This window comes from Choloepus didactylus, chromosome 16, assembly GCF_015220235.1.
Source record: "Choloepus didactylus isolate mChoDid1 chromosome 16, mChoDid1.pri, whole genome shotgun sequence".
In the NCBI taxonomy this organism is placed as follows: Eukaryota; Metazoa; Chordata; class Mammalia; order Pilosa; family Megalonychidae; genus Choloepus; species Choloepus didactylus.
In genome coordinates, this window is record NC_051322.1 from 44467703 (window position 1) to 44898835 (window position 431133).

The 431133-nt window shown below is 39.9% G+C and overlaps 2 protein-coding genes and 1 long non-coding RNA gene across 7 annotated transcripts; 1 reads left to right on the forward strand and 2 right to left on the reverse strand.

Moving 5' to 3' along the window:
* Positions 1-18212: 18212 nt before the first annotated feature.
* Positions 18213-25404, reverse strand: C16H18orf21 (chromosome 16 C18orf21 homolog). 4 transcript variants are annotated; one of them, XM_037806238.1, is made up of 5 exons: positions 25188-25404; positions 25061-25083; positions 22981-23180; positions 21109-21308; positions 18232-19142 (listed from the first exon to the last, which is right to left on the reverse strand). In XM_037806238.1, the coding sequence occupies exons 1-5, from the start codon at positions 25262-25264 to the stop codon at positions 18989-18991; spliced, it is 654 nt and encodes a 217-aa protein (XP_037662166.1). In that variant the 5' UTR covers positions 25265-25404; the 3' UTR covers positions 18232-18988. The 4 variants fall into 4 exon arrangements, with proteins under 4 accessions (XP_037662169.1, XP_037662166.1, XP_037662167.1 ...); XM_037806241.1 differs by lacking the exon at positions 21109-21308 and having other exon boundaries at positions 18213-19142; XM_037806239.1 differs by lacking the exon at positions 25061-25083 and having other exon boundaries at positions 18235-19142; positions 25143-25325.
* Positions 25405-172972: 147568 nt separating this feature from the next.
* LOC119511172 lies at positions 172973-274115 on the forward strand. The gene is made up of 5 exons (XR_005212173.1): positions 172973-173184; positions 173685-174460; positions 264176-264321; positions 267213-267260; positions 273958-274115. It is a non-coding gene; the product is annotated as an uncharacterized LOC119511172 (long non-coding RNA).
* On the reverse strand, positions 261323-430926 carry GALNT1 (polypeptide N-acetylgalactosaminyltransferase 1). Of its 2 annotated transcripts, none has more exons than XM_037805653.1 (12): positions 430308-430926; positions 351854-352105; positions 347129-347303; positions 327118-327284; positions 308435-308642; positions 295482-295652; positions 293217-293334; positions 291397-291577; positions 290547-290686; positions 267313-267411; positions 266658-266792; positions 261323-263280 (listed from the first exon to the last, which is right to left on the reverse strand). In XM_037805653.1, the coding sequence occupies exons 2-12, from the start codon at positions 351990-351992 to the stop codon at positions 263134-263136; spliced, it is 1680 nt and encodes a 559-aa protein (XP_037661581.1). In that variant the 5' UTR covers positions 351993-352105; positions 430308-430926; the 3' UTR covers positions 261323-263133. The 2 variants fall into 2 exon arrangements, with proteins under 2 accessions (XP_037661581.1, XP_037661580.1); XM_037805652.1 differs by lacking the exon at positions 430308-430926 and adding an exon at positions 378898-378952.
* Between the last annotated feature and the right edge of the window lie 207 nt (positions 430927-431133).

Consider the following 431133-nt stretch of genomic DNA (forward strand, 5'->3'; position numbering starts at 1 on the left):
GTCATATATACCTTTCTTCTGTTTCTCTGTCTTATTGCTTATGACATATATTCTAAATCTAATTCTTTGAAGCCTGAGTGTGGCCTCAAAATCTGAGCTCCAGGCAGCCACACCTGATGACTGGAGTTGGAACAAGAATTGAAATACCTTTCCTTGCTATCTATCTAGGTGAAAACTTTGATGGTTGCCCACACTTGTAAAATGATGTCAATTGGACTATAGTGACCAATAAAGATGAACATGTTGTCAGAGTTTGTGGTTTCCAAGAAAACCCATCCCAAAACTCTTCTTCAGCTTTTCAGGATTTTTGAAGACCTAAGTTGTCAGAAGCCTAATTAATAGTGATCCGTAGTCTCTAAATAAGCACCTATTTTCCATTTAATATGGCAAGCATAGTTTCTGAGGTTGTTGGATGAACATGTTGAGCCTTTAATAATTGGCAGGCACTATATCAGAGGTTGAGAGAATTCAAAGATATATAAGATACAGCTATGTTCTTACAAAATTCAGGATTTTGGTCAACAGATGCTAACTATATTATAATGCCATAGATTCTAACCTGTATGACATAGATTCACAACAGTGGTGTGAAAAATTGTTATAGAACACTGAGAAAAGAATGGTTGATGCCTGTGGGGCATCATTGGATATAGCTTTTTAGAAAAGATTAATGACATTTTAAATCATCTCTGAAGATTGATTGGCCATGGGTTGAATAAATAATGAGAAATATTTTTTAAAATGCGTTCTTGTGTCTCAATAATTCTGATGATTAAAAATTAAACTAAATGAGATGGTATATATAAACATACCTTTGCAGACTATTAAGTACTATAAAAAATACTTTAACTGCTTTTTGCTCTGTGGAAATCTAAAAGCATTAAATTTTACTCATGTTGAATAACAGGCTAGCTAAGCCTAAGATAGGCCCATGGAAAGAAGGGTGAGTTTTTAAAGAGCAAAATAGTTGTCTGATATTAATGCACATGATGCTTGGGCCAAAGAATCACAAGCTTTCTTTGGAATTGTTACCATCCTGCCCCCCAAAAGTCAAAGTTGTGTATTTTGTTTTCTCTTCTCTGTAGCTAAAAAGGTGACATAATTTTTTATTCTGTTCACATAGGAAATGCTGTGATAGCTAGAACATAAAACCTGACTCCGTATCTGAAATCTCTTGTATCAATTGCCAGACTATTAATCAGTAAAATAAAGACCCTAGAGATGAAAATGAAACGTGATGTACAGTCTGATTTCTCTATTTTGGTGTCATAGCTAGGATTGACTATATTTGGTAGAGGGAGATTGGGACAGACTACCTGTGTCTATCTGTCTTAATTCTACACCAGGACCATGGCACTTGTTCTTCTTGCTGCCAGAATACTGGATTTACTCTTGGGTAAATGCAGTGTCAGTATGTCTACCCACATAATTTGAGGAATGCCATTTCTGGCTGTGTAGACTCTAAAGCAATAGCCAAAACTGTGTATTAACTAAAGCAAAATATTTGAATTCTCCTTGAAGGAGCAACCCTCTCACCCAGCTTTAGCTCTGTGTCTCAGAGCCTGGACCTTAGAGATAAAAACTTGAGTGAGGGTTCTGTGCACAGTAAAAGGCTTGCCCTAACGACAGCCTAGTTGGAATGTGTTATTTGCTTGCTTTTACTGAATTAATAATTCCTACATAAACCTGAAGGCTTATATACTAGTTGAAGTTATCAGATTCTCCCACGTAAAACTAAAGCTGACTAGCCTGAGTGTTTTTTTTCCTTTCTGTGAATTTAGCATTTTTATGTGCATATATTATGACTAGCTAAAATGTTTTTGAATTCTTAAGAATTTAATTTGTATGCCACGAATATATACTAAGTAAACCATTCTCTCTAGTGGAGACTTTTATCCTAGACGAGACAGTGCATCTTAAAAGAGCACATGAAGCTCAAGGAAATAATGAAATTCTTGTTGATGTGAAAAAACAATACAGCACTTAATGGAATCTTAGTGGAGGAATGTGATCCCTCTAAAATCCGAAAGTCGAAGGCAGAATTTTTAAACAAAATTATGAAGACAGTCATTGTGCCACCCAACTGCTCCTTTATATTCCCAGTTACCAAGTGTTGGATCAAGAGACAGCAGAAGACTGAGTAGATTTAAAATTTCAAAATCAGATGTGGGAGTAAAGGGGTTTGAGGATTAAAATTTTTAGTATTTACCTAGGCAGGTGTCACCATTTATCTGTGAGTACCTTTTAACCTGTATACTTTCATCTTTGATTTTTTTCTCCAAACAAGAATCTATTATTTGAAACAGCTTTGACCATAGATCTTTTAATTTCTATAAATGTATTATGACATAATTGGTTTTTTTTTATTTTATTGAGATTGTTCACATACCATAAAATCATACAAAGATTCAAAGTGAACAATCAGTTGCCCACGGTACCATCATACAGCTGTGCATCCATCACCACAATTATTTTTTTTCAATTTTTAGAACATTTTCATTACTCCAGAAAAGAGTAAAGACAAAAAAGAAAACTTGAATTCTCCCATACCCCTAACCACCCCCCCTCCATTATTTACTCATAGTATTGGTATAGTACATTTGTTACTGTTGATAAAAGAATGTTAAAATACTACTAACTGTAGTACATAGTTTGCAATAGGTATATTTCTTCCCTGTATACCCCTCTATTGTTAACTTCTAGTTATAGTGTCATATATAACTATATGTATGATTTCTAATATTTGTATAATTAATCACAGACATTGTCTACCACAAGATTCACTGTTTTATACATTCCCATCTTTTAACCTCCAGCTTTCCTTCTGGTGACATACATGACTCTAAGCTTCCCCTTTCCACCACATTCAGACCCCATTCAGCACTGTTTTTTTCACAATAACGTGCTGCTGTCACCTCTGTTCATTTACAAACACTTAAGTTCAACCTAGTTAAAACATTCTGCTTATAATAAGTAACCGCTCCCCATTCTTTAACCTTGTTCTATGTCCTGGTAACTTATATTTCATGTCTGTGAGTTTACATGTTTTAATTAGTTCATGTCAGTGAGACCATACAATATTTGTCCTTATGTGTCTGACTTATTTCACTCAATATAGTGCCCTCAAGGTTTCTTCATCAACCTGTTTTTTTGTTTGTTTGTTTGTTTGTTTTTTTAAGGCAGTTTTGTTCACCGACTGTACATTCTGTCCTAAGTAAACAATCAGTTGTTCTCTGTATAATCACATATTTATGAATTCACCATCATCACTACTATCTATTTAAGGATATCTCTATTTCTTCCACAAAGAAGGAGGAAGAGTCAAAGAAGGTAGAGAGACAAAAGAAAAAGAAAAGGAAAGAAAAAAATGGCAGCTAAAAAGCAACAAAAAGAAAGATAGAATTAAACTAAAGTAGAATAAAAGAGTCAGACAACATCACCAATGCCAAGAGTCCCATACCCCTTCCTTATGTTCCCCTTTTATAGGTATTTAGCTTTGGTATATTGCCTTTGTTATATTAAAGGAAACATAATATAATGTTTCTGTTAACTATAGTGTCTAGTTTGCATTGATTGTATCTTTTTCCCCAATACCACCCCATTTTTAACACCTTGCAAGGTTGGCGTTCATTTGTTCTCCCTCATGTAAAAACGTATTTGTACATTTTATCACAATTGTTGAGCACCCTAGGTTTCACTGACTTATACAGTCCCAGTCTTTATCTTTCCTCTTTCCTCCGGTTCCCACATGCTTCTAACCTTCCTCTTTCAACCATACTCACAGTCGTCTTTGTTCAGTGTACTTATATTGTTGTGCTGTCACCCAAAATTATGTTCCAAACCTCTCACTCCTGTCTTTTCCTCTCTGTCTGTAGTGCTCGCTTTAGTATTCCTGCAGAGCAGGTATCTTGTTCACAAACTCTCTCATTGTCTGTCAGAGAATATTTTAAACCCTCCCTCATATTTGAAGGACAGTTTTGCCAGATACAGGATTCTTGGTTGGCAGTTTTTCTCTTTCTGTATCTTAAATATATCACACCACTTCCTTCTTGCCTCCATGGTTTCTACTGAGAAATCTGCACATAGTCTTATCAAGCTTCCTTTGTATGTGATGGATCGCTTTTCTCTTGCTGCTTTCAGGATTCTTTTTGATGTTTGATAATCTGATATTAAGTGTCTTGGTGTAGGTCTATTCAGATCTGTTTGGTGTACTCTGCACTTCTTAGATCTGTAATTTTATGTCTTAAATAAGAGATGGGAAAATTTCATTGATTATTTCCTCTATTATTGCTTCTGCCCCTTTTCCCTTCTCTACTCCTGGGGCACCCATGACACATACATTCTGCACTTCATGTTGTCACTGAATTCCCTGAGACGTTGCTCATGTTTTTCCATTCTTTTCCCTATCTGTTCTTTCATGTGTAGGATTTCAGGTGTCTTGTTCTCCAGTTCCTGAGTGTTTTCTTCTGCCTCTTGGGATCTGCTGTTGTATTTCTCCATTGTGTCTTTCGTCTCTTGTGGTGTGCCTTTCATTTCCATAGATTCTGCAGGTTGTTTTTTCAAACTTTCAGTTTCTACCTTATGTTCACCCAGTGTTTTCTTTATATCCTTCATCTCTTTTGCCATATCTTCCCTGAACTCATTGATTTGGTTTTTTATTTGATTTAGCATATTTCTTTGAAAAATTTTTAATTGATTGTTTCATTAAAGTGAAACAGTATCTCAGCTGTACCTTAATTGAGGTGTAAGTTTGTTCCTTTGACTGGGCCATATCTTTGTTTTTCCTAGGGTAATTTGTAGTTTTCTGTTGTTTAGGCATCTGTTTTCCTTGGTTACCCCAGTCAGATTTTCCCAGACCAGAATGGGTTCAGGTCTCAGAATGGGGTTATATTCAGTTTTGAGTTTCCATGAGGGTGTATCTTAGAAGAATGACAGACTTGCTAGTCTCCAGCCACTGTGCTTTTCCTAACCTGCCCAGCAGGTAGTGTCTGTCAGCCTGCTGCTCTCAACTGGTGTAAAGAGGTGAGGCCCCTTTAGTTTCTGTTTTGGTTGTTTCCCCCCAGGATCTGGGGTGTGAGTTCTGAAGGGAAGGCCTGCACTAGAGCTGGGCCTCACCTCCTTCCTCTTAGGGAAGATACACCCCTTAGGTAGTTATTGTCTGCATTTGAATTGCTCCTTTGTCTCTCTGACTCTGTTACCTCCACCCCTGCCTGGGTCAGAATACTATGAACTGAAAATGGATGAGGCTTTCTCCACTGAGCCACTCAGGATGAGAGAGAGAAAAAGGGAAAGAAAGCCCCATTTCAGAGCCAGTCCATGGCCCCCTAGTTTGACCTGTCTGTCTGAGAGAGCACCTGGTCTTTCTGGCTCTTTAAGGTCAGTCATCTCTAAAAGCCTCTGTCTGCTTGTTAGGGGTTTGTCTTTGTTTGTAGCTTGTATTCAGCAGTCCACATTTGTTAATTAAAACCCCAGTTGGAACTGGGCTGAGCTATCTTCGCTTGCTCCGGGACTGCTGCTCTCTCCTACAAGGAGGTCTTGTAGCTCAGCCTGCTATGAGCGGAGAGGGCTCCCAGTGCGGTTCTGCAGTTTTTACTTACAGATTTTATGCTGTGATCTCAGCCATTCCACCCAATCCAGGTTGGTGTACGATGTGTGGACAGTCACATTTGTCCCCCAGATTATTTACTAGTTGTTCCTGGTTGTTTATTAGTTGCTCCAGGGGACTAACTAAATTCCACTCCTCTCTATGCCACCATCTTGCCCCTCCTCCATATTGGTTTTTTTTTGTTTTGTTTTTGTTTTTGTTTTTGTTTTTTTGAATTTCTTCCCCTCTATTATTAACTTCTAATTGTATTGTCATACATTTGTTCTGGTTCATGAAGTGATTTCTAGTATTTGTACAGTTGATCATGGACATTGCCCACCATAGGATTCAGTTTTATACATTTCCATCTTTTGACCTCCAACTTTCCTTCTGGTGACATATATGACTCTGAGCTTCCCCTTTCCACCTCATTCACACACCATTCGGCGCTGTTAGTTATTCTCACATCTTGCTACCAACACCCCTGTTCATTTCCAAACATTTAAGTTCATCCTAATTGAACATTCTGCTCATTCTAAGCAAGAGCATCTACATTTCTTCCGCAAAGCAGGAGGGAGAGTCAAAGAAGGTAGAGAGGCAAAAGAAAGAGGAAACAAAAAAAATGACAGCTAGGAAGCAGCAAAAGGAAAAATAACCTTAAATCAAAGTAGAATAAAGAATCAGACAATACCACCAATGTCAAGCATCTAACATGCCTCCCCTATCCCCCCCTCTTATCTGCATTCACCTGGGTATATCACCTTTGTTACATTAAAGGAAGCATAATACAATGATTCTATTAGTTACAGTCTCTAGTTTATGCTGATTGCATCCCTCCCCCAATGCCTCCCCATTTTTAACACCTTGCAAGGTTGACATTTGCTTGTTCTCCCTCATAAAAGAACATATTTGTACATTTTATCACAATTGTTGAATACTCTAGATTTCACCAAGTTACACAGTCCCAGTCGTTATCTTTCCTCCTTTCTTGTGGTGTTTCACATGCTCCCCATCTTTCTCTCTCAACCATATTCATAGTTACCTTTGTTCAGTGTACTTACATTGTTGTGCTTCCATCTTCCAAAATTGTGTTCCAAACCACGCACTCCTGTCTTCTATCACCCTATAGTGCTTCCTTTAGTATTTCCTGTAGGGCAGGTGTCTTGTTCACAAAGTCTCTCATTGTCTGTTTGTCAGAAAATATTTTGAGCTCTCCCTCATATTTGAAGGACAGCTTTGCTGGATACAGGATTCTTGGTTGGTGGTTTTTCTCTTTCAGTATCTTAAATATATCACACCACTTCCTTCTTGCCTCCATGGTTTCTGCTGAGAGATCCGCACATAGTCTTATTAAGCTTCCTTTGTATGTAATGGATTGCTTTTCTCTTGCTGCTTTCAGGATTCTCTCTTTGTCTTTGACGTTTGATAATCTGATTATTAAGTATCTTGGCGTAGGCCTCTTCATATCTCTTCTGTTTGGAGTAGGCTGCGCTTCTTGGATCTGTAATTTTATGTCTTTCATAAGAGATGGGAAATTTTCATTAATTATTTCCTCTATTATTGCTTCTGCCCCCTTTCCCTTCTCTTCTCCTTCTCGGACACCAATGATACGTACATTATTGTACTTTGTTTCATCCTTGAGTTCCTGGAGACGTTGCTCATATTTTTTCATTCTTTTCTCCATCTGCTCCTTTGCATGTAGGCTTTCAGGTGTTTTGTTCTCCAGTTCCTGAGTGTTTTCTTCTGCCTCTTGAGATCTGCTGTTGTATGTTTCCATTGTGTGTGTCTTTCATCTCTTGTGTTGTGCCTTTCATTTCTATAGATTCTACTAGTAGGTTTTTTGAACTTTTGATTTCTGCCGTATACATGTCCAGTTCTTCCTTTACAGCCTCTATCTCTTTTGCAATATCTTCTCTAAACTTTTTGAATTGATTTAGCATTAGTTGTTTAAATTCCTGTATCTCAGTTGAAGTGTACGTTTGTTCCTTTGACTGGGCCATAACTTTGTTTTTCTTAGTGTAGGTTGTAATTTTCTGTTGTCTAGGCATGGTTTCCTTGGTTATCCAAATCGGGTTTTCTCAGACCAGAACAGGCTCAGGTCCCAGAGGGAAGAGATATTCAGTATCTGGTTTCCCTGCAGGTGTGTCTTAGAAAATTGCTCCACCCTTTGATGCCTCGGGTCACTGTCCATAATTGGGTTTTAAAATGATGTTTTAGAGACTCCAAGATTTCAGAAATGGTTATCTTTTTGTGAAAGATACCTTTCAAATAGCTTGAAAAAGTCTTAATTGAAACAAAATGAGTTATCTTAAAATTTGCTTAGAAGATAAATGTTGGTTTGTGCTAGAAACTATAAATATGTTTGTGTAAAAATCTAGAAGTATAATAACCTTTATCAGTTTGAAAATTAATTCCTGATCTTAAAAAACTAACTTGTAATAATGAATTAAACTGTTTTAACAAATTTTGTTTTCCTATCTAATCTCACACTTTTTTTTTTAACATTTATGATAACCAAGAACTGAAGTACACCAAAGAATATACAGTACTGAGATAAAAAGAAAACATTTTACAATTGCTTCAAGGAAAAGCAAAAATCTCATTTTGTATCTTTCCTAAGAAATTGGTTTCTTGGCCAAACTAAAGAGGGAAAACCAACTACCTTCTTTGGTAGAGAGAAACTAAACGACTGGCAATGGCAATGGGAAGAAGCACTTCTCATTTTATTCCCTTTTGTATTTGTTGAATTGTGTACTATATGCACATGTTACCTATTTAAAATGAATAAAATTATTTAAAGATATTTAAGGTTTTTATTTCAAAAGGTAATTCAAAAAATTGTTTAATGAAACTGAGAAATTTAATGTGTTTTAGGTAGGGAATTCCCTTAATTGTTGCTACAAGATTGAAACTATTGTCAAGCTAAAGGCATTAAATAAAAATATATTTTAATTTTTAAAAAATGATTTTAAGAATGACATCAGCAAAATGGTGAAGTAGGAAGCTCTGAGCACTCAACCTTCCATAGAAACATCAGAAAACAAACAGAAACTGTCAGATCTCAAGAGTGGTAAAAGATTTATAGCAATCAGATGAATGCTGAATCATGAAAAAGGCAACTTTAGTAGGAAAGCTTTGTGACATTTTTACTTGCCCTTGCACTCCCCCACCCCTGCCCAGTGGCAATTTTGAAGATGGAAGACTGCATTCCCAGTGTGGGACCCTGGACTCTGGTTCTGGAGGGAGCAGAGTAGACTTCATTTGTAAATTATTGTGTTTGCCTGTTCCAACCTATCTCGTCTCTGTTTTGCCTAACTTGGAACCTACTCAGGGCAGAAAAGCAGCAGGCATTGCTCAAAAACATTGTAAGGTGAAAGAAAAACATGCAGCTCCTGGGACAAAAGATTAAGTGTGAGACATATTAATAGCCCATCTAAAGCCTGGGAGAAGAAGTTGTGGAGAAAGTTTCTTTTGGAAATGTGGACATTCAGAAGTTCCCCATGTATACTGGGGAATTTAGAAAGCTACATGCATGCTCAGGACAGGATGAATATTCAGAAAAAAAACCTGGGAAGATCTAAGCTTTCACTACTGGCTGATTGATCTCTAGCCTCAGTGCAAGCAGGAAGCAAAGGCTAAGGCACAGTTGTAAACAGCGTGGCTAAGTGCTTAAGGAGGGTCACAGTACAGACCCAATTCGCAAAGACTCAGAGAGGTGCTTTTTCTTTCTTTTTAAAGCTCCTGGAGTTTAGGCAATCTCTGTCAAAACACTGGCTGAACACAAGCTAAAGGAATAAGACTTCAGTGACCACACATGACAAGATATACAGTCTTTGCACAAATAGTTTGGACAATCACAAAACAAATGGAAGACTACAGCCTTCAACAAACAAAAACAGCAAACCCTGGGGAAGAGGGATAATCTGATTTCCAGAGTTACCACATTGTAATTTTGAATGTCCATTGTTCAACAACAACAACAACAACAAAATCACAAAGCATACAAAGAAATAGAAAAGTATGGTCCATTCGAAGGAAAAAAATAACTTGACAGAAACCAACCCCGAGGAAGCCTAAACATTGAATTTACTATAAAAATACTTTAAAGTAACTGTCTTAAATATGCTCAAAGAGCTAAAGGAAACAATGGAAAAAGAACTAAAGGAAACCAAGAAAATAAATATCAATAAATAGATCGAAATGACAAAAAGAACTAGAAATTCTGGAGCTGAAAGTACAGTAACTAAAGTGAAAAGTACACTACTGGAATTCAACAGCAAATTTGATAAGACATAAAAAAGAATCAGCAAATTTGAAGATAGAACAATTGAAATTGTCTTATATGAGGAGCAGAAGACAAAAGGATGAAGAAAAATGAACAGAGCCTAAGTGACCTGTGAGACACCATCAAGTAGACCAATATATGTGTTTTTGGGGGTCCCAGAAGGAGAAGTGAGAAAGAGGCAGAAAGAATGTCTGAAGAAATAATGGATGAAAACTTCTCAAATTTGATGAAAGGCATTAATCTATACTTCCAAGAAATTCAGTGAACTCCAAATGGGATAAATTCAAAGAAACTCACACTGAGATAATGTTATAGTCAAATTGTCAAAAGCCAAAGATGGAGAGGATCTTGAAAGCTGCAAGAAAGAAATGATTCATCATGTAGAAATGATCCTCAATATAATTAACAGCTGATTTCTCATCAGAAACTATGGAGGACAGAATGTATTCGGATGATATTGAAGGTGCTGAAGGAAAAATAACTTGTCAATCAAGAATTTTATCCTTAACTATGTGATTATACTGTGAACCATCCATTTTATACTTTGGATGCATTATATAGTATGTGAATATATCTCAATAAAACTGCTAAAAAAAAAAGAATTCTATCCTTCAAGACTGAAGGGGAAATTAAGACATTCCCAGATAAATGAAAGTCAAGGGAGTTTGTTGCTAATAAAACTACCTTACAAGAAATGCTAAAGGGTGTCCTTCAACAGAAATGAAAGGAAGCTAGGTAGTATCTCAAAGCCATATTAAAAAATAAAGAACATTAGTAAAGGTAACTACATAGGTAAATAAAAAGCCAGTATTGTACCTTGGATTTGTACCTCTCTTTTTTCCTATATGATTTTAAAGACAAATATATAAAACAATAATTATAAATCTATGTTAATGGGCACACAATGTATGAAGCTGTAATCTGTCAAAATAATATAAAGGGGATGGGACAGATCTGTATAGGAACAGAGTATACTATTGAAACTAAAATGGTATTATTCAAACTAGGTTGTTACAAGTTTAAGATGCTAATTATAATCCCCAAAGTAACCACTAAGAAAATAAGCAACTTAAAAACATACAGAAAGAGAAAGAAAGGAATCAGAATAGTAAACTACAAAAAATGAACTAAATATTAAAAAGGCAACAATGGAGGACTTGAAGAACACAAAATATATAAGACACACAGAAAACAACTAAATTGCAGAAATGTCATTATCAGTAATTACTTTCAATGTAAATGGATTGAACTCCAATTAAAAGGCTGAGATTGACAGAATGGATTTAAAAATATTATCCATCTATATACTGTCTACAAGAGACTCCATTTAGATGCTAGGAACGAAGAGGTTGAAAGTGAACGGATGGAAAAAGATATTAGATATTTGTATGTGAATGTTCATAGATGCATTTATTCACAATAGCCAAGTGGAAACAACCCGAATGTCCATCAGCAGATGAGTGAATTAAAAAATGTGATATATACACACAACAGCATATTCAGCCATGAAAAAGAATGAAGTTTGAATACATTCTACATGGATGAACCTTGAAAACATTATGGTGAGTGAAGTAAGTCAAACACAAAAGGATAAATATTGTATTATTCCATTTACATATCTAGAATATGAAAATTCTTAAGAGACAGAAAGTAGATTGGGGTAATCGGGATAAAAGGAGTGGGAAATGGGGAGTTAATTGCTTAATGGGTATAAAGTTTCTGTTTGGGGTGATGAAAAATTTTGGTAATGGATGATGGAGGTGGTGGCACAGCATTGTAATTGTAATTAATACCACTGAATTATCACTTAGAAATGGTTAAGATGGAAAATTTTCTGTAATAACATTAAAAATATATATATATTTTTAAATGACCTTGAAGTCTGTGGTGATTATGCAATAATTACACAATACAAAATTGAGGATGTAGACATAGCATGTACTAATCTATGCAACATTTTGGATATTTGCTCTAAAACTCCATTAACTAAAATTTTCCATTTGGGGGAACATACATGTTATGTGAATAAGAGTGTGTGGTTTGAAGCTATATGTTCCCCCAAAAAACATGTTATTAAATTTAATCCATTCCTGTGGGTGTGAACCCATTGTAAGTAGGATCTTACTTAAGTAACTGAGGCTACTTCAGTTAAGATGTGACCCACCTCAATCAGGATGGGTCTTAATTCTCTTACTGGAGTCCTTTATGAGGGAAAGCTACAGAAACAAGAAGGGACAAAACCCTAAAAAGAAGGGAGAGACCAGCATGCCTCCATGTGCCTTGCCATGTGACAGAAGAGCCAAGGATTGCCAGCAGCTGGTCTTCAGGAAGAAAGCATTACCTTGATGATGCCTTGATTTGGACATTTTCCTGGCCTCAAAACCATGAGCAAATAAATTCCCATTGTTTAACCTGACCCATTTCATGGTATTTGAGTAGCCTAGGAAACTAAAACAATAAGATTGTAATTTAAATGTGTTATAATCCAAATAATATGCAATATTTAATCAATTGTTTCTTGCTAAATCCAGACAATATTGTAAAATCATGTGGACCGATAGAAATTGTTCCATATAATCTGAAGTAATTTGTAATCATAGTATTGCATTTCAGGATCAATATAATTTTTTTTTTTAATAATCTGCATTAGCTTTTGGGACTTTGGATTAATTTTATAATAAATCAATGAATGCTTGTATTAATGACTTGGGATTTCAATATAAAACTGCTTTAAAAAAGATAAAAACTGTCACTATTAGTAAGATAGGTCTGCATTTGGCCACAAAATTTTCAAGTTAAAAGAAAATTATAGACCTAACCTAAAAAACTTCTCTTTCTTTCTTTTTATTAATATCAGTTATCCTCCCTGGTGTTCCCCTGAGGGTAGATGAAGAAAATACATGATACTCTTCTTAGATAATTATTTTAGTTTGCTAAAGCTGACGAAATGCAGTATACCAGAAATGGGTTAACTTTTACAATGGGGTTTTATTAACTTTCAAGCTAACGATTCTAAGGCTGTGAAAATGTCCAAAACAAGATATCCACAGGCGATGCTTTCTCCCTGAAGACCGGCTACAGCGATCCTCAAGGCACATGGTGACATCTGCTATGTCTCCCTTCTCTCCTAGGTTTTGTTGCTTCCAACTTCAGTGGCTTCAGTGGTTTCTTTGTTTCTGTGGTTTCTCTTTTTTCTGTGTGTCCTTCTCTCTTAGCTTCTTTGACTTTTTTTCTCTCAGCTTCTCCATATTTCATCCTTATAAAGGACTCCAGTAAGAGAATTAAGACCCACCTGGGGCATGCCTCAACTGAAATAACCTAATCAAAACGTCCCACCTACAATAGGTTTACACCCACAGTAATGGATTAGTGTTAAGAAAATGATATTTTCTGGGGAACATACAGCTCTAAACTATCACAATTATGCTGAAGGAATTATTTAGACCTTTACCTATAAATGTAACTCTAAGATATTGAAACCAAAAGCAAAACAAGGATACTTGATACTACTACCCAGTCTTCATACAAGTTTTGTCTGATCTTTTCCTAAACCCAGGATGAAATGGTAAAATAACCAGTATAAAATGAATATTATCTAAGGATGACCTAGAGATCTTATTGTATTTTTTAAATTAAAGATTTTTTAAATGCTTTAAAAAATAAAAAAAAAAAAAATAAAGTTAACCATATGATTTGGCATATTGATATGTGTGTAATTGCTTATTAAAGTTATTAAGAATGTGTTCTCTAAAACTAGTAAGTCTGAAAAGGTAAATTTCAAAGCTTACATATTAAGACAAGGTTAAAAATTACTTAATAATGTTGAATTGAATATATCAAAAACTATATACTTTAAAACACTTGTAACATTGCTTTTTCTTTTGTCTAACTTTAATGACAATGGATAATTAATATCCAGGATTGATAGCCAATATTTTGGGATGCCCAAAGAACACCGATTCTAAAATTGTTGTTAAAATTTCTCTCCTTGAGTAAAGTAAAAGATGATTTGGAATTATTTTGGAGAAACTTGTATATATAAATCTTGTAGACATAACTTTGTATTGAGTCATTACAGGACCAAACTGAGAATGGAAGGACCTTTATTACATAACTTTGGAGACTGACCATTTGAATTTTCTCCATTTCATGAAGTAAATTCATAGATCAGACTTCCCTTAATTCCCAGTACCTACATGCTACCTCAAGGAAGGATCATGGGTGAAATCAGCCACAAAGTAAGTCTGTCTCTTGTCAGAACACCAAATTGCCTTGAATTGAACATGAACTTAAATAACTGGCCTAAAGTCATATTGGACAAATGTTGATATAATCACAACCAAGAAAATTTACAAATACCTCAAAGCAATTCTTCTACATTATTAGTGGAAAGTATTCAAAGGACAGCCACCATAGGGTAGTGCTAAATCTTGTTATTCTTCCAGTGTTTTCATTGTTGGTGTTGATATTTATATTTTAGATTTGTTGATGATAATAATAGCATAAATTGGTTGAGCACTTTCAGTGTGCTGTCCACTCTTCTAGGCTTTTTTTTCATGTACCATCTCATTGTAGGTTCTATTATTACCCTCATTTTATATATAAGGAAATAAACTCTGATAAATTTAAGTATTTGCAAAGGTTACATAGTTAATAAATGGCATAGCCAGATTCTGAAACAGGACAGGATCACAAAGACTACAAGCTTAACCAGTAGGTTGCTTTGCCTCCCAAACAAGTAATTGTTTGTAATAATCAAGAATTTTAGTTAAAGGAATGATTGTGTGGCTTATCAAATTATGAAAGTAAATACTGTTATTTGGTTGGAGGGATAAAACATTCAAATAGGTATTTGGTAATGTCAGAGCTAAATTTTTAAAATGAGGACTCATGATTTTTCATGGAATTTCTCATTTTTGGCTTTGTATCTGGAGTGGTCTAGCATAGTAACCCCTAACCCTAACCCCTAACCCCTAACCCTAACCCTAACCCTAACCCATTATGCCATTACTGGGGTTGAAAGAACAAAGAAGCCAGCTGTCAAGGGGCTCTCACTGACTAAGATGTGACAATTTGAGCATTGAAATAGAAAGTAAAAATCGTGGTTAAAGCAAATAGTCTGTGAAAAACTGTATCCATGAAAATATTTTTAAAAAGAAATAACTAGTATTGTAGGCAAATTGATTTTTATTCAGAAAAGAAACTTTATATTTAACTGTAAGTTTAGTCTCAGGACAGTTGGAAGTATGCCGAACACTTTCCAGTTGAGTTAGGCCTTGGACACAGAGCTCACAGGCTGGGGAGCCACACAGGCAGAGGCTCACACCACGTCCCTGTACTAAGAAGAGCTGTGCTGGGCAATTACAGGGTACCTTAGAAGCCCAGCAAAGAGACACTCAACTCAGACTTTGTGATTAGAGATTTGAGCATTTCTTTGTGTTATATATCTATAAATGGTTTACTGTAAAAGAAAAAAGTGCTGAAAAAGGATCCAGTAGAGGGACAATGTAGATGAAGGAGAAGGCAGGACTATTCCATAGACCAAAGGTCCTGAGTCATCTGAGAGAAGGTAGAATCCAGGGCCAGGTGGCCAGACTTCTAACAAGAGAAGGATGAGAGGCACTGGTGAGAAACTTAGAGAACTCAGTTTTAGAGTAGAGGACTGTCTCAAATATTCTATTGTAGTTTAAGTCTCTGTGAATTCACTGGTACTGTCCCTCTCAGGGAAACTTGGAACATTTCTCAGAGTTCTAAAATCTAAATAGAGATCAGTATTTCCTACTTAAAGGCCAGAGGCACTGTGCTGAGGGAGAGAATAGTGGACAGCAGGGAACTGAGGTATGTGGAAGGTGACTTGAGCCTACAGATTTTCATCAACTCTCAGATGCCAAAATTATTTGAGTCATCATGAAGCAATTATTTAATCTTTATCTTTTCTTGCCCCTTTCCCACCCATTCCTGTTGGTTTGTCTTTCTCTTTCAGTTAGGGCTCTGCCCCACCCTAGCCCTCTCTGGCTGGTGAAAGCCTCCTTTCACCCTAATGATGACTGACTTTTATGTAGGCTGGTTGCCTATATAAAATGGTTTTCTGGTCACATTTTCCAGGCTGCACATCCAGACCTTCCCAATGACTAGACAAGCAGCCCAGAGCTAAGCAGAACTGTCTTCAGGAAGCACTGCAGTAGCTGGTAGGATGTATTAGCATACAGATAGAACCTGTGGTGACAGGATGGAGGTCCAGGAAAAGCGTGAAAGTTGAGCTGCTCAGTTGCTGCCCTTTTATGCAATTTGTTGCTGCTCTTTATAAGGCTTCCATTTTTATTTAAACCTAAGTATTCACACTGTAATTTTTTCTGTGGTAGTGTTTTTTAAGAACAGCTTTATAAGAGATGTAGTACACATACCATAAAATACGTCCTTTTAAAGTATATTCATTGGTTTTTAGTATATTCAGAATTGTGCAACCATCAACACTATTGTGCTATATGCTATTTCCTGAGCATTTTCATCATTCCAAAAAGAAACCCCGTATTCATAAGCAGTCATTCCCCATTCCCCCACAGCCAATAATCTGTTCATGTATTTGCCTATTCTATTTCATTTAAATGGAATCATGTGATGTGGTCTTTTGTGACTAGCATCTTTCAATTAGCATAATATTTTCACAGTTCATCCATGTGGCACGTGTCATTAATTCTTTCCTTTTTATGGACAAATAATATTGTATCATATGGAGGGTTATCCATTTATCAGTTGAAGGATATTTGCATTGTTTCCACTTCTGGTTATTAATAATAATGCTATGAACATTCATTTACAAATTTTTGTCTGGCCATGTTTTCAGTTCTTTTGAGTATATGCCTAGGAATGACTGGCTCATATGGTAACTGTTTAAATTTTTGAAGAACTGCCAAAATCTTTTCCAAAGTGGCTGCACCACTTTACAAACCCATGAGCAGTGTGTGAGGGTTCCAATTTTTCAACATCATTAAAAGTGCTTGTTATTGTCTTTTTTATTTTAGCCATCCTCATGTGATCTGGTATCTCATTATGGTTTTGATTTGCATTTCCCTAATGTCTAATATTGTTGAGCACCTTTTCATGTACTTATTGGCCATTTATATATCTTCTCTGAGGAACTTTCTTTTCAGATCCTTTGTCCATTTTTTAATTGTCTTTTTATTATTGAGTTGTGCGAGTTCTTTATAATTCTGGATACAAGTCCCCTATCAGGCATATAAATGACTTACAAATATTTTCTCCCATTCAGTAGGTTGTCTTTTCACTTTCTTGATGGTGAAAAGACAACTTGAAACATAAGTTTTTAATTTTGATAAAGTTCAGTTTATCTTTTTTTTTTAATTGCTTATGCTTTTGGTGTCATATCTAAGAAACCCTATTGCCTTATCCAAGGGTACAAAGATTTCCTCCTGTTTTCCTCTAAGTCTTGTGGTTTAACTCCACAATCTAATTTTAATATTCTCTTTAGAGATGCCCAAAGACCCATCTATCAACAGAATAGAAACAGTCAAGAATCTGTGGTGTCCTTCACTTGCACTTGAGGTAATGTAACTCCCCACCTACGAGTTCCTGTTTTTATTACACTTTTTATCTACTTTCCAGTCATATGGCCAGAAAGACCTTAGTTATAAACCTAATGTGGAGCAAGTGGGCTAAGTAATTCAAATTTAAATGCAGTAGCTTAGAAATATTTGCAGAGTGTGGGCTATGTGCTGGACAACAAACTAGTGCTGGGGACACACGAGATCAACCCAGGCCTGCAAAGAGCTTACACGAAGTTGGGAAGACAACCAGAAACAGAAAATTACAGGATCACCAGTACTGTGACGGAAAAGTGGCTCTTCCCAAGGCAATGGTTTTGAGGTTGGTGCAGTCTCCAAGATGAGTACTAAAAGGAAAAGCATGTGCAAAGGGCCAAAGCTGGAGAGAAAGTGATTTTTCTGAGAAATGCAAGGAGTTCACTATGACTGGATGATCAGGGAGAGGTAAGCAAGCAGAAGAGCAAGAGAGTTTGAGAGAAACATGTTTTAGTGAGAAGTTAGCCAGAAAAGTGAAGCATCTATCATGACCTAGGTATTGTGCTATATACTGCAGTTGCAAAGGTAAGGCCTGGTCCTGCAGCCTGTGGCTCACAGTCTAAAGAAGTTCAGAATGGTAATCCTCACCATCCCACCCTGGTGCTGGCATCAGCATAATTTCACTTCACACTACTATAAGACCAATTAGTTAACCTTGGTCTTTCACAATTTGCCAACCCTAATGAAAGAAAATTTAAGTTTTAAACTTTTAAGAAGTAAAGAGGCTTGGAAACACTATAGTTCAAGTATCTACATTATTTATTTAAAGAGTTTTTTAAAAGACAGCTTGAATACAATCCTAGCTTATCATTAAAATATATATGTGTATTTATGTCCCAGAAAAGATTTAAGATAGATAACTGTTGCTTACTATGTTATATTCTGATATAATTTTTAGACCTACAAATAAGTCTTTACTAGAGCAAATGAAAATATCACTAGGGTGAAATATTATTATAGAAGCAATAGAAAGTTGTAAAAATGAAAATTTCAGTATTCTATCGAATCATCTATAATCAAGACTGTCCCAGATATTTACTTTTGCACTCAAAATAGGAAAAATGTTCAAGTTTTAATACAGTTATGTAGATGATTGAAGGAAAAAACAGACACAGATAATTGATCCTTTTTCTGAGTTAGCAATAAAGCTATAGATACCTGGAAGTAATCTTCAGTGAGTAGACCCTCTCATAAAGTCTCAATTTTCTTATGAAAGAAAACATGAATAATGAAAACTGCTAATTAAGGGAGGGGAAATAGTAACGCACTCTCTCTGTATATATATATTAATTAAAAGGACCTTCCACATACTTCTTTGATCTTTACAACCACCCTTTGTGGCACAGATTTCAGTTATTCATTTCAGTGAGGTATCTTCCCCATAAACACTGAGAGATGCCAAGAAAAGTTTGCTCTTGGACCTAATTTTCATGTATTCAAAGAATAAATACAAGGGAAAAATGTCCTTTTTCTAACTTCCAGAAATTGAATTAGATATTTCTTATTTTCAAAATCCATCCTTCATAGAGAAGACAAGAAATTTCTGAAGTCCACCTTTGGATTGTTTGGGGATTCTTTCTCACTAAGTAACATTTTTAGTTTAGAGAAGTGTTTCTTTGCTTTGCTTCCATTCTTTGAAGAGCATATGGGTGTTGACTGTCCAGATGTGGGTGTTCTGAAAAGAAACCACATTTAGTTATACTGACAAAAGATAATTTAAAAAGTGTTTTTCCCGCTCAGCCCATATAATTGCAATGGCTGTACTGGATTCCTCTCAGTACAATCATTCCCATTTTGTTAAAAACTCCTCACTTAATCAGCTACAGCCAACATTTGGGAGGTATGCTGGGTGGTTATGGAAGCTCCTAGCACATCTGAAAGAGAAGGCTGGAAGTAGATAGTGTCACCAGGCTAAGTTCCCTTTAAATCTGAAATCAAGAGTCATGGCAATCCTAAGCAAGGCTTTAAAAATGTATTGTACTTCTTCACGGTTCAAAACCACTTCATTTCTCAAAAGTGGAGGATCTCAAGGTTCACATATAAGTCCTATTCCATTGTATCTTCCCTACTAGAATGTAAGCTCCCTAAAGGCAGATACTTTGTACTAATTATATATTCCAGAGCCTAGAACAGTGCCAAGCACATAGGAGACACTCAGTAAAAATCCACTGAGTAAATGACTGCCCATCTGGGATGTGTTTATTTGTGCTTCTTTCTTTCTATTTCATTCCCTCCAGTTGTGTTTCATTCTTCCTGAATCCTTACTTGGAGTTCGCCACTCTCATCTTTACTCCTCATTTATATATGATAAATGTGAAAAGTCTTTCTCATTTCTGCATGTATCTAAGAAGCAGTCTGGTTTAAATGCACCTAAATTATTTGAAATTAACTGTCTCTGAAAGAAAAACAAGAACTACTTCTGATCTTTTTCATTTTAATTATAAGCCAAATTATCTTTTATCTGCATTTATCCAATAAAAGTAGAAACTTCTATGATGAATTCTTATATCATTTATCAAAATAGTTAATCAAGAATACAGAATACTGGATTTGAAAATTTAATTCTTAGCCAAATTTACAACCTTAAAGCCCAATATAAAAAACTCAATTCAGTAAGCAGAGATAATGCAGTCCTTGCTGAGTTTTGTTATTTACATTACGACACCACCAGACTCAATTTCTACTTTGTAACAAAATGTTCAAAAATTCATTTCAGTTTCTATGTAATTAAATTTAACATTTATTGACTTCCATGGTGAGAAGAGTATTGAGGGATTGTTAAAAATAAAAATATAAAAATAAAAATGTTTAGTTAACTTAGTATCATCTGACATATCTCTACAGAAATTAGTTAAGTTTCTGTAGGAATTTCTGGTAAAGGAAAGAGCAAAAGAAGAGAGTTAAGAGTGGCTCAGTTTTGCTGACACATGGGATGAATTAAGGCAAAGTAAGAGAGGGAGACAGGCTGGTGCCAGATAGTGAGGGCTAGAAAGCCATACTGGAGCATTTGATACATTTGCTATAGAGCGAGGTGACAAAAGCTTCTGTTCAGAGCTGTGCTTTATGAAGTTGATCAGAATGGAAGGGTTTGAAACTAGAAGTAGGAAGACCCATTGGGAAAATTATTTTAGTAGTCCAGGCAAGAGATGAATAAGGATCTGAACCAGGATATAGTAGTAGTAGGGAGAAAAAGAGAACAGATGCAAACATTATCAAAGTAGAATAGAGAGAAACTGGCAACCACTTGGATAAAAAGACCAAGGTAGGAGTCATCAACTGTGTCTGTCCTTTTAGGACACACATCATCTACAAGGGTATGATCATTCACAGAATAAGGAACTTAGGAGGATGGGCAGGTTTGAGTGGTTAGTTTTGGGCACACTGGAGGTTGAGGTGGATTTAATTAGTAATCAGTTGAGAACAGGCCCAGTGAGAAGATGGATATACTTGGAAGTCATACGCATTGAAGTGAGAACTGAAGATATGGGAGCATAGACACTAGAGAAGAAAAAGGGTATGGAGAGAATAAAGAGACCAAAGCCTGAACTGCATGGGATATTTAGGGACTAGTGTATATTAAACAGAAGAAATACTCAAGAGTTAACACTGGCAATTCAAATAAAGTTAACGAATTAAAATACCTGCAAATCAATGTTGGACTCTTGCCTTTGGAACCAACCATATCACGATTTACGTTTGCAGAATATAGAGTCTTTCTCCCAGGTGTCTTTGGACTGGGTTTCTTTGTAGGAGTGGTAGGATTGCTCTTCAGTGCTGATAGAAAGCTTCTACTTTTACCAGGACATTTAACTGTTCTGTTGCATGTTTTACAAGTAATCAACTACCATAAAAAGAAGAAACACCAGGCCTATGATTTCTAGTTTAATCCAATAAATCACACACTCAATCTTAAATATAAGGGACCACACCAGGTACTAAAGGGGTAATACAGAGGTTGCCCTCAGGGAGCTTGTAATCTAGCAGCAGTAATTAGACAAGACACAAATATTAGAAAATCTTCAATTAAAAAGTAATGGCTAAACATTTATACTTAAACAGCTTTGTAAAGATAAGAAGTCTCTACTTTCTCAATGCAGAAATGTGTTTGGGGGATTGGGGGAAGAGACTGGGGGTAATACCCTTCAATATCTGAATGGATTTTCTGTATAATAGCAGTATAGAAAATAAAGCAGTAGACAGTTAACATTTTTTTTACAGATGAATCTCAAGTTGTTTCCCTATAAAATATGGCAGAATATTGGAAAATTTAAGTGGCCCCTTCAAACCCTTGGCCATTCTGTAAATATAGGTGTAAAGTAATTTATAAAACTAATAAAATGAATTATAACACATTTTCATAGTGTTCATTTCCACTATTAACTCTTAAAGATTGACTTTCTTTTTATGATCATTGTTCACGAAATGGTTGATTTTCTAGCTAAGTGCCTTTCTTCTACATACCAGACTCGGAATGCATAGGATTCAGCCCATCCTCAAGAAAATTATCGCAAACTGTTTTAGCTGAGAACTACTCAGATGCTCATGAGCAGATGAAAATGCAAATGGAAAATCTGCATATATCAAATGTGTAAGTTGCTTTGCATTTCTTGGAAAAAGGCCAGATACAGATTAAAATAATCAGTAAAACAAACACTCCCAGCATCTTCCTACTTGACATCTGATTAAAATACATTAGAATGTAAGTTTAATGAGGGAGGAACATGGAAAACACCAAGGCTTCAGCATCTTGCCAGGCAGACCTAGCCAATGGACCGTGCCGCTAGAACTTGAACCCATGTTTTCTCTATGACCTTCTAGCTTTCTCCTGGTCCAAAGCATGGACAGGAGGTGTCATTCCCCTCTACCTCCCATTTGTGTTCCTCCTTTGAGAGTGCCTTAGAGGTTAAACTTTCAAGAAGTTTCCCTCATTTAAAGAAAGTAACATCTCTAACCACCTTACTGGATAAAATAAGTCATTAGGATATCATGTTTTATATCACCTCTGATTAGCCTTATTTGACATATGACCATCAAATGTTGAATGAATGAATACAAGATACATTCAACTTTGTTGGGCATACACTTCAATACATACTTTGTCATAGGAGGTAGGGAGATGACTGAAGAAGTGATATTGTATCTATATACACAAGATACTGCTATCTAAAGAAAAGGACCATTAACTGAAAATTTAATTTAGTGATCATTGCAATCCAGGTGAAGACATACTGGTAAGCTCAAGAAATCCCCAAATTAGCAAAACTGTGCTCAACAATGTAGACTAGAGAACAATTTTGAGAGCTCAAGATGTTTGGTTTTAGGTAATCATGAAAAACAAGAATAAATGTAGTCTTGATGAAACAGTAATCACTGGAAAGCTTTTCAGTGTAAGTATTTTGATAATCCAAATATGCTACTGCAAATCGGATATATTCAGGCTGATTTTTAACCTAAATTTAAATGAAAGAAAATAAAATTCTAGTTTATGTCATATACCAGAACTGAAATCTTACCAATATACTTTTAGAGTCTTTGTACTTTTTCACCATTTTTGCTTCTTTAACACTGAGTGTATAATTTTTTGCTTCTCGATGAAGAAGTTTCTGTATTTGGGGTGTCATTCTGGGCTTGGGTTTGAGACGTACTCTAGAGTTATCCAGCACTAGCAACTGGAAACAGTATGGACAAGTTTCTTCAAAAGTGCTTCTGTCATCTAAAATTACACAAATGAAACTCACAATTTAGCAAATAAGAATATTTTGTCAGTTAAACTTCGTCAGATATACATTTTCCTAAAGCACACTCAAAAAAATGAAAATTTATAAAAAGATAAACTGGCAATAATTTATTTTGAAAAATGAGGCTTTAGTTCTACGTACTCTTTTCAGCAACATATAGGCAAGTTCCCTACTCTTTATTACCTTGCTCATTACTTGCTACCGAGTAAAAAAATGCTGTTATGTCTCACTAATTTTACAAACAATTTACAACAAAATAAATTGCACTGTGATTTTGTTTTTATTTTTATGAACAATTAGCACAGTTTTGTGAATTGTGGGGTGGGCTCTGCCTTCATGTAATTCTCAGAATACCATAAAATGACAACAGATGTTCCCAGGTCCTTTATGCAATAAAGAAAACACTCATTGACCATCTACCATGCTAGTCTGTGGAGATACAAATATAGAAGTGAATGAGTTCCTGTCTTTAAAGAACTTATGTTCTAAGAGGACTGGTAAGGGCTATAACAGAATAACATTAAAATGCCATGGAAAATATTAAACTCTGTATGGACCAACCAGAAAACACTTCAAAGAGGAGGCTTGACAAAGGTCATCATAGAACCATAAATTCTGTCTGTATTTGGAGTTGGAACCCAGTATTGGTAAAGGACTTTCAGGAAGAGGTACATTGAAAAAGTGAAAGAGCATGGCTATTTAAGGAAAGCTGAGGGTGTGAAGGCCACAGGGCTGGAGAAGGTGGCACTCCATTTATTTATTCAATGGACACCTAATTTAAAATAGGGTGGCCAAGGAAGGCTTGAGTGACATTTGCACAGCCCAGAAAGAAGTGAGCAGGGAATCCAAACAGACATTTGAGGCAAGAGTTTCAGGCACAGGGAAGGGCAGCTGCAAAGGCCTGAAATAGAACAGCAAGGAGGCCTAGTGTTGCTGGAGTTGAATGAACAAAGGGGAGAGCAGGTCAGAAAGGTAATGGGGGTCTTTGATGTAATACTTTGTAGTCCCTTTAAAGGGCTTTCACGTTTACTCTGAGATGAGAAGCCCATTTGCGAGTTTGTAGCAGAGAAGTGACAGGATCTAGCTTACGTTTTTTTTAAATCAGGATCACTGGCTGCTGAGTTGAAAACAAGACTATAGAAATACATGGGAACTTTTGCAAAAATCCAGGAGACAGTAGTGGCTTAGACAAGGGTGGTAGCAATGGATGTGATGAGTGGCTAGATTTTGATTTGATTTAAAGCCAAAAGGATCTGCTGAAGGGAGGGCAGAGGGTGGGGCGGGGAGGAGGTTGTTAGGGAATTAAGAAAATGGCTTCAGGATTTTTGAACACGTTAGTTAAGTTTGAAAGGCCTGTTAGCCATTTAAAATAAGTTGTCAGGAGGCATTTGTATATGTGAATCTAGAGTTCGAGGGTGAAATTGGCTGGGGGTATAAATCTGGGAGTCCTCAGTATCAGATGCTAATTTAAAGCCCAGGGAACTGGATGAAAAAATGTCACCAAGAAAGCGTAACTAGAAAAGAGATCCAAGGACTGAGTCCTGGGGCACTCCAACATTAAGAGGTTAGGGAGATTGGGAGGAACCAATAAAGCAAATCGTGAAGTAGTGGCCAACGAGGTAGGAGGTGAATTAAATGTCGTGACCTGAAAGCCAACTAAGAAAACCATTTCGATAAGAGTGATCAAATGTATAAATGCAGCTGAAAGGTCCAGCAGGTTGAGGCACATTAAAGAATCTGGATTTTTAAAGGAACTGAGAAGCTCTGGGGGTTTTTACTAGGTGAGTCCATTGAAATTTCTCTTAGATCATTTCGAGCGCTCTGCGGGATGGAGGGGTGCGGGTGTTCTCCCTACCGTGTGACGAACCGTAGGCCCAGCTGTAAGAGAGAAAGAGACTCGTGAAAAGGGCGGGGAAAAAAAAAAAAAAAAAACAGGCCTCCTCGCCGCTCATCTCCCGGTTCCCCTCCAGTCTATCTCTTACAGGAGATAGCGGGCCTCGCCCGGGCAGCTAGCTTGTAGTTTCCGCGCTGCAGCCTCGAGGTAGTGCTTCTGCCTCATCGCAGCAACCGCCGCCGCTCCCGCGCCGCACAGACGCAGTGAGAAAAGAAAACGACGGAAACCGGCTTCCCAGCGTGACCGCCTTGGTCTCCCGGACACAGGCAGCCTCGGGAAACAGTCGCGGTTGACTGAAGAGTTCCGGCATCCTTCGCGGCCTGCCTGGCGTGCGCGCGCGCGCGCCCACGCAGGAGGTGGTCCTATTCCCGCCCTTGGCCCCGCCCCTCGGTCCTGCTGGGTACCCTAGACCCCCCCCCGCGGGGTTTCGTGTCGGAGTTCGGACCTGGGTGGAGAATCCTGACGGGGGTGACAAAGTCTGCAGCTGAGTGTCCCGCCCTTTTCTGTATCTTACTCCGTTGCAGACCTCTGTGACACCCTGTTGTCGTTGCCTCATGGCCCACGTCTCCCTCTAGATTCGCGAGTCCTAGACTGGGCGCCTTCATCGTGGCCAGCCGAGGAGCGCGAACCCGCTCAGTCTCCAGTCCAGTCCTGCTCGCCAGAGGTCCCGGCAAGTGTGCAAGCGAAATTATCCTTCATTTGTTAAAAAAAAAAAAAATTGAAGTGTAATTCACATAACATAAAATTAACTATTTTAAAGTTGAACAATTCAGCGACGTTTAGTTGATTCACTGTGCTGTGCAACCACCACTTCTATCTAGTTTGAAAACGTTTACATCCTCCCCAAAGGAAACCTCATACTGTTATGCAGGCACTTCCCATTCCTCCTTTCCTCCAGCCCCCGGCAACTACCAATGGATTTATCTATTCTGAATATTTCATTATAAATGGAATCATACACTATGAGACCTGTTGTGTCTGGCTTCTTCCACTTAGCAGAATGTTTTGAGATTTATCCATGCTGTAGCATGTATTAGTACTTCATTCCTGTTTATGGCTGAATAATATTCTATTGTACATATCACATTTAGTTTATCCGTTCATCTTGTTGGTGGACAGTGTTGTTTCCGCCTATTGGCTATTGTGTATAATGCTGCCATTAACATGGTGTACAAGTATCTGAGTCCCAGTTTTCAGTTATTTTGGGTATATACCTAGAAGTGAAACTACAGGGTCATTTGGTAATTCTGTGTTTCACTTATTGAGTACTGCTAATCTGTTTGCTGCAGCAGCTGCACCATTTTACATTTACACCAAGTTGGAAGATTCTAATTTCACATCCTTGCAAACACTTATTTTCCTTTTTTTTTTTTTTAATTCTAACCATCCTAGTGGGTATGAAGCAGTATCTCATTGTGGTTTTGATTTGCATATCCCTAATGACTAGTGATGTTGAACATTGTGCTTATTGGACATTTGTGTATCTTTTTTTTGAGAAATGTCTATTCAAGCCCTTTGGCCACTTTTAAGTTGGGTTGTTTGTCTTTTTTGTTGTTGAGTTGTAAGAGTCCTTTATGTATTCTGGATACCAGACTCTCATTTATGCTTCATTTTTAATTTCAAAAAGGAGTCAAATGATACAAAGGTTTGTAAAGAGAAAGTTTATATCTACATGTATATAGATATATTTTAGTTTTCTCAATAGAAAAGTCATTACTTCTGCTTTTCCTACCTTTCCATTGCAATTCTCTGAGGTAATCAACATTTATAGTTGGATATCTTCTCCTTCTAAATCCTTTTACTCAGGTGAGTATATGTATAAAGGTATAAACACCACCAACCACCACCCCCAAAAAATCACACAATAAAATAAAAACAAATAGAATGTAGTCCTTACTACAGGAATTGCCATTTTAAATCATATTTTTTATTGTAGAATATAACATATACACATAAAAGTGATAACTTTCTCAGCGCAACTTAAATAGCAAATTTCAAAGAATATCATAGGTCACAATTCCACAGTTTCAGCTTTTACTTTATTATGAAATATAACATATATACAAAAAGGTAATATCTTTCAAAGTATGATTTAACAAGTAAATATATAGGAAATTTCCAAAGTTATTATGAGTATGGTACCATAGTTTCAGCTTTTTACTTATTGTGAAATATGACATATATAAAAAAAGGTATGGCTTTCAAATTACAATTCAACAAGTAGCTATAAAACAAACTTCAAAGGATGCTATGAGTTACAGTTCCACCATTTCAATTCTTTCCTTCTAACTATTCCAACATCCTAGCAACTAAGGAAAAGAAAATTACGTAAAGATTCAGGATTCATTATCCTTTGTTAAATTCCATCTTGTCTGTTGCTACCCCTTGCTCTAATTCAATCACTTCCCCAACCATAAGGGATGTCCAGGCAGCAGCCACCCCAACCTGTCCATGCTGAAAAGGGGTGTCAATCTTATGAGCAAAGGGGACACATCTGGTTGATGTTCTTGAAAAGGCTATTGATTCTGGTTTGGTGACTTAGCACCCTGAAGGATTTAAGTTTCTGACAAATAAACTTAGTGAGTGAAACTTTTACAGAGTCTCAGATAGGGATCTGGGTATTCTTTAAGGTTTTCGGGACTACTGTTGACTTGGGCTTATATTGTGGTCCTTTGGCATATCTAGGTGAAGCTTGCATAGGAGTAACCTCCAGGACACCCTCTTGATTCTATTTGAATTTTCTTAGACACTAAAACCTTATTTTGTTGCCTTTCTTTCTCCCCCTTTTGGTCAAAAAGGCATTCTCAATCCCTTGATGCCAGTGTCAGGCTCATTCCTGGAATCCATGTCGCACATCACCAGGAAGGCTCATTCATCTTGGGGGTCCTGTGCCATGTCGTGTGGAGGGTGATGAATTTATTTGTAGAGTTAGGCTTAGAGAAAGTCCACATTGAGCAACAAAAGTGGTTCTCTGGAGGTGATGCTTAGGTATAATTACAGGTGGGCTCAGCCTCCTCTTTACAACCATATGTTTCACCCTAGCAAACCTCAATATCGAGGACTTGACTTATAAAGTAGAGGGTACCTAAGTTCACATAGCATGTTATGTCCATGATAATCCATCCATATCTCACATTATCATCACTTACTTGTACAGTCCTTATCACTCTCCATTTTAAAGAATTCTCGTGACCTAAAACATCTTGTAGCTCTTGTCAGGCCTTAATTATTTGTTCCTAGTATTTGTGTAATACTAGTATGGAGTTCCTATTAAGTATAGTCCCTAGTATGCAATATGTAGCTTTTTCCCATATACCCTTCTGTTATCAACTCTCTGTGCTTGTGTCATACCTTGAAAGTATGTCATTCAAGCACCTATCTATATTTGTGGTGCTGATCTGTGGGAAACATGCCTTTAAACAACCCCTTTCAATCCTATTTGCCTTCAATACAGCTCTGATTCTTATAATCCCATTAACAATCATCACCCCTATCCATAACCATACCTTTGGATTACCATCATTAGATTATCATTTCCCATTACTAGCTACTATCTATCACTAGGTCCCCGATATTCTTACATTGATTGTACATTGTTCAGATAGTTCATAGAGGTGTCTGAGTTATTTCACTCAGAATTATATCTTCAAGATTTATCCAGGTTACCACGTTTCAGAACCTTGTTGCTTCTCACTGTGGCATTGTATTCCATTGTATGTATATACCACATTTTGTTTATCTACTCATCTGTTTGAAGGACTCTTGGATTGTTTCCATCTCTTGGCAATTGTGAACAATGCTGCTATGAACATCAGTATACAAATGTCTGTTCGTGTCACTGCTTTCAGATCTTCCGGGTATTTCCCAAGTGGAATTGCTGAATCATAGGGTAATTCAATATACAGTTTTCTGAGAAACCACCAAACTGTCTGTCAGAGCGGCTGTACCATTATACAGTCCCACCAGCAATGAATTAGAGTTCCAATCTCTCCACATCCTCTCCGTCATTTATACTTTCCTGTTTGTTTGATGGCAGCCATTCTTATAGGTGTGAGATGATATCTCGTGGTCTTGATTTGCATCTTCCTAATAACTAGTGAAGATGAACATGTTTTCATGTGATTTTTAACCATTTGTATTTCCTCTTCAGAGAAATGTCTTTTCATATCTTTTGCCCATTTTATAATTGGGCTGTTTGTATTATTGTTGTTGAGTTGTAGGATTTCTTTATATATGCAAGATATCAGTCTCTTATCAGATACATGGCTTCCAGATATTTTCTCCCATTGCATTGGCTGCCTTTTCACCTTTTTGGCAAATTCCTTTCAGGTATTGAAGCATTTGATTTTGAGAAGTCTCCATTTATCTATTTTTTCTTTCATTCCTTGTGCTTTGGGTGAAATGTCTAGGAAGTGACTTCCTAATACTAGGTCTTGAAGATGTTTCCCTGCATTATCTTCTAGGAATTTTATGGTACTGTCTCTTTTATTGAGGTCTTTGATACACTTTGAGTTAGTTTTTGTATAGGGTGTGAGGTAGGGATTCTGTTTCATTCTTTTGGATTTGGCAATCCAGTTCTCCCAGCCCTGTTTGTTGAAGAGACTGTTCTGTCCCAGTTCAGTGGATTTGGGGGCCTTATCAAAAATCAGTCAACCGTATATCTGGGAGTCTATTTCCAAACTCTCAATTTGATTCCATTGATCAATATGTCTGTCTTTATGCCAATACATGCTGTTTTGAAGCTTTATAGTAGGCTTCAAAGTCAGAGTGTAAGTCCTCCCACTTTGTTCTTTTTAAGGATGTTTTTGGCAGCTCGAGGCCCCTTTCCTTTCCAAATAAATTTGTTAACTAGCTTTTCCAAGTCTGCAAAGTAGGTTGTTGGACTTTGGATTGGGATTGCATTGAATTGTAGATCAGTTTAGGTAGAATTTACATCTTAACAATATTTAGTCTTCGTATCCATGAGCATGGGATATTTTTCCAGCTATTTAGGTCCTTTTTTATTGCTTTTAGTAAAATTTCATAATTTTCTGTGTAGAGGTCTTTTACTTCCTTGGTTAAATTTATTCCTAGGTACTTGATTTTTTTAGGACTTTTTTTTTTTTTTTTTTTTTTTTGATTGCCTCTTCAGTTAGGTCATTATTAGTCTATAGAACATTACTGACTTATGTGCATTAATCTTCTATCCCACCACTCTGGTGAATTTGTTTATTAGCTCAAGTAGCTTTGTGGTCAAATTCTCAGGATTTTTCAAATATAAGATCATATCATCTGCAAATAATGACACTTTTATTTCTTCCTTTCCAATTTGGATACCTTTTATATATTTATCTTGGCAAATTGCTCTGGCTAGAACATCTAGCACAATGTTGAACAATAGAGGTGACAGTGGGCATCCTTATCTTGTTCTCAACCTTAGGGGGAAGGCTTTCAGCCTCTCACCATTGAATATGCTGGCTTTAGGTTTTTCATATATGCCCATTATCATATGGAGGAAGTTTCCTTCAATTCATACCTTTGGAGTATGTTTATCAAAAAGGAATATTGAATGTTGTCAAATGCTTTTTCAGTATCTATCGAGATGATCATTTGATTTTTCCCTTTTGATTTGTCAATGTGTTGAATTACATTAATTGATTTTCTTATATTGAAACACCCTTGCATGTCAGGAATGAACCCCCCTTGGTCTTGGTGTATGATTCTTTTGATGTGCCTATGGATTTGATTTGCAAGTATTTTGTTTAGGATGTTTGCATCTATATTCATTAGAGATATTGGCCTATAATTTTCCTTTTTGGAGTGTCTTGATCTGGCACAGTGTGATATTAGCTTCATAATACATGGTAGGTAGTATTCCTTTTTCTTCAATTTTTTGGAATGAATTTGAGCAGGAATGGTGTCGATTCTTTTTGGAAAATTTGGTAAAATTCCCCTTGAAGCCGTCTGGCCCTGTGCATTTATTTGTAGGTAGACTTTTGATGACTGATTAGATCTCTTTGCTTGTGATTGGTTTGTTTGTTGAGTCTGTTATTTCTTCTTGACTCAATCTAGGTTGTTCATGTGTTTCTAGGAAATTATCAATTTCCTCTAAATTGCCTAGCTTATTGGCATACAGTTGTTCTTAGTATCCTCTTTTGATTTTTTTTTTTTTAATTTCTTCAGGATTGGTAGCAATTATCCCCTTCTCATTTCTGATTCTGTTTATTTGGGTTTTCCCTCTTTTTGACTTTGTCAGTATAGCTAAAGGTAGGTCTGTCAATCTTGTTGATATTCTTGAAGAACCAACTTTTGGTTTTATTTATTCTATCATTTTTTTGTTGTCATTCTCCAGCTCATTTATTGTTGCCTATAGACATTTAGTTTTGGTATATTGCCTTTGTGACAATTATTGGAAGCATCTTACAATGTTACTGTTAACTATAGACTCTACTTTGCCTTAATTGTATTTTTCCCCTATACCATCTGTTCTAGTTTGCTAATGCTGCCAGAATGCAAAACACCAGAAATGGATTGGCTTTTATAAATGGGGGTTTACACAGTTACAGTCTTAAGGCCATGAAGTGTCCAAGGTAACACATCAACAATCAGGTACCTTCACTGGAGAATGGCCAATGGTGTCCAGAAAACCTCTGTTAGCTGGGAAGGCACATGGCTGGCATCTGCTCCAGAGTTCTGGTTTCAAAATGGCTTTCTCCCAGGACATTCCTCTCTAGGCTTCAGCTTCTTTCCACAATGTCACTCTCAGTTGCTCTTGGGGCGTCTATCCTCTCTTCGCTTCTCTGGAGCAAAAGTCTGCTTTCAACGGCCATCTTCAAACTGTTTCTCATCTGCAGCTGCTCTCTCAGCTCCTCTGTGTTCTTCAAAGTGTTCCTCTTGGCTGTAGCAAGCTCGCTCCTTCTGTCTGAGCTTATATAATGCTCCAGTGAACTAATCAAGGCCCACACTGAATGGGTGGGGCCACACCTCCATGGAAATTATCCAGTCAGAATTATCACCCACAGTTGGGTGGGTCACATCTCCACGGAAACACTCAATCAAAGAATTGCAATCTAATCAACACTAATACGTCTGCCCACACAAGATTACATCAAAGATAATGGTGTTTTGGGGGACATAATACATCCAAACCAGCACACCATCCAATTTTAAATACCTTGCAATGTTGACATTCATTTGTTCTACCTCATTAAAAAACATTCTTACATTTGTACATTTAATCACCATCAATGACCACTCTAGGTTTCACTAAGTTATACAATCCCAGTCTTTATCTTCTGTCTTTCTGGCTGGTGTCATACCTGCCCTTAACCTTCCTCATTCACCCATACTCTGAGTCATCTTTGTTCAGAGTATTTACAATATTGTGTTACCATCACACACTATTATGCTATCTATTCCATTTCTGGATCTATGCAATCAGTCCTGTTGAACCTTCTGTACTCCTTCAGCATCAAATGCCTGATCTCTAACCTCTTTCTATCTCTTGATAACCTTTGTTCTCAATGCTCAAATTTTGCTCATCAATATTAGTTCATATTTGTGAAAGAATACAGTATCTGTCCTTTTGTTTCTGGCTAATTTCACTCGATATCTAATATCTACAATTTTGTCTTTTGGATTTTATATGTTATATCTTATTTTATTTTTTATTTCCCCCTCTTTCTCTCTTTTAATCCTTACTGATAGTCTTCATTTCTACACTCTTCTCTGAACATCTCTCTTCTGTCTCTTCCTATCTGCCAGTAGTGCTCTCTTTAGAATTTCTTGTAGAGCATGTATCTTGTTCACACACTCTCTCAGTGTCTGTTTGTCTGAAAATATTTTAAACTCTCTCTCATTTTTGAAGGCAGTTTTGCCAGATATAGAAGTCTTTATTGGCAGTTTTTCTCTTCCAGTATCTTAAATATATCATACCACTGCCTTCTTGCCTCCATGGTTTCTACTGAGAAATCTGCACATATTCTTATCAAGCTTCCTTTGTATGTGATGGATTGCTTTTCTCTTGCTGCTTTCAGAATTCTCTCTTTTTCTTTGACATTTGATAATCTGATTATTAAGTGTCTTGGAGTCAGTCTACTTGGTTCTATTCTGTTTTGTGTACTCTGTGCTTCTTGGATCTGTAATTTTATGTCTTTCATAACAGATGGGAAATTTTCAGTGATTATTTCCTCCATTAATCTTTCTGTCCCTTTCCCTTCTCTTCTCCTTCTGGGACACCCATGATATGTATATTCACACACTTCAGTTGTCATTCAGTTTCCTGAGACCCTGTTCATATTTTTCCATTCTTTTCCCTATCTGTTCTTTAGTGCGTAGGATTTCAGATGTCCTGTCTTCTAGATCACTGATCCTTTCTTCTGCCTCTTCAAATCTGCTGTTTATGTCTCCATTGTGTTTTTCATCTCTTCTTTTCTGCCTTTCATTCCCATAAGTTCTGCCAATTGTTTTTTCACATTTTTAGTTCTTCCTTATGTTTGCCTAATGTCTTCTTTATATCCTTCATCTGTTTTGCCATATCTTCCCTCAACTTAGTGATTTGATTTTTCAATTGATTTAGAAGATTTGTTTGATTAATAAGTAGTTTTTTCAATTCCTGTATCTCTGTTGAAGTGTAAGTTTGTCCCTTTGAGTGGGCCACATTGTTCCTAATGTGGCTAGTAAGTTTTGTTGTCTGGGCATTTGGTACCCCAATCAGGTTTTCCCAGACCACATGGGCCCAGGTCTCAGGAGGAGATTGTACTCAGTATCAGGTTTCCTGAGGATGAGACCCAGCAGGTTGTCAGACTTTCCTGTGAGGCCTCTAGACTCTGTGCTTTTCCTATCCTGCCCAGAAGGTGGTGCTTGTCAGCCTGCAGCTCCCCACTGGTGTAAAGAGGTGTGGTCCCTTTAATTGTCAATGGACCCTGTCCTGGCCAGGGGCTGAGGGTGTCAGAAGCCAAGCTTAAATTGCTTCTGGTTCCACCCCTCACCCCAGGCCCTGAGGACTGGATTCTCTGAGGAAGAGCAGCCACTTGAGCTGGGCCCCGCCACCCCCACCCCCACCCCCCCATTTTCTTAAGGAAGATACACCCTTTAGGGAGTTATCTCTTACACTTAAATTCCTCCTTTTTCTGACTGTCTTAACTCCACTCTTGCCTGGGTCAAGGCTGACAATTGAAAATGCCTGTGGCTTTCACTAATGAGCTACTTGGAATGGGAGAGGAAAAAAAAAGGAAAAAGAGAGAAAGCTCCTTTTCAGAGCCAGTCCCCAGTCTCCCAGTTTCTGTGGTCAACTGGTGTTGGTACCCAGTTTTCTGTGCCCCTTTTCTTGAGACCTAGCCATTTTACAGTATTCTGAGCTCAGCCATCTCCAAAAGCCTCTGTTTTTATTTAATTAGTATTTTTTTGTCGGCCCCACCTCCTCTCTGCTGGGAGTGACCTTAGGATACTTTCCTGCTTGCTCTGGGTTTATCTGTGCTTGTAGCTTGTATTCAGTAGTCCAAATTTGTTAATTAAAACTGAAGTTGAAGCTTGGTTGTTACTTTTTCTCATTCCAGGTAGCCTGCTTCTTTTTCCCAAAGTGGAGTTTTCCAACTCAGCCTGCCGTGCCAGGGGTTGGGGGGGGGTGGCAGCTCCACAGTTAGGGGAACTTAACTTACAGTTTGAAGCTGTGATCTCAGCCCTTCTACCCATTCCAGGAAGGTGTATGTTGTGTGTCCAGTCACAGATGTCCCTCTACAGTTGTTCCTGATATTTACTAATTATTCCTGGGTATTTACTAGTTGCTCTAGAGGACTAATTGAATTCCACATCACTCTATGCTGCCATCTTGCCCCTGCCTTTTTCTTTAACAACAAGCCACACACATCTTTCCAGGTCAGTATAGATAGTTCACATGCAAACTTTTAAATAGCAGACCATATTACAAAGTGATATGAAACATAATTTATTTAACCATTTTCTTTTTAATGGACATTCAAAAAATTTTCAGTGCTTTGCTAATTCAGACAGTGCAGCAGCAAAAGTCTTATATATAGTTGTGCTTTTTATTTCTTTTATCCAAATTCTTACAATAGAGATTACTGGGTGGAATAATATGCACACTTGTTATTTGGCAGACCTTCCAAAAAGGTTGTAGCAACTCACACTCCCGGCATCAATGACTGAGAAAGTCAGGTCCAATTGGATGGGTGAAAAGGCATTCTTATTTACTTCTTATTTATCTTTGGCATGGTTTATAGCATCTTTTGCCATACAGAATTTTGTAAGTGGTCAAAAAAGTCAAATTTTCCCATTATTGGTTCTGGGTTTTTGATGTAGCTTTAAAAGTTCTCATTTATGTCAAGGTTAGACAACTATTTATACAAATTTCCTCCTTATGCTTTTCTAGTTTTGTTTTTCCACATACATCTTTCATAGGAAATGTATTTTCACTTAGAGTATAAGGTAGAGATCTACGTTCATTTTTTTCCAGCTAGATAGCAAGTTATGCAAAGATCCTATACTTGGTAAACTGTTCTTTTTCTGTTTGAACTGAAATAAAGATAATATGCAATGAGCATTGAATTTGTATGAGGCCCTTTGTAAATACATTTTTACATTGTGAACCTAAAAATATATATATAACAGTGATAACTTTCAAAGTATGATTTAACAAGTAGAGAGCATATTTCAGAGAATGTTATGGGTCACAGTTCCACAACTTCAGCTATTTCCATTATTGTAAAATATAACATACATACAGAAAGGTGTTAACTTTCAATGAACAGCTCAACAAGCAGTTATAGAGGCAATTTCAAAAATTGTTATGGGTTACAGTTCCACAGTTTCAGTTCTTTCCTTATTATGAAATATAGGATATATACAGAAAGGTGAAGACTTTCAAAGCACAATTCAATAAGTAGTTATAGAGCAAATTTCAAAGAATGTTATAGGTTACAGTTCCACCAGGTCATTTACCTCCATCTAGCTATTCCAACACCCTAAAAAATATATATATTTATATAAATTTTCATTATTCATAGACCTTCGTTAAATCATATTTTGTTTGTTGGTACCCCTTCCTCTCACTTAATCTCTTTCTCCATCTTCAGGGGTGTCTAGGCAGTGAACACCCTAACTTGTTCATATTGAAAGGGGGTGTTGACAGTAGGGGGAGGAGGCTGCATCTGATTGTTGTTCTTAAAGAGGCTGTTGCCTTTGGATTTTAGGACTTGTCTGCCATAGTAACACTCTGGTGGATTTATGTTTCTGAGAGATAAAACTTAGTGAGTGAATCTTTTATAGAATCTCAGGTAGGAACATCGGTATTTGGGGACTACTTTTGGTAAAGGCAGCATATACTATGGCCATTTGGGATGTCTAGCTGGAGCTTGCATAAGAGAAACTTCCAGGATAGCCTCTTGACTCTATTTGGGATCTCTCAGCCACTGTAACCTCAGCTTGTTACCGTTCTTTTTCCCCTTTTGGTCAAGTAGGCATTCTCAATCCCTCGTTGCCAGGGCCCAGCTCATTCCTGGGTGTCATGTCCCATGTCACCAGGGAGATTCATTCCCCTGAGAGTTATGTCCCTCGTGGAGGGGAGGTTAATGAATTTATTTGCTGAGTTGGGTTTAGAGAGAGAAAGGTCACATCTGAGCAGCAAAAAAGGTTCCCTGGAGGTGCTACTTAGGCATAATTATAGGAGGGCGCAGTCTCCCATTTACAACCCTAAGTTTCACGAGAGCAAGCCTCAAGACAAGGGCCTGATTTATTAAGTAGTGGGTTCCTAATTTCACTTAATACATATTCTATTCTAAGATAAATGGTCAGTTTCTTACATTATCTCTTCTTAGTTGAATAATCATCATTACTCTCAACTTTAAACAATTAACAATTATAAAAAATTGTTTTTAACAATTATAAAACATCCCAGATCTCTTATCAGCTGCAGGTTTGTGGTGCTACTCTGTGGGTTACATGCCTCTAAACAACCATTTATGAGCATGTTCATCTTCAATGTGTCACTGATACTTATCAGTGACATATATCACTGATATGTCCTCATTATCATATTTGTACATATTAGATTATCATTTCCCCTTCATTAACTTCTGTCAATCTCTAAGTCCCCTATATTCTACATTATAAGACACTTATTTTACATTTTTCGTGGCATTCACATTAGTGGTAACATACAATATCTCTCCTTTTGTGTCTGGCTTCTTTCACCCAGCATTATGTCTTCAAGGTTCATGCATGTTGCCATGTGTTTCAAGACCTTGTTCCTTCTTACTGCTACATAGTATTCCATCGTATGTATATACCACATTTTCTTTATCCACTCATCTGTTGAAGGACTTTTGGATTGTTTCCATCTCTTGGCAATTGTCAACAAAGCTGCTATGAACATCAGTGTGCAAATATCTATTTGTATCACTGCTTTCAGATCTTCTGGCTATATACTGAGAAGTTACATTGCTGGTTGATAGGGTTACTTGATGTCTGGTTTTCTGAGGAACCTCCAAACTGTCTTCCAGAGTGGCTGTACCATCATACAGTCCCACCAGCAATGAATTAGAGTACCAATTTCTGTACATCCTCTCCAGCATTTATTATTTCTTGTTTGTTTAATAGCAACCATTCTATTGGTATGAGCTGATATCCCATTGTGGTCTTGATTTTTATTTCCCTAATAGATAGTGAAGATGAACATTTTTTTCATGTGTTTTTTAGCCATTTGTATTTCCTCTTCAGGGAAATATCTTTTCATATCTTTTGCCCATTTTACAATTGGGCTGTTTGTACGATTGTTGTTTAGTTGTAGGATTTCTTTATATATGCAAGGTATCCGTATCTTATCAGACACATAGTTTCCAAATATTTTCTCCCATTGCTATGGCTGCTTCTTTAACTTTTTGACAAATTCCTTTGAGGTACAGAAGTGTTTGATTTTGAGGAGTTCCTATTTTATCTGTTTTTTCTTTCATGGCTTGTGCTTTGGGTGAAAGGTCTAAGAAGCTACCTCCTAACACTACTTCTTGAAGATGTTTCCCTACATTATCTTCTAGGAGTTTTATGGTACTGTCTCTTATATTGGAGACTTTGATCCACTTTGAGTTAATTTTTTGTATAGGGTGTGAAGTAAGGGCCCTCTTTCATTCTATTGGATATGGCTATCCAGTTCTTCCAGCCCCATTTGTTGAAGAGACTGTTCTTTCCCAGTTCATTGGATTTGGGGGCCTTAATAAAAATCAGTGAATCATAGATCTGGGGGTCTATTTCCAAATTCTCAATTCGATTCCATTGATCAATATGTTTATCTTTGTGCCAATATGTTGCTGTTTTGACTACTGTAGCTTTATAGTAAGCTTCAAAGTCAGGAAGTGTAAGTCCTCCCACTTCGTTTTTCTTTTTAAGAATGTTTTTAGCAATTCAAGCCTCCTTTCCATCCAAATAAATTTGATAACTAGCTTTCCAAGTCTTCAAAGTAGGTTGTTGGAATTTTGATTGGAATTGAATAGAATCTTTAGATCAGTTTGCATAGCATTGACATCTTAACAATGTTTAGCCTTCCTAACCATGAACATGGAATTTGTTTCCATCTCTTTAGTTCACCTCTTATTTCTTTTAATAAAGTTAGGTAACTTTCTGTGTAGAGGTCTTTTACATCCTTGATTAAGTTTATTCTTAAGTACTTGATTTTTTTAGTTGCTATTGTGAATGGAATCTTTTTCTTGAGTGTCTCTTCAGTTAGGTCATTTCTAGTATATAGGAACATTACTGACTTATGTGCATTAATCTTGTATCCTGCCACTTTGCTGAATTTGTTTATTAGCTCAATTAGCTATGTTGTCAATTTCTCAGGATTTTCCAAATATAAGATCATATCATCTGCAAATAATGACATTTTTACTTCTTCCTTTCCAATTTGGATGCCTTTTATTTCTTTTTCTTGATGCATTACTCTGGCTAGAACGTCTAGCTCAATGTTGAGTAATTGTGGTGACAGCAGGCATCCTTGTCTCGGTGCTGATCTTAGAGGGAAGGCTTTCAGTCTCTTGCCATTGAGTGCTATGCTGGCTGTGGATTTTTCATATATGCCCTTTACTATATTGAGGAAGTTTCCTTCAATTCCTACCTTTTGAAGTGTTTTTATCAAAAAAGGATTCTGAATTTGGTTGATGTTTTTTCATCATATTGAGGTGATCATTTGATTTTTCCCTTTTGGTTTGTTAATGTGTTATATTACACTGATTGATTTTTATGTTGAACCACCCTTGCATGCCTGGGGTGAATGCCACTTGGTCATGATTTATGATTTTTTTAAATGTGTCTTTAGATTCGATTTGGAAGTATTTTGTTGAGAATTAGGGAGATTGGCCTGTAGTTTTCCTTTCTTGTAGTGTCTTTATCTGATTTGGTTATTAGAGTGATGTTGGCTTCATAAAATAACTTAGGTAGTGTTCCATTTTCTTAAATTTTTTGAAAGAGTTTGAATAGCAATGGTGTCAGTTCTTTTTGGAAAGTTTGGTAAAAATTCCCCTGTGAAGCTTTGTGGCCCTGGGCTGTTATTTGTCAGAAGCTTTTTTGTGACTGGATCTCTTTACTTGTGATTGGTTTGTTGAGGTCTTCTATTTCTTCTCTGATCAGTCTAGGTTGTTCAGATGTTTCCAGAAATTATCCATTTCCTCTAATTATATAGTTTGTTGGTGTAAAGTTGTTCATAGTATGCTCTTATGATTTTATTTTAGTTTCTTCAGGATCCACAGTAATGTTCCCCCTCTCATTTATTATTTTGTTTATTTGGGTCTTCTCTCTTTCTGACTATGTCAGTCTAGCTAACGGTTCATCAGTTTTGTTGGTCATCTCAAAGAATCAACTTTCAGTTTCATTTATTCTCTCTATAGTTTTTTTGTTCTCCATATCATTTATTTCTGCCTTAATCCTTGTTATTTCTTTTCTTCTGTTTGCTTTAGGATTAATTTGCTGATCATTCTCTAGCTTCTTCAGTTGTTCTGTTAGTTCTTAGATTTTAGCTCTTTCTTCCTGTTTAATTTATACATTTAGAGCTATAAATTCCCCCCTCAACACTGCCTTTGCTGCATCCCTAAGTTTGGATGTGTTGTGTTCTCATTTTCATCCATCTCTAGATATTTAGGAATTTCTCTTGCAATTTCTTCACGTTGTTCTTCATTCCCTTGCAATCCATTTAATTTTTTTTTACTTTTTTCACTATTCATTCTTTTGTGCTTTCACATTCTATCATCTATCTTTGAGTTCTCTAATTCTTTCCTCTGCCTCTTCAACTCTGCTGTTATGTGTCTCAAGAATATTTTTAATTTTATCGGCAGTATTTTTTTTGTCCTTTCACATAGTCCTTTTATTTGTAGGGTTTCTCTCCAGTGTGTACTTTCACATGGTTTTGAAAGATGAGGGCCACCTAAAGGCTTTCCCACATTGCTTATATCTTCATATGCTTTATAATTTTCTGTTATTTTTGGCCTCTTGGCATTTGTTTATCTTGATAGGGTTGTTTTAGGATATGTAGGATTATTTGAACACTTATCTGTAATTTGGCAAAGCTACAGCTTGGTGGAGTGCACTTTCCCTGTCCTACCAGCAGATGGTGCTCTTGAACCACCTCTTACCCTCCGGCCAGTTCTCCCTGAACTTCGTCTATGCACTGAGAGGGGGTCCAAACCATGTGGAAATCCAATCAGTGCACCAATATTCTGTGTGCACTGGGGACTGCCAACCATCTGGGTGGGGGCATGCCCTGTGCAGTTTGGCAGGGAGTCTGTTCCAGGACACAGTGGTCCTGGCCATTCCTGGGGCTGCTGAGGGAGTACTCTGGGGCTGCAGAGCTATGCTTCTCACCTTCCATCTCAAATACCCCACAGTCCCTGTCGCCATATGCCCCAGTGAGTCCCTGGGATTAGGGGAGGGTTCCTGGCAGTTCCGTGCAGCACCCTTGCCTCTAGACTCTGCACACCATGGGGCTTCCGTGGAGGAAGAGTGGATGCTGTCACATGTCCACTGAATCCCGAATTCCCTCAAGGGATTGCTTGGCTGCAGGGCTGTGAAGGGTTATCTCCCCAGCCAACTGCAGAGATGGGGCTTAGAAAGCTGCTTGCTTTGTGCCAAGATGGCTGTGTGGGGTATGGAAAGCTGCCCACCTCCTTGCTTGTCCTCCTGCTCCAACTGTCAGTTTCATGGGGGCTCTTGGCCATGGGTCTGCGAAGGGCTCCCACACAAGCCAAGTGCTGAGGAGGGTGCACAGAGCGTGGAAGGCCGCTCCTCTCTGCACTTGTCAGCCTGCTCCAACTGCCCATTCCCTGGCGGTGTTCCAGGCCAAACACTCACCTGTCTTAAACACAGTCTCAGCTTCTCCAGCCACGCAATCACTATGTAGTATAGAAGTCCCTGCCCAGCCAGTGGAGCCCTTGGACTGCTGTTCTGGAGCACTTTCTGTCCTTTGTCTAGAGTTTTTCATGGAGGAGAATTTTGCTCTGTCTCTCCTAATTCCAGGCACTTTTTAAAGCATCCTCCACACATTAATCTAATTCTCATGACAACCCCATGGCATAAGGGAAATGTATCATGTATGTTTTTAAAATATTTGCTATCTGTTTCTAGACCCTTTACTGTTTCACTAACTAAATAAAATAGAAAAGAGGGAACATACAACACATGCATACCATGTGTACTCCTCCCTCCTCACCCTCCAGCTAAATACATGTTCACTTTACGCCTCCCTTCAGCTGTTCCTTTCTCTCCCATCTGAGTGCCACAGCTCTATATCCAAATACCTCCTCAGCTTCGCTACTTGCATCTCAACATGTCTTCTCAGACACAATGTGGCCAAAATTGCTTTCTTGATTTCTGTTACAAATCTGCCCCGCCACCCAGGCTGCTACCATCCCAGCCCCACCGAGCTTCATTGCTGTTCCCTCTTTCATTATAGCCAGTCCACCTGCATGTCTTGCTGGCTCTCCTTCAGAAGCAAATAGTGGCTCTGCCTACTTCTCTGCACCACCATGGTCACCCTCTTTTCTTGCCTATACCTCTACTAGGCCACTGAAATTCCTTTCCTGTTTCCTCCCTGACCTCTCTCAGTCCATTCTTCATGTGGTAGACAGAGCAACATCTCCCTGCACAAAGCCCTTCCAAGTCTCCTACTTGCCTTTCGAACATAAGCACCTGGCTCTGCTCTTGGGAGCCCTGCGTGGGCTGGTCAGACCTCAGCTTGTCTTACTTCTCCACCCTCACACTGCTCCTGCCACACTGGTCTTCCTTCTGTCCTGCAAACATGTCCTGCTCAGACCGGCCCTGGGGCCTTTGCTATTCTGTTTGCTTTGCATGAGGGTCCTTACTTTGCATGATGTTTTTTCTCATCATGCCAATATTGGCTCAACATCACCCCCTCAGAGAGGCCTTCCTTGACTACCAAAATAAAGAAATTCCCCTTTCATCCCCACCTCCCATCCCCCAAGACACTTCCTGCCGTTAACCAGTTTTTATTGTTGTCACATAACCTCAGCATCTCACACTGTCTTATTCATCTACTGTTTACTTGTTCCCCTGCAGAATGTAAACCCCGTGGCAGCAGAACTTGGTCTGTCCTATTTGCTGCCCTATGCATGGTCCCCAGCCCAGGGTCTGGCGCAGAGGAGGGGCTCAGTGAGGATTTGCTGAATGCATGAGTTCTCATGAAAGCCCCTAGAGGCAGACTTTGGGCATCCCCATTTCACAGATGAGGAGACTGAGGGTCAGAGGGATGAAATCACTTGCTCAAAGCCACACAGAGTTAGGTGGGCCTTGCTATGGAGCAGAGTTGGGACTTGACCATCCTCCTCTGACTCCAAAGTCCATGCTCGTCCTATTGGCCCTCTCCTCACCTGGTTCACCTGGTACAGACCTCCCAGCAGGTGGCTGGCTTTCGAGTGAGTGACGGACATGTTTCTAAGCCCTGATTTTTGCAGCAGTAATTTTCTTTGCAACATTTCCCTCCTCCAAAAGCTACAATAGAAGTCCAGCCAAACCTCTCTGACCAAAATATCATGCTTTCCCATTTTATCACATCAGCTCCAGCACTACTTCTCCTTTCTCCAGAAATCCTGCACTTTAACTATTCCCCGCCCAGGAATAATTCTTTCAGCTCAACAAAAAGGCAGGGTGATGAGTACAAGACCACTTGGGTTCTCATCTGTTCCCAATTGGCTCTGTGACCCCTGAAAAAAGTTTACTCAGCTAGATGTGCCTCAATTTAGTCATCTGAAAAATAAGGGGATAGGACTATAACTAAAAGTGGTCCTAGATAATTTTGAGTATCAGTTGTACATTCACATATACGTGGAACATGGGAGTGGGAACCCAAAAGGGATAGGAGCTTGCCTATCTGTGTTACACTCCCCCACAACCCATGGAGAAGAAGCCAGTCATTCCAGCGTTCAGAGCTGCCCCTGCAATGCCCACCCAGACCCTGAATGACAGGGCTCATCCCAATGGCTGGGACCACTCCCCTACTCTCAAGAGGTACAATAATGTTCTTAGAATCATCAAGATAGATTGGTTTTTATTTAAAAAAGAATGCCAGTGGTTCTCAGTAGAAGAATGGAGTCTTAATTACAGGCACAAACACATAACAAGATCATGTCAATTGTTGTACAAAGCCTGGGAATTACTATAGTGAATATTTGATGACAGTGGGGAGGAAGGAAAGGCATGGGGAGGCATAGGAAAAAAGGCGATTTTATGATGTGGGAAGAACACCAGTACTTTCTTGAGTCTCCTTTCTAGCTCCCCAAAGTCATAAGACCCCAATCCATATGGTTGAATTATTTTCTCATCATATTGATTTAAATCCATTTTTGTCTGGGTGTATGTGTTAGTTGAGACTCTTTTACTTGCAAGTAACATTCATCAGCTTGAGTTGGCTAAAGCTGCTCAAAGTAGAGAACCTCAGCTCTGTTGGGCCCAAGTCAAGGCCCCAGAGTAAGCCCAGTCCAGGCAGAGCTCAAGGTCCTGGGCAGAGTTTGAGAGGCAGAGAGTCATGTCCCTGCCAATGTGGATTCAGGGTTGGGGGTCACTGCCCAGCAAGGGACTGTGCAGATAACCCAGCTGCACAGGCTGGTCCTAATGTAGGCTGCCAGTTTGGGCTGCCAAAACATTTTACTTTGTGAGATACTCACCAATGACTCATATTGCCTGTAGTAGTAGTAGGTTTTTTTTGTTTGTTTGTTGTCAATTTCATTCATTTTTGCCCCTTAGAAATAACTTTTATTTGTGGAAAATTTCAAACTTATGCAAAAGGATTGAGAACAGTTTAATGAACCCTTCATGCAGCTTCAACAAGAATCAATAAATGGCCTCTCTTATTTTACCTATACTTCTAGCCACTCCCTAGAACCACACCTCCTTGCCAGACTGTTTTGAAGTAAATGTCTGGGCTTTTGGGGCAGGGGGGCAGTCAGAATGATTTGTAGAGACAAACCAGAGTACTGCTGAAAAACGCAGCACAGCTATACAGAGGGTTACCGCTTTCAAATGCTCTGCAGTTCCCTGTCATCTCAACCACTCCCCAAAAGCAATTCTAGTCTTCCTACATGCCCTGAACATCTTCTGTTTCACCTGATGCTTCACAGAAAAACTGGAGTCCATCATCTGTATGTCATTTAGGAAGCATCAGCAAAACCCACCAGAGGGGCTCCAATGAGGGAGTGGGTTAATTGTCTCACAGATGAGAAGTCTTTGGGGAGACATCCAAGACCTAGGCTGAGTGAGGTCACCAAAGACACAGAATGCATGGAAACACTTATAGGAGGACTCTGAAAGGTAAATAGTAGCAGGCTCATTGGAGAAGAAGACCAAAACTTGAAGTATCAATGAACTGGAGATGAATTTACCATTTTTATTCTTCTGGTATTCGCTGCCTGAATGTAATGCAGTCTGAAGCCAAGAAACGGGTACTGGGATTCCCATTAAGAGAGCTCCAGAAGCTCTTTAGTTCTGACTTGAGTAACAGGAAACTCCTGCTACTCAAGTGTGGATCTTCCTGTTGCTTCTCCCCCCTCCTCCTCCTCTTCCTTCTCGTCGTCTTCTCCTTCTTTCTCCTTCTTCCTTCTTATTCTTCCCATTTTCTTGATACCCAGCTCCCAAGCTGTCCCGTGGTGGCAGTGACAAAGGCCACAGTGAGAGTCAGCAGGAGCTAAAACTATGAGCAAGAGGAACATTCCTCTCCAAATGACTACCCCAATTGCTTCCTCTCACCCCCTCTCTGTTTTCTGCTGCTTAGCCACAAATATGAGAGCAATCTCAGAAGTGCACAATAGTGGAGTATCTTCCTGGCTTCAGCTTTCTGGCCATAGAACTGAAAAGGGGAGCTACAGGGAACTGAAAGTGCTGGGAAGATTATGGAGAGAAGGAACTCTTCCTCAAGTTTATGGGAAAATCCCATAAAGTTATGTATGAACTTATGGGCTCAACTTTGAGCTGTACATGCTTGGAGCTGATCCTATTCAGTATATCAAAAACTGAGGATTGAACGAACAGATTACTTTCCAGGTCCCAGACTGGACACTGGGTGGTAAATCTTTAGGACCTATCCATATGGCTCTGCAAGGGCATTGAAAACTGAATTGATAATTGAACCACAACCCTCAAAAGGTGGGTTGAACTTGTGACCTGAACCTATGCAGATCTATTGCCTAAAACAAAAATATCTACATATTCCATAGGATTTAAATAAGACTTAGGGCCTCATCATATGACAACTTAAGTGTCCAGTATGCAATCCAAAGTTACTTGGCATATGAAGAACCAGGAAAATCTCAACCCACATAGGAAAAGATAATCAACATATATCAGCATTAAGACTGACACAGATGTTCAAATTATCTGACAAATATTTTTAAGCAACTATTATACAAATGCTCCAAAACACAAACATGAACATGCTTGAAATGAGTGGAAAGATAGAAAGTGTCAACAAAGAAATAGAAGATAGTATGCTGGTTTGAAGCTGTTTTGAACCCCAGAAAATGCCATGTTCTTTTAATCCATTCTTGTGGGTGTAGCCCTCTTGTGGGTGGGACCTTTTGATTAGGTTGTTTCAATTGAGATGGGTCTTAATTCTTTACTGGAGTCCTTTATGAGATAATAAAAGGTAGAAAAGGGCAAGAGAGCTCAGAAAGAGAAACACCCAGAGAAGTGTAGAGAGAACTGAGAGAGAAAAGCCCCAGAAGATGCTAAGAGAGAACCTTCAGAAGCTCAGAGAGGAGGCCACTGGGACTAGGAGCTGAAAGCTGTGAAACCCAGGAGCCAAGGACCAATAGACGCTGGCCATATGCCTTGCCACCTGACATAGGAGCCCTGAATGGCAGCAGCCTTACTATAGAGAAGATATCATCCTGTTGATGCCTTAATTGAGGCATTTTCATGGCCTTAGTACTGGAAATTTGTAAACTAATGTATCCCCATTGTATAAGCCAACACATTTCTGACATATTGCATTCTGACAGCTTTAGCGAACAGTAACAATAGAAAGGAGAAGCAACTGGACATTTTAGAATAGAAAAATGAAATAAATAAAAAACCCATTGGATGGGCTTAATAGTGGAATGGAGATAACATGAAAAAGTCAGTGAACTTGAAGATAGGATCAATAGAAATCATCTGATCTGAAAAACAGAGTTAAAAATGAGAAACAATGAACACATCTTCAGGGATGTGTAGTACAATACCAAAAGGCCTAGTAGTCATGTCATCAGGGTACCAGAAGGAAAGGAGAAAGACTGTGGTGCTGAAAAAATATTTAAAGAAATAAAGACTGAAAACTTCCAACATTTGGTGAAAGACAAAACCTTCAGATTCAAGAACGTCAGTGAACACCAAAAGGATGGCTCAAAGAAATCTGTGCCTAGAGCCGTCATGATCAAATTGCTGGAACTAAAGACAAAGAATAAATCTTGAAAATAGCCAGGGAAACCAATGCATTACCTATAGGGGAATGATGATTCAAATGACTGTGGATTTCTTTTCAGAAACCACGAAGGCCAGAATGAAGAGGGAAAACATATTTTTAAAGTGCTAAAAGAAAAGAACGAGCAGTGCAGAATTCTGTATTCAGTGAAAACCTGTTTCAGGAATAAAGATATAATAAAGACATTTTTAGATGGAAGAAAATTAAGAGAATTAGTTGTCAGCAAACTTGCTGTAAAAGAATTACTGAAGCAGAGTCGTGGTCTCTAGAAGCTGGGAATGGCATTTGGCTTACAGCCAGCAAGAAAGCAGGGAACTCAGTCCTACAACTGTAAGGAATTGAATTCTGCCAACAATCCAAATGAGCAGAAAAAATGTGTTGTCCCTTAGAGCCTCCAGAAAGGAATGCAGCTTGTTAGCACCTAGATTTTGGCCCAGTAATGCCCATAGAGGACTTCTGAGACACACAACTATACAGTAATAAATTTGTGTTAAGTCACTAAGTTTGTGGTGATTTGTTTTGGAAGCAATAGAAAACTAACACAAATGTATTTGGGGATTGTGCTGGTTTGAATGTATTATGGCCCCCAAAATGCCATTATCTTTGATGCAATCTTGTGGGGGCAGACGTATTAGTGTTGATTATACTGGAATTCTTTGAGTGTTTCCATGCAGATGTGACTCAGTCAACTGTGAGTGAAATGTTTGATTGGATAATTTCCATGGAGGTGTTACATTGCCCATTCAGGGTAGGTGTTAATTGGATCATTGGAGATGTATAAAGGAATTCACAGACAGAAGGACTTCCGAGCAACTGAGAGTGGCATTTTGGAAGAGCTGCAGCTTACAGAGACATTTTGGAGAACGCAATCCAGGAGCAAGTAGACGCCTAGAGAGGAACATCATGGGAGAAAGCCATTTTGAAACCAGAACTCCAGAGCAGACACTGGCTACGTGCCTTCCCAGCTAACAGAGGTTTTCTGGACGCCATTGGCCATCATCCTCCAGTGAAGGTACCCGGTTAATTGTAGATGCCTTACCTTGGACACTTTATGGCCTTAAGACTGTAACTGTGTAACCAAATAAACCCCCTTTATAAAAGCCAATTCATTTCTGGTATTTTGCATTCCAGCAGCATTAGCAAACTGGAACAGGGGTTCACCCCTTCCATAGATTCCTGCCTTCCAGGATTACCCCACTAACTCTCCAATTCTTCTACTAGCCTCCCACTCTGTTTCCTGCCCTTGTGGAGGCAGTAAGGCTGTGGCTCTCTGCACCTGGAGCTGCTCATAGATTGGGGATTGCCCCCAGGTTTGAAGATTGCCAAGCTCACAGATCTCAACAATTGCCATTCATCTTTCAGTTGCCAGTTTCTGCCTTCATTGATTAATCTCCAGTGCCTTCAAATAGTTTTTAAAAATGTTTTGCCCAGATTTTATAATTGTTATCCTTAGGAATATTAATCCATCATTGCCAAAAGCTGGACAGTCATACTTTTCTGTTTGCAAATTTTTTAAATTAAAGAAGTTGTAGGTTTGCAGAAAAATCATGCTGAAAATAGAGTTCCCATATACCTCCTCTCATACACAGTTTTCCTTATTATTAACACTTTGCATTAGTATGATAACTTTGTTATAATTGACGAAACAATATTATTGTAATTCTACCATTAACTATAATTCATAGTTCATGCTATGGTTTACTGTGTTTTACAGTACTATGTGTTTGGTTTTTTTTTTTTCAAAATTTTAATTCTAATAACATATATACAGCCCAAAATTTCCCCTTTTAACCACATTCAAATATATAATTCAGTGGTGTTAATTGCATTCACAGTGTTGTGCTCCCATCACCACCATCCATTACCAAAACTTTTCCGTCACCACAAACAAAAAAATGATTTAATGAGTTGTCTGATTTTTCTCATTCTCATTAATCTGAAGCCAAAAATAAGTTGTTTTCTCTTAATATGGCAATTGAAATAAAATAGAATGAATAAAACGTAAGTTTTCAAAACCTTTGGTATGAGAAGAGAACAAACGGAGACCCCCCTCTTCTTAGCTGCCTTAGGAAGGAAGAAAACCCTGCTCGTAGGTGTGTTCCACAGCATGCAGTTCCTCATAATCACCAGCAGGGGGAAAAGGTAGTTTTCTGTTTCCAATGGATGCCAGAGCCGCCAATTCCCTAACCAAAGGGAAAAGGGGGAAGAGCGCCGAGATCCCGCTCAGTGTACTGGGGGAAACAGGCTTAGAGGGGTCACTCAGAACGCCAAGGCTCAGCGAAATTGAGTAGACACATTCCCAACAGCCATGCCCCTCGAGACACGTAAGATAAGTTGGCCGGACTCCCTGCTGACCACTCAGCCCGGGACGCAGGGCTGCAGCAGCGCAAAACCTCCCCAGAGCGGCCGCAGCGGCGCGGGCCGGAGGGGACCCACGTGAGCCGCGCCCGGATTCGCGGTGTCTAGGTGAGCCTGCGGCGACCAGGTGAGCCCGCGCCCGAGTCCGGGACGAATCCAGGTGAGCCCGCGTCCAGCGACTCTGGAGTCCAGGGTCCTTGTTAGGGTCAAGTCATAGGACTCAAACATGGGGTTGAAGCGCAGAAGCCCGGTCACGAACCAGGATGTGGGCCTGGGTACACTAGTGTCTTAAAGGGCTGGGTCCGGCGATCATTGAAAGGACTTTCTGCTAAGTGGGTTCCTAGTATTAGCCTGTAAAAGTAACTCATGCTAATGAGATGGTGAATGTTGGACGGGGCAGGGGAGTGGGCGTTTTATCAGCGCTGAGCATTAATTCCCCTGATGACTTTTGCTAAACGATTTATTTTGTACCCATTAGTAGAGCCTGGGTCTGTGACCCTGCGTTTTGAGTAACTGCTTGGGTAAATTTTGAGCTATGGACATGAAGAAACAGCCACCACTTGGGCGTTTTCAGAGAAAGTCAGCGGTTTCTGAAGCAATGAGTTAGAGATTGGAAATGGAAAGCAAGGAGCAGAAAGATAAGAAGCAAGGATTTGGGAACCCCGTGGATTGCCACAGCTTGGTGCGGAGCACGAGTTAGCAGCGGGAGCCTTGGTCTCTAGGCTGCTATCTGCCTGGGGCAGAGAAGGTCACTGGTTAGGATTAGTATTTTAAGGTTATCGTGGTAGGAATGGAAATGTGCAATGTGTAAGCAACAACTTTTCTTTGGATAAATGGTCAAATGATAAGATGCAAACATTTAATTGGATTAGGTGATAAATTGCAAGCTGCTGTGCTTTTCTATGCCCTGCCTAAAATTCAGAGAGGAATCTCCAGAAAAGCATTAGGTATAAACAATTAGACATTAGGATCAAAGTGTTGCAAAGCAGTATAATACATATTTATTTACTCTAAATCTCAATAGTATTTCGTATAGCTTTTTGCAGTAAGTGTTCTAATGATGTAGAAATATGTTTCAAGATTATGCCCATTTGTTTTAGCTGTCTACTACTTTAAGATAGAAAGGACTATAAAATATTCCAATAATTTGAAATACATGCAAAAGTCAAATGAAATATTTGCCAAACTGTATATGAAAATAAATGGAATAATAATATAGCCAAGCCAGCTACTTTACAAAAGAAATATATTGTGCTACAAAGCTGGCTTTCACCTTTTCTTGAACATAGGGGTGGAGGGGTTGTTAATCATTGCAGACTCACATCTGGGTGCCCCAGTCAGGCAGGCAATACCTGACTGTTTCTTCCCACTTCCAAACTTACTAGTTCTAGGGGCCTGCTCTGCACATAGCTTTTAAAAAAATAACAACACCCTATTCTTGCATTTTAAAACTTGCCTGTTCTGCTGGGGGAAGGAAAAGGCAGCTTAACCTTGAGAAGAGAAACCGTCATAAAAATCCACAAATGAGATATGGCAATAAAGTCTTAATTATTGGAGAAGGATTGTTGACTGAAGAGAAATGAGGGATATAATAACTCCCATTTGAACTTTGCCTGTTGTTTCTCCCTAAATGGTAGAGTATTTTTTTAAAATCAAGCAGTGTTTATAGGGGAATATTAAGGAAACTTTTAACACCTTCTCATAAGCACCCAGGAATTGACTCCTAGTAGCCTAGATTTACTTATCACTAAATCTTTAGGCTGAATCTTGCTTTAATATATTTTATATAGCTCTGATGGAACTTAGTGTTACTAGGAATATGTGTGATTAGTTATATATATATAGTTTAAATTTAGAAAATGTGGCATTGTTGGGCATGTGATTCCTTCTGTTAGTTGTCCACATGTGAGCCTATACCCACTGTGTTTTATGTAATGGAAAAGCCTACTATCCAACTCAGGTAAGATAGAGGTCTGTATTTTTTCAGATGTGAAAAACCTCCAGAAGTAGGCAGTCCATGACTGGTGTGACAACTCTTTTATCTCATCAGGAACCTAGACTCCTCTCTTTCTGCTCTACTATCCTCAGAGTTTAGCTTCCATCTTCCAAGTGGCCTCATAGGTGTAAGATGACTGCTGAAGTTCCAGGCATCACACCCACAATCTAGGCAAGAACAAGAAAGAAAGGGAAATGGACAGAAAGGCACCTGGGAGCTAAGATTTAACTACTTCCACTTAAATGTTGTGATACATTGTCTGCAAAATGGCTACCAACAATTCCTATATGCTCCTGTCACTTTCCCCACCAAGTGGTAGAGTCTGTTTCTCTTCTCCTTGAATCATGGCTGGCTCTGTGACTTGCTTTGACCAATGGAATGCCTTTCAAGGTCTTACCACTTCTGTTGGTGTTAGATATGTGCATGAAATCATCTTGGATGCACCAGCCCCAGTCCAGCTCCAGCTGACATTATGTGAAATACAAGAACCATCCACCTGAGCCCCACCAACTTACAGAATTGTGAGAAATAATAAACCATCGCTGTTTGTAAGGCACTAAGTTTTGAGGTGGGTTGTTAGGCAGTGATTGATCCCTGAAACACACTTAACTGGATCCCTGCCCCCCAATACCAGAATGGCCAATAAGTGAGACTCTTTCTTTGGACCCTTTGCCACCTGGACATGTTAGAGGCCGTAGAGGAAGGCAAAGAGCTGTCTACAGTGGGGAGGGATGGAGAGCGGAGGTAGCAGTCGGCCATGGTCACCAGTCACCTGGTGGCAGCTTGGACCAGCCGGGAAAGGCATCTCTGGGACCTCAGGAGCAGTGTTCTATGGCTTGTTACTCAGGCTTTGGGCAGTTATGTGTTCAGCCTCTACTTTTCTTCCTCTGCCCAAAGCTTCTGCTGCCTCACGGTTTCTGTGCCTGCACGACCTCAGGCTGCCAACAGCTGCCCATTACTGTCAGGCAGCCTTGCTCTTTCCTAGGAAAGGAGGTCCAATTCGTTCAGCTCATCTTCCCAACCACAGCAAAGATCATTGCCATGCTCTGAGGCTGCACATCCCTTCCCAGACAGATGGCAGGAGAGGGAAAGTGCTTTGAGAGGGTTTTGCCCATAATAGGAATCATAGAAGGGGCGTCTCCCCTGGAGAGCACTGGATGTGGCAGCTATTGTTCTCTTCCAGTTTTGTGAGTAGGAATGAGGCAGGGAAGGCAGATAGTGTGATGTGGTGACCAATCCCTTGAGCTCTGGAAGAACTTGGTCAGGTCCTGGCTATACCCTTACTGACTGTGTGACCTCGAGCAGGTTACTTAACTGCACTTTGCCTCAGTTTTCTCATCTGAAATATGGGGTTGAGGGTTATTATAAAGATTAAATGAAATAGTGCATGTGAAACACTTCATGTGTGCTCAATAAATGTTAGCCATGGCTGCTGTTGTTCTATTTTAACTTGCATAAGCAACTGTGTGCTTTCTTTGTGGAATCAATGTTTCTTGAAAAGTTAGCTATCAATTAAGTGATATTTTCCCATGGATGTCCATCATAAAATTGAGGATTTGTTCTCAATGAAAAGTTTATTTCCCTTATGTTACTACATTTAAAAGCTTCTTTTAAAATGCTGCAAAACTTTTTTCAAAATCATGTGTTAAGAGGAAAATTAGCTGATAATGTACTAAAGGTAATCAAAAGTCTCCCCACATTGTGTGCATCTACTTTGCTGTGTCTGGGGTGAGGGAGGAAGTGGGAAGAGCACTGCATTGGGAGTCTGGGAGTGTGAGAAACTCCTCCCAATACTATGTCACATGATCAGCCAGTGCTGTTTTGGGGTGGAACTTAGATGGCTCTCTTGGGACAAGAGCAGCTTGAGAGAAAAACTGGGTGCTTTTGTAGATATTCTTTCAGTTCATTTTAGGCTGTGCCTTAAGCCCAGGTACTTGTGATTTTCAAAGTGGAGAGGGCTTTTATAAAAATTAAGTGGATTCGCTCATTATTGAATATTTAATAACGACGAGCAGGGATGTTACAGGTTGTTGATGTATTTACTTGATTTCTTTATTATTTGTTTATAGTAAGGACTTGGCTATTCTGTTTATGATGTCACCTTTAAAATTACTGCTTGTATAATATATTATTCCCATGGAGATAAATTCCTTGCAGAGGACTTTTTGCCCTTTCTAGACTATAAAGCACTATATAAATATAGACATCACTATAATTCTTTACACTGGACACACACTTTCTTTGTTGTGGCCTTTATTTTTATAATTCCTGAGGGTTGGGTGGTACATTTGTAGAAAATAATGACTGATTTTGTGTGCTTAGCTGTGACATGGGCTTTATATCTGCTACTTAGAAAATATACTTGGATCTTGTGTAGCCCATTGATAACAACGTTGTTTTCTTAAAACAACTAGTTTTTACTTATCTGTAACCTAGTATACTCTTAGAAAGTTCAGATAGTAAAGGAGGGTGTGAGGCCTCTGCTGCACTTCCCCAGGGTAGCAACCACTAAGAGTCTCTCTTCCTCCTTCTAGCAGTTTTCTGTGTATGACCAAACATATGTAGGTGCATCTTGTTTCTATTTCAGCACGAATGGTGTCACACTGTGCATAGTTATGGCATCTTGTCCCCAGTCGGAATGTATTTACAATGCAGTGTATTTAGCTCCATTTTATTCTTTCTGATGGCTCCATAGTATCTCCTTGACCAAACCTATATGGTGATCATTTCCAAATAACTAAAGCTGAAAACTTTGTTAGATTTTTTGTTTTGTTTTGATTTTTTATTATTTTAGTGCAATTTTATTGAAATATATTCATATACCATACAATCATCCACAGTGTACAACAGTTGTTCACAGTTTCATCATATAGTTGTGCATTCATCACCATAATCAATTTTTGAACATTTTCATTACTCCAAAAAATAAAAATAAGAATAAAAAATACAAGTAAAAAAGAACACACAAAACATCTCATTAGATTTTTTTTTAATTACAGAAAAAAGTATGCCCACTGTAGCAAGCGTAACAAAACAGAGATGTATTAAGAAACATGCAATAATCTTTTTTTTTTTTTTGCTTTTAACCACCCTTTCAGGTAACTAAATCTGAACAGTTTGATTTGTAACCATCTGCATCTCTCACTGAAGAAATGTATAAATGTACATGAAGTTTTTCAAAAATAAATTTCTGTTCAAAAATAAATTTCTCTTCTACACATTTTCCCATTATTTCTTTTCTCACCTCCCTCTAAATACATCATTGGTATATTTCTAGGCAGAGATAGATAGATAGATAGATAGATAGATAGATAGATAGATAGATACATAGATAGATACATAGATACATAGATGGATGTATCTATTTTTCATGGCTATGTAATATTCCTAGTCACAGCTATCATAATTTAGTCAACTGTTCCTCTATTGTGGATATTTAGAATGTTTCCAGTTTCATTTTCCTTTTCCATTATAGACAAATCTGATGGTTTTATTCCCATAGAAGAAATTCCCAGAGTGAGACTTCTGGGTCAAGGTAATATGAATTTCTAATTTGTATTCAATCTGGATATAGCCAGATTATTTTCCAAAAGATTGTAATGGTTCCTACCCCACCAGCAATCTATAAGATATGCATTTTTCCCACAACTTCATCAGTGCTAGGGGTTAGCAGTCTTTAACTTTTTAACTGTCCGTTGATATTGATTTAATTTGCATTGTACTGACAACTAATGGCACCGGGCATTATTTTTGTAGGTATGTGGGTTGGCTGCTCATATCCTTTAGCCATATTTATAATGGGCTTAATTAAATTTGGCAGCTTTTCAAAAGCCACCTTCCAAGGCTACAGAAGCACTCAGCAGAATGGAGCAGACAGTGCTGGCATGAGATGGGTGGTGGACAGGAAGTAGGGTCCCTTCTGGGCAGCTAACATCCTTACAATATGATGGCGATGCCCATCAGGAGTACTGCCTCCACATCTGTGGGTTCCTAGGTTATGTCAAGAGCCTCTGGGTTGTACAACTCCAGGGGAACGTTCATGTGGTGTCCTAGTTTGCCAGGGCTGCTATGATAAATACCAGACAATTGATTGGCTTAACAATAGGTGTTTATTGGCTCACAGTTTGGAAGGCTAGAAGTCCAAAATCAAGGAGTCAGCAAGGTCATATTTCCTCCCCGAAATCTCTTGCATTTTGGAGCTGGCTTACCACAGTCCTTGAGGTTCCTTGGCTTGAATCTCTGCCTCCTGACTCATGCTAATCGCACTCTCCTGGCACTTGCTCTTCTGGTTTCTGCTGACATCCAGCTTCTGCTTCCTCCCTGTGGCTTTCTCTGATCGACGGAGTCTGAATTTCTTTTGTTTATAAAGGACCCAAATAATATGGATTAAGGCCCACCTTGACTCAGTTGAACTATACCTTGACTAAAAATAACGTCTTCAGAAGGTTCTATTATAAATGGGTTCAGATTATGATTAAGGACATGTCATTTGAAGGGATGCATAATTCAGTCAACCACACAGAGGGAATGGATGATGGTGGGGGAGGAGCAGAGATTCCTGCATTCTCTCACAGATTACGACCCCCTCACACAGTGCACTGCCAAGACCCTGGTGCTTTGATGACAGCACTTGCAGGGTTGCATTCTAACTCCCATGTATGTATTTGTCATCTTTTATAAAGCTTTGATCTCAAAGCTTAGTATAGTACCTGGCACATAATCAGGCCTCCAAAGTGTCCACAGATTGACTGAATAAAGCTTCTGCAAGATGCAGCCCGCCTCAGAGGGTGGTGGGAAAGGACCTGGTGTGTGGTAGGGATAAAGGTTAGGCATTAGGGCTGAATTTCCAGGAAGGGCTGCCACCAGGACTCTCACCCTGTGCATGGAGGCGAGGAGCCCAGCAGGCTGGAGCCCTTTCTTCCTCTACCAACTTCAATAGTGGCCTCTAGGGCTCTCGCTTGTTTCCTCTCCTGAGAAGGTAAGAGTCACTGTCCTTTTTCCTACGTACTCCTTCCTTCCCACAGCTCGAGGGGCTTTTCCCCACAAAGCCAAGCGGATGATGGGAGATGATGTCAATCATTCCCCAAAATACGACTCCCAGAGAATATGGGGTCAGCAGACCAATCTTTGCCTTGTTTGTGGTTAGAAAGAAACAGGCCCATCCTAAAAGACCAAGCTCAGAAAAACATGACCAGCTATGAATGATTAAAGGAACTGTGTGTGTGTATGTGTGTGTGTGTGTGTGTGTGTGTGCGCGCGCATGTGTATGGGGGGTGGTGGAGCTTAGTGATGGGGGTGGGGGTGGGGGTGGGGGTAGGGATCAGAATTTGAATGGACAACAAAAGCCAGACATCATACGATTTCATTCATTTCTACTTTTTCTTCCATTCATTCATCCAATCAACAGATTTTATACAGATTCAGATTTTAGATAGGTTCTTGACTTGTTTGAGGTCAAGAAATTCTTCCCTCAAAAAAGCTCCCTTCACTTACACACAAAGGCTTACATACAATTTGGGGGCTTCACCGATCACCTGAGGCCTCTGGGTTCCTTGGTTCTTTGCCTGAAGCCTCAGTGGAGAAAAGAGCTTCGGAGGTATCTGACTTCTTAAAGGGTGTGCCAGTTTGAAGGTATTATGTCCCCCAAAACTCCATTAACTTTGATGCAGTCTTGTGTGGGCAGACATATTAGTGTTGATTAGATGGTAATTCTTTGATTGAGTGTTTCCATGGAGATGCGACCCACCCAACTTAGGTGATAACTCTGATTAGACAATTTGCATGGAGGTGTGGCCCTGCCCATTCAGCGTGGGCCTTGATTAGTTTACTGAAGCACTATATAAGCTCAGACAGAAGGAGCGAGCTTTCTATAGCCAAGAGGAACACTTTGAAGAATGCACAGGAGCTGAGAGAGGAGCTATAGCTTACAAAGACATTTTGAAGGTGGCCTTTGAAAGCAGAATTTTTCTCCAGAGAAGCTAAGAGAGGACAAGTGCCCCAAGAGCAACTAAAAGTGACATTTTGGAGGAGCTGCAGCCTAGAAAGGAACATCCTTGGAGAAAGCCATTTTGAAACCAGAACTCTGGAGCAGATGCCAGCCACATGCCTTCCCAGCTAACAGAGGTTTTCCGGACACCACTGGCCATCCTCCAGTGAAGGTACCCGATTGTTGATGCGTTACCTTGGACACTTTATGGCCTTAAGACTGTAACTTTGTAACCAAATAATACCCCTTTATAAAAGCCGATCCATTTCTGGTGTTTTGTGAAAAGGCGGCATTAGCAAACCGGAACAAAGGGCTATTACCACATTATAATTGCTTTTTTTTTCCCCAAAAGCTAATTAAAGCTGACTCATAGCATTGAGATTTACTTGGTCAGGTGGAGTTGCGATAGAACAGTAAAGGAGACAGGTAATGGAAGCCTCTGTAGCCAGAAGCACATGAGTGCCAGGTGAAGATTAGAAAATAAACTTACAAGAAAGATAAAAGGCATGATTTTCACTTTGAACTTGAAAAACATCCACACTGCACAGAAGCATGTGGCCAAAGTTAAATGTGACAAAACAAATAGCAGAAAGAATTCAGAACTATAATCACAGGCATTTAAAGCGGTGGAGACTTTTTAGAAGGTGCATAATGCATTTGCCCCCAGGGCATACTTGTGCATTTACTCCATAATTTTGTCGTATTTTTCTATCCTAAATCTAAAAGTCCTCTTTATGACCGTTTGATAGGGAAAGGCTTTGCACAGTAACCCCGCCAGATGCCACGCTCCTCTGGGTGCCAGTGGGCAAGGAAGGGGCTGACGTGGCTATGGAGGCCTCTGGGAAGGTGGCCAGGGGAAGCAGAGGACAGGGGCCCCCCCTCTTCTGAGGGCTGTGCGCTCAGTCCTGAGGTTTTCTCAAAGCCTTTACTTTCTGAAGCAGCTGGCTGTGAATGTGAATCTTCTCACAGAGACCATTTCCCTAGCACTTGCTGGTTTTCTTCTCTCAACTGTCAGTAACACATTGATAATTCAGAGCCTTCTACATTAATAAATACACATTCCCTGCACCTTGTGGCAGAAATCTTCCCACAAACTTTATTCATGTTTTAACCTTACTGAATTAAATGGAGACTTTTTTGTTTTGGGGGGATGTGGTAGTGACCCCAGGACCACAATTTGTTAACACCCTGGGAGGGAGTACATGGGCTCAGAGGAGTTCCAAGCATTGATTGGTTTTCTTGTTTGCCTTCTTTTCCAAGATGGACAAAGAAGGCTGTCGGGCTTCAGACTATGGCTAGTTTAATGGGGCTGTTTTCTTCAAAATTAATCGGTCAGTTACAAACAAAAGCAACCTTCTCCCACAGTGCACAATATTTTCTCAAAAACCAAAAAAAAAAAAAAAAAAAAAAAAAACCAAAACCTGCCAATTTCTTTTTTTCTGCTGTTGTCTGTGTCCTTTGATGTTTCAGTGGCATCCTGAACATTGTCTAATATTCTTGCATCTCTAACACAATGTAACTCTTCAGCCTACTCTTCTACCTTACTGATACTGAAATTGCTAAAATATGCAGGAGATGCACCCTTCACTGTTTTCAGGTTTTGTCCAAGGCCCACCTTGTTAGCTGAACGTTCTTTTACCAGCATAATACTAGACTACAGTTCCTCCCCAGCTTCCTTGATATTTTACTTTTCCCTGAACTCCAAGCACATCTTCAATATTCTGAGACTGAAAGTCTTGCAGAGTGCTGGACCTGATATTAAGCTGTTTTCTCTCAGCTGCAAACCTCCCTCTGTGTTCTGTTCTGTGATGCTTGGAATATGATTCTGCAGACCTCATTCCTGCTTTTCCAGCTGACACCCCATTAGGCTGTGCCCAAAGGGGGTACTAGAGGGAGACTGCAGGGCTGCAGGAGGGAGAAGGAACGTGCTTCTTCCTTTCTGCTTATCGTTTCTGTGAGCATCACCCAAAAATGCTTCTTCATTCTGGCTAGGGCAGGTCCTCCCATGGTGGCAGCTGAATTGTCTGTAATATTTCCAGCACTTGCAAAGCCAGCCTCATCATGGCCAGCACCCCCTCCTCAGAAGTTTGGGTCCCATGCCCAAGGATCCATCTTCCTCAGGGCAGCTCAGAACCACCAGCTCCAGTGGAAGAAGCTTGTCTTTTTGTGTCTGAGGAAAGTAGATCCTTTCCTGGAGAACTTCCTTAAGAAATGTCTTCTCCAATAGCATTTTATTATCTGAATCATGTCTTGGCCCATAAGTTGAATCAATGAAGTAAGAACAATTGGTAGAAAATAATAAAATATCCTTAGATTCTCTTGGTGCTCAGCCGAGCTCCACATCTGTCTAGCAGACTCATTTGCTGTCCTCTGGCAAACCCCTGCTTCTTCCATAACCATTGGATATAGTTGCACAAATAAAATGCAATATGCAATCATGAAAGGTCTTTCTCGGCCACCTTGGCACATTCTTTGTAGAGATGTGACATCTTGAGAGTTTGGAAAAGATTAGGTTGTTTTCCAGGCACCAAAGATTTTATTTGTTAAAATGGGTGCCTGTAGCATTGGAATATGCAAGAATAGTCAGTGTGTCCCTTTTTTCTGCTTCAGTTATGGGGCATGTGCTCCACTTATGAGAAAATTGGCAAGTAACACCAAACAGACCCATTGTATCAGCCTTCTACAACTGCTCGAGAGGAAGAGTGCTTTGAAATGCATTTATCTGAAAATCCAAACATTGTCTGATAACTCCATGACTCCCTTTGAAATACGCAATCCATAGCTCACTCAGATGTACTTGTTCATTAAACTCTTTTGCCTTCTGGCTGAACACAGTGCCAAGACTGCCTCCTGCAATCTTTCCCCGCAAACTTCTTCCTTCTCTACCACCCCTCTCTCTAGAGCAGGGTGTCCATGGCTTTAACAATGAAAGTATGAATCTGCTGAGAATCTGACATGCTGTCCTTTCTGATCTCTGATGTCACATAATGTTTATGCTTTCTCTTGATTTAAGTTTCCTAGAAAGAAGAGCCAGAATCAAAGACTTTGCTGCATGTGGCTTATTAGGGAGGTGATTCCAGGAGAAGGGAAAATGAGATGGGAAAGAAGGACAAGCCAGGGGAAGTGCATATGGAGGTTACTCCTGAGTGAAGTGGGTGCTCAATTTTGTCAGGACCCCTGGGGACACACTGAAGGCCTCTCAGAACTGTCCACCTGAAGACCCGGAGTCTGGGGCATTTCTCAAAGCCTTCCACTGCTCAGTGGTTGAAGGCAGCCCTGGGGCTGCTAAATGTCTTACACTTCTGGGGCTGCAGGTCAGTGGTGTTCCTGTGGGAATGCAGAAAGTCACAGCACAGCTGAAGGTGGACGCTGTCACAACTCGCATGGGTGCTGTCCCCCACAGCTGTGGCTCCAATCAGAGGGAGTCCTCCATGGGCACTAGAGGGGAGCAGCTGGCTTTGGAGCCAGACCACCTCGGATCAAACCCCTACCTCCATCACTGATTAGCAGCAAGAGCTTGGGCAAATAACCAAACTATTTTGCCATCTGTACAATGGGCATAATAATAGAACTTGCCTTGTGGAATGCTGTGCTTAGAGAAGATGACCCAACAACTTTCTCCTACCTTGTTCTGTCTAAATTGGGTGCAGACCTCCCTTTGCTCTTTAAAGGTAGGCACAACCTCTCTGTGCCTCTCCCTTCTACACTTCCCTGGGTGGTGGGGAATCCTGCGTCAGCACACACTGGTGACAGCGTGCCCTCTCTCTCCTGCAGCACTTACCAGGGTCTTGCAGCTTAACTGCTCCTCTGAGAACTCCCTCACAAGATCCCCCCTCTCCTTCATCACCACCTCTGCTTCTCTGCCTTCCTGCCCTGTCCATCCTGTTTCACATTGCACTTCCTTCAAAAATTCACTGTGACCCGCTGTACTTTCTTCCAAGTGCTGATATAAACATTTCTCTGCCAGAATCTGGTAACACTCTAACATTCCCAGCACTTAGATTAACGTTGACACTTTTGGTGATGCTCTAAATACAGATAAGCGGAAGTGGTTCAGCTGATGTCAGCAGCCTTCAGGGGCCTAAACTTTCCAAATTGACTACAGCCACTTTAAAGCTTACTTACTGCTAGGAAAAGCTTCCTCTCTCTTGCCAAAAAGGTATGTTTTTCTTAGCTTGGTTGCCAGGATGCCCCGAGCTAAATTGTGTGCACCAGGATGACAATTATATTTCACTGATATTTTCTGATATACGTGTCTTTTCCCATGGATATTCAATTCTTATTTTAATTGTCCTAATATATAGGTCTTTTATTGTAAGCTGACTCAAATCCTCTAGGAAGTAAGCAGTGTGTAAGTAGAAAATGGGGCATGGATTATCAGAAGTGTGGCATTGCCCCCCAAAATGTGCAGTCAGTGTTGTTTCACCTGTCTTGGTTGTTCCTGAATACTGCACCTTTCAAAGCCAGGATTCTAACACCTGTTACACAAGAAGTTGGTAGTTTCAGATACACTAATCGTTTAATAATTAAGAAGATACATGGTATTTCAGTTATGATGTTTTTGCACACAGGTTTGAACATTAGGAGAGAGTCATTGGGTTTTGTGTCTCAAGTACTTGGTGAGCTTCAGATGTGGTTTGATCAGGGTTCTGGCTCTGGCTCTCTTTTTCTTGGAGCGGTGCCGCAGACTGCCTCTGTGCAGTGGCAAACCTGGTTCTCTTGACTTGGCTGTCTTCTACATCAGGTTTTTCTTCAGGCTGGCTTCTCTTAGCAGGGGCACTAACTGCCTTTGACAAAGACCCTGTGCTTTACTCTACTTAGGCCATACTCTGCAGGAGCCCATCCCCAAACCAGACACCTTAGCAAGGGGCATGGGGTTGCTGTGACTGGGCTGGACATGTCAAGCACTGCTTGAAGCTGGGGGGGAGGGAGGGGATTGGGGTAGTCAACTCCCCACAAACCCTCTAGCCGCTGCATAGTAGGGGTGTGGTAGGAGGATGGAAGACGGGGAGGGAGGCTTGTTGTTCATTCCATCTGTCAGGGCTACTGAAAAGAGGATATGGCCGGACTTTGACCTACTATGGGGAGAGTTACTATAAAACTGTCTGTGTACACATTTGTTTGGGTTGGACAATAGCTGATTGTGCCTTGATGAACCTTGTAAGTTTTGTCAGAACCCTCTTCACTGTTGTGGGCCTCCAGAATCTGCCTTGTGACTCCTCTAGGGTGGAACAGATGGGAAGATTCCTGCAATTATATTCCTTATATGTTGTGTGTCTGGTTTGCAGTTTTGTAGAGTTTATCAACCACTTAGCAGCTGATTTGAGATTAGTGTTTAGCACATGAAGAGAAGGGGAAGTGGGTTCCATATTCCCAGGAAGCAGACTGCTGCTTGGCTTAGTGTACACCTGAATCACTTTGCACCCAAAAGATCTTAAAGGAATTAACACATCTCTGCTCCAAAAGGGTTTTGGACATCATATCATTTTGATTAACCAAAAAATATTCCTATTCTTTTTACAAAATAACCTTTTTCTTTCTCTGTTCCTATATGGTTATAATTTATGTCTGGTTCTTTTTAATTTTAGTTTTTATTTTATTTTTTGGAGTAATTAAAGTGTTCAAAGATCGATTGTGGTGATGAATGCACAACTATATGATGATACTATGAACAACTGATTGTATACTTTGGAGGATTGTATGTTATATGAATATATCTCAATAAAATTACATTTTAAAAAAGATTCAGGTGCCATACCCACTGCCATAGAAAAGATCATCATACTCAGTAAAGTATGACAATTCAATATTGATATGCTGTTACTCTAATAAACAGCATATATTCAAAGTTCCCCCAACTGTCCCAAAACATGTCCTCCATAGCTGTTTACTTCTTTCCCTCCAATCCAGCACCCAATCCAGGATCGCACTGCAGTTGTCATGTCTGAGGCCAAATTTCTGATTGCACAATTCTTTCCATGGACTTCAGGAGTATATATTATCTGTACAAGTAGATCAAATGCTCCTTAAGGGCAGGAATTTTGCTTTACTCCTGTGGGTAAAAGGTTTAACAACACCCTTTCACTATGAGAATCTAACCTTGGGTTAAACTCCAGCTCTATTTCCCCAGGTTATAGGATAAAAGTCCAAGTGTTACTTAGACAACATAGCTCATGGTTAAAATGACCCCTCTCCAGAACTTGAGACAATTAATTTCTGTTGTTTTAAGCTAAAAGAAAAAACAAAAAAATTACCCCTGACTAGTCAACTACAGATGGACTGGGATAACTATCCATCAACTATAAATACCTGATCAGGATGCCATGCTTTGGATTTCCCTTAGTGCACTGTCTCTTGAAACTGCATGTCTTTTGTAGGCACCTGAAAGCTATGCCTATCCAATTGTTAAAAAAAAAAAAAAAATGATGTCTGAAATAAGTAGGCTTTGAGAATGTAAAGAAATAAAGAAGCCTTGTGAACATGTGCACTCACACAGGCTTACACACACTTCCAGGCACTTGGGTGACATTTTCTTTACCACCAGCCTTGTTGTCAGTGCTGACCTGGAAGGTGAACACTGGCCTCTGTAAAATGCCTTTTCGGAGGAAGTGCTGTGAGCATAGTTTCAAGTTCACCTTGCAGAACTGTAGCTTGGCAATATGCTGCAACTGTGTGCAGCGCTAGATTTTAAAGTGAAATGACCCAGGGTGAAAGAACTGTCATATTGTCTGGGCGAGGATGAAACATGCCCTGGGAAACAAACTTTGTATTTCTTGACCCTGACTCAGATGTCCTAACTGTCTGCTGCCCTGTGAGGCCAAGGTGCATCTCACCAGGGCGCAGGTGGGGAAAGTAGGAGCCTAGAGGCTTTATCATCCCCAACAAGGAAAACCAGGCCAAGGTGGCTGGGGCTCTCTTTGTAACAGGAAGGGTGCTGAGGACTTTAGATGTCATCATCTTTTCTGTAATAACTGTTGTCTGCTTAACACCTCTCTCCACCTGCCTTCATTTCTACCCAAAAAGAGCAAGAATGAGGAAATCAAAAAGGCTGTTTGTTGAATCCAGCGTGTTTGGGGGATGGCATAAGACAACAGAGTGTACCAGTAAGTACTGTTTCTTGCCCTCACGAACTTGCAAATAAATGAGCATTCCCACCTGAATGGAGCCAGTAGGTGGTGTTGTGCGTGGGTGCTGGTGTGAACTTGGCCACGGGCTGCTCTAGGGAGGACAAGGGGAGAGCAGGTGGCGAGTGGGGAACCACACTTGCTCAAGGGCTCACCCTCAAGGGGGTGGTCAGCCATCCAAACTGTAAGGTTCAGAGGGTCATGGGGAACTCTGGATTGATCTGGCTGGAAGAGCATCTGACTCCAGGTTGAGGCTCTGGTTCTCAAACAGAGTGAGGCCAAAGCCCCATCCTATGAATGCTGCAAACACTGAGATTTCTAGACCCACTCTTTTTTTAAAAAAAAAAAAAAATCTTTTTTTTCTTTATTAGAGAAGCTGTGAGTTTACAGAACAATCATGTATAAAATACAGGACTACCAGATACTTCCCTATTAATGACATCTTGCTTTGGTGTGGAACATTTGTTACAATTGCTGATAGCACATTTTTTTATTAACTTTATTTATGAAAAAAAAAAATTCCAAATAAAACAAAGCAAGGGTATAGGACCCACTTTGGACGCATGTGCTGCTGGTTTCAGACCTCACTTGCCAATGAAGGGAGATAGGGCTACAAATACGGGTCCTGTCTCGGTGTGGGTTGGCTTGGAAGAAGCTGGGGTTTGGTCCATAGTTGCAGAGCCTCAAGGAGCCCTGCTTAGAAGCTCTTGGTAAGACAAAAATGATCACGGCTGAGGGACAAGTGAGGGCTAAGGTCCAGTGAGGATGCGTCTTTATAATCTGTACAAAAGCATTGTCTGGGCTAGTGGAGGCCCTGGGGACAGACACTCACCTGTGAGCTTCTCCACTCCAGGGACTGTGTCCTGACCTTGTTCTACCCCTAGAACCTAATGGCTCCAGCACACTCAGCCAAGATGATGAGTCATGTGTGCCTTGGGTGCCACATTCATGCTCTCTCTTGACAATCATTGTCACTCTCTTTAATTCTAGTCATTCTCTTAGCTATGTAGTGGTATCTTGTTGTGGTTTTAATTTTCATTTCTCTGGTGACTAAAGGGGTTGAATACTTTTTCATATGCTTATTGGCCACTGTTTTGTTTTATGATGTGAAGTATCTGTTCAAATCGTTTGTCCTTTTTTCATTGGACTGCTTGTCTTTTTATTATTGAGTTGTGAAAGTTCTTTACATATGTCAGATATGAGGGTTGTATATGTGTGTGTGTGTGTACGTGTGTGTTTTGTGGATAGTTCCTATGTCAAGGCTTGCCTTTTTAGTTTCTTAAATATGTCTTTTTATAAGTCTTATAAAAAGACTTAAATAAGTCTTTTTATAAGCTGAATTTTTTTTTTTATCTTCTAAGATGTTTAATTTAGCATTTTTCTTTTTTCTTGTTGTTTTTGTTCGTTTGTTTGATTGATTGGTTATTGTTTTCTGTGACCTAAGAAATCATTACCTACCTCCAGGTTGCAAAAATTTTCTCCTAAATTTGTCTCCTGAAATCTTTATACTTTCAGCTTTTGTGTTCAGGTCTATGATCCATCTTGAAATACTTTTTGTGTTTGGTTTGAGATAGAAGTTGAGATTCATTTTTTTTTCCATATGGATATCCTCTTGTTCATTCTCCCATTAGATTGCTTTGGCACATTTGTCAAACAGTAAATAACTTATAATTGTGGATCTATTAATCTATTACTAGATCCTCTATTCTGTTTCGTTGATGTATTTTTTAACCTTATGCCAGGACCACACTACATTAGTTACTGGGACCTTAATGTCAGGTTGTGTAAGTCCTACTTTGTTCTTTGTCAGTATTGTTCTGGAGATTCCAAGTCCTTTCCATTTCTAAATAAATTTCAGAATTAGTTTGCCAATTTCTCCAAAAACCTGCTGGGATTATGATTGGGATTGTAGTGACTCTATAGATCCATTTGAGGAGAATGTACATTTTAAGAGTATTGAGTCTTCCAATTATGTATGTGGAATATCTCTCCATTTATTTAGGCCTTCTTTAATTTATAATTTTCTGTGTAGAGTTCTTAAGTATTTTTTTCAAAAAAAGATCTCATTTATTTATTACTGAGCCAACTTATTTATGCAGAAACATAAAAACAAAGAAAAAACAGTTATTTTCCCGATAAAATAAGTCCAACTGTTCAGAAAGGGTGAGCTTTTCAACTTGATATGGCAAGACACTAGTGACCTTGATACAGCATAAATATGTGTGTCATCGTGTGTGATTCCTTATAGACCCAGCTTAGTTCTTCTCCAGTGTTTCCTCTTGGGAGTTGTACCCAAGTTTATTGCCAATTTTTGTTAGAAAACATTGGGAATGGGACAATTCTGTTTTATTTCTTGGCCAGGAATTGCTTGATTCTAAAAGTCTTATGAGAAGACATGGTGAGGTTGGGAGTCAAACACACCACGATGGCGGATGAAGTGAGCAAGAAAGAGAGGCCTGAAATATCTTTTAACTTTATTCCTAAGTATTTGTCATGGATTGAATTGTTGTTCCCAAAAGATGTGTTGAAGTTCGCTATTTCCAAATAAGTTCAGACTCTCAACTCATTTGGAAATACAGTCATTACAGATGGAATTAGGCAAGTTAAAATGAGATCATACTGGAGTATGATGGGCCCTTAATCCAGTATGACTGGGATCCTTGTAAGAAGAGGAAATTCAGACACAGATTGACAGATGTGGGGAGAATACCATGTGATGATGGAGGCAGAAAACCATGGCTTGCTGGCATGCCACCACCAGAAGCCAGGAGAAAGATGTGGGCAGATTCTCCCCTATGGGTTAAGAAGGAGTTTGGCTGTACTACCAGCATCTTGATTTCGGATTGGGATGATAAATTTCTAATGTTTTAAGCCACCCAGTTTGTGGTGTTTGGTTATAGTAGCCCCAGGAAACTAAGACAGTATTTACAGGTAGAGATGTTTTAACTCAATTTTTTAAAAATTTTACTTTCCAAATTTCTTTTCTGGTGATGTACAGAAATGCAATTAATTTTTGCATGTTGACCTTGTGTCCTGTGATCTTGCTAGTTCATTTATTAATTCTAGCAGTTTTATATAAGTTCCTGAGGCTTTTCTATGTAAACAGTGATACCATCTGCACACAAAGACAGTTTTACTTTTTCATTTTTTATTTTATGCTTTTTATTTCTTTTTCTTACTTTATTGTACTGGTGAGGGCCTCCTGTACAATGTTGAACAGAGGGGTAAGAGTGAGCATCTTTGGCTTGTACCTGATAAGAAGGGGAATGTGTTCAAAATTTCACCATTAAGTGTGATGTTAGTTGTTCTAATTTGCTAATGCTGCCGGAATGCAAAACACCAGAAATGGATTGGCTTTTATAAAAGGGGGTTTATTTGGTTACACAGTTACAGTCTTGAGGCCATAAAGTGTCCAAGGTAACGCATGAACAATCGGGTACCTTCACTGAAGGATGGCCAATGGTGTCCGGAAAACCTGTTAGCTGGGAAGGCACATGGCTGGTATCTGCTCTAAAGTTCTGGGTTCAAAATGGATTTCTCCCAGGACCTTCCTCTCTAGGCTACAGTTCCTCAAAAATGTCACTCTCAGTTGCTCTTGGGGTGTTTGTCCTCTCTCAGCTTCTCTGGAGCAAGAGTCTGCTTTCAATGGCCGTCTTCAAACTGTCTCTCATCTGCAGCTACTCTCTCAGCTTCTGTGTAGTCTCCAAAGTGTTCCTCTTGGCTGTAGCTCCTCTTCAAAATGTCACTCTCAGCTGCATTGTGTTCTTTCTGTTTGTCAGCTCATTTACATGGCTCCAGTGATTTAATTTAGACCCACCCTGAATGGGTGGGGTAACATCACCATGGAAATTATCCAATCAGACTCATCACCCACAGTTGGGTGGGGTGCATCTCCATGGAAACACTCAAAGAATTACAACCTAATCAACACTGATATGTCTCCCCACACAAGATTACATCAAAGATAATGGCGTTTTGGGGGACATAATACATTCAAACTGGCACATTAGTTGTAGGTTTTTCATTCTTTCTATTCCTTATTTATTGAGAATTGTCATCCTAAATGCCAGTTGGATTTTGTCAATGATGTTTCTGTATTTGAAATTATCATGTGATTGTTTTATCCTTCATTTTTTTAATATGGTGAATTGCTTTGATGATTTTAATATGTTAAACCAACCTTGTGTTTTTGAGATAAATCCCACTTGTTCAAGGTATATTATCTTTCATATATATTTTTGTATTTGATTTTAATAGTTTTCTGAGGATTTTTGCATCTATATTAATGAGAGATTCTTCTGCAGTTTTCTTTTATTGCAATGACTTTGTTAGTTTTTTTATTCTTTATTTTCGGTATCAAAGTTATACAGTCCTCATAAAATTTTTTAGGCAATGTTCCTATCTCTATTTTCAGAAAGAGCCCCTCTAAGTTTGGCATTATTTCTTCCTTAAGAAATTTACCAAAGAAACCATCTGGGTCTGGAATTTTCTTTGTGGGAAGGTTTTTGATAATATATTCTATCCCATTTCTTTAATATATATACAGGACTAACTGCATTTTCTTTTTCATCTTGTTTTAGTTTTTACTACATGTATGTCTTTTGATATTGTTCCACAGATGACTGAGACTTTTTTTTTCCCTAAATCCTTTCCTCCCTCTCTTCAGATTTTATTATTTCTATTACTCTTTATCCAAATTCACAAATTCTTTCTATCATCTCCAATATGCTGTTAAGCCCATCTAGTGATTTTTTTTTTTTTTTTAATTTAGATGTTATATTTTTGAGCTTGGTTCTTTTTTTTTTTTTTTATAGTTTTTGTTTCTCTGAAAACAGAAATTTCCTATCTGTTTATTCATTATGAGCCTATTTTCTTCTGTATCCTCAAATATAGTTTTACTTGCTCCTTTAAAAATCCTCATCTGCTAATTCTAACACCTTTGTTACATCGGGATCAGTCTCCCTTGATTACTTTTTCTCTTGCATGTGGATCCCATTCTCCGTTTTTTTGTTTTTGTTTTTGTATGTCTTTTTTTTTTTTTAACCATATTCTAGACTTTGTAAACAACATATTGCAAAGGCTATGGATTCTGTTATTGTCCCTCTGAAGAGTTTTAAATTTCCTTTTTAGCAGATAATTAACTCAGCTGAACTCAAATTCCAAAATCTGTCTTAGCCTACAATTAGTGATATGAATGAAGCAGGTCTGGTTGGGACTGGGGCAGGCCAGGCCAAAGGGTAAAGGTTGAAACTGACTGTGTTTTAAAACTTCAACTTCCGTATGAGACCAAGGGAAGAGATATCTATTTGGTACAGGATCTAAATTTTCTAAATGGTACAACTCTACAGTCGATTTGTTCAAACACCACAATTGCATGGAACTTTGAATGGGCAGTGAGATACGGTGGGTTAGTATAGGCTGGAGTGAAATAGTGACACATCCCAGAATAATTTGGGCAGATAATAAAAAATATATTTACAGCCTCCCCCTCCCCAGCCCCGAGGATCTGGGGGAAGGTGCGGATGTGTTGGACTTCCTCACCTGGACTGGTGTTGATGTTGTCACAAACATTGGGACTGGCGGTTTGATGTGCTGAGCCCTCGATTATGGGACATGCCCTTATGAAGCTCGTTACTGCAAAGGAGAGGCTAAACTTGCATATGATTGTGCCTAAGAGTCTCCCCCTGAGTACCTCTTTGTTGCTCAGATGTGGCCCTCTCTCTCTCTAACTGAGCCATCTCGACAGGTGAACTCACTGCCCTCCCCTCTACGTGGGACCCAACTCCCAGGGTTGTAAATCTCCCTGGCAATGCAGAATATGACTCCCGGGGATGAATGTGGACCCGGCATCGTGGGACTGAGAATATCTTCTTGACCAAAAGGGGGATGCAAAATGAGACAAAATAGTTTCAGTGGCTGAGAGATTTCAAATGGAGTCGAGAGGTCACTCTGGTGGACATTGTTATGCACTATATGGATAACACATCTTAGGTTTTAATGTATTGGAATAGCTAGAAGTAAATACCTGAAACTACCAAACTCCAACCCAGCAGTCTGGACTTCTGAAGACAATTATATAATAATGTAGATTACAAGGGGTGACAGTGTGATTGTGAAGACCTTGTGGATCACACCCCCCTTTATCTAGTGTATGGATGAGTAGAAAAATGGGGATAAAAACTAAAGGACAAATGGGGTGGGTTGGCAGGGATGATTTGGGTGTTCTTTTTTCACTTTTATTTTTTATTCTTGCTCTGGTTCTTTCTGATGTAAGGAAAATGTTCAGAGATAGATTGTGGTGATGAATGCATAACTATGTTATCATACTGTAGGGACAGTGGATTGTATACCATGGATGATTGTATGGTGTGTGAATGTATTTCAGTAAAACTGAATTTAATTTTTAAAAAAATCTGTCTTAGCTGTATTGTGCAATAGCTGAAATTTCTAATTCTTTTCTCCTTAACTAGGTTGCTTGGAGCCTGCCTCACACATGCATAGTTCATTGAGAGATTTACAGAGTTTTTTTTTTTTTTATTCTGAATTTGGGGCTCATCTGAGGCTTTCTCCTTTTCATAATTTCTCTCCTTACTTTTCAACTGTGGCAAAAACCCTGAGCTCCATCTTTTGATTCCCCAAACCTTTAAAACTGAAGGCTTCTCTGAGTTCTAGCTGCCTTGGAAGGTGCTAACTGGAGTTTGCCCTCAGGTAGAAGTAGTGAAAATGGGAAACTCAGGAGTGCAGGCCACTTCTTCCAAGGGTGGACTCCTGTTCAGTTTCTGCCTGCTTTTCTCCTTCCTCCCCTCATTATGCCTTTAGATACTTTTTTTAGGTATTTTTTTAAAAAAAATATTTTGTCCAGAGTTTATAGTTGTTACCTGCAGAAGATTTAGTCTGATATGAACTACTATGCCATTACGCCATCAATTCTCTTTGACTTTGTGTATGATTTTTTTGATGTGCAAATATTTCTTATTTTATAAAGTTAAATTTATCAATCTTTTATTACTTCTGGATTTTGTTTCACAGTTAGAAAATCTTTCTTCACGTCCGGATTAAATAGGAATTTACCTATGTTTTCTTCTAGTACTTATATGGTTCATTTTAAAAATTTACATTATTTCTTTAATGCATCTGTAGTTTATTTGTGTGTAAATTTTGAGGTGTGGATCTAATTTTATGTTTTTACAAGTGAATAATAAGCTGTTCCACATTATTTATTAAAAAGTCCATCTTGGCCCCCATCTTGGGGTGTCACCTCCATCATATTCTAAAGTTCTGTATTAATGGGATTTTATGTTCTATTCCACTGGCCTATCATGCACCATTACTTCCTTGTTTCAACTATAGAGCTTTAAAGAATCTTTTAATACATGATAGGGTTAGTTCCTCCTTGTACCCTTTCTTTTTAAATTCTTTCTTATTTTTGCATGTTTATTTTTCCAGATAATTTTTTTAAAAGCTTTATTGAGATATAATTTACATACCATGGAATTCATCCATGTAAAGCATACAAGTCAATGTTTTTTAGTGAATTCACAGGCGAAATCATCATGACAACCTAATTTTAGAACATTTTTGTCCCTCCTCAAAAAAAAAAGCCCTGTACCCATTAGCAGTCAATCTACGTTTTTCCCCCTACCCTCCTCACAGCCCAAAGCAACCACTAATCTACTTTCTATCTGTATAAATTTGCCTATTCTTGACATTTCATATGAATAGAATTATACAAAATGTGATCTTTTGTGACTGGTCATATAAATTTTAGTATCAGCTTATCTAGCTCCATAAAAATGCTTATTGGTGATTTTTATTGGAATTTTATTAAATTTATACATTCATTTAAGGAAAATTGACATCTTTATGGTGTTGGGTTTTCCTATCCAATAACAAGGATTGTATTTCCATTTGGTGCTATATTCAAGAGCTTCAGGTTTTTCTTATTTAAGTTTTACACTTTTCTTGTTAAGTTTATCCCTTTATATTTTATTTTATTTTTTTGTTGATATTGTAAATGGGGTTTGTTCTGCTATTATATCTTTAACTGGTTATTGTTGTGTTTAAAGAGACTATTGTTTCTGAAGGCAATTTTACATCCTTTCACCTTACTGAATTATTTTATTGTTTGAGTTAGGTTTATCATTGATTCTCTAGGAAAGGCATACTCTCATATCATTTGCAAATAGAGATAGGTCTTCTTTTGTAATTCTTTTGGCTCTAAGTGATTTTTCTTCTCTGTATGCATTGGCTACTACCTGCAATACAAAAGTGAATAATAGGGGAAGAAGTCATTCTTACCTTATTCCTTATCTTAATAGAGATGCCTCTAATGGGAAACAAATCCCTTCATTAGTACACACACCCTGAGTGGCTTAATCTTGTTGAATGAATGAATGAATGAACAAATTTTTGTTCCTTTGCCTCTAGGGGTTATTATTAGCCTCATATCTTTTCTTTGAATTCACAAATCTACTTATTTCATGGCCCCCAAACATTTTTAGTGATGCTAGATTGCATAGAGTTGTGTTAACAGCTATTTATTAATGTACCAAATGTGTCACAATTTCTCCAACTTTAGGTACTACAGTCTACAAAATTTTTGCTAATTTAATGTGAATAAAATGTTACCTTTTGGCATAACCATTATGGAAAACTTTTATGGCAATATTTACTAAAGCAATACCTTTGATCCAGCAAATCCACAATGATGTACGTACCCAAGAGAATGATTGCTATGTCACCAAAAGGCATGTACAAGAATATTCATAAATGCTTTATTCATTGTAGCCCCAAACTAGAAACAACCCAATTCCCATCAAAAGTAAAATGGGTATGTTTTAATGGATGGATGGATGGAAATGGAAATACCATATAGCAATAAGAATGGTCTGTACCTACTCGCAAGCATGTCGATGAATCTCACAAACATAATGGTGAGTGAACAAACCAAACACAAACTATCATTTACTCTGAGTCCATTAGCATAAATTTCAAAAACTGGGAAAAGTAATCCATTGTGTTAGTGGTTACTATGGAAGGGAAGTAGTGCCTGGAAGGGGGGTACAAGGAGGCTAGTGGGGGCAGGTAGTGTTCTGCTTCTTGATGTAGGTGTTGGTATCCTAGTTGTCTTTGTGAAAATTCTTTAATCTGTATACTTATGATTTGTGAACATTTCTGCACATAAGTTATACTTCAATTAAAATTTTAATTTTTTTTTTAAAAAAGCTTTTTACCAAGTGCCAAATGCCAGGGATGATAAGGTGACCTTTTTTCTTTTATGCATCTTTGGGAAGGAGGCTGATAAAGTTGTGGAAATTCTCAGTGCAGTGTTGAATTGTCACTCCTTTCCCCTCTCTTGGACTTAGAAACTATAATGCCAGCATAGATCAGAATTGAACTATTTTGTATTTGCATTTCCTTATGCACCTTCATTATTGTATCAGGAATTTCCCACCTCCAAGTAGAGAAGCCAAGGCCTCCTATGACATCCTGACAGGCACCTCTGTTTTCCAAAGGGAGTGCCATTCTTACCTGCAGACTGATTGTCAGGTAGGACACATGATTTAATGGCCAGTACTGTGTATCAGGAAGGAGATCTGCCTGGGAGAGCAATTTCAAACTTGCCACAGTTTGGTCTTTGCAAAAGCCTGGAAGATTACTCAAAGGCTATGGACTACATCCACAGCTCAGCCTGCCAGAGATTAAGCTGTGGTGTGGGAATGTTGCTCCCTGAATGCTGACTGGGTCCTGGATCCTTTAGAATTACTTTCACCCAATTACAGTTTCAAGGTCAGTGTTGATGAGGACATTCATGTGACACAGTCTTTGCTTTACAGGGACCATCAGGAAAAATGTGACCTACTTGAGGATAAGGAAACTGCCACTTCTCAGCATGTGCCTTCCTTTTATCTTAAGGACACTGTGAAGCAGTTAAGTTCTCCTTTCAGTGTTGGAAGTTTATTAAAGCCAAATGTAAGTATCATTTAAACTGGTGTATAGGGCTTTAGAGTTTCCATTTTTACATTTACTGATTTCTGGCTCCATTTTATACCTCTATCCTTATTTTACTCTTTCTCCACCTACTTTTTATTTATGTTACCTTGATGCACTTTTTGTATCCTTTTCAGTTACCTTCCAATGGTGTGTTAGAACCTTTGGGGTTCTTAAATACACAGTTGATAGCTTAAAATCAGCTATAGTGGGAATATTTACACCATGGATATGGATGAACACTACAAAATAGGTCTTTTTTCTTTCTTCCAGAGAGCTAGTGTATCAGTATGCCACTATTACATCGTTTCTGGAAAAGATGGTGTCTAAATAAACAGGTTCTTAAAAAAGAATTATGAATTCATCTATCTTATTTAAATATTGTATATAATTTAAAACCTTTCCCTTATTCTTAAGAGCATTGGCACTATTTTGGGTCCAGAAATGTTTGAAGGAGAGTAAATTTATAAGATTAATTTTTATTGATGGCAAGGGGAAAACGGGATTCATCTAAAATGTGCTTTCTAGTCAACTTGCCTGTAGTGCAACTATTCTGTAAAGGAGGATATTTATTTATGTGGAGGTGGAGAAAGTTGTTAAATTTCTTTTTATTTTAAGTTGTATTCTGTTAGAGCTAAGATTTTGGTAAATCTAGCAGTATTGGAAGCAAGTTAGCATCAAATTCAGTATGTGATGGTTGCTAAGGGACTATTCAATGCAGATTAGAAGTAATAATAGCTCTGGCCTAAAAGGGCAAAGAATTAGGGCTGGGAAGGGAAAATGACTCCCTGCAGAGGGCAAGTGTTTTGGGCTGACAAATGTGGATGCTTGCTACACAGCTCTTTTTTCTTTCTGCTCCTGTCAGGGGACAGAGAGCCAAGGAAGGGTGGGGACTGGGCAGGGATAAGGAAAGCTGCAGTTACTCCTGGCAGGAGCTCAGCCTGCTCTGGTCTTGGAAAAATCGGCTAGCCTTGGAATACATGCAAACAGCCATAAAATAAAATGTGTTTGTTATTCAGAGTTGGCACCCGGCAATGTCAGACTTCTGCCACAGCACAAAAGAAAGGAGAGAAAGGTGTCTGACAGTAAAATAGCAATCCTTGGGCCACACACAACAATACTGAAGGCAGCTGGAAAGTGCCGCAACCTCAGGAGGCCCTGAAGGCATTGCAACGGTCGGTTCACGGACCAGGAAAGGGCTAACAGTGACTGCGCTTACTGCCAGGCACATGACCTACCAAACATTTTATTGTATGAACCCATTTAATCCTCACGACACTTGCGGAAATTCAAGTATAGAGAGCTGAAGTAGATTGCCCAAGATGCCCAGTGAATAAGTGAAGGAGCCAGGATTTGAGCCTCTGCTCTGAGCTGCTCAGATCACAAAGAAAGAAGGATTTGTGTTGATGGCGATGGTCTGAAATGCCAGTGATCAGGGGACAGGCAGCAGGTAAGAGAAGTGTGAGGATTTAAGTAGCACGAGAACAGTAAAAGAGAGGCCAATGGCAGATTGCAAGGTGGGGGCAGTTCAGGAGACCCACAACAGAGAAGAGCCACGAATTAGAGGGAGACAAAACCCACTTAGAAAACTGGAAAACCTGCTCTCTACTGGCCAAATAGCTTGATATATATTAATATATATATATATATATATTTTGGAGGTCATTACCGTACCTCCAAACTGTTAAAGGCAGCCAGAGTTGTGGAATTTGAGAGGTTGGGGCAATTGATGAAAGTGTAGCCAGCACTTACCCACTTATTGCCTTCAGAAGTTCTGAGACATCACTGCAATCAGAGAGCACCTGCTCTGGTTCAGTCAGTTTTCTGGAGGAGACAAAGAATGTGAGGGATGTAACATCATCAGGTAGGGGACCCCAGCTGTGAAGGGGATTCAAAGCCCCTGAGACAGTCAGGAGCAAATCTATACAAACACTGAACTAGCCTTAAGGAAGAAAATGTAAATCTCTGTGTAATTGGAAGTGGATGAACACTGAAAATTTTTTTGGAGGAGCCCACTGTGAGTTCTTCCTTGTGAACTATTCATCTCTGAGGACTGTGTTTCAAAGAGCAGTAGTGCTTCTTATTGACTGATAAGAGTCTTTGTAGATTCCTGGTCAAGTAATTATAGATTAAATCACCACACAAACATACCAGGGACTAGATCCTGTTTTATTTGAGGAACTCTTGTCTGCTCCCTGACTCCTGCTAGGTGGCTTTAGTGTTTCCGTATCTAACAGCACTGAAGGCAAGTTCTGGCTTCTAAGAAGTGAACAAGACATCCTAGATCTGGAGGATAGCATCCTCTTCTGGCCTCTTCCCACAGGACCCATGTCTTCTATGAACATTTTTTTTAACAACTTTATTGAGATATAATCTATGTCCCATAAAATTCACCTGTTTTAAGTGTACAAGTGGATGCTTTTTAGTATATTTACAGGGTTGTGCAACTATCACCCCAATCTAATTTTAGAACATTTGTATCAACCCCAAAAGAAATCTCTTTTCCCAAGGAAAGTCTTCAGAGTAGGGCAGGTAACAAAATTATGAATACAAAATTAGTTTTTAAAGTATTTATTTAGGATGAGAAAAAAAATTGCAAAAAATTGTAAAGTTTAAAAAACTGAAAAATGCCTTAAATAGCAAAAAAAAAAAAAAAAAAAAAAAATCCAGGAAAGTAACCTGATATTTTTATTAATCAACAACTTGACACACTTCTATATTTTTTCCTCTATGTGTTTTATTTTTGGCTGCATACTCTTTGACTACCTATCATATTCTATAGAGAGAACAGAAAGACAATTCTGTGTTTTGTCTAACATGGTTGATCAAAATTAATTTTACTTGGAATCACCAGACTTTATCAGGACAAGATGCATCACATTTATTAAATTGTAATCTGGTATGCTGGGCTGGCTGCATAAAACATGCAACTTCACACATAGACATACTCAGGGTTGGTACTACATACATTTATGTGACAGTGATGGCAAGTTTGAAACATTATGAAAAGCTGATATAAGAACTAAATATTTTAGCAACTTAGAGGAGAGGAGCAGCATTTCTGAGAAAATCACAGCGTGACTGCACAACACGATAAGTAATGTTCATAATAATGCTCTGAGCAAAAATAAAAAAGATAAATTATGTTGAGAGTCTCATATTCAAGGAGGAAGGGACCTTACAGTTTTTGAGTTCTGGTCCTTGAATGAGCACACTTCAGTTATCTCAAGACCTGTGTATGTGTGGACACTCCTCAGCAGAGAGAAAGAGGGCTCTGCAGTGGTGTGTGTGTGTGCGTATGTGTGTGTGTGTAGGGTGGGTGGAGGAGAGGCTAAATTCTATGACATTCAGACAGTTAATGCTGCCCCCCAGCACTCAAGGCTGCTGCTAATTGTCCCCCATTTCAGCACACCTGACCTTCCAAGCTTTCATCTTCACACCTCTTCATGCCTCTTGTGACAGATAATTATGGTTGAGTGTGAGCATCAACAGGAAAGCAGACCTCTTAAATTCATGTGGGGTACTTAAAAGAGCATTTTAAGGCAAATTATTAATTACTGTGTTAGGGAAATTGATACCAGCAAAAGCTTCTGAGATATTGAACTGTCATATTATGACTATGGAAGAAAAATGCTATTTCAATGATAAATAGGGGAATTGTATGACATAATTAAATATTAATTTATCCAGCAATATTTGTTACATACCCTCAATATTCAAGATATCTTATTAGGGACCACAGGGTACACAAAGTCATAAATGATTCAGTTCCTGACCTAATGGAGTTTACAATCCAGGGGTTTACAAAAGATGTAGTTTTAAAAGACCTACAATATAAAGAAGTGTCATAAACAGTATGACTTTAGCGCTTGAGGAATTAAGAAGGAGGGTGGAGTTCTGATGAGAAGGGACTGGTGAGATGCCCCTGGTAGGCTGGGCAAACAGTGACAGGCAGGAACAGGAAAGTGTGCTGTCCCGGGGAGGGGATGGCATGAGCTAGGTTGTGGCAGGAGGTAAGCAAGACAGCAGTTAGTTTCTCTGGACTATGAAATACCCATAAGGGAGTAGCTGGAGATGGGATGAGACCAGACTGCAAAGCATCTTAAATGCCAGTAAAGCTCAGCTCTACTCCTTGGGAAAAGGGGTGACAACAGAGAGAGTGTGATGGGTGACAATTAGAAGGGAAGGACCTTAGGAGGCCATTGCACGGGCCTAGGTAGAAGACCTGGAGAAGAGAAATGGCAATTGTTAAATAGTATTGGGGAGTCTTGCCAGGCTGTGAGTGCCAAGTAAGGTCTGGAAGAGGGCAAGCCTCATGGTCAGAAAAGAGCAGATCAGAGCCATTGAGTCAAACGGTCACCAGGTCCTGGCCTCGTGCAAAGCATTTGATAAGGCTGTACAGATCATGGCAGGGAGAAGAGACCCAGCCTCTGAAACATCTGCTGTCTGCCCAGAAGGGATTCCCCAACTCTAATATTTTGAAATTAATTTACTAAATGTATCTGATCTGTAGGTTGACATTTTGAAATTTCGAACGGACTCCATAGCCTATGAATTTGTGGGATGTGCCTTGAATCTCCGGAGGAGGTAACCCACACCTGGCTGTGAGTCCCAAACCTTTCCCTAGAGGTGATCAAGATCCTTCCCACTTGCTAGAATGTGCCTGACACACAGAGGGTGCAAATGCAAAAGTTTATGATTATGGTTTCTACCAAAGGCCTAGCTCAAGTGATACCTTCATTTATTTGTTTGTTCTTCCAGCCAAGTATGCTGAGCCCCTATTGTGTAAGGGAGTCAGCCACAGTGACCTTCCCCCTCTCTGAAATCCTGCTCTCAGGAGGGTGTGTGATGCATCTTTGGTTTGCTTCCCTGGCAAGTTCATCCTTCAGGAGGTAGAGGAATGGGAGTCAAGGAGTGCTTGGAGCATTGCCTTTGTGGGAGTTAAGCCATCGTAGCATCCCAAAATTTGTCATCTTGAAGGAAACAGAAGTGTGGGTATGTATGGCAGCAAAAGCAGCTACAACCCACTGGTGCCCCATGTCAGGCACTGCAGCCAAGTACTGTACAGACATGAACCTCAACCCCCTTCATGGGGCACTGTTACCATCCTCATTCTACAGATATAGAAGCTTGTTTTCAGAGGGAGAATGTTCCCCAGGTGACAAAACTAGTAACTGATAATGCTGGCTTTGAACCCAGAATAATCCAGCTCCAAAGCTCAGGCCCTGGCTCTGCCCACACTTTTAACCTTTGCACTGTCCCCTTGTATATGAAGTAGAATTGCATTTGGCTGCAGGTAAGAGAATCCTGACCATTGGCCTAAACAGGTGAGGGTTCACCTCCATATTTCCAGCATTTACCACAGGGCCTGACACAAACTAGGGGCTCAACAAATGCCTGGTAAATGAATATGTGTGAATAATTTCCTCAATAATTCAGCTATTATCTTGCTTTTTGTTGTTAGTGTTCGCTTTCAGTAGTTTCTGGTAGGAAAAGCATTCTTTCTTTGGGGAGTAACAGAAAAGACTCTGTGCTGCTTTACCTGTGAAGACAAGTCTTGGAGTGGCTAGGACCAGCTTTCATATCCCTACCTGCCTTACAGAGGGGGAAACTGACGCTTAGAAAGATTAAGTGATGTGTCCAAATCACAGAGTAAGGGCTTCAGTGCACAATCCAAAAGTCACGTTTCTGACTTTGAGTGCAATACCCCTTCTCCTTCACTGTGTCTCCTTCCGTAGATTATGTGATAGAAGCTAAGTTGCATACTCATTAGTCTTCTTTAAAAAATGGGTGGAGAGATTTTTACCAATGTGCCCATTTTATTAAATAATAAACTGGGTGTCAGCTTTGTGAGGACTGTGGGTAGCCCATAGTAGCTCCCATCTGTCCTGTCCCACTTTGGAAAGCATCTGTGAGTCCCCTGTTCTGAAGGCAAGAGGAAAAAATGTATTAGGTTCTCCAACATGATAATATAAAAGAAATGTATGTCGCCCCAGAGGGAGAGCATTACACATGGATGAAAGGTGACTGTTTAACATAGAGGTTTTTTTTTTTAGTGTAAAAATACATAGAGGAAAATAGAGTACAAATAAAACCTGCGGCAAATGGAAGGCATATGAGCCCGTTTTATTGGTGCGCCTGCTACAACCCACCGCCTCGGATAATGATGACCATTTTTAACATTTCCTACTTTGTAATTTTTCATGTAGCTCTTCAGTTTCTCTCTTGCCAGTCTTCAGAAGGTTTCTAGGACTCCCAGAGAACGGGGAGTGTCTTTGTCCCTGCCCTTCCTTTCCCTTGCTTCTCCGTCTAGGCCTAATCACCCCCGCCCCCGCCGCGTCCCATCCCCCGGGATATTTCGCCAACTCTTCCCTAAAGCAGCCCCTGGGCGGTGCTGCTGCCTCCCGGCCCCCTCTCACACTGCGCGCACTGAGCCGTCCCGCGGTGGGCAGACCCGAGAGGGGCGGTGAGGTCCCGGCGCCAGTCCCCCGGAGGAGCGAGGCCCTTGCTGACTCCCCACGTTATGGTCTTTCGGGCGCTCTGGTCTTGGGCACAGTCTTTCCGCCTCCCCAGTTAACCGACGGGTCATCTCGAGCTCCTCCCCTAGAGGGCGCCGTGGGAGCCGGCACCCCGGGTGCAAGCCCGGGTCGGGACCTTGCCCGCTGCCCCCTGGCAGGCCTCGTGCCCCGTGGGGAAGCCGCCGGCGCGCTCGCGCGGACCCACTGCCACCCTGCAGCCCAGCTGCTCCTTTCCGAAGCCACCGGGTAAGTAAATTCTTTCCCCAGTCGTACCCAGACTTCACCATTCTTGAGGAGGCCCCTGACCCTCAGCCTGTCTCCCCTGCCCAGAAGCCCTTTGACTTAATAACCCAAGCATTTTTCTCCTGCCTTCTCACCCTGCTGCCCCTCAACCCCCACCCCGAACCCGGTATCCTCGTTCCCCTGCCACAGGATGAGCTCAGTGGGCTTTGACTTTTGCTCTAAGCTTCTCTTTCCAGTTCCCCTTCTCTCTTCAGTCTGGCCTCTCAACACAAACAAGCCAGGCAGATCCTCTCAGCACGGCAGTTGGAGACACGTGGGCCACAAGGACCTCTGGGAGCATGTGAGGTGGGGTTGGGGTGGAAGGGCTGGGCAGTGAGGCGCCGGGAGGCTTGGCGTGGCTTCCTCTTCCTGCAGTGCCACCCAGGCGCCATGTTTGCTCCTGCCTGATTCCCTCCAACCTCAGACTCCCTTCGAGCCCTCCTCGGCACGGGTCCGCGCCTCTTGGCTCATGCTCCCCTCGGCTCAGCTTTGGGCGGGCCACCTTGCGTTCTCGCCGAGTCCCCCGGGGAGGAAAGTACTTGGGGTGCAAAAGATCTTGGGCGTAGCACCGCCAGGAGGATGTGCCGTGAGACAGGTGCGGGCCTGAGGTTCTGCCACCGCCTGGCCTTCTCGGCAGTCGCTGGTTCCTGGGGACTTTGGGCATCAGCCAGCTCTCCAAGCACCCGTTCTGGGCTTTGGTCATCTCAGCGTCACGCTCTGCTGCTGCTGTGGCCAGAGCTGGAGCTGAGTCTCCCAGCTTTGGCACCCCGGCCGGGCTTTCTTCTCGGTGTCCCGATTGCTTCTCAAAACAGCCACCAGGGCTCCCCACACCTTCGTGGTCAGAACATGCTGGAAGGGAAACTGGATGGGCAGCCAGCAGTGGCAGAATCGCTGTGTGTCCTCTGTGGCTTCATCAGGACCTGCGGTGGTTCTTGGTAATGATTGACTTGTGAAGGAAGTTCAGGAGGAAAATAACTTTGTGGAACTTGTGCCTTCAAGGCACTGCACACACTCAGATACAGTGGAGAATTTCTAGATCATCAGGATGACTCCTTATAAATATTTTAGAAATTTAGGTAGGAGAAGGGATTTTCCTCCTCTAAATTTCTCAATTTTAGGTTCCTTTGGGAGCAGAAGTAATGGGTTTATTCATTGTTATGTTCCTGCAAAGATTTATACTTGATCAATAAATGCTTACTGGATCCAACAAACTGGCTTTGACTGTCAAGTTCAGCCAAGGCCTTGGAAATAATTGAAGTCTCCAGCAAACACTGGCTGGGTGCTGCTTTGCACAGCTCCAGGATGCTAGTCACACAGTGTGAGGGCCCCTTCCCCTGGAAGGAGCTACACTACTATTATTTCTCATTCCAAAATGGATGCGTCTGTTGTAAATACTCATGGTGATTTATTGAGCATGATTAGCCCAGATGCTTTGCTACAAATAAATAGATGAGGTCTCTGTAATTTTAAATTGGCAAGATGAATATGAGGTGCATTCTCTGGATGACTAGACTGCTGAGAAAGTGTCTGTGTCACCCCTTAGCTAGGGTGGATTTGTGGGAAGAGCTTGGGCTCGAGGTGTCAGCCGGGAGAAGGGAGGATGACAGCACCTGTGAGTCCTGGGGACTCTGGTTTAAGACCAAACCTCCAGGGCAGACACCTGTCAATGTGGATCATCTTTGGAAGCCCCAGTGTGACATCTCAGTGTCTCCTCTTGAGTGGAGCAGCTCCTGCTGATGGGCCTCATTTGGGAAACTCTTCTTGCTACTTTCCTCTACCGTAAAAAGCCCTGAGTTCTAAAAATTTTGCAATTTGAGTATTTCCTAAATTATTTCTGGGCTTTTCATCTCTTTAAAGTCTTTGGGATTCAATTAAACCCTGATCTTAAATGTCTGGTCTACAGTGAGCTAACATTATGCTCTTAATTTTAAATCAAAGTGATGAAAATTAACTTGCTCTCTTTCCACTCATCGCCAAAACCACCTCTCCAGCTTGCCTGTCATCTTAAGACTACATGAGCCGTTGAAGACTTCAAGCCGGTAGCCTGCCTGGCCCTGATAGGGATGACAGATTTCTTGGCTCTTTTATTTCCTGCCTTATAAAAGGCTTTGGATTTAAAAAATTTGTGATGGATTAATATTTGAAGTGGATCTCTCTTCCCACTCTCTTGACATTATGCTTGCCAGGATGCAACGACAGCCTGGAATAAGGGAAGAATAAGTTGCCTGGAGGTGGGGAGCCTTGGATTCCCTGCCACTTGCGTCTCCTCTCTGGGGCCCAGTGTCATCAGCTGTACAGTGTGGCACTGGGGCCTGGGTGGTCTGCACATGTTAAAGCAGAGTACAAATATGGGCATGAAGTTGTTGTTCCTCCTTCTCCTGCTTTGTGTGTCTGTGAAGATCTTGTTTATTTTCACTAGTAGAAAACCCTGTGGTTATTAAGTTCTGTACTTTCGTTGAATCTGTGCTCAAAATCTACTGCCTTCTTGAAAGACAGGTTGATCGAAATGGATTGGGTCCCCTTTATTGGAGATCGAGTAAGGACACCAATGCCACAATTTATTCCTCAGTCCAGAAACCCGTGACTTCTGTAAAGAGTTTAGCTAGTTGCCAGTCTAGAGGAAGAAATTTCAACAGGTTATCTTTGGAGGAATTGTTTTTTGGGCATTTCTTTGATTCTGGACCTATCTCATTTTATTTTGTAGGAAAAAATGGAAATGACTCACAAAAATCCACATAAAAATGATATGCAGGGATTTTTGAATAAAAATAAGCCATAAATAAGCAATAAATCCTTTATAGGCCCATTGGAAATGGATAGCAATAATGTACTTACTGCCTTACTCCCAAAGTGTACTTATTTATTATACTTCAGGGTAATTCATTGTACTAGTCTGGCATTTATAAAATTCTCATCATAGTGTTAGAGTAAGAACCCATTTCCTAGGAAGTAAACTGTAATTTGTCGTTTGTAAACAGCCATAATTCATTTTATAAAGGAAAAAGAATGTGGGCCACTCAGTATTTGTGTGCAGTATTGCCTCTCCTCTCTGGAAACTTCCATCAGGCTCCTCTGGTCAGCTGGAGCTCCATCAGCCATGTCTGAGGGCAGGGCTTGGAGCCCAGCACAGCCAGACCCTCAGCCCCAGTGCCCTCTCACTGAGGCCATTGGCTTTTCCTCTGCTGACCACAGGACAGCCCCAGCACCGATGCTGGCCTCTGTTCTTTCACAGCTCCCTTGACCGGATGTACACAGTCCGGTTCCCCAAGCAGAAGCCAGGTGGCCACCTGGAAGAGGAAGCAGGGCAGGTGCCCTCAGGCTGGGCTCACCATGACATGGTGTGAGACCTCGGGCTACAACACAGGACCCGGGCGCTGCTCCGACCCCTCGTGTCTTGTGTTGCAGCCGGAGGGACGCAGGTCCACTGCACAGCCTGCTCTACTGCCCCTGAGGGACTGGACCCAGCAACCATGCAGCAGAGTTCGTGGATACCTGGTGAGTGACTTACTCTGGCTACCCTGGGCAGCCCCTGCCCAACCCCTTGCTTGTCCTCACTTCATCTCCAGGGCACAGCTGTGCTTCGCCCCTAGCCCACTTCAGGTAGCGTATGCCAGCTGCTGGGGTAGAGCAGTCCATTTTGGATGAGTTTAGAGGATGCCCTCTGCTCCCCACCCTCTGAGCCCCGTGGCCAGGTGACAGGTTTCCATAGTAAGTAAGGTCAGCAAGGGAGGCAGTTAGTTACTCCCCAAACATCTTTCTCATTGGTGGGAAATTCCATCATTAGACCTTCATTACTTTTGCAGAAGTGTTGCATTTTTAGGAGCTGTCTGTTAAAATGTGAATATTTTCTGCAAGGTGGTAAATTAAACCACTGGGAGGCAGCAGCTGGGTGTCACCTATTCATTAGTTTCAAATATGACAGGGTTCCCAGGGGAAATGAAATCACATCATAAATTCCAATAGGAAGAAGCTCTGAAAGAGGACTCTAAAACTGGAGGTAGGAGTGTCAAAGGCAAGGTTCCTTCACCCGTTCAGTCTTCACAACACGGGGCCAGGGGCTGGGGACACAGGATTGGGGAATGAGCTCTGCCTCCCTGCTGGGTCTGTGGGTCACATTTCTGGCCTCAGTGACCATCTGGATATGGCCCATCCACACCTGCTCTGTGTTCTAAGTGGAAAACACCAGTTTATTACCCACTTTTCACTAGCCTCATGGTGTTCACGGTGCTTCCTCTTCTGGAAGAAAGTTACTGGTTTTTAAATGTAATTGGTTGCACATTTTTCCTTCTTTTGAATTATCTGGAGGGGAGTAGAATAAAATGAGAGACTGCATCTAAAGGGAAACTGGTTGGAGAAGCCAGAAAGTTGAGAGGGTTGAGATGAAGTGAAGGTCTCTTATCACAAGTCACCTCCACGGCTGTCAACCCAGAAGTTTCCACCACAGAACTGATAATGGTCAGGTTAAGGCAGCATGGTTGCCTCTTATGGTAAACCCAAAAACTGTCTTTGTGATGTCCTACTTGGTAAAGATTGCCAGGAAGCCAAGAACTGAAAGGCACACATGGTGAGACTGCAACTCAGACAAAACTAGAGGGCATAAATGAGCATGAACTAGGTACAAACCACCATGGAGGGAAACTGTGTTGTGTGATGATGATGATTTTTTTCATAAAAAAAGTTTCTACTTGCTCTTCCTTTTCCTTCCCAGTTTGAACAATTCCATCCCAAAGCTGCTAGGTGGGACTGGGTAGGAGAGGCCTCGATGCAGGGAGCCTCATTGGTCCAGAGTGGAAAGTCAGAACCCTGGAGGGTGAGGATGGCATCCACTGGGGGAGCCACTCAACATAGAAGCTGTAAAGGGAGGGAGTTTTATAATATTGAAACGGAGAACACCAGGATAAGCTCTGTGGTGTTGGATTAGAGTTGGAAGTATTCATGTGAACTTATGGTTTTATATATATATATATATATATATATATATATATATATATATATATATATAGAGAGAGAGAGAGAGAGAGAGAGAGAGAGAGAGAGAGGGAAACATAAACGTGTCTTGGCACATTATACACGTATACATATTAGCTTTGCCCACTGAGAAGGCCTGGGAACTGTGATATCCCAATAAAATGAGCACACCTAATGCCCAGATCTTGGTTTCTAAATACCATTCTTCACTAAAAGTGACCTGGGCTAATTTCAGGGCCATGACAGGAAAAATACAAAACAAGCCTGGAACATCTTGTACCAGAAAGTAAGGAATCTCTAAAAAAAATTATGGGGTCTTGTCAAAAGGACATAGGAGCCAGCTTGAAGGGGTTCCACTGGCCAAATCTGGGACAGTTTGATCATCAGTAAACATATTAATGGACAGGTTATAACCCACTGAATAAAGTAGGAATCTATGAGTCCAGGCTGACATTGGAAAAAAAAGTGAATAAATTGACAATTTGGTGTGGAATGGGGCATTTACATCATCTCAAAGTAACTCCCCACTGGATACAAAGGCAAAAAGAGTAACTTTACCATGGAGAAGCCTGGTCGTTACACCCCTTAAGTCAAGTGACCAAAGTGAACATCATCCCTAATGGACAAACCAACATCATGGCCGCCTGGACCTAATTGGAAGAAAACATCAGATAAACTCAAATTCAGAAACATTCTACAGAATAACCAACCTGAAAGTCTTCAAAAATATCAATGTCTTGAAAAGCAAGGAAAGACAGAGAAACTCTTCCAGATGGAAGGAGACCAAGAGACATCATAACTAAATGCAATGTGTGATTCTGGACTAGATTGTTCTGTTAATAAAGACACTTTAGGGACAATTGCAAAACTTGAATGGGGTCTAGGATTGGATGCTAGTAATGAATCAATGCTGGTTTCCTGATTTTGATGGTTATCTTGTTTGTAGAAACATACACTAAAGATTTTGAGTGTGGTGGGGTGTCTTATTCACACCTTATTATTAAGTGGGTCAGGAAAATGTTCTTTGTATCATACATGCAACTTTTCTGTTAGTTGAGATTGTTTCAAAAATTTAGAAAAGCATGTGATGTGACACCAAGGGAAGAGATGTTCATTTGGTGCATGATCTATATTTTCTAAACAGTGTAACTTCTACAGTCAGTTTGTTCAAACACCACAATTACATGGAACTTTGAATAGGAAGTGAGATATGGTAGGTTTGTGTAGGTTAGAGTGAAATAGCAACACATCCCAAAGTAATTTGGGCAGAGAATAAAAATATATATGCGGGCCCCCCCTGAGGAGCTGGGGAAAAATGCGGTAGTGTTGGATTTCCTCGTCTGGATTGTTGCTGATGTTCTCACAAACATTGAGGAGTGGCAGTTTGATGTGCTGAGCCGTCTCTAATGGGACTTGCCCTTATGAAGCTCGTTACTGCAAAGGAGAGGCTAGACCTGCATGTAATTGTGCCTGAGAGTCTCCCCGAGTGCCTCTTTGTTGCTGAGATGTGGCCCTCTCTCTCTCTCTAGCTAAGCCACCTTGGCAGGTGAACTCACTGCCCTCTCCCCTATGTGGGACCTGACTCCCAGGGGTATAAATCTCCCTGGCAACGCAGGATATGACTCCTGGGGATGAATCTGGACTGGCATCGTGGGATTGAGAACATCTTCTTGACCAAAAGGGGGATGTGAAATGAAACGAAATAAAGTTTCAGTGGCTGAGAGATTTCAAATGGAGTCGAGAGGTCACTCTGGTGGACATTCTTATGCACTATATAATAGCACTTTTTAGGTTTTAATGTATTGGAATAGCTAGAAGTAAATACCTGAAACTATCAAACTCCAACCCAGCAGCCTGGACTCTTGAGGACGATTGTATAACAATGTAGATTACAAGGGGGTGACCGTGTGATTGTGAAAGCCTTGTGTGTTGCACTCCCTTTATCCAGTATATGGATGGATGAGTAGAAAAATAGGGACAACAAACTAAATGAAAAATAGGGTGGGATGGAGGGGATGATTTGGGTGTTCTTTTTTACTTTTATTTTTTATTCTTATTCTTTCTGGTGTAAGGAAATGACTCAAAAATAGATTGGGGTGATGAATGCACAACTCTATGATGGTACTGTGAACAGTTGATTGTACAACATGGATGATTGTATGGTATGTGAATGTATTTCAATAAAACTGAATTTAATTTTAAAAAAAGCATGTGAAAAAATAAAATTCTTGCTTATTAAAGAAGATCCAGAAAATGAAGAGAAAGGGAAAATGAAATCATCCGTAGTTCTACCAAAAATAACCGCTGTTAATATTTTACTCTCTTTTCTTCCAGTCTTTTTCCTATTTGAAATAAGGATGAAAATGTTATTATTTCAAAGCTCATACTGGAATTCTTAGGGAATTGTCTTTATTTAGGAAAGTGCTTTGGAATGGACAATGAAATTCTGGAGGTGTGGTTTGGCAAAAGTCAGAGAAACATAAGAAACATCTAAATTGCTTTTTATTAGAAATAAACAATAATTTGGGGAGAACAGAAAAGTAAGTGGGAGAGAAGAGAATGGATCAAAGTGGCAGAGATTCAGCTGTGTAATTTGAAGTTTGCGTTACTGTTTCCCCAGACATTCAGTAAAATCTGTTACACCCACAGAGACCTTTTGTGAATGGGGTTCTGTTGGTTTGTTGATTTTGGTGGAACTTGGTGGGAGGGGCTGAATTTCACATTAACATCACATGTAAGGTGGTCAGTGATTCATAAATTGAACTAATTTAGCAAAAATATTAGTTTGGAGACCATATAAATGTTAACGCTTTTAAAAATTTAAGAAATCATAGTAGGGAGGGGATGTTGGATTTCTATAGGGTAGAGAATGAGGGTTTGAGCCAATTTCACTAGATTGTTTGGGGCAGGGAGGACTTGTTGACATCTGAGTCAAGACATGTTTTGTTTTGTTTTTTTAAAATTGATTTCTGGTTTAATTCCATTGTGGTCAGAGAACATACTCTGTTTAAATGCAATTTTTGAAATGTATTGAGACTTGTTTAGTGGCCCAGTATATATGTGCACTTGAAAAGAATGTATTCTGCTGTTGTTGGGTAGGTGTTCCATAAAGGAAGTAAACTTGGTGGATAGTGTTGTTCAAATCTGTATGTTTGCTGATTTTTTGTCTGCTCATCAATTATTGAGAGGAATTTTAAAAATCTCCAGCTAAGATTGAGGATTTGTTTGGTCCTTTCAGTTTTTTTTTTTTTTCCTTCAGGTATATGTATGTGAAGGCATGTTATTAGACATGTATATTTTAGGATTGTTATGTCCTGTTGAATTGATCCTTTTATTTCATTATATTTCATTATAATATATTCCTTTCTCATTGGTATTAATTTTTGTCTTGAAGTCTCCTTTGTCTGAAACTAATACGGCCACAGTAGCTTTCTTATGATTAGTTTTTGTGTAGCATATATTTTCGAAGCTTTACTGTCAACCTCTTTTAAACAGTACATAGTCAGGTCTTTAAAAAAATTATGATGGCAATCTATATATCTTTTATTGAAGTGTTTAGTGCATACACAATTGATATAATAACTGAAACAACTGGGTATAAGTCTACTAGTTTGCTGTTTGTCCTATCTGTTCTTTTCTTGTTTCATGCTTTCCTTTGGATTAATCGAGTATTCCATTTTATCTCTTCTGTTGGCTTTTTAGCTATACCTCTTTGTATTGTCTTTTGCAGCTGTTCAAGGAGTTACCATATACCTTCTTAACCTGTCATAGTCTACCTTGAATTAAAATTATACAACTACACAAACAATGTAAGAATCTTACAACAGTATTTAATTCCATTCCTTGCTTTTTGCTGTTTTCCTTTTATATTTTTCTTTGTATATGTTATAAGCCCCTTCATACATTGTTATTGCTTTTGCCTTAAATAGTCAGTAGTTTTTAAAAAAGCTTTTGATTTTTGAACTATTTATAGACTTACAGGAAGTTGCAAAATTAGTAGAGAGAATCCTGTGTGTTCTTCACACATGTTCCCCCAGTGTAACACCTTACATAACTATAGTACAATATCAAAACTAGGAAATTGACAATTGGTAAAGTACTGTAAACTGTGCCTTATTCAGATTTCACCAGTGTTCACAGATTGAGTGCATATGTGTATGTATCTATCAACATGCAATTTCATCCTATGTATAGATTTATGTAGCCTCCACCACAATCAAAAGACAGAACTGTTCCATCACCACAAAGAAACTCCCTTGTGCTACCTATTTAAATTTGCAGCCCCTCCTCCATCCCTAACCATTAATTTCTTCTCCATCTCTATAATTCTAACATTTTGAGAATGTTATGAAAATGGAATCATATAGTATGTAATCTTTTTTTCTGCTCAAAATATTGTCCCTGAAATTCATCCAATATGTATCATGCATCAGTAATTTGTTCCTTTTTATTGCAAGTAGCATTCATTGTACAGATGTACCAACATTTGTTTATCCATTTTTCTGTTGAAGGACATTTGGGCTATTCCCTGTTTTTGTCTATTATAAATTAACCTGCAATGAACATTCATGTACAGGTTTTTGCATGAATACGAGTTTTCATTCCTCTGGGATAAATAACCAAGAGTGTGAGTGCTTGGTTGAATGGTAAGTGTATGTTTACTTTTTCAAGAAATTGCCAAATTATTTTCCAGAATGGCTGTCCCATTTTGCATTCCTACCAGCAATGTATGAGAGATTCAATTTCTTCATATTCTCACTAGCACTTGTTATTGTTTTTTATTTTAGCCATTTTAATATTTTGTAATGATATCTCATTGTGGTTTTAGTTTGCATTTCCCCATTGGTTAATGATTTTGAACAACTTTTCTGGTGTTTATTTGTCATCCATTTATATTCTTTCGTTGAAATGTCTGTTCATATCTTTTTCTCATTTTCTAGTTGGATTGTTTATTTTACTATTGTGTTTGTGGGTTCTTCATATTTTCTAGATACAAGTTCTTTGTCAGATATGTGGCTTCCAAATATTTTCTCCTAGTCTGTGGTGTGTCTTTTCATCCTCTTAAAGTCTTTCACAGAGCAAGAAACTTTTAAATTTTGATGAAGTTCAAGTTATCAATTTGTTCTTTTATGGATTGTGCTTTTAAAGGTGCCATGTCTGATGGCTAGTGATTTTGAACTTAACACTAGGCTCAAAAACTTTTCTCCTGTATTTTCTTCTAAAAGTTCTATATTTTACATACATCTTACATTTAAATCTATGATTTATTTTGAATAAATTTTATGTAAGGTGTGAGGTTTAGATTGAGGGTCTTTTTTTTTTTTTTTTTTTTTTTTTTGCCAGCTACTGCTGCACCATTTGTTTAATAGACTATCCTTCCTCCATTGAATTGCTTTTGTGCTGTTTGTTGTAAAAGCTTTCTTGGGTTGTATTTGTGTGGATTCTTGGGTTGTATTTCTGGGTTCTCTGTCGTTTCATTTATCTATGTGATCATTCCTCCGCCAATTCCATACTATCGTGATTGCTGCAGCTATAGCGTAAGTCTGAAAATTGGGTAGAGCGATTCATCCTGCTTTGTTCTTCTTTTCAAAGTTGTTTTGGCTGTTTGAGATCCTTTGCCTTTCCATACACATGTTAGAATGTGCTTGTCTTCAATTACTTTTTGAAAGTGAGACATTTTGAATAGTCTTTTATGGTTACCCGCATCTTTACTACTTCCTGGGCTCTTTATTTCTTCCTAGGTTATGGTCCTTTATTTAGGATTATTTCCCTATAGCATTTTTCTTATAGTGTGGGTCTGTTGGTAATGAATTCTTTCTATTTTTATTTGTTTAAAATGCTTTTATTTTACCTTCATTTTTGAATGATATTTTCACTGAATATAGAATTCTAAGTTCACTAATTTCTTTGAAAATGTCATTCTGTTGTCTTCTGGTTTTCATTGTTTCTGATGAGAGGCCAGTCATTACTGATATTGTTGCCGCCTGAATGTGATGTGTCTCCTTCTTCCCACAAGCTGTTCCTAAGATTTTCTTTTTACCTTTGGATTTCTGAAGTTTGACTGGTGTGGTGGTTTGAGTGTATAAAAATAGTCTCTAAGTATGTATGTGTATATGTGTGTGTATATATATATATATATATATAAATATTTAAGAAAACTTATCTCTAGGAAGTGGGATAATGGATAAATTTCATTTTTTATGCTTTTCTCTATTTTTTAGTGTTTTGCAGTAACCGTTGTTTTAGTTTCCCAGCTGCGAAAACAAATACCATACAATGGATTGGCTTAAACAACAGGAATTTATTGGCTCATGTTTTTAAGGTGAGGAGTAGTCCAAAATCAAGGCATCATCCAGGCTGTGCTTTCTCCCCCAAAGACTCGGGCATTCTGGGCTGGCTGTCAGCAATCCTTGGTCCTTGGCTTTTCTGTCACATGGCAATGCACATGGCAGCATCTTCTTTCATTTCTGGGTTCCATTGACTTCTAGCTTCTGGCTGATCTCCGTGGCTTCTTCTTTCAAGTTCAATTTCCTTTGTTTATAAGAACTTCAGCCGTGTTGGATTAAGGCTTACCCTTTACTAACACCACGTTCATTTTGGGCACACCTTAACTAATAACATCTTCAAAGGTCCCATGTACAAATGTGTTCACACCCACAGGACCAGGGGTTGGGACCTGAAAATGCCTTTCGTTGGGGACATTATTCAATCCCCAGCAACTATATATTGCTTTTATCATCACAAACAGCAATTAAATGTTTTCCATACTGCAAAAAATGGAATGCATCAGAAATGTTTCTATGCTGTCATTTTAATATTGTTAGGTGAAACAAAATTAAATTTCTACATGAGAACTCTCTGAGTTGCCAGAGTGATATCGCAATAACTATAGGGAAATATATCATTACAAAGTAACTTTCTTTGCAGAAATTGCCTGCGCCTTACAAATAATCTCATTAATTCATTCTCATGATTCTGGAGACAGCCAGGAGCCAAATCTCTTACCTCATTCCATAAAAGGTAATCTCAGTCCATGGTGCTAAATGATCTGAAAGCCCGAAATCGCTAGATAAGAAGGTGACTGAATGAAGTATGTGTCTTCCTAGCCACTTGAAATTCAAGCCATTTAAGACCACTTAGTCTGGGTGACTCCATTGTGAATTAACCAAAGATTTCAGGAGTCTGACCTGCTGTGAGACTGTCATGCTCTGTTGTTCATTTGCAGGCATTTCCCATTGTGGGCTCAGATCAGCCGTAAGCAAAAATACTTTTCTCTCTCCTCTTCTCCCGTCTTGGCCACATTGCCTCTCTCCAGCTGGCAAAGAAGAAGAGTAAGAACTTTTACCATATGCAAAGTCCTGGGCCAAATGTTTAGATGATCCTCAAATTTCACAGCAACCTGTGCGCTATATATTATCATCCCCATTTTATGGATAAGGAAACAGGATCAGTACAAACCTCAGTACACTTTTGTTCTAGTTTGCTAATGCTGCAGAATGCAAAACACCAGGGATGGATAGGCTTTTATAAAACGGGGGTTTATTTCGCTACACAGTTACAGTCTTAAGGCCACAAAGCGTCCAAGGTAACACACCAGCAATCAGGTACCTTCACCGGAGGACGGCCAGTGGCGTCCGGAAAACCTCTGCTAGCTAGGAAGTCAGCCAGCGTCCGCTCCAAAGCTCTGGCCTCAAAATGGCTTTCTCCCAGGACGTTCCTCTCTAGCAAGCTTGCTCCTCTTCAAAACATCACTCACAGCTGCACTCAGTGAGTTCCCTCTCTCTGAGTCAGCTCATTTATATGGCTCCACTGATCAAGGCCCACCCCGAATGGGCGGGGCCATGCCTCCATGGGAACATCTCATCAAAATCATCACCCACAGCTGGGTGGGGCACATTCCAAGCAAATCTAACCAGCACCAAAACGTCTGCCCCACAAGACCACAAAGATAATGGCATTTGGGGGACACAATACATTCAAACCGGCACAACTTTGTACTGTAAAATGAGAACATGAAAGGAGGTCTTTTCATTAAGATTCTTGATTGAAGTAATGCTGGTAAAGCTACACGTTTCTAAATTCCCACAATCCAGGAGTGGCCAGCATTTAAGAGCTCTCTGTAATGCACAACAGTCGTACATTCAATCTCAAGGAAAAGGCATGAATGTGTTAACATTTTAGGATAAAACTTTCCCTCTAACTTAGAGAAAATGGCAGATATAGCTTAAAGAAAGTTCTTAAGACAAAGAAAGAAAATTCCTAAGAAGTATTCAGCTCAAAGTTGAGAATGCTTCCATACATTTTGAATTTAGATCTGATTGAGAGTTCAGTTACAAGGAGTGACACAATCTGAACAAGTAGATTGAAGCTAAATAAACAGTTGCTCTGTCCTGCTCCTCAGCAGTTAATTATAGCAAGTATCTTGCTTCCTGGGAAGTATTGTTATAATAAATTATAATTAGTGGTTCGAAGCAGAGATACTTTTTTCTTAAAAAAAGAAAAAGTCACGTACCAGAGTAAAGAGCTTTGTTGGAGCTGTAAGCATTTAAATTAGAAAAGAGCTACGGTGGAAAACTGGTTATTCTTTTGGCAGCTGAGAAAATACTGTCTGTCAGTCAAGACTGAGTCAGGAGCCCCTGATATTGTTTAATCAGGAGAGAATGAGCCTTGTAACATGTTCAGGTGTGAAGAGGCCTTTGGAGCCTTGGTGAATTTTCTGCCTTGCTTAATGCCAAATGCTAATTGATGGCTCTCTGCTGATTGCTGCTGGTTTTAAAGCTGCACTCAGATTAGACTTTCTCTGCCTTGGAAAATATGGCAATTAGAAAGTGCTTTAATACAACTGAGAATGGGCCCAGAATAGCATGTATGGCTCCATGAGCACATCCAAAATAACAACAGATGTGGAGCTGTTCAAAGTGTTGAAGGTGGGTGAACAGCTCAATGCTCGATTTTCAAACAGTGGCTCCCACTTAGCCCTGTGATAGTTTGACAGCAGAGAGCATCCTTCTCTCATTACTCTTCCAGTTCCCAATCCTGCCTTGAACCTCTCTTTTCTCCCTCTCTGCTGCTGCTTTTTCCCTTTTCTCTTGGCACTTCCTTCCATTTCTGATGGAGTCCTGGGCGCTGATTATGGCTACTGGGACTTTCTGTGGCTGCCATTTCAGCAAAAGTCTTCACAAAATCCAGCGATTCATAGAACTGCTTGGAAATGGGAGCAAACCAGAGGTGGGTAGTGGCTGGACATTTTCTGGTTGCTTCCCCAAACTCCCGTTGCACCCTTCTCTCCCTTTCTGTGTCCTAAAAAGGCTGACTTCTCTGGACTGCATCACCTGGGTTTTCTTGGCCTCTGGCTTCTGGTTAGGTTAGTCAGGGGGAAGCACCAGCAGGAGCATGAAAAAGAGGTTGAGTATTTATTCTCCCCCCACCCCCAGCCTGGCTGCACAGCTCCTGTCAGGCGGACCCTCCCTTGTGGCCATAGCTCTCACTGAGAAGCTGGAGTTCTACAGACTCACTGGCCTGAGGGAATGAAAACTAAAGGTCAGACCCTGCCAAGGAGGAGAGGTCCTGCTAAACCCCAAAGCTTTGGTGTGGATCCTGAAGGACTACATCCCAGGAGTTGCAATGAACCAGGAATAGGTCAGTCATTAAATGAACTGAAGCCATTTCCAATCCTCTTCATCCCTTATTTGACTAAGTGGTCTGGATTTGAAAGTGCCTCTAATTGCTTATCAGAAGCAAAAGTAAATCCTTTCTGGAGGAAAGTAACAACATCCAAGCCTCAAATTATTTCTGTAAGTTTTCACAACCATGTCTAGTGCTTAAAAAAAAATTACCTGGATACAAGGAACCAAGGCCACATGACAAAACAGAGAGAGAGAGAGAAGCAATAGACAGTAGAAACAGAAGCAATAGACAGTAGAAGCAGACCCATAGGAAATCTGGATAACTGAGATATCAAATATGGACTTTAAAACAACTCTGCCTCATACATTTAAGGAGTTAGAAGATGAAATTGAGAATTACAGGGAGCTTAAGAAAAGGGCAGCAGCATTCATATGATTCTGCCCACATATCCCCCTCCATCTATACAGATCAACAAGAAAAGAAGAATAAAACCATACAAAACACATGCCTTTAGGATGATTAGAAGATGGAAAAGCACTACAAACTTCAAATAAACTGTAAGAAGAAAAATAAACACTAAATTACAGCATAGCTCTCTCTGAAGCTCCCATAGCAAGCCTCTGTGGAGAGCAAAGGGGGCTTGGAAAAAGTCTGTGGAAGACAGAAAAGAAGAACATGAAAGCCTAAGCTCAAGCAGAAATCACCCTCAGATATAGAAATTCCAACCTGCTAAATCAGAGCAGTCACTTTAGGGAGGAGGCTTAGAAGTGTATGGGCTTTTAAGTGGCAATTTTGAAAAGGCTTCTGGGGAAGAAGAGGGTAAAAAGGAAAGGAGTAGTGTCCCTTTGTTAATTTAATGATGAGGGGTAAAAAGAAGCAAGAGGGGGGAATCCTACAAGACCAAAGAGAATAAAAATCTCAGAGGAAAACAGTCATTGCCCATCACAAAAAGGCATTCATTGAAGAAATTACACTTTGCTACACTGACAGAAGAGGATGCTCTTGATATAGAAATCATGAGTGTTACCCTTTCTATGAAATGAATACATGAAAACAGTCATTCTTCTGGTTTGCTGATGCTGCTGTTACGCAAAATACCAGAAATGGATTGGCTTTTATAAAGGGTGTTTATTTGGTTACAAAGCTATAGTCTTAAGGACATGAAGTCCAAGGTAAGGCATCGACAGTAGAGTACCTTCACTGGAGAAAGGCCATTGGCATTTGGAAAATCTCTGTTAGGTGGGAAGGCACGTGGCTGGTGTCTGCTTGCCCCCAGGTTGCATTTCAAAATGGCATTCTCCAAAATGTCAGTATCAGCTTCCAATGGCTGTCTTCAAAGTGCCTCTCTCAGTTGCCCTCCAAAATGTCACTCACAGCTGCCCTTGAGTTCCTTCTATTTGTCAGCTCTTTTATATGGCTCCAGTGATTTAATTCAGACCTACTGTGAATGGGTGGGGTAACACCTCCATGGAAATTATCCAATCAAGGTCTTGCCCACAGTTGATTGACTCACATTTCCATGGAAACACTCAATCAATAGGTTCCAACCTAATCAACATTAATACGTCTGATCCCACAAGATTGCATCAAAGATCATGGTGTTTTGGGGGACACAATATATCCAAACCAGCAGTCATCATCTATATAAAACAATTACTAGAACACAGAAAATGAGAGTCAAAGTGTTTCAACTTAAAAACTTGTCCCCACCCCAACAACAGAGCAAAAGAAAGCTGTAACACAAAACTTCAAACTGAATTAATATCCTCAAACAAGCATTTAAGGATATGAAAAGCTAACTTTACTAAAAAATAAAAAATAAATTAAAATGGACAAAACCCCAAAGAAATGAAATATAATTGGTTTAGCTCAGGAAAGAAATGGGGAAAAAAGAGATAAAAATAATCTCAGAAATGAGGACTAATTTACAAGGTATTTAAGGGAAAATAGATTCTAATAAAAATTCGAAAATGAATCATTGAAGAAAGACAGAAAAACAACCACAAAAATGAAAATGAGATAAAGAAAAATGTTAAAGGGATTGTAGACAAAGAGATTGAATTAGAAGACAGGAAAAGCAGATCCAACGTACTTGGAGTCCCAGAAGCAGATTAACAAATAGAATAGAACTAACGTTTAAATCTATAATCTAAGAAAATATTTTGGAAATAAAAGAAAGCCTGACTATACATATGGATTCATCTCACTAGGTACCTGGAAAAACTCCCCCAGAATGATCAATTCCAATATATATTTTAATAAAGTTACTAGACTTTAAAGATGAAGAAAAAAATCCTCAGGGCCCCCCAGAAATAAAAGACCAAATAACTTTACAAGGGCAAGAAAATTAGGCTAGCATCAGATTTCTCAAGAGTGACATACAAAGCAAGGCATAAATGGAGGATATTAACAAGAAACTCAAGGACAGAAAGTATGAACCAAAGATTTTATATTCAGCCAAGCTGTTCTCTAAGTATCAAGGTTATAGAAAAACAGTTTAAAACATGTGAGAACTCAGGAAATGGTGTATTCAGTAAGCCCTTCTTGAAGAATCTATTAGACTAGAGGATGAGTTTCATCAAAGAGATGATAGGAGAATCTCCAGCATAAAGTCTGATAGTGAATATGGGATATCTTTAATTGTGGATCTAAGATGAAAAGAAAGGTGGAAGAAAAAGGTATAGGCTAACATTTGAGTGTTACATATCCTGACAATGTAGAAACAATACAACTAGGAAAAAAAAAAAAAGGAAAGAAACAAAAGAGGAAAAAAGGAAAATAGAAAAAGCTCATTATTTGTTATATATGCTGTAAGTAGGAATCAAAGGATAACATTAAAAATAGATGAACCAGCTAGTAAAAATTCAAATTAGAAAGTAGAAAATCACAAACATTTAAAAAAGAAATAAATACAAATATAACCAATAGAACAAAAATACAAAACTTCCTTGAGAACAAAAGAAAATTAAAATATAAAAGAACAAAGACAACAGACCATACACGGAAACACAGCAAAATATAACCTGAGACATGTAACAATTATAACAGAATAATATGACAGAGTTGAAATGAAACATAGCACTCATAATACTATATATGAACAGGCTTAACTCCATTATTAAAGGCAACAATTTTGCATTTGGCTCACAAAGCAAGACCAAACTCTATGTTATTGATAAAAGCTACATTTAAGATGATTTAAAAAGTTATATGAGGTGTGGTAGATTGAATCATGCCCTCCCCACAAACACATGTTCAAGTCCTAACCCCCTTCCCCTCCTTTGGGTGTCAACTCATTTGTAAATAGGATCTCGAGTCCTGTTGAGATGAGGCCAAATTGAATCAGGTGGGCCTCCATCTGATATGACTGGAGTCTGTATAAGCGAAGGGAATTTGGACACCTATTAAAATTCAGAGTGGTTACAAAAAATAATAATGTCAGCTCTGTGCTGTTTATGAGGCTCTCTAAAATAAAATGCCTTAGAAAAAGATATGTCAGGAAAGTGTTATCATGTATACACATATATAGCAATATTAATATCAGACAAAATAGAATCCAAGGCAAAAGCATGTTCTGGTATAAAGGGGGTTATTTCATATTGATAAAAGTTATATTCCAATAAGGTATAATAATTATACATCTTTATATACCTAAAAATATAGTTTCAGAATATAAAAATAAAAAAACTGATAGATCAGGGAAATAATGCAAATCAAAACCACAGTGAAATGCCATTTCACACTCACTAGTATGGCTATAATCAGAAACATAGTAACAAGTGTGGGTGAGGGTGTAGAAAAATTGGAACCCTCATACACTGTTGAGGGGAATATAAAATGGCATAGCTGCTTTGGAAAACAGTCTGGCACTTCCTCAAAAAAATAAATATAAAGTTAACTTATGACCCAGTCACTCTGCTTCTGGGAATACCCCCAAGAAAAATGAAAACATATGTCCATACAAAATTTCTACATGAGTGTTCATAATAGTTATTCATAATAGTAAAAAAGTAGAAACTTTGCAAATGTCCATTGACAAAATGTGGCATAGCCATACAATAGAATATTACTTGGCAATGAAGAGGAATGAAGTACTGATATATGCTACAACGTGGATGAACCTTGATAACATCATGCTAAGTGAAAGAAGTCAGTCACAAAAAACCGTATATTGTATGATTCACTTCATACGAAATATACGGAATAGGCAAATCCATAGAGACATAAAGTAGATTAGTGGTTACCTAGGTCTGGGGAGAGGGTGTTGGAGAAGGAAGAGTTACTGCTAATGAGTATGGGATTTGGGACAGAGAAAATGTTCTAAGATTGATTGTGTTCATGGTTGCACAACTCTGAATATACTAAAAACCATTTGTTCTGGTTTGCTAATGCTGCTGGAATGCAAAACACCAGAGATGGATTAGGTTTTATAAAAGGGGGTTTATCTGGTTACACAGTTACAGTCTTAAGGCCATAAAGTGTCCAAGGTAACACATCAGCAATTGGGTACCTTCACTGGAGGATGGCCAATGGTGTCCAGAAAACCTCTGTTAGCTGGGAAGGCACGTGGCTGGTGTCTGCTCCAAAGTTCTGGTTTCAAAATGGCTTTCTCCCAGGATGTTCCTCTCTAGGCTGCAGTTCCTCAAAAATATCACTCCTGGTTGCACTTGGGATATTTTTCCTTTCTTAGCTTCTCCGGAGCAAGTGTCTGCTTCCAAAGGCCGTCTTCAAACTGTCTCTCATCGGCAGCTCCTGTGCATTTTTCAAAGTGTCCCTCTTGGCTGTAGCTCCTCTGTAGCTGCACTGAGTTCCTTAAGTTTGTCAGCTCGTTTATATGGCTCCAGTGATTTAATTTAGACCCACCCTGAATGGGTGGGTAACACCTCCATGGAAATTATCCAGTCAGAGTCATCACCCACAGTTGGGTGGGGCACATTTACATGGAAACACTCTAATCCAAACATTTGAACTTAATCCCCACTAATATGTCTGCCCCCACAAGATTGCATCAAAGAAAGAGCATGGCTTTTTCTGGGGCATAATATATACAAACCAGTACACCATTGAAATGTATTCTTTAAATGGGTGGATTGTAGGGTATGAATTATATCTTAATAAAGTTGTTATTTAAAAAAACAAAGAAACCCTGACAGAAATACAAAGAGAAATTGACAGATAAAAATATAGATTAAAAAAGCAATTGTTTAACCATGGACACAGAGCAGATTATTCTGTGGAGCATTAAAAATGCCACCATATGTTCAGTAATGCTAGGGTGGGTCCTGGCCTCTGCAGCTTGAAAGTAGTTCCCACTGGTGTGGTGTGGAGGCCATGGCTGGTCCTAGATTCTGATGCCTGCTTTCTGTGAGCCCTAGGAAGTCACTCTCCCTCTCTGGGCCTCAGTTTCTTCACCTGTAGAAAGGAGACTGTGTGATTACCAAGAACCTCTCTGCTCTCACCACCTAGAAGTTTCCCTTGACAGGCTGTTCTTGGTGGGCTCTCAGGTCCTAGCGTCAACTCCTGGTCAGGAATTACAGCCCCAGGCAGTCAGTAGCAGGCATACCTGATAGTAACCAGGCAAAGAGAGAAGACAATATATATTCATTTTCCTCTGTGAAGGCCATTGCCAAGCTGGACCTATGTTCATTTGCATTTTGAAGAAATATATTTTGTCTTCTATTTAAGGTATTTTCTTTGTATTTGTATTCAAGAAATTTGACTCTTAGGAGTATTTTTCTTTCAAAAAAAAGTGTAAGCAACTTTGATCAGAGGTAGATAAAGCAATGAGGGGACGTGCTATTCTGGATTTTGTTGGGGACAATTAAGGTAGCATATATAATATTCACCTTCAGCGATACCGGTAACATGCGACATGGCCGCCAGGGCTGATGCAAGAACAGCCTAAGCTATAATTAGCCTTCTTCAAGGAAGTAACAGTAGTTCCCGCCTAAGTAGTAGCTAGTTCGCGCCTAAACAGTAGCCGCCCATTGGCCATCCACCCCAGCAGCAGCTACCACCAATCCCAGACCCCCAGCAACAGCAACCGCCAATCCCCCTACATTTGCCTTCCACCCTAGCAACAGCAGCAGCCAATCCTAGATCGCCACCCGTCCTTACTAGCCACTCCCTCCACCCTTAGAGTATATATACCCTGCCTCTTCAATAAAATTTTGCAGCTTGATCAGAAACCTGTCTTGCTGTCATTTCTCATGTCTCTTGTCCCATACCATTCTTCCTTTGCAGGACTTGGAGCTTCCGTTGATCGTCCCGCGGGCCGGGACAGATTTAATTCTGACAAACCAGGTGGAAATGATAGGAACCACAGGAAAACATGAACTGACAGGCCCCATCCTGGCCTAATGAAAGGAATGTGCAGTTTAGCGTCACGTCTGGATTTGCATCTTGGCTCATCTAACTAATAGATGTATGGCCTTGAGCCTGTGAAATAACCTCCCTGAGCCCAAGTTTCCTAGCTGCAAAATGAGAACAATATTCCTCACCTGATAGAGTTGTGCGTAAGAATTAGAGATGATAAGGATAGCTGTTAATCATTTCCAACCACTAATTCCAAGGACCATTTAGGACAGCTAGCCTCTGCTCGCACACACATTGCTGAGGGAGACCCTCTGCTGTGTGAAAACCTGCGTCTTTGTGGTATCCGTGATTGCTAGAAATTTCATCTTTATATTGAGGTGAATATGCATCTCTTGAACTTCCATTTATTATCTTGGTATTGCTGGACAAATCCTTCTCTGTTATCCTTGTGAAAGACCTTTAGATACTGCATCATATCCCACCCTAGGCACCCAACTATTCCCTTTGTCAAATTCTCCCTGCTGCCTTGATTTTTCTTTAGTGGAGGTTTCCACGTCCCCCCTTCCCCTCCCTCCTGGATGTCAGCTTGGTGACAGCTGCTGTGATTTGCATTTAGAAACAATGGTCTCAATGTGGTCTGATTAACCCAGAAGACTTTGAGGCTGTTTCCTCTCCATACTTCTAATGGAGCCTGGCTTGGAATAGCTTGTTTAGCGGCTTAGTCACATCCTTGGTTCCTATTGGATTTGCATTCAACTGAAATCTCCAGAATTTTCCAAATGGACTTTTTCAAAGGTCTTTAGTTCTCTTCATCCTACAGTTATATATACATCTCTAAACCTTATGTACCTTTGCTAAATGTGTATGTGTTCATTTACATGAAAAATTTCAAAAAAATACTAAACACAGTGTGTGACTAACAGCTAACATTTATTGAAAACTAGCTATAATTCAGGCACTGATGAGGTACAGACAGGTTAAATAGCTTGTACAAAAATTCACAGCTTATGAGTGTCAGCTGGGGCCACAGCCCGTACTCGTAACCACTCCTCTAATAACTCCCACCATGACACCAAACATGCACAGTCAGACTGCTTCCACCAGAGTTGGGGAAAGCACTGAACTTAATTAGGTCAGCTTTCTCATCTGTACCTTCAGTAGTTGGGTTGGCTCATTTCTTAGGTTTCTCTGAGCCCTGAGATTCCACAACTGCATCAATTCACTAATACTAATCAAAGTGTAGAAGTCAAACTTTTGGTTTTCTTTTCCAGGGACTTCTACATATTAACTTCTGCATACCAAAGTTTTCAGCTGGATTCTGCTTGCATTTGAGCTCAGTATAGAACCTCACATTCATCCCTATTGAATTTCATCTTACTAGAATTGTTTGAGATGTGAGCACTGGCCTAACAAGAGCTTCTGAGATGGGCATTTCTGCAGGCAGCCACACTGCTGTCCCTCCTACCATGCAGCATCTGAAGGCTGATGCCTAGGTCCTCTGGCCTTCATCCAAGTCTTTGCTTACATGCAGCACTCACACTGGCCTTCAGGGTTCTTGCACTTCCTCTAGAAATGCTTCTTGGACATGGGGACAACTTGGCACACTGCTTTCTCCAGAACTCTTTTAAAGATGTATCTCAAAGTGTCATTTCCTGGAATAACCATCTATGGTAAAACAGAGCTGAACTATGATCACAGACTCTGGGTCAAAATATGTGGCCACCGGGGTCAGCTGTGAGCTCTCAGGCAGGGGTCGGTGATGTTGAGGGAATGCTGAGCAGCTTCACTCACACCCCACTTCTCTGTCCTGTCCCCTGCCTGCTCAATTCCACTGCACCCTGTTGGGCCACTTTCCCTTCTTTGGTAAGCTCTCTTCTACAACTGAAGAAAAAATGTTGGGTCTTCTATTCCTGGCCCTTTTTCCTCTAACCCCCAAACATAAGCAAGAACATAAGTCTTTTCATGGTCATCTTACATCCCCTGTTTGCAAGAAGAATTCTTCTCATCAAATGGTATATTTTTACTGGTCATGCCCCAGTCTCTGAAATGCAAACCCAGACTAACATGATGCAATATTTGACTGATAGAAACCTTGGCACTGTTATGGGAGACCTTGGAGAAAATCCCCTTTATGGTGCTGTGGATTTTTCTCTCATTAGCAGCAGATAGGATGAATAGAGCAATTGTCTGTTTTTTTTAAGTTATGTATACAAGGATTGGTATGCTCCTTTCCAGGAGATCTACTGTATATCTTCAACTGTGAAAAGAACATGCAGTTTTGCAAATTTCCAGTTAATTTTCCCTTTGTTTAGAAATTATGCTTGCTTATTTTTAAATATTTCTGGTTAAGACTGGGGGGAAGATTGCCTCATAATGTTCCACATAAGGTAAGAGCATTGTGATTAAATGTCACCTTTAACCCAGAATTTCTGCCCTGAAGATATTAAAAACAGGTCAGGGTCCCTCACTATGCAGGAAAGGGTTAACTCAGCAGGTCCAGGTTCCTCAAGCCCTGCTAGTTCCAAAGAAAAGTCTGTCTTCACCTGGACTGGCCCTTAAATGACTCCTCGGAGATAACCTCTGAGCCCTTGGAATATCTTGCCTGAGAAGAGTGTTTTTGTATGCCTGAGGCCCTGGGCCACACTGTATCATTTGACCTCAGGGAGAGGAGGGTGGTGGTGACTGGAGATTGAGTAGCTAAGGTTAATCATGTGGGCATTGCAAGCCTATGTGACTGGTCCCCAGTAAAAACCCTGGACACTGAGACTTGGGTGAGCTTCTCTGGTTGGCAACACTTTGTACTTGTTGTCACACAGTTATTGGGAGAATTAAGTGCTGTCCATGCCACTCCAATGGAAGAGGACAACTGGAAGCTTGCACCTGCTTTTCCCTGGACTTCACCCATATGTCCTTCCTCCTTTCTTATTTTAATCTGTTTCCTTTTGCTATGATACACTATAACCCTGAGCATAACAGCTGCTGTGAGTTCTGAGTCCTTCTAGTGAATCATTAAAGCTGTGGGTGGTCTTGGGAACCTCTGACTTACTTTACCCCAAGATAGAAGGCAGAGATACAGTTTAAGTTGCTCTCCAAGAGAAGTAAATGGAGCCAGCTCTGGGGCACTTGGTGAAGTGAAGAATCCCCCTTTCAGGCAGAGGAAGTAGTAGCCCGATAATGGGTTGGTTTTATAGCGCTTGCATTTCAAAGGGATTAAGAGAATGAAACTTATTTGTCTGCTGTTTCTTGGAGTCCTGCGCTATCACACTGCAATAAAAGAATTAGAGTATGACTTGGCATTCTCATGTGACAGCATCCCTAATTTTGGCAGGCCCTAAAATAAAGACCAAGAGTTTCAGTGCCTTAGCCAGGGTCACCCAGGTCTCCTGACTCTAAACCCTGAGTTCTTTCTGCTTAGCCTCAAGGACCAGATTTCATTCAGCAGACGGAGTAGATCCCACCCAGGCTGGATTCTAGGAGGGGCCTCCACTGACTTTTCATTTCCTTTCTAGCTTGGGGGCCCAGCTTCAGGGGCTCAGAGAAAGGAAGAATAGAGAGGTAAAAAAGAAAAGATTTTTCTGCCAAGCAAGCCAACTCTGAACACAATTTGATAGGGGTTCTCTACTTGGAGAAAAGAATAAGAAAGGACCCGAGTGTCCTTTTAGGCAGTGTGTCTGTCTGGACAACAGTCGGTGACCATCTGCTGCCTGGAGCACTTTTGTCATTGGCCGTAATGTTGCTCTGAGCTGCCTGAGCTGAAGTACAAAATGGATTTTGTTCCAACTTAGTGAACTGTGGCGACCGCAAGCTATTCTGATTTTCTTGCTCTCCTTGGTTCATTTCTTCTGTTGATTGATCTGTCTTTCATTGTTGGACTTTCCTCCAGCTCTGTCTCCCTGGTGTCCCCAGGTCCCTTGGCCTGGGCAGCCAGCTATCTGGAGAGAGTCAGCTTTCAGGCCCCTTGGCTGCCCTCCCATTGTCCCTGACCCATTGGGTAGGCCCCTGGCAACTTCCCCACATCTGGCTCTGGCTGCAGCATGGGGACCCACACTGAATGTGCTGTGTGATTAAAAGGCTGCAAATGAAGCATCCAGAGGCCTGTTGATCTAGCAGCCCTAGAGAAGCTCCAAGGCAACTCTGCATCCTCAGACTCTCAGATCGTAGCACAGCAACCCCAGTCTTTTAACTTCCCTGGCAGCGGGCCTGAACTCCCCACCCCCCCATTTGCTAGTGACAATGAGATCAGGAGACAAGGGGTCCCTCGAATGCTGTTTCAAGCTTAATTGTAGGTGTTCCTAAACTGGTTGCCAGTTTTGCTCCTGATTGGCTGGAACTCTCACTGTGGTCCAAGAATAAGTGATGTCCTCTTCTTGAGCTTAGTTTTTGTGATAAATCAGACCTTAGTGAGAGACTGAGTATACAAACTAACAATAGCCAGACAATGTAAGACAATAGAACTCCCACCTACAACCTCTGCAGTAACAGACCAGGAAGCCAAATCAAAACCTCTACTGCAGTCAAACTAGGCTGTTCATCAGGACTTGGTCCAATGACTGCCAGCTTCCCTGTGTCTCCTACTACCTCCCTCATCAGTCCCTGATTCTTACTCAGAAGCAACCAGAAAAAAACAAAGATGTGCCCCAAACAATCACATAGGAGGCCCGCTTCTAGTTAGCCCACCTCCAGCTTCTCCATCTCAGCATCCTTCAATCAGACCACCCTGAAGCCTTTCTTTCACTATGGAGCTTTCCCACTCCCCTGCCTGCCTTTGAGTCTCTACCAGATCCAAGTGAGAGTGGCTGATTCCCTTGCTATAGTACACTGCACAAATGGCCTTCCTTACCACACTGGGCAAGTCAGTTCAGCTCTTCAGCTTCCAGCCCACCTTCCATTTCCAAATGCTCAAAGGGAAAATATCCTGAGTAATGAAAACGGAGTGATTTTATGGTGATGGGCTCTATTTCCTTTAAAAGAATGCAGTAAAATGATGGCAGAGACAGCAGAGAAACAGGAAAAGCCTCTTTATTCTTCATGTGTGGAGTTGTCCCTGCATTACCCACATGGATGGAAAAGGAAAGTGGCCAACCCTGGGGCCGAGGCGCCACTCTGAGTGGAAAAAACAAAAGTTCTGTAGAGACTCAAGCTTTAAGGAATCCGAAATCCTCTGAAATAAGGATGTTTTTCCTGCTTAGGGCTGAAGCCCTACCCCATCCTACAGATAGCTCTTGCTCCCTCTAGACCCTCCAATTAGCAGCAATTAAAAAAAGGTCTTCCAGCAATTTGACAATTTTTGAAATGCTAATTGTGCTAAGCAGAACCATCAGGCTGTCATTTCACACCTACTCAGTCCCTGCCCCAGGCTTTTTTGCATATTTGAATCAATAACTTTTTCTAAACCCGGGAAGTGTAAGGTATGCAAATAGACTGCTCCTGACACCCTAGCTGAGATCTGTACCTGTGGGTCCCCAGAAAATCCCTGCAGCACCCCCAGATTGACAGTGTTTTATCTCTTCTGCAGGTGGTATGCTCAGATTGTGCCAAGGGTATACCATTGTTAAAGCTTTGAGTATTTGTATAAACTGGTTGAAAAACAGTCAAGTCTGTTGCCTACACAGGGAAACAGCTTGAAATGAAGCCAGTGTATATATAGCCAGTAAAAGAAAGGATGCAGAGAGGAGATTGCTAAATTAGGTACAAAACTGGTAAATGTCCATAGGGCAAGAAAACCATAAACCTTGAAGTCATCTTCTCCACTGGATAGAAATCATTTGTAAGGGTAAATGACCCTTAGGCTTGTTAGACAGTGCTCCAGTATGAGTTTAAAAGGGCTTTCGCCTTAATTTTGGATACTTTACACTTTTGGAGATTGTTCCCCAGCTGCAGGGAAGCTCCATGACCTCCAATGGAGTGTCCACATCCTGGGAGAGTGTCGTGTAAGTATCATAAAATTGTCGAAAAATGACCTGAGAAATCATCTCAAGTTAAAAGACAAATAAAAATAAAAAGCAATTTATTTGCTTGCTTAATCCTAAAATGCCAATACAACCAATATGCAATAACCAGGTCAAGGGCACACCACACATTTAGAGGAGGAGGATACCAGAGCCTCAAAAGTCCACCGCCCTGAAGGCTGACACAAGGCAGACAGGCACCTGTAATGAGAGGTCTCGGGAGCTGGTCCCATGGGGCAGCAGTGGAGAGTCCAAAGCCATCGGGGAGGCGCTGGCCATGGTGAGGGCGGCAGCAAGCCTTGCAGCACAGCACGGGCCCTGGAGCGGGTATCAGAGCCATTGGGTGTCCATCTGCCTCGACCTGATGACACCTCAGAGGTCTGGTTGTCAAATTTTTTCTTTTACTGCATATGTAGTCAATGCATATTTTATCCTCCACTAATACCTGGTTATCACTTGTTACCGAAACGTGTTTCTCTCAATTTGTTTACATTCTAATTGTGGTCAACAACTTTACAATATTTTTGGGATTCAAAATCGTTGTACTTTTGAAACAGATGGCACTCTCAGGAGCATTGTCTAAGCTGGGGGTGATCCTTGCAGTTGATTTTGCACCCTGTCAAAGAAAACTTTGCACTGGGCAAAGTTAAACAGGCAAGGATGACTTTATTCAGTTATATGCAAGGGAGAAGAGAGAGAGAGCAGAAGGCTATTGTGGTAGAGACACCAAAGGCCATCACAATGGGGGGGGGGGGACTGAAGCAGAGGGCCAAGAGGTTTTGTTTTTTTTTTAACTGCAAATTTTATGAGATACAGTCACATACCATATAATCCATTCAAAACATATAATCGATGTCTTACAATATCATCACCTAGTTGTGCAATCATCATCACACTCAATTTTAGGTCATTTTCATTACTCTAAAAAGAAAAATAGCAAATAAACATGAAAAAAAGAAAACCCCAAACACCTCAGGCCAAGAGGTTTTGAGGGCTGGGATGAGCTATTAGAAGGGGACCGAGGTGGAGTTCAAACAGTGAGGTGTGCCCATTACAGGATGTCACCTCCTGAGTTTATGTGTTCTGTCTGGACTCTGTAAGGACCAAGGTGAGAGAGGTCAGGGGCCAAGAGTCAAGGAGAAGGCTGTCTACAGATTAATCAAGCAAAGGAGAAGTTAAGTCCATCTTAGTAACACAAAGAGTTATGATTTCTTAATGCATGCTCTTTCCCAGGATCACAGGGTTCAAGTAAAACTCAACATTGTCACCCTGAGCAGTGGAAGATGAAGCCCCTCTTCACTGGGCCTTCTTTCCCCCAAGCCCCATTTTGGGCAGCTCTTCCATAGTCCTTCTGCAAGGACTTGGTGGCGCTGGAGCGTTGGGGTTATAGGATGTACCATGGTGGAGAATGATGGAGCTATTGCCTTTAGCCATCATGACTTCCTCTTCATGCTCTTTTTTTGGTACCAGCCCCCTCTCCAGGGCCACTGAATGGGCATGGGATTCAGAGCTGGACACAGGCTGGGCCTCATACACACATGGTGGAAATAAGGTCTCTTCTGTTGCCAGTCTGGGAGATGTTAAGTTGGGGCTGTCCTCTACTGCCCCAGTGGGGGAAGCCCTCCTGCAGTTGGTGAGAATTAAGCTAAAATGCAGAGAGCAGCAGGGAATGAGAAGGAAGGTCCCAAGGATGCTCTGAAGCCCCAGCCAGCCCCTGGCTGCCCTAAGCCAGGAGATTCCAGTCTGAGTTGGGATTTCTGTCACTACCACTGAGGGTCTGACACTGGACACCCAACCCCTAACCCCTCAGAGGCACCTCCAGTGCCAGTTCCTGGTCCCTCTCTTGAGCTGGCAGTTACATTGAGCATGTCTGAGCTGGGGGTCTGGCTTTCCATACCTATTTACAGCTATCATGACAATACATTAAGGCAGTGTTTTTCAAATTTGAGCAGGATACAGACTCCCATCAAAGGAAAAAAAATTAGCAGATCTCCTGTGTGAAATTATTTTTATACTAAGTACAAGCATATAACATATGCCCATGGCTATATAAAACCAAAATAAAATTTCAAGTATAAAACCAACAAAATTAAAATTAAAAACAATAATTTAATGACATTATATTTTGCTGAAACCACATTGAAGATATTAAGTTTATTAGAAAATGTTTCCATTTAATTAGTTCTGAATTTTGATAGGGAATGAATGGTGGGAGAAATCCTTGGGTTGATTTTGAATTCCATTTTCTATTTTGATTCTATTCTGTCTATAGATAAATAGAATATGTAGAATATATAGATATAATATCTACATAATATATTCTATATAATTATATTGTATATTATATATTTCTCTATATTCATTAGAGAAATTGGTCTGTAATTTTCTTTTCTTGTAGTATCTTTATCTGGCTTTGGTGTTAGAGTGATGTTGGCATCATAGAATGAGTTAGGCAGTGCTCCCTCCTCTTCAATTTTTGGAAGAGTTTGAGCAGAATTGGTGTTTATTCTTCTTGGAATGATTGGTAGAATTCACTTGTGAAGCTACCTGGTTCTGGGCTTTTCTTTGTTAGGAGGTTTTTGATGACTGATTCAATCTCTACTTGAAATTGGTCTGGTGAGGTCTTCTATTTCTTCTTGAATCAGTGTAGGTTGTTTGCATGTTTCTAGGAATTTGTCCATTTCATCTAAGTTGTCTAATTTGTTGGCATACAGTTGTTCATAGTATCCTCTTATGATTCTTTTTATTTCTGTGAAATCAGTCCCCCCTCTCATTTCTGATTTTATTTATTTGCACCATCTCTCTTTTTTACTTTGTCAGTCAAGCTAAGGGTTTATCAATTTTACTAATCTTCTCAAAGAACCAACTTTTGGTTTTGTTAATTTTATGGTTTTTTTTTTATTCTTAATTTCATTTATTTCTGCTCCAATCTTTGTTCTTTCTTTCCTTCTGCTTGGTTTGAGATTAGTTTGCTGTTCTTTCTCTAGTTCTTCTGTGTATGCAGTTAGATTTTCAATTCTAGCTCTTTCTTTTTTTTAATGCAGGTATTTAGGGCTAGAAATGTCCCTCTCCTCACTGCCTTCACTGCATCCCATAAGTTTTGATATGTTGTCTTCTCATTTTCATTCATCTTGAGATATTTTCTGATTTCCCTTGCAATTTCTTCTTTGACTCATGGATTGTTTAAGAGTGTGTCGTTTAACTTCCATATATTTGTGAATTTTCCAGTTCTCTACCTGTTTTTTATTTCCAGCTTCATTCCATTATGGTCAGAAAGTGCTGTGCACAATTTCAGTCTTTTAAAATTTATTAATACCTGTTTTGTGACCCAACATGTGGTCCATCCTGGAGAATGATCCATGAGCACTTGAGAAGAATGTATATCCTGCTGTTCTGGGGTATAATGTTCTGTAATTGTCTGTTACGTCTAGTTCATTTATCATATTATTCAACTTATCTATTTCTTTATTGATTTTCTGTCTAGATGTTCTATCTATTGATGAGTATGGTATATTGAAACCTCCAATTATTATTATGGAGATGTCTGCTTCTCCCTTCAGTTTTGCCAATGTTGCCTTGTATATTTTGGGACACCATGGTTAGGTGAATAAATATTTATGATTGTTAATTTCTTCTTGGTAGATTACCCCTTTTATTAATAGGTAGTGTCCTTCTTTGTCTGTTATAACAGTTTTGCATTTAAAGTCTATTTTGTCCAATGTTAGTATAGCTACCCCAGCTCTGTTTTGCTTATGGTTTGTGTGGAGTATCTTTTTCCAATCTTTTAATTTCAACCTATTTGTGTCTTTGGGTCTAAGGCAAATCTCTTGTAGACGGCATATGGGTTGGGTCATACTTTTTAATCCATTCTCCCAATCTGTGTCATTTGATTAGGGAGTTTAATCCATTAACATTTAATGTGATTACTATAAAAGTAGCTCTTCAACCATTTTATCCTTTGGTTTTTTTAATATGTCATATCTTATTTTTCTCTCTCTTTTTACCCTTTTAGTTACCCTTACTGATAATCTTTATTTCTACACTCTATTCTAAACTTCTTTCTTCTGTCTTTTCCTTTCAGCCTGCAGAATTCCCTTTAGTATTTCTTGTAGGGCATGTCTCTTGTTGATGAACTCTCTTAGTTTCTGTTTATCTGTGAATATTTTAAACTCTCCCTCATTTTTGAAGATCAGTTTTGCCAGATATAGAATTCTTGGCTGGCAGTTTTTCCCCTTTCGGTACTTTAAATATAGCATACCACCGTCTTCTCACCTCCATGGTTTTGATGAGAAATAGGCACTTAGTCTTATTGCATTTCCCTTGTATGAGACGGACTGCTTTTCTCTTGCTGCTTTCAGGATTCTCTCTTTATCTTTGGCATTTGGCATTCTGGTTAGTATGTGTCTAGGAGTAGGTTTATTAGGTTTTGTTCTGTTTAGAGCACATTGAGGTTCTTGGACCTATATATTTATGTCTTTCATAAGAGTTGGGAAATTTTCAGCCATTATTTCCTCAAATATTCTTTCTGGCCCTTTTCTCTTCTTTTCCCCTTGTGCAATACGCGTGATATATATGTTTGTGTGCTTCATGCTGTCATTCAAATGTCTGAGATCCTGCTCACTTTTTTTCCATTCTTTTATCTGTTCTTTTGTCTGTAAGATTCAGATTGTCCTGTCTTCTAGTTTGCTGTTTCTTTCTTCTGCTGTTCAAATCTGATGTATGCTGTGATGATTTGAAGCTGTATGTACCCCAGAGAGGATCACATTCTTGAAGCTAATCCATTCCTGTGGTTGTAAACCTATTGTAGCTGGGACCTTTTGAATAGGTTATTGCAGTTGAGGCGTGCCCCAGGTGAGTCTTAATCCTCCTACTGGAGTCCTTTATAAGAGATGAAAAAAAAAAAAAAAAAAAAGCCCCAGAAAAGCTGAGAGAGAAGCACCCAGAAGCTGGAAGCAATGAAACCTGGGAGAGAAGGTATTCGCATTTGCTAATGCTGCCATTATGCAAAATACCAGAAATGGATTGGTTTTTATAAAGGGGGTTTATTTGATTACAACTTTACAGTTGGAAGGCCATGAAAATGTCCAAATTAAGGTATCAACATGACTATACCTTGACCAAAAGAAGGCCAATGGCATCCAGAAAACCTCTGTTAGCTGGGAAGTCACGTGGCTGGCATCTGCTGATCCCAAGTTGTATTCCAGCTCCTCTCTCAGCTCTTGTGTGATCTTCAAAATGTTGCTCTTGGGGCATTTTGTTCTCTCAGTTTCTCCAGAGCAAACACTGGGTAGCATCACCAAAGGGTCAGCAAAAGTCCACTTTCAGCAGCTGTCTCCAAAATATTTCTCTCAGCTGCTCCCCAAAATGTCACTCTCAGCTGCTCTGAGCTTATTCTGTCTGTGAACTCTTTTATAGGATTTGAGTGATTTAATTAGGACACACCCTAAATCGGTGGGGTAATACCTCCATGGAAAGTATCTAATCAAAGGTCTCCCCCACAGTTGATTGAGTCACATCTCCATGGAAACACTCAATCAACAGATTCCAACCTAATCAATACCAATACTTCTGCTCCCACAAGATTGCATTGAAGAACATGGCATTTTGGGGGACATAATACATACAAACCAGCACAGAAGGGAGAGACCAGCAGATGTTGCTTTGTGCCTGAGCATGTGACAGAGGAGCTGAGGATCACTGGTAGCATCTTTGGGGAGAAAGCATTACCTGTTGATGCCTTGATTTGAACATTTTCATGGCCTCAGAACTGTAAACTTGTAAGTTAATAAATCTCCATTGTTAAAGCCAACCCATTTCTGGTATATTGCATTTTATCAGCTTAAGAAACTAAAATATTTGCCTCTTGTGTAGTTTAATCTCTTCTATTGTGCCTTACATTCCCATAATTTGTGTTATGTTTCTTTTTATATTTTTTCAAAATTTTCTTTATGGATTCCAATTGTCTTCTTAATATCCTTTATCTCGTCAGCCATATTTTCCTTCATCTCCTTGAATTGATTTAGGATACTTGTTTGAATATCATTGATTAGTTGTTTCAAATTATGTGTACCCTCTGAAGTTTTAATTTGTTCCATTAACTGGGCCATATCTTCCTGTTTCTTCATATGGCTTGTAATTTTTTGCTGATGTCTATGCTTCTGATTATCTTGATGAGTTTACTCTGAAGGTCAGTTTCTCTATCTTGCCTAGGGTTTTATTGTTGATTGGCTTTGTGTTAAGGCTCTTTTTTGACACTTGATTCAACTTATTCTAGATCTTTAGAATTGCCCGAGTTTAACTGATCAGATTTTTCCAGCTCTTCATCTGATTCTTGTCCTGGATATGTAGTACAATTTTTAAGATTGCACTATTTGTGCAGTTGCCCCCCCCCCAAAAAAAAAAAAAAAAAAAAAACCGGGAAAAAGCTTCCTTTCCTTTGTTCCTTCTCTGAGAATCTTCATCTGTTCTGTTTGTTTTTGTTTTGCCTCTGTAGTTCTTTTTACAGTTCTTTCATTGCCTCTAGCTGCTTTTGCTTGGAGGACAAATTCTGGGAGGGAGGTCACCCTGGAGAGGACTTTCCAAAGCCAATATTCCCCAGCCACAACAGGGCCATGGACCCATGAAGGGGGCACAGACCAGCTCCAAAGAGCCCTGGGGAAAGGGTCAGGAAAGATGCCAAAAGCCTTTTTGATGACTCCCCAAAGATGCCTTTTCCTGGCTTGCCCAGCAGATGTCATTCTTCAGCAAACTGTTCCCTGCAGCTCTAAGGAGGTACTGTGTCCTTAAACTTCAGCCATGTCCACCTCTATCAGGGGGTGGGGTTGGAACAATGGCCACCTCTATTTGGGGCAGGGTGAAAGAGCAGCTCAGAGCCAGGACCCAGCAATCCTAATTCGCCAGTCAAAAGCCATGATCAGTCCTTGGCCATGCCCCACCTTTCCTTGGGGAAGAGGACTTCTGTGTCCCTCTCCCTCCACAGCAGCCAGCCAGGGATCAGATCCTGAGGCAGCCTGCTTGAGAGTGGGGGATAGGTGCCAGCCACTGCCGTGGAGCAAGTGACTTACAGTTCCTTATCGTCATTTCTCAGCCTCTTCCTCCCACTCTTCTCTGGATGCTGTACAGTGCTCCCCTGGCTTCTGGAGCCCCAAAAGAGTTGTTTCAGACAGTTCCTGCCTGTCCACTAGCTGTTTTGTAGGAGGAGTGAGCCCTGGAGCTTCCTACTCCACCATCTTCCTGGAAGTTCTCCCCTCAGTCCAATTTTGTTTCCCAGTTTCCTAGCATTTCCATTTCACTGTGATCCAAAAGGAGGCTAGTACTTCTGGTTCTGGGATGGGAAATGAACATAAGCCTCTGCCTTGAGAGTCTGAGAGCTCAGTTTGGAGACCCTGGGCTGTAGGATATTGGAGTGTTCTTGGTGTCCTTGTTTAGGTCCCTTGTCTTGAGGGAGCCTGGAAAAGACCTGCTTGGGAGTCATGTGGCCCTGGGCTCTTAAAACACCTAGTACTCTGCATTTTGGTCCTAGGTAGGCAGGTGTAAATGTCCCTCAGCATTTGGAAGAGGCAGTGGAAAAATACAGGCATGTTGAAAAAATAATTTGGAATAATGGCAAAAGAGAACAATGTCTGTTTTCTGGGCACATTTGAAAAAAAGCGTATTGAGAAGCCTATAGTCATGGCCAGGGAAGCTGGGAGTAGAAAACAGTTACCCCAGGACCCCAGGTCCCAGCTTTGGCTTCTCCATCCTAACCCCCAATCCCCAGAACCCCCACCTCCCTGGTCTCCCAGGGTCACCTCTGGGTTTCCAGCTCTATGCCCCAAGCTCTGCTCCTCAATTCCACTGAATATTCCTGATAATTTTATTGTATCATAAAATGTATATGCTTTGTTGATCACCCAATAGATACTTTGTAGTAAAAATATGTATAATTGAAATAAAAACTTAAAAAATTTCCTGTGACCGTAATGCCTACTTTTTTGTTTTGAAAGCATATAATTAGAAGTACCATATTATTGGAAATGCATTTCTTAATTTTTCTGTATTTAATAATTGCTTATCAAAATGTATGATACATAAAATGACATATCACTGTATTAAATTATATACTATTAATAATTATAATCGTAATTCAGTCCAGAAGTATTTGATACTTGGAGCATTATGGTCACAAGAAAATTTTTTAAGTTTTTGATTTCAGTTATTTGATGATCTATTCCTTTGGGATCTTTGGCATAAAATTGGAAGGAGTTAAAAGAATTGAATCAATTGCGGTAACAAATCTCCTTGCATTCTCATCTAGCCATTTATGTGAACAAGGATACTTAGTACTTATATAAATAAAATGCAAAGTAGGAATAGAATCAATGCTGAACTCTGTCTTATTCTAGCAATAGGTATTATCCATGCATGAATACCTGAACTAATTTTTTTAAAAGCCAGCTGGGATGGAAAGCTGGTTGGGGTTGACTCAGGTGGGCATTCCTGGCTGGATTAAGTCTGACACTCCCAGAGCCTGACACCTTGGGAGGATGCATTTCCCAGACACAACCACAAGGGGATACAGGGGCCCGTAGTGGTCCCTGGGAGACGGTGGAGAACTGGCCAGATCAGGGCAGACAGACCCACGTCTCTGGGGACCATGGGAGCCAAATCCCAACTGGTATTCCCACCTCTGACAAAAAGGAGCCAGGCTCATCCATGCATTGAGCAAAGCTGTACTAACTCTCTACATGCACCAGGCACCATGTCAGCAGGCAGGGAGTTGTCTTAGTCAAGAGAACTCAGGAAGTCAACAACTATTATAGCATGATGTGATGAAGGCTTCCTCTTTATTCCATGTGGCTTTCTATGAAGTCTTAATGTTCTGTTTTCTTCAGGAGTATTTTGGCTATTTTCAGTCCTTCTATAGGAATTTTCGAATCAGCTTAAGTTCCACTAAAAATCCTGTGGGGATTTGATCATCATCATATTGAAATTATTGAGTTATTTGGAAGTCAGTATCGAATTTTCCTTCCATAAGCATGGTGTATCTTTTTGTTTGTTTAAGTTTTCTATTGTATCTTTTAGTAAAGTTTAAAAATTTTTTTCTGTAGCAATTTTGGACATTTTAAAAATTAGATTTGTTCCTAGATACTTTATAATTTTTGTTGTTATTTTAATGTTATACATTTAAAAAGTTATGTCTCTAAATTGAAATATAGGAGTTTTGAATACTGGTCTTGTATCTGGCAAAGTTGCTGAAGTCCTTTATTATTATTTCTAATAATTTGTTGATTTTCTTCGGGATTCGCTATGAAGAAAATCGTATCATGTTTGAATTAATAATACTCTTCTTTTCCCCCTTCCAAGCATTTTACTTCTTTTACTAATTTTTTTTGCATTGGCTAGAATGGCTAGGATATTTGTTGGTTGGAAGTATCACTGGTTTGCATCCTTGCCTTTTTCTGGTTCAAAAGATTAGCTTTAAACACTGTACCACAAAGAATGATATATGGGTTTGGTTTTCAGTTGATACTATACAACAGATTAAGGAATCTCTTCTAATTCTAATTAATAAGTGTGTTTATCAGGAATGGGTGTTGACTATTATCAAATACTTTTTCTGAATTTATTGAAATGAGCTTATGTTTATTTTTTCATTTATTTGTTAATGTAGTGAATTATATTAATAGATTTTCTATTATTAAACTATCATTAAACATCCTCATTAGCATTACTGAGATAAACTTTATTTGATCAGGATGTAAATATGATGCAGAACGATGCCCTTTCCCTCAAGAGATTCGTACCCCAGTCCCTGGAGTCTGTGAATATGTTGCCTTACATGACAAAAGGAACTTCATAAATGGAATTAAGTTTACAGACCTTAAGGTGGAGATTATCATAGATTATCTGGGTGGGTCCAATACAATTGCATGACTCTGTAAAAGTAAAAGTGAAAGAGGAAGAGTGAAAAGTGGGTCAGAGAGATGTGACTTGGGAAAGCCTCCACCTATGGTTGCTGGCTTTGGAGATGGTGAAGGGGGCCAGGGGCCAGAGGGCAGCCTCCAGAAGCTGAGGATGGCCCTCACTTGAGCACAGCAAGAAAATGGGGCCCTGATCCTCCACCTTAAGGAACTGAATTCTGCCGACAACCTGAGTGAACGTGAAATGGATTTTCCCCTAAAACCTCGAGAAAGGAACACAGTTTGGTGGGCATCTTAATTTTAGCCCAGTGAGACCATACTGGACTTCTGACCTACAGAAATGAGACATAATATATTTATGTTGTTTTAAGCTACTAAATTTGTGGTAATTTGTTATGGCAACAATAGAAAACTAATACACACACTTTTCCACATTGCTGGATTCAGTTGGCTAAAATTTTAGCTTTTTTGAATATTTATTCATAAGTGTTTCTAAGTGAGTTTGACCTGTGTGCCAGTTTGGATGCATTATGTCCCCCAAAATGCCATTATCTTTGATGCAGTCTTGTGTGTGCAGACGTATTAATGTTGATTAGATTGTAATTCTTTGAGTATATCCATGGAGATGTGACCCACCCAGCTGTAGGTGATAACTCTGATTGGATAGTGTCCATGGAGCTGTGGCCCTGCCCATTCAGCAGGGGCCTTCGTTGGTTTACTGGAGCACTATATAAGCTCAGACAGAAGTAGCAAGCTTGCTACAACTAAGAGGGACACTATGATGAACGCACAAGAGCTAGAGAGTAGCTGCAGCTTACAGAGACATTTTGAAGACGGCCGTTGGAAGTTGACACTGAGATTTTGGAGAATGCCATTTTGAAACGCAACCTGGGAGCAAGGAGACTCCAGCCACATGCCTTCCAAGCTAACAGAGGTTTTCCGGATGCCATTGGCCATTCCCCAGTGAAGGTACCCGATTGTTGATGCATTACCTTGGACACTTTATGGCCTTAAGACTGCAACTGTGTAACCAAATAAACCCCCTTTATAAAAGCTGATTCATTTCTGGTTAGCACACCGGAACAACCTATAATTTGTCTAGTTTGTTATCACCGTTATCCTGGCTTCATAGAGTGAATTGAGGGAATTATGAATAGAGGGAATTCCCTCTTTTTCTACTTCTGAAGCTGTTTGAGAATATTCCTTGAATTTTGCTATAACTCACTTGTAAAATTACCTGGATCTGATATATTTTTTGAAATTGCATTCTCGTTTTTATCATAGTAATGTAATATAAGTGCATGTTTTAAAAATCAAATGGTATCACCAATCTTATGATTAAAATTATTCATATCCTATCCCATTCCACCCTGGAATCATTTTCCTTCAGTTTTTTTAGCTGACATTTGTAATATTCACCTTCAGATTTCTAAATAATATGCTGTATTAGTTTATTGTTGCTGCTGTAACAAATTTCACAAACATAGTGGCTCAAAACAACACAAATTTATTCTCTTAAAGTCCAGAGGTCAGAAGCCCAAAATGAGTCTTATGGGACTGCAGTCGTGGCGTCAGCAGGGCTGGTTATTAGTGCGGGCTCCAGGGGAGAACCTACTGCTTGCCTCTTTTACTTCTGGATGCTGCTGGTGCTGCTTGGCTCCGGGCTGTGTTCCTCTTCCAATCTCTGCTTCCTTCGTCACGTTGCTTTCTCCTCGACTCTAGTCAAAACTCCCTCCACCTCCTTCTTAGGATGACACTTGTGATTTATATTTAGGGCTCACCTGGATAATCCAGGATACTCTTCCCATCTCACGATTCTACCTAAATCATACCTGCAAAGTTCCTTTTGCCTTATGAGGTGGCATTCACAATTCCAGGGATTAGGACTGGATATTTTTGGGGCTATTATTCAGTTTACCCTATATGGCTTTTCTAATATTTCTTGATTTTTCAGTTTTAGATATTACTGATTGATTTCCTACTATGGTAGATGAGTATCTGGCTCTCTAACCCCACCCCTCCTAACACACACACACACACACACACACACACACACACACACACACACACCCCTGCATGATCCCCTTCTCCCCTCTTCTCAACAGAGTTATAGTGCCCCTTTTAATGAAATCAATATTCAGTATTTAGATTATTATGACTAGGTAAATATTGTTCATGGCTAAACCATCAGTGGACTATGCTTGTACTTCCTTTCTTATATAATGACATTTTTTCCTGTTTAAGAAACAGGAAAACTAAGAGCTCTCTATGTGATTATCAAAAACTCAGTCCCAAACTCTGTTATAGAATTGAAAATCCACTCTCTGTATGATCAAACCCATCAGATATAACATCAATTTCTTTTTTTCTTTTGGAGATATTCCTGCTTACACCCCTGTCCCACAGTTCTCCTGGTCCAACCTGGTTTTAGCTCCCTGAGCCTGCTGTACAGCTATCATCTGGGGACCCACCTCATCCTGGGGAGCATCCCTGTCTCTCTCCTGAACTGGACGCAGGTCTTGGGTCTCTTCCATTGTGTGGGTGGGACACAACCTCCTTAGCTTCCCGTGAAAGGGTTCCCATGAAGTCTTTGTTCTCCTCTAGACCGAAATACCAATTTATTAGAGATAGGGAGGATAGAAGAGAGCCCTGACACCTTGGAATGCAGTCAGCAAAATTATCCAGAACTTGCGGAACGTTACAGGTCACACAATCCACTTTCTTCAATGGATAAATTGTTGGAGAAAAAAGCATTTGCAAGAAATAATTTGCAAGGAAAATAGATGAAGGGGTAAAACTATAGATTACAATATTTAAAAAACAAACCATTTACAAAGTGTGGGCCCTATGTGGATTCTGATTCAAGCAAAGTATTTTTTTCAAAATGTATGGCATCTGTGAGACCATTTGAAATTTGAAACCTAGATCTATGGTGACATTGTCCTTTTCTTTTAGAGAGAAACACTGATAGGATATGTGAATTGCTCCAAAATAATGCAGCAGAGAGGTGTGGAGAGGGTGTAGATGAAACAAGATTGGCTACTGTGGTGGTTTGGAACTGTATGTACCCCAGAAAATCATATTCTTAAAGCTAATCCATTCCTGTGGGTGTGCACCCAGTGTAAGTGGGATCTTTTGACGAAGCAACTTCAGTTAAGGCGTGACCCACCTCATTCAAAGGTGGGTCTTAATCCTCTTACTAGAGTCCTTTATAAGAGAATGAAGTCCAGACAAAAAGGGAGAAAGCCACAGAAGCAAGAAGCTGAAAGCAACGAAACCTGGAAGAGAAGGGAGAGACCAGCAGAAGCCACCATGTGCCTTGCCATGTGACAGAGAAGTCCAGGATCACTGGCGGCGGATCTTCATTTTGATGAAGAAAGCATCATTTTGATGATGCCCTGATTTGGACATTTTCACAACATCACAATTGTAAGCTTGTAAGCTAATACATTCCCATTGTTAAAAGCCAGCCCATTTCTGGTATATTGATTTCAGCAGCCAGCAAACTAAAACAGCCATGAGAGGTGTGAGGACCCAGGACCCAGAGCTCTGCCCCGCCTCCATTATGAGATACATGAAGCCACCTAAATGACCAGGCAACAGGCCCCTCCACCCACCCCCAGGGGGAAAGCAGTAGAACTGCCCTCCCCTCATCACTGTTAGTAACCAAATCTCGATACACCTTGTTGTAACTAAATCTGATGAGAAACTCAAAACTTTTTGTTGTCACAAACCTTTATAAGCCGCCACCCCCCCCGCACTCCTCCCTCTTCATGCTATTCACTTTCCACAGCTGCCGCAACCGTGAGACCATCATCTCCTGTCAGTAAGTTCCAATTAAACCCATGCCCACTTCTGTGCCTGGTGTGTTCTTCAGTCTTAGGGCTAAGCTGGGTTGGAATAAAGGATAATTGTTGAACTTGGGTGATAAGTATATGGGATTGTATTATATTATTGTCTCTACTTGTAAAAGTGTTGAAAATGTCCACAATAATTTTTTTTTGTAAGAAAAACAACAAAAAGTTATTGTTCCATCCCTATACTTGAGTGTGAACTCAGCTGGATATGAATTCTAGGATGGAAATTCTTTTTCCCTGGAATTTTGAAGAGTCTTCTCCACTGTCTTATATACCTATGAGGTTGTTTCTGAGAGCTCCAATGGCTTTCTAAGTCTTGATCCTTTGTTGTATGTAACCTGTTTCCCCTTCTTTAAGCTTTTAAGCTCTTTTTTATTACTTCTGTAATTTTTTTAATCATATGCTTTGCTGTGGGTCTTTTTTCTTCTTCCTTTATTGTACTGAGAATTCAAAAGACCTTTTTCAATCTAGAAACTTTCACTTAAGGAAGTGTATTTTTTTCTTTGATAATTTTTCCTACCATTTAAATATTCTTTCTTTCTGGAAGTCCTATTTTTGGATTGAAATGATATCATTTTTATCAAAATCACATTCAATTTATAGATACAATTGGGGAGAATTGGTCTTTTATAAGGTAGATTTTCCTATTTTGAGCATTTATTTCCATTTATTCAATCCTTTTAGTTCTATCAATAAAGTTTTAAATTTCTCTCATACTAGTAGCACATTTGTAATAATTTTGTTCTCAAAATTTTAACTTTATTTTTGTATCATTTTGAAATGGGATATTTTATTCTTTTATTCTGTTTATATTTGTTGACTGGTAAGAAAGTTATTGATTTTGTTCATTAATTTTCTAACGAGTTTTTCAAATTCTCTTATCATTTGTAATAGTTTTTTAGTTGTTTTTTTCCAGGTATATATTTATATCATCCCCAGATAAAAATAATTTTGCCTCTTCTTTCTGATTTTTTAACCACCTCTCCTTTAAAAAAAAAAATGCCTTTACTAGTTCCTTCTAGAAGCATTAACACATAGGGTGATGGTTAGCACTGCCAACTGGTTTATGACATTTACATGAATTTTCCAATGTTCCTCAATTGTGGTGTGGGCTTTTGAAAGAAACAGACTTTTTTCAAAGTCATGATAAAAATGTCTCTACCTATTCCTATTTTATTCAGACTTATCACTATTGGAGAATTAATTTCATCAAATGTTTTTAGCATACATAGATATGGTTTTTCTTCTTTTAACATTAATATTAATAAATTACCTATTACTGAGTTAACTTTACATTCATAAGAAATGGTGGGTGTTATTTTTTTTAGTGTGTTGCTACACTCTCTTTGCTAGTTTTTATTCTGGAGTTTTCTTTCACTAATGATAAGTGATAGTGTTTATTCAGGTTATTCATCTTTGGCAGGAGTATCATAGAAATTATGCTAGCCTGTTTAGTGCATCCTATAAGGTGGCACACGATCCAGTCTATCCCAATCCCTTGATTACATCATGTCTTCCTGACTTCTCTGCAGTAAAGTACTCTTTACCTCTTTATAATTAATTAGTATTTTGTGGGGAGTTTAGTATAATGAAAAACTTGGCTGGTCTTTTCCCCCAGTTCCTGAGTGGTATCCTCTATATCTTTGTAATATCCAGTGGTAGGAGGCCTTTTGTTATTCATAGTGGGCGCAGAACCACCTGATAGTTCTTATGCTAAGGAGATGCTGGGGTGGGGCCAGCTGCTCCTACAGTCTTAGGGTTTGGGCTGGACACTCTAGAAGACCATCCGTGTTAGGGTTGGGGCTTTGAGTCATGCTATGTCCAGCCACATGTCCCCAGTCTCTGGGAGGGGAGATTGAGTTCACATTGATTTTGTCAATCTTGCCTACATAATGAGATCCCGTATAAACTCAGGACACTTAAAGCTCAGACGAGCTTCCGTGTTTGATAATGACATCCCCGTGCCAGGAGGGTGATGTGTTCTGACTCTACCTGGAGAGGACATGAAAACTTGTGTTTGACACCCTTCTTTTGGCTTCCTCTTATATGTATCCTTTCACTATAGTAAAACTATAATCATAAGTATAGTGTTCTCAGTGAGCTCTGTGAGTTGTTCTAGTGCATTATTGAAACTGAGGGAGAAGTGGGAACCCCCAATTTGTGCTAGTTGGTCAGAAATGCTGGAGGCCTGAGCCGCTGATTGCTACAGTGCCTGAAGAGCAATCTTGTAGAGGATCGCCCCTAACCTGTGGAGTCTGGCCTAACTCTGTTAGTTAGAGACAGAATTGAATTAAATTGGGTTAGGGCAGTATTTGTAATTGGTGCAGAAGCTAGTGGAAGTTGATAGAAGTTTTTGATACTAAATCAGGGGGGTTCTTTGAGATTAAATAACATTCCCCCAATTAATTAATACCTTATAATACTCATGGATTCCAATTGTAGTCAATGGGTTATAATCCATTATTACTGAGAAAGAATAAAAGCAGCTCCTGATATCTGAGAACTTGTCTGGTGCTCACAGCTAGGCTTCAGTGTTCTTAGAAGCTGGCCTGGCACTCCCAGCTAGGCCTTGTGTATTCATCTGTTAAATATAAACAATCTTACAGAACACCAATATTCAGACAAGGTCAATCTGAGACCATGGTAAATTGAAACAAAAAGCTGCTTCATAGTTTTATCTATGCAAAGATAAGAACAAGGTGCAACCCTTAAAATCCCAAACATCTCTCTCTCTCCTGGCTAATATGAGTGACTGCCTTTTCTTTTAACAATTATGCCTTTTTTTCCTAATCTAGTCAGTCCTCCCTATAAATAACATTCATTTCATTGAGATATACCAATAAGGAATTGTCCCCCTTTCTGACAGTGTGCAATTTGGAGTAAACCTCTGATTTCTTGGACTCCCTCCCTTCAAGTCATCCAGCTGAAGGCAAAATCCTTTAGTAGTTTTATTCTAACACCCTCTTCCTGAGCTACCCCATGGTTCCCACAGTGTGCATTCTCCCTCACTGCAATGAGTGACAAACCAACTGCCTCAACTATAGGCATCAACTCTATCGTTATTTATTTTGATTCAACTTTTAGGAGCCCTTTAAAAGTCCTTTTTGACATATCTCCATTGTTCTTTGAGCACTTTCCTACTATCTGGCACCAGATGTGCTAGGGTGCCACACATCAGACCCCCAAATCTGTGGGCAACACAGGCAGGAGGTGCAGGGAAACAATGTGTTTGTGGGTGGTACTGGCAGGTGGGGCACAGGAGAGGAGACTAGTAGCCCTCATAGAATCAGGCTGGCCCCACAAGTCCCATCACCTCCTGAGCCTGTCAGTAGGGACTGTCCTCAGGAGCCCCATGGCTGGCTGTAACATGATGCCCTTCCATGGTCCCTCCTCACACAGGATGCCTGGGAATCTCCATTTAACTGTTGGTTCAGTCAGATGAGGCTCAAATTCTTCCACCCACCTCCCAAAGAATCAATAAAATGAATACTGATTGAGCTTAAATTACCTGTGTTACATGTTAGCATTAAGCCAATACATACCAGCTAGTGGAAGCTGCTTCCCTAGACATACCCCACTCCAGGCGTGTCAGAATGACTTACTGTTCCCAGAACATGCTTTGTTGTCCTGCCTCTATTCCTTTCCTGAAGCTCTGACCCCTCCTTGAAACACCCTTACCCAGCCCCCATCTCTGCCTGTCACGCCCACCTCAAGACTCTACCCAAATCCTTCTTTGGCCAAGATGCTCAACCAGACTCTCAGCATTGTTACCCACTCCCCCATTGTGCTCAGCAGGCTTTGAATCTCAGAGCATGTATCTCATGTGATTTTTTTTTAAATTTTTTTTTATTTTGAAATAAATTCAAAGTTATAGGAACAGTTGCAAAAACAATACTAACCCCATACAAAGAATTCCATCATACCCTGACCCCCCTCCCCCGATAGCTCAATCCACCAACTTTAACATGCTGTCACATCGCCATTTCTTTCCCTCCCTCCCTCCCTCCCTATCTATCATCCATCATCTATTGCTCTGTCTTCTGAACATATGAGAGCTAGCTGCACACATCCTTGAACATACACTATAATTCACTTATACACTTCCTGTGAACAAGAACATTCTTTTATGCAACCCATTAAGCGCAGCTAAGAAGTACAACAGGTTCAACAATGATACAAAGCTTACATTCTGTATTTCCTTTACCTTATGTCTCAACTGTGTCCCTTTGAGCCACCTGTCCTCTATCCTCTAATTCCGTCCAAGTTCATCCTTGGCATTCAATCATCTATTTAGACTGTCTTTTTTTTTTTTTTTTTTTTAGTTGTGGGAACATATATACAGCCTAAATCTTCCCATTCCACCCCCTCCCTAGCCTTCCATTAGTGGGATTAATCACCTTTAGAATGTTGTAATGCTCTTTCCCACCATCCATTATTAGAAATTTCCCTTCACCTCAGACAGCAACTCCACCCTCATTTCTTAACTCCCCATTGCACCGTCCCCCATTTCTCTTATCCTGAACTCTACAATTCATCTCTATGGTTACATTCTCTGATAGTTTCTTTGTGTTTGCTGTGGGGGTTAAAATTAACCTCTTATATCCATAACAATCTTGTTTTTCTTTGATAGCACCTTCACTTCAATAGGACACATAAACTATGTTCCTATACTCCTTCATTCCCCCACCTTTATATAGTTGTATAAAATTACATATTTTACATTGAGTTCAAAACCACTGGTTTGTCATTAGGGTTTGTGTAATTTATATCATGTAGGAAGTAAATAGTGGAGTTACAGTTCAAAAATTATTGACTTCTATTTGTATTCCATTGTGGTTGGAGAATGTGCTTTGAGAATATTCAAATTTTTTTTTTTTTTTTTAATTTCTTGAGGCTTGTTTTATGTCCCAGCTTATGGTCCCTTCTGGAGAAAGATCCATGATCACTAGAGAAAAATGAGTGTCCTGGTGCTTTGGGATGTAAGGTACTATATATTTCTGTTAAAATTCTCTATATATCTCGTTCTTCTTTCTGTTGTTTCTCTGTTGGTAGGGTTCCCTTTAGAATCTGAAGTAGGGCAGGTCTTTTATTGGCAAAGTCTCTCAGGATTTGTTTGTCTGTGAAAATTTAAGCTCTCCCTCAAATCTGAAGGAGAGTTTTGCTGGATAAAGTATTCTTGGTTGGAAATTTTTCTCTCTCAGTATTTTAAATATGTCATGCCACTGCCTCCTCGCCTCCATAGTGGCCACTGAGTAGTCACAACTTAGTCTTATGTTGTTTCCTTTGTATGTGGTGAATTGCTTTTCTCTTGCTGCTTTCAGAACTTGCTCCTTCTCTTCAGTATTTGAGAATCTGATCAGAATATGTCTCGGAGTGGGTTTATTTGGATTTATTCTATTTGGAGTTCGCTGGGCATTTATGCTTTGGGTATTTATATTGTGTAGAAGGTTGGGGAAGTTTTCCCCAACAATTTCTTTGAATACTCTTTCTAGACCTTGACCCTTCTCTTCCCCTTCTGGAACACCAATGAGTCTTAAGTTTGGATGTTTTATTTTATCTATCATTTCCCTGAGATCCATTTCGATTTTTTTAATTTTTTTCTCCATTCTTTCTTTTGTTCTTTCATTTTCTGTTCTGTGGACTTCTAGGACACTGAGATGTTGTTCAGCTTCCTCTATTCTTGTATTGTGAATATCCAGAGTCTTTTTAATTTGGCCAACAGTTTCTTTTATTTCCATAAGATCTTCTATTTTTTTTTATTTAGCCTTGCAATGTCTTCTTTATGCTCTTCTAGGGTCTTCTTTTTGTAGCTTATATCCTGGGCCATGGTCTTCTTAATGTCCTTTAAATCCTTTGCCATTCTTTCGTTCCTCGATTGTGTTTCTTTGATTAATTCTGCGAGGAATTTTGTTTCTTCTGATAACTTGATTTGTGTGTTTGGAGTTGGATTCTCCATATCGTCTGGTTTTATCATATGCATTGAGATTTTCTGTTGTTTTTGGCCTCTTGGCATTTGCTCTGCTCGACAGGGTTCTTTTAATTTGCAAAAAAAAAAAAAAAAAACCTATCTGATTTTTCAGAAACACTGTTTGGTGACATACACTTTCTCTAACTAACCAGCAGATGGTGTCTGTGAGTCACCTATACCTCTCAAGTCAGTTCTCCACCTTGTCCCCGTGTTACATGGGGAAACGATCCTTGTGGGGTCCAGCTGGAGAACTCAGCCTGGGTGTGTTGCTGGAGCTGTCCGCCCTGACTGAATGCGGGGCGCTTGTACAGGTGGTCAGGGAGGAAGGACAGCCTCAATATTCAAATCCCCCCGGTTCCCAGAGATTCAAGGCTGCCGCAAGAGTCCAAGCCTTCATTTCATTTCAGCCCCAGCCACTCTCTCTCGATGACCCACAAGCCACCGGACTTGGCGTAGTGTCTCCGGGATCTCCTAGCAGGTCCCCCCGCCCAGCCTCAATCCTCCAGGACCTCTGGTGAGGTAATGCTGTGGTACGTCATCAGCGCGCCGTCCCTCAAGGGAAGCCCCAGGCCGCCGGGCCGAGTCGGCTCGCTTTCAGCCTTGTGCAAAAATGGCCAAATGGGGCGTCTCCACACCCCCCTCCTCTCACAGTTCCTCCTTCCCAGCTCTGGGACAACTGGCGGGGCTCTGGGCTGTGGGCACGGCCCCAGGCAGGAGTTTATCCAGCCCTCCCAGGAGCGAGCTGCTAGCCGCGGGGATTCTTTCAGCTTCTGCCTCTCTGCTCCGTTCCCCCGGCCCAGGGATATCTGCAGGGGGCTATCTTCCAGGCCAGATGCCGAGAGGCTGGCCCAGCCCCCTCTTGCTGTGTTTTACTGCGTGTTTCCCACGATCGCACCTGCAGCCGATTGCACCTGCAGCCGATCGCACCTGCAGCCGCTCCTGGCTCCCCCCGCCCCTTTTTTTTTAAATTAAAAGAGCCCATTGGTCTCCAGACGCCATACCCTGGTTTCCCCGGATCGCCGCACAGCTGCGGGACTTTCAGCCAGCTTACTCACTTGTTTCAGAATGCAGACTCTCAGTTTCACCAAGTATACGGCCCCTGGGAACTAGCAGATCTCGTCCAGCTGGCACATCGCTGTAACCAGTATTCTGGGTCACTCTCTGGTCCTTATCTAGTATTTTCCACGGAGGTGTTCGTTAGCCCTGTCTCACCTAGCCGCCATCTTCTAGGTTCTCCTCATGTGATTTTAATCACAGTTCTTTGGGGATGTCTTTTTCCAATTCCAGACAGGGAAGGACAGAAGGATAGGCCTTGGCAGGCTTGCCTGGCACCTTTCACCTGGTGGCACCCAAGGGAAGTTTGTAAATGGATATTGATTATTCTCTGCATCGTGGACTCCAGAGACCATGGTCCTCCTTAGTTTCCAGAACTTTCTCTCCTGTCTCCGTCCCCCAAGAACTGTAGGTTTTTTGTTTTGTTTTGTTTTTATGGCCATTATTTTAGACAATTGGAGAGCTACCATATTTGTGCCCTGATGGTGGGGTGGGGGTGGGTGGGTCAGAATAAACAGCTCTGAGGAAATAATATCCTGTCCTAAGGCCATGACTTAAAAGCTGGGATGAAGCAGTCCAAGTTCTGCGTGAAGTGACATTTCTTTCAGGAAGCCTAGATGTAACTTTGTGTTCTATTAGATGCCCTTGCACCCATTCCATTGAGTTCAGGGCTGACTCATCCACTGGTCTCCCTGCAGACCTCTGGCTCCTCTAGCCTGGCCCCATCCTGCTCCCTGCCTCCTTTCTGTCTGTGTGCTGGTCCCCCCGTCCCCATGCTCTTTGATGTAGAATAGTTATCCCACTGACTCCCGGCTCCTCTGCTCTCCCTGTATTCACCCCTGTCTAGTGACTCTCTTAGAGTTCCTTCACTGCCACAGAGGTCAGAGTAAGGAACCGGTGTCTCTCAGAGATGACTGTCCATCTTCTCAGGCCCATTGGCCGCTCCTTCACCCTTGGCCAGCAGCTGCCATCCTCCAGGGTGTGTGGGCCCCTGGTCCACAGCCGGCCTCCTCGGTAATGAGAACAGAGCACCACGGTTTTCCCTGTCTCCATAAGGGTCTGTTACTTTCTGTTTTTCAACCTAACAATACAAGTTGTGTTGCGGAACTTTCACGGACATCTGAAGGCTGTAAACTTGGCCAGCAAAAGTACATTCTTCTGATCTCCTTTTGCTTCTGGGCTGTCTTGACAGGCTGTGATTTGTTTCGTGTGGGTGAGGAGCCACAGGCTTGGAAAGTAATTTGCTACCTTGCATCCTGCTCTTCTGTCTCCTTTATCATCCAGCTGTAAGGGAAGATGGCAAGGAGTCTATTCTTCACCGTGGTTCCTATGTGCCCAGCCTGGATCAGAGCATCTGGGAGTCTTACAGATGGGTGGTCCTGCTGGAGCTGTGAAAGGATTCTCTCCCCTGCAGGCCAGAACGACATTATTTGAGCACATTGTGGGACCCAGGCTCTGTGTTTAGTGCTTTTTGTTCACTGTCTTGTGTAATCCTGACAAAAGTTCTGTGAAGCAGGTGTTACCAATCCCATCTTCCAGAAGTCCAGGAAACTGAAGCTCTGGAAGGATAGATAATGTCTGAATGACTGCAAGTAAGCTGCAGAGTTCGACTTCTAGCCTAGGCAATCATTATACTACCTCAACTTACGATACCACATCCACCACTAGCCTTATGAAGTGGGAGGACTATTTTATTATAGTGCAAAGCATCAGTGGCTCAAATAACATTTAGTTGTCAAGCACAAGTACGTGTACACGATAGGGTTATAAAACCACCTTTATACAGCTGGAAGCTCCAGTCTGATTCCCTCTCTCTGCTTTATCATGGACTTCTTCTAGCCCAGGTTCCCTATTAGAATGTGGGAATTTAGATTTCTTCTGCTTTCAAGACAACCTCTAACTGTAGCTTCCAAAACTCACCCCATCCTTAGGAGCCTCAGCAGACTCCTCATTATGGTCCTCTTGGCCCCTGTGCTTGGTTCGCCCACATTCTTTTCTGGGATCTTCTTGTTTCCCCATGTCTGAGAAGGCCCTTCCCTTTGCCCATTCTTACTTTTAGTTTCCTGGGCTGTTAAAACAAATACCATATAATGGGTTGCCATAAACAACAGGAATTTATTGGCTCATGGTTTTGAGGCTAAGGGAAGTCCAAAATGGAGTTATCAACAAGGTGATGCTTTCTCCCAAAGACTGTGGCATTTTGGGGCTGGCTGCTAGGGATCCTTTGTCCTTGGCTTTCCTGTCACATAGTAATGCATATGGCAGTATCTTCTCTCTCCTCCAGGTTTTGTTGACTTTCAGCTTCTGGCTGCTCCCTGTGGCTTCCTCTCTGTGTGCAGTTTCTTTTTTTTTTTTTAATTGAATAGATTTTATTTTGAAATAAATTCAATCTTACAAGAAGAGTTGCAAAAACAGTACAAACCACACACATAGAACTCCATCATACCCCGACCCCCCTCCCCCGATACCTCGATCCACCACCTTTAACATCCTGTCACACCATCATTTCTTTCTTTCCCTCCCTCTCTCCCTCCCTCCCTCCCTCCCTCCCTCCCTATCATCCATCATCTATTGCTCTGCCCTCTGAACATATGTGAGCAAGCTGCACATATCTTTGAACAAACAATATAATTCACATATACCTTTCCCATGGACAAGAACATTCTTTTATGCAGTGCCATTAAGCGCAGCTAAGAAGTTCAAGAAATTCAACATTGATACAAAGCTTACATTCTATATTTCCTATTTTTGTGTCTGCATGTGTCCCATCTGTGTCCCTTTGAGCCTCCTCTCCTCCTCAGATCCCATCTAGGATCATCCTTGGCATTTAATTGTCATCTGTTTAGACTTTTTTTTAATACATTAAAGTTTATGTATTTTAGATCCTGTAGGAAGTAAATAGCAGAGTTATAAATAAAAAATACAGTAGTATTGGTATTTATATTTACCATGTTATCTTTACTGGAAATCTTTATTTCTTCATGTAGTTTCAGTCAATTGTTTAGTGTCCCTTTCTTTCAGCCTGCTCAGCTCCCTTTAGGATTTCTGATTACTGGTGATGAAGTCCCTCAGCTTTTGATTATCCAGTAATGTTTTTATCTCCCCCTCATTTTTATCCTCCAGGTGTTTGTGAATTCTCCAAGTCTCTGATGGTTATTGACTTCTATTTGTATTCCATTGTGGTCAGAGAATGTGCTTTGAACAAATTCTTTTTTGTTTTTTTTTAAATTTATTGAGGCTTGTTTTTATGCCCCAAGCATATGATCCATTCTGGAGAAAGATCCGTGATCACTAGAGAAGAATGTGTGTCCCAGTGACCTGGGATGTAATATTCTATATATGTCTGTTAAAATTTTCTATCTATCTCTCTCCTTTCTTTGTTTCTCTGTTGGTAGGGCTCCCTGTAGTATCTGAAGTAGGGCAGGTCTTTTATTAGCAAAATCTCTCAGCATTTGTTTGTCTGTGAAAAATTTAAGCTCTCCCTCAGATTTGAAGGAGAGTTTCACTGGATAAAGTATTCTTGGTTGGAAAATTTTCTCTCTCAGAATTTTAAATATGTCATGTCCCTGCATTTTTGCCTCCATGGTGGCCGCTGAGTAGTCACAACTTAGTCTTATGTTGTTTCCTTTGTATGTGGTGAATTGCTTTTCTCTTGCTGCTTTCAGAACTTGCTCCTTTTCTTCAGTATTTGAGAGTCTGATCAGAATATGTCTTGGAGTGGGTTTATTTGGATTTATTCTATTTGGAGTTTCCGGGTATTTATGCTTTGTGTATTTATATTGTGTAGAAGGTTTGGGAAGTTTTCCCCAACAATTTCTTTGAATACTCTTTCTAGACCTTGACCCTTCTCTTCCCCTTCTGGGACACCAATGAGTCTTAAATTTGGACGTTTTATTTTATCTATTATATCCCTGAGATCCATTTAGATTTTTTCAATTTTTTTCCCCATTCTTTCTTTTCTTTCATTTTCTGTTCTGTGGTCTTTGAGGAGGCTGAGTTGTTCAACTTCCTCTGATCTTGTATTATGAGTATCCAGAGTCTTTTTAATTTGGCCAACAGTTTCTTTAATTTCCATAAGATCTTCTATTTTTTATTTACTCTTGCAATTTGTTCTTTATGCTCTTCTAAGGTCTTCTTTATGTCTTTTATATCCTGTGCCATGCTCTTCTTCATGTCCTTTATATGCTGAGCCATGCTCTTGTTGCCTGTCTGTAATTCTTTGATTAATTGTGTGAAGTACTGTGTGTCTTCTGATCTTTTCATTTGGGTGTTTTGGTTTGGGTTCTCCATATTGTCTGGTTTTATCATATGCTTTAAGATTTTCTGTTGTTTTTGGCCCCTTGGCATTTGCTTTACTTGATCCTAATTTGACAGAACTGCAGCTTGGTGGCATATACTTTCTCTAACTAACCAGCAGATGGTGTCCATAAGTCACCTATTCCCCTCAAGTCAGTTCTTCCCCACTTTGTCTTTGTGGTACGTGGGGGTCTGATTCTTGTGGGGTCCAATTGGTGCACCAAGTTTGGGTGTGTTGCTGGTGCTGTCCACCCTGAATGTCTGGGTGGTTAGGCAGGCAGGGCAGCTTTAATAATCAAACCTTCCAGGTGTTCCTGGAGATTTAAGGCTGTTGCACAGCCTAAGCCTTCATTTCAGTCTTTCCACCAATTGTCTCTACTGCTGACCCACAAGTCCTTGGTATTTGCGTAGGGTCCCTGGGATTTCCGAGTGGATCCCCCTTCCCAGCTGTGCTCTTCCAGGACCTCTGCTGAGGGAGGGCCGCGTCACGTCACTAGTGTGCACCAGCCCACCAGGGAAGCCTGGATCGCTGGGCCCTGCAGGGGCGCTCCCAGCCTGCTTCAAAGATGGTTGAATGGGATGCGTTAACTTCCCCCTTTTCACAGCTCCGCCCTCCCATCTCCAGGACAATCAGCCGTGGGTGTATTAAAGGCCACTGTCCACAGCCGACATTGTGGCTTATATGTAGTGCTGCAGGAAAGAGTCCCTGTCACACTGGGTTTCATGGCACGGCTCTGGGCTGTGGGTCTGGCCCTGGGCAGGAGCATCCCCTGCCCACTGGGGAGATGGCTGCAAGGAATGCAGTTTTTTTTCTCCTTTTGGCTTCCCTCTACTCCTCTGGTCTCGAGACAATCAGCAGTGGGTGTGGGAAGGGGTATCCTCCACGCTAGACCCCGAGGCATTAGCCCAGCCCGCTCCTGCCGTGCTTCACTGCGTGGCTCTCCCTGTCGTATCTGCAGCCACTCCCGGGCTTTTTCTTTTTTAAAGAACTAGTCCATCTCCAAACTCCAGCCCACCGTTTCCCCACACCACAGCATGGCTGCGGGACTTTCAGCTGACTCACTCACTTGTTTCAGATTGCAGGCTCCTGGTTTCACCAAATGCACATTTCCTGTGGATTTAGCAGACCTTGTCCGGCTGGTGCATTGCTGGCAGTGGTGTTCTGGGTCACTTTCTGATTTTTATTTAGTATTTTTCATGGAGGTGTTTTTTTGCCCTGTCTTACCTAGCCGCCATCTTAGGTTCTCTCGCAGTTTCTTTTACTTAGAAGGACTTCAGACTTCAGCCATCTTGCATCAAGGCCCACCCCATTCAGTCTGGGTACACTTTAATAACATCTTTAGAGGCCCTATTTACAAATGGGTTCACACCCACAAGACAAGGAGTTGGGACTGGACATGCCTTTTGTGGGAGACGTGATTCAATCTCCAACAGATGTGCCGGAAGGGCTAAGTTGGAATTCATTGTGGGATGGTCACCTAACCTCTTGGTTTCAGTCTTGCTGGTCACCAGAGCATAAAGGAAGATTGGGTTCCCCGTGTGCCTTGGATCCACTCCTAGCCCTCCCTCTGCTCCTCTGTTGATCACAAGGACCTATTTCCCAGGACCCCCTCTGCCTCTGCTTCCTGCATCTCTGCAGGGGCTGTGTTTCTTCCATGACTCCAGCTTGTGCCAGCCAGACCTTCTCTGTGGTTCCAGCTCCCACTGGGCTGTCCTACTACAGTTTTAGCATCTGCTGGAAGACCTGGTTCTGGGCTCAGGTAACACCCCCGGCTCTCATTGTCTCCTGGATCCTATCTGTTAGTGGCTTCCTGCTGTGGCTAATTCTGCCTTTTCCCACTGTCACCTGTTTAAATCCTCTGTTTCCCCCTCACCTGATCAACAATTCCCTGTATTAAATACCTCCATTTAGAGACCTGGGGGGATTTCTGTTTTCCTGGACAGCCCCCAACTGTTACCAAGTGCTTTGCAAACCATCAAAACTATCAGAAAAGGGAAGAGGTTCTTATTCCTCTGTCCCTCCCTGCCCAACTCAGAGGTGATGAAGCCAGAGGTCATTTCTTTCCTTTTTGAAATCTATATTTGTTGTGATTATAGAGAATATCTTTTAAAAGGAAAGCTCTGAGCAGAAGCACTGGTCTCTGCTCAGTCTGATGGGGACATGTCCCTCCTCCCCACAGATTGCTAACCCCAGTGCAGGGGGGTCAGATGAGCCTCTGTAGCCAGTGCAGTCCTCCCTCCCAGAGGACTGCCACCTCTCATAGAGGTCAGGCTGCCAGGCTTTCCTGGTGAGGCTCATGGCCTGATGCTTCATTCACCAGGGATGAGCCGAGCCCTGGAAACAGGTGTAGAACCATCCCTGGCTGCAAGGGTGTGTGTGGGGTGCAGGTGGAGTTTTTCTGGGAACCCACAAACACCATTTGCTATGATCAGGACTTTATCTAACAGGGTCTCCAGGGAACACAGGAAGGGATGGATGGAAGGGATGCAATCTGCAGGAGTCTGGCAGTTACCTTGGAGATCCAAGTGGTTGACACATTCAGCAAACACTGTGGCCTTCTTTCATCTATGTTAAGTTTATTTCTTCTCATGTATTACTATTTGACACCATACTTACTATACTTTGTCAAAAAAAAAAATAAATAAAAAGGAATATTACATTTGAAGGGGAAGATTTAGCCAGTTCTTAGTTGGTAGGGGAATGGAGAATAATGTTGACAGGAGACAATCTCTACTTTAAATTTGACAGGTGCTGTTGAGGTTGGCTGCTCTGATATTACTGCAATGCTTCTTTCCTGATGCTCTTATGGAGGGAATTGAGATATTCCAATTCTTTTATTCTTTGAATCAGAGGAGTAGAAACTAATTATAAAATATCACTCAATATATTCTGTTTGAATATAGCTACGTTTTTCTCTTTTCAAAATGCAGAAACAATTGATACATTTCTTCACCTGTCTTTCTTAAAGTTGCATATTATGGTTGCTAACTTTTGTGTTTCTTGTGGCAAATTCTCTTTGATAAAACATTTCCAAATAGGACATGATGCATCCTTTGCTTTTAGGAAACAGTGACCTGGGGCAGAAAGAGAGAGAACTGGAGCTGGAAGAGTCCCCTTCCTGCCTTCCAACCCTGAGAATAAATTCTCAGGGGTGACCCTTCTGCCTACAGAGTCCTTGAAAATGGCTGGGGAGAGAGAGGCCACCTTTCCAAGACCTCCATCTGGCCTGAGGTGAAGAACTCAGAATTTCAAAGCCCTGCCCTGGTGTTTGGTACCTAAAGGTCTCAGCTGTTTGATAGCGGGTGAGAAAGAGCAGTGTCCCTCGTGCCCTGGACAGTATCTGGAAAGAGGAGAATGGGCAAAAGGGCTCAGGTAGTAGGCAACTTAGTATGGAAAAGGGCCAGCAGGGTAGGAGTTCTTAGGAAAATTCTTTCTTCTTTACTATTGTTAAACTGTTTTACTTCTGAATTTATTATTTATCAGTGTGTGTGTGTGCATGCATGTGTGTGTGTGTGTTGGGTAGGGGTGGGGAATCCATTAACCCCAAATACTTTTGTGGGGGGGCTGAGGAGAAGAGGATCCCCCTCTTCTGTCTCTGCCAAAGCCAGTGCACAAGTATACCTGGTGTCTGAGGAGGGCGGCAGCCCCCAAATCCCAAGTGGTGTTCGGCAGTGGAGGAGCCAGAGGCCATGGGACGTGGAGAGTCACATAAAGAGGCGCCATTTGTGTGGCTGAATCAGGGCCCATGGGAGACTAACCCTCCTCTCCCAAAACATAACAGGAAGTGAGGGCAGTATAGCAATTGTCATGAGTTCTTCCAGAGTATGGTCATAAAAAGTTCAGTAACTTCTAAACCAACTGCAAATACTGCAGTAACTCAATTCTGGCTCTGATTCCCTCGAGTCAGGCCAGACCCCACTAGTGAAATAGAGGAAGCCCTCAGGCACCACTTGCAAGCTTGGGAGCTCAGGCCACAAGCAATTTCTGACCAACTGCCTCCAAATTCAGTGTTTCCCACCACTCCCTTGGATTCAATAATTTGCTAGAACAACTCACAGAATCTCACTGAAAGTGCTATACTTTTATAGCTTTATTATAGTAAAAAGATACACATGAGAGGAAGCTAAAAGAAAAGCCATGTAGGGTGAGGTCTGGGGCAGGGTGTGGTGGAGGTCAGGGCTCAAATACCAGCTTCTGTGTCCTCTCCATGCAGACTCAAAAGGTGTTTCCCTTTGGGCACAGGGATGTGTCTTTTCAATTGTGGAATCTCACTGGAGCTTTGAGTGTCCCGAGTTCAAATGGGGCTTTAGTACATAGGCATGGAACATGGTTGAACTCAATCTTCTGCCCCCCTCCCCTCGCAGAGGTCAGGCAGATGTGATGTGGCTCTAAACCTCAACTCCCTAATCACATGGTTGATCTTTTCTGGTGTGGCCCAGTCCCCCACCCTAAGACTACAGGTAGGCTGACCCCAATCAGATACCGATCAAAAGTGGTGGATTCTCTGCCTGATGCTCAAATGATCAATTCCTGACACACCGGGGTTTGAAAGAGAAAAAGAGTTTATTGCTAGGTGCAAAGCCTATTGTTAAAAATCTGTGTTCCCAAACTGTAGTAACTGATAGTTTTATAGTATCAAAAGATGGGAAGGTTTTAGGATACTGAGCACAGTGGCTTGAGATGATGAGGTTAGAGATGATCTAATTATTGAGCATGCATAGATTGATTACGTGCTTAGTCACAGAACATATGTAAGAAAATGGTGACCTTAATATGATGATGGGTGTGATTTTTAGTATTATAATGAGGGTATAGGTCACTTACAGGTTAAAGTTTAAGCTACTGCACAAGTCAGATGGGCCAGTTTTGGTTAGATCCAGCTCCATCTAGCAAGATAGTTTTGGAATTGGGGTGGGTTAGTTCTGGGCTGACTCAAGGTCCTTCATTATAAACATTAGGGGCTGCCTTTAGGGATCATAAGACTCTAAAGTTGAAAAACAGGATAAGGGGGTACAAGTCGGGGTCAGTCACAAGATTTTTATAATCACAAGATAAAGGCTGTAGAGTTATACAGTCATTATCAGAGATCAAGGCAGCTGGATTACAGTTCAGAAATTTCAGGTATTTCCCTCTGGCTATTCTAATATACTAGAAAGTAAAAAGAAATATCTATGTAATAATTCAGTAATCATAATCATTTGTTAAATCCTAACTTCTCAGTTACAAGTCTGTCATCTTCTTAGCATGTGAACTACCCAGTGTGGTCCTGGACCCACAATGAATAACAAAAATCACTCTAATCTAAGGAAATTCCAAGGATGTAGAGGTTACCTCCCCAGGAACTGGGGACAAAGACCAGCCCAGTTTTTAATATGCTACAGTAGTGAGGGACTGCTCTAGATGATAAGTATTGGTCATGCATTTTCTCTATAGAAATCCCCAGCACCCACACTATTACGAAAGCAAGTTAATATAGTTAGCCACTACTTGAGGAAAAAGGCACATCCCACATGTGGCACATTATTATTTGGAAACTTTGAAGTATGGTGAGGAAAAGAAACTGAATAAAAATTAAAGCCTGAAGGAACCTCAGGTGACAACGTAATACCTAGGAAATCCTGACAGCAAATTTAAATCTCATTCACAGAATTTCTTAAGAACTTTGTCCTAGGGCCAATAGCCCAGTAGTGAATGGTCGTCCTTCCAAGCGGGAGTGATATGCAAAACATTTCACCATCAGTGGGGCACAGGCACTAACCGCTTAGAATGTGTCAGCTTGGAACACTGTGCCAGCCAATAATCCTTTAGTTGCCAGATTGTGGAAAGGCCTGAGGGTCCTAGGGGAGGAGCCAGGGCAGCCAGGACAGCGTGGGGAGGGGGGCCACTTGAGGAGCTCAGGGCAAGGGCTCTTTATCAACCAATGTGGAAGTATTAATATTTTAATAATTCAAATGCCCACACTGATGCATACCATCTTGGCCCTGCATCCATTCATCTGTCCATCCATCCATTGGTCCATCTGTTCATCCATCCATTTAGACATCCATCTATCTATTCAGCCAACATTTCCTGGGGATATTTCCTTGAGAGATATGTGTCACAGTAGTTCAAATAAAATATTAGACAAGCTATCATGTATAGGAGTTTATTTGAGCAGCTTATGATTCATGAATTGGGCAGCATCGAAACCATGCATAGAAAGGAGCTCTATGAAGGGAGGGGAAAGGGGAAGCTTATATAGGGCAAATGAGGAAATGTTCTGATTGGTTGATGTTGAGTTTGTTTTACATGGGGGGGTCTTACAGAGTGGGGAGCAGATGATAAGGCATGCTTGTCCATTCTGATATAACTATCACTGCTGAACTGAATCTGATTTATCACCAGGTGTTGCTTATCTACAGTTCTGTAAGGTACATTCCATTGTCTCAGAAAGCCTCTGCAGGTCAATTGCTTTTGTTTTCTGAAAAATCCTTTCCCGGAGAGGGGTCCCTCCTAGCAACACCCAATGTATGTGGCTATTTTATTTTACTTAACACAATGAATATACAGATGAGTTGGAGATAACTCTTATCCTCCAGGAGCTCACAATTTATTCTTGCTATTTGTAGGAAGAATGTTTTAAGCTACTGCCATTTATCCCACTGTAGTAAAATCATGGTGAGATTTCACAAAATAACAAATTTATGAAACTTCACAGAGAATATGTTTGCGTATCATTTTTTACTTTTCAAAACAATTTTGTATTTTCTTACTTGTTCCTCATAGCAATCCTGTGATATAAGGTGGAGGTACATTGCCCAAACAAGGAAACTGAGATAAAAACCTCTTAAATGACATCGAGGGGGTCAGAGCCAGGAATCTGGACAGTGAATTTTTATCCATGATGGAATCATTTTGCTGAGTTTTTGTAGCTTCGAAGTATGGATTTCATTTCCATCTTAACCTTGACATTGTCTGACAAGATGTACAGCCAGGAATGGAGTCGATATATGTGACTCTACAGTTAGCCAGTGTTTGGTTCAGTGCTAGTTTGATAGAGGAACAAGGAAGGATCTCTTAAAATTAAAAAGTCCCCTGTGATTGGTAATAATAATAATAATTTTTCATATAAAATGCAATTCAACACCCTCAAAGGAAGTGAGTGCATCTCATGTGCTTTCAAGAACCTATTCAATCAAGACAAATGTCACAAGTGTTCCACTAGGATTTCCTTTTTTCCTTTTCTTGAAGCCAGTATGAGTGGTTGCTTTCCAGTCAGCTGGATCTCTCTGTACCTGACTTTGACAAATCCTGATGAAGTGACTGCCTTTGGCTTTGAGGGTTATGGGAAAACACATTCTTGTGGTTGAGTGAAATAATACCTCCTAGAAGTTGGTTAAGTGTGAGTCAGTTTTTAAACTGTCAGTAGGAAACAGCCTATAGAGTATTCACAGGAAGAAGATAAGATTTACTGTCCCTCTTTCTTCTCTTTACTTCACCGAAGACCTTGGCTAGAGAAGAAGTGACTGCAGGAAGCATCATCTGTCCTCAGGATATTTATGACCAGGGTCTGACCGGCAGTGATTTCAGCTAAAAACGCCTGGTCAAAAAGCAGAAGAGTTCAATCTTGGGTTATTGGCCATTCAAGAGGAGAAATAATAACCAGGAATTATTACTCTCCAGTCATACCTCCTGCAAATGGATCAGCACTGCCTGTATGCAGAACAAGGGCAGGTATATCCTTCTACCAAAAATCAAATAGGGTCTGCTATCATTTATGATAGCTGAACCCACAGATGTCTCCGTGAACAGAATAGATTGTGCACAGACAAACACAGGCTTTCATATGCCCATCAGAGATGTTAACCAAGAAGAGGTCCTGAGAACCTGCCCTTGGCTCTGCTGCCCCCTCAAGCCAGGAGTGAGCCCTGGATGGGATGGGCTTGGAAGGGAAGACAGACCATCATGTTCAGGTCCTAGGAAGTAGCATCTGAAAGAGGCAGAGCCAGACTCAAAGGAGGAGGAAAACAAACCTGTTCTGCTGCCAGGTGTGTGGGCCCTCTCTGGGGCCCTTTCTTGTGCCTTGTCCTTGGCAGGTTCTTCTCAACTTCCCACATCTTCCTACCTTCTCCTCTCAGAATCCTACTGATTTGGACCTTCTAAATATAGCTACAGAGGAATTAGAAAGCCAGCACAGCACTTTAGTTATTATAAAGTGCTCATATCAGTTATCTTTTGCTGAATTACCACCAACCTGAAACATAGAGACTTAAGACAAACGTTTTATTTGCTCATGATTCTGTGTGAGAAGGTAAAAAATGACCCCAAGAGCCAGCAGCTGGCAGCTGGAGTGTTCCTGAATGTGCATAAACAACTTTCATAGAATACAAACAACACTCAGGCAAAGCTGTTCTTTGACTCTGATGGAGTAAGACAGAGATAAGACTACTTTGTGATCATGCCTGAAACTCTACAGAGACAAGGATACTTTGGAAGCCCCCACATAACTAGACAATCCCCTTCTTTCTGCTAATATGAGTTACCAATGACAACTCTAGTTCCACTTTAATCCTCCTGCCTCATAGTTAATTACCAAGAGTTCTAGTCACCAAGTTGCCCCCGCTTCCTTCCAGCACCCAAGTAAAAACTGGTCTCTGCAACCTTTTTTAGGTTCTAAAGAATTGGGGTAGCTGGTGGTGGATACCTGAAACTATCAAACTACAACCCAGAACCCATGAATCTCGAAGACAGTTGTGTAAAAATGTAGCTTATGAGGGGTGACAATGGGATTGGGAAAGCCATAAGGACCACACTCCACTTTGTCTAGTTTATGGATGGATGAGTAGAAAAATAGGGGAAGGAAACAAACAGACAAAGGTACCCAGTGTTCTTTTTTACTTCAATTGCTCTTTTTCACTCTAATTATTATTATTGTTATTTTTGTGTGTGTGCTAATGAAGGTGTCAGGGATTGATTTGGGTGATGAATGTACCACTATGTAATGGTACTGTGAACAATCGAAAGTACGATTTGTTTTGTATGACTGCGTGGTATGTGAATATATCTCAATAAAATGAAGATTAAAAAAAAAAAAAAAAAAAGAAGGGAAAGTTAAAAAAAAAGAAGAAGAAAAACAAGGAAAAAAAAGATGTAGTGCCCCCTTGAGGAGCCTGTGGAGAATGCAGGGGTATTGGCCTACCCCACCTCGATGGTTGCTAACATGACCACAGACATAGGGGACTAGTGGTTTGATGGGTTGAACCCTCTACCATACGTTTTACCCTTGGGAAGACGGTTGCTGCAAAGGAGAGGCTAGGCCTCCCTATGTTTGTGCCTAAGAGCCTCCTCCCGAATGCCTCTTTGTTGCTCAGATGTGGCCCTCTCTCTCTGGCTAAGCCAACTTGAAAGGTGAAATCACTGCCCTCCCCCCTATGTGGGATCAGACACCCAAGGGAGTGAATCTCCCTGGCAACGTGGAATATGACTCCCGGGGAGGAATGCAGACCTGGCATCGTGGGACGGAGAACATCTTCTTGACCAAAAGGGGGATGTGAAAGGAAATGAAATAAGCTTCAGCAGCAGAGAGATTCCAAAAGGAGCCGAGAGGTCACTCTGGTGGGCACTCTTACGCACACTTTAGACAACCCTTTTTAGGTTCTAAAGAATTGGGGTAGCTGGTGGTGGATACCTGTAACTATCAAACTACAACCCAGAACCCATGAATCTCGAAGACAGTTGTATAAAATGTAGCTTATGAGGGGTGACAATGGGATTGGGAAAGCCATAAGGACCACACTCCAGATTGTCTAGTTTATGGATGGATGAGTAGAAAAATAGGGGAAGGAAACAAACAAACAGACAAAGGTACCCAGTGTTCTTTTTTACTTCAATTGCTCTTTTTCACTCTTAATTATTATTCTTGTTATTTTTGTGTGTGTGCTAATGAAGGTCTCAGGGATTGATTTTGGTGATGAATGTACAACTATGTAATGGTACTGTGAACAATCGAAAGTACGATTTGTTTTGTATGACTGCGTGGTATATGAATATATCTCAATAAAATGAAGATAAAAAACAAAACAAAACAAAAAAAACTGGTCTCTGAACCCTTTATAGGATCACTCAGTAGACCTCCAAAGTCTGTAATAAGTCCCTCCTATCTCCCCCTTCCTGGTCTCTTGGGGGTACATGCTCTTGCTGCAGCAAGTTTGTTTTTACTACAAGTATGTTCCTGGTGGTCTTTGGCTTCTAGGCTTTGACACGTCGGTCAGCCATTCAGGCTGGGTAAGCTGGATGGTTTTCCAATGAGGCCAGGTCACTTATTTGGCTGCAGTTATCTGGCTGCTCAACTGGAATAGACTATGACAAGAGAGGCCCAAGGGACAAGCAGGGAGACAAGTTCAGAGGTTATTGTAATAATCCAGACAAAAGATGAGAGTGGCTTGGACCAGAGTGAGAGCAGGGGAGGTGGTGGGAAGGTAGAGCTACTTGGAGTTGCTGTCGGGTCGAGTGTGGGTTGAGAAATACAGAGGAGTCAGAATGACCCCACTGAGCAGTTGGAAGGATAGGGAGCCCTGTGGAAGCAGTGAGGACAGCCCTGTACGATTACGGATGAGCCTTGGGGGGGATGGTGGTCCTTGGCTCAGGGCCAGCAACGTCATTCTATTTTCCTGACATCGCTCCTTCCTCTTCATCTCCTTGACCTCCTGCAGACCCCAGGAGTCTTCAGTCTCTACACTCAACTCCCATCCAGCTGTACATACCACTCACATCCCCACGACTCATTGCCCATTTATGCATTTTACTGGGGCAATTAGATAGGGAGGCATAAACATTTCAATCTAAAAGCCCCCCTTTCTCCACCATGTTAAGGAGGGCAGATCCACCCCAGGGGACAAAGACAGGAGTAGAGGGAGGAATGCAGGGGTCCCGTGGCACTGGGCTTCTCCGAGGGTCTTCAGAAGCAGTCCTTCTTGCATGCAGGGGCTTCCCCACAGGACCCCATCTGGGCACAGCTTTGTAGCTGGAATGTCAGACCCCCCACATGTTGCCAATCATGGATTTCTTCTGCCACCAGATCACCAGTTACGGCCCTAACACAAGCTAGGCAAAGATGCCCTAAAAATACAAATTCAACCATTTTCCTGATTACTTTATTTAACAGAAAAAAACTGGTGTGGGGGTGAATGGGGGAGGAGAGGAGGCAATGTCTTTCCCCAAAGTGACTCCACTGCGGACAGGAAGGTCAGGAGGCTGTAACTGGCAAGGTTGCAAAAGCTACAATTGATTGGAAATGGCAGAAACTGAGTTGACTCTAAAAAGGAACAGACAATAAACCAAAGGCACATTTAGAAAACATGTTTTGCTAGAATTAATTGTAAATGGTGGCTATGAAAATGGCTGTCTGGATGTGCTTCGAGGCCTCATGGATGGTCTGGCTCCAGCAGCACGTGGTCCCTGGAGCCCAGCTGCCCCCCCAGGACTGCTCATGGGTGGCTGAGGGGCCAGAAACCCATGCCCTGAATGAGGGCCCTGAGTGGCTGTGGCAGGTGGTCTGAGCCCCCACGTCCAGAAACACTGTTCCAGAAGCCACCTTAGCTCTCCTTTCTTCTCATCACAACATTTATTTCTGAAGGTGGAAGTCACAGAAGGAGAAGGGAGAGCTTTGGAGTCTTTGGGAGTGAAATGGATTATTCCTCACCTCTATGGAAAATTTAATTAACCAGTATATTCCACTTAACATCCATGTGAAAGAAATATTTTAAAATCAGTTCGATTTGCTTAATAATTGGGTTGAGAAATGCTGGGGTTAGGGGAAGGAGGTAGAAATACACCATTTCTACTGGACATTGATGGATTTTTCAGAGCTTGGATATGATATTTCTCATTTTCAGATCAAAAGGTATCTAAATGTATTATGTGACTTTTAACTTAATTAAACCTAGCAAAGGTTCCTAAGTCAAAAGGTTTCTAAAAAGATACCCCAGTGCTGTGCTTTCTCTCAGGCTGGCTGGCTGGGCCCCTCTTCTATCTCTTCAGCTCCACCCTGCACTGTAATGGTATGGCTCATCACAGGTATGTCTCTACCATTAGACTGAGTTTCTGAAGTTAGATACCTGGACTTTGCTGTTTACCCAGTTCAAGGTAAACTCAGCCCAGGACGGGGCCTGACACATAGCAAGTTGTGCCAGTTTGAATGTATTATGTCCCCCAAATGCCATTATCTTTTATGTAATCTTGTGTGGGCAGACCTATCAGTGTTAATTAGATTGTAATTCTTTTAGTGTTTCCATGGAGATGCGCCCCACCCAACTGTGGGTGATGACTCTGATTGGATAATTTCCATGGAGGTGTTGGCCTGCCCATTGGGTGGGTCTGAATTAAATTACTGGTGCACTGTATAAGATCAGACAGAAGGAGCGAGCTTGCTACAGCCAAGAGGGACACTTTGAAGAATGCACAGGAGCTGAGAAGAAGAGCTGCAGATGAGAGACAGTTTGAAGACGGCTGTTGAACGCAGACTTTTGCTCTGGAGAAGCTAAGAGAGGAAGAACACCCAAAGAGCATCTAAGAGTGACATTTTTGAGGAACTGTAGCCTAGAGAGGAACATCCTGGGAGAAAGCCATTTTGAAACCAGAACTTTGGAGCAGACGCCAGCCACATGCCTTCCCAGCTAACAGAGGTTTTCTGGACACCATTGGCCATCCTCCAGTGAAGGTACCCAATTGCTGATGTGTTACCTTGGACACTTTATGGCCTTAAGACTGTAACTGTGTAACCAAATAAACCCCCTTTTACAAAAGCCAATCCATCTCTGTTGTTTTGCATTCCGGCAGCATTAGCAAACTAGAACACAGGTGCTCAATAAACCTTTAAAAAAAGGGGGTGGTATTGGTGGTGCTGCTGATATTTTGGTGCAGGATAATAATATGTTGGCTCAACCCTCCACCCCACCCCGAATCTCTGCCAGCACAGGTTTAGGTGTTTGTATAAGCTTGTTTTGACAAATTAATATGAAGTATTAGAAATTATCAACATTTTTATGAGAGAGAGGATTTGAACGAAATGAGACGATAAAATAAAACTGTGGCAAATGACTAATAAAAAGAGGCTCAAGTTGATAAACAGTCTTTCTGCAGTTTGTTTTATTCCAGCAAACTGTGGCAGCAACTGCTGATTTACAGCAGGCTGATTCTAATCAAATCTAGCTCAGCTTGTGATAAAGAAATATAACAGGACTTTAGATACAAAATATAGCTTGGGTCTTTTTTTTTTTTGCACCACATGTCATTAAGGCATTCTGAAACATGTTAAAATACCTTCCATGGATGACTTTTCTCTGGTAAATTTTAATTACAGCAAAATGTGCGACAAACAAAACGCAGTTGTTTTCTCCATAATTAAATTGACTAAATTCGCAAGTTCATTCCACTAATTAAAATAACACTCACCCAATTGTAAAATTACAAATACTTGGCATTCTTTTAGGCTTCAGATGGTGGTCTTCATTAGTTCATGTATTTAAACATATCCAGGCTACCATGTGCCCCAAACTGTTTTGGATTTGTTAATTTTGCAACAACTGTTTTGCTTGAAAAGAAATAAAAATTTAAGTAAAATCTGACCTTTAACTGAAGCCCACATTCATACTTGGTATAGCATTTTTTCAGTAAAATGCCAGCTGTAGCCCTATAAATAAAGCTAGTTACCAACTTCAAAATAATAGATAACCTTGAACATTGAGAGAAAAAAAATGTTTAATCCATTCCATTCCGGATATAAATGATTTCAGGACATAGTGGTAAAACACCCAAATATTCCCACAAACTGACTATATTTGATTCTAAAGACCCAGTGCTAATACAACATAATTAAGAATGTGGTGTGTGCAGTGTCTTTGAAATGCATTATCTGCAGAGTGGATAAAAAGAAAAGAAATAGGATTTCTTTTTTTCTTTAATGGGATTTTAAAAACGCAAATCTGGTTTCAAATTGTTTGGCTATATCGTCCCCTATTTCTCTCTGAAATCCCATATAAAATTAGTTTTCATAGACCCAGATTTGGAAGCTCCCAGCTAAGCATCAGAATCTCCTTTGTGTTGCTCTAAGGTCATGCAGCTTCTTGAAGCAGCCCTTTCCTCTGGGGAGTTGATTGTTGGAAATGTCTTCCTTATGCTGTTAGAGTCTTCAACCATGACCCCATAATGCCGCTTAATCATTAGTCCTTGTTCTGCCCCATTTCCGTAATATAGAATTAGCTCCTCTCACTCCTAAAAATGCCCTGAATCCTGCAACTGTTGCTTATGTTGTGCATTTTCCAGTTTTCTCCTAATTCTGGATACCCAATTCTGGACTTGTCAATTCCGGTCTTTTTTTTTTTTTTTTTTAATTCATTTTTATTGAGATATATTCACATACCATGCAGTCATACAAAGCAATGCCAGTCTTAAAATGTAAAATCACAATGAACAATATTTGTTGAGTACCATGTGCCAGGTACATGCTAGGAATTGGGAATTATAAATAGATAATTTACAAATGTATAAAACAATATCCCTGCCCTCCAGAAGCTTCCGGTTGGTAACAGAACATTTCTGCGCCTTCTCTCATCCTTCTGTTTCCACCTCAGCCCAGTCTCCCCTTTAGGGGGGAGTTGCTCCTGTGGTTGGGCAGAATCCAGGATAGTTATTGGACCATGTTTTACCATGTTTTTTGTTTTTTGTTTCCCATGGGGGAAGGTCTTGGCCCGTGGACCTGGGGTCTGGGGCGCCAGGCTTGGGAGCGAGGGGACTCGAGCTCCAGTGAGCTGCCTAGGCCCGGCTCCAGCAGCGGTTGCAACAGGCCCGCCATCGGGTGCCACTTCTGGCCTTGCCACACCAGCTGCTTCTGGAGCCCTGGATGGCCCTTGTGTTGGCTTGACTTAGAAGCTACAGGCAGGCAAGCTGTCCACCATTTCTACTTCAACTGTCTACTCAGGTAAGTGGACTCAGAGCCCTTGTGGGCTCTCTCCTCGCTCGTTCTCGCATTCCCCACCCCCCTGCCCTGGAGATGGGGGTGGGAAGAATAAGAGTCTTACTTTGACTTTGAGTCAAATTGCCTATTCTAACTTAATTTTCCTAGTGGATTCTACTTTGTGGCTCAAGGACACAGGTTTGCATTTAATTAAATTGTACTTTACTCTCACTCTGCTCTGGCTCTTTGTAAATAGATTCCTCAGTCTGAGTCCAAATGAGGAGGATGGAGGAAGAGAAACATGACAGGTTTCTGGAACCTTATGCCCAGTTCCATCATAGAGCACCAGAGTCCCACCCAGAAACCCTGACACTCACAAGTCAGAAATGATGAAACATATATTTCCATCAGAGAAGGGCAAAAGTAGTTACGCAGCTTGAGGAGCAGGATTCTGGGGGCTGAGGTGGAGGTTGTAAGGGCCAGGGTGAAGAAGGACCAATACCTTCAGCAGGTGCACGTAGAAGACTATGGAGGGAGACGGCCTTTTATTGGAGGTAGAGAAAACTGGTATATTTGGGGAATGCTGAGATCTCAAATTTGGTTGAAATAAGTAGAAGACATTTGGGAGAAGAATGCTGGAAAGAGGAGCTGGCCAAATACAGAAGCTTTGACTGCCAGGCCAAGGTTGTGAAGGTTTGTATTGATCTGGTACCCAATGGAGAGTTGCTGAAGGTTTTCAATGATCTGGAAGGCAATAGGGAGTCACAGAGGGCTGGGCACAGGATATAGGATTGACCCCAGCACATAAGATGCTGGAGCTGTCTGCAAGAGCCTAGCAGCAGGATAACGGGGGCTGATGCTGTGAGGTCAGTGAGGAGGCTGTGGAGTAAACCTCCAGGCAGGCCAATTTCCTGCTCCCTGGAGAGCAGAATGCAGACCTAGAGGGGCTCATCCTTTTAGCTGCCATGTCACACTCTTGGTTGACATTGGCCCTGATGTTGACTGGGATCACCAGATCTCTTTTTCACAAAATTCCTTCAGATCTTCTCCACTCAACAATTTACAAGTGATTTGGGGGATGCCTTTGTAAAGTCTGACCTTCATCCTTGTGGAAATGAATCTTTTTTAGTGTTAACTTGACATTCCTGACTCCCAAGATAATCCTAAATTTTGACTCTGTCATCTATCACTTTATCTCTTCCTCCCAGCTGTTGTGTCAGAAAATAGCAGAACCATCAAAGTTATTGTTAAAAATATTTCTAAGAGAAGGCCAAAGACAGGCTCCAGGAGCCCTAATTTGGAGCCCCACTAATAGCATTCAAGCCACTGACCCACAGACTGTGGGAACATTGTTTTCCTGGAGGCAAATCCGCCAGTCAGCCTGCTCACGCACCTCAGCATTAGTCATTTCATCCCATAAAGACTCAGCCAAATCAAGGGGTTCTATACATTCCCTCGGCCTCCCAACTCTGACACCAGCATGGTGGAAAGCAGGTTCATGTGACATTATTGTTCTGCTACATCTGCAAAAGCTGCTCACTCTTATTTTTTATTTTAAAGATGTTTTCAGTTTTTTTCTTGTACAAATAATTAGCTACCATAATTCTATATTAACAAGAATTAACAATGTAACTGGTAACATAGCATAGATATTATTGAAGTAATTACTCATACAACTTCTTTGTGACAGCTGTTGAAATTCCTATTCATTAAAATATTCAACAACCTACAGTTTCAACATGACTAAAACTGGGGTCTAAGGAAAAGCAGGAAGAAGTTTCATCCCAAGATAATATATTCTGTCAATTCCTTTCCATGGTGACTTCAGGAGCTGTTCTTAGGGGGGAGATGCATGGTGGCAGAGACTCTGGGTCATCTGCTTTTTAGAATAGTCAACCTATTTTGGGTCATAAAGTCCTTTGAAAATATGATCAAGCACGATCTTGCATGATTCAACCTCTGTGAGCCTGATGCTCCTCGGCAAATTTGGGCCAATCCCCAAACCCTGGCCCCCTCCTCCTGGGCCAGTTTGGTGTCTGCTCCTCATTGAGGGTGGGGGGGAGGGCACGGATGAGCCACATGGGGCAAGCAAGAAGTAGTCATTGTAGAGGGGCAAAGAAGTGAGTAATAAGGCATATTTAAAATTTTTGAGGAATAGGACCGTTTTTAGTACCAACATTGGAAACAAGATGAAAGGCCTCTGGCTGTAATGGAGTCAAGGGCATAGCAAGTTGGATATTACAGTCTATTGTTAGAAACAGAAGTCCCTGGAAACACGACATGTGTCTGTGACCCTTGAATTTGAATGTGACGTTTTGGAGAGTCACTGGCCCAGGTGCTGTGCTCAGCCCCGAGATACATTAAAAGTCTGGGTACTCATGAAAGTATAGAAATGAGTTACTACTTTTAAATATGCAGGATTAAAGCTGGCAAAGATAGCAGTAGCAATAAATCCAAAGGTAGACTATCAAACATTCTTTATCCTTGCAGCATTGAACACATTTAAGTCTTCATTAATATAATAATAATGATCCCAAAATATAAAATTTCAGGTTATTTTTATAAGCCCTGCTTGCAACCTGGTAGCCTCTGGGGTGATGGGATGAGTTTGTTGGTGTCCATGGTATGGGCCTGCTGGGTGCTGAACCCCTCGTGATGTTAGGGCTACACGGTGGATATGCTGGGTTGTTTCCAGCACAGCTGAGGCTGCCCCAGTCAAGGACAGCAATGGGGTCCAGCATTTCTTGGCCAAGGCTAGCCCTCTGGAGAAGAGAGGGAAGGGTGAAAGTTCCCACCCCCATCCTGGCAATGCTGGGCTCCCCATCAGCTGGGACCTGAAGTTAATCTCTTCATCTTCCATTGGGCCACATGCTCTAATATGGGCATTTACAGCAAGTGAGACTTATCCCCAGGTATGCAAAACTTTGGAGAGCAAACTCTGAAACCCAGCTACAGCATTTCTGCCAAAAGGTCTACATACAATTGCTTGGAGATAAAAATGGAAAGAAAAAGGCCATACAGACAGAAGGGCAGCCAGTCTTTCACACACCTGGAGAGAGAGTATAGCAAGGCTAACAGGAGTAGGGTCTCTGGAAGAGGATGCTGCTTCCACTAAGCACCAGCTGTGACTCGGGTTCACCTGTATCACAGCCTGCTCTGAAGGGTGCTGGTCTTCAGAAAGGCTAGCATTAAGATTTTTGAGAAATTTAGCTACTGGTCTTGGATTAGGTATACCATCTTTGCTTCTTCTAAACGCTTTATAGTCATGTTATCTCTTCCAGTTCCAACTTCCAGGGTCGCAGCTGTCTTATCAATAGTGCCATCAACATAAATAAAATTTCTATAAATATTCTGCCTAGTTTTGGTGTCAACATGAGAACCTCACTCATACCATCACTGGGGCTGATCTGGACTTGAGCTACTGAGGACCCAGGACCCAGCAGGACCAGAGCAGAATTTGGCCATGGCTGTGGAAGAGGGGATAGGGGTAGGGTCCTCCCTTCTCATTTTGCATTAAGAAATTTTATATGTTCAGGAATGTGCTGGGACCTAGAAACTAGTGTTGGAGTATATACCATGACCAAGTGGAATGTATCACAGGAATTCAAGGTTGATAAAAGCATTTGACAAAATTCAACTTCCTTTCATGATAAAAATACTCAGTGAACTAAGGATGGAAGTAATTTCTTCAACCTAACAAAGGGCATCTACAAAAAACCACATCTAACATCATACTTCATGAAAGACTGAATGCTTTCCCTTTAAGATCTGAACAAGACAAGGATGGCCACTCTCACATCTAGAGGTTCTATCCAGAGCAATTAGGCAGGAAAATGAAGTAAAAGACATCCAGACTGGAAAGGAAGAAGTAAAACTGTCTCTAGTTACAAATGATATGATTGTGTATATAGAAAATCGTAAGGAATTTGCCAAAAAAAACAAACTATTAGAAATAAAAAATGAATTCAGGAAGATTGCAGGGGATAGGATCAATATCCCAAAATCAGTTGTATTTCTATGGAACCCAGCCTTTTCTCATGTGAGAATCAGCCCTGAGGCAGTGATTCAGGTCCTTAGCTCCCTCTCTGTTCTCTGTGGCTGCTCCAAGGTCAGTGACAGGGGCCTGGGGGACTCTCCCTCTGCATCGGCACCTTCCTTCTAGGCCCTAAGGAAGGAGATACCCTCCTAGGTCACTGGTTCTTAGAGTGGCCTGCGACCACCAGCATCAGAATCAGCTGGGGTGAGAGTTAATGTAGATTCTTGGGCTCTGCTCCAGACCTACTGTCTCAGACCCTCCTGGAATGGGGCCCAGAGATCTACATTTTGGTTGGTGTCTCAGGTGACTCTTAGGCCTGCTGGCTTTTGAAAACCGCTAGCCCAGGTTCTCTAAGCCAGGGACCTGGAGGGTGGCCATGTAGCTGCCCTGTTGCTTGCCTGCCTGACCCTCCCTTCTGGTTTCTGTCCTGTGAGAGATTCTCCTTAGCAAACGACCCCAAAACGGCATTTCCAGTGAGCCTTATCTCCTTTCTCTGAATGTGGGTTTTTGTCTCCTTTACAGACCTGATAGATGGACACAGAGCAACCCCACAGCAGCCACTGTTCTTTGAACATTTTCCAGATATTATCTTGGCCAATTTTGTCTTGGAAATGTGTTTTATCAATGAGGCTTCTGGGGCCTGGCCATGTCCACACAGCCCATAGAGGTGAGCATTAAACACTGATTTGTTTTATACTGATGACCAGATCCTGCACATAGCAGGAATTATCTACACAATGATCGAGAATTCCAGGCCTCAGTGCACGGCCATGTTTAACATGGCCAGGTTCTTTTTCACCATCTGCTTCCATATTTTGGGCTTTGTTTTACTCCTTATTTGGTAACCAGCCGAGTAGAGTCTCAACTTCTTGAGGACACAACATAAAACAATCATATTTTTCCAATAACTGGTAGCAATGGTGTCCTTTGAAACTCTTCCCATTTCCCCACACTCCCACACAGGGTAGCTTCTCTTTTATTTCCTAAGCATTTGAGATTGTGTGGTCTTTAGCATACCTTGTCCTCAACTAAGGGCTTCAGTTCTGGAAAAGGAGAAAAAGCCTCACTGGGCCTCTCCTGTCGCCCTCCTTTTCATGGTTTGGTCTCCTCTTTTTAGTTTGAATGTTTTGAGAAAATAAAAAAAATAGCTATCCTGGGGGAGGGGACAGGTGACAGATAGGAAAAAGTGGTTTCTTGACAAAGGCAGATAAATTAAGAAAAAGCAAATATAAAGCAACAAAAAAGTAAAATAAATGGTAACTATACTGTAAGAAGGAAGAATACGATCAAGTATGTCAATTGTTTCCATGAAAGTAAATTGACTAAATTCCCTTATTAAAAGACAGATTAGGTTAAGAAAAAAAAAAATAGCTATATTGAGACTTCAGGCTGGGGGTCTGCAGTTTGGTATGGCCTTGTGGGACCCCATTGCACAATTCGGTCCTCAGATTTGAAGGCTCAGAAACTCGGTTCTATGAGCTTTCCACCTTACCTGCTCTGAGGAGATGCAGTGAGCCAGGTTTGGGAAATTTTTCAGTGAACCTGAGGGCCAGGTGGTTAGTTGATGATGGAGCATATCTGGCTCAAGCTCTCCTTCTAGTGGTCTGCATAATTCTGCTCAGAAGACCACGTTAGGAATGAGAAATGCGCTAAGTGGGGTGCAAAATATATATAAGGGGAGTTGTTTGTGCAAGCTAAAGACACTCCATGAAGTGCTTTTCTCTATGTCAAGGATATTTCTATCTAAATAACTGTGGCTGGTCCTCTAAAATAAAGGCATCTTCCCCAAAGGTCACTGCTGGAGTCCAGGAGAGCACAAGGCTTTTCTCTTCCTTTCCTTCCCTTCCCTCAGTGATTTTTTCTAAGGAGGAATTAGGATTTAGGGCAAGAACTCCACATACTGCTCTTGCCTCTTCCCACCCCTGCCCAGGTGGAGATGCAATGACCAAATTCATGGATGCTGAATAGGCTACTTTTTTTTTTTTTTTTTTTTTTTTTGGAGGGTATGCAAGATCTTTCTGAGGGGTCCATGTAGCGGGACAAGGATACAGCCTATGTGGTTTGGTCTTTCTCATTTCTTCCTTCTAAGGATCTATGAGGCAGAGTGGTTAGAAGGGGTAGGGCTGCTCTCTCAGGAAAGGCCTCCCTTGCTGCCCTCTTCCCTTCCTGCAGGTAGAATGCCATGGGCCATAAAAGGATGGGCTACTCTTTTCTTCCCCTTTGGATGCTTGCTCTGCCCTGACAGGGTTTCCCTTGTGCTGAGGAGGCTGGGTGGGAAGGCCTCCCCTGCCCTCCTGGCCTGGCACAGGACCTACATGCTCTCCTGCCTCTCTGGTGCTGGGCAGTGATGACACTGACCCTAGGAACTGGGTCTAACGCAGTTACAGAGGAGGCTGGATCTGTCTTGGCTAGAGACTTTTTAGGCATAACTTCTTTTTTTTTTTTTTTTATCTCCCATCCCTCCCTTTTATTCATTTACTTTCTGTCCTCATTTTTCTATTCATCTCTCCATACACTGTTTAAAGGGAGTGGGAACCACAAAGATATCACAATCACATGGTCACACAGTGTAAGCTCTACAGTTATACAATTATTTCCAAGAATCAAGGCTACTGGGTTACAGTTCAACAGTTTCAGGTATTTCCTTCTAGCTATTCCAATACACTAAAAACTAAAAAGAGATATCTATATAATGCATAAGAATAACCTCCAGAATAACCTCTCAACACTACCCAAGTTCTCTCAGCCACTGAAACTTTTTTTTTTCATTTCTCTTCCCTGATTTGGTCTAAGAAGGCTTTCTCAATCCTACAATGCCAGGGCCAAGCTCCTCACTGCAAGCCATGTCCCACAAAGGCATAACTTCTTTTTATTGTTGTTTATAAGAATATTTTCAAATGCATACTGCGGTAGGAAGAATTCTAAGATGGTCCGCTATGTTCCCTACCCCCAGATATTATAGTCTTGATTAGGTTTCATTATTTGGCAGAGGTGAAGGGATTTTGCAGATGTAGTTAAGACCCTTGACCAGTTGACTTTAAATTAATCAAAAGAGAAAATTACTTGGGTGGATGTGACCTAATCAGATGGGCCCTTTAGAAGAGACTGGAAACAGGAGAGAGAGTCTAAGGAAGCAAACAGGCATATTGTGAACTGCCTACGGAGAGTGGCATCCAACAGGAGCAAAGGATCTCAGTCCTACAACTGCAGGGAAATGAATTTTGATAGCAACCTGAGTGAGATGCACATTTTCCCAATCAAACCTCCAGATGAGATCACAGCCTAGCTGACACCTTTCTTATAGCCTTTCAAGACCCTAAGCAGAGGACCCAGCTATGCATGCCTGGACCACTGTGAGATAATAAATGTGTGCTGCTTTAGGCTGCTAAGTTTGGTAATTTGTTATACTGCAACAGAAAATGAACATATTCACAAAAGTAGAGAGAATAGCATAGTGCAGTGCTATTTAAATTGGAGAAAATGTAAGCATTTATTTTTATAACTTGTTATTTTAAATTATTAATCAAAGTTGTTTGTTTTTAATTTAGCAAATCATTAGCTAAGTTAGGAAAGTAATAGTTCAATTATTTATTTTTAACTTCAATTTACATATGGTGAAACAAACTTCAGGAGACTTTTTAGACAAGGAAAGATATACCTTTTCTGAGTGTAGCAGTAGTTTACTACTGTAAACTGAATGATGACAATGGAAGTGAATCCGAAACGAAGGCCAAGAGTTCACGTTAGTTTTACTTGGAAGTATGAGCCTCATATACTGAGTTCAGTTTTATGGCCATAATAGATGGTAAGTGCTGAACCCACAGTGTGTTATTTACAGAGATGTTCTGGTTAAAGAAGCAATGAAATCACCAAAACATGAAGTAGTAAGTTCAAAACCAAAAGAAGTCTTCAAAAGAAAAGGTACTGAATTTAAAAAGCCAACAGTAGCAGGGGTCAACATTTCACATATAAACATTAGTGCTTTGTGGGCTTCTTGGTAAGTATCACTCAGTTTGCCAGCAATATAAAGGTTGTATACCAATTGCTGAAACAACAGTGAAAGGCTGCAAAGATCTTTGCATGGAAATGTTGGGTGAATCTGTGGCAAAGAAAGAAGCTCCAGCCATGCTTCAATGACATCACTGTTTGATGTACTTGATCTCACAGTCTGGCTGGTAATACAGAAATCCAACCCACAGACCAAATAAAGCCAGTAAAGAATTTTTTATTGTAGCTCAAAGAATACACAGATTTACTAATGTGGCACTCCTTCTAGCACTTGTGCAATTTGAACATGATGATGAAATGAATTTTTTTTAGCTTCATTGCCAATAGACACAGCTAGCTCTGAACGATATAAAACTATGAAAGACTACACTGGCAACAGATGTGTTTTGGAGTTTAAGTTTTGTGTAGGAGAACATGTTCTGATGGTGCAGCTATAATTCCAGGAGAACATTCTGGGGCAGTCACCCAGATCGAGGAGTTTGTGACAAAATGTAGACCAATGCACTGCATCCTTCACTGAGGAAGTCTTGATACCAAACAAACAAACAAATAAATAAATCAGGTGAACTAAACGGTGTGCTTAGAGATGAAGGAAGAATTGTGAATTCCATTAAAGCAATGCATCGTGTGTAATTCTTTTAATATGCCATTGGATTCAGTTTGCCAATATTTTGTTGGGAGCTTGACTTTCAATCGTGATCTTTTATATGGTGACTTCACAATGTCTTGCAATATATACCATCATTCTTTCTCCCAACATTCATACTCTTAAAAATAACTTGTCTAATTCCAGAAATATAAATCTGTTACCCCCCCCCCACACACACACACCCAGAATTAACCTCTGTTACATGGCAGTTTGTGTCCTTCCATTCACAGAAATGCTGCCCAGCACTGAGTCTGGGCTTTCCCACTTTCAGACATGGTCCTCAGTGGCTGGAGAAATTTCTAGCTTATATCTGCTCAACAGTTCTTTGCCAGAGTAGAAGTTTCGTCCTGATCTATGGGATAAACCTGTTGACTCCAATTATCCCTTCAGACCTAGGGGTACTCCAGGAGTGCTCTGTACCACCATCCTTCCCTTTCTCCAGGGTATGTGCCACTGCGTCCTGCCATTTCCACATCACCAAGCAGTTCTTGCTTCTTGGTCAGGGAGACCTGACAAAAGTCTATCCTCCTTCCTGCCAAGAGAGGTCATATTGGGATGGAGATGAGGCAAACAACAGTTCGCAGATAATGATAGAGCCATAATTTAATGTCAATCATTTCTTCTTAAAAGGAAAGGATTTATTTTAGTGTGAAATGGAATTGCGTTTTCTGGGTTTGCTTTTCTTGTCCAAAGCTGGGTGAGTTCATTTGTTAAGTCTCATCACTTGTACATGAGAAATGTTCTTAACAAATTTAGATAAGTATGGAAATAAATGAAGGCCACCCAAATGAGAATTTGCTACAGCAAGGGCTCAGCCGTTGTCACTTGTGTTTGACAGAGACTCAGTGGAAGGCAGGCAGGGGAGTGGGAAAGCTTTATAGTGGGAAGAAGGGAAGACTTCAGGTAAGCCCTGGTTAGAGGCTGTTGGCGTGGGAAAGCTGGAAGTAGGCTGTGATTAGTTTGGGTGGCATATTTGGCTTTCTCTGGTTGAATCTGAATTGGGAGCATGACAGGGAGAAAGAATAGGGAAGCTCCAGTTACTGACTGATTTCTGGGCCAATTGCTGTAGAGGCTGTGGTTTGTCTTCCCAGGATGTTTGCTACAGAGGTTGTGGGTCTGAGTTCTCTTGTCTATAAAGACTTGACTGCAGGGCTGGACAGATACTTCCCTTCAGAACTGAGTTCTATGGGGCAGGGTGGTGCAGGAGAAACAACACAGTCCTTAGAGGCCCAAAGTTTGAATCCCAGTTTAGTGACCTTGGGAAGACCATTTCCTATCAGTAAAATAGAAGAATATTATACCCATGTCCTGGGAACATTGAGAGAATTAGAAATATAAATGTGAAAGGCCATATGCAATGCCCACATAAAGTAGGCATTCAATTAGAGTTGTGCATTAGAGAGAGGTGGCTGACATGCTCTGAGAGTTAGTCTGGGGGGAGCAGATTTAGGGGTCTTGGCAGAGCTGAGACTCTTGACATCAGTGTTGCCTCAGGCTCAGGAAAAGATCCAATAAACACCATTTACCTCCAGCCACTCGGCACTGAGGATGGACGCGCCAGGCTATTTGGGTCCCTCCAGGACTGTGGTCCCTGGGTCCCCTTGCTCTGCATCCTGTGACATCTGCCATCACTCTGAAAGTTTGCAAGGCTGTCCCTGACAGGCCGGTCATTTCCCTGGTTGCTGGTCTGCACTGGCAGATGTGACAGAGTTTAAAGAATAGCAGAAAAACGGATGGAAGCCCCTGTGGTCCATGTCCTCAATATCCACACAGGCAGCATGGCAGAGAGTTCTGAGAAAGTGCAAACTAGGATATCGCAATACAAGCTGCATGCCACCCCCCCCCCCCCAGATGGGGCCCATCAGCTTCCTGCAGCTTTCCTGTTGGTGCATTTTTTACACAAGTCCCCACACCCTCCTCTGAGGATGACAGGATTTAGCAAATGTCTGCTCAGCCTGCACCTCTCCTGCTTCCCGACACTGAGCAGTGCTTGCTCAGGGGAGCCTGGGTGACTAACAAGCTAGGGCTTGGACTGGGGGCCTTCTGCATTTAATCTAGGGTCCAAGCTTCAACAGATGTCACTCTACCTTCCCCTGTCTTTGTTCATCTCACTGATGAGTCTGATCCAAAGAGGATTTGAGCTCCCCCTGCATTATCAGTCCACAGAGAACCTCATTCCCCAAAGGTGTTACTTCAGATAGGCCTTATCTGTGGTTATTAATAGAATGTGTTATGTACCAATTCAGCTTTGACTGGAAATTACAGATAAACCTACATCAGTAATCATATACCATATTAAAGAAAGAAGTCCATACTCTCCAAAGAAAAGGTGCATACTGTTCCAGTTTGCTAGAGCTGCCATTATACAAAATACCCTTCTATAAAGGGGATTTATTAGGTTACAAATTTACAGTCCTAAAGTCATAAAAGTGTCCAAACTAAGGATTAACATGAGGATACCTTCACTGAAGAAAGGCCAGTGGCACCCAGAACACCTCTGTATTGTTTCTCCTGCACCACCCTGCCCCATAGAACTCAGTTCTGAGGGGAAGTATCTGTCCAGCCCTGCAGTCAGCTGAGAAGTCACGTGGCTGGTGTCTGCTGGTCCTTTGCTCCTGGGTTCTGGTTTCAAAATGGCTTTCTCCAAATTGTCTCTGGGCTTCTGTCTTTCTTAGCTTTTGTCTCTCAGCCTCTGTGCATTCTTGCTTGGGCTTCTGTCTCTCTTAGCTTCTCTCTCAGCTCCTGTGCATCTTTGCTTGTCCTCCCAGGGCATTTCTCTCTAAGCTTCTGGGGGTCCTCTCTTAGCTTCTCTGGGGGCAAACTCTGGGCATCATTTCTTAACTTAGCATCTCCAGACATCTTTCTGTCTGCATCTCCAAGCGTCTGGGTCTGTGTTGGCCCCTGAGCTCTCATAAGGACTCCAGTAAACTAATCAAGACCCACCTTGAATGGATGGGGTCATACCTCCATAGAAAAAATCTAATCAGAAGGTCTCACCCATAGTTGGGTGTGTCACATATCCATGGAAACCTAATCAAAATGAACCACCACAGTAGGTCTGCCCCGACAAGACTGCATTAAAGAACATGGCTTTTTGTGGGGTACGTAACAGATTCAAACCAGCACACATACCTAGATACATTAAGGTACCTTGACACTAATAAAAAGAAGCATTTTTGAGAGGCAGCAGAGTGCAGTGGTTAGGAGAGGGATTCTGGCACCAGTTCGCCCAGACCCAATCCCTGGCTTTGCCACTCTTATCGACATGAAACTTAGGCAGTCTCTGCCTTCTTTTCCACATCTGTACAATGGGGATGATGCTAATAAAACACGGACCTCACTGGGGTTATAAGAGGATCAGATGAGGCAGCACATGTGGCACGTGGAGAGCGTACTGCAGGTGCTCAATCCATGCTGGCTGTTGTGATTGACCAGGTACTGTTCTGAGCTCTTTGGGTACAGTAACCTTCTCAGTCTTTAAAACAATCCAGTGAAGTAGGAACTGTTGTCTTCTTCATCTTACAGAGGGTTTAACTGAGGCTCAGATGGCTTCATAACTAGGCCAAGGTCATACACTGATGAAACCCAGAACCCAGACCTGCCATAGTTCCTCCTGCTCTCTCTACCCAGTGTTCCCCATCAGGCCCAAGTAGGGACTTTTTCTTTTGAATGCTTTCTCCTCATAACTTAGACTCACATAGGATATGGTTCTGAGTCTAAAGTAAGGCTTTTTCAGCCTCCCTCAGTCCTCTGGGGTGCTCACCCCTGGTCCTGGGCTGTTCACCTCACCAGCTGCACGGACCTTTGGCCTTCACAACCACTTCCCTGGTCCCTCCTGCCTTTGCTTTCTTGCAGGGAGCTGTCAGCAAAAGTCCAGCTCAAATGCGCCTCTGTGCAGAGGGCTGCCCTCAGAGCCTTTGCTGCTTCTTCCTTGTTTGTTTGCTTTGTTCTGATTTTAGAAAAATCTCGGTCCCATTGCCTGTTACTTCATGCTTTATTCCCCTCTATATGAGATAGGCCCCTTCACAGAGTGCTCTCACTGCAGGTCCCCAAAAGCAAGAGCTGAGGACTGCACAGGGAGAGAGGTGGGCAACACTTGACACAAAGGAGGGAGGGGGCAACTTGGTGTTGGGTTAGTTCTGAAATTTATCCAGAGGCTGTTTTGGGCTTGGATAAATGAGGGAGAAGTTCATGGCATGATCTTGTGGTCTAGCAAGTGGAGCAAGTCCCGGGGGTACGATGTAAGCACCATGATGGAGGGTGTGGGGCAGCCTGCTATGGCAGAGCTGAGGTCAGGGAAGGCTTCCTGGAGGAGGGCACCCTTTGCCAAGTCAGAACCGGGTTTAAGCCCAGGCCTCATCATTCATAACTGTGTGACATGCTATCAGCCTGTCTGGCCTTCTTTCCTCACCCACGAAGTGGTCCTGCTGTGGAAATGGAATGGGTACCGTGCGTGCTGCACAAGAGTTGCCCTCTAAATCCAGTGGGTAGTGCTAGTGTTAGTATTGTACCTAACTATAATAAAAATGGTTGCGTTCTAATAACATGCTTTCCTTTACAGAGATTCTATTCACTTACAGTAACAAATCTCAGCCTACATGAGAATTCAGCTCATAAAAATACAATTAGATGTACAGCCCCAAGATTTTTTAGAAGGTGCAAAAAGGGATTTCACCACAGACCATTTTGTGTGACTCCTACATCTCTACCTCCCACTCTTCCCTTGACTCTCTGCCACGATGCCCATCAAACATTCGTGATTTGCAGAGCCTGAATCCGACTTTCCCTCCCCAGTGCTGACTTCCTTCTTGAGTGGTATTGACAAGGATGTTTCCTCCACCTTTTGTGCATTACCAGGGATGTGTAATTATGACTGGGATGGAACATGCTCAGCTCCCAAGGGTCACATCCTAGTGATGATCCTTTTGTATTGTTGCTGTTATTTCTCCTTGGAGTAAAACTGAGTGAAGCCAAGCTGCCAAGCCTAATGGGATAAGCATGTCATTGCATTAAATGGATGCTTTCCCCTGTGGCCTTTGATAATTTATACCTTAAAGAAGGAGAAAGGTAGTTGTTTAGCTAGCCAACTAAAAATGCAAAGTTTTACAGATTAGAAGTATGGTTTTTATTAAAGCATCCATTTGCTACCTTGACAATTTCTAAGAAACAAATATTTCTGCCCAAGATGTAAAGGAACAAAGTTACTCACCCACAGAAAATCCACTTTGGAACAGAAATGAATCCAGGGAACTCCCTGGTGATAACACATCTGTTAGTGCAGAATCAGATGATAAAGAATACCTGCAGGAAAATACAGTTCTAATTAGAGAGGGGCTCGGACCTTCTTGTTCCCAATATTAGCCTACGGTCTGCACATTGTTTCCCATTCAGTCAAGGAGCGGGTTTGTTAAGCATGGTATCAGGCATGTCCCTTGCAAAGGACAGAATGGGCTCATTGGGAAACAGTTCCCTGACAAGCTGGACTGAGATGAAATCTCAACCAGACAGACATCCAGATAAACATGGCTGTGGGGACGCAGTCACCTCATCTGCTCTCTCCCCAAAGTCCTCTGAAATCACAGTAAAGGGTCAAAAAAAAAAAAAAAAAAAAAAAAAAAAAAAAGGCATAAACATAAAAAGGCAAAGAGACCACAGCAGAGAGAGGGAGTGATATCATGGAAAACTGAGTGGTCACTGACGTAACAAACCAGGGAAACCGAAAGTTGAGAGGAGGCAGGGAGGAAAGGTGAGAAGCCAGCCAGCGTGAGCCCAGAGCCTGGAAGGCATCAGTGGGCTAAAAACACATGTGCAGTTAGGGCCTGGAGGAAAAAAAAAAAAGATGGCCCTGACAGCTGGGAACTGGCCTGACACTCACAACTGGGTCGTGAGGTTCTCCTGTCAGACCTAGACAATGCCGCAAAACATCTAGCATTTTTAATTAGCTAGCTGAACAGCAGACAAGGCCGCTCTGTGACCACAATGGATCAAGACAAAAACAAGACGTTTCATAATCATGTGTGAGGATAGATAAAAACAACAACACTGTCCAAACCTAAAAAAAAATGAGTGGTAGACCCCTTTCCTGGCCAATATGAGGGACTGTGGCTTTTTTACTGATTGTAGGTTTAGCCTTACTTCACTCCTCCCGACTCCTAGGTAAGATTCATTATGGGGTACTCCTCAGTTCCAGACAGTACGTAATCCCGAGAAAATCCCACTTCCCTGAACCCTTCCCTGAATCACCTAACTCAAGTCCAAGTCTTATTCTAAGTCTTCCCTAACACCCTTTTACTGTAACACCCGTAGTCCTCTGGGACGTTGCCGTCCCTCACTGCAACAGGCAATAAACTCAACTTGGCTTGACTACAAGTGTGCTCCTTCCTGGTGGTCTCCGACTGATGGACATTGACGTGCCCCAGACCACCCCTACCCCCCAGTTCAGGTGAGAGGGTACCCTGGAGGCCAGGGGAATAGCAGGCCCTGCTGAGGAAAGAGGAGCATTCTCAAAAACAAGGGGACTAAATGAATGATGACTTAACAGTGAGACCCCTGAGAAAAAGCTGGTATTTCCCCACGGCAGGAACCGACGGGTTCTTCTCTGGGGAGATAACCAACCCAAGAGAAAGCCTCCCCTGCACACTGAGAAGCAGCCACCAGACCTGTTGCAGTAAAGCCATGCCCACCAGTCTCTGAGCCCAGCAGACCCACAGAGCCTCCAAAAAGCTTCTCAGTCTCTCTCTTTCTAAGTAAGTGGGCTGCCAGCCAGCACCAGACACTTGAGAGAAAAAGGCAGAGCAAAGAAAAAGCAAGAATCTCAGAGGAAGCAGAGACAAAGACAAGAACTGAACAAAATTTCTAAAGCTGAAGCATATTCTTCAACAAATAAATTACAAGGAAAAAACACGAGTTGGAAGGGAAACTATACATTAAAAGAGACAAAGTGTTGGAAAGGATGTGGAGAAATAGGAACACTCATTCATTGTCGGTAGAAATGTAACATGGTGTAGCTGTGGTGGAAGACAGTTTGGCAGTTCCTTAGAAAGTTAAGTATAGAATTACCATGTGATCCTGCAATTCCACTACTTAGTATATGCCCCAAAGAATTGAAAGCAGGGATTTGAACAGATATTTGCACACTGGTGTTCATAGTGGTCCTGTTCACAATTGCAAAAAAAGAAAATTAATGTACCCCAAGTGCCATCAACAGATGAATGGATAAACAAACTGTGATATATAGACATGAAGAAATATTATTCAGCCGTATAAATGGATGATTCTGATATGTGCTACAACATGGATCAACCTTGAAGACACATGTTGAGTGAAATAAGCCAGACTCAAAAGGACAAATATTGTATGATCTCACTGATATGAAATAAATAGAATAAGCAAATTCATAGTCAGAAACTAGAATATGGGTTACCAGGGGCCAAAGCAGGGATAGGGAATGGGGAATTAATGTTTAAATTGTACAGAGTTTCTATTTGGGTTGATGAAAAAGATTTGGTAATGGATGGTGGTGATGGTAGCACAACATTGTGAATGTTATTAAAAGAACAGAAGTAAATTTGAATGTGGTTAAAAGGGGAAATTTTAGGTTGTATATGTTACTAGAATTTAAAAAAAAACAACACCAAAAAAATGTAGTAGGACTGTAAAACACAGTGAACCTTATTGTAAATGATGGAATATAGTTAATAGTACAATCAAAAAAATGTTCTTTCATGAATTGCAACAAGTGTACCACACTAATGTAGGATGTCAATAATAGGGGGTTGTTTTGATTTGCTAAAGCTGCTGGAATGCAATATGCCAGAAATGGGTTGGCTTTTAACAATGGGGGTTTATTAAGTTACAAGTTTAAAGTTCTAAGGCCATGGAAATGTCCAAATTAAAACTTCAAGAGGAAGACGCCTTCTTTGAAGAAAGGCTGCTGGCATCCGGGGTTCCTCTGTCACATGGTGATGTCTGCTGGTCCTTCTTTCCTGATTCTAGTTTCAATGGATGTCTCCAAAATATCTCTGGACATTTCTCTCAGCTCTCTGGGCTTTTACTCTCTTTTATCCTCTTCACAAAGGACTCCAGTAAAGGATTAAGACCAACCTCGAATGGGCTAGGTCACATCTCAATTGAAATAGCCTAACCAAAAGGTCTCACTCACAATAGATCTGCCCCCACAAGAATGGATCAAAAGAACATGGCCTTTTCTGGGGTACATAACAGCTCCCAACCAGCCCAGGGGTATATGGGAACTCTGTATTTCATGCATGTTTTTTCTGTAAACCTACAACTTCTCTGATTAAAAAAGAGAGAGAGAGAGAGAAAGAGACTTAACAGTTACATCAGCCAATGGCAAAGTGGGGACCTTATTGGATTTAGATAAACTATAAAAATAAAACCATTCAATAAGCAATCAGGAATCAGGGAAAGGTGATTACTGACTCATATTTGTGATATGAAGGAATTACTGTCAAAACGTTTTAGATGTGATCATTGTATTGTGATTATGTTTACATAAAAGATTCCTTATCTTTCAAAGATACCTATGGGATATTATAGGTGGAATTCACTTCAAAATACTCCTCTGGGGGTGGGGGTAAGGATGAAATGAGATTGGCAGGAATGGAATTATTGAAGCTGTGGGGGAGGTGGATTATAGAAGTTTATCATTCCGTTTTCTCTACTTCTGCATATGTTTGAGATTTTCCATAATAGAAAGTGAACAAAAATAAAAATAAAAACAGATAAGCACACAAAAACCAAACACCCCCTCCCTCCCTTTCGGAAATATAATCATCTTTAAACTTGAGGTCTATGTGAAACTGCCTTAGCTCATCCACCTGCCCTAGACCCCCAAGCCTGCAGACACAGGAGAAAAGCTTTCCATAGGTCTTTGAAATTTCCAGAAACCTTATCAAGGTTCATAAAGTGGGGAGGTAAGAGGGCAGGTGCAAGCACCATTGTAAGTGGGGAGGCTAGCGGCCTCGCCTCCTCTCCTGGCTTCCACCCCTCCCTGTCCTCCCTAGACGTCTGCCCTCAAGGCTCCTTCCCTACCCAGCAGTCATCTTGCTGGGCAGCTTGGCTGGGGGGGTCTGGAGGTAACAGGTGGACGCCAGCTGTGTGTGTGTGTGTGGGGGGGGGGCAGCTACAAGGCGAGAGAGGGAGGGAGCTTGTCCTTCCTGACCCAGCTTGGGCTCCAGGCTGGTCTTCCCTCCCTCCTCTGTTCCCTCAGGGAGCCTGGGGGCGCAGGGCGGAGGGACAGACAGGTCCTCAGGCCGGAAGGGCCCCGTGGGGTGAGTCTTGGGAGGGCATACGGCGCAGTGGGCGCTCAGGCGGGGACGTGGTGGCAAGGCGAGCCCTGGGGCAGGGTCCTGGGCAGATTCCGGGCCAGGTGAGGGGGCGCCGCTGACTGCAAGGGAACACAGGGGTCTGGCCCGAGCTGGCCTGTGGCGCGAGGGATGAGTCAGAAACGCCTCCACTGACTCAGGTGAGTAGTGGGAGCGGCGTCGGGAGGAGACGCGACTCCATTTTGGGCACCTGAGGCGGCGGCGGCGGTGGGTTGTGACCCCTAGAGGCGAGGAGCTGGAGCTCGGGTTTTACTCGAAGGGGTGATGCTAAAGAGGTGGTGGCTTCTAAAGTTTCCTGCAGCTTTAATCCTGGAGGAAGAAATCTTCAGCTTCACTCTGAGACCCCAAAGCAACTTGAAACTGAGATTTTTCTCTTTTATTTAACAGGGAATTTCCAGGGGCTCTGTTTTTCAGCAATTCATCTAGCTTTTCATATTTTAATGAGACGTTTGTGCTTTCAGCCTTTTCAAAGTACAGTGTTAATATATTTTTCCATCTTAATATTAGAAAGTATCTTTTTGCTTTATATATAAGGGTTCTCACCAAGTACATGGAACTGGTGACTCATTCAATGATGGTGAGATGGAAGTTTGTGGCTAATAAAGTGCCGTTTTCTAAAAATAGACTATCAGTGTAACATTCACCAGGAAAAGGCCCCACCAAAACAGTACTGAAAGAAAGGTACAGACCAGAGGCATATGTCCTGACTTTTGAAGGAATGGACCCCTTTGAGAATCTAATGGAAGATAGATTGTGCCTCAGAGTGCACAATCTGCATGCGTGCACATTTTGTATATAATTTTGGAGCGTTCCTGAACCCAAGGAGAAGGCTCCTGAGCAAGAACAACAAAGAGCTGGGAGGAAGCGACAGATAATTTACATTACAAAAGAATTCTTTTCTCTAAAAAAGGATTTGCTATGGGCTCCAAAATGCCTTCTGGTATATTCCAGTTAGTTTATTTGATCTGCAAATATTCCATTTCTAGGAGACTTTACAGATAAGACACTGTTTTAATCAGTTCAAGCTTACTCCCTCACAAACCCATTAATGGAACAACAAATTCATTTGTTTATTCTTTCAACAAATGTTTCTTGCACCCCTTCTCTGTGCCAGGCCTGTGGGCACCAAAATAGACTCAGTTTCTGTCACATGGAGCTGCCCATTGTCTGAACTGGGGACAAGGTCTGTGTTGTTCGTTGTGATGTCTTTGGCACCTAGGACAGTTTTCTATTGGATAAATATATGAATGAATGAGAAGTAAGCAAATAATTACAGAATACAAAATACTATTAAGAAAACAGTGCTGTAATGGAGACTAAAAGGTGGGGAGAGGGACGAAATCTCCATGGAAGGGGGGGATGGGTCAGGAAAGTGTCCCCAGTGGGGAGGCAAAGCTGAGCCCAGAAGGATGAGACAGGGCAGGGGGCTGGCGGGAGGAGATAATAGCATTCCAGTGGGAAGATCAGCAAATGCAGAACTCCAAGGTCAGGAGATGCGTGCCATGTTGAGGACAGAGGAGGACAGTGTCACAGGGAGTGGGGAGGGGGTGAGGAGGGCACATGGTGGCCTGGAGTACAAGATGGGACCAGATGCCGTAGAGCCTCCCAGGCCAGGGTAAAGAGCTGCTTCTTATATTCTGGGTGCCTTGGGAAGCAGTTGGAAGGCTTAAGCCACGGCCTGATAGGATTTGATCTACAATTTTAGAAAAATCACTGTCTGCTGTGTTGGGAGTAGAGGGCAAAGGGGCAGCTGGAGGCTACCGCACTCATCTAGACAAGAGATGATGGGGGTTGTTTGTGTGGGTGGGTGGGGCTGGGGGTGGCAGGAAATGGCTGGATGTATGCCACCATTAGGGAGAATCACTGACCAGTCTGGTGACAGATTGTGTGTGGAGAAAGAAGATTCGAGGATGACTTCCCGAATTCTGGCTGGGCAGGTCGTGGTGTTAGTCACTGAGATGAGGAAAACAAGAGAAGAGCAGGTTTTAAAATTTTATTTTATTTTTTGATCAGTTGTAGGTTTATAGAAAAATCATGCAGAAGGGACAAAGTTCCCATATATCCCCCCCACACACATGATTACCATTTTGCATAACTGTGGTACATTGGTTACAATTGGTGAATCACTATTATTATAACTACATAATAACTGAAGTCCACAGTTTACATTAGGGTTCACTCTTTGTGTTGTATGGTTCTATGGGTTTTGTTTCCTAATTTTTATTCTGGTAACATACATCCATCATAAAGCTTTCCATTTTAACCACTTTCAAGTAGACGATTCAGCAGTGTTAACTACATTTACGATGTTGTGCTGCTGTCAACATCCTCCATTACGAAAACTTTGCCCAGGAACTCTGTGCCAGTTAAGCACCTGAAGGGCAGGTTTTGGGGGAGGAATCATGAGTTCAGAGTTGGATGTGCTGAGTCTGAGCAGTCGATGGGGCATCCCCTTCTCTTTCTAAAGGGATGACGGACTGGAGAGGGTTCTGGCCTCCGTGTGGGCCTTGCAAGGGAGTGAGGAGAGGCAGGGGAACAGCAGGAGCAGGGGCCCCAAGGGCAGTGAGCCCGGGCCCAGGGACCCAGCAAGGAGGAGCAATGGGGCGAAACATGCTGGGGCATAGCATCTGGACCATTTCAATGATTCTCTTTTTTGACAAAAATTATGCTTTGCCTCAGCTACATCAGAATGGCCAAATGCTCCTTTGTTTAACCAACAAACATGTGCAAAGATGTTCTTGACTCTTCCCCTCTCTGAGCCTCATTTTGAAGGGTGATAACTGGGCTGTCGGGTAGGGTGGAGCCCTGACAGGCTGAGGGGAGGAGATGGTGAGGTGGTGGCAGGCAGTAGGGAGCCAGTGTAGGTCCTAGAGGAGGGAAGAGACATCACAAGCTATGTGAGGAGAAGCTCTGGCAATGGCATCAGGGAAGGGAATGGGAGGGGCTAGAGGTTGGGAAATGAGTGAGAGGCTGCTGCAGCTGTCCAGGTATGAGGTAGGAATGCAAGGATGGCCTCAGGATGAGAGGACTGTTGGCCATGTTGCTCTGCACGTCTCTGCAGAGTGGTGGATACAGAGCTGAAGGAGAGGATGGGGCACGGATCCCTTTGGGGAGCTTTCTAAGAGCCTAGAGAAGGGGGAAGTTCCTCAGGGAATAGGGCAGAAACTTTTAGCCGTGCTTTCTCATTCATTTGCAACTCTGGGCTAATCAGTAGAAGTATCTCCTAGTCCTTTGACATTGGCCAAACCATCTTGGAGCACTGTGAACCTCTCTTCTAGGAGGAATCCGCCAGACTCTGTCCCACGTAGGGCCAACAGATACCCTGCCTAAGGGAGCTGGGGAGGGGAGTCCATTGAAGTTTGGGGTGAATAAAGATTTGCTGTAATCATGCAGAAAAGAAGGGCCATAGTTACTCCGTGTTGCACCTGTTGTCATCAGTGGTGTGCTCGTAAATGTTTAACACCTGCCTCTCTGAAAAAAGTGGGGGAGGGTATGCCAGTTTGGATATATTATTTCTCTCCAAAAGACATGTTTTAATCCAATCTTGTGGGATATTTGGATTAGGTTGTTTCCATAGAGATGTGACTCACCCAACTAGGTGATAACTCTTGTTTCCATGGAGGTTTGGCCCTGCCTGTTCAGCATGGGTCTTGATTAGTTTACTGGAGTACTTTAAAAAGAGCCACACAGGCCCAGACGCTTGCTGATGCTGATTCTTAGACATGCTTGGAGATGCAGACGGAAGGGCATTTAGCTAAGAGATGAAGCCGAGTTTGCCCCGGGATAAACTCAGAGAAAACCCCCAGATGCTTAGAAAGAAAAGTCCTGGGAGAAAGCCGTTTTGAAACCAGAACCCTGGAGCAGATGCCAGCCATGTACCTTCCCAGCTGACAGAGGTTTTCCGGATGCCATTGGCCATCCTTCAGTGAAGGTACCCTGTTGTTGATGCCTTAGTTTGGACACTTTTATGGCCTTAGGACTGTAACTGTGTAACCAAATAAACTCCCTTTATAAAAGCCAATCCATTTCTGGTATTTTGCATAATGGCAGCATTAGCAAACTGGAACAGAGGGGCATTTGTAAATGCTCCCACTCTGGCTAATTTCCAGCAAAACCTCCAGAACACCACTATGTAGTACTTCCATCATAGAGGTAATTTCCAATCATTGTAAATTACCTTGAGGGCATAAATAATAGTAAACTAGTTGTGAAGTAGTGAGTTTTGAGTATTTTTTCTTTGTTTTTAATATAATCATTTACTTGTAAGTTTACATAATTTAATTTTTCAATAATGACTATGTTGAAGAACTGGCTCACAGAATTCCTGAACATTTAACAGTCAGCTTTTGAGAGTTGGTACGGGCCAGTTCCAACACATCACAGGCTGTCATGGAGGACAGGTTCATTCTGGATTCAGGGAACCCTCACCCACAGAGCTCTCCTGAAAGTTGATGGACCCAGCTGGTCTTGAGAGGCCTTATTCCATCTAAAATAAGCTGTAGAGGGAGGGCAGGAGATCCGACTGGCTGACTTCTAAGAAGAGCTCGGAGCTGGTGACAGCTGGGCCAGTCTATGAGATCAGCCTCTCACTGTAAGAATTGTCTGATTTTTAACCAAAAAGAACATAAAACTAATGCAAACCTTGCATCTGCGAGTGTCATTTGAACTGGAATGACTATGATGAGGCAATGTATCAGTGTGAAAATTAAAGTGAAAATGGAGCACATGCTGCCCAATTAGTCAGCACTTTTAAGACTTATATTATTGTGAAGTTCAGACAAAAAATGTCAAGAATCTATTTAAATGCAAATGTGCCATAAAACCAAATAAAGGCAATACATATCTAAAATGTTACCAGCCCCTTCAGCAGGCTCTATTCATAATAGTGTTGTTATTTTTCAACTTAGGAATAATATCTCTGAGAAGTCCTGTGTTACTGGAGTTCAGCTGGTGTAATTACCTGGTAGGGATGTGGTACTTTGGGGGCTCTAAGACATCTGTTGGTTGTCTTTTCCCACGCAAGCTGAAATTTTCTGGTTCTTCATTTGCCAAGTTCTTTTGGATGATGTTCTGGACATTTGGAATATAAGGCTATAAAAATCTGGATCATTTGTAATTCCTTTGAAGAAAGTTGATGTTTTTGTGTTAGCAGGCAATTGACCTGGCTGACTTCAGGCCGCACGCCTTCCGTGTGTGGCAGTTTTGGTGTCAGTTCCATCTCAAAAGCATTTTCACTGCTATTAGGAACTGTTTCATGTGGGCACCCTCCTGTGGCCAATCTCAGGCCAGGGCTCGGGTCTACCCCTTAGTTCAGTACTCAGTGTCTTTGGTAGCTGCCTAGGATCAGGCCATGCCTGCATGTGGAGAGGGGCAGGTCTCCTTGGGGGCTCTGCTCTCATATGCCTCCTGCTGTGTGTGCCAAGACTGCAAGGTCCTGACCACTGCTTTACTTTGACCATTTCTCAGGATCGTTGACTTGGTGATGTCTTTATCTCCTCAATGAGTAGGCTTGCTTACTGCTTCTATAAAGCAGTGGATTCCCCCAAGTTAATTGTTCCTCTCCTGTAACTCAACCCAATATGTACACGTATCATTTGGGCCCCTGGGATATGGGGTCAAGGGGTCCCAATACATTATATTGATCCTCATGTTGCTTTCTGTGCCCTGAAATAAAGTCCTTCGTCTCTGCCCCAGGAGTGTTTTGTCTTTTGCCAGCATCCATGAAATAGTAATGGCCTAAATCATCAGTTTGTAAGGAGGGTAAAATCAAATCCCTGACCCAAATGTTCTGGCAAAGAGGACAAGATGCTGACAGGGATGTGCCTTTTTGGAAGAAGAAGAAAAAAGCACTCTACAACCTGGTTCAGGGATATGAGAAACTGCTTAGAAACTAGTGGAGAATGCTCTAGCCCCTGGGGTGGGTGGGGATCACAATCTCTCACTGACCTGTGTGCTAGTTTGTATTATGTCCCCCCAGAAAAAGCCATATTCTTTAATGCAATCTTGTGGGGGCAGACGTATTAGTGTGGATTAGGTTGGAACCTATTGGTTCAGTATTTTCATGGAGATGTGGCCACACGCATTCAGCGTGGGCCTTGATTAGTTAACTAGAGCTTGATATAAGCTCAGACATAAGGAGCTCACTGCTGTAGCTGAGACAGACATTTTGAAGACGGCCGTTGGAAGTTGATGCAGACATTTTGGAGAACACCATTTTGAAACGCAACCTGAGAGCAAGCAGATGCCAGCCACATGCCTTCCCAGCTAACAGAGGTTTTCCGGATGCCATTGGCCATCCTCCAGTGAAGATACCTGATTATTGATGCATTACCTTGGACACTTTATAGCCTTACTACTGTAACAGTGTAACCAAATAAACCTCCTTTTATAAAAGCCAATCCATTTCTCGTGGTTTGCATTCTGGCAGCATTAGCAAACCAGAACATCCTGTTAATGAACAAAAATTGAATTAATATGTAGAAGTTCAAAACAAGAGCACGGTTGAAACAAGCTGCCCAAATAGTGCCTAAGATTTTCTTCACTCTCCTCTAGGTGGATGAAGGAAGGAATGTTCCTATGACAACAGGGCAGCAAGGTCCAAGGCCATAGTTGAAGTTTAATGTGGTTGTGGCTGTTGAGCCAAGAATTCCCCAAAGGTGAAATAAGTGCTTTGGTGTGAAGAAAAAATATTAAAAGTTTGGTTGGTTGGACTGCAAGCAGGTGGCTGCTCAAAAACATAAGTGAATGCAGAGCCCAGAGCGGGTCCCACCTGCGCACCTGGCTTCTGCCACAGCCTGGCTTGGTCAGCGATGAGGACAGACTGAGGTGGAGGGCCACCGCAGCAGGCGTGGGGCAGGAAGCAGCGCCAGCTCAGATATGGACCCTGGAGCAAGGGATCAAGGGCGGAGAAAGGCCAACAATTAGCCCCCCATTCCCCAGGGGCTAGTGTCCCTTGCCTCTGCCCTTTCCAGCTCCCTCCTGGTGGTAAGTAACTTCTCCTCCTGGTTGTCACCGTAGTCCCTGACTTGTGCACATGTCAGACTCTTTGGTCTGCATCCCCATAGAGAAAAATTCTCCCCATAGAGAACTGATGGGGTTTGGGCACAGTTTACAGAGGGGAAGGAAAGCTTAAGTGACCTTGTGGGTGGGGTCGGGTCCTTTGGGCAGATTCACTGAACTGTTGTGAGTGTAGAGGAGCTGATGTGTCCGCATTCCGTAAGGGTCAACAGAGATCCCCCCATTCGGGACTTCTGCATGTACAGGGTGCTGGTGGAACATGCAGATTGCCACCCCACCCCACCCCAACTCTCCGACTTGCCTCCCTGCCCCAGGCAATCCAGCGGAAACAACATAGAATCCCGCAAGAGAAAGTGAAATCAGTTAGAGTCAATGGCCACTGGTGTGCTCGGAGGCCATTTCCTTGTATAACAGCGCCACCTGCCGGGCGAGCTACCAAATAAACGCCACCCTTTTATTTTTAAAAGGAAGCTGCCAACAAGCTCTTGTTGAAACAGAACACCTGACTCATGGAGATGCCTTGTGACTCTCTGGCCTGACATCCCCAGTTTGGGGTGGATCAACTCAGACTTGACTAACAAGGAGGTAAGAGCCCAACAAACCTCAACAGGAAGAAGGAAATGGTGTATTCAAGAGTGCAGTTGGCCCAGCTCTAGCACCATCTTGGCTTTGCACGAAAAAGTGGCTGCAGCTACTTTAGGGGAAACGTTATCTCCACCTCCACTGCCTAAAGCAAAGCCTCTGGCTCAGTGGGGTCCTCGATGCACAGAGATTGCCCTGAATGCCTGGGCCTAGTTTGCTGATGGTTAGCCAAGTTGAAGCCTGAAGGTGTCCAGTTCAGCCTCAGTGCCATCTCCATCAAACAGAAAGTGAATGTGACTGCTCTGCTCAGTGAGCAGAACCCAAGGCAGTCCTAATGGCCATGGTCAATAGTCCCTTGATGGGTCTGCTGCATTTTTACTAACCTGTTACCAATGGCATGGCCATCTGTTCTGCCACTTGGAAGACTCTAGATGGGCAGACTACATACAACCCTCTTTGGGGCAGCAAGTTGTGGACACAAATCAAGGCTGCTTATTGGACAGTTGGTGTCACTGATGAAGATGCACACTGACGAAACCTGCTGAATCAAACTGGGGATCAAGCCTTCCCTGCCTGGATCACGGCCATCACTACCTGCACCTATTTCCAGGTTTTGGGCTGTCTCAAGGCCAGCCAGAGGGATCCTGAAAGAACAAAAGTGGTAAACTCACCACTATTTCTGTGGTATTTTGAGTTTTTGAGTATTTGAGTTTCTGTCTCCTTCTCCAATCCACCTGCCACAATTTACATCCCAGAGTCCCCAGCTGCCCATGCATGCTGTCCAGAGTTCATAATTGCCTTCAGTGGGAGAGACAGGTGGAGTGCGCATGCTCTATCTCACCTAGAATCGGAGCCAAGGGAAGGATTGTAACAGGTGGAGTGAGAGGTGGCAGCATTCTTTGGGGAACCACAGCCCAGGAACAAAGGCATGGAGTTGGGAACACAGGACAGGCTCGGGGAACACAGATAGCCCATTTGGCTGGATCCTGAGCTCTGAGGGAGAGCTGCATCTTCAGCAGAATCTGACGGAAGATCCGGGGCCTGGCACAGAGGCCCTTAGCTGAGGGGTGTGGGCTTGGCTGGGCAGAAGTCACAGGAAGCCACTGAGGAGATCCGAGCTGAGGAAGGGCCATGACAGGAGCTGTGTATACCTCTGTGCCTGTTGGTCCCTCCATCTGGAACATGCTTTCTTCTACTCTTCACCCAGCCAACCCTTTCTCATCCTTTAGGTCTCAACTTAAATCTCACTTCCTCAGGGAAGCCTATCTGACCACTTCCCTACAGCCCCAGCTCAGACCACAGCTCCCACAGAATTCTACATTGTTCCTTCCTGGTCCTTATTTTGCTGGCAATTGTTTATTTTATGACAGTCTCCCCTGCTGGACTGTGAAAATTTGAGGGTAACATTCACGTGTATCTTTGTTCATGCTAAGGTCATCTGGTCAGTCAACAAACAAATAGGGGTTTCTGCTCTGCACCCAATGTGTTGGGCCTCAACCTTCCTAAGGGAAGGTGTGTGGACCTTGTCCACCGTTGTTTGCCCTTTGTCTTCCCAAGGTGGGTCTGGCTGCTCAGGGGTGTGTGTGCAGTGGATGGAGAAGGGAGGTAGCAGGAAAGCTGAGCCAGCATTGGGTACAACAGCTAAAGGAGGTCCCACCCGGCTATAGCCAGGGCCTGAGGGGGAGGGCTGGACCCAAGGGACAGAGTAGAAGCATACACAGTCCAGACCTATTGGAGACACCGAGGAACAGGGAGCTCCAACATGGGAACTTCTGATGTTTGCCAACCTCCTGCAAGCTGCAACCCAGGGACGCCCATCAGGGCTTGGGGGAGAGGGGGACCTGAGCACCTCCTGTGCCAGGCCCAGAGCTGCATCAGTTCCCTTCTGTTTCAGCAGATGAAGCCAGGATTCAGAGAGCTGGGAGATTGCCAGGGGCCACTGACATGGACAGAGACCCCAGGCCTGTCTGCTTGGAAGCTCCATTGAGCTTCAGAAGGGCCTCTGATGCTGCTCAGGGACCACCATTGGGAGGGGGTCTCAATGGGCAGGGTGCCTCAGCCCAGCTCCTCCACCATCCTCTATCTTCCACGCCCTGAACTTCCTCATGCCTTGGAAGAAGGATATGCTTTAGAAAGGCCTCCTTTTTCTGTCACTCTGCCAGCTGCTTTCTTTTTCTTCAAGGCACATTCTTTATTGGTCTCCTATTTATTCACACACACACACACACTCTCTCTCTCTCTCTCTGACATAAACACCACACACACACACACACACACACACACACACACACACACACACACACACACACACACACACACACACACACACACAGAACTCCATGAGGACAGGAGTTTGGTATTTTGAGCCCTGCTGCCTTGAATGGCGTGGAACACAGAGGAGGCCCTCAGTGCACACTTGGTGAATTAATGAACACACAAATGACAGTTGTCTGCAAATAATGAAAACAAATTGTTTTTCTCGATGATATTTTTGCCTCTCCTTTCTGATTCAGTGTTAATGTATTGTCCAGAACTTCCTGAACAATATTCAGTAGTAATGATGATAGCAGGCATCCTTGTTTTGCTTGTGATTTAAATAGCAAAGTCTCTAGGGTTTTATCTAAAATAAAATTTTGGCTATTGTTTGAAATTATGTTTTCCAAGTATAAGTACTTTTTTTAAAAAAAAGCATGTTGAACACATGCTTTTGCAACAAGTTTTTATTAGAAACGTTTTATCAAGAATCTGTTGGTTCAATACATTAATAAATTTTCTGTTGAACCATAATTACATTTTAAGACAATCCAGACTTGATTGTAGTGAATTACTGTTTTAATCGCATGTTGAATTTTATCTAGGAGTTTTGCGTCTGCATTCTTGAGGGAGATTGTGTCATTTCTTTTTCTCTCTTGTGACCTTTCTTGGTCAGCTTTCCATCACTCAAGCCATCTGTAATTTGTGTTCCAGCCTTCTTGGACGTATGTTCAGGGTGCAGGATGGAATCTTGTTGTCTGGACTTATAGGAAGTGCTGAAAAGGGGGGCAGGGAAGAAGAAATAGTGTCCTGTATTACAGATCGCTTCTCTTCACCTTTTGCAGTTTTAAATGTTTCTTTGGTAGAGTTGAGTCAAGTCATGTATTGGCTAAATGGGACCAGATTTATATTCTTCTGGACTGGATCCTTTTCCAGTTGCCCAGCTGGCGAGAGTTCTTGGTATGTTTTGGCTACACAGCTAGGTACAGCCGCCCCACCACAGGCACCATTCCTAGAAGAACTGAGAACAGTGGAAGGGAAAATCATTTGCTAATGCCATCTCCATGATGGCATTTTACTCCCCATGGAGGCAGGCACTTTAGAGATGAAAAGATTAAGGCCCAATGAGGTTAGTGACTGTGATAGTTTGAAGCTGAATCATGTTCCTAGAGCTAATCATGGTCTTAAAGCTAATGTATTCTTGTGGGTGTAGACCTATTGTGGGTGGTGCCTTTTGATTAGGTTATTTCAGTTAAGGCAGGCCCCAGTTGGGACTTAATCCTCTTACTGGAGTCCTTTATAAGAGGATGAAAGAGAGAGAAATAGACAGAAGCTGAGAGAGAAGGACATGAAAAGAAGCTCAGAAAGAAAGCCACAGATGGGACAGCCAGAACCTGAAAGCAGCAAAACCTGGGAGAGAAGGACTAGCAGACACCACCATGTGCCTTGCCATGTGATAGAGGAGCCTGGATAGTCAATAACCTGTCTTCATGAGTCCAGGTGTCATCTGATGATGCCTTGATTTGGATATTTTCATGACTTCAGAACCGTAAGCGTGTAAGCTAATAAATCCCCATTATTAAAAGCCAGTCCATTTCTGGTATATTGCATTTCAGCAGCTTTAACAAACTAAATCAAAGACCTTGCTTGCTAAAGGTCACTCAGTGGTTAAGTGTCCACTTTTGATTTGATGTCTCTCACCATCTGAGTTTAAAGCCTCTGCTTTCTCCACTGTGCCAGATGGTCTCCTTTCACAGCTGACTCCCTAACTCTGGCCCCTCAAATGTCACAATTGTGAGCAGAGACTGTTCCCCAACCCTGCACACATGGATGTGCAGTGTGTTGTTGCCTGCTGTCTGAAATCTGGCAAAGGCCCAAAGCTGAGGACAGAAAGTGAGAAGTTCCTCACTGCTTATAAGCCAAGATCTTGAGCTCTGGGACAGCCCTTTCCTCACTTGCTTGCAGGGAAGTGCCGGTTCATGATCCTCTGCCTTCAGACGTGTATCATCCTCAACCCCAGTGTCTGTACAGGGATGGTGGAAGGGGCAAGAGGAGCCAGCCCTTTAGAGGAACAGCCAGCCTCTCTCCTTCCCTAGGGTGTGTCCCTTGTGAAGCCAGGGCCGGGGGCCTAGGCCCTTCTCGATAGAACCAGCTTCCTGCCCTAGGGGAGGCTGGCATTGGCACTCAAGCCCTGCTCATCTGCTCAGGCAGTGGACTTGCTGGGCCTTCCCTCCCACCTGAACGGAAGGCAGAGGAGATGCCTGGTAGAGGGGTCCTTAGTTCCTAAAAGGCAAGAGGTGGGATGGCAAAGGAACCCACAGGCTGGGAATTGGCTTCATAGTTCTGTGCCCACCCTGTACTTGAGGGGAAGTGCAGGGAAGAAAAAGGGTGAAGATGATGGGGACATCCATCCCTGACCAAAAGTACTGTGGAAGGAGAGGAGCTCCGAAACAAGCTCAAGGCTGAATATCAGAACAAAACAGCTAAAGGTGGCCAAAAAGTTATCCAGTTGTGTAACTGGGCTAACTGGTTGGGGACCAGTTATGGGAATGAGCAAAACTGTTTCAAGTTAAGGCTCCTCGATAAACCAGTTCCACACTGATATTTTAACTGTGCCTATAGTTTTGCTTTTTCCAGAATGCCTTATAGTTGGAACCAAATTTTACCTTTTGGGTACTGGGCATTTTTGTATTCTAATATATCTTCTTGAGCTTTATTCTGGTATGCAGTTATATTAATTGGAAATAGTGTGCTCCTGTAGAGTTTTGCTTTTATTGTTTTTTAGGTGGATCCCAAGTAGTAGTTTCATTCTGATATTCAACCTTGAGCTTGTTTCGGAGCTCCTCTCCTTCCCACACCACTTGGGATCCACCTAAACAACAACAAAAAATTAGTTTAGGGCTAATTTTTCCTTACTACTGAAACAAAATCTTGATGAGAACTCCCCCAAATGCCCCACACATTATAAGTTTATTTGGTTTGACTAGTGGGAAAAGGCATGGTTCCTGGAACTGTGTGATTGCTGAGCCCTGCACTAATTCTGTTGGGCGATTCTTTCCCTTCTTCACAGGCGTGTACTATCAGTTTTGTACTGATTGCCTTATGGGAATCCTCTGCAGATGTATGGAGTTCTCCCTCCAGGCATCTGTCTCCTCTCTGTTACTCTGTCCCAGAGACTCCAGCTTCCTGGGTCTCTCTCCACCTCAATTCAGGAAGTTCACTAGCTCTTCTTCGGTTCCCTCTCCTTGCACCATAGTCTGGAGATTTTCTCAGGGCAATAAACTGGAGCAATTGTAAGGCTCATCTAGCGTGTTAGTGTGCTGCCTATCTCTCAGGGACCACTGTCCTTTGTTGCCTGACATTGAGGGTCTTGAAAACTGTTGTTTCATGTATTTTGATTGTTCTTTCCCTAGTGGTAAGGTAAATACAGCTTTTTTAGCTATATCTTTTTATCTTTCCAGTGGTTTTTCTAGGGATTATAATAAGCATCCCTATTGATCTACCTTTAATTAATAATTATACTTAATATATTTTTATATACTTAATAATATTAATGGTTAACATTTCATGTCTAAGGTAAGAATGTTAAGACAATATAATTCCATTTCCATCCCTTCCTGTTCTTTGTGCTATTGTCATGTATTTTACTTCTACATGTTATAAAACCTGTAATGAATGATCTTCTTGGCTCTAAATAATTTTAAAGAATTTAAGAAAAATGGTTTTTATGTTTACTTATATATTTACCATTTCCAATGCTCTTCACTATTTTTTTGGATCTGAATTTCCATCTGCTGCCATTTCTTTTCAGTCTGAAGAACTTCTTTTCACATTTCTTATAGTTCAGAACTGCTGGCAAAAGAGTCTCCCCATTTTTATTTATGTGGAAATGTGTTTATTTCACCTTCATCTTTTTTTTAAATTTATTTTTAAAGTGTTTTGTTCAATTTTTAGTGTATTCAAAAAGTTGTGAAACCATCTCTAATAATGCCAGAACATTTTCATAATCTCAAAAATAAATGTACTCATTACCAGTCATGCCCCATCCCCATCCCTGGGAACCACCAATCTACTCTCTGTGTCTATGGATGCCTAATCTGGACATTTCATATATGTGGAATCATACAATATGTCGTCTTTTGTGTCTGCTTTCTTTCACATGGCTTAAGTTTCATCCAAGTTGAAGCATGCTTTAGAACAATTCTTTTTACTGCCCAATAATATTCCACTATATGAATATACCAAATTTTATTTATCCTTTCATTGGCTGATGGACATTTGGGTTGTTTCTTTTTAACTATTATGAATAATGTTGCCATGAACATTTCTGTATACGTATTTGTGTGGACGTATGTTTTCAGTTCTTTGGGGTATACCTAGCAGTGGGGTTGCTGGGTCATATGGCAACTCTATGTTTAATTTTTTGAGGCATTTCCAAGCTGTTTTCCAAAGCAGCTGCACCATTTTACATTCTAAACAGCAATGTATGAGGGTTCCAATTTCTCCACATTCTCACCAACATTTGTTATTGTCTATCTTTTGCATTCTAACCATCCTAGTGGGTGTGAAGTGGTATCTCATTGTAGTTGTGATTTGAATTTCCCTGATGACTAATGATGCTGAGCATCTTTCCATGTGCTTATTGGTCATTCATGTATTTTATTTGGAAAAATATTTAAATCTTTTGCCCAGTTTTTAATTGGGTTATGTCTTTTATTGTTGAGTTGTAAGAGATTTCTATGTATTCTGAATATGAGTCAGAATATTTTCTCCCATCATGGGTTGACTTTTCCCTTTCTTGATGTCATTGAAGTCCAAAACTTTTTAGTTTTGATGAAGTCCAATTTATCTAATTCTTCTTTTGTTGCCTTTGTTTTTGGTGTCATATCTAAGAAGCCACTGCCTAATATGAAGTCACGAAATTAAACCCATGTTTTCTTTTAAGAATTTAATATTCTTTAGCACTTATATTTAGGTCTTTGATACATTTTGAGTTAATTTTTTATATGGTGTAAGATTCATTCTTTTGCATGTGGATATCCAGTTGTCCCAGCACAATTTGTAGAAAAGACCAGTCTTTCCTTATTAAACTGTCTTGGCATCCTTTTTGAAAATCAGTTGACCATAAATGTGAGGGTTTATTTCTGGACTCTCAATTCTATCCCACTGATCTGGAAAGAGTTGAATTTGTAGATCAATTTGGAGAGTATTGTCATCTTAACAATACTGTCTTCTGATCCATGAACATATAATGTCTTTCCCTTTATTTAGATCTTCTTTAATTTTTTTCAGTAATGATGTGAATTATTCAGTGCATAAGTCTGGCAACATTTTGTTAAATTTATTCTTAACTATTTTATTATTTTTGATCCTATTGTAAATGGATTTGTTTTCTTAATTTCATTTTTAGATTTCTCATTGCTAGTGTATGGAAATACAATTGATTTTTTGTATTTTTGTATACTGATCTTGTATCCCACCACCTTGATGAACTCATTTATTAATCCTAGTTTTTTAGTGTATTACTTAGTGTTTCCTATATATAGGATCATGTCATCTGAAAATAAAGATCATTTTACTTCTTCTTTTCTAATCTGGATGTCTTTCATTTCTTTTCCTTGCCCGATTGCCTGGGCTAGAATCTCTAGTATAATGTCGAATAGAAGTGGTGATAGTGGACATCCTTGTCTTGTTCATGTTTTTACAGGGAAAGCATTCAGTTTTTCACCATTACATATGATGGTGGCTGTGGATTTTCCATAAATGCCCTTAGGCTGAGAAAGTTCCCTTTTATTCATAGTTTGTTGTTTTGTTTTGTTCTGTTTTAAATCATGAATGAATGCTGGATTTTGTCAAATGCCTCTTTTTGCATCTATTGAGATGATCATGTGTTTTTCATCCTTTATTCTATTAATTATAATGTAATACATTGGTTTTCCTTTGTTGAACCAAGATGCATTCCAAGGATAAATTGTACTTAGTCATGGTGTATTATCCTTTTTATATGTTGGTGGATTTGGTTTGCTACTACTTATTGGGAATTTTTGCATCTATATTCATAAGAGATATTGGTGTTTAGTTTTCTTTTCTTACAATGCCTATGGCTGGTTATGGTATCAATGCACTATTAGCCTCAGAGAACAAACGTTCCTTCCTATTCTATATCTGGAAGGATTGGTGTCAATTCTTTAAACGTTTGGTAGAATTCACCAGTGAAGCCATTTGGACCATGGCTCTGTGTGTTGTGTGTGTGTGTGTGTGTGTGTGTTTGTGTGTGTGTGTGTGTGTGTGTGTGTAGTTTAAAAATTAGTAATTCAATCTCTTTTTACTTATTATGGATCTATCCAGATTTTTGAGATCTACTTGAGTCAGTTTTGGAAATTTGTCTTTCTAGGAATGTGTACATTTTATCTAGCTTATCTAATTTGCATATAATTGCATATAATATTCCCTTATGATCTTTTATATTTCTAAAAGGTCAGGAGGGAGGTTCTCTTCCACTCCTAATTTTAATAATTTGCATCTACTGCCTTTTTCCTTGGTCTGTTTTGCTAAAGGTTTGTCAATTCTGTTGATATTTCCAAAGAACCAACTTTTGGTTTAATTGATTTCTCTTTTTTTTTATTCTCTGTCATTTATATACACTCTAATCTTTATTATTTCCTTTTTTCTGTTTGCTTTTCTTTTTCTAATGTCTTAGGTGGAAGGTTAAGTTATTGGTTTGAGATCTTCCTTTTTCAATATAGGTATTTACTACTATAAATTTTTCTCTAAGTGTTGCTTTAGCTGGATGCTGTAAGTTTTGGTATGTTGTGTTTTTGTTTTCATTTATCTGAAAGTATTTTCTAATTTCCTGTTTGATTTCTTTTTTGATCCATTGTTTATTTGGGAGTGCGTTGTTTAATTTCCATGTATTTGTGAATTTCCCTAATTTCCTTCTGTTATTGATATCTAATTTCATTCCATTGTGGTCAGACAACATACTTTGCATGTCTTCAATCCTTTTAAATTCATTGAAACTTCTTTTTCAGCTGTCATCTTCACTTTTAAAAGATGTTTTCACTAGATATAAAACTTTTTTTCTGTTTTAAAAAGATGTCAGTTCCATCATCATGTAGCTTTGACTGTTGTTATAAGTTTTCCATCAATCTTATGGCTGTTTCCTGAAAATTACATTTTTTTTCCTCCAACACCTTTTAAGATTTTTTTCTTTAATGCTTTCCAACAGTTTGACTAGGACATGCCTAAATGTGTGTGTGTGTGTGTATGTGTGTGTATATGTATCTTTCTTGGTGATTGCTGAGAAATCAGAACTGAGTCAATGTTTTGTTTAAATCTGGGAAAAAAAATTATCCAATATTTCTTTCCTTTTTTTCTTTTATTTTAAATTCAGTTTTATTGAGATATATTCACATACCATAAATTCATCCAAAGTGTACAATCAGTTGTTCACAGTACCATTATATAGTTGTGCATTCATCACCACAATTAATTTGTGAACATTTTCATTACCACAAAAAAATAAGAATAAGAATAAAAATTAAAGTAAAAAAGAAGACCCAAAGCATCCCATCCTCCCATCCCTCCCTTTATCCATTTACTTTTTGTCCACATTTTTCTACTTATCTGTCCATACGCTGGATAAAGGGAGTGGGAGCCACAAGGTTTTCACAATCATGCAGTCACACAGTGTAAGCTACATAGTTATAAATCTTCAAGAATCAAGGCTACTGGGTTGCAGTTCAATAGTTTCAAGTGTTTCCTCCTAGCTATTCTAATATACTAAAAACTAAAGAGGGATATCTATATTAATGCATAAGAATAACCTCCAGAGTGTCCTCTCAACTCCATCTGAAATCTCTCAGCCACTGAAACTTAATTTTGTTTCATTTCTCTTCCCCCTTTTGGTCCAAGAAGACTTTCCCAGTCCCTCCATGCCAGGTTCAGGTTCATCCCTGGGAGTCATGTCCCATGTTGCCAGGGAGATTTACACCTCTAGGAGACATGTCCCACGTAGGGGGTGGGGGTGGGGGCAGTGAGTTTACCTCCCGAATTGGCTTAGAGAGAGAAGCCACATCTGAGCAACGAAAGAGGTTCTTTGGGGGTGAATCTTAGGCACAATTATAAGTAGGCTTAGCCTCTCCTTTGCAATATTAAGCTTCATAAGGGCAAGCCCCAAGATCGAGGGCTAGGCATTCTAAATTGGTAGTTCCCAATGCTTTTGAGAATATCAGTAGTTCACCAGGTGGGGATGTTTAATATTTCAACATTTTTCCCAAGTCCCTCAAGGGGGATTTGCATATACACTTTTATTCCCTGCCCAAATTACTCTGAGATGTATCAGGGCTTCACACTAACCTGTACAAACCAACACGATCTCACTCCATATTCCAAGTTCTATGTAATTTTAGTGTTTGAATAAATTGACCATACAAGTTCAGTCATATAGTGTGCTATAGAAAATATAGATTGCACAAAATAAACATCTCTTCCTTTGGTCTCACACAGAAGTTAAAGTTTTAAAACACTGTTCCCAGTATAATCACATAGTTATACATTCACCACCAAAATCTGTATGAGGACATTTCCATTTCTTCTGCAAAGAAAGAGGAAGAGGAGAAAAAAGAAAAGAGAAAAAAAAAATGATGACTGAAAAAAACATAAAAGAAAAAATAAAATTAAAGGTTCAGACAACAACACAAATGCCAAGAGGCCCATACCTCTCCCTTATATCCCCCTCTTTTAAACATTTAGCTTTGGTATATTGCCTTTGTTACAGTTAATGGAAGCATATTACAATGTTACTGTTAACTCTAGACTCTGGTTTGCATCGACTGTATTTTTTCCCCAATAACATCCCATTTTCAACACCTGGCTAAGTTGACATTCATTTGTTCTTCCTCACGTAAAAACATTCTATTTGTACATTTGATCACAATCATTGACCACTTTAGGTTTCACTAAGTTATACAGTCCCAGTCTTTTTCTTTTATCTTTTCTTTTGGTGTCATACCTACCCCATAACCTTCCTCTTTCAACCATACTCACAGTCATCTTTGTTCAGGGTACTTACAATATTTGTGCAACCATCACACAGTATTGTGCTATCAGTTTTTGGATCTGTACAATCAGTCCTTTTGAACATTCTATACTCCTTTAGCATCAAATGCCCAATGTCTACCCTCTTTCTATCTCCTGATATCTTCATTTCTACACTCTTCTCCAAACCTCTCTCTCTGTCTTTTCCTGTCTGTAGCACTCCCTTTAGTATTTCTTGTAGAGGAGGTCTCCGGTTCACAAACTCTCTCAGTGTCTGTTTATCTGTAAATATTTTAAACTCTCCCTCATTTTTGAAGGACAGTTTTGTCAGATACAGGATTCTTGGTTGGCACTTGTTATCTTTCAGCGTCTTGAATATATCATATCACTGCCTTCTCACCTCTATGATTTCCGCTGAGGGATCTGCACTTAGTCTTATTGAGCTTCCCTTATAGATTACTTTTCTCTTGCTGTTTTCAGAATTCTCTCTTTATATTTGACATTTGAAAATCTGGTTAGTAAGTAACTTGGAGTAGGTCTATTTGGATCAATTCTGATTAGGTACGCTGTGCTTCTTGCACTTATAATTTTATGTCTTTCATAAGAGTTGGGAAATTTTCATTGATTATTTCCTCTATTATTCTTTCTGCCCATTTTCCCTTCTCTTCTCTTTCTGGGACACCTATAACATGTATATTCTCATGCTTCATGTTGTCATTCAGTTCCCTGAGACTGTGCTCATATTTTTTGCCCATTCTTTCCCCTATCTGTTCTTTTGTGTGTAGGATTTCAAATGTCCTGTATTCTTGTTCACTGATCCTTTCTTATTCCTCTCCAAGTCTGCTATTGTATGTCTCCACTGTGTTTTTCATCTCTTCTGTTGTGCTTTTCATTCCCAAAAGTTGTACCATTTATTTTTTCAAGTTTATGAATTCTTCCTTATGGTCACCCAGTGTCTTCTTTATATCCTTCATCTCTTTTGTCATATTTTCTTTCAACTCGTTGATTTGATTTAGATTTGTTTGAACGTCTTTAATTAGTTGTTTCAACTCCTGAATCTCAGTTGAGGTGTTAGTTTCTTCCTTTCACTGGGCCGTATATTTGTGTTTCCTGGTGTGGCTCATGAATTTTTGCTGCTTAGCATCTGATTTTCTTGAGTAATTTATTCTGGAGGTTGCTTTCTCTCTTTTTCTAGGGTTTTACTGTTGGTTGTCTTTGATCTCTATCTTTTATTTTTTTCTCTCACTGGCCAGTTGTCAGATTGGCTCTGTCCCCCAGTCTTCCCCCCAAAATCAGGTGCCCACTGTGGCCTGCCACAGGGATGGGAGGTAGGCACTGGGTACCCCAGCAAGTTTACTGTGTGTGTGGTAATACAAGTATACTGGATTCCAGTGACGCTCTGCTTTCTGCTACCCAGCAAGACCTGGGTTTGTTTTAGAGCCGTGCTTTAACTGTTGGGTCTTCCAAATTTCTTAGCCAAAACAGGGCTGGATTTCCATACAAGGCATATAGACCAGCTCCTGGTCTATATGAATGGGTCTGGAGTATTTTTTTGAAAGTTTTTCAATTCCCTTGCACCTTCTGGACTGTCCAGGAGATAGTGCCATTTGGTAACTTAATTAATCGCAGAAGCTGCTTTGCCTCCGAGCATAGGCTGTATCTCCATAGGTGAGCTGTAATTGTGGGATTCCTATGCCCTCACTTTGCCGGCCAAAATCTGGCTCGATGTGGTGCTCCACCTATGGCAAAGTACTCCCTCAGTTGACCCAGTGCTCCAGCCATCCCCCAGGCAAGGAAACAGCAGCCAGCTGCTGCTTCCCTCAAGAGTGGAGGAAAGGTTTTCAGATCCAGGGATGGAAACACAGTGTCTGTCCACATTTGCTCAGTCTCTTTTTCCCTCACTGACTTGGGCCTTGAAATGTCTTCCCCTGTCCCCCAGATCTCAAACAGTAGGGGTATGTCTCACTGCTGTGAGAAATTTTGTAGTCTGTGTCCATGGTTGAGGGGTCTTGTCTGCTGATAATGTGCCTTTCCCACATGAGACTGAGTGAGGTGTAGGGGAGAGGACCAGCTGGTCCGGGATGGAAGATTCCTACCTGATATTCTTCTGTTTCTTCAATTCGGCATTTGCAGGGTCCTTCTCCAGTTTATATCCTCTTCCAGAGTTTCATACAATTCAGAATTGTCCTTTTTTTTAATTGAGTCTCTCAAGAGAAGTTTTCAATAGCTGTTTATGTTGCCATGTTAATGACATCACCCCTGATATTTCTTTAAATATATTTTCTTTCTCATTCTGTCTCCTCTCCTTTTAGATCTCAAATACACATTTTAGACTGCTCAGTAGTATTCTAGAAATAATTGATGCTTTGTCCCCCCCACCAAATATTTTTCTCTTACTGCACTTTAATTTGGAAATTTTTTATAGACCTGTGTTCAAGTTCATACATTCTTCTCTTGTGTCCAATCTGTTGTTAATCTCATTCAATAGTTTTTTTTAACATTTTTTATTGTGAAATATAGCATACATACAAAAAAGTGATAACTTTCAAATTACGATTTAACAAGTAGTTATACAGCAAATTTCGAAGAATGTTATGGCTTACAGTTACACAGTTTCAGTTATTTCCTTATTGTAAAATATATATACAGAATGGTGATAACTCTCAAAGTACAATTTAACAAGTAGTTATTGAGCAAATTTCAAAGAATGGAAAGAGTTACTATTCCTTCATTTCAGTTATTTCCTTCTAGCTGTTCTAATACACTAGAGACAAAAAAATGTATATAAAGATTCAGTGTTTATAATACTTTGTTAATTCCTGTCTTGTCTGTTGCTACTCCTCTCTCTTGTATGATCACTGTCTCAATTTTCAGGGATACCTGGACAGTGACCACCCTAACTTGTTGATATTGAAAAAGGATGTTGAAATTATGAAGGAGTATGCATCTGGTTGGTGTTCTTGAAGAGGCTGTTGCCTCTGGCTTTTGGGACTTATCTGATATAGGGACACTGTGGATTTAAGTTTCTGAAAAATAAACTTAGTAAGGGAGACTTTTATAGGGACCAGGGTATTCTGTAGGATTTTTGGGACTACTGTTGATTTGGGCTTGGCATACTGTGGCCATTTGGAATATCTAGGTGAAGCTTGCATAAGAGTAACCTCCAGGATAGCCTCTCAACTATTTGAAATCTTTTAGCCACTGAAACCTTATTTTGTTACTTTTCTTTTTCTCCCTTTTGGTTAAGAAGGCATTCTCAATCCCTTGACTCATTTCTGGGAGTCATATCCTATATTGCCAGGGATACTCACTCTCCTGGAAGTCGTGTCTCACATAGAGGGGAGGTTAGTGAATTTATTTGCAGAGTTTGGCATAGAGAAAGGCCATTCTGAGCAACAAAATAAGTTCTCTGGAAGTGAGTCTTAGACATAATTTTAGGGAAGCTCAGCCTCCCCTTTATAACCACAAGTTTCACAAGAGCAAGACTCAAGATCAAGGGCTTGACTTATTAAGTAGGGGGTTTCTAATTTCACATAGCATATATTCTGTCCAAGACAAACACTCAGTGTCTCACATTATCTGCACTTAGTTGTACAATCATCATTACTCTCAATTGTAAACAATTATCATAGCCCAATTTACCCCAAATCTCTTATCACCCCCTAATTATTTATCCATAGTCTTAGTGTGGTACTAGTAAGATATTCCTATTAAAGATAGTCTATAGTTTGCAATAGGTAGTTTTTTTCCATATATCACTCTGTTATTAACTTTTTGTATCAGTATCATACCTTAGAAGTAGATCATGCAAGCACTTATATTAGTGCTGTTCTGTGGTATACATGCCTTTAAACAATCCCTCTCGATCATGTTCACCTTTAATAAGACACTGATACTTACAATCCCATTAACAAACTATCATCACCCCTGATCATTCCCATACCTTTAGGCTCAACCTAATTAAATAGTCTGTACATATTAGGTAATCATTCCCCCTTCTCTAGCTTCTGTCTAGTTCTAGGTCCCCTATATTCTACATTTTAAGACACTGATTTTACATTATTCAGGGAGTTCATATTAGTGGTAACATACAATATTTCTCTTTTTGTGTCTGCCTTATTTCACTCAGCGTTATGTCCTCAAGGTTCATCCATGTTGTCACATGTTTCTGGATCTCATTCCTTCTTACTGCTGCATAGTATTCCATTATATGTATATACTACATTTGTTTATCCACTAGTCTGTTGAAGGACACTTGGATTATATCCATCTTTTGGCAATTGTGAATATGCCACTATCAGTGTGCAAATATTTGTTCATGTCACTGTTTTCAAATCTTCTGGGTATATACCGAGGAGTGGAAGTGCCAGATCATAAGGTAACTCGATATTTAGTTTTCTAAGAAACTGCCAAAGTGTCTTCCACAGTGGCTGTACCATTATACATTCCCACCAGCAGTGGATAAGAGTTCCAGTTTCTCCACATCCTCTCCAGCATCCTGTTTGTTTAATGGCAGCCATTCTTATTGGTGTGAGATGATATTTCATTGTGGTTTTGATTTGCACTTCCCTAATAGCTAGCGAAGTTGAACATTTTTTTTTACGTATTTCTTAGCCATTTGTATTTCCTCTTAGGAAAAATGTCTTTTCAAGTCTTTTGCCTGTTTTATAATTGCGCTGTTTGTACTGTTGCCATTGAGTTTTAGGATTTCTTTATATATGCTTAATTTCAGTCTCTTATCAGATATATGGTTTCCGAATATTTTCGACCATTGAATTGGCTGCCTCTTCACCTTTTTGACAAAGTCCTTTAAGGCACAGAAGCTTTTGATTTTGAGGGGTTCCCATTTATCTATTTTTTCTTTTGTTGTTTGTGCTTTGGCTATAAGGTCTAAGAAGCTACCTCTTATTACTATGACTTGAAGATGTTTCCTTATATTATCTTCTAGGAGTTTTATGGTACTGGCTCTTATATTTAGGTCTCTGATCCACTTTCAGTTAGTTTTTGTATAGGGTGTGAGGTGGGGGTCCTCTTTCATTCTTTTGGATATGGATATCTATTTGTCCCAGCCCCATTTGTTGAAGAGACTATTCTGTCCCAGTTGAGTGTGTTAGGGGGCACTGTAAAATATCTGTTGACTCAAGATCTGAAGTTCCATTTCTGAACTCATGATTCAATTCCATTGATCAATATGTCTGTTTTTGTGCCAGTACCATGCTGTTTTGACTACTGTGGCTTTATAGTAGTCTTTAAAGTCAGGAAGTGTAATTCCTCCTACTTCATTCTTCTTTTTTAGAATGTTTTTGGCAATTCCAGTTCCCTTTCCCTTCCAACTAAATTTGATAACTAGCTTTTCCAACTCTGCAAGTTGGGTTGTTAGAATTTTGATTGGAATTCTGTTGAATCTGTAGATCAGTTTGGGTGGAGTTGACACGTAATGATGTTTAGCCTTCCTATCCATGTACACAGAATATCTTTCCATCTATTTAGGTCCTCTTTGATTTCTTAGAGTAAAGTTTTGTAATTTTCTCTGTAGAGGTCTTTTACATCCTTGGTTAAGTTTATTCTAGGATACTTTTTTTTTTAGTTCCTATTGTGAATGGAATTTTTTTTCTTGATTGTCTCTTCAGCTAGGTCATTTCTAGTGTAGAGAAACATTACTGGTTTTTGTGCATTAATCATGTATCCTGCAACTTTGCTGAATTTGTTTATTAGCTCAAGTAGCTTTGTTGTTGATTTCTCAGGATTTTCCAAATATAAGGTTTGATTAGCATCTGCAAATAATGACAGTTTTACTTCTTCTTTTCCAATTTGGATGTCTTTTATTTCTTTTTCTTGCCTAATTTCTCTGGCTAGAACTACTAACACACTATTAAATAGTAGTTGTGACAGTGGGCATCCTTGTCTCATTCCCAATCTTAGGGGTAAGGCTTTTAGCCTCTCACCATTGAATACCATGCTGGCTGTGGGGGTTTCATATATGCCCTTTATCATATTGAGGAAGTTTCCTTCAATTACTACCTTTGGAAGTGTTTTGTTTTTTTTTTTTTAGTCAAAAAAGGATGTTAAATTTTGTCAAATGATTTTACTCAGCATCTATTGAGATGATCACTTGATTTTTCCCTTTCAATTTGTTAATGTGTTGTACTACACTGATTGATTTTCTTATATTGAACTACCTTGCATGCCTGGAATGAACCCCACTTGGTCGTGGTGTATAATTCTTTTAATGTGCCTTTGGATTTGATTTGCAAGTACTTTGTTGAGAATTTTTGCATCTACATTCGTTAATGAGATTGGCCTGTAGTTTTCCTTTCTTATAGTATCATAATCTGGTTTTGGTATTAGAGTGATTTAGCTTCATAAAATAAATTAGGTAGTGTTTCTTTTAGATTTTTTTGGGAAGAGTTTGAGCAGGAGTGGTGTCAGTTCTTTTTGGAAAGCTTGGTAAAATTCCCCTGTGAAGCATCTGGTCCTGGGCTTTTTTTTTTGTAGGAGGATTTTTGATGACTGATTGGATCTCTTTGCTTGTGATTGGTTTGTTGAGGTGTTCTGTTTCTTCGCAGGACAGTCTATGTTGTTCCTGTGTTTCCAGGAAATTGTCCGTTTCCTCTAAGTTGTCTAGTTTGTTGGTATGCAGTTGTTCTTAGTGTCCTCTTATGATTTTTTTTTTACATCTTGGGGATCCATAGTAATGACCCTGCTCTCATTTCTGATTTTATTTGGGTCTTCTCTATTTTTGACTTTGTCACCTAGCTAAGGGTTTGTCAATCTTGTTGATCTTCTCAAAGAACCAACTTTTGGTTTTATTTATTCTCTTTATTGTTTTTTGTTCTCCAGATAATTTATTTCTGCTGTAATCTTTGTTGTTTCTTTTATTCTACTTGCTTTAGGGTTAGTTTGCTGATTATTATCTAGCTTCTTCAGTTGTTCAGTTAGGTCTTTGATTTTAGTTCTTTCTTCCTTTTTGATGTATGCATATAGAGCTATAAATTGCCCTCTCAACACTGCCTTTGCTGTATCACATAGGTTTTGATATATTGTGTTCTCATTTTCATTCATCTCTAGATTTTACCAATTTCTCTTGCAATTTCTTCTTTGACTCACTGGTTGTTTAGGAGTGTGTTGTTTAACCTCTGTATATTTGTGAAAGATCTTGTTCTTTGGTGCTTATAGATTTCTAGTTGCATTCCATTGTAGTCAGAGAATGTGCTTTGAATAATTTCAATCTTTTAAAATTTATTGAGACTCGTTTTGTGCCCCAGCATATGATCCCTCCTGGAGAATGTTCCATGAGCTCCAGAGAAGAATGTATATCCTGGTAATTTGGGATGTAATGACCTACATATGTTTGTTAAGTCTAATTCATTGTCAAATTGTTTAGGTTCTCAATTTCCTTTTTGGTCTGGTTGTTCTATCTGTAGAAGAGAGTAGTGTATTGAATTCTTCCACTATTATTGTAGAAATGTCTATTGTTCCCTTCAGTTTAGCCAATGTTTGTCTTATGTTCTTTGGAGCTCCTTGATTGGTGCATAAACATTTATGATTGTTATTTCTTCTTGGTGAATTGTCCCTTTTATTAATATATAGTGTCCTTCTTTGTCTCTTATGACATCTTTGCATTTAAAGTCCATTTTGTCTGATATTAGTATAGCTACCCCTGCTTTCTTTTGGTTGTATCTTGCATGGAATATTTTTTTTTCCATCCTTTCACTTTCAGTATCTTTGTGTTGCTGGGTCTAAGATGAATCTCTTGTAAACAGCATATTGATAGGTCATACTTTTTAATCCCTTCTGCCAATCTGTGTCTTTTAATTGGGGAGTTTAATCCATTCACATTCAAAGTGACTACTGTGAAGGCAGTTCTTGAACAGCTAACATATCCTTTGGTTTTGGGTTGGCAAATCTGTTTTTTCCTCTTTCTTTTTTTCCTTTATGTTACCCTTATTAATACTCTTCAGTTCTGTACCCTTCTCCAGACCTCTCTCTCCTTTCTTCCTTGCTCAACTGGTAGAGCTCCCTTTAGTATTTCTTTCAGGGTAGTTCTCTTGGTAACAAATTCTCTCAGCATTTGTTTGTGAAAAATTTAAGCTCTTCCTCAATTTCAGAGGAGAGCTTTGTTGGATGAAGAATTCCTGGCTGGCAATTTTTCTCTTTCAGAATCTTAAAATATGTCATACCACTGCCTTCTCGTCTCCATGGTTCCCACTAAATAGTCAGTACTTAGTTTTATGTGGTTTCCCTTGTATGTGGTGAACTGCTTCTCTCTTTCTGCTTTCAGAACTTTCTCTGTCTCTTCTTCATTTGACGAACTGATTAGTATATGTCTTGGAGTGAGTCTGTTTGGATTTATTCCATTTGGTGTTTGTTGGGCTTTTTTGATTTGCCTGTTTATATCATTTATAAATGTCATCTACTATTCTTCCTAGACTTTTAGTCTTTTTTTCTCCTTCTGGAACATTAATGATTCTTATATTTGTGCGTTTCCAGTTCCCTTCATTTCCTTGTGATACTTTTTAAATTTTTCTATTTTTTTCACTATTTGTTCTTTTGTGTGTTTGCATTCAACTGTTATATCCTCTAATTCACTTATTTCTTCTTCTGCCTCTTCAAATCTGCTGTTATATGTCTCTAGTATATTTTTAATTTTATCTACAGTAACATATTTCCATAAGATCTGCTATTTTTAATTTACTCTTTCAATTTTTTTAATGCTCTTCTGGAGTCTTCTTAATGTCCTTACCCAACCCATTGAACTTGTTCTGGAGATTTGTATATACTTCTTTGACTAATTGCTCCAGATTCTGTGTCTCCTTTTGCTTTTTCATTTGGTCATTTGGTTTGTCCATATCTACTTGTTTCTTCATGTCCTTTGTGATTTTCTGTTGTCTTTGGGGTATTTGCTTATGTTGATAAGGTTATTTTGGGATATGCAGGATTATTTCAACATTTGACTATAATTTGGCAGAGCTACAGCTTACTGGAGTGTACTTTCCCTGATTTCCCAGCAGATGATGCTCTTGAGCCACCCCTTATCCTCATGTGTGCTGGGCTGGGTCCAAACCCGGTGGAAATCCAATCAGTGCACCAATTCTCTGTGTGCATTGGGGGCCGCCAGTTTTGTAGGTGGGAGGTGGGCCCTGTGCAGTTCGGCTGGGAGTCTGCTCAAGGGCACAGTGTGTCCAGCAGTTCTCGAGTGGACTACTCATGGGGCTGTGCATCTCACCCTCCAGCTCAAATGGACCATGTCCCTGTCTGCTGTGTGCCCACAAGCCTCTGGGGTTGGGGAAGGGCTCCTGGCACTTCTGTGTTCCACCCTCACCTCTCCCGCCCTTCGCCTGTGCACACCACAGGCTTCCATGGATGAAGAGTAAATGTGGTCACCACAAGTCCACTGAATCCCAATTTCCCTCATGGGTGCTCCTGGCCACATGGCTTTGAAGGGTTATCTCTCTAGCCAACTCTGTCCTCTACTTACTGGCATGCTCCAGAGGCCAACAGTAGTCCCGTTCGAATAAACTCACCCCATCCTTTCAGATGCAATTTCATCACTTTTCATCCAAGTCCTCACTGTGTGTTGTAGAGGTCCCTATCCAGCCAGTCACACCCTGTTCTAGGCACTTTCTGCCCTTTTCCTAGTTTTTTCATGGAGGAGAAGTTTGCTCTGCCTCTCCTATTCTGCCATCTTCACAGAAGTTCACAAGGACTTTTGGACCAGATAAAGTGATCTAATCATAACCTGATTATATCTAAATTCCCTGGTTGTCCACATCAGGGTTCTACGACATCTCTTAACTGGCAACCTGCAGGAACAAGCCATACTCCCTCCAGGTGAGCCCCCAAACTAATGAGGTGATAAAGCCTTGATGTTTATTTAATTGCTGATAGCCAAACAGCATGTGGTTGAGGCTCAGGAGCACTGAAAAGATGTGAATGAGTAAGGCAGTGAGATGCCTCTTTCCTACAGCTATGAGAACTGTTTGGGGCAGGGGGGCATGTGTGGACTCGGTTTGGGGGCTGTCTGCCTCAAGTGAGGACAAAGATGCCACAGAAGCAGCAGTTTGTCAAAGAAAGCAAAATAGTGTTTTGTTCCTTGAGTTTCCTTTTCTCAAAGCCCCCTAAGACCAAAAGATGAAAGGATCACGGCATTCACTCTAGATGCTGTTGCTCCTAGAACTTCTCTGTCTTTTGGACTCTGGAACCAGGAAAGGTCTGAAGGACATTTGGTGCTTGTTATGATTATGTCAGATCTTAAGCCAGTTTGAGTCACAAACTAAGCCAAAGTGAATCTCTACAATCAAAACAGCAATTTCACGTCTGTTAACCACTTCAAAGTGAGTTGTGGGAAAATACAGAAATTGGGAAGCAAATTAAATTATGCGTCAAAGAAAAACAATCTGATCTCGAACCTCACTCCTTCCCAAATCAACCATTTCTAAGTGTAAAGACCCAGACTGGATGTAACAAATTCACTGTGGGAGAATGGGAGGTCAGTTAAACCACAGGTCTTTCTGAGTGCTTTCTTTACCAAGCAATGTTCTTGGAACTGCAAGAATATGGAAGAATCATAAGATGAAGATATTTTCAGAAATGCACTTATAGTGTGTTGGAGAAGCAAGAATTGCACACAACCAAACTATAGTTCAATTCATAATCAAATGGTAAATCATGTGATAAAATTTGATATGCTTCAGATTTCAAAGAGGAGAATGAGCAGTGGTAGCTGGGGTTGTCCAAAGAATATAGATTTTATGGCAGGTCTTAATGGTATGTAGAGTTTGGTGAGACGCAGAGAAGGAAAAGGGCACTCCAGGTAAAGGAGAGGAGGGAGGGGCATGCGAGGCAGAGGCTGAAGTGTGGTGTGTACACCAGGGTGGTGGGATCAGTCTCCTCAGTTGGGGTGGGGAGGGGGTGAGGTTAGTTGGGTGGGTGGAGGCATTTGGACTTGATGAGATAGGAAACAGGGGTTAGTGGAAGTTTTAAAAGTAGGACTAACCCAATGAAAGAGATAATAAAGGATTGGTGTTTAATATTGATCACTTTCCATGGAATCTTAGGACCACAAATAGCTGAAGAGATCATTAAGCTTAAAGCCATTTATTTACAGAGGAGGTAACTGAGATCCAAGATAAGTGATTTTTCCTATGACTTAGAAATAGTCAAAATGTGTGTATCTTACCAGTCAGTGTGTGCATGTGTGTGTGTGTATTAATACCAGAAATGTACTAGGCATGATGCCGGGTATGATGGGAGGCACCCAAGAGCCCAAACCATAAATCCCTGCCAGCCTCAAGATGTTCACAATTCAGTGAAAAGGTACAAAGGTGGGAAAAATCAACAATGCAATTAGAGGCAATGAGCACACGTGGCAGGGCATGGTTCTTGGCACAGGAAGTGAGGGCAGAGACGAGGAGTTCCCAATCTAGTATGGTCCAAGAAGACAAAGAACCAGGGAATGCCAGAGCTGAAGACTGCAGAGATGCTCTAGCTCAATACACTCACGTTCCAGGTCTTGACACACGGGCAGGGTTTGGACAGACTGAAAGCAGAACAGATTGCTCTGGAAGGGGAGGTGGGAGACCACAGGAGACAGAGCATGACACAGGAGGATGCATGTCTGTTCAGGTGTCAGTGAACATGTGGGGGTTGTCTGAGCAGAGGGCTCTGGAAGGTGAGCAATACCTGGTCACTTGCCATGCTGGTGTGTTCATGAAAAGATTTAAAGGTTTTTAATGTTACTCCTCTTGGTCCACTTGTCACCTGTAATGTTGGCAAAGTACCTTGGTCCAGGCCATCATTACCTCATTTTGTGATGAATGCAGCATCTTCTTAACAGGTCTCCCTCCCTCTTGTCCACTCAACAAACATTTATTGGGTATCTTGGATCTCCAGAATAGTTTTCTATATTGTATGTAGCCAGAGCCACCTTTCAAAACACATACTGGTTGTCTCACTTTTCTACTTAAAACTCCTCGGCAGCTTCTGTGATGTTTATGTTTTATTCCTTTCTCCATAGCACCATCCATCAGTCCTGGCTGTGTTCATACCCCTGGTAATTGCCTCAGTCTTAACTCTTACCACTTCCCTCTACTTCTTCAAACTATTGAAGATACTTTACTACTCTAGTTTTCTAAGACTAAGACTTGAGTTGTCATTTTGGATTTTGGATTTTTCCCTCCAAATATTTCTATATTAAGGAGAGGATTCTAAATATTGCTTATTCTGCATGTATAAAGACCAGATTCGATGGACTTTTATTAACTTCAGATAGCTAATTGGGCTGAAATAATAAGCATGCCAGATTCTTCTGTATTTGTTCACTTCCCATGGCTCACCTTTGGGTGGCTATTCTTCATGGTGTGTAGTTGCTCACACGTATCAGGGATATAGTGGGTAACCTCTGTTTTACAGAGATGTGAAGGAGCTGTCTATGCAAATTGATTTTTAAGAAAACTGAAGATTATCCCATAAATATCAAAAATTTTAAAAGTTTATCTGGTTTTTGGTATAAATCTTTCTAACAGGTATTGAACACTTCCTCTCATATGCCTTTTTGTTTGTTAAACAAGTAACACTGAACCTGCTCATAATCCTTTCTGTGTCGTCATAATAGACTCCAGTTCCCTTGTTGGAGCTGTAGCCCAGTGGAGCTGTCCCTTTTTGCCTAGTGGTCAGTTTTTCAGACTCACTTGTTTCTTTAGTAGTTATAAAATTTATAGCCCTTTTTTTTGGTACTTGTATAAAATTTAAAGCTATTCTGCCACATTTTTTGTTGGTTTACATTTGTCCTAATACCAGTATTCTAAGGGATGATCAGTGGATCAGGTCATAAAGGTCATTTTAGGAATATATAATTTTTAATTTATTGATGAAAGTAAATAAAAGACCTTTTTTACTTTGTTAAATGAATATGTTAAATATATTTGGAAAAAGTTTATATTAGGAGGGAATGTAACTAATCAAAGGAATAGATGCACAAGTGTGTAAACAGGATGACTCCTCCCCCTTCACCTTGCCCCTCCACCTGCTCTGCCCAGGTGGGCCAGGTGCTGGTGCCGTCCTCTGTCACTCCTCCAGGAAAGGGTTCCTTCTTTCTGCAGCTCACTTCTCCCCTGGTTCTCCCCGAGCTGCAGCTGCAGGGGGCTGGGTCAGAAACACATTAACCACTCCTGAAAAGCAGTCATTCAGTACTAGAAAGAATTAGCTGTGAAAACCATTCCAGCCAACCAAATTGCTAAAAACTTCATAAATAGTGAAGAGAAACTAGGTAAATTTAACAAATTGTGTTTAGGTGAATTGAATTCCTGCCCATTGGCCTGCTTCCACTTAGCAGCAGCTTTGTGGCCCCGTGGAAGATGGTTTACCATTCACTACGGACAGGTCTGAGGTCCAGTGGCCAAATGCTTTCGAATATTCCTCGGTGCTGCTGTGGACACCCCCTAGCCTTCCCCTGCCCCCACACCTCACCTCAGGTAGCCAAAGGCCTTTTCCACTCACTCACAGGTATTTTTTAATGCAATTTTATTGAGATATACTCACACATCATATAATCCATCCAAATCAATGGCTCACAATATTATCATAATTGTGCATTCATTGCCACAATTTTCAAACATTTTCATTGCTCCAATATAAAGAAAAAAATTAAAAAAAGAAAGAAAGAAAAAGAACACTCAAGCCATCCCATTCCCATTCCACCCCTATTACTTATATATATTTTTGTTATTATTTTATTATTCATCTGCCCATATACTGGTTAAAGGGAGTGTCAGTCACCAGGTTTTCACTATTACACAGTCACATGATAAAAGCTATATAGTTATAAAATTATCATCAGGAATCAAGTTTACTGGATTACCATTCAACAGACTCAGATATTTCCTTCTAGCTATTCTAACACACTAGAAACTAAAAAGGAATATCTATTTAATGCGTTAAGAATAACCTCCAGATGACCTGTCAACTCTATTTGAGGTCTCTCAGCCACTGAAACTTTGTTTTGTTTCATTTCTTTTCCCTCTTTTGGTCAAGATGGCATTCTCAATCCCACAGTGATAGGGCCGGGCTCATCCCTGGGAGTCCTGCCAGTTAGACTTACACCCCTGGAAGTCATGTCATTGACAGGTTTTTAACTTTATTTGGGAGGTTTGCAGTTTCTGAAAGTCTGCAAAAATGTGGGGTAGTAACTTTAGTTAACTTGTTCGCTGTCCTGACTGAAGGTTATGTGTACAGCATATTGTAACAGGCAAATAGCTCTAGGTCCTTAATTTATATCTTTGTAGCAACCTGGCTTTAGAACAGACCAACCTCAATATTAGTGATAATTACCCAGTTCATGCATGTAAACAGATGTTAGTGATTATCTCAATTAAGGTTCATCAGACCAGAATTGCTTCCATTTACCACTCTGCTTTTGTCTCTGAGTTGAGATTCAAGCAGGTTTCCTCTCCTATCTTGAGCGTTTCCTTCCCTTGGCATTAGGAAAGCATTCAGTCTTCTGTGGAAACCCAAGATATTTCCAAACAAAGTTTCCTTGCCTGCATTGGGTTGTGTGGGGTGGCATGCGCTGAGTCTTTATCCTTTGAAGAGCATAACACCCCTCCCCCATTTTGTTTGTTTGTTTTTCTTTTCAGGCATTCTCCAGCTAGTGCTCAAAATAAACTTGTTTCCCTCAGCCTTTGTCTTCCACTGAAGGAGAAAAGCAACATGACTGAAGGAATGAGGAGAGTGGTGGAAAATCATTTTCATTCTCTGTTTTTGCTGTATGCATCACTTTTCTTAGTAAATTGCCTAGCAATTTCTGCAGACTGCTGTAGTCTACTCTAGAAAAGACTTTTTTTTAATCATATTTTTTATTGTAGAATATAACATATATACATAAAAGTGGTAAATTTCCAAGTGCAATTTAACAATAGAGAGCAAGTCTCAAAGAATATCATAGGTCACAATTCCACAGTTTCAGTTTTTTTTTTATTTTGAAATATGACATATATACAAAAAGGTAATATATTTCAAAGTATTGAACTAGTAGATATATAGGAAATTTCCAAAGTTATTATGAGTTATAGTACTATAGTTTCAGTCATTACCTTATTGTGGAATCTAACATATATACAAAAGGTAATAGCTTTCAAATTACAATTCAACAAGTACCTATAGAACAAATTTCAAAAGATGCTATGAGTTACAGTTCCACCATTTCAATTTTTTCTTTCTAACTATTCTAATACCCTAGCAACTAAGGAAAAGAAAATTACGTAAAGATTCAGTATTCATAATCCTTTGTTAAATTCCATCTTGTCTGTTGCTACCCCTTCCTCTAGTTTAATAACTTTCCCTATCTTCAGGGATGCCTAGGCAGTGACCACCCTAACCTGTTCATGTTGAAAAGGGGTGTCAACTTTAGACACATCTAGTTGATGTTGTTGAAGAGGCTATTGCCTCTGGGTTTGGGGACTTAGTTGGCATAGGGGCACCCTGAATGATTTAAGTTTCTGATTAATAAACTTAATGAGTAAATTTTTTCTAAAGTATGGTATTCCTATTAATTATAGTCCCTAGTAGGCAATGTATAGATTTTTCCCATGTACCCTTCTGTTGTCAACTCTCTGTGCTAGTGTCATAACATAGAAGTTTATCATGCAAGCACCCATCTATATTTGTGGTGCTGATCTGTGGGAAACATGCCTTTAAATAACCCCTTTCATTCCTATTCACCTTCAATACAGCTCTGGTACTTATCCCGTTAACAAACAATCGTCAACCCTACCCATTACCACACCTTTGAATTCACCATCATTAACATATCTGAATATATTAGACTATCATTCCCCCTCACTAGCTACTGTCTATCACTAGGTCCCCAATATTCTTACATTATAAGACATTGATTTTATGTTGTTCAGATAGTTCATAGAAGTGGTAACATACAATTTTTCTCCTTTTGTGTCTGAGTTATTTCACTCAGAATTATATCTTTAAGGTTCATCCATGTTGAGAAAGGCCTCTTGGACTGAGCTCTATGGTGAACCATAATGTGCCCTAGACCTGCAGGATCTGGGAGAAGACAATGAAGAGGAAGGGACTATTAGCGTGTGTTCCTTCTATTGAGATTGCTAAACTTCCTTAAGGTGTTGGAAAGTTGTCTGGGGAAAAGGTGGAAAACTCTGCTTTGGGGGAGCAGAGTTCGCCCTCCTCCCCTCTTCCCTCTCCTCTTTCACCCTCTCCCCACCCAGGCTGGCTTCAACAGGGAGATTTCTTACAGGGTTCTGAAAACGGGGTGCATTTGTGTTCCCCTGGTACCATGGACGGATACCATGCAAACGTTTTCCTCTCTTGACATTTTGAAATAGCATCTCACTTCAAAATAAACGCAAAATGTAACTGATAAAAATTTGATTTTTATAATCACTTTCCGAGACGTGGAAACTAATGTTGGACATACTTTAAACACATTTTTTGTATCAACCACCAAAAACAAAGGTATTTTTTTTCTGTTGGTTGGCATTTTAAAAGGCATCCCTTCCCCTCCTACTCACTAAAGAGAAAGCCCTTACTCTACCAGATTGGAGGCAGTGTTTTGAACCTGTGACTTCTGCTATAATCTAGTTGAAAGCACGTACAAATTAATTCTAATTTCCTTAGTTGCAAACAATGACAATCGATGCCAAGGAAGCTTGTTACTATTTTACGCCAGGACATGTGTTGGAGTTTTAAGGAATTAGTCAGAAGGTGAATGTGTGTGACACTGTATCTGCTTTAAAGATTCTGAAAGTTATTCCCAACTCTCAGAAATTATCAAAAAGAAGGGGGTGGAAATAGACTCTAAACACCCTATTCATAAAGTAACAGGAACAGGGGGGCCTGACGCTTTCACTCACTCAACAACAGTCTATTCCTATCTGTTGTGTGTCAGTCACTGCTTCAGGTCCTGGGGACATAGCAATGCATAAAATCCTGCTCTTGTGGGGCTTGCTTTTCAGTGGGGAAGACAAACAATAAACAAGGGAAATACGTAAAATATATAGTATAGGAAGGATAAATGCTATGAGGAAAAGGCAGGGCAGTGGTTTGGAAATGTGTGTATCCGAGTGCATGTCTGAGGTCTTAAATAGGGTAGCCAGAGATGCTGTCACCCAGAGGGGATGTTTAGTGAGGGTCTGAGGGTGTGAGCTGTATGGGGACAAGGGCCGAAGCAGGGTGAGCAGGTAAGAGGCCACTGCAGTGCCTCAGCAGGGATGATTGCCCAGAACAGGGGGTAACAGGAGAGCTAAGAAAGGGTCAGGTGTGGAATTCCTTGCCACATGAGGCTGAGGGTGTAGGAGGGAGGTGGAAAGCTGGCCCCGGGTTTCTGGCCTGAACATCTGATACAGACCCCTTGGTCCTTCTGCTGTGAATTCCGTATCAGAGTCACCTAAGATTTTCAGTGTGTTCTGTTTTATAGTTGGAATAATTGCTCTGAGGGAAAACCTGTTTCTTTTTTATCTTTCTTTCACACCTCATGGAGTACAAATACATTTTTATTGGATTGAATTGGTTCTATTCCAAGATCAGCACTAAAGCAGCACAGAACATTCTAGAAGACCCACTGGGCTTAGAACATGACTCACCTTGGGAAAAATGAGAGCCAAGGGCCACAATGGAATCTTCTCTGAGCCAAGCAGACCACTCGTGCCCCAGAAGCAGAGGTGTCAGTGCAGCAGGAAGAGGCTGGATCCTCCCTTCCCAGGCAGCCCTGGGCTCCCCATCCTGCCTCAGAGCAGCCCAGGAGGACTGTCTTTGTTTTGTGAGTGGGGACTCAGAGGAATTTGGGATGTTGTTGGGGTGGGATGTCCTTTGGTTGGAAGGCCAGTCACTCAGCAGTTGTATTTTACAGCAGAGTCGGAGAATGAGCCAGGGCTTTCAGTGAGTCCTGAACCCGGCACAAGCCGGCGGGGCAGTGTGGCCGACATGGACAGACAGACAGCCAGGCTCCCAGGCAGAGTGGAGCTCAGCCTGTGATGCTCCGAGCCCATCAACACAGTCAGTTCCTTTGAACAGGGAAGGAAGAGGGAAGTGGTAGTAAGTTCACACCCGCTTTTTGCTCTTTAAAACCCATCATCTTTTTGTGTTTTACTGTAGATCAGTTAATCGGATTGTTGAGTGTTGTGAAGAGCATGGAAGTGTCAGAAGAGTCTGTGCCCCACTGGCTTGCGCTGGGTTTCCTTTATCCCCAGGTGCAATGCGTCCTTCCTAATGCTAGCGGAGGACACTCCCAAGTACCTTAACAGGAGCAAGGCAGGTCCTCCATTGCCCCCGTTTTTTGGATGGAGGACTGGCTCCCAGGTTACCGAGGTGGGTAAAGGGTGAAGGCACCTGTGCCTGAACAATCTTTTCAGACAATGTTACCCCTCAAAAACCACGCTCTTCACCGTTGGGAAAATACTGACTCGTCCAGGATGCTGGTTAATGAGCCCCTGCACAGCAGTGTTAGAAGGGCCTGCAGCAGCCACCACTGTCTGGTGGTCTCAGTCCCACTCCCCTCAGGCATTAACTGAACGCCTGAGGTCAGTGGACCTTTGCGTGGGGGCCTCAGACCATACCAGCCAGGTGGGCGCAATCTGCGCATTTGTTAGAAATGCAGCATCTCGTGCCCTCTCCCAGCTCTGCCCAATCACAATCTGCCATAGGCTTAGTGTAGCAGGAGATCCCCAGGTGGTGCCTGTGACACTCAGGTGTGAGAGGCCCTGCCCAGGGCCTAAGGGCAGAAGTTAAAGGTCACGGGGCCCCAGTCACTTATGCTGGGCTGTTTAGTTTGGAAGCATGCAGGAGTCCCAGCCATGGATAATTCCTAGGGAGAGGGCTCCTCCTCTCCTTCTCTTTGGTTGCTGATTTTTTAAAAAACCTTCTGGTCACTCGCCCGGTTCCTTCAACATATGTCACTGCAAATGTGTCGCCTGGATTTCTGATGCTCTGCTTTGCAGCCAAAGGTAGGATTGCCTATCATCTTGTGTCTTTCACTATCAAGACTCTACAGGGAGGATTGTTCTTTAAATCCTTATTTAATTTATGGATAATGCTAAAGGTGTGTTTTCCTCAACTTAAGGCTGACTTTGTTTAAATAATCTATAAATAGAGGCATTAACTAGTGAAATAAAGCTAAAAATCAAGTAGCCTTAGGTTTCAATGAGAATATTAAAAAAAAGGCCTTCTCATAAGTTTCAGACAAGGAAAAGAAAAAGTAAAACCTGCTTCCTTGCAGTGCAAAGCAGCAGTCGGATGCTTGTGGCACCCTATCTGCAGTCGATGTTTGAGGGAGAATTAGAGTGGTGTAAGGAAGGCCGTTCGCTCCCCTTCGAGGCAGTATGTGCCCACAGCGAACTCCAGCCTCCCAGGTGTGTGGTGAAGGCTGGGGCCCTGCTGCTGGACCACAAAGATAACTGAGGATTTTCTCCATGTCTGTGGCTCTGGCTTGTGTGGAAGAAGTGCAGAGACTGAGAGAGAACCTGCTGGAGGTCCAGGGAACACTCCCTGCCATGTCCCCTTCCTGTCTCTGTAGGTGTAAATGCCACCTGCCCTCATCCCTGCACTCCCACCAATTCACAGTTCACACAATGGATGTGGCAGGGCCACCCTCAGATCCCTCAGTCCCTGGCTCCCATTTCTATCCCTGCTAAGACAACTGCCCTTGGGAGGGAACAGGGGCTGCCTCCTTGGTCCCGGGGGAGTGTGAGCCCCGTCGGGCCTTTGGGGGTGGGGTGGGGCGTGGCAGTGGTAGGTCTTCACAAGCCCAAGAGAACTCAATTTCTTGGTCTCTTGGCAATGTTCTTTAAGCCCCCCTTCCCCACCCACATGCCCGGCCTATTGTCATGTACCAGTCAGAGGTTTACTCACTTTCCTTGCCAGAAATAATTCAATGAAGCTAGGCCTGCCAGACTCAGAACTTGCTGGTTACTTTGTGGTGTTACAACAGTGTGCCCTTGTGTGTCTTCTGTTCTTGGCCTTTCATGCAAAGGCTGACCCTGCTTAGACCCGAGGAGTGAGAACTGACGGGGAAGCCCTTTTAAGAGAGAGAGACTGGGGGGCTTGGGGTCCAAAGCCTGTGTGTGACCCACTCTTAGCTACTCCAAGCCCTTGCACCCCATCATCCCTTGAAAAATCCAGGGTCTCCCCCAGTGTCCTCTTTGAGCTGACTCAGGTGGAGCAGTTGGACCCAGCAGGCACAGCCCCTGGAGGGGAAATGGAGTTGGGCAGTGGATCTCAGAACCGGCCTTACAGGCTGGTGGGAAGGGTGCTGTGGGAGTGCTTTGAGTTGGTAACAGGTTGCATCACCTTGACAAGATGCTGTCTTCTCTTCAGTGAGCCTGAAACTCAGTGTGGAGCATGTCACATGATGGGCAACGTGGTGTTGGGTGAACATCAGAAAAGCCTTGCCCAGCCAGCCCACTGTGTACATGATTGGCGACTGTTGCAGGAAACACTGTGTCCAGTCCCGGGAAATGAAGTGGGTCTGCCCATCCAGCTCCTACTCCTTGGTGCCTGTTGCATTCTGTGCCCTCTGCCTGGGAAGTCTTTCTCACCTTTCTTCACCTAAGTAACTCCCACTCATTTCCACATGTGCGGGTCTGCTCCTGAAAGCCTCCCAGGACCCCCTCCCTGGGGCCCTGAGCCCACCTCTGTTTTATCACTCACTGCATTACATGAACTTATGTATTCGGGGATTGCTCTCTCCTTTGGGACTCGGAGCAACACACAGGTGTGATCATGTTTCCTTCATCCTTGAATACAGAGCATCTGGTAGGGAACAGAGCAGAACTTCCTCTGTTTCCCCATCTTCCCAGTGGTCATTTTCCAGGCTGCAAGTGCAGCAGTGGCTTCACCTGGGTGGTATTGTCTTCACTGCGGACTTGGCCTGGCCTGGCTCGCTTGCCCAGCCCCAGCACGTGGGCTCTGCCCTCGTGGTTCAGCCTCCAGGGTCCCAGCTCATGTTCTCTGTACTTTCTCTGACGTTTTCATGGTCAATAATAAACTGTGTTTTGCTTTATACCTGTAGGAATCTTACGCTGATTTCTTTGTCAGTTTTCATAGCATCTTATATATGACATTCTGTAGAAAGGAAACGAGTTAATTAAGGTAAATCTGTTAAGAGTTGGAACTAAAACAACTACGGATCAACCAGGATCAACCTCTTTCCCTTTCTTAATTGACTTTATTGAGGAATAACTTACATGCTATTAAATGCTCTAAATACACAGTTTTAATTAATTATTTTTGACAACTGTATACACCGTCATAATCATGATATAACATATTCTCAAAAGTTTCTTCACCTTCCCAGACAGTCATCCTGACCTCCAATCCAGGAACCACTTGGTCTGCTTTCCATCACTATAGATTAGATTTGTCCTTGCTAAAACTTCATATAAATGGAATAATGTGCAGTATGCACACTTTTGTGTCTGGCTTCTTTCACTCAGCACAGTGAACTTTGAAATTCACCTGTGTTGTCCCATGTATCAATAGTTTGTTTTTATTGCTGATTAATGTTCCACTGTATGAATGTGCCACAATTCATTTATCTATTCACCAATTGATGGATGTTTGGGTTATTTCCTGTAAGTTTTTTTGTTTGTATGTGTGCGCACACACCATTGTGCATAGAGCCCCTATGAATCTTGGTGATGTATTTATATGGATGTAACTTGTCATTTTCTTTGTGTGAAGCCCTAGAAGTAGACTTGCTGGGTCAAAAGGGTAGATGTGTGTTTAAGTTTATAGGAAAAGACCAACCTGTTTTCCAGAGTGGTTGTACCATTTTACATCCCACCAGCAGGGTATCAGAGTTCTAGATGCTCTATGTTTTTACTAAATATTGGTGAGTTAGTGAGTTGGTGTGACCAGTTTTAAAATCTTCAGCCATTCTAGTTGTGATGTGTCAACATCTTCTTTTGACTGAAAAAAAAAAAAAGAAAAAAGAGGTCCAGAGATGATAGGGTGTTGCCTAAGACCTGCAGGTAGTCAATGGCCAGCCTTGGTGAGATCCCTGAGCCCCAGGCTCTGGAGCTTGGTTCCCCACAGGACTTGCAACTGCAACTCTGCCCTCATCCATGCAGACAGTTTTCCACTTAACTTCCTGGAAACCAAAGTCTCCTTTGGGGGTGAACCAGGAGACTTTGATATCCTTAGATGCTAGGATGCAATGCCTGTGGGGCTCCTTTCCTGTCACATACAAGCAGCTTGGAATCACAGGCCTCCCTTTTCTGTAAGATGTGGCCCTGCAACTCCATTATCCAGTGGGAGAGGTACAAGGAGGCAAATAGCTGATCTCATTAGAAAATACTGATCAAATGTTAGGTTAGGAAATATTGATTTCATGGGGAAATATTGATTTCATGGAGGCTTCTAACCCTATATTTTTTGTTTTTGTTTTCCTCTCTTCTCTGAAATTAAAGCCCCTGAGAAATTGGAAGCCACATCCAAATTGTTTCCTCATTATGTCTAAATATGTTGCCCTCACCTAGTTGTTACCACAGTGGGGATGGAAGAAGTTATGCTCGGGCCACTTTGTGATTTCACTGTGACAACTGGCTGCAGCTGCATGTCATCCTCAGTCCTCCTTGACACAGGACCCAAGGCTTGCAAATAAACAGAGGAAAAGTGGCAGGAGGTCAGGGGGAATTTGTATGCAGCTTGTCTTTTTAATATCTAAAAACCTTCAGTTCAGGTATGTGTTTGTAAAAATGTAACTATGTATTCATTTACTGTGGTTTTTTTCCTTCCATAGATTGGTTAGTGACTAAACTCTAATCAAAGCCTTTGTCTTTAAAATCTGATCTTTTCTCTGGTTTAATTTTGTTTGCATCATACAATACTCAGCATAGACTAATGGCTGTTTGCATCTTGAGGAATACTTAAAGAGAGCCCTGGCCCCATGGGGTGGGTCAGGGGAACTACTCAGTGTTGCCGTCTTACTCGGTGACATGATTGATGCCAGTTGTTCCCTTTTGACCCAGACTAATGATCCTTATCTTCTTCCCAAGGATCAGACATTTGCTTCTTTTAACTCCAAGCGTTTGGAGCAGGGATGGTGAATGTTTTACCTGTCAAGAGCTATTGATCTCCCAGAGGAAAAGACCCTCTCCAAGGGAGTGGTTGTGCCCTGGAGAGGCGTCCTGTACCCGGTGTCCAGCCCCAGGGTCTAGCCAGGGCTGCCTGGGCTCAGGCGGCCTATTCTCACCAGATGCTCAGGGCTGGAGGGGGTGGGAGGGGCCTTGTCAGCCTGAGGGCGGTGTCCATGTATTGATATCTTATGTAGAGGGCCTTTGGTGTTTTTTAGAAAGAGCATTGAAGCCTGTGGGGTTGAAGAGAAGGATAAGTAAACTTTATTGAGCCCCTAAGAGGTACTGTGTGCTCTGCCTATATTATTGGCACCCATCATTGCGTCGCTTTAGAATGTCTTTGTTGTTGTTGTTCCCCTGTCACTATTTGCTGTGTACTGCTAGGTCCCCTACATTCTACAATATAAACCATCTATTTTACATTTTTCATAGTGTTCACATTAGTGGTAACATAGAATATTTCTCCTTTTGTGCCTGGCGTATTTCACTCAGCTTACGTCTTCAGGGTTCATCCATGTTTTCATATGTTTCACGACATTGTTCCCTCTTACTGCCGCGTAGCATTCTATCGTGTGTATATACCACATTTTGTTTATCCACTCATCTGTTGAAGGACATTTGGGTTGTTTCCATCTCTTGCCAATTGTGACTATCGCTGCTATGAATGTTGGTGTGCAGATATCTGTTCGTGTCACTGCTTTCAGATCTTCTGGGTATATACCGAGAAGTGCAATCGCTGGATCAAAGGGTAACTCTATATCTAGTTTTCTAAGGAACTGCCAGACTGTGGCTGTACCATTATACAGTCCCAGCAACAATGAATAAGAGTTCCAATTTCTCCACATTCTCTCCAGCATTTGTAGTTTCCTGTTTGTTTAATGGCAGCCATTCTAATTGGTGTGAGATGGTATCTTACTGTGGTCTTAATTTGCATCTCCCTAATAGCTAGTGAAGCTGAACATATTTTCATGTGTTTTTTGGCCATTTGTATTTCTTCTTCAGAGAACTGTTTTTTTGATATCTTTTGCCCATTTTATAACTGGGCTGTCTGTACTATTGTCGTTGAGTTGTAGGATTTCTTTATATATGCAAGGTATCAGTCTTTTGTCAGATACATAGTTTCCAAATATTTTTTCCCATTGAGTTGGCTGCCTCTTCACCTTTTTGACAAATTCCTTTGACGTACAGGAGCTTTTAATTTTGAGGAGTTCCCATTTATCTATTTTTTCTTTTGCTGCTTGTGCTTTGGGTATAAGGTCTAGGAAGTGAACTCCTAATACAAGATCTTAAAGATGTCTCCCTATATTATCTTCTAGAAGTTTTATGGTGCTGTCTCTTCTATTGAGGTCTTTAATCCATTTTGAGTTAATTTTTGAGTAGGGTATGAAGTTGGGGTCCTCTTTCATTCTTTTGGATATGGATATCCAACTCTCCCAGCCCCATTTGTTGAATAGACTGTTACGTCCCAGTTCAGTGGTTTTGGGGGCCTTATCAAAGATCTGTCAACTGTAGATCTTGGGGTCTATCTCCGAATTCTCAATTTGATTTCATTGATCAATATTGTCTATCTTTGTGCCAGTACCATGCTGTTTTGACCATGGCTTTATAATAAGCTTCAAAGTTAGAGAGTGTAAGTCCTCCCACTTCATTTTTCTTTTTTTAGCATGTTTTTAGCAATTTGAGGCATCTTCCCCTTCCAAATAAATTTGATGGCTAGGTTTTCCAAGTCTGCAAAGTAGGTTGTTGGGATTTTGATAGGAATTGCATTGAATCTGTAGATGAGTTTGGGTAGAATTGACATCTTAATGACATTTAGCCTTCCTATCCATGAACAAGGAATATTTTTCCATCTTTTTAGGTTCCCTTCTGTTTCTTTTAGTAAAGTTACGTCATTTTCTATGTATAGGTCTCTTACATCCTTGGTTAAGTTTACTCCTAGGTACTTGATTTTTTTTAGTTGCTATTGAAAATGGCATCTCTTTCTTGAGTGTCTCGTCAGTTAGGTCATTTCTAGCATATAGTAACAGTAGTGATTTATGTGCATTAATCTTTTATCCCGCTACTTTGCTAAATTTATTAGCTCAAGTGGCTGTGTCATCAATTTCTCAGGGTTTTCCAGATATAAGATCATATCATCTGCAAATAATGACAGTTTTACTTCTTCCTTTCCAATTTGGATGACTTTTCTTTCTTTGTCTTGTTGGATTGCTCTGGCTAGCACTTCTAGCACAATATTGAATAACAGTGGTGACAGCAGGCATCCTTGTCTCATTTTATCTTAAAGGGAAGGATTTCAGTCTCACCATTGAGTACTATGTTGGCTGTGGGATTTTCATATATGCCCTTTATCATATTGAGGAAGTTTCCTTCAATTCCTCCTTCAAAAAAGTGTTGGATTTTGTTGAATGCTTTTTCAGCATCTATTGAGATGATCATTTGATTTTTTTCCTTTTGATTTGTTAATGTGTTGTATTACATTGATTTTTTTCCTATGTTGAACCATCCTTGCATGCCTGGGATGAACCCCCACTTGGTCATGGTGTATGATTTTTTTTAATGTGTCTTTGGATTCGATTTGCAAGTATTTTGTTGGCAATTTTTGCATCTATATTCATGAGGGAGATTGGGCTGTAGTTTTCCTTTCGTGTAATATCTTTACCTGGTTTTGGTATTAGAGTGATGTTAGCTTCATAAAATGCGTTAGGTAGTGTTCCATTTTCTTTAATGTTTTGAAAGAGTTTAAATAAGACTGGTGTCAGTTCTTTTTGGAAAGTTTGGTAGAATTCCCCTGTGAAGCCATCTGGCCCTGGGCATTTATTTGTGGGAAGCTTTTTGGTGACTGGCTGGATCTCTTTGTGGTTGGTTGGTTGGTTGAGGTCTTCTATTTCTTTTCTGGTCAGTCTAGGTTGTTCATGTGTTTCCAAGAAATTGTACATTTCCTCTACGTTACCTAGTTTGTTGGCATACAGTTGTTCATAGTATCCTCTTATAATTTTTTAATTTCTTCAGGATCTGCAGTAATGTTGCCTCTCTCACTTATTATTTTGTTTATTTTGGTCTTCTCTCTTTTTGATTTTGTCAGTCTAGCTAGGGGCTTGTCAATCTTGTTGATCTTCTCAAAGAACCAACTTTTGGTGTTATTTATTCTAATTTTGTTCTCTATGTCATTTATTTCTGCTTTAATCCTTGTTATTTCTTTTCTACTTGGTTTAGGATTAGTTTGCTGTTCATTTTCTAGCTTCTTCAGTTGTTCCATAAGTTCTTTGCTTTTAGCTCTTTCTTCCTTTTTAATGTATGCATTTAGAGCTATAAATTTCTCCCTCAGTACTGTCTTTGCTGCATCCCATAAGTTTTGATATGTTGTGTTTTCATTTTCATTCATCTCTAGATAGTTAGCAGTTTCTCCTGCTATTTCTTCTATAACCCTCTGATTGTATAGGAGTGTGTGGTTTAACCTCCAGATATTTGTGATTTTTCTAAGTCTCTGATGGTTATTGACTTCTAATTGTATTTCATTATGATCAGAGGATGTACTTTGAATAATTTCAATCTTTTAAAATTTATTGAGGCTTTGTTTATGGCCCAGCATATGATCTATTCTGGGGAAAGTTCCATGAGCGTTAGAGAAGAATGTATCCTGGTGATCTGGGGTGTAATATTCTATATATGTCTGTTAAATCCAATTCATTTATCAGATTGTTTAGGTTTTCAATTTCCTTATTGGTCTTCTGTCTGGTTGATCTATCTATATGAGAGAGTGATGTATTGAAGTCTCCCACAATTATTGTGGAACCATCTGTTTCTTCAGTTTTGCCACTGTTTGTCTCATGTATTTTTGGGCACCTTGATTGGGTGCATAGACATTTATGATTGTTATTTCTTCTTGTTGAATTGCCCCTTTCATTCGTATATAGTGACCTTCTTTGTCTCTCGTAACATCCCTTACAGTTAGTCTATTTTATCTGATACTTATATTGCTACTCCTGCTTTCTTTTGGCTGCAGCTTGCATGAAATATTTTCTTCCATCTTTTCACTTTCAATTTCTTTGTCTCCCTGTGTCTAAGATGAATCTCTCTTGTAAGCAACATATTGGTGATTCATCTTTTTTAATCCATTTTGCCAATCTATATCTTTTAATTGGGGAGTTTATTCCATTCACATTCAATATTATTACTTTAAAGTCATTTCTTGAATCAGCCATCCTATCCTTGGGTTTTTGTTTGTCAGATATACTTTTTCCCTCACTCTTTATTTTCTTTAATGTACCCTTGCTAAATCTCTTTAGTTCTGAACCCTTCTCTATACCTCTCGCTCCTTTCTTTGTTTCTCTGCTGATAGGGCTCCTTTAGTATCTCTTGTAGGGCAGGTCTCTTGTTAGCAAATTCTCTCAGCATTTGTCTGTGAAGATTCTAAGCTCTCCCTCAGATTTAAAGGAGAGTGTTGCTGAATAAAGAATTCTTGGTTGGCAGTTTTTCTCTTTCAGAATTTTAAATATGTCATACCACTGCCTTCTCGCTTCCATCATGGCTGCGAGTAGTCACTACTTAATCTTCTGTTGTTTCCCTTGTATGTGGTGAATTGTTTCTCTCTCGTTGCTTTCAGAACTTATTCCTTCTCTTCAGCGTTTGACAATCTGATCAGAATATGTCTTGGAGTGGGTTTATTTGGATTTACTCTGCTTGGAGTTTGTTGGGCATCTATGATTTGTGTATTTATGTTGTTTGGAAGGGCTGGGAAGTTTTCCCCAACAATTTCTTTGAATACTCCTCCTAGACCTGTACTGTTCTCTTCTCCTTCTGGGACACCAGTGATTCTTATATTTGTGCACTTCATGTTGTCCATGATATACCTGAGATCCATTTCAAATTTTTCGATTTTTTTTTCTCCATTCTTTCTTTTTCACTTTCAGTTTAAAGCCTGTACTCTTCCAGTTTGCTTATTTTTTCCTCAACTTCCTCTAATCTAATATTGTGTGAATCCAGAATCTTTTTAATTTGATCAACAGTTTCTTTTATTTCCATAAGATCGTCTATTTTTTTTTTTTACTCTTGCAAATTCTTTTTATGCTCTTCTAGGGTCTTCTTCATATCTTTTTTTAATAATTTTTGTTTTGAAATAATTTCAAACATCTAGGACAGTTGCAAATACAATACAAACCCCATGCAGAGAACTCCAACACCCCCTGACCCCCAGATATCCGTATCTACCAATTTTACATTTTGCTACCTTTGCAGTACCTTTTTTTCTCCTTCCTTCCTCCCTCCCTCCCTCCCTATTTCAACTGTATGTATTATCTGTCTATCAATTATCTATCTACCCATTTATCATCTGAACATCTGAGAGCAGGCTGCATATATCATGCTCCTTGAACTCATAACACTTCCATGTAAATTTCCTATGAACAAGGATATTCACTTATGTCATTAACTTAACTGCAGTTAATTGAATAAAATTAATATGGTTATAAAGCTTAAATTCTATATTCCAATTTTTCCTTATGCCCCCTTTGAGCATTTCTCCTCCATTCTTAGATCTACTCCAGTATCATATATTGCATTGATTGTCATTAATTCTTAATTAACTTTTTAATATTTTTTTGATATAGTTAATTTAAAAAAAAAGACATACAATAAAAAAAAATTCAAACAAACCATAACAAGGGAGTAAGAAAAAGACAACTAACCTTAAATAACTACTTTACTTCCAACATGTTCCTACTCTACCCCAAGAAAATAACCTAATATAGCAACATTTCTGTGAACTTGTTCCTACCATACCCATCAGAAATTAACAAACCATAGTCATTCCTGGGCATTCCCAGAACATTAAATTTACCCACGACAGCTTATCTGTTCTTATTCAGTTATCATTCCCCCTCCGTTAATTGCTCTCTATTGCTAGTTCCCCTACATTCTACATTATAAACCATTTATTTTAGGAGTGTGTTGTTTAACCTCCAGGTGTTTGTGAATTTTCTAAGTCTCTGATGGTTATTGACTTCTAATTGTATTCCATTGTGGTCAGAGAATGTGTTTTGAATAATTTCAATTTTTTTAAATTTATTGAGGCTTGTTTTATGTCCCAGCATACGGTCTATTCTGGAGAAAGTTCCGTGATCACTAGAGAGGAATGTGTATCCTGATGATTTGGGATGTGATGTTCTATATATGTCTGTTAAATCGAATTAATTTATCAGATTGTTTAGGTTTTCAATTTCCTTATTGGTCTTTTGTCTGGTTGATCTATCTATATGAGAGAGTGATGTGTTGAAGGCTCCCACAATTGTTGTGGAAATATCCATTGCATCTTTAGTTTTGCCAGTGTTTGTCTCATGTATTTTGTGGCACCATGATAGGGTGCATAAACATTTATGATTGTTATTTCTTCTTATTGAATTGCCCCTTTTATTAGTATGTAATGGCCTTCTTTGTCTCTCCTAACTTCCTTGCATTTAAAGTCTATTTTATCTGAGATTAATATTGTTACTCCTGCTTTCTTTTGGCTGTAGCTTGCATGAAATATTTTTTCCATCCTTTCACTTTCAATTTCTTTGTGTCCCTGTGTCTAAGATGAGTCTCTTGTATGCAACATATTGATGGTTCATATTTTTTGATCCATTCTGCCAATCTATATCTTTTAATTGGGGAGTTTAATCCATTTATATTCAATGTTATTACTGTGAAGGCATTTCTTGAATCAGCCATCCTATCCTTTGGTTTATGTTTGTCAGATATATTTTTTCCCTTTCTCTCTTAATGTCCTTTAATGAACCAATATTGAATCCTTTCAGTACTGAACCTTTCTCCATCTCTCTCTCTCCTTTCTTTGTTTCTTTGTCAGTAGGGCTCCCTTTAGTATCTGAAGTAGAGCAGGTCTTTTATTAGCAAAATCTCTCAGCATTTGTCTGTCTGTGAAAAATTTAAGCTCTCCCTCAACTTGGAAGGAGAGCTTTGCTGGATAAAGTATTCTTGGTTGGAAATTTTTCTCTCTCAGAATTTTAAATATGTCATTCCACTGCTTTCTCGCCTCCATGGTGGCCACTGAGTAGTCACGACTTAGTCTTATGTTGTTTCCTTTGTGTGTGGTGAATTGCTTTTCTCTTGCTGCTTTCAGAACTTGCTCCTTCTCTTCAGTACTTGGCAGTCTGATCAGAATATGTCTTGGAGTGGGTTTATTTGGATTTATTCTATTTGGAGTTCGCTGGGCATTTATACTTTGTGTATTTATATTGTGTAGAAGGTTTGGGAAGTTTTCCCCAACAATTTCTTTGAATATACTTTCAAGACCTTTACCCTTCTCTTCCTCTTCTGGGACACCAATGAATCTTATATTTGGACATTTTATTTTATCTATCATATCCCTGAGATCCATTTCGATTTTTTCGATTTTTTTTCCCCATTCTTTCTTCTTTCATTTTCCGATTTCTGGTCCTTGAGGTCGTTGTTCAGCTTCCACTAGTCTTGTACTATGAGTATCCAGAGTCTTTTTAATTTGGTCAACAGTTTCTTTTATTTCCATAAGATCATCTATTTTTTTATTCAACTCTTGCAATTTCTTCTTTATGCTCTTCTAGGGTCTACTTCCTGTCCTTTATATTCTGTGCCATGCTCTTCTTCATGTCTTTTATGTTCTGTGCCATGCTCTTCATGTTCTTTATATCCTGTGCCGTGTTCTTGTTGTTTGTCTTTAGTTCTTTGATTAATTGCTCCAAGTACTGTGTCTCCTTTGATATTTTGATTTGGGTGTTTGGGTTTGGGTTGTCCATATTGTCTGTTTTTTTCATATGCTTTAAAATTTTCTGTTTTTGGCCTCTTGGCATTTGCTTTATTTGATAGGGTTCTTTTAGGATATGTAGGACTATTCAAAGACGAATCTCTAATTTGTCAGATCTGCAGCTTGGTGGTGTACACTTTCTCTTAACTAACCTGCAGGTGGCGTCCACGAGTCACCTATTCCCCTCAAGTTAATTCTCCTCAACTTTGTCTTGGTGGTTTGTGGGGGTCTGATTCTTGTGGGGTCCAATTGGTGCATCAAGTTTGGGTGTGTTGTTGGTGCTGTCCGCCCTGAATGTGAGGCGTGTGTCTGAGCAGTTAGGGAGGGAGGGCAGCTTTAATAATCAAACCTCCCAGGTGTTCCTGGAGATTTAAGGCTGTTGCAAGAGTCTAAACCTGCATTTCAGTCTCGCCACAGATTGTCTCTGCTGCTGACCCACAAGTCCTTAGTATTGGCGTATGGTCCCTGGGATTTCTGAGTGGGTCCCTCTTCCAAGCCATGCCCTTCTAGGGCCTCTGCTGAGGGAAGGTTGTACTATGTCACAAGTGCACGCCGTCCCTCAAGGGAAGCCCTGGGCCGCCGGGCTGTGCAGGGGCGTTCCAGCCTGCTGGAATGATGGCTGAATGCGGCATGTTAATTTCCCCCTTTTTGCACAGCTCCGCCTTCCCAGCTCTGGGACAATTAGCTGTGGGTGCGCGAAAGGCTATTGTCCACGCCCGATACTGTGGCATGTGCGTGTGCCACCGGAAACGCCCCCCTCCATCACACTGGGTTTCTTGGCACGGCTCTGGGCTGTGGCCCCAGTGCCAGGCAGGAGCGTTCCCAGCCTGCTGGGAAGATGGCTTCAAGGGGCGTGATTTTTTTCCCCTTTTGGCTAACCTCTGCCTACCTTGCTCCAAGACAATTAGTAGCCAGTGCGCGAAAGGCTGTCTTCCACGCACAGCCTGTTCCTGCCGCACTTCGCTGTGCAATTCTCACTGTCGTATCTATAGCTGCTTTTGGGTTTTTTAAAAAAAGAACTAGTCCACATCTAAACGCCAACCCTCGGTTTCCCCACACCACAGCGTGGCTGCTGGATATTCAGCAGCTTACTCACTTGTTTCAGCATGCAGACTCCCGGTTTCACCAAGTATATGCTCCCTGTGGATTTAGCAGACCTTGTCCAGATGGTGCGTCACTGGAACTGGTGTTCTGGGTCACTTTCTGGCTTTTATCTAATATTTTTCACGGAGGTGCTTTTGCTCTGTCTCTCATAGCTGCCATCTTAGGTTCTCCATCTCTTCATATCTTTTATACCCTGTGTCATGATCTCGTTGATTGTGATTACTTCTTTTATTAATTGCTTCAGTACTGTGTCTCCTCTGATTTTTTGATTTGGGTGTTTGGGTTTGGGTTATCTATAATTTCTGGTTTCTTCATATGTTTTAAAATTTTTCTGTTGTTTTTGGCCTCTTGGCATTTGCTTATCTTGATAGGGTTCTTTTGGAGTATGCAGGCTTATTTGAGCAATTATCTATAATTTGTCAGAGCTACAGACTGGTGGAGTAAACTTTCCCTGACTTACCAGCAGATGGCGGCCCCGAGCCACCTATTACCTTCAAGCCAGTTCTCCCCGACTTCGTCTGTGCGGTGAGTGGGGGTCCAAATCTTGTAGGGATCCAACCAGTGCACCAAATTTCCTGAAGGTAGGGGGTGTGCCCTGTGCAGTTAGGGAGGCAAGGCGGCTTTAAGTTTCAAATCTCCCAGCCTTTCCTGGAGACTTAAAGCTGTTGCAGGAGTCCAACCCTTTGGCTTGAACTTCCCACAGTCTCTCTCTGCTGCAGACCCACGAGTTCCTGAGATTGGTGTAGGGCCCTTGGGACTTCTGTGAAGGACCCGTCTCCAAGCTGTGCACTGTCCAGGCCTCCGTGGAGGGAAGACTGTGCAATATCTCAGGCGAGCGCAATCCTTGACTGTGGCACCACGCAGGGATGTTCCAGCCCGCTGAAAAGATGGCTGTATGGAGTATGTTGACTTCCCACTTCCATGGACCTCTGCCTTCCTAGCTCTGGGACAGATAGGTGCGGGTGTGTGAGAGGCTATTGTCCACGCCAGATACTGAGGCAGGTGTCCCGTGCATGGAAAGCACTCCTCACCATGCTCGACTGCATGGCTCTTGCTGCTGAATCTGCAGCTACTTTTGGGGTTTTTAAACAAATGCCAACCTCAGTTTTTTCCCCACTGTAGTGTGGCTGACATTCCCCCAGCAGCCTCATTCACTCGTTTCTAAACACAGACTCATCATTTCACCAAGTGCACAGTTACTGTGGATTTAGTGGGCCTTGTCCAGCCGGTACAACCCTGGAACTGGTGTTCTGGGGCACTTTCTGTCTTTTATCTAGTGTTTTTCATGGAGAAGTATATGGCTGTGTCTCTCTTAATCCGCCATCTTGGATCCACCACCACCACCACCCCCCCCCCGAATGTCTTTTTAATCTTGCTTTACTAACAATGAAACTGAGACACAGAGAAGAATCTCCTCTGAAATGTAGATGTAGATTTAGGAGTCCAAATGGTGGTGGGGTCTGAGGCTGTGGTGAAGTGGTGCAGGACGGCAAAGAGCAAACCAGGGCTGGGCATGGGGTGAGGACCTGGGCCACTGGAGGTGCGGAACAGGGCCTGTGAAGGAAGAAAAAAACACCAAAAGGCAGGCAGGAGAGAAGGGCAGGGCCGAGGGTGGCAGGGCCTGTGAGCTGAGGCTGGGGAGAGTGGGTTGCTTGGCATGGGCCGGGACGAGGTCGGCCAGTCCTGGCTGCAGTTGGTGCTTGGGAGAGAGTGTGGAGTGGTTTTCCATGTGCATCCAGCGGCAAGAGTGGTGGGCATCAGGTTCTGGGCCTTTGTGGCTGAGCCCCCCTTGTACGGGGATGGCTCTGTTTTCCTAGACTTTCTCCTGTGAGAGTAAAGCAGAGCTGTACCTGACACCCAGCTGAGACAGGTGGTCTTCCGTGGATGCCACCAGGGGCTCCGGATGCTTCTGGAAGAGCTGAGAGAGCGTGAGTGTGTTTGTTTAGGAGACCTCCCTTCCTTTGTCCCTTCCAGTGGGGTGAGTAGCTGCAGGGCAGTGGCTGCCACTGTGGGTCCTCCTCAGGTGGAAAACACCTCACTCCTGAGCAAAACTGACTTCATAGTAAGATTTGTTTCTGGAAGAGAACTAGAAAAATAAATCTAGACTTTTTAAAAGGTTGAGAGTTAAAGCTGAGAACACAGGTTACCAGGATATAGAAAGGTTAGAGATTGGGCATTTTGATGCTGAAGGAGTACAGAAGGTTCAACAGGATTATTATATAAATCCAGAAATGTATAGTGCAATGCTGCCTGATGGTAGCACAATATGTTAGTACTCTGAACAAAGATGAGTGTGAGTTTGATTGTAAAAGGAAGGCTAAGAGCTTGTAGGACACCGGAAGGAAAGCTAGAAGATAAAGACTAAGATTGTATGACTTAGTGAAACCTGGAGTGGTGACTAAATGTGCACATATAAAAATGTTTTTACATGAAGGAGAACGTGTCAGCTTTGCAAGCTGTGGAGAATGAGATGCTATAGGGGAAAAAATACAACCAGTGCAAACTAGAGTCTGTAGCTAACGGTAACATTGTGATATGCCGCCACTAATTGTAACAAAGGCAATATACCAAAGCTAAATGCCTATAAGAAGGGGATAAAAGGGAGAAGTATTGGATTCTTGGTGGTGGTGGTGTCAGAACTTTCTAACGTATTTTATTTTATTTTTTATTTGTCACTTTTTTTTCCTTTTTCTTTTTTCTCTTCTTTCTTTGTGGAAGAAACAGAAATGTCCACATATAGGTTGTGGTGGTGAATGCTTATCTATGTAATCGTACTGGGAACCATTGATTATTTACTTAGGAATGTCTTAAAAATAGAGGGATACAAGGGCTGGAGAAAATGTGGAGAGAGGGATGTACCTATTCCCTGTTGGTAGGGAAGTAGAATGGTGCTGACCATCTGGAGGGCAGTGTGGTGCTTCCACAGGAAGCTAAGTATGAGGATGACATATGGTACTGCAAGCCTGTTATTGGGTATATACTTGAAAGAACTGAGAGCAAGGGCATGGGTGGACATTGCACACTGGTGTTTATGGCAGCAGTATTCACAATTCGCAATGGCTGGAGGTGGCCTAAGGGTACATCAACTGAATAGAATGGTGAACTGTGGTGTATGCATACAATGGAATGTTGAGCTGCTGCAAGAAGAAATGAATGTGTGAGGTATGCAACTAGGTAAATGGACCTTGAGGACAGTATGTTGAGTGAAATAAGGCAGAATTGAAAAGACAAACATTATTAACACATCACTAATATGGACTAACTATAATGTGCAAACTCTGAGACTTCAATCTGAGAGCATAGGTTATCAGGGGAAGGCTTCTTGAAGTGGTTCCCAGACTGTAAGCTCTTACAGCAGTTACGTCTATTTCTGAGTTGTAATGGTTATTTCTAGATTCTGAGATGCTGAGCTCTTTGTATATAACCTGGTTGGTCCCTGGAATTTCAGGTGTCTGTATGACACCTGAGCCAGAGCTTGGCAGCTCTGAATGTCAGCATTATCCCATACAGCAAATGTTAAAGAAGCCGGAAAAAGATCAGACTTCAATTAGAGATATGAATGAAATGGAATTAGTTAGGACTATGGTAAATCAGACTAAAGGTTAAAGGATGATATTGACTGTGTTTTAAAACTTGAATTTTTGTGTGAGACCAAGGACAAAATGTTTATTTGGTGGAAAATCTATATTTTCTGTATCACACTACATAATTTAACTTGTATGGTCAGTTTATTCAAACACCATAATTACATGGAACCTTGAATAGGGACTGAGATCTGGTTGGTTTGTAAAGGTTAGTGTGAAGTCCCGATACATCCCAAAGTAGTTTGAACAGAGGATAAAAAAGTATTTGAAACCCCCCTTGAGAGACTAGGGGAGAATGTGGAAATATTAAATTTACCCACCTGGGGAATTTGATGTTCTCACAAATATTAGGGACTACAAATTTAGAAGCCTGAGCCCTCAATCTTGGGGCTTGCCCTTAAGAAGGCTGTTACTACAAAGGAGAGGCTAAACATACTTACAATTGTGCCTAAGACTCACCCCCAGAGAACCTCTTTTGTTGCTCAGATGTGGCCTCTTTTTCTAAGCTAACTTGGCAGGTAGACTCACTACCCTCCCCCATATGTGTAACATGACTACCAGGGGTGTACATCTCCTTCGTTACGTTGGACATGACTCCTGGGGAGGAGCCTGGATAGGGTGGTGCAGAATTGAGAAAGCCTTCAGGACCAAAAGTGGGAAGAGAAATGAAACAAAATAGAGTTTCAGTGGCTGAGAGATTTCAAATGGAGTCAAGAGGCAGTCTGGAGGTTATTCTTACGCATGATATAGATATCCCTTTTTAGTTTTTAGTGTATCAGAACAGCTAGAAGGAAATACCTGAAACTTGAACTGCAACCCAGTAGCCTTGATTCTTGAAGACAATCATATAACTATATCACTTACACAGTGTGACTCTGTGATTGTGAAAACCTTGTGGCTCCCACTCTTTATACAGTGTATGGACAGAAGAGTAGAAAATGGGGACAAAAACAGTAAATGAATAATGTGGGGGCGGATGTCTTGGGTGTTCTTTTTTACTTTTATTCCTACTCTTACTACATTTTTTGAAGTAATGAAAATGTTCAAAAGTTGATTTTGGTGATGAATGCACAATTATATGATACTGTGAACAATTGTACATTTTGGATGATTGTATGGTATGTGAGTATATCTTAAATTGCAGAAACAAAATAAGGCAAAAAAGGTTACCTATATTTAAACATATCAGCTTAATTGTAAAATTAAGAGAGGAAATTATAAAAGCCCATATATAAAATAAATATTTTAAGGTTCTCTGGATCTCTACTTAGGGGAGAAGAGGACACAGGAATAAGGAAAAGTAGAGTGAGGGCCTGCCTAGAGGGGGAGTGACCTGTAGCCTGGCAGATGGGGGAGAACCAGTGAATGGCATCACCTGCTTTCTCACCCCACTGGCTGCTCAGAGTGTTTTTCCTGCTTTTCAGATGCTAATGATCTGATTACCCCAGGTCCAGCAGCCTTTTTAAGGGGCCTGTCATGGTGCTTACCCCTTCGGCACATGTCCATGGGCAACCTGGGACTGGGCAGGGGGGTTAACTTGTCTGCGGAGGGAGGAGTGGAGGGTCTCTGCGCACCCTTTTCTCTCTCACATTCTTTGATCCTGGGAAAACAGGCATGTATTAAACAGAATTTCAGTTCATCTGTGGCCTGTCCTAGCTGACTGGCCTTTTTGCCTCTGAGAAGGGGCAACTTAGGAAAAGAGATGGGAGCAGGCAGAAGTGTGCTTAACAGGGACCCAGAAGCTAACCAATTCCTTCAGGTTCAGAGGGGAAAATAGGAATCCTAAAGCTAATTCAGAACTGGAGAAAGATCCCTCTGCCCGGGCTTCCTTCTTCAGTGAAGACAAGGAAGGGTGGGTCAGGGGAGTGGGTCCCAAGGTTGGCAGTTGGAAAGCGTGTGGAGCTGGGTGGGTCAGGCAGGTAACCTTGCAGATAACCACCAAATTCAGTCTTTCATCCTCTTGATCAGCAGCTCCTTGGAAGCTGTCTGCCATTTCAAGGGGGTCCTCCTATGTCTGGCACCCCCCAGTGGTCCTCTTGAACCCAGGCTCTGCAGTGCTGAGCTGTCCTCTCTGTTATCTGGTTGTGTTCTCCACTGCCGTGAGTTTTGTAAAACCTAGAAGAGGCCTCTTTTTTCCTCCCCTGCCACGCACAGCCCTGGAAACATAAATGCACAGTGGTTGTTTGAAGGAAGGAAGGATGGAAGGAGTCAGAATTGCATGGTGGAGGCTACAAAAGAATAACCTGGTATGTCCAGGGTCCTTAAAGTTCTTTCTGCCCGGCCGTTTGGGAATGCAGAGAAGGCCGCAAACCCGTGCTGCCAACATATGAGTAGATGTACCCGAAACTCCTCCATGGACCCTCTCCCAGGGATTCCAGGTTGACAGGTCCCTGTACCCAGCACCAACCCGTTGCCAGATACTGCCAGGGGCTAGAGGGAAACCACATGGATGAGGGTCTGCTCTGGTGTAGGGAGTACACGGAGCAATGACTAGTGAAGATGCAGAGTCCCAGGCTTGAGGACTTCCGTGTGCAGAAGGGCTTGTAAAGAGCAGCGTGCCTTCACGCTCTCTGGGCTCCTGGCCTCTCACTCCCCCCGGCTCACCTTTGGATATGGTTCCCGTGTCGTCTTCTTTGGCAGTGTGGGCCAGGGCCCTTGGCAGAGCAGGGCTGTAACTTTGGGGACCTGGGCCCAGTTGGAGAAGGGCAAGACTCCAGAATGTTCTTAGGCTTTGCTAACTTGTACAGCTGTGACCAGGCCAGATGTTGTGGGCATTGGGAAACTGAATGATGTGGGATCTCCTTGGATTCTTTCTAGCCCAAAAGTCAAGTGTGCTGTTTAATGAATCATTTATTCAGGTACTAGGTATTGGGGATATAGAGGTAAGCAGTTCATCCCTGCCATCAAGGAGCTCGCCATTTGGTGAGGGAGTAGAATTGCAAGGATCGTTACACTTTGGGAATATCTGAACAGACACTGACTCTATGGAAACAGTGATAATGGCTGATGAGGAGAGTAAAAAAAGAAACAACTGAAATAGAGAACCACCAAAAGCCATTGTAGCCCTGCATGGTGAGTATGAATGCTAGGAATTCAGAGAAGATGGTTGGAAGGGTGGAGAGGCTCCTCTAGGAGCCTCCAGGGAAGGGGTGAGGTGGAGGAAGCTGGGAAACACTGTTCCAGGGCAGGACAGGAAGGCCCCAAGAGTCAAGGACAGCTTTACGCTGTCTTAGGAGAGGGCCCATTTCCAGGCAGTGGCTGTGCTTGCTGGAAGAGATGTCCCATTTCTCAGGGAGTGGCCTCCCCACAAAGCCAGTCGGCCAAGCTGGAAATCTGGGAGATCTTTGTTCCCCATGTTCTGTCAGTTCTATCTCCTGCATTTCTCTCTAATCAACCCCTTGCCATCCTCAGTGTCCTAGTCTAGACCCATCACCCCTTGCTCAGGTTATTCAAAGGGTCCCATAACTGGTTTCCCGTTTCTAGCTACCCCCTCTTCCAATCCATCTTTCCTGGCTGGCCGTGCTGGTAGCAAACTCGACAAAACCCTGTCTCATCAGATTCCTTCCCTGCTAAAATCCTCCAGAGCCCTCTGCCACTGCCTGTGACATAAAGTTGAAACTCTGCAGCCTGGCATGGGGCAGCCCCTCCTGCTGTGGACCCTCCCTGGGTGTCCAGCCTGGTGGCTCTCGTGCTTCACCTACTGACCAAGCTCAGGTGGCTGCCCTCTGGACATTCTGCTTCCTTTGGCCGCCCTCTAGCTGTACACCTGCTGTTTCTCTTCCTCAGGGCCCTTCCTAGCCCTTCTCGCTGGGGTCAGTTTTTATTAGCCATCGAAGTCTGGTCAGTGCTACCTCCTCGGAATCGGTACCCTTCAGCCCCAGGCTCATGGGTTGTTGCCACTCCTTCCTTGGGCCCCTCATGTGCCATCACCCTTTGCATATGATGTTGCCACTGTTTGGGGAAATGTCTGTCCCCCATTAGGCCAAAAACTCTTTTGATGGCTGAGACTGCCTGCATTTACCTTTGTAACTCAAATGCCCAGCACTGTGCTGGTTTAGTTGATAATCAGCAAAGGTTTATTATAAGGATTGGGTGACTAATAAGGATTTAAAGTGAGATTCCACTCCAAGGGAATTTGGGTTTAAACAGGGCCTTCAAGCAAGGTCTTACATCCTTGTTATCTCAGGACTAGCCTCTGCATCCTCAGGCTGAATGGGCTGCCTCACAGCTAATTGGTGCCCCTGCTTCTCACCACCATCCCCATAGGAAGAAGTGATGAGTCAGACTTTTCATAGATGTTCCCCAGAACAAAAGCCATTGCTTTTGTAGGTGTGTGTTTTCTCTCTGAAGTCACGTGGGGACTTGCGTGTCAATGGTTAGGATGTGAAACATGTCAGTGGCTCAGCTGTTTACTTTATTTTAGTTGTACAAATAGAACATACAGCAAATTCCATTTTTATTGGTCACTTTAAATTACTCTCCCTCACCCCCCACCCCAATCTCCAAGCCTCTAATCTCAGCACTGGGGCCAGCAACTCTGATGTGAGCTGTTCATTTCATGTCTCTGGACTTAGTTTCTTTACCTGTAAAATGAAGATGTTGGGTTCAATCAAGTTTTCTTACCCTGCAGTCCATAGAATCCCTGGAAAGTCTGCAGAAAGCTCTGGGTACAGTACCCTCTGAAATTGTATGTAGCATTTTTTGTTCCTGTGCACTTGTCTAGAACTTTTATGATTAAAAATCATAAGCCTGTGACTACAAAGAGCTTGAAAGTCACCGGACAAAAAGATTTCCAAGGTCTGACCAAGCAGTATGTTCACTGAAAAATAAAATTTTCACCATGCCACCTCTTTCCTTAAAACACCCACATGTGCTAATGGAGCAGCGGTTGCAGGTGACATGGGCTGAACCCCCTGGTCCTCAGGGGATCAGGTGGCACATTGGGTTCACAAGAGGGATTTCCAGGGTGGAATTCTTTTGACTCGCTCAGTGCTGACAGTAACTTGGGCTGTGTGCCTCTTGGCTGGGGAAAATGGCATAATCCAAGCTAAGCTGTGGATTTTCTAGAGGCTGTCCTTTGTCACATTTCACGGTGGTTGTCCTTTACAAGCTCTTTCTAGTGAGTCTGAAGAGCAAATATCACGTAGCTGAACGCCAGACAAATGAGGTGCCCTCTTCTCTTTGCTGCACCTGGAAAATCGTGATGGTTGGATTCTTTGTGGCTAGTGAAAACAGATTTTTAATGTAGACATGGGCGTTTTTCCTAAGAATCGTCTCCTCTCAAAATGTGATACGTTCTAAAGTGGCCTAAGACACAGAGGGAAGTTGCTGTCTGGCCAGCAGAGGCTCTGAGGGTCTTGGTACAAGTTTTCTCACGGAGCATTTGGTTAATGTGTTTGGCACTTGGTAAGAGAAGGGTGTGCTGTAAGAATTAAAGTCAGTGATGTTTAAAGGCCTGAAAGCCTGGCATTCTAGATGTCGTCCCCTCCCACATTCCTTGAGTGATTTTTCAGGGGACTTTGGCCCCTCCCCTCCCCAGTCTCTTCCTGATGTAAATTTGATTTACCTACAGGAGGTAGCTTGGGTTTTCTTCACAAGAAAAGCAACCAGAAACTTCTAGGGGTGGAAGATAATTGCCAGCCCTGCATTTTACAGATGAGGATTCTGCTTTGAGTATTACTGTTGTGTGTTTTTGCTGTTCACCAGGAAAAGACCCCACTCTACTTCTTACTCACCCAGACACTTTTTCCCTCATGCTCTGACTTTGTGCTCCCAAGCTGAGGCTTGGGTGGCAGGAACCATCTCCTCCCTGCCTCTCTTCTCCTAGGCCATTCCACCCTCGTTGTGTGTGTTCATAACCAAGGTGGACAAAGAGGAGAAGGGTGTGCCTCTGTGAACTCATGGGAGAAGTTTGCATAACCTACAGGTGAAGCTTCTGGAACTGCCTTCTTGTTGGCTTAGGGTGGACTCCAGGCCCCTCCTCCTGCTCCCACATGGAGTCTTTATTTTCTTATGCATTGCCTGACTTTTACCCTGTGAGGCCCATCCCTTGGGACCTGGGACCCTTTAGGACAGTCTGTACAATATATTGGGTTTAATTAGAAGATCAGAGGATCTCCAGGTTCTGCTCTACCATCCTCAGGCTGAAGCTATATGTGCACATGCACCTAAATGTGCAGACCCACATACCCAGTGACTGGCAGAACAAGAGATCACCAAGGTTATCAGTCACCCTCTGTCAAGGAAGCCTTGCACCCATGCAACCAGCAATTGAGAATCACTCCTAAACTCTGCACATATGTATAGGCTGCTTCTCAAGGAGTGATTGAAGGTCAATAGAAAACAGACCCAAAAGCAAGGTCAAGCATACCCTGGGGAAGCTGTCAGGCCAGCTTAGATGAGCCCCTCACACTCTAGTCTAAGCTGAAGGAGGGGAGGCCCTGAGAGCTATGGTGGGTCTGGCTTTCTGTATGGTGAGGCCTGAATGCAACACAAATGGAAACCCCAGTTTCTTGAACTCAGTGTCTTCTAACATTTAAATTCCAGACTCCACCTCCCATGGCAGCTCTAGCCCTGCAGCAGGGAAGCCAGGACCTGAGCTGTGGGAAGGAAGGCTCCTTCCTTCTGTAGGGGACTCTGTTGAGCCACATCCAAGAGCTTTCAGCAGCTGTTGGTCTGGGTGTGATGCCTAACGTGGTGAAATGTCTGGCTGCTTTCATAAAATGACAAATTGTATGTCCCTTACAGGCATCCTTGATCCCTGGCTTTCCTAAGCCCCTACATAAACTGTGGAATCTCATAAAATGTGTGCTAAGAATCAACAGAACAAGTCAAGTTGGGTATAGAGACTTTCTGGTACTCTTTTTAAAAATGGATGACAATTTTGAATTTTATTTAGGCACTGATTTTACTTTGCACCATGGTGTTGGTTCTTAGAGAAAGATTATCTTTGAGTTGTCTTTTTCAAAAATCAGTGCTTTGAATTAATATTTGGTCATTTTAGTTTCAAGCGCTGTGGTGATGGCTCCAAGTGTTGTTCTCATGATGTAAGAGCCAACACATGACATTTGTTAAAATGCTTATTGCACAGAAAATCAAAAATTTGCAGTACTTCAGGAGAGGGTGTCCTTGTCCATGAAAATGAAACGTCATTGCCAGTCAAGTTACAATTTTTAAAAAGTTACCATTTAACAGATGCCAGATGGTATGACTTCTGATGTAGGCAAAGTGTTTTAAATGACATTTCAGCCAAAATATGTCATGTTCTTATATAGGATGTTGATGATTTGAGTTTTGATATTAAAAGACAAAACTGCATTTAAAGTTTGTGGATATTGCCCAGAAGTCTGTAGTGATAATTCTTTTGCACAAAAGAAAGAATTATCATCCAGCTTTGTTTGGAATAGACAGTTATTTAAGTAAATAAAATGAATGCCTGTACAAATTTTTTTTCTCTGAAAATTAAAGACAGTAGGAATGGGAAGTGCCTAGTATTGAAATTCTAACTTGTTTTAATTAAGTCACTTGCCAGTAAAAGGAGGGGGTGGGAGATTTTTTGGAACTTCTCAAAGATAACTTTTGCATTTGGATAGGGTTGTTTCTTATCAAAGGGTGAGAGGTGCCATCAAAGCCTCCCTAAGGTCTTCTGCTCTGATGCCACCAGGAAGTCAGTTATGTTGTTCTGGAGGTTGAATATACAGTGAATGTGTACCAGCTGAAGACAGGGCATCAGGTTGGATAAAAAACAAGTTCCAAATATATAATGTCTGTGCTATGAAATTCTAAATAGATAGGTTAAAAAAAAAAATTCTAAATAGAAAGATACCCCATCCACACGCTGAAAGTAGCTATCTTACTATCAGAGAACTAGACTTTAAATCAAGGAAAATTGTCAGATATAGAAACATATTCATAATAAGATTAATTTGCCATGAAGCCATTGCAATCCTAATGCAACTCTAACAAGAGAACTTCAGAGTGTCTAGACAAAACCTCTTAGAACTAAAAGGAGAAATAGTCAAATGCAGTGTTACAGTTAAAAGTTTCAACACTCCTCTGATAGTAAGAGATAGCACAAGTAGAAAATCAGTAAGAATATAGAAGCCCTCCAAAAAACTAATGGATATTTATAGAACAGTCCTCTCAATCACAACTAATACACATTCCTTTCAAGTGTACATGAGACATTCACCAAGAGACCACGTTCTGGGCCATAGAACAAACCTTAATAAATTTAAAAGACTTGATATCATACACAATATGTTCTTCAGCCATGAGACAAATTAAACTAGAAATCAGTAGGAGAAATACATCAGGAAAATCCACAAGTATTTGGAAATTAAAAAATACACTTATGAATAAACTTTTTTAGAACAGACAGAAATTACTAATATCAGGGTTGAAGATGAAAGACTGCAGTTGTCAAAAGCATAAGGGAATATTGTGAATAAATTTATGTCTATACATTTGGAAATTTAGATGGCATGGATAAATCCCTTGAAAGACCCAAACTACCATAGCTCGCCCAAGAGGAAATGGATAATATGAAAGCTCTCTATTTATTAAAGAAATTAAATTCAGAGTTTAAAACCTTCCAACAAAGAAAACTCAATGTTCAATTTTGAGAAACAAGCACTATACCTAAAAAGGAATAAATGCTCACCCAATTGTGGAGAAGAAAATAATTTATTCACGATCTTGCAAGAACAGATACACAACCAAAATGTGGTTGGCATGCAGAACAATAGAACACAGTACTATTTATGCCCTAATCCTAACATGCAAGTCCCTCCCCTGTTTCTCCATTGGCTGGATACTCCAGAGGTTACAGCCTATTCCACAGGCCTAACCCACACAAAATTGAAAGATGCAGCCCATGCAAATTTGAAACATTTGAAATGAAACATTTGAAGCAAGTCTCCGCCCCTGACTATAACTGTTATGCCCATATAAGGCACTGACACCACTTCTATGCTTACCTGGCCTCTTTCCTTTGTTCTTTAACTGCAGAGTCAGTCTGAGCTAGTTTGGTAACAAGTTATGAGGCTATTTTAGGAACCTCCACCCCTGAGTCTCCATCTTGCAAGGACAGTGGGCGGATAAACAGGAGGACCAGCTGTCAGCTACGGCTTGGCTTCTTGACCCTCTGCCATTCTCCCGACCTGCCCCCACCCTGTGTGAAAGCTAAATTTAATCTAATTCTCATGCAGTTGCTTCACTGGAAAATTCTACCAACCATGTAAGGAAGAAACAATACTACATCTACACTAACTTGTTCTGAAAGTAAAAAAAAGAGGACTATTCCCAGCTCATGATATGAGGCAGACATTACCTCGATATCACAACCATTACAAGAAAACTACTGATGAATGTACCTCATAAATAATATGGAGAACCCCCAAACAAAATATTAGCAGTCATTCTCAGCTATGTTTTTTTTCCTATTAATACTTAGTCTGTATTTTTAAAAATGATTGCTTTGATTATACCTCTAAGTAACAAAACCTTAACAATGAGAACCCAGCTAACCATAATCCTCATTTAAGTGAGTCAGAAACCATGAAAGACCTCTGATAACTAAAGGACACTGTAACTGTGATATTGAGAGTCTACTGATGACTTATTCCTGCTGTCATCTGGTTGTACTTAACTTTAATTTTCTTGGGGTATGGTAGGAACATGTTGGAAGCAGTGTAGTTATTTTAGGCTGTTTGTTTTTTTCTTATTCCTTTGTTTTGATTTTGTTTGAAATGTTTTTTTAAAAACTTTTTTAGTTTTTTGATAAAGTTAAAAAATAAAAAGTGGAGATGAAAAATAGGGTGGGATGGGGGATGGAATGTTTTGGGTGTTCTTTTATACTTTTATTTTTATTCTTATTTTTATCTTTTTTTGGAGCAATGAAAATGTTTAGCAATTGATTGTGGTGATGAATGCACAACTATATGATAGTACTGTGAACAATTCATTGCACACTGTGGATGATTGTAAGTTATGTGCATATATCTCAATAAAACTGAATTTAAAAAAATTTTATGATGCAGTTTTACCTTTCAAAGAGGTACCTGGATTTGGTGTCCTCGACAATGTTCTTCCTGGTAAGATCAATCTGCCCTCTCCTTCAGGGTAGACCAGGGTGATGTCTGTATAGCCTCGTGCTTTAATCTGATGGCTTTATTCTTATTTATTAGAAGTGGTCCTGGCAAAAAATAAAGTCTGTTTCTCTGGGATTTGAGGATTCCAAGATGTTAGCTATGGAAGCTGGAAGGAAATGTGATCACCCCAGGGACGTAGTTTCTGCTTCAAGGATGGCGCAGTGGGAAACACTCTTCTAGATTCATGGACTATGAGCCCTTCCAGTGAAGTCCATGCCATGCACACAAGAGGAGAGTGTGGCTCTGCACCTAACCCCCCAAAGGCTGGAACTGAAGCCCAGAGGGGCAGGACACCAGCATGTGATTGCATTGAGCTCTTTTGCTCTATTTGAACGTTTTATATAAATTTTGCATTCCACTCCAACATATCAGTATTTGACTTAAAGTAAAAACCTTTTTTTCTCCCTTGAAATAAATTTAGGGAGATTTATTGCCTTAAATGTCTTTTCCTGCTTTACATTTGGGGAATTCAAGGCTTAGAGAAAGTACTTTGCCCAGGGTCATACAGCTTGTAGGTGGTGACACTAGACTTGGAAAGCAGGCATCCTCATTACTTAGTCTATACTCTCAGCAATTCCACTATTCGCTCCTGTATTCCCAGTGCCTGGGACAGTGCTCAGTAACTGTGCTTTGAGTGACTTACATTGGGGAGGTCTGATACCTGGTGTCAGGAACACATCCCTAGGCATGGGAGCTGCCTGGGTCAGGACCAAGCATGGATTCTAGGCAGCTGAGCAAGATACAGACTCCAGGCATCCTGCGTACACCCAGAGAGCTGGACTCTCCCTTCTTACTGTGTGCTCTATCCCCTTGTAACTCCATCCCACTGGCCAGCTAGTAGTTGAGGCATACTCTTAGGCCTCTCCTGTTGTATTGTGACCTCAGGAGGGCAGGTCCCCTGTGGAGCTCACCTGGCCTAATTAGTGTATGTTGTTCACTGTGGCTGGTAGAACAATGGCATAATGGAAGTTTTCCTGAGTCTCCAGACAGAGAATGCTAATTCCTTGTCCAGGGCCAAGACCAGCTCTTGGGTATGAGTGAGACATGAAGCCACAGGCAGAGCTGAGGCTGTGTTCCTGCCTAGAGTGGCCATCGCCACTGAGTGTCAGGCCTTAGAGCCTCTCTCCTGCCCTCGGCAGTCTCCAGGCACTGGCCCCATGGAAGTGCTGGAGGCAACCCCTCCCGGAGAAAGGGAGGCACCTCAGCTTTCTGAACCCAAATGCAAAAAGCCTTGTGGTTGTTGGGTCACAAAACAAGTCTTAATAAATTTAAAAGGATTGAAATTATACAAAATACTCTCAGATCATAATGGAATGAAGTTAGAAATCACTAACAGATGGAAGGCCAGAAAATTCACAAATATATGGAGGTTAAACAACACACTCAAACAACCAGTGGGTCAAGGAAAAAATTACAAGAGAAATTAGTAAATATCTCAAGGCAAATGAAAATGAAAACATAGCATATCAAGATTTATGAGATGCAACAAATGTGCTGAGAGGAAAATTTATTGCCCTAAATGCCTATATTAAAAAAGAAGAAAGAGCAAAAATTGAGGAATTAACTGTTCATTTGGAGGAACTAGAGAAAGAACAGCAAACTAGCCCAAAAGCAAACAAGGAAAGAAATAACAAAGATTAGAGCAGAAATAAATGAAATTGAGAACATGAAAACAATCGACAATCAACAAAACCAGACATTGGTTCTTTGAGAAAAACAATAAAATCGATGGACCCTTAGCTAGGCTGACAAAAAAAAAAAAAAAAAAAAAGCTGCAAATAAAGTCACAAATGGAGGGGGGTTATAACTACTGACCCCACAGAAATAAAGGAGCTAATGAGAGGATACTATGAGCAACCATATGCTAATGAACTAGACAATGTAGATGAAACAGACAGCTTCCTAGAAAAGCATGAACAGTGAATATTGACTTGAGAAGGAATAGACAACCTCAACAAACCAATCACAACTAAAGAAATTGAATCAGTCATCAAAAAGCTCCCAAAAAAGAAAAGTCCAGGACCAGGTGGCTTCATGTGTGAATTCTACCAAGCATTCAAGAAAGAATTAGTACCAATCCTGTTCAAACTCTTCAAAAAAAACTGAAAAGGATGGAAAGTTACCTAACTTGTTCTATGAAGTCAACATCACCCTAATACGAAAACCAGATAAAGATACTACAAGAAAAGAAAATTATGGACCAATCTCTTTAATGAATATAGATGCAAAAATCCTCAACAAAATACTCGCAGATTGAATTCAGCAGCACATTAAAAGAATTATACATCATGACCAAGTGGGTTTCATTCCAGGTAGGCAAGGCTGGTTCAAAACAAGAAAATCAATTAATGTAATATACCACATGAATAAATCAAAGTGAAAAAACCACATGATCATCTCAATTGATGCAGAAAAGGTATTTGACTAAATTCAACATCCTTTCTTGATAAAAACACTTCAAAAGTTGGGAATGGAAGGGAACTTCCTCAATATGATAAAGGGAATATATAAAAAACCCATGGCTAACATCATACTCAATGGGGAAAGACTGACAGCTTTCCTTTTAAGACCAGGAACAATACAAGATGCCCACTGTCACCATTGTTGTTCAGCATTATGCTCGAAGTTCTATCTAGAGCAATTAGGTAAGAAAAAGAAATAAAAGGCATCAAAATTGGAAAGGAAGAAGTAAAACTTGCACTGTTTTCAGATGACATGATACTATACATAGAAAATACTGAAAAATCTACAGCAAAGCTACTAGAGCTAATGAGTACAGCAAAGTGGCAGGGGACAAGAAGAACATACAAAAGTCAGTAATGTTTCTATACATTGGTAATCAGCAATCTGAGGAGGAAATAAAAAAAAATTCCATTTACAATAGCAACCAATAGAATCAAATATTTAGGAATAAATTTAACTAAGACCACAAAAAACCTATACACAGAAAACTACAAAAAATTGCTAAAAGAAATAAAAAAGACCTAAATAAATGGAAGGGCATACTGTGTTCTTGGATTGGAAGACTAAATATAGTTGTCAATTCTACCCAAACTGATTTATAGATTCAATGCAATACCAATTAAAATCCCAACAACTTACTTTGCAGAATTAGAAAAACCAATAACCAAATTTATTTCGAAGGGCGGAGTGCCCCAGAGATAAAAATATCTTGAGAAAGAGGAATGAAGTGGGAGGTCTCACACTACCTGACTTTAAAGCATATTTTAAAGCTACAGTGGTCAAAACAGCATGGTACAGGCATAAAGATAGATATACTGATGAACAAATTGAGTGTTCAGAAATGACCTTCTCACCTACAGACAATTGATCTTTGATAAGGCAGTCAAGTCAACTCAACTGGGACAGAGCAGCCTCTTCAATAAATGGTGCTTGGAGAACTGGATGTTCATATCCAGAAGAATGAAAGATGACCCCTATCTCACACCTTATATAAAAATTAACTCAAAATGTATCAATGACCTAAACATTAGAGCTAAAAACATAAAACTTTTAGAAGAAAATGTAGGGAAATAACTTAAAGATCTTGTGATAGGAGGTGGTTTCCTAGATCTTACACTCAAAGCACAAGCAATGAAAGAAGGAGTAGATAAATGGAATCTCCTCAAAACTGAACACTTTTGTGCACCAAAGGACTTTGTCAGAAAAGTAAAAAGGCAGCCTATGCAACGGGAGACAGTATTTGGAAACCATATATCAGATAAGGGTTGAATATTCAGAATATATAAAGAGATCCTACAACTCAACAACAAAAAGTCAAACAACCCAATTTTAAAATGGGCAAAAGACATGGGCAGACACTTTTCCAAAGAGGAAATACAAATGGCTCAAAAACATATGAAAAAAAATGCTCAACTTCACTGACTATTAGGGAAATGCAAATCAAAAAACACAAAGAGATATCATCTCACACCTACTAGAATAGCCATTATCCAAAAAAAAAAAAAAAAAAAAAAAACAGAAAACTACATGTGCTGAAGAAGATGTGGAGAAAGAGGCACACTTATTCACTGTTGGTGGGAGTGTAGAATGGTGCAGCCGCTCTGGAAGGTAGTGTGGTGTTTCCTCAGGAAGCTAAATACAGAATCGCCATGTCATCCAGCAATCCTATTACTAGGTATATATTTGGAGGAACTGAAGGCAGGGACACAAAGGGACATTTGAATACTGATGTTTATAGTGGCATTATTCACAGTTGCCAAAAGACAGAAACAGCCCAAAGGTCCATCAATGGATGAGTGGATAAACAAACCGTGGTATATACTATGATGGAATATTATGTAGCTGTAAGACAGAATAAGTCATGAAGCATATAACAATGTGGATGAACCTTGAGGACATTATGTTTAGTGAAATTATCCAGAAATAAAAGGACAAATACTGTTTGGTCTCACTAGTATTAACTAACATTAATGAGCAAACTTTGAGACTTAAAAGTTGAGAACATGGGTGTGTTGGTTTAGATATATTATGTCCCCCCAAAAGCCATATTCTTTAATGCAGTCTTGTGGGGGCAGATTGATTAACCTTTCTGATTAGGGTGTGACTTCTTGATTCAATATTTCCATGGAGATTTGACCCCACCCATTCAGGGTAGGTCTTGATAATTTTACTGGAGTCCTTTAAAGGGAGTTCACACAGAGAGCAAAGGAATGAAAACACCCTGGGATATGCTAAAGCAGGAGACCCAGATGCTTGCTTATGCTTTGAGACACTAGCCCAGTGTTTGCTCCAGAGAAGCTAAGAGAGGGCAAAATGCCCTAAGAACAGCCAAGAGAGACATTTTGGAGAGATGCTTGTTTGCTGATAGATGCTCAGAGATGCCTGGAGTTGTGAACAGGACATTTGGAGATATTAAGCTAAGGACATACAGGAGCTGAGAGAGGAGCTGAAACACAACCTGGGACTAGCAGATGGCTGCCACATGCCTTCCCAGCTGACGGAGGTGTTCTGGATGCCATTGGCTGTTCTTCAGTAAGGGTATCCTATTGTTTGATGTCTTCGTTTGGACACTTTTATGGCCTTAGTACTGTAACTTTGTAACCCAAAAAACCTCCTTTATAAAAGCCAATCCATTTCTGGTATTTTGCATAACAGCAGCATTAGAAAACTGGAAAAACAGGTTATCAGGAGATTGAAAGAGGATAAAGAGTAAAGAAGGTTCAACAGGATTGATTGTAAAGATCCCAAAATGAATAGCACAATACTACCTGATGGTAGCACACTATTCTAAGTACACTGAACGAAGCTGAGTAGTGTGAGTATGGTTGAAACAGAAAGGGTATGGGCATGTATGACACCAGAAGGAAAGGTAGAAGATAAGGACTAGGACTGTATAACATAGTGAAAACTGGAGGGGGCAGTGATGGTGATTAAAGGTACAAATATAAGAATGTTTTTACATGAAGGAGAACAAATGAATGTCAGCATTGCAAGGTGTTGAAAATGGGATGGTAAAGGGAAAAATACAATCAATGTAAGTTAGTGTCTATTGTTAACAGCAACATTGTAATAGACCTCCATGAAATGTAACAAAGACAATATACAAAAGTTAAATGTCAGTAAGGGGGTTCTAGTTTGCTAATGCTACCGGAATGCAAAACATCAGAGATGAATTGGCTTTTATAAAAGGGGGTTTATTGGGTTACACAGTTACAGTTTTAAGGCCATAAAGTGTCCAAGGTAACACATCAGCAATCGGGTACCTTCACTGGAGGATGGCCAGTGGTGTCCAGAAAACCTCTGTTAGCTGGGAAGGCAGTGGCTGGCATCTGCTCCAAAGTTCTGTTTTCAAAATGGCTTTCTCCCAGGACGTTCCTATCTAGGCTGCAGTTCCTCAAAAATGTCACTCTTGTTGCACTTGGGATATTTGTCCTCTCTCAGCTTCTCCAGAGCAAGAGTCTGCTTTCGATGGCCGTCTTCAAAATGTCTCTCATCTGCAGCTCCTGTGCTTTCTTCAAAGTGTCCCTCTTCGCTGTAGCTCCTCTTCAAAACATCACTCACAGCTGCACTGAGTTCCTTCAATTTGTCAGCTCATTTATATGGCTCCACTGATCAAGGCCCACCCTGAATGGGTGGGGCCATGCCTCCATGGAAATATCTCATCAGAGTTACCACCTACAGTTGGGTGGGGCACATTGCCATGCAAACAACCTAATCCAAATGTTCCAACTTAATCCCCACTAATATGTCTGCCCCACAAGATTGCGTCAAAGAATATGGCTTTTTCTAGGGGACATAGTACATTCAAACCAGCACAGGGGATATAAGGGACAGGTATGGGATTCTTGGTGGTGGTGGTGTTTCTCCTTTTTTATTTTCTTTTTCTTATTTTTTAAATTACTTTTTTTCCTTTTTTTCTTTTTAGAAGAAATGTAAATGTCCTCATACAGATTCTGGAATTCAAGTATGAATGCATAACTATGTGATTATACCAGGAACCACTGATTGTTTACTTAGGATGGATTGTATAGTGTTTGAATAAAACTGTTTAAAAAATAAACAGAAAGATTGAAGTGCAGGAGAAAATGTGGAGAGAGGGATGTACCTATTCCCTGTTGGTAGGGAAGTATAATGGTGCAGCCTATCAGGAGGGTAGTGTGGTGGTTCCACAGGAGGCTAAGTATAGGGTTGACATATGATCCTGCAACCCCATTATTAGGAATATAGTTGGAAGAACTGAAAGCAGGGACATGGACGGACATTTGCACACTGGTGTTTATGGTGGCAGTATTCATGATTTGCAGTGGATGGAGGTGGCCTAAGGGTACATTGACTGATGAACGGAAGGGCGAACTGTGGTGTATATATACAGTGGAATACTGAGAAGCTACAAGAAGGAATGAAGTTCTGAGGCATGCAACTAGGTGAATGAACCTTGAGGACAGTATGTGGAGTGAAGTAAGCCAGAAACAAAAAGACAAATATTGTAATGCCTCAATAACGTGGACTAAATATAATGTACAAACATTGAGAATTGAATCTTAGAGCACAGGTTATCAGGGGAAGGCTTACTGTAAAGGTTCCTAAATTGTAAGCTCTTACAGTGGTCACATCTATTCCCAAGTTGTAATGGTTATCTCTAAATTCTGAGATGTTGAGCTTTTTGTGTATAACCTGGTTGGTCCCTGGAATTCGAGTATCTGTGTGACACCTGAGATTCAGAGCTAGCATTTGGCAGCTCTGAATGTAAGTATTATCCAATATAACAACTGTTAAAGAAGCTGAAAAAGAGATCAGACTTCAGTTAGAGATATGAATGAAGCAGATCTGGTTAGGAAGGACCAAGGCAAATCAGACTAAAAGGCAAAGGGTGATATTAACTGTGTTTTAAAACTTCAGCTTCTGTGTGAGACCAAAGGAAGAGATGTTTAGTTGGTGGAAAATCTATATTTTCTGTAGCACACTATATATTTTAACTTGTACTGTCAGTTTACTCAAACACTGTAAATACATGGAAATTTGAATCGGGAGTGAGATCTGGTTGGTGTGAATGGGTTAGTGTGAAATGCCGATACATCCCAAAGTAATTTGGGCATAGAATAAAAATATATTTACAAAACTCCTCTGAAGGACTAGGGAAAAATGTGGAAATATTAAACTTCCCCACCTGGGGAATTCCTGATATTTTTGCAAGCATTGAGGAATACAAATTTAGAAAGCTTAGCCCTCGATCTTGGAGCTTGCCCTTATGCAGCTTGTTACTGCAAAGGAGAGGCTAAGCCTACTTATAATTGTGCCTAAGAGTCACCCCCAGAGAAACTCTTTTGTTGCTCAGATGTGGCCTCTTTCTAAGCCCACTTGGCAGGTAAACTCACTGCCCGCCCCCCCTACATGGGACATGACTCCCAGGGGTGTAAATCTACCTGGCACTGTGGGACATGACTCCCAGGGATGAGCTGGACCGGCATCATGGGATTGAGAAAGTCTTCTTGACCAAAAGTGGGAAGAGAAATGAAACAAAATAAAGTTTCAGTGGCTGAGAGATTGTAAATGGAGTCAAGAGGGCATTCTGGAAGTTATTCTTATGCAGTATATAGATACCTTTTTTTAGTTTTTAGTTTTAGTTTTTAGAATAGCTAGAAGGAAATACCTGAAACTTGAACTGCAACCCAGTAGCCTTGATTCTTGAAGACAATCGTATAACTATATAGCTTACACACTGTGACTCGGTGATAGTGAAAACCTTGTGGCTCCCAATCTCTTTATCCAGTGTATGGACAGATGAATAGAAAAATGGGAAAAATTAAATGAATTGTAGGGGGGATGGAATGTTTTGGGTATTCTTCTTTACTTGTATTTTATTTTATTTTTCTTTTTGGAGTAATAAAAATGTTCAGAAGTTGATTTTGGTGATGAATGCCAACTATATGATGGTACTGTCAACTAATTGTTCACTTCAGATGACTGTAGAGGCAGATGATGGTAAAGTTTATGAATATATCTCAATGAAACTGAATTGGAAGAAAAGATGAAAGAGGGCAGAATTCGATTAGAGAAATGTATGAAACTGATCTGATTAGGACTATGGTAAATCAGATTAAAGGGTAAAGGACAGTACTGTGTGTGTTGTTTTTAATTCAATTTTACTGAGATTGTTCACATACCATACAATCATACAAAGTGCATAATTAATTTCCTACAGTTCCATCACACAGCTGTGCATGCATTATTCCAGAAAAGAAGTAAAAACAAAAAAGAAAACTCAAATCCTCCCCTACCCCTAACCACCCCCTTCCATTATTGACTTGTAGTATTGGTATAGTACATTTGTCACTGTTGATGAAAGAACGTTAAAATACTACTAACTGTAGCTCCTAGTTTGCTATAGGTATATTTTTTTCCCTATATGCCCCTCTATTATTAACTTCTAGTCATAGTATCATACATTTGTTCTAGTTCATGAAGGAAATTACTAATATTTGTACAGTTAATCATGGACATTGTCCACCACAAGGTTCACTGTTTTTATACATTCCCGTCTTATAACGTCTAACTTTCCTTCTGGTGACACACATGACTCTAAGCTTCCCCTTTCCACCACATTCACACACCATTCAGCACTGTTAATTATTCTCACAATAACATGCTACCATCACCTCTGTCCATTTCCAAACACTCAAGTTCAACCAAGTTAAACATTCTGCTCATAATAAGCAACCACTCCCCATTCTTTAGCCTTGTTCTTTATCCTGGTAACCTATATTTCATGTCTATGAGTTTACATATTATGATTTGTTCATATCAGTGAGACCATACAATATTTGTCCTTTTGTGTCTGACTTATTTCACTCAATATAGTGCCCTCAAGGTTTATCAACCCATTTTTTTTCTTTTTTGTTTTTTTTTAAGACAGTTTTGTTCACCCACCATAGATTACATCCTAAGTAAACAATCAATGTTTCCTGTATAATCCCATATTTATGCATTCACTGCCACCACCACTATCTATGTAAGGACATACCTATTTCTTCCACAAAGAAGGAGGAAGAGTAAAAGAAAGTATTGAAACAAAAGAAAAAGAAAAAGCAGCTAAAAGGCAACAAAAGGAAAGATAGAATCAAACTAAAGTATAATAAAAGAGCCAGACAACATCACCAATGCCAAGAATCCCACACCCCTCCCTTACATCCCCCTCTTATAGGCATTTAGCTTTGGTATATTACCTTTGTTACATTAAAGGAAACATAATACAATGTTTCTATTAACTATAGTCTCTAGTTTGCATTGATACTATTTTCCCCCCAATACCAACCCATTTTAAGACCTTGCAAGGTTGACCTTCATTTGTTCTACCTCATGTAAAAACATATTTGTGCATTTTATCACAGTTGTTGAGCACTCTAGGTTTCACTGAGTTATACAGTCCCAGTCTTTCTTTCCTCTTTCCTTCTGGTGTACCACATGCTCCTAACCTTCCTCTTTCAACCATACTCACAGACATCTTTGTTCAGTGTACTGACATTGTTGTGCTACCATCATCCAAAATTGTGTTTCAAACTTCTCATCCTGTCTTTTCCTATCTGTATTTAGTGCTCCCATTAGTATTTCCTGTAGAGCAGGTATCTTGTTGATAAAGTCTCTCATTATCTGTTTGTCAGAGAGTATTTTAAACTCTCCCTCATATTTAAGGACAGTTTTGCTGGATATAGGATTCTTGGTTGGTGGGTTTTCTCTTTCAGTATCTTAAATATATCACACCACTTCCTTCTTGCCTCCATGGTTTCTTTTGAGAAATCTGCACAGTCTTATCAAGCTTCCGTTGTATGTGATGCCTCGCTTTTCTTGTGCTGCTTTCAGGATTCTCTCTTTGTCTTTGACTTTTGATAATCTCATGATTAAGTGTCTTGGTGTAGGTCTATTCAGATCTCCATTTGGGATACACTGCACTTCTTGGATCTGTAATTTTATGTCTTTCATAAGAGACGGGAAATTTTCATTGATTATTTCCTCTATTGCATCTGCCCCTTTTCCCTTCTCATCTCCTACTGGAATACCCATGACACATACATTCATGTGCTTCATATTGTTATTCAGTTCCTTGAGATGTTGCTTATATTTTCCCATTCTTTTTCCTATCTGTTTTTTTTTTTCATTTTTTAAATTTAATTTTATTGAGATTGTTCACATACCATACAATTATCCAAAGATCCAAAGTGTACAATCAGTTGACCATGGTACCATCATACCGTTGTGCATCTATCATCACAATTAATTTTTTTTTCAATTTTTAGAACATTTTCTATACTTCAGAAAAGAAAGACAGCAACAATAAAAAAAGAAAAGCCCTCAAATCCTCCCCTACCCCTAACCACCCCCTTCCATTATTAACTCATATTATTGGTATAGTACATTTGTCACTGTTGATGAAAGAATGTTAAAATACTACTAACTGTAGTTCTTAGTTTACTATAGGTATATTTTTTTCCCTATATGCCCCTCTATTATTACTTTTAGTTATAGTGTCATACATTTGTTCTAGTTCATGAGAGAGATTTCTAATATTTGTATAGTTAATCATGTACATTGTCCACCACCAAATTCAGTGTTTTATATGTTCCCATCTTTTAAACTCCAACTTTCCTTCTGGTGACATACATTACTCTGAGCTTATGCTTTCCACCACCTTCACCCACCTTTTGGCACTGTTACTCTCACAACGTGCTACCATCACCTCTGTTCCTTTCCAAACACCTAGGTTCAACCTAGTTGAAAATTCTGCTCATAATGAGCAACTGCTCCCTATTCTTTAGCCTCATTCTATATCTTGGTACCTTATATTTCATGTCTATGAGTTTATGTATTATAATTAGTTCATATCAGTAAGACCCTGCAATGTTTGTCCTTATGTGTCTGACTTATTTCACTCAATATAGTGCCCTCAAGGTTTCTTCATCAGCCCGTTTATTTTTTAAGATGGTTTTGTACACCTGCCATACATTCTGTGCTAAGTAATAATCGATGATTCCCTCTATAGGTCACGTATTTATGTATTCACCATCATCACCACTATCTAAGGGCATCTCCATTTCTTCCACAAAAAGGAAGAAGAGGCAAAGAAGTTAGAGAAACAAAAGAAAAAGAACAAAACAAAGGAAAAAACATGACAGGTAAAAAGCAGCAAAAGAAAAGATAGAATTAAACTGAAGTAGAATAAAAGAGTTAGACAACATCACCAATGCCAAGAGTCCCATACCCTTCCCTTATGTACCTCTTCTTATAGGCATATAGCTTTGGTATATTGCTTTTGTTACATTAAAGAAAGCATAATGCAATATATCTGTTAACTATAGTCTCTAGTTTGCATTGATTCTATTTTTCCCCCAATACCACCCTATTTTTAACACATTCACAAGGTTGACATACATTTTTTTCTCCCTCATGTAAAAACATAGTTGTACGTTGTATTAGAATTGTTGAGCACTCTACGTTTCACTGAGTTATACAGTCCCAGTCTATATCTTTCCTCTTTCCTTCTGTTGTACCACATGCTCCTAATCTTCCTCTTTCAACCATACTTACAGTTATCTTTGTTCAGTGTACTGACATTGCTGTGCTACCATCACCCAAAATTGTGTTCCAAACCTCTTACTCCTGTCTTTTCCTATCTGTCTGTAATGCTCCTTAGTAGTTCCTGTAGAGCAGGTATCTTGATCACAAACTCTGTCATTGTCTGTCAGAGAATATTTTAAACTGTGTCTCATATTTGAAGGATAGTTTTGCCAGATACAGGATTCTTGGTTGGCGGTTTTTCTCTTTCAGGATTGTATATATGTGTGTGTGTGTGTAAAATTTTTTTAATTGAGATTGTTCACATACCATACAATTATCCAAAGATCCAAAGGGTGCAATCAATTGCCTATGGTACCATCATACAGCTGTGCATCCATCACCACAATTAATTTTTCTTCTATTTTTAGAACACTTTCATTACTCCAGAAAAGAAATAAAGACAAAAAAAGGAAACTCAAATCTTCCCATACCCCTAACCATGCCCCCCTCCATTACTAATTCATATAGTTTTGTTATAGTACATTTGTTACTGTTGATGAATGTTAACTACTACTAACTGTAGTATATAGTTTGCAATAGGTATATATTTTTTTCCTGTATGGTACTCTATTATTAACTTGTAGTTATAGTGTCATACATTTGTTCCAGTTTATGAGAGAGATTTCTAATATTTGTACAGTTAATCACGGACATTGCCCACCACAAGATTCACTGTTTTACACATTCCCATCTTTTAACCTCCAGCTTTCCTTCTGGTGACATATGTGACTCTGACCTTACCCTTTCCATCACCTTCACACACCTTTCAGCACTGTTAGTTATTCTCACAACATGCTACCATCACCTCTGTCCATTTCCAAACATTTAAGTTCACCCTAGTTGCACATTCTGCTCATAATAAGCAACCTCTCCCCATTCTTTAGCCTCATTCTGTATCCTGGTAACTTATATTTCATGTCAATGAGTTTATATATTATAATTAGTTCATATCAGTGAGACTCTGCCATATTTGCCTTTATGTGTCTGTCATATTTCACTCAATATAGTGCCCTCAAGGTTTCTTCATCAACCCATTTCTTTTAAGATGGTTTTGTTCACACACCATACATTCCAACCTGAGTATACAATTGTTGGTTCTCTGTATAGTCAAGTATTTGTGTATTCAGCACCATCGCCACTACCTATGTAAGGACATCTCCATTTTTTCCACAAAGAAGGAGGAAGAGTCAAAGAAGGCAGAGAGACAAAAGAAAAAGAAAAGAGAGAAAACAAAACAAAAAGAAAACAAAACTTGACCGCTAGAAAGCAACAACAGGAAAGACAGCATTAACCTAAAGTTGAATAAAGAGTCAGACAACATCACCAATGCCAGGAGTCCCATACCCTTCCCCTATTCCCCACCCCCCATATGCATTTAGCTTTGGTATATTGCCTTTGTTATATTAAAGGAAGCATAGTACAATGTTTCCATAAGTTATAGTCTCTAGTTTGCATTGATGTTATCCCCCCCCCAATCCCACCCAATTTTTAACACCTTGCAATGTTGACAGTCATTTGTTCTACCTTACGTAAAAACATATTTGTACCTTTTGTTACAATTGTTGCACACCCTAGGTTTCCCTGAGTTACATGTCCCAGTCTTTATCTTTTGTCTTTTGTTCTAGTGTCCCACATGGTTCCAACCTTCCTCTTTCAACCATACTCACAGTCATCTTTGTTTGGTGTACTTATGTTGCTGTGCTACTATCTCCCAAAATTGTTTTCCAAACCTCTCACTCCTGTCTTCCTTTCTGTCTGCAGTGCTTCCTTCATTGTTTCCTGTAGAGCAGGTATCTTGTTCACAAACTCTTTCAGTGTCTGTTTGTCAGAGAATATTTTAAGCTCTGTCTCATATTTGAAGGATAGTTTCGTTGGATATAGGATTCTTGGTTTGTGGTTTTTCTCTTTCAGTATCTTAAATATATCACCCCACTTCCTTCTTGCCTCCATGGTTTCTACTGAGAAATCCACACATAGTCTTATCAAGCTTCCTTTGTATGTGGCTGATCACTTTTCTCTTGCTGCTTTCAGGATTCTGTCTGACTTTGATGTTTGATAATCTGATTTTTAAGTGGCTTGGCATAGGCTTATTCAGATCTATTCTGTTTGGGGTACACTGCACTTTCTGGATTTGTAATTTTATGTCTTTCATAAGAGATGGGAAGTTTTAAGTGATAATTTCCTCTATATTGCTTCTGCCTCTTTTCCCTTCTCTTCTTCTGGGACACCCATGACACATACATTCATGCACTTCATATTGTCATTCAATTCCCTGAGACATTGCTCATATTTTTACATTCTTTTCCCTATCTGTTCTTTTGTGTGTAGGATTTCAGTTGTCTTGTTCTCCAGTTCCTGAGTGTTTTCTTCTGCCTCTTGAGATCTGCTCTTGTATGCCTGCATTGTGTCTTTCATCTCTTGTGTTGTGCCTTTCATCTCCATAGAGTCTGCCAATTGTTTTTCAAACTTTCAATTTCTACTTTATGTTTGCCCAGTGTTTTCTTCATAGCCTTCATCTGTTTTGTTATATATTCCCTGAACTCATTGATTTGGTCTAGAATATTTCTTTGAAAAATTTTAATAGATTGTCTCATTAAAGTAAAACAATATCTCAACTCTATCTTAATTGAGTTTTAAGTTTGTTCCTTTGACCGGGCCATAACTTCGTTTTTCTTAGTATAGATTGTAGTTTTCTGTTGTCTAGGCATCTGGTTTCCTTGGTTACCCCAATCAGATTTCAGATTTTCCCAGACCAGAGTAGGCACAGGTTTCAGAAGGGAGCAATATTCAGTATCAGTTTCCCTGAGGTTGTCTCTTAGAGATTGACACACCCTGTGAGGCCTCTAACGGCTGTGCTTTTCCTAACCTGCCCAGCAGGTGGCGCCTGTTAGCCTGTCGCTCCTGACTGGTATGAGGAGGTGTGGCCCCCTTAGTTTCTGTTTTGGCTGTTTTCCCCCAGGCTCTGGGGTCTGGTTCTGAATGGAAGGCTGGTAGTAGAGCTGGGAACCACCTCCTTCCTTTTTGGGAAGATACAACCTAGGGAGTTGTCATCTGTATTTGAATGGGTTCTTGGTCTCTCTGACTCTGCTATCTCTAACATTGTTTGGGTCAGAGCACTGCGAACTGAAAATGGCTGAGGTTTTCTCAACTGAGCTGCTCAGGTTGAGGGAGAGAATAAGGGGCAAAAAACCCCCTTTCAGGGCAAGTACACAGCCCCCCAGTTTCACTTGTTGGCCAAAGGTCTTCTGGGCTCTGCTTCCTGGGACAAGGGAATCTTCTGGCTCTTTAAGGTCAGTCATCACTAAAAGCCTCTGTCTGCTTGTTGGGGATTTGTAGCTTGTATTGGGCAGTCCCAATTTGCTAATTAAAACCCCAGTTGGAGCTGGACTGAGGTATATTCACTTGCTCAGAGAGTGCTGCTTCTGCCACAGCAAGGTTTTCCTGCTGTGTGGGGAGGGGGCTTCTGGCATGGTTCCGCAGTTTTTACTTACAGATTTTATGCTGTGATCTGAGGCATTCCTCCTAATCCCAGTTGGTGTACGATGTGTGTACAGTCACTGTTGTCCCCCAGCAGTTATTCCAGGTTATTTACTAGTTGTTCCTCATTGTTTATTTGTTGTTCCAGGGGACTAACTTCCACTCCTCTCTCTGCCGCCATCTTCGCCTCTCCTCTATCTGTTCTTTGTGTGTAGTATTTCAGGTGTCTTGTTCTCTAGTTCCTGGGTGTTTTCTTCTGCTTCTTGAACTCTGCAGTTTTATGTCTCCATTGTGTTTTTCATCTTTGTGTTGGCCTTTCATTACCATAGATTCTGTCAGTAGTTTCTTCAAACTTTTGATTTCTACCTTATGTTCGCCCAGTGTTTACTTTATATCCTTCATCTCTTTTGCTATATCTGCTCTGAACTTGTTGACTTGGTTTCTGATTTGATTTAGCATATTTCTTTGAAAATTTTTAATATATTGTTTCATTAAAGTGAAACAATATCTCAATTCTATCTTTGAGGTATAAGTTTCTTCCTTTGACTGCCATATCTTCATTTTTCCTAATGTAATTTGTAGTTTTCTGTTGTCTAGGTATCTGATTTCCTTGGTTACCCCAATTAGATTTTCCCAGACCAACCGAGTTCCGGTCTCAGAGTGGGGCTATATTCAGAGTCAGGTTTCCCTGAGAGTGTGTCTTAGAATATTGACAGACTTCTGTGAGGCCTCTGGCTGCTGTGCTTTTCCTAACCTTCCCAGCAGGTGGCCCTTGTTAGCCTGTTGCTACCAACAGGTGAAAGCAGGTGTGGCCCCTTTAATATGTAGCTTAGTTTGTTTCTGTTTTGACTGTTTCCCCTCCCCCACCCTTGGGTCTGAGTTCTGAAGGGCAGGTAGGCACTAGAGCTGGGCCCCACCTCCTTCCTTTTAGGGAAGATTCACCCTCTAGGGAGTCATCTTCTGCATTTGAATAACTCCTTTGTCTCCCTAACTCTGTAACTCTATCCCTGTCTGGGTCAAAGTGCTGTGAACTGAAAATGGCCACTCAGGTTGAGAAAGAGAAAAAGGGAAAGAAAGCCCCCTTTCAGAGCCAGTCCACACACCCCCCATCCCCCGTCCTTCGCTCTTCAGTCAGATAGAGCATCCAGTCCTCTAGGCTCCTTCTCCCAGGGCACTGGTGTCCTCCAGCTCTGCAGGGTCAGTCTCTAAAGGCCTCTGTATTTTCCCTTTTTTAAAAAATTAATTATTTTTCCATCAGCCCTACCTCTTTTCTTCTGGGAGCAACCTCAGTGTACTTTGCTGCTTTTTTGGGTTTTGTGTTTGTAGCTTGTATTCAGCTGTCCACTTTTGTTAATTAAAACCCCAGTTGGAGCTAGGCTGAGCTTTATTCGCTAGTTCCGAGAATGCTGCTTTCTCCCACAGTGAGGTCCTGCAGCTCAGCCTGCTGTGGGGGAAGGAGGCTCCCAGTGCAGGTCTGCAGTTTTTACTTACAGATTTTGTGTTGTAATCTCAGCCATTCCACCCAATCCAAGTTGGTGTACAGTGTGTGGACAGTCACGGTTGTCCCTCAGCAGTTGTTCCAGATTACTTACTAGTTGTTGTTTGTTTATTAGTTGTTCCACGGGACTAACTAAATTCTACTCCTCTCTATGCCACCATCTTGCCTCTCCCTCCCTGTGTTTTAAAACCTCAACTTCTGTGTGAGACCAAAGAGATGTTTATTTGGTGCAAAATTTTTATTTTCTGTAGCATACTCTCTAATTAAATTGTATGGTCAGTTTATTCTAACACCATAGTTACATGGAAACTTGAATAGAGAGTGAGATCTTGTTGGTTAGTACAGGTTAGCTTGATGCTCCAGCACATCCCAAAGTAAATTGGGCAGAGAATAAAAAAGTATTTGCAAATCCCCCTTGAGGATGGGGAGAAAATGTAGAAATATTAAACTTCCCCAGGTAGGGAATTCCTGATATTCTAGCAAGCATTGGGATCTACCAATTAAATAGGCTGAGCCCTCAATCTTGAGGCTTGCCCTTATGAAAATTATTCCTGGCTTAGCTTCTCCTTTGCTATTTATAATTATGCCTAAGAGTCACTCCCAGAGAGCCTTGATTCTTGAAGATGAGTGTTTCATTATATAGCTTTTATGGTGTGACTGTGTAATTGTGAAAACCTTGTGACTGACACTCCCTTTATCTGGTGTCTGGACAGATGAGTAAGAAAATAAAGACAAAAAAAAATTACATAATGGTGGTGGTGGGGAATAAGGGGTATAGGATGTTTTGGGTATTCTTTTTATTTTTATTTTTTTGGAGTAATGAAATTGTTCAAAAACTTGTGATCCATGTTCAGTTATATGATGATATCATGAACCACTGATTGTACGCTTTGGATGATTACCTGGTATGTGAATATATTTTTAAAAAATTGCATTTAAAAAACATAGTATTTTGAAAATCTTGTCTGCAAATTCCAAGATCTAGGTCATGAGTGGGTCTGTTTTTATTAATTTTTTAAGAAAATAAGGTCACTTTCTTCTTTATCTATGTATTAATTTTTGATTGTACATTGGACATTATGATTGATACATTGAAGAGACTCTGGATTCTGTTATTTTTCTCAGAAGACTTTTGAGTTTTCTCCAACAGGCAGTTAAATTACTGACAAATCAACTTGATGTTGCCGAGGCCTGGTTTTAGGCTGTATTAGGTTCGGTCTATTTCCGTTTTGTCCTTGGTCCTAAGAATAGCCCCAAGTTGTGAGAAACAGTCCTTACTCCTAAGCATGGCCCTTCTTGTGTTTCAGTGTCAAGAATTTGAACTGCAATCTCTAGTGTTCTCAGTTCTGGGAAGCTGTTGAAATCTCTGCTCAAATCTTTCTCCCTTCTAGTGGTTGTTCCCCCTGGGCTTTTTGATTCTCATCCCATGCACACTCAGTTGAGTCAGCCAAGGATTTGAGAAAAGTTTCTATGCAGATTTGGAGTTCCCCCTTTTATGGCTCCCTTCTGTTTGTGATTTCCTCCTTCAATTTTCAGCCAATCTCTTTGCTTCCAAATATGACTTCTAATCCTTTGGCCTAATAAAATTGTCCCTTTCTGCATGAACTGTAACTCCAGTGTGGTGTATGTTGGGGAGTGCTCGCTAGGTAAAAGCCATATAAATGTGATTCTACCCAGTGAAGTTTTCCTTTATAAGGGGTCATGTCTCCTATATTTTCTCTCTTTCGCAAATCACACTTGGAGTTGCTTAAGACATTTTCTCCTTCCTGGTCCAAGTTACTGGCTAAATTATGACAGGAAGATTAGTCTGATACAAACTACTCTCACATTACTGGGAACCAGAATTAAATGTGTTTTTCTCTTAACAGTCACACTTGGTGGCTCATTTCCTCATTTTGATAGTGACTTCATATTTGAATTTAATTGGCAGGGGAGTGCAGGGTCCTGGAGTGAGGCTGTTTTATTCTAATGGTTTCCAGCAAGTGCTACAAATCTAGATTCACGTATTGTCTTGATCTGTGGATTTCTTTACTGTAGTTTTAAACCTCTTTGAGAAAGCAGGCCTGTGATTGCAGGGGTGGCATCATCATGACCATCATTATTTACTACCTGGAAAGGGGATAGTCATCAGATTCTCCTTAGGTTCCTTTACAGGAAGGCAGAATCTTCCTAACGCACCCTTTCACTTGCAGGTATAATTCCTTTGAATATCCCAACTTCGTGAAGGGATCTTTAATTAATTCCCCAAGTTTGTTCAGGTTCAAAGCTTAAGTTCCCATTCCCCAGACTCTGGGTAGTAACTTTTTGTTCCCAGGAGAATAACAGCTTCCATATTTAATAGTTACTACTGTGGTTTATGTATTGTTTTTCATTTCTTTTCTGACCCTGGAGGATTTTCTACATTTTCTTGTGAGCTTGGCCTTTCACTTACAAATATGTTTATTGACGTTTATTCAGACTTTGGATGTTTTGTAGCAGTGGAAGGCTTTTTACAAAACTCTGATGTCAGAAATGTAAATTCCTTCATAATTTTTCCCAGCACTTTACTGAGGTATAATTTACGCACTGTAAAATGCATAAATCTTAAGTATATTTTTAATTTTAAAATAGTATATAGGGGAGAGGCAGCAAAATGGCAGCACAGAGAGGAATGGCAGTTATTTGGCCCCCTGGATCAACTAGTAAACAACCAGGAACAACTAGTAAATAATCTGGAGTAACTGCTGGGGGACAACCATGAGGAATGCCTGAGATTGCAGCATAAAATCTGTAAGTAAAAACTGCAGAAACGGGGGGAGGCCCTCCCCCCACTGCAGGCTGAATGGCAAAACCTCACTATGGTAGAAACTAGCAGCACTCTCCAAGCGAGCGAATGTAGCTCAGCTGAGCTCCATCGGGGGTTTTAATTAACAAATGTGGACTTCTGAATACAAGCTACAAACCCCCAACAAGCAGACAGAGGCTTTTATTGATGACTGATCTTAAAGAACCAGCGGACTCATATGTCCTTGGAGGGGAAGCCCAGAAGACCAGGTGTTACCTCTGGCCGATGAGTGAAACTGGGGGGGGGGGGGACAGCGTACTGACTCTAAAAGGGGGCTTTCTGTCCCTTTTTCTCTCTCTCAGCCTGAGGGGCTCAGAGGAGAGAGCTACAGCCAGCCATTTTCAGTTCGCAGCCCTCTGACCCAGACAGCGGTGGAGATAAGAGTCAGACTATTCAAATGCTGATGATAACTCCCTAGGGGGGGTATATCTTCCTTAAGAGTAAGGAGGTGGGGTCCAGCTTTCCCTTCAGAACCAGACCTCAGAGCCTGGGGAAAACAGCCAAAACAGAAACAAAGGAGGCCGCATCTGCTTACACCAGTTGGGAGGGACAGGCTGACAGGTGCCACCTTCTGGGCAAATTAGGAAAAGCACAGCAACGGGAAACCTCACAGAAAAGTCTGTCATTCTTCTAAGATACGCCTTGAATAATCCCATTCTGAGACCTGAACACGTTCTGGTCTGGGAAAATCTGACTGCAGTACCCAAGGAAACCAGATGCCTAGACAACAGAAAACTACAATCTATACTAGGAAAAATGAAGATAAGGCCTAGTAAAAGGAACAAATTTATGCCTCAATCAAGATACAGTTGAGATATTGTTTCACTTTAATGAAACAATCTGTTAAAGATTTTCAAAGAAATATGCTTAATCAAATCAAAAACCAAATCAACAAGTTCAGCAAAGATATAACGAGAGACAAAAGCCATAAAGAAAACACTGGGCAAACATAAGGTAGAAATCAAAAGTTTGGAAAAACAACTGGCATAATCTATGGAAATGAAAGGCACAACACAAGAGATGAAAGACACAATGGAGACATACAATAGCAGATCTCAAGAGGCAGAAGAAAACACTCAGGAACTGGAGAACAAGACAACTGAAATCCTACACACAAAAGAACAGATAGGGAAAAGAATGGAAAAATATGAGCAATGTCTCAGGGAATTGACAATAGGAAATGCATGAAAGTACGTGTCATGGGTGTCCCAGAAGGAGAAGAGAAGGGAAAATGGGCAGAAGCAGTAATAGAGGAAATAATCAATAACAATTTCCATCTCTTATGAAAGACATAAAATTACAGATCCAAGGAGCGCAGTGTACCCCAACAGAATATATCTGAATAGGCCTACGCCAAGACACTTAATAATCAGATTATTAAACGTCAAAGACAAAGAGAGAATCCTGAAGGCAGCAAGAGAAAAGCAATCCGTCACATATAAAGGAAACTTGATAAGACTATGTGTGGATTTCTCAGTAGAAACCATGGAGGCAAGAAGGTAATGGTATATAAGATACTGAAAGTGTATGTGTATATATATATATATGTATGTGTGTGTGTGTGTGTATATATATGTCAGTATATATAAGATACTGAAAGAAAAACCGTCAACCAAGAATCCTATATCTGGCAAAACTATCCTTCAAATATGAGGGTGAGTTGAAAGTATTCTCTTACAAACAATGACAGAGTTTGTGAACAAGATACCTGCTCTACAGAAAATACTAAAGGGAGCACAACAGACAGATAAGAAAAGACAGGAGTGAGAGGTTTGAAACACAATTTTGGGTGATGGTAGCACAGCAATGGAAGTACACTGAACAAAGATGACTGTGAGTATGGTTGAAAAAAGAAGGTTAGGAGCATGTGGGACACCAGAAGGAAAGAGGAAAGATAAAGACTGGGACTGTATAACTCAGTGAAACCCAAAGTGCTAAACAATTGTGATAAAATGTTCAAGTATGTTTTTACATGAGGTAGAAACGAATGTCAACCCTGCAAGGTGTTAAAAATTGGGTGGAATTGGGGGAAAAATACAATCAATGCAAACTAGAGACTAGAGTTAACAGAAACATTGTATTATGCTTCCTTTAATGTAACAGAAGCAATATACCAAAGCTAAATGCCTATAAGACAGGGACATAAGGGAGGGTACAGGACTCTTGGCATTGGTGATGTTGTCTGACTATTCTATTTAGTTTAATTCTGTCTTTCCTTTTGTTGCTTCCTAGCTGTCATGTTTTTCCTCTTTGTTCTTTTTCTTTTGTCTGTCTACCTTCTTTGACTCTTCCTCCTTCTTTGTGAAAGAAATAGAGATGTCCCTATATAGATAGTGGTGATGGTGGTGAATACATAAATATGTGACTATATAGGAAACCATCAATTGTTTACTTAGGATGGAATGTATGGTGTACCGTGAACAAAACCAGCTTAAAAAAAAAAAACAGGTTGATGAAGAAACCTTGAGGGCACTTGAGTGAAGTAAGTCAGACACATATGGACAAATATTGCAGTGTCTCACTGATATGAACTAATTATAATATGTAAATTTATACATGAAATATATGTTACCAGGATATAGAATGAGGCTAAAGAATGGGGAGCGGTTGCTTATCATGAGCAGAATGTTCAACTAGTTGGACAGAGGTGATGGTAGCACATTATGAGAATAACTAACAGTACTGAATGGTGTGTGAATGTGGTGGAAAGGGGAAGCTCAGAGTTACATATGTCACTAGAAGGAAAGTTGGAGGTTAAAAGATGGGATTTTATAAAACAGTGAATCTTGTGATGGGCAATGTCCATGATTAACTCTACAAATATTAGAAATCTCTTTCATGAAGTAGAACAAATGTATGACACTATAACCAGAAGTCAATAATAGAGGGGCATATAGGAAAAAAATATATATACCTGTTGCAAACTATATACTACAGTTAGTAGTATTTTAACAATCTTTCACCAACAGTTACAAATGTACTATACCAATACTATGAGTCAATAATGAAGGGGGATGGATGGTTAGGGTTATGGGCGGATTTGAGTTTCCTTTTTTTTTGTCTTTATTTCTTTCCTGGAGTAAAGAAGATGTTCTAAAAATTGAAAAAAGACTAGTTGTGGTGATGGATATACAACTGTATGATGGTACTGTGGGCAATTGATTGTGCACTTCGGCCTGATATGCCCTAATCTTAACCAGATTTGCTTCATTCATATCTCTAATTGAAGTCTGGGCTCTTTTTCAGCTTTTTTGTTTGTTTGTTTGACAGTTGCTGTATGTGCTAATACTGACATTCATATCTGCCGACTTTGAGCTCTGAGTTTCAGGTTTAGAAGAATTTTAAAACATAAAATTATACTTTTAGAAGAAAACAAGAGAAATTCTTTTTGCTCTTGGGTTAGGCAAAGATTTCTTAGATATAATGCCAAAACACAATTCATAAAAGAATAAATTGATAAATTGAACTTCATCAAAATTTAGAACTCTTGTAAAGACCCTGTTAAGAGAAAGAAAAGACAAGCATATACTGGAAGAGAATACTTACAAAGCATATTTCTGATCAAGGATTTGAATTCAGAATATATAAAGAAGTCTCAAAATTCAGTAACAAGAAAACAAACAACCCAACTAAAAATGATCTAAAAATTTGAACAGACACTTCACCGAAAGTATATAGATGGCAGAAAAGCACATGAACTATTAATACAGACAACACCATGGTTGATGAAGTAGAATTTATCAATTTATGGTCTGTGATCCATTTTGAGTTAAATTTTATTTATACTGGGGAATGAATCAAAGTTCATTTTTAAAATGTGGATATTCAACTGTTCCAGTGCCATTTGCCTTTGTACTTTTTTCGAAAATCAGTTGTCCATGTATGTGTGGATCTTTTTCATGACTATTCATCAATCTATCTTACCATGCTGTTTTACTTTACTGTAGTTTTATAATGTCTTGAAATCAGGTAGCATTAGACCCCAACTTTGCGTTTTTTCCAAAGTTGTTTTGGTTCTTTGCATTTCCATTCAAATTTTAAAATCACCTTGTCCATTTTTACACAAAAGTTTGCTGGGATTTTTATTGGAATCATGTTGAATTTACAGATCAATTGCCATATTTACAGTATTCAGTCTTCCCATACATGAACAAAGTATATATCTCATGTATTTAGGTTGTCTTTAATCTCTTTTAGCAATATTTTGGAGTTTTCTGTTTATAGGTCTTCCACGTATTTTGTCAGATTTATACCTATTTCATATTTTTTATGCTATTGTACATGGCTTTTTCTGTTTCAATTTCTGATTGTTCATTGATAGTATATAGAAACAGATTTTTTATTGATCATGTATACTGCAACCTAACTAAACTCATGTATGAGTTCTAGCAGCTTGTTGTAGATAACCATTGTATTTTCTATTATAGATGATCATATTATCTGTGAATAAAGATAGTTTTAACTTCGTCCTTTCCAATCTGGATGCCATTCGCTTTTTTTCCATATATCCATTCCTGTTGCTAGAATATCCAATACAGTGTTAAATAGGGGTGGTGAGAGTAGATATCCTAGTCTTGTTCCCGACCGTTAAGTATGATGTTAGCTATAGATTTTCTCACACATGCTCAGTATCAGGTTGAGGAATTTCCCTTCTGCTCATGGTTTGATGAGAGTTTTTAATTGGATTTTGTTGAATACTCTTTCTCTAGCCATTAAAATAATCACATGGTTTTGCTTTTTTAGTTTTTTAATATGGTATATTACTACACTGATTTTCAAATGTTTTAAGCCAATTCTAAGAGCACAGGATATCTCCTACTTGATTATGAGGTATTCTCTTTTTTATATATTATTTATTTGCTAATATTTTGATTAGAATTTTTACTTCTATGATCATGAGGGATATTAATCTATCATTTCCTTCTGTAATAATGCCTTTGTCTGGTTTTGATATCTGGGTAATGCTGGCCTTTTAGAATGAGTTGGTCATTTTTAATTTTCTGGAAGAGCTTATGAGAATTAGGATTATTTTTTTCTTAAAAGTTTGATAGGATTCTCTAGTGAAGCCTGTCAAATGGTCAAGTGGTTCCTAAGCAGCAGCTCAGTGGTACCTACTAGGTTGGCTTGCTGTACTTACATAGGTTCGTCCAGTAAGGAGGCAACAAACCCAGATAAATATTCAATTAATTACTTGCAGAGACAGAAAAAGCAAGATTGGCACAGTATCAGCTCCTTGTGTCCCTAGCCTCACAGGATGTTACTAAACTGGATGGGCCAGATACTAGACATCACAAGCAGAGTGAGTTACTCTATCATGGAACTACAGCCATATGGTTTATAGTCTGTAGCCATACCCTAGCAGGGTGGAGGGGTGTGAGTTGGAAAGTCTCATGCCTCACCAGAACCACAGAAGCACATGAAAAAATTGCTTTGTGGAAGTTTTCCATAAGATAGAGGCAGATGAGAAGCAGAAGCAAACTTATGACAGCTTCTCACAAGACTGCCTATCTTTCTATGTTCCTGGGGTGACAGCAAGGCATTCTGCCAAGATGTGGGCCAGACTATGATTGAGCCTTGCCCACATGGCTGTGTGGAGACTTGCAGGGTAGCCATAGTGCCATCGTAGAGCTGGTCCTCTGCAGGGCCAAGTGGGCTGGAGTTTTCATTTCAGGAAGATTTTAACTACAATTTCAATTGTTTTAGTAGATATCAGACTATTCAGATTATCTGTTTTCATGAAATTTGTCCATTCATCTAAATTGTTAAATTCACACTTATAAAATTATTCATATCATGTTCTTCTTATCTTTTTAGTATCTATAGACTCTGTAATGATGTCACCTGTTTCATTCCTGATACTGGTAATTTGTGTCTTGTCTTTTTTTCCTGATTGGACTGTCTAGAGGTTCATCGATGTTGTTGATCTTCTCAAAGAACCAACTTTTGGTTTCATAGATTTTTCTTTAGTGTTCTGTTTTCTATTTCATTGATTTCTGCTCTGATTTTTATTTTCTTTATTTGACTTACGTTGGCCTTAATTTCTTCTTTTTCTTGTTTTTTTTTAAAGATGGAATCTGAGATCACTGGTTTGAGGGCATTTTTCTTTTCTAATATAGTACTTCAGTGCTAGAAAATTTCCTCTTAAGAGCCAGTTCAGCAGCATCTCACATATTCTGATATGTTGTGCCTTCATTTTTATTTGGTTCAAAGTACCTTCCAATTATCCCTTTTATTTCTTCTTTTAAGGATGGGTTATTTAGAAGTGTGCTGTTTCGTTTCCAAACAATTGGGATTTTTCAGAGATCTTTGTTTTCTGATTTAAATTTATTGTGGTCAGTGTACATACTTTGATTCATATTCTTTTAAATTTCTTGAGGCTTGTTTTATGGGCCAGAATATGATCTATCTTCATAAGTGTTCTTTTGTACTTGAATATGTGTGCTGTTCTAGAAATGTCAATTAGGTTAAGTTGGTCAATGATATTCAAGTCTTCTATATCCTTTCTGATTTTATGTCTACTTGTTCTATTGATTATTGAGAAAGGGGTGTAGGAAATACTATTATAATTGTGGATTATGCAGTTCCAGCAGTTCTTTGCTTCATGTATACTGAAGCTCTGTTATTAGCTGCATAACCATTGAGGGTCATTAAGTTCTTTTGATAAATTGGCCCCTTTATTATTATGAAATGGCCTTTTTTATCCCTGCTAATATTCTTTGCTCTGAAATCTACTTTGAAATGTCCACAATAGGCAAATCTAGAGACAGTAAAGTAGATTACTGGTTGCTAGGGTGAGGGAATTGAGGGGTAAGGGGGGCTTCTTGTAGGAGTAATGACAATGTTTTAAAATTGATTGTGATGTTGCACAAGTCTTTGCATATACTAAAAGCCACTGATTTATGCCCTTTAAATGGATAAAATATATAGTATGTGAATTGTATGTCAATCAAACGTGTTACTAAAAGAGTAAAAATGAAAGTACAGGCTTACTTCACACCGTATAAAAAAACTAAATCAAAATGGATCAAGAACCTAAATATAAGAACTGAAAACATAAAACTCTTAGATGTTCGTAGCAGTATTATTTGCAGTTGCCCAAAGGTGGAAATTATCCATCAATAGATGAATATGTAAACAAAATGTGGTATATACATTGGAATGAAGTTCTAATACACACTATAACATGGATGCATCTTGAAAACATTATGCTAAGTAAAATAAAGCTGACACAAAAGGACAAATATTGTATGATTCCACTTATCTGAAATACCTAGAATAAACAAATTCATAGAGACAGAAAGTAGATTAAAGGTTATCAGTTGCTGGGGATGGGGGCTGCTGTGGAATGGAAGAGTTATTGCTTAATAGGTACACAATTTCTTTTTGGGGTAATGAAAATGTTTTGGTAATCGATGGTGATGGTAGCACAACATTGCGAATATAATATCAATTATGCACTTAAAATGGGAAGCATTATGCTATATATATGATATGTTACCACGATAAAATTAAAAGAGTAAATAAAAGTGCAGACATCTTAAAAACCAGAAAAAAATATATAGATATGTTACCATTATCTAAATCAATATATGGAACGTTTCCATCACTCCAGAAAGTTCTCTCATGTCCCTTTTTCAGTCTGTACTCCCCTGAGGTAACCACCCTAAATTGGTTTCACCTGCTCTTGAATATGATATAAATGGAATGAGAAAGGATATACTCTTTTGTGTCTACTTTTCCTTGGCCAACAATGTTTTTAAAGATTTATCCGTATTGTTTTTGTCAGCAATTTTTTTTTAATTGTAGATAGTATTCCATTGTGCATCATTACTTGATTATCCATTAACTTATTGATGGGTATTTAGGTAGTCAAGTTTTGGGGTTCTATAAAGCTGCTTTGAATATTCTTATATGAATCTTATCATGGGATATGCACTCATTTTATGTCTAAAGTGCATTCGTTGAATCATAGGGTAGGTGTGTGTTTGCCTTCACAAGAAATTGGCAAACTTTCTTAAGGTGATTTACATTCCCACCAGCTGCTCCACATTCCCACCATTCTGGGGATATGTTGTAGTATTTCCTTGTGGCTTCATGTTGCATTCCCTTATGGCTTATGGTGAACACTTTTCCCTATGTAGTTGTGTATTTGGATATCATCTCTGAAGTGCCTACTGAAGACATTTACTCATTTTCATATTGGCTTGCTCTTCCCATGGTATGCCAGTTTCAAACTGTTATGGACCCCAGAAAAGCCAAGATCTTGTAACCCAATCTTGTTGGGTGGAAATTCTGTTTTCATGGAGATGTGATCCACTCCACTGTGGTTGAGAACTCTGATTAAATTATTTCAATGGCGCTGTGGACCCCGCCCATTCAGGGTGGGTCTTGATTAGTTCACTGGAATATTTAAGAGAGAAGCTAAGAGCTGAAACAGACCCAGATGCTTGCTGATGCTTAGAGGTGCAGACAGAAAGATGTTTGGAGATGCTAAGCTAAGAGATGAAGCCCAGAGAAGTTAAGAGAGGACTCCTAGATATTTAGAGAGAAAGCCACTGGAATTAGAAGCTGAAAGTAATGCAACCTGGGAGCAAAGGACCAGCAGATGCCAGCCATGTGCATTCCCAGCTAATAGAGGTGTTCCAGATGCCATCAGTTATTCTTCAGTGAAGGTGTCCTCTTGTTGTTGCCTTGATTTGGACACTTTTATGGCCTTAGGACTGTAAATCTGTAACCAAATAAACCCCCTTTATAAAAGCCAATCCATTTCTGGTATTTTGCATAATGGCAGCATTAGCAGACTGGAACACACGGGTTCTAAGCGTCCTTTATTTTCTCCCATTTGTGGCTTACCTTTTCATTTTAACACTATCTTTTTGATGAGATACATTCAGTTTTGATGAAAATCAGTTTTTTTTCTTTTATGATGAATGCCTTTTGTGTCCTAAAGCAAAGATGTCTTTGCCTACTCCAAGATCATGAAGGTATTCTATATTGTCTTCTAGGAGATTTATTATTTGGCCTTTCACATTTAGGTCTGTGATCTATTTTGAATAAACTGCATGGTGTGAAGATGTCCAGGTCAGATTTTTTCCCATACAGATACCCAGTTATTTCAGACTCAAATGAAAAAACTTTCCTCCATTGAACTTTTTAGATGCTTTTGTTGAAAGCAATGACCATATATATGTGGGTCTGTTTCTGGACTCTATTCTATCTCTTACATCTGGAACCACACTCTTAATTACTGTAACTTTAGACCAAGTTTTGAAATTGGATAGCATAAGTCTCCAACTTCTTCTTCAAGATTATCTTGGCTATTCTAGGTTTGCTGCATTTCTATATATTTGTCATTTCTACAAGAAAGTTTGGTGAGATTTTGATTTTGTTGAAGCCACACATCAATTTGTGGAAAACTGACTTCTTAACATTATGCAGTCTTTAATCTATGAGTCCTCTCTATTTATTGTGGTGTACTTTAATTTCTCTCAACAATGTTTTGTAATTTTCAGGGTAGAAGTTTTGTAATCTTTTAATTTTATTCCTAGGTATTAAAACTTCTTTAATGCTATTGTAGACTTCTTTAATGCTATTGTAAATGATATATTTTAAATTTTAATTTTCAATCATTTGTTGCTAGTGTGTAGACATAAAACTGACTTTTGTATATTGGCCTCATATCCTGAAAAACCATTAGTTTTCATAGATTTACTGACAGCTATATATTGAATTTCTGGTAATCTTCAAGAAATCAGAGAATTGGAAGGAGTGTCATATAACTGGAAACAAGGAATTTTGCAAACAGAGCAAAAAAATCACTTACTTTTTGGATATCATTTTACACAGTCATCAACTCAAACACTACCTCTTGAATTTCCTTCTCTTCTGAAAAATATGTAACTTTGAAGTTAAATCTTGGAAAAGACCTTGGCTTTGAGGAGTGTACTAAATTCTTACAGAGAGGAACTGTTTGTTGTCTTCCAGCTGAATGTAGAATAGGGAAATGAGCGTTTTGATGCCCTTCATTTGCAGAATGGTAAAAAAAAGTACAATTTTTCAAGAATGCCAATTAGAAGAGAAAGACATCTTAAAATGGAATGAGATTGGGGCCAGGTAAAGACACACTGTAAATTCCAACAACTTCAAAGGGCTACCAAAGGAGAGCAAGTATAGTCAGCTTTGTAAGATTCAAATTATCCGTAACTGTCACATTTGAGAATTCATCATTGTTAAACGATAAGTCCATCTTTTCTTCCTTTACTTTCTTTTTCATTCATTCTTTTCTTTCCAACTTGATTTATAAGTGATTAGCACATTGTCTGGTCTACAAATAGCAGTAAGGACTAGCTTATTTAAAGCTAAGTCCTTTTAGCGTTTTTATTTCAAATAAGACCAGTTTTAACTTCAAATAAGACCAATGTAAAGCAGAACTATTCAAGAATGTTTTATATTTTCAAAGTTTTTAAGAATTCTTTAATTAGAAAAATAAAGGCAATGGGATTATCTACCAGGTTGTAAAAGTACCCATGAATCAAAACCACTCATCCCCCATTAAAAAAAAAAAATAAAAAGTTAAATCACATTTCTATTAAGCTTTCTTACATTAAAGAATAAGTCCAAGCTAAACTAGAGTACAAAAACCTGAAACTTCTGAGCATGAAAATAATTTATTGATTAGACATTGGGTTTACTGAAGCATTAGGCCTGGTGAATATAGAACTAACACAGCTCATGGAATAGGAAAGAATTTTCCATCTAGCACCTGCTTCATTTCAAATATCTTGGGGACAGACTTGATGCATTCTGTATTTATATCCTCTCTTTAAATCATCTACATGTCCTTGATGTCAATTATTGAACAGGGTACGAGAAACCTTGTGTACACTTAACTTGGCAGGTTATCATTAGTGAGTCAACTTTCAGAACCATTCTTAGGCACAAGAAATAGCACTGCCTGCAGTGAGAGTCTCTGATAATCAGAGAAAAGAATACCATTAAATACAATCTTACAAATAGGAAGGAAAATATATGCACTTTTGCTGATGGACTGCTTTACACATCAAGAAAAAATGTCAAACTAAGGTTTTCTTTTTATAAGATTAAAAGATTAACTTTTAATTGATACTGATGTTATTTTGTGGCATTAAAGATCAGAAAAAAAAAAGAAAACTGATTTAACCTAAGTGGAATTTAGGGAAGAAATGCAGGACTAGCAATAATGGAGTAATAGCTGCACTTCTTTGGCTAACTCATTAAGAAATGCCAATTAAACATTTTCAAATTCTATTAAAAAAAAAAAAGCAGATCAACGTTACAATTCAAGAATCTAACCTAAATATGCACTTGACAATGAAGTACATCTGAGTATGGAGTGTAAAAGGTTGTCCAAAAAACCATCAAATAAATTGTCTCAAAATAGCCAAATAATAAATCTCTTCTGTAGGCCTTCTGTTGAGTGGAATCATAAACAAAGAATTGAAAATTTATTGCTGTGAAAACAAATCTGTAGTACAGTAGTATGAATCTTGGGTATTAAGCATAATGACTTGAATCAAGTTAAGAAATTAAAAATAAAATTTTTTTGAGTGTGAAAGTCTACAAGCCAGTTGACCCAAGAGCAACTAAGATATCAAACTTGTTCAGTTGAGACCAGACATTGTTAGACCTCCATTTTTTAGAAAGCCATAAAAAATTAGAATTCTAACAGCCCACAAACCAAATAAAATTTTTTAAAAACTGAAGAAATTAAAACTATGCTCAGAGCCTTTTTTTTTTTCCAGCTCAATTTCAGCACCCCAAGGAAAAAAAAAAGCATCCATGACTATCAATGACATGACTGTCATTGGAATCAATTTTTCCCCACTGAGGTATAAAATCTATATAGAAATTTGATACTATACTATAACAAATTGTACTTTTCAGTTCTGATTTAATTTTCTTTAAACCCTGTTTAATATAGTTTTTTAAATTGTAAAAATGTTGTTTTCATGATTTTGAATCTGGTTCCAGTTCTTTTTCATTTATTTTTATATCAATATTAACATACTAACCAGTTCAAATCAGGAAAAAAAAAATCTTGGAAATCTCTTCATCATTATAGCACATTCAGAAATAACTGATGTGTGAGCAAACCATAAAAAGTGCAGCTCTCCAGAAAGCACATTTTGTTGATTGTTTCATTATTTGAATATTCTTTACAATTCTTGAAGAAAGACACTTTCCATCTTGTAAACATCAGTGTGCACAGTCTCACTGGTATGTAGTTTCACATCCTCGGACAGGAAGGCTGGTTCACAGCTACTGAAAAGCTAGAGGAGTCTAAGTTTTAATGGCTGATAAACCTTACATCCTGCAGAGCAGGAAAGCACGTTTCCTTTTTTGCTACTTAAGAATGTGGCAGAAAATGTGTGCTGAGGTAGCCCAGTCAATTCTTATTTTTTCCTTTTTTTTGTAAATCTGGTCTCAGAATATTTCTGGAAGGGTGACGTTTCTAAGAAGCCACTGCTGGGACCGGCTTCCGTTGCAGTCTCTAATGCTGGGCACCTGGCTATCCTCTTCCGTGGCTTTATCCAGGCACTGATTACTGTTCACATGCTGCAGGGTTAATTTCTGAAAGTGACAGAAAAAAATCTTAACATGAAAATGGGAAAAAAAAATAAAAAGCCCCAACCATCATTTGGTGATTATTAAATTCCTCTCGGTAGAAAAGGTGACTTTTTTCTTTGCAACATAAACTACTTAAAATACAAAGGAGATAGCCAAAAGGTAGAAGCAACCAAACTGCCCATCAACAGATGAATGGATAACCAATTCCTAAAAAACTTATATTTCACTTATCTATATTCATTAAAATAAGCTCATAGAAAGATTATTGTCCAAGTGCTGGGTAAGACTTGAAAATTAAGACTGAAAATGTCTGTGATTTTGGGAGACTAACAGCTCTCTCGGAGTCCTGGAATGTGGTTGAGAGCCCGTTCCTGACGCAGCTCTGGCTAAGAAGAGTAGGTGCAGAGTGCTGTGGCTCGTGACGTGCAGGCCCTGGCATCCCAGCACTCATAAGACCAGGCTCCACACAGAGGAACTAGACAAACAAGTGACACATCCAGAATTACAGCCTTTGAAGGGGAGGATAAAAGCTGTAATTCATCATTGCCCCTACAACCTAGAAAAAATAATCTGCTCAACACTTGCCCCTAATCTCTATTATTTTATTCCAGAAAGGACAGCTAAAAGTAGTCAAAGCAAAAGAATCTGGTGTCACATTTAACCTCTATTCAATATATAACAAACAAGACTTAAAGATATATGAATGCATGTTTAATCAAAAATAGTAGAAAGAACCCTGGACCAAGGACCGACTATGTTTCAGATCTAGTTACACCATTCACCTGCTCTGTGACCTTGGGTGATCCATTTCTATCTGGGGTTTTTTTCTAGGGCTCTAAGATTTCATGATTTTAAGTTGATCTTACAGATAATGACATAAATATTGTTACTTTTCCAGATCGCTATGGTTTCAACTGATGGAGCAGGACAACTCTGGCCATTGTGCTCCAGAGCTCCCTATGCAGCTGGTTCATGCTGTCGGGCCCGACTGCAGCTTGAATTCTCCCTCTGCCCATTTCTGCCTTCTCCCTTTCACTTTCACAGGTACCAATCCAAAGGATGCTTCCTAATAAACATCCTGAACACGGAACTCTGTTTCTGAGAGAACCCAGTCTGTGCTATAAGTTTTAGCTCAGGGAAGAAAAAGGTTTGGTCTCTAATCAAAGTAACCTAGTGAAGGAACCCAGAAGTTTTAAAGCTTTATACTCAATTAGTCCTTTCTAAATACCCAAACCATCTCTAACTTCTTGTATTTCTAATCATTTACTTTTGGAATACCTGTTGTGGTAGACTGCAGATTGGCTGCTCAAGAATCATTCCCAACCTCTTTTCCCCTTGCCACCTCACACCATAAAGACTGGAAAACCACATGCTTCTTTCCCGACCTCCCTTGCAGCTGGGGTCACTATGGGACAAAGTTCTGGCTCATGAAACACAAGCAGAGTCTGCTAAGAGGGCTCGAGGAAAAGCTTTTGCTTTCCTGATACAGAGCAATATATGTGGTTACGTAACTAACATTCTTCCTTCTCCTTTCTTCCTGCCTTGAGGTGGGGTGTGATGGTGAGGGCTGCATAAGCCACCTTGTGGACATAGGGAAAAGCCAAGAGAATTGCAGAGATAGTAGCCCTGGCGTCACTGTGCCACTGGATTCACACAGAAGCCACTTGCCTCCAGAATTATTATGTAAGACAGATAAACCCCTCTTTAAGTTATATGTAAGTTTAGAATTGCCTAATCAATATACTGTCATTTTCCAATGAACTTAAAGTGGCAAGCTTTAACATTTATGGTTTCTTTTTATTTTTTTTTGTTATCTTGATGACTGTAGGGTACTATTGGCATTTACTGTCTGAAGACAGAGAGGCTATACATCCTGTAATGAGTGGGGCAGAAACACTCAAAATGGCAATAGCGCCCACTATGGGAACTCCTGCAACATAATATTCAGGTCATTTCAAAGGCCATATTCACTGAGCTAGTAGTATATTATATTTAATATTATTTTTACTAAAGTTTGTGAAGGAAATCCCAGGAACCATAAAATACAATCTCTTAAGATCTAACAATACAATAGTGGAGAAAAGACTGGTAGATATATACAAAGAAGCACAAACACGACATGGGTCAGAGAGGATTATAAATAATTTAGGACAGAGAGAGCTAATTTCTGGCTGGGATTCATCAAAGTAGTGTCAAAGCCGAGCTCTCAAGAATGGGTAAAATTTGTTAGGTAGAGGGAATTTTATGATCTTAGATGTGAAATGGGAAACTACAGGGTATGTTTAGGGAACAACAGGTTGATGACTGAAGTAGATCAGGGTTTGTATATGACACATTATAGGGAGAAAAGCCAGATGATGTCATAACTTTGGACAACACTTCCATTTAAGGGGTAGAATGGGGAAGCAGAGGGAGCCAAGTAGATAAAAGGAACAGAGAGAAAGCTAAGAGAGGATAAATTTTAGTGCATCTAAAGCCAAGGTGATTTTTTTTTTTTTTTAAATCACCAGTTTGGCAATAGTAAATATTGCAGAGAAATTCAGAAATAAAGAGAGACTGGAGAGTGCCTGGCTTTGCATTCAGGAGCTATTTCTGTACAGTGTCAGGCAACGATGAGAGCCACTGCTGGAGAGCCAGAGGCATGTGTGCCAGCCGTTCACACCCCTTTTCACAAAGCAGGAGAAATGTCAGATGGCATGTAGAAAGTCAAGTAGGAACAAACGTTTTTCCTAAGACAAGAAAGAAAACTGGTTGTGCTTGTAAGCAGAAGAAAAAGAGATACTGAAGAGGCTAGTTCTGGTTCCAGAACTGCAGAGTCAAAAGTACAAGCTGAGATATTGGCTACAGATGAAAAGGAAAGAGGTTTATTAGAGATGCTTTGATTGAACTAATATTTAAGTATCTCCATGCACCATACATGTTGGGTGGAAAGAGATAGGCTCCCAAGGAAAACAAAGAACATAAATATAAAATTTTTGTTTTATATACATCATGGAGAAATCATATGTCAGAGAATTTTATCAGTTAAAACTCACCTGTCAGCTAAGTGTTTAATTTTCTTATTTAAAAAGCCCACTTATTGCTCCATTCCTCCCATCTAAGCCTCAGAGGCTGAGGACATACAGAGAGAAGAGTGGCTACTCAATAATAAGGACCCAGGGAATGATGGTACCTATGATTTTGCAAGACTAATTTAAGTGCCAGGAAATGTAGAACATGTTTATTTTATTTAAATTATTTTTCCATCAGTCAATTTTTAGAGTATTAGAACAGTTTGATCCATATTCATATCCACAAGAATTCATTTCTGTAGTTATAAAGTACATACATATATCCAATGATACACATGGTTTTATTTCTGTAGGCAACGGATAACTTACCACTGGGTCATACTCCCACAGTTGGTTGCCTTTAAGGTGGTGGCATTTGAGCATTGTGACTGGGCCATTAAGTTTAGAAACATCCAAGCAAAGGTCATCTGTTCTAATTTCTTTGTTGGCAGTGTAAGAAAAAACCTGATAAACAAAAATGCACATATATAAGCTTTCACAGTAAAAAAGAAATTAGCATTTTATAACCCAATAATCTGGCATGGAATAAACAACTATTTTTAGACAGTTGATTTTTGAACTTTATTAAAGCAGTAGCGAAAGAAATAAAACTTGTTAAATGTTTATTCTCTGAATAAAATGAATCAGAAAAGCTACCACTAAGTTTACACAGAGGAAAGTTAAAATGACCTTCAGTTCTATGTATACTCTGAGTATACTGATGAGAGCTGTCGTCACCTATTTGACTAAAAAGGGCAAAATAAATCTCATGCTCAGCAGTGTAAGTACTCTCATAAGGAGTCTTTTATAAATGTTTCATTTAAAATAATCATTAGGATTTAATGCTCCCTTCACCTAAAGTTCTTTATTATTTTCTTTTTACAGGTAGGAAACTATTTCGTGAATGATGTGATGGGATAAAAAGAGCAAAAGGTAAAAGCAAATCTGAAAATTATCCCCCCTAAAGCTTTACTAAGATACTCACCTGATTACCTCCCATACCATGACAGTTAAATATTCCAACTTTTTCATTCTCTTTTCTAGCCATGTTATCCAGACACTGATTTGTCTCCATATTACGTATCTAAGGGTCAATGAATAATGAAAACATAAGGAGTGAGAGAGGTTAACTAGACAGACATATACACATACACAAATCATTCTAAACTTTCCCTGGTACTGTTATAAAACAATCTCAAATTCCCCAAGTAAAAGCTATACATTGGGGAATAAAAATCACTATTCTGGCTATCTAAATTTGTTGGTTTAAAAGTCTTACTCACTGCTTTTATTAAATGTGTTTCAGAGTGTGTATATGGGGGGGGTGGTGTTTATATTCTTATTGCTTTCATTTTTCCAAGTTGTACTTCTAGGATTTGTATTTAGTTCAAGAAGCATAACTTTGCCTAATAATTTAAAACAATTTCCCAACTCCCTGTGGACACCATTAACAAGATAAGGGACATTATTTTTGGTAACGACTCTAATGACTTCTTAGGAGACTTCAGGAGGGTGTTTTCTAGTCAAAGAGCTTTGAGCTTGGCTTATTCCAATATTTTAATAAGGCACTATAACAAGTCCAGATCCATGAAAAACCACACTATCTCCAGGCCAGGAATAAGAACTGAGCTTGGGCATAAGAAATATCTGGGTTTAAATCCAAGTTACCCAAACCCTCTAAGCTCAGTTCCAAACCTAACTGGGGTATAATGTCAGTCCTATGCTGAGATATATACAAGACAATACAACAACACACCAAATTCAGAGTCCAGCACCTAGCAGGCTCAAAAGCAGTGAAAATCTGCATTGTCACCTGATTGCTTGTCACCTCCATCTGGCTATTGCACCAAAATCTCAAACTCAGTTCATGCGAAACCTTTTAATGCTAATAGTTCCTCATCCCAACATTTTATTATGCCTTTGCCACCCTACCTATCCTGAGAATTGCTATATAAAACCACATTATCATTCCTCCAAAAAATTCCTCTGTAACTCCAGGAATCCCTGTTATTTATAATCCCACAACTTGCCCAATCATTCAAGCTAGAAATACGAGGGTCCATTTTCTCTATGTTCCAACATATCACATTAGTGCCCAAGAATTCTTTTACACAATTTATATCATCTTTTATATCCATTATTTTGATTCAGGAACCTATTACCTCAAAAACAGATTTTCTAAAAGGTTTTAGAATTAGATACAAATTTGCATAAAACACAACTTTTACACCCCAGTAGGTAATCAATATGTGATGATCATGGCTACTTTATCTGATAAAGAATTTAGTTCAGATTGTGACAAGATGAGCTTTTATCTCATTTATTCACATAAAACAATTCTTTCCTTTACTTTTCTTAACCTTTTATTCTGAAATACTTTCAAACTTACAGGACAACTACAAAGATAATACAAACCCCACACAGAGAACTCCAACATACCCCTTCCCTCCCCCACATTTGCCCTATCTTCCATTCTGTCTCTCTGTCTTGCTATCCATCCATCATGCATCCATCCTCTGAACACTTAAGTGTAGGTTGTATACATCATGTTCCTTGAACACTTATGTAACCACCTTAAGTGCAGTTATCCAGTTCAAGAAATTTAACATTGATACAAAGTTTAAAGCCTATATTCCAAGTTTTTCAGATGTCCCAATAATGTCCCTTTGAGCCTTTTCTCCTACCCTGCTAGATCCCGATCAGGATCATGTACTGCATTTATTGTCATTGTCTCTTTAGCTGCCCTTTCTTCTTTTTAAAATTGTGGGCACATAAACATAACATAAAACACCTCAACCCCTCCGTTCAGTGGGGTTAATCACATTCACAATATTGTGGTACCCTCACCACCTTCCATTTCCAAAATTTTCCCACCTCCACAGACAGAAACCCTATAGGCATTATGCATTAACTTGCCATTCTCCTGCTCCCAATTCCTGGTAACCTGTACTCTGTTTTTTGTCTCTGTGAATTTGCATATTCTCTGATGTTTTCTTTCTAGTTACCATGGGTCTTAAAGATACCATTGGTCTTATACATGGCTATACATTAGGTTCCAAACCACCAATTTAGCATTACTTTTAGATCCTGTAGGAATTACAAACAAAAATACAATATTACTGGCATTTATATCTACCCATGTTGTACTCTAACCAAAGCTTTTAATTTCTTTACGCAGCTTCCATCTATTGTCTAGTGTCATTTTTTTTTTCAATCTGCAGAACTCTCTTAAGCATATCATAGGATTAGTCTAGTTGATGAACTCCCTCAACTTTTGCTTATATGGGAATGTTTTAATTTTTCGAAAGACAATTTTGCCAGATACAGAATTCCTGGTTGGCAATTTTTTGCTTTCAGTACTGTAAATATGTAATCCCACTGCCTTCTTACCTCCATGGCTTCCAATGAGAAATCAGTATGTAATCTTATTGAGGCTCCTTGTACATGACATGTTGCTACTTTCTTGTGGCTTCCAGAATTCTCTCTTTATCTTTGGTATTTGATAGTTTGATTACATTATGCAGTGGCAATGGGCTATTTGAGTTTATCCTCTTTGGAGTTTGTTGAGTGTCTTAGATGTGTATATTCATGCCTTTTGTTAAATTTTGAAAGTTTCAGCCATTACTTATTTGATTATTATCTCTGATACCCTCTCTCTCTGTCTCCTTCTGGGACTCCCACAATGCATGTATGGGTACATGTTCCACAGGTCTCTCAGGCTCTGTTCACTTTTCTTCATTCTTTCCTCTTTCTTCTCCTCAGATTGAATGATTTCAATTGTCCCAACTTCAAGTTTTCTGATTCATTCTTCTGTCAGCTCCAATCTATTGCTGGTCCCCTTAGGGAATTTTTAATTTCTATTACTGTGGCCTTCAGCTCTGATTCCTTTTCATAATTTCCATCTCTCTATTGATAATCTCTTTGTGTTCATCTATTGTGTTCCTGATTTCATTTAGTTCTTTGTCAATGTTTTCCTTTAGTTCTTGGAGCAAATTTTGGACTGTTCTAAAAAAGTCTTTGTCTAGTATGTCCCAGGTCTAGTCCTTCTTATTGATGATTTCTAATGCTTTTATCTTCTCCATTGCCAGGGCTATTGCTTCCCATTTCTTAGTATATTTTGTAATCTTTTGTTGAAACCTGGAAATTTTGATATTTTAATGTGTTATTGATGGAATTTAGATTCTGCAAATTTGTGTTCCTTAAGCTTGTATCCAGCTAGCATTATTACACTAGCTGGTACAAGCCAGGAGCTAACCAAGCTAACTGCCAAGAGCTAACCAAAAAGAAAAAAGAAGACGCCTTCCCAGCCTTTGCAGATTGACCTGTGCAACTGTTTTCCTTCAGGGCTTATCTGTACAATTAGTTTAGAGAATAGTACCAGGCCAAAGCATATGGGTCTCAGTGATCCTTTCTGTGCATGTGTCTTGTCTTAGTAGACATGTGCCATGTGTCGCCCTAGGAACTCTCCTGTTTACATGGTTCTCAATGTCCCTTCTTCCCCAGGAAACAGTTTCCTTACAGTCCTGGGCACTGTACTGTATGGCCTATAGCCAGCAATCCTTTGCCCCAGGCAGCACAACTTGACTACTCTTCCCACAGCATTCTGTAGGAGAGTTCCGTGAGCTGCTTTCTATACACAGGGCAAGTTGTGGGGTGGTGAGTCCGTCAGGCTAGCACCAGACAGGTTGGGCCAGACATACAAGCTTCCAGTATGTGCGTGAGAGTTGCTCTGCTTCTTCTGGACTGGGACCAGGGACCAGCTCTGTGCCAAGCCAGTGAGGGTTAAGAGAGGGACCAGCCAGGCCACCATGAGCTCCTATTGCTTTTATGTAGCCTTAGTCTTGATTTGGCACTTGCTCTGTTATGTAGCCTTTTAACTATTTTCTGGTGCTCTGAAAAGGATGTTTCTGCCAGTTCTTAACTGGTTGTTCAAAGCTTCTGTGGAGAAATGGAGCCCTGAACCATTTCACTCTGACATCTTGAAAGGGGATGATGCTATTGTACTTTTGATAAAAATTACAAACTCCCTAGTGCTTTGTTTTCCTTGATTTTTTTTCTTTTTATATACAGATGTAAAGGTTGCTGAAGAAAGGGGATAGATGCCATAGGAATGGATAGGGAAGAACCATTACATTATCCTCACCTTCCTTCTCTCTCATATAGAAAGCCCATTTGTTTAAATAATTATCTTTTATCAAAACCCCAAATGAATTAAAAAAAAAATTCAATTTCCCTGAAATGTATTAGGGCTTCTGATCACTCTGTAACTATCTCATAATAAATCAATTTTGGCAATTTTGTTGCTGCTAATAAATTATAGTAAAAAATTGCATTTATTCTGTGCCAGGCAGTATTCTAAGAGTTTAACACGTAACAGCTTCTATCATTCTCCCAACATTCCTATGAATAAATACATGCTATTTTCTGATATGACAGACCTGGGCCTCTCTTCCTTGGGATGACTACTCAGCACTAGAAGTTAAAAGTAGTTTGTCCAAAGATTGGAAAATGCAGCTTCCCTTCAGCTGTTAGAGTGAGAAATAAGTAAACTTAGGTCAGCAATGTTGAACTAGTCAGTGAGGCCCAGGTAAGATGGGTGTTCAGAGATCCAACTGTGGGCCTCTGGTGGGGCCTGATGGTACTCCTCCGAAGTCCAGGGAAGATGGGGTAGATGTCCCTCAGCCAAAAGGTGAAAAACGAACTTCTGTGTAAGAGGGCAGCTGTGATTTTTCTGGCCTCTGGATAGCTTTAATATTAGAAAGCAGAGAGGATTCTGTTCAGCTCAACCAACATGTGGCTTTTTGTAGCTGAGGGGGACATCTGCTTTCCAGGTGGATTCCTCTACACACTGGTTGGCCAGAGAAGCCAGTTTTCAGGGAATACACTTCTTCGTTTCCTGTAGGAATAATTGTAGACTACTTTACCTACGAGATGTATAAGATGGTTTCTTGAGAACATGAAAAACCAGGATGACTAGGGGGTGACTTTTGGGAACAATTATGTCCTTTAGGATTCCAGGATGGAGAGGATCACCTAATATGTTTGTTTGGTGGAATAAGTTTGAAGAGTCTTTGGAGAAGGGAAAAATAAGGAACAGATGTATTTGCTAGGGATGTTGGATCAGATGTTCAAAGTTTTAACTCCACACAACTTGAAGGCTATGTGACCACTTACCGGCTTTGTTTCTAGTGAGGTGTGGAAAGCAGAAATGGTGTTGAAATGCACTTGTTTAAATGTGTATACTGAGCCTTACGTAAGGATGTCAGAGTCAAAAGTTAAAAACAAAACAAAACCAAAAATGGGTGAAATGCTACCTTCTGGGATGGAAATAGGTACTGGGATTGGCTATCCAAAATGTGACATTTTAAAAAAAACTTTGAAAGAATAGCATTTGAAAAATATAGAAGAACACAAAATATAGGCATATTATCAAGCAAGATGGAAGAGAAAACACATGCAAGAACTTAAAACTAGATGCAGTTGTCTCGTTTGCTAGAGTTCTTAAAAAAAAAAAAAGTGAGAACCTTCTGACAAGTTAGAGGGTATTTTCAAGTCCAACCTTCTGGGTTCTCCCACTGTTCAGAGGATTTTATCTCATTTTTTGGTGTACATTAAGTGTCAACCAACAGCTGACTGTATCAGTGTTCTTATTACACTATCAGTCCTTCTAGTTCACTCACATTCCAAGTCACTTCTTCATGACCAGCTTGGAAAGAGAAAAGTATGAGATGTTGTCTTGTTTGGTAATATATTCAGTAGTCATCATGATGTCTAATGGCAACTGAAATTCTAAATTATCAGCAACCTTAAATGAAAAGGCTAATTTGATATGGTAAAAGGCGAGAACTTTTCCTGGTTGAAGTACATACTCCTGAGTACAAAATGGTCTTGATGTTCTTCTCAGCCTAACAGGAAGATAGCTTCTGACAGGATGGCTTGGGAATGGTGCCTCCCTATAAGAAATGTTTTAGGATGCCCCCTACTCTAAATGCTTGAGAGTAAAGAGGATTAGAGAAGGGTCTACAATAGTTATGAATTTTGAAAATACTGGGTTTGACAAACCAAACATGGACATCTCAACTAAGGGCCAGAGCAGGGAGAGAGAGCTGTGGCATGATGGGGTACCACAGCACAATACAGATAGATGGATAGCCTCAGCTGTTGGCTACTAGTGTTAATGCCTCCAGCTTTGACTAATAAAAATTTCTGTGATGATGGAAATAGTCTATATCTGTGCTGTCCAGTACAGTAACTAGTCATACATGGCTACTGAGCACTTTACATGTGGCTAGTGTGACTGAGGAACTGAATTTATAGTTTTATTTAAATATGGCTTGTGACTACCATATTGGATGCACAGGTGCAGATGCTGACACACTGGAGACAGACTTCCACCATTTGTGATGAGCTACTTGTTTGTAATGGGAAACTATGCCAAGGGTGCTAATGAACCTGAACTATTACATCCTTGGGCACTCTGTGAAAGTCACATGGACAGTGCCTCAAGTTTGTACTTTCTGGGAAGTCCTAAGGGTTCTAATGGTTTTTAAGGGAGGAGGCTAGTAGGCAACAGTCCTTTTTAATATAATCTGTTTATGATTGATTAGGTAACATGTCTTTCTTTACACAGACAGGCAGGACCATCAGCCCAGAGAAAACCATCTCCGGTACCTGGTACAGATTGGAAGAGTGTCATAAAGGTAAGGAACTGTTAGAAACAGGAAGTTGTCTAGCTGAATCATACCAGTATCTGAATTATGGTGGTCTGGGGAAATATACACATGCTCAAGGGTCTGGAGGCAGAATCAACAGCGGTGAGAGCTCAGGCTGTGGAGACATGTGGACCTGGAGCCTAGTTCTTGACTCTACCAAAACTAGTCATAAAACCTTGGGCAGGTTATTTACTCTAAACCAATATTTCCCAAAACTGTGATCTGAAGAGCAGTATCTTGCAAGGTGTTAGCACATGCACTAAAAATAGGAGCTTTGTGATCAAATACATTTGGAAAATACTAGGTTAAACAAGTTTAAAAAAGTTTCTTGAAGAACTTCTCAAAGCTTCTTAATAACTGTGACTCTTGGTAGGGGTGGGGAGTAGTGGCATGGAAGGATATAAGATATAAAAAGCAGCATCTCCCGAACATCTTTGGCACAACATCCACTTCCCCTTCCCCTAGCCTTTTAAAATCAAGCACCTTTAGGGACAGCAAGCATCAGTATTTTTTAGAACTAAGTAATTAGGAAATGTTGCTTTAAGAACCATTAGGGCGGACAGTATAAGTGGCTAAAGGATTTTTAGAATCTGGTATTATGTAATCTGTATTTCCTCATTCACTCTCTGACAAAAGGGAACTAAAGTTGGATCAGAGGAGGAGCAGAAAATGAATCAATATGACAGAGTACACACTCAGGAAATCTTAGGAATGCTGGATCTGCCTAGAGAATTAATTGGTCAGCCCATAAGAAGGTATGAATCTTTTGCTAGTTTTTGCATTGTTAAGAATATTTAGCTCCAGATGAGCAACTATTAGAGTATCACAATGTAACACATTTATCTAGTTCTGGGTCCTACAGGAGCTATGAGCATTAAATTTAGTTGAAACTGACACTCTAAATTGTATCTAATACTAGTCATACCTAATTTTCCTTTCTACTCTAAAATCCTCTGGTTTCAGGTTTCCCTGGGTGCTTGAAGCATGGTAAGAGATCTCACTGATTACATTCGAGGCTCTGGCTAAGGAAGGCTCACACAGTGGAACTGTGATCACAAGAATAAGATCCCTGACTGCACTGTGATGGATGCTTGGAAATGACCTCAGCCCAGGAATCAGAGCTTTAGAGCCTGCATAGTATGGCCTGGTATTAAGGGCACAGAAGGCTTAAGGCCAACTGCTTAGTTAATAAGACAATAACAAGCAGGCCATATGGGGTAAAACCTGTTCCTTACATAGGGAGCCAGCCAGCAAGAAGCAGGCAGGAGGCAAGAGTGCCTTGGCAACGATACCATGGGTTAGACAAGTGTCTCTTTGTAATACGCCTATGCTGTGGCTAAGCTTACAATGCCAAGGTGTTTTTAAAAATTGGGTCAGTTCAAAAGAAAAAAACTACTCATTCTCTATTCAAAAGGCAAGTTATAAGAGTGACTGCTCTAATTCTTCCCACAGCAATTATCCGTCCTGGGCCTTTCTTGACAGGATGGGTTTGCAGCAAATTGAATAGACAGACTCTCTTACATATAATAATGAGGCATTAACGAGTAACTCTTATTTAAGTGTGAGTGAGAAGCACCTAAGGCTCAAGAAGCTCCACATACCTCTTACTTGTTTTAAGGAATTTACCCTCAATCACAACAAAGCTGAGAGTGAGGAAGGCTTGAGTCAACCCTCAAGCAGCCTCAGTAACTAGAGGGGACATGGGAATCTGCCTGCCCCAGCACTGGAGAAAACCCAACCAGGCTGAGTGGTTTCTCTCAAACTCACCACCACTTATCACCCACATCCTATTCTTCTATTTCACATCTTTTCCTCTTTCCCCAACCCCCCTTCACAATATCCCTTCTTCACCCTCAGCTGATGATGTGTGTTCCAATGAAGAAATAGAAGTCATTAAAAGAGAACATCCTCATACTTTTCTACTACAAACTATCAGCTTATACCCCCAAACATCTGATGTGCTTGCATTCATCTCCATTCCCTGTACCCTCATTCCTGTTACAACATCCCCCCACCCCCCCTTTACTTGTGCACTGGATTTCATCTCTTCACATGACCCTGCAATCATTGGCCCTTTTTTTTGTATCATTCCCATCAGCACTTCCATCTTAACAAAATAAACAGACAACAGAACCCATATGCTTCTACCCATTTCTCTGTTCTCCTTTTCTAAGGACAAAACTCCTTACAAGAGTTGTCCACACTATGGTCTCCATTTCTCTTCTCCCATTCTTTCTTGAAGCCATCAGGCTTAAATCCCTTCCAATTTCCATGGGAACTCTCATGACACTGTGAAATGGAAGCTGCCCACAACTTCTCTTCTGCCAAATCCAATGACCAATTCTTAGTACTCCTCTTACTCTCTATTGAAACACATTATTTGGTCTTTGGGACACCACTCTTCGGGATCTCCTCCTATATATCACCGGCCATTCCTTCTCATTGTTTTTTGCTGATTCCTTTCATCTTCTTGACTTCTAAATTTTAGAATTACCTAGAGGTTGGTCCTCAGTCCTCTTCTCTTCCACCTATATTTGCTCCTTCCAAGATGATCTCATGCAGTTTTATGGCTTTAAAAAACATCTACATGCTGATAACCCCCAAATTTTCTCAAATTTCTCCCCCAAACTTCAGCTTTTCAAATCCAACTACCTACTCAACATCTTCATTTGGAGGATCTATCTCAAATTTAATGTGTCCCTAACTGTACGTACACTGAATACCTTCTGAATCTGCTTGTCTTACAAGCCTTTCCATCTTAGTAAAGGCATCTGCACTGTACTATGTTCTCAGGCCAACTCTGATATTATCTTTGGCTCCTCTCTTCCTCTTAACAATACACCAGCTTCTACTCTTGCTCCTGTATAGCTTTTCCCCAAAGAGACAATCTGATCCTTTTCCCAAAAAAGGTTTTGCTCATATCTCTGTATGGCCTTCCATATCACTCAGAATAAATTCCAAATCTTATCGATGGCCTGTAAGTTCTATGTGATCTGATCTTCATGATGTCTTCCCCCTTGTTCACTCTATTGTAGACAACTGGCCTCTTTGCTATTTCTGGAGCATACCAAGTGCATTCTCATCTTAGAGGCTTTGTGTTTATCCTTCTCTGTGCCTGGACTACTCTTTCCCCAGAAATTCATACAGCTTGTTCATCTACTTCCTTCAGATCTGTTAAGGTATCGCCACATATGAGAGGCCTTTCTCAACTAACCTATACAAAATGGTACCACTAACCATATTCACCACAGTCATTCTCAGTCCCCTTTCTCTTAGCACAACTTGATATACTTTATATTTTTAATCTGTCACCCCCCATAGACTGTAAGAGCCACAAGAGCAGGGATTTTATTTCATTCATTGCTATATTCTCAGTACTGAAAATAGTACCTATCCTATAGTAGATACTCAAATACTTGTTGAATGAAAGGACTGAAGAATGACAACCTCTTACAGAGAGGGGGTTACTTAGTTCCTGAGTGTCAGGAAGACTTAATCCTGGGAAGGGACCTGGTTGTGGCCCTGTCCACGTGTATCATCATTTGCTACTGTGACTTACAAAAGGAAATTTTATCCTTCTCTCAGTTTCTATTACAGAAAGGTTGTATTTCCACCCCACCTCCCCCCTTTTGGTTTTGTATGCCTTCTAAAATCCAACTTTGTAAGTAAAAGTTCATAAAGACTTTAATGAATTGCAGACAGTCGAGCCTGTTAAGGCAAAGTATTGCTATAGTAAAAGAACAATGGAAAAAAAGGCAAGCTTCCACAGTACATATATATCTCAAGGTAAGTAAATTCAGTGGAAATTGAAATTTTGGGTAGGGGAGGAGTGGGGGGGGTGAGAGTACTATTTAGCCTTATGGGGGAAAGAAGTAGAAAGGAAGCAAAACAGTTTAATTTTAGCCTTGTCAACTGGAGAAAATGCCTCAATAAGGGTTCAAAGTGATCAAAAACGAGCTGGAACAATGGGTGGAATATGGGTGAGGAGGGCTGCCAGCGACTCTTCCTCACATAGCTCAGGTCAGCAAACTGTTTCTTACAGGGTCAGAGTAACATTTTAGGCTTGTGGGCCAGATGGTCTGCTGTGCAGCTGGCTGGATTTGGCCTGACGGGTATAATGTGCTGACCCCTGGTACAGATATTCTTAGGTGTCTTTGTCACTGAAAGAACTTCTCCCTCTCTAGAGCTTTTCTTTACATCCGGTGATTTCAGGGTCAAAACAAAGATAAACAATTCTTTTTTTAACATAGAGCCTACGTACAAGTAAGGTCTTTTAGCACTGAGGATGTCCCAGAGGAAATGAGCCAACTAAGCAAAGGAGTTTGAGTGAAGGGGTGGGGCAGGAGGGAGGTAGTAGCACTCCTGTGTTCTCTGGGGAGGAAGGCATGAGATACAGGAAAATCTGTGTATCTACTAGAAAGATGGAAAAAGAAAGGGCCAAGAAAGAGATGAAAAACATCTGATAGTAAATGAATTCTAAAAACATGCTTTCAAAGCTATTCAGAAGAGAATTATTTACCCTTTAAACAGTGGCTTTCAGACGTTTTTGATTACAACTCATAGAAAGAAATACATTTTACGTCATGACTAAGTAGAAACAAAGTATCTTTAATATAAGCAATGTACTTTCATATATTATTTTCTAGACTATGGAAAATATGGTGGTCATGAGCAACTAAATTCATTCATAACCCACCACAGGGCTGTCACAAGTACAAGCAAACTGGAAAACAATACCCTGACCTAATAAAAAATAGGAATCTAGGGAGTTATAGAATTGTCATGGTTCACGGGTTTGGGATATTATAATGAGGATGAGAAGTGCTGCTTCTATGTAAGACATAGCAGCTTGTGAAAGGGGGGCAAGATGGCACCATAGGGAGGTGTGGAATTTAGTTAGTACCCTACAGCAACTAGTAAATAGCTAGGAATAACTAGAAAATAGTCTAGAACAACTGTTTGGGAGACATCCGTGACTGGACACACAGGTACACCAGTCTGAAATGAGTGAAACAGCTGAGATTGCAGCACAGAATTATAAGTAAAGCTTTCCAAACTGCAGAGCTGGCGACCCTCCCCAACCAACACAGCAGGCTGAGTTGGAACACTTCCCTGTGGGAAAAAGAAGCGGTCTCTGCTGGGAGCAAGGTAAGGTAACTCAACCAAGCTCCAACAGCAGTTTCAATTAACAAATCTGAACTACTGAATACAATCTATGAGCACAGATAAACCTGGAGCAAGCAGGAAAGGGAACCCTGAGGTCTCTCCCGGAAAAGAGGATGTGGGGCTGATGGAAAAATAATAAATAAAAACAGGTATTTGGAGTGGGGTGAGCTCAGAATACTGGAAAAAGGCTGTGTCTCAAGAAAAAGGGCATATAGAACCAGGTACCAACTCCAATCAACTGGCGAAACTGTGGGGCTGGGGACTGACTCTGAAAAGGGGATTTCTTTCTTTTTTCTCATTCTAAGTAGCTCATTAGAGAAAGCCATAGGCATTTTCAATCATCAGTGCTGACTCAGACAAGGGTGGAGTTAAGAGAGTCACAGAAACAAAGGAAGAAGTCAAGTGAACAAGATAATCCTTAAAGGGTTTATCTTCCCTAAGAAATCTAGAGATTTCTCAGTAGAAACCACAGAGATAATGAAGGCAGTAGTATGAAGGATATAAGGTGATAAAAGAAAAACTACCAAACAAGAATTCTATATCCAGGAAAACTGTCCTTCAAAAATGAGGGAGAAGAGACAGAAGAAGATGGCAGCATAGAGAGGAGTAGAGAAGTTAGTCCCTCCAGAGAAACTAATAAACAACCAGGAACAACTAGTAAATGATCTGGAATAACTGCTGGGGGCAAGTGTGATTGTCCAAACACCATGTACCAACCTGGAGTGGAAAGAATGCCAGAGATTGCAGCATGGAATCTGTGAGTAGAAACTGTGGACACAAGCCAGGAGCCTCTCCCCGATGGCAGCCCAAACTGCACAGCCTCGCTATTGAAGAGAGCAGCACTCTCCAAACAAGCAAATATACCTCAGTCCAGCTCCAACTGGGATTTTAATTAGCAAATGTGGACTTCTCAATGCAAGATGCAAATCCCTAACAAGCAGATAGAGGCTTTTAGTGACGGCTCACCTTTTAAGAACCAGGAGATATCTCTGTCCCAAGAGGGGGAGCCCAGAGGACCAGGTGCTGTCTCTGGCTGACAGGTGAAACTGGGGGCCATGGACTGACCCTGAAAGGGGGCTTTCTGTCCCTTTTTCTCTCTCTCAACCTGAGGAGCTCAGTGGAGAAAGGCTCAGCCATTTTCAGCTTGCAGCTCTCTGACCCAGATAAAGGTGGAGATAGCAGAGTCAGAGAGACAAAGAACCTATTTGTACACAAATGAAAACTCCCTAGGGGACCATATCTTCCCCAAGAGGAAAGAGGTGGTGCCCAGATCTACCCACCTTCCCTTCAGAACCAGATCCCAGAGCCTGGGGGAAAACAGCCACGGCCACACCTCCTTACACCAGATGGGAGTGACAGGCTGAGAGGCGCCACCTGCTGGGCAGAAAAGCACAGTGGCTTGAGGCCTCACAGGGTGTGTCATTCCTCTAAAACTCACCCTTAGGGAAACTGGATACTGAATAGTTCTTCATTCTGGGACCTGAGCCTGTTCTGGTCTGAGAAAACCTGACTGGGGTAACTAAGGAAACCAGATGCCGACACAACAGAAAACTACAACCTACACTCAGAAAAATGAAGTTATGGCCCAGTCAAAGGAACAAACTTACACTTCAACTGAGATACAGGAATTGAAAAACCTAATGCTAAATTAATTCAAAAAGTTTTGGGAAGATATGGCAAGAGAGATGAAGGCTATAAAGAAAACACTGGGTGTACATAAGGTAGAAATTGAAAGTTTGAAAAAACAACCAGCAGAATCTATGGAAATAAAAGGGGCAACACAAGAGATGAAAGACACAATGGAGACATACAACAGCAGATCTCAAGAGGCAGAAGAAAACATTCAGGAACTGAAAAACAAGACACCTGAAAACCTCTACACAAAAGAACAGATAGGGAAAAGAATGGAAAAATATGAGCAACATCTCAGGGAACTGAATGCCAACATGAAATGCAGTAATGTACGTGTCATGGGTGTCCCAGAACGAGAAGAGAAGGGAAAAGGGACAGAAGCAATAGAGGAAATAATCAATGAAAATTTCCTATCTCTTATGCAAGACATAAAATTACAGATCCAAGAAGCACAGTGCACCCCAAACAGAATAGATCTGAATAGTTGGAGGTTAAAATACAGGAATGCATAAAACAGTGAATCTTGTGGTGGACAGTGTCCATGATTAACTGTACAAAGATTAGAAATCTCTTTCATGAACCAGAACAATGACTAGAAGTTAATAATAGAGGGGCATATAGGAAAAAAGTATGCCTATTGCCAACTATATACTACAGTTAGTAGTATTTTAATGTTCTTTCATCATTTGTAGCAAATGTACTATACATTGAGTCAACAATGGAGTGAGATGATTAGGGATATGGGAGGATTTGAGTTTCCCTTTTTTGTCTTTATTTCTTTTCTGGAGTAATGAAAATGTTCTAAAAATTGAAAAAAAAATTAGTTCTGATGGATGCACAGCTGTATGATGGTACTGGGGGCAAATGATTGTACACTTTGTTCACATACCATACAATTATCCAAAGATCCTATCCTGTCTTTTACATTTGACAATTTGATCATTAAGCGTCTTGGTGTAGGTCTATTCAGATCTGTTTGGGGTACACTGCACTTCTTGGATCTGTAATTTTGTTTTATAAGACGTATATTTTGTATGTCAAGCCCTCAATATTATGGCCATAAAGAGAAGGTTGAGCCCACCTGTAATTATGCCTAGAAGTCACCTCCAGAGAACCTCTTCTGTTGTTCAATTTTTCTCTAAGCCCAATTCTGCAAATAAATTCATCACCCTCCCCCTGACATGGGACAGGACCCCCGAGATGAGCAAGCCTTCCTGGCGATGTGGGACATGGATTCCAGGAATGAGCCTGACCCTGGCATTGAAGGATTGAGAATGCCTTTTTGACCAAAAGGGGGGAAAGAAAGGCAACAAAATAAGGCTTTAGTGGCTAGAGAATTCAAATAGTCAAGAGGTTGTCCTGGAGGTACTCCTATGCAAGCTTCACCTAGCTATGCCAAATGACCCAAGTCAACAACAGTCCTGAAAACCCTGAAGAATACCCAGATCCCTGAGACTCTTATATAAACTTTTATCAAGTTTCACTCACTAAATTTATTCACCAGAAATGTAAATCCTTCAGAGTGCTCCTATGCCAGCTAAGTCTCAAAACCCAGAGGCAATAGCCTCTTCAAGAACATCAACTAGATGTGTCCCCTTTGCTTATAAAGTTGACACCCCTTTTCAACATGAACAGCTTAGGGTGGTCACTGCCTAGATATCCCTGAAGATTGGGAAAGTGATTAAACTAGAGGAAGGAGTAGCAACAGAGAAGATAGAATTTAACAAAGGATTATGAATACTGAATCTTTATATAACGTTCTTTTTCTTAGTTGCTAGGGTATTAGAATAGTTAGAAGGAAGTAATTGAAATGGTGGACCTGTAACCCATAGCATCCTTTGAAATTTGTTTTATAGCTACTTGTTAAATGGTAATTTGAAAGCTATACCTTTTTGTGTGTATATTTCATAATAAGGAAATAACTCAAACTGTGGAATTGTAACCTATAATATTCTTTGAAATTTGCTAACTAGTTACATTGCACTTGGGAAGTTATCACTTTTATGTATATATATTATATTCTACAATACAAAATATAATAAAAAAGAGGAAGAGGAAGAGTTTAAAATATTTTAGGACAAACAGAGAGTTTGTGAACAAGATACCTGCTCTACAAGAAATACTAAAGGGAGCACAACAGGCAGATAGGAAAAGGCAGGAAAGAGAGGTTTGAAGAGTGTAGAAATGAAGACTATCAATAAGGGTAAAAAGAGAGATAAGAAAAAAATAAAAATAAGATATATGTACTGGTTTGGATGTATTATGTCCCCCAAAACGCCATGTTCTCTGTGGGGGCACATGTATTAGTGTTGATTAGGTTGGAACCCACTGAGTGAGTGTTTCCACATGGAGATGTGACTCAGTCAACTGTGGGCAAGACATTTGATTGGATAATTTCCATGGAAATGTTACCCCACCCATTCAGGGTGGGTCTTAATTAAATCAATGGAGCCATATAAAAGAGCCAACAAACAGAAGGAACTCAAGAGCAGCTGCAGCGAAGAGACACTTTGAAGAATGCACAGGAGGTGGAACTCAATCTGGAATCAGGAGATGCCTTCCCAGTGAAAAGAGGTTTTCGAATGCCATTGGCCTTCCTTCGGTGAAGGTATACTTCTGTTGATGCCCTCATTTGGACATTTTCATGGCCTTCAGACTGTAACTTTGTAACCACATAAACCCCCTTTATAAAAGCCAATCCACTTCTGGTATTTTGCATAACAGCAGCATTAGCAAACTAGAATAATATATAAAATGCAAAAGACAAAATGGTAGACAGTAGACATTATGTTGAGCGAAATGAGCTAGACAGAAAAGGATAAATATTGTATGGTATCACTAATATGAACTAACATTGATGAGCAAACCTTGAGAGTTAAAGTTGAGAGCACAGGTTATCAGGAGACAGAAAGAGGTTAGAGATTGGGCATTTGATACTGAAAGAGTACAGAATGTTCAACAGGATTGATTGTATAGATCCAGAAATGGATAGCACAATACTGTGTGATGGTAGCACAATACTGTAAGTACTCTGAACAAAGATGAGTGTGAGTACAGTTTAAAGAGGAAGGCTAGGGGCATGTATGATACCAGAAGGAAAGATAGAAGATAAAGACTGGGATTCTATCCCTTAGCAAAACCTAGAGTGCTCAATGACGGTGATAAAATGTACAAAAATAAGAATGTTTTTACACAAGGGACAACAAACGAATGCCAACATTGCAAGGTGTTGAAAACTGGGTGGTGTTTTAGTTTGTTAATGCTGTTATGCAAAATACCAGAAATGGACTGGCTTTTTAAAAGGGAATGTATTAGGTTACAAATTTACAGTTCTGAGGCCATAAAAGTGTCCAAACTAGGGCATCGACAAGAAGCTACCTTCACTGAAGAACGGCTGATGGCATCTGGAACACCTCTGTCAGCTGGGAACACACATGGCTGGCATCTGCTGTTCCTTTGCCCCCAGGCTGTGTTTCAAAATGGCATTCTCCAAAATGTCTCTGGGTTTCTCTTAGCTTAGCAATGGCAGCTGTGCTTCTCTCTGCATCTCAAAGCATCTCTAAGCATCAGCAAGCATCTCTTGGGGAGTTTTGTCCTCTCTTAGCTCCTCTAGAACAAACTCTTGGCCAGCATCTCAAAGCGTCAGCAAGCATCTGGGTCTCCTGGCTTAGCATATCTCAGGGTGTTTTTTGTCTCTCTGTTCTCAGTGCAAGCTCCCTTTAAAGGACTCCAGCAAACTATTCAAGAGCTACCCTGAATGGGTGGGTTCAAATCTCCAGGAAACACTCAATCAAAAGGTCAAACCCTAATCAAAAAATTAACCAATCTGCCCCCATAAGATTACATTAAAGAATATGGCTTTTTCCAGGGGACATAATGTATACAAATGGGCACATTCCACCCCCGGGACCCCAAAAAGACATTCTTTCCAAATACAAATACCTTCATCCCATCACAGTATCGCTAAAACTTAAATCATTTCAGTAACAATAGGCAAGTAGAAGATCTTATCAAAATCAATTACAGGCATGGTCTGTCCTAAGGCAAAACTTCCCTCTAGCTGTGGACCTGTGAGACTTAGAACAAGTTATCTGCTTCCGGTATACAAATGAGGGGCACCCAGAGGATAAATGTTCCTATTGCCACAGGGAGAAATTGAAAGGAAAACAGGGTTAATGGGACCAAAACAATTCCTAAAACCTGCAGGGCAAACTTCATTAGATTTCAAAGTTTGAGAGTCATTTATAGAATGATGTTTTATCCTTGAGGCTTAAGAGAGCAGCTGTGCCAGCCTTTCCAAAGGCTTACGCAGCAGCCCTTTTCTCTCCAAATGCTGGATGAGTGCTTCAACATATCCATGCATTGGGGAGACCACCTTCTTCTTGGCCCCACTTTCCTCAAGCATTGGGGTGCCATCCGTACTCTGCCTCTCTAGGGCCAAGGCTCTCCTGTTTCCGAACAGTGGGGTGGCGGCCAGGTTCTCCCCAATCCCCAGGGAATGTGCTTCACCCTCTCTGAGGCCTGAGGTGGCAGCACTCTTCCTGAGCATGGAGGCGGAAGGCCTGTACTCTGCCTCTGGGGCATACTCACCCTTTCCACGTGCAAGGGCTGCTCTGCTCTCCTTGCCTGAGATTTCTTGACTCCAGACCTCAATCTCCATGGTTCTGTCTTTGATGAAATTTTTCCTTCTATTCTTTCTCTGTCCCCTCCAGTCTAGACTGGCAGTGGTTCTGTTTATACAGATTTTGCAAAAAATTTGTTGGTTTGGTATGAAGCATACAGGAGTCAAAATTGTCAGATAAAAGGACTTTCCACAAATCCTTTCTGGATAACTCCTTTTCCAATTCTGGCTTGTCCTGAAATAGCGGTCAGGTTCCATGTTTGGTTAAATCCTCACGTGCGTCACCATCCTCTGGGGTCTCACTTTCTGGAGGCCCAGAATCTTCCAGACCATCAATTTCTGGTTTCTTTGTACCCAAGAGTTCAATTCTTAGCTTTTATCTTTCCTCTCACATTTTACTATATGCTGCAAGGAGAAGCCAGGCTGCATTTTCAACTTTCAGCTTGGAGATCTCTTCAGCTAAGTATCCCAGCTCGTCACTTTTCAATTCTGCCTTCCATCCAACACCAGGACTCATTTTTGTCAAATTCTCCACCACTTTGAAACAAGGATCTCTCTCATTTTTTCCAGTTGGCAATAACACATTCATCATTTCTGTTTACGGCCTCATCAGAAGTATCTTTCGAGTCCAGATTTCTACCAACAGTCTCTTCAAAGCAATCTAGGCCTTTTCTATCAAGCTCCTCACAATTCTTCCAAAATCTTCCCCTTACCCATTTAAAAAGCCATTCAAACATGTTTGGTATTTGCAAACTTAGCAGCACTGCACTTCTCTTGTATCAAAATCTGTTCCAGTTTGCTAATGCTGCTGTTTTGCAAAATAACAGAAATGGAATGGCTTTTTAAAAGGGGCTTTATTAGATTACAAACTTACAGTCCTGAGGCCATAAAAGTGTCCAAACTAAGGCATCAACCAGAAGATACCTTCACTGAAGAACGGCCGATGGCGTCCAGAACACCTCTGTCAGCTGGGAATGCACATGGCTGCCATCTGCTATTCCTTTGCTCCTGGACTGTGTTTCAAAATGGCACTCTCCAAAACGTCTCTGGGTTTCTCTTAGCTTAGGAACTCCAAATGTTCTTCTCTGCTTCTCCAAGCATCTCTAAGCGTCAGCAAGCATCTCTTGGGGGCGTTTTGTCCTCTTTTAGCTTCACTGGAACAAACTCTGGGCCAACATCTCAAAGCGTTAGCAAGCATCTGGGTCTCCCGGCTTAGCATATCTCAAGGTGTTTTTGTCTCTCTATTCTCAGTGCAACCTCCCTTTAAAGGACTTCAGCAAACTAATTAAGACCTACCCTGAATGGGTGGGGTCAAATCTTCATGGAAACATCCAAACAAGAGGTCACACCCTAATCAAAAAGATTAATCAGTCTGCCCCCATAAGATTGCATTAAAGAATATGGCTTTTTCTAGGGGACATAATATACACAAACAGGCACAGATGGTATAGGGGGACAATACAATCAATGCAAACTAGAGTCTGCCCCCATAAGATTGCATTAAAGAATATGGCTTTTTCTAGGGGACATAATATACACAAACAGGCACAGATGGTATAGGGGGACAATACAATCAATGCAAACTAGAGTCTATAGTTAACAGTAACATTGTAAGATGTTTCCATTAACTGTAACAAAGGCAATATACCAAAGCTAAATGTCTTTAAGAGTGGTGTAGGATTCTTGGTGGTGGTGTTGTCTGACCTTACTGTTTTTCATTTTATTTTTATTTTCCTTCTTTTTTTTATTTATCTTTTTTCTCCTCTTCCCCTTTCTTTGCAGAATAAATGGAAATATCCTCATAAAGATTTTGGTAATGAATGTATAACTATATGAATTATACTGGGAATCATTTGTTGTTTACTTAGGATGGATTATATGGGGTGTGAATAAAACTGTTTAAAAAATAAACAGAGGAATACAAGTGCTGGAGAAAATGTGGAGAGAGGGATGTACCTATTCCCTGGGGGTGGGGAAGTAGAATAGTGCAGCCCATCTGGAATGCAGTGTGGTGGTTTCACAGGAAGCTAAGAATGGGGTTGCCATATGGTCCTGCAACAATGTTACTGGGTATAAACTTGGAAGAACTGAGAGCAGGGATATGAATGGACATTTGCACACCACTGTTTATGGCTTCAGTATTCACGATTTGCAATGGATGGAGGTGACCTAAGGGCACATCGACAGACAAATCAACAGTGAACTGTGGTGTATACATACAACAGAATACTGAACAGTGGCAAGAAAGAATCAACTTGTGAGGTATGCAACTAGGTGAATGGACCTTGAGGACAGTATGTTGAGTGAAATAAGCCAGAATTGAAAAGACAAACATTATTAACACCTCACTAATATGAACTAACTATAATGTGCAAACTCTGAGAATTGAACCTGAGAACACAGGCTATTAGGGGACGGCTTACTGTAAAGTTTTCTGGATTGTAAGCTCTTACAGCAGTAACATCTATTCATGAGTTGTAATGTATATTTCTAAATTATGAGATGCTGAGCTGTTTGTGTATAACCTGGTCGGTCCCTGGAACTTCAAGTATCTGTGTGACACCTGAGACTCAGAGCCAGAGTTCAGCAGCTATGGATGTCAGCATTACCACATATAGTAACTGTTAAAGAAGCTGAAAAAGAGATCAGACTTCAATTAGAGATATAAACAAAATGGAATTTGTTAGGACTAAGGTAAATCAGATGAAAGGGTAAAGGAGATTATTTAGTGTGTTTGAAAACTTCAACTTCTATGTGAGAACAAAGGAAGATGTATTATTTGGGGAAAAAATCTATATTTTCTGTACCACACTATATAATTTAATTTGCATGTTCAGTTTATTCAAATACCATAATTACATGGAACTTTGAATAGGGGGTGAGTTCTAGTTGTATTATACAGGTTAGCATGAAGCCCCAATAAGTCCCAGAGTAATTTGGGCCAAGAATAAAAATGTATTTGCAAAGCCCCCTTGAAGGACTGGGGAAAAATGTGGAAATATTAAACTTCCCCACCAGGGGAATTCCTGATATTCTTTCAAGCATTGAGGACTACATATTTAGTAGGCTGAGCCCTTAATCTTGGGGCTTGCCCTTATGAAGCTTGTTACTGCAAAGCCTAGTTAAAATTGTGCCTAAGAGTCACCCCCAGACAACCTCTTCTGTTGCTCAGATGTGGCCTCTCTCTCTAAGCCAACTCTGCAGGTAAACTCAGATGGGGATGCAGTCCTTATATCAAATATGGTTGAATTGCAACTATAGGTTGGCTACAAATAAAAGATTTGGACAAAAATAAATGAAAGAATTTGGTGAGAATCAGCTGACTATACGGAATTTACAAAAAAAGTACTGAATAGTCTATTTTTTTCCCCTCCCACCTCTGTCTTTAAATATTTTTTCCTGCCTTTTTTTAAAAGTCAATTTTATTGAGATACATTCACATACTATGCAGTCATACAAAGCATACATTCAATTGTTCACAGTACCATTATATAGACAATAGAATAAAATAAAATATTTGAAGTGCTAAAAAAGGAAAAAAAAAAACCTAGAATACTCAGTGAAGTCTTTTTTTTTTTTTTTTAAAAAAAAGGAAAAATAAAGCTGTTTTCAAACAAAGAAAAAGCTAAAAGAATTTGTTGCCTGAAGACTAGCATTAAAAGAAATTCTAAAGGAAGCTATTCAGGCTGAAGGTTAGTGATCTCAAGATGGAAGCATGGAACTGTAGGAAAGTATGAAGAACCCTAGAAATGTTAAAATGTTGAATGAATATAAGATAATAAAACAAAGGAATAACAACTTGAGGGGTTTGTAATATTAGAATAAAAATGTACAATTATAGTATAAAAAGGGGGGAGACAGTAAATGGAATTTAACTGTTTGAGGTTCCTGCATCATTTGGGAATTCTGCATTATCTGGGAATTCATAAAAGTACTTGCTCCAGGTAGACTGTAATAATTCAGGGATGCCTATTAAAATCTCCAGAGAAACCATGAAAATAAAAATATAAGAATGATAACTAAAAAGTCAACAGAAGAAAAGAATGGCTTTTTGAGAAAAAAGGAAGAAACATGGATTTGCTGGGGCAGAGATACAAATAGGTGTGCCTTTTTTCCAAGACAGGGAAAAAAAATTCAGGCTGCTGGGACATTTTTGATCTAGAGACTCTGATTTAACATTTAAACATTTCAGATTAAAAAACAAAAACAAAAAAACAAAAAACAACAGATCCCTGGGATAAAGAGCAGGAATTACTTTTATTACTACTTGGATTTCCTACACACAGAACATAGCTTTGGCTGGGAGTAGAAGGGATGGCCATGGTCACTCCAGGAATACAGTGGAACAGAGCATCAAGAATAGTTCTTTGTGACCATCCTAGTAGTTATACCAGAAGGTAAAAGTGTAAACCTCTCTTATACCAGATCCTATACTATGGGCATCCATAGAGATAAAAAGATCAAACTCCAAAGTATAACTAGTTGTGTTAAATACTAATTAAACATTAATAAGCAAATTATTTCAAGTTTCAAGAAAATTGACTGCTAAAGTCTAAAATAAATAAACTAAAGGTGTCACCAGAATCAAACCTGTTTACCAACATTCACTCCAACCTCCCTGCCCAAACTAAGATTTAAAACTCCCAAAGGAAAGTAACTGAGTACTGAAAATAAAACATTATAGTCCTTCAATTTTCCTTGTCTCTAATACTTACCTTGACATTAAAGTTCCCTGAGGCTAGGCAACACTAGGACATTAGCTTTAAGAGTATATGCTCTCAACTAATTGAGTCAGTAAGTTAAAAAATAATACTAATATATTATAGCAAGAGTACAACTTTGAAAGGTTAGGACAGAACATTCTCAATTTAATAAAATATGACATGATTAAAAATTAACAGAATTTCAAGTTATGAGGTAAGACTGTCAACTAACAAGAATTTTCCCATACTTTAGGTTATTTAATTTTAATATGCAGGTACTTCCCTTGTTAGAAGTGTAACCTCTATTGTTTTTGAGAAAGTGGTAAGAAATTGTAACTATATATTATTATTGTATATATAAATATATAAAACTATATATATTTACCTCTCCCAAAGAGAAATAGTGACGTGGAATTTGAGAATCAGGATAAATGTTCTCCAGGTACCAAGAGAAAGGTTTGCACTGTAACTTGTGTCTTAGACCAAGTCTTGATGATATATCTCCATAATCTACCTTTGTAACACCTGTGGAAAGAAATAATTAAGGCTGAATTATTAGTTTTCAATTAGGTAACATACTTCTAATTACATACAACATCTAACAAGCCAAACAGGAAAAGTAGCATTATTTTGGTGATGTATGACTACATAACTGATATACCATGAATCTAACCCCCAAAATATAAAGCAAGGAATAGACATTAAACTGTTGTTAAATTTTTCAAAGATAAATTAAAATTACGTGAGAAGGAAACTACTAATACTGTTATATCCAGATAAAAGCTTTATGGGGTCAGAAAACTTTATTATTAAGACCAAAAAAAAATCAAAATTTTGCTCAAACCAATCAGATATTAAACAGAGCAACTGTTTCTAGTCAGGTTTCTCACACAGCTGCATGAATTGTGCAAAGTACCACATGACAATCTCATGGTAATACAAACATGAGGATGGGATGGTAACAAGGTCAGGCAGATTTACAGCTGATGAACAATAATTTATGCAAAACTGACCAGGGAATTTATTATTATTGTTAATAATAATAAACCAGGCCTTCTGCTAAGCACATTCTACACTGTGTGATTTCGTTTATTCCTTACAATGACCCTATGAGGCAGGTGTTTGACCTCTGCTCAAAGCTTCTTTTCCACCCCTTCTTATCTTTTCTCAGAATGCATTAGGATCAGGGACAGGAAAGTTACAGTATTGTGTTTCTAATGCAAAATAATGCTAACCTGGGGAAATTATATAGAAGAAATTCTTGAATTCATCCATCCAAACTTCTGCAAGTCGTCTGTTATTTTTATTGATAATCTGCCCTGTGCCTCCTGGAAATGTGTAAGGTGTGGCTTTACGAAATACATGTCCAACATGTGAGCATGTAACAATTTCCAATGTACCTCCACACTGCCAAATCTGAAAACAGTAGCAAAGAAGATCACATGAGACATTGCTGGGTTAAAAAAAAATTGTTGCCATCTACTGAGTTTCATTGCTGGAATTTCACAGAATCAAGGGCATACAGTGCAGCTCCTGCTGTATGGTCACAGAGCCAGTGCTTCTTCAGGAGCCAACCTCTCCTTAATTTTTGGTTCTGATTAAACCAGAATTTGAAGGCTAAAATACAGAAAAGAGACGCTGAAGGCTAGAGATGAAGTCTAGAGCACTGCATATGAAATCTAGAGCAGTGCTTTTCCAACTGCAGGCCATGACTCAAGAGGATCACAAATTCAAATTTGATGAATTGCAACCAGCACTTGCTAACAAGGAAATACTGTTCATGAAATGTTTGCTTAAGTTTTGTGTGTGTGTGTGTATATGTGTGTGTGTGTGTGTGTGTAACATATGTTTACTAATGTGGTTCATGGTCAAAAAACCGCTGACCACAGAGTATCCAGGTACATTTTCTTCCACTCTCCCTCCTCCAAAATGGTGTCACAGACTGTGCATTAAACAGAACCTAGGAATCTAAAGTGGATTTATCACGAGTTCTTCAATGAACTAGTGATAGCGTGCTTTTGTTGTCTTTGTTAGAATAATAAAAACAAAACAAGGGGTAAAGCAAAATAGATCAAGTGTGGTTTCACATCCTTATTTTAATTTAATGAAATTATCCTTCTGCTTCTTTCAAAACACATTCTTAAAATTAAACATCTCTTAACTATTTGCAATTAAAACTCATTGTGTAAAGTATTCAGCTTTCTACTTTAAAGTTTTCCCAGGATCATAAAACATTAATGCTGACAGGATCTCCAAGATGCTCTAGATAGAGTCCAACCCTCTCCTTTTACAAAGGGGCAAAGTGATTCCCAGGGGACTAAAGTGAGCTGGTTCAGATTGTGTGGCTTTTACTATAATAAATCATCTACATGTCAAAAGTTTATTATTTTTAAAAAAAATGCATGTTAATATGTTGATTTTAGTGAACATGAAATGCAAAAGATTTATATAGACTGGAATAAAAGAATTCAGAGCAATTTCAGAATTCTTTGCTTTTTTCTTTTTATTAAAAAAGTTATCAGGTTTTTATTTAAGAAAAAATAATAGTCACAGAAGTACAAAGCATATTACAAAATGTGAAATTATGTTTTTGGCAATTCAGTAACAAAGTAGCATTTTATAAAAACTACCTATTTTTTGTTTATTATTCAAATTTGAACTACTTCCTAAGAAATTAACAAAAATGAATAAGGGACTCTTGTGTGAGTTTTATTTATAAAGGGATTATTATTTAAGATAATTGAACTATTTGCTTAAAATAGTTTACAATGAATCCTTAATCGTATTGCCAAACTTGTCAGGGATACAAAGACAAAAATTATCTAAAATAATATAATTAGTAATATTAGAAAAATAATGAATTTCTCTGCATACTTAACTTTTATTTAAAGGAATAATTTTTGTGTTTAAAGCTCCTATGGATTGAAGACTGACATCAAATTAAACTCATTAAATTCAATTTTTATTTTTATCAAGAGATAACATGAATAATCAAATATCTTTATTTGAGGTTAAATAAAAGATTTAGTTTTTTTTTTTTTTTAAAGGAACTCACCCTAAAGGAAATTTCTAGGTTTTCTCCTCCCCAAATATCCATTCCAGCATCATATGTTCCGATTTCCTGAAAGTAATCTCTGTCTATTGAAAAAAGGCCTCCTGCCATTGTTGGTGTTCTGAAATTCAATCATAATACTGTATTATTAACCATAAGAATTTAAATTTTACAATCATTTTTTGCTTTTAAAAGTAGTTTTATAGTGCCTTGTTACTAACAGAATAAATGCTTATTCTCACACTCTCCAGAAACCTTCACAGGCCCCAGTGGCTTTCTGTATTTTTTGCTGTGATATTTGGTTTTCAGATACGATTTGCACCCCAGTCATACTGTCCCCACTGGACCTATTCCCAATTGCAGCTTCTGCCTGGGCATTCCTCTCTGCCACAGTGTCCGATTACTCAGAGCTCTTCCTGTCTTCAGTATCCTTCTTGGTTCTCAGGTCCTGAATGAGCTTCCACCTTGAACTCCTTCTTAAGTTGAAGCTGTGTACCTCCATCTGACCATGTACCTATTCCACAATTCCTAGCAACTATAAGTGTAGCTGACTATATTAACCAACTGGACTCAAGCCGGAGTTAACACAGCAGGTTCTGTGCAGTGGCAAGCCATGTGAAGACACAAGATTAAACAGGATGAAAACACTGAGGGCCCTTTCTTTATACCTAATAGAAACCTTTAAGGAAAGAAGTTGTTGAAGTACAGAATAAAATCCATATACTCCTTCTAAGGGGATCATCATCGTGATCAAGTATGGTATCTTCTCTGCAAATGATGAGCCCGACTCATTAAAACACGGCCAAGGTGTATAGAGGGGGGTGGGAAAAGGAGGAATAAAGCAGAGCAATAATAATGGAGGAGTATTTAAATAAATTAATGTCAGTCAATCTTTTGATTTCCATAAGGATGACTGTGGAGGAAAAATGGACTCCAACCAGGAGATAATAAAGAAGTTCCACACACTGAAGATACTATGAACATATTGCAGGATGAATTGGCCACCTGTGAAATCCTAAATTATACTCCTTCCTTGCCTTAGTGAGGGTAGTAAGCATTTGTCCTGTCAGTGGAAATAGTTGTTTACACCTGTACATTAAGGCTTATTTTAATTTTAGAAGGAAAAAAGCTAATATCTTAGGAGTGAAAGAAAATAGGCCAATATCCAAAGTTATCATTTAGTACAAGAGCTTCTTTACCTGTGTCTTGGGATCTCTAAATTTTCTAGAGTTGAACACTAAATCTTCTGTTCTGCACATATGTATTTTCCCCATAGTTTTGAGCAGATTTTCAAAGAAATCCATATTCTAAGGATGTTTAGTAACTCTTGATTTAGATGGTGAACTGAACTGTCAGCTAAAGAGAGGAGAAGCCCATTGTACCTCTAAGAAAGGATTAAAGCTGACTAGGGGAAAGAGTATAGAGTTAGTGGGAGCGCTGTTCAACGTTGCCACAACTGGACTTGAATTTAAGGGAAAACAGACCAGAGGAGCCTAGGCTGGGAGGACGAAGAGAAAGCTGAAGTCTGGTTCTAAAGAAACTCCTAATTATTACAGAAGTAGCAGGCTATGCAATTGGGATAAATTCTAGAATGGCTCTCAGAAAGCTCAAAGGTCTCAATCTAAAGGTTCTGAATACCACAACAATTTTTATCCTTTTCTGAAAAAAAATTATAAATGACTAGTGTAGAACAAAAGAAAATCAGAAAATGCATTAATGAAAATCCCTTTTTACACTTCATGTAAATTCTAGTTATTTATATTTGAAACAAGCTTTTCTGACCTTACTAATCAGCAACTATCATCCAGATGTAATAAATTTGATTTAAAATCTTACATTCTAGTGTAAGGACCCAGTTTTAGGTAATATTTTCACACACAGACACTTACAATTAATTAATTAAGGGACAGTTTGATTTACACCAACAACTATTACCTTTATCAACCAAAGTACACCACAATCTGAGTGATATATTTGCAAACTGTTGTTCATACAGGAATGAAAGAAAACATGCATGCCATCATCATTTCTCATGTGAACTAGATTTCTATAAATGAAAAATTCTAATTTCATTAATTGATCAGAAGATTAAAAAATAATTCTGCTTAAAACACTGATCTGGGAAAGATGACTCTTAACTACATACAAGGTGCACAAATTGCTTCACATCTCTCAAAATACACTTATAATCCCCTTTGATATGATTCCTGAAGCTTCACAATCTCCTTATAGTAACACTTTAGGGGAAACATCCGACAAATTAATTACCTGACAGGAAGAGTTCGATCACCTTTCCGTCGGTCCATTTCTCTTTGGGGAACAGGATACCAGCGAAAATTAAGCTTCCAGTTGAATCCACCATAGGTCATATCAGAGCCTGCCATGTACTCAAAAGTATCATCACTAATCACATCAATGATGGGACATACCACTGTTTTCCTAAAATCATAAAAGAACATTTAAAATAACTTAAAACTTTTCCCGTGTGATAACTACCATAACAATAATGCAACAATTATATACAAGTATTTTATACTACATTTAACATTTTTTATTTTATTATTTTTTAAATTAATAGACTTCGTTAGAAGAGTTTTAGGTTTATAGAAAATTAAGATTTCCCATATATTCTCTCTCCAAGGCTCAGTTTTCTGATTAACATCTTGCATTATGTGGTACATTTTTTACAAGAACCAATATTGATAACATTATTAAAGACCATAGTTTACATTAGGGTTCATTCTTTCTGTTGTACAGTTCTATGTTTTGAAAAATGCAATGTCATGTATCCATAATTATAGTATCATACAGAATAGTTCCACTGCCCTAAAAATCCCGACCTCCGCCTATTCATCCTATCTAAACCTACCCCTCAAATTCTCGGCAACCACCAATCTTTTTACCCTGTCAATAGTATTGTCTTTTCCAAAATGTCAGATAGTTGGAATCAAACAGTTTGTAACCTTTTTAGACTGGCTTTTCATACTAAGCAATCTGTACTTAGGGTTGCTGCATGTTTTATGTGGCCTGATAGCTCATTTCTTTTTTATCACTGAAGAGTATTACATTGTATGGATGTACCACAGTTTGTTTATCCATTCAACTATTGAAGAGCATTTGGTTACTGGCAATTTTTGGCAATTATGAAAAAGGTAGTTCTAAACATTCATGTGCAGGTTTTGGCATGGACATAAGTTTTCAACTCATTTGGGTAAATTCCAAGGAGCACGATTGCTGGATCGTATGGTAATGCTTTGTTCAGTTCCGTAAAAGACTGCCAGACTATCTTCCAAAGTGGCTGTATCATTTTGCATTCCCAACAGCAATGAAAAAACTCCCTGCTGTTCCACATTCTTGCTCTACCAATTTATTTTTCTATTTGCTTGCCAATACCAAACTCTCTTGATCATTGTAGCTTTACAGCAAGTTTTGAAGTCTAGTGGTATCAGTCCTTAGACTTTGTTCTTCTTCAGTATTGTGATGGCTACTGTGGTGGTTTGAAGCTATATATACCCCATAAAAACATGTTCTTTAATCCTTTCCTGTGAGTGTGGACCCAATGTATGAAGGACCTTTTGATGAGGCTACTTCAGTTAATGTACGCCCCACCTCATTCAGGGTGGGTCTTAATCCTATTCCTGGAGTCCTCTATAAGTGGAATAAATACAGAGAAAGAAAGCCCCAGAAGCAAGAAGCTGAAAGCAGAGAAACCCGGAAGAGATGGAGAGACCAGCATACACTGCCATGTGCCTTGTCATTTGCAGAGGAGCCAAGGATTACTGGCAGCCAGTCTTCAGGAAGAAAGCATCACCTTGAAGATGCCTCAAACTGTTTACGCTAATAAATTACCATTACTTAAGCCAACCCATTTCATGTTATTTGCTTTTAGCAGGCTAGGAAACTAAAACAGCTATTCTGGATCTTTTGCCTTGCCATATAAATTGTAGAACCAAGACAACTTACTGGGTTTTTGATTGGGATTACACAGAATTTAAAAATCAAGTTGGAAAGGACAGACATCTTAATATTGAATCTTCTTTTCCATGATTGTGGAATATGTATTTATTTAGATCTTTGATTTCTTTCTTCAGTTTTGCAGTTTTCCCAATACTTGTACATATTTTCTTAGATTTATAACAAAATATTTCACATTTTTGGTGACAATTTAAATGGTTGTATTTTTTATTTCCAATTCCAGTTATTCATTGTGGCATATAAGAAAACAATTGCCTTTCTATCTTAACCTTGTATTCCAAACCTTGTATAATTACTTGTTAGTACCAGGAGGTCTTTTGTTTTGTTTTGTTTTTTTTAAGATGCTTTGGGATTTTCCACAGAGGCAACTATGTAAACAGAGACAGTTTTATTTCTTCCTTTTCAATCTTGTACATTTTACTTCCTTTTCTTGTCTTACTGCATTGCTGGGACTTTCAGTACAATGTTAAATTGAATAGGAGTGGTGAGAGGGGACATCCTTGCCTTGTTTCCAATCTTAGGGGTACAATTAACTAGTTTCTCACTGTTAAGGACGATGTTAGTTGTCGGTTTTTGTAGATGTTCTTTTTCTAAAGTTGAGAGGGTTCTCCTCTATTCCTAGTTAGCTAAGAGTTTTTATCATGAATGGGTGAATTTTGTTGAATGCTTTTTCTGCATTTATTGATAGGATCCTATGATTTCTCTTCTTTAGTCTGTTGATCTGATGGATTACATTAATTAATTTTCGGGTGCTGAACAAGTTTTGCATACTTGGAATAAATACAATTTGGTTGTATAGTTTTTTTTATACATTGCTGTATTCAATATGGTAATATTTGTTAAAGATTTCTGATACAGATTTAAAAATCTGTAGTTTTCCTTTCTTATCATGTCTTTGTCTGGCTTTGGTATTAGGGTACTGCTGGCCTCATAGAATCAGTTGTAAGTGTTCCTTCCTCTTCTATTTTCTGGAACAGATTATAGAGAATTGGTATAATTTCTTCCTTAAATATTTGATAGAATTCACCAGTGAAACCTGGTGCTTACTATTTTGGAAAGTTTTTACCTGTTGATTCAATTTCTTTAATAGATAATGGCCTACTCAGATTATTTTTTCTTGTTTAAATTTTGGTAGATTGTGTCTTTCAAGGAATTAGCCTATTCATCTAAGTCATCAAATTTGTGAGAATAGTTATTCAAAACATTCCTTTATTATCCCAGTAATGTCCATGAGATCAGCAGTGATTTCTTTTCTTCTGATGTTGGAGATTTGTGTTCTCTCTCTCTCGTTAGCCTGGCTAGCAGTTTATCAATTTTGTGGTTTTATTGATTTTATTTTTCTGATTTCAATACATTGAAGTCTGCTTTCATTATTATTTCTTTTCTTATCCCTGCTTTAGGTTTGTATTGCTCTCCTTTCTATAGTTTCCTAAGATGAAAGCTTAGATTGCTGATTTGAGATCTTTCTTCTTCTCTAATACATGTAAGTCAATACTACAAATTTTGCTTTAAGCATTGCTTTCATTGCACCCCAGAAATTTGATAAATTTTATTTTCATTTACTTCAAAATGTTTTTAATTTCTTGAGACTTCTTCTTTGATCTAGGTGCTATTTTGTATTGTGTTATTTAATTTCCAAATATTTTGAGATTTTTCATCTTCCTATTACTGATTTCTAGTTTAATTCCATTGTGTTCTGAGAACACACTTTGTATGACATCTATTCATTTACATTTGTTAAGGTGTGTTTGATGGACCAGAGTCCAATTTATCTTAGTGAATGTTCCATGTGAGCCTGACAGGAATGTGTATTCTGCTGTTGTTGAATGAAGTATTTTATAAAAGTAAATTAGATCCAGTTGATAGATGGTGGTGTTCATTTCAGCTGCATCCTTACTGATTTTCTGCTTGCTGGATGTGTCAATTACTGATGGAGGGGTGCTGAAGTATACAAATATAATAGTGGATTTGTCTCTTTCTCCTTGCAGTTCTTTCAGTTTCTACGTCATGTATTTTGATGCTCTGTTATGCATTCTTGGAGAATTGACCCCTTCATCATTAAGTAATGCCTCTCCTTACCTCTGATAATCAGTTTTCTTTGTTCTCAAATCTTTGTCTGAAATTTATAGGCTACTCCAGCTTTCTTTTGATTTGTGTTGCTATGGTACAATTTCTCCAATTGTATGCAAAAGTTTTTTAAAATTAAAAAAAAAAAAAAACCCACTCTATAACGTTAAGGAAAATGGTAGAACTTTCCTGTGTATCCTACCAAACTAGCATCATAATTACATATTTGTTGATTATCTACTGTCCCTTTTTACATTCATATTTACTGTATGTAAAAATATTTAATACATTGCTACAGTTTTCAAAATTAGCATTTTAATGACTGCACATTTAAACATTTTAAGGTAATTTTCTTAATAATCAACAATTGAACATTTGTTCTTCATATTTTTTTTGCTATTAAGGCATTACAGTGAACATGTTTATATAAATTGTATTTTACTTTTGCTTTAAGAGTAAACTTCCATGAGATACGGTAGGTTAGTATAGGCTGGAGTGAAATACTGACACATCCCAGAGTAATTTGGGCAGATAATAAAAAATATATTTACAGCCTCCCCCTCCCCAGCCCCGAGGATCTGGGGGAAGGTGCGGATGTGTTGGACATCCCCACCTGGACTGGTGTTGATGTTCTCACAAACATTGGGACTGGCGGTTTGATGTGCTGAGCCCTCGAGCATGTGACTTGCCCTTATGAAGCTCATTACCACACAGGAGAGTCTAAACTTGTATGTAATGGTGCCTAAGAGTCTCCTCCTGAGTACCTCTTTGTTGCTCAGATGTGGCCCTCTCTCTCTAACTGAGCCATCTCGACAGGTGAACTCGCTGCCCTCCCCCCTACGTGGGACCCGACTCCCAGGGGTGTAAATCTCCCTGGCAAAGCAGAGTACGACTCCCGGGGATAAATGTGGACCTGGCATCGTGGGACTGAGAGTATCTTCTTGACCAAAAGGGGGATGCAAAATGAGATGAAATAGTTTCAGTGGCTGAGAGATTCCAAATGGAGTCGAGAGGTCACTCTGGTGGACATTCTTATGCACTATATAGATAACACCTCTTAGGTTTTAATGTACTGGAATAGCTAGAAGTAAATACCTGAAACTACCAAACTCCAACCCAGCAGTCTGGACTCCTGAAGACGATTATATAATAATGTAGATGACAAGGAGTGACAGTGTGATTGTGAAGACCTTGTGGATCACATCCCCTTTATCTAGTGTATGGATGAGTGGAGGAATGGGGATAAAAACTAAAGGACAAATGGGGTGGGATGGGGGGATGATCTGGGTGTTCTTTTTTCACTTTTATTTTTTATTCTTGTTCTGGTTCTTTCTGATGCAAGGAAAATGTTCAGAGATAGATTGTGGTGATGAACGCATAACTATGTTATCATACTGTGGACAGTGGATTGTATATCATGGATGATTGTATGGTGTGTGAATGTATTTCAATAAAACTGAATTTAATAAAAAAAACTGAATTTAATAAAAAAAAAGTGAAGGAGAAATAAAGGTTTTCTAAGGCAAATAAAAATTGAGGGAATTTGTTGCCAGTAGACCTGCCTTGAAGAAAAAAAAAAAAAAAAAAAAAAAAGAGTAAACTTCCAGGAGTGAGATTACCAAGATAAAGGGCAAGAACTTTTTTATGGCACTATTCTTTATTGATTTCATTTTGTGGTTAGTGTTTTTAATCTTATTTTAGTCAGTCTTCTCTTAGTCCAAGGTCAGTAAGATATTTTACTATGTCACCCTCTAGAATATTTATTACTCTGTTTTACCACTTTGATCACCTTGAATTGATTTTCATGTATGGTTTGAAGTTGTCAAATTTCATTATTTTTTCCATGTGATTATCCAATTGATCCATAGCCATTTATTGAAAAGGATCAGCCACAGTTCTGTGATGCCACATTTGTCATAAATCAAGAGTTCATGAATGCCTGGATCTGTTACTGGACATTGGGCTCTATTCCAGGGGTCTGTTTATCCTTGGACCAAAACAATACCATTGTGATTATTACAGGTTTATAACAGACCTTAATACCCAGGAGAGAAATCCTCCTACTCTTTTCTTCAAGATTATCTTATTCTTGGCCCTTTGAATTTCCATAAACATTTTAAATCACCTTGTCTAATTCCATAAAAAACCTGTTGTGATTTTGACTGAGTGTTTTGGATCAATCTGTGAAGAACTGACATTTTTGAGATTGGCTTTTCTTCCCTCAGTTTAATAATGTCCTTGAGATTCATCTAAGTTGAGAGTATCAATAGTTGGCTCCTTCTTACTGCTGAGTAGAAGTCCATGATACACATGTATTAGTTTGTTTATCCATGTACCCTTTGAATGACATTTACATATATACATCAGGTTACTAATATTTTCTCAGTGTTCCTGCTCCACCTCAGCTTTCAGCAGGCTCTATACATCTGAAGACAGCAGCAACTCTCTCCTTGCTCTTGCTCCTCCTCCAGTGGTAGATTGCTGTGTAATACTTGGTGCTATCTGTGGTGGGGCTAGGGGAGTCCTCTGTTGTCCTGTCCCAGCCATAGTCTTAGCCAGATCCTGTGGATGGGCGTGGGGCCGTGGAGACGAAGCGTTCTCAGTATTCCTAGCCTCCTTCTCTGTGGCAGGCAAACACTGCCTTTTATCTGTGGCTGGTCTTGGGCTCACAATTCCTGTCCCTCTTCCAGTCAGAGCAGACCTCTGGTATATGGTTTTTGGTAAATGATCTTAGACCCAAGACCCAGGGGCAAAGGATTTTGCTTCTATCCCTCCTCCAGCAACAATGGCTCTCTGCCCATTTCCTAGGGTACAGGTATAAATCATTACTTCTGGCTGAGGGAATAAAAGTACTTGCTTACATCCTCCCTCTAACACTAGCCTCTGACAACCACCGATACATTCTTTGCCTCATGGTTTATTTAGAAGTGTATTATTTAATTTTCAAAAGACTATTTTTTTCCCTTAAAGTCTACGTTGTCTCATATTAATAAAATTATATATTGTCATTCAAGTAGAGTGTTTAGTTCATTTATATTTATTTAAATTATGGATATATTTGGGTTAAATCCACCATTTTACTATTTGCTTTCTAATGGTCTCCTCTGCTTTGTTTCTCTTGTTCTTCTTTCTTACTTCTTTCAATTAAGTACATTTATTATCCATTTCCCCCTCTGCTGGCTTACGAGATACGCTGGCTTATGAGATATACAATCTTCTGCTATTTATTTTACCAAATATCCTAGAAATTACAACATGTACCTTTGATTTCTTAACATTTATAATATAGATTAGTACTATTCACTTCCTGGGCAATGTAAGGACCTGTGATCACTTTAATTCTATTTATCCTCATACCACTTTTTGTGCTATTGCTGTCATATATATTAACTATATATGTATATTTAAGCCCCACAAGACACATACGTCATTATTGCTTTACATATGGTTAACAGTCATTGACATTTACTTATGTTTTCCTTTTCTCTTTTCATTCCTTCTTCCCTCTCTACTATGGTAGCTCCCTCTGGATAATTTTCCTTCTGCCTGAAGAACTCTCTGATATCCCCTTTAGTAAGGGCCTGTTGCTCATGGATTCTTTCAGTTTGTGACTGAAAATGTATTTATCTGACATCTGTTTTGAAGGACATTTTTTGCTGTGTATAGAATTTTAGGCTATTATTTTCTCTCAGTGGTTTATGGATAGTATTCCATTGCCTTCTGGCTTCTAATGGTTGTTGAGAAGTCAAATATTAGTCTTATTATGCTATGTCTTCTTCCTCTGGCTAGTTTATAGTGTTCTCTTGTCTTTTGTTTTCACCAGCTTTCCTGTGATATGTTCAGATACAGCTTTCTTTGTATTTACCCTGTAAGAGTCACAACGCTTCTTGAATATGTGGCTTGCTGTCTTTTCTTAAGTGTTGGAAAATTCTCAGATGTTATCTTTTCAGCTATTGCTTCTCCATTTTCCTTTCCCTTCTTTTTAGGACCCCTATTACATGTTAGGAAATTTTTTTTCATATCCATGTACCTCTCTTTGTTTTTCAGTATTTTCCACTCTTTTTGTTTCTCTATGCTTCAGTTCAAAGGTTATTTTTTCTGACCTTAGTTCCACTTCAACAGTACTCCTTATCGCTGGGTCTAAGAATCAGTCCATTGAATTCTTAATTCAATGATTCTATTTTTCAGTTCTAGAAGTTCCATTTAATTCCTTTTTTTATAGCTTCCAGTTCTCTACTGAAAAGTCTTTAAATTCCTTGAACCCATTACTCATAATTATTTTAAAGTCTAAGTCTAGGTCTATTGTGGGTCTATTTATTATTATTTTTTCTTGGATTTTATTAAGTCTTCTCATGTTACTGTTTTGTTTTTTTTTTTTGCCTTTTTTTTTTTTTAATTACAAGTCTGAGGGTGAATATAAAAAAGTTTAGAGATAGCTTGATAATTTGGATAACGTTATCTTTTTTCAAACAGGATTTTTGCTTTTGGCTAGCACCCAAGCACTAGCAATCCTAGATCATTCTAGTCCAGTCAGAGGTTGACATATTTTGAAGCTGGCTTTAAGTCCCTGTATGGTTGGTCCATTCCTGGTTCACCCTTACACTTCTAGGGCATGGCCTTTTTGGCAGTGACCAAGGCTCTTCTTGGCTACCCTTAATTCCAGTTTTTGTTTCCACAGTACTCTGCCTCTTTTGAAAGCTCTCTTCAGTACCTGTGCCTCTAAGAGACCACTTTTAAAACTGGTATCTGCTTCAAATGGAAAAGGGGATCCAAGTGTCAAGTTCTATTTTCTGAGCTTCCCTCCTATTCTGCATCCTGGCCCTTCAACTCTGGTAGCTCTCTGATGGTTTCAAAGAGGCATTTTTTAATATCATTTTTTCAGTTGTTCTAAATGGTAGGGTTGTTCCAAAACTATCCAGGCAGCCAGAAGTGGAACTTGTGCCAGAAGTAGAATTTGCCAGTCTGTGTTTTGCTTTTCCACAGGTAACTATTTTCTCTACATGGATATTTCTAGGACACTTTTTCCCTCTTAATTTCCATATTTTCCTCCTAGAATATATCTACAGTTGATGGACATTTGACGTGTTTCCTATTTTTTGCTATTTTGAACCAGACACAAGAACATTCTTGCATATGATTCCTGGTGCACATGTAAAAGAGTTTCTCTAAATATATTTCTAGAAATAGAAATGCTGGGTTTCAGGGCACATACGTGCTAAACTTCAGTAGGTAACTGAAAACTGTTTTGTTTTGTTTTTTCAAAGCAGTTGTACCAATTTAGACTCTATCATTCCACATCCTCGTCAACAATCAGTATTTTCTGATTTTTTCTGTTTCCACTTCAGTTTTTCTGTAGGGTTGTCATCTGTTTTGTACATCTTCTTAATATATTTTGTATATAAGTTCTTTGTCAATTATATGTGTTGTAAATATCTTCTCCCACTTTGTGGCTTGTTCACTCTTTATGGTATCTTTTGATGGCTAGAGATTTTAAATTTTAATGTAGCAGAATTACTTTTTTTCCCTTCTGTTGTCTTATTTAAGAAACCTTCCCTTATCCCAGATCATAAAGATCCTCTCCTATAGTCTTCAAAAGGAACTGTATTTTTCCCTTTCACATTTAAGTTTTTAATCCTCAAGGAAATGATTTCTGTGTATGATATGGAGTTAAGTATCTAACTTCATTTATTTTCCTTACGGATAACCACTTGTTCCAGCACTATTTATTTAATGGTTCATTTTTCCTCTGCTGTAATTATCAGTGCCTACTCTGTCAAATCCATCCTCACTCAAAATTCCATATAAACATGGGGTTGTTTCTGGGTACTCTTCTCTGGTTCACTGGTCTATTTGTGAATTCCTGCATTGATAAATCATTGCCCATATTAGTATAGCTTTAAAATAAATCTTGATATCTAGTAGGTCCCCTGTGTCTGACTTCTTCAGGAAAATCTTAGCTACTTTTTTTAACATTTTCATGTAAATATAAAAAATTGGTCAATTCCTCAAATAAAATTCTATTGAGATTTCAATAGAAAAGGTATTGAATTTATAGATCAATTTTGGAGAACTGATATTTTTATGATGTTGACTTTTCTATCCATAAGCATTATCCATCTCTCCATTTATATTATTTTTAGTGAGTTTCGATAGTTTTCTATTATATGCATCTTTTGTTAATGTATTCCTAAATGTAGTCTATGATTTCTACTGCTATTGTAAATGGTATCTTTTTTTGTTTGTTTGTTTAAAACAATTTATTTTCTAACTATTCCCTGCTGGTGTGGAAAAGGCAATAGTCTTTTTTTAGTTATAGTTTTGAAAAATAAGTTAATGGGGTATACTATATGAATTGGTTTTGTTATATTAAACCAAACTTGCATTTGCGGGATAACTCAAAATTAGACATGATATGTTATATTTTTAAAATCTATATTGTTGGATTCAGTTTGCTGGTTGTTCTAGTTTGCTAATGCTGCTGGAATGCAAAACACCAGAAACGGATTGGCTTTTATAAAAGGGGGTTTATTTGGCTACACAGTTACAGTCTTAAGGCCATAAAGTATCCAAGGTAACACATCAGCAATGGGGTACCTTCACTAGAGGATGGCCAGCGGTGTCCGGAAAACCTCTGGTAGCTAGGAAGGCACGTGGCTGGCGTCTGCTCCGAAGTTCTGGTTTCAAAATGGTTCTCTCCCAAGACGTTCCTCTCTAGGCTGCAGTTCCTCAAAAATGTCACTCTTAGTTGCACTTCAGATTCTTCTCTCAGCTTCTCTGGAGCAAGAGTCTGCCTTCAACGGCCGTCTTCAAACTGTCTCTCATCTGCAGCTCCTGTGCTTTCTTCAAAATGACCCTCTTGGCTGTAGAAGCTTGCTACTTCTGTCTGATCTTATATAGTGCTCCAGTAATTTAATTCAGGCCAACACCTCCATGGAAATTATCCAGTCAGAGTCATCACCCACAGTTGGGTGGGGCGCATCTCCATAGAAACACTCAAAGAATTACAATCTAATTAACACTGATTGGTCTGCCCACACAAGATTACATCAAAGATAATGGCGTTTGGGGGACATAATACATCCAAACTGGCACACTGGTACTGTGAGATTTTCATAGTAGTGTTTATGAGTGGCTTTGGCTATAATTTTCCTCATAGTTCTTTTCTGTTTTTTGTATGAAGGTTAATCTAGCCTCATAAAATGAGTTGGGTTGGTTCCCTCTTTTTCTATATTCTGTTTACAATTTCTTAGGGGAGAACTTTTCCCCCCCTCCTCTACCCAATACCTAGCAAATTTTCTTGCTAGTCCTTTTGGTGAGGTAAGATTTATTTCTCATTCACACTGAGGGTATAGACTTTCAAGATCCCAGCTTTATGCCAGTTTTTGCTATTAGTCTTCCCACCTTGGGCCAAGCTGAGGCTTTCTCTCTCATCCTCTCACTGTTTTTATCTATCAAGGCAGAAGCAGAGTACAGCAGAAATCCTCAAGGTGAAACCTGGCATTAGTGTTTGCTCTCACTTTACTTTGAGATCTGCAAATTTCTCACTTTTGTGCCATCTCAGTGACGCATTTTTAAATGTTTTGTATTTTATCCAGCATTTTGACTTTTGCATCTGGAAAGGTTATTCAGGATATCTACTCTACCACAGAGCCAAAACTGGAAGTCACTGTGGTTGTCATTTCAGCCAATTCCCCTTCCATACTTCTGTCATCACTTCACATGGCTTTCTCTCTAAGGGTTCAGGCTCTTGTTTCATAAAGATTATGTGTTGTCTTTATGCAAGAAAATCATCTCCTAAATCAGTCATCTATTATTTGTAGAAAATGATGTAGATATTTTATTCCTTTGATTCTTCAGAACATAATGGTCATTTTTCCTATTTATTCATCTATGAAAGAGAAGAAATGTAGATCCCACAGCTGTATGCTAAAAAACAATAGATGCAGTAGCTTCAGCTCCCCCATGCTCCACTCAACTACAAAAAGTTGATCACACTGAAATCTAAACCTTATGGTTAAGTTGACATAGATAGCCTTGAGCACAAATCGCAGAACTAAGCAAAAATTCAACTAATATTGATCTAGGAGACAAAAGTTAGAGTCTCACGTAAGCAAGAACTAAGCCAGAGCCAAGTAGTTGGTAGTTCCTTGAAAAGTGTGGCACATGAAAGACTGCAACCATAGACGTGCATTGTTCTCAATACCCTTCCTATATTAACTAAGAGTCTAGTGCTTTTCTACTTAAGCATTTCCGTATGCAACGTGTTGCTCTCCATGCCCATCTACTACTTGCTGTGCTACAAGCTGAGAGGTATAGTCTCCCTTATGGATGTTGACAGAGTTGAGATGACAGTGCATGGCAAGCACCTGCCTGTCCTACTGTTTGTCTTAGACAGTAGGGACAAGGAAAGGATTTTATCCTACTGTGGTCATTTGAAGATGTATGTACCCCAGAAAACATGTCCTTAAATTTAAGCCATCCCTGTGGGTGTGGACCATTTTAAGTAGGACCTTTTGATGAGGTTACTTCAGTTAAGAAGGTGTGGACCACCTCAACCAGGATGAGTCTTAATCCTATTACTGGGGGCCTTTATAAGCAGAGTGAAATTCAGACAGAGAGAGAGAACACTATGAGAAGCAAGAGGCTGGACACTGATGGTCTCAGGGAGAGACCAGGACGTGCTATCATGTGCCCTGCCATGTGACAGAGAAGCTGAGGACTGCCAGCAGCCAGCCCCAGAACACCAGTCTTTGGGGAGAAAGCATTGCCTTGATGACTTGATTTGGATTTTCTTTTAGCTTCATAACCGTAAGCTAATAAATTCCCATTGTTTAAGCTGACCCATTGCATGGCATTTGCTTGAGCAGCCTAGGAAACTGAAACACCTACCTTCCTTGAGTTCATCATCCACCTGTTCTGCCCCAGTTTAGTGACCAGAACATATAGTGTACATTCCAACAAGATGCTTCCAAATCCATCCCCATAAATAAGACAGTTTTCCAACATTCCTTCTTCTAAACTCTAGAATGTGATCTTCTCTCAGTTTAGTTTGTAGTGCTCATTATGGGTATTTTAAAGGAACCATGGGAGGAAATTATTTTTGTATTTACTTAAAAATACAGAACTTTGAAACTTACCATACAGTTTACAACAAGTGCACCAAAAACAAATTTATTTACCTGTCATGTTTGATCCTGGCTAAGAGAGGCTCCAGCCAGCCCACTGTACACTCACAATGAGCATCTAAGAAGGTGATCACTTGACCTTTAGATACAGCTGCTCCTTTTAGTCTAGCTCTGATCAATCCAGAACGCTGTTCCATTCGAATTACATGAACTGGTACTTTTAGTTTCCTCACATAACTCTCTAGAGGTCTTTTCAGAAAGTCTGAAAAATTAACAAAACAAAGAATAACATGGAAACAGTGTGAACAGGGGCTATGTAGATGTAAAGCTATTTTGATTTCCAGTGTTCATTCAACAAATATTTACTGAGCACTTTCAGTGACATTATGTGATTCATAAACCCATTTCTTTACCAGAAAGCATCTTTATTTCCTGAGGAACAGTGTACGAGAGCTATCTGGACCTTACTGCATGTGAAATTAGGAGAGAGCCTTTGGGCTCAGGCTCAATCAAGAATAGACATGTGACCACATTTCTCTAAGGAACTCTCTCTAGCTCATTTCTTCTTTTTTGATCTAGCTTAAGAATCAGGAACAGAAAACAAGTAGTTCAAAAGCATTAAATCAGACCTGAACAGCAGGAAGGACCAGAATATAAAATAGCTGTTAGAAATCAGATAATTGTTTGATTTCTTCAAAGGTGGAAATGAACTGTCTTATTGATTACCACAGATTTGACTATATATTCCTTGTTTCAGAAGGCAGGAAGAGAGGTTCACCTCAGAAGAGAAATGCTAAACTGTAACTCTAAGCCAATAGAGATTCTTAGCAGACAAGTAGGTCTAATTAAATAGTTTTATTGTTTGTTTTTTAAAATGGAAGGATGACTGAAGAAGAAAAGAGAAAAAAAAGGGGAAAAGGAAAAAAGACCATGAGAGCTATCCTGGAGAGTTTGGGTAGGAGTTACACACCTAAGCCAAAGATGTCCTGTCTCCAAAATACTTAATTGATTTAAAAAAGCAGAAAAGCCTCAGCTTCCTCAAAGCAAAAAGAAAGGATTTTTCAGATCAGGTTAGTTCATGGAATTTATGCTAGAATGCTGGTATGGCCAACTGTCTTTCCAATTATAATCTCTCTAGGGAAAGAAATACTTGTGATGGAACTAGGGTATCTCTGACTAGCTCTGTCCCACAAGAACTCTAGTATTGGTAAGGTCATACAGAGATCAGGATATATGTGGGTAAGGGCTCTTTAAATCCTAAAAGTGGGGATCCAATGGGCTTCCTATATAGTGGGGAGGTAAAGACAAATAGCAATGAAATGGTTCTTGTTTTTTTTTTGAAATGGTAAGACGAGAATGACTCAGTATGCAATCAGGGATATGAAAGTTGTGAAGGAGAAAGGGCTTGACTGATTACATCAGAATATTGATCATTTTCATTTCTGCTAATATATTTTCTAATATTGGGGCCAAAAAGAATGCCTGAAAAGTATCTGGAATACAACTCCTATCTGACTACCACTGTGACTTAGGAACCAAGTAACCTGATTGTGAATAAAAAGGTGAGGATAGTGCCCAATCTTGGAGAAAAGCAACATTTAGCAGTGGTAGCTATCATTTCGTACCTGTTTAGCACTATGCTAGGCTCTTTACATGTTTTATTTAATCCTCAAAACAATCCTATGAGGTTAAGTATTATTATGAATACTTGAGAAATCAAAATCTAAGGCTCAGAATATTAAATGAACTTGATCAAGGTGACACAGCTGGGAAAGGGATGGATCCAAGATTTAATCAAACCCAGATGTGCCTGATTTTGAAGCCAATTTTTTCAACCACAGCAAGAAATCGTAGATGAAAACTTCAGAGAAAACAGTTAAGGACTTTGGAGTCATGTAATCTGACACATTTAGTTACTCACTTTATGTCGACAGTTTGATAGAATCCCATGTGCTTATAGGGTATCATAAATAATGTGCTTCCCAATATGTTTTTCAAAAAATATTAGAGAGGGCGGGGCAAGATGGCGGACTGGTGAGCTGTATGTTTTAGTTACTCCTCCAGGAAAGTAGGTAGAAAGCCAGGAACTGCGTGGACTGGACACCACAGAGCAATCTGACTTTGGGCATACTTCATACAACACTCATGAAAACGTGGAACTGCTGAGATCAGCGAAATCTGTAAGTTTTTGTGGCCAGGGGACTCACACCCCTCCCTGCCAGGCTCAGTCCCATGGGAGGAAGGGCCCTCAGCTCCGGGAAGGAGCAGGGAGAACTGCAGTGGCAGCGCTTATCGGAAACTCATTCTACTGATCCAAACTCCAACCATAGATAGACTAAGACCAGACACCAGAGAATCTGAGAGCAGCCAGCCCAGCAGAGAGGAGACAGGCATAGAAAAAAACAACATGAAAAACTCCAAAATAAAAGCGGAGGATTTTTGGAGTTCTGGTGAACATAGAAAGGGGAAGGGCAGAGCTCAGGCCCTGAGGCTCATATGCAAATCACGAAGAAAAGCTGATCTCTCTGCCCTGTGGACCTTTCCTTAATGGCCCTAATTACTTGCTTTGTCTCTTAGCATTTCAATAACCCATTAGATCTGTGAGGAGGGCCGTTTTTTTTTTTTTTTTATCCTTTTTTCTTTTTGTAAAACAGTTACTCTAAGAAGCCCAATACAGAAAGCTTCAAAGACTTGCAATTTGGGCAGGTCAAGACAAGAGCAGAACTAAGAGGGCTCTGAGACAAAAGGCAATAATCCAGTGGCTGAGAAAATTCACTAAACACCACAACTTCCCAAGAAAAGGGGGGTGTCTGCTCACAGCCATCATCCTGGTGGACAGTAAACACTCCTGCCCATCACCAGTCCCATAGCCCAGAGGTGCCCCAGACAACCCAGTGTCACGGAAGTGCTTCAAATAACAGGCACACACCACAAAACTGGGCGTGGACATTAGCTTTCCCTGCAACCTCAGCTGACTGTCCCAGAGTTGGGAAGGTGGAGCAGTGTGAATTAACAAAGCCCCATTCAGCCATCATTTCAGCAGACTGGGAGCCTCCCTACACAGCCCTGGAGCCCAGAACCGCCCTGGGGGGACGGCACTCACCTGTGACATAGCACAGTCATCCCTCAACAGAGGACCAGGGGGTGCACGCCCTGGAAGAGGGACCCAATTGCAAGTCTCAGGAGCCACACGCCAATACCAAGGACTTGTGGGTCAGTGGCAGGACTGAACTGAAGGATCAGACTATTGCAGCAGCTTTAAAATTCCAGGATCACCAGGGAGATTTGATTGTTAGAGCCACCCCCCCTCCCTGACTGCCCAGAAACACGTTCCATATACAGGGCAGGCAACACCAACTACACACGCAAGCTTGGTACACCAATTGGACCCCACAAGACTCACTCCCCCACTCACCAAAAAGGCAAAGCAGGGGAGAACTGGCTTGTGGAGAACAGGTGGCTCGTGGACGCCACCTGCTGGTTAGTTAGAGAAAGTGTACTCCACGAAGCTGTAGATCTGATAAATTAGAGATAAGGACTTCAATTGGTCTACAAATCCTAAAAGAACCCTATCAAGTTCAGCAAATGCCAAGAGGCCAAAAACAACAGAAAATTATAAAGCATATGAAAAAACCAGATGATATGGATAGCCCAAGCCCAAGCACCCAAATCAAAAGATCAGAAGAGACACAGCACCTAGAGCAGCTACTCAAAGAACTAAAGATGAACAATGAGACCATAGTACGGGAGACAAAGGATATCAAGAAGACCCTAGAAGAGCATAAAGAAGACATTGCAAGACTAAATAAAAAAACAGATGATCTTATGGAAATTAAAGAAACTGTTGACCAAATTAAAAAGATTCTGGACACTCATAGTACAAGACTAGAGGAAGTTGAACAACGAATCAGTGACCTGGAAGATGATAGAATGGAAAATGAAAGCACAAAAGAAAGAATGGGGAAAAAAATTGAAAAAATCGAAATAGACCTCAGGGATATGATAGATCATACAAAACGTCCGAATATAAGGCTCACTGGTGTTCCAGAAGGGGAAGAAAAGGGTAAAGGTCTAGGAAGAGTATTCAAAGAAATTGTTGGGGAAAACTTCCCAAATCTTCTAAACAACATAAATACACAAATCATAAATGCTCAGCGAACTCCAAAAAGAATAAATCCAAATAAACCCACTCCGAGACATATTCTGATCACACTGTCAAACATGGAAGAGAAGGAGCAAGTTCTGAAAGCAGCAAGAGAAAAGCAATTCACCACATACAAAGGAAACAGCATAAGACTAAGTAGTGACTACTCATAAGATTAACTAGTGACTACTCAGCAGCCACCATGGAGGCAAGAAGGCAGTGGCACGATATATTTAAAATTCTGAGTGAGAAAAATTTCCAACCAAGAATACTTTATCCAGCAAAGCTCTCCTTCAAATTTGAGGGAGAGCTTAAATTTTTCACAGACAAACAAATGCTGAGAGAATTTGCTAACAAGAGACCTGCCCTACTGGAGATACTAAAGGGAGCCCTACAGACAGAGAAAAAAGAAAGGACAGAGATACTTGGAGAAAAGTTCAGTACTAAAGAGATTCGGTATGGGTACAATAAAGGATATTAATAGACAGAGGGGAAAAATATATATGACAAACATAAACCAAAGGATAACATGGCTGATTCAAGAAATGCCTTCACGGTTATAACGTTGAATGTAAATGGATTAAACTCCCCAATTAAAAGATATAGATTCGCAGAATGAATCAAAAAAAAATGAACCATCAATATGTCGCATACAAGAGACTCATCTTAGACACAGGGACACAAACAAATTGAAAGTGAAAGGATGGAAAAAAATATTTCATGCAAGCTACAGCCAAAAGAAAGCAGGTGTAGCAATATTAATCTCAGATAAAACAGACTTTAAATGCAGGGATGTTTTGAGAGACAAAGAAGGCCACTACATACTAATAAAAGGGGCAATTCAACAAGAAGAAATAACAATCGTAAATGTCTATGAACCCAGTCAAGGTGCCACAAAATACATGAGAGAAACACTGGCAAAACTAAAGGAAGCAACTGATGTTTCCACAATAATTGTGGGAGACTTCAACACATCACTCTCTCCTATAGATAGATCAACCAGACAGAAGACCAATAAGGAAACTGAAAACCTAAACAATCTGATAAATGAATTAGATTTAATACGCATATATACAACATTACATCCCAAATCACCAGGATACACATACTTTTCTAGTGCTCATGGAACTTTCTCCAGAATAGATCATATCCTGGGACATAAAACAAGCCTCAATAAATTTAAAAAAATTGAAATTATTCAAAGCACATTCTCTGACCACAATGGAATACAATTAGAAGTCAGTAACCATCACAGACTTAGAAAATTCACAAATACCTGGAGGTTAAACAACACACTCCTAAACAATCAGTGGGTTAAAGAAGAAATAGCAAGAGAAATTGCTAAATATATAGAGGCAAATGAAAATGAGAATACAACATACCAAAACCTATGGGATGCAGCAACAGCAGTGCTAAGGGGGAAATTTATAGCAGTAAATGCATATATTAAAAAGGAAGAAAGAGCCAAAATCAAAGAACTAATGGATCAACTGAAGAAGCTAGAAAATGAACAGCAAACCAATCCTAAACCAAGTAGAAGAAAATAACAAGGATTAAAGCAGAAATAAATGACATAGAGAACAAAAAAACAAGAGAGGATAAATATCACCAAAAGTTGGTTCTTTGAGAAGATCAACAAGATTGACAAGCCCCTAGCTAGACTGACAAAATCAAAAAGAGAGAAGACCAAAATAAACAAAATAATGAATGAAAAAGGTGACATAACTGCAGATCCTGAAGAAATTAAAAAAATTATAAGAGGATACTATGAACAACTGCATGGCAACAAACTGGTTAATGTAGAGGAAATGGACAATTTCCTGGAAACATATGAACAACCTAGACTGACCAGAGAAGAAATAGAAGACCTCAACCAACCCATCACAAGCAAAGAGATCCAATCAGTCATCAAAAATCTTCCCACAAATAAATGCCCAGGGCCAGATGGCTTCACAGGGGAATTCTACCAAACTTTCCAGAAAGAACTCACACCAATCTTACTCAAACTCTTTCAAAACATTGAAGAAAATGGAACACTACCTAACTCATTTTATGAAGCTAACATCAATCTAATACCAAAACCAGGCAAAGATGCTACAAAAAAGGAAAACTACCGGCCAATCTCCCTAATGAATATAGATGCAAAAATCCTCAACAAAATACTTGCAAATCGAATCCAAAGACACATTAAAAAAATCATACACCATGACCAAGTGGGGTTCATTCCAGGCATGCAAGGATGGTTCAACATAAGAAAATCAATCAATGTATTACAACACATTGACAATTCGAAAGGGAAAAATCAATTGATCATCTCAATAGATGCTGAAAAAGCATTTGACAAAATCCAACATCCCTTTTTGATAAAACCACTTCAAAAGGTAGGAATTGAAGGAAACTTCCTCAATATGATAAAGAGCATATATGAAAAACCCACAGCCAGCATAGTACTCAATGGTGAGAGACTGAAAGCCTTCCCTCTAAGATCAGGAACAAGACAAGGATGCCCGCTGTCACCACTGTTATTCAACATTGTGCTGGAGGTGCTAGCCAGGGCAATCCGGCAAGACAAAGAAATCAAAGGCATCCAAATTGGAAAAGAAGAAGTAAAACTGTCATTGTTTGCAGATGATATGATCTTGTATCTGGAAAACCCTGAGAAATCGACGATACAGCTACTAGAGCTAATAAACAAATTTAGTAAAGTAACGGGATACAAGATTAATGCACATAAGTCAGTAATGTTTCTATATGCTAGAAATGAACAAATGGAAGAGACACTCAAGAAAGAGATATCATTTTCAATAGCAACTAAAAAAATCAAGTACCTAGGAATAAACTTAACCAAAGATGTAAAAGACCTATACAAAGAAAACTACATAACTCTACTAAAAGAAATAGAAGGGGACCTTAAAAGATGGAAAAATATTCCATGTACATGGATAGGAAGGCTAAACGTCATTAAGACGTCAATTCTATCCAAACTCATCTACAGATTCAATGCAGTCCCAATCAAAATTCCAACAACCTACTTTGCAGATTTGGAAAAGCTAGTTATCAAATTTATTTGGAAAGGGAAGATGCCTCGAATTGCTAAAGAGACTCTAAAAAAGAAAAACGAAGTGGGAGGACTTACACTCCCTGTCTTTTAAGCTTATTATAAAGCCACAGTTGTCAAAACAGCATGGTACTGGCACAAACACAGACATATAGATCAATGGAATCGAATTGAGAATTCAGAGATAGACCCTCAGATCTATGGCCGACTGATCTTTGATAAGGCCCCCAAAGTCACCGAACTGAGCCATAATGGTCTTTTCAACAAATGGGGCTGGGAGAGTTGGATATCCATATCCAAAAGAATGAAAGAGGACCCCTACCTCACACCCTACACAAAAATTAACTCAAAATGGACCAAAGATCTCAATATAAAAGAAAGTACCATAAAACTCCTAGAAGATCATGTAGGAAAACACCTTCAAGATCTTGTATTAGGTGGCCACTTCCTAGACTTTACACCCAAAGCACAAGCAACAAAAGAAAAAATAGATAAATGGGAACTCCTCAAGCTTAGAAGTTTCTGCACCTCAAAGGAATTTCTCAAAAAGGTAAAGAGGCAGCCAACTCAATGGGAAAAAATTTTTGGAAACCATGTATCTGACAAAAGACTGATATCTTGCATATATAAAGAAATCCTACAACTCAATGACAATAGTACAGACAGCCCAATTATAAAATGGGCAAAAGATATGAAAAGACAGTTCTCTGAAGAGGAAATACACATGGCCAAGAAACACATGAAAAAATGTTCAGCTTCACTAGCTATTAGAGAGATGCAAATTAAGACCACAATGAGATAACATCTAACACCGGTTAGAATGGCTGCCATTAAACAAACAGGAAACTACAAATGCTGTAGGGGATGTGGAGAAATTGGAACTCTTATTCACTGTTGGTGGGACTGTATAATGGTTCAGCCACTCTGGAAGTCAGTCTGGCAGTTCCTTAGAAAACTAGATATAGAGCTACCATTCGATCCAGCGATTGCACTTCTCGGTATATACCCGGAAGATCGGAAAGCAGTGACACGAACAGATATCTGCACACCAATGTTCATAGCAGCATTATTCACAATTGCCAAGAGATGGAAACAACCCAAATGTCCTTCAACACATGAGTGGATAAATAAAATGTGGTATATACACACGATGGAATACTACACGGCAGTAAGAAGGAACGATCTCGTGAAACATATGACAACATGGATGAACCTTGAAGACATAATGCTGAGCGAAATAAGCCAGGCACAAAAAGAGAAATATTATATGCTACCACTAATGTGAACTTTGAAAAATGTAAAACAAATGGTTTATAATGTAAAATGTAGGGGAACTAGCAATAGAGAGCAATTAAGGAAGAGGGAACGATAATCCAAGAAGAACAGATAAGCTATTTAACGTTCTGGGGATGCCCAGGAATGACTATGGTCTGTTAATTTCTGATGGATATAGTAGGAACAAGTTCACAGAAATATTGCTATATTAGGTAACTTTCTTGGGGTAAAGTAGGAACATGTTGGAAGTAAAGCAGTTATCTTAGGTTAGTTGTCTTTTTCTTAGTCCCTTGTCATGGTCTCTTTGAAATGTTCTTTTATTGTATGTTTTATTTTTTTTATTTTTTTCATACAGTTGATTTAAAAAAGAAAAAAAGTTTAAAAAAAAAACAAGGAAAAAAATATGTAGTGCCACCTTGAGGAGCCTGTGGAGAATGCAGGGGTATTCGCCTACCCCACCTCCATGGTTGCTAACATGACCACAGACATAGAGGACTGGTCGTTTGATGGGTTGAGCCCTCTACCATAGGTTTTACCCTTGGGAAGATGGTTGCTGCAAAGGAGAGGCTATGCCTTCCTATAACTGTGCCTAAGAGCCTCCTCCCGAATGCCTCTTTGTTGCTCAGATGTGGCCCTCTCTCTCTAGCTAAGCCAACTTGAAAGGTGAAATCACTGCCCTCCCCACTACATGGGATCAGACACCCATGAGAGTGAATCTCCCTGGCTATGTGGAATATGACTCCCGGGAAGGAATGTAGACCTGGCATCATCGGACGGAGAACATCTTCTTGACCAAAAGGGGGATGCGAAAGGAAATGAAATAAGCTTCAGTGGCAGAGAGATTCCAAAAGGAGCCGAGAGGTCACTCTGGTGGGCACTCTTACGCACAATTTAGACAACCCTTTTCATGTTCTAAAGAATTGGGGTAGGTGGTGGTGGATACCTGAAACTATCAAACTACAACCCAGAACCCATGAATCTCGAAGACAGTTGTATAAAAATGTAGCTTATGAGGGGTGACAATGGGATTGGGAAGGCCATAAGGACCACACTCCACTTTGTCTAGTTTATGGATGGATGAGTAGAAAAATAGGTAAAGGAAACAAACAGACAAAGGTACCCAGTGTTCTTTTTTACTTCAATGGCTCTTTTTCACTTTCATTATTATTCTTGTTATTTTTGTGTGTGTGCTAATGAAGGTGTCAGGGATTGATTTAGGTGATGAATGTACAACTATGTAATGGTACTGTGAACAATCGAATGTACGATTTGTTTTGTATGACTGCGTGGTATGTGAATATATCTCAATAAAATGAAGATTAAAAAAAATATATATTAGATAGTTTAAAGTGCTTCTTAAGAACCAAAGCAATCGAATTCCCAAGCCCCACACCTTTGAAAGTTGTAATACACTGTATTCTATGAATAGAAGAAAAAAATATGATTCTATGGTATAGGGGCTCAAAAAGTTGCTGTTCCATAAATCTGCTTGGTATCTTGAAGGCTTTCATGCAATAAGACTAAGAAATAGGTGTCTTCCTATCTGTTGTTACAGAGTTATGGACTCAGGATTGGGTGGGGATTGGGAACTATCTATTCAAGCCTCATCTTACAAAAATGAAGCCATAGGAGGTTAAGTGTGGTTAGAAGCTACTATGTCACCTAAAAGTAGGAGAGAATCTTCTTTATTAGAATATCTTTATAGCTTTTTGGCTTATAAATGAATCCCTAGGCCACCTCTCTATCAGGGAATGTGAGGTTCTTGGGAAGTACAATTGTCAGGAAATAGAATGTCAGTGTGAAGGTCAGGAAATATAACATTGCTCACAACAACATCTGAGAAATATTACCTAGCCAGAACTCTAGAGAGCTGTGCGGGTGTCTGAGCTTGTACCTCGGCTTGCCAGGCCTGGGCCAGGGGACCTGATTACCCCCTGGGGAGGGTAGTAGGTACGGGCGTGAGTGCCCTCTGCAGCCCCCCCGAGCCTGGGGAGCGAGGTCAAGGCAGCTCCCTTTTCCTCACCCAAAATGCCACTGGCAGGGGAGGCTTGCCGGAGGAAACCGCCTTTCTCCCAACTGCCCTTTCCCCACTTCCTTATCTTACCCACTCACTCCCTGGTGCCAAGGCCACTTCTGCCACCGCCAGCGCGCATGCACCGTGGCCAGAACAACCCCCGCCCCGCTGCAACGGCTCCGGCGTTCTCTCAGAACCAATCCTAGCCCCTATCCCTTCAATATTGCCATTTAAGGCTGCTTCACCTGCTTTCCAGCCCTGCCCTTCTTACCAGCCTATATAACCTGTAATCACCCCTGAATAAATCTCTTTGGCGCATACTCCTACTGGATGAAGAGTGTCTTGTCCCTATCGCCGCCCTCCATACCTTGCACGCCTCCCGCCGAGGACCCGGCCACGTCCTCCGCCTCGCCCTCGCCTCCGGGAAAGAGCCCCCGCCGCCGGTACCCCTTGAGCAGCCCCGAGAGCTGAGGGCTCAGCTACCGGCCGCCCCTCCCCCTAGAAGCAGTAACCGCGACCGCAACTGGTGCCCCGTGTGAGGAACGTCTCCACACAACAGTTCAGCAGGTCGCTCGCTCGCCCGGACGCCTCTCCAGCTTCCCGTTTCCTCGCCTGCAAGGTAAGGGCCGCCTCTCCTTCGCCGCTTCTGGAGCCGTGGGAGGTTCACTGCTCCGAAGCCGCTCATCCCTTCCCCCACGCTCTCTTCGTCCTTTTGTATGCGCACTTCTATGACCCCCGTTTCTCCTAACGCTCTCCCTCTTCCCCTCCATTACTTTGCTGTAGTTCTTTGTATCTTTATTTCCTCATTTGGTGCCGTGTGCCTCTTTGCAACCGCCCCCCCCCGACTACTCCCGTTGCCAAAGGGCACTGCTTTCTGCTCTCGCCGTCTCCTTCGGCCTTGCGGCCACAGTTTATCTCATTCTCTCTGCTCGGTAAACAACTCCTCCTCCTCCCCGCCAGCCGGGCCGGCCCGGCTCGGGAGCAACCCCCCCTCCTCCCCCCTCAGCTATGGGTAATCGTATATCTACATGTCAGGCACCTCAAGTTCGTGCTCTAGCAGGTCTCCTAGACACGCATCGCTGTAAAGTGTCTGTCCGGCAGCTGCAGGTGTACTGGGACCTCCTGCTCCCCTTTAACCCATGGCTCACCACTTGCCATCTTTGGGACCCTGTTACTTATGATCATCTTATTGATCGAGTCACTAATGCCATGGAACATGAGAGCAAGCGCTTCCCTCCCGGCTTGCTCCCCACCTTGATAACCATCCGCTCCTGCCTTCAAGGCTCCCTCCCCCCTGATCGAGGCCCCGTTAAATCCAAGGAGGCCCTATCAACCCAGCCAACAGATTCAGATAGCGATACTAATTCAAATCATGACTCGGACACGGAGTCCTTAGTCGAGCAGATTAACAACGCGCTCGAGGTGACTCCCAAAAAGCAAAATAACACTGCGCCACGCCAAGATGGCGAACTTCCTCCTTCTTCTTCCATCGAGGGGAGGAAATGCTCCGGCGATGACATCAGCCCTAAGCTGGGCCGGAAACCGCATACGCTTTACCCCACCCTTCCACAGGGCGGAGTTAGTCCACCATCTTGTGCCTTGAACCCCGCCCTTTCACAGGGCGGGGCTGATCCACCATCTTGTGTCTTAGCCACGCCCACCGCGCCGCCATCTTGCGACGCTTGGGGCCTCCCACTCCCGCCTCCCCCTTCGGCGAGCTCCCCCTCGGAGCCGCTACCGGCAGCTGCCGCCGCTCCTCCCACCCTGCTGACTAACAACCCCTGGCTGCCTTCTACACCTCAAGGCAACCCTCGGGGCAACGCTCCCCCTACCCCCACTCCCGCGCCAAGCCTTCTGCAAGCGCGTCCTCCTTTCTCTCGTGCTTTTCACTGCTTTCCTCTTAACCTTGCCCCCACCCCACAGAAACCGTATGACTGGTATCCCATTGACTCAGATACTATCAAGCAGCTTCGCAGGGCCGTCAAGGAGGACGGGTTAGGTAGCCCATACGCTTCCCAAATACTGCAGGATCTCGGCATGGACTATTGCATCCCCCAAGACTGGGCCTCGCTTGCCCGTTCCATTCTTAACCCCGGTCAGTTTGTTGACTGGCGTGCTCACTTCCAGGCAGAAGCAGCTCAGCAAAGTAAGCAAGACGCAGCCCTTGGAGTCTATCATCCCCCTGAAGCCTATTTGGGCACTGGAGCGTTTCTAAGTGCGTCTGCTTATATTAATGTCCCTGCTACCTTCTGGACTGTCCTCAGAGGCATCGCCTTACGCGCGTTTGCCAATTGCTCTGCCTGTTGGCCTAATAAATTCACCAAGCTCTTCCAGGAGCCGAGTAAGCCTTTCGCCACCTTTGTCTCCAGAGTCGAAGAAACCTGCGCTCGAAAGGTAAGTGATCCCCAGGCCCAATATTACATGTGCCCATCCTCAAATCCTGAAAAATCGTACTATAATTCCCCCAACGAGTACTACTGTGCATACTGGGGGTGTGAAACATTAGCCACTAATTGGAAGCCTCCTGTTCCTAATCATTACCTTACCTTAAAATGGACCCCTACAGGGTGCAAACTCCCTACTGTTAACTGGCTCGGCCAAGAAAGTGAGGGATCCTACACACATCTTAATCTTACAGTGCAGCTCCCCACTGATCCCTCCTGGTTACTCGGTCAAACTTGAGGCTTCAAAATCTATAAGAAAGGAACCGACCGAGGATCACTTATTCTTATAAAAAAGGAGGCTGTAAGCCAACCATACCAAAATACTGCTTTAAAAACACCCTCTGGCATAGGTCCCAATAAGGTCATTAACCCTCTTTTTCCACAGCCCTCCAGCCGCACCTTAGCTCCGGCTAAACGCACTTCAACTACATCTCAAACCCCACCACCCCAGCTTCCTCTACCCCCTTCTCGTTATTCCTCTCCCCTCCTCAGCCTCATCCAAGCCGCCTTTGCCTCAGTGAACTCCTCCAACCCCAATTTTACCTCATCCTGCTGGCTCTGCCTCTCCACCTCTTCCTCACTATACGAGCCCGTTGCCTCCAACCTTTCCTTTTCAGAAAGCACAGAAAACAGCCCCTTGGAATGCATTTGGAATACCTCTGCCGTCCCCCTAACCTTTCATTCAGTCTCCTATACGGGAAAGTGCGTCCGCCCTCGCTCCAGTAACTCTCCCGACCTCACTGCCTGTGCCAGCTACTCATCTCCCAGCAGCTCGGCAAAATTTCTCATTCCTCATAACTCCTCCCAATGGCTCTGTTCCTCTACAGGACTTACCCCCTGTCTCAGCACGAATGTCATCAATGAATATAAAGAAACTTGCCTCCTAATTGTCCTTATCCCTAGGGTCTTATACCACAGCGAAGAAGACTTCTTCCTCCGTCTGGAAAAAACTGCGGCTCCTGCCCCACTGCAAAAGCGAGAGCCCATCACCGTCCTTACAATTGCCTCCCTCCTAGGTCTTGCCGGCACTAGCACCGGAATCGCTGCACTAGCCAGTCAAGGCTCTGCCCTAACTCACCTCAGGGCGGCTGTTGACGAAGACATTCATCACTTACAAAACGCTATTCACCATCTAAAAAATTCTGTCAATTCCCTCTCTGAGGTAGTGCTCCAAAACCGCCGAGGTCTTGACCTTCTCCTCCTCAAAGAAGGAGGCCTCTGCGCCGCCCTAGGAGAAGAGTGTTGTGTTTATGCCAATTCCACAGGTCTCGCCGAAGACAGCCTAAAAAAGGTCCGAGAGGGACTGGAGCAACGTAGAAGAGACCGTGAAGCCACCAGCTATTGGTCCCACATCTTTACCCCCCTCCTCCCATACCTCCTCCCTCTCCTCGGCCCCCTACTAATGATTATTCTAGCTCTCATCTTAGGACCCTGCCTCATCCGCAAAATTGTCCAGCTTGTAAGAAAACAAACGGATGCCATTTTTTCCTCGTTCGTGCAAATCCAGTATCAGCGACTCGCCACCTCTGACGCCCCCCACTCCAAGATGACAACCAACCCTCCGCGACCTCAACGCCACCGGTCGACTCGCCAACCGCGAGGCCCTTCTCAATCACCTGAACATCGTTCTCACCTCGAGTTCCAGCTTCTCTGAACCCCTGAACTTTAAACCCCTCACCTTCGCCCAGCCCGCTGCAGCAAAGCCATTGTTAAGCGCCCGGGCACCACACCAACACTAAGCTCCAGCCTCGCTGGGCCACCGTCAACCCCTTTTTCCCTTCCCTAACCTCCCCCTTCCCTCACCCTTAGTGGGCCTCTCCGGTAAAGCCTCTTCCTCTAATTAGAAAAGAAAGGGGAATTGCGGGTGTCTGAGCTTGTACCTCGGCTTGCCAGGCCTGGGCCAGGGGACCTGATCACCCCCTGGGGAGGGTAGTAGGTACGGGCGTGAGTGCCCTCTGCAGCCCCCCCGAGCCTGGGGAGCGAGGTCAAGGCAGCTCCCTTTTCCTCACCCAAAATGCCACTGGCAGGGGAGGCTTGCCGGAGGAAACCGCCTTTCTCCCAACTGCCCTTTCCCCACTTCCTTATCTTACCCACTCACTCCCTGGTGCCAAGGCCACTTCTGCCACCGCCAGCGTGCATGCACCGTGGCCAGAACAACCCCCGCCCCGCTGCAACGGCTCCGGCGTTCTCTCAGAACCAATCCTAGCCCCTATCCCTTCAATATTGCCATTTAAGGCTGCTTCACCTGCTTTCCAGCCCTGCCCTTCTTACCAGCCTATATAACCTGTAATCACCCCTGAATAAATCTCTTTGGCGCATACTCCTACTGGATGAAGAGTGTCTTGTCCCTATCGCCGCCCTCCATACCTTGCACGCCTCCCGCCGAGGACCCGGCCACGTCCTCCGCCTCGCCCTCGCCTCCGGGAAAGAGCCCCCGCCGCCGGTACCCCTTGAGCAGCCCCGAGAGCTGAGGGCTCAGCTACCGGCCGCCCCTCCCCCTAGAAGCAGTAACCGCGACCGCAGAGCTGTAGGAAGCGAAAAGAATTCAGAGCCTAATAAACCTAACCCCTACTAAATATGAGCCTCCATTTCCTTTGTGTAAATTGAGAAAAACAAAGGTCATTTCAGTTCAGGAACACTAAATCGATTGTAATTAAGTCTTAAAATAAACTTCTGCAGTGGCAATTAGATAACTTCTAACATTAAGTTGGATTCATTCAATCTCCATCTTCATTACAGACTCTGTAATAGTCAAGTTGCTTCAGCAATGATGTACAGGCCAGTTAAGAGGTCAAAGTGTAGGTTTATACAGGGTTTGAATACCCTGTCTAACTTGCTAAGTCTCATTTTCCTCTTCAGTAAAACAGGGATAATTATAGCACTCACTTTATACTTCTTTAATAAATGGTAGCAATTGACAACTCAGCAGGTTACTGTGAAATAAAGCATCCTGAGACCATGAGATTATGCATGCTACACAACCTAATCAGAAGGTCTTTTCAGATAAGAAGTAAAATACAGAATTGAAGTAGATCATTCATTCATTCAATAAATTCTGGACTGTTTGCCATATAACAGGCACTGTGGGCACTGAGGAGTCAATGGTGAGCAAAAAGATCTCATGGAGGATATAGTCTAATGGAGGAAGACAGACATTACATAGACAAGAAAATAATTAAAACTCTGGTGAGAGTGTGGAGAAGTATAGTGTGTTGTGAGACGTATTATGAGGGACATGACCTGGTCTGGTAAGGTCAAGGAAGGCCTTTCTAAATAAATCACATTTGGACTGAACTCTGAAGAATGAATAGATGTTAATTAACTAGGTTGGGGAGATGAGGAAGAATGTTCCCTGGAGAACAATGCTCTTGGGAGAGAGAAGAGTATCAGTACAAGTGAAGGCCTTGAGATAGAAAGGAAGGTAATACTTTTAACAAACTCAAAGAAGAAAAATGTGGATGATGGGCAGAAATACGAAGATGAGGTGAAAGGAGATGCAGGCAGGGGTCAGTTCATGCAGGACTTGGAGGAAGGGTGATAATCTTAAGTGTGGTGATCAGATTTACATGCGTAAGAGGCACACTCTGCATGCAGTGTGACAAACAAGTGGGAAGGGGTGAGAGTGGAAGTCAGGGAAATAGTTACCCTAGTTAGGCTATTCAGCAGTCTAGATGAGAAATGACGGTGCTTTGGATGTGTCTTACGAAGAGAAAAAAGAAAACTTTAAAGATAGAGGGCATAATTAATTACCTAGAGTTTACAGAAATACAGAGCCTGCTCTAGTTACCACCTAAACAGAGACTAAGATTATTCTATGAGAGAATTCGCAATCTGGACTGCAAGCGTGCAATTAAAACCACAGAACACAAGGCCTAGCGGTTCCCAAAACCAGAAATGGTGCCCTGGACACCTGAGGTTTCCCAGGCAGAGAGAAAAGGAGAATCAGACCCCTGACCAGACACTCTCAGGTAGCATTCCAGGATTCTGCTGGGTGACTACCAGCCTCAGGTGGAGAGTAGACATCTCCCTCATACCAGTTTTCTCCCACAGATTTATATAGGCTGCAGTAATTAAGGAAAGTTCTGAATGAGGAAAGGGAAAGACAGAACTCATATATGTGGGTTTCTCTGTCTCTAGAGTTGTGGGCACATGTTCCTTTCTGACTAGGTCATGGTCTAAAAAAAAACTTACTGTTCCAGATACTCATTCAACACAGTGACAGAGGAACCAAAGGAGGAAATGGAAAAAGAATTCATTTTATCTGAGAGAAAATCTCTCTCTTTGAGGAATATTTAATTTAGCTAGTATCAATATATAATGACCCAAACACAAGTCACTTCCAGGATAGATGTCTGTATATTTTTCACTGCTTAACTTGGGCTAACTTTCTTAAAGAGGGATTAACACCTAGCACACAAATTAACTGTACCAGGTTTATACTTCTGTTGTCAACAGTAACTATTTAAGTGTGGCATTCTTCAGTTACAACAGCTATTATTCATATTTAATATTTAACTATATTATGTATTATACTATTATTTAAATGTTTTAGATTATAAACTGTCTTAGATTGTAAGGTACTTGAGAAGGTAGGCCTGTTTCTTGTTCTTCAGTTGTGCCTCTTTTAATCTGGCAAAGTAGTAAGATTTAAATTGCTAACAATGTATAAACTATCCCAATAATTAAGATATGAAATGTTTATATTTACTCACTCTTTAATGCACATGTTTAGTATGGGTGTGGATGGAGAAGGTATAATAACTGAATAAACCCATTTTGGCACACGCCATCAGAGGACATGCAAGAAAACTGAAGATACTAGCAAAAAGAGGTTGAAATGATGAGATCATGAAGTTTAAGGTTGCTCAGGAAAGGAAGGAATAGTAGGGGACTATTTTCTGTAGCTCTCTTGAAATTTTTCTCATGTGAGCATGGAAACATTGGGGAAAACACATGACACTAATAATTCCCAAATAGAGATGCTGTGGAGGAAAAAAGAATGGGTTATGGTGGGTCATCTGAGTTTAACAGGTTTCTTTACCAGTGGACTAAGTAGAACCTTCTCTATACTAGCTGCAGTGTGAATCTCTGAGAGTAATTCAGAATAAACAATGTTGGCCCAGGATATCTTTAACTAATATATCCTTTCCCAAAAGAGAGTTTTATGAAACAGTTTGGGAGATACAAAACTTTTGAAAAATTCTGAGATTCATGGAAGGATATTTGGGCTGAGTCACTGTAGATTTATGTAAGATGAGAGTCATATTGTATACCATACCTTTTCATAAGTTCTTTCCTAATTCTTTTATGTTACCTAGCTAAGATCATTGCAGAAACTCAGAAATGGAGAAAATGGGGAAACCTAGGAAGAATCTGGAGAACTAAGACTCACCCAGCCAAGGCCCCATTTTGCTATCTGACTGTACATGGAACTAAATTTCTCTATTCATTGCTCTAAGTAGGATCTAGCCTTTCCCTCCACTGACCCAGGGTTGCAGCCTTCCAGAGAAAACATCCTAACAAAATTATATGGGCTTTTTCACAATTTGACATAAACATTTACATTACACAGCATTACTTTTAAAACAAGATTAAGATGTGACATAAATGAAATGTTAGTTGAAGTAATATTTTAAGTTTCACAAACCTCTAATTTTTCACATATGTGAATGGCTCCAAATGCCAGAAATATTTTAGGATAAATCAGAAGACTGTATACAATTATTAGGTTAAAATTATAGCAACTATTTTTTAACCATGAAAAATTGTAATATGTTATTGGCATTAAAATTTAAAATTTACCTCTTTCACTGGCATCATCTACCAGAACAATTTCTTCTAGCATGTGTCTTGGTGAGCGATTAATGACACTATGGACAGTTCGCAGAAGTGTGCTCCAAGCCTCATTGTGGAAGACAATCACCACACTTGTTGTAGGAAGATTATCCGGATACACCTTTGTTTTACACCTAGAGACAAAGCAAAGTCTTTATAAAACGTGATTGTTAATAACAGCTTAAGTTTTGGTTAATCGTGCAAGTAGTACCTATTTAGAGTTATACATTTAAGTTAAAATTATTCTAAAGATGTCAATTACATTCTTAAAATTAGGCCCTCTTCCTGATGAATGCTTTCTGTTCATTCATTTAATGGCAAATGTATTGGGCTATATTATTGATCCTGAAATGAGAATTGTTTCAAGAATCCAGTTAGACAAAAAGACTAAAGCCAGTAATGTTTACACAGTTAAATAACCTAAGAAAATATATACCTTCCATGAAGGAAGAAAATTAAGATTTACTGAGTACCCAACATGCACTTAAGCTTCCACATAATTCTGTAAGGCAGGTACAACTAGCCGCATTTCACAGATGAGAAACTGAGGACACAGAGACAGCAAGTGGGCAGCAAGGTCTGACTTAAGACTCCAGTCGATGCTCTTCTGACCAAACTTGGGGCTGCCTCCTCCATAATAAGTATCACTATGGACAGATAGTAGGTAATAGGGGATGGAAACCATGCTGTGAAAGGAGGAATTAGGAATGATAGAGTGAGAGGGGCTGAAATAGAACTCAATGAAGGACAATGGAAGCTATTTGTCTCTCCTATCCACTGACCCAAAAGCCTCTTGGCCTAAATTTCCACTTCACTGGCCACTCCCCCTCACTCCATGTTCCCATATTTTCACCTCAAGGTCCACTAAAAGCCTCCCACTGTCTGCCACTTCTCTACAGCTCACTGTCAACAAGTCTGGGCTAGAGTGGTAGGGCCCAAAAGAGTAGGGGAAGGAACAGTGTCCTTAGCATCTCAAACAATACTTCTCAAAAGTTTCCCCTCAAAACTGTTATAAATGGTGGTTAGACTCTATATACATCATTAATGCTTCTGCATAGGTGAGCAGGCCAGAAGCATGCACTGGATGCAGAATAAAAGAGCCCCAAGGGAAGTCCTCTCTTTCTGGTCTGAGGAACGAGAAAGGGGTCTCCTAAGTAAGGATCAGAGGGAGTGGAGAGAGCTTTCGTTTTTTCTTTTTCCCTTCTCTTCTACCCTGGCAATTTTGAGACACACTAGTTTGGGGCAGTGAGTCCCACTGTGGGGGAAGGAGACATATGTGTCTGGATATCAGAATTACCAGAGTAACTTTATATTTAGTTTTAGTTTTTATTTTGATTAAAGTTATACATGTACCTAGTACCTAGTTTAAAGAATCAAAGTAACTCTCCAAAGCTTGTGAAAAAAGTTGTTAACCCTCTCTCTACCACTTCTCCCTTAAAGCAATCACTCTCAATTCTTTTACTTGTTTCTCAGTATTTACTTCCATAATTCTAAATAACATATGTCTGCATTTTCACTTCCTCATTCCTTTTTTTTTTTTTTTTTTTTTTAGCTTCAGGTATTATCAATTGACTTCCTACCATAGAATATGAAGAATTATTTCACTCCTACCCCCATCACAACACATACACTTGCTAGTACCTCAATCTCCCAATGTAGTTACAGCATAAGTATAGTTACATCATTATTTAATGTTTATATTAGGCCTATGTAAAATGTTATTCACAGCTCAGTTGTATATTATAAAAAATTTTCCTTTACTGTACAATATTCCCCTCCACTTCACCCTGGGGTTATTTTTTCCCTTTTGCTTAGTTTTCTGTGTATTTTTCACTAATTTAAACCCAGACTCGCAGATGTGATCTCAGTGAAATCTTACAACTCTCTGGGAGTTTTCTGGGTTGGTAGACTTTATACCTGCACCACTGCCATCCAGGCTTTCATCCACCACTATCCTAGGAATTCTGTTATCTCTTGCACATTAGCTGTCTTGTTTTCTATATCCCATGCCTTTCTCTTTCAAATAAAACCAGTCATATATTATATCTAACATATAAAATATAATATAAATGATCTTACAAATTATGTATTACTTATATGATTTACATAATTAAGCATGTCTACATTATAAATATATGGTTTCTGCTTAACAGGAGAAAATGATTAGCTGTAATACCAGCAAAAATTTTAAGAAAAAAATTTAAAGCATTAAGTAAATATTTAAAATAATTAGAAAGCAAAAGAACTGGTGGTAAGGCAGCTAGAAATTAACCAATTAATTCAGCTTTACTATAAGATTCAAAATATATTTCTATTAGAATAGAAATGTGTTCTGATGAATCATCTCTGCTCCAAATAATGCCAAATACAATATAAAATGAGAAAACTAAATAGCCAGGCCCAAAACAAGATAAATATCTATGTGGACCAAGAGAAGAGAAAAACAAAATAACAAGTAACCATAGGCCTACTGGCCTCTGACCCCAAAAGAGGCAGTAGCTGCTAGGCATTTATTTCATTATGTGGAAAGGGACGTAAATATGTTCCAGGTGGGCTGAGGATAAAGTCAGGCTGACTGTTTGAAGTTAGAGGTGCAGAGGAACTTCCACTCTAATGCAGAGACCAGAAAAAAGTTTCTGTGGACCTACATCTGAGGCTGCAAATACAGGAAGGCTTTTGACGATAAAAAGAACTTTCCCATCAGAAACTGAAGCTGCCTAATGGCTCGAGTAAATCCAAATTTTCTCCAGTATCACAGTAGGATGAGAGTGGAGAAGACCATGTGGAGGCTCTCACCAAATGGGCAGATAAAGAGGAGTAAGCATAGGAGGGCGGTGGGCCTCAACCCACAAACGAAACAACAGCATTAATGGTAACAAAGGAAACCTCCCTGTCCAAAAGAGCCTGCAAAGCAAAATCTCAAATTACAGGAAAAAAAATAGATGCTAAGAAAGGCAGTCTACTTCCACTAAATTGTACATTTAATATGGTTAAAATGGAAAATTTTATGTCATATATGTTACCACAATAACTTTTTTTTAAGAAAATGAGTCAACAAAGTGAACTGGAATACAAAATAAACTCCAATTAATATAATTTTATGGAACCATCTAAATATGTTTAATTTTATGTTTAGGATACCTAAAGAGATAAATTAATAACTTCCATTTTGAAAGAATAAAAATTTAAACAGAACCAGAAAAAATAAATAGAAGTACTGGAAACGGGAAAAAAAAGATCACTGACATAAAGAACTCAGCAGATTGAAAACTCTGAACTGAAAATGGGCAAATGAACAAGTGTATTGTAATAATATTGACAGCTAACACTTATTGAGTCTTTACTATGTGCCAGGAAGTATTCTAAGCACTTTGTAAGTATTAACTAATTTAATACTCCCAATAACAACCCTTGTTGTTTTCCTTATTTTACAGATAAGGTTCCTGAAGTACAGAAAGGTCAAGTAACTTGTTCAAAGTCACACAACCAGTAAATGGAAGAGCCAGACCTAGACCTCGCCACTCTCAAAGATATTAATGAGAAATTCACTTAGAGACATTTCAAAAAGGAACACAGGGAGAAAAAAAATAAGAGTATAGATTGAGAGGCCCTAGTATATGCCTAAATACACTGGAGGGAATAGTAAAGCAGCACTATTTGAGACTACAGCTGGAAATGTCCCTGAATTGAGTGCTCAGATCAAAAATTACACTATAAGCTGTATGTGGACAAGTAAAGATACATCCACACCTTGACACACAACTACCATGTGCCCAGGTTATACATGAAAGGAATAAAAATGAAAGCAGTAGCTTGCAAGCCGGGGGCAAAACATGAATACTAAAAGCTTTATCAATTGAAACTATATTAATTCACAAAGCAGGAAAAGAGAGAAAATGACAGAAAAGACAGTAAAGAGAAAATAAGATTTATTAGCTTGAACATAAAACTGTCATTCTTTTGTCAAAATAGTTGAGTATCATCAATTTCATATAGTTCAAAAGAAATTAGTACAAATATATCAATAATCACAAAAACTACAAATGTATAAATTCACCCATTTAAAAGCAAGGATTATTACAGTGAATTAAAAATACAAAAACAAGCCATATGCTAATAAGAGATACAGCTATAACAAAATCATACAGATAGCTGAAAATAAAGGAATAGGAAAATTTATTAGACATACCAGAGAAATGTTTCACTAAATGGGGGGTGGGTAGCAATATCAAAACCACATGCAAAAAATGTTAATAAGAACACGACAAACACTGCATTTTTCCATTGACTGTCCATCTCTGTCATATTGATATGTAGGAGTTCTTTATATATTGTGGATGTGGGCACTTTGTTGGTTCTGAGTGCCAAAAAAATATTCTCTTCTGTGACTTGCCTTTTCAATGTATTTCAATGTATTTTTCTTTCCACTTTCTTTCGATGAACAGTCTGTAATGGAGTTCACTTTAGCCAACATTTCCTCATTATGAGCTCTCTGTTTTGTTTTGCTGATCTGTTTGCCTATCCTTGCAATAATATGACATTGTCTTAATTACTAGTTTTCTAAGAAATCTTGATAACTGTTACTGCAAGTCCTCCAACACTGTTTTTCTGCAAGCATGACTCTTTAATATTTTAATTCTTTTGATAGAAATATAATTGATAAACAGAATTCAATAGATTTTCCTTTAAATATTGACCTTAAAACATTAAACTAAAAGGACAAGTATCGTATGATTCCACTTACATTCAATATCTAGAATAAGCAAATTCAGAGACAGAAAGTAGACTAGAGGCTACCAGGGGATAGGGGAGAGGGGAGATGGGAGGTACTGCTTAATGGGTAGAGTTTCTGTTTGTGGTGCTGAAAGGTTTTGGCCATGGATGGTGGTGGTAGTAGCACAACCTTGTAAATCTAATTACTGCCACTGAATTGTACACTAATAAAAATGGTTATAATGGCGAATTGTTATATATATGCTACCACAATAAAATAAAATAAATAAAATCACCAACCTTCCTAAGGACATTTAATTCTAATCCTTTATCTGTAATTCTTTTGTATTTTCATTACATGCAATTGTATCAACTGCAATTAAGTTTTATTTCTTCCTTTCCAATCCTTACATAACTGTTCATTTTCCTTGCCTCTTTACACTGGCTAAAACCTCCAGTATGTCACTAAAGCAGCAGTGATAATGGGTATCTGATTCATGTTCCAGAACTCAAACGGAAGGCTTTCAAAATTATTTTTAAATACTGATATGTGCTGTTAAGTGGTTTTCGGGGTTTATTTTGTTTGTTTTCCTAGAAACTCTTCATCAGATTAAGGAAGTTCCCTCCTATTTCCTAGTTGCTAAGGGTTTTTATCATGACTAGTGTCATAAATTCTATCAAATCCTTTCTCCCTATCTATTGAAATGATCTTATAACATCTTTTATAACATCTTTTATTCCTGTCAATGTAGTAAATTTAAATGTTGATTTTCAAATATTATATCAACCTTGCATGCCTGGGATAAACTAATTTGGTGTTAACGTATTATTCGTTTTATATATTGCTGGATTCAGCTGACTAACATTTTGTTTAGAACTATGCATCTATGTTTGTGAATAAGATTGGTCTGCCATACTGCTTTTTTGAAATGTCCTTGTCAGATTTTCTTACCAAAATCATGCTAACCTCATGAAGCAAGCTATGGTATATTCCTTCTTTTTCTAGTATCTGAAAAAGTTTGGGTAAGTTTGGTATTGTTTCTTCCCTAAATGTTTGATATAATTAGTTGGCAAAGCCATCTATGCCTAGAAGAGCGCGCGCGCGCGCGCGCGCGTGCGTGCGTGCATGTGTGTGTAAAGGTTTAAATGATTAATTCTATTTATTTAACAGTTATAGTACTTTATATCCTCTATTTCTTCTTTGGGTCAGCTGTATTTTTCTAGGATTGGTAATTTCATCTAAAATTTTAAATTAATTTACATGATGCTTATGAGATCCACTTATAATCTTTAAATGTCTGTAGTACGTGTGGTGATGTCCTCTTTTTCATTCTTAATATTCGTTATTTAGGAAAGAATTTTTCAATTTTGTTACTCTTTTCAAAGAACTAACTTCTGGCTTTGCTAAGCCTCTCGAACTCCATTTTATTAATTTCTGCTCTTTGTAATGTATTGTCTTTTTAAGGTCTGGTTCTGTAGTGATGTAAACTTTTATATTCCTTATATGCACTATATATGTGCCTTCTCTTTCTATTTCCTTGATTTGTTGACTTTATTAGTTTTTTCAGTGACCAACTTTTGGATTTGTTTCTCTTCTATTATATATTTATTTCCTAATTTGCCACTCCTCCTTCTATTTGCTTTGAGATTAATTTGCCCTTCTTTTTCTAATTTCTTAAGATGGTTAGTTCGCTGACTTTCCATTTTCTTTATTTTAAAAACTACAGGCATTTAAGTCGCATATTTTCATCTGAGCATGGAATTGACTGCATACCACAAGTTTTGATATAGATTACTTTTAATATCAATTAGGATAAAATATCTGATGCACTCAATGCCTTCTGCCTTCCCCTCCAGATTTCCCCCGACCTCCAGCAGCCCCTTCTGCCTTGCCAACATCCACCACCTTGGCAGAATAAAGGCATTATAAACATCTCTATAGAAGGAGGAAAAAAAATCTTAAAATTCAACATCCATTTAGGTTTTAAAATTTTTAGTACACTAGGAAAAAAAGGAATTTTTTAATTTGATGAATATGGCTATCAAAAACCTACCACAAAAATAAAATTCAGTGCTGAAATTTTGAAGTTTTTCCCTTAATGTAAGAAATGAGATAGGGATGCCACCCACTATTACAAGTTCTATTACACTTTGTACTGGAAGTACTAATCAATGGATTCACATAGGAAAAACATAAGAGAGATAAGAATTAGGAGGAAAGAAAAATACTACTTTTATTAACAACTAATATGAATGCCTATGTAGAAAATTCTAAGAGAATCCATAAACTCTCAGAATTAATAAGAGTTCAGCAAGCTGCTAGGTACAAGACTAATTTCTACAACAAAATAAAAATTGTAATAAAAATTGATGTCATATACAAGAGCAACAAAAATAAAATATCAAGGGATCAATCTAATAAAAGACATAAAAATTGAATGAATAAATATAATGAATGTCTTTTATAGAGAAAACTATGCAAGAAATCTGAAAAACACACATTATATTCATTAATCAGGAGACTAAATAGTGTAAAGATACCAATTCTCCTCCAAATTAATTTAGAAATTCATAAAATTCTAACCAAAGTCCTGGGTAGAAAAAAAGTTAATACAGTAGGCCCGAGCCTGCTACCCTTAGAAATGTCTGACCGCAAGACTGGCACTTGGCTGGCATCTGGGAACTTGGCTCTTAGAGTGTTCCCAGTCAACAGTTAACTTATAAAGTTGGGTCACTGTGCAAACAATACGGCTTACACCTGCTGTCCTTCTGGGAGTCTGGAATTTGGGGTATGTGACAGGCAAAGAGTGCCTATGTCACCAGCTCCCAATAAAATCCTTGAGTGCTGAAATCTTTAATGGGCTTCTGTAGGCAGAAACACTGGACCATGTCACTGTATTTTCTTGCTGGAGAAAGAGTGTGCTCTGTGGGATCCCTCATGGGAGGAATGGGGCATAAAGAAGCCTGCACATGGATTCCTCCAGACTTTGTCCTTTTCCTTTAATACCTGGCTATGTATCTTTAATACATCACTGTAATAAATCTTAGTCATGAATACAACTACACGCTGAGGCCTGAGTCCATTCAGCAAATCTCTGACCACAGGCATGGTCTTGGGGTCACTTGATACAAATCTCAACAGGGCTTTTGTTGAGGAACTTGACAAGCTGATTCTAAAAGGAACAGGAAAGGACCAAGAAAAGCTAAGACAAGTTTGAAGATACAATCAAGGTGGAAGGCCCTGCCCTAAGAGAGTAAGACTTATAAAGCTTTAGTAATCAAGACTCACTGATATTGGTGCACAAATAGAAAAACTGACGGAACAGAAAAGACTACCCCAAAACAGATCAACACATCTATGGAAACGTGATATATGACAGAGGAGGCATTACAAATCAGTGGGGAAAGGATGAAAGAGACCACAAGCAGTGCTGGAAATAGCTAGTTATTTATATGGAAAAGAAATTAGATCCCCACATTATATCATAAACTAGCAAATTCAAGAAAATGTAAAATATAAAAGTTAAAAGAATAATTTTTACAACTATTACAACATAGAATATCTTTCTGACCACTAGATATGGAAGAGTTTCTTAAGCAACACAAAGCAAACTCTAGAGGAAAAAAAATTATAAATTTGATTACTCAGAACTTAAAACTTACATGAAAGTTGCCACAAAGAGAGTTAAAAGACACAGCACACTCTAAGAGTCTCCCCCAGAGAGCCTCTTTGTTGCTCAGATGTGGCCTCTCTCTAAGCCCACTTGGCAGGTAAATTCACTGCCCTCACCCCCTACGTGGGACATTACTCTCAGGGGGTGTAAAACTCCCGGGCATTGCAGGACCTGACTCTTGGGGATGAGCCTGGACCCAGCATCGGGGGATTGAGAAAATCTTCTCGACCAAAAGGGGAAAGCAAAATGAAACAAAATAAAGTTTCAGTGGCTGAGAGATTTCAAATGGTGTCGAGAGGTCATTCTTATGTGCTATGTAGATATCCCTGAAACTGTCAAACTGCAACTCAGTAGCCTTGATTCTTAAAGATGAGTCCAAAACAATGACGCTTACACTGTCTGAGTGATTGTGAAAAACTTGTGGCCCACACTCTATTCATCTACTGTATGGACAGATGAGTAGAAAAATAGAGACAAAAATTTAATGAAAAATAGGGTGGGAGGGGCAAGATGGCAGCATAGAGAAGAGTTGAGTTTAGTTAGTCCCCTGGAACAACTAATGAACAACTAGTAAATAATCTGGAATAACTGCTGGGGGACAACCGTGACTGTCCATACATTGTACATCAACCTGGATTGGGAGGAATGCCTGAGATCACAGTATAAAATCTGTAAGTAAAAACAGCAGAACAGTGCTGGGAGCCCCCTCCCCCCATGGCAGGCTTAGCTGCAAAACCTCACTGTGGTAGAGAGCAGCACTCTCCCAGAAACTGAATACAGCTCAACCGAGCTCCAACCAGGGTTTTGATTAACAAATGTGGACTGCTGAACACAAGCTACAAACCCCCAACAATCCAACCAAGGCTTTTAGTGACAACCAACCTTAAAGAACCAGAAGACACATCTGTCCTGGGAGGGGGAGCCCAGAAGACCAGGTGTTACCTCTGGCCAACAAGTGAAACTGGGGGTGGGGGGTGGGGGTAGAGGGTGGTACTGGCTCTAAAAGGGGGCTTTCTGTACCTTTTTCTCTCTCATCCTGAGGGGCTCAGAGGAGAAAGGTGCAGCCATTTTCAGTTGGCAGCACTCTGATGCAGATGGGGTGGAGATAACAGAGACAATTCAAATACAGATGATAACTCCCTAGGAGGTGTATCTTCCCTAAGAGTAAGGAGGTAGGGCCCAGCTTTCCATTCAGAACCAGACTACAGAGCCTGGGGGAAAGCAGCAAAAACTGAAAATGAAGGAGCCACATCTCCTTACACCAGTCAGGAGCGACAGGCTGACAGGCGCCACATGCTGGGCAGGTTAGGAATAGAACAGAGACTGGAGACCTCACAGGAAAGTCTGTCATTCTTCTAAGATACACCCTGAATATAACCCCATTCTGAGATCTGAACCCAGTCTGGTCTGGGAAAACCTGACTGGGGTAACCAAGGAAACCAGATGCCTAGACAACAGAAAACTAGTCTATACTAGGAAAAATGAAGATATGGCCCAGTCAAAGGAACAAACTTACACCTCAATTAAGATACAGTTGAGATACTGTTTCACTTTAATGAAACAATCTATTAAAGATTGTCAAAGGAAAATGCTAAATCAAACAAAAAAAAAAAACAAATCAACAAGTTCAGGGAAGATATAACAAAAGATATGAAGGCTATAAAGAATATACTGGGTGAACATAAGGAAGAAATCAAAAATTTGAAAAAACAACTGCACAATCTATGGAAATGAAAGGCACTACACAAGAGATGAAAAACACAATGGAGATATACAACAGCAGATCTCAAGAGGCAGAAGAAAACATTCAAGAACTGGAGAACAATCCTACACACAAAAGAACAAACAGGGAAAAGAATGGAAAAATATGAGCATCGTCTCAGGGAACTGAATGACAACATGAAACACATGAATGTATGTGTCATGGGTGTCCCATAAGGAGAAGGGAAGATTAAAGGGGCAGAAGCAATAGAGGAAATAATCAATGAAAATTTCCCTTCTCTTACGAAAGACATAAAATTTCAGATCCTGGAAGTGCAGCATACCCCAAACAGACTAGATATGAATAGACTGACGCCAAGACACTTAACAATCAGACTATCAAACATCAAAGACAAAGAGAGAATCCTGACAGCAGCAAGAAAAAAGCAACCCGTCACATACAAAGGAAGCTTGATGAGACTATGTGCAGATTTCTCAGTAGAAACCACAGAGGCAAGAAGGCAGTGGTGTGATATATTTAAGATACTAAAAGAGGAAAACAGCCAACCAAGAATCCTATATCCGGCAAAATTATCCTTCAAAAATGAGGGAGACGGGGATGAATGTGGACCCGGCATCGTGGGACTGAGAGTATCTTCTTGACCAAAAGGGGGATGCAAAATGAGACGAAACAGTTTCAGTGGCTGAGAGATTCCAAATGGAGTCGAGAGGTCACTCTGGTGGACATTCTTATGCACTATATAGATAACACCTCTTAGGCTTTAATGTATTGGAATAGCTAGAAGTAAATACCTGAAACTACCAAACTCCAACCCAGCAGTCTGGACTCCTGAAGACAATTATATAATAATGTGGATTGCAAGGGGTGACAGTGTGATTGTGAAGACCTTGTGGATCACACCCCCTTTATCTAGTGTATGGATGAGTAGAAAAATGGGGATAAAAACTAAAGGACAAATGGGGTGGGATGGGGGGATGATCTGGGTGTTCTTTTTTCACTTTTATTTTTTATTCTTGTTCTGGTTCTTTCTGATGCAAGGAAAATGTTCAGAGATAGATTGTGGTGATGAACGCATAACTATGTTATCATACTGTGGACAGTGGATTGTATACCATGGATGATTGTATGGTATGCGAATGTATTTCAATAAAACTGAATTTAATTAAAAACAAAAAAATGAGGGAGAGTTTAAAATATTCTCTGACAAATAGACAATGAGAGAGTTTGTGAACAAGATACCAGTGCTACAGGAAATACTAAAGGAAGCACTAAAGACAGATAGGAAAAGACAGGAGTAAGAGGTTTGGAACACAATTGTGGGTGATGGTAGCAAAGCAATGTAAGTACACTGAACAAAGATGACTGTGAGTATGGCTGAAAGAGGAAAGTTAGGAGCACGTGAAACCTAGAGTGCTCAACAACTGTGATAACATGTACAAATATGTTTTTACATGAGGGAGAACAAATGAATGTCAACTTTGCATGGTGTTAAAAATAGGGTGGTATTGGGGAAAAAGTACAATCAGTGCAAACTAGAGACTATAGTTAACAAAAACATTGTATTATGCTTCCCTTAATGTAACAAAGGCAATATACCAAAGCTAAATGCCTGTAAGAGGGGGAAATAAGGGAGGGGTATGGAACTCTCGGCATTGGTTATGTTGTCTGACTCTTTTATTCTTCTTTAGGTTAATTCTATCTTTCCTTTTGTTGCTTTTTAGCGGTCATGTTTTCTTTTCTTTCTTTTGTCTATCTTCTTTGACTCTTCCTCCTTTGTGGAAGAAATGGAGGTGTACTTATATAGATACTGGTGATGGTGGTGAATACGTAAGTACTGAGTATAAAAGGAACCACTGATTGGTTATTTAGGATTGAAAGTATGGTGGGTGGACAAAATTGTCTTTAAAAAACAAAAATGAATTGATGAAGAAACCTTGAGGGCACTATATTGAGTGAAATAAGTCAGACACAAAAGGACAAATAATACATGGTCTCACTGACTGATATGAACTAATTATAATACGTAAACTCATAGACATGAAATATAAGTTACCAGAACATAGAACAAGGCTAAAGAATAGGGAGCGATTGCTTATTATGAGCAGAAGGTTCAACTAGGTTGAACTTAAGTGTTTGGAAATGGACAGAGGTGACGATAGCACATTATTGTGAGAATAACTAATAGTGCTGAACGATGTGTGAATGTGGTGGAAAGAGGAAGCTTAGAGTCATGTATGTCACTGGAAGGAAAGCTGGAGGTTAAAAGATGGGAATGTATAAAACAGTGAATCTTGTGGTGGACAATCTCTGTGATTAACTATACAAATATTAGAAATCTCTTTCATGAACTAGAACAAATGTATGACACTATAACTAGAAGTTAATAACAGAGGGGTATATAGGGAAAAAATGTATGTATTGCAAACTACTAGTTAGTAATATTTTAAATTCTGTCATGAATAGTAACAAATGTACTATACCAATACTATGAGTCAATAATGGAGGGGGGTGGGTAGGGGTATGGGAGGATTTGAGTTTCCTTTTTTTTTTTGTCTTTAATTCTTTTCTGGAGTAATAAAAATGTTCTAAACATTGAAAAAAATAATTGTGGTGATGGATGCACAGCTGTATGATGGTACTGTGGGCAAACGATTGTGCACTTTGGATCTCTGAATAATTGTATGGTATGTGAACATCTCAATAAAATTAAATTTAAAAAAATAGGATGGGCTGGGGGGGGATGGAATGCTGTAAGTGCTCTTTTTTACTTTTATTTTTATTCTTAAATTTTTTTGGAGTAAGGGAAATGTTCAAAAATTGATTGTGGTGATGAATGCACAACTATATGACGGTACTGTGAACACATGAGTAAACACTTTGGATGACTGTATGGTATGTGAATATATCTCAATAAAACTTAATTAAAAAAATACACAGCACACACTGGAAGGGGTTGGGTTATCTGCAGTTCATACAACTGAAACCGAATTCATATCCGCTATTTATAAAGAGGACATAATAAATATGAAAGAGATAAAAATCTAATAGAAAAATGAGCAATGGAAATATGAAAATCACAGAAGAAATCCAATAGACAATAGTACTGAACCTTCCTCCATGTCTCTCTGTCCTTTCTCTGTTTCTCTGTCTGTAGGGCTCCCTTTAGTATCTCCAGTAGGGCAGGTCTCTTCTTAGCAAATTCTCTCAGCATCTGTTTGTCTGTGAAAAATTTAAGCTCTCCCTCAAATTTGAAGGAGAGCTTTGCTGGATAAAGTATTCTTGGCTGGAAATTTTTCTCACTGAGAATTTTAAATATGTCATGCCACTGCCTCCTCGCCTCCATGGGGGCTGCTGAGTAGTCACTATTTAGTCTTATGCTGTTTCCTTTGTATGTGGTGAATTGCTTTTCTCTTGCTGCTTTCAGAACTTGCTCCTTCTCTTCCGTATTTGACAGTGTGATCAGAATATGTCTTGGAGTGGGTTTATTTGGATTTATTCTATTTGAAGTTTGCTGGACATTTATGATTTGTGTATTTATGGTGTTTAGAAGATTTGGGAAGTTTTCCCCAACAATTTCTTTGAATACTCTTCCTAGACCTTTACCCTTCTCTTCCCCTTCTGGAACACCAATGAGTCTTATATTTGGACGTTTCATATTATCTATCATATCCCTAAGGTCCATTTTGATTTTTTTTATTTTTTTTCCCCATTCTTTCTTTTGTTCTTTCATTTTCCATTCTGTCAACTTCCAGGTCACTGATTCGTTGTTCAACTTCCTCTAGTCTTGTACTCTGAGTATCCAGAATGTTTTAATTTGGTCAACAATACTCTTGCCATTTCTTCTTTATGCTCTTCTAGGGTCTTCTTGATGTCCTTTATATCCTGTGCCATGCTCGTCTTCATGTCCTTTATATCCTGTGCCATGGTCTTGTTGTTCATCTTAAGTTCTTTGATTTATTGCTCCAGGTACTGTGTCTCCTCTGATCTTTCGATTTGGGTGCTTGGGCTTAGGTTATCCATATCGTCTGGTTTCTTCATATGCTTTAAATTTTTCTGTTGTTTTTGGCCTCTTGGCATTTGCTTAACTTGATAGGGTTCTTTGAGGATTTGTAGACTGATTGAAATCCTTCTCTCTAATTTGTCAGATCTACAGCTTTGTGGAGTACACTTTCTCTAACCAACCAGCAGGTGGCGTCCACGAGCCACCTGTTCCCCTCAAGCCAGTTTTCCCCTGCTTTGCCTCTGTGGTGAGTAGGGGAGTGAGTCTTGTGGGGTCCAATTGGTGTACCAAGCTTGCGTGTGTAGCTGGTGTTGCCCGCCCTGTATATAGGGCGTGTGTCTGGGAAAGGGGTGGCTCTAACAATCAAATCTCCCTGGTGTTCCTGGAGTTTTAAAGCTGCTGAAATTGTCTAATCCTTCAGTTCAGTCCTGCCACAGTTTGTCTCTGCTGCTGACCCACAAGTCCTTGGTATTGGCATATGGCCCCTGAGACTTGCGAGTGGGTCCTTCTTCCAGGCCATGCACCTCCAGGTCCCCTGTTGAGGGATGACTGTGCTATGTCACAGGTGAGTGACGTCCCCCCAGGGCGGTTCTGGGCTGCAGGGCTGTGTAGGGAGGCTCCCAGTCTGCTGAAAGGATGGCTGAATGGGGCATGCTGATTCACACTGCTCCGCCTTCCCAACTCTGGAACAACCAGCTGAGGGTGCAGGGAAGGCTAATGTCCATGCCCGATTTTGTGGTGTGTGCGTGTTATTGGAAGCACTTCCGTGACACTCGGTTGTCTGGGGCAGCTCTGGGCTATGGGGCCGGCAACGGGCAGGAGTGTTCCCTGTCCACCAGGATGATGGCTGTGAGAGGACACCCCCTTTTCTTGGGAAGTTGTGGTGTTTAGTGAATTTTCTCAGCCACTGGATTATTGCCTTTTGTCTCAGAGCTCTCTTAGTTCTGCTCTTGTCTTGACCTGCCCAGATTGCAAGTTTTTGAGGCTTTCTGTATTGCGCTTCTTAGAGTAATTGTTTTAGAAAAAGAAAAAAAGATTTTAAAAAAAAAAAGGCCCTCCTCACAGATCTAATGGGTTATTGAAATGCTAAGACATAAAGCAATTAGGGCCATTAAGGAAAGGTCCATGGGGCAGAGAGACCGGTTTGTCTTCTGGATTTGCATATAGAGCCTCAGGACCTGAGCTCTGCCCTTTCCCTTTCTATGTTCACCAGAACTCCAAAAAGCCTCCACTTTTATTTTTGGGTTTTTCTTCCTGTTTTTGCTATCCCTATCTCCTCTCCGCCGGGCTGGCTGCTCCTGGATTCTCTGGTGTCTGGTCTCAGTTTATCTATGATTGGAGTTTGGATCAGTAGAATGAGTTTCTGATAAAAGCCGCCACTGCAGTTCTCCCTTCTCGTTCCCATCACTGATGGCCCCTCCTCCCACCGGACTGAGCCTGACAGGGAGGGGCGTGGGTCCCCTGGCCACAAAAACTTACAGATTTCATTGATCTCAGCAGTTCCATGTGTTCATGAGTGTTGTATGAAGTATGCCCAAAGTCAAACTGCTCTGTGGTGTCCAGTCCACGCAGTTCCTGGGTTTCTACCTACTTTCCTGGAGGAGTAACTAGAACATACACCTCACCACTCCGCCATCTTGCCCCACCTCCCCAATAGACAATAAAGAAGGGAAAAGATGTTCAAACACCTAGTTATTAGAGAAATGAAAACAAGATGTTGTTTCATCACCATCAGAACTGTAATAATTACACAGTCTGATAATATTAAAGACTGATGAACAAGAAGGGAAATATAGTCTCATCCAGTGCAGCTGGAAAATTTAAATTGCTAAATGGGAGCAATTTTTTTTAATCTGTTAAAATCAATAACTGCATACCTTTCAGCATAATTTCACTTCTGTGTCAAACATTTTTTACCATAACACACAGTAACAAATATATTTTATGCTAACCCAAAGTATACGTACTGAAACAAAAGTTGAAAAAATACTTAGTATATGAGACATTCTCTAATATCTTCTACCCAAAAAACTGATTTCATGAGTCCTTAATGAGTAAAATGTTATGACCTGCAGTTTGAAAAGCACTGTTTCAACAGAAAAACGCTACATGCATGCAAGAGAATACATTTACAAGGATGTTCATGAAAACACTGTAACTACAAAATATATATATATGTATATATATATATATATACACACACACATAAAGTCTATCAAAAGGACAATAAATAAATTATGGTGTATTCATACAATGGATTTCTACAAAACAGTTAAAAATTAAAATGAATTGCCTACAACTACATGTATTCACATGGATAAATCTCAAAAATAAAAACATGAACAAAAACAATTTTTAAAAAGTTGCAGAAGGATATGTACATACACTATCGTTTGTCTACTTAACTTAAAAAAATGAAACTAAACTTTATATTGTGGGATGGGATGGGATGGGAGGGAGGGAAGAAGGAAGGAAGGAAGGAATTTTTAAAACAGCTGAGTTATAAATGCAAAAATCTTTTCTGTGGTTACAGTGGAGTGCAATGGAATTGGGGAGTAGTACATAAGGGACTTCAACTATAACTATAAAGTTTTATTACAAAAAATGTGAAGAAAATATAGCAACATATTAAGATTCAATAAAGCTGGGTGGTTGATACAAAGGTTTGTTATCTCCTACAGCTCTCGGAATGTTTAGACCATTTTATTTTAAAAATTAATAGCTAAAATATGGAAAGAGAAAGCTAGTTTTTCCAAAAAATAAGTAAAATTTCTGAGATCACTATGAAAATATGGAAAATACATAATAAAAGGATTGCAAGAAAAATATATTAAAGCATACTTTAAAATTACAAATCATCACATATGCATCTGAGAGGCAACAGGTAAAACAAAAATCAAAGAATTCACTAAATTTCTATAACAAATATTTACACAATACATTTCATGAAGCAAATAAAACAGACTGTAAAAGATGAATTCAGATACAAAATTTGCATTCATGTTTTAATATTTTGTTTATAAAATTTTATTTAACTGAAATAAAATACATATTAAGACTTAAAATTACCGTTTATTACTTACAAAATAACATCAGTTATGAAAGCACCTGAAAAAAATATAAAACCCTAAGTCTTAAAAATTAGCCAAACAGCTTCCACAAGTTCATCAAAATGACATATAGAGGCTCACCTAATGAGAAAATAAATGGAATTGTACATGATTCTAATGTTTCCAAATTAAATTTAGCATTAAAAGGAACAGTTAAGGAAAAAGAGAATTTAAAAAAAAAAAAAAAAAAAAAAAAACTTTCAGCAATAAAGGAAAGAAGGGAATTAAGAGCCAGAGGGCATCTGTGTTCAGAAAACTACAGAAAACTGCTAAAAGAAATCAAAGACGACCTAAATAAATGCAAGGACATGCCATGTTTATGGACTGGAAGACAAAATATCTTCTGAAGCAATTTATAAATTCAACACAATTACAATCAAAATTTCAACAGCCTACTTTGCAGAAATGGAAAAGTCAGTCATCAAATTTATTTGGAAGAATAAAGGGCCCAGAGTAAACAAAAACATCTTGAAAAAGAATGTAGTTAGAGGACTCACACTTCCTGACAAAGCACATTACAAAGCTATAGTGGTCAAAACATACCAGCATGGCACTGGTATACAGATAGATTTATAGGCCAATGGGATAGAATCTAAAGTTCAGAAACAGACCCTCACATCTATGGTCAACTGATTTTTGATAAGGCTGTCAAGTCCACTCAACTGGGACAGAACAGTCTCTTCAACAAATGGTGCTGGGAGAACTGGATATCTATAACCAAAAGAATGAAAGACGACACCTATCTCACATCTTATACAAAAATTAACTCAAAATGGATCAAAGACCTAAATAAGAGGAGCCAGGACCATTACATCCAAAGCAAAAGAAATGAAAGAAAAAATATATAAATGGGACCTCCTCAAAACTGAGGACTTCTGTGCTTAAAAGGACTTTGTCAAAAGGTGAAAAGGCAGCCTACTCAATGAGAGAAAACATTTGGAAACCACATATCCGATAAAGGTTTAATATCTAGAATATATAAAAAAATCCTGCAACTGAACAATGAAAAGACAGATAACTCAATTTAAAAAATGAGCAAAAGACTTGAATAGACATTTTTCCAAAGAGGAAATACAAATGGCTGAAAAGCACATGAAAAGATGCTAAAAATCACTAGCTATTAGGGAAATGCAAACCACAATGAGATGTCATTTCACACCTACTAGAATGGCCACTATTAAACAAACAGAAAACTACAAGTGTTGGAGAGGATGTGGAGAAATAGGAAAACTTATTCACTGCTGGTGGGAATGTAAAGTGGTACAGCCGCTGCGGTAGACAGTTTGGCGGTTCCTCAGGAAGCTAAGGATAGAACTGCCATATATCCGGCAATCCTGCTATTACGTATACACCCAAAATAACTGAAAGCAGGGACACGAACAGACATTTGCAAACCAATGTTCATGGAGGCATTATTCACCATTGCCAAAAGATGAAGCAACGCAAGTGTCCATCAACCAATGAATGGATAAACAAATGTGGTATATACATACAATGGACTATTACTCAGCTGTAAGAAGGAATGAAGTCCTGATGCATGCAACAACATGGATGAAACTTGAGGACATTATATTGAGTGAAATAAGCCAGACACGAAAGGACAAACATGATATGTTCTCACTATTAGTGAACTAAATTATGAACTAAATATAATGGATAAACTCATGAAGTTAATATCTAGAATACATGTCACCAGAAGATAGAATTAGGATAGAAAATGGGGAACTGATGCTTAATTTGGCAGAATTTTTTAATAAGGTTGATTGTAAATGTCTGGAAATGGACAAAGGTGATGGTAGCATATTGTCAACTGTGTAAATAACAGTGCTGAATCATGCGACAATGGTTGAAAGGAGTTTAGGGTCATATATATCACTAGAAGGAAAGCTAGAGGATGAAACGGACTGTATAACATAGTGAACCCTGTTGTGGATGATCAAGGTGGTTGATAGTGTAAATATGGGAAAGTTCTTCCATAGATTATGACAAATGCACGTTACAACTATAAAGTGTAAATAACAGGGAAAAATGCACCTAATGCAAACTACAGACTATAGTTTAACAGTAATACCTTAATATTCTTCCATCACATGTAACAAAGGTACCACACCAAAGTTAAGGTCATTAACAGAGGGCTATAAGGAGCATGGGGTTTTCCTTTTTTGGAGCCAAGAAAATGCTCTAAAATTGATTGTGATGATTAAAGAACAGCTCTGTGATTATACTGAGAGCCTCTGATTGTACACTTTGGATGGACTATATGGTATGTGAAAAAAACTGTTAAAAAAATGATGGAAATTTTGACATGGGAATATTGACTCAAGGAACATAGGGAACTTTCAGGCATGATGAAAATGTATTATATCTTCATCTGGATGGTGATTACACAGGTGTATAAATATGCAGAAGTTCAGCAAGCTGTACATTTATGACTTGTGTACTTCGCTATATCTTAATTTTTTAAAATCTTTTTAAAAAATTTGAGTGTATGAATGATTTGGTAATAACGAATTTTTAAAACTCCTACTAATCCATTAAGACAATTATTTTCCAAAGCCTGAAATACACAGTTAATTATCAGTAGTAAGTTGAGGTATTATTTTAATAGTGTTCAATTATTTTTTAAGTGGGCTAAGTAGTAACTTAGTGATGTAACATTCACTTTAAAAACAACCCGCATTAAAGGGTAATTTACTGGTAATTCAGAATATACTTTACATTCAAATTAAATACTATCAGGAGGACACTAGGTACTTACCCTTCTAACCTAACATCTGGTAAAGATCTGTTGAGTGCAATCATCTCACTTGCCATTAAATTGAACTGATTGATTTTAAACATCTCTTTCATCTTTTCTTGATCCTCTTTAGGAATGACAACTGGTTTCCCCATTTCTCCAGGACCTTCATGAGGCTTTTGTACTGGCTCTAGAACTAAAAATAAGGAAGAAACTTAAATAACATTAATTTTACACCAATTAATTCATGTTTCTGTTTAATAACATTTGTGTTCATACTGTGCCCTCAACAACCAGGGCCACCTGTGAGTCGCTCTCCCTGTGCACGCACCTCCTAGGGGCAGCCCTGTCATCCACTTCCACAGTCCTTTCCCTACCCATACTTTTCAGATGAGACATTTAACACATTTTCCAAACTTAAGCATGTAACAAGGAATGAGGATGTAACCTAACTTTCCAGGTTCTCCACTCGTTAAGGCACTCTCCCCAACTCCAGAACTTCATCCTTCAGTCAAAGAGCCACTCACTACTTTCCTCCAAATGTACCCCCATTCCCTTGCCTTGGTGCCTTTGTTTCTCCAGCTCCCCTCCCATGACATCTCCTTCCCACTCCTGTCTCTGCAATTTGAAATTCCTATTTGTCTTTCAAGGCCCAAGTGAAACAGCTCTTCCTGCCTGTCACTTTTCTGAATCTTTCTATAGTAACTATTTACTACTCTTTACTACCACATCATCCCATCTAGGGCTCTATGTCTCTAATCACTTGCTTCTCTTTTTATAATGATTGCTAAACCTATCTTATCCCCCCCTCCACATTACAATCTCTTTTTGGTCAGGGTTTGATTCATTCACATCCTTCCATAAAGTTTAGCATAGTGCCTTAGAGAAGCTTTGTAACTATATGCTGAATTAACAAGTGATAAAATGCTATTCAAAATAAGCCAAAATGAAAATCCAAGAATTGATAATAGTAGATACTATAATAAGCATTATGTAAAATGGTGCATCCCGAAAGATAATTCTAGTCAGAAGTAATTTGTTGACTCTCAATATACACATAGAAAGAGTAATACTCCAGATCAGCATTTCCCAATCCTCATTCCTTGTTACATGCTTAAGTTTGGAAAATGTTGTGTTAAACGTCTCATCTGAAAAGTATGGGTAGGGAAAGGACTGTGGCCAAGAATGGGAGAAAAATATCTGTTTTGCACCCTACTTGTTAATTTTTAAAGCTGAAAGTTTAGTAGTTTGTCTTTTAGGCATTCTCAAAAGTGACTCTCTACAAAATGGGCAACACCAAGGCAGGAGAAAAACCGTATCTCCTCAGTCAGGCTTCATCTGCCCAAGAAGAGCACTAGATGATAAAACTGACCTGTAGGATGGTTATTCCAGAGGGTGGTAGAAAGCAGCCGACCAATACCAAAGCTGCTCTTCAATATAAGATATAGAATTTTAGGGTAAGAAGAGACTATGAAAGGATTTATTGTGTCTTCAAAATATAAAACTCTACATTAAAGAACCATCAAGAAAAAAATAGGATAAAATAATTTACCCCCATTCTCAGAATAAACTGTGATTTTAGGAGGGACATTAAATTATTAGGGTTAAATAACTTAAAAATTATAGGTAACTCAAGTAATACAGTTTTAAAAACAACATCCTGCCTAATGTTTACCAAGTGCATAAGCTCTTTAAATATAAGTGTTGGCAGAATTTTAAAAATATTCTCCATGACAAGAGTAATAAAACTATAATAAAAGAAGTATAATGCCACATATAAATTATTAAACCTTTAAAAATAATAAATTATAAAACTCTTAGCCAGAATCATTTTTTCTAACTCACCTATCTCTGAAAATAAAGGGCAATTCTATTGACTGCAATCAATAGGATTTGGGATTGGGACAATCAGAGGTCAATAGGAAGCAGCAGAGCTCTGGAAGTGACAATGATCATTTTTTGTGATGACACAGATAACATAAGCATAGGTGGGAGACATCTAGTCTTCCTCAGTTACCTGGGCTTTATCGTAATATAAGATGATGATGTTTCAAACAAAAGCTAAAATAGGAACATTTTCATGCTGCTCAGTTTTTTATTAAGGGTATTAAGCTAAACACAACACCATCTATAACATCTTTTTTGCAGGGAGGAAAAACAAGATCCTGAATCTGATCAAGCCTCTAGACCTATCTACCAATTCACAGGAAATATAGGGGATTGAGGATCATGATAAAGAACATCAAAGGGATGCAAATCCTGATAGTGGGAAAATGGAGAGGACAAACAACCCAATTTCTTCTTCAACAACCAAAAAAGGGGGAGAAGGAGTGCAGAAAAGAGACAGAGGTACCACGCCATGAAGTGATAACTGTTAAAGCCAGGTGACAGACACATGGCAGTTCAATCTTCTCTTCTATCTTTGGATATATTTGAAATTTTCTACTGGGGAGGGGGCATGAAGGAGAAAAACATGTAGTATTATCCTCTTCTTTGTGAGCAACCTATCTTTTAAATCTTATTCCAAGTGTAGTTAGCACTCAAAAAATTACTATAAGGACTACTAAATATAAACTTTGTTGCTTATAACATAAGAAACTATATGATCAGAAACTTAAAATCTTGTCTCATCATTGCATATAAAATACTGCTGCTGTGATATTTTACAAATTTGGTCACTTGGTACCTATAAATAATCGGAAAATCTAGCAGACTGCCCATATTCTCTAACCCACTGACCTACCTGAGATTTCATAGCTACATTTGTAATTACTATTAATCAAATATTGTAACTACACTGAATAAAGAAGTCCATGAGTAAAGCTGAAAGATGTGAGCTAGGGGCATGAATGACCCAGAGGTAAAGACAGAAGATAGACTGGGACTGTTTAACTTAGCAGAAACTGGAGTGGTCAAGGATTGTGACTAACTGTACAAACATAAAACTGTTCTTGCATATGAGAGAACAAATGAATGCCAACCACGCAGAGTGTTGGAAAGGGGATGGTATTGGGGAAAAATACAATCAAAGCAAACTGGAGAAAAGAGACAGAGGTACCACGCCATGAAGTGATAACACTGTGAGCACTCTTATGCACTATATAGATAATCCTTCTTAAGTTGTAGTGCAGGGAAATAGCTAGAAATAAATACCTGAAACTATCAAACCACAACCCAGCAGCACTGACTCTTGAAGATGATTGTATGGCAATGCAGCTTACAAGGGGTGACAGTGTGATTGTGAAAGCCTTGTGGATCGCAGGCCTTTTATCCAGTGTATGGATGGTTAAGTATAAAAATGGCGACAAAAAACTAAATGAAAAATAGGGTGGGGGGGTGATTTGGGTGTTCTTTTTTACTTTTATTTTTTATTCTTTTTTTTCACTTTTTCTGGTACAAGGAAAATGTTCAAAAAATAGACTGGGGTGATGAATGCACAACTATATGACAATACTGTGAACAACTGATTGTACACTTTGGATGACTGTATGGTATGTGAATATATCTCAATAAAAATGAATTTTAAAAAAAAAGTGAAGATCTGATCAAGTTACTTACTCCCTTGTGTAAAATCCTTCAACGACACTGCACTGCTTAAGGGATGAAGTCCACTGACTTCCAAGGCTCATCCTGTGCTATTTGCTCACATTCTTCCATCCATCACCTCTGTTCTCTCACATGCTTCTCTCCCCTCTCCCATCAAACCTAACAAACTCCTGCTCACCCTGATAGTCAATTAGCGCATCATGTCTTTACTGAGCCCCATTAACTCCTTGGGGTATTCCTTCTTCTCCGCTCTTGTGTACGTCTGTAGTATAATATTAATTACATCAGTATTTTACTATTATTCTTTCTCTCCAATTAGATTTGAGTTCCCTGAAGGAAGGAATCTTGTCTTATTTTTTTTGTTCAACTGGGTATGTATCAGAGTTTAAAAAACATTCACATGCTTCAGGTCCTATTCTTTCCTACTTTCATGCTCTTGTATTTAAAATAAGACCATCACAGGTTCCCACTATAAATGGGTATGAATTAAAGGAGGGTGAGGAGAAAGTTAATCCATTCTACTGGGGGAAAGAACACCAGAGTTTCTTGCTGGTAAATAGTAATACCTGTCTTTTAAGTGTAGACAGAGAGCTACAGCTTTATCAACAGCGAAGGAAGCAGAGATCTGTCACTGAATAAAGTTACTAAACATCAAGCTATAAAGCAGAAGAGGAAAGATTGTTTAAAAATTAATAGGCTAACTCTGAATAAACATACATTTTATCAAAATCTAAGAGAAAAGACAAAATTAAAAAGCTAGGGGTTAACCTAGGTATTACTAGAGCCCAGTGCTAGCAAATGGACCTAATTTTAGGCAAAGTTCCCAAAAAGAAATAAACCTCCTCCTGAGAACTGGTTATATAAGCTTGTCTATAAAATTACAGTAAGTAGGCATAATTACCAAAACAAATCATTTTTAGGTTATAAATTTTGGGGGATCAGTTGCCCTTTCTATTATAAAACAGTTAAAAATTTAGACATGGCTATGTAGTCAAATAAAACTTATCCTGAAATATTAGAGTAATTATTTTAGTGTGTAACTCCTAAAAATAGTGGGATTATTGTATAGCCATGTATTCTACAACTAATAATCTAGGGTTTATTAATAATCTAAAAGAATTAAAATACTAACCAAATTAGCAAGCAAAAATCAGTGATGTATTTATGAAAATAGTTGGAATATTATAAAATTCTACTCACCATCCCCAGCAGGAAGTCCTCGCTCCTTTTTTTCATCACATTTGTTGCATTCACTGAAGTAAAGCAGCAGGAACATATCCAAGAGTACCCAAATCAAGGAGGTGGCTAGGACCACCTTGCAGTATGCAAATTTTCTCATGGCACTTTAAGTCAAACGCAAAATTTTAAAATATATATATATATACATATACAAATATACAAATATCATGAAAATTATTCCAATCCAGTTTCATCAGAAAATATGTTCATAACCTATAAAGAAGAAGAAAAAACATTAACTAAAAAATTCAGAACATAGAAAATGAATTGTAAGATTAATTTAACATGTATTTGAAATTTCACCATGAAGAATAAGTTAGTAAATCAGACTTCCAAATACACTTGTAACTATATTAAAATTATCAGTACTAAATATGCAAATAACTACTACAAATCACTATACAACAACCCAATAGAAAAATGGCTATAGGAAAAAAGCAGGCATTTCACAGAACAGAAACATAAATGGGCCAAAACACGGAGCTCAATTAACTATAGTTAGGAAAATGAAAATTAAAACAATAGTGAGATAGTATTTCCTATCCATCAAATTAGCAATATTTTAAAGTTTGATCATATCTAGGGTGGGAAAGTTTATGGAGAAATAATTAATTTTGTACAGTTTTGTAGGATAGTTCATTATATCCATTTTGGAAGTAAATGTGGCAGTCCCTTTCAAAGACTAAAAATGCACCTACCCTAAGGCTCAGCATTTTCTCCTTCCAAAATAACTCAAGCACACAAAGAGACCTATCTACAGATTTCACAGAGCACTGGGTGTAATAGCAAAAAACTGGAAATAACCTAAAGAACCATCAACAAGAAATGGATAAATATATGATAGGTATATTCATATAACAGAATATTGTAATAGCAGTAAAAGGTCGCTATAAGAAGCTAGATTTCAAAAACATTATGAAATAATTGTTAAAAATATAACTGAGGTAAGAACTCAAGATTTAGAAGAATATATATACTTTAGATATTAAAGTATAATTTTTAAACCAAATTCCAGTATAAATTATTAAAATCTCCTATAAATCTGGAATGTAATACACTGATAAAAATTATGACATAAAACTAAGGATATTCATGCTATAAAAATACACCTTTGAAAAATACTTCAAACAAAAGTTACTGACTGGCTTCTCAAGAAAAAAAATTTAAGGAAGGACATTAATGTTAGAGCAATGCTTCTCTGTTTCATTTTAAACTGAAAAAACTAAAGCATTTCTATTTAAGTTCTAAAATACTGAATAAATGGATGTCACATTAACCTTTGGAACCAAAATCATTTTGGTTGCTAAGTTTCCACTACAAATCTTTCTGGTAGGCCCCAGAGAACTACTTAATTATTGTTGACCAATGGAATGAGCAGCCCTGAGATACTGAAATATCTATCTATCTAGAGAGATATAAATCAGCAAGTAAATAATGTATAGTCTCTCGGTGTACAGGAACATTACAATCTATGAATTCTTGTTTTTGTAGAAGCGAAGGTACATTTTAAAGCTCAAGGCTTACAAATTCTCAGAGGTCAAGAAGACAAAACACGGAAAGATCTGTATCACGTCCAAGCCAAGTGTGAGCAGACTTAAGTAGAAAAATACACTATCCTCATCTAGTACATTTTATGTACTAAAGGCATTTTCAATGTTTAAGCCTTTAAACACTATTATGCAATGTTTGATAAGCTAAGTGTTTAAGCAAACTGACAAATAATTCTATCAGTAGAATGATTATGACTCCTTTCAGGTCAGCTGAATAATTCTGAAAACAATTGCATCAAGTATCAAAATGGAAAGTTGAATACCAAACAATCACAGTATTCCATCACATTTTTTTACTTTGTCACTGAATTAAAATGTAAACAAAAGTTTCCAAAATAAGTAAGCAAAGGGTAGGTTTCTGTTTTCTAAAGTGTCCTGTATAATGAAAAATATGGAAAAAATCCATTTTCCTTCCTCTTCTATCAGGAAGAAATTTTAATTAAAAACAGAAGTCTAAATAATTCTAAGAAAACAGTAAACATCCTAAAGTGCTCATCTATACTTAAAGGTCACAAAATAACACATTTTAATACATGGTATTATTCATCTGACATTACATTAAAGTCAGCTTTAAATTACTATGTGTATCCTGAATCATTTCAATTTAATATGTTCTTGGAAACTTCAACAAATACAACACAGAGTAATTTAAAAAAATTATTCAGTATTTCAAACCTAAACGCAAAATGGTAGGGGATTCTACAGAGACAGTGGGGGTACTTGCTTACTTTTTGCCCTCCCTAAATTCCCCCATAAAAAAAGACAAAGCAACTAAGCTAAAAACACAAAATCCATGGACAAACTCTATCACAAAACTAGGTGAGAAAGTATTGCCATGAATTCCCAAAATCCGAGTAGGCAGGGACAAAGAATCAACAGCTACAAGATTTACTCGGTAGGAACATCTCTGTGGAGAAAGGAGAATGGCATGAGACGGCATCTGACTCATCCTAAAATCTTAAAATAATCAACAGATCCTCCCTCAAAAGTTTTAAAGAACAAAAGAACACAGCTGCAACTGGGAGAATCTGTGTTCAGTGAGTACAAGGGGCTGGAGTTATCTGGCTCTAACCTTCAAACTAACTGGCCAAAGACCCTGTCTGGAACAAAGCCCAACACTGAGCAGATGTTGTTGCTCTTTGTTGTTTTTATTGTTTGTTTGTTTTTTAATTTTTTGATAAAGTTAAAAAAAAAGTCACATGGAGCAGGTTACAAACAAAACAAACAACAAAAAATAAAAGTGCAGATAAAGATTGGAAAGGAGGCAAAAACTAGGAAATCTCTAAAAGTAAGGTGCGATATTTTAAACATTTCACAAAAACAAAAGAAGAGAGATCCTTAGAAGCAGGAAGTTAGATAAACTATTCTGAACCATGCCTCCTTTCACATAAAAATGAGTGCACAAAGCGACTGAAGTAAAATTCCAAATTTACTATAGAAAAAAATATAGGGTATAAGGAACAGAATACATTCCTACACACAATGGAGAGACCCAGAAAGATAAGTCCCCCCAAAAAAGATTAAAAACTATAACCTAGAGTGATATCATCAACATGGCAATGTAAACAACTACGGAAAACTTCTCTCCAGAGATTCAATGAAAAAAAGACAATTCTCAATTGTTTGAAACTCTGGAAGAGGATACAGACTGGAAAAGGACACTGCAAATACCGAATTGAAGAAAGAGAAGAAATATTAGGCAGGAATCTTCCGACCCACACCAGATGGTCCTCTCCCCACCCCCTCACTCGCTCTCATGTGGGAAAGGGACAGAATCAGCAGGTGGGACCCCTCCCACCAGAGACACAGACTACAAAATCTCTCACAACATGTCCCACCATTTGCAGACCCGTGAGCAGGGAGGACATTTCAAGGTCCAGGTCAGTGAGGGACAAAGAGACTGAGGAAACATGGACTTAGACTGTGTTTCCAGCCCTTGGTCTGAAAGGCCTTCCCCCACCCTTGAGGGAAGCAGCAGCCGGTGGTTGCCGTGGAGACGGCTGGAGTACTGGATCAGTGAGGGAGTACTCTGGCACAGGTGGAGCCCCATATCGAGGCAGATTTTCGCCAGGAAAGTGACGGCACAGGAATCCCACAGTTTCAGCTCACCTGTGTAGACACAGCCTTTGCTTGGAGGCAAAGCAGTTTCTGAGGTCAAGTTACCTAACAGCGCCATCTGTTGGACAGTCCAGAAGGTGCAAGGGAATGGAAGAACTTTTAAAAAGATGCCCCAGATCCTTCCTTAGGGCACCAAGAGCTGGTCTACATGCCCTGTACGGAAACCAAGCCCGATTGTAGCTGAGAAATAGAGAAGACCCAACTGTTAAAGCAGGGCTCTAAAACAAACTCAGGTCTTGCTGTCTGGTAGAAAGCAGAGTGCCACTGGAAGTCAGCAGATTTGTATTACCACACAGTGAACTTGCTGAGGTGCCCAGTGCCTACCCCCCATCCCTGTGGCAGGCCATAGTGGGCAGTCTGATTTTGGGGGGAAGACTGGGGGACAGAGCCAATCTGACAACCAGCCAGTGAGAGAAACAAAGAAAAGATGGAGAGCAAAAGCAACCAGCAAGAAAACCCTAGGCAAAAGAGAGAAAAAAACATCCAGCAAAAAACAATGAGCCACACCAGGAAACATGAAGACATGGCCCAGTCAAAGGAACAAACTAACACCTCAACTGAAATTCAGGAGTCGAAACAACTAATTAAAGATGTTCAAACAAATCTCCAAAATCAAATCAACAAACTGAAAAAAAAAGTGACAAAAGAGATGAAGGATATAAAGATGACACTGGGTGACCATAAGAATTCATAAGCTTGAAAAACCAAATGGCAGAACATACAGGAATGAAAGGCACAACAGAAGAGATGAAAAACACAATGGAGACATACAACAGCAGACCTGGAGACGCAGAAGAAAGGATCAGTGATCTAGAAGACAGGACACATGAAATCCTACATACAAAAGAACAGGTAGGGAAAAGAATGGAAAAACATGAATAGGGTCTCATGGAACAGAATGACAACATGAAGCACAAGAATATGTGTTACAGGTATCCCAGAAGAAGCAAAGGGAAAGAGGGCAGAAAGAACATAGAGGAAACAATCCATGAAAATATCCCAACTGTTATGAAAGACATAAAATTACAAGTCCAAGAAGTGCAGCATACCCAAACAGAATAGATCTGAAGAGACCTACTCCAAGACACTTAATAATCAGATTTCCAAATGTCAAAGACAAAAAAAGATTTCTGAAAGCAGCAAGCGAAAAGCAACCCATCAAATAAGAAGGGAAGCTCAATAAGACTAAGTGCGGCTCTCTCAGCAGAAACCATGGAGGGTGAGAAGGCAGTGTGGTATGATACATTCAAGATAATGTAAGAGAAAAACTGCCAACCAAGAATCCTGTATCTGGCAAAACAGTCCTTCAAAAATGAGGGCGAATTTAAAATATTTACAAATAAACAGACACTGAGAGAGTTTGTGAACAGGAGACCTCTAAAGAAATACTAAAGGGAGTGCTACAGACATATAGGAAAAGACAGGTGAGAGAGGTCTGGAGAGGAGTGTAGAAATGAAGATATCAGGAGACAGAAAAAGGATCAAGGTCAGGCATTTTGCTGAAGGAGTACAGAATGTTCAAGAGGACTGATTGTACAGATCCAGAAATGGATAGCACAATACTGTAAGATGGTAGCACAATATTCTAAGTATACTGAACAAAGATGACTGTGAATATGGCTGAAAGAGGAAGGTTAGGGGTAGCTATGACATCAGAAGGAAAGACAGAAGATAAAGACTAGAACTGTATAACTTAGTGAAACCTAGAGTAGTCAATAAGTGTGATTAAATGTACAAATACAAGAATGTTTTGACATGAGGGAGAACAAATGAATGTCAACTTTGCAAGGTGTTGAAAAGGGGACGATATTGGGGGGAAAATACAATCGATGCAATCCAGAGTCTATAGTTAACAGTAACATTGGAATATGCTTCCATTAATTTTAACAAAGGCAATATGCCACAGCTGAATGTCTAAAAGAGGGGGATATAAGGGAGAGGTATGGGATTCTTGGCATTGGTTTTGTCTCACCTTTTTATTGTGTTGTATTTTTATTTTTTTATTTTATTTTTAGTCGTCATTTTTTTTTCTTTTTTCTTTTTTCCACATTCTTTGTGGAACAAGTGGAAATGTCCTCATATAGACTGTGGTGGTGAATGCATAACTATGTGAGAATACCATGAATGGTGTTTTAAAACTTCAACTTCTGTGTGAGACCAAAGGAAGAGAGATGTTCACTTGGTGCAAAATCTGTATTTTCCGTAGCACATTATATGACTGAACTTGTATGGTCAGTTTATTCAAACACCATAATTACATGGAACTTTGAATAGGGAGTGAGAGCTGGTTAGCTTGTACAGGTTAGTGTAAAGCCCTGATACATCCCAGAGTAATTTGGGCAGAGAACAAAAATGTATTTGGAAAGCCCTCTTGAGGGACTGGGGAAAAAATGTAGAAATGTTAAACTTCCTCACCTGGAGGATTACCGATATTCTCACAAGCATTAGGGACTACCAATTTAGAAGGCTGAGCCCTCAAACTTGGGGCTTGCCCTTAAGAAGTCTATTACTGCAAAGGAGAGGCTAAGTCTACTTATAATTGTGCTGAAGAGTCACCCCCAGAGAACCTTTTCTGTTGCTCAGATGTGGCCTGTCTCTCTAAGTCAACTCTGCAGGTCAACTCACTGCCCCCCCACACACTGGGACATGACTCCCAGGAGTGTAAATATCCTCAGCAACGTGGGACATGACTCCCCAGAATGAACCTGGACCTGACATGGAGGGATTGAGAAAGCTTTCTTGACCGAAAGGGGGAAGAGAAATGAAACAAAATAAAGGTTCAGTGGCTGGTGTCGAAAGGACATTCTGGAAGTCATTCTTATGCATTATATAGATATCCCTTTCTAGTTTTTAGTGTATTGGAATAGCTAGAAGAGAATACCTGAAACTACTGAACTGCAACCCAATAGCCTTGATTCTTGAAGACAATTTTATAACTACATAGCTTACACTGTGTGACTGCGTGATTGTGAAAATCTTGTGGCTCACACTCCCTTATTCCAGTGCATGGACAGATGAGTAGAAAAATGGGGACAAAAAGTAAATGAATAATAAGGAGGGTTGGGGGAGGATGAGATGTTTTGAATGTGTTTAGTTTAATTTTTAGTCTTATTTTTTTTGCAGTAAGAAAATGTTCAAAAATTAATTGTAATGAGTGCACAATTGTACAATGATACTGTGAACAACTGATTGTACATTTTGGAGAATTGTATGGTATGTGAATATATCTCAATAAAACTGAATTAAAAAAACTATAGAGGAGGGGCAAGATGGCAGCATAGAGAGGTGTGGAATTTAATTAGTCCTCTAGAGTAACTAGTAAATAGCCAGGAACAATTAGCAAATAGTTTGGAACAACTGCTGGGGGACAACCGTGACTGTCCAGACATCGAACACCAGCCTGGAATGGGTGGAATGGCTGAGATCGCAGCATAAAAAAAATACAGAGGTTTTTGGAGACAACTGTGTTTAGAATACTCCAAAAAGTGTGTGCCCCAAGAAAAGGAGTACAGAAGAACAGGCATTACCTGGCTGACAGGCGAAACTGGGAGGCCAAAGACTAGCTCTGAAAAGGGGCTTTCTGTCCCCTCTTTTTCTCTCTCAGTCTGAGCGGCACAGTGGAGAAAGCCTCAGGCATTTTCAGTTCTCAGCGCTCTGAACCAGGCAGAGGTGGAATTAACAGAGTCAGAGAGACAAAGGAGTAATTCAAGTGCAGAAGATAACTCCCTAGGGTGTATATCTTCCCTAAGAGGACGGAGGTGGGGCCCAGCTCAAGTGTCGGCCCTCCTTTCAGAACTCGGACCCCAGAGCCTGGGGGAAAACAGTCAAAACAGAAGCAACCTAAGCTGAAGACTCAAGGGACCACACCTCTTTACAGCAGTCAGGAGAAACAGGCTCTCAGGTGCCACCTGCTGGGCAGGTTAGGAAAAGCACAGCAGCTAGAGGCCTCACAGGAAAGTCTGTCAATCTAAGACACAGTTTCCCCCTTCTGAGACATGAGCCCATTCTGGCTTGGGAGAATCTGACTGGGGTTATCAAGAAAATCAGATGCTAGACAACAGAAAACTACAAATCAATTAGGAAAAATGAAGATATGGCCCAGTCAAAGGAACAAACTTACACTTCAACTGAGATACAGGAATTGCAACAACTAATTATCAATCAAACAAATCTCCTAAAACATTCCAAAAATGAAATCAACGAGTTGAGGGAAGATATGGCAAAAGAGATGAAGGATATAAAGAAAACATTCAGCAAATATAAGGAAAAACTCAAAAATTTGAAAAACCAACTGGTAGAATCTGTGGAAATGAAAGGCACAACACAAGAGACGAAAAACACAATGGAGACATACAACGGTAGATTTCAAGAGACAGAAGGAAACACTCAGGAAGTGGAGAACAAGACACCTGAAATCCTACATACAAAAGAACAGATAGGGATGGGGCGGGGCAAGATGGCGGACTGGTGAGCTGTATGTTTTAGTTACTCCTCCAGGAAAGTAGGTAGAAAGCCAGGAACTGCGTGGACTGGACACCACAGAGCAATCTGACTTTGGGCATACTTCATACAACACTCATGAAAACGTGGAACTGCTGAGATCAGCGAAATCTGTAAGTTTTTGTGGCCGGGGGACCCACACCCCTCCCTGCCAGGCTCAGTCCCATCGGAGGAGGGGCTGTCAGCTCCGGGAAGGAGCAGGGAGAACTGCAGTGGCAGCCCTTATCAGAAACTCATTCTACTGATCCAAACTCCAACCATAGATAGACTGAGACCAGACACCAGAGAATCTGACAGCAGCCAGCCCAGCAGAGAGGAGACAGGCATAGAAAAAACCCGAGCTCGATCGGGTGTCCCCTACGGGTCGCGCAATCCCGTCCCACACAGCACGGTCGGCTGGCCGCGAGAGAGAAGCGAGGCGAAGGCGGCTGCCGAGCCCCTCTCCCTGCCGCGAGGCGGCGCGAGAGGTCGACGTGTCCGCCACGCCCCCCACGCCGGTCTCCCCGGTAGCCGCGGCCGTCCGCCCGCTGGTCGCATTCCCCCGGCGCGTCTCGGGAAGGGAGGGTGGTGTCGGTGGCACCCGCGGAGCCCTCCGGGGACCTGCCACCCGGGGTGGGGCTCAGAGACTCGGCTCACGCGGGGCTGCTGCCGCTCCGCCTCCTCCCACTGCCCGCCCTGGGTCAGGTCTCCCGGGCAATCGCCTGTCGCCGACCCTCCCCGTCCGTCCCGTCCCGTCCCGTCCCCCACCGCTGGCGTCGCTTTCCTTCCCGGATCCGCACCCCGGGCTTCGCCGCCATCCGGCCGCTACCGATCCCTGCCTCGCCTTGCGCCACCGCGTCCCTTCCGTTGACCGCCGCCCCTCCGTGGGTGTGTGTGTGTGTGTGGGGGGGGTCCCTGGGTCGCGGTTGCGGGGAAGGCAGGGGCGTGTGTGGGGCCGGGTGCGAGCGGCGGGGCCCCGTGGGCGCGGGGTCCGGTGGGGGGGGGTCTGTGGCGACCAGGTGCGTGGAAGTCCTGGGCGCGGGGAATAAAAGCAGAGGATTTTTGGAGTTCTGGTGAACATAGAAAGGGGAAGGACAGAGTTCAGGCCCTGAGGCTCATATGCAAATCCCGAAGAAAAGCTGATCTCTCTGCTCTGTGGACCTTTCCTTAATGGCCCTAAATGCTTTGTCTCTTAGCATTTCAATAACCCATTAGATCTCTGAGGAGGGCCACTTTTTTTTTTTTTTTTAATCCTTTTTTCTTTTTCTAAAACAATTACTCTAAGAAGCCCAATACAGAAAGCTTCAAAGACTTGCAATTTGGGCAGGTCAAGACAAGAGCAGAACTAAGAGAGCTCTGAGACAAAAGGCAATAATCCAGTGGCTGAGAAAACTCACTAAACACCACAACTTCCCAAGAAAAGGGGGGTGTCCGCTCACAGCCATCATCCTGGTGGACAGGAAACACTCCTGCCCATCGCCAGCCCCATAGCCCAGAGCTGCCCCAGAAAACCCAGTGTGACGGAAGTGCTTCAAATAACAGGCACACACCACAAAACTGGGCGTGGACATTAGCCTTCCCTGCAATCTCAGCTGACTGTCCCAGAGTTGGGAAGGTGGAGCAGTGTGAATTAACAAAGCCCCATTCAGCCATCATTTCAGCAGACTGGGAGCCTCCCTACACAGCCCAGCAGCCCAGAACTGCCCTGGGGGGACGGCACTCACCTGGGACATAGCACAGTCGTCCCTCAACAGAGGACCGGGGGTGCACAGCCTGGAAGAGGTGCCCACTTGCAAGTCTCAGGAGCTGTACGCCAATACCAAGGACTTGTGGGTGAGTGGCAGAGACAAACAGTGGCAGGACTGAACTGAAAGATTAGACTACTGCAGCAGCTTTAAAACTCTAGGATCACCAGGGAGATTTGATTGTTAGAGCCACCCCCCCTCCCTGACTGCCCAGAAACACGCCCCATATACAGGGCGGGCAACATCAACTACACACGCAAGCTGGGTACACCAATTGGACCCCACAAGACTCACTCCCCCACTCACCAAAAAGGCTAAGCAGGGGAGAACTGGCTTGTGGAGAACAGGTGGCTCGTGGACGCCACCTGCTGGTTAGTTAGAGAAAGTGTACTCCATGAAGCTGTACATCTGATAAATTAGAGATAAGGACTTCAATTGTCTACACATCCTAAAAGAACCCTATCAAGTTGAGCAAATGCCAAGAGGCCAAAAACAACAGAAAATTATAAAGCATGTGAAAAAACCAGACGATATGGATAACCCAAGCCCAAGCACCCAAATCAAAAGATCAGAAGAGACACAGCACCTAGAGCACCTACTCAAAGAACTAAAGATGAACAATGAGACCATAGTACGAGATACAAAGGATATCAAGAAGACCCTAGAAGAGCATAAAGAAGACATTGCAAGACTAAATAAAAAAATAGATGATCTTATGGAAATTAAAGAAACTGTTGACCAAATTAAAAAGATTCTGGATACTCAGAGTACAAGACTAGAGGAAGTTGAACAACGAATCAGAGACCTGGAAGATGACAGAATGGAAAATGAAAGCATAAAAGAAAGAATGGGGAAAAAAAATTGAAAAAATCGAAACGGACCTCAGGGATATAATACATAATATAAAATGTCCAAATATAAGACTCATTAGTGTTCCAGAAGGGGAAGAAAAGGGTAAAGGTCTAGGAAGAATATTCAAAGAAATTGTTGGGGAAAACTTCCCAAATCTTCTAAACAACATAAATACACAAATCATAAATGCTCAGCGAACTCCAAAAAGAATAAATCCAAATAAACCCACTCCGAGACATATTCTGATCACACTGTCAAACACGGAAGAGAAGGAGCAAGTTCTGAAAGCAGCAAGAGAAAAGCAATTCACCACATACAAAGGAAACAGCGTAAGACTAAGTAGTGACTACTCAGCAGCCACCACGGAGGCAAAAAGGCAGGGGCACGATATATTTAAAATTCTGAGTGAAAAAAATTTCCAGCCAAGAATACTTTATCCAGCAAAGCTCTCCTTCAAATTTGAGGGAGAGCTTAAATTTTTCACAGACAAACAAATGCTGAGAGAATTTGCTAACAAGAGACCTGCCCTACTGGAGATACTAAAGGGAGCCCTACACACAGAGAAACAAAGAAAGGACAGAGAGACTTGGAGAAAGGTTCAGTACTAAAGAGATTCGGTATGGGTACAATAAAGGATATTAATAGAGAGAGGGGAAAAATATATATGACAAACATAAACCAAAGGATCAGGTGGCTGATTCAAGAAATGCCTTCACGGTTATAACGTTGAATGTAAATGGATTAAACTCCCCAATTAAAAGATACAGATTCGCAGAATGGAACAAAAAAAATGAACCATCAATATGTTGCATACAAGAGACTCATTTTAGACAGGGACACAAAGAAACTGAAAGTGAAAGGATAGAAAAAAATATTTCATGCAAGCTACAGCCAAAAGAAAGCAGGTGTAGCAATATCAATCTCAGATAAAATAGACTTTAAATGCAGGGATGTTTTGAGAGACAAAGAAGGCCACTACATACTAATAAAAGGGGCAATTCAACAAGAAGAAATAACAATCGTAAATGTCTATGCACCCAGTCAAGGTGCCACAAAATACATGAGAGAAACACTGGAAAAACTAAAGGAAGCAATTGATGTTTCCACAATAATTGTGGGAGACTTCAACACATCACTCTCTCCTATAGATAGATCAACCAGACAGAAGACCAATAAGGAAACTGAAAACCTAAACAATCTGATAAATGAATTAGATTTAACAGACATATACAGAACATTATATCCCAAATCACCAGGATACACATACTTTTCTAGTGCTCACGGAACTTTCTCCAGAATAGATCATATGCTGGGACATAAAACAAGCCTCAATAAATTTAAAAAGATTGAAATTATTCAAAGCACATTCTCTGACCACAATGGAGTACAATTAGAAGTCAATAACCATCAGAGACTTAGAAAATTCACAAATACCTGGAGGTTAAACAACACACTCCTAAACAATCAGTGGGTTAAAGAAGAAATAGCAAGAGAAATTGCTAAATATATAGAGGCAAATGAAAATGAGAACACAACATACCAAAACCTATGGGATGCAGCAAAAGCAGTGCTGAGGGGGAAATTTATAGCACTAAACGCATATATTAAAAAGGAAGAAAGAGCCAAAATCAAAGACCTAATGGATCAACTGAAGAAGCTAGAAAATGAACAGCAAACCAATCCTAAACCAAGTACAAGAAAAGAAATAACAAGGATTAAAGCACAAATAAATGACATAAAGAACAAAAAAACAATAGAGAGGATAAATATCACCAAAAGTTGGTTCTTTGAGAAGATCAACAAGATTGACAAGCCCCTAGCTAGACTGACAAAATCAAAAAGAGAGAAGACCAAAATAAACAAAATAATGAATGAAAAAGGCGACATAACTGCAGATCCTGAAGAAATTAAAAAAATTATAAGAGGATACTATGAACAACTGTATGGCAACAAACTGGATAATGTAGAGGAAATGGACAATTTCCTGGAAACATATGAACAACCTAGACTGACCTGAGAAGAAATAGAAGACCTCAATCAACCCTTCACAAGCAAAGAGATCCAATCAGTCATCAAAAATCTTCCCACAAATAAATGCCCAGGGCCAGATGGCTTCACAGGGGAATTCTACCAAACTTTCCAGAAAGAACTGACACCAATCTTACTCAAACTCTTTCAAAACATTGAAGAAAATGGAACACTACCTAACTCATTTTATGAAGCTAACGTCAATCTAATACCAAAACCAGGCAAAGATGCTACAAAAAAGGAAAACTACCGGCCAATCTCCCTAATGAATATAGATGCAAAAATCCTCAACAAAATACTTGCAAATCGAATCCAAAGACACATTAAAAAAATCATACACCATGACCAAGTGGGGTTCATTCCAGGCATGCAAGGATGGTTCAACATAAGAAAATCAATCAATGTATTACAACACATTAACAATTCAAAAGGGAAATATCAAATGATCATCTCAATAGATGCTGAAAAAGCATTTGACAAAATCCAGCATCCGTTTTTGATAAAAACACTTCAAAAGGTAGGAAATGAAGGAAACTTCCTCAATATGATAAAGAGCATATATGAAAAACCCACAGCCAGCATAGTACTCAATGGTGAGAGACTGAAAGCCTTCCCTCCAAGATCAGGAACAAGACAAGGATGCCCGCTGTCACCACTGTTATTCAACATTGTGCTGGAAGTGCTAGCCAGGGCAATCCGGCAAGACAAAGAAATAAAAGGCATCCAAATTGGAAAAGAAGAAGTAAAGCTGTCATTGTTTGCAGATGATATGATCTTATATCTAGAAAACCCTGAGAAATCGACGATACAGCTACTAGAGCTAATAAATTTAGCAAAGCAGCGGGATACAAGATTAATGCACATAAGTCAGTAATGTTTCTATATGCTAGAAATGAACAAACTGAAGAGACACTCAAGAAAAAGATACCATTTTCAATAGCAACTAAAAAAATCAAGTACCTAGGAATAAACTTAACCAAAGATGTAAAAGACCTATACAAAGAAAACTACATAACTCTACTAAAAGAAATAGAAGGGGACCTTAAAAGATGGAAAAATATTCCATGTTCATGGATAGGAGGGCTAAATGTCATTAAGATGTCAATTCTACCCAAACTCATCTACAGATTCAATGCAATCCCAATCAAAATTCCAACAACCTACTTTGCAGACTTGGAAAAGCTAGTTATCAAATTCATTTGGAAAGGGAAGATGCCTCGAATTGCTAAAGACACTCTAAAAAAGAAAAAATGAATTGGGAGGACTTACACTCCCTGACTTTGAAGCTTGCTATAAAGCCACAGTTGCCAAAACAGCATGGTACTGGCACAAAGATAGACATATAGATCAATGGAATCAAATTGAGAATTCAGAGATAGACCCTCAGATCTATGGCCTACTGATCTTTGATAAGGCCTCCAAAGTCACTGAACTGAGTCATAATGGTCTTTTCAACAAATGGGGCTGGGAGAGTTGGATATCCATATCCAAAAGAATGAAAGAGGACCCCTACCTCACACCCCATGCAAAAATTAACTCAAAATGGACAAAAGATCTCAATATAAAAGAAAGTACCATAAAACTCCTAGAAGATAATGTAGGAAAACATCTTCAAGACCTTGTATTAGGAGGCCACTTCCTAGACTTTACACCCAAACCACAAGCAACAAAAGAAAAAATAGATAAATGGGAACTCCTCAAGCTTAGAAGTTTCTGCACCTCAAAGGAATTTCTCAAAAAGGTAAAGAGGCAGCCAACTCAATGGGAAAAAATTTCTGGAAACCATGTATCTGACAAAAGACTGACATCTTGCATATATAAAGAAATCCTACAACTCAATGACAGTAGTACAGACAGCCCAATTATAAAATGGGCAAAAGATATGAAAAGACAGTTCTCTGAAGAGGAAATACAAATGGCCAAGAAACACAAGAAAAAATGTTCAGCTTCAATAGCTATTAGAGAGATGCAAATTTAGACCACAATAAGATACCATCTAACACCGGTTAGAATGGCTGCCATTAAACAAACAGGAAACTACAAATGCTGGAGGGGATGTGGAGAAATTGGAACTCCTATTCATTGTTGGTGGGACTGTATAATGGTTCAGCCACTCTGGAAGTCAGTCTGGCAGTTCCTTAGAAAACTAGATATAGAGTTACCATTCGATCCAGCGATTGCACTTCTCGGTATATACCCGGAAGATCGGAAAGCAGTGACACGAACAGATATCTGCACGCCAATGTTCATAGCAGCATTATTCACAATTGCCAAGAGATGGAAACAACCCAAATGTCCTTCAACACGAGTGGATAAATAAAATGTGGTATTTATTATACATTATACACACGATGGAATACTACACGGCAGTAAGAAGGAACGATCTCGTGAAACATATGACAACATGGATGAACCTTGAAGACATAATGCTGAGCGAAATAAGCCAGGCACAAAAAGAGAAATATTATATGTTACCACTAATGTGAACTTTCAAAAATGTAAAACAAATGGTTTATAATGTAGAATGTAGGGGAACTAGCAATAGAGAGCAATTAAGGAAGAGGGAACAATAATCCAAGAACAGATAAGCTATTTAATGTTCTGGGGATGCCCAGGAATGACTATGGTCTGTTAATTTCTGATGGATATAGTAGGAACAAGTTCACAGAAATGTTGCTATATTAGGTAACTTTCTTGGGGTAAAGTAGGAACATGTTGGAAGTTAAGCAGTTATCTTAGGTTAGTTGTCTTTTTCTTACTCCCTTGTTATGGTCTCTTTGAAATGTTCTTTTATTGTATGTTTGTTTTCTTTTTAACTTTTTTTTTCATACAGTTGATTTAAAAAAGAAGGGAAAGTTAAAAAAAAAAAAAAAAAAAACAAGGAAAAAAAAAAAAAGATGTAGTGCCCCCTTGAGGAGCCTGTGGAGAATGCAGGGGTATTGGCCTACCCCACCTCGATGGTTGCTAACATGACCACAGACATAGGGGACTGGTGGTTTGATGGGTTGAGCCCTCCACCATAGGTTTTACCCTTGGGAAGACGGTTGCTGCAAAGGAGAGGCTAGGCCTCCCTATAATTGTGCGTAAGAGCCTCCTCCCAAATGCCTCTTTGTTGCTCAGATGTGGCCCTCTCTCTCTAGCTAAGCCAACTTGAAAGGTGAAATCACTGCCCAACCCCCCTACGTGGGATCAGACACCCAGGGGAGTGAATCTCCCTGGCAACGTGGAATATGACTCCTGGGGAGGAATGCAGACCCGGCATCGTGGGACGGAGAACATCTTCTTGACCGAAAGGGGGATGTGAAAGGAAACGAAATAAGCTTCAGTGGCAGAGAGATTCCAAAAGGAGCTGAGAGGTCACTCTGGTGGGCACTTTTACGCACACTTTAGACAACTCTTTTTAGGTTCTAAAGAATTGGGGTAGCTGGTGGTGGATACCTGAAACCATCAAACTACAACCCAGAACCCATGAATCTCGAAGACAGTTGTATAAAAATGTAGCTTATGAGGGGTGACAATGGGATTGGGAAAGCCATAAGGACCACACTCCACTTTGTCTAGTTTATGGATGGATGAGGAGAAAAATAGGGGAAGGAAACAAACAAGCAAACAGACAAAGGTACCCAGTGTTCTTTTTTACCTCAATTGCTCTTTTTCACTTTAATTATTTTTCTTGTTATTTTTGGGTGTGTGCTAATGAAGGTGTCAGGGATTGATTTAGGTGATGAATGTACAACTATGTAATGGTACTGTGAACAATCGAATGTACGATTTGTTTTGTATGACTTCGTGGTATGTGAATATATCTCAAAAAAATGAAGATAAAAAAAAAAGAACAGATAGGGAAAAGAATGGAAAAATATGAGCAACGTCTCAGGGAACTGAATGACAACATGAAACACAGGAATGTCGTGTCATGGGTGTCCCAGAAGTAGAAGGGAAAAGGGACAGAAGCAATAACGGAGGAAATAATCACTGAAAATTTCCCATCTCTTATGAAAAACATAAAATTACAGATCAAAGAAGCATAGCATACCCCACACAGAATAGATATGAATAGACCTACACGAAGACACTTAATAATCAGATTATCAAATGTCAAAGACAAAGAGAATCCTGAAATCAGCAAGAGAAAAATGATCCATCACAAAGAAGGGAAGCTTGGTAAGACTATGTGCTGATTTCTCAGTAGAAACCATAGAGGCAAGAAGGCAGTGGTGTGATATATTTCAGATACTGAAAGAGAAAAACCACCAAGAATTTTATATCAGGCAAAGCTGTCCTTCAAAAATGAGGGTGAGTTTAAATATTCTGTGACAAACAGACAATGAGAGAATTTGTGAACAACATACCTGGTCTACAGGAAATACCAAAGGGAGCACTACAAACAGGAAAAAACAGGAGAGGTTTGGAACACAATTTTGGGTGATGGCAGCACAACACTGTGGGTACACTGAACAAAGATGACTGTGAGTATGGGTGAAAGAGGAAGGTTAGGGACATGTGGAACACCAGAAGGAAAGAGGGAAGGTGAAGATTGGGACTGTATAGCTTAGTGAAACCTAAAGGTCAAAGACTATGATAAAATGTACAAATGTTTCAACATGAGGGAGAACAAATGAATGTCAACCTTGCAAGATATTGAAAAGGGGGTGGTGGCGGGGAAAAAAATACAATCAATGCAAATTAGAGTCTATAGTTAACAGAAACATTGTATTATGCTTCCTCAAATGAAACAAAAGCAATATACCAAAGTTGAGTGCCTATAAGAGGTGGATATTAGGGAGGGGTATGGGATTCTTGTCATTGGTGATGTCTGACTCTTTTATTGTACTTTATTTTTACCTTTTCTTTTGTTGCTTTTTAGCTGTCATTTTTTTGTTCTTTCTTTTTCTTTGTCTCTAACTTTTTTGACTCTTCTTCTTTCTTTGTGGAAGAATGGAAATGTCCTTATACAGATAGTGGTGGTGGTGGTGAATGCATAATTACATGATTATACAGGGAACCATCAACTGTTTACTTAGGATGGTATGTATGGTGAATGAACAAAACTGTCTTAAAAAAAAAAACAACGGGTTGATGGATGAACCTTGAGGACATTATATTGAGTAAAATAAGTCAGACACAAAAGGACAAATATTGTATGATCTCACTGATAGGAACTAATTATAATATGTAAACTCATAGACATGAAAGATATGTTACCAGGATATAGAATTAGGCTAAAGAATGGGGAGCGGTTGCTTAATATGACCAGAATGTTTAACTAGGTTGAACATAAGCATTTGGAAATGGACACAGGTGACAGTAGCATGTTATTATGCTGAATGGTGTGTGACTGTAGTGGAAAGGGGAAGTTTAAAGTCATGCATGTCACCAGAAGAAAAAGTGGAGGTTAAAACATGGGAATGTATAACACAGTGAATCTTCTGGTGAACAATATCCATGATTAACTGTACAAATATTAGAAATTTCTTTCATGAACTAGAACAAATGTATGACACTATAACTAGTAGTTAATAACAGAGAGGTATAGGGGAAAAATGTACATACTGCAAACTATGTACTACAGTTAGTAATATTTTAACGTTCTTTCATCAACAGTAACAAATGTACTATACCAATATTATGAGTCAAGTATGGAAGGGGGGTTAGGGGTATGGGAGGATTTTTTTTTTTCTGGAGTAATGAAAATGTTCTAAAACTGAATAAAAATTAATTGTGGTGATGAAAGCAAAACTATATAATGGTACCATGAACAACTGATTATACACTTTGGATGACTGTAGGTTTATGAATAATTTCAATAAAATTGAATTTTTTTAAAAAACTATAACCTAATCTTTCAAAGTGGGCTTTAAAGACATTAAGGAAATTATTCAAAATATGAAAGAGCAACATAAATCAGAATTATAAAAACATAATTGAGGTGAACAAATCTAGGAAAATATCAAATGAAGATAAAAAGAAAGTCATTTCAGAAATGAAGACTAAATTAAAAGGATAAACAAAGCAGATAATGCCTTAGAAGAAAAAGAAAAAAAAAATCTTTCTGAAGAAATTTAGAGAAATCAAAGAAGAGTTGAAAAAAATTTTGAGAGAGTAAAAAATGCAAAGCAAAGAAAAGCTAACATGTATTACAGAAGTCCCCAAAGAAGAAAATCAAAGCAAGGTAATAGAATAAATACTAAAACCTACAATCCAAGAAAACTTTCTTGAAAATAATTAGATACTACTTAATGAAAGGGGATACCATGAACCTGAGAATATCAACCCCAAGCTATTTACACCAAGATAAAGTCCAGCAAAATTGTTGGATTTAAAAGAAAAAACATCTTTGCACATTTAGGCAAAAACAGCAACTCACTTGTGAGGGAAATAAAATCAGAGTGTCATCATACTGAGCCAGCAATGCTTTATTCAAGGGGGAAAAAAGACTAATATACTTCAGATTAATAGAATTGAGTCTTTAACAAAAGTATATTTAAGATTTCAACAAAAGAAAATGTGAGTGAAGAATTTTATATTTAGCCTAAAAGGCTTTAAGTATGAATTGTCAAAATTGCCAGTATAAAGCAGTCAAATCGTCATAAAAAGCAAAAACCCTGAGAATATTATTCTCTTGAGTTCTGAGGAATCTAAGGAATAAGCTTCAGACCATCAAAATGACTGGAGAGACATTTAATGATGAGAATTACACATACATTTACTTGTTAAACTAAGGTCAACTGAGGGGTTCTGAGAAAGTGAATAGCATGGAAATGTTATATAACATAAACCCTGATAATCCAGATACAATACAACCGTAAAATAAACACAGAGAGAGTAGTAAGAACACATGCCAAAGGAAAAAAAAATGAACCATTTTCAGTTAACATTTGTTGACGATACTGCTAAAATTTGTATTCTGAGAACGCTAAGTATAATTAATGCAAAATAAAGGAATTCAACAGAAATTGTTATATTCTAATTATTCCTGGTTGTCTTGAGAACCAAAACTCTTAGTAGAGAAAAAATACATGGAGATTTAAGATAAGAGGTTAAGAAAAATACTTTCTTCCTAACTTTGAATTAGAATTAACAACTTGAACTACAATTCATACTTGGAGATAATGCACTTCAGTTCCAGACCACCCCAATAAAGGAAGTCACATGAATTTTTTTGTTATGTTCACACTATGTTGTAGTATATATTAAGAGTGCATGCAATAGCATTATGTCTAAAAAAATGTTTTTACCTTAATTAAAAAATACTTTACTGCTAAAAAAAAATACTAAATGTCATAGGAGCCTTCAGCAAGTCATAATCTTGCCGAGATGTTGATGGCTGCTGACTGATCAGGGTGGTGGCTGCTGTAGGCTGGGGTGGGTGTGGCAATTTCTTAAATTGAGACAACAATGAAGTTTGCTGCACTGCTTGTTTCTCCCTTTCACAAAAGATTTCTCCATAGCATATAATGCTGTTTGATGGCATCTTACCCACAGAACTTCCAAAATTGGAGTCAATTGTCTCAAACTCTGCTGCTGCTTTATCAACTAAGTTTATGTAATACTCCAAACACTTTGTGGTCATTTCAACAATGTTCACAGTGTCTTTACCAAGAGTAGATTCCATCTCAAGAAAATACTTTCTTTCCTCATTCATCAAAAGCAACTCATCATCCCTTAAACTTTCATGATGAGATTGCAGCAATTCAGTCACATCTTCAGGCTATACTTCTAATCCCAGTTCTCTTGCTATTTCCACCACATCTGCAGTTACTTCCTCTACTGAAATCTTGAACCCCTCAAAGTCATCCACATGAGGGTTGGAATCAACTTCTTCCAAACACCTGTTAATGTGATATTCTGACCTCCTCCAATGAATCATGAATGTTCATAATGGCATCTAGAATGGTGAATCCTTTCCAGAAGGTTTTCAATTGATATTACCCAGATCCATCAAAGAAACCACTATTTACAGCAGTTATAGCCTTAGAAAAGTACTTCTTAAATAATAAGACTTGAAAGTCGAAATGATTTCTTGATCCACAGGCTACAGGATGGCTGTTACATCAGCAGGCACGAAAACAACATAAATCTCAATGTACATCTCCGTCAAAGCTCTTGGGTGGCCAATTGCATTGTCAATGAGTAGCAATATTTTGAAAGGGATCTTTGTTTCTGAGCAGCAGGTCTCAACAGTAGGCTTAAAATATTCAGTAAACATGTTGTATTGCCATTATCCAGGCTTTGTTGATGCATTTATGGAACACAGGCAAAGCAGATTTAGTATAATTCTCAAGTGCCCTAGGATTTTCAGAATAGTACATGAGCATTGGTTTCAACTAAGTCACCAGCTGCATTAGCCTCTAACAAGAGTCAGCCTGTCCTTGAAAGCTTTGAAGCCAGGTTTTGACATCCCCTCTCTAGCTATTAAAGTCCTAGATGGTATCTTCTTGCAATAGAAGGGTCATTTTCTCTCATGTGATAACCAATTGTCCATGAACTACTTATGAAAAGTTCATTATTTTCCTAAAGGTGTGCAATGCCAACTTTGTCATAAACCAAGTTTCCAGGGTTCTATGTTCTGTTTCATTGATCTGTTCTATGCCAATACCACACTGCTGTCTTAACTTTTATGGTTTTATAATAATTCCTGATCATCTGGTAAAGCAAGTCTTCTCACCTTTTACTACTTCTTTAAGAGTGGCTTGGCTCCTCTTGACCTTTCCGCCTTCCTTAAAAACTTGAGAATCAGCTTTTAAAGTTTTAGCAAAAACAATCAACAATTCCAACAATGTTGAAATTCTGATTAGAACCTTTATAAATCTATAAATAATTGGAGAAAATTGCTATCTTTACAATAATGAGTCTTCAAATTCAATAATGAGTCCTCAAATTTACAAAAATGTTCTATCTTTGCATTTCTTTAGGCTTTTGTTTATATTTTTCAGTAATCTTAAAATTTTCTCCTTCAAAAGTTTCTAACAAATTGTTACAATATATTTGTTAGATACTTCAGATTCTTTTTCTACCCAAAACAGTATCTCTTTTTTAAATTACATTGTTTGTTGCTAATTTATAAATATGCATCTGATTACTGTTTATTGATTTTTAATTACAGCAACTTTGATAAGGCCTTTACTACAATAATGAACAAAGGAGGCAATAACAGCCATCCTAGTTTCATTTCTGATATTAAAGGGTAGGCTTTGTTTTTATAATGCAAAGAAAGAATGTAGTAGTTGTGATTGATCATTTAGTTCCTTAAAATGATATTCCACTGGACCTGACACTGTGAGGATTGAGAACATCTTCTTGACCGAAGAGGGGATGCGAAATGAAATGAAACAAAGTTTTAGTGGCTGAGAGATTCCAAATGAAGTCGAGAGGTCACTCTGGTGGGCATTCTTATGCACTATATAGATAACCCTTTTTAGGTTTTAATGCATTGGAATAGCTAGAAGTAAATACCTGAAACTATCAAACTGCAAGCCTTGACTCTTGAAGATGATTATATAGCAATGCAGTTTACAAGGGGTGATAGCGGGATTGCGAAAGCCTTGTGGATCACACTCCTTTTATTCATTGTATGGATGGATGAGAAAAATGGTGACAAAAAACTAAATGAAAAATGGGGAGGGGGGTTGATTTGGGTGTTCTTTTTTACTTTTATTTTTTATTCTTTTTTTCACTTTTTCTGGTACAGGGAAAATGTTCAAAAAATAGACTGGGGTAATGACTGCACAACTATTTGATGGTACTGTGAACAACTGCACACTCTGGATGATTGTATGGTATGTGAATATATCTCAATAAAAATGAATTAAAAAATGATATTCCACCTACTGCAAAAAATCTAGTATTTAAATATTTATGGTTGAACAATTAAAATCTTCTGAGAAACAAAAAAAAAATCAGAGGTCATAAAAAGAAGTTGGTGATGAGAAGAGGAGTTAAATACAAGAGAAGTCTAAAAGTTCCAAAACTGTTTTACAGAATGGTGCATTATTAAAATAAGTGTATAGTAGCTAACTTTTGTTATGTCTGTTATATTGCTGTTATTTAAAAAAAAAAGTTTCAGTCTTATAGAACCGCAACTCATTCATGCATTCTGTAATATTTACTTAGTCTTGGCCAACTACAGTCTTAACACCGTATCAGGCCCTGTGGATGGTGTGAGTCTGAAGGCAATGACCTACACCAGGGAAGCTCTGAGCACCTAATCAGTGTTAAACACTGTCTATGAGACATGCCATTCACATCCCCAAAAGACACATCCACTCAGGAAGCAGAGGGGAAAACAATGTCCAGATAGGGAAGTTTCTAATAGGAAGGCTGTATAAAATACTAACATTTCTGCACCAAGGTTTTGTTTAAAATAAGTTTTTTTCTATAGTTGTTTTATTTCTGGCCCTCCTTTATCTAAAACCCTTTAATGGTGTCCCACTGTTCTTGTGTTCTGTTCTAAAAAAACACCGCTCCTATAGAGTCCATATTGAGAGAGATGCCTCACTAAGGAGATCCCATGCTCAAGTAAGTTAGGGAAATGTTACACACTCTATTTGCCCTGGGAGATTCACATTGCGCATCATTGCACTAAAAACTCTGTGAAGTTCTGCAATAAGGAAAAATAAGGATATCCATTTAACTTTAACTCAGAACTTTCCATTTTCAAGCACAGAACTTTCTCCATTCACTTTGTCTTTCATTTTTGCATAAAAGAAGAGTTTCAAATAATAATAAAGGAAGTAGTTAAAATTGGTCCCAAATCCTAGGATTAGGCAATATTTAAACTAATAGGTTATTTTCTTTCTGCAAAACATATTTCTGGGAATCTACAAATTCCATTAAAAAAATCTGTTTTTAAGTGCCTCTCAACAAGGAAGACCCTCATAAAATGAAAGTTAATTTTGTAACATCTGTTACAAATCCAACAGTCATCATTATATAAATCTCTAAAAGTAAAGAATCTACAAACTTTCCCTCAGATAAGTGACATTTACCAACTATTTCTACCATCAATTATTTTCTTTAAATTAGACTCTCAAGTTCTAAAGAAAATAATCTAGAACCAACTACTGCATTCTGTAAACACAAAATTATTTCATGTACGATTCCGAGGAGAGAGAATTAGCACAGTAGGTCTAGTTTGCTCAGTTCTGGTTCGTCTCGGGGGGTGCCTGGAGCCACAGCAATGACCACTGGCCAAACTCTGGGAACTAAACTCCTGGAATGATCACACAGTCACTGGTTAATAATGTTGTTCTGCATTTCTGAGACAGTGGGTCAAAATGTACCAGGTTGTCAGCATTGTTTAAAGCAAACAGGAAGATTCATGATGTACACCTGATATCTGGTCTGAGGGCCCAAGATTCAGCTACCAAGGCTGGTCACAAGGCAGGAATGTGTCTATGTGACCAACTTCCTGGAAGACCTCTGGATTGCAGCACTCAAGTGGGCTTCCCTGGGGAGACACATTTTGTACAAATATCTATGATTTGCAGCAGGAGAGAGAAACATGTCCACATGATTCTCACAGAGAGAGGACTTGGAAGCCTGTGTCTGACCTCTTTAGCTTTTGCGTGCATGTATCTTTTTCCTGCTGCTCCTGCTGTAGTAATAAACCTTAGCTCCTTGGCTGTAGTAATAAACCTTAGCTCTGAGTATAATTTTATGTTGAGACATGTGAGTCCTTCCAGCAAATCCCCGGAGGGTTGTCATGGAACCCTGAATACAGATACCATTTATTGTTTTCCTTATTTGTCAGAACTCCTTAAATGAATAATTCAGCATGCAGTAAAGAGTTAACATAGCAGGTTTGAAACTGCTATCCTTAGGTAGGTCTGCTTGCAAGACTGGCCCTCTGGCTGGCATCTGAGAACCTGAGTGGTAATTAGTTTCCCACACTGATATAAAACTTACCCTAAGTGATAAATGTGGCTCACTGTGCCTAGATTATCTGTACAAACAATACAGTTTATGCTAAATACCTGTTTTCCTTTGGGGGTGTCTAGAATTTTGGTATGTGCTAGACAAATGTGACCAGCCCCCAATAAAAATCTTGGGCAGTGAATCTTCTAATGAGGTTCCCAGGTAGACAACATTTCACATGTTGTCACAATCTGTTGCTAGAGGAACTATCATATGTGACTCCAGAGAATGGACTCTTGGAAGCTTGCATCTGGTTTCCTCTAGACTTCACCCATGCATGTTTTCCCTTCGCCAAATGTGATTTGTATCTTTTTTCCTATAATAAACCATAGCTGTATGACTATTAAGTTGTGTCATCCTAGCCAATCACTGAACCTGGGGATGGTTTTGGGGAACCCCAACACACTTACCATATTAAAACAAAAGCAAGTGTCTATTAGACCAAATGCTTAGGTTCAAATCTTGGTTCAAATTTCAGTTCTGCTTTGAATAGGAAGTGAGATACAGTAGGTTAGTATAGGCTGGAGTGAAATAGTGACACATCCCAGAGTAATTTGGGCAGATAATAAAAAATATATTTACAGCCTCCCCTTCCCCAGCCCCGAGGATCTGGGGGAAGGTGTGGATGTGTTGGGCATCCTCACCTGGACTGGTGTTGATGTTCTCACAAACATTGGGACTGGCGGTTTGATGTGCTGAGCCCTCGATCATGGGACTTGCCCTTATGAAGCTCGTTACTGCAAAGCAGAGTCTAAACTTGCATGTAATTGTGCCTAAGCGTCTCCCCGAGTACCTCTTTGTTGCTCAAATGTGGCCCTCTCTCTCTCTAACTGAGCCATCTCGGACAGGTGAACTCGCTGCCCTCCCCGCTATGTGGGACCCGACTCCCAGGGTTATAAATCTCCCTGGCAATGCAGAATATGACTCCCGGGGATGAATGTGGACCCGGCATCGTGGGACTGAGTATCTTCTTGACCAAAAGGGGGTGCAAAATGAGACGAAATAGTTTCAGTGGCTGAGAGATTTCAAATGGAGTCGAGAGGTCACTCTGGTGGACATTCTTATGCACTATATAGATAACACCTCTTAGGTTTTAATGTATTGGAATAGCTAGAAGTAAATACCTGAAACTACCAAACTCCAACCCAGCAGTCTGGACTCCTGAAGACAATTATATAATAATGTAGATTACAAGGGGTGACAGTGTGATTGTGAAGATCTTGTGGATCACACCCCCTTTATCTAGTGTATGGATGAGTAGAAAAATGGGGATAAAAACTAAAGGACAAATGGGGTGGGACGGGGGGATGATCTGGGTGTTCTTTTTTCACTTTTATTTTTTATTCTTGTTCTGGTTCTTTCTGATGCAAGGAAAATGTTCAGAGATAGATTGTGGTGATGAACGCATAACTATGTTATCATACTGTGGACAGTGGATTGTATACCATGGATGATTGTATGGTGTGTGAATGTATTTCAATAAAACTGAATTTAATTAAAAAAAAAAATTTCAGTTCTGACACTAATTACATGATCCTAGCAATGTTATTTTTTCTGTTTAAACCTGGGCTTCTTTATTCCTTTAAATAAGAAAAACAATACCCACCTTATAGTCCCATTGCACTAAATTAAATTAGGTAATGCACAAAGCACTCACACACCATAGTACATATTCAAAATATAATAAATTGTATTTCTAGAGGTACCTTCTTAAATGAAACAAACCATCAGGACCTTTTATATGTGTGCTGATGCAATGAGAATTCAAATGGCCATTCAGAGTACTGCAAAGAGAAGCTCGGAGACAAACTCTCACCCTGTATCTTCAACACCGGTTCTGTGAGTTATTTCCAGACCACATGACAGGATCACTGGGTACACTCAAGAAGGTTAAACCCTATATAATAAATATTTATTTCTGAACCTGGTATACATTTAGTTTCACATCAACCTCCCTAACGAGAAGTGAATATACTGATTGGCACTTGGGCTATGCTTGATGGGTTACATTTCTCAAATTATTTAACTGGAGTTTCAGTTTAATTCTCTTTTCTTCTTCTTTTCAGGGAAATACAGTAATTCCTTCATTTCAGAAGACCTGTTGCAGTGCATTTTCTGAATCTTATCGCCCTGGAGATACCAGACCCTAGAATACCAAATCCTAAAGCAGTTGTACAAGTCATTCTCTTTTGTGCATAGGAGGTATCAAGTCTAATCAACCTAAGATTCCAAACATAGAGAGCTGTTAAGATTAACCCCCAATGTAAAGAAAAATAAATGCAATCCTGAAGTCATTCATTCCCAACTATCAACTTACCCCAAAGTGGTTTTTCAAATGAATTCATATCCCAAATCCATATGTCCCACATCTCCTGTTGAGAAATAAATTTCCTAAAATCAGTTTATTAAGGAATAACTCTATCTTGCCTTCTTACCTCAGCTGCCTGCTCTGCTGGACTATAGGCCAACTGCCACCTGAAGGCAAGACCCAAGCCCTGTTCATCTACTTCCCCAATACTAAGCACAGTGCCTGAAACTCAACAGGTGTCCAATTAATATTTATTACATCAATGAGTCAATAAATAAAGTATTAATTACTGAGCTCCAACACCAAGCTTAGTAGAAATATTATAAAATCATCTTTCTTCTTCCTAGAAATCTATGAGGATATTAACTTCCCAGATGGGAAGGCCAAAGAAACCTATAGCAAACATTGTTTATTGCTTACCCTACTCCCACCTCTCATGATTTTTCACTGCATTAGAAACTCAACTGAATTCACGAGATCATTCTCTGCTAGGTCACCTATTCCTGATTGGTCCTACAAAGGACCAAATCCTAGCCTATTGGAGACCCGCAGGGAAGTCTGTTGGGAAGCATTCAGGAAAAGTTATGCTCCCTCACAGAGATGCTCAAGAAGAAACTATAATTTTCTGCCTTTGGATATTGTTTATAAAGAATACCTAGAAATACTATAGCCATCTTGGGGCCATGAGAGAAGTTAATCATCAACATGCTGAGGATAGAAAAGTGAAAACATGGAAAGCACATGACCCTAACAGTATCATGCAACTGTGGAACAAAACAACCCCCAAACCTCCTATGTCCAGACTTCTTGTTATGAGATAATAAAGCTTTGTTTTTTAATGGGTATTTTGTTACTACAGTAAAAAAAAAAAATCCTGATACACTGTTCTACAATCTACAATTACTGATTTAGCTAGGGATGGATCCTGCAAAGAAAAAAGGGAAGATGTGACGCAATGAAGGATTCAAATTAAGGGATCTACCCTTACAGAGGAGACTATTTAGAAGTAGAATTTCAATATAAATTTAAATAGCTACAAACTGAAATTTGGTATATAACATGCCCACAGAATTATTTAATCTACCTCAGAATCACATATACTTACTTCACTCAAACTTTAATAAATGTCAAATACGTGCAAGATACTATATTAAGTGTTCTGAAATATAAAAAAGGTCCATCCCTGTCCTCAACAAGCTTACAGTTTAGTGGGAGAGGTAACAAGGTAAGTTTGCATGGCACTACAAATTTACAAATGCCTTGACATCTCAGCAAAAGGTACCAAAAATTATAAGGGGCTGCAATGTACAATAGAGAGAAACTAGCAGGAGGAACAACTGAGGAACTGGTTTGAGTTAGACAGGGACAACAGGACATTTCAAATAGACAAAGACATATGAGCTAAAATAGAGAAGCAGGGAATGTCTTGGCGACAGTAGGGGAAATGGGAAATATTGTTGAAGGGGTGTATTTCGAACAGGGAAAATCTTGACTATCATGCTAAGGAGTCTGAAGGGCAATGGTTAGGGGAAGACATTAATTTCTTCTGAAATTTTTACTTTTTTCTCTTGGCTACAAATGTCAAATCATTACTATAGAACACTGTGTTGCAGTTTGAGAAAATGTACATCTTTCCCCTAACTGTGAACTCAGACACTAGGAAATACAGAAATACATCACTGCTATCAGCAATGGAAAATGGAGTGATTTTTGGAAAGGACCCCAAGTCTCTCTCTTTCCTTCCCCACCTGCAACAGTGAGAGGCAGTGATCTAAGTCAGAGGTCTGGGCTGCAAACTCAAACTCTACTAGGGTGGGTTACATCAAGGTCTAGACAGTGGGTCAAGAATTAGCAAGTTGACCTTCACTCACTGTAAGATATGTTCTTTAACATGGACTTCATCAATAATAAATTTAGCATTTGGGTTCTCAAAAAAAAAAAAAAAAAAAAGATTAAAATCTTGCAGATTACAAAAAGGAATTAGAAACCAATAAAATAACACAGTTCTTATAGTCCTTATTATTGCCAAAATAATCAAGTACAGCAGCCACTTGGGTCCCCAAAGCACTTGCTTTAGTTCCATTTCATCTCAATCAATCACAGGTGATAATCTGATTAAATATGGATATCACTGCATGCTATGGATTATCAGCATCTCATTTCTCACTGGTAGCTTCCCAAGGAACTCAGTTCTTAACTGAACCCCAAAGACATAACCAAAACAATTTCACACGTCCATATTTGAAAAGTCTGTTTTTTTAGGACCAAGTTTCAGTCAAGAGAAAGAAACCATTTATATAGAGAGAAATGATTTAATACAAAAAAAAAAAAATGATAATTAGGTAACTGAAAGGGTAAAAAGAGAACTCTAAGGAATCAGAGGAAGTAGAACTTCCCCTAGACCTAGAGGAACAAAAGGACGAGCTTAGAATTGCCAGAACTTGGAAGCTTAGAGGCTGGGACCCAGAGAGGTGAAACTCAGACACATAAGGAGGGGACGCTACTTGGCTGGCTGGGGTGACAGAGCTTGGAGGAGGACCCGGTGGGCCTGGGACCCAGACCTCTGAGAAGGGGGCACTTGTTGGTTGGTGATTTCTCTAAGAGGGGTGTGATGAGGCTGGTTTTACAAGTGTTAGAAAAATTACAAATTAAGATTCAGCTGCCACTATGAGAAGACCTGCCCCTGCAAGGGTGAAGAAGTGTTAGTGGGATGATGCTCACAGGAAACAGAAGCAGAAAGAAGCCAGCCCCTTCTCCTCCTGCAGCTTTGCAGTCTCCACAGGATATGGGTCCTTTAGCCCTTAATCCCTCCTTTATCCTGCTACCTGGAATATGAACTTGATGGATGGAGCTGCAAGGGCCTTCTTGCAACCATAAAATGACCTTGAGAAGTAAAGCCACAAGCTAACAATCGCAAAACAGGAAGATAAAAGGAGCTGGGTTCTTGATGACCACACAGCTGTCATATCCATTCCTTAACTATGTGCTTCAGGACTTTTTTTATTCAGAGAAAAACAACCTCCATCTTGTTTAAAGCATCTTTTTTATTATTATTATTTGTAGCAGGGAAAAGTGTCAGGATCTTTTAGATAAAGCTGAACCTAACACTGACACAGAAACAAGCAGGACAAAATATAAGATAAGGTACAGGGGAAAGGTGGATACATGATTGTTCCTTATCTTCTGTACTTTTCCATAGGTCCTAAATTTTTTCTTAGTAAAAAAATATCTTTTATTCCTCAGACTTTAAACAGAGAGTCTCAAATGTTACCCACAGACAACTGTTGGCCTACAGATCAAACCAAAATGCAAAGATGACATGCATACCCGACAAGGTGGCCAACCAGAGTGAATCAAGAATTCACTGGAAACTTGCTAACCACATTCTGAGAGCACAGTTACGATACTATTGCCACCAGTACTGCCTTTGCCAGTTTGGATAACAAATAAGACTGCAAGTTCCTGCAGTCTCTTGGCGTTGGGCTAGGCATGAGGAAGACTAAAAACAATTTGTAGACTAAATGGAAATCTCTGTTGTCCCTCCCTTTCCCCTATTTTTCCTTCTCCATGAATTCCCCAGAGTTCAGTGACATACTTCTCCTCCTCCACAACTGGATCATCTGGGAGATGAGAAGAAAGAACAATCATCAAAGGACAGAACTTTGTCTTGCACAACTGCAAACACGAAGGTCTGTGGTTTCTCATCTGAATCAAGGTAGAGAACAATTTCACTTAAAACACTCGCTGATGTTACTTGGCTATTAAACTTAAGTGACCTTTTAGGATCTAAAAAGTTTCAAAATTTGCTCAACAGACCAAATAAAAACAGAAATTTGGGGTGAGAGCAGATCTTAGATTTTGGCCCAAAATAATGGCCTGAAATATTTCAGTTACTGTGTGAAAAACACAACAAATCAGAAGACTGTTCATTTCGCATGTTACAGAAAGATAGTGCTCTACTTAGTCATGAATTCTACTTCACAGGTTTATTGCACATACCACAAACTGCAAAATACACATTCTGTTCATTTTTTTTTCCTTAACTAGTCAGCTGTTTGGTACATCAGGTTTTTTTCTTATTTGTTTTCTCCCTAATGCCATTTAACTTCTTTACGTAGCTTGTAACTATATAATGATTGTTCTGCATTCTCTCTTGCTGATTTTACTTAACTTTCTGACCCTCTGCCTTCTGTTTCTGTGACCAGCTATTTTTCTGCCTCACTCCCCCCAAGGCTGTTTTCCTGTAGTCTCAGGTTGCTTCTGCATTGATACTAGTTAAGATCTATACCAGGAGATAGCATCTCAAGTGCCTATTCTCGGGATTTTTTTCAGCTCTTTGGGAGCAGATTACAGGATTTGCTTCTTGCTTTCAGAACCAAAAACAACAACAAAAAAAAAACACTACAATTAAGCTGTTATTTACTTAATAACATAATAAAAAGTTAAAAGTAAACTTCTATATATGTTAAAGTTCACAATAAAAAAATGAAATAATTAAATAGAATAAAATAACTGAGGGGAGACATGATTAAATATAAAAATAAAAAGATCAATTAAAAAAAAGTAAACTGCTGAAAAGTTCCTGAAGTAACCATGCTATTTAATTCACATCAATAACTAAAGCCATTTTTTCTGCATTGAAAAAAAATTCCATCTAATTCTCAAAATTATATTCTGCTAAAATTTCTAAAAACTTGGGTTATCTTTTCTTTCCTGCTTAAATACACTAAACAGTCACACATATTTGTCCTTATTACTGATAAAAGTATAACTGAAAAATTTTTTGCAGATGACATTTCTCTACTTTAGCTTTAGAGAATTTAAGAACTAAGATCATCCATGAACAGTCTTTTCCAAATGCACACACTATTATAGCCAAGTTTCATCTTCCTTCCTTAAACTATAAATTCAAGAGGGATAACTATAAAATGTTTAAAAGATATATTTAAACAGTATCAAAGGGCATACTTTCTAATAAATACAAAATAATTTTACATAGTATGTTCTAACAATACTACTGCCCAAATGCTACTTCAATGCACTAGAGAGAACAGTTCAATTTAACTATAACTTTACTTTTGCATTTTGCCATGCTGTTAACTGGAATACTGTCTTATATAGGTTAAGTGCCTGATTCCCCACCTCACCGTCCCACTCCACCCCACCCCCCCAAAAAAAGGAACAGCAAAGTATTCTTTCTAGAAAAGACAAAACATTTAACTGATAAAGCAAAGTTTGTGGTTTCATTATTAAGAATTGTAATTACCAAGGAAAGTTATAAAAAGAGAAAAGAAGCGGGGAAAGGAAAGGAATAATAAAAACTAGGTATTACTTTGTTTCTCTGTAAGAAGAGCTTTTTCATAACAACCAACTGTAATGTGTGGATCCCGTTTTATTTCTAAGTCTAACAAACTAACTCAAAAACATGCTTTAGGGACCACTGGGGAAATCTGACTATAGAAGAGATATTAGATGACACTAAGAAATTATTGTTAGTTTTATCAGGAATGAAAATGGCACTGTGGTTATATACAAAAATGTATTCATTTTAAAGAGATTCATACTGAAGACTACTGCAGGTAAAATGACATGATGTCTCATAGAGCTTTAAAATAATGGGAGATTGAGAGATGAAGCTAGTATGATAAAATCCTCATCTGTGCTGTCTCTGGAGGATGTGAAACAGATTTAAAGGGGTTCATTTAACTATTCCCTCTACTTTTACATATGTTAGAATTTTTTGAAATACAAAGTTTAAAAAAAGGAATCACTTTTAAATGTGTTTCACATAGGTAAAAGCTAAATTAAAATTACCAGTGGATTTTACATCCTTCTTTGGTATTGCTAACACTGGTTTTTGATCAACAAAACCAAAGGCATGTATACCTTCAATCACTCAAATTTATTAAGAATTTATTTCCTATATGTCAAGCATTTCTGTCAACACTGGGAGAACAAAGATGAGCTAGTTTCCCAGCTGCTAAATAAGTAAGATAAAATGGGTTGGCTTAACAACAGGAATTTATTGCTCACAGTTTCAGAGGCTAGAAAGCTTGTTTCCTTCTGACGTGAGTTTCTTCTGGCTGGCCAGCAATCTTTGGGATTCCTTGGCTTTCCTGTCATGTGGAAAGTTACAAAGTGGTATCTTCTCCTTTCTCTCTGGCTTCCACTGACTTCCAGCTTCTGGCTGCTCCCCAAGGCTTCCTCCTCCATGTTCAATTTCCTTTGCTTGTAGGACTTCAGCCATACTGGATTAAGGTGTGGGCACAACTTAACGGAGGACATCTTCAGAAGTCCCATTTACAAACAGGTTCACACCCACGGGACTAGGGGCTGGGACCTGAACATACCTTTTGTGGGGGACAGGAATCAATCTCAACACTTCCTTAAGGAGGCAGGTAATATGAACACCTGTGATAAAGAAATCTGGGTGTTCAGAAAGAAGAACATGAGAACAGTGGCCACAGATGGAAGAAAAGGGAAGCAAGCTATCTGAATGCCTGTTATGTGCCATATGCATTACATTCATGCATCATTGCTACTCAAATGGAAGAGGAACTACTCATGTTCTGTTTGTTTTCATACCAGGCCCTATCGCATCCTAACTGAATCAGAATCTATGAGTAGGGAGTTCATCTATGGGTGATTATGCACTAAGATATTTTTATTCTAACAACAACCTTTGAGGTGAGTTTTCTCTTTGTTTTTCAGTTGAGGAAGGTGAAATGTCAGAAGTTTAGGTATGGGGAGATCAACATTCTTCTTTCAGAGAAGAATCTGGAGAATGGCATCATAAACCAAAGGAGAATAGATTTCTAGGAAAGGAGTCATCGGCAATACTAAATTCTAAAAAGGACAAGTGATACTGGAAGCTGTTTGTTTTTGCCAAGGATTTAGCAAGCTACAATAACTGAGTTTGGTAATTCAAACATGACATTAAAACATCAAAAAGTCTTACAAGCTGTACTATGTAAAAGAAATTAAACATTATTTAAGCCATCAGAGGGAGGACATTTCAAGCCTCAGTACTAGTCACATTAGCCATATGCAGTGCAAGACCAGATAAAAACTACCCTTGAGTTCCCAAGTCAATAAAGGTTACCCTTTCTCTTAAAACAGGAATATAAGTTTGAAACTTGCTAAAAGGAGGAGAAGAAAAGCGTAACAATTACTGAGCACTTACTACGTGCCAAGCACTTTTAGAGGCATTATATAATGTAATCCTCCCAACATCCCAAAGAGCTAGGGTACTATTATGGTCCTCATTTTACAAATAAGAAAACTGACACCTTTAAAAGACAAGTAATTTGGCCAAAGTCCCAAAGACAGAATTCAAAATTAGTCATGTCTCAGTAACCAAGATAAAACCCATAAATCTGTACCTTTTATATTGTCCACCTCTGGAAGTGAAACAAATGGAATCATACCATATGTATTCTTTCGCAACCTTTTAAATCCAACATTATGTTCTTCAGACTCATCCATGTTCATGTACTAATACTTCTTTAATTTTAGTGCCATAGAGCAGGGGTCAGCAAACTACTATTTTTTAAATAAAATTTTATGGGGGGACAGCCACATCCACTCATATATATATGGTTTATGCTACTTTCGAGCTACAACAGCAAAGCTCAGTAATTGCAACAGAGACTGCAAGATGTGCAGAGCCTAAAATATTTACTAGCTAGCCCTTTACAGAAATTCTGCAGATGTCTGCCATAGAGTATTGCAGTGGTCTGATACTGCCCAATTTTTACATTTTTTCCAATGTAGCTTTAATTTGCATTTCCCTATGATGTATTTATTGGCCATCAGTTTTCTTCTGTAAAGTGGTTCTTCCTTTCTTTTGCTCATTTACCTTTCTCATACTGACATATGTGCCTACATATATATTTATATACATATTATTGTGATGAAAAAAATCTTTGTCAATTGTATGTGTTACAAATGTATTCCCCTTCTTGTAGTTACTCTATACTCTTTTTCGGTTAAAGAATAAAACAAAAGAACTTAACTTTAAAATAAACACATTTATTAACCTTTTCCTTCAACAACTGTGCTTCCGGCATATAGTTAAGAAAGCCCTTCTATCCTGTGGTCATAAAATACTCTCTAATACTTTATTCTAAAGGATTAAGTTTTGTCTTTCACATTTAAGTTTTTAATCCATCTGGGATTGATATTTTTATATGCATAAAATAAGAAACCAATTTTATTTTTTTCAATGTGGCTAAACAATAATCCCAACACCATTTAAAAAGTCCTCTATTCCTTATTTGATTTGTAATACCATCTCATTGGGTTTCAATGTAGGGACAACAGTTCTGTTTGTTGGCCCAATTCTCTTTCATTATTCATTTGTCTATCTTTGCCCTATTTCTACACTATCTCAATTTTTAAAATTTTACATTAAGTCTAAAAATATGGTAGGACAAGTGATCTTCAGGAATATCTTGGGTATCTTGGGTTTTCTCAGTTCTTTGCTTTTCCAAATAAATTTTAGATTTAACTCATCAAGTTCCACAAAAGCAAACAAATAAAACCACACCCTGAAGGGACCTCATTGGAACTGCAATGAATTTATATATGAATTACAGGTAATATATTTACAAAAATGTCTTTCTATCCTTGGACATGGTATGCCCCCACATTCATTTAGGTCTTCTTTATTTCTTTCAATACTCTGTTATAACTTTCTATGTAAAGATCTTACCACCTCTTTTTATATTCCCAGGTAGCATTTTTTGACTCTTATAAAATAATTTTATTACATTTTTATTATATACTGCTAGTTAAGAATAACAAAAACTTTTCTACACTGACCCCCTATATTCAGCAAGTTGCTAAACTATTATAAAGCCTAAAAATTTATCTGTAGATTCCTTGAATGTTCTATATAGATATTTATATTTACTAAAAGGAATGAGCATTTTGTACCTTCATTATAGCACTGTAACTTTTTCTTGTCTTATTGCACTGGCTAGCACCTCCAAGGCAATTTTGGAAAGATGAAGTAACGGGACATTCTTACATTGTTGCTCATTTTTAAAGGGATGCTTTTAATGTTTATCAATTAGGTATGATGTTTGTAGTAGGATTTTTATAGATGCCCTTGTTGGGTTATGAATCGTCCCTTCTTAGTTCAGTGTGAGTTTTTATTAGAATGTTGAATCTTAGTAAATGCTTTTTCTGCATCATTTAGGATGATCACATGGTTTTCTAACTCTAAACTATTCATATGGATAATCACATTAATAGATTTCTAGGCAGGACCAACCTTGCCTTCCTGGAATAGACTGTTCATTATGTAGTATTTCCTTTATGCATTGCTGAATTCAGCTTGCCTACACATTTTTGATAGCCTCTTGTTCCTTAGTCATATTTTTATACTCTATAAATATATTAAACATACTTATATTCTCTGTCAAATAGATCATCTGTAATTTTTCAATGCCTGACTACATGGTTTCCTATTAACTCAATGTGTCTTGAAGTATTTTTTATTTTATTTATTCATTTTTATTGAGAGCTCATACTCCTAGAAATCTGCCTGTGTCAATTTTCTGAGGCTGGTGTTCCTATATTCCTCCAGAGAAGATGTGGTTTGCTTCTCAGTCCCTAACAACCTGAGAACAATTTTCATTACAATCTTGGCTTGTGCTTTTTGTGCCATCCAGGTAGTATGAACTCTAACTCCAAAATCTAGTAAGAGTAGACTCGTAGTTTTAATTTCTCACAGGAGACTATTTTACCCTTCCATGAAAGACAAGCTGAAACAGCAACCCTTCTTACCTCACGCCTACTCTCCCCAATCCTCACTCTCCACCTCCTAACCCCTCCTCTGTGGAATGTTTTCTCCCCTGGTTTACCCATCAACACATTTCAGGGAGTTTCAGCTTTATACAAAGAGTCTCTGAATCTACTTCTCATCTTGTAATTTGATCCCTAGACTCTTTCCAATATCCCATGGTCACCATACAAAACCGTAGGCTTCCAAAGATCCACAGGTGCCTGTACCCCCAGCAAAGCAGCCAGCATCACCAAAAGACTACCTCCCTGGATTTAGGATTTCTTGATTTGGGCTTCTAAGGAGTTTCCTTATTTTCTTGTCAGCTCAACTATGAATTTAAAAGGTATTCTGAGTATTTGGTTCAGTATGTTTGTTTCATTACAGGGGGCTTTTTGTGACTCTCTCATCTGCCACACTAAACATTCAAAAGTCTCTAAACATTTTGAATAGTCTGCTAAGTACCTTTCACAGAGGAAATAAATGCATCTCTACTTCTCAACGCCAAAGGGAAAGTGGTTCATTCAGTTAATAAATGTGTGTCAGACACTGTTCTACGTACTTGGCATCCATCAGTAAACTAAACAAAGATTGATGCCTTCAGAGATTTTACATGGGAGGAGAGAAGCAGAAAGCAAACTGAAAATGCCATGTTCTTTGATGCAATCTTGTGGGGGCAGATATATTTAGTCTTGATTAGGTTGAAACATTTGGATTAGGTTGTTTCCATGGAGATGTGACCCACCCAACTGTGAGTGACACCTTTCATCAGGGTGTGACCTCTGAATGTTTCCATGGAGGTGTGGCCCTGCCCATTCAGCGTGGGCCTTGATTAGTTCACTGGAGTCTTATAAAGGGGCTCACAAACAGAAGGACTTCAGAGCAGCTGCAGCTAAGAGAGGACAAAATGTCCCAAGAGCAACATTTTGGACAATGCCATTCTGAAATGCCACCTGGGAGCAAGTGGATGCCAGCCACGTGCCTTCCAAGCTAACAGAGGTTTTCTGGACGCCAATGGCCATCCTTCAGTGAAGGTACCCGATTGTTGATGGCTTACCTTGAACACGTTATCCAGTACATTTTATGTTATCTGTCCTTATTGTAACCAAATAAACCCCCATTATAAAAGTCAATCCATTTCTGGTGTTTTGCAAAATGGCAGCATTAGCAAACCAGGACACAAATAACAAACATAAGTAAATTACATTGTATTATAGATGTTAGTAAGTACAATGGAAAGAAAGAAGAAAATAGAATAGTCAGGTAAAAAGGATCAGGAATACTCAGGGATGAGGGGCTGCAATCATGAACAAGGTAGCTGTTACTAAAACATTTAGTACTTCCCCACAACATACCACCAATTAATTTTTACTAAACACAAAATTACAAGAAAACAATGAGTATTTTCCTCTTGGCTTGGTGAGGTAGGATGGAGAACTGCCTATGGACAAGTTACTACTACATGACTCCATTCACTTCAAAGAAATAGGGGCACACTCTACTATTAATAATAGGAAGTACTGCTCAAAAAGTTATGCTATTACCTTTTTAAAAAAAAAAATTTAAAAATAAAATGACAGAATCACAGTAGGCACTTTAATGTTTACTGAAAGAATGGTTAAATAGCAGAATTATCTTTCATATTTCTAAATTTAATTAGAATTTAATTGGTGTCACTACTTGACAGTTCTTTTGAATGTTAAGTCTAATCTAGAAGATAATCTGTCCAATAATATCTCATTGTGTCTTTTATGGAGATATGCCCTATTTATAACTCTTTAAAAAACAGGTTTTCCTCCTTTCATAAAAAGAATTGAGTTTGAAGCTGAATTATTAAGTCACACCTTAAAATATTTAACTCCAAAACAAAGACATTAGTTTTCAGCCCTGTAATTATTTTTATTGCTTTTCTCTGTATCTTTTCTTACATCTATTACGCAATAAAGTTAGATCTTATATTGTATACAAGACTGTTATAATTGTATGTAACAGATGATCTTTCTCTTTTTTAAATGATTTAGTGCAGGTACTGAATTAATATTCCAGTACATTTTATGTTGTCTGTCAGACAAAACTCACAAAAAGCAGAGCCTACAAAACTTAAAGACAGGATTTATTTGTAAGAATAGAAGCTTTATAGGAACTTTGCTTATGACCTCTTTTTCAAACCAAAAGGGGAAAAAATGAGAAACTGTTTCACATAAAAACAAAACAAAGTGGAGAATGTTTCCCAAGGCAGACAAATACAGCAGTTTAACACAGCAACACGCTAAAACTCGCTAGTGGAAATGATGCCTAAAGCACTGACCACGCTCGAGTCTTACTGTCAGCTGACATTCTCCTCCATGCTCAATCCTCAAGAAGTCCTCCGTATTTGTCAAGCAGAATGAAACTTCCAAATTCCCAAATTTAACTTCCTCCATCTCCTTACTTTTGCCTGATACTGAGACTTAACTGAATTTTATTTTACATACTCTCAGATGTGCAAAGATAACTCATTGTCTTAGAAAATCTAAGTTAGATAATGTTCAATACGCAAATATTTCTATAAAGTTGTTGCAAATTTCAGTAAATTTTCTTATTTCTACAAAATTGGAAAAATTTTATACCCCAGAAACAAAACTAGGTCTCTGGTTGCAATTAAATATTTTTTTTGTGAAAGCAAAGCAATGATCATGTACTTAAAGGAAAACAGCCTTGATAAAATATTAATACCAGTTGTATATCAATGCTTAAAATATTAATAGTAAGGTATATTTAAAAAGCCATTAAATAACATACTGTAAGATAAAATATAGCAAAGTGGAAATCCCCAAAGTATGCTCATCTGCCTCACTCTTTCTAAATATTCCCACCATGGAGGTTATCCATCCCTTGGCCAGTTCAGCAGTGTGGCCAAGGAATGTGAAAGAAAGGGACAGGCAGAGCTCCTGGGCAACGCCCTCCTCCCAACCCCCCAACACATATGCACTTTAACTCAAACAGCTCCACCTTTATCTGTTTTATACATCAAGGCTTCGTAGAAGATATTACATGAAAATGCACTCCTGCTACTAAAAATTCTGAAAACCATTCACCTATAGAAGCAGTTCTCAAACTGTAGTAAGGAATTCCTGAGGGTTCCCAAGACCCTCTCAAGAAGTCTGCAAGGTCAAAACTATGTTCATATTAATACTGCCATTATTGCCCTTTTACCCTCATTCCCTCATGAGTTTTCTATGAGCTGAGTTTTCCAGAGGTTGCATGAGGTTTGGTATCATAACAGACAGAACAAAAAGGCATATATGAGAATCTAGCTATATGAAGCCAGATCTTAATGAGATTTACAAAAATGTATAACAATGCCACACTTCCAATTTTTTTTGTTTTGGAAAACAATTATTTTTCATAAAAATAGGTCATTTATGTTAACATATAATGTGTTTATTACACGTACTAATTTTTTTTTAATTTCTATATTTTAATCTTTAATTTGGTAAATATCAATAAATAGAATCCACAAAACAAAAGCTCTTTGGAGTCATCAAATTATTTTTAATAATTTTAAACAATAATTTTAAGAGTATAAAAGGTAGAGAACAGTAAGATTGAGAACCACCAGCTCATAGGGTAAAATCCAAAATCCACAGAATGACATGTTCATTGCACAAATACTTATTAAATCCCAGCTTTATGCTAGGTTCTAGAGATACAGCAATAAACAGTACGGACAAGGTTCTGACTCTCATGGAACTGCAGTTAAGTGCTGGGATAAACACAATAAACCAAAAAACAACAAAAAGTGCCAGCTGGTAATAAGCGCTTCATCAAGAAATAAAAAGGGGAGCTGATGTGTTAGCAAGTGACTGGGCAGCTACTTTGTGGTGGGTGGTCAGGAAGGGCTTCTCTGAGGAGCCAGCCACAAGAAGACCACAGGGAAGAGGATTCTGGGGTTCTGCACAACCTTGCCCCAACCACACTTCCAGCTTCCACTCCACAACTCCTTCATGTGCCCTGTTCTTCTATCACATCCAACCACTCCTACTTTCCCAAATATGCTATGCTTTCTCTTGCTTCCATGTCTCCACATATGCTATTTCCTCTGTTTGAAAATGTCTCCCCTTACTTGTCCCTGACCAACTCTGACTTTTCAAGACTCAGATCAAAGCTCCATTAAGGCAGAGATCTTAAATCCCCAGGACTCAGGGCTATGTCTGCTGACACCCTGCTGGGACTCAGGGAACCCTCCTAATTACTTCCCCTTCTATGCCACCTCTCTTAAGGTTATCACACAGTTGTATTTTTGCAGGCCAAAATCACCCACTTGACTGAGAGTCTCTGGAAGGCATCTCTGTATTCACAGTGCCCAGCCCAGCGCCTGGTTTATAGTGGTCGGTGCTGAATAAATATCAGATGAATGACTAAATCACTGAATCACATTTTTATTTTAACTATAGCTATTTTTACTCCTAATCTCTTAGAGGCAGGAATTATGTCTTATTCATCTTTCTATCACCCACTGAGTCTAATGCAGGACCTTCTGTATCACACATATTCCATAAATGTTCATCAGATTACTGAACTGAATTTAATCTGTATAGTACTTTATAATTTTCAGAGTCATTCTGTAAAGGGCAATATACTCACACAGGAATGTGCCTGTTCTGTTGCTACCTTAATGATGTAAGAGGTGGCTGTATCCACATCAAGAGAATCACTATTTAAGGGAGGCAAAGCACCACTCCTCGTTAAACACTGGACTGTAGGAGTTAGCCAAAAAACTGGGAGTTAGAGCAGATCTAGCATTCCAGCTGGCAACTGCAAGCAACAAACAAGACAGTAAAAGATAATCCCCAAATGATTTAAGGTAGAAGGAGCCTAGTTCTTATCATTTCTAAATCTGCTGAGTTGATTTCTGTTATTTGAGAGGCACTCTACCTTAACTCTTAACCCTCATGTTTTTAACTTTCACATGTTATGTATAGTTTGCTTATTCATACATTTTTCTAGTAAGTTCTCAGTTGACCATGCAATGAATTCATCTGAACCCACAGTGCTAGAAGACAAGGTCTAATTTATATTATCTGTGAGATAAAGCACCATTCAAAATTAGGTATGCTAATGAAACAAGATACAATGCCCCCACCCCTCAGAGGTAGCTATCGTAAGGTAAACATTCAAGTTTTTAAATGATTTAACTATGAATCATACTTAAGTAGCTAGATGCTACCAATTATTTCTATCAGCAATCACACAGTGTTACCTAGGTTTCAAGTGAACTGACAAAAACAAAACAAAACACTATTTTATTATTACTGCCTAATACAAGTAATTAATTTATTTTAAAAACCAAAGTGACAGGGATGCATACAGGTTTTTAATAACAAATACAAGTCAGCTATTCTCCCATGTGTCCTACAAACAACAAGGTATCTGCCGCACTTACACAGGAGTGGTTGGAGGTCCTCTGCTACTCCTCCTCCTTGTGGGTCCCTTCAGGTCCCATTAGAGTTCTCAGAAAATTTACAGGAAAATAAAAGAAATTTAAACCTCAACCAATAAACTGTAACATAGGACAGCAACTATGAAAAAGACTGAGAAAAAAAATCTTGAGGGGATAACTGGGAAACAATTTAGGATAAAATTCTTTAAGATTATTTCAACTATCTATGCCATTATTCTTACAACCACTGTGAATATCTAATTGTAATTTTAAATTGCAGTCTTAACATGCCCACAGATTTAAAGGTGGCAAAAAATTAAAACCTTTAGAAGCATACATTTCTTAATGTTGTGGTTTGGTTCCACTATACTGTACTAATTTATCAACATCTAGTTGTTTACAAATGCTATGCATCCCCATCGATAGAAGGAGGGACCTGTACTAAATAAAGATTTCCTTGCTGGGCCGGTGTCATGGTCATGCAACCTGCACAGTCACACAGGGCCCCTACATTTGGAAGGGCCCTGATTTGGGTTAATGCTCTGCTGTTGTCATCTTGAAATTCTTAATAGTTTTTTAACAAGGGGCCCCCATTTTCATTCTGCACTAGACCCCACAAATTCTATAGCTGGTTCTGGTTCCTTGAAATTCTAACATTCTATGACTCTATGCAAATGAACCTAAGTGGTCCAAGGCACAATAAAAAATATAAAAAAAACAAAACTGACATGTTCTGCACTTCATTAGTTTCAGAATAATAACTTTGAGGATTATTTTCTACCCCTATCAAAAAGAATCAAATGTAGATTCAAGGTAAGCCAAATCCTAAAGATTTATTTCATCTTTAAATGTAAAACCATTAAGTATTATCTGGGATGTCATTACAATGTATTTTCAAAGTAGAGAGAGAAACTAAAGGGATTAATATTAAGCAAAGAGCAAGCATCTGATTTTAAACAATATCAAAACATGCACTTCAAAATAATCGTAACATTTTGTCTCCTAATTGCCACACTCTCCCAGCCCAAATGCTTCTGGCATTATCTGTCTTTTGTACCCTCCATTTTTGAAATAATTCTCTTACAGGAAAATATTGTTTGACAGCCTCTGTTAAAGTTATAACTGACCTAAATAAACTATTATGTATAGCAGTGGTTTCAATTTACACATTTAACAAAGAATCTGACAGAACTAACAGAAAAGAGGCTCAATGGCAACAATGGGCGCCAGGCACAATTATCCAACAGAAAACACCATTCTAAGGAAGAGGTCTGAAGAACAAAGCTATCTGCACATCCCAGCAAGTGGGCTGCAGGAACAATGCTTTATGAATCTCATATTATCCTATATGTTCTGCATAAGCATATTAATTGACCTGAATTTTTGTATAAGACTTCAATTTCAACTTAAGGTTACTGGGTAGGTATATCCTAAAGTATCCTAATATCAATCAAAAATGAACTTTCTAAAAAAAAATGCTGAAAAGAAGGTAATGGTGATAAGATTTAAAGTAAGACAAACACCAGGAGTAGATCAGTCAACAAGCAAAGACTGGTATATAAAAAATGTTAAAATCTTAATTCTGCCCAACTGGGTAATTAGGTTTCTAGAAAATGGGTTTGTAATGAGTTTGTGTGACATACAGCATCATATAGTTACTGCTCTTGATCATTGCAGATATAGGGTTTTGGTTTTAAAAGCTTTTACTCTACTCACTGACAGGGAAGAACTGGGAAGTTCTCATAAGAAAGAATGTTCAATTTGGACTGACCATGCCCCTGTGATAGGTGCTCAGCTTAATACCAAGGTGTGTAGGCCTTCATTTCCTGAGTCTTAAAGAAAAAAAAAAAAAGACAGTGATAGATGCAGTCATTCCTTATTGTGTCATTCCAGCAGGTAAACTTTCTACCTTTCATGAGGATCTTTATTATTGCATTTACCACACTAGACTGTCATTATTTCTTATATATCTGTCTTTCTACCAAACTATGAGCTTCTTGATGGCAGGGATCACATATTATTTCACTTTTGTGTCTTCCATACCCAGTACAGCACCTAGAGTGCACAATATGCACTAATACGATGTTTGGTAAATGAACAAATAGACCTTTGTTTAGTTTGGATAAAACACTTAGTGGAGCAGAAATTCATATACAAATAGGCATGGAAAGAGAACAAGGAGATTCTGAGTGATGAATTAAAGACTGTTCAACCAAGGACAGACACAGTCTCAAGCAACAGAGCTCACTGTCAAGACACATGAAGCACAGACAGCTAGGGTATCCCCCAACATTCACACCCTCTTCTTCTGCAGGAAATGAATCCCTAAGTTTTTGGTAGGCATGTGGGCCTCTAGAATAAAGATATATTTTCCAGTCTCCCTTGCAGTGTAGTTCTAGTAGATCTACTATGAGACAAAGTCTTGTGTGCAACTTCTGGAAGTGCCCCAAAAGAACCAGAACATGCCCCTCCTTCCACCCAGCTGCCACGGACATGAACGTGATGGTTCCAAGCTCCATTTTGGACCACGAGGATAAAGACCAGATGAAAAAGCTAGAATATCCATGATCCCAGAAAACCAGGAAGCCCCCAGACCAGTCATGAGCTGTTTATGTCCAGACTTGTAGATGTGAGAGAAAACTTCCTGCTTCAGCCATTCTTAGGTTGGGTCTCTGTACCAAGCACTCATGTTTACTCCTAACCTACACTTCCAGGCATGTGAAGAAACCCCGTGCCACACAAGGCAGAAAATGCCACAGAGCCGGCCTCACCGAAGGAAGCAGAAAAGCAAAGGCTCTGCAGGCCCAAGGCCGCACCAAGGACTGCGGCAGCAGGAACTGCAGAGGGCCCCTCGAGGACTCAGGACAACAGCTTCCTTCTCTTCTCACCCCCAAGCCATCAACTCTATTCTGCCCCTTTTCTCTCCTATTTCACATTTCCAGACCATAACCCCAGACCGCCTGTGGATGATCATGGCTTTTTTACTCTCCCTGGGTATCAGGTTAGACTCAGAGTCCTGTCTCAGTCTTGAAAGTTAAATTCTCAGGACAGAATCTCACTGATCCACTGATCTTTTCAACCCAGGTCAAGTCTCACTTGCCCACTGATTTTTTCAAACTGCTGACCTGGCTCCTTGGATCTGGCGGATATTTCGGAGGGATATAAAATATGATCACCCATGTGTACCTTTCAGCAGGAATGTGGGTGGGGGTCAGCAGTTTCCTGTGGAAGGTGACGTAGATATGGATAGTGCTATGAATGATGTATTTCATACAGGAGGGCCAGAATCTGCTAGTTTAAATCCCAGCCTCCAAAAGGAAAAGACATAAAGATCTGATCTGGAATCCAGAACCCCACTTGAGACATTCCAAGTCAGAATTCAAATCCAAAATGCTACTTTAAAAAAATGAGGGGGAGGTGGGGCAAGATGGCAGACTGGTGAGCTGTATGTTTTAGTTACTCCTCCAGGAAAGTAGGTAGAAAGCCAGGAACTGCATGGACTGGACACCACAGAGCAATCTGACTTTGGGCATACTTCATACAACACTCATGAAAACGTGGAACTGCTGAGATCAGCGAAATCTGTAAGTTTTTGCAGCCAGGGGACCCGCGCTCCTCCCTGCCAGGCTCAGTCCCGGGGGAGGAGGGGCTGTCAGCTCCGGGAAGGAGAAGAGAGAACTGCAGTGGCTGCCCTTATTGGAAACTCATTCTACTGATTCAAACTCCAACCACAGATAGACTGAGACCAGACACAGAGAATCTGAGAGCAGCCAGCCCAGCAGAGAGGAGACAGGCATAGAAAAAAAACAACACGAAAAACTCCAAAACAAAAGCGGAGGATTTTTGGAGTTCTGGTGAACATAGAAAGGGGAAGGGCCCTGAGGCGCATATGCAAATCCCGAAGAAAAGCTGATCTCTCTGCCCTGTGGACCTTTCCTTAATGGCCCTGGTTGCTTTGTCTCTTAGCATTTCAATAAACCATTAGATCTCTGAGGAGGGCCCGTTTTTTTTTTGTTGTTTTTTTTTTTTTAATCCTTTTTTCTTTTTCTAAAACAATTACTCTAAGAAGCCCAACACAGAAAGCTTCAAAGACTTGCTATTTGGGCAGGTCAAGTCAAGAGCAGAACTAGGAGAGCTCTGAGACAAAACGCAATAATCCAGTGGCTGAGAAAATTCACTAAACACAACAACTTCCCAAGAAAAGGGGGGTGTCCGCTCACAGCCATCATCCTGGTGGACAGGAAACATTCCTGCCCATCGCCAGCCCCATAGCCCAGAACTGCCCCAGACAACCCAGTGTGACGGAAGTGCTTCAAATAACAGGCACACACCACAAAACTGGGCGTGGACATTAGCCTTCCCTGCAACCTCAGCTGATTGTCCCAGAGTTGGGAAGGTAGAGCAGTGTGAATTAACAAAGCCCCATTCAGCCATCATTTCAGCAGACTGGGAGCCTCCCTACACAGCCCAGCAGCCCAGAACTGCCCTGGGGGGACGGCATTCACCTGTGACATAGCACAGCTATCCCTCAACAGAGGACCCGGGGTGCACGGCCTGGAAGAGGGGCCCACTTGCAAGTCTCAGGAGCCATACGCCAATACCAAGGACTTGTGGGTCAGTGGCAGAGACAAACTGTGGCAGGACTGAACTGAAGGATTAGACTATTGCAGCAGCTTTAAAACTCTAGGATCACCAGGGAGATTTGATCGTTAGAGCCACCTCCCCGCTCCCTGACTGCCCAGAAACACGCCCCATACACAGGGCAGGCAACACCAACTACACACGCAAGCTTGGTACACCAATTGGACCCCACAAGACTCACTCCCCCACTCACCAAAAAGGCTAAGCAGGGGAGAACTGGCTTGTGGAGAACAGGTGGTTCGTGGACGCCACCTGCTGGTTAGTTAGAGAAAGTGTACTCCACGAAGCTGTAGATCTGATAAATTAGAGATAAGGACTTCAATTGGTCTACAAATCCTAAAAGAACCCTATCAAGTTCAGCAAATGCCACGAGGCCAAAAACAACAGAAAATTATAAAGCATATGAAAAAACCAGACGATATGGATAACCCAAGCCCAAGCACCCAAATCAAAAGACCAGAAGAGACACAGCACCTACAGCAGCTACTCAAAGAACTAAAGATGAACAATGAGACCATAGTACGAGAGATAAAGGAAATCAAGAAGACCCTAGAAGAGCATAAAGAAGACATTGCAAGACTAAATAAAAAAATGGATGATCTTATGGAAATTAAAGAAACTGTTGACCAAATTAAAAAGATTCTGGACACTCATAGTACAAGACTAGAGGAAGTTGAACAACGAATCAGTGACCTCGAAGATGACAGAATGGAAAATGAAAGCGTAAAAGAAAGAATGGGGAAAAAAATTGAAAAAATCGAAATGGACCTCAGGGATATGATAGATAATATGAAACATCCAAATATAAGACTCATTGGTGTCCCAGAAGGGGAAGAAAAGGGTAAAGGTCTAGGAAGAGTATTCAAAGAAATTGTTGGGGAAAACTTCCCAAATCTTCTAAACAACATAAATACACAAATCATAAATGCTCAGGGAACTCCAAATAGAATAAATCCAAATAAACCCACTCCGAGACATATTCTGATCACACTATCAAACACAGAAGAGAAGGAGCAAGTTCTGAAAGCAGCAAGAGAAAAGCAATTCACCACATACAAAGGAAACAGCATAAGACTAAGTAGTGACTACTCAGCAGCCACCATGGAGGCGAGAAGGCAGTGCCACGATATATTTAAAAATCTGAGTGAGAAAAATTTCCAGCCAAGAATACTTTATCCAGCAAAGCTCTCCTTCAAATTCGAGGGAGAGCTTAAATTTTTCACAGACAAACAAATGCTGAGAGAATTTGCTAACAAGAGACCTGCCCTACTGGAGATACTCAAGGGAGCCCTACAGACAGAGAAACAAAGAAAGGACAGAGAGACTCGGAGAAAGGTTCAGTACTAAAGAGATTCGGTATGGGTACAATAAAGGATATTAATAGACAGAGGGGAAAAATATGACAAACATAAACCAAAGGATAAGATGGCTGATTCAAGAAATGCCTTCACGGTTATAACGTTGAATGTAAATGGATTAAACTCCCCAATTAAAAGATATAGATTCGCAGAATGGATCAAAAAAAATGAACCATCAATATGTTGCATACAAGAGACTCATCTTAGACACAGGGACACAAAGAAACTGAAAGTGAAAGGATGGAAAAAAATATTTCATGCAAGCTACAGCCAAAAGAAAGCAGGTGTAGCAATATTAATCTCAGATAAAATAGACTTCAAATGCAGGGATGTTTTGAGAGACAAAGACGACCACTACGTACTAATAAAAGGGGCAATTCAGCAAGAAGAAATAACAATCGTAAATGTCTATGCACCCAACCAAGGTGCCACAAAATACATGAGAGAAACACTGGAAAAACTAAAGGAAGCAATTGATGTTTCCACAATAATTGTGGGAGACTTCAACACATCACTCTCTCCTATAGATAGATCAACCAGACAGAAGACCAATAAGGAAATTGAAAACCTAAACAACCTGATAAATGAATTAGATTTAACAGACATATACAGGACATTACATCCCAAATCACCAGGATACACATACTTTTCTAGTGCTCATGGAACTTTCTCCAGAATAGATCATATGCTGGGACATAAAACAAGCCTCAATAAATTTAAAAAGACTGAAATTATTCAAAGCACATTCTCTGAACACAATGGAATACAATTAGAAGTCAATAACCATCAGAGACTTAGAAAATTCACAAATACCTGGAGGTTAAACAACACACTCCTAAACAATCAATGGGTTAAAGAAGAAATAGCAAGAGAAATTGCTAAATATATAGAGACGAATGAAAATGAGAACACAACATACCAAAACCTATGGGATGCAGCAAAAGCAGTGCTAAGGGGGAAATTTATAGCACTAAACGCATATATTAAAAAGGAAGAAAGAAGCAAAATCAAAGAACTAATGGATCAACTGAAGAAGCTAGAAAATGAACAGCAAACCAATCCTAAACCAAGTACAAGAAAAGAAATAACAAGGATTAAAGCAGAAATAAATGACATAGAGAAAAAAACAATAGAGAGGATAAATATCACCAAAAGTTGGTTCTTTGAGAAGATCAACAAGATTGACAAGCCCCTAGCTAGACTGACAAAATCAAAAAGAGAGAAGACCCATATAAACAAAATAATGAATGAAAAAGGTGACATAACTGCAGATCCTGAAGAAATTAAAAAAAATTATAAGAGGATACTATGAACAACTGTATGGCAACAAACTGGATAATGTAGAGGAAATGGACAATTTCCTGGAAACATATGAACAACCTAGACTGACCAGAGAAGAAATAGAAGACCTCAACCAACCCATCACAAGCAAAGAGATCCAATCAGTCATCAAAAATCTTCCCACAAATAAATGCCCAGGGCCAGATGGCTTCACAGGGGAATTCTACCAAACTTTCCAGAAAGAACTGACACCAATCTTACTCAAACTCTTTAAAAACACTGAAGAAAATGGAACACTACCTAACTCATTTTATGAAGCTAACATCAATCTAATACCAAAACCAGGCAAAGATGTTACAAAAAAGGAAAACTACCGGCCAATCTCCCTAATGAATATAGATGCAAAAATCCTCAACAAAATACTTGCAAATCGAATCCAAAGACACATTAAAAAAATCATACACCATGACCAAGTGGGGTTTATTCCAGGCATGCAAGGATGTTTCAACATAAGAAAATCAATCAATGTATTACAACACATTAACAAGTCACAAGGGAAAAATCAATTGATCATCTCAATAGATGCTGAAAAAGCATTTGACAAAATCCAACATCCCTTTTTGATAAAAACACTTCAAAAGGTAGGAATTGAAGGAAACTTCCTCAACATGATAAAGAGCATATATGAAAAACCCACAGCCAGCATAGTACTCAATGGAGAGAGACTGAAAGCCTTCCCTCTAAGATCAGGAACAAGACAAGGATGCCCGCTATCACCACTGTTATTCAACAATGTGCTGGAAGTGCTAGCCAGGGCAATCCGGCAAGACAAAGAAATAAAAGGCATCCAAATTGGAAAAGAAGAAGTAAAGCTGTCATTGTTTGCAGATGATATGATCTTATATCTAGAAAACCCTGAGAAATCGACGATACAGCTACTAGAGCTAACAAACAAATTTAGCAAAGTAGCGGGATACAAGGTTAATGCACATAAGTCAGTAATGTTTCTATATGCTAGAAATGAACAAACTGAAGAGACACTCAAGAAAAAGATACCATTTTCAATAGCAACTAAAAAAATCAAGTACCTAGGAATAAACTTAACCAAAGATGTAAAAGACCTATACAAAGAAAACTACATAACTCTACTAAAAGAAATAGAAGGGGACCTTAAAAGATGGAAAAATATTCCATGTTCATGGATAGGAAGACTAAATGTCATTAAGATGTCAATTCTACACAAACTCATCTACAGATTCAATGCAATCCCAATCAAAATTCCAACAACCTACTTTGCAGACTTCGAAAAGCTAGTTATCAAATGTATTTGGAAAGGGAAGATGCCTCGAATTGCTAAAGACACTCTAAAAAAGAAAAACGAAGTGGGAGGACTTACACTCCCTGACTTTGAAGCTTATTATAAAGCCACAGTTACCAAAACAGCATGGTACTGGCACAAAGATAGACATATAGATCAATGGAATCGAATTGAGAATTCGGAGATAGACCCTCAGATCTATGGCCTACTGATCTTTGATAAGGCCCCCAAAGTCACTGAACTGAGTCATAATGGTCTTTTCAACAAATGGGGCTGGGAGAGTTGGATATCCATATCCAAACGAATGAAAGAGGACCCCTACCTCACCCCCTACACAAAAATTAACTCAAAATGGACCAAAGATCTCAATATAAAAGAAAGTACCATAAAACTCCTAGAAGATAACGTAGGAAAACATCTTCAAGACCTTGTATTAGGCGGCCACTTCCTAGACTTTACACCCAAAGCACAAGCAACAAAAGAGAAAATAGATAAATGGGAACTCCTCAAGCTTAGAAGTTTCTGCACCTCAAAGGAATTTCTCAAAAAGGTAAAGAGGCAGCCAACTCAATGGGAAAAAATTTTTGGAAACCATGTATCTGACAAAAGACTGATATCTTGCATATATAAAGAAATCCTACAACTCAATGACAATAGTACAGTCGACCCAATTATAAAATGGGAAAAAGATATGAAAAGACAGTTCTCTGAAGAGGAAATACAAATGGCCAAGAAACACATGAAAAAATGTTCAGCTTCACTAGCTATTAGAGAGATGCAAATTAAGACCACAATGAGATACCATCTAACACCGGTTAGAATGGCTGCCATTAAACAAACAGGAAACTACAAATGCTGGAGGGGATGTGGAGAAATTGGAACTCTTATTCACTGTTGGTGGGACTGTATAATGGTTCAGCCACTCTGGAAGTCAGTCTGGCAGTTCCTTAGAAAACTAGATATAGAGTTACCATTCGATCCAGCAATTGCACTTCTTGGTATATACCCGGAAGATCGGAAAGCAGTGACACGAACAGATATCTGCACGCCAATGTTCATAGCAGCATTATTCACAATTGCCAAAAGATGGAAACAACCCAAATGTCCTTCAACACATGAGTGGATAAATAAAATGTGGTATATACACACGATGGAATACTACGCGGCAGTAAGAAGGAACGATCTCGTCAAACATATGACAACATGGATGAACCTTGAAGACATAATGCTAAGCGAAATAAGCCAGGCACAAAAAGAGAAATATTATATGCTACCACTAATGTGAACTCTGAAAAATATAAAACAAATGGCTTGTAATGTAGAATGTAGGGGAACTAGCAATAGAGAGCAATTAAGGAAGGGGGAACAATAATCCAAGAAGAACAGATAAGCTATTTAACGTTCTGGGGATGCCCAGGAATGACTATGGTCTGTTAATTTCTGATGGATATAGTAGGAGCAAGTTCACAGAAATGTTGCTATATTAGGTAACTTTCTTGGGGTAAAGTAGGAACATGTTGGAAGTTAAGCAGTTATCTTAGGTTAGTTGTCTTTTTCTTACTCCCTTGTTATGGTCTCTTTAAAATCTTCTTTTATTGTATGTTTGTTTTCTTTTTAACTTTTTTTTCATACAGTTGATTTAAAAAAGGGAAAGTTAAAAAAAAAAAACAAGGAAAAAAAAAAAGATGCAGTGCCCCCTTGAGGAGCCTGTGGAGAATGCAGGGGTATTGGCCTACCCCACCTCCATGGTTGCTAACATGACCACAGACATAGGGGACTGGTGGTTTGATGGGTTGAGCCCTCTACCACAGGTTTTACCCTTGGGAAGACGGTTGCTGCAAAGGAGAGGCTAGGCCTCCCTATGGTTATGCCTAAGAGCTTCCTCCCGAATGCCTCTTTGTTGCTCAGATGTGGCCCTGTCTCTCTAGCTAAGCCAACTTGAAAGGTGAAATCACTGCCCTCCCCCCTACGTGGGATCAGACACCCAGGGGAGTGAATCTCCCTGGCAACGTGGAATATGACTCCCGGGGAGGAATGCAGACCTGGCATCGTGGGACGGAGAACATCTTCTTGACCAAAAGGGGGATGTGAAAGGAAATGAAATAAGCTTCAGTGGCAGAGAGAATCCAAAAGGAGCCGAGAGGTCACTCTGGTGGGCACTCTTACGCACACTTTAGACAACCCTTTTTAGGTTCTAAAGAATTGGGGTAGCTGGTGGTGGATACCTGAAACTATCAAACTACAACCCAGAACCCATGAATCTTGAAGACAGTTGTATAAAAATGCAGCTTATGAGGGGTGACAAGGGGATTGGGAAAGCCATAAGGACCACACTCCACTTTGTCTAGTTTATGGATGGATGAGTAGAAAAATAGGGGAAGGAAACAAACAGACAAAGGTACCCAGTGTTCATTTTTTACTTCAATTGCTCTTTTTCACTCTAATTATTATTCTTGTTATTCTTATGTGTGTGCTAATGAAGGTGTCAGGGATTGATTTGGGTGATGAATGTACAACTATGTAATGGTACTGTCAACAATCGAAAGTACGATTTGTTTTGTATGACTGCGTGGTATATGAATATATCTCAGTAAAATGAAGATTTAAAAAAAAAAAAAAAAAAAAAAAAAAAAAGACATAATGCTGAGCAAAATAAGCCAGGCACAAAAAGAGACATATTGTATGTTACCACTAATGTGAATTCTGTGAAAAATGTACAATGTTTTATACTGTAGAATGTAGGGGACCTAGAGATACCAATTAGTGGAGGGGGAATGATAATCTAATAAGAACAGATAAACTATGGAGGGTAATCTCAATGTTATGGGAATGCTCAGGAAATATTATGGTTTGTAAACTTTCTTGGATATAGTAAGATCATGTTGGAAGCAATAGAGTTATTTTAGGTTTTTTTTTCTCTTATTCCTTTGTTTTCTTAGGGGTTGTTAATTTTCTTGGGGTATGGTAGGAACATGTTGGAAGCAATGTAGTTATTTTAGATTATTTGTTTTTCTTACTCCTCTGTTTGGACATGGTTTATTAATTTTCTTGGGGTATGGCAGGAACATATTGGAAGCAAAGTAATTACTTTAAGTTATTTGCTTTCCTTAATCCATTGCTTTTTTTGAAATGTTGTGGGGTTTTTTTGGTTGTTGCTTGCCTGTTTGTTTTTAATTTTTTGATAAACAAAGTTAAAAAATTGAAAAAAAATCAGTAGAAAAATGGGAGTAAAAACTGGATGACGGGTGGGGTGGGATGGGGGGATGGTTTGGGTATTCTCTTTTCACTTTTGTTTTTTGTTCTTATTCTGATTCTTTCTGATGTGAGGAAAATGTTCGGGGATGGATTGTGGTGATGAACCCATAACTATATGATCATGCTGTGGACAGTTGATTGTGTACCATGGATGACTGTGTGGTTTGTGAATGTATTTCAATAAAACTGAATTAAAAAAAAAAAAAAAAAAAAATGAGGGACAAGGATGGGAGAAGTCTAACTCTAATGGCAAGCAAAGAAACTACAATTATTCTGCCCTTTCTCTGGTATACTTCATCCCCAAACAAGTGAGTTAATCAGTGTCAGGCTGGCAGCCACAAAAAAAAAAAAAAAAAAAAAAAGGCTCAGCCTCAGCCCACTATTTTTCAGTGCTGCTCACAGTCTAGTATTTCTCACAGCCTCTGACTACCAACAGTAGCAAAGAGAAACTTTACTCCTCCTTGGGGTTGGGGCAAATGGCTGTGTTAAGTCAAAAAGTATCCCCTAAATGAACTGTTAGATTCCCAAACTGTTTTGGCCTAACAATGCTGTTTCACAGAAAACACTATAGTCAAATTTTCTACAATGCTGTTTCACAGAAAACACTACAGTCAAATTTTCTATTTTGGGACTTACTAACTTGAACTGACAAGTTCATAAGTGGACTATTTCTCTCTCACTAGGAAAAAATGAACCACAATGCACAAAGGCTGCAGCACAACTCCCAGAGACCTGCCTGTGGGTCTGGCCACCCAGTAGCACAGGCAGGGGTGGTCTAACAGGTGCTCAACCAAAGAGGTATTCAGGGTCACATACAGTCTCCTTGAAATTGAAAGAATATACATGTAAACTTACTGCTTCCAACATGTTTGTCACTAAATCTTACAAACATATACCCAGAGGTCCCCAAATCTCAGTCTTACAGCCTGCCATGGGTGACCACAAAGTCTGTGGTTCCACTATGGCCCAGTTTCCTCGGCTTGCCAGGGACAAGGAAGGGGCCCCATCAGCTGGTTCCAGTATGGGCTCCTCTCACAGCTCACAGTGCTGGATAGGAGAAGAAAGCTTTAGCAATACCATCCCATCTCAACCCCTGGAGATGCCCAAACTGATTTACCCATCCCCTTGCTGCTGCAAGGAGACCACAGCTGACTGATACAGATAAAAAAGACTGGCCCCTGATCTCAGGGTAGGACAACTCTGCCAGGGATTTTCATTCCAGAGCCTTAACCCCAGTCAGGCCAAGGTGAGACTCTCTCTGAGACACATCTTGTTGCACTTCTTCCCCTCTCCTCTCCTACTTCCCTCATTCATTCTGGGATTTCCTGAAGAATGTTGCTTCAATAAATTGCCTGCACCCAAACTTCCATCTCAGGCTCTGCTCTAGCAAGCCCAATATAAGACAACCCTCTTTCATCTTTTACCTTAGCAAACTGAAGTCTGTTATTTTCTAGAAAAAACTAGGGATCTAATCTAGAAACTGGTATTTCTTTTATTGAGGGCTTTCCCTAATTAACTGGTCTGAAAGTCGCTTTAAAATAAACAAAAACCAAGAAAACAGTGAGGTTAATTTTAACACCATTACCTACACTTGTTCCATGAGAATAAACAAGTCTTAAAGCCTTAGCCATTAGACATGAAGTTGAGAGACAGATGAAATTTTTCATCTGTCACAAATCTATGATACTCATTAATGCTATCTACCAAATATTTCTGGTTTTCTTCCCAGGAACATGGTAGGTCTGTGCTTTCTCACCCCATGAAATAAGGATTAGCCACATGACTTGCTTCGGCAAATGGAATGTGAGCAGACATGCCATGTGTTCCTTCCATACAGGGGTTTTGACAGACAGCGCACGACTATCCTGCTTTCTTTCCTTCTGCAGCAATGCTGGTAATCCCCAAGGCAGTAAATGCTCCCTCAGCTTGGGTCCCCAAGCGATGATGATGCAGAGCAGACTCCCCAGCTACCCAGTGACAAAGCCAACAACACTTGTTGTTTTAAGCCTCTGAGATTCGGGAGTTGTTTGTTAGCACAGAGTAGTTCACTCTACTTTGACATGTACAAATATGAAAGCCTAAATATTCAGAACTGTTTGGCCACAGATGCTAATATAAAGACTTGTTCTCATGGTGCTATACCTTCTCACGACACCAAACAAAGCAACTTTAAACGTATGCAGGCGACTAAAACCTTGAAGCAAAAGATACCTAGTTTAGTTCCAATGTTTTGCTGGGAAAAAAGCCTCTGTCTAGAAGAACCAAACAGAAGCCCTTAAAAACTGCTGATTTTGAGATTGTCAAAATGCTGATAATCGCTAAAGATGGATGAGTATATGAAGGTTCAATATACTATTATTCTCTCTACTTATAGATACATGTGAAATTTTCCACAATAAAAAGTTTAAAAAGAAAGTACCTCAAGGATCTTAGTGAGACCCCACATACACAAAAAGCTATGGAGCAAAGCACTAAATAAATTCTAGCTATTTTTTTTGTCTCACACAAGTCAACAACTCCAATGTGAAGAGCCATGCATTTTCTGATTCTGAAAAGGGGTCTGGAAGAGACATTTGTTGTTTCTAGCTGCCCAGCATCCCCCTTCCTAATTTCCTTGTGGAGAACCACCTCTCCCCCACCTTGCAGAATCTTGGTGACTACAAATCCATGTGTCCACCCTCCTGCTACAGAGGCCAAAGAGATCCTGGAGGTCCCTGCAGCTAAATCCCTCCTCTCACCACTAGTATACCTAGAATGATCCAGGCTCAGCCAATCAAATGTGCTCTCCAGTTTTAAATCTCAAGCAAGTGTCTTGCAAAGATGACAGGAACAGGAGGAGTTCTTTCATCCCAGTGGTGACATACTGATCAGAACATTCCTGCAATTCTGCTTCCCAGCCCTCCAGAACTGCCTTAATATACCACTTGTTTCCAAGCTTGGTTCCCCAGCATTCCTTCAGTTCTGTAAGCTTCTAGTTCCTTTCCAATAAATTACCTCCCACTGAAGTTACGTAGACTTTAATTCCACTGCCTGCAACCAAAGAACTCAATTGAGAAGCACACTAATGTCTTATGAAAGTACAGTACTAGGACCCAAGAACGAAACTGAGGGTTCTACTGAAGATGAGAAAAGCAAGTCTTAGATGTTTTAGGAAGTACAGGGAGAAGCCAGAAGCCTATACTGGAACTTGGAAAGCAAGTTGGCTTTAAAAATGTAGATACCCTGGGAGAAGGGAAGGAAATGTGATGAGCAATGGGACAGGCATATGAATGTGAAGGACTGTCCCAGAGCTCAATGGAAGAAAAGAGCCCATTTACTTCGAAACGTAGAACGAAACATTCTGCCTGGTGAAATTCTAGGGCAAGAAGAAGCAGACACCTTGGTATTTTTATGAGGCTTCTTTCAAAGTTGTGTGGTGAAAGAGAGCTCAACCTGAGGTTCACCAGTACTATTTCTACAATAGAAAGGGGGAGATCTTTCACACACATCCAGGCTTCTTTCCTGGCCCCCCGCCATACCCCACTCCCCACCACACACACAACCTCTGCTGGAAATCAGTGTCTTAATTTAAGGGTATAGAATATTCAGAAATAAGAAAATAATATGAAAGTTATCCGACTGACTTGGTTCAAGTTTAAAGCCCTCAACAATTTTTCCCCAGGAAATCTATTTTTACTACCCTAGCCTACACCACACTCTTCCCAGCCAACCTTGACTTGTCTATCTAGTTCTACCTTCCTGCCCAATTTCAATCAAGCACCCCTTTGAGTTCTCTGGAGAAATGAGGTTTTCCCGGTATGAGACTCAGATAAAACCCTAACTGACTGTACGAGCCTTTTCTCAGTCAGACTTCATGCTTCTCTCTAACTCTGACATAATCTATCATAACTTCTATGGTTACCACCCAGTGTTCCAAATTCTCCCTAATCTCTCTCATGTTCTCCCTGGTCTTCATATCACCCTCTCTCTGAAATACAAATCCCCCACCTTCTTCCATTTCTCAAAATGCACCCAAAATTCAACTTTTTTAAAAATACCACCAGCAAATCACACTCAACTGATGGTTTCCTTCACCTCTAGCTTAGTTATCATAACTCTTCATAATATTCTAATCCAAAAAAAAAAAAAAAATTTTTGAGGCAACTCTCAACTGGCCCAGAAAAAAATCTATGATTTCCATTTACAAAAAAAATTACAAGGGCAGAAGAATTACTTTTCACTATATACTTTTTGGTACTAGCTGGATATATTATCATATATACATGTTACTTTTACTATTTAAAAAAAAAATCTCCATTATTTAATAATGCAAAAAAAATTTACTTAATCTTCTTACCCTCCAAACAGTATTTTTTATATATTTTTTTATTTTTTAACATTTTTATTGTAGTAAAAAACATAAAAAATTTACTATTTTAAAGTTTACAATTCAGTGGCATTAAGCATATTCATAATGTTGTATAATCAACACCACTATTTCCAGAACATTTTCATCATCTCAAAGAGAAACTCCATATCCTTAAAGCAATAACCACTATTCCATTTTCTGTCTCTATGAATTTATCTATTCTAGATACTTCATATAAATAGAATCATACAATTATTTGTCCTTTTTGTGTCTGGCTTATTTCACTCAGTATAATGTTTTCTAGATTTAGCTCTAAATATACGTCTTTGACATGTATCAGCACTTCATTCCTTTTGACAATGAATACTATTCCATTGTTTGGATATACATGGAACTTTATTGTCTCCATTTTATCTGTTGATGGACACTTGGGTTGTTACCACCTTTCAGCTATTGTGATAAGGTTGCTATGAACATTGGCTTACAAGTATCTGAGTTTCTTTCAGTTCTTTTGGGTATATATCTAAGAGTGGAATTCCTGGGTCATGATAATTCCATGTTTAAACTTTTAGAGGAACCACCAAACTCTTTTCTACAGTGGCTGCACCATTTTACAGCCCCATCAGCAATGCATGAGAGTTGCAATTTCTCCACATCCTCACCAACACTTGTTATTTTCTGTTTTTGTTTTGGTAATAGACATCCTAGTGGGTATGAAGTAGTAGTATCTCATTGTGGTTTTGATTTGCATTTCTCTAATGACTAATGATATTGGTTAACTGGCCACATGAACATCTTCTTTGGAGAAATGTCTATTCAAATCCTTGGTCCATGTAAGGTTTTTTAAGCTTCATGGTTTTTATGCATCATGTTTATTGGTATATAAAAGTAACTTTCGGAAATCCATTTTTAAAATGGATTGTCTTTTTGTTGTTGAGTATAGGAGTTCTTTATACATTACAGATGGTAAACCCTTATCAAATACATGATTTACAAATATTTCCTCCCATTCTGTAGGTTCTTTTCACTTTCTTGATAATGTCCTTTGTATAAAAGCTCTTAATTTTGATGAAATCCAATTTATCTATTTTTACTTTGGTTGTTCATTCTTTTGGTGTCATTGCTAAGAATCCAGTGCCAAATACAAGGTCTTGAAGATTTACTCCTATGTTTTTTCTAAGAACTTTATGGTTTTAGGTCTTATATTTAGATCATTAATCCATTTTGAGTTAATTTTCATATATGGTGAGAGGCAGAGGTCCAACTTCATTCTTTTGTGTATGGATTTCTAGTAGAGCCAGCACTATTTGTTGAAGAGACTATTCTTTCCCCTTTGAATAGACCTGACATTCTTGTTGAGGATTAACTGGCACAGATGTATGGGTTTACTTCCAGGCTCTACAGAGTCAATGCAATCCCTACCAAAATTCCAGCAGTTATTTGCCCCACCCCACCCCCTGCAAAAATGGAAAAGCCAGTCCTCAGATTCATATGAAATTACAAGGGGCCTTAAATAGCCAGTAGTATTTTTATGCAGAAACATGTAGACATCAAATGGGGAGGAGACAGCAACTCTAAGTTTATAAACAGTTTTTTATTTTGTTTAGTTTTGTTTAGAGGGCAAGGAGTGGACAGAGAGCAGCTTGTTGCCACAGGTTTACAATGTAGCATCAAATGGGAATTCTGAATATTTGTCAAGACTCTGACCCCTCAGAAAGTGGTATCGCAAGTACTTTTAGGCCCCCAGGTGACAGCATGACTGGGTTAGTCATTGTCACTTCCCATAAGTCTGAGAGTTGCTAGTAAATTGGCACAAAACAGGTCAGGACTAGCAACCAATCACTTATGTATGTGTAAGTAAAACCCAGACTAGTGACATTTCAGTCTGCCCTAAGCAAAATGGCATAGTCCAAATCTTTTTACATATTATTTTATTATTTTTATTACATGAGAGTATTTTACATAGCATATTTTCCACACTATTACAACATACTGTAAAAGTTAAACTTGAAATTGTGGATAAGTCGAAACCTACTTCACTAAGCCTCTTCCCCCTTAACCCCTCTCCCCTCAATATTTATGCTTTTATTTTTTTACTGGTTTTCCTTTCTTTGCGTAATCTTGTTTTAATTCAATTTTATTGAGATATATTCACATGCCATGCAATCATACAAAGCGTACATTCAATTGTTCACAGTATATGCTTTTATTTTGAGATTGATCTTTAAAGTACTATCCAATCTTCCCCAACAACCCGATTTCAGTACCAGGTTCACCCATCTTCCTCTCCATTTCCTATCCCTGCTCAATCCTCCACTGGCTGCAACATTCTAGCTGCCTTTTAACACTGCAGTCCTCAGCATCCCCATTTTCAGTGACTTGTCTCCTCTCTCAAGGTCCAACACCAACCTGCCTGTCTATACCTTCAGCCAAAACCAAACCCAAACCCAAAATCCCATCCAACGACCATCTCCTGACCATCTGGTTCTCAGGTTCTCTCATTCAGCCAAATCTGCTCTTCTCTATCTGCTTTCAAGTCACCTCTTACTCTCCTATCTAGCCAGGCTTCTAGTTTCATGTACTTAGCTAACACCCTGGAAGCCATACAACCTTTATAATGATGACCTCTTTAACACACACAAAAATCCCTCACCTCATTGGACCTTTTACAGTCCCTAACCTCAGACAAGTCCTACTGTTAACTTTTTCTGCTTCAGCATCCAGGATATTAACATTACAGAGAAAGTTCTGAAACAATGCTGGCTGAGTCTATTGCAAACTCGTGTTAACTAGCCAGAGTCAGACTGAGCCCTTACTGCTGTTTACAACTCCCCTCCTGGAATCCATCCCTCTCTCATCCCCCACCTTCACCTGTGTACACCCTCACAGAATACCCCATACAATACTTGCCTCTGACTCTGCAGAGACGTCCCGCTTCATCAGACTCAAGTTTCCTCCAACTCACTTTTCTTACTTCACATTCCCTTTGTTCTTACTCTCAAAGAGTCCTTCCTCCCTCTCAAAGACTGTGCTCTATAAGTGCATACCTAATCACACCCCCTTCTGTAGCCTCTGAAGACTTGTTCCACAAATTACTCTCCCGGTCTCTTTCACACTCCAACCTATTCCACAAGCCCTTTCCCCTGAGGTAACTTTCAGGCCAAAATAGACCCAGAGATAGAGGCTTTTGTCTCCCAAACAAAGTTTTTTTTTAGTTTAATTAACTGCCAACATTTAAAAATCAGGACATTTTACTTAAAAATCAAGACTTCTGGCTTCTCTGGTAAAAGAGAGTCCTCTACCACAACTGAGAAAACACAACCAAACAGCAAAATCCTGGGAGCTGATTTCTGGCCACCATCTCTCTAAGGGACACTTGCCATTTTGGATGCACCACAATCCCCTTTCCTTGTTTGCTGTCACCCCCAATTAATGCTCATCTACCTTTCTCCCCTGGTCCTCATAGGCCAAACCCTGCTGCCTATAAATAATAGGTTCTTCTCCTTCATACCCTAAAAATCATTTTCCCCAACTACCCTTAATGCAAGCTACACCCTCCATTTTTCCTCTTTCCACAATACTTCCTCAAAGAATGGTCTATTTACAGCCGCCACTTTGTGAGCATGCATCCACTCCTAGCCCCTGCTCTCACCTCTGAGATGAAACTGTACCAAACAGCACGAAACCTTTTCACACTCCTGCCTGTTAAACAGCACTGGGACATCAGTTACTGCCATTCTCCTTCATAAGGTCTCCTCCCCTGACTTTCCTAACTTTGTCCTCTGCTAGTTCTACTTGTGAGGAAATTACACAGGCCTCCCAAGGGTAAGACACCTGAAAACAGCTCTGAATGCCATACAGTCTCCTTACGTGCCTCCCACCCCACAGGCCCCAAACATTCAGCATTCTCTTCCCCCTATATCACCACCAGCCTCTCTTCTTCCTCTTGATGTACAACAGAAAAAAGACTCATTCTAAAACCTGACACAGTCTTGCACCTTGAGAGTATGTTGATTTATTCACCATTTACTGACCACCTCTCAAGCAGTAGGCTTACAAGATCTGTAAGAAAAGGTTCATTCCCTTAAGGAATTCAAGTCTAGAAGGGGACACAGATGGATAAACTGACAGTATCAGCATGATACATAATATGATAGAGAAAACAAGAGGCACTAAGGGAAAGCCAGAGAAGAAACACTGGAGCCCAGTCCTCATCCTCCAAGATACCCAATGCCACCGCTTTAGTCCAGGCCTCCTGCACGAGTCTCCTAACTCGTCTCCATATCTCCCTGTTACCCATCCTACCCTCTCATCCAAATAAATTCCCCACATTGTGCAGGGGCAATCTGCTTATAATTTGAAATAGACATCTCTCCTACTCAAAACCTTTCAACAGCACTGAGAATAAGGTCCCGAATGATCTGTCCCATGCCAATTTTTCTACCTTCATCTCATTCCACTTTCCTTCACGCCAGTGGCCCTTCAGTCACACTGATCTTTCAGTTCCTTGAACAGAATGAGTCCTCCTCTGCCAAATGGCCTCTGCACATACCATTCTTTTGGACTCCTCTTGCCTCGGCTCTTCTTATTAACAAAATCTTTTTAACCTCGCAATCTCAGCTTAGGTGAAATAAATAATTTCTCCATTATTTATTTAATTGTTTCTTTTTGTCTGACCTATTAAATTATAAGATCAAAGTCAGGAAACATTTCTGTTTTGCTCCCCTTATATTCATGGTATCTGGCACATAGCAGATAATAAATATTTGCTCAGTGAGGATGCTCTTTCCTCTTGTAGGGCCTTAAATATAAGTATCAATAAGGTTTATTCCTCAGCCCTCTCTACGCCCTCCCTGTTTTCATCATTTCTAGGCTGATGATGGTCATCAGCACCTCCAGACTGACCTATCCTCCCAAGACTGAGTCCCTCAACTCTGATGCCTGCAGGACAGTTCCACCTGGAGTTTCTCTCTGGTTCCTGCAACTGGATGTGTCCCAAGACACACTCACTAACTATCCTTCAAACAACTCTCATGGGTTTTTTCTATAGCTGTTAATGAACATCGAATGGCTGACTTCTCCCTTTCCTTCACCCAAGGACCAATACATCTGACTCTATCTCAAAAAAAAATGTATACCTGGATATTCCTATATACAGACACCTAGGTCCTGCATTAGTCTCATCTCCTACCACTACTCTTTTGAAAGAAAAAGAATAGTCCTCTACATATACATGCAAGCTAAATTCTCATCATGACAATCCATACACTCTTCAAAATTCTTTAATGGTCTCCTACTGCCTTCCAAATAATGTTTTCTGCTTGATATTCAAAGCCCCTCTCAATTTGGTGCAAACCATTTAAGACAGGCAGTCTAATTTGCTAGTTAAGACCATAAACTCTGGAGACAGACATGGAGACAGGTTCAGATCCCATCTTCACCACTTAACCTCTTTGTGCCACAGTTCTTTCATCTCTACAACGGAGGTAATAATAAGAGTATTTACCTCCTATGGCTGTTAGAAAGATTAAATAATTACTATAAATAGGGCATTTTAAATAGGATCTGGCATTTGGCTAGTGCTACACTGTGTTTTATTTGTGTTTGGCAGCTCCTTCTCTAACTATCAATAACCTGTGTTCCAGTTTATCTGAACCAGCTCATTGTCCCCCTAACACTGCTTAAACTTTCCCTTCTGGGGCAAGAGTCCACAACAGGGTAAGGACCAGCTGATGAGCTGCCAATGTTGCATCCCGTCCCCTAACTTAAGGGCATTTCCAGTCAAAAGTTTTGACTACAAAGACCCTTTCTCTCTAGAAGTGTCCTTATATCTCATTAACTGAAATGCCCCAGAGGTTGCCCATCAAAGGATTTTCCAGCCCTTTTTAAAGACTCAGCCTACAATTAACCACCCTCTTCTTCCCTCTGCTCTCTCATTCCTCACCCAAGTTTCAAGGTCAGAAACCATCTTACCATTTCCCCTGATGTAAGCTGTTGTAGTTCTCATATGCCCTTAATCCGGGCAAAAGTTGCAACTCACATGGCTACTCTCCCCAAAACAATCCTGCTACTTCAGATAGTCTTTTTGCATGGAAACACTTAAAATAATTAAAACTAATCCTGAAGTTTTGACATAAGCAGAACATGGACTTCAATCTTCAAAGCAGTCAGGCCCCACAACTGTGTCAGTGCTGCCTTCCTGCCCTATAGACCCTGCCATGCATGGGAACTTGTACGCAAAGTGCTTACTGATGGCTCACTAATTCCTAGGGATGGAACAATGAGTTACAAGAGTTCCAGAATTTTTCACCCACTCCTTAACATTAAGAAAAACAATTATTTATAAAACTTAATATGTAATTTCCAAAAACAAATCCAGTAACTTGGCATGTGGCTCTACCAATACAATGTAAGTTCTACTCGTTTCTATAACTGAACGGATGATTAAAAAAAAAAAAAAATTAAGGAGAAAAAAAAGTCAAAGATGCAAAAATTGAGCAAGAACCATTACATCTAAGCCTAGAGAACTGTCTTCAAATCACCTCATGGCTCCCTAGAAAGGCTTTATCTACTGTCCCACAGTATTTGTCCCATAGGCAAGATTCTCAACCAAAAGAAAACGTATCAGAAGCCTAGACTGACACATCTTTATAGACCAAAGACAATCGTATGTCTTGTATGTAGCATTAGAAGTCATAAGTCATAAAGATTTTTTAAATTGTTGTAAAAATTATTTTCTAATTTATAATGTATAAGAATTCCAAAAATTAAAGGAGAAATGAAACACATAAACTCAAAGATACACTCTCAACTCTAGCCACTGCTGCAGCTGGTACCCTAAAAACAATACCAAAACATTCCTCTTCCTTAAGGACTAAAAGAGTTTCAGATTGAGGATGTTCCTACAAAAATACAAGGAAAAGAGCAGAGGAGAAGCTGAACTGAATGACTAACCCCCGAATTATAATTTAAAGAAAGAGTCAAGTAGTAAATTAGGTAGTGCTGTTAAAAGTGTAGTCCCTATACAAAGAAATGCTTATAGCTAATCCATTAAGATAAAAGTACAGAAATTAAGAGTAGGCATCTAGAAACTGACAGCAATTTAATAAAGAATTTTTATATATGTTGAATATAATAATAGCAATTTCTAGCAACTCATTATTTACATATATTACAAAGGACATTATTTACATATATTATAAAAGAATAAGACCATAACAAAGCGGAAATTTTAAAAACTGGATCTTTGGAGACACTCACTTCTGTGAAGATAGACTAGATGTACTTTTCCCTATTCCTCCAGATAAGTATAACTAAAAACTCTGACTAATGTATATAAAATAAAACTAATAAGACTCCTATGTGCAGAGAAAAAGGTAGAATGGCTAATGACCTCAGGCTTGGAGGAGAAACACAATGATGAGTTCCTCAGGTTTTATTTTTGCCTCATATATCCCAGGCTTGGAGTTGAAAACGCCAGTGTCATGGAAATGCCAAAGGGTGCAGCAAAAAAAAAAAAAAAAAAAAAACCCCTTTAGCCAAAGGACCACAAACGGCACAGCCTAGCAAGACAGAACATATTTTAAAAAAAATCCAATCTATTGTAGCCAAATATCACAGAAAAAAATTGTGGCCCTACCCCCACCAACACTAGCAAAGATCAGGTGGGTAGTCTTGACTTCCACACACTCACCAGGCTGTAAATAGCACTCCAAAACCCACTACTACGAAAGTGGTCTCAGAGAACACCAAGTAGGGACTTTCATCCACATCAGCCAGTAATGAGACCCCACCACCACCACTAAGACCACAGTGTCAGTGGAGACCAGGTGGAGAACCTGGACCTCCACCACTGTCTTGACAGTAAGGGGGCACTCTACCCCTCTGGTGTCAAAGGAGACTAAGTGGGGAGCCTGGACTTCTTGCCTTCACCTGGTAGTAACAAGGCACTGCCGTCCTCCCTTTCTTTGTCACAGCAGTGTCAAAGAAAGCCAGTTAAAACAGAAGGTTTAAATAAGATCCAGAGTCACATAACGTAAGTCCAGGTTTCAATCAAAAATCACTTATCATATCAAGAGCCAGGAAGAACCCAAACCGAATAAAAAATATATCAGTAGATGCAAACATCAAGATGACAGAGATGTAAGAATTATCTGACAAAGATTTTAAAGCAGCCAAGAAAGACATGCTTCAATAAGCAATTAGAAACATGCTTGAAACAAATTAAAAAAAAAAGAAAGAAAGAAAGAAAGAAAGAAAGAAAGCTTCAGCAAAGAAAGTCGCAGAGAAGAACTAGAAGATATAAGAATCAAACAGGATTTTTAGGGCTGAAAAATACAATTACTAACGTAAAAAGCTCAGCACCTAGGCTAACAAAGCAGAATGGAAGGGACAGAGGAAAGGAACTAGAATATAGAAAAAAACAGAAATTAATCAATTTGAACAACAGAAAATAGACTGAAAGAAAATGTACATATATTTAGGGACTTGTTTGAGACTACAACAAAAAATTTAACGTGGGTCACTGGAGTCTTGAAAGGAGAGGAGAAAGATGATGGGCTGAAAAAAAACACTTGTCAAATGACAGCAGATTGCTCATCAGAACCATAGAGGCCAGAAGGAAGTGACATAGTATCAAGTGCTGAAAGAAAAGAACTGTCAACCCAGAATTCTACACCAGTGAAAATATCCTTGAAGAATGATGGGGAAATCAAGACATTCTGACATGAAGGAAAACTAAGAGAATCTGTCACCAGCAGCCTTATTTTAAAAAAACGGCTAAAGGAAATTCTTAGAACAGACTTGATAAAGGAAGGAATCTTGAAACATTAAGAAGAACATGGCAAACAAAAATATGGGTAAATTCATCAAGTTTAGAAAACTCTTGAGTTTTCTAATTTATGTCCGACAGTAGAAGCAAAATGGTAATGATGTCTGATGTGGTTCTAAACATATGTAGAGGAAATATTTACAATAATTATAAACAGGGGAATGTAAAGGAAAATAGGTTTTCATACTTCACTGGAAAAGGTCAAATGATAAAACCATAAAACAATAAGTTATGTATATTTAGTGTTAATACCTAGACCAACCAGTAAAAAAACAAAAACAAAAACAAAAAACTACTAAAAAATACTCAAAAGCAGTATAGATATATCAAAATGTAATTCTAAAAGAAGTTCAAGGACTCCACAGGAAGGCAGGCAGGAAAAAGAAAACAGAGAACAGAAAACTGGAGAGATCAAACAGAAAACGAATATTAAAACAGCAAACTTAAGCCCTTAGATGTTAATGGTCTGTAAAGGAGGAGATGTTTATTTGGTGAAAAATCTGTATCTTCTGAAGCACACTATATAATTTAACTTGTATGGTCAGTTTATTCAAACACCATAATTACATGGAAACTTGAATAGAAGGAAAATGTTAATGGTCTAGATACACCAATAAAAAGATAGACACTGGCAGAGTGGATTAAAAAACACGAACATACTATATACGGACTACAAGGACTTTACTTCAAATATAATAATTTAGGCAGGTAGAAAGTAAAAGGACAGAAAAAGATTTATTGTGCAAATTACCAAAGGAAAGTAGGAGCAGCTACATTAAATCAGGTACAGTAGATTTCAGAGCAAAGAAAATATCTAGAGATAGACAGGACATTATAAAATGTAAAGGGGTCAACCCACCAAGAAGACATAGCATTCCTAAATGTGTATGCACCAAATAACAGAGCTACACAATATGCAAAGCAGAAGCTGATATAAACGAAAGGAGAAAAAGACAAATCCACAATTAGAGTTGGAGATTTCAACACACCTCTCTCAACAGGTGATAGAACTACACAGAAAATCAACAAGGATACAGAAACTCAGCACTACCATCAACCATGAGGACAGAGTCAGTATTTACAGAACACGTCATCCATAATAGCAGAATACACATTATTTTCAAGTGCCAAAGAACATATATCTAGATAAACCATATCCTGGGTCATAAAAACAAACCTCAACAAATTCATAAGAAATGAAATCACACAGAGTGTTTTCTCTAACCACAATGCAAACTAAAAACTAGTAATAAAGATAAAGAAAAATCTCCAAACACATGGAAACCACACTACAAACTCTACAAAATCATCCATGGGTCAAACAGGAAGTCTCAAGGAAAAAAAAAATACATTGAACTGAACGAAAACTAAAATACAACACATCAAGACAGTAAAAAAAAAAAAAAAAAAAAAAAGAAAACTACAAAAAGCTCTCATGAACACAGGTGCCAAATCCTTAACAAAATATTAGTAAATAAAGTTCAGCAATACATTTTTTAAAAATTATAAGGAATTTCCAAAGATGGTGGAGTATGGAGCTCCAAGACTCACTCCTTCTCCAAAACATCTAGGAAACAAGGAGGAACTGTCTGAAACAAAAGTTCTGGGGCTCCAGAGGTCAGGGAAGCACTGTACAACATCCGGGGACAAGTGGAACGAAGAGGCTGAGAAACTGCTCTAAAAAACTGTGAATAGCTTGCTCTGTGGGGGCCGCCAGTGCTCATCCCCCCAACTTTCGAGGTGAGCTGCTTTAGGGTCCAGTCCCTACTGGCTGCTGTGGAGGGAGAGGGAATGTGGAAGTCCTCTTCCCCAAGAACAGGACAGGGCACAGCTGAGGAGTGATCACAGCTTTTGATCAGCAAATTCGGATCACTGGGTCCCTTCTCTGAGCTGCTGTTTCAGCCCACACGAGACAGTGGCAGCCACTGTTTCAACTCTGCCCCCAATAGGGTGGAGATGGTGGAGGTTTGAAGACACAGTGCCTCCTTAATTTGTCTCCTTATTTGAAAGGGTAAGGGGTCCCAAAGAGCCAAAAACATCTTGAAAAAGAAAAACAAAGTTGGAGAACTCACACTTCCTGACTTTAAACCATGTCACAAAGAAACAGTAGACAAAACAGCATTGTATGGGCATAAAATATACTGACCAATGGATACAAATTGAGAGTTCAGAAATAGACCCCCACATCTATGGCCAAATGATATTTAAAAGGCTGCCAAGTTCACTCAACTGAGATAGAGCAGTCTCTTCACCAAATGGTGCCAGGAGAACTGGATATCCATATCAAAAACAATCAAAGAGGACCACTATCTCACACCATACACAAAAAAATTAACTCAAAATGGATCAAAGACATAAATATAAGAACCAGGACAATAAAGCCCTTAGAAGAAAATGTATGGAATGCGTCTTCAAGATCTTGTAGTGGGCAATAGTTTCTTAGACTTGATACCCAAAGGAACGAAAGAAAAAAATTATAAACAGGATCTCCTCAAAATTACACTTTTATGCTTCGAGGGACTTTGTCAAGAAAGTGAAAAAAGGCAGCCTACTCAATGGAAGAAAATATGTGGAAACCACATATCCAATAAGGGTTTAATATCCAGAATATAATATATATACCATATAAAAAATATATATTCTTTATTATTCTATATTATATTGTATATTGTATTTTATAATAATATAATAAAGAAAATATTCTATATTACATAAACAATATAATGTAATCTTATAATTCAACAATAAAAAGAGAAACAACCCAATTAAAATGTGGGCGAAAGACTTGAACTGACATTTTTCCAAAGAGGTAATAAAAATGGCTAAGAAGGACATGAAAAGATGCTCAACATCAATAGCTATTAGGGAAATACAAATCAAAACCACAATGAGATATCATTTCACACCTACTAAAATGACCAACATTAAACAAACAGAAAACAAAGTGTTGGAGAGGATGTGGAGAAACAGGAACACTTAACCACTGCTGGTGGGAATGTAAAATGGTACAGCTGCTGTGAAAGACAGTCTGGCGGTTCCTCAGGAAGCTAAGAATAGAATGGCATATGATCCAGCAATCCCGCTACTATATACTAAGAACTAAAAGCAGGAATGCGAACAGACATCTGCACACCCATGTTCACAGCAGCTGTTCACAACTGCCAAAAGATTGAAGAAACCCAAGTGTCCATCAACCAATGAATGGAAAAACAAAATGTGATACATACATATGATGGAATATTATTCAGCTGTAAGCAGGAATGAAATCCTGATACATGCAACAACATGGATGAACCCTAAGGACACTGTTTTGAGTGAAATAAGCCAGACACAAAATGACAAATACTGTATCATCTCACAGAGTGAGAATCTAGAATACAAGTTACCAGGGGATAGAAGGAGGGTAGAGAATGGGGAGCTGATGCTTAATTTGTACCAGAATTCCTAGTTAATTATAAAGGTTTGGAAATGGATGGTGATGATGGTAGCACATTATTGTGAGTGTAGTTAACAGCACTGAATTATATTTGTGAATGCGGATGAAAGGGAAGTGTTGGGTCTGTATGTTACTAAAAGGAAAGTCAGAAGATAAAACGTGAGACTGTATAACACGGTGAACCCTATTGTGGATGATGAACTGTGGCTAATAGTATAAATATAAGAATGCTCTTTCATGAATTATAACAAATGTACAATACTATTACAAGGGGTTACTAATAGGGTGGTATATAGCAAAAATACACCTAATGTAAATTATGGACTAGAGTTAACTAATATTTTAATATTCTTTCATCAATTGTAATAAAAGTAACACACTAATACAAAGTCCAACAATGGGGGGGGGTATGTGGGAACACTGAATTTTTTACATGACTTTTCTCGTAAACCTACAACTTCTCTAATAAAAAAAAAACAATAATTAAATAAACAAACAAACATCAGGCTAAGTGAAAGAAGCCAGGTGCAAAGTACTACATACTGTATGATTATATAAAATGTAAATATGAATACATTTATAGACAGATTAGTGGTTGTGTAGGGCTGGGGAAGGATAGAGGGATTGAGAGGTTAATGCTGAAGGGGTTTTTCTTCTTGGAGTAATGAAAATGTTCTAAAATTGACTGTGGTGATGAATGCACAGCTCTGTGATTATACTAAAAGCTACAGCCAAGAGGGACACTTGAGGAAAGCACAGAAGCTGCAGATGAGAGACAGCCATTGAAAGCAGACTTTTGCTCCAGAGAAGCTGAGAGAGGACAAATACCCCAAGTGCAACTAACAGTGACATTTTTGAGGAACTGCAGCCTAGAGAGAAACGTCCTGGGAGAAAGCCATTTTGAAACCAGAACTTTAGAGCAGACACCAGCCATGTGCCTTCCCAGCTAACAGAGGTTTTCCAGACACCACTGGCCATCCTCCGGTGAAGGTACCTGATTGCCGATTGTTACCTTGGACACTTTATGGCCTTAAGACTGTAACTGTGTAACCAAATATACCCCTTTTTATAAAAGCCAATCCATCTCTGGTGTTTTGCATTCCAGCAACATTAGCAAACTAGGACACTGGATGGATTGAATATGTGAATATATCTCAATAAAACTGTTTTAAAAAAATTATACACCATGACCATGTGGAGTTTATTCCAGGGATGCAAGGCTGGCTCAATAATCAAAAATCAATCAATGTAATCCACTACATCAACAGGTTAAAGAAAAATATCATGGTCATATCAATCAATGAAGAAAAATTATTTCACAAAATTTGACAACCATTCATGATAAAAACTCTTAGCTAACTAAGATGACAGGGGAACTTTCTCAACTTGACAAAGATCATCTACAAAAAACTACTATTATGCATAATGGTGACTGAATGCTTTCCCCCTAACGTGAAGAACAAGGCAAGGATGTTTCCTCTCTTCTCTCTTATTCAACACAGTGATGGACTAGCCAACGCAATATGGCAAAAAAAGGAAATAAAAGGCCTACAGATCAAAAAGGAAGGAATTAAACTGTCTCTATTTTCAGAAGACATGGTTGTTTACATAGACAATCCTAAGGAATCTAAAGAAAAACTCCTAGTACTAATAAGTGAGTTCAGAAAGATCACAGGATATAACATCGACATACAAAAATTAATTACATTTCTAAATACCAGCAAGGATCAAATGGGCACCAAAATTAAAAATATTACACCATTTACAATCACCCAAAAAATAGTTAGGTGTAAACCTAATGAAACAGGTACAGGATTTGTATGCTGAAAACTATACAATGTTGATGAAAGAAATCAAAGAAGATCTAAATAAATTGAGAGATTTGCTGTGCTTATAAATCGGAAGATACAACATAGTAAAGATGTCAGTTCTTCCCAAGTTCATATACAGGTTTAATGCAATTCCTATCAAAATACAGAAAGATTTTTTTTTGTAGATATAGACAAGATTATTCTACTAAGTATATTGAAAAGAATAAATCAAAATGGAACACTAAAAACAGCTAAAAATAGAATGGAAATTGCTAAAACAATTTTGAAAAAGAATAGAGAAATCAGTTCACCTAATTTCAAGACTTACCATATAGCTGTAGTAACCAAGACTCTGTGACACAGACATTAAAAGAACAGACTAGAGAACCCCAAAAGAGACCCATACAAATATGCCCAATTGATTTTTGATAAAGATACAAAAGCAATGCAATGGAGGAATGACAGCCTTCTCAAAAATTGTGCTAGAGCAACTGGACATCCATAGGCCATAAATAAATAAATAAATAAACCTTGAACTAAGTCTCTCTCCTTATACAAAAATTAACTCAAAATGGATCATGTAAAACATAAAACTATAAAACTTCTAGGAAAAAACATAAAAGAAAATCCTTGGGATCTAGGGCTACACAAAGAATTCTTAGACTTCACCCAAAACTCCAATCCTTACAAAAATAAATTGATAAAATGGACTTCATCAAAATTAGAAACAATTTGTCTGTAAAACACTCTGGGTAGAACCTCTTTTGTTGCTCAGATGTGGCCTTTCTCTCTCTAAGCCCAAAATGGCAAATAAATTCATTAACCTTCCTGCTACATGGGACATGACTACCAGGAGAGTGAATCTCTCTGGCAACATGGGAAACGACTCCCAGGAATGAGCCAGGCCCTGGCATCAAGGGACTGAAAACGCCTTCTTGACCAAAAAGGGGGAAAAGAAAGACAACAAAATAAGGTTACAGTTGCTAAGAGATTTCAAATAGAGTTGAGAAGCTATTCTGGAAGTTACTCTTATGCAAGCTCCAGCTAGACATCCTAAATGGCCACAGTATGCCAAGTCCTAACCAACAGTAGTCCCAAAATACCTAGGGCCCTATCTGAGACTCTATAAAAGTTTCACTTACTAAGTATATTTTTTGGAAACTTAAATCCACCAGAGTGTTCCTATGCCAGTCAAGCCCTAAAACCCAGAGGCAATAGCCTCTTTAAGAACATCAACCTGATGCAGCCCCCTTCCCCATAATGTCGACACCCCTTTACAATATGAACAAGTTAGGGTGGTCACTGCCTAGACACCCACGAAGATCCATAAAGTGATTGAATGAGGGGAAGGGGTAGCAATAGACAATATGGGATTTAACAAAGGATTATCAATACGAAATCTTTACATATATTAGATGCTAAGGTATTAGAATAGCTAGAAGGAAGTAACTGAAATGGTGATCTGTAACCCATAACATTCTTTAAAATTACCTATATAACCACTTGTCAAATCATACTTTGAAAGTTTAAAAAAATTCAGACCCACCCCCCGCCAAAAGATTCTGGGTGAAAAGACAAGCTACAGATAAATCACATATCCAACAAAGGACAAATATCCAGAATATATAAATAACTCTCAAAACTCAACACTAAAAAAAAAAAGACAATCCAATTAAAAAATGGGCAAAAGCCATGAAAAAACTTTTCACTAAAGGAAAGACACAGATGAAAAACATATGAAAAGATGCTCAATATCATTAGCCATTAGGAAAACACACATTAAAACCACAGTGAGATATCACTGCATACCTATCAGAATGGCTAAAATTAAAAACAGTGACAACACCAAATACTCATGAGGCCACGAAAAACTGGATCACTCATACATGGATGGTGGGAATGTAAAATATTACAGCCACTCTAGAAAACAGTTTGGCAGTTCCTTAAAAACTAAACACACAACTATCATCCAACCCAGCAATTACAGTCCTGGGCATTTATCCCAGAGAAATGAATACTTATGTTCACACAAAAATCTGTATATGAATGCTTATAGCAGCTTTATTCATAATAGCCAAACACTGAAAATAGCCTTACGTCCTTCAAAGGGCAAATGGTTACACAAACTGGTACATCTGTCCTAAGGCATACTATATGGCAGTAAAAAGGAATGAACTATTAATACACACAACAGTCTGGATCAATCTCCAGAGAATTATGCTCCATGAGAGAAAAAAAAAAAGCCAATTATAAAAGGTACTTTTTGCATGATTCCATTTGTATAATATTCTTGAAATGATAAAATTATAGAAATGGAGAACAGATTCATGGCTGCCAGGGGTTAAGAAGTACAGGAGGTGGGAAGGAAGTGGGAGTGGCTTTAAAAAGGCAAAATGAAGGACCAATGTAGTGATGGAAATACTCCGTTTCTTGACTGTATCAATGTCAATATGGAGTATGATATTGTTCTACAGTTTTACAGCATGTTACCAAAGGATGAAACTGGATAAAGGGTACATGGGATCTCTCTGTATTATTTCTTATAACTGCATATGGATCTACAATTACGTCAAAATAGAAAGTTAAAAAACAAAACAAAGACAAAAAACCTGGTCCTTCACCTCTGTTCTAAGGCTCACCACCCAAGTCTTAACATTTCCGAATGGACCTACCATCTTAGCAAACCTTCATTAATCTTGGCTTTGTAATGGACAAAGTGAGAACACACCTATGTTCTCAATTACACACACGCATGCACATACATATAATAGGTATATCTGATGAATGTACCAGAATGGCTAAAATTATCTGAGGCCACATAGATATAAACCTTATGATCAAGCAGGGAAACAGACAAAGGCATAAATCAACAATGAAAGGCTTTATAAAGGAGGTGGGATTTGAGTAAATCCTTGAACAAGAGAAAGCACTTCCACAAGTGGAGGTGGAAAGGGGATAATATATAAAAGAGAAGAGTCACAAATAAAGGCACAGAGCTGGAGATGAGCACTGTGCCTATAGAGAAAGAGGCATGTGTGTATTGTGATATCACAGAAACGAGATGGGATAAGCACTGTGGGGGTAGAGAGGGCCCCAAAAAGCCAGGGAGAAAAGTTCAAATGTCCCTTACTTAAAGAAGCCTTCCTCAGCAACCCAGGAAACCTAAAGCAGCAGCTTCCCAGCCCCCACCCCCCCACACACAGACACAGCCTCTCCAGTATCCTTTACTTTTTCTTTACAGCTCTCTCACAAGTTGAAATTATTATGTACTAATCACATGTTCAGTTGTTTTATGCTGTCCCTCTCCAGTTATCCTGAGCACCTATCACTGGGTTGGGCACACATTAAGCACTCAATACATATTAATTGAATAAATGAGCAAACAGTAAGCATTCACTCTTAGTTCTCGTCTACACAGCTGTCCCCCTCCTCTTCCTGCATTATCTGTGTAAGTCCCTTCACCTGGGTCCCTCTCTGACCCACTGCCTCTTTCATCTGATCTCTCCTCTTTCCTTCCTCCTCCACCCTTTGTCCAGCTCTTAACCCAACATTTAAAAATTTTTCAGTGTATTTTAAACCAGAGGTTCACAAATGCAATGTTGTGACACTTCAACCAATTAGGAAATGTATCCCAAGAAATCTGTTACTGAAAACAAAGTACGAAAGTTTACAACAGATGTGTGCATTACATTAAGAAACTAATAAAGAGCAGAAATAGGGTTGTCCCTGTTAACGCTTCACTTTCCTGAGTGAATCCCAAAATTGGATGATCCTATCTGTTCTGTGGAAAGCTGTCCACTGAAGACAGTCAGGACAGTACTACTCAAGGCTCTCAAGATTACAGAAAAAAAAAGAAAAAAGAAAACCAGGAAAGACTGAGAAACTATCACAGAACAGGGACTAAGAAGATTAAATGCAATGTGGTGCCTTGGAATAGGATCCTGGGACAAAAAGAGGCTGTTAATGGAAAAACTGGTGAAATCCATATATAAGTCTAGATTTAATAACTTTAGAAAGTAAAAAAGATATCAGTCATAACATATGATTAAGATTCAAATTTATCAAATGTTATTTTATAAGATTAAAAGAGAGAGAGAGACAGAGAGGGAACCTGAAAGTGAGCCAGAGCGAAACCCAGGCCTGGGTAGCTGGGACGCCACCTGGGAGGCTACAAATAGATCTATCTTCATTCTGACTCTGGTCTCATGTTCTCCCCTGACACCATGAGAATTACCTTGCTGGTAATTGCCTGAGATTAATAAGTTTTAATCCTCCTAGCACATTCACTCATTTACTCACAAGCATTTATTGAGTGCCTACTGTTTACTGGGCACTATAAAGACTCTGGTGATATATCGTTAGAAAAGAAAGACACCAACTCTGCTCTTATAAAGCTTAACACTCTATAGGGGGAAGCAAGGCATTTAACAAAGTATTTGTATAAATGGCGAGTGCTCGGAAGAGTTTTTCAGACTGCTTCACAAAGGATGCACCAAAGATACCACCAGCACATTTGTTAAACCCAGTTATCACTTGTGTTCTGAGTGTGTATCAGATTTCAAGGTGCACACCAAGTTAAAACAGATTCTGATTCAGTCCACTTTATTCTGCATTTCTACCAAATTCCCTCACAGAGGATGTTGCTAGTCCACGAACCACACTTTGAAAACATGATTTTAAAGTACCATGGAAACATCCTCAAACTATCGTGCAAAATCATCCATGGTACACACCAGTACTGTCCAACGGTAGCGACTCAACACATGTGGCTACTGAACACTTGAAATGTAGCTAGTGCGACTGAGGAGCTGAATTTTTTATTTAATTTAAATTTAAATGGCCACATGTGGTTAGTAACTACCACATTGGGCAGCCTAGGTATAGACAACGCACAGCTGTGATGTAAAGAGTGCTGGACTAACACAGCGTAGGTTTGAACCCCAGTTCTGCCGCTTATTACCTGGGAAAATTACAACTTCTTAGAGCCTCAACTTCTTCATTTCTGAAATGAGGACTAGAACCCCTTACCTCTCGAGGTTCTTGGCAGGAATTATTATAAAGCAAGGTATTAAACATAAGGTTTGATTACAGTGACATTCTCTGCACTCCAGAAACAGTTCACAATCACAAAGATTACTCTGCCTATTTATTGCCCACACCTGCCAGAAAATGCCAAGCACGTTTAGCTGAAGGGTTGGTTAGTTCACTGGCTTCTGAGAATGAAACCAAGGTTGTAAGTTTGGGTTTCGGGGTTTTTTTGGGGGCCGGGGGGGCACCTTCACCTAGCAAGGTTGATCAGGTAGCTGAAGCAATGACAATGCAAATTATCACAATTCCTGGTAAATTTGTAAATGGTTAATGTATTGACTTCGAGTAAGTGACATTTCATTCATTCATTCTTCCAGGAAGGACTGCACACTACCCAAAGCCCTCTACTTTCCATCCACAGATGGCTAATTCAGAGTCCGTTCCTCTTCGGGGCAGCGGGCCGGGAAGCCCCCGCCTCCGGCCGCCGGCGTGTCTTCCCCTCCCCCGCCGCGCCGGCCCGGCGAGGGTCAGCCTGGCACCGCGGCTACAAGTACCGCACGACGGAACTCAGGAGCCATATTTAACTATATATTTGGTCAATAAAACAAACTTCCGTCTTGTGAAGAAAAACGGTTCTAACTCAATGTCAAACTAGGACGGAAACTCGCTGCTTTCCACAGCTGCCGACCAGAGACGCTGCGCGTCCAGCGGCCCCTGAGTCCCCGACCCGGACCCCGCGCCGAGCACGCCCGCGTCCCGGCCCACAGCAGCGCCGGCCACAAAGGGACAGGGGTACGCGGACGCGGTCGGGCCTCCTCCTCCTCCTCCTCCTCCTCCTCCCCTCCTCCGAACCCGCGCGAGCGGCCGCGGCTCCCGGACATCCCGAACGCAGGCAGGCACTCACCTCAGTCAGCGCGCGGGCGGCGGCGGCGAGCGCTCCTCGGGCCGGCCCGGGCGGTCGCGGCGCGGTCCCGCGGGCCGCAGCGCGGGCGCTATTCTGGGGCCGCCGTCCGCCGCGCCGCCTCCTCGGCCACTGCCGGCTGCTCCCCCGGCGAGCGGGCGGGCCCGGCTCCGGCCCCGCCTCCACCGCCACCGCGCCCGCGCCCGCCTCCGCGAGTTCGGCGCGCTATTCAGGGCCGCCCCGCATACTGCCGCTGCCCCTCTGTCGGGGCTGCATCAACGCCGCTGACTAAAGCCGCAGGGCCGCCCGCGCAAGCAGCTCCGGCACGGCCCTCCCCGCACGCCGCGTGCTCCGCAGCGGCGGCCCGTGCGGCTGCGCGGGGGAGGCGGGGGCGCCGTGCCTCACCCGGATACGCCTCTTCCCTCCACCACTCTCCCCCGGCAAGCCCCCTTCGGAGCTGCGGCGCTTCCCTCGGGGCCCGGGAGGTTCGCGTTTCTGCCCCTCCCTGGCCGAGCAGCGGGGAATGGCGGCGGCCGGACGAGGGCCCCCAGCCGCGCGGTCGGCCGTGTCTCGGATTTGGAGGTCACGGTTGCGACGGTCTCGGCCTTGCGGTCCGGACCCGGTGGTTTCCACTTCAACTTGTGTGCTGACAAAGAGGCTGCGGCAGAAGTAAAATAAAACTCGGGCCGTTTCACGTCGAGCAGATCACGAGATGGTAGAAAATGGAGGTGCCCTCACCGCGCCGAGGAGGCCCTTGTATAGGCTCCCGGGCCGCGGCCACGGCCGCTGCTGACCCGGGTGGGGCTACCCGGGAGTGGCCGAGGAGGGC

What these genes read in the sequence shown, in the direction of transcription:
- C16H18orf21 (XM_037806238.1), bottom strand. Translation starts at nt 25,264, where the DNA reads ATGAGGCAGAAGCACTACCTCGAGGCTGCAGCGCGGAAACTACAAGCT. An exon ending in GGCCTACGGTTCGTCACACG is followed by an intron (nt 23,181 to 25,060) that starts GTAGGGAGAACA and finishes GTGTAATTTTAG; the next exon opens with ATGACAGAAGCACTTTTGAA. An exon ending in AAGACTCTAAAAGTATATTG is followed by an intron (nt 21,309 to 22,980) that starts GTAAGATTTCAG and finishes TTTTTATGGTAG; the next exon opens with TTGATTACTTGTAAAACATG.
- GALNT1 (XM_037805653.1), bottom strand. Translation starts at nt 351,992, where the DNA reads ATGAGAAAATTTGCATACTGCAAGGTGGTCCTAGCCACCTCCTTGATT. An exon ending in CCAGATGTTAGGTTAGAAGG is followed by an intron (nt 327,285 to 347,128) that starts GTAAGTACCTAG and finishes CTTTGTCTCTAG; the next exon opens with GTGTAAAACAAAGGTGTATC. An exon ending in CTTCTATATAATTTCCCCAG is followed by an intron (nt 290,687 to 291,396) that starts GTTAGCATTATT and finishes TTCTTTCCACAG; the next exon opens with GTGTTACAAAGGTAGATTAT.